Source organism: Trichosurus vulpecula, chromosome 8 (assembly GCF_011100635.1).
Source record: "Trichosurus vulpecula isolate mTriVul1 chromosome 8, mTriVul1.pri, whole genome shotgun sequence".
In the NCBI taxonomy this organism is placed as follows: domain Eukaryota; kingdom Metazoa; phylum Chordata; class Mammalia; order Diprotodontia; family Phalangeridae; genus Trichosurus; species Trichosurus vulpecula.
In genome coordinates, this window is record NC_050580.1 from 170,788,104 (window position 1) to 171,300,411 (window position 512,308).

General features: G+C 38.5%; 3 protein-coding genes across 4 annotated transcripts; all 3 read left to right on the forward strand.

The window, feature by feature from the left end:
- Nucleotides 1-59,593: 59,593 nt before the first annotated feature.
- SECISBP2L (SECIS binding protein 2 like) lies at nt 59,594-137,077 on the forward strand. 2 transcript variants are annotated; one of them, XM_036734454.1, is made up of 18 exons: nt 59,594-59,808; nt 67,767-67,945; nt 70,023-70,347; nt 72,909-73,044; nt 79,853-80,082; nt 80,361-80,385; nt 80,817-80,932; nt 85,689-85,820; nt 92,676-92,756; nt 93,314-93,481; nt 93,632-93,773; nt 95,987-96,156; nt 98,175-98,307; nt 110,002-110,164; nt 113,083-113,303; nt 114,336-114,490; nt 121,086-121,305; nt 132,527-137,077. In XM_036734454.1, exons 1-18 carry the CDS (start codon nt 59,779-59,781, stop codon nt 133,195-133,197), a joined length of 3,297 nt encoding a protein of 1,098 aa, XP_036590349.1. In that variant the 5' UTR covers nt 59,594-59,778; the 3' UTR covers nt 133,198-137,077. The 2 variants fall into 2 exon arrangements, with proteins under 2 accessions (XP_036590349.1, XP_036590350.1); XM_036734455.1 differs by lacking the exons at nt 95,987-96,156; nt 98,175-98,307 and having other exon boundaries at nt 59,615-59,808.
- A 43,073-nt stretch (nt 137,078-180,150) lies between these two features.
- SHC4 (SHC adaptor protein 4) lies at nt 180,151-336,232 on the forward strand. The gene is made up of 12 exons (XM_036735874.1): nt 180,151-180,732; nt 217,597-217,667; nt 265,547-265,610; nt 269,437-269,556; nt 282,528-282,581; nt 288,994-289,045; nt 303,880-304,006; nt 305,867-306,038; nt 307,373-307,433; nt 325,497-325,676; nt 331,669-331,922; nt 335,676-336,232. Exons 1-12 carry the CDS (start codon nt 180,166-180,168, stop codon nt 335,829-335,831), a joined length of 1,878 nt encoding a protein of 625 aa, XP_036591769.1. The 5' UTR covers nt 180,151-180,165; the 3' UTR covers nt 335,832-336,232.
- Nucleotides 336,233-347,279: 11,047 nt separating this feature from the next.
- On the forward strand, nt 347,280-444,820 carry CEP152 (centrosomal protein 152). Its single transcript, XM_036737058.1, has 27 exons — nt 347,280-347,414; nt 353,602-353,695; nt 361,579-361,682; nt 361,900-361,966; nt 366,585-366,863; nt 367,491-367,659; nt 368,478-368,618; nt 369,685-369,824; nt 375,430-375,630; nt 384,030-384,177; nt 385,737-385,828; nt 387,070-387,233; nt 399,465-399,669; nt 404,774-404,902; nt 405,573-405,682; nt 406,304-406,432; nt 406,585-406,720; nt 413,948-414,229; nt 421,231-421,362; nt 423,452-424,090; nt 431,190-431,331; nt 433,459-433,638; nt 439,680-439,773; nt 441,115-441,218; nt 442,915-443,071; nt 443,313-443,416; nt 443,665-444,820. The coding sequence occupies exons 2-27, from the start codon at nt 353,609-353,611 to the stop codon at nt 444,648-444,650; spliced, it is 5,121 nt and encodes a 1,706-aa protein (XP_036592953.1). The 5' UTR covers nt 347,280-347,414; nt 353,602-353,608; the 3' UTR covers nt 444,651-444,820.
- The last annotated feature ends 67,488 nt before the right edge of the window (nt 444,821-512,308 follow it).

Genomic DNA, 512,308 nt, shown 5'->3' on the forward strand with positions numbered 1-512,308 from the left:
CCCATATAATTCTCAAAGAACATCCCTATATAACTTTTATTCCATCCATGCCTTTGGTTGGAGAATTAGTCTAAATGTGTCTCTTCACTAAAATCTTTAATTTACGTGTAATTACTTCAATATCAGTGCACCTAATTCAGTGTTTACAAAGGTATACTTCTAAATTTAATAATTTATATTACATAGTTTAGTCTTGTATCTAGAATATACACTTAATATCTACTGACTGACACTTGGAACAGTATCTGGTTTTTTTCCTACTTAACATTTGAAGCTCTGTGTTTTATTTTTCAAATCTTGTAAGATTGAAATATGGATTAGAGATTGAATTTAAGTTGTATTTTGGCAGGCAAGTGTGCTAGATTGGCAAATTCATGATGCTGGTCTATTGTTAGATTTATCCATAGTTCTTATGAAAAACAGTTTTTGTCTTTAAATTATAGTGTAATATTTTCACCTAGTGTTTTTACACTGAAATTTAGTAGTTATCTTTTGCCCTGCTGCAAACTTAGGCTGATATTCATATATACAATATATGTGTATATGAATGGTTTCTCTCTGCTTCTGCCTCATCCCCTCAAAATGATTACAGTGGTGGTTAATGTAGATCTATATACACACAGAAGTATTTATGTGTACGTGGGTGTGGGTGTATGCACACATATATATCACTTGTTTATTTCAGTGTTTTCTTTTTGGCTCACACTATAATATTTGGTTTACATTTTTACAAAATAGAAAATTAATATGAATGTACTATAAATGGTCCTTTGGCACTTTAAAAAATTCTTAGAATGTTAGCAAATGTATTGATTTCATTATATGATGGTGTTCTAACTAATTAACTAGGTGATGGTGTATCTTTTCAAGACTCATGAAAATTTGATCTCACTTTGTGAGTATAATTTAAATGAAGCCTATTTTAAATGGGCCACCTGATTTACAGTACAGTAGCATTGCAGCGGGGAAAGAAGATAGACCTTTTCCAGACAAAAGACCCATTCATCTGGCAATATTGTTAGAAAATATAGTACCTATTTAACATCTCCATTAATTTAGTGATTTTTTTTAATAATTTTTTTGTCAGTATTTTGTATGATGTGGTAGTGAACACAGGTAAGTAAACTTTTTGGAAAAAAGTGTTTAATATATTAAGTGGGCATATTATCTGCTGAGTTTCCCTCAGTAAAGGTGCCTTGGAGAAGAAATACAGGAACTATTTTTGCCAGAATTGTTTTTAAAGCCCTTGCAGTTTGACCTAGTTTGAAATAATGTTTCATATTTCATAGGTGCAGGGAAGTAGATATTAAATTAATTGCAAAGTTATTTTTAACCTGTATAATTGAAATTATGCTTCTAAAAATGTTTACTTCAAGTGGGAGGGAATTGTTTTTCATTTAAATGTTGCTTTTATTTGAAAACACATTTGAAAGTTTGTGGTGGTGTTTTTTTTTTAAACCTCATTCGAGCATTGAAAGTAAAACCCTGTAATTGCTATTCTTGTTAACATTATTTAGATGCCTAAATAGAGCAAAGAATTCCATTCTTTTTTGTGATTATTTCCGTAATAATGTCTCAATTTTAGAACACTTTGTTTACTAACTCGTGGTAACATAATAGCCCTGTTCAGTATATATTATTATCCCAAGTTTACCAGTGAGGAAGCCGAGTCTCAGAACTGATGAGTGACCTGCCAACATCATACAGTTAGTAAATGAAAGAGCCAGGACTTGAACACGGGGTTTTCTGATTCTAGGCTCAATGCTTTCTCCGTTAAATCCTCCTGTTTCTGTTTACCATTGGAAAGAACAGAATTCTGAATTAAAGTCCATGCAGCTAATTTCTTTAAGAAAGGAATTAACTTTCAACCGTTCTGTTCCAGAGTGTTAGAGAACACTACCAGTAGTTAGAACAGGAGACTAGGTGTCATATCACACAGCTTGCTATTTTTTTTTTATTTGTGTGACCAAGAACAAAACATTTCCTCTAGTTTTGGGGCTTTAATTGCACCAGCATCTTTTTCAGGCAACTTCATGTATTGGTGACAAGATTCAGGTTCTACATTAAAAAAACCCCATGAAATTGCTCATAATGTAATATCAAGAGTTCTCCTAGAACCATTTTTTATATGTCTGTGTATTTTCTAAGTACAGTGTGCACATTGAAGGTTCTTAAGTTGTGGTTTAAAAGTATTTATTTTGAATCATCAAGTAGGAGTTGAGTGTTATGGTAATCATCTGAATCTTTTGGAATGGAGTATGAGAAAGTGCTGATTAAGTCAGAATTTTAATGCTATTAAGAGGATTTATGTTTTGTGAAGCTAAGCCCTACAAATAAAAACTAAATTCAACCTACTGTTGGTGATTCATGACATTTGCTCCCCCAACTGAAATGTAGCAATATTTTTTTCTTTTAAATCCTGGAAAGCTTTATTTTTAAAATTTTATATAATATCCCATAGGAAAAAATAGTATGTGATTTTATCCCCATGAATTGTTCTGGGGTTCTTTTGCTTGAGGAAGAGTTAAAGTTCTTTATTGTACTATCAAGGATGGGTACCACCTCCTTCCCAAACCAGCAAATGATTGCATTTAGTCTAATGAAGGTCTGCACAACCTGCGGCCTGAAGGCACACCAAAGAATTTCAGGTGGCCCATGAAAAATATACAGGAAAAAAACATCCTCAGGTTATACAGGCCTGGGTCTAATGCATTATCTTACAATGTTTGCCCCACAGTTGTACTGACAGACATGAAATTATAAATGATGGTCTGTTTTTCAGCATGGCTGATCAATACAGCATTCAGATATGTAAAAACTTAATTAGTTCCTTGACTTATCACAGGTTAACCTTCCTGTATAATTTGGCAAACATGACCCACGTTTCTAGCCCAGAGTAGGTTAACAGTGTCATATAACATTATATGAAGACAAATGGCCAGTAATCTTTCAACTATACTACCCAGGAAGTCTGAAAAATATTTCCAGGGATAGGGTTGTAGATAGTTGAAATCATCTAGAGAAGGTAGATGTATTTTAAAATGGTTCCTAACATATTTAAGTGCATTGGTGTTATAATTTGAAATGAGTACTCCCTCCACTGGCGCAAATTATACTCCTCTATGCCTTCCTGTACAATTCTTAACTGTATCACAAGATGTTGTCATCAGATGTTAAAAGTAGTTTACTTGATTGGCATTAGCTATTTTAATTTCTTGAAAACTATTGCCAAAGACTTTATTTGAATGAAATAATACAGATTTATTGATCATTTGAATAAATCATAACTTATAACACTTGATCATATGTGAAATTGTCATCAGACTTTCCTCTGCACTTGGTCACATTCTAATGATGGTCAATACCAGTGACATTGAATTTCTCCTTTTTGTTATCGTTTTGTTCATCACATTCAGACCCACATTATATATAGCATTTGATAGGAATTTGAATAAAATATTATCAATAATCTGCTGCAGTGGAAGGAAACAATAACATAGATATCAACATAACATTTGATTTTGGAATGGTTTATGTGAGTTGTTCTCCCCCTTCTGTTGTGCTTAAGCCTAATATTTAAATTCATTTATATTCCCAGTTTTGTACTGATTAGGTGGTAGAGGCAGGTGGTCAGGAGTGTGCTTCATGGCAAAGAAAGCCAGCAAATAATTAAACATCTATTAAGGATTTTCCTTGAATGAATAATTGAATTGGATAATATATTTAGGGTGAGTCAGAAGGCTTGCTTGCCATACTTTTAGCACAAGACTTCTGAGTCATCCAAAGAAAAATTACTTGTAGGTAAAAAAAAAAAAATTGCATAACCAGTCTTTTAAAAACATTTACTGTGTAAATCTTGGTTAGCAACTGTTAGCGCCACACAAATATAATAGCTGTAAACAATGCAAGTTATGTCCTTGACTACATAGCTCAATATTTTGTATTAAGAGTGTGCTTTTGCATTTTTAATACTGAAATTTTTAGAAAGCCTTATCTAATCATGGCTCTTTTTCGTAGAAGAAAAGTTGGTCTGTTCTTTTGGATTTTTAGATCATGGGTGGAGTGTTTTCCATTCCAAGATTGCATTCCTATCTACTTTGAAACATCCAAGGAGGTAGAATTTGCCTCTCCTGAGTCCTGTTAATAATCTGGTCTAAAATAATTTTTCTTCGTAAATGTTCTACAAATATAAAAGATCAACGTTCCTAACTAAGGATTTAAGTTTAATGAATAAGCTCATTGTCACAATGCCACTGATAAAGGAAGAAGAATATTATCCCAATTTTGAATTTTTGGAATGAAAATGAATAGTTTAAATTGCTGGGGATTTCACCAAGAGCTGTTAATGTTCCCAAGTGAACCTTTTAACATTGTTCAGTAAGACATGCCCAATTTCTCAAAGAACTTAATAAATTAAAAAATTTTTGTAAGTTGATGAGGCTAGCAGAGCTCTGATCAACTCTAAAGTTGCAAAGTAAAAAGTTATTTTGTCACACACTGAAAAAAATCTTTGGAATTCTCTTTTTGAAATAAAGAGAGGCTTCATAACGATAAAGAGGGCCTGGCCTTGAAGTTAGGAAGATCCTGAGTTAAGGCCTTCCTTTGACAGGATTGTAGTTGCAAGACTACAAAGCAAGTTGGGCAAGTTATTTAGCGTCTCAGTGCCCACGGCAGGCTTCTAAAACCAAGTTACAAGAATATTCACATGGAGTTAACCACATTGATAAAAATCTGGGACCTGAAGCAAAACAAATTTTTCCTCAAAATAAACTTAGAAGATTGAAAAGAAGAGCAAACAACCTACTTCCCACTACAAAAAGGGCTATAAATCTGTTTCAAAGGACTATGGTATTAAATTAATACTAAGGTATTAATTTTCTAAGATTACCATAGCCCACATTAGCTGTAAGAACATTTTAATGTTGGCATTTACAGTTTACTGAGCTCCTCTTATGCCTCCTTGCTTTTCTTTGTATACCTATCTTCCCCAATATATTTTTTAATTTTCATTTCTTCTTCCACTCCATCTTTCTATATGTATATGTGTTAGTTTCACCTTTGTGTGTATTGTGATTAATTGTAATTTTGTTTCTACCTTATTTATAAAATCAGTGGAAGATTAGTTCCTTTAAAAAAAAAACTAAGTTAATTTGCTTTTAAACGTCTGTGTTACCTTCAAGTGATTTTTCTCTTTGACTTAGTGGTCTTAAATAGGAAGAAGAAAAATTTCCCTAAGCCCTGGTCTCATCAATGGAGTACTCAGTTGGAAGTTGAGTAGGAAGCTGAGTTAGCATATAGTATGAACTAGTGTTGCTGTAGTAAGTACAGACATTCTGGTTCAGGTGGATAATTCTGAGTTATTACTGAGTCCTTCATGTTGATGTCTGCACCACATTAATGAGAACCCAGTCAGTTGGAATGCCAAAAAGACTGGAATTAAAAATAGACCTTCTGTATACCCCAACATCCGTTAGGTAAGGAAAGGGCGCTTATTCAGCTTCTCATATTACATTGTGAACAGCTCAATAATCCTACATTTTAGGGATAAAAATGTTTGCTTCTTGCTATATTTCATATAGATAATATTGTTGTGTTTGTCCTTGGTTTTCGAAGAGGACCATGACATCAGGGAAATGATAACATCACTTGCAGGTGACTTTGAGTGAGGGAGGGCTGTGCAAGGTCACCAACCTCATTTTCTCTTCCAGAGCCATCTGAGTCCAGTGGCCTGATATTCATCAGGATGACTGGAGATGGCCCAGGATGCATTGGGACACTCTGGCCCTTTTAGGCTAAGGCCTTTTCAGGTTCTCACTTTGAGTGAGGTGAGGACTGTTCAGTGAATAGGCCTCAGTAAGAAGCGAGTTAAAGGATGCCCCCTTTAATCAGAAAAAATAAAATTTTTTTAAAAAAATCAAACTGGAAGGGGAAGACCCTCAGGTTGCTCCTCAAAAGAGAAACAGGAGGGCCCAAAATACATCCATTAAGTAGAGCTTGGGCAGGGACCTAGTGTGGTCCAATCTATGAGCTTCAGAGTGAAATGGGTCAGAAAAGAGGAGAGAAAGAAAAGACAGGAAGGCAGGAATCTAGCCAGTATACCCCAAGTTAACCGGAGCTTCTGGGCATCAAAGTTTACCTTCCTTTAGAGAGGAGAAGGTGAGGGAGAGGTTAAGCTGAGTCTGGCTGGGTCTCCATTCAGGCAGCCCGGACTACTCACAGGTTGTGTTTGTCCTTTGTTTTTGACCATGACATCAGGAAGATGACATGACTTGCAGTTGACTTTGATTTGAGTGAGGGAGAGCTGTGCAAGGTCACCAGCCTCACTTTCTCCTCCAGAGCCATCTGGGTTCAATAGATAGATAATAACTAAGTAAAACAAGAGTAAATTATATTAGAGGTTAAAATTCATTATCCATACACTCATAAACCTTCAGGAGTCAGTGTGGCACATAGTGGAAAGAGAGCCAGCCTTGGGTCCAAGACCTGGTTTCAAGCCCAACTGCTGACCTTAATGCTAGCTTTTTGACCTTGAGCAACTTTTGAGAGTTGCTTTAGGCAACTCTCTAAGACTAAGTTACAAGACAAGGTATAGACCTAACATGGTAGAGGAAATTTCCTCATTTGGGAGAACAAGGAAATCCACCAATCTAGTCTCTTTGCCGCCTTCTAGGAAGTATCACTTCCTGTAAAACACTTTAAAATGTATCTTCAAAATCTATTTTTCAGACAATTGCAATTTAGTTCTTATGAATTTCTTTTTTGTTTGTTTTTGGAGGGGGGAAGTCAGGGCATTTGGGGTTAAGTGACTTGCCCAAGGTCACACAGCTAGTAAGTGTGTCAAGTGTCTGAGGCTGGATTTGAACTCAGGTCCTCCTGACTCCTGGGCTGGTGCTCTACTTACTGCCCTATCTAGCTGCCCCCTTTTATGAATTCATAACCAATAATCACAATATGTGGAGTCCATTATATTTACCTAACATTTAATAGTTCCTACAGAACTGTGTTCTCACAGTGTTTATGAAATATTTACTTATCTAGGTAAACAAAGTCTATCATCCATTATATCTTAAAGATAAGTAAAGATGGATATTAATATTTATAAAGCTCTGTCAGAATCAGAAGTTATGTATCATCTAAAACATGAACACTGAAAACATCTAGGATCATCTTTAAGTAACAGAGCTCAGTATTTTGAATAATATTAAAGTATTCCATAGTGAAATAGCAAACACCCTCAGTTTCACTGATCTCATTCTCAGCCTGTGGCATTTTGGATGGAGTACTGTTGCTAGAGCCTTGACTTTGCAGACAGACGTAGGTTCAAATCCCACCTTCACTCTTGGCAAACCACTTCTCTGAGGCAGCTTTGTCATCTGTAAAGTGGGGGATAATAGCATCTGCATCATGGGATTTTGAGGATCAAATTTAGTTGTGTAAAGCACTTCGCAAACCTTAAAGTAAATTATTATCATGACACATGGAAGCATGGTCTTCTGCATGAAATTTTTCTTTGTACGTGCTTCCAGAACATATACTAGAGGAACTTTTAAAGGAAACATTCCTACAGTTTGTACTAGTTCAGAAAGGAAATAATGTGAGTATCCAGTTTTGGAAATATATTACTATGTATTCAATATTATATATTGGCTTTTTAATCTTTGCTCAGCGTTAGCAGGATAAACTTAAAATCTTTGCAGTAGTCTTGGTTTTGAGTTTTTGTTTTTTGTTTTGTTTTTTTTTAACCTAGAACATACACTCTTTGGCTGGTCAGGTAAAATGTGGTTCAAGACATAAGCACTGACGGAACAAAGTAATAGGAATGTTTGGTAGTGAGCAACAATGTGGAGAAACTACTAGCCCCTCCCCCAGCTCTCTTTATAGTGACCCGAGTCCCAAATCCCAGTAAAGCCCCTTTCACTCTTGTCTTCCTTCTGGCTCTTCTCCTTTCTTGCATGTCTTCACCCAGCTTTTCATCCTACTTCTTCCCCACCTTTCCTCTATGACATTACTGAAAATACTACATTAAAAGTACAGTGTAAGGTTTGCCTAGTTCACTAGAGATAATGATCTATATATTATGCCACAGTTTCACTGTGACCATTCTCCCATGGTCTATAGCCAGTCTCCCCTCATTCATCCCTTTCTATAGACCAGCTTTATAGCTTCACACCAAGATTCAAGTCAGAGGACCCTTCTCCCAGCTGTTTCTTCCGTTCTTCATAGAGAGGACTCCTTACTCTCTCCTTTTATCCCTTTCTTGTCTGCTCTCCACTCTAGTCACATTAGTGTCACTGGCCCTGATGTTTCCACTATCAAGGATATGGAGAATATGTTTTTCTATTATGGGGTATAGATAAGTGATACTTGTTTATGCAGGAGGAGATCGAAACAAGCAGTTTTATCTGAAACAGGGTTCATGGGTTACCTTAGCTTTAGGGATTTCTTATTTTTTTCCTCTTCATTTTTTTATACTAGAATTGACTTCCATATGAGTATCAGTCCGTGTGTTCAGAGTTCTCCCTTCCCTATTTTAGTAGCATGTCTCTAGGGAAAGAGACCAGGAACACCAAGAGGTCCATGCTATTTTCTTCAAATACAATGTTTATATCTTGGGAATGGGGACAAACAATATGGGCTACAACAGGGAGATCAGGTAGAGGTAAAAGGAGTAAGTGGGATTAACAAAGGGATTGACGAACAAGGGCTAGTTCAAGTGAGACAGGATAGTTGGTAAGGGACTCAGATTGGAGCTAGGATTGCAAATGGAGATTTTAAACTGCTGCTCCTTCACGAAAAGATGACTTCTGTCTTCATTTAGCCCATGGTGTTCCCTAGCAAATCAATAGGGAGGCTCAACTAACACTGACTGCTAAGTGGAAAAATGGGAGTCCGTTGGGGTGAGAGGCAGATAGCCTTTTTACAAAAGCAGGTGCTTGTTTGGAAGACTTTTGTACAGTACCATCATGCTACACTCATGATTGTCCAGCAGTTATCATGGTGTAGAAATTATCTCAGATTGATCCTACCAAGCTGGAAAGACTGAATTTGGACCCGGTGATAGGTCTTTATGTCTGTTGTTCAAGATCTGGCTTCATCACCACAACTTTGATCACATAGTGCAGAATCCTCTTGGAGGGAAGATGAGATAGTGGTGGTGTGAAATTCTGGATTTGGAATAGAGGACCTAAGCTTGATTCCCAGTTCTGCCACCTGTGACCTTGGGCAAGGTATTTAAACTCTCGCCATTAGTTTCCTTTGGACCAAAGAACCTTTCTAAGGTCCCTTCCAGCTCTGTCTATAAGCTTATGAATCTGTATCCATGGAGAAAGTAGTGCCCAAATTAATGAAATCACCGATCTTTTGATATGTTGAAGTACCTAACTATACCTATAACACAACCAAAAGTGTCGTAATTGGTGGAGTACAATTTTAAGTGCCATTTTTTCATAGAGAAAACAGCCTTCAGATGACAAAAGTATATACTAGAAACAAATACACCACATGTATTGTAATTTTGCTATACGTAGATGGTTACATTTTCCTGAGTAAGGACTCTTGATTTTAAAAAGAAATTCTTTTTTCCCCTATCTCTTCCTGGGGCTCTTGATATTCTCAAGGACCTTTGATTTCAGCCAGTCTTACAGCAGTCACTCTGGACTTGATTATGGCTTTGTTTATGCTGCATGTTTTTATTTTTATTTTTGCTGCCTACTCTTAGTGTCTTAGATTCCCCAAAACATACTACAAGTTTCTTTTTTCCTTTCAGGTATTTTCTGCCTTGAAAAGTCACAAGATTTCATTATATGTTCCTACTTTTTAATGAAAATACATATGACACTGAAAAGTTAATCAGTTGCTTGGCCTCCCTGTCACAGTACCTGGAGATCTTGGAAATAAATGGGAAGAAGGAATTGGGGAATAAGTTTTTGGTCAGTATAGGGATCAGAAACCTAGTGTCTTTTACCATTAAAGCTTGGATAATAACTAGTCTATACAAGTTATATAAATAGCTTACAGGAAATATTTTGAGCAGTTACAAAAAGGAAAATATTAAATGGATAACTAATTCTGTAAGTCATCAATAAAGAAGTTTTTTAGCATTTATATAATGCCTACTATATGTCAATCACCATGCTAAACAATTTACAAATATTATTTCATTTGATCCTCACAGCAGCTCTGAGAAGTTATTATCCTCATTTTGTAGTTGAGGAAACATACAAACAGGTTATGTGATTGCCCAGGGTTGCAAAGTAAACCACACAGCTAATAAGGGTAAAAGGCTGGATCTGATCTTAGGTCTTGCTGACCCCCAGGTCCAGTCCTCTTTCCACTGTGCTGTCTTAGATATAAAGAGTCTTCAGCATCTGAATTCCCTTGCTGTTTACCCATCTATATGAAAATGACAGGACAAAAAAAGACAGCAAATTTACCAAGCAATCTAGTGAAAACTTGAAAGTAATTAACTTCATGGGAATACCTTAAATCCTGTATTTGGGAAGTGGATACCACTGTGTGGTTGGACTCCTACCAGTATTTGCTTGTGCATAAACCAAAACATTTATTCTACATGTGTCTTAAAAGTTAGAGAATTTGAGAATACTATTCAACCTGCCCCCCTCAAGCCTTCCTTTTCAGCTAACAAAATCGTATCATTTACCCTCACCCTAGATGTTTTGCCTATACTAAAAGCCTGTAAACTCATAAGCAATCCTAATTTGGAGTGTGCAAGCTTATTTTTGAATATTTTAATAACTTTTGCTATAATTCATTTCCTTTGTAATCATATGTATTTTATGGAATTAAAAACATCATTCTGAGAAGGGGGTCCATAGGCTTCACTGGATTGCAGATGGCATCCACAACACAAAAAAATGTTAAGAACCTCTGCTGTAGAGGAGGCACAGCAGCATTGCACCCACAACCCAAAAGGACATTTTCCAAGCTTTATATTTTGTTCTTGAGTACAGCATAAAATCGCTTTAAAGTGACCTTTAATTTGGTATGTATGGCAGGAACACAAGAAGGGTTATTTACAATAAACAGTATCTGACAACAGTTCATTATTTTTTTTCAATCCAGCAAATATCTTAGCAAAATGTCATTGGAGATTGTGGGGTCAGCATAACTTGGAATGGGATTCTTCTCCCATTCTGTTGCATTCCATGCTGAATTTCATTCATTATAACAAAGAAGGGATTGTAAGAATTCACTACTACCAAATAGTAGGATGTTTCACTAACTTTTTTGGTCAGAGAAATTCTCATGTTGTTCAAGATATATGAACCAACTGAATTTAATTAGATTTTTAAGCAAGCTCCTTAGAAAGCCCACTACATTGCCTCACAGTGTGGTTCTGTTGAAAGTGCTTTGAGACCCTCTAAACTGCAACACAAATGTGAACTATTTTTCAAGTTTGTTTTTTTCCTCAATTTTTGATTACTGTTTCACTGACTTTCAAGGGTTCCCCAGTTCCCTTATAGTTTATTCATGCTGCCTTCTAATATATTGCCCTAGTGCTCTATTGAGCTGAAGTGGTTATTACAACTCTAATAAGAAATTCTGACAGAATTTGGAATAACAGAATAATTTAGAATTTTCCTGTGTGTAAGTCAGGCAGACCAATCAGCCTCAATCAATAAACATTTATTAAGTGCCTACTACTGTGCTAAGCTCTGGGGATACAAAAAGAGGCAAAAGTTAGACCCTGCCCTCAAGGAGCTCATAATCTAATGCAGGTAGGTGGGCCCGTGATTGATTCAAGGGAAACAGGTTCAGTCACTGCTGTAATGGTTACATTTTATGTTAAGAATAGTTCAACTTAAAATGGGCTGAAAATTATTCCATTTTGTCTCATTTTTTAAAATAGTGATAATGTTGGATATTAGCATCTAGTCATGATTTTGCCAATGCCTGGCGCTCTCTGCCTTAGCTTCCTTTCACACTCTTGCTCTTTTAAGAATCGGAATCATTCCTTGTTATTTGTATTTCCCCATGACTAGCGCATATAGGCACTTAATAGGTGCTTTGTGATTCATTCTTCCCCCATATGTACATTTTCTTTTGTGCATATGTTATCATTTTAGCTGTTCTCACATATTTCTTCATACTTTCTTGTATAAGTATTGGTACTTGTGGGTAAATGAATATGCTTAAATATGTAGGGGTGTCTGAATGTGGATACAGATATATAGGCATATGATTAGAGGTAGGAGAATGTGAATGGAGAGGCTAGGCAGATACTGTGGGCAAAAATGTTTTTTTTTGTCAAATGTGCCATTTATACTTGCTGATGCAGTAGTGAGTGTGGCATTTGCAACCTTCATAGTTTACAGAGAATTGTAGCAACCCAATATGACTGAAGTGCCAGTAGTGGTTCCTAGCCTTCTTCTACTTAATTTTGCTCACAGTTGTCTTGTGTAATGGTGTTAGCTTGAGAAGGCATTCTCTGGTTCAATGGTATCCAAAGTGGGGGCTTGACCCGAAGGGGGCATATGATCAGCCAATCAGAGGGTGGGAAGATGGATTATATTTTGTTCTACCCCTGTACACCCTGCCAAATAACCTATCCCTTTCAGTATTTGCCTATCCCACCCACCCTCACTGATGGCCTCCTGGGGCCCGCCCCAGGTATGGGCTTCTCAGGGAGGTTTTACACTGACCTAGGCACCTGAGATAGCTATGCAGACAAATTCCTCATGCTGTCCCCCATCATCATAGTCTCACCATTCGGTTGCCAAATCTTGCTATTAATTTCTCCACCACATCTCTTGCATTCAACCCCTTTTCATTACTCACAATGCTGCCCCCTAAATTGAGACTCTCACCACCTTCTCACCTAAACTATGACAATATTCTCCTAATTGCATTCCTTGTCTCTCTCCCCTCCAGTCTATCTGCCAAGGTTTCTTTCCTAAAGCACAGGTTGGACTGTGTTACTGTCCTACGCAGTACACCCCAGTGGCTTTAACCCTAGGATCAAAGTCTTTATCTCATCCTTTTTTAATTTCTATTTTTATGCAACCTTCATAAAATACAATATGGCATATGATACATGAACATAATTTATAAATAAGTAAATGTACACATTAGGGAAGTAGAATAGCAAAAAGCTGGGTGACCATTTGTCTAGTGTAACAAAGGGCCAGAGACTCAAGTGTTTTGAATAAAAAATACTATACCAATATAAAGGGTTATTATCATTAATAATGCCCTGAGGTTTCTATAATTTATGAATCCCTTCAGCTAAACTTATAACAGCAGTACCATAAGGAAAGCAGGCCTGGGGACAAGGCGTGAGAAAACTGGCTAGAATTAGAGCTAAAGCCAGGCAGGTCTCAGTTTCTACTTTGCCCAACAACTTCACTTCCTGCCTTGGTATCTCCAGATCCACTCACAAGCAGGCCATGGAAGCACATTTTCACACCATGACCCCTCAATTCATCTAAGTGAGAGACACCAAAGATCTGGCAACACTAAAGTGGCCATCCTAGAAGGCCTGGGGGTGAAAGCAGTGTGATCATAATTGAAATCTTCAGGGTTCTAATTACTAGCAGTATGTCCTTGAGCAAATGACTGTGCCTCTCTGAGCCTAAATCTGTAACATGAGGGAATTAGATCAGACAACTCCTTTCCATCTTTAATATTTGTGGCTATGTCACATTTCTAAGCCAACACCCACTTTAGGTACCAAAATCTTCCAGAGCCAAAAAGTACAATCCAGCTATGAGTGCTAAAAAGGGTATACTCCCTACATTAAAAACTAAGCAGAGCTCATTTTCAGAAAATTAGGGGGAGAGAACTGAAAACTTGACTCATAAAAAATTTAGAAACTTTAGATGTTAGACCACAACATGGCTATTTCTCCAAATTTCCTCACTCAGTAGCATCCGCAGCTTGAAAAGTTCAACCTAAATTTAGGTAGTCCATTTGATCAATACAAAAGTAATGAGACAGGAGGTTTAAGACCTAGCACCAGTGCAATGGCTACCATATTTTTTTATTCCATTAAGGAGAAGCACTTTCCAACCAAAGCTAAACATTTGGGGCAGGGCAGGGGTGGGGGGTGGGGGTTGGGGGAGCAGTGCTTTTTAAAATCAAAATCATAGAATGTAAGAGCTGGGAGAGACCTTACAGCTGATCAAGACTACTGATGAAGAAATAGATCATTATCTCAAGACTTGAGTTTGGAAGTCCAAATCAGAGACAGACTGAGACTAAGACCCCAATATTCAGGCTCCCAAACTTAATCACTAAATAACACTGATGGGAGCAGCAGTGTGGTGTAATGAAATTGGACTTGGAATAGGATGATGATGGGAGGGGAATAAGCATTTATGTACCACCTACTATGGTGGCATGTGCCCTAAGCATTTTATAACTTATTTAAATCCTCACAACCACCCTGTGAGGCTGGTGCTGTTGTTATCTTCATTGATTAAGATAAGCAGACGTTAAGTGATTTGGCCAGGGTTCCATAGCTAATACTGGAGGTTAGATTTGAACGTAGGTCTTCTTGATTTCAAGCCTAGCACGCCATCCACTGTGCCACCCAGCTCGCCTCTAAAGGAATGTGTGCTAGGGGTCAACTGATTATAGCCATGTGGTCTTGGCCTACTGATAGAAAGCAACAGTTTACCTCGAATGTAAGATAAGCACTCATCACAAATCAACAATCTCAGAGTTGTAAGAGATCTCAGGCTATCTAGTTTAATTATATCTGATGAAGAGTTTCCCTTTACAACATATCTGGCAAGTGGTTCTCCTGCCCCTGCTGGGAAACCTTCATTGAAAGAATCCAGCCCTTCCCAAGGCAGCCCCCTCTACTGCAAGATAGCACTCAGTATGAGGGAGGTTTTTTTTTTCTTCCAAGCTGATCTTGCCTCCACTGTCTCTCCCCATCCATCCAACCTCTCCTGTTGACCCCATCTCTGCCTACTGTAGAGTTTCCTTTTGTTCAAGGCTTAGTTCAGGGATCATGAAGGGTGAATGAAGCCAATCCCTCTCCTACCCTACTCCCATCCCCAGCTAATCTTCCCTAATTTCTTGTAGCACTTTGGATCTCTCCTTTCTCCTTTTGTCTATTTTGTACTGTGATGTGTACATTTAAAAAAAAATTATCTTCGCTTCTATTAGATCCCCTACCTGAGGAGGATCATCATTGTATCCCAAGCACCTGGTCCAATGACACTTGGGTAAGAGTTTGGGTTTTGCTTTGTTTTCTCAGTGTTTTTGGAACCAGATTGAATCAAATCTGAAATACCAACATCAAACACCACTTTAATTGTATAATTCTCCTGTTAAGAAACATATGATGATTTCCTATTACCTCCCACATTAAATCCAAACTTTTTGCAGCTTTCAAAATTTTCTGTTATCTGGCCCCATCCTACCAATTCAATTGTATTTACTCTCTTCTATGTATTCTCTTCTCTACTCAGATTCCCCTGTATGGTTCTCTACATACTCCATTCAGGTCAACATTTTTTGAGAACCTAATCCTACCTCTAATACTGACTAGCTGTGTAACCCTAGAAAAATCACTTGACCTCTCTCAGCCTCTTTTTCTTCATCTGTAAAATGGAGATAATAATATCCCCAGTCTCACAAAATAGTCATAAGGATCAAATGAGATAATATATAAAGTGCTTTGCAAACAAATTACAATATAAATATTAGCTGTTATTATTACTAAGCTCTGGGAATACAAAGACAGATATAACCTAGATTCTGCCCTCAAGTTACTTACAGTCTGGTAAATTACTTGTATACAAAAAACTTGGGAAAGTGTGTTAAGTACACAAGAGAAGTTCTGGAAATGGGCTATAAGAAATTTGAAGGGAAGAGAAACCACTTTCATCCAGGGGTCATACTGGTAATAGAGGTTTCGTGGAAGAGGTATTACTCTTTAGTATGGGAAAGAGGGTCTTCAACTGATGTAGAAAATGAGGAGAAATCCATTCCAGGAATAGTGAGGGCTGGGATTTAGAGTATGTAAAAGGAGTAGGCAGGAAAGTTAAATTGGAAGCAAATAATAGATAATTGTAGCCAGTGCGAACATCCTGAAGACTCTCAAGCAGAAGTGATGTGATCATTACTTGGAAAGGTTACATGAAGAATGATGCTGGAGAAGAAATAGCCCGGAGGAGGACCAGTTGGGAAATTACAATAGTCATGGCAAGAAAAAATACTGGGATTCTGGTCACTGCTTCCCTTTAGGGGAATGTGCTCCCTCGTCCCATTCAATTAGAGAACTCCAGTCCATCTTTAGGGCCTTAAGTTCGGCTAATCTCCATAAAGCCTTTCTTAGCCAACTTAACTGGCCCCTGTGGATCTCTTCCTTCTCATATCTTTTATTCATACTTAGATTTAATGCCAAAAAGTTGCTATAATTTTTTCATATTCATACATTTGGCATCCCCAATTAGACTGTAAGGTTCTTGAGGGCAGGGACTGTGTCATACATTCCCTTCGTATCACTCAAAATGCCAAGCTTGTACAATTGCGGGCACTTGGAAGTTACTCAGATATGTGGTTGATTGGTTGCTCTTGAAATTAATCAGTCTTGGCAGGATGACACTGGCCAAGATGGAAAGTACCACGGAGGACATTTTGTTAAGGACAGCACCCCCTCTGGAAAGGCAGAACTTTCTCTATGAATTAGTGGAAATATTGCAGCTCAGAAATATTGTGTAAATACTAAATATGCCAGTGTTTACTATGAGTTTAAAACTTTCTATGATTTTTCCTTGGGGTCTATAAGTATTGAGAAGTCATTTTTATGTAATAGGCCCATCAGTAAATCAGAGAAATTCAGGGATGAGTTACAGGCAAATATGCTTGCGGGAGAAAAGGAGAGCTGGATGCTAGTGTACATTTTGCTAAATATTCTTAAGTGAATCAGTTTGTTTTGGGTTTTCAGAGTTGGTTTAGTCCTAGGTTATCCCTAATCTTTGCTGTATTTGATATGACTCATCTCTGGGAACCTACTGAGGCAATATGTTGGTGTATTCAAGAGATAGCTGAACTTGGAGTCAGATCCAACTTCAAATAATGATTCAGACACTTGTTTATCAATTTTGATCTTTAACCTCTGTCAGCCTCCTTATCTGTTAAGGGAGGAACATAATAGCACAGTTCTTAGAAGGTTGTTCTGAGAATCAAATGATTTAATGTATTTAAAGCATTTTGCAAACCATAAATCACTATATGAGTGAGCTGTTGTTATTTGAATGTAGACACACCTCTCCTAGACTGGTAAGGTGAGTCATGTTTAAGGGCATGGAATCACTTCAACAAGGCATGGTCAGGGAGGGACTGGGACTGGGAGAAAGCCAAATAGGTATCAAGATCATGACCCGCAGGAGAGTGTCGACATTCCGTCTGAGCTAGATGCCAACAATAAGCTAAGTATCTATCTAGAAGCCAAGAGGCCAAGACTGGCAGAGGAGGTAGTAATTGTCTATGATAGGGACCAACCTAAAAGTGAGAAACAGACATTAGTGAGGTAGAAGATAGTAACCAAGCCTTAGATCTAGCTATAGAGGCATCAGATAAGGTCCACAGAAATCAAAGCAGTGAGAAAACACTGAATCTGACATCAGAGGAATCTAGGTTTCTAATCTTACCTCTGATTACTGCAACTGTGTGACCTGGGGCAAGTCACTTAACTTCCATTGACATGAGTCAATGATAATGGTCACAAAGGTGAACCTGAACCCAGGGCAGAGGCTAATTTGCTCTCGTCTCTTTTCCACTTTATACATGGCATAGGTTTACCTGGAGGCAATTTCAACTAGGGCAACTGTGGCTATAAATGTTCTATGATTCTTAGAACAGGTCTTAGAGACCTGACGTGATTATAATATCTTACCTAGGGTCGCTAAAAACCATCATATCAAGAGTAGTCCATCAGTAGAAATCCAGTATCGAGTAATAAATAGGCAGTGTGCATGCAGGGAAAAAAGGGAGAGCTAGACTCTAGTGTCCATTTTGTTAAACACTCCAAAGTACATCAGTTTGTTTTGAGTTGTTAGGGCTGATTTAATCCTAGGTTATTCCTATTTGCTGTATGTAATATAGCCCATCTCTGGGAACCTACTGAGACGGCGTGGTAGTGTAATCAATAGAGAGCTGAACTTGGAATCGGATCTAGCTTCAAATGATTTGTAGGTGGGTATACCTACCTGTAAACAGGTAGAGGTTCTTGTATGTATGTTGGTAGAAAAGGTGGTTTATGTATACCAGTGATCACTACACTAGTTGTTTAACACTTTTCAAAAAAAAAATAATCTGTTAACACTAAGAGAACAGACTGCTTTTGGTTACCCAGTGAAATAAAGACATCTGCCTATCTGCTTGGACTCTAACTCATTGTATAGAATATTGTGCTAGGTACTAGAGGATGAATAAGCAATGTTTGGATAAGAACTGGTCTCTGTCCTCCTGGAGTTCACGGTCTAATGAAAAAGAGTTTCTGATCATCCAAGCTTCTGTAATAAATGCTTTTTACAACTCCTGTTATAGAGAGCATAAACGATTGCCTGCATTTGAGGGAGCTCAGGGACAAAAATAACCTTCTCCTTCAGTTTGGTAGGGGACCTGAAAATTCTGCCAATAAAGAAGTATCATCTCTTTGTAAATATTGACCTCCCCAAACCTCTCCTAAAATTTAATTAACCCCCAGAGAAGTAAAGCGTTAATTCACACTTTAGTGTGAATTCGTTTGTTAGGTCTGCTTTCCTGCTAACAGAAAAGACTCAGGGAACTTTGAGACCACTAGGAATTGAGGGCACAATCAAAAGGGGAGAAATGGGGCCAAAAACAAATGTCCAATTCATAATTTTTGCCATGGGGCCAAATCCTAGAGAGATTTAAGGTTTAAAGCATTTAAGGTTTAGAGGCAACTAGGTGGTTCAGTGGATAGATGAGGGCCCAACCTGCAGTCTAGATAGAACTTAGTTCAAATCCAGCCTGTGTGACCCTGGGCAAATCACTTAACTTTTCTCAGCCCTTAGTTTCAGAAAGTCTTCTATAAAATGCGCATAATAATAGCACCTACCTGAATATCAAATAAGATAATATTTGTCAAGCACTTGAATGTCTTTTTTTTTCCTACTGTAGGCAAAATAAAAATGGTTCCTTGGCTTTTAAGAAGACACAGAAAATCTCTAGTTTTCTTTGCTTCAGCTGGCCCTCCTACTGTTCGTCAATGCTCCTTTTATTCAAAGTATCTGACAAAGAAAGCACAAGGCACTGGAACACAATTGAATGATTCTCTGACCCCGCTGCAGTATGGTAGCTGATTGAGTATAAGGGAGTCATATTCTGAATGACAACATCTATACATACATATGTGCGTGCATGTGTGTATATGTATATATTTGTGTGTGTATATATATTTATAATGTGTATACACACACCCACACAAATCTTGAAGGCTTCTATCTTGTCTGGGTCCAAGCCACCACCGCTCAAAGGGCATGAATGACCTCTTCATTGCTAAATGCAGTGTCATCTTCTGACCTCGCTACAATATTGAGTATTTTAGGCCACCATCTCCTCCTATGTACTTTTTCTCCTTCCCCAAGTGTTTTTATCCTGGTTCTCTTCTCACCTGTCTAATTGCTTCTAACCAAGTTGATTATTTTTCTCATCCTCTCATTGTCCGTGTCCTCACCTACCCAGCAAGAACCTGTCCTAGGCCCTCTTCTCTCTACATTTCTCCTTTGGTGCTCTTCCCACTTGGGAAGGTTATTCCCATGTTTGGAATGTGCTGTTCCTCATATCCTAACTTGACCCTCTTCTTTCAAGTCTTCACTAAGAAGCCACCACCTCCTCCATAAAGTTTTCCTTAGCATTATATCTGCCCTGACAACTCAACAAAAATCAATCTACTTTGGAGCATTCAGGCAAAATTCTGCTCGGTCTAGCTCTCTCCCTTCCTCCCCAAGCTCTCTTTGCCCATGACTCGCTGCTTAATTTCTCCATCTTGCAGACCAGACTTTCATCTAATACATCCCCTTCTCTATACTTATAGAATCTAAGGAAGAAGTTAGAAGGGATCATAGAGGTCATGCAGTCTTAACTCCCTCATTTTAAAATGAGGAAATGGGCTCAGAAAGATTGCTCGACCTGCCCAAATGTTATCTCCTTTTAAAATTTTTGCTAGAGCACTTTATCTGGATCTCTTCTTGCATCTAGTATGCCCTGTCTTGTATTATGCTTATTTGTGTGCATCAAGACACCTCTGAGTAGACTGTAAGCACTTTGAGGACAGGGACTGTGTCATTTTTTTTTTCTATCTCTCTATATTTAGTACCTTGTTCAGTTTGCACACAGAAAGTGCTTAATGTTCATTGAGTTGGACTGAGTAGCACTGACTTGGTGAGGGTGGTGCTATGGACACCCAAAGCTAAACATTACCTCGTGTCTGTCCCCCATCCTTCCGACTGCTATGATTCTGGCTTCCCTGAAGGTGGGCCATAAGGGCTGGTCAAACTGATTCCAATACTTTCTGGTATGCTCAAGTCCTCTCGGAGGTATCCCTAAACTCCTCCTGGGGCAGGCCAAAGCCCCGATCAACCGTTTAACTAACCTCCCCTCTCCCATCCTTTTTTGGCTTCACTCTTCTGGACCTGACTTCACTCACAAGTAGACATGACTTCTCTGGGCTGCCTAAATTTGTGACAGACCATTTAGGTTCCTCCAGGTCCAGACCTGCCCTTCTCAGATCCAAATCAAACCAATGCAGAGGTAGGAGGGGAGAGGCTTTATCTGTTTAGACATGTGCCCTAGCATGCTGCAGTGATTGCTCATATCTCATTCGCTCTTATGGAAGGCCCTTCATTCCTCTGGCCTTCCAATTTCAGGACACAACTGTGCCAACTCATGTGAGAACTCTGGAGCCTAACAGAGAAATATGATAAAAATCTGTACATCTTAAGTACTAAGTTGACCCACTGGTCCTGGGGCAGGGATGATGGATTGTAATGACAGCAATTATCACTATGTTGATTTAGTGGGTATCAAAAGAACAGAGGGGAAGAGGCAGAAAATATTGGGGGCAATTGGGAAATATAGTTGATGTAAAAACAAAAGATATTGACAAAAAACTTTTTTTTAAACAGGTACCATTTATTTTAGAACACTGCTTAGAGCAGAAAATGGTAGACCCTGACCAAGTATTCCCTGTTTCTGGCTCTCAGTATTTGAGGGGTGACCCCCAAGAGAAAACCTTATTAGACAGAAGTATTGGCAACAAACAAAACAAACAGGAGAGGGTGAGGTCATTGTATTGGAAAGACACCTAGATAGTTAGATGAGTTCTTTAAAAAGCCAGCTGTTTATAGGACACTTAGTGTAATAGAAAGAGCACTCAACTTGGACAGTAGATTTAGGTTCAAATCCCAACTTTGCCACTGACTAGCTATGTGACCTTAGAAAGTCACTTTAATCAGCCTGATCCTCAGTTTCCTCATTTGTCAAATGAGGAAAATCATACTTATACTGCTTACCTCATAGGGATTTCATAAGGAAAGGGCTCCATGAGACTTAAAGCACTATGGAACTGAAATAATGCTGCTATTTTGGTTAACTATTTAGAAGCCATCCAACTCTACATTTTGAAGCAGTGATACAACTCACATTTTTTGTGGCTTCATCATGAAATTTAATGATGATTCAGTTATTTCATTGCCAAAACTAACCAGGGCAATGTTCGCAAAATCACTAAGGCAAATTTTCTCTGACTCAACAAGTGAAATCTAAATAGCTGGAGAATATTTTTGCCATGATATGTTATCCCCTTTCACCATTTAAGTGTTTTTATTTACCTAAGGCAAGAGGATACTTTCAACTATTACAGATATTTGCTTCACCACATGTAAGTTCTTTTAATGAAAACATGTTTTAAAAAATATTTTAAACTTTGAATCGTAACATCCAGCATTCATACAGCAGCTTAAGATTTGAGAGACACTTTACAAATATCTCATTTTCTCCTCACAACAACCCTAAGAAGTATATGTTATTATCACTCCCATTGTATAGATGGGAATATGGAGAGAGACAGAGGTTAAATGGCTCACTTGAGATCATACAGCCCATAAGCTGAATTTGAATTCAAGTCTTCCTGTTCCATGTCCAGCCTTCTATCCACTGCACCACTGAGTGGCCAATAAATTAAAAATAGGAAATACATTCTTAGAAAAAATTAGATAGACTTTCAGCAGGGCCAAAACAAGCAACTGAAAACACTAGGTTCAGCAGCCAGACAGCTCTGTTTTCACTCTTTTCTTGATTATTCACAAAATCAGGAGGGGTGAAAAAAAAGAATGATGTTCCTGACCTATTCAGTTAGTCATCGCCCTTTAAAGTGAATAAATCTATATACAGCTGCAGAATAATTCTTGCTTTTGAAAGCCTATTTTCACTTCAATCATCTCTTAAAAATCCAAGTTTTTAAATGACTGCCAATAATTTGTACTGGTGTGACTTTCTTTAGAAAATCATCAGTAACCATGTATTTCTCAAATTACTCTTCATCCTGAAATGTGCTATGATCAATTTGTAAGGTCACTTCTAGCTCTATGATATGTCAGTATTACAGTATGTCCATTTCTTTGATTACTTCTTCTATCCATTTGGGTTGACCCAAATATTAATAATATTTTACAAGTTCTTATTATCATATTTAAGTTGTGGTTATTTTGTAGGATGATAGATTTATAGCTTGGATATCACTTGGTCAAATCACTTCATGTTACAAATGAGGAAATTGAAGCCCCCAGAAAAGAAATGATTTGTCTAAGGTCCTACTGGTAACAAGTGGCAGATTCAGGATTTAAACCTGGGTCCGCCCAGAGGGATTTCTCTTGTACCACAGCAGAGAAAGGCTATCTGTGTGCCTCTTTATCTCCTCTGCTTAACTGTAAATTCTTTTATCTTGTATCTCCATTGTGCGGTTTGGTGCTTGGAGAGGCAGTGCTGGACTTGGCATCAGAAGAGAGCTAGGTTTGAATCTTTTCACTGATAATGACTAGCATGAAAATGGTCAAATCACATAGGATCATAAAATTTAGAGCCAGAAGGCACCTCAGAGACTATCTATGTATTCTACCATCACTACCCCTCCAACCTTGTTTTTCCTATGAGAAAGCTAAGGGTCTGAGACATAGTTGTCACACAAGAAGTGAGTAGCAATGTTGTGTCTCCAACCCAAGCCCTCTGACAGCAAATCCAGCTCACTTTGTACTCCATTGTATCACACTGCCTCTTCCCAAAGCATCAACTTTCTCATCTGTAAAGCGGGTATAATGATACCCATGCACTCCATCTCATAGGATTATTACAAGAATCAAATGAGACGATGTATGTAAAGCATTTTGCAAACCTTAAAGCGCTATCTCAATGACACTAATTACTATTATTATGACTACAATAGGCGCTTCACAAAATGGTTGGATTTTTGCTGTAGAATGAATGATTCCTATTCTTTCCCACATTATGCTCCAGGATTTGGATGACAATCTAGTTAGATGAATTCACAGCCGGATGAACAATCATACCTAAAGAATGCTGAGCTAGCCTTTGCAGTTCTATACTCCAGACCCTTCCCTAGCTCCCTCTTGCCCTTCAGGTCGAGTTCAGATTCTTTTGCCCGGCCTTCAAGGCAATCTAATGCTACCCCACCTTTCCACTCTTCCCTCACGCTTCTTATGCTTCAGCCAAATAGGAATATTTGTTTTCCCATACACATCATGCCCCTTCTTGCCTCCGTGCTTTAGCTCATGCTGGAATGCTATCTTCTCCATTTGTTTAATTCCTACTCACCCTTTGGCCTCCAAGGGAAATGCCACCTCCAGAAAGCTCTCTTTTGTAACACCCCCTACCCCAATGAGTATGACCTTTCCTTACTCAGACCAAACGCAGACCTTTACTGGATGTACCACCCTTAATTATTTTGTACTATAATTGTGCCACAGGAGTTTGTTTATGTGTGTCTCATACGCCTCAATAGATTGTAAGCTCCATGGGGGTAAGAACTGTGTCTTATCTAAATTTTTGTATCCGACCGAGCTTTTGGTTTCACACACAATTGTGAAGCAGAAGTATTGGAAAGAACCCCTGGACGTGGAGTCCGGAAGCCTGAGTCCATATCCTAGTTCTGCAGTTTGCTAGCTGTGCGACCTCGTGCTAATCACTTAACTTCTCTGTCGCCCCAGTTTCATCATCCGTTGAAGATGACAACACACTCGCAATACCTATCTCACAGGGTTGTTGTGAGCACAAGTTCTTCATTAACCCTTAGTCCTTTATAAGTGTGAGTTATTGTCATTTTTGTTGTTAACAAGTACTTAATAAAGGTTTGTTGAATTGATGCATTGAAATGATCAATGGAGCCGCATGAAAGCCGGCTAGAGAGCCAGCCTTGAATTAAGGAAGAGGTCCGTTCAGGTATCACCTCTCCCTTTTGGTAGTGCCCCGAAGCAGCTCTGAAACTGTTCATTCCAAAATGGTTCCTGACCTTCGTGGGTGGAAGGAGTTTCCAAAAAGGGATTTCTCAATACTAATGAAATCTCAAATCAGGATCCAGATGAAGCAACGTCAGTCTGGAAGGGCATGGCTATTTACATCCCGCAAGGTTCCATCCTTGGCCCTATTTTTTCTAACATTTTTTTTTACTCCCATGAAGACATACTCATGTAAGATTTCGATAGGCTGGAACAATGGGCCAAAAATGCATGAGTTGAAATCCAGTTGGCCTCCTTGCTCCTTGTCATTCATCTTTCACAGAACTGCCAAAATAATCTTCCTATTGCACAAGTCTTAAAAAAAAAAGCTAATGTAATCTCAGACTGGAAATAATCTCGGGCTGTAATAGAAGTATACTGTCCAGATCAAAGGAAGTGATAGTCCCACTGCACCCTGACCTGGATGACTACATCTGTCCCTTATATGCCGTATCGTATCAGAAGGGCCCTGACAAAATAGAGAACATCCAAGGAAAAGTGACCAGGACAGTGAATAGTTTAGAAAACATATCACTGAGATTTATGTAGTGCAGAGACAAGAGAACAAGAAGATTCACAGCCAGAAAGGACCTTAGAATTCATCTAGTGCAACCTCTCATTTTACAGAGGCCCAGATAGAGGAAGTCGCTCGCCTAGGCCATGCATGTAGTAAAGAAGAAGCCAAGCCAACATTCAAACCCAGGCCTTCTGACTCCAAATCCAAGGCCTTTCCACTGTACACATCTCCTTGATTTAATGGGAGCATAATAATTAATGGCTTTCTTCACATATTCAAAGAACTATTAGGGGGAGAGGGAGTAGATTTGTAATGTGAGATTCTCAAGGACCAAATCAGGATCAAAAAATGGAAGTTGAGGGAGAAAGATTTTAGTTCAATGTAATGAATTCAAGTCAGCTGGCATTATTGAGAGATTATCCTGTGCCAAGTACTGTGCCAAGGGGGATAAAAAGAAGGGAGAAAAACAGTCCCTACTCTCAAGGAGATCATAGTCTGATGGGGGAGACAACATGCAAACAACTATGTACAAACAAGATCTATATGGGATAAGTTGGGGGGGTAGTCTCAGAGGGCAGATGCTACGATTAAGAAAGACTGGGAAAGACTTCTTGCAGAAAGTGGGCATTTAGCTGAGACCTCAGGGAAGCCTGGAGGCAGAGATGAGGAACAGTGTTCCAGGCACGGGAGAACAGCCTGTGAAAATGCTGCGTCTGGAGATTCAATGTTGTATGCAAGGAACAGCAAGGAGGCCATCACCACTAGACTGTAGAGTATGTGGAGAGGAGTAAGGTACAGCATAAGCAGATAGGATAGTTAGGAAGGAGGAGGTAATTAAGGGCTTGGAAAGTCAACAGAATTTTACATTTAATCATGGAGTTAAAAGGGACCCACTGAAGTTTATTGAATAGGAGATAATGTGGTGAGACTTGTGCTTTAGGACAGCTGAATGGAGAATGAAATGGAGTGGAGAGAGACTTGAGGCAGGCAGACTAACTGGCAGGTTATTGTAATAGTCCAAGTGTGAGATGGTGAGACTCTGTACTATGGGAGTGGCAGAGTCAGAGGAAAGAAAGGAGTACATATAAGAGATTTTGCAAAGGTAGAAATGACAAGACTTGACAACTGATTGGATATCGGGGGGTGAAAGTGAAGAGTCCGGGATGTGAGGTGAAGGAGAAGGTGGTATCACCCAGAGTAATAGAGAAGTTGGAAAGATGGGAGGTTTCTGGGGGAAGGATAATGAATTCAATTTTGTACACAAGTTTAAAATGAAGGATTTTCTAATGAATGAAAAAGGTTTTATTAAGTACTTACTGTATACCAAGCATTTCTAATAAGCAGAACTATGCAATAATGGAATACATTGCCTAGGGAGATGAATGGGGTATTCAGGGAGGACTAGCACCCCTGGTATGAGGACTTGCCAAGCCCTTTTCAGAGCTGCTCATCCACCTTTGGTGTCCACCTGATTCACCCAACTCTCACCTATGGCTCCAAGAAGATGTAGTATGCACAGTGACTACACTCTGGTGAACTGTCTCAACAGACAGGCTAAATTGGGTTGAGGGTAACTGACAGGTCTCAAACCTGTTGGTGACTTAGACAGATGTCTACCCCAAGCATGTGAAAACTTCTCCCAGTGGAATGAGAGGATGAGAACAATTTGTTCCATTGGCCACGATGGCAGCTGTTGTCAGACACTGAAGATGCCAAGGCCATCCACTACATCCCAAGCCATCACCAGTCATCCTGACTTTTGTTTTGCCACTGGACTCCAATAAGTCAGTAAGAGAGAGCAAGGCTGACAACTTTGCGTGACTCTGCCTCACTTAAATTCAGTTCATGAGCAAGTCAACACATCCCCCATGATGTCACTGGTCCTCTTTGAAAATGAAGGACAAACAATAACAGCAACACTTAGGATGGCAGTTGTGAATAGAGCACTGGACATTGAGTCAGGATGGTCTGGGTTTGAATCTTGCCTCCGATGCCCATTAAGCTGTATGACCATGAACAAATCACAAGACTTCCCTGAGCCTCAGTTTGACTTATCTTCAGAGAAGGAATGACAATACCCAAGACCCCTATCTCGCAGGACTGTGACACTCAAACGAAATAATTTCTGTAAAGTGATTTGCAAATCTTACTGTACTATTTATTAATATATATTAGAAAATCAGTGAGTTCCTTTCACTGGAATTCCATTCATAGAATATGTATTGGGTACCAACTGTGTGCAAGACACTGTAAGTGTTCAAATAGTGACTGGGCAACTATCTATGAGAGATTTTCTACATGGAATTCCTGAGTTGAATGGAAGATTCTGGATTTAAATGACCTGGAAGGTCCCTTCCAATTCTAAAATTCTTTAGTTATATAAAAATGAATTAAACATAGCATATGTGGCTTGTGATCTCACAATAAAGTAATTTTGATTTATTCTAAAAGTATATGTAGAGGTTTTAAAAGTCATTTTAGTGAAAAAAATTCATATGATTAATTTAAATCTGCAGTATTTAAAAAACTTTTTAAAAAGTTTTAAATCATTGCTCTTATGATTTATACTGTTTGGAAATTTGAATTGTGTTTAGATTACCAAATAAAGATCTATTGTCAGTCCGTTTATGTTAGTTATCAGCTAATACAAATTATTAGAGGCTGTTTATTTGGGTCATATTTACGGTACTTTCATTTTTGGGGTAGTTAAGTAATTTGCCAGTAAGAGGAGACTTGTTATATTTCATTTACCAAGAACCATTATTTGTAAGCATTTTACTACTGGAGATGATTTTTTTTTATTCTTCAAAAAGAGGTCCTACATATGTTATCTGGGGAAGTTCTTAGGCAAAGCTATCCACCATCCTGTACCACTTAGCCACAGGGAAAAGACCAATTCCCATTCCCAGGCTGCACAATTCTAAAGAGGTTTCTACAGGCTCTTGTCCTCTTCCAGAAGGCACTGCCCAAGGTTATATCATAGGATCATAAATCTAGAGTTAGAAGAGACTTCAGAAGCCATCCAGTTTTATACCCACCCCCATTTTAATGAAGAGGAAACTCGGACCCAAGGAAATTAAATGGCTTCTCTAAGTTCACACAAGTAATAATTAGTCAAAGGTGGCTTTTCCAAATCTGTAAAGCTGGATTTAGGAATATCCCCAACCTTCTATATGGCTATTTCTTTTTTTCTAACATAAACAAATTCCCTTGGACAATGCCAGGGCCATCCTCTTTTTGATTTAATTATTCAGGGAGGATGAAAAGCTTTTTTCATCACACCCCCACAAAATCTGTGTCCTACAAGCCCAACCGCCCAAGAAGTGAGATGCGGCATTGAAGGGAACACAATGCCTACGATTGTAACTCTGCTTAGTGTCTGTTCTCATTGCTCCTGTTCCTCTCTGTTCCTACCAACTGTGTAGCATATTTTTCTCTGTATTTACATTTAACACTAACATATCCAGTGGATATCACATTTTCCTAACTCTAACATACCCTGTGAACATGATGTCTTCCCAAACTCCTTAAGGTGTTGGAGAGTCATCTTTTGCTGGATATGATGATGAAATTGAGTGAGGGCAGCTTTGAACTGCCTGCCTTATACTGAAGGAGCATTATTGTGAAGTCATCCCTCATTACTGTAATGCCAGGGGTGTGGGGTTCACCCTGTAGTCTCAAAGGCTGTACCAGTGATCCCCAAACTCAATGAGATTCTATCAAGGCGCAAAAACTTGGACAGTGGATCAGGGATGGACTGTGTCTCAGTAATCTGATAAGCAGGTTAGAGAAATGAATGGGGAGGGGGGAAGCATTTATAGAGCACTTATTGTAAACCAGGCACTTCTAACAAGCAAAACTACACAATAGTGCAACAGGTTGCCTAAGGTGGTAGCTGTTATATATTGGGTAGAGTATTTCAACATTTCACGGTCAAACAGCACCATTTGTAAGAGAGGGACAAGAACCTGTAAAAACTTGTTTTTAAGTTGTAGATTCTGGGGATGAGAACAGGTCTGCTTTCTGTGGCTAAGGACATAGGATGGATAGAACTAAATCATGGTTTTTCAATGTAGAAAAGCTCATCACTTGGCCATCAGGTGATCAGTTTCGGATTATGGCCATAACAACTCTATTTTTTGGAGGGGGGAAGGCAAGGCAATTGGGGTTAAGTGACTTGCCCAAGGTCACACAGCTAGTACGTGTCACTGCACCACGTAGCTCCCCCATAACAACTCTTAAAGACTATCTTCTTGTTGTTAGTTCTTCGTTTTTTGAAGAAGACCAATGACATTACAGGTGATGTCTTGACTTATGCATGAGTTGGATTTAAGTGAGGCAGAGTTGTGCAAAGTTGTCAGCCTCCTTCTTTTTTTCTCAGTCATCAAAGTCCAGTGGCAAGACAAAAGTCACGACAACTGGTGATCACTAGGAATGCAGTGGGTGATCTTAGCAACTTCAGCGTCTGACCCAGCTCTAAGCATTCCACAGCACCTGCTTTAGCTGCCTTCATGGCCATTGGAACAAATTGTTCTCTACTTCTCCATTCTGCTGGAGGAAATCTTCACATTCTTGGGATAGACCCCCCCACCCCCCACCCTGCTAACTCACCAACAGGTTTAAGGCCTGTCAGTTACCCTCAACCTGGTTTTGCTTGTCTACCGAAATAGTTTACCAGGGTGCGGCCACTCTACATGCTACAGCTTCTTGGAGCCACAAATAAGAGTTACGTGAAGGTAGCTACCAAAGGTGGAAGAGAAGCCCTGAAAAGGGTTCAGCAATCCCTCACACCAGAGGTACTAATCCTCCCTAAATACCCCATATACCCTTAAAGACTAAGGCACAGATGAGTTGGTGGAAGGAGTGCCCACATTGATGAAACCACAGAGCCAAGAAGTATTGAAGGATTTTGAAGTATATGAGACGCCAGAAAAGCAAAATGGCACAGTTGATAGAGAGAAGGTTTCTGGGTCAGGAAAGCCTGGTTTCAAGTCCTGCCTCTGATATACTGGCATTGTGACCCTGGCAAGTTATTAAACTCAGTGCCTAAGTTAACTTTCTAAGACTATAAACTGCAGAATAGTTACTCATCTTCATTAAGAGTTTCTTCAATAGGAGTTCACCATATCGATGAAAACATAGGTCCATTCAACCCCTCCCTGACCCCCCCAAATGAGATGGGTCTTAGGGTCTGAGAGCATTTAAAAATCTCCCTTTTGGTCTCAGATATGCCGAATATTTACAGAAGAAATTTTTAGGATCATTGTAGTACCTATAGTGAAGATGTAGGAAAAATAAGTAGGTACCTCCTCATTGGAGAATAGCTAAACAAGTTATATAATGAAATATTGCTTTCCTATAATGAGTATGATGAATACAGAGAAGCATGGGAAGACATATGAACTGATGCAAAATGAAGTAAGCAGAAGCAGGAGAGCAACATGCATATTGACTACCATGATGTAAGTGAAAGAACAACAAAGGAAGCAATGTTGTGAAAATATAATGACCAAGCTAACCAACAGAGAGATATGAGGATACGCTTCCTTCCCTTCTTGACGTAGGTGGAGAACGATGGCTATGGAATGCTATATGTAACGTCAGTCTTGAGTAACATGTTCATTAGTTTTGCTGAACTGTTGCTTTTATTTCTCCTTATTCTTTGTTTTAAGGGATGGCTCTCTGGGAGTAGACTGAGGAAAGGATTGTGAAATATAATACGTAAAAACAAAAGATACATAAGAAAAAAGTCTTTGAAAGAAAAAAAAAGCCTACCTTCTTCCTCCAACATTTTATTTATTTATTTTTAAAATCAGTTTCCCTATCTCACTAGGACTAGAAGTGTAGCACGCCAATTCTTTTTTTCTTTTCTTTTTTTTTTTTTTGGAGGGGAGAAGGCAGGGCAATTGGGGTTAAGTAACTTGCCCAAGGTCACACAGCTAGTGTGTCTGAGGCCACATTTGAACTCAGGTCCTCCTGACTCCAGGGCCAGTGCTCTACTCACTGTGCCACATAGCTGCCCCACAGCAGGCCAATTCTTACGCTAATTGGTACAGAGATTTTAATTTCCAATTTCCAATTTCCCCTCCTTAGGGGCCATCACTGGTGCTCATTATATTGGTGCTGGTTTTAGTGGAGACCCTTGATCAACTTTAGCCCTACTGCAACTTAGAATCCCTGAACTAAAGGGATCCACCAACCTCAGTGCTCCCAACAGCAAGCATGGGCCACCAAACCAGGCCTTTTTACAACACTCTTAGAAGTTCTGAGATGCCTATGTTTCCTACTCTTTTCTCTTCTATAGAGCAGGGTTTATGATGTCATGTCCTATGGAGAACACTTCTCTCTATTATTGCTATGACTTTATCGGTGATAGACTGAAAAACTGCTGTTTGGGGGAAGGAAGCAGAGAGTCTTATTTGAGATTCATAATCAAGAATAATTGCTTACCTCTGCTCTAGACGTTCCCCTTCTTGGCACCTAGTATCCCCACCCTGCCCCTTTTTCAAGACCTTCTCACCCATATCTGGATACTTTTAGCTGTCTGTGCCTGTGACATTAGTGGTAGGAAACTAATCAGATATGCCACTAGAGACACTTTAGTATAAATGCCCTTTAGCATAAATCTCTTGGCCCTCATTCATATTGCCGAGCAGTCCTATTGTGTGGGACAACCTACCTAACTAGGAAGAGTGATACGAGCCTGACAGGATCCGAGTGCCAGGTCGGGAGGGCTGCTCTTGCTGGGTAATTGATTCCTTTCTTCCTCTTGCACTGACCCGACGATCATCTCACTCAGATACCCCACATCCTGGCCCCTTCTGGGATCTAGTTATATCTTTGTGTCTCCAGGGATTTTGATCTGGATTGATCCTTCCCCCTATTTCCCAAGCCTCAAGCTTGACCACAAGCCTTCCTTTATTCAAATATGTCAAACAAAAGTCTATTGCATTTAACTCCATTGGCTAGTCTGTCTGTTCTGTGGCAACCTCTTTGTTCCCAAAAAGCACTGTGGCAAACTGAGGCCCTGTGAAATGTGAAGACTAAAAGACCTCATGGAAACAAGGGGATTTATTTATCATATCTGTGATCTTTCCCTCAACTCATTTACAAAATGTAACATGATTCAGAACATATACTCATATACTAGAAGACTGGTCAACTACTTTAACATCAAGCTCGATCAGTAAGGCTAAATACTTGGTAATCTTGGCCATCCTTTGCAAGTGTAAAGAACAAGTGGGGCTAAAAAAAAAAAAAACCAAAAAACAGGATGGCAGAATAGCAGAAGGACGAAGGAAGAGAGGCAGAGGAGTATGAGCAAATGCATGCACGTGTGTGTGTGTGTGTGTGTTTGTGTGTGTGTGTGTGTGTGTGTGTGTGGTAGGGGGAGAAAGGGACAATGTGACAGCATTGAAATTCCCCTTAAAACTGAAAAATTGACACTTCTTGACCATGAAGCAATTTTGCTTTACTGCTGATGTTTTCTGTTCCCAACTGATTGAGAAATACCCAGATATTTCCTTGTGCTGTACAGTGATGCATGCATTTATTAGGAAAACCTTTCACCAACAAACCCAGTTATTGTTTCTTTCCTAATCAAGTTACTCTACTGGATTTGAAGTTATGATCTTCTCCAGTTCCTTTTAAATGGTCAGATACAGAAACAAGCATGAACTAGACACTGGACTAGACTTACAGACTTGGAGGTTTCATCCCAGTTTAGAACATGATTCTCAGATCCCCAAACAAAACCAGTTAAGCCTTTTGAGTGTAATAGGATTGTAGAATTTAGAACTGGAAGTGACCATAGAGATCATCTAGTCCAACCCTCTGATTTTACAGATGAGGAAACTGAGGCACAGAGGTGGAGGTTCAAATGCATGTCTATTTGACTCCAGGTTTAGTGTTCTTTCCACTACAACACAATGCCTCACCATCAGTAAAATTGGGCTCTCCTATGTCATGGCAGTGTTGTGAGGAATAACGTGCACAAAAAGATGACCCCAAACAGAAATTTTAGTTTCTCTAGTACACACACATTTTGTCTTTCCAAACTTAATAGAGACAGCTAGGTGGCACAGTAGATAGAGTGTTGGGACTGGAATCAAGGATACCCGAGTTCAAGTCTGGTATCAAACACTTACTAGCTGCGTGACCCTGGACAAGTCACTTAACCTCAATTTCCTCATCTGAAAATGGTGACGATAATAATAGCACCTACCTCCCAGGGTAATATTTGCAAAAGCACTCAGCTTTGTGGTTGGCATATGGTAGGCACAATATAAATGCTTATTTCCTTCCCTTCTCTATTGTGTATTATTTCCATTCACAAACTCATCAGCCTTATCAAATAGATCATACTGATGATCCTAACATGTCATTTCTTCCTCTGTCGCTGTGCCCTTGCATAGACTGCCCCCATTCTCCCCACCCCTGCCATTCCTAGGATGAACCCCCAGTTTCCTTCAAAGCTCAGCTCTAAATCTGCCTCTTACATGAGGCTTCTCCATCTTCCTCCCAGCTTCCAGATTATCTTTTATTAATTCTGTATATACTTATTTTTGCATATATATTATGTGCACACATTGTGTCCCCTTATAGGAAAATGAACTACTCGAAGACAGGGAATATTTTTGTTTTTATTTCCATGTCCTCAGCTCCTAGTATAGTGCCTGATACACAGTAGGTGCTTAATAAATACCTATTGATTAACTGATTGACTGCTACTGTCAGGCAGACAGCGCTTGGTGGTCACTGTACACTGCCAAGTCAAAAAAAAGTAGTTGTGAGGACTCTTCTTTGTCTTCCCTGGGCAATTTAGATTTTAATGAAATCCCTTCATGACCTAAAATGTCTCTCCTCACTCTAAAGCTATATATCTGTGATCCTATCTGAAGAGACTGGTTATACCTTGACCAGGAGCAACTTAAGAATATATGTCAGACATTAGAACTAGTAAAATGATGGCACTGGATTCCAACCTCTACTTCCAAAGCTGTTGGTCTTCCAAAGTAGTTAATCTTCCAAAGTCTAAACTCATGATTCTGTAGTTTGCTAGGTGGTCACTACCTTTGCCTTTTGAATGAAAATAAGTAAAAGCAATGTTTTTTTAGCTAGCAACATCGGTTACTTCATTTCTCCTCAAAACAATCTCATGATGGAATAAATGGGGGAAGAGAATAGGATGGATGGAAATGTAGTTAGCAATAGTAACAGTGAAAAAAATTTTGAAGCAAGTTTCCCTGATAAAGGTCTCTGATGAAGAGCTGAGTCAAATTTATAAAAGTAAAAGCCACTCCTCAGTTGATAAACGATCAAAAGATATGACCAGTTTTCAGATGAAGTAAATCAAAGCAAACTAGAGCCATATGAAAAAAACATTCTAACTCGCTATTGATTGGAGAAATGCAAATTAAAACAATTCCGAGGTACTACCTCATATCTATGAGATGGCTAACAGGACAGAAAAGGTAAATGACAAATGTTGGAGGGCATATGGGAAAAATGAGACATTAATACACTGTTGGTGGAATTATGAACTGATTCAGCCATTCTTTTGGGCAATTTGGGACTATGCCAAAGGGCTATAAAACCATGCATATCCTCTGACCTAGCCATACCACTAGCCCAAAAGACAGAAAAAAAAAACAGAAGGGAAAGGACCTATATGTACAAAAATATTTAGAGCAACTCTTTTCTGGGGGCAAAGAATTAGAAATTGAGGAGATGTCCATCAATTGGGGAATGGCTGAACAAATTGTGGCAGATGATTGTGATGGAATATTGTTGTGCTATAAGAAATGATGAGCAGGCTGCTCTCAGAAAAAACCTGGGAAGACTCATATGAACTGATGCAAAGTGAAATGTACTATGTACGAAGTAATGTGAATGACTTAGCTATTCTCAGCAATACAATGACTCAAGACAACTCTGAAGGACTTATGATGAAAAATGCTATCATCCCAAGAGAAAGAACTGATGGTGTCTGAATACAGACTGAAGCATACTTTTTTTGACTTGTTTTATTTTTCTTGAATTTTTTTATCTGTTTTCTTTCACAACATGACCATTATGGAAATGTTTTGCATGACTGCACATGTATAACTTATAACTAGTTGCTTGCCTTCTCTTTTTTTTTTTGCTTGCCTTCTCAATGAGGGGAGGGTGAGAAGGGAGGAAGAGAGAGAATTCGGAGCTCAAAGTTTGAAAAATGAATATTAAAAATTGTTTTTACACATAACTGGGGAAAAATAAAATAAACAAAACAAAACAAAAAAAACAAAACCAATCTCATGAATTGGGAGAGAAGTAGGGTGATAAAAGAAAATGGGGCTTCCTGGTCCATTTAGCCAGATTAGATGAGTGGTCCAGGAGAGCAACAAGTCAAAGTATCCTTTCTGTGCAACCTGTCTGTTGTTGCTTTCAGGGGGCTGTATTTGCAAGCGTAAACTTTAGGAAAGCATGAACATCTCTGCCATACAATTTGGGAAACTTGTGTTTTATATTTTAAAATAAAATAAAGATTTTTTAAAAACAGCATGGAATAGTGGCTAGTGAGTCAACCTCAAAGTTAGGAAGACCTAAGTTCTCTGTCGAACCTGGGCAATTTAGATTTTGATGTAATTTCTTGATTACCCATAAATCTATGAATTGATTACCTATAAATTTAAATCCGAGAACCTCTAAGCCTATATGAAGAGACTGGTGATACCTTCACTATGACCATGGTCAAGACCAAGACCATGAGGTGGGCAAGTGAGCCCTCAGAAGGGCCTTCATCTAGGAAGACCTCTGACACAAACTGGCAATGAGAAGCTGGGCATTTCATGTAACCTTCCAATGCCTCAAGCAACTCTCTAACACTCTAAGTTGCCAAGCAGGTGGGTGCAGAACTGCATTAATTAGAATTTCCTCATCCTGTGAAATCACAGATCTGATCCAAAATTTTTTTTAAATATTCAAATGCTTCTATTACTACCTTCTGCTCCAGGGTCTGGTGATCATGGTGAGACCTATGGTATAATAAAGAAGATCAGTCAAGGAAAATCAAATTAACAAGCAAGAAGAACCAAAAATTTAAGAATACCTTGAAGGACCAAGTTGTGTCAGTGGACACACTGCATTTGCACATACATACTAGAGATAATAGGATGAAAATTTTTATTTCAGAGTAAAATTTTAATATCTTCTTGTAATCGTTTCTATTTAAAGTACATTTGCATAAGATAGGAGAAATTACAGTAAACTACAGTAAAATTATATAACTATACTTTAAAATTCTTACATCAGTTGATACAATTAATTCTCCTGGTCGTTCTAGTTTAATTAAGCATTACATACGTGCTTAATACTGTGCTAAGTTCTGGGAATGCAAAATATAAGGATGCAAAAGAACAACCACAAAACCCCTTGCCCTCTAGGAGTCAGAGTCAATTAATGTGAGTCAATCAACTGAGAATGGTCACAATAAAAAGATGTTACTTTTCTCTGTAATGAAGACCAAGCCATTACTTTTTACATTCACTACTTGAAACTCTCGATAATTAAGGGCTAGGTGGGGGGAGGAGCTGATTTGCATGCTTCTTCTCTTTCTCTTTCCACAGCAAGCCCTGGCTTTCCTAGGAGATACATTCTAAAGGGGTGCATCTAAAATAACCAAATTAAACTGTTGATAAGGAAAGGGGGAAGAGGAGCTCTAGTTGCATGTAGATACTGCCCCTTCCTCCTTTCTTTTTTTTTCTGTCCTTGTTCTCCTTCTCCTCCCAGAAGGGGAGGACAGGGATTGGATGGAAAGATATAGGATGACCTTGGTACAGTCGAACTGGGCTGACTGGGTTGAACTGAAGGAACTTGTAGCTGTCAGTCTTGCAGCAAGCCATCACAAATGCCTACAGGCCCTAACGCCCCAAAGTATAAAGCAGGCAGAGTCAAGACTTGGGGCAGGCATTAGAGGAAACTGCCTAGGATCCAACCCACGCAGAATTTTTACATATGTCTCTTACAAAGGAGCATATTTTTAATGCCAGAAAACTCCCCCTCTCCATGGCACAGTAGGCATTTATGTTGTGACCCATTGCCACATTCAGTCTAGTAGAGATTAAAACAGGGGAATCAGCTTTGAGAACTGGACTAAGAGTTTATCTTGGTTCTGAAAGTAGGTAATATTTATCTTTGTCAGCCTTTGTCAGCCTATCTTATATCTCTGGCAAGAATTCTTTCACACTATCTTCCCACTGTCCAAGGTCTCCTCCTCCACCCAGGCTTGTCCTCCTGTTCCAAAACTGTCTCTCTTATGCATACGTATCAAAGCACCAGTCCTTGAGGCAACAAAGTGTTCTGATTTTATGATAAAAATTCAGAGATTTATGATTCCAGAAAATGTCTTATTTTAAAAGAGGACATTATTATCTGAAATCAATCTCTAATGTGTAGGGGAGATCTTTTTATTTAGGTGAAGCTTCCTATGCTCCTTACCTTCTCCATTATTACCTTTCCTCCAGCACCCTTACCTAGTCTGCCAAGTAAGATACATAGAATTGGTCGCACAGCATATACCACCTACCTCCCTCTCTCTTCCTTATTTGTGCTAGCAGAGCCCCTATGTTCACTAGAAACCAATGGAAGAAAAAAAGGAACTTGGGTTGCCACAGAAACTGAATCTGGAATCTTCAGGTGCAGAAGCTTCCCTCTATTCATCAGGAACCTAGAACATAGGTTTCAGGAGGAGAGTGGGAAGCAGCATGGAATGCTAGAAAGAGCATTGGACATGAGATCAGAAAGCACGCTAGCAATGGGCAAATTACTTAATTTCCCTGAGTCTCAGTTTACATGTCCATAAAGTGGAGATAATAATATACTGCCTTTCTCTGAAAGCTTTGAAGAAAGCATTTTGTAAACCATAAAGTGCTATGTATTTGAGTTGCTAATAGCACTGCCATTATTATTTAAAGGGTGAAACTCAAGTCAATCAGTAGGTTACCTATTAGCAGTTATGATTTTAAAAAAAAGTTTTAGTGTTCTGAACTTGAAGCTAAAAGGTAAAATTACTTTTTTTGATGTTTAATTTTTTCCCCCAATAACACTTTCCCTAGAGGACCACAATTAATTGAGTGTTAATCATATCCTTTTACTCTCCCCCCTTCATTTCAGCATAACAACTACAGAGCCATTCCATTACTCTCTGAAAAATGATAACTCATAAAACTTGAAATTCCAATTCTTGCCACTACACATTTGCATCAACCGTCTGCCCTCCATGCCTAGAATTCCTAACCACAGGAATTTCCCCTAATTAATGACTCTCCGATTCCTTATTTATCTTCCTTCAAAGTTTAGCTGAGATTTTCTTCATAAAGACTTCCCTAATCCCATGCCCTCTCTCCTATCCCCAGTTCTTTGTACTTTCACTTATCTCAAATAATATGCTTATCTGAGATCTACCATATTCTCCTGTAGAGTGTTTCATTTTTTTCCTTTATGATTTCAGAGCCTGGAATTAGTGCCTTGTACATGGTAAGTGGTTAATAAATATTTGTTTGTTGAAATGAATTTCTGAAATGTTCATCCAACTCCATTGTATGTGTTATTATTTTGTAGGTTATCCTTTTTTCCTTATAGAAACCTCCCTGCTTTTGTTTTGGAGTATAAGCCCCTAGAGGATGAACATGTCTTTAATAATTAGTTTTGGTATTTCCCTTTAAAAGGGTGTAGAATCATACCATGCCAACAATGAGCTCTCAAAGGATATTAATTGATAGGAATTTGAATGTCCACATAGGTTAATCATCTTTTTCATCACTAGTTCTACTTCTCTGTTAGTTTGGGCCTTTGGCCAAATCATTTCAACAAACATTTAAATGACCTTTATGTTCATTAAGAAGTAACCTGGTGTAGTTGATGGACAACCTACTTTCAATTTGAGGATCCAGGAAGTCCTGCCTCTGACATATACTAGCTGTATGATACAGCACCAGTCACTTAACCTAGATAAATTACAGTTAACTTTTGTATCTATATCACTGGAGAGACTTCTCTCACTAGGAGTTTCTCAGATAAATGAAGAAAGGAAGAAAGAAAGAAGAAAGAGAGAGAGAGAGAGGAAGGAAGGAAGACAAATAACCACAACACAAGTTATACTTGTTATAAAAACACAGAATTTAAGTGTTGGAAGGGGCCTCAGCAGCCATGTAGTCCGATCCATACCCCAAGAAAAATCTTCACTACTCTACATCTGACAAGTGGCCATCTAGCCTTGCTTAAGGTCCTCTAGAAAGGAGTAGTCCACTTTCTTCAAAAGTAGCCCATTCCACTTTTGAATAGCTCTAATTATTAGGAAATATTTTCTGATATCAAGCCCAAGTTTGTCTCTACAACTTCCATACACTGTTTCTGGCTCTACCTTCTGCAGCTAAACAGAATAAGTCTAAACCTTCATCTATAGGACAGCCTTTCACGGAGTTTAAGAAAGCTATGCCCCTGCTGAGCCTTCTCTTCTCCAAGTTTGTCAAATGGCATGGACTGGAGCCCCTTTATCATTACAGTTGTCTTCTGAAAGCTTTCCAGTTAATGTCGTTGATAAAATGTGGTACCCAAGGGATTCTGGGAAAAGGCAGGATAAGGCAGGAAATTACCTGGTTCTCCCAAATTCCCCCACAAATACTTTAAAATAATGCCTCAAGTTGGACTATAAAGTAGCAGAAATAGTTAAAAGTCAGGGTAAAGCAGCCTAAGACAACCTGGAAGGAATCTAGGAAAATCCTGAGCTCCCAGGTGGTGATCTGGCCTGATTGAAGTGAAGATTCCTCTCTGTAGATACTGAGGAATCAACAAACAACAAGCCCTAGGGGTAGCTGTGTTGGTGGCAGCCTTAGCTTCAGGAACTTTTGCCCCATGGATGGTTTGGGTGTCAGACGGCTGATCAGGAGAAAACTGCAGGGCCCTCTGCTGGCGCACTGGACACAGGGCCAGGTGCACTGACCAGAAGTGGTCCCAGGCTGTGGCTGTGGGCAAGGAAGAATGAGTACATGCCAGTAAGAGAAGCTGCAGAGGGGCAAGGCCCTTCTGGCTTTGGGCACAGCTCAAGGATGGAAAGGAATACCTGAGGTCAGATCCCTAGATAGAACTCAGAGAACAAAAGCATGAAAAAATGAAAGCTTATGACATTATTCCCCTCACCTTGGCACTAGAACCCAATTCTAACATAAAGTTAATAGCTAAGAAATAAGCTGCTGAAAATGAGTAAGCCAATGAGAAACAGCCCAACCATAGATATCTACTCTGGTGATAGAAAAAATCTGAGTTCAAACTCAGAAGACAGTGAAGTCAAAACAGATACTTCTACTTCAAAGAAAATATATAAGATGGCCACAAGCCCAAAAAGAGTTCTTGGAAGAGCTTATAAAAGGACTTTAAAAATCAAATAAGAGAGATTGAGGAAAAATTAGGAAAAAAAAGAGTAATGCAAGAAAATCAAGAAAATTATAAAGACAAAGCAACCAATTGGAAAAAGAGATCCAAAAACTTACAGAAGAAAATAGCTCCTTAAAAATTAGAATTGGATGAGAGGAAGCTAATGATTTCATAAGACACCAAGAAATAATAAAACAAACTCAAAAGAATGAAAAAATAGAAAAGAATGTGAAATATCTCGTTAGAAAAACAACTCACCTAGAAAACACATCAAGGAGAGATAATATAAGAATTGTAGTACTACCTGAAAGTTATGGTCAAAAAAGAATCTAGACACTATACTTCAAGAAATTATTAAGGAAATTTGCCCTGATGTTTAGAAAGAGGATGAAATAGAAATTGAAAAAAATCCATTGATCACCACCTGAAAGAGATCCCAAGATGAAAACTCACAGGAACATTATAGTTAAGTTTCAAAGCTCCTAGGACAAGGTAAAATACTGTAAGCACTAAAAAGAAACAATTATTGTGGAGCTACAGTCAGGGTAACACAAGATTTAGCAGCTTCTATATTAAAAGACTGCAGAGCATGGAACATGGTATTCTGAAAAGCAGAGTAGCTAGCTGGGTTTGCAACCAAGAATAACTTACCCAGCAAAGCTGAGTATAATCCTTCATGGGAAAAATTGATACTTTATGAATTAAAAGGATTTTTAGGTATTAGTAAGGAAAAGACCAGAACTGAATAGAAAATTTGACCTACAAGAATCAGGAGAAACATAAGAAGATAAACATGAAAGATGATTTATAAGGGATTTAATAAGGTCAAACTGTTTACTTCTTATATGGGAAAATATTTTCTGTAATTCTCAAGAATGTTATCATTACTAGGGCAGTTGGAAAGAGATAGAAGGCTTGGGATTGAATTGAGTATGACGGGATGACCCTAAAAAAATAAAATTGGGTAGAGAGGGGTAAAATGGAGCAATTATCTCATACAAACAAGGCTTGAATGGAAGAACTATTACAGTGTAGGGCAGGAGGGGTGTAGGGCTTGGTAATGCTTATTCTCCTCAGAACTGGGTTAAAGAGGGAATAACATATATCTAGAAAGGTATAAATGTCTTCTTAATTTACAGAGTAATAGGAGGGCAAGGGGATAGGATAAGGGAGGGACTCTTAGAAGGATAGGTAGATTAAGGAATAGGAGAACTAGGAGAGAGGGATTATTAGAAGGGGTGTGGATTAGGAAGGTAGTGGTCAGAAGTAGGTATCTGAGGAGGAAGAGGGTAAAAAGAGAGGGAGAGAAGGATAAACAGTGAGAAAAAATAGGATGAAGGGAAATACACAACTAATAATAACTTTTAATGTGAATGGGATGAACCACCCCATAAAATAGAAATGGATAGCAGAATGGATTAAAAAACAGACTCCAATGATAGGTTTACAAGAAACACATTTAAAAATGAGAGATACACATAGAGTAAAAATAAAGAACTAGAACAGAATTTATAATGCTTTGGATGACAGAAAAAAAAAAGCAGGGGTAGCAATCATGATCTCAGACAAAGTTAAAGCTAAAATAGATTTGATTAAAAGAGATAAATAGGGAAACTACATTATAATAAAAAGTACTATAAATAATGAAGTACTATCAATACTAAATCTATACATACCAAACGCTATAGCATCCAAATTTTTAAAGGAAAAGTTAAATGAATTACAGGTGGAAATAGATAGCAAAACTATAATAGTAGGGAACTTCAACCTTCCCCTCTCAGAACTAGATACATCTAACCAAAAAAAAAAATAAGAAAGAAGTCAAGGAAATGGATAGAATCTTAGATAAGCTAGATATGATAGATATCTGGAGAGAATTGAATGGGAGTAGAAAGGAATATGCCTTTTCTCAGCAGTAGATGAAAACTACAAAAAATTGATATTATAGCATTAAAACTTTATAGCTAAATGCAGAAAAGCAGAAATATTAAATACATCCTTTTTGGATCATAATGCAATAATAATTATATTTAATAAGAAACCATGGAAACAGATTAAAAATTAAATGAACACTAAACAACCTGATCTTAAAGAATGAGTGGGTTAAAGAATAAGTCATAGAAACAATAAATAATTTTATTAAAGAGAATGATAATAATGAAACAACATACCAAAAAGCTATGAGATACAGCAAAAACAGTAATCAAAAGAAAATTTATATTTCTAAATGCTTACATCAATAAAATAGAAAAGAGCAGACCAATAAATTGCATATGCAATTTTTAAAAACCTAGAAAAAGAACAAATTAAAATCCCCAATTAAACACTAAATGGAAATCATAAAAATTAAATGTGAAATTAATAAAACTGATTATAAGAAAACCACAGAATTAATAAACAAAACTAGGAGTTGGTTTTATGAATAAAACAATAAAATAAGTAAAACATTGACTAATATGGTTTTTTTTAAAAAGAAAGAAGAAAACCAAATCACTAGTATCCAAAATTAAAAGGGCAAGTTTACCACTAATGATGATGAAATCAAGGTTATTCTGCCCAAGTATATGCCAATAAATTTAATAATTTAAGTGAAATGGAAGAATGCTTAAACTGCCCAGATTAGCAGAAGAGGAAATAGAATATCTAAACAATCTTAGTTGAGAAAAAAGAAATTGAACAGGCCATAAATGAGCTTCCTAAGAAAAAAGCATCAGGACCAGATGAATTTACAAGGGAATTCTACCAAACTAATTCCAATGTTAAATAAACTATTTAGAGTAATAGGCAAAGAAGGGGTCCTACCAAACTCCTTTTGATGAAATAAATATGGTGCTAAAGCCTAAACCAGGAAGAGCAAAAACAGAGGAAGAAAAGTATAGACCAATTTCATTAATGAATATGGATGCAAAAATCCTAAATAAAATACTAGCTAGGAGACTAAAACAATATATCACAAAGATTATACATTATGACCAAGTGGGATTTATAGCAGGAATCCAGGGCTGGTACAATATAAGGAAAACTAATAACATAATTGATTACATCAATAACAAATGTAACAAAAATATAATTATAACAACAGATGCAGAAAGAGTTTTTGACAAAATACAATAATCATTCTTATTAAAAACACTTGAAAGCATAGATATAAATGGATTTTTCCTTAAAATGATAAGAAATATCTGTCTAAAACCATCAGCAAGTATTATTTGTAATGGGAATAAGCCTTCCCAATAAGATCAGGAATGAAACAATAATGACCATTATTACCAATATTATTCAATATTGTATTTAAAATGCTGGCAATAGCAATAAGAGAAGAAAAAAATTGAAAGAATCATAATGAGCAATGAGGTAATAAAACTCTCTTCTCGCAGATATGATGATATGCTTGTAAAATCCCAGAGATTCAACTAAAAAGCTAGTTGAAACAATTAATAATAATTTTAGCAAAGTAGCAGGATATAAAATAAACCCATACAAATCATCAGCATTTCTCTATATCACCAACAAAACCCTGCAAAAAGAAATAGTGAGAGATGCCCCATTTAAAATAACTGTAGATAGCATAAGATACCTGGAAGTACACCTGCCAAGACAAACCCAGGAATTACACGAACATAATTATAAATTACTTTTTATACAAATAAAGTTAGATTTAAATAATTTGAGAAATGGTAATTATTCATGGGTAGGCAGAGCCGATATAATAAAAATGACAATCCTGCCTAAACTAATCTACTTATTCAATGCCATCCCAATTAAATTGTAAAAAAGTTATTTTACTGAGCTAGAAAAAATAACAACAAAATTCATTAGGAAGAACAAGAAGTCCAGAATATCCGAAACATTAGCAGGGGAAAAAGGCGAAAGAAGGAAACTTATCATACCAGATATAAACTGTATTGTAAGGCAGTAATTATCAAAACTATCTGGTAGTGGCTAAGAAATAGAAAGGTGGATCAGTGGAACACAGGAGACATACAATGCACAATAGTAAATGATTATAATAACTTTGTGTTTGACAAATGTAAAGATTTAAGCTTTTGGGATAAGAACCCACTGTTGGTAAAAATTGCTGGGAAAACTAGAAAGCAGTCTGACAGAAACTGGGTATAGATCACTATCTTGCACCATTTACCAAGACAAGGTCAAAATGGACACATGACCTGGATATAAAATGAGATATCATAAGTTAATTATAGAAGAACATGGGACATATTGCCTATCAGTCTTATGGAAAGAAGAATTTGTGAATAAACAAGAGTTAGAGAGCATCATGAGATATGAAATGGATAATTTTAATTACATTAAATTTTAAAAGTTTTGTACAAATAAAACCAATGTAGTCAAGATTAAAAGGAAAGCAGAAAATTGGGGGGATATTTTTATATACAATTTCTTGGACGAAGGTCCCATATCTCAAATATATAGAGAACTCTGTTAAATTTACAAGAATATGAGTCACTCCCAATTGATAAATGGTCAAAGGATATGAACAAGCAGTTTTCAATGAAGAAATCAAAGTATACAGTCATATAAAAATGCTCTAAATCATTATTAATTAGAGAAATGTAAACTAAAACAGCTTTGAGATATCATCTCATACCTATCAGATTGGCTAAAATGACAGAAGGGGAAAATGACAAACGTTGGAGGGGATATGGAAAAACTGAGTCATTAGTACACTGTTGGTGGAACTGTGAACTGACCTAACTATTTTGGAGAGTAATCTGGAATTATGCCCCAAAGGTTATAAAACTTTGACCCCGCAATACCACTTAGTAGGTCTGTTTCCCAAGGTGATCCGAGAAAAAGGAAAAGAACTTATGTTTTAAAATACTTATAACAGCTCTCTTTGTGGCAGCAAAGAACTGGAAACTGAGGGGATGCCCATCAATTAGGGAATAGCTAAACAAGTTGTGGTATATGATTGTAATGGAATACCATTGTGCTGTAAGGAATGAGGAGCAGGTTGATTTTAGAAAAACATGGAAAGACTTGCATGAAATAATAAAGAGTGAAATTAGCAGAACCAAGAGAACATTGCGTACAGTAACAACAATATTGTTCAAAGAATAATTGTGAACAACTATTATTCTGCATATTAAACCAAATCAACTACAAAGAACCTATGAAAGACGATGTTATTCACCTCCAAAGAAGGAACTGATTAATAGAAGTATGCATAGTATGGTTCTATATGTGTATATGTATACATATCTCTATCTATCTCTCTATCTATCTCTCTATCTGTCTATCTATATCTGAGAATAAATGGTGGGGTGTGTGGAGGTATGGAAGGAGCCAGTTTATAACTTAAAAAGTAACAAAATAAAATGAAATGTGGTATCCAGAACTGAACACAAACCTCCAGAAGTAATTTGCTCAGGGCAGAATACAGTAGGACTATTGTCTTCTTGTTTCTAGAAACAGCCTCTCTAAATGTAGCCTGAAGTTTAGGAGAGGGCCAAACAGAGTAGTAGGTGAAATCTGAGAAGGGAGCAACATTTTTAATCAGACTTATTTCAGCAAGAGGAGACCATGCCAGGCATGGGGAGAATGTTTGCATAGGCCCTACCTAGGAATATTTTCATGTGGGGGACAAACAGTTGGGGGAGGCAGTGGCACGGAGGATAGGCTGACCACAAGTACAGTCGCTCTGGAAGAATGGGTGGTCTAACCCTTCCCCTAGTGCCCAGGAATTGGGGAAGAAGACAGCCTTATGAAAGAGCCATCAGAGTGATGGAACTGTGGGTGGGGCAGGAGTCTAGGAGAGGTTTGCCACATAGCAGCATGGGCTACAAGAGAACTCTAAGAAGAAGCATAAGGACAACAGTTATGAAGACTACAGTCATATTGGGGAAGAAGTTAGCAGGCCCACCACCATAAAAAACCACCCTTTCTATGCTCATTACAGCACCGAGTGCGCATAAAGATTAAAGACAGGAAAGGGCAAAACAGGATTGGGTAACAGTGAATAGTACAGCGTATAGTCATCACTTGATTGTTTTTCGACTCTCAGTTATTAATTTTGGACACAGCCGATGTAGTATTTTTTTCACTTGACTATGCATGTTTGTTACAAAGGTTTTGATTTCAGGGATTGGGGTGGGGAGCGTGGATAGTGATAGATTGCCCAAAAAGGAGGGGAGAAACAGAAATGCGGGTGACTGGAGTAGTTTATTTTTTAATGCATAGAAGAGAACAGAAGGAAAGTAATAGAGAAACATAGACAAGCTGGACAACTTTTAAAGTTTCATGTTGAAGTTATATACTTAAAAAGAAAAGAAAGCAGCTCTTAAGAGAGATTTGAGGTTTCATATAAAACCTTCTACATTCTACTTTGGACATGCTTATTTTACTTATTGTTTTTAAGTATAGAATTTAAAAAAATACTAAAATTCCAAGTTATTATTGAAGAAAAAAATTTCGCCAATGTGGAAATGGTTCTTTTCATAGTTTATTTTATGTGAATGATCTATACTTGAAGATTTAAATAAGGGAGTGCTCTTAGAAAGAGTTTCCATTTATTGATATGTACATAATATACTTCTACTCAAAATGTGGAAAACTCACCTGACTCCCTTTGTTTCTTTGGAGAGGGATGTTTATTTTTATCCTTTTCCTACTCTTTTGGTAAAGAGTCTTTTGTCTTCTAGCCTCTCAGCAGGGCTCCAGTATCCTATTTGAGGTCAATCGATCAATTGTGCAGCTATTGAATGCCCAGTTCTGTGCTAAATACTGTGGAGAAATGCAAACAAACATGTTAGAAATATCCTGTCCTGAAAAAGCCTCCAATCACGTAATTAAGACTTGCACATATAAAACCTTTAGAGAGAATTAATATGACAGTATTAAGTATTACAGATTCTGAGTTATACAAGGGAAAAGTCAGTGTGGGATGCAGCACTTAGGGAAGATTTCATAAAGGGCATGGGCCTTAAAAATGAGCCTTTAAAGGTGGGCAAAATTTGAATAAGTAGAGCAAAGGGAGAGGGGAAGGCATTTCTGGAGGTGGGCATGGTCAAAGCTGTGGAGGAAGGAATGTGTAATGCAGTTAAATAGATTGGGGGGGGGTGGTGACCTAACTGGGGCATGGAATATATGTTGGGAAGTAGTGAAAAGTACAGTTTTATAGGCAGTGTTGGTCTAGTGTTGGAGGTCCTGGAAAGAAAGGTAGGGGAGTTAGTCTTTGATGTAGTGGGCAAAAGGAGGGATGATGAAGGCAAAGGAATACAATGATGAAAGCAATGTATTAGGAAGATTCCTCTGGCAATGGTGTGTGTACAGCAGGGCTGTCCAAAATATGGCCCACAGGCCGAATGCGGCCCGCCTGTGGGTCTTAATTTTCACAAGCGAAAAAACAAAATAATAATTTGCATAGAAGGCGTATAAGACTTTAAAATTCCATCACTAATAAATAATCTCATTGATGTTAATTTTCTTTGGTGTTTTTAAGCAGTATTATGGATGGAACATATTGCATGGAATTTTCAATCAATCTCTATGAAGCAGACTAGTCAGTATGCACCTACCCTTATCCTGTTGTGTTGTTGCTCTGTTGTTTTGTGTTTGCTTTCATGCTTCGCACCTTCACCTGTTATATTGATGATGCGTGTTCCTCCACTTTCTATTAGTGTCCTGTATTTTTTATTCTGGGTGCGGCCCTCAAATAATTATTTTATTTTAATGCAGCCCTAAGAAAACCTAAGGTTGGACAGCTTACAGGATGGGTTGGATGGAGAGAAACAAGGCTGGAAGACAAGCTATGAGGCTGTCGCCGAAATTCAAGTGTGAGGGGATGAGAATGATTATCAGTGGGAATGGAAAAAGATAGATACAAGATATGTTTCAAAGGAAGCATCAAGAGTTATGGTTGAAGAGAAAGATGAGTCAAAGATTCCCTAAATCCTCTCAGACTCATCCTTCCCTTTGTAGTAGAGACCAGAGAAATTATTTCTGGCTTGTCTCCTTTCACACAGCCAACAACTGCCTAAATAACTTTTAAATTCAGGGATCAGTGAAACTTCACCTATCAATCAAACTATAAATTGGTTTTTTTTTAAATGCACCATTGTCCTAAGACATACTAGATTTTATATGAATACACAAAGAAATAAAATGTGTGGTCACTAAACATAGGGTACTTACAGCCTAGCTAAGGATGGAAAAAGCATTCATTAAGGAAAAGCATTTGTTAAGCCCTATTGTGCACAATGCAAAAATCAGGCAAATAAGACTCCAGAGTATGCAACTTAATGCAAACTAATAAGGCATAACCTGACTACATATGCAATCTAGAGATCTGAAACAAAGCAGAAATCAGTCACTAAGAGCTCTTAAGATTTTCTCCTGCAGTTTCAGGTATATCACTACCATGGTGTTTCTTCTGCCCTCTTAAACTCTCTTTTCCAAAATAATGTGATTTGTAAAAATCTCATTTTAAACCCTGGCCTAAAATTACCTTTCTTGTTGATTTAATTCCTAAAAATCATAATATGAATTTTATGTAGCATATTTCTTCAGGGCATCTCAAAGTACTTCACGTATATAATCTTATTTCTCTTCACAATAATCCTGCAAGGTAAAAATGTAATAAGTCTTCATACCTGACTTTGCTTATTTTTTTCTACCTGCTCTGGCAAGCATACTCTATAATGTCTGCTGCGTGTGAAGAAAAGGCAGAATTTCACAATTCAGTTCTGTTGGTCTAATTCCTTGAAGACTGGTGATTCTTCCAAGAGAGACAGACAGAGAACGAGAAAGGGCAGAAGAATTAAAAAAGGAAAAAAACTCTGGACAAACCAGTAAACCCCTCAAGTCTTGATTTTCTCACCTGTAAAATTCAGAGATTAGACTAGACGGCCACTATAGTACCTTCTAGCTCTAAATCTATGATCCTAGAATGGTAAGAGGAATGAATGAATGAAAGAAAAAACATTTATTAAGCACGGGAAGCAGTATGGTCCGGTGGAAAAAGTGCTACACTTGTAATAGGAAGACCTGGGTTCAAAGGTTGGTTTTGCCATTTACTGCCTTTGTGATTTCTAAATCTATAATCCTACCATCCTAGTATGTTCCAAACACTCTGCTGAATTTTAAGAATACAAAGACAGCCCCTGACTACAAAGAGCTTACATCCTAAGAAGGAGAAGTGGTGGCCAGGGAGGTACATCGTGGTTCATAATGTTATAGAGATAATGAATGGACTTAAGGGAAAAGTAGATTCAAACACTATTCCCAGTAGCAGTGGAAGTGCTGTTTTAGTTTGGTTCCAAAATTAGAAAGTTTTGGGGGGGCAGGCGGAGCGAGTGTGTGTGTGAAGGAAGGAAGCAATGGAAGCAAAAGAGGAATATGTAAGGCTAAAAAGGGCTAATGAAAGAATGGTAAAGGAGTACAGTGAAAACTTGATGGAGCAGCTGGACTGATATAGAGGACCATGAGGTATTAACTAATTAGAACCTGGACACTTCAAGGCAAGTGTTCTGGAGTTGAAAGAGTTAGGTTATCCAGAGCCTAGCCTCTGGTTGCTGAAATAAAAGGGGCTGGTGAGAAGATGGTAGGGAGAAGAGAAGAGGAAGAGGAGGAAGAAGGAAGAAGAAGAAGAATCTTTTAGAAAAAAAATTACCTACATTTCTGCAAGTTGTTGCACAAGTATTCTCCATTGAAGAGACATGGAAGATATAAACGGATGGCATGTCCTAGTGTTTGTCTTGTACACATTTCCTGAATTATATTTTCTGCTTCTTTAAAATAATCCAGAACAGTAGCCACTTTTCCTAGTGTCTTTGGAGCTTTTTCTTATTTTTGCCTTGTTGGGCCTGGTGCTGCTGGTTGTCAGGATTGGAAGCCTCAGGGAAACTTGGTGATAGACCAACACCAGCAAGTGTTGTACGCTGGCAGATCTGGCTTCATTTAATCCTAACTCTGAGAATCATGTTTTACTGGTTATCTGGCTATCCTTTAAAAAAAAGAGGGTGGGGTGGGGGAGGAGGTAGGAAAGGCCTGATGTTTTCTGACCTGTAAGTAAACGTGTGTTATTTTCTTAGTGAAAAAGTTAAAAATTTAATGCAATTCAGCAAATGTCAAACATCTATGTGTACAATATGGTACTTGATACTGGAGACATAAATATGAAAAATATTGTTCTAACTCTAAGGAATTTTCCAACCTTGTATGGAGGAATGAGGCACATATACAAATAATACAGGCTAGAAATTGAATATACAGGATTTAGAATTGAGACTTCCAGATCATCTTATACAGTTCCCTTATTTTGTAGGTGAAAAAACTGAAACCCAGAGAAGGTAATTGGCTTGCCCAAGGTCATAGACGCCTGGCAATTAGAATACAGATTGTCTGATAGGACATCACATTCTTTTTCAGTTCTTCTATGGTCTGGGTGAGAGAATCACCAAGAACCTCAAGGAAGCACATGAACTGGGAATAGAAATAGGGGAAGATACATGGAGATAGGTTATGGGTGGGGTAGAGAGTACATTCTAAGCCTTGAGAATGGCCTTTGGAAAAGCTAACAAAAAAATCAATGGCCCTCCATTACTTATTAAATAAAATAGGAATTTTAAAGCCTGGGTTCTGGATAGTTTGGCTGCAAAGTCAAGTGAGTGAAGGAGAGTAATGTGGAATAAGACTGGAAAGGAAGCTTGGCACCAGATGGTGGAAGGCTTTGGATTCAATACTAAGGAATTTATATTTTATTTCGTTGGTAATGGACAATCATGGAAAGTTTTTGAGTAGGGAACTAATGTGTGATTATGCTTGCAACAATGATGGATTAGGGAAGGGAAGAAAATGGTATAAGAAAGATCAAATTGGAGAAAATTAACAAGTGAGTGTTAGCTTTTAATATTAAATTTGAGTGCTAAATTTCTTTTTTGTTTCTTTGTATATGGCTGCTTAAATGTCTGTTCACTGGTGTTAACTTGATTTGGAAGCTATTATCTTCCCCTCCAGTGATGTACAAAGTGAAAGGAACTTTGGGAAGGAGAGGCCATCCTCACTCTGTATTTAAGGGAATGGGGGCAAAGAGGGAAACAAATGGAGACTGGGAGATCAGTTAAATGATAATTTAAAAAGCCCAAACAAAAGAAAAATATTATTGATGAAATGATAAAACGAGCATATGTAGTAGGAAGAGTTTTTACAAAATAAAACTGAACAATTTTCCAAATGTAGGTGAAATGTCAGGGCTAAGCTGCCTTTACTATCACAAATGACTCACCTGTCATACTCTTCAGCTCAGCAATTCCACTAACAAGCATATACCTCAAGTAAATCAATGACAGAAAGAAAGATTCAGTATGTTTCTAGATATTCATAGTATGCAGCTAAGTGGCAAAGTGCTTTGGCTTATAGTCAGGAAAACCTGAGTTCAAATCCAGCCTCAGACCCTGGGCAAGTCACTTAACTGTTCTCTGCCTTGGTTTCCCCAACTGCAAAATGGGGATAACAGCATCATTTACCTTACAAGGTTGATGTGAAAATCAAGTAAAATAATTTTTATGAAGCACTCGTCATGGTGGCTGGCACATAGTAGGTGATATATAAATGCTTATTCCTCCCCCTCCTCCCCAACTCTTTGTGGTAGCAGAAAATTGGAAACAAAGTGAGTATCCACTTAGCAGGGGATGACTAAAAAAACACCATGGAAAAGGAATATAAAACACTAGCATACATTAAGAAATGATGGATTTCAGGAATTCAGAGGCACATGAGATTTGTATGAATTGATAACAGAATGAAATACTGCTCAGTCCAAATGAGTGCAAATAATCAGTTCCATGAAGTGGTCACATTTAAACTTGCACTATTCTAGGTTATAACTATAAGTAAAATGTGGTAATTGGTTCCAGTCCAATGGAACTATCCAATGAAAAAATGTTTATAATAATTTTTTATCTGTTTATCAATGTAATAAAAGAGCAAAGTATAAAAGTATATTGCTGATCAAGCTTATTACAAAATAATAGCTGTAGAAAGCAAAATTTTAAAGTAATTGAATATTATACATACAGATCTGCCTACAATGACAATTTGATGTAAACATTGTTACTGTAACTTAAAATATTTTAGCAGCGTGGGCTGAACTGTCTTTATTTTCTTTAAATCTTCATAAATATGCTGGTAGATACAAAGGACTTTATCCACATATCAGTAAACTGGCATGCTGACATTCTCACACAAAGAGCCACATACAGTTAGATGATCTGGGGCATAATCTAAAATCAGTAATGCTTTCAACATGATCTTGTTGTCCGTGCACTATTTTTCAACAGCCGGGTTAAAATAACTTGAAAATGAGTCTTTGAAAACAGTTTTAGTCATCCATGACAAAGAACTGGAAGCAATAGACAGGTATGGCCTGTCAGGAGCTCATGGCTTTTGAGACCTGTAAACACACATTGATTTTAACTTAAAATTCCCTTAATTCTGCATTACCTTCCAACAAAAGACACTTTAAATCCAGGTTGAATTTTTTTTCTTATGTTTTGGAAGGTATCCTTTTCCAGCACAAACCAGTCTCATTCACATTAAAAATTGCTGATCGTGCTAATCTTCTCTTCTTCCTTCTCATTTTTCTTCCTCTTCTTTGTCTTCCTCCTCCTCCTCTTTTTCCTCCTCTTCCTCGTCCTCCTCTTCTTCCTCTTCCTCCTCCTTCTCTTCCTCCTCTTCCTCTTTTTGTATTGGAAGCATTTCTATCTTTAATCTTCTTCTTGTCCATTTTGTTAAGGGCTCTTTTTTAAAAAAATTAGTACAACCTATTGGCAATAATATAGTCCACAGCAGTACATCATATCCACCACCAATGATAAGAAAGTTCAGACTGAAGACAGCTCAGTGTGTTTAAATCCTCCACTATCACCCGTGGTATCACTTTAATTGAATTTGGGTTTGCATTAAATGAGAGCTGGTATCATTTTGTAATTCGCACTAAATTGAATTTTCATTATTTGAACTTGCATTAATTGCGAGTGTAAAAAGGAAAAAAATCACTAAAACTTCAACTCTGAATAATTAAATTTTTAAAGACAATGAAGGTTTTAGAAAAAGAGTTATATATACATACGTATGTGTTTATGTATAATGTATATACATGTATGTATGTATGTATATGTGTGTGTATATAGATATAGGTATAGATACAGATTCCTCATGGAGGTGAGAAATTAGGAGAGAATATACATTATGAAGGAAAAACATCCTGTATTGTATATTGTTGACTAATTATTTTCATTTGTTATAAGAAATGGCACTGGAGGGTGGTGGGGAAGGAAAGGACTCCAATGGAAATCAATCATACAATCTATAGACAAACATTTATTAAATGACCACTAAGTGTCGGTCACTGTGTTAGCACTGGGGACACAAATATAAGGAATTAAATAATCCCTACTCAAAAGCAACTTATATTCTAATGGGGAAGACAAAAAGTGCATATGTAAGTAGACATGGAATAGATATAAGGAAAATAAATACAAGTAAATACAAAGTAGTTAAATGCGAGATAATTTGAGAGGAAAGACCAACAGCTGGGAATTATAAAAAGATGATGCTTGAGATGTATCTTAAAGTAAAAGGTACTCTGTAAAGATTAAAAACATCAATACAACTCTTTAAAAAAAAAGAGTTTAAATGATTCACACAAATTTGGCCCTCATGCTACTTTCTGTCCTCTCACACGACCACTATCCCCATTCTGGCCTTCATCACATCTCAGCTGGACAATTGCAAGAGCCTCACACACCTCGTCTCTCCTTTTCTCAATCCATCTTCTGCACAGATACCAAATCGTTTTTCCTAAAGTACAGGTCCAGCCACGTCACTCCCCCGTCCAAGAAGCTCCAATAGCTCTCTATTGCTTCTAAGATAAAATGCAATTCTTCAATGTCTGGTGTTTAAATGCCTTCCCGATCTGACTCCAGCCTATTTTTTCCTGGATGATCACACATTGCTCCTCCTTTCCACGGTGTTTATGTCAAACTGGCCTTTTGCAGTTCCTCACATGCAGCATCCCACCTCTTTCTTCCACATCTTCTAACAGATTGTTCCGCTCAGGCCCCATCTCCATCCCGTGCTGAGAATCCTCTCCCTCATCATTATTGCTTCTTAAAATCCTTAGCTTCGTTCAAGTCTCAACTCAGATGACTTTCTTCAATAGGCCTTTTTTAATTCGCCAAGCTGTTAGTATTCCTCCTACCCCAATTACTTTGTATTTATTTTGCATATTTTTTGTATTTCCTTATTTGTGCACATATTATTTCTTCCTAGTAGAACTTAAGTTCTTTGAGGGTATGGATGTTTTTTGTTTTCATCTTTGTATTCCCACCATCTATCATAGGGCATGACTCATAGTAGGTGCTTAGCAAATGTTTACTTAATTTAACTTACTAGGTGCATACAGACTTTGTGAAAATTACTCTGCTGGGCCCTGGGGACATAAAAATAGAAGCAGCTGTAATATAGCAGCAAAAAAAAAAAAAAAAATTCTGAGTCAGAAGACTTGGGTTTGAATCCCATACCTGCCACTAGCTAAGTTTGACCATGAACGTGATACTTTAACTTCTCTGGGCTTCAATTTCCCCATCTGTAAAGTTAAGATAATACTACCTGTAGTGCCTACCTCCCAGGGTTGTGAAGGTTGAGGTGATTCCAGGAAAGTGATTTGTAGCACTGTATCGCTGGGAGCTCTGTTACTCTTGTTTTCTTTGTGCCTTATCTTTCCTTTGTTTGAAGAACTATTTTGGTAATTTTTATTGTGTTGAGAGCTACTGCATCTCCGTTTAGGAAACTTTCAGCTACCCAGATGAATGGAAGAAGTTGTTCTGAGCCAAGGGGTGGCAAGGACACCAACATCAAGGGCTAATGCTGACCAAGGATGAGGTTTATTGTATCTCACATATAGCAGCTCCCAATCACGCCCCAGTGGGGCGTGGGGATCCATAAGCTCATAGGATCATTGCTTTAGAGCTGAAAGGGATCTCAGAAGTCATCTCATACAACTCTCTCATTTTATAGGTGAGGAAATGGAGGCTTAGAAAGATGAACTGACTTGCCCAGTGTTGCACATGTAGTATTGGGGGGACCTCCTTTCCTGTTGGGGCTTGACATAGGGCCTCCCAATCGCTGATAATTATATTAGTTATACTTTTGCCTGGTCCAGCCTCCACCAATGGGGGCCATGAATAAAAATTACTTTTTTCCTATTGGGCAATGCTGAAGGTTTGCCAATAGTGAAGGAATCTTTCTCCTCCCCCCCCCCCCACACCATGTCTCCCTCATTAGACTGTGAGCCCCTTACAAGTGGGGATTTTTTTCTCTTTGTGTCTTTAGTGCTTAATTGACTTTGAGACCTTCATTTTTGTTTTCAGCTCCTCTCCAGTGTAATCTTTGTTTTTTTAGTATTTTGCAATCATTATTTCTTCTTTAGCCTCTTTAAAATTAGTTGGTGTAAATCCTGTGGCACTTGTCTATGAATTTTCTTTTGCAATTGTTGCAGTTCTGCTTTAACTACATTGCGTGTCTTCTTCCAAATTCTGATAGCACCTATTTCTTCTTTCAGGTTGTCATAATTGTTTTTTGGACATAGATTGTTTTCTTTCTTGATTCGTATTTTGTTCTTGAAGTAGAAGTTCAAGCAGAATCTAAACGTCCAAGCAGAATCTAAATTCCTGTTAGGAATGTCATGGTGGAAGGTTGGATTAAGTGACCTTAAAAGCCCCCTCCAGAGATGGAGTTATGGCATGGTGGTAAACGAAATTCCCCCAACTGACGTGCACTGCCTTTGTTTTCCTGGCAAAAATGAAAAGTGCTACTATAAATATTTTGTATACAACCTCTCTCTTTCTAGTCATGTGTATATATCCCTTCTTATTTCATGAAATTAAGAGAACTCAGAAATCTATGATGTTCCTGGCAAATTTCTGTAACATATTATTTAAAGAGATGGTTTGTAAGCATTTAAAAAGGAGAGTGATGATCACTAAGAGCTAACATGGGTTCAATAAGAACAGGTCATAAGGTTTACATATATAGGTTTCTGCAAGGCATTTGACAGGGTCTCTCTCATAATATCCTTATGGACAAGATGAAGTGATGGAAGTTAGGTTTTAGAAAAGTTAGATGTATTTGGAAACACCCAAATGGCCAGATTCAAAGAGTGCTGTCTAGCATCTTCCGTTGTGCTTGTTTTTTTTCCCAATATTTTAATCAATGACAAATCAAGAGATATGTGCTGTATTTAATCAAATTTGTAGATAGTAGGAAGATGAGAGGGAGAATTAAAGATACTCGGCAAATTATCAGGATATAAAAAAGTCTTGACAGATTGTAAGAATGGGCTGGGTATAACGAAATGAAATTTAATAGGGGTAAATATAAAATTCTTACATGGGTTCAATAAACCAACTGTATAATTACAGGATGGTGGAGGCATGTTTAGGCAATAGTTCATATCCATAAATCAACAAGCATTTATTGTGAAGAAGGTCTAGTGGATTGTAAATTCAATTTGATCTAACATTATGCTATAACGGCCAAAAAAAAAAAGAATGGGAACTCAAGTTGTGTTAATAGAAGAATAGTGTTCATAACAAGAGATGATAACCTCAGTGTTCTCTGCAACAGTCAAGCCACATCTGCAGGTGTCAATTCTGGGTGCCATATTTTTAGAAAGACATTGATAATCTGGAGTAAGTTCAAAGAACAACTTCAACAGTGAGGGGGTTGGAAATCATGCCATAAGATGATTGGTTGAAGGAATCAGGGAGGTTAAAGCCTGGAGTAGGAAAGACTTGGGGAGGTGGAGGAGGGACACAATACTTGTCTCCAAATGTTTGAAGGCCTGTCATGTACAAACAGGACCAATGTTTAGAAGCTACAGAGAGGTAGATTTTAGCTCTGTGTAAGGAACACATTCTTAAAAAAATTAGGTGTCCCAAAATGGAATGGATCTCCCTGAAAGTAGTTGCCACCTTACACCCCTCCATTAGAGAGCTTAAAGAAAAGGCTGAATAATTGCTTGTTAGGGTGTTATAGGGAAGATTTAATTTCAGGTATAAGTTGGAGGTTACTTCCACCTCTGTAATTCTGTTATTCTTTCATTATATCTGCAGCAAATGTAATTAAAATTTTCTGCCTTCTACAAATGAAAATTTATTTTATATTTATTTATATTAATTTTAGTTCTGTTGTCACTTACACTCAGAAACTTATTAATTCACATATTTACAAATATGTTTTGAAATAAAAAGCAGCAAGACATAAAAGTCATTTACAGTACTTTTTTTAGCTCATTCCCCTAATAGGATAAATAAACTTTTTTTTCCTAAAAAGGGAAAATATTTCAGTAAACTGTGGATTAGATTGCATTGGATTAGTTATGTTATGACCAAAGACCAGTAGTGTCTAAATTTTTTGGCAGCACTGAAAAAACAAATTAGGAAATTCAGGATTCCGTTAATCCTTCCAATGAGAAGGATTAGTATCTGTTTATCTACTTAAGTTATGTCTTTTAACTACCATGTAATAGGCTGAACCCAGAGTCAGCCTTGTGAAATGCAAGGCCAAATGGGACATAAAATAATTGTGAAATTCAAGCTTATTTTCATTTCTTTATCTAAAGTATAACCTTTAATTTAAAATAAACAACTGGTAGACTTTGACAATAAAAAATGTAAATGTGTTTGGTCATACTGTAACTTGTAGTATAGTATTTTGTCTATTTGTTATTTTTACCTTCTTCTCTGTCTGTGCCTTTTACATACAGTATAGCTTTCCAAGCCTGGAATGGACTACCTCGCCCCCGCCCCCGCCCCGCCCCGGCTCCCCAGTTCTCTACTCTGTTGAGATTCCTTCCTTCCTTCATGGCCCAACTCAAGCGCCATCTCCTCCAGGAACTGAAAGTGATCTCTCCCTCCTCGAATTTCTTCTAGCACTTTGGGCCTCTCTTTTGCCCTTATCTCATTCTCTCTTGTGTACCTGTCATTTCCTCCCTAATAGTAAGCCTAAGAAGGGTCTGATCGCAAGATCATCAATTTAAAGGAGGAAGGAATACTAGAAAACCATCTCGTTCAAGGTCTAAATAAATAAAGTGACCTTCCTAAGGTCACAGAAATCTTAAGTGTCATTCCGGGGACTTGTCGTTAAGAGTTCCGACCCCTCCCTGTACCAGGATAGCCACACTGTCTCTGTAGCAAGCGGCACCTTGTCTTGCTTGTACCCCATAAATAAACGTCTATAGAACTGAATTGCATGGCTCATTCCTCCACTAGACTCTAAGTTTCTTGAGGGTGATACATCTTCAGATCCCCAGAATCAGAAGCCAGCTGGGGCACACAGCAGGTGCAGAACCAACGTTTGCTGAACTGAATAAAGAATGTCTTTTAAATATTAACTTACTGAACTATATTAACTTAACAAATTATTCCCTCCTACGATACAGAGAAGGGGTAGGAGAGGATCCGGCGTGTACTCTGGGGCAGAATCAAAGTGTCCTAGATACCAAGGCCCTGGGGGCACCTCCCAAACTACAGAGCTTTTACAGTACGGGCGCCAACAGGCATGAAATTCACGTTCAAATAGGAACCACCCGTCCCCAGTTCAGGCTCAATTCTCTCCCTCCCTCGAGCCCCTCCCCCATCCACCGAGATATCAATTATACACGTGAGGTCATGCAAAACATTGTTTCCATATTAGCCTCGTTGCGAGAAAAAAATAAAGAAAATGAAAAAAAAGCGTGCGTCAGTCTGCACTCGAGGTTCATGAGTTCTCTCCCCGGAGGGGGATAGCATTTTTCATCATGAGTCTTGTGCCCTAACCGGGCCCCAGTGTGTAGGGTGCAGAGCCTTCTGCTGTGAGTCCCATCCATTGGCCGGGAAACTCCGTCACTCTCGCTGCTCAAGTCCCGCCCCATTCTCGCCCCAGAAGGGAGCTCCTTTCTGGAGCTGACAACGCCTTCCGCAATCGTTTGAGCCTCCTCGGCTGCCGTCCTAGATGATCTCTCTTTCCCCTCCCCACCCTTCCCTCGTTCCCCCCCGCCCTTCCCTCTGCCTCTTCTTTCCCTCCGCCTCCTCCTTACACGGTTCTCCCCCCTCCCCCCGCCCCCCCCCGCTGCATCTCCTCCTCCTTCTCCATCATCTCCGGGAGCAGGAGGCGCCGCCACGGTCAGTGGCGTAGCCGGACTCCGTGTCTGGGCTAGAACGAGAGGGGCGGGCGGGCCCGCATTACTGTCACGTCCCGGGCGGGGGCCATGGGGAAAGCGGCCCTGGGCGTTCTCGACGCTGACTGAGAGCGGCTCCCGCTACCGCAGGAGGCGCCATGGACCGAGCCGCCGCAGCCGGGGACCAGGTACGCGGGGCCGGGCCGGGAGAACTCGGGAGCCCGCAGAGGCCCGAGGCCCGGTGCGGATGCGGAAAGAAAGCGTCGTTCCGGGGCCCGCGTCTCCCTGGGCTCTCCCATCGTCCCGGGCGGGTTCTCCCCACCCCCGCCTCATACCCGCAGCCCCTCTGGTGCTCCGACCCTGGGGCCGGCCGGGGGAGGGGTCCCCTCGCCCAGCACCCCGAGGGTCCCAGCTTGGGGGGCGGGGTCTGACAGCTGGTTTGGACACCTGCGTGATTCCAGGTACTCTCCTCCCAGTGGGCTCATGTTTAGTTCCCCAACCCCCCACCCCCAGTAGTGTTGAGCTTCGAAAGGACGGTCCGAGGGATGTGTCGTCAGAATGCAGGCACACGTGAGAAAGAGGGCATTTCAGTGGAGGTGTCCTAGAAAGAAATGTCAATCCAAGGGACACCTGCGCCCAGGTGCTTGCAGGTATTTTAGGTGGTTCTGAGGTCCACCTCCTGCTTAGTGACGTCCTCTCACGCTCCCCGACGTGGGAGAGACTATAAACAGGAGAGATTGTAGGGCTGCTTAAAAAAACAAAACAGGTCATTTTAAAAGTTCAGGGTCGGGGTTTGCAAAGAGAAGGGGCATTCCGCGAACCAAATTAATGGTAGTTCCTTTTTTTTTTTTATCCCAAAAGGACTTATTTTGGTTTGGTTTATTTGTTTTTATTCCAAAATCTTGATTACTAGCTGTAGAGCAATGATAGTGTGACTGGTTGACAAGAATAATTGAAGTGCACGATCCAAAAAGGGGGTGGGGGGAAATTTCGGCCAGAAGTTTTAGCCTTTTTTTCCCTCCCATCCCCTAAACTTTCTACTAGAGCCTTAACCAGGTAAGGAAATAGGCAGAACGATGGAGGAAGAAGAGGAGAGATGCAAAGTGGATCTGTCTTGGGGGTAGGAAGGCATGAGGCATGTTAATAGAGAAAGGGTTTCCAACTTCCTAGGACTTTATGATCTAAGGCTCTCTTCTTTCTCTTCCTCTCCTCCCATTCTCTCTCCCCCTCTGCCTTTCTCTTTGCTTCTCTCCCATCTCTCTCCTCCTCCTCTTTCTCTGTCTTACTGCCCTCCCTCTTTCTTTTCCCCTTTTCCTCCTCTCTCTCTACCTCTTTTTTCTCTTCCTTCCTCCCTCCTTATCTTTCTTACATTTTCCTCTTTCTCCCCCTCTTTTTTCTCTCCTTCCTCCTTTTCCCCTCCCTCCCCCACTTTTAGATGTATCTGTGCACACATGACTTTAAAATGGATTTGGTAGAAGAATATGGAATTACATAAGGAAACACTCATGGGAAAGAGCTTTGGCAAATGTATTTTGTGTGCTGTTGACCTTGTTATACCTCTGACTTAATTTTCGTGGCCTGTTTGACTCAAGTCTGAAAGAAGTGTTTATCAAAGATGGCTGACTTTTTGAAGTGTGACAAAATAAGAGATGGTTGAACCATTTCCTTGTTTATAGGTGTGAGCTAATGAGAGGGTTAAATATTTTGGTTATTCACCAGGATGCCAGAGCGGTAGCTAGTAATGCTAGTGTGTACTTAAAGTCCCTTTCATCCTAAAGGAAGTGCAATTAACCATTTAAACAACTCTTAACACAGCTATTTAATTGAATGTGGTCATCTTTGTAACATGAAGTGTATGAGGAAATAATTTCTAGTGAAGGCTGGAGATTGGTACAAAGTGTGTGTGTATTTTACCTTAAGTGTTTTCTGTGTGTGTGTGTTTATCTTTCTACCTAAAAACTTAGTTGGTTCTTTTCTTGATAGGTATTCTCTGAATTCTCTATCTAGTTAGACTTGCCTATGATCTCTTTTGCTTAATGTAAAAGAGTATATTTAACAGTTTCTGATGAGAGATTTGTAGTGGGTGATTTCTAAGAACATAAACCTGTTAGTCATTAAAAGTCCTGTGATTTTGTAAATAATCTTAATTGTGAGAATGACTACAACATTTGGAAGAGATATTACACACTAGAAAAGAATTCTAGTAGTCTTTTAGATACTTTTATATAAAAGCATATAGTTTAATCTTAACTGCCAAGAAAAGCAGGTGGACTTTTAGATTTCATTTAGGTGTTCTAGGAACAGTAGGTATAATGCATAGCTTTAAAAAAAAGTGTGAGGAGGGATAGGAAGAATTAACAACTAGATTTTATTTTATTAAATGTTTGATTTCAAACATGGCAAAAACCCTATTACACACAGTGAAAGAAATCTTCTTGGTTTTTTGAAATTGAAGTAGTAGTAACCAATTTATTTACACAGACATAAGTATCGAGTATACAAAGTTCAAAAATTGTTCTGCTTTCCACTGAATAACTAATGGAGAATTCTGTGCTTAGGATTTGTTGACTATTTTGTTACTTTCTAAGAATTAAAGCAGTAATGCCATGAGGTGTATGTAGGCATATTCCAGGAGTTGTAAGGGAGTGGAATTTCTTATGATGTCTTCCTTTTAAAAATAAGTTTTCATAATTCCCAATGCTATAAAAATACAAATAACATAATTAATGATGTTAAGCTACCCCAAAATGTGTTTATTTTTAAACTATAAAGTTAGAGTAGTCAATACTGGCTTCTATGTCTGAATGTAAAAGTAAATGACACAAATTTCAGGACTACAATGTCATCGAGTCAATAATTGGTAAATACTAATAAATAGTACTAGAAAATAGTATGTATATACACCGTACTACATCCCATATATTATTTGAATTGAATTAGGTTATGTCTACGTAGTTTTTTTTTTAAAGCAAAAAAAAAAATCAGGTATAAGAAGGCAAGTGGGTAGGAAAACTGATTGTTAGCAAGTTAAAGTTTCAGACTTTGATTTTTCTAAATGTGTTCTCAAGTCTTGCAAAATTTTTACATTCAGACTAAAGTTACTCCTGTAGTTTGTTTTGGCAATTGGTTTATTTAGTCAGTGTAAACATTTTGAGCAAATCTCCAGGCAGTTAGGATGATAGCTTCTGGGATTTTCTTGATACTCTTTACTTCAATATATCGCACTTTCCTTCAGAATGTACTATTGGCTACAGGAGGCAAAATATCTTAAAGTGATTTCAGTTTCCATTCTAAGATGGATAAAATACAAAGTGTTTTTATAATGACTTTTTTCCTTTTCTTTAAGTGGGAGGTATAATTTCTTCTGAAACTTCATTGTGAGACAGTATTAGTTTTTAATGCAGACATTTAGACTTAGTTTTACATTGTTTAGTACGGGAAAAAGTCTGCCTTCTTTTTTTTGTAACTTCATCACCAAAAAAACGTGCAATGTAGATTATCAACAAGTAATAAATATATAGATGGTATTTATCCCCTCCCACAGCAGGGCTAGCATAGCTGCCTCAGTAAATATTTGTTGAATTTAAGTGGGCTCTCAGTAGTCCGTTAAATATGTTTGACTAGACTAATGAAATAGGTTTGAAGTAAGACCTTTTTCTCTGTTTATGAATTCTCCATTTTGGGAGGAGGTAACTTGAATATGCTAGCTTGTCATTAATAGCCTTTATTTCTGTAATTTCCCCATAAGATAGGTTATAATGAAGAAATGGATAAACTCCCTAATATACCTGCTATAATTTCAGGTGTAATTATATGAGCATAATTTTGACATTATATACATAATTTTTAAGTTATGAAATAATTTCATTTAAGGTATACTGAGTCTGAAGAACTTTGGAGAATGAAAGATAATTTAATTTCATAGTTGGATTCTTTTTAGATAACTTAAGGCAAAAGTATAATTTAGCACAGGTAATACCAGTTTTTACTCTGGATGTATCACCGTATTTTTAACACTTTATCTCAGATAATCAGATTATTGATGTGAGATTTCTGATGTCTGAAAAATAGATCTTGAAAAATAATGACTTTTATCTAACCTCTAATTAAAACTTAAATTCAGATACCTAGTAATAAAACCAAATTTTAACCTACCTATATAGCATGTCCTCTTACATTCACATAGCTCACTACGTTTTCTTGCTGACTGCAAAATTTTCCTTTTCGCTTTCAAACAAATTTAAGTGGATCATTTCTCTAGTTTTCTCTAGTTTAGTGTTGTAATCAATCCCAACGTATCTTCTTTATCAAATTGTGGTATATGGGAGAACAATTAGAAATTTTAATGTTGCTTTCCTGATCTCTGGGTTGGGGGAGGGAAGATAATGCATTTTAATGTGAGATACAGAACTTCCTAAAGTCCCAGCAAACAAGATCTTTAAAAACACTGTCCAGTGCTCTAACTGTAGAATATGTTTTACCAGTCTGTTCCTACTAGTGACATCTTCTGTCTCTGCAGCTGGTGGTGACTACAGTAGCTTTCTTTTAGGCAAAGAACAAAGGGATCATTTATGTTTATTGTGATTTTAATTGTTGAAATGAAATCTATAACTATTACTTTTGAAAAAACATCAAATCAAAGGGAAAACAAGCTTAAAACTGAATACATTTGAATTTTATTTGCTTGCAAAAAATGTTATATTTGTACACATTACCTATTGAGCATTTCATTGATCAAGTTGGTAAAAGTCTTCTAACAGGTATTTTGGGCACCAGAAACTGAACTGAGTGAGAACTGTTTCTTACTTAAATTTTGAACTGAACAAGGCTTTAACCATAAATAAAAGAAGTATTTTGCAGAGACATATATGTTTTTTGGAGAGATCACTACCATTTACATTGATTATTTTCATTTGGCAGTTTTGTTTTTATTAGTTTTTTTTAACATTGCTAACATTTGATTTGGAAGTATTCCTTGCTTTAAAAATGCATTAATATACACAAATGCAGATTTACAGAACAGACCTGTTAGGTTATGATTATTCACATTTTAAATCAATTCGTTGTTTTGCAAGAGGATTTTAAAAATATTTCTAGTGCATTAAGAATTTGTTTCTTCTAAAAATGATTTAAACACAACTCAGCAGGAACATGTGCATTGTCAAAGCAGACTGAAGCCAAATCTTTAAATTTCTTGTTTATAAGAGCATAAATTTGTAGTTGGAAGGGACCTTAGAAATTGTCTAGTTCAGTTAGAGATGAGGAAACTGGGACTTAAAGAGACTTTGGTGACTTCTGATAGGTAGGGTCACACAAGGTCTGGTAGTAAGTAGAGTCAGAAATTGAATCCAGGTCCTTCAGCTCCCCATGTCTACTACTCTTTCAACTATATTTGAAGACATGAAATTTTTTTTTTTAATTTGGAGAAACTTTCAGTTATTATAATAGTCCCTTGCTATCTATTCATTGGTGAGCCATTTGGGGTGTTTCCCCTACCACTTACAATTCTATTGGTAAGAAGTGCTAACTTTTTGGATCATAGTTTGATAGTAACATCTTGCTCTCTGTTGCTACCTAAGGTTAAAGTAAACTTATGGTCTAAATTTTGCCTTCTTAGTCTTTAAATCAAATGAGAATTTTAAGCACTGAATTTAACTACTTCAAAGCATTAATACCTTAAAAAAATTTCTTTTTTATTTAAAGTTTCGAGTTCCAAATTCTATCCCTCCCTTTCTCCTCCCTCCCTGAGACACTAAGCAATCAGATATTGGTTATACACGTGCAATTATGTAAAACCTTTCCATACTAGTCATTCTGTACAAGAACACACAAATAAAAGGAAAAAAAGTGAAAAATAGCATGCTTCAGTATGTGTTCAACAATATCAGTTCTTTCTCTGGAGTGGCTAGTATGCTTCACCATTAGTCCCTTGGGATTGTCTTGGGTCATTGCTGTTACTATGTACAACATTCTTATGGTTCTGTTCACTATGCATCAGTTCATGTAAATTTTTCTAGGTTTTTCTGAAATCATCCTGCTTGTCATTTCTTATAGCACAGTAATATTCTACTGTAATTGTATGCCACAGCTTGTTTAGCTATTCCCCAGTTGATGGATATTTCTTTGATTTCCAATTCTTAGCCACCACAAAAAGAGCTGCTATAAATATTTTAATACAAATAAGTCCTTTTCCCTTTTTTTGGATGTCTTTGGGATATAGACCTAGCAGTGGTGTTGCTGGATCAAAGGGTATGCTCAGGTTTATATAGCCTTTTGGGCATAGTTCCAAATTGCTCTCCAAAATGGTTGAATCAGTTCACAACTCCATTAGGTGCATTAGTGTCCCAATTTTTCCACATCCCCTCCAATATCCAACATTTTCCTTTTTTGACATATTAGCAAATCTGATAGGTGTGAGGTGTACCTCAGAGTTGTTTTAATTTGCATTTCTCTAATCAGTAGTGATTTAGAGCATTTGTTATGTGACTACGATAGCAAAACATTAATATTATATCAACTTCAGTTACTTGAGAGTTAGTGTTGGGGAGAAGAGCAAAATTCAGTGAGGAGCTTAAAGATTGTTAAGGAAAAAAATATCAATTAATGGTCTGGTTTGTTGCTGTTCTTTTTTTAAAGTAAATAGTATTTGAATGTTTTACAGTAGGTTAATACACTTTTATATAAGAAAGAATATGTGATCTACATTACTGTCAATTATTATTTGTATTAACATGGTGTTTTGACATTTGCAAACTGGTTTATAGAGATTATATTTTCAGACTTACAATAACCCTGTTAGATACCACTGGTGCTCTTCACACTCATTTTATGGTTGAAGAAACAGGCTCACAGATGTTAAGTGGCCTCATAGCTAGGAAGTGTCAGAGGTGAGACTTAAACCCGTTTCTTCCCTCTGAGTCTAGTGCTACGACTCTACTACAGATTCCAATGCTTTGTATAGGGACCTTGTAATATTATTTTTTGACAGCATTGTCTTAACTCAGAATAGTGTTGAGAAGTCTGTGCCATGTGGGTTTTAATAGCTAAAGACATTTTAAGTCTGATTTTCACGATTTTTAAAACCTAAATCAAGTTCTTTATTTGGGTCTTTGAACTTTAAAAAAATTATATTTCAATATAGTTGGTTTCCTTTGTGATCCTATATATATTCTTTTATGCTTTTTAAAATGTTATACTGAGGAAAGGTCCAGAGGTTTCACCAGACTGCCAAAAGGGTCTATAATTAATAACCTCTGACCCAAATGAATTAAATTAATATCAAGTAATGGGTGGTGAGACTTTTTCCCCTCACAAATTTCATTGAAATTTGGTGGCATAAAATCTTTTACGATTTTATAATTGCTGAAGATTTCATATTCGTTAATGAGCTTGATAATAATTCAGAATTTCCCACAGTAATGTAGCATTAAATATTCTAAAACATGTATTGTTACTTTAGTGATACTTTGCCATTCAAAGGAAGATACCATATTTTAATTTATCCAAATTTTTTTTGAAAAAAATAAACATTTAATATAGAGCATATACTTTTAGAAGTTTTAAATATTTCATACTGAATATATCTTCAGTTTTCCAGCAATTTTTATCAATTTAAGAAAGTTGTTTCTTTGTATTAAATATTTAGATTTTATTTCATCTTAGTTGCTTTCTTTTTAGTTAGGTATCTATATTGTGTATTGAAATCTCAATGCATGCTTTTATATTTTTGAAGTAACTATTTTAGCCTTAATCTGAATGCAAAAGGCAGAAGTTAGTAAACCCCAAACTATTTTGTCTGTGGAATTAAATATCTTACTACCAAGTTTATTTTTAGTCTCTGAAGTATGACTTCCTTGTATTCTTGATTGCTTTAACAGCTTTGATTACGTAAGAAGAAATGATTTCATTGAAACTTGGTAACCTTTTATGTATTTTCCGTTGTTTTAATTGATGGCTTTGTATGAATAACTTGGTCATTGTTCAACTCTTTTAAAGTGACACTGTTTTCTCTTAAATGTTCTGTGAAGGTTCTGAATAAAGATAACTCATTGCTGTTCTGAAAGACAGTTTCTCTTTTGTCAGATTTCTTTGGTTTTTAAAGTTCTTTTAAACAGAAATTAATTCATTTTTCTCTTTTTCTCTGAAGAATGTCAAGCTGTCTGCCGAAGTAGAGCCATTTGTTCCTCAGAAAAAGACTCCTGATACGCTTATGATCCCAATGGCACTTCCAGGTGATAGTGGAAGTGTGAGTGGAGTGGAACCAACTCCAATTCCCAGCTACCTGATAACTTGTTATCCCTTTGTGCAGGAAAACCAGTCTAATAGGTACTTTTGTATTGTGGCTGTATATCTGTATGAATGTGCTTGCTGGCTTTTGGGGGTGGGGTGGGGCAGAGTATAAAAGTTGGTTAGGCTTAATTGTCATAATTGGTGACTTATAACATTTGGCACTTTTTCTGGTTCATAAAAATGACTGAAGACCCTTATAGAATTAAACATTTGCTTAAAGCTTGAAAATTCAATTAAAATATTTTTATATTATGAATTGTAAACAGAAGTGTTTCTATGTGTACATGTGGATATACCCACATTAAAGTGATGACAATAGGGATGTTTTTTCATCACTCCATGAAATTCTTTGATCTTGTTTAAATTAAAAATTGAATTGATAGCAGGAGAGAAATGAAAGATGCAGGAAGAAGCTAGTAAAAACTTCTTGGGTCTATATTCTATTTACTCCTACTAAGATAATTTTTAATACAATGATAAATTATTCCCAATCTTTGATTTAGCAATAAGATCATGTATGGCTATTTAGTATTTATTTTCAGTCAGAAAACACTTATTACAAGCTTTAGGGTATTGGGTGCTAGTGCAATATTAACTTCTCAGTCAGTAGTTATATAATCTAATGGTTAGAACTTGTTTTTTGATCACTATAGACTTTTCTAGTCATAACTAGCAATGTAATTGCTACTTAATTTGTCTATTACACAAAATATGTGAATTGTGAAGATGGTAAATCTGTACTCCAGAAATATTATGCACACAAGTTAATTGTCCCCAAATGTTCAAGACTCTTAGATTCTGAGTATTGTTGAGCTGGCTATATAATAGGGTCTGAAGGAATTGTTTTGTTTGGGATTTTGCTAGTATTTCATAAATGTTACTGAGTAACAGAAGTAACAGAAAACAGAACATTAAAAGAAATAACAGAAAATTAAGGACAGTATTTAACTTTGATGGGATGTATGTTAATATAGTCATTTACATGTGATTTCCTGCTTTTCTGGGTTTTAGGTAACTTTTGACAGCATGTATTTTGTTTTTATTGAGGAAATTGTTTTTGACAACCTTAGCAAATTATCCTGGAGAATTCATAAGCAAAGAAAACGTCATTAAAATATTTTTGAAATTATGTTGAATAGTAGGTTTTTTTTAAACCCAGTATCTTTTATATATGCATATCTCCTATATGCTTGCATATCTCCTATATTTGGGGAAGAAAAATAAAGAAAAAAAGGTTTTCTTTATAATGTTCTCTCTTTTCCTCTTCTAATATCTGCCCTTTGCCTCCTTCCTCCCTCCTTCCCCCCAAATCACCTTGTTTTATATGAAGTCCTAGACCTAAGCTCCTTGCACCTCTCATCAGAAGAATCCCTGAAGAGGCCGAAAATATAAAACAGGAGGCATATACCTCTTCCTCCATTGTATTTGAGACCCTCTTAAGTGTGTCCTACTGAGATTAGTGCCAGTGGAATAGATAGGCTTTATTGCTTTTACTTTTACTTCTCTTGCACTTGGGTAGCATTTCTATTGCTGGAGTAGGGAAGTGGCACACAAGAGAGTGCCTACCAATGTTGTTAAGGAAGGAGTATGAGAAAGGAGTAGAAAAAAAAAGCAAAAGTAGAATCTTATATGATAATCTTTTATGATGACCATAGCATAAGTCTTTACAGAATCCTGCCATAATTTTTGGAATTCGTTGGGGTGAAGCTGTCATTGGTAGATCCAATAGTTAGTTGCTTAAATAATTGTTTTTCCTAGATTTTAAGATGAAAGCAGTGAGAACTCAAGGAAATTGAAGGTTTAAGTAAATATGGTAGATCCTGTTCAGTATTTTGTGATGCAGTTGAACTCTGTTAGAAGCCATATTGGATTTATGTTTAATACAGAATAAATCTTTTCACATGTATATTTGAGTCACTAGTACAAGGCAAGGAAACTTTGTTCCCAGTGCTAGCCAGCATTATATGGAGGTTCTACTGAACTATTTTCTTTTTCATGATAGAAAAAGTTTCTTGCTTTAGACTTTAAAATTTAGACCAAAACTTTTAGTACTTTAACATGATTTTTTAGACTTCTTTACTAAATTTATTCTCCTTTTCTATTCGTTTTACAGACAATTTCCATTATATAACAATGACCTACGATGGCAGCAACCAAATCCAAATCCTCCAGGGCCATACCTTGCTTATCCCATTATATCTGCTCAGCCACCTGTTTCTACAGAATATACATATTACCAGTTGATGCCAGCTCCATGTGCCCAAGTTATGGGATTTTATCATCCTTTTCCTACACCTTACTCCAGCACCTTTCCAGCAGCAAATACTTTAAATACTGTTCCCACAGAATGCACGGACCGTCCAAATCAACTTGGACAAGTCTTTCCATTGTCCAGCCACAGAAGTAGAAGTAGTAATAGAGGTCCCATTGTGCAGAAGGTAAGTGAGTTCCTTGACTTTTTTAAAGGTGTGTCTGTCTTTTGTTATTGTTAGTGCAAATAACTTATAATTTACGGTTTTAAACTATATTAAAGGATATAGTAAGTGAAATCTTTTGATAGGCTCTTTTGCCATGATCCAGGCAAATATCAGTTATTTCAATTTTTGTCTGATTTTTGTCAGCGTAGGCACTTCTGCCACCATCCCAAAGTCTAGCCTCTCTCTGACTTAGTTGATAGTTTCTGAGAGTTCATTTGGTGTAAAAGCTCATCATCCTGTCACCAACCTGGTGATACACCTCTCCAAATTTAGCTAGATTGGTCCTTGGACAAAAGACATGTGTTGTATCATACACAAGGACAAATAACATTTATAAAATTTTTTTCTCTGCCTTTCAGTTATTTTCAATAACCGCTATATGAGTACTTTTTCATTACTTCTCATAGTCTTTCAAATAAATTTAAATAATCACAATATCCTTTTACTTCCAAAGGATTTAAATGTTGTCACTACCCCAAAATTTTTATTATACCTGTGTTATTGTCAGTCATTAATATATGCTTAGGGTCATGCTAAGCAAAAAAGTAAATATTTTGCACATTATTAATGCAGTCCACTAAATTTAGTAGTGAGAATTGGAACTTTAAAAGGATCTGGGATTCTAAAAGGTGGCATTTGATTGACTGAAACCCATAGCTACTGTGATGTTATTTTTATGAATTACTCTCAAGTTGTTCCCTTTCACTCCTTTGTTGATTCTGTTTATATTATTGCATAGAATTTTAAAAAAATTATGTTGCATAAAATGCTGGGCAGTATAAGTAAAGAAGCATTTCTATAGCTGCTTTATATTGGGAATAATACATTTTCATTAAAATTAGCTATAAAAGTGATTTTTTGTTAACATATGTTTTTCTCTTTATTTAAATAAAAAATCCACCATATTTAGCAGGAAATAAATTTTCCTAAACCTTAAAAAATGAAATCAAACTTAAGAATGTTGAATAACCTTTCAAAGAAAATCAGGTAGTTTGGGTCTAATGCTTTGCTCATTCTTTTCCCTTCTGTGCCATCCTGAAATACTCCTTTTGGTCCAGCTTTTTTCCCCATCCCAAGGATTGGGATTTTGCCTTTTCCTTCCCTTCTTATATATTCCATCATCTGTGGTTACTCATCTATTAGACAGGTAGTTCAAGTTGACCTCTGTATGGGTGTGTTTCCCTATGGTTCTGTTTACTATGTAAAGTAAATAGACATCTGCATGAAGCCATTGGGTACTGCCACTAGGAAGAGGTTTTTTTTCAAACTGATGATAAATCATTAATGGTATTACTCAGTATTAACAATACCACAGAATCATCCCTTCCAGGTACAACTTAGAATAGCTTCAAAATGAAAATTTAAAGCTGGCTAGCAAGGGAGTAGGAAAGATGAGTCATATACTATGTTTATAATCAAGACTAAAGATACACGTTCAAGATAGTCTTTTGAAACAAAACACTTCCTTCCCACTTTTGACAGACTATCCCTGAATTAATGGAGGCCTTGAGAGCACTAGTGAATTTGTTGAAGCTAAGTTTATGAAAAACAAGACAACACATTCTGCTTTAATGGTTTTTTAGGTAAAGGATACTTTCCTATCTTGAAGCCTTAATTTTTCAGCTGCCAACTAAAAGTCCTGCTCAGTCACTTGGAATTGACAGAATTAATCTTGAATAGAACTAGAAGCTTGAAAGATGACTTCTTAGTTGACACTTCTGTCAGCACAGCGGAGAGCCAGTACTTTCTCTCTGACCCATGAAAAGACTTTCATCTATTACAATGGGGGAGAAAGTAGGAACTAGAAGTAGCAGTTGCTGTAAAAAGCTTTAGGTCTGTCTCTATCCTAAGTAAATCTACACTGCATTGATAGTTGTCTGTTTGGAATTTCTAAGGAAAGGGTGATGAGGTAGTAGGAGTGTGGTGATAGCACGTGATGCACACATTCCAAAATATGAGAGAGATTGTGTGTTAGAGAGAATTAATAATTAGGTTCAGTTCCTCAAATTCAAAATTCTATCAAGTCAGTTATTGTTAAGCAAAGAATAGCCACATAATAGGAATTCAGAGCTTTCCTTTTTTTTTCTTCTTTGGCAGAAATTATCTTATACTTTTTTATTCTCGGGAGAAAATTCTTGCCCAGTGCTATTTTAGTGAAACAAAAAGTCAGCTTCTTGTAAGGGTGATCTATTTTAATATTATAACATAAGTTTCTGTGTCAAATACTTAGTATAATAGAATTCTATAGTTAAAAGGGGATTTAGGAATCATCTATCAATTATCAAGGATCCCTGACTTTATAGTGATTTAGAAAATCACAAATTAACTTGATGTTGTGTTGTCTTTTTATTTATTCTCTTAAACATTCCCACCTGCATTTTAATCTCGTTAGCACTCCAGAGTTTTATGGGCCTCCAGTTTGACAACTTTGATCTAGTCTATTCTTTTCATTCTACTTGTATTTATTTTCACAGTATTGTTTTATTGAAGTAGTATATTATTTTCTCAATTTAAATCAACAGCAGCAGATTTTACAACAACATGTAAAAAGTAAAAGGCCACCAGTAAAAAGTGTAGCTACTCAGAAAGAAACCAGTGCAGCAGGACCTGATAATCGGTCAAAAATTGTGCTTCTGGTGGATGCTTCCCAGCAAACAGGTAAGAGAAGGGGTACATATGGAGGTTCTAGACTTATGAAGGTAGAATCTAATTTTTTAAAAATGGCTTATGCCATTTTTAAAGTATATGGTAAAATAATACTTTACTATTATAGAAAGCCTCCCCATTCTTCCCTTTTTTTGGTCTGCCAGTTTATAAAATTCCTTGGAAGTAGGGAGCCACAATCTGTTTCCTTTATTTTTTAAACTTACTTCCTCCATTGTCTGCACAGATTGTTTTGTTATTTTAAGGTGGTTGTTATGTACTAGGCTTTTGGCATTGAGGTTTTTTTTTTTAAAAGAACCCTGATTTATATAAAATTTTAAACAGTGAAATTTTATTGTAATTTCCCTAAAGGAAAAGTAATAACTTGAGATATAAGGTTAGCAAATTAGAATTGGACCAGGTTGTGAGGAATTTTAAATGTCAAAGAGGGGTGTTTATATTTTATCCTGAAGAAAATAGAAATCTACTAGAGAGTATATTGAGTAGAAAAGGAGTGGTGTAGTCAAATCTGTGCTTTAGGAAAATTGCTTTGGCAGCAGTGTGAAAGATGAATTGGGAGTCTTTATTTGAGGCAGAGAACCCAATCAGAAATTTGAAAAGATGAAAATTATTATTTCCTCTGATCTCTACTGTATTGACTTTACAATGTAATGATTTTATAGTCTGTTGATTTTTATAATGGTTATAATCTGTCTGAACTTACCCTGCTCAAAATGAGATCTCTCCCACTCCTAATAGTAGAAAGGGAATGATATCATTCCTGCAGCTTGCCTTGCCCTTCTTTGGCCTATAAGGATGGTTTGATCTCCCCCAAGGGAACAGCTAAAGAGGGGGTCCTGATTTAGGTGATTTTGATTTTTTAGTTAAGATTACGTGAGGTGGTTGAGGCCCATAAAGCAATTAGAAGTATATGTTCAGCCACACTTGAAGGCCAACCCACTTTCCCCACTTGTAGCCAATTGTAAGGCTCCCTAACTACCCTACCCTACCCCCCCTTCCTGTATCTCGAAAGAATAGTGTTTCCCAGGGGTGGGGAACCTGCAGCCTCAAGGCCACATGTTGCTTATTAGGTCCTTGGGTGCGGCCTTTTGACTGAGTCCAAGCTTTACAGAACAAATCAAATTAAGGAGATTTGTTCTATGAAGTTTGGATGTAGTCAAAGGGCACACTTGAGGACCTAGAGGACCACATGTGGCCTTGAGGCCTCCAGTTGGCCACCCCTGATCTTTCCTCTCGTTGGGGGAGGGACACTGGCCTTACTGAGGGGGCCAGTCTGACCTGCTTTGTTAACAGTTATATGCATTACTGTTAATAAACCACTTGTGCCTGGATATTTCCCTTAGGTTGTATTTTACTCCCCACAAGAAGCTATTTCAGAATCCCAGGTGAGAGGTGATAAGGGTCCACACTATAGTAATGGTGAATGCGTGAGTGGAGACAAATAGATTTTGTGGAGGTAGAAAAGACGGAGTTTGGCAGCTGATTGGGTATGTGGGATGAATGAGAGGGCTGGCAAGGATGACAATGAGGTTATGAACCTGGATGACTGGAGGGATAGTGCTCATCATTGGGAGGAATGCTGTTATTAAAGATGGGCTATTGTAGCTGGGAACAGATAGGGATTATTGGAAGTAACTTCAGTTTTTCAAATTCAGTCTAGTCTTATTCTTTCCTCTGTGTACTCAATCCCGAGCCTAGAATTTCTTTTTGCAGTGCTTGTCTCAGATACAATGCACACATTTTTGGACAAACTCGAGAGACTGTCTATACAGCTACGAGTCTGGGCATATAGTGGAATTGGTGTGTATTTTTTATCCACTTTGTTTTGTCTGCACTGCAGTGGATTTCACTGAGGGGTCTTTATAGTCTTCTAGGGCTCAAACAGTTAACAGGATGTGACCTGTGAATCCTTTTGTTTGTATTTCATGTGAGACCTTTTCCTTGAAAATGGCAAACACATTAGACAGATCATAAATGTAGAGCGGAAGGGACCTCAGACTCCATCTAGTTCAACCACAGTTTATATATGTGCAAACTCTCACAGTTACAGAGGTAGTAAAATTGTGGAGGAATGGTTTGAAACCAGGTTTTCTGATTATAGATTAAGTACTTTATCCATAGTTTCACACAGCTTTAGTGGTGTCACATCATTGAACAATGTTATTTCCATAATTGCAACTATCATAACTTTGTATACAATTTTAATGTTCTCTTGTTTAAAGGGAACCTTCATAACTGTGTCTGTGTTTATAATAAACAAGAAGGAATCTTATTTTCTATATTTTTCTTCATTTTTGTGATCATAAAAATATAGTTTGTATAAGAAAATAGTTTGCAAAAGCTTATTTGTACCCCGTGTATCAAGTGTCTTCATAATGCATGTATATTGCATTCTCACAGAAATTTTATATTTTATGTAGATGAGAGAACTGTGAGTTGATAGTTGCTATTGTTTTGGTCTCTTTTTTGGCAAACACTTGGTGGCCCTGGAGTATGCCATTTTTTGAAATAATATTAAGTATCTTTATTTTTTTTCTATATTATTATTTTTTAATTTAATATATTTAGTTTTCAGCATTGATTTTCACAAGAGTTTGAATTACAAATTTTCTCCCCATTTCTATCCTCCCCCCCACTCCAAGATGGCGTATATTCTGGTTGCCCTGTTACCTAGTCAGCCCTCCCTTCTGTCACCCCACTCCCCTCCCATCCCCTTTTCCCTTTCTTTCTTGTATGGCAAGATAAATTTCTACACCCCGTTGCCTGTGTATCTTATTTTCTAGTTGCATGCCAAAGACTTGTTTTTTTTGTTTTTGAACATCTGTTTATAAAACTTGGAGTTCCAAATTCTCTCCCCTCTTCCCTTCCCACCCACCCTCCCTAAGAAGGCAAGCAATTCAACATAGGCCACATGCGTATCATTATGTATAACCCTTCCGCAATACTCATGTTGTGAAAGACTCACTATATTTTGCTCCTTCCTAACCTATCCGCCTTTATTGAATTTTCTCCCTTGACCCTGTCCCCTTTTGAAAGTGTTTGTTTTTGATTAGCTCCACCCCCATCTTCCCTCCCTTCTATCATCCCCCCTCTTTTTTTATCTTCTTCTTCCTCCTTTTTTCCTGTGGGGTAAGATATGCAACTGAGTATGTATGGTATTCCCTCCTCAGGTCGCATCTGATGAGAGCAAGATTCACTCATTCCCCCTCACCTGACTTCTCTTCCATTCCTACAGAACTGCTTTTTTTTTTTTTTGCCACTTTTATGCGAGATAATTTACCCCATTCTATCTCTCCCTATCTCCCTCTCTCAACATATTCCTCTCTCATCCCTTAATTTTATTTCTTTTAGAAATCTTCCCTTCATCTTCAACTCACCCTGTGTCTGCTCGCTCTCTCTCTATATATATGTGTACACATATATACATACATACACACTCACATATACATAAACATATATATACATATATATAAAAACACACACATTATATATATATATATATATATATATGAATATTCCCTTCAGCTACCCTAATACTGAGGTCTCATGAATCATACACATCGTCTTTCCATGTAGGAATGTAAACAAAACAGTTCAACTTTAGTAAGTCCCTTGCAATTTCTTTTTCTTGATTACCTTTTCATGCGTCTCTTGGTTCTTGTGTTTGAAGGTCAAATTTTCTATTCAGCTCTGGTCTTTTTACTGAGAAAGCTTGAAAGTCCATATTTTGCCTTGGAGCCTGATACTCATTTTTGCTGGGTAGGTGATTCTTGGTTTTAATCCTAGCTCCATTGACCTCCGGAATATCGTATTCCAAGCCCTTCGATCTCTTAATGTAGAAGCTGCTAGATCTTAGGTTATTCTGATTGTGTTTCGACAATACTCAAATTGTTTCTTTCTGGCTGCTTGCATTATTTTCTCCTTGATCTGGGAGCTCTGGAATTTGGCAACAATATTCCTAGGAGATTTCTTTTTGGGATCTATTTGAGATGATTGGTGGATTCTTTCAATTTCTATTTTGCCCTGTGGCTCTAGAATATCAGGGCAGTTCTTCTTGATAATTTCTTGAAAGATGATATCTCGGCTCTTTTTTTGATCATGGCTTTCAGGTAGTCCATTAATTTTTAAATTATCTCTCCTGGATCTATTTTCCAGGTCAGTGGTTTTTCCAATGAGATATTTCACATTGTCTTCCATTTTTTTCATTCCTCTGATTCTGTTTTATAATATCTTGATTTCTCATAAAGTCACTAGCTTCCACTTGCTCCAATCTAATTTTTAAGGTGGTATTTTCTCCAGTGGTCTTTTGGACTTCCTTTTCCATTTGGCTAATTCTGCCTTTCAAGGCTTTCTTCTCCTCCTTGGCTTTTTGGAGCTCTTTTGCCGTTTGAGTTAGTCTATTTTTTAAGGTGTTGTTTTCTTCAGTGTATTTTTCAGCATTTTTTTTGGGTCTCCTTTAGCAAGTCATTGATTTGTTTTTCATGGTTTTCTCACATCCTTCTCATTTCTCTTCCCAATTTTTCCTCTACTTCCCTAACTTGCTTTTCCAAATCCTTTTGAGCTCTTCCATGGCCTGGGACCAGTTCATATTTTTCTTGGAGGCTTTTGTTGTAGGCTCTATGACTTTGTTGACTTCTTCTGGCTGTATGTTTTGGTCCTCTTTGTTACCAAAGAAGGATTCCAGAGTCTGAGACTGAATCTGGGTGTGTTTTCGCTGCCTGACCATATTCCCAACCAACTAACTTGACCCTTGAGTTTTTCAGCAGGGTGTGACTGCTTGTAGACTAAAGAGTTCTATGTTCCACACTTGGGGGGGGATGCACCAGCTCTGCCACACCAGCACTTCTCCTTTCCCAAGAACCCCCAACCTGGACTGGGCTTAGATCTTCAGCAGGCTGTGCACTCCTGCTGTGATCCACCACTTAATTCCTCCTATCAGGTGGGCCTGGGGCCAGAAGCAACTGCAGCTGTACTTCTATAGCTGCCCCACCTCTGCTGCCCCCGGGGCGGTAGCCGAACTGCGAACTCAACTCCTTCCAGCCCCGCAGCTTTTCCCACTAACCTTCTCTGTTGTCTTTGGTGTTTGTGGGTTGAGAAGTCTGGTAACTGCTGCAGCTCACTGATTCAGGGCGCTAGGGCACGCTCCGCCCAGCTCCTGGTCTGGTTGGTCTGCGCTGCTCACGCTGGGCTCTGCTCCGCTCTGCTCCCAGCTCCATGTGGGATAGACCTCACCCAGAGACCATCCAGGCTGTCCTGGGCTGGAGCCCTGCTTCCCTCTGCTGTTTTGTGGGTTCTGCATTTCTAGAATTGGTTCAGAGCCATTTTTTATAGGTTTTTGGAGGGACTCGGCAGGGAGCTCACGCTAGTCCCTGCTTTTCAGCTGCCATCTTGGCTGCGCCCCCCCCCCCCCCCCATCAATATTAAGTATCTTTAAATCAATCCCTGAGTTCCTTTAAAATTGGACTGCCTCTGTTACTGATTTCTTCCATATATATTTGATCAGGTCCATCCATTCTTCTCAGCTTCATTTTTTTTCTTTACTGTTGTCACTTACTTATGTTGTACATTGGGTATTGAGGTTCCATTTCTGATGAGAATAGTGTGACATTTGACATTTATTAATGAGAATAGATGACTATAAAAATTCTGGATAATCTATTCCATTTAATATCTTTTTTGTCCGATTTCCAATTTCATCAACAAATATTCTTGGAATGATCTGGATGTAACACTAAACTGTCTATCAAGTCACTTTCTCAACTACTTTTTGCTGTCTTGAAAAACTTTTGCTCATTGTCCATGCTAGTGTTTTGCCAATAAGCTTGTATTCTAAACCAGTGTTACCCTTGGCTACCACTTCTCTCTGCTTAGCAGGGAGATCACATGTTTGCTGAGAGTCTTTCTTGGTCTTTTTGACTGCCTCGTTTTAACTGTTTTGCATCAGTTAAGAGTCAGTACCTTTACTCTTGTCCATTTCCCATTTTTAAAACGTCAACAGTTTGTTTAAATAGCTCTGATTGGAGCTTCCATAATTGCATGTAGTGAAATTGGTGCTTACCAATTAAGAGTCTTACAGGTAACTGAATCTGGAATTATGTCATTCATGAAATTAGTTGTTTCTAAAATTATTTGTTCTGGACAAAGATAACATTTTAAGTACCAGCAATTAAATTAATGTTTTGTAGATTGTCTAAAACTACAATTCTTAGCATTTTATGCTTTTTTTTTGGATGGTTCACCATCATCACTATAGAATGGAGATCATAGATTTATAGCTGGAAGGGACCTTAAAGGTTATTGATAAGCCTAGCCCCTTTATCTTACCAATGGGGAACTAAGGTTCAGAGATGTCAAATGACTAGCCTAGGGTCTTACAAGTAGTAAGTACCTGTGGCAGGATTCAAACCCAAGGCTCCACAGTGTTCTATCCACTATATCATGGGTTGTCCAGGGCTGAGTGACCTTTTGAGTGTTTATCTTGATGTTGAGTCTCTCTGTATTTGGTTAGGAGAGTTTCAGAGTATCATAGTCACATCCAAAAACCAAAAGTTTTTCCAGTTTAGTCAAGACCTTTCAGAGCTGTGCTCTGCTAAAATAGCCTTCAAAAACTTATTGTAATGAGGCATCGATGCATGACTTCGGAAGGTACAGTGAACCTTTTGGCCTCCATTTTAAAGGATTGATATATATCTTCATTTTTCTTTTATAGTCAGATGTTTTATTTTGTGATGATTTATAAACTTTGATATTCATAAAAATGGCATTTTGTCACAAAGAATTTTATGCCTTTTTTACCTTTCAGATTTTCCATCAGATATCGCTAACAAGTCTCTTTCAGAGAGCACTTCTACAATGCTTTGGAAATCCAAAGGTAGAAGGAGAAGATCGTCCCACCCTGCAGCAGAATCTTCTAGTGAGCAAGGAGCTAGTGAAGCTGACATTGATAGTGATAGTGGTTACTGCAGTCCCAAACACAGCAGCAATCAGGCTCCAGGGATGACTTCCAGAAACACTGATTCTGGTGCAATAAATGTATGTAACCATTGTCTAGGTTTATACACTTACTGCATGTAACTGTGCTTAAGTAGTTACTTTCTCTAATAGTTGTTAAGGAAATGAGAGGATGTTAGTTGAAAATTTATTTTGTGTTGAATTTATTTAGATTTATTGTTAAAGTAAGGAATAGAGGGAAATTTGTTTTTCTCAAAATTGTAGTGAGCATGCTGTATTTATGATGTGAAGCTTTTTGCAGAGTTAAAAGTGCTTATTTTAAAGTGGCAACCTCTAACACTATTTTTCCTTATTTTTAGCTTGTGGAACCATCAATATGTTCAGGTATTTATCTTAAGTATTCTTTTACTATCATCTCTGCTACTAATCTCTATATTTTTTCATCCTTCTTGCTCTTCCTTCCTCATGTTCCTTCCTAGGTCTTTCAAGGGTTTTAACTTCTATAGATGAGACTTGAAAATGAAAAAAAAAACAAAGTAAAAAACTGGAAGTCTTCCAAAAAAGTTAAAATTAACTGAAAAAACTTGAAAGTATATGGCAAGACACACACGTGTTCAACATAAGAATGTTATAAAAATTTTTTGAGAATTTTCCCAACTTTATATGTTTAGATATGAGAATAAAGTCTATCTGACTTTGACATGGAATTCAATTCAATTACGAAATACAGGATATAATTTTTCTCTTTTCTTTCCTCTGCTCCCATCCCCTTGACTTTCTTGTTTCCTTTTCCAAATCTTTATCATCACTTGTAGGTGGGACAGGTTGGTCCAGTGTAACTTCTCAGGCAACTCAGAAAAAGCCTTGGATGGAAAAAAATCAGCCATTTTCTAGAGGTGGAAGGCAAACTGAGCAAAGAAATAATTCACAGGTAACTTTTGTTTCATAGATTCATAGAATCTGAGTGAAAAATTAGTGCTGGGGCCACTAGGTGGCACAGTGAGTAGAGTACCGGCCCTGGAGTCAGGAGGACCTGAGTTCAAATCCAGCCTCAGACACTTGACACGCTTAACTAGCTCTGTGACCTTGGGCAAGTCACTTAACCCCAATTGCCCTGCTTCACCTTTCCAAAAAAAAAAAAAAAGAAAGAAAGAAAGAAGAGTCAGTGCTATTCAAAAATCCTATTCTACCCTTATCAGCTTTCTATCTTACTCCTCATAGAGACTCTTCCAAACCCAACTGTACCCTAACCCCTCAAATTTATAAGTGATCTAGCCTTCTACTTCACTAAAAGATTGGATTAGGGCCATCAAGTGGGGAGTACCATCTCAACATCTTCATTTATTTTTCTGAGTCAAAGAACAAAGTGTTCTTACTCCTCACTAAAGCTAATGCCCTCTACCTGATCTTATTACTTCTTCTTATAGGACTGTGATTCTTTATTCATTCCCTATTTCTGCTGCATCTTTTAGATATTATTCCCATATTGGTTCTTTTCCATAAGAGATTTCCCCAACTCCTCATTTATTATTTTAAAATCTTGCCTCCATTTCTACCTCCCTTGATTTTCATTCAGATGTTCTTAACTGTGTTTCCCTTCTCTGATTCTTGGATTTCCTCCTCTTATTAGATCTTTTAAATATATAGGCCCTATTTCCTTGCCTTCTGCCCCTTAATCTATCATCTTTCTTTTGGCCAGGATTTTTCTAAAGCCATATTCCAGTCATAGGTTTTATACGATACTTATGAGATCAAATTTGCCTCCGTATATTAGGCCCTCTAGTAAATCTTGCCAATACCTATACTTTATGCATTTATGTTTTGATATCTGAAGCCTAGGGTTTTATTACTGGCTTCTTTTTTGTATTTATCTTCTAAATTTCTTGTTGTTTGGGGTGGGGGAAGACAACAATTGGGGTTAAGTGACTTGCCCAAGGTCACACACCTAGTAAGTGTGTCAAGTGTCTGAGACTAGATTTGAACACAGGTCCTCCTGACTCCAGGACTGACGCTCTACTCATTGCGCCACCTAGCTGCCCCTATCCTCTGAATTTCTGAGCATTTCACCTTCAACTATTTTTCCTGTATTTCTAGCAACTTTCTATGATATCTAGCTTGGTAGATAGGTTTAAGAAACTTTCTCCTTCCCTCTTTCTTTTCAGTTTATTGTTCTTTTGATTAGATTTGTAAGACTTTAAGCAAGAATATCTTCATCAGATCTTATTAGGTGCCATCTTCGTTTAGGAACTTGTCATTCCTATACTTTTAGCCATAGTGCAGATCCATTTCTGAAACCCATTCTCAGAGGTAATCATCTTAACCACCTTTTCACTTCCTAAATCTGCTTTTTTCTATTTTAATCCCTTGCCTTTGATGAGCAGAAGTGATAGAAACATCACTTGTACCCCTAAGGCCTTCAGTTTTTTTTACCCAAGGCTGCAATATTTGATAATTGTTTTTAGGCTGCTGTTTTTGACAGTGCCTATGTGAATGGCGAGAAGTGGGTAGTAGTAATTTTATTTGACAAGTTTTGGGTGGTTCTTTTAAATGCCTTGGGTTTACTTGGGAAAGGAGAAGACTTCTCTTATTATCTCTTATTATTATTTCTTATCTCTTATTAATGTTTCCCATCATTTCTGCTTTAGCAGCCAGTTTGTCCTTATTAGTAAGAATCAACTCCTCCCCCCCCCCCCCCAAGAAGCAGAATTAATGCCACCTGGAACTCCTTTGTCTTAGGGGTTTAGGCTTTTAAACCCCCTGGCAACAAATGCTTATTATTGAATTGCTAAACTAGTAATTAGCCCTAACTTGTAATGAACTTACCTAGAATTTTTAAGTTTCATTTTCATTTCTAAAGAAAAAAATCACATTCTTTGATGTCAATTAGGCTGCCTAAATGACTGACTTACCTGAATCTTTGCTTTCATCTGGTCTTGGTGAAACTTAGGTAGGCTGATACTTAGGTACCATTGCAGTGAATTCAAATTGGAAAACTGACCAGCAGTTACTTCTGTAAGAACAAATTGTTGTTTATAGAAAACTAATTAGGCAAAGATCTACTTTTTTTTAAAAGCAGGAATTGTCAGCAACTCTCTAGTTTCTTTTAACAGATATGTATTAGTAGAATATCAGACTTGGGAGAATCCTCATAGTCTGTGATCTTTTCCAATGCTGGTAGCTGAAAAAAAAACTCCTCCTACAGTCCAGCAAAAGGTCATTCAGTCTTTCCTTGATGACCTTAAATGAGGGAGAACCTACTACCTCCCAAGAGAGTCTTGTCCGCTTTTGTGAATAGCTCTGATTGTTAAGAATTTCTTTCTTAATCAAGCTTAAATTTACCTCTTTGCAGTTTCACCAGTTGCTCTAGGTCTGCCTTCTGGGGCCAAACAAAAAGTCCAATTCTTTTTCCATGTAGCAGCCTTTTAAATACTTAAAGATAACTGTCCTGTTCTTCTCCATGATAAATATCTCTGGTTCCTTGGACTGATTCTCAGATGGCATGGACTCAAGGCCCTTTACAATCCTGGGTACTTCTCTGAATAGTCTCTAGCTTATCAATGTCATTCTTAAAATGTGCCACCCACAACCGAACAGAATATTTCAAGTGTGTTCTAACCATGGCTAAGTACAATGAAGCAGTTACCTCATGGGTTAATGCAGCCTAAAGTTGTTGCCAGATCATTCTGTTCATTCATTGAGCTTAAAGGCCACTGAAACTTGTACATCTTTCTCAGATAAACTGCTGTCTAGCAAGCCCAAGTGCTTATAAAATTACTTTTTTAAACCCAAATGAAAGACTTTATTAACTCTATTAAGTTTTGTTGCCATATTTAAAAAATATATAGTGTCAAAAGTCCTACCTTCAGGTTGTAAATTCTGATTTTACCAACTTTTCAGAAATTTAAGACTTCAATTTTGATTTGGCAGACTGCTAGAGGAGAAAATATATGGAGGGGAGAAAAGAAATCTTGTATATTTTTCTCAATGGGAAAGGATAAGAAATATAAAACGGGCAGGGTTGGGAGAAGTATAGTGTGTAAGTGAATATCATGTTGAACAGAATATTTATTTCTTGTTTTGTTTTGATTTTTGTCAGGGCAATTGGGGTTAAATGACTTGCCCAAGGTCACACAGCTAGTTAAGTGTGTCAGGTGTCTGAGGCTGGATTTGAACTCAGGTCCTCCTGACTCCAGGACTGGTGTTCTACTCACTGTGCCACCTAGCTGCCCCAGAATATTTATTTCTAATACTGATACCTAAAGATTAGTGTCTGGTTATTTTTTTTTGTCTATTTCATTATTTATCATAGTAGTCACAGCATATGTCTTTAATTGTTTTTCTGGAAAAGCTCTGTTGCAATCCTTTATTCTGATCTACCCTAGTTTAGGCTTTAGAATTTAATAATAAAGTTCTCAAACACCTTTTTGCTATTGATTTTATATATATTATATATGTTTTGTTTCAACCAGTAAAAATTTATTTTGCAAAACTGAAAAAAAAATTTTAAAAAGGACTCAAGCTACTTTAACATACAACATAACATAGTTTTAAAACATAGTTTTAACATAAGCATCAATGTTACAAATAACAATATGGAAATTATAGATGTTTACCTTCATTGATACTTATATTTTCAGTTTAATGATTTTTGTAAATGATATCTTCCATCTTTATTAGAGGTTCTCAAACCTATAAAATGAATAAATTTAGTTTTTACTTTTAGGACCCATAGTCACCTCCACATGATGAAATACTAGATCAAGACTTTGTAGAGAGAAACACAAATTGATACAAATCTACCATTTTAAAATTCATAGGCTCATAATTTTAGAAGCAAAAGAGTCCAACTCTTATATTTTACATGATGAGGCGGCTGAGTCCCAGAAAAATTAAATACCTTCCCCAAGGTCTCAGAGCTAGGATTAGATCCCATTATTTGCAATCTCTCTAATCTACTTTCTGGAGTCTGATATTTTCAGGTGTCCAGTAGCCCAATGACAGACACATCTACTATAACAGAATTTCTCAGGCTGTGGTTCTGGTAGCGTATCCTCCCCTTTAATATGACACGAGCTTACAACACAGAGTCAGTACCTTATCAGCTTGTCTCTTAGAAATAAAAACCAGTTCCTAAGAATGTAAAAACCTCAGAACCCTCGTGTGCTTGCTTCAGATTAAAGAATTCAAGGCATGTGTAAAAGCATTTCCTCTCAAGGTCTTTCTAGATCTTGTAATTGCACTGTTTGAGTATAGTTAAAAGTTTTGGTTAAAAACTGAGATAACCTAGAGACTATAGTTTTTAATCCTTTAAATTTTTTCTATGCCAAAATATCTAACACTGTAATAAATTGAGTACTTCAAAAGAAGTGATATGAAAATAGGCATTAATTATAGAATTACTGTTTAATATGCTGTTTATTTTGGCCCTTTTTAAAGCTGAGCATTTTGCTATATTGTAAACAGAGTAACAGCATTTTACTTTGAGTGTGTTTAGTGAAAAAGCTATTTTGATATATCAACTTTCTTGGAAATTCTAGATTTAAAGTACAATTTAAAAATGCTAGTCATAGTGAATGTTGAAAAAATGTATTTTTGTATATTAACATTTTCACTTGTGACTATTAAGTAATTTTTAAAGGTTAGTAGTATGAAATGATAGTTTTTTTTTTTTCTTGGGGTTTATTTAGGTTGGGTTCAGATGCCGTGGACATAGCACATCCTCAGAAAGAAGACAAAGTTTGCAGAAGAGACAAGACAATAAACCGTTAAGCAGCCAATCTCACAGAGTAGAACCAAGTCCCGACCCATTATATTTTGAGGTATTCTCTTTTCTTCTGTATGATGTTAGTGATTTCTACCATGGGACATTTATTTTGGATTTTATTTTTAGTAATCTCTCAAGGGTTGTTTAATTCTTAGTATTTATATCCCCAGCACTTAATATGACATCTGATACAGAGGTAATTAATAAGTGCTTGTTGTTGTTGTATAAGTACACTCATCATATAATATTTTTTAACATATATCCCTATTAGATGTTAAGTTTCTTGAGGATAAGAGAAGTACCTTTTTAGGGTCATAATGTTAGTGGTGGAAGGAACCTTAGATACGAGAGCCAGTTACCTCATCTTACAGATGAAGGGACTGAAACTCATAAAGGATAACTGATTGCATAAGCCACATGGTTCTTGGATTCCAAATTCTGTATTATGTCCATTATTTTGTCTCTTTTTTATGGGTTGATTCAAAATTGAAATACCAGTTATGCTTAATAGGCCAATTTTAATGTAGCAACCACTGCATTATCAAGCCATTAAAAAGCAAAACCAAAAAATCCCACCTTGAAAATGGCAAATTGGAGCCAACTTTTAGTCTTTTCTTTTTATGAAAACCAAAGAACAGTGGGAGATAAAGAGGTTACAGATATCATCATTTGAGATGTGAAGGTTAATGCTATTTACAATCCATTTTTTTCAATTGGCTACACTACTTATTTTTGTTTTCTAGATGACATTTTTGGTATGTACAAGGACTACAATGATTTCATGTTAGCTCTAGTCTTAGCTTATATTAGTGACAGTGTTTCAAGGAGCTTAGCCTATACTCTAGCAGAAGGAGGTAACATGCACACATATAAGTCAATACAAAATAAATACAAGTTAGTTTAGGGAGGGATGGAACTAGTAGTTATGGGGATTAGGTAAATCTTTGGGTATGTGGTAGTACTTGAGCTGAGTCTTGGAGGAGTAAGGTATGCCAAGAGATTTTGGAGAGTGGAAGGAGATAGCACATTTTAGGCATGGAGGACAGTACAAAGTCATGGAGAATAGATAAGGAGTCCCACATGTTAGGAACTGCAGGAAAGCCTTTGATTGGAATCTAGAGCATGGAAAGAGAAATTATGTGTATTAAGACTGAAAAAGTTGGTTGAGTTCAAATGATAAAAGATTTTAAAAGCCAAACAAAAATTTGTATTTGACTCTAAAAGCAATTGGGAGCCAGAGGAGTTTATTGATTAGGGGAGTAACAAAGTCAGACCTCCATTTAAGGATAAACAATTTGGCAGCTGCATGGAGCACATGTGAGAGAATGAAGAGACTTGAGGCAGGGATACCAGTTAGAAGGTTATTCAAATAGTCCATATAAGAGGTGATTAGAGCAGGAACTGAGGTGCTTGGTTGTGTGAGTTGTGAGAATGGGTCCAGTACAAAAGATGTTGTAGAGATAGAAGTAGAAGGATTTGGCAACTAGTTGGTTATGCATGGTAAGAGGAAACAAGGAGTTAAAGTTACCTGGGAGGCTAGAAGGATGGTGATGCCCTCAATAGAATTAGGAAAGTTTGGAAGAGGGCAGGGTTAACTGGGAGGGTAAGAGAACAAGCTCTGTTTAGTATATGTTAGATTTGAGGTGCCAGTGGTGTGGTCAGTTTGAAATTAGACTGATGTGGAACTGGAGCTTAGGAGAGAGTCTGTGACAAAATATATAGATATGGATAGATAAATCCTTGAGAAATCACAAAGTGAAATAGTGTAGGGTGAAAAGAATTGAAGTGGGTCCAAGACAGAGGTATGGGGTACACCCATAGTTCGTATGATATGGATGATGATTCAGCACAAGAGACTAAGAAAGGGAAGTTAGATAACAAGAAAACCATATAAGAATAGTGCCAGAAAAAAACCAGAGAAAAGAGCTTCCAGGAGAGGAGAGGGTGGTCAACAGTATCAAGAAGGCTTAGATTGAAGGAAAGGCTGTCAGATTTGGCAGTGAATATGCTAGTGGAAACTTGGGAGAAAACATGTTCTTTTGAGTGAAATCAGAATCAAAGTTGCATCTCTCTTTACAAGAGAGTTGAGAGAACAGAAAGAAGGCTTTTTCAAGGAGTTTGGCTATGATAGAGGAAGAGAGATAGAATGCTAGCTAGTAGAGATAGTTAACTAGTAGGAGATGGCAGGGACTCCTAAGGATTTTCTTTTTTGAGGATTGGGGAGATTTGGGCAGTATGGGAGAGAGGGGAGAAAAAACCAATAGATTGGGAGATATTGAAGAAAGCAAGAAGAGAATAGGGGAAAGGGAAGAGAAAAGGAGAGAGGGGGTAAGAAAGATGAAGGAGGAGGAGGGGGGAGGGAAGAGAGAAAAAGAGAGATTGGAGGTGATCGAGATAGGGCAATTTGCTGGAGGAAATGGGAGGGCTTGGAGTTTAAAGGTTGGGGTTGAGGTTGGCTTTGGCAGGGAGAAGGACCTCCTCTTCATCATAGTGGAATAAATGAGGAGATAGTGAAAGATGATGTCAAGGGGTACCCCTTGATATCATCCTTGTAGGGCTTCTTCCAGCTCCCTTTAGTAGAGTATGAAGAGCAGGTGAATGAAGTCAGTAGTCTAGGGTTAAGGATTGGTAGGGCGTGGTGATAACATTGGAGGCGGGGAGCTCGGGGAGGGCAAGGAATGTGAGAGTAGAAGACAGTGTGGAGTTGGACTGGTTAACTATAGGATCAGGATTGAGAAAGAGGAAAGCTGAAGCACGAAATCCCAGTAAGTACTGAGGGTAAGAGAGGTTTGAACATCACAATGAGGACAAGGATTTAGGAGATGGGTAGAGGAGAAGTAGAATATTAGGAGTTTATGAAGAGAGAGAAAATTGCTAGAATTTTTTAAACACTGTGTCTTGCCTATTTATTTCAATAAATATTTGTTTAGAACACTTATGAGTAGAATTGAATGTTTTCTTTTCCAAATACTTTTTGTTTTAAATCATCCAGTACTTATAAGCATCATTTGCAGGGCACTGCTGTAAATTAAAGGTAAAAAAATTGTATTTGAAGAAGTTATGGTTTGGTAGGAGGATAAGACAAGCACAGTAATTAATTGATAGAAGACAAGATGAAAGTGCTGCGGGGGTTCAGAGAAGGGAAATAAGAGGAGGCATTTGAGATGACTTTGAAGGTCAGTCAGTCAATAAACATTTATTAATTGCCTCCTTTGTGCCAGACATTGTACTAAGTGCTAGGGATACAAAAGGAGGCAAAATTCAATCTCTGTCCTCTAGGGATCTCTCAATCTGTTGGGAAAGAAAACAAACAGATAAGTACACAAACAAATTATGTACAGGATAAGTAAGTAGTAATTAATAGAGAGAAGGTGCTAGAATTAAGGGGCACTGGGAAAAGCTTCCTATACAAGATAGGATTTTAGTTGGGACTTAAAAAAAGCCAGGAGGCAGAGATGAGGGGAGAATATTCTAGGCCTGGAGTACAACCCCCCAAAATTCCTAGAACCCAGAGGTGTGGAGTGTCTTGTGGAACAGCCAGGCAACTGTTGTTGTTGGATTGAAGAATAGGTGGTGGGGAGCAAGGTGTAAAAAGACTGGAAAGGTAGCAAGGGACTGGTTCATGAAGGGCTTTGAATGCCAAACAGGATTTTCTTTTTGATCTGGAAAGCTATAGGTAGCTATTAGAATTTATTGAGTATAGGGATGACATGGTTGGACCTGCCCTTTAGGAAAATCACCTTAGTGGCTGAATGGAGTATGGATTAGAGGAGAAATTTGAGACAGGCAGACCCACCAATAGACGATTGCAATAGTCTAGGTGTGAATCGGTAAGGACCTTCATCAGCGGTGGCTGTGTCAGAGGAAAGGGACATGTTCTTGAGATGTTGCAAAGGTGAAATTGACAGACCTTGGCTACAGATTGGATATGGGCGGGTGGGAGATAGTAAGAAATTGAGGATGATACCTCGGTTAAGTGTAAGGAACGGGGAGGATGGTATAGCCCTCTAAAGTAACAGGGAAGTTGGGGATGGGTGTAGAGGGGAAAATGAGTTCTATTTTTGACATGTTTAGTTTAAGATGTCTTCTGGACATCCAGTTTGAAATGTCTGAAGGCAGTTGAAGATAGGAGATTGGATAACAGCAGAGAGGTGAGGGCAAAATAGGTAGCTTTGAGAATCATCATCATGGCCAATATGGAAATGTGTTTGGGGGTGGAGCCAAGATGGCAGCTTGAAAACAGGGACTGACTTGAGCTCTCCCTCAAATCCCTCCAAACACCTGTAAAAAATGACTCTAAACAAATTAGAGCTACAGAACCCACCAAATGACAGAGTGAAATAAGGTTCCAGCCCAAGATGACCTGGATGGTCCCTGGGAAGGCTGTGTTGCGCTATGCTGGGAATGGGGCGCAGCCCACCGTGGGCCGCGCCTGAAGAGACCAGGCCACAATAGACTGGGCAGAACAGGCCTCAGGGCCCTGAATCACTGAGCTGTGGCAGTTTGCAGACTTCTCAACCCACACACAACAAAGATAATTTAGGGGATCAGTGGGAAAACTGTTGGACCTGGGTGAGAAGTATGTAGTCTGGCCCCAGGCGTGGGGTGGCAGAGGTGGCTGCAGCTGTGGCTGCAATGGCTGTTTCCTGAGCTCAAGGCCCACAGACAGTGGAGGGGGGCGGTGTGGAATCAGGTGGCTGATCAGAGTGGGAGTGCAGGGTTCTCTTTGCTGGTGCTAAGGCAGCGGTGTCTCGCTTTGCTCTGCTTGGATCTGGGTTTCAGTCCTGGTTGGCGGTCCTTGGGGGAGGAGGAGCGTTGGTGTGGCAGAGCTTGCAGTAACTGTGGAGAAGGAGTCCTCCTGGTAGTTAACACAGCAAAAGAAGTGCTTGCACTCATAGACCAGAGCAGAGGCCAAGAGAGGAGTATCATACCACCTCAGAGTAGAAGTAGCTCTGAAAACAGCTGCACAAAACCCCTGAAGATTGGGACAGAGCACTCTCCACTCTGGAAGCAGTCACACCCTGACAAAGAGCTCAAAAGTCAACTAATTGGCTGGGAAAATGAGCAGGCAGTGTAAAAAGACTCAGACTATAGACTCTCTTTGGTGACAAGATCAAAACATACATCCAGAAGTCAACAAAGTCAAAGATCCTACATTAAAAGCCTCCAAGAAAAATATGAATTGGTCTCAGGCCATCAAAGAGCTCAGAAAGAATTTGGAAAAGCAAGTAAGAGAAGTAGAGGAAAAATTGGTAAGAGAAATGAGAGTGAGGCAAGAAAATCATGAAAAACAAGTCAATGACTTGCTAAAGGAGACCTCCAAAAAATACTAAAGAAAATAACACCTTAAAAAATAGAGCAACCCAAATGTCAGAAGAGCTCCAAAAAGCCAATGAGGAGAAGAATGCCTTGAAAGGCAGAATTAGCCAAATGGAAAGGGAGGTCCCAAAGACCACTGAAGAAAATACTACCTTAAAAATTAGAATGGAGCAAGTGGAAGCTAGTGACTTTATGGGAAATCAAGAAGTTATGAGACAACCAAAAGAATGAAAAAATGGAAGCCAGTGTGAATGAAATATCTCATTGGAAAAAACACTGACTTTGAGAACAGATCCAGGAGAGACAATTTAAAAATTATTAGACTACCTGAAAGCCATGATCAAAAAAAGAGCCTAGACATCATCTTTCAAGAAATTATCAAGGAAAACTGCTTTGATATTCTAGAACCAGAGGGTAAAATAGAAATTGAAAGAATCCACCATTCGCCTCTTGAAAAAGATTCCAAAAAGGAAATTTGTTTGGCATGACTATACGTATTTTTGATGGGTTCTATTTTTCTTGCCTTTTCAATGGGTTGAGGAGGAGGAAGGGAGAAAATTTGGAACTCTCAGTAAAATAAAATTGAATTTAAAAAAGAATCGTCAGCATAGATGTGGTTAAATCCACGGGAGCTAATAAAGTAGTTTAAAGGGAGAAAAGAAGTAGAGGTTACAGGACAGAACCGTGTGGAACACCTATGATTAGAGGATGTGATCTGGATGAGAATCCAGCAGAGGAAACTTGAGAAGTAGTAGTCTGATATATGGTGGTGTCCTAGAAACCTAGAGAAGAATATCAAGGATAAGAGGGTGATTAAGTGTCAAAGGCTACAGAGAGGTCAAAGAGGAGTGAGGATTGAGAAGAGGCTATTGGATTTGGCGCTAAGAAATCATTGGTAATTTTGGAGAAAGCACTTTTGGTAGAATGATGAAGGATGGAATGGGATCACCACCTCTTCACGTGAGATAGGGGTGAAGGAGAGAGTGGCAGAAGGCATCTGAGTGATGTGAGATGAGGAGGAGGAGAGGAGGATGGGTAGGACTTTGGCAGTTATTGGGGCGTGAATGTGAGCAGGAAAGGTGTAGGGGTGAGGAAAGGGAAGCAGTTGGAGTAAAAAGAACAGTGGCAGCAAAATTGTTAGGTGGGAAAGCTCAGAGTGGGTTCACAGAAAAATGAGTTTTACTTTGGTTAAATTGTAGGATTGGGGGAGTTATGGGAGATAAAGTTAGGCCCACATTATGTAGGACCTTAAATTCTAGGCTATAGTGAGATATATTTCATTTTGGCTATGGGGAGCCATTGAATGTCTTTGATCAGGGGAATAGGAGCTTTGTTTTAGGAAGGTTATTATAGTTAGAGTATCTAGGAGGGAGGGCTCACATAGAGGAAGAACGTGAAGGCCCCAGTTCAGAGGCTGTTAAAATATACTTAGGTATAGGTAATGAGGGCCTGAATAGTATAGCAAAGTGAATGGAAAAGAAACTTAGACTTTTTTAAACACTCTTAAAGAATTTTAAAAATCACCCAAGTTAGTTTGTTGTTGCTTTGTGCTGTTTAGGTTTTTACTTTACAACTTGTTACTTGGTTTTAGGATGACGATGAATTTACGGAACTGAATGAGACTGGAAGTGCTAAGGATGAGAACATTCAACAAAAAATTTCTGCAAAAGTAGTAAGACTGACTCTTGTAATACTTTGTTCTTAAACATTGACAGACTTGCAGAATTGCTGACTCATTTTGATTTTATGTATAGCCATTAATGCAAGTATTAAATCCTCTTATCAAGCACATTTTTTGAACCAGTGTTTTATTAGTAAAATATATCAAATATATATTTTACATATTAATATGTAATTTATTTCCTTATGATTGGCAAAGCCTACAACATATGTCATATGCTAGTTTCTTGACACTAAGTTTAAAGTAGATTTTTATAGGCAGCATTGTTCAACAAAATAGATAGAATTTGTTCTTGTTTAGATATGTTTGAAATTAGAGATGGAGGATGGCAGTGTTCTAAAGTGTCATTAAATTAACTCATGTCTCAGAAAACATCTTGATAAATTATCTTAATTGTATCCATATTGACTCTGATTTATTGTAGCTATATTATTTTAGTTTAATTTATAGGAAGTAACCCTTCTAACAGGTACCAAGAATCCTTAAGTAATCCTTAACTCGAATGCCCTATTCTTTTTTTTTTTTTACTTTTGTTTTGGAAATCTTAGTTGGATGACTTACCTGAAAATTCACCAATCAACATAGTTCAGACTCCAATTCCTATTACAACCTCTGTACCTAAACGTGCAAAAAGTCAAAAGAAGAAGGCTTTAGCAGCAGCACTTGCCACAGCTCAGGAATATTCAGAAATTAGCATGGAGCAAAAAAAAATACAGGTTTGTTAAAAATAATTTTTGTTCATGGGTTTTTAATACTTAATTTGCCAAATGCTAAGGGAAAAAAGGTTGGGAGGGGTATAATTGATCTAACAGTCTTAAATTTGCCAGTGTATATAGGTAAATAAATATTTTTTGTTCATGTTTCAGGAAGCTTTATCAAAGGCAGCTGGCAAAAAGAGTAAGACTCCTGTACAGCTTGATTTGGGGGATATGTTAGCAGCTCTGGAAAAGCAACAGCAAGCCATGAAAGCTCGGCAGATCACAAACACCAGACCGTTGTCACACACAGGTGATTGCATTATTTGTGTGGAGGAAAGAAGGATTTTGCCTTAATGATACATAGGCTCACATGGTACCGATATTTAGAAGCATTTAAATTGATGTGTGTTTATACTGATGTATTTGTTTCTCAAGTATGTATTAGCAGAGTGTCCCAGAAACCTATTAAAGCTTAAAACTGCAGTAAGACTTTTGGGATGCTGTATATTTTCTTCAAAAGTAATTCTAATAGATCGAAATCTCATAAATTTTTAAATCACATTGATTTGGCCAGGCTTAATTATTCAATTAAGTGCAAGCTAACTGGTGATTTTAAATGCATTCATCAAATATTTGTGTAGAAATTGACTTGTCTTCTGCTGAAACAACTTCTGTTGTAAAATGTGCCTTCTAAATTTTGTATGCCCATGTCTTAAATGAGATGTCGTTGAGAGAACCTGAAAAGGGCACGGTTAGATTTGGTCATTGGTTTAGAACTTAACCTCAGCATTATTGTGGTGTTCTTTGATTTTTTTCTCCATTCTCTCTCTTTTTTTTTTTTTGCCATTAACATACTATTGATGTGAAATAGCATTGAAATTTCTTTTTTTTATCCCTCTGTTCTTTGTATAGGGACCTTTACTTACTAGCAAATGAAGTCATAAGCAGTGGAGTTGAACTGGGGCAAAACGTTTGAACATATAGTTTAGTACCTGGCTTTTTATTCTGTGGGTTCTTTGGATATGAGCCTTTGCTTTCAATATTTGATGCTTAAGATAGCATTACATACACAATATATATACAACAGCATGCATATTATAATATGCATATAATAGCATATATAATAACATACCTTATTATGATGTAGAGCTTTATTTCTAGAGGACTAGAAAGATTAATGATTAGAAATGTCGCATGTTAGACTTTATTCTAGGTCTTGAACATTTTTTTATCCCAGGCAGCACCAAGAAGACACGGTTCATCTCAACATTTATTAAGTGCCCAATATATACACTGCACTAGAGATGCAAAGACAAAAACAAAACAACAAAACAATCTATGCCCTCATGGAGCTCACATTCTGTTGGGGAGTGCCAGGTGTGGTGTTGGGAGAGATGCAGAATATTACAAATAAGAATAGTGCAAAGAGAATTTAGGAGTGTGCAAACCAACAACTGGGATGGATCATAGATCACAAAGTGGCATCCAAGTTGAGCCTTAAGAAGAGGGTGAGGAAGGAATCTGTGAGGTAGAGAGGAGTAGGGAGTGCATTCTGGATATGGAAAGTAGTTTGTGCAAAGGCATGGAGGTGGGAAACCAGATATAGAGTACAGTGAACAGCTTGTCATCCAGTTGAACTGGAACCCAGAGTTCAAGAAGCACCATCTACTAAGAAGCCTGTCCTCCTTGATCTTCCCCCACCTTTGCCTGAGGTGCCAGTTCTCTTCCCTCTCCGTTGACTTTGTATCTATTCTGTACTTAATTTTCTATATAATGCCACTTCCCTTTAATAAAATGTAAGCTCCATGAGGGCAGGAGTTGCCTCTTTGGTCTTTTTCATCCTCAATGCCTAGCATAATACTTGGCACAGAGTAGGTGGGTAATCCATTCTGCTGGATTGAGTCAAAGGGAGTGGTATACAGCGAGGCTTAAAGGTAGGCTCCTTTCCCTGTCGGGTGTCATCTTGGTGTCAGCAAAAGATCAGATATAGAACTTTCCATGCTGTCTAGAATATGGACAACATTTTGCGAAGGAAACAGATTTAGCTTAATGGAAAATTTTATGAAATGTCATAGTTTTTGTGATTAAAAACAAAGAAAGTGTTAAATGGGTTAACTTGCCGCTGAATGGCTGGTCAGGCTCAGGATTGCAGGATTTAGGGCTGAAAGAAGCACAATGATGAAGCAGGTTTTTGAAGCCACAGGACAGGTTTTTTTGTACTTTTCACCTCTGACCTCCATGTTTCCATTGGGTTTTACACTTTCATACCCACTTAGGAACACTTTTCTGGGTAGCAATGTTGGGCCCATAACATTTGTCTTGTTTTATCCTTTACAAGGATGAGAAATGTGGATAAAAGCACCATTGGGTCAGGCTACTTCCTACTGTCATTATCTGCCTTTTTTCCCCCACAGGAAGAGGATGTTCTTGTTTTTGTAGTTTTGTCACTGAGAATTTTGAAAGCGTGTGAAACTGGCTCCAGGAATGTTCTGTAGTGAAACTAATGTCCTTGTTTGTTTTCAGTGGTCAGTGCTGTTCCTTTACAGTCTAAAGATTCTGCCAACAGAAAGTCTTTAACCAAAAGTCAACCCTGTTTGGCACCTCTTAACCCTTTGGACACTACTTCCCCCAAAATAAAAAGAGGAAAAGAGAAAGAAATTGCAAAACTTAAACGACCCACAGCACTTAAAAAGGTAAACCAAAACTTTTTTTTTTTTTCAGTCTAGACCTGTGGTTTCATCAGTGTAGAGAGCTCCTAGTATGGAAACTCTTCCCCAGAAGTTAGCAGCTTACCTTTCCCTTAGAGAGTTGCCCAGGGTTTTGAGCAGTTAAGTGATTTCAGCCTTTGGTTACTTGCTAATATGGGGCAGAAGCCAAACTTGAACCCTGGGATTTCTAACTCCAAGGCCAGCCCTCTATCAGACCATATTGCCTGTCATACTAATCCTCAAGAATATTGATAGTATATATACACATTTGGGCTAAATTACCAAGCAGTAGTAGTATTTTCAACTGATATTTGGATTTTCCTTAGATATTTGCTTCCATATGTTGGCCATCTGATTTGGGATTGGAGAAAATTGTGATAGCTAACTTTAATCCTTTGGGAGTAAAAGACTGGAAAGTTGGTGCTACTTTCTTAAAGATTAAATAAATGGTAGAATGCTGGTATGAAATTAATCCTACTTGTGGAATATTTATGCTAGAATTTCATATCCAAATGCGAACTAGTTAGAAATAATCTTCCACTGCTGGGATATACATTTAGTTATGGAAATTTCATATGTGTGATTCTTGAGGCCTTTAATATTTTAAGAATGCCATGTAATATGCAACCTTTTCTGACCAATATCAATTTGATTGTCAAATGCATTTTAAACTCTAGTTCCAAGTCCCTTTTTTAGATTTTTATATCAAAATAATTTGAAAGTGCAGTATTTTTTTTGTTTCAATTAGTCTTTTAACTTCATCCTTTCTTTGAAGTATATGTAACGTGTAAGTCTAAATCTCCAATGCAATGCTATATCATATATTCATAGATGTTTGATGTTAGAGGGGACCTAAGAGGTCATCATTTAGCTTAGCTCCTCAACCAGTGAAGGAATCACTTAAAACATCTCTCTTAGGTGCTTATCTAACTTCTGCATGAATCCTTTTTGTGGTAGACTGTTCACGGTAGCTTTTTCTATTGTTGGCCAGATCTAATTGTTAGAAAGTACCTGAAATTTGCCTCCTCCTAAATTCTTCCCAATGGTTCAGATTCGGCCCTCTGATGCTTATATAACCAAGTCGAAGCCCTCTTCCAGATGATCTCCTCTCAAGTGTTTGAAGGCAGTTATCAGTTCTGAGAAGCAATGAGGAATTGTAGATTGAAAGCTGGCCTTGAAATTAGGAAGACCCTGGCTTCAAGACCACCTCTTACATCCATGTTGGCTGTGTAACCCTAGGCAAGATGCTTTACCTCTCAGTGTTCTAAGTATCTCTCGAGGCTGTAAATTGCAGAGAAGGTGCAAACCCGAGTTCCCCAACCAATGAACTCAGAATTCTAGTCCCTATCCGGTCATAGTCTCAAGATTTTTGTTCCTCAAGCTAAACAATGTTTGACAAACGTTGATCCTAACAGATTGCTCTTAGATTGGATTCTAGTCTCATTTATACAATTTAGTAGTTATGTAATTATGGCCAAGTCATATCACCTTCCTGAAAATGTCACTCATCTACAGAATGAAACTAATAGTGGCTGCCCAGTGTACTTTAAAGTGTGGTTATTTGAATAAAAATACTTTATAATCCAAAAAAACCAAATGGCCTTACATGTGTAAAACGTTACTATTCAGTCTGCCTCACATGAAATGGTTTTCTTACCACTTATTGTCATGGTCATTTTCCTGTGGGCATGTTCCAGTATGTCAGTGTCTTTCTTAAAATATGATTCCCAGAACTGATCACTGGACTTCAAAATATGATTTAACCAATAGAGTTCTACTTCTTCTAATTTAACTAAGGATTATATTTGCTTTTCCATCAGCCGTATTGTGTTTCTGTTTCTTAATGAGCTTATGGTCAACTAAAGCACCCAGGTCTGTTTTATATGAACCGTTGTATTGTCAAGCTGAGTCTTTTCCATTCTGTACTTTTAAAATAGTGTACATATTAGGCACTAGATACATATTTGTTTGATTAGTAACTGAAGACTGGTATTTGCTTTTAGGTTATTCTGAAAGAGAGAGAGGAAAAGAAAGGGCGTTTCACTGTAGACCATAGTCTTCTGGGATCTGAGGAACCAATAGAGATGCCCTTAGATTTTATTGATGATTTGCCACAGGAGATTGCCTCCCAGGAAGGTAAAGAGTTTGACTTTTTCCTTTTTTTTTTTTTTTTGAATGGAATTGTTCATAGTACATTAGTAATTTATAGAGAAAGAGACCGTGGATAGGTGCATGGTGGAGGCTAATTAGAGCATGTACCATATTGATCTCCACATTTATTTACTTTTGACATTGATTTCTTTGAGAATGTGTATAATCTTTGATCCTTCTATACAGTACTGGCATACTTTCCATAGTTTTGAAAAATTACTCCTATGATGGTTTATCTTCCATACATTTTATCAGGATTATCTTGTATACCTGATTTCACCATTCTCCTTTGAGAACTTCTTAGGCACATTAATTTATTCAGTATTTCATCAAATATTGAGAGTTCCTATGATATATTATTGAAAGACTTTGAGCTTTAGTTTCCTCATCTGTAAGATTGAGGAGAGAGGAAATGTCTAACTCAGGATCATTTTGTTTATTTGTCATTGATTTTATTTTGGTCTGGATCTGTGATTTCATCGGCATAGCAAATTCACTTTATTAATGCTATTCTGCAACTGTTCTACAACTTAAGAGTGTTAGAGAGTGAATAAATATCACAAGTCTGGCATGATATGGTAGTGATGAGGGATTTCCATTATTTAACATCTGTCAGAACATTTCCTTCTGCCAGAAGTAGAGTAGCTAATTATTTCTCAACCTGATTTAATGATAATTTCATCTTTCAAAAGGCAAGGGAAACAAAGTAGGGAAATCACATTCTGGATTTGATCTTTAATAGCAGGAAAGAACTAGTTGATAAAATGGAAATGATAGGAAACTTAGATGAAGTATCATAGAAATTCCATCATAGAATTTGTGATAAAGAGAAAGGGAAGACTGGGAATAGTCTGACACATATCTGAGTTTTGGGGAGATCAGGTAGCAGATTATTGAAGAAAAAGATAAACAGGCTCTCATGGCTTAAACTCTGACTGTGGAAGTCAGCCCAGGAGTGATGGGAATCACTCAGGAATGAATTTCTGAAGATAATTACATTGAGAAACCATTCTAATAAGGAGTAAAAAAGAGGATTCTCTAAAGAGGCTTACCAGTTCTCTAAAGAGGGAACTCAGCACAACTTAAATTTTTTGAAGACAAGTACAGAAGCCAAAAGCAAGTACAGGTAACAGGACAGACCTATAGAAATAGGATTAGAAATATTAAGGTTCAGATTGGACTTGACACTGATTGCTAAGGAAAGCTAAATATAACAAAAAGGGATGTCTTTTGTTTTTTCTTTTACTCGGAGAAAAATAAGAGAACCAAATAAGGAATATGACTGCTGCTCTGAGTTGGGATGAAGATCAAGGAGAGTTGAGAACAGCATCTCTTTCTCTTTCCTCTGCCAAGGAGAATGTTCTTTGGCCTGAGAAGGATAAAAGTGTAACCACTAGAGAGTTGATGCCAGATATAGGGATGGAAATAGTAAGGGAGGACCTAGCAGTCTTTGAGTTTGTCACCTGGCCCAGATAAAACTATGTCCTTGGGTACTGAAAGGACTGGTAGATATTATCACTAAGGCCCTGCCAGTGGCCTCACAAAGATCACAGGGAACTGGAGAAATACTGCAAGTTTGCAGAAGGGCAAATAGTGTTCTAATTTTCAAAAAAAGGAACAGAATGAAATACCTAAACTAAAACCTTCTGAATTTAACTTTGAATTTTTGCAGACTTCTTCAGCATATTATTAAAGAAATAGTTTGTGAGGTGATCACGGAGATTAAGCATGGCTTTATCAGGAACAACACATACCAGACCGGACTGACTTCAGTTGTGTGTTTTACAGTGTCACTGAACTGGTCAGCCAAGGAAGTACTGTAGTATTGTTTACCTAGATTTTATCAAAGCATTTGACAAAGTCTTTCAAGTTATTCTTATTGAAAAAGATAGGAAGGTAAGGGCTAGTCAGAAATTAGCTTGATTTGGAATCTATCGATCACCTGATTCCAAAATATGGTCATTAATGACAATGTTAGTAATGATAATAGTTGACATTCTATAGTACCTTAAAATTTGCAAAGCTCTTTGTAGACTTAATTTAAGCCTCACAGAAACCCTGTGAGCTAGGTGGTATTATTACCCATTTACAGATGAGAACACTGAGGCTTATAGAAGTTAAATGACTTGAACCGTAGTCATATAGTAAGCGTGATTTGAACTTAAGTCTCTGGTTGGAATTCAACCTGCTTTCTCAGTTTGCTAGTAGGTTTCCAGGGACCTTGTGCCCTAGGGATCTTGCTTGGTCATATACTGTTTAAAATTGCGTTACCAACTTGGGATAAAGACATAGAGAACAAATTTGCAAATAGTTAACATGCTTGAGAAAACTCATGATCTAGACAGGTTTAAAAATTGGGTCAGATCAGATAAGGTAAAATTTAGTAGAGATAAGTATAAAGTCTTACATTTGGGTTCAAAAAGTCAGTTTCACAAGGTACAAAATTGAAGAAATAGCACGACTAGATAGTTCATCTGAAGAAGTTCTGGAGGACTTAATGTACTGCAAACTCAGCACAAATGACCATATGATATAGGAGTCAAGAAAGGTAATGCAGTCTTAGGCACCATCAAAAAAGGGCTGGCATTAGGGAGGCGATGGTGCTACTGTACTTTGCCCTGGTCAGACCTTATCGAGAATGTTGTACTCAGTTCTGGGCGCCCTGTTTATCTCTAAGTTTGATATATCTTGAAAAGGCTAACCCAGAATAGTGAATAATTTTAGATCATGAATGAATCCACAGAGAGCACTTTTGAAAACACCATGCATCAGACATTGTGCTATTTTAGCACTAGATAAGCAAGTATAAACACTGAGACAGTCCCTGTCTAATAGAGAGAAACCACATGTAGGGAAATGGTAGCCAAGAAGGCAGGTTTTGGCCTGGTGAATCATAGGGATGGTGAGTTGACACATTCTTTTCTGAAGAAATGGTAGTATTATTTGATTACTATGCTTAGAACAAGAGGTAGAAAACTGGTGGGGATGGAGTTGGGTGTACATTTGCAATAACAGGACAGATGATAAAATGGCCTAGTTGGATGGCTGAATGGGATGTAAGGCATGGTCATTATGCTGCCCAAAGATTAGTTGAAGGAATTGAGGCTATTTAGTCTGAAGAAGAGAAAACCAATGAGGGATATGATAGCTGTTTTCAATTATGTGAAGGGTTGTCCTGGATCTCATGAAGTAGAAATAAGAACAGTGAGTCAAAGTTGTAAAGAGACCCACTTAGGCTTGATGTAAACAAAAACTTCCTGCCAGTTAGATTTATCAAAAAGTGGAAGGGACTACCTCGAAGATTAATGGATTTCCCTCTATTGGAGTCTTTAAGTGGAGGCTAAATGACCACTTAACTGCGTATGTTTTTCCAGTTTTCTTATACTTTACTCTTCTTCAAACACTGTAGGAATACAGTGACCTTGCTATTCTTTACACAAGACATTCCGTCTATCATCTCCATGCCTTTTCACTGAATGTCTCTCGTGCCTCAAATGCTTTCTCTCATTGTTTGCATCTCTTGGCTTCCCTGACTTCCTTCAAGACTCAGATCCAAAGATCCAATCTCACCTTCTGGAGGAGGCCTTTCCTGGTTCTCCCTACTCCCAATGCCTTCTCTCCGAAATCACCTTCCATTTACATTATATATATCTCATATGTATAGTTTCATGCATGATGTCTCTCTTATTAGAATGTGTTTTCTTTCAAGAGCAGAAACAGTGTTTTTGCCTTTCTTTGTATCTCCAGAACTTAACACAATGCCTGACACATAGAAAGCACTTAATAAACGCTTGTTGACTGATTGTCTCTGACATACAGTCCAGACTTTTCCCCACATTTGGCTTCTACAAAAATCTTACACATCAAAAATTATGGCAGAGCAATTATGGTTAAATATAATGACTTTATATGATTTGAGTTTTTAAAAGCTTTAGCAATATATTTTTCAGTATCAACCAATCATTAAATATTTATTAAGTGCCTACAGTGTGCCAGATACTATGCTAAACACTGAAGACAGAAAAGGAGGCAAAAAACAGCCTCTGTCTTCAAGTAACACACAGTCTAATAGGGAAGACAACGTGCAGACAAATACATACAAATAAGCCATCTACAGGACAAATGGGAGACAGTTAACAGATGGAAGGCGCTGGAAATTAGAGGGGCTGGGAAGGGCTTGCTGTACAAGATAGGATTTAGTTGGGACCTAAAGGAAGCCAGGGAAGCCATTAGGCAGAGGTGAGGAGGGAGGACATTCCAGGAATGAGGGACGGTGAGAGAAAATGCCTGAAGACGAGATGGAGCATCTTGTGCATGAAACAACTAGGACACCAGTGTCATTGGATCAGAGTATGTGATGGGGAATAAAGAAGACTGGAAAGGTAGGAGAGAGCTAGGTTATAAAGGGCTTGGAATGATTTTGGATTTGATCTTGGAGGCAACAGGGTATGCTGTGTTAATTTAGTACAATTATTTCCCTTTCAAACATTTCTTTGGAATATTGTCTACATTTAAACCAGAATGGTATGTGGAAAATGAAGAAACAGAATGAAAGAGACTGTGACTTGTCCACAGTTGTATGGTTCAGTCAGTCTCAGAAATGGGACTTCCAAGATGGTCTTTTGAATCCAAGTCTAGTGCTTTCTCTAGTACATAGGTGACTCACCTGTGCTTATGAATGTGCACCAGACACGATGAGCATAAAACATAATAGTGTTATGTTCCTTCCCCACTTCAAATTCAGCTTGTCTAAAACAGAAATCTTATTCCTCAAACCACCTCCAACATTTTTCCATTCAAAGAGGATCAGAGACTTAGAGGAATCATCTTTGATTCAACCCTTTCATTTAGACACCAAATCGTGCAGATTCTTGCTTACCAGTGTTTCTCTTGTATCATTGACATCATGTGTACAGTGCAGGGCAGACGCAAAGAGATGACCAGAGTGGATGGTTGGATAGGATATGACGTGTGGTCTGAAGTTGATGGGAAACCTCTTCCATCAAACAGCTCAGCCCCATTCTTGGGGGCAGTAAGAAGTTAGGTGATTTGCCCAGACTTACATAGCCAGTATTTGTTAGGAACCTTGAGGGCAGGAACTGTTTTGTTTTTTGCTTTGTATCCCAGGTACTTAATAAATTTTTGTTGATTGATTCTTCACATTGAGGTTAGCTCTTTATCCACTTTACCACAATGCTGCACAACACTGCTGCCAGATTAGTCTTTCTTTAAAAAAAAAAAAAAAGTTTTCCTCGTGTCTGTCTCCTAATCACAAATTTTCATTTAGTTTTATGGAAGTAAAGCCTACACTCTCCACCCAAATTCAAGGCCCTCTTCAATTTGGCCCAGACTCCCCTTTCTGTTCTCCCACTACTCCCTTACATCAACCTCTACTGCAGCCAAACTATTACTCACTGTTCCCAGAATGTCTTGAATGTTCATATTTTTCTACCTCTGCTTATAGAGGTATATACTCCTCTAGAGGTATATATACTCCTCTCGGGGAGTACCCAAACTTAACTCTCCCATCTGAATCCTACCCTTTCTTAGAGTCATGGAATATAAAGTATCATAGACCTCAGAGGCTATTTTGTCCAGTCCAGAGGGGTTTGTCCAGTCCAGAGGGGTTTAGTGCTTTGCCCAAGACCACAGATTTGATTAGTGATAGAGCTGAGACTAGAATACCAGGTTCTTGACTTCTATTCCTGACGTAAAAGTCACATAATTATTGTGTTATAGTAAATTAGGACCATTATTTTCAGTATAGATTACTACTAACTGTGGGACATAAACTAAACCTATCTCCCATACTGTAGCAGACATAATTTGAAATGGAAAGAAGTCAGTATATAAAATATATGAAAATGGAATGTGCTTAGATATTCTAAGAATTGTATCACTAATACAGACTGAGTAGAATGTGTTTTCCATGATCCCCTTAATATCTTAAACTGCAGTCATCTTTTCTGCCGCTGAAATTATATAAAGAACAGGTTACTGTTTCTACCTCTTGTACAAGCTATGGAAAATGCCAGATATTATACAGGGTTGGGATCAAGACTTTTGGGATACCTATTTTAACTTTTTTGTATGTACTTATCTCCCTTACACTACTAATCTGTATGAGTAAGAGGAGGGATAGTAGTTTACTGTTTTGTGTGCTCCATACATACTTTCGTGTGTGCTTTGTATATAATTCATATAATTCAGATTTATATAGCACTTTGATAAAGTGCTTTAAAGAGGTTGATAAAGTACTTTCCTCACAGTGAGTGGCCCTGTAATGTGGGTTAGTACACATATTACCCTCATTTTAAAAGTGAAGATACTGAAACTTGAAGATGTTAAGTGTTATAATGCTAATAAGTTTGAGAGTAGTATTCAAACCAGGGTCTCCTGACTCTAAATCCAATGCTTTTTCTACTATAACACATGATTTTCTTATTAGGTACTTAATGTTTATAGTTATTTGATCTGTTTATTTTGTGTTTGTGTATAATATAGATCTTATATATGTATATAATTTATACCTTATAATACATTTTAATTATAATTATTCTAATGGAGATGGTGGTGGAGTAGATAGAGCACTGGGCTTGGAATCAGGAAGACCCAAGTTCAAATCTGGCCGTAGATACTTACTAGCTGTGTGACCCTGGGCAGGTCACTTAACTCCTATTTGCCTCAGTTCCTCAACTGTAAAACGGGTACACATTGGAGAAGGAAATGGTGAACCACTGCAGTATCTTTGCCAAGAAAATCCCATGGACAAGTCCATGGAGTCACGAAGAGTTGGACACGACTGAATGACTGAACAACAACAGTGGAGCTTCAGTAAATATTTGACATACTGGTAGAGTGCTCTGCTTTTAGGAAAGATTTTGCAGGTAAAGTGAGTTTTGATTTTTTTCAGTACCTATTGATAGGGCACTGTGTGAGCTACAGAGATAAGTCAGACCTGGTTCCTGCCCCTTACAGTCTAGCATGGTAAGAAAACATATATGCACAAATATATGACATAGCACAGTATATTTATTTTTTCTAATAATATTTTATTTTTTCCCAATTGTATGTAAAGTTTTTTAACATTTGTTTTTTAAAATTTTGAGTTCCAACTTGTCTCCTTTCCCTCCTCTTTTACCTCCCTACAAAGGTAAGCAATTTGATATAGGTTATACATGTGCAGTCATGCAAAACACATTTCCATTTTGGTCATGTTGTGGAAGAAAACATAGACCAAAAAAAATAAAGTGAAAAATAGTATACTTTGATCTGCATTCAGACTCCATTAGTTCTTTCTCTGGAGGTGGGATAGCATTTTTCTTCATGAGTGCTTTGGAATTGTGTTGGATCTTTGTATTGCTGAGAATAGCCAAGTCATTCACAGTTGATCATTGGGCAGTATTGCTGTAACATACGGCATATTTACATATTCATTAATTACTTAATATTTTTATAACTAATAATCCGTAGAAAGGGCAATGCAGGATTGGAAGGAGAAAGATTCTAGGTAGCTTCAGTGAAAACTTCATAGACTAAGTAACATTTGTGCTAGGCCTTGGAATGAAATGGAAAAACACTTATTGAGTGCTGACTGTGTGTCTAGCATTGAACTAAGTGCTGAGAATACAAACAGAAAAAGGCTCTGTTCTCTTAAGAACTTACATTCTAATTGAGGGAGACAACGCATCAGAAGGATAAACAGCAGTGTGGATGGAAAGGCCTAGTGATCTTAGAGTGCAAATGGACCTTAGGACCTGGTGTCAAAGAAGATTGTAAGTCTTGGTGGACTTCTGTTTTACTGGATAGCTCTGTGCAGGTGACAGACTGGGACTATTGCAGGAGGTTCCCTTAGCTGGTGACACATTGCTCCGAATGAGCAGATTTTAGGCTGGAGCTGTTGGGAAAAGAACTGTTCCACTAGCTCCTCTAGCACCATTTGGGCTCTGGGTGAGTGGGGAGCCATTGAAGGAGGGGAAAAGTTTCAAAAGACAGATGGGAGAGATGTTTTAAGTGCTTGAAAGATGTTAGACTTGTGGCTGTTGGAGGGTAGTTTTTGGTAATAAATTGTAACATAAGAGCAGGAAAGGGAATGGCTATGTCAGCTTGGTTAGGACTGTAGGTGGATACATATGACTAGCAGAATGTGAAGAACTTTAGCTGTAGTCAATCGGCATAATAGCTTGAAGCTCCACTTTGTCAAGATTTTCAAATTTATTTGAAAAATAATTGAGATGAATTAGAGTTTTGATCCAGAATTGACAAGATCAAAGTATACTTGATATTTGACAGTAACTTTTTAGATAGAAGTGAAGAAGCTGGTGAAGAAGTAATGACTTCAGTTAGAATTTTAGGAGGACCTACTTTTATGGTTGGAATGCAAAGGAAAGGACAGATTGATTCAGCCTCCCCTGGAACAAGAGTAGCATAATTTTGACATTTGACTTAGTGAGGATAATGGTGAAACAGTTCGGGTTTAGTCTAGGGCAGGGCTTTTTAAACTTTTTCCACTCACGACCCACAGTTTAAGAAGCACTGATCTAGGGGACCATCTGGTGGTACTGTCAGAAACAATGGAACACCATATAATGCAATAATCTCCAGATAGGAAATTGGCCTATATAATATCCAGGTCACAGCATTAAAAAAAAATAAGAGAACTGAAGGAGCTATAGTTCTCAATGAAACAATTCTTAACGAAACAAGGGATAGAGGTCACCATAAAAGACAAAAGAGATAATTTTGATTACATTAAATTAAAATTAAATTGAAAAATTTTTGTAAACCTAAAATCAAAATAAGGGAAGCTATTTAATTTGTTGGGGGTGGGGGAGAATCTTGGATGAATTTTCAGATAAAAATCTGAGAGAAATATAATTGACACAGACATCTAAGATCAAAAGCCATTGCCTAGTTGATAAATGATTAAAAAATATGAATAAATAGAATTGCAGATTATTAATGTCCATGTGAAAATATGACCTAAATCACTAATAAAAAGATAAATGCAAATTAAAACAAGTCCAAGTTTTTAATTGTCACTCTGCAGATTAGCAAAAGTGACAAAAATGGAATCAGTCAGTATGGCAAGGTGGAATTGTGAATTGGTCCAACTATTTTGTAAAACAATTCAGAATTACATGAGAAAAGTTACTAATCTCATCATACTCTCTGTTATAGATTATATGAAAAAAGTTACTACATATTACATGTTTAAAATTACATTACTAATTACAGAGTTACATGAGAACAGTTACTTATCTGTTCATATGCCAAAGAGAAAAAAAACAAAATTTCAACAGAGACCAGGATGTCCATAATAGCACTTTGAATTAGCAAAGAACTAGAAACAAAGCGAGTGTCCATTATCTAGGGAATGGCTGAAGAAGGTGTAATATGAATGTAATGGAATATTACTATGCAGTTGGAAATGAGAGGCAGCAGAGCTGACAACTGAGTCAGGAGGATGTGAGTCGAGGTCCTTTTTCATCCTCTCCAGTCTGCCCAACCTCAGTGTTCCAGGCAGCTCACTAAGATTATAAGAGGCAGAGAGAAGGGCCCAAATTGTTGCACTGGTAGAAAGAGTTGCCTCATTGGGAGTTACCTACACTAATGAAATTGTAGATCTGGACCCCCCCCCCCCCACCTAGGAATATGAAGAATTCAGAGAAACCTGGGCAGATTTACATGTACTAATATAGAGTGAAATAAACAGAGCCAGAACAACAATTTTGACTGAATACAGAAATGTAAATGAAAAGTTTAGTAAAGGAAACTGAACTTTGAGTAACTGGAAAAAAAATGGTCCCAGAGAACAGTTAATGAAAAATACCTCTATCCTCTCACTAAAGAGATGTGGGGTTTTAAGGGCAGAATGTTGCTTAGATTTCAGATGAGGTCATTGTTATTGTGTTTTTGATTCATTCTTTTTCTTTATTACAAGGGAGAGTTTGATTTTTAAATGATAGAAGTAAAGGTGGAGGAATATACCTGCAAATGACTTATGTAAAAAGCAAAAGTCATCAGTTTAATTTATTTGTTTAAAAATAAAAAAAAAGGAACTGAAGAACTGGTCAGTAGAGGTATAGTGAAGAAAATAGGAAATTTCTTCTTGCTCTGGTTAGCTAGATGTGGGTGGTACCCAGTCATCTAGAACAAGGTTCAGCAAATTACAACCTGTGGGTCAAATCTGAACTGCTACTTTTATTTTTTAACAGCCCAGGAGCTAAGAATGGTTTTTACATTGTTAAATGCATCTAGTTAGAAATAAAGCATGAGTTAGCCTTTAAGCTATAGAGTTCAGATTTGGGAGTTAAGCCAAAAACAAAAAAATGAATTAAGCAGTCCCTTGAAGGAGAAGACTAATCAGATGGCTGCTATCGTTAAGCAGCTGGAACAGAGTGAAAAGCAAATGTGACTATTTAAAAATGTAAAAACCATTCTTAGTATTTGGATTTTACAAAAACAGGTAGTGGGCTGGATTGGACCTGCAGGCCATAGTTTGCCAATTCATGATCTAGAAAAATGTTCTGGTATTGTTCTAGAGAGCAAGAGAGCAAGAGGTACTGTTCTATAAAGAAGATGATTAGACCATATTTGTCAGGAGCAGCTAGATGAAGGAGGTGCTTTGTTCAAAGTGGAATACTGTCTTTCAAAAGGAAAGCCATTAAGTTGGTCAGAGAAGTGAGTGGTTGATTTATACCTAAGGTAACAATAGTAACTTAACTTTCTATAAGTCTTTATGATTTCTAAAACTTTTTCACACATAATATCTTGTTCAAGAAATCTGGAAAGAAAGGGCCTAGAAAGAGTAGCATTAAGCTGCTCTCTGTAAAATAGTGAGTATTGAAGTGAGTAAAGGGCAAACAGTAGATAGAAATAAGGAGGAATAACATCTCTGATTGGGTTTAGTTTTTAAGGGACAAGAGAAAAGTAATCACTAGGATAATAGTGGTAGCATTAAGAAAGTGTGACTTAGAAAACGGGAAGGTCCAAAGAAAGAGAAAAAAGCCAAATGGAAGAGAGAAAGATTGAGATAGTGCTTTGCCCTGTCAATTGAAGCAAGTGTTTTGAGAGCTAGAAAAGGGGTGGGAAATACTGCAGAGTTCAAATAGTATGTAAGGTGACTGAGTGTGTGAAAGTACTTGCAAAAGAACACAGAGATTGAAGGAGACATAGTATTGCGTGTTAAAACATATTTTTATTCATGGTTATTATCATTGTGGTTATATTGGTGCTTTGTTTTGTTTTGTAGAATTTAAGTTTTTAAATCAAATAATGTAGACTAAAATTTGAGGAGTAGATGGGAAGAATAAGTGTTTGAAGCAGTACTAAGAAAAGGCTACGAAATGGTGAGGTATGGGAAGAAAGTCAGTGGCTGAGGGATTTACATACCTTTTGTTCTTAGAGGTAAATCGTCTAGGTATTCATATTTTAGAGTTTAACATCTATGCCTTCAATATTTCTACATAGATTAATTTCAGGCCATTAGAGAGTTTTAAAAATTATTTAAATAGAAATAGAAACATTTCACATTTTAATAGTATAAAATGTTTCCTTTTTTGTAATTTAAAAGATGTTTTAATGATTTAAAGAGAAAACCATCTGCCATGCAAAAATTTTTAAAAGAACTTTATAGAGCTTGGAAAGATTTTAAACTAATTTTTTTTTTAATTTCAGATACTGGACTAAGTATGCCTAGTGATACTTCACTCTCTCCAGCAAGTCAGAATTCTCCATACTGCATGACACCTGTGTCACAGGGCTCTCCTGCCAGCTCAGGGATAGGCAGTCCAATGGCATCTTCAGCAATTACCAAAATCCACAGCAAAAGATTTAGAGAGTAAGATCTTAGATATTTTTCTGTTACAAAGGGAAGGTCCTGTAGTGACTTATGAAATGAGGTTTGGTAATAGTTCATTTGAAGAGTTAGAATGAACCAAAGTGACTCCATTATCTTGTAGAATGCAGTATCCTGATGGCAGTCTTGAATTTAAATATTATTATTTTGTTGTTACTGTGTGTGCTATACAAGAATGTAATGAGAATGTAATTGTGTTTTCATTGAACTCTGAATAAAATTTGCCTTTAATTTGCAAACTTTTTTCAGTATCTTTTAGAAATACTTATTTGAAAAATTATTTTTAATGAACAGTTTCATCAAGTTAAAGCATTTACCTATTTCATCAGATGTCAAAATGTATTTCACATAGAAATAATTTAACAATGCATTTATTCTTTATATAAAGCTTTGTTGATCTGGATGCTTGGGATACCTTGTCAGTATCTTACTTTTAGGATTATCTTGGATTTTCCATGAAATCCTTTTGCTGTTGTGTACTTTGTATCAGCCTTTGAGACAAACTCTCCAACCCACTACAAAAAAATGCTTTCTATACAAAGCTAATTTTGGTTTTTTTTGTAAACTCTTAAGGAATTGACTATTGTGCCATCATCAGCACATGTGTCAACTGAGAGTAGTTTTCTATGAACCATTAGTAAATAATATATGGAATGAATTACTTTCTAAAATGAAAGAAGAGCCTCCTGAACTTAATTTTATATTTTAGGAATATTGCAACTTATACTTGAAACCTTCTCACTTTATATTTTAGTAACTTAGGTATTTATTTGAACTATAATGTCTTCTCTTTCTTTTCCTAATGCCGTTGTCAAATTATTCTTGCTTAGATTAGAAAACTGTCAAATGTTGACTGACAAATTCAGAGTAAAATGTTACATGAAGTCAAACACCATAACAGGACTCATATAAGTAGAATAATGAATGGCCAGATTGCTTTCATGGTCATACATAATTCTTAATAATACCTCCAGTTTTCCCTTTATATATATCTTACATGTATGTAGTTGTCTACATCTTGTCTTCCCATTAGGATATGAGTTCCTTGAGAGCAGGGACTATTTTTGTCTGTCTTTGTGTTCCCCCATCCCTTAGCAGAGTTCCTGGCACCTTGCCTTTAATGAGTGCTTTTTGAGTTGACTTGACTTTATTTATCTGAATTAAAAGTCCATTTTTTTCTCAATTCCCTAGCCAATCCAATTTTTTTTATGCTTATTGATTAAGCTTTTGCTTATATATTTTAAAATTTGCTTACCATATGAAATGTTGGTCTGCAGCAGAGAATGAGACACATACAGTTTTACCATTTTATTACCTGCTTTTTCTTGATTTTGTCCTTCATAAAGCTAGAATTTACTAGTTTTAATTGGAAAATATAGTCATCCTCAGACCGAGTCAATTTAATTTTCTTTGACAAAGGGCTGAGTATGGTGGGATAAAGGGAGAGGGACTAGACCTAAGTATAAGGACTTAGTATAGAGAACTCCTGGGTTAAGACACTTCCTCTACTTAGGCAGATAGGCACCTCTGCAATTTGCAGTCTTTGAGAGTTGCCTAGAGCACTGAGACGTTAATTGACTTACTCAGGGTCATGTAGCCAGTATGTGTTAGAGGTGAGTTGAGACTTGAACCAAGATCTTCCTCACCTTGAGCCTGGCTCTCTATCCAGTGTGACATGCTGCTTCTCAAAGTGGGATATATGGGTGAAAACTATCAAGCATACACAGTCTGTATGTCTGCTGTCTTCTGCAGTTGTACAGCACATTCATGACTCTTTCCTTTCTGTTCATCCCCCACCTTCCCCTCTCACCCTCCATTTTCTACACTGAAACCACCTCTGATTTCACAGTCTATGCCAGGGATGGGGAACCTCTGTCCTTGAGGCCACATGTGACCTTCTAGGGCCTTGGGTCAGCCTTTTGACTGAGTCCAAGTTATACAGAACAAATCCTTTTATTAAAGAGATTTGTTTTGTGAAGTTCTTATTCAGTCAAAGAGTTGTAGTTGAGGACCTAGAGGGCCACATGTGGCCTGGAGGCTGCAGGTTCCCCACCCCTCCTCTATGCTTTTATTTGATGTGAGGGAACTTAGTACTTTTTGTCTCACCCAAAGGCTTCTCTGGTGATTTAGAAATTATTTATTCCCCCCCCCCCCCCCCGCCCCGGACCACAGACTCCCTTTCTGGCAGTGGTCTTAGACGCAGAGCCAATGACTCTTCTCTGATCCTGGGGCAAAAAAGGTATACCATAAGTTTGTAACAATAGTCTCCATAGAATTAAACCTTTATCAGTGACATTAAGAGGAATATATAAATTTAGGAGTCAGTGGGCCCTGTTGATCATCTATTTGAAATTGGCTATAGAACCATTTTGGGAGATGTGCTAGTGTTTTAAGAGCAACCACTTTTCCACCATGAAATCCTGTTGAAATATGTTGTTTTTGTTGTTGTTGCATTTATGGGGATCCTTCTGGAATGAAACAAAAATGTCTTTTATCCCACTTGACTCAAGAATTTATACTACATCATCTTAGAACATTTGATTTGGATCATAATTAGAATACTTTTGGTTTTATTTGTGAGATATTTAATCTGTCACCCAACCAAAAGACATTGAAAACAATAAAGTCCAATTCATTATTTTGGGTTTTTCCTCTTTTTACATATTAATAGGAGTTTCTTAATGGATTTAAGAAGCTTCAGTATTATGTTTCTTGATCAAATCTAATAATATACTTTTTTATTTGTTGGACAAAGGAAATGTTTAGTTTAAGGTTATAGTTAAGGTTTTCTATAGTAAATGTTTCCTAAGAGTCATTGTAAGATGAAAGAAAGATGCAAGGAAATAAATTTAGGGCCAGCGTTCAAGGATCTAATTTTTTAAAAATATTTTTCTTAACAGGTACTGTAATCAGGTTCTCTGTAAAGAAATTGATGAATGTGTGACTCTGCTTCTTCAAGAGCTTGTTAGTTTTCAGGAGCGCATTTACCAAAAGGATCCCGTAAGAGCCAAAGCAAGAAGACGTCTAGTTATGGGCCTTCGGGAGGTGACCAAGCATATGAAGTTAAACAAGATCAAGTGTGTTATTATTTCTCCCAATTGTGAAAAAATACAGTCCAAAGGTAGGTAGGAATGTGGCTTGCCTCCCTATTGAAGTGCCTAGGTATGTACGTATGTATGTGACTGTAGTGTGATTATTTAACTTACACAGTGAAGGAGGATGTAGCTTTTTCTCAGTTGACATTGTTATAAAATATTGAAGAGATGAATAAGAGTCTTTCAAAACCTGGATACTTAATTAAAATTTGGAGCTTGTATTTCAAAGAAAACACTCATTTTTGTTAATGAGGATACATATTTGCTCAACCATCTTAAGATCATAAAAAATGAGAACAGTAGCTAGTGTCCTGTAAGTGTGTTTCTCAACCCATTGAAACCATCTGCTTTCCAAATGCTTCTTTTTCCTCTCTTTTACATTCTTTCTGCTAAAAGGAACAGAAGGAATGTTACCCTTACGTCATTAGTAAAGGTTTAGTACTATGAAATCTATTGTTACAAACTTATGGCCTGTGGAACAAATGCACTTTTGCATTTTTTATATAAATTTTTTCCTCAAAGAGCAGAGAAATGCCATTGGTTTTCTTTTGCTCAAATGGAGTAATAGATCGGAGCCATAAAATGTAAACTTGTCTATAGGCAACATAGTGAAAACATTAGTCTATGATTTTCTTTATTACTTCATAGTGTGTTTGTTAATTGAGCTGAGAATGAGAATGTTTGTCTATTTATAACAGCAAACTAATTTGAAGAATTAAATGCTTGTTGATTTGAAGTTTATTCAACTCCCAGGCACTTTGCTAGGCAAAAGAGACCTACAAAAGACATAGAAGAAAAGAATCCTACCTTTGAGAAGCTTACAGTTTAGTTGAGAAAATAAGATATACATACATGGAAAAGATGTAGAATAGAAGGTAATGCTATTGATGTGAGATTTTATGGTACAATGTGCTATAAGAGTCATTTAAACTACTTTTTTTCCACTTAAAAGGGAATATTAGCTCAATTTAGAACATACGGAATATTAGATGTAGAGTATTAGATCAGTTTAGGTAATAAAATTACTTAAATTTGCGAACTTGACTTTTTTTCTCCAGGTGGCCTAGATGAGGCACTTTATAACGTTATAGCTATGGCACGGGAACAAGAGATCCCTTTTGTCTTTGCACTTGGCCGGAAAGCTCTAGGCCGCTGTGTAAACAAGCTGGTGCCTGTCAGTGTCGTGGGGATATTCAACTACTGTGGTGCTGAGGTAATAAGAATTCAGAAGATACGCAGTTAAACAGAGCGCATATTAGAGGCACATGCCAGTGTTCTATTTGAGTGTTTGAAAAAATGGATTGATAAATTTCAAAGAGTAAATAGAAAATTCCCGAGTTACTATTATACTTTTCCCTCAGTATTGAGAGGATTTTTATAGACAATAAACCCACTCACAGCAGTGAGCAGACTAAATCTGTCTCTGTAGTACAGTGGGTGGAGCACTGGATCAGGAATCAGAAGGACTTAAGTTCAAATCTGGTCTCAGGTACATGTTAGCTGTGTGACCGTGGGCAAGTCATTTAGCCTCTTTTCTTCAGTTTCCTCAGTTGTAAAATGGGGATAATAATAGCAGCTACCTTGTAGGGTTGTTGTGAGGCTAATATTTGTAAAAAAGCGCTTGGTACATAGTAGGCACTATCTCTATGCTCATTCCTTTGTCTTCCCCTAAATCTGTACATTGTGGAAAGCAGCATCATTATTTTAGATCATCTCAAGTTAGTTGCTATCGTGTATTTTTCTTGTAGGGTAGTTATCAGAGTATTCAATTTATGTATTCAGATGATACTACATGTTTCAAGTCTTTGTGTGTGATTAATTTATTTCATTTTATTGAATATGTTGTAGTTAAAGTAGCGAGAGAAAGAGAGAGAGAGAGACTGAGACTAGCTGGCTGTTTATGGTGAGCCTACTGAAACAACTGATTTGTAAGCTGGAATCAATTTAAGATAAGAAATATGTTTGCCAAGTAGTTTAGAGTGTTTTTCCAATAGAAAAGCATCCTTGGGAAAATAAATCAACATCAGAAGGCTGTTCATTAGAACTTTTCATAGGCAAAGGATGTTAATTTTTTGAGATATTTTCATCATGCTGTGACATCCTGTTGTGTTCTTCTCCACAATAGTGATCTATCTGGAAAATAGATTGGATTATGAATGCTGGCAACACTGCTGAAGTCACTGAAGCTTCTAATACTTGAAGTTATTCTTGACTTTTTACCCTTTCCTTCATCCTCTGTTCTGAAATTTCTCTCATATCCATACTTTCCTAGCCTTTTGTCACTTCCCTTTCTCTCATGTGTGCTTGTTGTCACTATTACTTGTGCTGTCCCTTCTTTCTCAGACTCTCGTTTTAGCTTATTGTAATGACCTTCTAGTTGTTCTCCCTTTCTCCATCCTTTCTCATTGTCTTTCAAGCTACTGCCAAAATAATTTTTATACTGTACCACTCTGTTAAAAAAAATCAAGTGATTTCCCATTGCCTGTTTTTTTTAAATATTTTTTTAGACTTTAAACACCTAAAGAATATTTATATTTGTAGCAGGACACAAGATGAAGATTCTTTATGAAACTGAATCTCCATTTCATTTCACTTTAAAAAAATATATAGTAAATTCTTTATGTTATTTTCAAAATGATTCTGCTTGTTCCTTCTGAGCTTCTTTCAGTTAAAAAAAAGTTTCAGTGGTGTTTTTTTTTTTGACTTCACTATATAATTCCCTCCTGGCCCCTCACCCTAGGGGGAGGGAACATGAGATATTTTTTAAAATTCCATGTAACAAATGAGCCTAGTCAAACAAAATAAATTTACACAATAGCCATGGCCACGAAAGTATGTTTTTGTACCTTGAGTCCATTTCTCTGTCAGGATGTGGGTGACATGTTTCATTATAGGTCCTCTGTAGACATGGTTGGCCATTGCATTGATCAAAGTTCTAAAGTCTTTGAAAGCTGTTTCTCTTTATGGCGTCATTGTCCTTGTATAAATTATTCTCTTGTTTCTGCTTACTTCACTCTGTCAGATAATACTACTCAGGATTCTCTGAAATTTATCTTTTTCATAATTTTTTGTGGTACACTAATATTCTGTTATAATCATATATGTAATCACATACCACAATTTATCTAGCCATACCCCACTTCTCTTACAAGTCTACTTATGGCACCCCTTTAGATTCTGGCTCTTTGCTCCTCCCCCTTTTTTATAGTCCCCACTTAAGGATTGGGAAGTTTGTTTTGCTTGTGACCATTCTCACCCCATTATTAGCCTCTCTCTTAACACTCCATATCCTTACTTGTTTTCATTTTGCGTTTGATGTATTTCTACATCCAACTGTTTGTGTGTGTGTTCCATTTTCCTTTGTCCATTTCAGATAAGAGTAAGGTTTATATGATGCCTACTCCCCACTTTGTCCTCCATGTATAGGTGCTCTGCTGTACTTTAGTTATGAGAAATAGCAAATTCTACCACCCCCCTTTTACTTCGTTTCTACACTAGTGCATATTCTCCCTTCTTTTTCTCCACCTCAGACCCTCAGAACAGAACCAGTCTACTTCCATAGCCTCTGTTTTTCTTTTTTAACTCCCTCAATAACCTTTGAAAACATTAGAGTTCTGAAGGGATTGTTTATTCTCTTTCTCTCAGAATATTGGCACTAGATCATCATACAGCTCCTTTCAGTTTCTAAACTCAAATTACCTTTCTAGGATTTTCTGGACTTTGATGTTTGTATTTCAGAGTTCTTACTCAGCTGTCATCTTGTCATCAGGAATGCTTGAAAGTCTCTATTCCATTAAACATCTATTTTTTCCTCTCTAGCATTATACAGTTTTGCAGATAAGTTATTTTGATTGGAAGCCTTATCTCTTTTGCCTTTTGGAATATTATATTCCAAAATCTCCTCTGGTCTTTGGTAGAAGCCTAACTGTAGTTCCTTGGAACTTGAATTGATTCTTTCTGGCTATTTGAAGTATTTTTTCTTGATATGGAAGCTATGGTTTTTGTTATTACATTCTTAGACTTTTCCTTTTAGGCTTCCTTTCAGGAGGTGATTGGTTGATTTGTTCTTCTTTAATTTGCCCCATGGTTTTAATAGTTCTGAGCTGTTCTCATTTATGATTTCCAGAAATATAGTGTCCAGGCTTTTTAAAAAAATTATGGTTTTCAATTATTCTATTGATTCTTAAATTTTTCTCTCCTTTACCTGTTTTCCAGGTGAGTTGTTTTCTATATCAGGTATCTTATATTTTCTTCTATTTTTTCATTCTTTTTATTTTGTTCTGATATTTATTGTCATCTTATAGAATCATTGATTTGTTTGGTTTGTTCTTTTTTCAAGGAGTCCATTTCTTGAGTAAAGCATACTACTTTCCCTTCTAAGCTATTCTCCTTTTGTTTCCTCCAGAATTTTTGTTTCTTTTTTTTGCTTCATTTCATTTTCTTCATTCTCTTTCTTTCATTTCTTTTAGGTGATCATATAGTCCTTGTAGAAAAGTCATTTTATGGTATGAGTTCCTACTTGTAGTTCTGTGGAGTCATGTGGTTTTTTTAGGGGGAAGAAGGAATGTTTAGATTTTTAATCATCTTTGATACTGGTTGGTGTTTGCTTTGACTTACTCCTCTTTCCAACTTTAATTTTTGAGTTGGGGCTTTTTGTCAAGTCCTGGCTTCTCTCTTCCTGCTGTGCTTCTGAGTGGGTTGGTTGCTCTGTTTTTGTCTCATACCAAATCCTGGGCCTGAGGTATAGTGGTCTGAATGCTAAGGCACCAGGGGATTGCTGGTTGCTGCCTGCTGCTATTTCCTTGGGCTCCCAAAGTCCTCGCTCTGAAGCTTTGTCAGGGGAGACCTCTGCTCTTCTGCCTTTGGACATTGAGCCTTGTAGGCCCTGGAGCTGGCTTTGCTGGTGGGCCCTCTTCCCTTTCCCATTGCCTGTGTGTGTCTGGCTGATTTTTTCTTCAGTTTTGTGGTGGAAGAGGTCACTTAGTATAATTTCTTATGATCTCTATGCAGTCTGGTGTGATTTTGGGGTTGTTTCTGAAATAGATATATGGTGTCTACTTCCTGTTCAGGCAGCTAACTTGGAAGGAAATCTCTTTGCCTGTTAAATAAAATAACAGATTCTTTACTCTGACAGAGGAGGCCCTTGACAATCTACCTTCAACTTATATTTCTAGCCTTATTTCATAACACTTTGTTTTGCACATTCTATACTTTAGGAAAAGCAGACAGCATCCAGTCTTGTTGCTCTGCTCACTTTTGCTTCCATGCCTTTGTTTGGCCTCTCCTCAAGAGTGAAGAAGACTTCTTTTCTCCTATTTTTATCTGTTGACATCTTTCCTCTCCTTCAAGGCCCAGCTAAAGAGCCGCTTTTGCTTTACCCCCAACTAGAAATTTTCTCTCCTTGAATCTTTCCATTCATTCCGTTTGACCTCTGTTATGCACTTAGTCATGTTCTACCTTGTCAAGTATGTACATAGCTTGTTCGTCTATTAGCTAAGACTGAGGGTAGCAATTACATTGTTTTACATCCTTGTATCTCTTACACTTAAGTGTTTGTAGAATTGAATAATAATATTTCTAGCTTGTTGTTCAGTGCATCCACCTCTTTGTGACCCTATTTGGGATTTTTCTTGGCAGAGATACTGGAGAGGTTTGCCATTTCCTTCTCCAGCTAGTATTTGAGCCCAGATTTGAACTTGGGAAGGTGAGTCTTCTGACTTCAGGCCTGGCATTCTATCCACTGCTCCACCTAGCCGGCCTTCTAGTTCGTTGTAGTTAGTTAGATCATACCTTATAGCTTGGGCTCCGTGATAAGATGCAGGAGCTACTTACTAGGTCTCCTTGAAATAGACATAGTCACACATTATATCTCATAGTAGATAATTTCTTACAGAGCATGACTTTGAGACCTTGTTCCCCACATTTGAGAACTTCGGCTTCCTTCAAGGCTCTGCTAATATCTAACCTTCTGCAAGAAGTCTTTCTTGATCTCCCTTAGTACTTTTGTGCCTTCCCTCTGAGATCATCTCTAATAGGTTGTGTATATATCTGGTTTGTACATAGTTGTTTTCATATTGTCTCCCTCATCAAATTGTTAGTTCCTGGATTGCAGAGAATGTTTTTGCCTTCTTTGTATACTTGATGCTTAGCATAGTGGCTTACACATATTAGGTGCTTAATGAATGCTTGTTGACTGCTCAAGAAGCTTCAGTAGTTCTCTGTTTTCTCTAGGATAAAGTACAAAATGCTATGTCACTTAAACTCTTCATAGTCTATCTTCAGCCTCACTTTCTGGGCTGATTAGATATTACACACACCTTTATGAACTTATTAGACCAGGGGTGAGGAACCTGTGACCTTGAGGCCACATGTAGCCCTCTAGGTCCTCAAGTGCAGCCCTTTGATTGAAACCAAACTTCACGGAACAAATCCTTTTATGATTAATAACCCTTAATAAAAGGATTTGTTCTGTGGAGTTTGGCTTCAGTCAAAGGGCCGCACTTGAGAACCTAGAGGGCCACAGGTTCCTCATCCCTGCGTTAGTCCCTACATCCTAGCCTAATTAATGTTCTCTGTATATGACATTTAATCTCTCATCACCATGACGTCGAATCATCAAGGCCCTGTGCCTTGATGCATTCCCTCCTCTCTGCCTTTTGGAACCCTTCAAGACTCATCTCACATGACACCTCTTACACAGGGTCTTTCTTGACTTTCCCAGTTCTCCTTTCCTCTGAAATGACTTTGTATTTATTTTGTACGTTTTATATTTTCTTGTCCTTAAAGATAATGTTTTCCCTAGTCCTTTGCCTTGAAGGCAAGGACTAACTTGTTTTTGTCTTTCCATCCCCAGCGCTTAGCACAGTGTTTGGCACATAGTAGGCACTTATTTAATAAATATTTATTGAATTGATGTAATTTGGAACTTGTAGTTCCATGTGAACTAACTCCATGTACTTATGAGGCTAATTTGGGAATGAGAGAAGGAAAGTCTTATGACTTTAAGGGTAGAACATTCTTTTAAATAAAAGCAGAAATCCTTAAATTAATAATTAGAATTAGATGTACTGCCAGTATCTTTGGCAATACACCTAATTAGGGGTTGGAGGGCAGCACCTTACCCACAGTAGGCACTCAGTAAATACTGATTGAATGAATAAATTTATTTATACATTACGGACAGGTTATTCAACCTTTCTAACCTTACTGGTTTTTATTTTATCAGAAATTTAAGGGAATATTTGTTGCATAATCATTCATAAGAAAGTTGATAAAAATTACTGTTGGGATGTTTACTTTACCAGTTTTCCTACTTCTTACCTTCTGTCCCCTACCTAACCACCTACCTACCTGTCTATAAAGTTACCACCTTTTCCCTGTTCACTGGTTTTATCTGCCCATTTAACCTTTCAGTTAGGAAACTGACCAATATCTGTCCTTTTTTAACATGGAGCTATTTTTCAGGTTATTCATGGCTTAGTATTTATACATGCATTTTTGTGTATGTGAAAATCTATGTGTATTAATATGTCTGTGTTTTTGTGGGGAGAGGATATATGCATACGTATGTGTGTTTACATATGTTTCTGCACATACACACACAAATTAATACATGTTTTATGGAAGTGGTTCATTAGGATGTTTGATCTAAGAATGTGCCAGAACTGAATATAACTTTATTCTTTGAATATACTATCTCAGAGTGTACCTTAGTTTGATTAAGTCAAATGGTATAGGTGTTTTTAATTAACTTGAATAAAACTGTATAGCAAGAGGAACTATTAACCAAAATCTTTTTCTCTACTTAGAGCCTGTTTAATAAGTTGGTAGAACTGACTGAGGAAGCCAGGAAAGCTTATAAAGACATGGTGGCAGCAATGGAACAAGAACAGGCTGAGGAAGCCTTGAAGAATGTTAAGAAGGTACCCCACCACATGGGCCATTCCCGGAATCCTTCTGCAGCAAGTGCAATTTCTTTTTGCAGTGTTATTTCTGAACCCATCTCTGAAGTAAATGAAAAGGAATATGGTAAGTGGTTTTATCTATTAATTTTTACTTAAAGTGTCTAAAACAATTTTTTCGGAGATAAATTACTCATTTGCCTTAATATGGAGAAATGCTATAAAAGGTTTTTTAAAAGTCTTACCTCTTTTCATTCTGTTTATAATTAGAATTAAATTACCCCAAATTAAAATTACATGTATCTTAAAAAAAATAAACTTGTTAAATTTATCTTAAAAATACTTTTTTTAAACAGAAAATCAAAAATTGATTCAGGCCTGAGATTGAATACATAGATGGATTATAATTTAATTAGTATTCTGGACTTCAACATTATTCAGAATTGCACCCAGTTAATTCCAGAAGTTCATAGTATCATATATCTAGTAGTGGAAGGGACCTTAAAGTTATTTAGGTCAACCTCCTCATTTTAAAGATGAGAAAACAGGTTCACAGAGGTTAAGTGATTTACACGAGGTCATACAGGCAGTAACTGGCAGAGCTGAGTTTCAAACCAAGGTCGCTTGCAAATCCATGACTCTTTTCACTATGCCACACTAATCTTAGGAATCAGACAACTTAGGATTCCTTGGAATCCAACTGTCAGGGTTCTGGAGCTGACCCTTGAAGCTGTGTGATCTCCAGCACAGTAACCTCTTTTCATGTCTTTTTCCTTTATGGAAATGTCATTCTCAGAGACTTAACCCAGGGGTCTGTTGAGTGATTTATTCAGTTTGGTTTTTTTTTTTCCTCTTGGGGGACTCTTGTTTTCCTCCCTAGACTCCCAGATATTGTTGTTTTCCCCCTTGGAATTAATGAATCCTGTGACCTGCAAACTTCTTCTGAATTTCTCCTTTTCCTTCATTATTTCAATAACTATTTCAGTCTTCCACTCTACTCCATAGCCCTTACCCTATATCTTGTTAGTCTGGATGATTAAGTCCATCAATTTTTTCCTGAATGTATCACAGGAATGAGTCATTCTTGGATACTCTATTCAGGATACTCTTCCTAGATACCCCCTTTTCCCTTGACTTCTGTGACTACTTTCTCCACATGCTATTCCTACCCATCTGACTAATCCTTCTTGTCTTCTTTTGCTCATTCATCATCTGCCTCCGAATTCCTGCATTAGGATGTCCATTGACACCTTCTCTTTGATGATCTTATTTGTTCCCGTGCGTTCATTCTGTTCAGATGAATCCAAAACGTAATCCTACAGCCTTCTGGACGTCTCCCACTGGGTGTCCCATTGATGATGATGCAAATTTAATATGTCCAAAATAGGATTCATCATGTCACTCCCTTACTAAAAAAACCTTCAGCATGGCTCCCTAATCTCCCTAGAGTAAAATACAAACTCCTTTGTCTGGAATAAGGCCTTCCATAGTCTAGCTCCAATCTTTCTTTCCAGTTTTACTTCACAATACAGTTCATGAGTTCTATGTGCTAGTTAGTTGAGATAATTTGCTTACCCCCAAATTCAAAATTTTAGCTCCCACTCCTGTATATTCACACAGGTTGACCCCTCCTGCCTATATAGTACACTGGCTTCTCAACTCCCCTGCTTAGATTTCTTTAACTTCCTTGAAGGCTTACGTTAGGTACTACCTTCTTGAGATTTTCCTTCATTCCTTCAGGTGCTAGTAGTGCTTTTTCCCATATCAGATCTTCTTAGAGTTCTTTGTCAGGTTTATCCCTTGTCTTCTATGCTTCCTCTTATTTATTAATTGCTTAGTTTAAATTGAAGCTGTAGGTCTCAAATTACAAACTATCAGGTGAATACTTTGTGTTTAAAGGTAAACTTTTGATTTATGATTTGATGTTATTATTCTGTTTCTCTTCTACAAAGAAGTGCTTCAAAGAACATCGGAAAAATGACTTTGCCTATGAGTGAAATGTTTCTTTAAAAGCTCTCATAGAATTTTTTTGTGACTCATTAAGAAACTTAAACAACGGAGAAATTTTGTAAAGTGAGAAATATCACTGTGATTTGATATCTTCTAAATAAATATCTGAATTTTAGAATTTGTCAGACTAATCAAATAGATGCACAGTATTTTAGTCAGTCTTGGCTTTAAGTTATTTGGATTTTTAATAGAAATTTCCGAAGCCTATATATATATTTATGTATATATTCATACCTGTTGTGTGTGTGTGTGTGTGTATATATATACACATATATATATGTATATACTCATGTATATATTTATACCTATAGATATGTTGATGGATGCCTGAAAGCTCAACAGAGTAGCTTAGATTTGATAATGTAGCTGTTGTGGGTCTAAGAGCAATAAAATAATGTTCAGGTCAGATTATTTTAGGAATGTAGCATGAAGTAAAAGAGGAAAGAAGAAAGGAAAGTTGAGAAAAAGTGAGATCATGCAGCAGTTATTCTGATGTATGAGGTAATGATATAGTTTTTCTGGGTTTGAGTTGGATGGCGACTAATACAATGGAGATTTCCAGCTCGAGAAACTAGGAAAGCGGTAGTGTTGTGGAAAACTAGGAAAGGAAGCAGGGGAAACGAGAATGAAGAGCTCAGTTTTCTAGGAATATTAAGTTTCAGGTTATATCCAAGAAGAAATTAGAGCCATATTGAATGGTCAGAATTGGGGATGAAGATTTAGGAATCATCTACATATAGATAGGAAGGTGAGCTTCCCAAGCTTGTCATAGGAGACATCCATGTTGACTGGTCAGAACTACCTCAAAAAAGTGTTGAAGAAGCCAGATGTAAAATAGTTTCACAATTCAGCTTGGTCTGCAGCAGTGATGTCAAACTCAAATAGAAACAGGCTATGAAACCATACACAAAGAGGGCACATGTTGGCTTAGAAAACCATATATGTTTTTATATTTCTTTTTAAAATTAATACATCAAGCTCTGTAAAACCAGATGAGAACTTCATTTTGTTTTGCTTTGGGCTGCACTTGGGACTCTTGTAGGCCACATGTAGCCCATGGGCAGTGTAATTGACATCTCTGGTTTAGAGAACTCTCTCTACCAATGTTTGTTGCCTCTGCACGGAGAAGTAAATGGCTCGTCCAGAGTCACAAAGCCCGTATGTGTCAGAGGTTCAACTGGCTTTCTGTCCAGCACACTATGTGATCTCTCTGTAGGTATGCATCTATTTATGTCTTCTTGTTTTCCCTATAATTAACTCTCTAACCAAATGTATCTACTTATCTTATACATATAATTTCATCCTGCGTTCCTGCCTTTTCGTGTCCCATTTTCCTGACCTGGAATGCCCTACTCATTCCTCTTCTTTTCCCATTCACCAATTTTAAAAAATTACATCCTCCAGAAAACCTTTGCTAATTGACCCAGATCTCCTCTGACTGTTCCTTTACTCAGTGTTTAAAGTGGTCTGTGAAAAGAGTAAAACATCTAATAAAATTTTAGCTCAAAGGAAACTCTTTTTATTTAGAAAAATTGGTGAGAAAGCCAGCCTTAATTAGTGGGAAGTCTAAATTACAGAACACTTTTATTATTCTTAAAATACATTTAGTAATGCAAATTAGACAAACAAAACCTTGCGTAGTAGAAGTAAAATGATGGAATTGGATTGTGTAATATCCAAGGGCTTTTCTAGCTCTAAATTCTTTGATCTTAAGTCTTCAGAAAATTGTTTTAATTCATGAGGGAAATACAATAAAACATGAATATTCTTTAGGGAAAAAAAATGAAAGTTGCTGCAAAAAAAATTGCCCTTTGGAAGTTTGGAGACTAAAAAATGCTTACTGGAATTCTGGAATAAATATGTCCCAAGAAAAAGTGACATCTTACAGGAGTTACCACTGGAAATTCAAAGGCTAGAAGCCAGCTGGAGAATCAGGAAACGCTTTTTGATGACAGTACAGAAGGTGCACTCAGGGATGAAAATGATAGCCAAGATTAAATTAATTCTTTGAAAGAATTGTTAATAGTAGCTTTCTGAAGAACTGTTATATGGAAGTAGGATTAGACTTGTTCTTCTTGGCTGCAGAGGACATTATTGGGAGCGGTGTATACAAATTATATAAAAATTGCAATTTTGATGTAAGGAGCTATCTGAATTAAGAACTATCTAAAAATGGAATGGATTGCTTTAGAAGATCATAAATACATAGGCCAAGGTGCTAGAATCCAAAATTAAGAACAGGATCGTTTAAATATACATAACCTTTTAGAGCAGAAGTTCTTAACCTGGGGTTTGTGAACTTGTTTTTAAAAATATTTCTGTGATTATATTTCAATGTAATTGGTTTCTTTTATGATCCTATTTTATTTTATACATTGAAAAAACATTCTTATGAAATTAGAAGGTCTTTAGGTTTCACCAATTTGCCACAAGAGTCTATGATTCAAGAAAAGGTTAGCAACCTTTGTATTAAAAGAAAACCATCATGACTTCTGCAAGTGAAAATTGGGTCTGAAGTAATGTACCCAGAGCAGTTCTTGGGAGTAAGTAAGCATATGGTCCAGGAGGAACCAGTGGATATGATTTATTTGGTTTTAAAAATCTTTGCCCTATTTTAAATTACTTTTATTTTTAAGGTACGCTAGGATTGATAGGAATTGTGGTGTCAAGGATAGAAGCTGGCTTAAATGTAGGAATAAACTAAATAGGGAAAGTATAAACCTTGGGGCTCTCAGAGATAGCACTAAGCAAATTTTATTTAGCATTTTCACAAGTGGTCTGGAATATTTTATGTAGCAAAATCTCTAGGTTTGTAGATGACATTAAACCCTTTGGCATAAAAAAATGTCAAGCTTCTGGGGGAAAAACTGCAAGAACTGACAAGCCTATTTGAGGACAAAGAAAAATAGCAAATTAAACTTGCTTAAATTAAAATGTGTTGCTTTGGCCAAAAAAGCCAAAAATAATGGGAACCATTGAATGTTGGATAGAAAGTTATATTCTGCCCTTCTAGCAGCCAGAATTGTGGGACACCCTTGTTTTGTACATCTTGGACATAACATTGGGAAGAGTACAAAAAAGAACAACTCCAAGGACCACAAGGAATGACAGGCCCCTGATGAATGAAAGTAGACTTGAAAAAAATTCAGTGTCATCACACACTCACAAAATAATCATTTCTGTCTATGTTGGTGTTTTCCCTTCACTTTTTTACCTATTCATTCTTCAAGGCCTAGCTCAAATCTCACTTTATCCTATTCTAGCCCCACCACTCTCTTCTCTGACTCCTCGCATATCAGTCACACTTACATATGTTTTGGGGGACAAGAGGGACCGTTGCTTAAGATTTCATTGGTGTAAGGAATGCCCAGTATAGAAATTCCTCCATTGATGCAGATCAAGAACTAGTCTTAGAACAGTGCCTGGGACAGTTAGAAGTTAAATGACTTGCCCATATTCATACAACTAGGATGTGTCAAAGGTAAGAGTATAACTCAGGCCTCATGAGTCCAAAGCCAGTTATCTATCCATTATGCCATGCTGCTTCTCTTTGCATATATTAACCCTTTAAATAGTTTCTACTTGTTTCATGTATGTTTGTTTTGTCTTCCCAATTAGCTTATAAACTCTCTGAAGGCAAAGGCCTTGTTTTCTCTCTCCCACGGTGCCCAGCAATAGTGGTAAGCACATAATGGATGTTGACTAAATACTGGTGTGAGGGTAGGGCCCAAACAGAGTGGGGCCTCAGACTCCATTGCCAGCTACTACTCTGTCTCTCTTGCTCTTAATTTTCATAGTTTACCCTGGAGTTAGTACGATCATCAGTTTTGCTTCCCTACTTCTCAGCCACTCTGCATATACTACTACTCTCCTTCTTCTATACTACCTAAGGAATTAGAATACAGTTACTTTCCAAGTAAACTTTAAAGGAGTTTACCTGTTCCTGGGCTAGGATTGGGGAGTGGTATACTATGCATACAGTTAAATAAATACAAGATAATTTGAAGAGGAAGAAAACACTAACGACAGAGGAGGAGCAGTCAGGAAAGGCTTCAGATAGCAATTGGTAATTGAGCTGAATTGTGAAGGAAACTAGGGATGCTAAGACTGGAGATGGGGGGAACTTCTAGGCATAGGAGTCATGCTATAGAAAGGCACAGAGACAGGTACTAAAATGATGAGTTCAAGGAATAGCCAACAGAATTGTTTGACTGGAAAGTGGAGTACGTAGAAGGAAGTGATGTGAAATAAGACAGGTGAGAGTCAGATCGGGGAAGCTTTTAGTCAGTCAACAAGTCTTTACTAAGCACTTAGTATGTGTTAGTCACTGTGTGAGGCAATGAGGATACAAAGACAATCATTCCTACCCTCAAAACTTGCATTCTTTCCTGGGAGACAATGTAGGCTGTTTTCCTAGTTTTCCCATCTGTAAGCATGGCCCACTAGACTGCCACCGCAGCATTGAAACCCTAGGTCATCTGGGGTCTTGCTCCGATTTCTTGAATTTCCCTTGGATGAGGAAAGATCTTTACTCTGGCCATCATAGATCCTTCCTGTTTTTCTGAATCATGATCACTAACATTGTTAAGGTTCTATTCTTTAGTGAAATCATAATATATGGAAACATTCTTTTTAAACTGTAAAACACTATAAACATATTCAGGAGCAATATAGTTTTATTTTTCTAGTGTCCCCCTGAATGGTGGACACCATTTTTACTTTAACATATCTTTTATGGCAGCTAGAAGTAAATACCTTATGACTTCCCTTATTAAGGTCCACTCCCTTTGGGTTGTTTGCCAAGTTCCTGTTTCCAATTTGGGGGACAATTAGGGCTCATTTTCAGAGCAGAAATGACAGACATTCCCTAAACCCATAGAATGACTATTCATCCCACCTCAGTTTACCAACTCTTTCCACTTTCCTAGGTTCCTCTTAATGCCTTTTGATTTAAATAACAAAGGAAGAAGAGGGTTTTTTCCCCAAGATAGTTTATTTCCATTCTTAGGATGTCCAATTTGTTAAACACCACAACATTTCAAGGAGAGAGATACGAGAAGTGAATAGCTGGCTGAAGGGAAAGTGTCAAAACAGGATTTGTCTTTTTTGGTCCATGGCTTAGGATACCAGAGTGATGGGCTTCTAGCAGGAGACAAGTGCATTTGTCAGTTATGTAGATGTTTAGCAAGAGATTTGTTCACCTAATGAGGGCCTTAAACTGAAATTTGAGGCATGTGGCCTATACTGCCACTGACCCTTAATCTTGACAAACACTGGGTATTCTCATGCACTTAAGCTAGATGTTAGGAAGGCATGTTTCAAAAGAATTCAGAAGAGGAGAACAATTCCATGGAGACTTTAAGAAAAAACAAAATGTGCCTCCAGATGACTAGGAAAACCCTAAAAGACAGAAACAGAGACATTTTGAAAACAATCACTTACTGTCAACATGAACAAGAAGGATCAGGCATCTAAAGAAACCAATATGATTGTCTAGGTAATCCTCTGATGAACTCATGTTTTCAAAGGACATTTATAAAAGATGAACAGAAGGGTACAGACATGTGGGTGGCATGAACCTGTAAGAACATCAGACAAAAAACCCAGAATAAATAACCTTATAAACTTGATAAAGGTTTGCTTCTTTTTCCTTCCTTCATTCTTTTTCCATTGTTCTTGCAGAGCCTTTGGTCTATGTCTTTGTTCTCTTTCCTCCTCCTCTTCTCTGAGACCTTACTCATTAATAATCTTCTCTTACTCCCTCCTTTTCAATTTGAGGTAATCGGATTTATCAATTTTGTGTTTTGTAATTGCCCCTCTCTTACTTGATTAAGAATTCATCTCTTACCTATAGCTGTGAAAAGCATATAATCAAATAGGGAATTCTTTCCTAAGTAATGTATTTCCCTTTTTAATGGTGTCATTTAGGTAGCAAGAGGATTGGGTTTTTGAGTTAAAAGACCTGTGTTCAGATTCTGGCTCTACCAGCTGTAGGACTATAGGCAAGTTATTTCAGCACTCTCAACCCATTTCCTTAGCTGTAAATTAGGGATAATCTGTATAGTTTACCTTGTAAAGTTTATTGTAAGGATCAGATAAGTAATGTGTATAAAATACTATAAAGTGCTATTTAAATGAATACCGTTATTTTGTTGTTTTATTTCATTAAGTCTTTCTTGACATTTGCTCACCCATAATTTGGTGAATTTTTTCTATATTGTTAGACAAATTGCTACTTTCTTGGCAAATATTTCTATATAATAATAATAATAATAATAATCTGTTTATTTAAAACTTTTTATTTTCCACATCATTTGTACACATATTTTCTCATTTGATCATCTCAAACCTCTATGAGGTAGGTAAGGCAGGAATTCTTAGTCCTATTTTAATCTCTTAGATTTCCTCATTTGTAAAATGAGGATTAATAATTCTCCAAAGATCAGAGAGATGTTAGAGCCCAGTCTCCTGATTCCTGTTGTTTTGTCTGCTTTATGGTACTGACTCCCTTTGAGTAAAAATTAATTTGAACACAGTTATCCTGAAGAAGACGACTTGGAGGGGGATATGATACTTCTCTTCTAGTATTTACAGGGCTGTCATGTGGGAGAAATAGGCTTGTTCTTCTTGGCCTCAGTGGATAAAACTGGAAGCAAAAGATGAAAATTGCAAAGAGACTAGTTTAGGCTTGATGTGAGGAAAAACTTACTATCAATTAAACCTTCTAAAATAGAATGGGCTACTTAAGAAGGGAGTGGGTTCCCTTTTTTACATTTTTAAATTTTTTTTGAGGTAGTTTGGGTTAAGCGACTTGCCCAGAGTCACACAGCTAGTAAATAGTTGAGGCTGGATTTGAACTCGGGTCCTCCTGAGTCTGGGCCTGTCACTCTATCTGCTGTGCCACCTAGCTGGCCCTAGGGTTCCCTCTTACTAGAGAGCTTTAGGCAAAATCCAGTTGATCTATTTTCAGGTATGTTGCAAAATTTTTGTTCAGGTATGAGTTGGATTAGATGTCTCTTTGAGGTCCCCTCCAACAATGACATTCTATTATTCTTTGTCTTTATCTCATTTATTTATCTTCTCTGCTCTAGAATTACTTGTTAGGCCTTACCATAGATAAGCATAATGCAGAAATTCACTCATTCATTTATTTAGCTAAGAGAGATAACATTTAATTAGAATCAGGAGGCATAGTGTCTAGCCTTGGTTCAGCAACTAGCTGAACCTTAGCTGGCCTTAAATAAGGCACCTAATTTTTCTGGCTCTCAGTTTTTTATCTGGACAATGAGATGACCTTTCTCATTCTAAAGTTCTGTGATTATATTATTCTAGTGCATATATTGGTTTTAAGGCATGAGATTAAATTAACTTCTAATTAAGTGTGAAATTCTTTTTTTTTCTCCTGTAATCATGATCTCTCCACTGAAATCTTACCACAAAGCATCATCATGGTGTGCAGGGGATCCTGGGTCCTTGAAGGCTGTCTTCATGGAGCCCCTTCTCTGGAAGGCCCAAAGCTAGAGTGGCCTTGAGCATCTGCTCAGCAGCAAACTTTACATCATATTCATATTTACATTTGCTCAGAGGATGAGCTTAGCTAGGTGCAGAGAAACATATCTCTTAGGAGCTGGGCCATGAGATAATGATTCTTAAAAATTTTGGCTGTAGAAACTCATAAGGCTTTCTAAGGCACAGAGGGTTTGAAATCTGCATCAATAACAGGAGTAAACCAGACTAGTGGAATTGTGGATCCTCAAGATATTGAAAGGAGCCAGCATGGCTTTGTTAAGAACAGGTCAATCTTATTTCCTTTTTTTGATAGGGTTTCAAACTGGTAGATTGGGGGACTGCTATTTCACTTTTTTACCTAGATTTTTTAAAAAAAAATTTAGATTATGAACTTGATAGTAATCAACAGACATAAGTATTTCTATATGCAAAGAAGGTCAGGAAAAAAAGAGGATTGTTTATGAAGCTGTGAATCCACAGTGTTCAGGGTTTTGTTTTGAAATATGCATCAGCTTGAACATTGTTAATAGTACAAATGGTGCCCTTCCTGTGTATGTCCCCTTCTGAACTTTACTTTCTTCTTTGTATTTTCAGGGTTTCATTGATTCTCTTTTCTCTCCTTTTTTTTTTGTACCACTATCGCTACTGGTACAACAAAGCCCAATTTTGTAACAAATTTTTACCTAGATTCTAGTAAAGCATAAAGTCTTTCCTATTTTTCTTATGGAAAAGGTGAAGAGATGTTGGCTAGACAATAATACAGCTGGATGGATTCAGAACTCCTGAAATCACCAGACACCCAGAAGGGTCATTAAAGGTTCAAGGTCAGCTTGGCTGGATCTCTCCAGCAGAGTGCCTGTGGGGCCTTGACTTTTCCCTGGGTGTTGTAACATTTATATCAGTTGATTGGATAAAAGCGTAAATGGCAAGCTGTGACACAAAGCTGAGAAGGATAGCTTAGCATACCAGAAGACAGTCAGGACCTAGATAAATTTCAACATATTTAGAACATTGCTCTGAATCTAAAAAGATGAAATTCAGTAGGGAATTGGGTACAGAAATCAACTTCACAAATCAAAGATGGGGAGACGTTGTCAAGATGAGCCAGCAGTGTAATGTGGCAGCTGAAAAAGCTATTGGCGTCTTGCCATCATGGCAATGATAGCTTGTGCTTTGCACAAGTGAAGCTTGTAGGAATAAGGAGGTGATAGGCCTACTGTATTTTGTTCTGATAATACTACATCTGGATTATTGTGGTCATTTACACACCCCACATTTTAAGAAGGAAACTGATAGCTTCCAGAGGAGGAGAGCCAGGATGGGGAGAGGCCTTCGGTCCATAACATATGGAGATTAGTTGAAGGATCCTAGGATGTTTAGGCTGAGAAAGAGAACCCGCTGAGGGGAAATGTTAGCTATATTCAGATATGTGAGGGATCAGATTTGTTCTCTTTGGCCCCAGAAGGAAGAACTAGGAGAAGTGGGTGGTATTGCAGAGGCCAATTTAGGCTCTTTGGGAAAAAAATTTTCTCCCAATTAGAGCTGCCTTAAAGTGGAAAGGGCTGCCTTGGTGGTGGCTTCTTCCTTGGAGGTCTTCAGGCAGAGGTTGGATGACATTTGAAGGGTGTCTTATAGTGGGAATTTTTTCTGGGTATAGGTTGGACTGGATGCCTGCTGAAATTCCTTCCAACTCTGAAATTCTTGATTTCTGCATTATCTGCCAACCCAACCCTTAATTTGTTCAGTTCCTATTGCTTACTTAGGGTTCTAGGGAGTTGGCAAATTTTGAAATAACCTCCTGATGAAAATATCTGTTTTGCTACTTATAGAAACAAATTGGAGAAACATGGTGGAAACCTCAGATGGACTGGAAACATCCGAAAATGAGAGAGATACTTCATATAAAGTCATTGCACCTGAAACATCCAATAAAGTTCCAAATGACAAGGTTCCTGTTAATAAGCAGCTACCCTCAGTGACTACCAGCATCACTGCCTCAACTACAAATCCTGGGAAATGTACAGTGAGTGACAAAGAAGAAGTGAAACCAGATGAGCTAGAGTGGGCATCGCAGCAGAGTACAGAGACGGGGTCTTTGGATGGGAGCTGTCGAGATATTTTGAATTCTTCTATCACCAGTACCACAAGTACTCTTGTACCAGGGATGCTTGAGGAAGAAGAGGATGAGGATGAGGATGATGACGAAGATTACCCCCATGAACCCATATCTGTAGAAGTGCAGCTCAACAGTAGAATTGAATCTTGGGTTTCAGAAACCCAGAGAACTATGGAAACCCTTCAGCTTGGGAAAACCCTTAATGGAGTGGAGGAAGACAATACAGAACAAAGTGGAGAAGAGGAATTAGAGGTTCCAGAGCAGACAGATCCAGTAACTGACAGTGAGGAATGGACAGCTGATAAACAAGCAAGCAGTGTCCAAGAGAAACCCAGCAGCTGCAGTTCTCTTAATAAAGAGCATTCTGATCCTATTACAACATAAAAATGCATAACTCAGGAAATTAAAAAAAATATATATGTGTATATATATACATACATATGTATATATATATATATATACACAAAAAATTAACTAAGGGTTGCAGCCATTACCTTTTATGCTTCATCTCAACATTTTGCACTGTTAAATGTTTAATAAGTGTGTTTAATTCCCAACAGAAATATTTTTGTAGTTGTCTTTGTTACTTGTTTCATTATGATCTGTAGCTTAGCTTTTAATTAACATCAAAATGTATTTCTAAGAGCTATCTATGAAAATTTTGGCAGATAAGTTCTAGCTTTTTCTGTGATAGAACTAATGTTAAAAGATCAGTTTTAAGGGAAATAATTTTAAAAATGCCTACTTAGGCCCATATTTTGAAAGCAGAAGATACAAGTTTTAAGCTCAACAACAGTTTACCGGCATTTTCATTCAGAGTATCCCACCGTAATTTTAATTTTTCTGCCCATGTTGTTCTAATGAAAGTGGGGGTGGAGGGGTGTCTTTTTTGGCTGCTAAAAAGAAATGGGGATAATGCATCAAAAACAAAACAACCCGCCTCATTGAAAGGAAAAGGTGGCTAGTACCAGAAGTGTTTTGTGCTGAGTTTGATGAAGCTGTTAATTGGCCTTTGGAAGCATATTTCAAAGACCTTTCCTCCATTTAGAAAGATGCAGATTGTAATGGGATAAAATAATACCTCTAAAACTTTTATAATAGAGGAGGAAACTTAAACTATGGTGACCAATGATAGTCTGTGCTTGTCACAGCTAATACTAATTTTCTACAATTATGGAAAAGTAAACCATGATCACCCTCATTCTGATATTTGTTTTTTACTCACTTACCTCAGGAATGCTGTTGTACATGATCTATATTATACAGAATTTGGCATGTTTTGACAGGTAAATATTTAATAGTTAAGTGTAACTGTATATGAAGCTCTTGATGTAAAGTATTCAAAGACAAGGCTTGGATATTGATAGATGCTGATATTATCTTGCATGTTTCTGGATCTTGACCCTCTTGAGTTAAAGATCTGGTTTGGCACATAAGATCTTGTGTAGAATGAAATCTTTGCATGTCAGTTGCACTAGCCTAGTGATATATCTCCTGCATAATAAAGAAGAAAGACCATAGCTACCAATGTAGAGGAGAGACAAGGCATTTACAGAACTGCAACGAGTATCCTGGTGACTTAAAGCTCAGAAGAGCAAATATAGAAGAAGAGAGGAAGTTGTCATAGTTGAAGTGAAATTTGCCTGATGATGATTCAGAGTAAGCAGTTCTATGTACTGTAAATTTACTCCTTGATCACTTTAAAAAAAAATTCATGTCACTGCCCTTCTTTAGCAATGTGTGCACAGAAACTACCTGCTTTAAGGAGTTAAACTTACTGAGCTCAATTCTCCACCTCTAGTCAGACACTTAACAGGCTCTCATGAACCATTTCAGGTTTGTGATGGTAGGAGAATCAGGCCATCCCGTCTCCACCTCTTATCCAAAACCAAATCAACTTTTTGCTCACCAGCTCTCACTACCTAGGCAATAAGACTGGTTCAAACATGAAATCTAGGGATGGGAAGAGACAGAGTTCTCTCCTTGCCACACTACTACCTGGCAGGTTGTGCCTCACAGAGCCAGAAGAGGAGAATTGGGCAGAATATTTATTTAACTCATTGGAACTACTGTATTAGTTTTGGTATTTCACAGTGTTGACATTTCAGTTTTTGGAACATTCTAGGGTTAATGATTAATGTTAGCCTTCTTTGAGATGCTAATGAGTGTTTGAGACCCACAGAAAATTTGTGGATTACAGAAAATACTCATAGTTGAGAGACATAGATGTCTAGAAAATATTGATTATTTTTAACCTTGTTACTGTATGAAGGGGGAACACTATTGTCTTTTTTTCTTTTATTCCCCAGTATAGAATTCCTAGGCACTAAGTAATGGGCATTTTAAGAATGCAGTGTGTAAGGAATGATGCCTCTTAAATTGTAATCATGGACAGTTATATGGCAGATCTTACTGTCTTTACACAGATAGAAATATTAGCCAATAAGAAATGATAGAGGTTTTGAACTACTGACAATCTCTCCTCCCCTCAAAAAGTGAATTTAAAGATTTTAGTACTTTCCGTGATGTATATTTCCTTTGATTAGTCAATGTCAGTGATTCAGATAACTCTTGATCTTGAGATAATACTACAATGGTTTCTTATATTTTATATATCTTTTCTGAACTTGAATTGTCATTTTAAAGTTTTTGACTTTGTATACAGGAAAAGTTCGGGTAATCCTCAGACCACCAATTACTTGTAATTTTGCTATAGATTTCAGAAGTGTTCTATAATGTGTGCAATAGATCCTCTCACAATTGTGGTACCCATTCTGCCAAATATACCCCAAGGGACCATGGCCTTTTTATAATAGGAGACAGGTCACCTCTAGAGGCTAAACCAAAATTTGGCAAAGGATGTGCTACCGTGCTGAGAGAGTATGCTTAAGTATTAATAATGTGCTTAGGACTTGTTTCCTTTTGATAAATTATAATAATGTTATAATTGTAATAATTACAGTATGTGGAGAAGGTTGTCTAGTATCCAAAAATTAGGAGTCTTGGGAAGGGGGGGAGTTTGGAGAACAAGGAAGAGAATTCGTGATAGTGAAATTGTGGTTCTGTCAACGCTCAAAGCATAGCTTTTTTTCTAATTTTTGGATAGGTTATTTTATTGGGATTAATTATTTGAGATGTTATATTTCTATTTCAATATATAGGTATATGATTTATTATGTAGGTTATTACACTCCCCAAAACAGATTTTCTTGCTACCGTAGCTTTGTTTGCTGTGAAGATAACTACTCATAAAACAAATGTTTGTATTAGTTTTAATTTTTAGTTTAAGCCATTTGTAAATCCTGTAATATATTTCTTTTGGCTAAATACAGGGAAAATAATGTGAGGATATAGTTGGAAGAACAGTTTTTAAAGGAGCTGACTGGAGGTCATTTTTACAGAAAAGGTATTTTATATGCCTCCAATACTTGGAAAAGAAATTTAGTCAAAAGGTAATTCATGTAGTTTGTTAAATATTCAAAAACTGTTCATGTCAGAATAATGCACTTGTTTGATTTCTTAACATAAGCTGGGGTGGGATAGGGGAAGAGTGGGAAACGTTATGTGCAAATGGGTGATGAGCTATACGCGATTGAGTTAATTTCTTTAACATAAAATTTAAATTTAATACAATGTTACTTTAAATATATGTATACAGAGTATTACTGTTTGAAAAGCTGCTGTTTGCTTTAAAAACTGTCATTTTAAGTATTTACTATAAATTGTGCCAACTCATCAGAATATTAGCTTAATGTATTTAAAATATGGACCAGATTTTAATGATTTTTTAAAATTGCGACGAAATAGAGATTTATTTACAAACAAACCCTTCCCTTTCCTTTCTTTCCCTCAGCAAGCAGAGTGAAGCCATAATGAAAAACTATAGGGTTTTCAACCCAGCCACACACCACAGAAACTACCAAAATGTCTGTTTAACTTGAAATTTGAACCCCAAGTCCTGAAAACTTACTGTTGGCACATCTCACCTTCAGAGTATTCATATGTTGTGTGTAGTAGTATGTTCTTTTATTTTAAATAGTTCCTAGTGAAATTCCACATTTATCTATAATTCAATGTCTTTAAACTTATACTCTGGTATAAAGTTAGCAAATTTAGTATGAATTAGAACATGAAGGTTTTTTTTTTGTTATTTGCTATATTAAGGATAACTGTTGTGTTAATCATTTTGGAGTAATAACAGCTTTTTTGCACTATGTAAATATTAGTGGGGACTCTTACATAACCAATAAAATGATTGTAGACATTTGGTCGTTTATTATAGTATAAAGAGGTGAAGATGTAATTACTCTTCAATATCATTAATATAGAATAAATATGGGAATATCTTGGCTATAGGGTTGTTAAACACTGAAAACAGGTTTCGAGAAGAATGTTGTTGAATGTCTCAGAAATTCCTTCAAAACAATACCCTTAGCACTCTAATAAGCTTGCTGGAGGTGCTTTGGCTCCAGGCCAACAGCAACTCCTCAAAAATCTCCTGAGTACCTTTGTGTTGGGTGTTCTCTGATCCATTGGTCTCCAGAGTTTGGGTTTGAGGTTGTGGCTAGAACCCAAGGAACGTATGATTGGCCAGTCACATGCACTTTTCCAGATAGGCGGTCATGGATCTCATTTCCAACTCAACCCCACCTGTCCTCCTATTAGAGCTTGATACTCCCCAACTCCTTCACCTCCCAAGACTGTACAAGCTTACAACATTCTTTTCTGGGCTGTAACATCTCAGTGAAGTTGTAACCTAACTTTACTCAGGCAACCACAATAGCTACTGAGTTTGTATGATGAAAAAAGTTTGGGGAGCGCTATCCTAGTCTGGTAGTCTCCAAATTTTTTTGGTTGCACACTCCTATTAGTAATTTTTGAGCATATATGTCACATAAATATGTGTTTATTTGTGAGTTATGTACATATACTATTGTACTAATAATATAAATTAATCAGTAAGGATTTATTGTATACCAGGCACTTGGTTAGGCTCTAGTAATACAAAGTGAAACTGAAACCATTCCTTAAGAAAATTACATTTAATTTACATAACGTAAGAAAGAAATAACATAATTTTATTATTAATAAATTTTATTTTATCATACATTAACAATTTTATTATATATTAATAATTAAACATTTTAAAGCCAATTTAAAATTTTAAAGCCAATAGGGAGCCACTGACTTATTTTGAGTAAGGGAGTGAGTGTGGTCAAACGGTTTTATGAAAATCACTTTGGCAGCTGATTTGGAGTGAGAAGAAACTTAGAACACAGGGATCAGTTGACAGGCTTTTGCAGTAGAAGTCCTGAATTAGAGTGGTAGCCATGTGAATAAAGTGACCCGTGAAGATAGAAATGACAAGATTTCTCAATTGATAGAATATATTAGGTGAGAGAGGAGATGTCCTTATAACAATTTTTTGAAACCGAGTATCTGGGAAATATGGCACCTCTGGAAAGAAAAATAATGTAATAAGATTTCTGGTCTGTCCCAACCCATCCATCCTTGCTCATCCTGTCCCATCCAAAAGAAAATGGGAGAGATGGGGACTCTGAGTGGTTACCACCTGAGAAGTGGTTGGTGGGTTGAGGGTGGGGGAGTCTATGCTGGGGGAAAAAGTGTACAGAATATTCAGTAATACACTCCAGAATGCTGCCTTGGAAGGCTGGATTGCAGCTGGGTTATAGTTTCACTGAGGAGCTGACTCCAAACCTAGGTAAGAAGAGGGAAGTTGGGAGCTTGTGCAGGTGAAGGTGTGTGTGGGTGGGTGGGGCAGCGCATGTAGAGAATAGGGCTAAGAATGATCATGTTGGAGTCAAGGCCCAGGATATTGGATATCCTGGGAAGACTGAGATGCGATCCTCTAAAAAGTCTTAGGGCCCCTTTCAAAGTTTTACTGTGTTTAGTGGTATATTCTAGGTGTACCAGTGAGCAGAGGAAGTTACTCATTTATTTTAAAGGCAAAATATTTTATTATATAGTTCTTATAATTGGTAAGGGATGGTCAGGTTGTTCTGAAGGGATTCACATAGATAATTGTCTTGTTTTACTGCATTTTTTTGTGGCTAGGGGGAGACAGACTTTTAAAAAAAATTTCAGTCATTTGCTTTTGTGGAGATCTCAAATGTAACTATTACAATTTCATTCTCTTGACTTTGTGCTTATGTTTCTTATTGCATTACTTCTTTTTTGCATTCTCTATTTCCTTTGTTTTGTTTTTAATATCCACTACTTTATTAAAGTTCTCCACATTTGATCCAAGCTATCAGTTCTCTTTTTTAAATCTTAGGAGCTCTGTTTAGAGGCTATTAGGTAGCAAAGTGGATAGAACCCTGGACCTAGAGTCAGGAAGGTTAGGAAGACCTGAGTTCAAATGTATCCTTAGTTACTAGTTGTGTGACCCTATGCAAGTGATTTAACCTTTGCTGCCTCAGTTTCCTCAACTGTAAAATGGGGATAATAATAGCAACCATGTCCCAGAGTTGTCGTGAGGATCAATGAGATATTTGTAAAGGGTTTAACACAGTGCCTAGCACATAGTAGGTGCTTAGCAATTGCTTCTATCCTTCCCCTTCCCCTTCCCCTCCCTCCCTTCCTCCCTCCTTTCTTCCCTTCCTTCCTTCCTTCCTTCCTTCCATATTATTATTCCTTGAAATTTTTCCTAGAATTCTTTTACCTGTTAGCATTTCTCATGTATTATGAGATTTTTTTTTTTGGTTTATTTGTTTAGTTTTTACCATGTTTTTTTCTGTAGGGTTTTTTCTCTTCCCACTGCCCTCCCCTACCATTTTAGTTTTACTTTACTTGGCATTTATCTTGCTTTTTGAGGTGATAGAGCAGGGGAGCTGTGCTTTGGCAGAAACAGGGCAGAACCAGTTAGAACAGAACCCCCAAACTCTCAATCAAGTTACTACCCAGAATGCAAACAGCTTCTGTCCATTTCCTCCAACAAATGTAATTGTTTTTCTACAAACCAACCAGAAGGTGGTGTACATTACACCTGCAGTCAGCCACAGGATATCAACAGTGTGAAAACTGGGCATCCTAAAATACTAGCTTTTCTGTGGTATTAGTAGCTCAGTTGATACTTTGAACTTTGGAATTGGGAACAAAGCAGCTGTAGCTATAGGTCAGTTGCTGATGTGCATTAGTAGAGAGAATTTAATAGAAAAAATTCCCTTCCTAGTTCTCTACTTCAATGAAGTCAGTGGTCTGAGTTCTTCCCACCCACCCCACTGCACCCTTCCCAACCCAAACAGGTCACTGTGATGCTGGTATGATCATTACAAATCACCATTTAATTTAAACTACAGGTTTTTTTGGTTTACATTTCATAAATTCATAGAATGTTGGAGCTAAAGAGAGCTTATTTACTTTATTTCTATAGAAGATGAAACATATCCAAGTAGATTAAGTAATTCTCCCCAAAGTCTTGGTGTTAATGCAGAGCTGTTAGTATTCAGATTCTCAGGGCAATCTGTTATTTACTTCCATGATGTTACTCTCAATTCCTTCAGGTCTTTTTGCATGTATGTTTTCCTTTATGTATATTGTTTGGTTTATATAGTACTTATTTTGTGACTGCCCTAGTAAAGGATGGAGACTGACATTTCTGATATTGGAGGTTCAGATTTTGTTTACTTCAACTTCTAAGAGTGAGGACAACTTGATGAATTTCTAGGCCAATGGAAAGTTGGCCCAGCAAGCCCTAGGAGATCAAGGATATAGGAAAGCCAGGACCTCTTTAGCCTTTCTGTTCACATTCCAAAACTCCTATACTTCCCACCCTACACCTGTCCCAAGTCGCTGACATTTGTGGTAGTTAACATAGCAAGCAAACAACTTTATAATGGTGGCTGCCTCATTGCACACAAGCATGAAGTGACTAATGACCAATACCCTCAGTGTCAGTGTGAATGTAACATAAGTGACTTTGTCTCTTACGTTTAATGCTACCTGTGCCCAGGGTGTCCCAAAAGGGGCTGAAGTGAACTTAAAAACTCCTAGTTGATCTTTCCAGTTGCCTCACCCCAGTTGCCAGAAGACCAGAAAATGAATAAAGTTATCTATGTTCTGCCTTTTGCACCTTTCGGTTTAGAGGACTTTGGGGTTACAAGTGGGAATAGTAAATTTGTAAAGTATCTTTATAATTTATATGTAAACAGTATGAGTGTTCTTTTTTCCAGAAAGAGATCTAATCATGCCCTCCCCACACCCCCCTAAAATGTGTCAGCAGTGCTTCTATGCTGTACTTATTTTTTTCTTAATATATTTTTATTTATTTCATTAAAATATTTCCCAATTACATGTAAAAAATTTTAACATTCGTGTTTTAAAGTTTTGAGTACCATACTCCCTCTCACCCCTCCCCCGCCCCTGAGAAGGTAAGCAATATAATACCTATGATACGTGGAATTCATTATGCTGGCACATATTAAAGGAGAAATTGGATAATTTAAAAATGGTAGATAGTCAACAAATATTTATTAAGCAACTTTATGTGCCACCCAATGTAATAAGTACTGGGAATACAAAAAAAGGCAAGAAACAAAAACTAGTTCCTGTTCTCAGTCTTATGGGAGAGACAACATGCAAACAACTACGTATGAACAAGATTACTGGGAATGAATTGGAAATAGCAGAAAGAAGAAACTAGCACTGAGGATTAGGAAAGGCTTCTTGTCGAAGGTGGGATTTTACCTGGGGTTTGAAGAAAGTGGGGAAGGCAAGAAGATGGAGAGGAGAAGGGAGAGAATTACAGATGTGGGGGATAGATGTTGGAAATGAGGGAAAGCAGCAAGAAAGGCAGTGTTAATGGGTTGTAGAGTATTAGAAAGTGAGTAAGGTGTAAGAAGACTGGAAACTTAGGAGGGAGCCAGGTTATGAAGAACTATGAAATCCAAAAAGAGGATTTTATAATGGAGCTTCTGGGGTCTATTATATGGGAGAAGAGGGAGTGACATGGTCAGACCTGTGTTTTAGGGAGGTCAATTTTGACACCCGAATGGAGGATGGACTGGAGTGAGGAGGCTTGAAGGAGGAAGAACAACTAGGAGGCTATAGCAAGAATACAGATGTGAGATGATGAGGGTCATACCAGAGTGCCGAGTGTCAGAGGAGAGAATGGGGCATGTGTGAGAGATAATGCAAGGGTAGAGATGACAGGACTTAGCAAAAGATTTGATGTGAGGGATGGGAGGCAAGAGTTAAGAGTGGCACCTATGTTGTAAACCTGGGTGCATGGGAGGGTGGTGGTGCCCTCCCCCGTAATAGGAAATAGGAGGAGGGGAGAGTTTGGAGGAACAATAACGAATTTGCTTTTGGGCCTATAGAATTTTTGTGTGTTTGTCCTTCATTCTCAGAAGAGGATCATGACGTCAGGAAGGTGATGCCACGACTTGCGAGTGGATTGGATTTGAGTGAGGGAGGGCTGTACAAAGTCACCAGCCTCACTCTGTCCTCTGGAGCCTTCTGGGTCCAGGGGTCAGATACCGATCAGGACGACTGGAGATGGCCCAGTACTAAGTTTAAGATGCTGACAGGATGCCCAATTTATGATGTCCAACAGACATTTTGAAATGTGAGATGAGGTCAGGGCTGGCTAAGTAGATCTGGGAATCATAGAGATGGTATGTGCCTTCTGAAGTCTTGACTTGGCAGATCTAATCATGTCAACCCCCTGTTCAATAAACTTCAATGACTTAATATTGCCTGCAAGAGCCAAACGCAAGATGTTCTGGCAAAGCCCTTCATAACCTAGCCCACTCTTACCTTTCCAATCTTCTTACCCTTTACTCTCCAACATGTACTCTTCAATCCAGTGACACCGGACTCCTGGCTGTGCCATGATCGAGATACTCCATTTCTTGGCTTCAGGCATACTCTGGCCATCTCCCTTCCTGGAATGTTCTTTCTCCTAATCTTTGCCTGTTGACCTCCCTGGCTTCCTTCAAGTTAGAACTAAAATCCTACCTACAGGAAGCCTTCCCTAGTTCCAGTGCCTTCTTTCTGATAGCTATTTCCTATTTATCCTGTATATAACTTGTTTTATATATATTTGCTTGTTGCCTCCCCCGTTAGATTGTAAGCTCCTGGAGGGCAGAGAGCATCTCTTGCCTCTTTTTGTAGCCCTAATGCTCGGCACGATGCCTGGCACATGGTAGGTGCTCAATAAATTTTAATTGATTGACTCAAGAATTGATTAATTATGAATTATCTAGGGTCCTTGCTTTTCTCTCTGACACTTCTCATTCTGTTCCTATTGGTCCATTTGTTTGCCCAACTTAGTACAGTTTTACTACCATTAAAAACCTCTGCCCAGGAGTAGTGTGAAATAATTAGTTCTTCATAGCTACTCTAGTCAAAATGAATGAAACTGAGGCTGTTGGTTTGAGAGTATCTATAATTTTAGCTTCCTCTGCTACCAGTCACTTTTCCAAGCTACCTCCCTCCCCCAATGCCAATCTATAGAAAATTTATTGCCCCTAATCCATGTATAATTCCTATTTAAGGGGACATCGAGTGAAGAAGCTGCTTCACACGTCTGGAAAAGAGACGTAAAGATGACTGTGTTTTAAGCATCTTAGTTATTTCTTCATGTTTGTAATCTTCCTACCTACCCCTCAAGATGTTTGCTAGGGAATGTAGATCAGAAGTTCTTAACCTGGGGTCTGTGAACTGGTTTTTAAAATGTATTGAATACTATATTTCAGCATAAATGATTTCCTTTGCAATCTTGTCTTTTATTGTATGCATATAAGAACATTCTGAGGAGTCCATAGGCTTCACCAGACTGCCAATGGAGTTTATGGTACCAAAAAAAAGGCAGGGGTGGGGAGGGAAAGAGAGGAGGAGGAGAAACAGTGCTTCTAAAGGGATTAAAAAAAATACGAGAAAATTGCAAAGCCTTTGAAAGAGTCAAAAATGGAGGTAGAAGGATACAGTGGGGCTCACCAGTGGTGTTTGAGGCACAGGGATGGCATCTAAGTGCTCTGAAAAGTCTTCTCACTGATTCCTGCCAGCACAGGCAGGTTAAGCAGCAGCAGCTTTCTAGTGTCTCAGGGTCCCAACACTGTTGTTAAATGCTGGTACCCCAACTGCAGTGGCTACAGGGTGTACACTGATTAGTCTCCAAGTGGAGGAAAGCAGTAGGAGAATGTGACTTCAAAGGGTGAGTGGCATTGATCTGAGCAGCTAAGGAATAGTTTTTGTTTTTGTTTTTTACCAGCCAGCCCTTCTTATAAGATACAGTCTAGTAAAAAGATCACTGGATTTGAAGTCAGACTAGCAGGATTAAACTTTGGCTCTGCCACCTGTAGGGCTTCCTCATATCCTCACCGTAGGCCTCCTCATCAGTAAATTGAGCACATTGTATGAAGTCATCTTTGAGGCTCTTTGTGGCACTAAATGTTATTCCTGCACTGCAGTATAGTCACATCTCTGATATTGTTAGCTAAACTCATAATTGGAAGCTCAGTTTCACACAAATTAGGGGTTAGATTCCATAAACTAAACTTCTTTTTCTTCCAAAAATACTCTCCCTAGATTCTAGAAAAATATGGTAAACTCAATTTAAAAATAGCCCTCCAGGGGGTAATGACCCTTTCCAAGATAGTGACTTTTTCAGGACTTAGATCTGAAAGCTATCCCAGAATCATACATTTAGAGTGAGAGGGGACCCTCAAAGGCCTTCTAGTAAAACCCCTTTATTTTGCAGGTGAGGAAACTGAGGGCCAGATTGGTTTAAGTAGCATACTCAAGGGCACACAGGTAGTTTAATTGTAAGAGCTGGGATTTGGACCTAGTTCCTTCGACCCCACCACCATCAGTGTTCATTTCCTCAGGCCACACTCTTAGGGATCCAATCTCCTCAATTCCATCAGTAAGGAGACTGAAGCCTAGAGACCGCACAAGTAATAAGAGAGCGGGACCAGGATGCAAACCCAATTCCTGGACCCCAAATCTAGAGCTCTTTTCACCTCCATATGCTGCCTCTTCACCTTGAGGGGAAGAAGGAAAAAAAGGGAGGAGACAAATAAAAGATATCCCTCATCCCACTGAGAGTTTCCTGACCTTTGTCCCAAATCTTGGTTCCACTGCCAATATGCCACATTCCTCTGAATACAGAACACCCTCTACAATGTAATCTCTGTGAGAGGAATGTTATACAGAAACACTGAAAAAAAATTGCTTTTGTTGTTAAGTTGTTTCCAACTCTTCCTGACTCTGTTTAGGGCTCTCTCAGCAGAGATATTAGAGTAGTTCACCATTTCCTTTTCCAGCTCATTTTACAGGTGAGGAAGCTGAGGCAATGAGGGTTAAGTGAGTTTCCCAGGGTCTGAGGCCGGATTTGAATTCGGGTCTTCCTGACTCCCAAGTACTCTATCCAATGCACTGCCTAGCTGCCCTGAAAAATTACAGGCTGCCCTCAAGTTTTACACAAGCTAGATTTGGGCTGGAAACAGTGCACCCTGTTTTAATAATAACCCATATTTATACAGCTCTGTTATTTCATTATTTTGCAACAACCCCCTAGAACTGTAGGTACTACAGGTATCATCACAATTTTGTGCATGAGGAACCAGAGGCAAAGAAAGGTTAAAACACTTGCTCGAGGCCCTGTTGAAAGGAAAATCCTTCATTTGAGGTTTCACCCTGATTAACAAGGCAAAGCTCAGGACAAAGAGAATTAAAAGGAGTTGATTCTGAGTAGTCAAGGTAATAACACATTGCTGGGCTGATGGCTTCAAGGTGGGAACAGCGGTCATAGGTAACTTTAAGGTGATTCAGATAGGTCCACCTCAGCAGAAGAGGTTGGTCCCTCGCATCTCAGTTCTTCCCCAAGGTAGCAAGAAGGTGACAATTTGCAGGTAGGGGTGCAAAGGTCACAGGTAGGGGATGACTTGGCTACTTGACCAATATCTGGGGACTGATTGATAGGCAGGGCTGGAAATAATGGGATACTGGGTCAACAGAAAACTTTCAATAGCTACATAGTAGTAAGCGTCACTCAGACTTCTTCAGAATGTACTACGTATTCAAAATAATAGGATGCATTGCTTATACAAGACGTTTATAAGTGCTTGATCCTTTATAGAAGTATCTGGTAGCAGTTCATCTGTCCTGAAGGTGGAATGATAACTGCTGACATTCATATAAGTGTTTTAAAGTTTGCAAAATGCTTTACGTAGATTGTCTCACTTGATCCTCAAAACAGTCCTATGCAGGACGTGCTATTATTATATGTATTTTACAGGTGAGGAGACTGAAATGGATTAAATGACTTGCCCAGGGTCACAGGACTTGAACAGGTCTGACCCCCTGACCCCAAAATCAACACTCTATTCACTGCACCACCTAGCTGCCAAGGAAGAGTAGGAGGGGAACTTTAGGGTAAGTGGTCACTTTTCCGAGATTTTAAGGCCCAGGCTGAGGAGCAACTGGGCAGAGCAGTTCAGGCCATGTGGAGTGCAAGTGTGTCCTTGAAAAGGTAGTGATCAGTGACGGAGTTGTAAGGCTGCTTTGGGGTTTCTCTTCTATGACTAGGACCCTGATCCATTATCCCAGAGATGCAAGGCAAATTGGTCCCCTCCCTGGGCTAGTTTGGGCGTGTGGACTTTTGTCTACATGCAGACAGTATGTATGACTGCATAGGCAGGTTTTCCTTCTGGCTTGGGGCCCACCAGTGAGTAAATGAATGAATGGGGGAGAAGCATTTAATAAGTGCTTAATGTGTGCAAACCAACTATGCGAAGTGCTAGAGCTACAAATACAAAAGCAAAACATTCCCTTCCCTCAAGGAGCTTATATTCTAACCAGGGAAGATAGCACATATTGTGTCCAGGGAAGCATTTTTTTAGAAGTCTCAAAGATGGTAAATGGAACAATGGACTAGTCCATTGATATGCCCCTTCTCTAAGCAAAGGTAAAGTTGGTTGGATTTGATTAAAGTTCTCAGAGCAGGAGGTTGTAGTTGGAGAAGCTGGGAGGAGGGGCAGGGAGGTGAGATGCATGCTTAGCAAAAGAGCAGTAAATGACAAAATGAAAATGAAGATGCATGGTTCCAGGAAGAGAAGCATCGAGTAACTCGGCTCTTCCTGGGCATGATCTCTGGTACAGTTTGGAGGATGGAATAGCAGCAGAACAGAAAATGGGATGATGAGGAGAATGCTTGGTTGGAAAGTACAGTGTCATCTTGTAAAATTTTAATTGTTGGCATCATTGCCCAGTGCCCCCTGTGTAGCCTAAATTCATCTGTTCCTCCATCTCCGTTCAGTTGTACCATGAATAAGAGTGAAAGACATGAGAGTGGTCCAGGGTTGGGGGTTGACAAGACCTACCTGGCAAAAGGACCAGGGAACAAGGGATTCTAGTATGGAGGATCAGTTAAAACAGACCTGCACAACTTGGCAGTAGGTAGGGGCCAAAATTAAAATAGGCTAAACTTCTTAGGGCCACAGATAGGTCTTTAGGGGCTCACTTTCCAAGGAAAAGTGTAATTAATGATTAAACTATTTTGCAAACAAACTATATTTTAAAAAAGGGAAATTTCAATTAATATCAATTAATTACACTTATTACTTAAGATTTTTATTTATCATGAAGTCACATTAATGTTAAAAAATACTTTGCTAAATGGTACAAGTTTTAATACAAAATGTTTACATTTAGTAATGACTGAAAACACAGTGAAAAGATACGACTCTTGCTCCTTTCAGACTAGCCACAGACTGAGGATGGTTGATTGCTGAGGGTCATGTGACAAACAGGAGTGTGAGTGTGCAGTGGTAAGCCACCTGCCACATTACATGGTGGTCATGATAGTGACTAGTGGAAATGATGGGGGTGCTTGGGTGCCTGTGCCTGGACCCCAATTCCAAAACCACATCCAGTTCTAAAATCACATCTCTCCCTAGCCTCAAAACACTATCCCTAGCAGTTTCTCTCTAGCAAAACAGGACAGCATGCCCTAGCAAAACGCTTATCTCTCCTCTTGATACAGTGGACAGCTGCACCTATGGAATTTATTGGTCCTACTCCCTGTGTACGCGCTAATTGGCTGTGCACTGGGCCATAACAATATTTACTACTTACTGACCTTACTGATATGTATCCCAGACACAGTCATATATATACTCCCTTACATTCATCTTGTCTCACAAGACATTGATGGAAACAGCCTGGATATTTCCAGTTAGCCCTGACTGCTAGTTGACTTAGTGACATTTCAGGGCTAAAACCACACCTCCAGGTAGCCTCCCCTTTGGGCTATTTCCCAGTGAACTCTGAGTAAGATACCTGCGCAGTACATATAAAAAGCGAATGTTCCTTTAAGAACTGACCACCCCTTAACCACTCCCTAATCCCACCCCAACACACCTAATTAACACACTTGGCACAGGTTTCACCCCAAAATATCACGTATAAACATTAACTGCACCCCTCTAAGGTTGCAGGTTCCCTAAGAACTCTTGCCCACTGTAAAGTGTAATAAATCTTTGCCACCTTGACTTGAAGAATGCTTGGGTCTGCAAATTCATTCCAGATGGCCTGACCCTCTCCGGTGCTTGGGTCCTTGAGGGGTACTCCCCCTCACCTACCCTGTCTGAGAAGTACAGTCTTGGGGTTCCTGGACCTTGTCTTCCTCAACTACCAACAGAAGGTGAGTTAAGTGGGGCACAGACAAGGCACTTGGTACATTTTTACTTTCTTTAACATCCTCTACATTTTTTGAGGGCTGCTGGAAATCCTATGGTGGGCTGCAAGTAGCCCTCGGGCCATATGTTGTGCAGGCCTGCATTAAAGCAATGTTAAACTTCATGAACGTGGGAGTGGAACACTTGCGGATGATGGCAGGATCAAGGGTATGACCATCTCTACCTCCATCTGCAAACATTATTCTGAGAAGGGGTCCATAGGCTTCCATAGGGGTCCATGGTACAAAAAAAGTGAAAAACTCCTGGTTAGATTCATCTTGTTTACACATGACAACTTAATTGGGTATGACTACATTTTTCTAGGGTTGGACCAAAAAACCCTCAACAACTATTTTATATATAATTGTTACATTCTGTTCTTTTTATGACTATATCAACTGATTTGGAGGGTGGGGAGAGGGGAATGGAGGAAGAACCACATTCTTACTTGCTAAGACTCAAAAAATAGGAATAGGAAAAATGGAAATAAGAAGCAGTGTAATATGGTGGAAAGAATGTTAGATTTGTGAAACAAAGGACCTTGGCTCGAATCCAGGCTCCATTATTATCTTCCTTTGTGACCTTGGGCAAGTCACTTAATTTCAGTGGGTGTAAGTGTCCTCATCAGTAAAACTTGTGGGTTGGACTACAAGATCTCCATGATCCCTTCCAATGCTAAATCTGTGATCCTATGATAAATCATATGAGGGCAAGTCCATTCAAAGTACTGGGGAAAAAATAAGTGTCTCATTCTGCATATTTAGTCTGTCACTTCTCTGTCAGAAGGTGGGTAGGTGGCATTTTTCATCATCTTTTTTATACTGCTATTATTGTATTATAAATTGTTTTCCTGGTTTTGGTCATTTGACTTTGCATCAGTTGGTACAAGTCTTTCCAGATATCTCTGAAGCCTTCCCCTTCAACACTTCCTGTTACATAATGGTATTCCATTACATTGATAGAATTTATTTAGCCATTCCCCTATCGTTAGGCACACCCCTGACTTCCAAGTGTTTGCCACTACAAAAAGAACTGCTATAAATACTTTGGGACATATAGGACCTTTTCTTGTTTCTTTGACTTCTTTTAGGCCTAGTAGTGGGATTTCTGGGTCGAAGAGTATGAACCACTTAATAACTCTTTGGGCATTGTTCCAAATTCCTTTCCAGAATGGGTGGATCACAGTTCCACCAAAAACTGTGTCGTTGTGCTTGTTTTCCCTCTTCCCTTATAACATTTGTCTTTCTCCCTTTTTTTTTTTGGTCAACTTGGCCAATCTGATGGGTGTAAGGTGGAAGTGCAGTTGATTTAATTTGCATTTCTCTAACTATTAGTAATCTGCAGCATTTTTTCTATATGGCTATTGATAACTTGTCCATGTACAAAAATGTCTATCTCCCTCTACATACCGAGTCCATTATTTATCCGTCAGGAGGAGGATAGCATGCTTCCAGAGTACTTATTCTTAAATTAAGGACTCCTGGAATGTTTCTTGCTCCCTCCCCTCTAGCACCTAGCTGAGCATACTAGCTGTTCAGTAATGAAAATGAACAGGCTTGTTATGTTTTATTGATGGCCAAATAAACAAATCTCCTTGGGAAGGGACTTTATCTTTTCTGGGTCACTCTGATGGGAAGGGGCTGCTTGATCAATTTAATAGCTGTATCTATATCCAGCCATCCACTAGGAAACCAAGGCCTACCTGGGCATCTTGCCATCTGCTCTGCAGGGGCTCACTTTCTCCCTCATCCTCAAATAGCATCCTCTTTTTACTTCTTGCTCTGGAAACGGTAATTAAAGAAATAATGCCACTACTCCTGGAAAGGGCATGACAACTGACCACTTTATGGATCAACTCACCATTCCTGCGACTGTCTTCAGGCCAAAACTCTCTTCCCTACCCCCTTAGCCCCCGTTCCTCTATATGTGTGTTCTCTCCCTATTAGTATGTAAGTTCCTTGAAAAAAAAAATAGCTCTTTTTTCCTTTGTATTTGTATCCCTAGCATACAGCATGGTGCCTGGCACATAGAAGTTACCTAATAGATTCTTTTTTGTTATTTGTCTGTTCCTGGATTGTTTTCCAGTGCAGACATTTAGAAGACCCATATACACTGTTTTTATTTAAAAAAAAAAGATGTAGCACACATCAGCTCTGACTCATCTTCTCTAGGGACATTTAAGACAGGTGGCGTTTCTTGACTAAGTGTCTTAGAAAAATCCAAACAATCCTTTTCTCATAAGAGCTGCCTAATTAAAATGGAAAGTTAGTGCCTAGAGAGCATATTCTCTGCATTTATTGTTTCCTGTCAATTCTCAACTGAATTGGACATCCCTTGGGGTACTTTTCTGAACCATGACTACTCACAAACCTCCACATGTGACTGAAATAAATGCATGACAGAGGGAGAGGGATGCACGTACACACACGTGACCAAGTGGTCGTCTGCCAGAGCTAAGCCAGTAAAAGCTTATTTTATCTGAAAATATCTGGACAAGTTAGTCCCTACAGAGACATTAGAGGTGGGGCAAATGGTGGGCCACACTCCCTCAAACAAAAAGTTAGTTTTTCTTTGTAATATTAAAAAAACCATTTTTATTTAAAATTTTAAAATCCAAATTCTATCCCTCCCTCTCTTTCCTTCTCCCTTCCTGAGACAATAAGCAATCAGATATAGAGGTTATACATGTGCAATCATGTAAAACATTTCCATATTAGTCATTTTGTATAAGAAGACTGCAATAAAAGAAAAAAAGAAAGAAAGTGAAACATAGTATGTTTCAGTCGGTTTTCAAACAAAATCAGTTCTTTCTCTGGAGGTGGATAGTATGCTTCTACTTCTTTGGGATTGTCTTGGTTTATTTTATTGCTGAGAACAGCTAAGTCACTCACAATTCTTCATCCAATGATATTGCTGTTACTGTATACAATGTTCTCCTGGTTCTGGTCACTTTACTATGCATCAATTCATGTAAGTCCAGGTTTTTCTGAAATTATCCTGCTTGTCATTTCTTATAATAATGTTCCATTACAATCATATACCACAGTTTGTTTAGCCAATCCCCAATTGATGGGCATCTTTTTGATTCCTAATTCTTAGCCACCACAAAAAGAGCTACTATAAATATTTTTGTGCATGTAGGTCATTTTTCCTTTTTCTTTGATCTCTTTGGGGGTACAAACCTAGTAATGGTATTCCTGGGTCAGAGGGTATACAGAATTTTATAGTCCTTTGCGCATAGTTCCAAATTGCTCTGCAGAATGGTTAGATCAGTTCACAACTCCACCAACAATGCATTAGTGTCCCAGTTTTCCCACATCCCCTGCAACATCCAACATTTTCCTTTTTTGTCATATTAGTGATTCTAATAGGTGTGAAGTGGTATCTCAGAGTTTTAATTTGCATTTCTCTGATCGTTAGTGATTTATAGCGTTTTTTCATATGACTACAGATAGCTTTGATTTCTTTGCCTGAAAACTGCCCGTTCGTATCCTTTGACTATTTATCAATTGAGGAATGAATTGTATTTTTATAAATTTCACTCAGTTCTCTATGTATTTGAGAAGTGAGGCCTTTATCAGAGCTACTTGTTACAAAAAATTTCCCCCAGTTTTCTGCTTTCCTGATAATTTTGGTTGCATTGGTTTTGTTTGTACAAAAACTTTTTAATTTTATATGATCAAAATGATCTGTTTACATTTTGTAATGCTCTCTAAATCTTCTGTAGTCCTAAATTCTTCCCTTATCCATAAATCTGGCAGATAAACTATTCCATGCTCTCTTAATTTGCTTATGGTATCACCCTTTCTATGTAAATCATGTACCCATTTTTTCCTTTTCTTGGTGCACCATGTGATATACTGGTATATACCTAGTTTCTACCCTACTGTTTTCCAGTTTTTCCGTCAAAAAGCTTGGATCTTTGGGTTTATCATTTATTAAATTACTATGATCATTTACTGAGTTTGTTTTTTTTTTTCAAGAGAGAGTTGAAAGAGTATAGTCATGTTAATTAGAATGAACCCTTCTACTTAGATAATTATTGCTTACATTTATACAGCTGAGGTTTGCAAAGTACTTTACATATCTTATCTCATTTGTCCCTTACCACAAAACTGATTATTACACCTATTTCACAGATGAAAAAACTGGTCAGGGAGGTCAAATGATTTGCCCAGAGTCACAAAGCTAGTAGGAACATTGTGAAGTTTTGAACCCAAGGTTCCAAACTGGAGTTTGTTCAAAACCCTGGGGTTTGAATCCAGGTCTTAAAGACCAACACTGGACATGACAGCTCACTAATGGGCACTCATTTGTATCCTGTGCTAGAACCACACTGTTAGGGCCTCCTAACCTGGATCCCCATGACCTTAGGAACCTTCAGAAGGGCCTGAGTCTCTGTCAAGGCTGACCCTTAGCAAAATGGTGGTCAGTCAAGTTTATCCTTGCCACACTTCTTCAGGCCTTTTTAGTCCCCTTTTCCCCTTTCTTGGTCCAGCTTCAAATCTGTGATCTATCAAGATCTTTGGGAGTAAATCTCTAATAACTAAATTTCAAGCCAGTTGGGAGAGATATTTGGGAAAGAATCCCTCAAATTACAACACAAGGAATGGCCAGTTCTAGCAACTCATGAGCTATAGATCTGAGAGGGATTTGGGGCTAGGGGAAGGGGTCATGGGGTGAGGAGTTCAAATAGCCAATGCAGATGATAAATTCATTTGTCCAGAGGACTAATAGGAGCATGAGGGGTTGTTAGGTTCCTCTCAGCCTTTTCTTTTTTCTTTCCCTTTTTTAATTAATTAATTTATTTTTAGTTTTCAGTATTCACTTTCATAACATTTGAGGTCCAAATTTTCTCCTCATCTCTCCCCTTCTTCCCCCCCCCCAAGATGGCATGCAGTTTGATATAGGCTCTACATATACATTCATATCAAATCAGCCTTTTCTCTTCCTAAATAAGCCCAGTTCTCTATTCTTTTCTTAGCTGTCTGGCCCACTTAACTTAGTTGCTTAAAGCAAAGCACTAATGAGGTTGCTAGTTCATTTGTCAGACAAGCCAAATTTGCCCAAGAAACACTCTGTTCTTTAGTCCCAGACCACATTAAAAAAAGTTATCCTAAAAACATTTGCCACAGGCCACATAAGAAATAGGGCCAGGTTGTAAATGGATCGGCACAAAATCCAGGATTCAGGAAATCATTCAAAGTGCATACCTTCTTGCTAATAGAGAATTAGCAGTATTCCTTTGTGGATGAAGAAAGCACATTTTCCAACCTTTGCATCATTTTTACTCATCTCCTCTAGGCACTCCCCAGAAGGGCAGTTCATTTAGGGTCCAAAGACTGAACCAAGCAATTCAAATATGGGTATTGATAGAAGGAAGCCTCTGGCAGAGTTTCCACAAAATTCCAGAATCAGAAGAGACCTCAGAGAATATCTCCTACCTGAAACTAGCCTGGAAGCCCTTTTAAGCATCTGTGACAGGGGAGTATCCAGTCTTCTTTTGAAAATTTCTAAGGAGGAGAACCCAACTGCCTCATTCCCCTTTTGGACAGCTCTCAATGGTAAGAAGTTCTTCCATTGAGCTGACATCTACCTCTTGGCAGTTTCCACCCTCTGTTCCTAGTTTTGCCCTGTGGGGCCAAGCAGGACAATTCTAATCCCTTTTCCATAGAATGCTTTTCACTCGAAAGCAGCTCTCATATTCCTCCCTACTTTTTTTTTCCAGGCTAAATATCACTTCTGGTGGCCTGCTCTTGAGGTTCGTCACCATCATAATTGCCCTCCCTTGGACATTCTCTAGTTTGTTGATACGCTTGAGTGTATTCTGTTCTCGTGTAGCACCCGGAATGGAACACAGATCTCCAGGTGTGGTCTCGCCATGGCAGAGCGCAGTGGGACTATAAGTTCCTTGTTCTAGACACTCTCCCTCAAGGCAGCCAAAGACAATGTTAGCCAAAACTATATTGTTGACTCAGGTTAAGCCTGCAGTCTGTTAAAATCCCCAGATCTTTTTCAAAGGAACTACCATTTACTATTTTTTCTTAATCGTATACTTTGGGAATTGATTTTTTTTAAACTCAAGTGTAAGACTTTACATTAATTCCTTTATTACCTGGAGACACCCACAACTTGCACAGTTGGGTCCCTTAGACAAGGCAACCCCCCAGGTTTAAGGTACTCTGTGGATCTGAATCCATGTAAAATCCTAGTTCATGGTAATGATGATGGTCCTGACGATAATAGCTGGAACCCCCATCCTTCATCCACCTGCCCTTTGGTATGGAGCTCTCCCCCCATTGGTGGAAATGAAAACCCTGCCCCGTGTGAGGGGTAGAGCAAAGTTATCTAGCGCAGGAGAGAGCTTCAGTTCTCAGAGAGTCCTCATTGGGGTGCTTCAAGCTTCATGTCTTCTTCAAGCCCAAATTGCGTCAGGCACTTCTGGCTTCTAGAGGGAAGAAGGAAAAAGTCAACTGCACTTCAGGATGCTGAAGGAAAAGACTCTGGGAAGACGAGATCTGGCAGTCTCCATCATGTCCCTGTCCCCACCTTGCTTGCTACACTAGAGACTTCAGGGAGTTTCCCTTTCAGTGACATCAAGAATAATCTCTCTTTGTTGAGCTGAGTTATCATGTTCCCAATGGGAGAACTCCTTCCCTCTGTGTTGTCTTATATATATTCTCCTATGTACACTCTCTCTGATTTCTGTTTTTGCTATGATTTAGATAAATGGTTTCTTTGCTACTCGCTATGTACATTAATTTTAGAACTGGTATTTAGTGGAGCAAGGGTCAAGCCTTGGATGTGGGACTTAGGGTCTCCCCTTCTCCCCAGTAGTGCTGAGACAAAGTGATCAGAAGTTAACTTGAACCCGATCACATCTCCTAGACTAAAAATATTTAAGGGAGTAAATAGATTTAATTCCAGCCCCTTCTGTTTGAGGAGAGCAAAGTGGCCTCTGGTTCTAATTTCCTGCCTCCCCTCCTGACAGGAATGAAAATCTCCCTTGGGGAAAGGAAGAAAAGAGGCTAGAAAAGCCTGTTCTGTCTCCTTTGACCCTCCCTAATATTCATATATTATTTTAAGGTTTGTAAACTGCTTTACAGAGATGATCTCATTTGATCTTCACAGAAACCCAGTGAGACCTGAACGATTAATATTCTGATTTTACAGATGAGGAAAATTAGGTTGAGAACAATGGGATAGCCCAGGATCACACAACTAATAGGTGTCAGAGCACAAGCCCTTGATAATGTGTTTATATTTACTAGGCGGCCAGATGACACAATTAACTCAACATATAGATATTTAATGAAATCTCATAGTAAGAAGAGTAGTAATAAAACTTCTCCTGAATGTGGGGCACCCTCTCCCCAAAGTGGGAAGAATGGATATATGCAGGGAACACATATGGCGAGGACGTGCGCATGAAGGCGCAACTCTTCCTCCAGTACCATAGTGGGTCCACTGATATCTTTTGGTGAGCTGCTATGCACATAGTAGGCACTTAGTAAATGCTTATTGTTGGCTCACTTCTGTTGAGCCTGATCTCATCGGTTCTTGTGTGGTATATATGAAGATTTCTGCTTGTCTCATGTGCTAGATGCCCAACGTTGCTCTGCTGATCCTGTGGTTGCTCCTGGAGACTGCCAGGTACAGCCCTACTGGGCATGAGATTGTGGTGCTTTTCTGTTTGTGGCTGTACCTGGAGTTTTTAGCTGAGTTTCTACCTCTCGTATGAGGAGAAGTGAGTACTTTTCATTACTCTTTTAGCTTTAAACCCAGAGGCTTTTGCTATAGTTGTATAAGAAAAAGCAGAATCTCACACATTCAGTTGTGGGACTAGGGAAAAAAACCTTTCCTGGCTTTTATCTATTTATTTATTTTTCCATAAGGAGAGGTCTGTTCTTTTCCTCCGAGCCTTTGTTGGAATGGGCTTTCTTCTTCAGAGGATAATTTTTCATCCCTGGTTCTCAATTCTTTTGGAGCATGGAACAGAGCTTCCTCAATTAACTAGTTCTTTCAGGTTCAACTGTACCTCCTACTTGCCAAATGTCTTTTTATCAGAGACTTTACTCTGACTTAGGGTTAGAAAGTCCATGTGGTTCTTTGCTCAGTTTCTACGAAGGGATCCCATGCCCCTGAACTTAGTCAATCAATAAATATTTACTAAGCACCTACTAGGTTCCAGGTGATGTGCTAAGCATTTATTGCAGAGAGGCTTTGCCACAGATAGGCAACATGATACAATGGCATTTAGAGTTAGAGGGCTTGGTATTGAACACTGGATCTGTACTTACTACCTGTGTGATCTTGGACAAGTCCTATGATCCCATGTAGGATCCTTCACCTCTCTGCATTTAAATTTCCTCATCTATAAAGTAAGAGAGTTGGAATAGATTGCCCCAGAGTTCCCTTCTAGCTCTAAATCTAGGATCTTTTTGGATCCTGCTTAGGTAAAACATCCTAATAATTAGAGCTATCCAAACAATGGGACTACTTTTGGAAATAATAGGTTCCCCCTCACTGGAAAGGTCTCCAAGCAGGGGCTGGATGAATGGTTATTAGAGATATTATAGCGGAGATTCTTCTTCAGGTACGTTTTGGAAAAGATGACCATTGAAGCTCCTTTCAGTTTTAAGATTCTCTGATTCTGTGTCTTCAGTGGTGTCCAAGAGTAATAATTTCCATTCTGTAAGATATATAGGGTGAGGGATGCATTAGGCAAGTCCAAGAAATGTACCTACTAATTATTTTGGGTCATTTTTTCCCACTTACTTTATACCTTATTAACAAATACCTTCCATTTGTGTAGCCATTTAAAATTCATAAAACACTTTCAAATACATTCAGTAATGTGTTCTTCAAAGCGTTTGAAGGTGTTGCCATTTTACAAATAAAGAAACTGAGGCCCAGAGAGATTAAGTGATTTCAAACTTTGCCCCTATGCTTCAGTTACCTTCCCCTTCCACTCCTGCGGCCCCCTTCTCCCATTGGTGAGGTATTTTTGGAGGAGCTTAAATGTTATATAGTCCAATTTCCCACTAGAAATGATTTAATTATTTGCGATGAAAGAAACCAAGGCCTAGATAGGTTAAGTAACCAAGGCCACACAAGTAGCTGAGTCTGGACTTGAACTTGGGTCCAATGACCCCAGTCCAACCTGATCCAATGCCTTTTTCATTATGTTGTGCTTTTGAAATTGTAGTCATCTGATGTTTTAGGATATTTTATGTGAGAGAAGAATGTTAGAAATCTAGGATATACACACATTTACACACACATATATAAACATACACACATTTGTTATTATGTATATATACACACGCATGAGTGTATATGCACATATATGTATGTGTATATGTGTGTACATATGTGTATACACACACACACACACTCCAATGGATCTGTGATCTCATCAACATGGATTTTCCTTCCAGTGATGCATATCACAACTAATCCATCCCTCGTTTTATGCGGTTCTCATCCATATTCTCCTGTAAATCCAAAAATAGGCTAGGAAACACACTCAGCCCCCTACACCCTTAGCTCCATCCTCCCTAGAGTTCCTGCCCAGAAATATCATTCCACATGTTTTTTTTTCAGGTCTCCAGTAGAGGGTAACTTTCCCCAAAGCCCAGATTCTTTCTGTTGTTTCTCCCTATTTTAGCTTTATTCTTAATCAGTCATTCTTATTTCCACGTTTCTCTCATTTCTTTATTTGTTTAGACCCAGCTCATCTTCTTCCCTGTCCAGCCTTCTTATACTTTACTCTCTCCTATGTATGATCCAGGGACACTGGAATTCTTACTGCTCCTGTCATGAGACATTCCATCTTCAAACTACATGCCTTTTACATTGGATGTCCCACACACCTGGATTGCTCTTCCTCCTTAACTACACCTCCTGGCTTCCCTAGCTTTCTTTAAGACTTGACTCAAGTCCCACTTTCCACAAGAAGCCTTTCCTGCCCCTCCCCTCCCCATCTTGCTAGTGATTTCCCTCTGAGATCACCTCCCATTTATACTGTATATATTTGATCGATTTGTAGTTGTTTCATGTTATGTCCCCTATTAGAATGTGGACTCCACGAAGGCAGCATCTATTTTTGCCTTTCTTTGTAACCCCAGCACTGAGTACAGTGCTTGACATATAGCAGGCCCTTAGTAAATGCTTCTTGATTGACCAATTACTATTCTATTTCCTGTCAGCCCATTTCTGGTTCATGAATGAATAAAATGAATGCAAAAAGCATTTGAATTCTACCTCAGACATGTATTAGCCATGTAACCATTATTAGCACATCGCTTGACCTCAGGGCCTCAGTAAACTAGGGATAATACTAATACCTACTTCACAGGGCTGGTGTGAGACTCAAGTGCGATGACACTATGTATGTATATGTGTGTGTGTATGTATAGTATATATGTATACATACATACATATGTATATGTGTGCATATATAATGCATAACATACAGTATATGTATGTTTATATACAAATATATATGTATATGTATACAAGGAATATTTCTGGGTAGGAACCCTAGGGAGGATAGAGCTAAGAGTGTAGGGGCTAAGGAGAAAGTGTTGTCTAGCATATTTTCTGGATTTATAGGAGGATATGGATGAGAATTATACAAGACGAGGGATGGATTTGTTGCAATATGCTTCACTAGATGGAATATCCATGTTGATGAGATTATAAATCCATTGGAATACACACACATACACATGTATATATGTATGGGTGTATGTATATATACATTTTACATACTATGTAGTGTATGCATCTACATATATAATTTTTAACATACATATTGTGTGTGTATATATATATATGTATAGACATACATACATATACAGAGATGTGCTGAACCATCTTGTTAAATTTTCAGTATAAGCAATTACACCTCAGAGATTTATAATGCCTTCAAATTAGGGCTTGATTGATTTGTTTTGTTGATTGTCTAGATATATGTTCAGGAACACCCCCACCCCTGCCGAACCCCCCCAGAGGTAAAGGCTCTCTTGTGTGGATGTAAAGCTTTTGATTCAGGCAGTACAGCCCTATCTGTTGGTCTTTATTTCTCTTTTCTGTATTTCCTGTGTTTGTATCTTATGTGATTAAAAAGGAAAGATTGTTGACCCTGGAAACAACTGTCTTTCCTTGGTAAAGCAGATAAAAGAACCTGCTAGCAGCCATCCTGGGTATGTCAGCGTGGCTGCCGTTACAAGTAGCAAGGGGGCCAGTGTTACCACATTGAAGAGTGTGTGGTGGGCAGTGAGATGTAAGAAGACAGGAAAGATGGGAAGGGATTAGGTTGTGAATGCCAAACAGAAGAATGTATATTCCAGCTTGAAGATGATTGGGAGCCAGTGGAGTTCACTAAGTGTGGTGGGGGTGGGGAGGGTGGGTGATCAGACCTGTGCTTTAGGACAATTACTTTAGTGGCTGAATGGGAGATAGAGTGGAGAAAGACTTGAGGTAGGCAGACCCACCCCTAGGCTCTTGCAGTAGTGTCGGTGAGAGGTCCTGAAGGCCTGTAGTAGAGACATCGCAGTGTAAAAGGAGAGGAGAGGGTGCATTTCAGAGATGTGGCAGAGGGGAAGTTGACAGGCCTTGGCAAGGGTGAGAATGAGGAATTCAGGGTAACACCTATGTTGTTACCCTGAGGGACTGGATGACATTGTGCTTAACAGTAATAGGGAAGGTAGGAGATTGGGAGGGTTTGGGGGAAAGATAATGCGTTCTGTTTTGGACATGTTGTGTTCAAGATGTCAGGTGGACATCCAGTCTGAAATGTCTGAAAGGCGATTGGAAATATGAGATTGGATGTCAGCAGAGAGTTTGGGGCAGGACAAGTAGATTTGAGAATCATCAGCACAATAATTAAATCCATGGGATCTGATGATCTTATCAAATGAAATAGTGTGCACTACAGGGGTGGGACTGAATCAGTCAAAGGGCTGCACTTGAGGACCTAGGGGGACACATGTGGCCTCAGGTTCCCTGCCCCTGGATAGAAGGAACAGAGAAGAGGACTCAACACAGAATCCTTGGGTCTAGCAAAGGAGACAGAGGAGTGGTCAGATAGGTAGGAGGAAAACTAGGAGAGAGCAGAGCCCTGAAAACCTAGAGAAAAGAGAGTATCAAGGAGGAGAGCATGATGGACAGTGGCAAAGGCTGCAGAGAGGTCAAGGAGGATGAGGATTCAGAAAAAGCCATTGGATTTGGCAACTAAGGGATCACTGCTAACTTTGGAGAGAGTGGTTTTGGTGGAGTGATAAGATTAGAATCTGGACTGTAAGGCCTTAAAGAGAGAGTGAAAGAGGAGAGGAAAGAAGGCAGTGGTGCCTATCAAGGTGTTTGGCCACAAAGGACAGAAGAGATATAAAATTATAGTCAGCAGAAATGGAAGGACCAAGGGAGGATTTTTTTAGGAGACATGAGCATGTTTGTAGGTAGAAAGAAACGAGCCAGTAGACAGGGAGAGATTGAAAATAAGTGGTAGAGTTGGGGTGACAGAGGGGGCAACCTGTTGAAGGAGATGCGATGGAGTGGGATTGCTTGAGCAGATAGAGGGGTTAGACTTGGTAAGGAGAAAGGTCACCTCATCGTATGAAACAGAGGTGAAAGAGGAGAGAGTGGCAGAAGGTATGTGAATGATGTGAGATGAAGAAGGGAGAAGAAGAAACAGTGAATGACCTCATTTTTTTTCTGTAAAATATGAGGTGAGATTCTCAGCTGAGAGAGTGGGGTAGGGGAAGTCATGGGAGGTTTGAGGAGGGATAAAAAGGTTTAGAAGGGCCCCTGTGGAGGTTGAGATGGTGGGTTGACAAAGGAGATGAAGAAGGATTGCCTAGCAGCAGTGAGGACCCAGTTGAGGTTGTGTAACATAAATTTATAGTGGACCCGATCAGAAAGGTTGTTCATCAGCACAGGTGTAAGTGTGAAGGCTGAGAATTGTGAGAATGATCCAAGGCTGAGACTTAGCAGGGTGCAGTCAGTGAAATGTTAAGGGAGCTGGGAATTCAAGTGAAGAGGACAGTGTAGAACTGAGTTAGTTTACCAAGGGGTCAAGATGGGGAAAAGAGGAGAGAGTGACTGCTGCCAGGAAGATGTCCCAGGAGAGAACTGAGGGGCCAAGGGATCGGAGGTCATGGTGTGGACAAAGTGGAATTTTATAAGGGAAGGCAGAGGGAAAGGTAAGAGGCAAATGATCAGATAAAGAGATTTCAAAATTCTTGAACATGGAGGTGGTACATTTGTGACTGATGGCAAAATCAAGGGTAAGACTATCTTTGTGGGGGCAGCTAGGTGGCGCAGTGAGTAGAGCACTGGCCCTGGAGTCAGGAGGACCTGAGTTCAAATGCGGCCTCAGTCACTTGACACATTTACTAGCTGTGTGACCTTGGGCAAGTCACTTAATCCCAATTGCCCTGCCTTTCCCCCTCAAGAAAAATGTATGTATGGCTGAGATAGGGTTGAGGATTAGGTCATGGGAAATGAATAGGTTGGGTGATTCAGTGGTTAGGGTGTTTGAGGGGGAGTCTGTGTATGTTGAAGTCTCCTAGTGAGAGGGCAGGAGTTTGGGAGGAAAGAAAAATTGTGAGCCAGATATCAAACTCAAGGAGACTGACCAGGAGATCTGTAGACAACAGGTACCAGGATTTTGATTGGGTGGTAGATATAAATAGCATAACAATTGGTTGGGGAAACTATTTGTCACAGCCTTATAGAGAATTACTTGGATAATGTCAGCAAGAATATTTTCCCCTTCAACTGTAACTGCCAGTAGAGACATAGCCAAGGAGCCCTGATGAGTGGCCAGGAGAGATTCAAGAGAGGTCAAAAAGAAAGAGTAACAATCCCCAATTTTCTACCTCTGACCTTTCGTTTTATAATGTGAACTTAGCCCTCGGGTAAGGATGTGGGCTTCATCAAAGGAGACAGAACTGTGTGTTACATCCCTTTCTAACAAAAAAGAGACAGTGTAGCTGAGCAAGAAACCTAGATCAGAGGACACTGGTATCCAGCCCATGCTTCTTTGAAAAGGCCAACAGAGAACCCAGGGCAGAGCCTGGAAAATTCTATTTTAATCTGAGTTTCTCACCAAGCTCACTGGGGAGAAGAACTTGGCTCTCCTATCAACTCAGTCCATGATAGGGGGAGGGGACAAGGCAGCAGGATCCCTTTTTAACCTCCTTTTGACACGGACACAGAAGACAAATGTGGGCCTGAGTCCTGTGGGAGACACAGCTTCCTTTTATACTCTTCAGAAGGGCTGGAGGCTACATTTTCTCTAGGACTAAGGCCCTTTTGTCCTTTCTGGGTACCCACACACTGACAACCCACACTATGAAACTACAGTTTCACCTTCTCTTCTATCCCTCTTCACTCCTACTTGCCCAACCCCCAAGCTGCTTTTGCCTTGAGAAGAGCTTTTTAATTTAAGAAAAAAAAATGTACACTGGCCTTTTTCTTCTCCAGGGTCTTTGTAGCTTTGATGATTCAGGCTTCAGTCTGGCATTCTGGTTGCCCTTTTTTTTGGAGAGGAGAGAGAGGGACATAGCTTCATTCGAAAGCCTGGATGGGGGACTTTTACATGGGTATAAGGGGAAATATATGAGACTTCTAGACCCAAGCCAGGCTTAGAGTGTCTTGGTGGCCCCTTCTCCTAGGTCAAGATATTCCCTTTCTTGGAGCTCAGCTCCTGAGGTAAGTAGCCTGCGGCCCCTTGGCAACTCAATTTGTTACCCCCAAGGGGAAATGGAAAGGATAGAGGCCTGGGATTTCAAAGAGCCCAGCTAAAGCTATTTCTGCTGAAGGCAAGAAACACAACAGGAACTAGTTTCCTTCCTCAGACTGACTTGGTTATGTTCAGCTCCTGAAATATTGACACCTAGGTTTGTTTCCGATTCTCACCGAAGGCTGCCCTAGGCTGTGGCTTTGTCTCTGTTATTGCTTTGCTCCTCTGCCAGTGTGGTACTCAGGTTTTTCTCTACCTTCCCAACCACACCTGGCCTGGCACTGTCTCTGCATAATCTCCCAAATCTGTGTTATCAGATCCTCTCAGTTCCTTGTCTGCTTTAGTCCCTGCCATTGGAGAAGGGAGCAAAGGGGAGGTCAGGCCCCATCTCCCTCCCATATGTCACCCACTTTCTAGCTCTGGAGTCTCACTCAGGCTTGTGATTAGGGGGGAGAGAGAGAGAGAGAGAGAGAAAGAGAGAGAGAGAGTGAGTGTGAGTTCATTTAATATGTCCTTTTTCCCACTGGAAATAAAGTAGATTCAGGGCAAATTTAACTGAATGTGGAACATCACGCAGAAATTGCTTTCAGACGGTGGCACTTTTTCTATCAGGATTCCTGGTTCCAAATCAGATTATGGGATTTAGAGCTAGAAGAGACCTGAGAGATCATTTATTCCAAACCTTTCCTTTTACATGAGGCACCCAGGATCCCATTCCCCCCATGTACATGGGTCCTCTGAATACTACCCCAAGTTTGAGACATCTTACAGATATGGGTCATCATTTATAACTTATGAGCCCCTATCCAAGTGGTTTTTTTTTTAAACAGCCAAACACAGGACACTACATAATTCAAAGTAAAAGATGTTTAATTAAAGAGCATATCAAGATAAATGAGAAGAAAATTTTCCCCATACACAAGGGGGAGACACTCTCTCACAGATGACCATACTACCAGAAGGGAGTAGATACATACACAAAACACATATGATGAGGAACATACAATCAGGAAAACTCATAGCTTTAGTGCTTCAGAGCTGGTGGTGTTACACAAGGTCCTAGGATGAGCTGTTTTCTCCACTGAGCTAGGGTTTTCTGCCCTTTTGTTCCCTTTATCTCAGTGCCCTGTTAACTGGATGCCTCTGTGGTTCTCCTCTGCTGCTGCTGTCACGCTCTGCTGCTCTTCTGCTCTTTTGCAACTTCTCCTACAGCAGAGGGAGGGATCTGGCTGGTCTTCAGTTTAGTAGCCTCAGGGGCCAGCCTTAGATCTGTTATGCTGCAAACTCCCGCTCAGCAAATCCATCCAAACAGCCTGAGAAGACTTCAGTTCTTATCTTTAAGTCTGATTCCTAGCACCTCAGTTTAAAGAGGTTCCCAAAGGGGGTGATACCACCCCACGGGGGGGGGGTACTGGAATGATCCAGGGGGGTGGTAGTTGTCTCAGGTGCAATTGGGGGGTGCTGAATAAAAATAAGGGGGTGGTGGAAGTATAAGGAAAAAAGAAAATATAATAAAATTTTGAAAAACCATTAGTACGTGGTTCATCTGTCGTGTAACAGAGTTAAAGTCGTAGTGATTACATTATTTTCAAAATAAACACACAAAATGCAAGTTATAACTGATCAGTGGCCAAGTCTGCCAACAGGTCTTAACAGGCAAGTATTGGCACGTGAGAGTGTTTCACATTTGTCAGGAAGTCTAACATGCATCAGCAGGAATATGCGCATGTAATGACTTGTTTACGATATGATTCTATATGGTTACATAACTCAGTATTGTGTCATCAAAATTTCAATGCAGAAAAACCCCACAAATTTACAATAAATTCTTAAATTTAACATGCATCATTTTAAAAATTTTATATTTTTTTGAAATAACACAAATTTCAAAAAAAGAGAAAGTTAAAGGGTAAAAGATTTCCAGGGGGATGATGAGTAATTTTTTTTCTTTTTGAAAAGGGGGCAGTAGGCCAAATGAGTTTGGGGACCTCTGGTCTAAATCCTTTTCTTAAGTGTAGTGCAAAATTGCCTTTAACTCATTTTTTATTCCTTCATCACTTGCCTGGCTTCCCTTCTAGACTCCATAGCAAGACTGAAAAAATATCTGATGTTAAAGGTATTTTTCTTAATCCCATTATACCTTTGCTGGCTATGTAAATTAACTTCGGTACAAGACTGAAAGGGGCTAGTTGGGCTGTTAACCCTTGTTTTACATTCTTGCTTTTCTTCTGCATGGTAGCCACAAAGTTGCTGGTCTTCCTACATACAAAGGTGGTAACTGGGGACTAGTAATTTGTGACTTGCCCAAGAACAGTGCCAGGATTTGAACCCAGGTCCTCTTATATCAAATCCAGTACTCTTTTTACTATACTATCAATAAATCAATAAACATTTATTAAGCACCTACTATTTGTCAGACTAGTAGCTAGGTGGTGCAGTGGATAGAGTCAGGCCTGGAGTCAGGAAGCCTCATCTGCCTGAGTTCAAATCTGGCATCAGACACTTACTAGCTGAGTGACCCTGGGCAAGTCATTTAACCCTGTTTGCCTCAGTTTCCTTGCCTGTAAGATGAGCTGTAGAAGGAAATGGCAAACCATTCCAGTATCTTTGCCAAGAATCCCAATGGGATTGGAAAGAGTTAGATACGGCTGAAAACTACCCGAACAACAACAACAAAATGTGCTAGGTTTGAATGGTTTTTTTTCTTGTTGATTCATTGATACAAGAAGAATCTAGTCTCAGGACTAGTTCCTTTTGTAACAGCTACAAAGTCCTCCTTTTTATGCCCCTCCCTAACTATACTTGAACCCTTGTATTACCAGAGATCTGCTTCCTAGTTTCCCCCTAACTTACTGCCTTTCTCCTGATTGCTTACGGTGTAGTGACAGCCAATGGTACTGAGTGTATTTTTATGTTGACTTAGAATCCTCTGTATTGGTAATTAAGGTGAGAGTTTTTTTTTACTGTTTTCTGTTTTAGAATGCTAAAGTAATCAAGTGCCTTTGATTACTGTATTTCCCATGTATAAGATGCACCCTTTTTCGAAAAATTTGGGGTCTAAAAACTGGGTGCATCTTATACAGTTGTTGTAGTTTTTTTACTTGCATTTCCCACTTTTTCACACTTGTTTTTACGTTCGTTGTTGTAGATTTTTTTACTTGCATTTCCCGCTTTTTCGTACTTGTTGTCTTTGCGCTCATTGTTTCGCATTTGTTACTGGTATATCAGGTTACGTTTTGCCACATTCTGCCCAGAAATAGCTCAGAAAAGATTTTCGTGCCATGCTGAATTCAAGTTAAAAGTGATCCAGTTTTGCAAAAGTGAATGGAAATCGTGCTGCTGAACATAAGTTTGGTCTTCCTCCAACTGAGAAAACAATCTGAGACTGGCTACGGGAAGAAGAAACCCTACTGAAAACGCCACAGCAGAAGAAGGCCATGAAAGGCAAGTCAGCAAAATGGCCTGATTTAGAGAGGGAATTGAAGATATAGATTGAAGAGCAAAGGGCAATTGGAATTCCTGTGCCCACGAAGATGGTTCAGCATGAGGCAAGAAGAATTGCTGATGAAAAAAGAAGTTACCGATTTCAAAGGAAGACACAATTGGTGCCTCAGGTTCATGAAATGGAATGGACTAAGCACGCGTACACAGCACCAGACTTGCCCAAAAGATGCCTGAAAGCTATGAGCAGAAGGTCCTTGAATTTCGTGGTATTATTATATGAATTTTATGATGAATAAAATGAGTACAATAACTTTATGTAATACATTTTTTTTTCAAATTTCGGGCCCCAAAATTAAGGTGTGTCTTATACATGGGGAAATACAGTAAGTCTTACTAGGTGCCAAGCCCCAGGCCAACACCCTTTTGCTGATTAGGTGTGAAGCCTTTGGGCCCTAACAAAGGTATATAAGCTCAGAGGTTAGCATTTTGTTTGGGGCTCTCACTCAGTGGAAGAGTATTGATGTGGAGACTCTGGGTAGCTGCTGGAGTCCCCAGCTTTGAAGAAAACCCAGAGTTGGTGCTTCTCTTTTTGCTAACTATGTATGTGATGTCTTCATCAGACCAAGCCTGGCTATTTGAATTGTATTATTTGATCTGTTGATACTTTCTGTTTGTAATTTCTATTTGTATTTGCTCTGAAGTTCAGGGTGCTGACTTTCCCTCCTGAACTAAGTAAATGATACATGTATGTTTGATTAAAGTGAGATTGTTAACCCCTTAAAGTTGCTTTCCTTAGAAAAGCAGATGAAAGAACCTGTGCTGGCAGCCCTTCTATGTCCTGGTGCTGTTGGGTCTTACACCTCAGTAGCAGCTGCAAGCAGCATTGTTGTTACAGCCTCCTTTAATATTTACACAGCTGTTGTGTTTGGTAGGATCAGAAGTTGTCAACTCATGATTCAGGTGCCAGGTTATGTACCATCTGTTCTATCCAGCCTCTGACCAGCATCACCCATGAGTTGTTCCTTATTTCTTTCTCACTTTACTCCTTCTTATAGTAACTCTCTCTAAGCATCTCTATCCTATGACTTTGACTCCATAGGAGATGTGAGAGGATTCCGAAGGGCCCCCAAAAAAGAGTCTGCAAGGCATATGACCTCCTTTATCTGTGTGGCTCTCATGAGGGCGCCACTGCTGATTAGACTTAATTTTTGGAAAAGGTAAGGCAGATCTTTCCCGTGTTGAGCATAAAAGCAAAGGGATATCTGAAATTTCCAAAGTGGCCGGGTTATTTCCCCAGTCTGAGATAACCATTTTAAGAGGATATTATTACCAGTGCCACCCGGCCCCCACATTAATATCCATACGTCTTTTGAAAGTCTAATTTACTTCCTAAGCACTATGGTTTGAGACAATCACTTAGTGGGTCTTGATGCCAGGCAATATTTTATTTCTACTTGGCTTCTTGGATTGAAAGTCTATGACCTGGATTATTATCAGTTTTGAAAAGAGTAGTCCAGTATGATGTGGCAAAAAGAGTCCTGGGCCAGGAGTCAGTAGACTTGGGTTTGAACACCAACTCCACTGCCCACTAGCTAGCTCTCTGACCTTGGACAGACTTCTCTGAATCTCACTGTTCTCATTTGTAAAATGAAGATGGCTTACTATATTATGATGTAATTAAGATCAAATTAGATCATTGGTATATGAGGGGCAGTAGTAGGTAATATCCGGTGTCTGGCTTCCTTAGTTCAAATCTGGCCTCCAATGTTTACTAGCTGTGTGACACTGGGCAAGTCACCTAACCCTGTTTGCCTCACTTTCCTCATCTGTAAAATGAGCTGGAGAAGGAAATGGCAAATGACACCAGTACCTTTGGCAAGAAAACCCCAAATGGTGTCACGAAAAGTTAGACACAAATGGAATGACTCAACAATGATAAATTCTTTATTACTAAGCCTATGCATATTCATGTCCCTGAAGCATGTGGCCACTGATCAGGCAAGTTGTCAGGTTTCTATTTGAAAACACATGGAAGGGGAACAGGAAAAACACTGTTCTCTCTTAAATGGAGATGGATGTATTTTATGTTGTTGTTCAGTCATTTCAGTTATGTCTGACTTTTCATGACCCCATTTTGGGGTTTTCTTGGCAAAGATACTGGAGTAGTTTGCCATTCCTCTCTCCAGCTCATTTTACAGATGAGGAAACTGAGGCAAACAAGGTTAAGTGACTTACCCAGGGTCACACAGTTAGGAATTGTCAGAGGCCAGGACTGAACTCAGGTCTTCCTGACTCTAGGCCTGGTGCTCTATCCACTGCACTACCTAGCTGCCCAGATGGATGTATATTCCCTTTCAAAACCATTATCTGAAAAAGGAAGAGCAGCGACTGAAGCTCTTAAAATCCAACAAGGCTCCTGGATCAATAGCTCTTCAACAGGAAGAGGGAATCATGCCAGAGCTCATCTCTCTGCCCCAGAGAAGCAGTGCCCTTCTCATCCACTCCCATCTCCCTCTACCCTGATAGAGTCCATAATTACTTCATTTAAAACACATCAGGCCTTGCTCTCTTTGCTTTGACTTTTTTAAAGGACCTACAGTGGCCTGCTTCAAAGTTTTTACCATTGTGAAACAAAGACAATTGCTCTGCACAGTAATAACCTTGAAGGACAAATATTCTGGGAATGATAATCCTTCCTAGTATTAGACAAACCTTTTTTCATGCTCAAGACACCCCTAACTCCTGATTTCAGGCATTTTCATTAGCTGTCTCCCTTGCCTGGAATTCTCCCCTGTCTCCCTAGCTTCTGTGGCCAGTCTTTGAAGTCCCAGCTAAAATCCTACCCACTTCAAGAAGGCTTTCCAGATTCCCCTCAATGCCAGTGCCTTACCCCTGTTCATTATCTTCAGTTTATCCTCTATGACTTCTTCAAGGGCACAGAGCTAGCAATTGATATACCTAACACTTGAACCCAAATTTTCTGGGTCCTAAGTCCAGGGCTTATTTCATGGACTCTTTATTAGCATCATAAGTAATCAGTATATCACTCAATTAAAATTTGTTAAATGTATCTGCTTTATGTCTGTTTTCTATGATAAGTATACAGGGACAGCTTATTTATGTTTCTTATAACAATGCTATGCCTTTAATAACAAAACTGTCCCTATTTTATGTCAGTTAACACATGCCCCACTCTTTTTCAAAGCAGAGACCAGCTCCCAATGTCCCAGTGGTTTTTTTCTACCTTACATTCACAAAGCCCATGTTGTTACCATCTTCTTCCAAATTCCCCAAACTATGTTATCTGTAGAAGTTTTACAAATATTTTTGTGCCTCCCAGTAGTAACAGAATTACAGAGTTAGAAAGGATCTCAGACCAGTTAATCCAGCCTGAAGCTCAATAGAAATCCCTTCTGGAACATCTTCAACTTGTAACTTCTAGCCCCGTCTGAGGACTTCTGGTGACTGAGAACAGTAACCTCTCATGGCACCTATTCCTTTTTTTTTTAAACTATTCTAATTTTTGTAAGTTTTCCTCATAGGAAGATCTAGGTTCAAGCCCTGCCTCTCACACATCCTGACTGTGTGAGCCTGGACAGGTCACTTAACTTCCCAGTGTTCTAGGCAACTCTCTAAGACCATAAATTGCTGAGAAGGTGCTGACCTGCATTGGAAGAGGGAGTTTCCTCTTCCAAGAGTTCACAATACCAATGAAATCACAAGTCTGGTCCCTATCCCAATCTCTTTTCCTTTGGAGATCTAATACTCTCTTGGTTCTTTTTCTATCTTTTTTTTTCTCTTTATCCTTTTTTTTCAACACTTTAAGATGGATGTTCCCCAGAAGGGTAGTTTGGGTCTCTTCTATTCTTTTTCTATATTCTGACCTTTGGAGTACCCATTCCTTAGCCTGTACTGAACTATATATGGTGGCCACTCAAATCTCCAGCCCTCATCTCTTACCTGGATGGGCACCTACACATGTATCTCCTTTTGCCTATAGGATATTTCTGCCTAGGTTTTCTATCCATACTTTATAGAGATCATAGATTTAGAGTTGAAAGGGATCGTAGAAACCATCTGGTCCAAACTCCTCACCTTACACATGAGAAACTGAGGCCCAGAGAGGGTCATAGGATCATAGATTTGAAGCTACAAAGGGACCTTTAAGGCCATAGTCCATTTTGGGGGGGGGTTGGATTTTAGGGTATCCTTTAGTTTGTTTTAACAAAAGTTAATGTTACCCAAAAGGGGCTTCATATCTTCCAGCATGAATAGCGTGATAGATAGAAAAATACTACAAATCCAGCAGCCAGCAGCACTGTTTGAGGTGCCTTCTCCACACCTTGGGAGTTGCTTTTAGCTCTTCGGTCCTGGGTAGCAATGCTGCTGGGACACATCGTCACATCCGAAATGACCAAAGTTCCAACTGCCACATCAACTTCATTCTCTTTTCTAGGAATATCTTCCTAATACAACTTATTCCTTTTCCATTTTACAAACGAGGAAACTGAGGGTCAGAGAGGTTAAATAACTTGTTTAAGGTTACACAGGCCAAGTGAGTCGATCTGGGCCTTGAACCCATTTCTCCTGACTCTAAATCAGACCACTCTGTCTCCTTTTTTTCCTTTTCTTCCTTTTTTTTTTTTTGAGGCAGTTGAGGTTAAGGGACTTGCCCAAAGTCACACACCTAGTGTCTGAAACTGGATTTGAACTCGGATCCTCCTGTCTCCAGGGCTGGTGCCCTATCCACCGTGCCACCTAATTGCCCCACTCGTTTCCTTTCAAGCTGAATATGTCCCTAACTGAGCTTATTATCTTTTCTCATAAATATGTTCCTCCTCCCAACTTTACTATTTTTTGTCATTCACACCATGTTCAAAACCTGAGTTTTAAATTAAAAAAAAAAAATTGTCCTTATCCTGTAACATTTGTGCTGTTTGTTATCAAATCCTGCTTCTTCTACCCCGACAGTATTTCTTGTGCGATTCCACTAGGGGGCAGTGTGGTATAGTGTAAAGAGTTTGAGATTTAGTGTACAGGTACTGGAGTTCAAAACCCCCACTCTGCCACTTATGACCAGTACAATCGTGGACAACTAAATGAACCTCTCTGTGCCTCAGTTTTCTCAGCTATAAAACGAGTAGATTGAATTGCTGTTTGTCCTTTGTTTTGAAGAGGACCAGTGACATTTTGGGATGATGTCTTGACTCGTGTGCAAATTGGCTTTAAGTGAGGTAGGGCTGCACAAAATCATCAGACCTCACTCTCTCTTCCAGAATCATCAAAGTCCAGTGGCCAGATAGAAGTCAGGAAGACTGGTGATGGCCTGGGATGCAGTGGATGACCTTCAAATCTTTGATGTCTCACCAAGCTCTCAGCTCTACACAGTGCCTGTTTCAGCTATCTTCATAGCTGTTGGAACAAATTATTCTCACCTACCTGTTCTGCTTAGGAAGGTCTTCTCAGGCTTGAGCTAGACATCCCCTATAACTCACTGACAGGTTTGGGGGTCTGTCCGTTTCCCTCAATCTGGTTTAGTCTGTCTGCTGGAATGGCTTACTAGGGTGTTTCTGTTGTGCATGCTACAGCATCTTGGAGCAAATCAGGTGGACACCCCAGTGCTTAGCACAGTACCTGGCACACAGTAAGTGCTTAATAAATGCTTATTCTCTGCCTGTCGTCTTCAGGCTTCACTTTGATCAATGAGTTTAGACTCAGCATTGACTTGCTAACTCTCCTAGAATCTCCTAGAAACTCCCAACTGCTGGGCATAGTTTCCATTCAGGGTCCTAAGTCATTCTGATATCCTGTGACTGGACTTGGAAAGAAAATCCTGATCTAGTCTCAGAATTATGGGGAAAAACCAATCCTTAGCCATCCCCCCACAGGATTCAATGTCCATGCACTCCCTAGAGTAGGAACACACTGAATTTTGAAACCAGATACTTGATAGTAGTTTTTACCTAATTCTTTTAAGTTAGAGATGTTTGAAACATATCCTAGCTGTCACCGTTGGTATTTCCCACGAGGCCAGGCTATATTTGTTTTAAGTTTTGCATTTCTTCTACCCTCTCTCATAAAAGGCTGGGGCAGACTACCCTAGAGAAAACATTTTTCTGGAGACTTCTTTTTTGACTCTTGTTTGTTTTTGTCTCTAGCACTTTAGAGTATCCCCCTCCCATGGATTCCTCCCTTCTAATAAAGAACTACAGTTAAGAAAAACAATCAAACATGACTGACAAAACATGTTGCCTTCTTCATCTATAGTATACCATCTTTCATTCAAGAGGAAGGAAATATATTTCATTATTAGTCCTTTGGACTCAAGATAGGTCATTGCATTTGTCTCAGTTCTGGGACTGTGTAGTTTTCTTTTATGCTATTGTGGTCATTATTAATATTATTCTCTTAGTTCAGTCGCTCTCTTCAGTCTGTATCAGTTCATAAGACTTTCAAAGTTTCTCTGGATTCCTCATGTGACAGTGATCACTCTGGCTCCCACTGCCTGAAGAAAGCCAGATGTGTTACATTTTACCATCCCCCAAGGTTTTCGTGTACCCTTAAGGTGGTTTGGGTATATCTAGTCTTTGCCATTGGCTCCATCCCCAGTGTTGGTGTTCCATCCCCTCCAATAGTGAGGCACAGTTAGGTGGTTGATAGAATGCTGAGCCTGGAGTCAGGAAGACCTAGTTCAAATCCAGCCTCAGATACTTCCTAGTTTCAGGACCCTCAGTAAGTCTCAACCTGTCTGTCTCAGTTTCCTCAACTGTAAAGATGGAAATGATACTGGCATCTACCTCACAGAGTTGTCCTGAGGATCAGATGAGGTGATAGTTGTAAAACACGTAGCTCAGTGCCTGGAACATAGTAGGTGCTTAATAAATGCTCATTTCCTTCCTTCTCCCAAATTCCTAGGGGTCCCCTGCACCCCAGTTCCAATTAACCACTTAACAATATGATTAGCTTGTACAGAGGATGATTTATAAGAACAAATACACAAACATTGCCCCTACTCCGACACGTGTGGTATAATCCCCCTTATACCAACTCAGTCTCTAGAGAGGGAGAGGATTAGGTTCACTGCTTAGTTTAGCTCAGTTCCTATATAGCATGGTCCCAACAAGCTCCAAGTCCAAAGCTCCGCCTCGGCTCAAGTTCTGTGTATCCTGGCTTCTCAGGGCTTCCCTACCAGGTCTCTAAGATCCATTTTAACTCTAAATCTGTTATCTTATGAGTCACATCATGAAAGATTTAAAAGAATGGCTCCGGCTGGATTGAGATTGCCCTCTACAATGCGATTCAAGGGGTGTTGCAAAGGCCTACCTGATCAAAACAAAAATCTCCCTGATCTAACCTATTATGGTACCATACCTCTTTTTATTGGCCTGAAATTCACTCTGAGTCATTCTTAAGTAATGTCATTTTCTAGAGAAGTTAACTATTAAAATGCATTTATATTCTTGTTGTTCAGTCATGTCAGACTCTTTGTGATCCCATTTGGAGTTTTCTTGGCAAAGATACTGGAGAGGTTTGCCATTTCCTTCTCCAGCTCATTTTACAGATGAGGAAACTGAGGCAAACAGGGTTAAATGACGTGCCTAGGATTACACAGTTAGTAAGTATCTGAGGCCAGGTTTGAACTCAGGAAGATGAATCTTCTTGACTCTCTATCCACTGCAACACCTAGCTGCCTGGGACATAAATGGTGACACTGTAGGAGTCTCCTCTAGCCTTTTCCCCTTAGCATCAGAGAGCATATCAGATTAGGTTCTTAAGATCGTAGATTTAGAGCTGAAAGGACCTTAGATCTTTTGGATGAGGAAACTAAGGCACAGAAACTTTAACTTTCACCTTTGTAATTTAAACCTGAGCAGATGAGAAGGAAACCAGGTTAAGTTTTAATAGGGAATGAGGACTGAGAGTGCCCAGACAAAGAAGAGGGAGGCTTAAGAAGAGGAAGCACTGAAATGGAGTTGGGGGTGGAAGGCAGGTTTGATCGGTGGTAGGGAGAGGTTAGTGGCAAAAAGAAAGAAAGGCTGCCAAAGATCAAGCTGCCTATTTCATATTTTTTCTCAGCCTTGGCTGCCCTTTAGACCTTCTGGGTTTCTTCAGAAGGAGGAATCTGAAGTTAAAAAATAGGGTTATGTACCCCAATAAGACTGACTTCAATTCTTCACAAAATTCTAAATATATTATTAAAAGGATGGTTTATGAGCACTTAGAAAAGGAAGTAGTGACCACGATGAGTCAGTGTAGATCCATGAGAAACAAATTATAGAACATGAACTTAATTGGATTTTTTGGCAGAGTTTCCATACTAATGCATCATGGGAATGCCATAGATATAGCATAACTATATTTTATCAAAGCATTTAACAAAATATTTCACGCTGTAACAACAGTGGTGTCAAATTCAAATGGAATTGGGGGCCACCAAACCATACATAAGGATCCCAGTGAGCTGCATATATTGACTTAGAAAAACACATATTAATATTATCTATGTTTTATTGTATTTTTATTTATCTTGCTAAATATTTCCCGGTTACATTTTAATCTGCTACTAGCTGCACTCAGGGGTATTGTGGGCTGCAGGTGGCCCATGGGTCACATATTTGTCACCTGTGCTGTACAAGATATAGAAATCTGGGTTATATGATGACACAGATAAGTAAATTCACAACTAGCTAAATGATAGGACTGAAAGGGTAGTCATTTTTGTTGTCCTGCATGTTGGAAGGAGGTCTCTTGCGGAGTGCCCCAGGAATCAGTGCTATTCATTATTTTTATCGATTATCTAAGTAAAGACATAGATGACATGCTTATCAGATTTGCAAATGACAGAAACTGGAAAGGAGAGGTAACACAAAGGATGACTAGATAGATAGATAGTTTATTGAATATTCTCTAGATGTCAGTTGCTGTGCTAAGCATTGGGTATACAAATACAAACAAGATAGTTCCTACCCTTAAGTAGTTTATATTCTAATGAAGGAAGACAAAATATAAAAAAGAGAAGGAAAGGGAGAAGAATATACTCAAGGGGACAAGATAGTTGGTGAGGAGGAGGAAAAGAAGTCTGGAGAGTGAGTGGGGTGATACATAATTGGGGTCCTTCCTGAAAGGATGGTCTTGAGGATGGATAGAGCTTGCCAGAAGAACAGGCCTCAGGGTGGAAGCTTCTCCAAAGGGGGGGGTGTTTGGTGAGGACGTAAAGAGGTCCTGGGAGTGAACTGGGGAGCTGAGAAGTGAATGAGATGAAACATGACTGGGTCTCTTCCTGAAATGGTGGTTGATAGAATTCAACCCAAATTGAATTATACATCAAATAATTAGCATGTAAGTGGGATCCAAAAAAATTTCCACCAATCAGAAAAAAGTGCCAAACCTATTAAAATGTAATAGAAATAAAGATAAAAGTCCTATGCTTTTAAAGAAAAGTCTGCTGCACAGATACAGGATGGATAAAATATGGCTAGATGATTGTCCATGTAAAAAAGGCTGCAAGTTCAGTCGGCATAGCAGCCAAAAAAGTAATATGATCTTCAGCTGAATTAATAATCTCCATAATGTCCAGAAGAAGAGTGGCGACAGTTCTAGCATGGACTGTATCCCAGCCACATCAGATCTGTTCAGTTCTAGGTTCCACGGAAAGGACATTGACAACCAGAGAGCATCTCCTGAAAGGGGCCAGGTTGGCAAAAGGATTGGATACCATCCCATAGAAAGATTAATGAGGACATGATAGCTGCCTTTGAGTATTTGAAGATAAATTAGACTTGTTCTGTTTAGCTGCAGGGGACAGATCCAGCAGCAATGGGTAAAAGCCGTCGAGAGACGGATTTAGCTCCATGTGATCAGTCAATCAATCAACGAACATTTATTAATATCCTGCCTTCTGCCGGGCACTGTGCTTGACCTTGAGGATGCACATACAGAAATAATATTTCCCCTGCCCTTATGAAGCTTGTTGTTGTCGTCATCGGGTCGTTTCAGTCATGTCTGACTCTTCATGACCCCATTTTTGGGGTGGTTGTCTTGGCAGAGATACTGAAGTGGTTTGCCATTTCCTTCTTCAGCTTAGATAAGGAAACTGAGTCAGACAGGGTTAAGTGACTTGCCCAGGGTCAATAAAAATAGTAGGTGTCTGAGGCAGAATTTAAATTCCAGGAGATTAGTTTTCCTGATTCCAAGCCCAGTGGTCTATCCACTGCGCCATCTAGCCACTCGTTTACAAAGCTTACATTCCATCAAGGGAGTCAAAGTATTCATACAGACATATACAGAGAATGTTGTTGTTACTGTTTAGTTGTTTTTCAGCTGTGCCTGACTCTCTGTGACCCCATTTAGGGTTTTTTTTTTTTGGCAATATTACTGGAGTGGTTTGCCATTTCCTTCTTCAGCTCATCTTTCCAAATAGGGAAACTGAGGCAGACAAGGTTAAGTGACTTGCCCAGGGTCACACAGCTACTAAGTGTCTAAGGCTGGATTTGAACTCAGGAAGATGAGTCTTCCTGACTCCAGGCCCTGGTGCTCTATCTACTATACAAACTAGTAAAATGTAACGTAGGCACGGATACTCAAGGGACCAGGAAATCCTTTGTTTAGAAGGTGGTGCTTGAGACTTTTCTTGAAGGAAGGGGAAGGTTTTCTCTTATGTGAGGCACAGATAAGGAGGAGTCATAGAGCTAGAGGTAGAAGGGATCTTCAAGGTCATCAAGGCCTTCCTCCTTACTTTATAGATTAGGAAACTGACAGCCCAGAGAGCTTCGTGACTTGCCCAAGTTAGTAAGTTACCTAAGACAAGATAAGAACCTAAGTGTTCCTGACTCTGAAGTCCAGGGCAAGGGGGTGGTCATTTCCAAGATATGGGGAATTGGAGGGTCCTGTGAGGAACAGAGAGAAGGACAAATTTTCTGGTCCATGGACTGCATGAAAGGGAGTAGTACACAGTAAGGCTGGAGACATAGGCTGGGACAAGGTCCTGAAGGGCTTTACAAGCTAGTGTTTATATCTGATCCAAGATACAACAGGAGCCATTGAGGATAACCGAGTCTCTTTAATAGCGATGTGACCAAATCTATGCTAAAGGAAAACCTTCCTCACCATCAGAACTGTCCCGAAGCAGAGGGGGCTGCCTTAGAGGTAATGGATTCCCCCTCACTAGATGTCTTTGGGTAAAGGCTGCAATGCTATTTGTTGGGGGTGCTATCGAGGAGATTTCCTGTTTAGGTACCATTTGGTCAATATGATCTGTGAGGCCCTTTTTCAAAGTTGAGATTCTGTAAAAATCTCACAGTGGCTCGCTCTCCCCTCCACCTCCTACTCCCAACTTTGCCTCAAGGCTAAATGAGAGTGAGTTCAGGGAAAAATGAGATTTGAAAAAGTTGGGGGTAGGGGAAGATTATTATAATACAGGAAGGGCTTTCCTAGATTAGGAAAGGGAAATCTAAACAGGTTTTGCAGCCTGTACCACTGTAAGAGGAAGCAGGAGAAAAAGGTTTACCTGCCTGTCATAGAATATCCTTTAATGTCCAGATCTTAAGACAGTTGGGCCACCATCAACAGTGAAGAGTTTAAATGCGAAGAAGACATCATCTCAAACTACAGAGAGATTTTGTTTGATTATGTACTTGGGTTTTTCAATGTCCTATATCTTTCCTCATTTTCCTCAAAGGAGGGAAAGAAAAAAAAAACCCAGCCTCTTGACCTAATGGAGAAAATTGATGTGCACAGTGCAGGAAGCATGATATGGGGTCACAGGTCCTGCCTGAATCAGCCCCTGCTGGGTGCTCTGTGAAATCAAGCCTTCAGAAGAGATTGTCTTGCCTCTTCTAAGTGATTTCCTCCTCCTTACTCCTAAGAGGAACTGCATCTTCCTTTGCCTGCTCAGTTCCTGGCTTCCTGTGGGCTTGCAGCATTCATCCTGTCTTCAGAGTGAATTTGATAGGTACAGGAAGTCGCACCAGACTGGAGATTGAACCAACAATCAATAAAAAAAGAACTATGGTTTTAAGAAAGATGCATCAGAGCTTCCCCCAGGAGTTGTACCATATGTCCTAATACCCGTGGAACAATGGATTTAATTTTTAGCTCTCCCGGTTAGCATTCCCAGCTATGGAGACAATTCTGAAAAAGGATTCTTTCAACCTGCCGTCCTCTACGCTTGCTGATGATTTATAGATAAGGAAGATTTTGTTTCCTTTGCTCACTCATCAATAACACAAAATAAAAGCTGTCTCTCCTCTATTCTCTCCCTCCCCTCTACTCCACCCCCCCACCCCCCAAGCTTTATTTCTCATGGCTACTAGTTTAGTATATTTATGGTGCATGAGTCATCAAGCTGTCTTCTGATTGGATGAAAACCCAACACCCCTGGGACTGTCAGTCAATTACAGCTATTCTCAGCTTCATTCACAGATTTATTAGCTTGCACACAGGGAGAAATTCATTCAGGAAAGTTCATTCATAAAAATTGCAATACTCTCCATATCATTTTTAATATCTCAGCGTTCCTCTGTGAGCTGGATCCTGAAGGAAGATAAGTACGAGACCAAGGGAGGCGAAGCAGCAGTCTCCTGAACGCTGATGAGTCTGTGTGAGGATTTAGAGTAACACAGCTGGATCTTAAGTCTCGGAAAGAATGTTGAGCATCACAGGAGTTTTTCCTGGATTGCTGGGCTGAAGGACTTGCAGGATGAGAAGCCAGGGATCAGATCAGATTGATTCAGCACAAAGTGACTTTTGTTCATATGCTTTAATTTTTTATTAAAAAAAATTATTGGAAGAAATAAAGGATATGAAAGGGTTACCCTGCAATTCATTTTTTTCCCCTTAGGGAGCTGTACAAGGAGGGTTTCAAAGTGCAGAGACCGAGAAGGGGGGAGTAAATATTTCAGTGGGCTAGAAATGTTGAGGGGCTGACGAGCTGACAGATTTGCACGGCTTTGTGTGGAAGGCTGTGTGTGTGTGTGTGTGTGTGTGTGTGTGTGTGTGTGTGTGTGCTTTCACCGCAGTCTGGGATCCACCATTAAGGCTTTCTCAGAGAGCTGATAACAGCGGCAAGAAGCCTAAGCTCAGAACAGTTTAGGTGCCTGGATTCTATTGCAGGAGCCAATGCAGGGAGGTACAGCAGCACTCTGCCTGAAATCAGTGATAGGGACCCGGTTTCTGCATCAGCTATTACCTCCTAGGATTAATGAGATGATCTAGGCACCCTGAGCACAACTCCATGCTTAGGAGAGAGTCTGAAAGGAGAGAGAGAGAGAGAGAGAGAGAGAGAGAGAGAGAGAGAGAGAGAGAGAGAGGGAGGGAGAGAGAGAGGGAGAGAATATCAGAGAGGTTTCTTTCTCTGAATTGTATGGTGTGTTGAAGCATTTAATTTCCATATCATTTATCTGCCAGACGGGGAAGCCAATTTATGCAACAGTATCCTGTTTCAGTCCTGCCAAGGCTATGAGAGGACGCAGTCCGGAGAATCTCAGTGGACACGTACTGTATGTAGGACTCTTCGGGCACCCCGGGATGCTGCACAGGGCCAAGTATAGCCGTTTTCGGAATGAGCCCATCACTTCCTTAGATGAAGGGTCTTCTGGAGGTTCAGTCAATGTCAAAGGTGTACCTCAGACTTCTCCTTCTTCTCCCCTGCCAGTTCACCTGCCTGGGGAAGATGTCACCTTGGCGGCTCAGGATAACCCCACCCCACTGTGCACTTTGATGCCCCGAATGGCAAGCCTCAGACTGGCCAATCCAGCAAACCTCCTGGGACTGAAAAACTTCTGCCTGGGGACCAGAGAGGTGCCCAAGCTCAAACTCTTGGAGAGCCGGGGGGCAGCTCCAAGCAGTCCAACTTCGCCAGAAGCCAGCCTCTCCCGGGCCACATCTGCTTCATCTCCCCAGCTGGAGGTAGAGGCTCAGGATAGCTGCATTCTGCCCTCCTCCGAGGCACCACCTTCTTTGGGCAGTCAGGATGGGTCCTCTCGCCAGCACCTTTTGGGGACAGGCATGAACTACTGTGTAAGGGTAAGTCTATTTCCCTCAGTGTTTTTTACTCCTAAGAACTGATTGAGAAAGGGGTCTTCCGGAACTGCCAGTAGCTCTGTGGGCCACCTTAGACAACTTATGTAGCTTCTCTGGGCCTCAGTTTCCCTCATCGGTAAAGTGAGGGAAGTTGGACTAGATAATGCCTAAGGTTCTTTCCAGCTCTAAAGTCTAATCTATGATTATTTTTGCAACCTCTGGCTCTGCTGTGAGGAGCTGAACATCATGTGAGCTTAGAAATACGAAACAGGCAATGTAATGAGTACACCTGAAAAATGATATTATGTGTTTGGGCAATTAAGGGGTGGAAAGAGGTGGAGTTCAGGATTCTGGAACTTTCCTAATATACACTTGAAGGGACATGTTCTCAGGTCAGAGCACCTTTCAATTCCAATTCCAATTCAATGACGACCATTGAGGACCTTGGGCAAGAGAAGGTACTGCTTCTTAGGAGCAACTACAGGGATGTCCATTGGATTCTGTTTGATTCCATAGTGCTATCAGAAAATACTCAGTAATCTCCAATCCAAGAATCCAATCCAATCCAATGGGCATCTTTTAAGCACTTACCATGATTTCTAATCCCATCAGCATTTATTAAACACCTACTGTGTGCAAGGTACTACTGTAAATGATATAGAGATAGAATAGCTCACATTTAGTAGCATAGTAGAAAGGACATGAAATCTGGTGTCAAAATACCTGGCCTGAAATCTAGGTACATACACAACCTGTGTGTCTGTTCAAGTCATTTCAAACCTCTCTGGGTCTCAGCTTCCTTGCTTATAAAATGAGGGAGGTGAATTAGATGGTGTCCAAGCTTCCTTCTTGTAATTTACTTCTTGGTAAAATATTTTCCCCTGCCATTTTATTTGAGCTTCACTACAAAATCATTACAAGCAAGTACTTAGAACTGTGCCTGGCACACAGTAGGCACTTAATAAATGCTTGTTGATTGACTGACTGCTTGTGAGTTAGGCAGGACAAAATCATTATCCCCATTTTATGGATAAGGAAACTGAGTCTCCGAGAGGTGGAATGATTATTCTAAGATCCCATATCTATGAAGCCAAAGACCTAGGACTCCAGTCCAATGTTTTTTTGACCCACCCCACTGTGGGTAGGTGAATACTGATTATTGCACCATAGATAAAAGGGGAGGAAGGGAGAAGTGAGGACAAAAAAGGTGTGGTCGGAATTTTAGTCTGCTTTAAAAAAAAAAAGGCATTTAGTGCTCAACAGGTGTTTGCTAAACACCTGTCAAGTGCCCAGTTATGCTGAGGCCTCCTGGGGGTAGGGGATGGGAGATATTTTTAGGTGCCTGCCTTAAAAGAATTCATCGAATTAGTGAGAAAAGGCGAACACACACATGTGAATATACACACACACGCACACACACATATATAATTTCATTGCTAAGAGTGAAACTCATGACTAATGCAAAGATCACCTGCTCTGAAACTTGAAGTCTTAGAGAGTTGCCTCTGGGCATTGAATGACTTGTCCCAGGTTACGCCATCAGTATTTGTTAAAGGCGGGTCTTGAACTCAGCTCTTTCTGACACCAAGGCCAACTCTCTATCCACTATGTCACATTGCTTCACATAGTTGTACTTGCATATTCATATACACACACTATACATTGATGTGTCTAAAATAATTAAAGAACAATTTTTAATCACTAGGTAATCATAGCTGTGAATGTTCTGTATTAGTGCTATCAAACTCAAATAGAAACAGATCCCTACAAATTGCATATTGATTTAGGAAACCACAAATTAGCATTATCTATGTTGTATTGTATTTTTGCTTATTTTATTAAACATTTCCCGAATACATTTCAGTCTGGTTCAGGCCAAGTATGACACCTCTGTTGTATACTATATGTATATGTATTTAGGGAAAGATTGTTGTAGCCTAGGGATAGTCAGGGAAGGCTTCCAGGAAGAAGTAAGTTTTGATCTCATTCTTAAAAGCTTTGGACCTAGATCAGCAGGAAGTAGGACTTTCCAGTTACATGAAACAACACCAACAAAAACACAGAGACAGGAATGACTGTGGTGTCCATGGAAGACAGTGAGACTGGGACCAGACCGTTGGGTAGTGGTGGAAGATTTAAGTTGAATAGGTGTCCGATGGTGAAGGTGCCTGAACGCTAAAATTAGGAGTTGGGATTTCATCCAGTATTTAAAAGGAAGCTATGATAGGTCCTTTAAAAAAAAAGTTCCTGAAATATTCGCTGGCTTCCTATTTGCCTCTATGATAAAATACAAAAACCTCAGACTAGCCTTTAGCGCTCTCTATATTAAAGGAAGGTCCTAGCTACTTTTCTTGTCTTGTTTCATATCATTCCCCTTCTAGCACTCTGATTCAGTCTAATTGGTCTCCTAGCTGTTCCCTACCTAGGCAAGTAGGTAGAATGGTAGATAGAGCGCAGGGCCTGGAGTCAGGAAGATATGAGTTCAAATGTGACCTCGGACGCTTACTAGTTGTGTGACCCTGAGGAAGTCACTTAACCTCTGTAGTTTTCTCAACCTTAACATGGGGATTATAATGTCACCTGCCTCCTAAGGTTGTTGTAACGAGCAGAAGAGATAATATTTGTAAAAGTACCAGGCACATAAGAATCAGTTATGCAAATATTTATTTTTCTTCTCTGCCCATGTGACATTTCATCTCCTTCCTTCCTTTGCATAGATGGTCCCCCATTTTTGGAATGCTCCCCTCTCCCCCTACCCAATCCCTAGCTTTCTTTAAAGCAGAGCTCAGGTACCTCCTACATGCACAGCCTTTCCTGATCCCGATCACCAGTGTTGTTCACTCCTTTCAGTTGTGTCTGACTCTTCCTGACCCCATTTGGGATTTTCTTGTCAAAGATACTAGAGTGGTTTGACATTTCTTTCCCCAGCTCATTTTACAGAGGAAGAAACTGAGGCAAGCAAGATTATGCGACTTGCCCAGGGTCACGCAGCTAGTAAGTGTCTGAGGCCAGATTTGAACTCATTAAGATGAGTCTTCTTGATTCTAAGCCCGGTGCTCTATACATTGCACCACCTAGCTGCCCCTCCCAATCACCAGTTATCACTGGTCCTTCTTGAAATTACTTCTTGTATCCTGTACATTTACTAGTCTGTGTAACATGTTTTATCCCCCCACCCCTCCCAATAGAATGTAAACTTCTTCAAAACAAGGACTGTTATATTTTCATCAGGTCTTTATGTTGCCAGTGTCTAGCATAGTGTTTTGCATGTATGTGTGTGTATTTGCCCATATGAATATATTGTATAGACATATTTGTATATAAATACGTGTATGTGTTTCTGAGTGTGTTTATGGGGAGAAGAGAGAGACAAACCTGTGATTTCATCAGCAAAGGTAATTCTGTATGGTAACTCCTTCTCCCATTGCAGACTGGCATCTTGTCTGGAACTCACAAATATCTGAGAGTTTCCTGGAGGCACCACTGTTGCAGAAAGCAATATTCATTTCATAAGTGAGTTATCCAAGGTCATGTAGCTAGCTCATGGTAGAGATAAGACTCAAACCTGGGTCTTCGTAGCCATAAAGATGGCTCTCTATCCGCTATAACAAGCTGCCTCTCCACTTTGCACACAGTAGTCAGTTTTTGTTGAAATAAATTTAATTCATAAGCACAGGAGGAACCATTGGGGATAGTGTTGTTTTGGGAGGATTAGTCTGGTAGTTATGTGTGGGATGGAATGGAGAAGAAAGATAAGAAAGAGGCTTTTTTAGTAATTCCTTGTGGTGAAAGAAGAGGAGATGGCTAGGATGAATGAGTGAGCCATATGAGAATCATTTGAAGGGACTGGAAAAGTTTAGCCTGGACAAAAGAAGACCTAGGGGCAACAAAATAGTCATCCTTGGGTATTTAAAGAATGATCATGTGGCAGAAGAAAACAGGGACTTGCCTCATTCTTATTTGCTTGGGGGACAGAAGTAGGTGACTGTTACTGAGGCAGATTTTGGCTGGATAAGAGGAAAAATTTCTGAAAAATTAGGGCTGTCCAGAAGTGGAATGAATGGGCTGCTTCAGCATGTAATGAGTTCCATGTCACTGGAGATCTTCAGACAGAAGCTGTACTCTCTTGCTTGAGAGGGTGAATGGGAATTCCTGCTCCGTTAGACTTCCTATCCGAGGTCCCTCCCAGCTCTGTGATTCTGATTCAAGTGGTAGCCATGGGAGAGGTGAAGTAGAAAGTCTGAGAAAATGTGGGGTAGGGGGTAAAGGAAAAAGAAAAAAACACAGGAAAGTGGGAGACAAGAGGGTGTCCTGAAGGCTATGTAATTTGCTCCTAGTCAATTAAAATGTTGAGATTCTGATTCAAGTGGTAGCCATGGGAGAGGAGAGAGGGAGGTACGGCTGGGAAGATCAGTCTGCAGTCTTTGGCAACTGATTGATATAAGGAGGACAGAGAAGAGGGAGGGTGGTGGGGAAAGGCCACAATGGCACGGATTGTAACCTAGAAAGCAGAAACTAGGAAATTGGGGAAGAAGCTGGTAGGGAGAGGGAGGTGCATTGTCGAGGGGAAGATGATGAGTTTGTACTTAGATGTGAAGCGTGAGGTGGCGATGCTTGCATGGTGAGGCCATGTATGCAGTTAGAAAGACAAGGCTGGGTCTCAGACAAGAGATCAAGGCTATGTGTATAAATCTGGGAGTGATGCTCAGAGAGCTATAGCGTAAAATGTTGGCCCCTTGGGGGCAGGGATTGTTTCAGTTTGGGGTTTTTTTTTTTTTGCTTTGGCTCCCCAGGACCTGGCAGAGTGACTTATACATAGGATCCTGTGACCTTAGATTTAGAGCATAAAGGGTCTTGGAGGCCCGTTAGATAATTCAGCCCTCTCAGTTTTATAAATGAAGAAACTGAGAAAGGTTAAATGACTTGCCTAAAGTCACGCAGATAGTTAATGGCAAAACTGGAATTTGAACCCAGGGCTTCTGACTATATCCAGCACATTTTCCACTGTACCATTCTGCTTATCTAAATAGGTCAAGATCAAGTTTGGTACACGTGGTGAGAACTCACTGAATTAGGCATGTGGGAATTAGAATCGTAGCTCCTCCTAGTTCTAATATTCTTTGAAAATGAATAGCAACATCTGCCAGATATTTTGAAATCTTTTGTTCTAGTGCCTAACGCAGTGCCTAGCACGTGGGCATTGTTGTGTTGTTTTTCAGTTGTGTCTAACTTGTGACTCCATCTCAGATCTTCTTGGCAAAGATACTAGAGTGGTTTGCCATTTCCATCTCCAGCTTATTTTACAGATGAGGAAACTGAGGCAAACAGGGTGAAGTGACTTGTCCAGGGTCACACAGCTAGTACATGTCTGATGCTATTTTTGAACTCAGGTCTTCCTGACTCCAGGTCCTGTGTACCACCTCACTACCCCCAATTCCTAAGCTGGCTTTTTTTTATTCTGGGCATGCAGAGCTGATTTCTTTGAAAGGAAAGAGGAGAGAGTTAGGTGGGACCTCTTCATGACACATCAGTGCATTTACAGGAGGAGGTAGGGTCTAATTCCCTAGAACAGGGCTGTCCAACCTTAGGTTTTTATTGCAACAATAGACAATATATTTTAATTTGCCATTTTAGTGAGGGCTCTGTGGTAGCTCAGCTTCGTTTACTAAAGCATTTATGTAAATTTCTATGCTCGTAGGCACTGCCACATGCAGCCGGAGGGCCAGATTTTGGACAGCCCTGCCCGAGAAGGTTTTTCCTACTTGTCTGTGCGGGTGTATCCTTGAGTTGCCTACATCCCTGGGGGAAATCTTTTACACTGGGCTATACTGCAAACTGCCTGAGTTCTGGGGCACCTAAAACCACTAAAGAACTTGAGCACTGATGACTTTTGTTACAAGATCAGTGATAATTGTCACATCTTCTGAGCCCTTCTCTATTATATTGGCCGGCCTGCATAGCAGGTAAACCCTGACCAAGTGTCTTGTCTAAATGATACAGCAGGAGCACTAAACCTGATGCTTGAACTGAGATCACCTGCCTCTTTGCCTCAGGCTCTTTCCATTACATGGGACCTTTTCATTTGGATCTTTTGTGTCTGTCCCTAGTCCTGACACAGTGTCTTACATACAGTCAGCACTCAATAGGTGTAGGTTGAATGTAATCAAATACGTAAATGAATAAACAGAAGCCCAGGGATATTAAACCAAAACTTTCTAACATTAGCACATGGGGATAAATTACTCTTCTCACCTTCCAGTAAAGTCTGATTCTGATGCCTTACTGTGGTATGGAAGTGACCCTTTTCTCTCCTTTTTCCTCCTTCCGCCCCACCTCCTTTCCAAGGTGATAAAAAGGTAGATGGGAGGTTTGAGAGAGAAAAGTGAAGTAGAAAGTCTGAGAAAATGTGAGGAAGGGGTAAAGGAAAAAGAAGGAGAAACACAGGAAAGTAGGAGACAAGAGGGTGTCCTGAAGGCTATGTAATTTGCTTCTAGTCAATTAAAATGTTGAGAATAAGACACATAATTTTTTTTAATGGTAGTTTTTCTTAAAACAAGAATGAGACAGGAAGAAGAAGAGTGTGGGGGCAGGGAAACAGAAGAAGATGGAAAGAACTCCAAAGCCAGACTTTATCTTTTTTGACATTTTGCCCAAGGCTAAGCCTATTTACAGCATAAGGACATAGAGATACATCTGAATGTGGAGGGTAAAATGTATGTGTCTATTAAAGTACTGGGATAGATTTTTGTCCCCATTACTCCCCAACTACAAAGCACCTACATAGCTGCCAGGTTGGCTTCTCCATCCACTACCATTTTTGAAAAGGCATTATCAAACTCAATTGTACCTCACTGCTTCAAGTATTCAACAATGAATTGTTGAAGAATACAGCCAGTCAAAAAAAATTATTAGCATTTACTATGTGCCAGGCACTGTGCTAAGCCGTAGGAATACAAGGAAAGGCCCCCAATGGCCTATGCCCTCAAGGAGCTCATATCCTAATTGGGGGGAGGGTGCCTTCAAAGAGATAGCATGAAACCCCTATATCATCACCCTTATTAAATGGAGAGCGTGGATTTTACTACCCCAGTTGTGGCTATGGATATTGGACCAATGGCTCATGGGGTGAAGAAGCTACTGGCCTCAGTCCATTTGAGTTGGCTTTCTCACTGTTTGCTTAGAGATGTAGTGAGGAATAGAATGATTCCTTTATAATAGGGAATAGGTCACTATTGTAGTGACCCCTGGCCAGGGTATCTTGCCACTTTCTTGAATGGTTCTATGGAAGGAGAGTTTGAAATGAGGGTACAATCACATCAAACATCTTGTCCCAACGACAGGTAGCTTCTCTCCAGCTGTCCACAAAGATTCAAAATATGTGGAGGGCGATTTACAGAAGAATACTGAAATACAGGAGTAGGTGGAAGGCAACATCAGAGGGAAGGCATTAGGGGGAGGGGTACTGGGAAAATTGTCCTGCAGAAGGTAGGATTTGAGCCAAGTCTTGAATGAAGCCAGTAGGTGGAGGTAAGGACAGCATTCAAGGTATGGGAGACAGCCACAGAAAAGGGATAGATACATGGAGAAGAGAGTGTAAAAAGGTAGGAAGGTTGGAGGATTGTAAATGACTTTAAATGCCAAACAGAGGATTTTATATTTGGTCCTGAATGTAATAGGGAACCATTGCAGTTTATTGAATAGGGCCATGAACTGATCAGACGTGCACTTTAGGAAAAATCACTTTGGTACCTTAGTGGAAGATGGATTGGAGTGGGGAGAGACTGGAGGCTGAGATCCACTAGAAAATATTGTAAGAGTCCAGATGAAAAGGGCCTGCACTAATGTGGTAGTTATTTGAATGGAGAGAAGGGAATGTATATGAGGTCTTGTGAAGGTAGAAATGACAAGACGTGGCAAAAGACTGACTATGTAGCGTAAGTACGAGAGAGGAATAGAGCACGACCCCCAGGTTGAAAGTCTAGGAGAGTGAGAGGATGGCAGTGTCCACACGGTTTATTTTTTTCTTTTAAAAAAAAATTCATTTATTTAATTTTTAATTTATGGAATAAGACAAGCATTTGTATAACATAGCATAATAAAAAAAAGATGATTGCGCATGAAGCTGCCTATCTATTATGGACAACTTGCTATTCCTTTTAAATATATAATAAATATATACATTTTTTAAATTTAATTTTAAATTTAGATATATAATAAATACATAAATTTTTTTTTGCTTCTCACCCCCCACCCTAGAGATGGTTACCATCAGACACATATGTATATATATGTAAAATCATTCTATACATACTTCTATTTACTCAGTTCTTTCTCTAGATGCATGTAGCATCTTTCTTCATATGTCCTTTGTAGTTAATTTGGGTATTTGTAATAGGCAAAATGACTTAGTTGCTCCGAGTTGTTCTTAAAACAATATTGCTGTTACTGTTTACAACGTTCTCTTGGTTCTGCTCATTTGCTCTTGATGGTGGTTTCCTTGTGGTTTATTATGTAGAATTGGCTTTTCTATGGATGGGTCCCTACAATTCCATCCATAGAGAACCAGATCTAAAGGGGTTGGTCTATTCCGTAAAGCAGGGGATGATTCTCTCCCTGACACCAGTACTATTTACATTTTCCTTATATTTCCATATTGAGACAGGTTCTTCAGAACTCTGGGCCTAGAGTCAGGAAGCGCTAAATTCAAATCTGGCCTCTGACCCTTCCTAACTGTGTGACCCTATGTAAGTCACTCAACCTGTGTCTCAGCTTCATCAGATATAAAATGGGGATCATGGTAGCACCCTCAAACTTAATAAATGGTTTTTAGAGATGGCTGGTTTGCACGGTGGATAGAGCATTGAAGTCAGGAATACATGAATCCAAATCTAGCTGTGTGTCCCCGGGCAAGTCGCTTAACCTTTGTTTGCCTCAGTTTCCTCCACTGTAGGATGGGGATAATAATAGCACCTACCTCGAAGGGTTGTTGGGAGGATCAAATGAGATGATACTTGAGAAAAGTGCTTGGTCCAGCACGTGGAACACAGTAGGGGCTATATAAATGCTTATTCCCTCCCTTCCCTCTTCTCTTTGAAAATAATTGCTTTAAAATGAGAATGCAAGAAGATCCAGTCAGTTTTGCTTTGAAATTTTAATACCGTGTTTACCAAATTGTGCTGGATTTGAATACACTAGATCTCAGCAGGCTATGTAAGCAAGAAACAACAGTCTCTGAGGAGGAGGTGGCTTTCCTCTTCACTAAGACCGACCCCTCTATTTTGGACTTGGAAGCTTTTACTGTTCTTTTTGTTAACATTATTGTGGTCGTTGTGTGTATTGTTTTCTTGGTCCTGCTTACTTCAAGCTACATCAATTGCTAAAAGTCTTCCCAAGTTTCACTCTGTTCCTTGTATTCGTAATTTCTTATGCTATAATAATATTCCATTATATTTCACAATTTGTTCATCAATTCTCTGACCTATTGAGTATTCTTTCAACATGATTTTTACTCGCCTGGGAGACTTCTACTTTACCGACTGGTCCTCTCACATTGGACGTCTCTACTTGGATAGCTCGCTGGCATTTTCAAAACTGTACGTCCTCAGATGGAACTGAGTGTCATTTCCATCTAAAAACCACACCTGTTCCTATTCCCTACATCTCCCGAAGGCATCCTCATCCTGACAGGTTCGCAGGTCTTAACCTTGAGAGTCATCCCTGGTACTTACCTCTTCCTTACCCTCCATAAGCAGTCAGTTCCTCTCTCTCTACAATGTCTCTTAAATCCTTCCCTTTCCCCAACACCCCCTTCAGAAGGTCCCCAATCTCTTTCAGGCCCACATCATTCTTACCTGGGCCTCCTAATGGTCTAACCTCCAGTTTTTTTAGCCTCCAATCCATTCTTTATTCAATTGCTAAAATAATCAGCCTAAGACACAGCTGTGACCATGCTTGAATTCTTTGCTTAAAAACTACCAAAGGCTTCTTATTGCTTTTTGAATAAAATGCGTTAATGCAATAAAATTCAAAATCCATTTTTCTTTCCACTACACCAAGTTTTACCTTTGCTTCTGCCACTGATCCTATATAATATGCTATTATTAACCACTGATGCTGATGTGGTTCCACTGACACCATCAATACTAAGCCAGGGACAGCCTCATCTCACCTTGTGTTAGTAGTTGCCACTATGAACTTTCTAGACTTCTTGGTTTTTGTAGCTATTGGCTGTTGCCATGAAAACACAGTAGGGCCATGGTCTGTAGTGGCCAGGAAGGTGCTCATGCAGAGCAGCAAGGGAAGACAATGACTTCAGCAAGAGCTTCAGGATGAGGGGATGTAGGTAGGCCAGAGTTCAAACGGGTCATTCCTTATGTGTGGGTGCTGGTAGAACTGGTGTCTGGAATGGCAGCTGGAATAGGGGCTGGTAGCAATGGCACAGGCCCTGGCAGATGGCTAGGAACAGCAGCAAGAGAGGGCAACCTACATTACCAAGCATCTCCCAGAATAAGGGAAGAAAATGTGCACTCCTGGTATAGTTGCACTTATTGTTGGAAGGTTTACGATAATAGCATGTTATGCCTTTACTTTACACTGTACTGATCAGTAACTTCTTTGTAATTTATATTCATAGAGAATCTCCTGAGTCACTACAAGGTTGAATGACTTGTCCATGGTCACATGGCCAATATGTGTCAAAGTCAGGACTTGAACCTGAGATTTTGCTGACTCTAAGCATTATACTTGGAGAATATAACATGTTTACGAATAAATACATAAAATATAGACAAAATAAACACCAAGTGATGATTCAGATTTGGGGAACTACTACCAACTTTGAAGAATGTTTTCTCGGGAGAGGTGGCACTTGACCTAACCTTGGACAGAGGTGCTCCCTCCATCTATTTTCTTTAGAGTATATCCTTAGGAGGGGATATGTAGATTTCCTGTAATGTAATCATGCTAGATCTCCACTAAAATCCTCCTTTGATTCCTTATTTGTGGCATGGAGGTAACCCTGGATTCTCAAAGACTGTGACAGTGGAGAGTACACTCTGGCAAGGCTTGATCAAGCTGGAAAAGCTGAGTCCAACAAGGACAGGCCACCTGAAGAACAGTCTCGGTTTGGAGAAGCTCGTTGTCTTGACCACAGCAAGCCAATGAAGATTTCCCACTAAGTTGTGGAGGAATCATGAATTGAATTAGTGGATAGGGCAGCCATCTGGATGAAATCAGTCAACATTCCTGGACCTTCTGAGATGTTGACGTGTTAAGGGACCAGTCACTGTGGACTTCCATTCTGCTTTTCTGGGAAGTAGGCTCCCCAGGAGTCCATGTCAAGTCAATAAGTATTAATTAAGTTCCTACTGTGTGCTAGGCTCTGTGCTAAGAACTAGGGGTACAATGAAAGGAAAAAACCCAGTCCCTGGTCTCAAGGAGCTCATAGTCTGATGAGGGAGAAAACATACAACCATCATATGTACAAGCAAGATACAGACAGGATAAATCAGAAGTCATCTCAAAGGGAAAGCACCAAGATTAAGAAAAGGGAAAGGTATCTTATGGAATGTGCCCCTTTAGCATCAACCATGTGGGTCAGTAGCAGGCAGACTGTATTTCACATGCTCCAAGGACTGGCTCCTGGTGGTCAGCCCCCATTTCATCGAAGAAATAATGATAGGTTCTACCGGGGTCACGTTAAGTTTCCTCCACAAAGCTTGAAGCGTATTATTTGAATATCATTATGCCTGTCCTTGAAATCGTTTTTACTCGGGCAAAGGGTGGTCTAAGAGAAGCCACACCTCCCCAGGAAACCTAGAAGAATGAAACACGAATTGAGAAGAAAACAGGCCTCTTGACTACCAGCTCAGGCCCCCTATCCAAAGACCAGCCCTGGGGTGGGAAGATAAAATTGAATCAGCTCCAAAAAGTGTATCTCTGTGGTTGTCAGTTTAAATTTAGATATTCTCCCCACCCTGGAGTTTTTCCTCTCCCAACTTTTGCTTATCAGTAACAGGATGTGTTCTATTAGATTTGCAAGGATCCAAGGACCAGGGCCCCTCAGCCAAAATACACCTGAGCAGTCTCCATTTTTTTTTATTCAACCATTTTACAGCAATCCTCCTGAAACTTAATAACATTTTGCATTTCCACAAAGTACCCTTTCCTTCTTCAGAGCACCTTGAGAACATTAAGTAAATTAGCCCGAAGTTTGTTATTAGAGCAGTTGTTTTTTAAACAGCCTTTGCTTTTTAAGATTGGAAATGTAATATTTCCTTGGTACCTAATGGACATTAACAGCAGCCAGCATATGCAGGCCCATTCCAGTCCAAGGTTATTACACTGCGCCTATTACTACTTGCCAAAGGCCAAGGTAGTTTACTCTGTTCAGTGACATATGGATCTCTACTTCAGCTCTAACTGATGAGCATTTACATGGCTGGTGATCCCAAAGCTTCCCCAACCCTGACTGAGATAAGGCCTGGGATTATAATCTCTTTTTTTTGTTTGTTTTTGTTTTTTTGCGGGGGGGGGGGGGGAGAGAAGGCAGGGCAATTGGGGTTAAGTGACTTGCCCAAGGTCACATAGCTAGTAAGTGTGTCAAGTGTCTGAGGCTGCATTTGAACTCAGGTCCTCCTGACTCCAGAGCTGGTGCTGTACTCGCTGCGCCACCTAGCTGCCCCGAACTATAATCTCTTATTTGTGCAGGAGGAGATGGAAGCTTTTGGAGGAGGGAGGAGAAACCCTTTACCTTATGATAGTAACCTAAGTAATTGTTGGAATAGGATGAAGCCCCAGTTTCCCGACTCCTTGTCCTTTGAATGCTTGAGATTCCACTTCTTTTATTTTCTTTATAAAATTATGTGATTAGTGATGCAATGATACAGTGAAAGAGTACTCACTGGCTCTGGAGTCAGAGTTCTGGGTTCGAATCCCACCTCTGATACTTGCTACCCCTGTGGCCTTGGGCAAGCCTCCTGGACTTCTGTTTCCTCATCTGTAAAAGGAAGAGTTTGGACTGCATGGTTTCAGAAGTCTCTTCTATCTCTCACTCTATCATCCTGTGATACCTTTTATTAAAAAAAGATCTACTCAGTTCTAGATGTTATCATTGCAATGATTCCTCTCTTGCAATAAAGAAAAAAGGTGAGCAAAGCTAAATGTCACAGTGACCACATTTGACTGTGTAGGCAACATTCTACACCTGGAATCCCCCACCTCTACCAAAAAGGAAGGAAATGCTTCCTCATCTTTTTCTCTGGGGCCTAGATTGGTCATTAAAATTACTCAGCATTTGGCTTCACTTTAATAGTCTTGTAGTTTACACAGTTATGGTCATTGTCCATACTGTTTTCCTTGAACCTGGGTTCAAGTTTTGCTTTTGACACATCCTGGTTCTTACAGAAGGGAACCATGTGGATCATAGTATCAGGCAGAACCTATTTCACAGGCTTCAAGGACTTGACCCTCTTGTCATATAATCTCTCTGTGCCCTAGGCAACTTTCTAATACTGTAGGTTATAAGAGATCTGTATCTGTGGAGGGAGTTTACAAATGCTGAAGAAATCATAGATTTGGACCAATACAAATATTTAAGGTAAAATAGTGGGGAAAAATAAGCCATTAAAAAAGTGTTAGCAACAAATGCTAAGGTGCAAAGAGGCTTAAAAGTAGTTTATTTTTCAGTTGATATTGATTCAAATATGGAGATTAGTGATTCCTTCAAGGACTAGGAAAGTGACTTTTTAGTTTCTTGGTTTCTTTTATACTTTTTACTCAACTCCTTTCTTTGTGTAAAAGAAGATCTGAGCAGTCAGGTGTGGTTACAGATAAGGATGGCATCTTTTGGTATAGGTGTGAACCTATACCAAACTGGGCAGCTAGGTGGTACAGTGGATAGAGCTCTGGGCCTGAAGTCAGGAAGACCTGAGTTCAAATCCAGTCCCTGGGCAATTCACTTAAGCCTGCTTGCCTCAGTTTCCTCATCTGTAAAATGAACTGGAGAAGGAAATGGCAAGCCACTCCGGCATCTTTGCCAAGAAACCCCCAAAAGCAGTCATGAAGAGTTGGCCACAATTGAGCAACAACAAACAACATAGGGATGTCTCAAGAGAGGACATTCTCTTTACTAAGGCAGAGTGGTCCCTTCTCTACGACTCAGAGACTTAGAGCGTTGCCTAGAGCTCTGAAATACTGGGTGATTTACCGAAGGTCACAGAGCCAGAAGGTATCAGAGCTGGGTTTTGAGCCCAGGTTTTCCCAGCTGGCTCTCAACGTGCCCAGCTGCAGTCTCTCGGTATGTAGCTAACCCACCTTTGGGTAGTTCAGAGAATTCACAAAACCTGAGGAGAGGACCAACAAGGGGGAAAATGATTGCAAAGCTCCCTGTTGCTCATGGAGCAGGGATTTTATTAGATAACAGTGAATGAAGCCTGAGATTCTTTTCAAAAGTTTGACCCTGATAGAGAGAGGGAGGAGAGCTGGGAGAGGGAAGCAAGTTATCTGGAGAACTGTGGGAGAAAGAGAGGATGATCTGTTCCATTGTTTGTTTTCTTTGTGTTTTGGAAACAGTGTTTAAAGACTTTCATTCTTGCCAACTCACTAGAGGCTTGGGGAGGTTTAGGCCTAAATGGATAGAGGGCAGGTTTTGCAGTCAGAGGGACCAGGGTTCAAATCCTGCTTCTAACACATACTGGCCGCGTAACCATGAGCAGATAACTCAATCTCGACATCAAGTGACATTCTAAGAAAATCTGCATTGGTGGGAGATGTTCCCTGCAACAGGGACAGTCCAGATCTGGGATTCTCTCTTTCTCCTTCCGTCTCTCCCCAAAATCTCCCTAAAGGACCGAAAGTGAAGACCAGCCGATAGTATCACTCTCCTGTTACAGCCTGGTGCCCTTCGTAACTGCATCTGTTTTCAAAGTCCTTTGCATGCCTTATCTCAGTTGATTGATACAGTGGCAACAGTGCAGCGTCCAAATCTTGATCTGCTACTTTTATTTGAAAATAAACGGTCACAGGCTTTGCAAACTGTATTAGCTCACCCTGTAGCTGTGCTCTAATCCCCATTATTTCATTCAGGAACCCATAGCATGAAGGTACCTACCTTCAGCCGTGTGACCTTGGGAAAGTCCCTCAACCTTTCTGGGCCTCACTTACCTCGTCTGTAAAATGAAGTGGTTTGGCTAGGTCATATCTAAATTTGCTGTCCTTTGCTCCTTACAACAGGGTAGGCAGGTGCTAGTACTGTCCCCTTGTGAGAGATGGGAAAACGGAGACCCAAAGAGGTTAAAGGCTTTTCAGCTAGGCAGTATTTGAAGTAGAATTTGAACCCACATCTCGCCGTTTATCATGATGCAGGAGTTTTGGGATCAGAGATTCCAAATCTTGCCTCTGTCACTACCTGGGTGACCTTACACAAGTTGCTTGCCTTCTTTGTGCCTCAGTTGCTGCATCTGTAAGATGAGGGGGGTAGATGAAATAGCCTCTTAGGGTCCCTTCCAACTCTTACCCTGTCATCTATTTTCTAACTCTACCTGGCTGCCAAGCCTGAGGTGCTAACACTCCATGGTCCATTTGCCTCTATGCTTCTCTGCCAGGAGTCGGTATCTGATCCATTTCAGACATCTCCGCTCAGTCTACTATAGTCCTTAAGTGATTTATTTATTGCTAGCAGATCCCTGGGTACCCTTCAGCTTTGTACAAATACAAACAGACAGTATAAAGTTTTTAAAAGGTTCTTTTTTGTTCCCTGTTAACAGTCTCTTATTTATATAGTGATTTAAGGTTTACAAATGCTTTCCTCCACAATAACTCTGTGAGGTAGCTAGATCAAATGGCTTTGGTTGTGTTTGTGCCCGACCTGTTATTTCACTGGTGTAAAAAATTCCCAGCAAGGTAACCCTTTAACCAAAGCAAATTGGCTCCCACTCTGCAATTTACAGTCTTTAGAGAATTATCCCTATGTGTTATTATGTCCATTTTTTGAAGATGGAAGCTGAGGCTAAGAAAAGTTTGGTGCCTTGCCTGTGGTCCCACAGCTAAGTGTTGGAGTTGGGATTTGAACCCAGATTGGCTGGCTCAAGGTTCAGCATGCTTCCCACTACCCCCACAGTTACTTTTCTTAATTAGGCACTAAGTTTTACTAAAGTCCTGCTAAGGACAGTGATTCCACTAGCCAAGTCAATAACCAGCTAGTTAGCGCCTAGTCTAAGGACGAAGACTTCTACAGAGGGGAATAATGATAGCTCGCATCTATGCAGCACTTTAAAGTAAACAAAACAGTTTACATACCTTAGCTCATTTGATCTTCATAACAACCTTATGAGGGAGATAATATTGTTATTATTACAGATGAGAAAATGAGGTAAAGGGATTTGAACAGGGTCATACAGCTAGTGAGTGAGGCAGAATTCAAATTCAGATCTTCCTGACTCCAGATCTGTTCCTCTTCTCCACTATACTGCCTCCCTATCTGCTCAAAATTACTGACCAAGGAGGAAAGATGGTGGTCAAAGGAGAGGGGTTGGAGGGAAGGTAAGAGGGAAGGATGGTGAGTACAATAAATGAAGGACATTACCGGAATCAGAAGGGAATTCAGAACTCTGAGAGCACATGTCTGTGCTCTCCCAGATTGCAGGGTTAATTTTTAAGAGTCATTCTTCAGAAAGAATTAAAAACCAAATATCCTGAATCAACGTTACTGTCGAAAGAAAAGAGGGTGAGGGGGAAGCAATAGAGAATCATTCTGATGGAAGGAGGAGATGCTTGAGTTCTGGCAAAGGGATGTTATTGATCCCAGAGGCCTTTAGGAAGCATAATGTGCCCACTCCCTAAGGAGTGAGTTAATGCCACTCAAGACTTGGCTCTGTTGGAGGAGACCCTGAGAAAGGAAACAGAAAGAAGTCCTTGAGTCATCACCAGATTGTTTAAGTCAGGCCGGAGCCAGGCTGTTTCTCTTCAATGTGATGCCTAAAAACGTTGTCAGCACTTGGAAGGAGAAATCAGGATCATACCCCAGTGCAGTGCCATAGGAAGTATTGAACTTGGTGATAGAGAAGATCTGGATTGGAGTCCTATGCCCAGTATTGTCTAGCCACGCGACAATGGATTTGACGGCGTCTAAGATCTTCTCCAGCTCAAAATCGAGGAAATGTCTGACTGGCAGTTGGCGAGGTTGGACTGGAACTCGGGAAAGAGACTAGGGCTGGTTCTACAGATCTAGAATGATAATTATAGTGGAAAGACCCCTGGAATTGTAGTCAGAAGGCTTGGCATTAAGTCTTCCCAGCTCTGATACTGCCTTGTTGGTGTCAGTGTGACTCTGTTAAAGTCTCTTACCTCCTCTAACCCTTAGTTTCTTTATATATAAAATGAGAGGGATCAAATAATCTTTAAGGTTTCTTCTTGCCCTAAATCCTTTGATTCCGTGATCTTATACTTATTAGAAAATTGGAACACTATTTTGGGTGGTTATTGCCAATCTGTGTTTCTTCCTTTGAGAACTCTCTGCTCATATCCTTTGTTCATTTCTCCATTGAGGAATGGATTGTACTCATAAATTTGTGCCAATTTCTTATAGATTTTGGACATCAGATTTTTTTTTTCAAAAATGTTTGCAATTTTTCTCTCAAACTGTTTCAATTTTGTTTTTGTATCCTCAGCACCTGGCAGTTTGGCCTGTAACAGGCATTTAATAAATATCTGTTGAATTGAGTTGTGCAGTTCTTAATAATACTGATATCAATAATTATAATAGCTAGCATTTGTATAGCATTTTAAGGTTTATAAAGCACTTCACAAACATCTCATTTTATTTATTAATATTTATTATGTTACCCCATGTCTTTCTGTAAATTCTTCACAGAGGATCTATCCAATATGTTGTTTTAATATTTCAAGGTCACCAGTACAGAAGTCATGCTGTCCATGTGTTACTCTCACTCTTACTAGTCACCAAACCCGCCATCTTTTTTTTGGATTTCATGACTAGAAACAGATTATTAATGAGAATGGAATAATGTTTTGATGAGTCATTGTTAGTTTACAGATTAGAAAAGGAACTACAGAGAAGGCTAGACAGTTTGCCCAGAGTCACACAGCTGGTAACTATCTGGAGTGGGATTTGAACCTGGGTTTTCCAGACTAGACTCCAAGTCCTATGCCCTATCTGCTAGCCTATGCTACCTCTCTCTGATTGCAGGTTGAGCATATGGTGTTATGGAAGAGAATGAAGAAGCCTGATTCCTATGGGGGCTAGGCCATTGGTTTTACTCATTCAGGGTTCAGTGTAGGTTCCTAATTTTAAAAATTCCAGGTGCTAAAATGCAGAATTTTGTGAGCAAACTACCTCATATCAGGAAAAGAAAAAGGAAACTTCTTGAGTACTATAGTTAAAACAAAGTAATCTCTCATGTAAACTTTTGGAGTTCTCTCTGGCAGCTTTTGGGGCTGGAAAAAGACAAAAGAACTCTTAACAGAGGTAATGAACTTGACGTTCTTGACTTAGTAATTCCCAAGGACTAGATTTGGTATTGCTGTCTCTAATTCCCACCCATAAAAATACCTCCAGTGGCATCACTAGGAACTACAGGCCAGTGAACCTCTCCGGTAAACTGTGAGTGTAGAAGCAGCTACCTACCTCACAGAGGCATTGCGGAGAAGGGGCTGTGTAAACTACTTCAGGAATGAGAATGGAGAATGGTCAACATGGTATGAGATTAGCAAAGAGGTAGCAGAGAGCAAAACATTAAAAAGAAAGGCCACGATGTAAAAGTTGAGAGTGGAAGCGCATGAAACCACATTGTGGGAGAGGACCTGGGAAAATAAAGATAGGTCAAGGGACTAGTGATTACAATAAGGAACAATTGTACAGCTGTTAAAGCTTAAAACTGCACTAAGACTTTTGGAACACTGTATATTTAGAGCGTTAAGAGCTTGAGATTCACCAAGGATTAGTGCCGGAGGAGAAAGCCCCTAGTAAAATTTCCCTGTTTCCATCATGAAAAGAAAATGTGCATGTGAGTATGTGTGAGTTAAAGCATTTAATGAGGAATAACCCAAACTGCATTTAAATGAGAGGAATAAATAAATGAGATAATAATTGTAAAGTGCTCAACAGAGTGCTAGGTAAGTACTTGTAAATGTTAGCTATTATAAAATCTGTGGTCTGTCATTGGACCCAAGAAAGGGAGTTATGATTCACTCTTTCTGAAGACAGTCAGTCTTATTTGCATCAGTGGCAAAAAAGACCAACTAAGTGCTGGGCATTATGACATTAGGTCTTGACAACAAAACTGAAGGTATCACCCTACCTTCTACCAAACCATGGTTGCATGCGTACGTGGAATATGGTGGGGAGTTCTGGTTGTTATGCTTCAAGACATAAATGTCCAGGGAGGGTCCAAGAGATATTTGTGTAAATTTCACTCTAGCATTTGTACTAAGGGATGGATTTTAATTCATTCATTCTTCAAACATTTATTCTTCAGCCACTGTGGTATAAGGTGCATTATGGGAGATGCAAAAATGAATTACATAGGTGTTTCTCTTGTGGAGTTGGCAGTTTAATAGGGAAGATAAGATATAAACATTAGATAGAATGTGATAAGTATCATAAATGAGGTAATCCCAATCACAATAATAATAATGATGAATGGCCAATATTTACATAGTATTTAGAACTTTCAAGGGATTTCCCACACATTAACTCATTCATACTTCACAAAATCCCTGCGAGGTACTTAGATAGTCCATCTACTATTATTGTCATTTTACAGATAAAGAGATTGAAGTTCAGAGAAGGTTAAGTTTGCCCACAGCTACACAACTGTGGCGGCAGAATCTGAACCTAGGTCTTCCACTATACCACATGATAGTAAAGCTCAGAAGAGAGCTATCAACTTCTAGCGAAGGGGATTAGAGAAATCTATATGAAGGAGGTGACTTTTGATGCAGATCTTGAAGTTGATACCACACTCTTCAAAACTGAGCAGTTTTTTTTTAACAGAAAGGTAACAGCTGTTATAATTAATCATCCTGATGTGCACACCAGCCTCTCTCCTCTCAGGCTGCCCGTAACCCATTTATAAAAGCAGAGGCTTCTGGGATAGAATTCCTAAGCTGATCTTTTATACTATGGAGCCACATGGTTGAGAATCATGGAACACTGATTTTGAGAGAATCCCAATAGCAAGTGACTCAAAGTACAAGGAAAGGTTTATATGGTGGGTGTGAGACTACTTCTTGGAAGTGGCATCTAGGGTGTTATCATGGACATATATGGCTATATAAGTGACAAGCAAGAGATGGGCATCCTCACTGCTATATAGCTATCCTCAAAATATTAAAAGCACCAGTGGAAAGTCCTGAATCCAACCCCCATATGTTACAAACTAGGAAACTGAGGCCAATTTGATTGCTACACCTCTGGTAGGTAGGTTGTATCATCATGATAACCTCAGATTTAGAGTTGAGAGGACCTTGAGGGTCATTTAGATCAGCTCTCTCCCTTCACAGGCAGGAAAACTGATTCACATAAAGGTTATTTGACTTGATCGAAGTTACACAGTTAGCAAGTGACAGAATCAGGACTTGAACCCAGGTCTTCTGATACTGAATTCAGTGTTTTCCTTACTACACCATAGCTGCCTCCAGACAAGGAGCCCTGATGGTCAAACCTGCCACAACTCTAAGACCACAACTGCTTCCACTGTCCCTTAACTCCACAAACCACCAGACACCATTCCCTTGCCTTCTAGGGCACTCCAGTTCAGGTTATAAGCAAATGTCATGGATTGTTCTTTTGGTTGAGTTACTTGACCACCATTTTCTTTTTTTTTAATTATCTTTTTTTTGAAAAATTAATTTATTTATTTTTAGTTTTCAACATTCAGTTCCACAAGCTTTTCAGTTTCAAATTTTCTCTGCCTCCCTCCCTTTCCCCCTCCCCAAGACAGGTGCAATCTGATATAGGCTCTACATATACATTCATATTAAACATATTTTCATATTAGTCATATTGTAAAGAAGAATTAGAACCAGTGGGGTGAACCACAAGAAAGAAGAAACAAAATAAAACCAAAAAAAGAGAGAGAGAGCAAATAGTGTGCTTCAATCTGCATTCAGCCTCCGCAGATCTTTTTTTGGATGTGGATAGCATTTTCCGCCATGAGCCTTTTGGAGTTTGAACACCATTTTCAATGTCCTAAGCCATTTTTGTGGATGTGCTGGTCTCCTAGAGCGCCCTCTGCTGGAATGTTTGCTGACTGATCATCTATCTTCTACTACTTTGGGGTCAGTACGGTGCCCATCACTCTATTGGAACTTCTCCTTGGGAGCTCAGGAAGAAACAAAAGTGCATAGGGATAGTTGGACCACATTGTCTGGTCATAGAGTTCATCTTGGCATCTTGCCCAACCTTTCAGAGAAAAGGACATCCAGCAAGATTCTCCTGGGAAGTAAATTAACTTTTGTGAGTCACTCCTTTTCCATCTCATTTATGATTCATGAACAAAACCATATTTTTAGCTGTTTATTTATTTGGTATTGTAAAACAGGCATGGAGCTGGACTGAAGTATCTTGTTAGTAGCCTCTTGGAGGAATGAGGGAGAGCTGGGTCTAAACTTTGAGAGTAAATCATAGAATTTTAGAGATGAAAGAGACCTTGTGGGTCATCTAATAACAATAACTTTCACTGATATAGAACTTTAAGGTTTTCAGTGAGCTTTCCTCATGACTTCCCAGTTATATCAATTATGCAAGCATTACTCTTCCCATTTTACAGATGAAATAATTAGAAGTCTGAGAAATTAAGTCATTTGGCAAAGTCATAGGTGATCCATTGCACACTAGTAAGTCTCTGAAGCAAGAATACAATCAGGCTTCCTGACGACAAATCTAATACCATTTCTACCACACTATTTTACAAATGAGGGAACTGAGGATGATAAAGGCTGTATGAAGGAGCAGATAATCATATAAAATAAGCATTCATTTTCCTATGCATGACATGCCATTAGTATAGGGAGTCTGATTTTCTATTCCTACCCTGGGTGCAAAAAATTAGCTGGTGATGGGGCTGCAAGAGAGGTTAAGTGATTTATCCAGGATCACACAAGTGGTAAGCAATAGAGTCAGGATTCAAACTGAGATCCTCTGAATCCAGATCTAACATTCTTTCCACATTTTTGGAATTGACTTAAGATTTTAAAAATGTTTTTATTCTGAATTTAAACACATACAAAAAAAGAGCATTTCCATACACCTAGTAGGGCACAAAAATAAGATTATATATAAAACTCTGAACCTCCGGTTCATACCTCTTATTTATTTTTAAATATATGATAAATTCTACACATTACTTTCCAAACTGTCCTGATTGTGTTTACTTTTAAGCTTTCTATAGTTCTCTTCTGTGCATGTAAAAAAATGTTACAGTGGCCCTTTTTTTCTTTCTTTTTTTTTTTGGCATCACATCTCCTCTTCCCCCTCAGTCTGCCCCCTGCGCCCCATCCCCCAGTGATATTAAAAGTATGTGGAATATTTTGGTGTGAGAACTCCCTCTACAGATTCAGACATGCAACTTGTCTATAACCTCAAGTTATCTAGGGCCCTGAGGTCCCAGAGGTCCACTAACTCCTCAAGGCTCATGTGTTTGGTTGCATTATGTCCCAGTGAGAGAAGCCCAGAGGACCTGCTCCAAATCCTGCCTTTGACACTTACTGTCTAAGTAATCTTGGCTGTCACTTAACATCCTTGGAACTCAGTTTCTTCATTTGTAAAATGATGGGGTTGGTCTCTGATGTCCCTTCTAGATGTAGATCTATGATACTATGTCATAGGGGCAGGATTTGAACCTAGATTTTCCTGCCTCCACGATTTGCCCCCAGTCCTCTATGCCATGCTGTCTCTCTTTTGTATAATATTATGATAAGCACTGCAGAAGTAATTAGGCTACAAAGTAATACTTGAAAAGGGGCATAGTGGATTAGATCACTGAATCTCAAGTTAGGAAGACCCGAGCTCAAATCCAGCCTCAGATACTTATTAGCTATGTGACCCGGGGCAAGTCACTTATTCCTATTTGCTTCAGTTCCTCATCTGAAAAATGGGCTGGAGAAGAAAATGGCAAACGATTCCAGTATCTTTGCCGAGAAAACCCCAAATGGGATCAGAAGAGTCATATGTGAGTGAAACAACTGAACGACAACAGCTCTTGAAAGATTTCTTTCTTCGACCAATATCTACATGATCAGAGCTTTTTCTTTGTAGGGATCTTTCTGGAGGTGGGGCTGCTGGTCCATATCAAGGGGCACTCTGTGTGGGAGGTTGGGAGTACCTTGGCCAGCTCCTCCAACCTGAGGGAAGAGAAGAAAGTGGGAAGAAATGGGGCAGAGCATACCCTTGTTTCTTGGACCAGAGGGAAAGGGGTAGAGGAATAGGACAGCGAGAGTAGGTAGGAGAGAGAAACAGAACATAGCGGTAGGTATGACTAGAGAATTAGATAAAAATCTACAGTTTTATCTAGGGGTCTCTAATGAACCATCTATATCACAGACCATCAGAATGTGAGAGTTGGAAGGGATTTCAGTGACTTTCTAGTCCAATCCAAACATAAAGGATTCCCACTGCAACATACTGGACAAGGGGTCATCTCAGCCATGCTGGAATATCTCCAGGGAGGGGGAACGAACCTCTTCTCATGACATTCCAGTCCACTTTTGGATGACCCTAATGGTTAAGAAGTTTTTCCTGTTGTGGAGCCTGAATTGGCGATAGTTCTCAGCCATCGCTCCCGGTTCTGCCCTCTGAGCCAAACAACACAAATCGAATCCTTCCTCCCCTTAACACCCTTCGAAAACTTGACCATAGCCATCATGTTTCCCCCCAGTCTTCTCTTCTCCAGGGTAACATGCCCATTTCCTTCAACCAATCCTCATATATCATGAACTCCAGGCCCTTCATCATGCTGGTTGCCCTCCTCCGGACATTCTCCAGCTTTTTCATGTTCTTCTTACATTTGGTGATCCATTTTTCTCATTGTTCTTCCTATAAGTAGGCCTTCCCTCCCCTGAATCTATGAAAGCTTGGCCTAATTCAACATTTTCTAGTGTGCTTCAAATAGAGAACAGCCCTATCATCTCATCACTGACATTTGTTATTGTCCTTTAACATTTGCCAACCAGTTTTCATAATCTCACTTTTTGATCCTCACAACAATCCTGTGTGGTAAGTACTATAGGTGGTGGTATTGTCCCCATTTTACAGGTGAAGAAGCCAAGATTCATAGTAACTAAGGTACTCCTTTGACCTGTGATCATATGATTATTTTCAGGCAAGGAATTTGAACTCATGTCACTGGGTCCAGTGTACTTCTGACTATCCCATCTGTCTCTCAGATCTCAGTTATGGGACTTAAAGCTGGGGATCGATGAGTATGTATTGAGATGGGATTTTGAAATCATCCAATCCAATCCCCTCATATTACACATTTGATCCAATTCAATAAGCACTCATTGGGCACCAACTATGCGTCAGACACTCTGCTGGATTCTTGGGGCTACAAAGACATAAATGAAAGAGCCCTTGCCCTCATGGAGCTTACTTACTACCAAGAAAGACAATAGGAAGAAAGCATGAATAAATGGGGGAAGGAAGGAAGGAATGAAAAGTTTAAGTACTTCCAATTTATTAAGCCTTTCCCAGTTCTCCTTGATCTTAGTGCCTTCCCTCAGAGACCATTCCCAATTTATCCTGTTATGTATCTTGTTTGTACATAGTTGTTTACTTGTTGTCTCCTCCATTAGACTTTGAGCTCCTTGAGGACAGAGACTGTCTTTTATCTTTCTTTGTATCCCCAGTGCCTAGCACTGTACCTCATACACATTAAGAAATGCTTGTTGAATGACCATGTGCCACACATTGTGCTAAGCTCTGGGAATACTAATGGAAAAGCAAGACAGTCCCTGTTCTCAGAGAGATCACATTCTAAAAGGGGAGACAAAACCTATAGGAGGGTTCCATTGTAGGGTAGAGGGTAGGGACTGGGGGTTCACAAAGTACAGATATAGAACAGATGACAATGACTGGGGTGCATGGAAGGTACAATGGCTATCCAGATAGTAAAGCCCCAGTGGTCTACCATCTTAAGATAAGGTTTGTACTTGATGACTCTCTGCTCCTTGAAGTGGTCTGAGTGGGCATGTCTGCCATGGTGGAAGGCCCCAGGCCCACAACTATTGGGAAAGGGGAAGTAATTCTGAGGTTCATAGTAGAATAGGAGCTCTGAGCTGCATCCCATAGAGGTGGAGAGGTGGTCAGGTCCATGGAAAAACAGGGAAAATGGGGGAAGGAGAGATCCTGGTGGTATCTCTATAGGAAGTAGTCTGGGTTGTGGGGTAGGAGCTTCTTCTACCTTGTCATCTCCATGCTCCAGTGCCCAGGGGGATCATGTAGGAGATATTTTTCCAATTGTTTAATGAAAAATGTTTTGTAATGGTGTTCATATACCTTCTGGGTTTGTCTTGGCAGCTAGACTCCCCGTGATTTTTTTTTATTTTTTTATTTTTATTTTTTTTTCCGTGACTTTTTTAAAGACATAAATAAGGCACTAAAACGAAAGATCCAAACTTCCAAATTACTTTTGGTTTTTGGAACACCAAGTCTCCTCCATATTAAACGGCAAAGTCAGGATGCTATAAAATTGTGCTCCTTCATTTGACCAGTCCTATATATAGCAAAACCCCAACTTGTAGCATTGATGAATCCAAACACATTTGGACCAACTTCTATAGGAAAACTAGGATCCAGTAAGATAGAATGACTTAGTGGCCACTATAAAGAAATTTCATGAGTTTGGTAAAATGATCTCAGGACAGTATTTCTTCTCATTGTACTCATGAGAAAAGTTGTGTCCAGTCTAATTGGGACCTTTTTCTAATGCACACAGTACTCCGGGCCTGGATGAAAGACAGCCTCTTAAAAGTCTCTCAAGAGGCTTAGCTCCTCAGTTAAGATATCTCCCACCTTTCTGTTCTGCAAGAAATGGATACCTTTGTAATAATTTGATCCCTGAAGGAGAATTAGTTAACCTTTTTCTTCAATTTGTTATATATTTTTTGAGAAAATAATAGTAGTTAGCATTTACACAGTTCTTACTATGTGCCAGACACTGTGCTAAGTACTTTACAAATATTATCCCATCACAACAACTCTGGGAGGTAGGTGCATTGGGAGGCAGAGGTTAAGTGACTTGCCCAAGACAGCTGGTCAGCATCTGAGGCTAGATTTGAACTCAATTCTTCCGGACTCTAAGCTCAACACTCTATCCATTGCACCATCTAGCTGCCAGGAAAACTCTGGGTGGATGAAAGTAATATCAGACCCAAGCTGTTTTATTGAGTTGCAACAACCATGTTGCATATGGTAGTTATAGCAATATTTCCTGATGTCACTGACCTTTTTTTTTAATGATTTGCATACTCGTTTCCTAGAGGTAATATGGTACCATGAGAGTTGAGTCAAGTCAACCAAAATTTTATTAACCGGGGCAGCTCGGTGGCACAGTGAGTAGAGCACCAGCCCTGAAATCAGGAGGACCTGAGTTCAATTCTGGCCTCAGACACTTGACGCACTTACTAGCTGTGTGACCTTGGGCAAGTCCTGCCCTCCCCCCCTCCAAAAAAAAATTATGAACCACCTGCCGTGTGCCAGGCACTGTGCTAAGCACTGGGGATACAAACACTTCCTGACCTCAAGGAGTTCACAATCTAATGGGGAAGACAACATATAAACAACTATGTATGGAACAAGATGTACACAGGAAAAATTGGAGATAGTCTCAGGGAGAAGATACTAGTTATCAGTGGGACCAGGAAAGACTTCTTTCAGAAGGAAGGAATTTAGCTTAGACTTTAGGGAAGCCATGGAAGTCAGAAGGGGGAGGGGAAAAGGGAGAAAATTCCAGGCAGGGTGACAGCCAATGAAAATGCTCAGAGTCAGGAGATGGAGCATTGTGCAGTGGGGCCAATGTCGCTGGATCATAAAGTATATTGAGGGTAATAAGGCGTAAGTAGATTGGAAAGGTAGGAAGGGGCCAGAGTTATGAAAGGCTTTAAAAGCCAAATACAGGATTTTCTCTATATATTCTCTTATCTAAGAATAGAATATAAGCTCCTTAAGGCTAGAGACTGATTGGGATTTTTTTTTCCCTTTTCACATTCCCAGTAACCAGGACATCACTTTGTAAGGAGTTTTTTAATACCTTAAAATATTCTAGAAATGTAAGCTATTAATTATTATGAATTATTGTTATCAGGAGCTCAATAAATGTTTGGTAAATTATTGTTCTTGAAGAGTTATTGGAGTATGGAGAGAGATGAGCTAGAATCCTGCCTCTCCCATGATGGCCACGTCAAGGAAACCTCTGGGCCTCAGTTTCCTCATCTGTAAAATGGAATTAATAAACACCTTTATGAACCTTAGAGGTCGTCTAGTCCAGCCCTCTCCTTTTATGAAGGAGAAAACAGGCCCAGAGATGTTGAATGATTTGCCACAATCACAAAGTTAATAAGTACTTAGCTCTGCCTCACTTAAATCCAATTCAAGAGCAAGTCAAGATATCACCTATTTGACATCCTCTTAGAGAATAGAAGGCAGAATAACCACAACAAGCGCAAGAACCCAGGTCTGAACTCCAGATGCAGTGTCCTTTCTGCTTCCCTGCAATGCCCGTCTTCCTTCCCTACCTGCCTCAGAATGGTCATGAGGATTCAATACCATAGCTGTGAAAGCACTTTGCAAATCAAAACGCTCATACGAAGGTCAAGCTGGGTCAGAAAACATTCCTCCTGCATCTCTTCAGTGCTAGCACTTGTTGAATGGATCCAAAGAGGAGACGTGGACCGCATCCTGTGGTCTCTCTCTTGCTTTAAAGTTAACAGTGGGAAAGGTGACAGCCCTCTGAATTCTTTCAGCCACACATTTGCCCCATGGAGGACCTCAAACTGAGTCAACCCAGCTGGGTTCAGAACCGTGGGCAGAGCTGAAATCTTTTCCTACTCCAAAAATTTGTCAGAACAGAGTTGGTTATGGGGCTTTGCCTCAGGAGTGGGCCTCTTGGTATGAGAACTCACAGACAGGCCTGGATGGTTGTCGTGTTTCTCTTGCCCACATAAGCAGTGTCTTGACTGGTAATGCAATACGTTTTCAAGCAAGTTTATAACTTTCAGAAGTTTATATATTGCATTTTCCCCTCTTTAAAGTTGTGGGGTTTCCAAAAGTGTCAGCATGCCATTGAACTGTAATTTTCCTTGGGGCTTTTGGGGAGCAGACACTTCATTTGCAGAACCTGAGATTGTTTGTTCTATAGGAGAAAGATGACATTCCTTTTTATGAGCCACCTTAAAGAGCAGAGTGGAACAGTGGAAAGAATGATGGACTTCCAAGTTACTAGTACTTGTTCAGTCATTTCACTTGTGTCTGATCCTCTGTGACCCCATTTGGGGTTTTCTTGGCAAAGATACTGGAGTGGTTTGCCATTTCCTTCTCCAGCTCATTTTACAGATGAGAAAACTGAGGCAAATAGGGTTAAGTGACTTGCCCAGGGTCACATAGCTAAGTGTCTGATGTCAGATTTGAACTCAGGAAGATGAGTCTTTCTGACTCTAAGCCTGGCACTCAATCCATTAAGCCACCTAGCTGCTCCAAAGTCGCAAAGCCTGAGTACAAATTTGGACTCTGCTTCTCTGTGTGGCACTGGGCAAGTTCCTTAGGAATAAAATGAGGGGGTTGGACAAATGACCTCTGCCGTCCCTTTTGGATCTATGATCCTTTTATCTTAACACTTAAATTTCCTGTTAATATGGAAATGGAAGGAGGAGATAGTTTCGAGAGGGAAGAGATTTGAGGAGAGCCACACAGAAGAGATAACTGCTTTAATTTACATTAGCAATTTAGTTATCAGTCACTTATACTTTAGTGTGAAAGAAGGATCCTGGAGCAAATTTTTTAAATGGGGAGAAGAGAGATTAACAGGACTCTGGCCACCTGAAGAGGGAGTTACGAAGGGAAAAAAGAGTTTGAGAAGGGTAGAGCAAAGTGAGAAAAATGACCTCAGCCTACTTTACAATTTTGCCTAAGGCTAGGCATGTAGGCATGCATGGGGACCACTCAGACTTAAATTGGGTCAGAAATCCGGTGGATATCCACAGAGGCAGACTCACTCTCCTCTCTCCTCTTTCCATATAGACCCACACAATTTCTATTCCTCATTAACATCACCCCAAGGTGTGGGAATTCTTTATAATCTCGGCAACTCAGGTTTATAGCAGCCCAGAAGCATCAAAGACACCTAGCTCCATTCCCTGTGAAATAGACGTTTGAATTATTTTTGCCCACAGCTTTGCACTCCTGGGAAGGAATATGCAGTGTGCTTTAAAATCTGCATACGTTTTCCAAGGCCATCAGTGGATTTCTGATGAAAGATTAATATCTGCTTGCTGACACTAGGGATAGCTCTTCATTTAGGAACTGTTTAGAGAGATAGATCTCTTTCTTACTCTTGGACTGTGGCTGTGTCACTTGTTTTGGTCACTCCTCACTAGTCGAAAAAGACCAGCTTACTGTTAAAGGTGAGGTCTTAGCTAATTCCCATCCTGGGCACGTGATCTTCCCTTCTCTCCTGCCACTATTTTTCATCTTGCTTTTCATGAACTTGCCATTGCATCCTAATTACTAAAAGGGAAAGGATTCTGGTTTTCTTTCACAGCATGCCTCATTTTGTCCTAGAACCAGAACCAGAAACCCTTCAATCAACTTATCTGGGAAGAATATCTCTTCTTACAATAGCAGTACATATCACACAGGAAGGATTCAGGTTATTTTTGAGATTTCTTGAAAGTTGTTGGGGAGTTTCTTAGCTTGGATTCCTAGAGAGTTCTGGGAAAATCTCACCCATCACCAAGTTCACTAGCCTGGGGTGGGGGTGGGGGTCAAATAAAATAAGGAGCCAAACTGAAAGAGAAAGAGATTTCTTAGTGAACTAGGGAAGACCACCTGCTATGTGGTCAATGGAGTTCCTTTTAGCCTTAGGTCTCAGTGTGAACCTGGGATACACCCAACCATGACTTCTCCCATTTTGATACTACTATTGCACTGAGTTTAGACCATACAATTTCTCATTTACTTATGTAGAACAGAGATGTTAAACTCAACTAGAAATGGGGGCCACTAAATGGTACTAAAAGTCCCTGCTGGCTGCATATTGACTTAGAAAACCACATATTAATGTCAACTGTGTTTTATTGTATTTTTATTTATTTTGTCAAATATTTCTCAGTTATGTTTTAGTCTGGTTTGGGCATCATTCAAGGGTGTTGTGGGCTGCAGGCAGCTGGTGGGTCTTATTTTTGACCCTCTGATGTAGAGGATGGGGAAGGACCTGTTGTTTCATCAGGATGGAGATATTCCCCCACCATAAGTCTCAACAAATCTATGAATTAGCCGACAAGTCCTAAGCTCTCACCTATGGCACATGAAGGTTTAGTGACTTGTTTAGGTTCACATAGGAAATAAAAGTTAGAAGGACTTAAACCCATGTCTTTATTAATCTATGCCTAGCACTCTATTCACTATGAAACACTGCCTTTAGTTAAATACTGTCTGGTATTGTTTTGATTGTTTCATGAATATTAAGTAGATTATAAACTCCTCAAGGGCAGGGACTATGACTTGTACTTTCCCCCTATTGCACATAGCACCCATTCATTTAGTCAGTCAGTCATTTATTCAACAGACATTTATTAAGCTCTTACTATATGCAAAGCAAAGAGACAGTTTAGAAAAGACTCTGTCCCTGCCTTTAGAGGGCATATAGTCTAATAGCAAGAGGAGACACAAGCTCATGGTCACTATGATACATAGTACTAGATGGTAAGTACATTAGAGAGTTACAAAACAAAATGCTATATGAAATCCGAGGGCAAAGGTCATTACTGGTGGAAGACTGGTGAATGGTTTCATGGAGGAAGTAGCATTTGACATGTAACTTCAGGGTGTGTAGAGATTCACCAGGTAAAGAGGGGAGAGAGGACATTCTGGGCATAGGGAACAGCATGAGCAAACACATGGGATGAGGGAAAACAGAAGGCAGTTTTGTTGGATAGAGGGTAGGTTGTCTAGTCTGGCTGAAGAGTATGCACATGGAGGGGAGTAGTAAGAAAGAAATCTAAGAAGGTAGGTCACCCCAGATGTTGGAGGACATTAAATTCAGGCAAAAGAGCTTGGACTGTATTAGTAGGCAACTGGAAGCCACTAGAGATTTTTGAGCAGAGGAATGCATTATTCTAGTAGCTATATGAAGGAGGCTTCGGACCAGGGAAAGAGGAAAGGCCTTTACTAGGGTAGTGACCATCCCTTGACTCACTTCTTAAAGACTCACTTGACTCACTGAATGGGCATTACCTTAACCAAAGTAAGAACCTGAAAAGGCCTTAGCCTAAAAGGGTCAGGGTCTCCCAGTGCATCCTGGGCCATCTCCAGTCCTCCTGGTGAATATCAGGTCACTGGATCCAGATGGCTCTGGAGGAGAAAGTGAGGCTGGTAACCTTGCACAGCCCTCCCTCACTCAAATTAAAGTCAACTGCAAGTCATGTCATCATTTCCCTGATGTCATGGTCATCTTCGAGAATGAAGGACAAACTCAACAACAACAACATCTAATATCTATAAAAGATAAGGAGAATCACCTCCATTTTTTAAAAAAAATAAGGAACCTAAGGTCTATACAAACTAAGTAATACTTGTGAAGTCACAATTCAATAACTTAATTCATTCCAGACCTAGAACTTGGATCCCTAGCTTCTATGTCCTATTGGCCATACGTTCCCATTTTGCTTCCTCCCCCCAACCTCCCCCCCCTCCAAAACCAAAAACCAGAACATTTTTTCCCCTCTGGGATATAGGGCCCAAGACCAATGAATGTTTTCTTCTCTTCCTATGACTGACTTGTTAAAGCACAGACTGAACAAATATTAGTAATGCCTCTGAACATCAAAGGAGTAGCTAAGGCTAGAAAGTTAGGTGATTAATCTGTTAGATTCGGATTGGAAGTTCTATCCTGGCCATGCAGGTCTCAGCCGAGTGAGAGGCTTTATTTATATTTGGCCTTGCTTCTAAACAGCTCTTGTTCACTTTCATTATTTCAATTCTGCTCCACCAGTCTTCCCATGATATCACCCTACTTTCCATAGTCTTTAGAAGCCCATTCTCAAGGGAGGGCAGAATTGCAGAATGAAACATTGGCCCTAAGGCTGAAGAGCTGGGCTTGAGTCCTAGCTTCAGTGCTTACTACTTATGCGGCCTTGGGCAAATCATTGGATTTTTCCGAGTTTCATTTTCATAGTTTGTAAAACAGGGATGGATTTTATACTACCTAGATTGTTTAAAGCAAAGTGTTGTATAAATGAAAACTAATATAGTTATTTTGGTGTCAATAGAAGTCAAGTAGGGCGGCTGGATGGAGTAGTGGATAGAGCCTTGGGCTTGGCATCAGGAAGGCCTGAGTTCAAATGTGGCCTCAGGCAAGGCAAGTCACTTAACCCTGTTTACCTCAGTTTTCTCATCTGTAAAAATGAGTTGGAGAAGGAAATAGCAAACCATTCCAGTATTTTTGTCAGGAAAACCCCACATGGGGTCACAAAGAATTGGACACAACTGAACAACAAGAAGTCAAGTTTGGAGTTACTTGCACAAACCCACTCTAATGATGATTTTTCATACCTGTTATGTAGCACTGGACAATAGGCTCAAGGATGCTGAGATTAAGTCCCAGCTGATTAAAATTACATTGACTGGCTGAACCCAAGCCAATCACTTAAATTCATTGAGCTTGGGCACAGTCGTTTATCATCTCTGGGTCTCACTTTTCTGTAAATGGGGGGTGAACATATTGATCAACTGCCCAATCAATCCACAAGCATTTGTTAAACAGCCACTATATGTCAAGCACCCAGGGGACACAAAGATAAGTGAAACAGTTCCTTCCCTTAACTGCGCCAATACTCCATCAGGGAAAACAACACAGCACATAGAAGTAAATGCAAACATATACACAGTAAACACAAAGTAATCTCGGGAATGGAGTAGGCTGCAGGCCACTCCCAGCTGAAAGGATCAGGAGAGACCTTGTGACCCAAGTGGTGTTTGAGCTGAGCCTTGAAGGACTACAGATTGTAAGGGGAGGTAGGGTGAGGAAGGAGTGAATGCATTCCTGGCATGGGAGATGACCCATACAGAGGCAGGGAGAAAGGAGATGAAATGTCTATGTGGAACGAGACATTTTGCTGGAAGACAGACTATAGGAAGAAGAGTAATGAATGTGTAATGAACTTGGAAACAGAAAATGAGGCTGTAGGTAGAGAGCAAAGGACTTTGAATACCAAACTGATGAGTTCATCCTAGAGGCAAATGGGAGCCATGGAAGCTTTGAGGTGGGTTGGGTGGTGGTGGAGTGCCATGGTCAGACCTGTGTTGTAGAAATATCTTAAAAGGAATAGAAAGTTGTACATAATAGATTTGCAGTTTCATGTGCAATCATCTCTTTTTTTGTTATACTATGTTATGGAGATGCTTGTTTTATTCCATAAATTAAAAAATTTAAAAAATATATCATTTTGGTAGATGTATGGGGGATGGATTGGAGAAGTGAGAGATCTGAGGCAGGGAGACTGATAAGGAAAGAGGATGAAGACTATGTGACTTCACTCTGGCTCATGCCCATATCAACAAACCAAATTCCTTCTTACCCAGCCCTCAAAAACCTTGAGTTTCAGCCCATATCAGTTTATGCAACAAAGAAGTAGACAAGTGTCATTTTTAGACAGTACTCTCTCTCTATCTCTATCTCTGTCTGTCTCTCTGTCTTTGTCTCTTTGTCTCTCTCTCTGTCTCTCTCTCTCTCTCTCTGTCTCTCTCTCTCAGATATTGCCATTCTCCAGGGAAATGTCTTTGACTAAAGTGGTCTTTTTTGAGTCAGTGATAACATCAACTCCATTCTGGGCTTAATGGTAATTTGTTGCAAAATTCTGGCACGATTTCCTTCCCCCACCCCCTACTTTCTTCTTAGAGTAGCCTCTCCTACCCAAGGTAGAATGGAAACTCATTCACTCTTGGAATGATTGTGAGGTCTGACTCATGTTTCTTCTGAATCTCTCATTGTATCCATGTGAACTAGGTGGGAAGCATTTCCTGGTGCCCATTACTGGCAGGCCAGTAAAGGTGGGTTCTGAGGAGAGGAATGTTGGAGAGGCAGTCACCCATCTAGGGGTGATTTGAGGAGCTCTAGGGAAGGCATTTCCCCAACGCCAGCAAATTCTACCTTGATTTATTAATTTCTTTGGGCTAGTCATTATGCTCTAAAATGCAAATGCCACTGGAGGAGGGGTAATAAACGATTTCACCTGAATATTAGAGAGTTCATTTAGGAAGTATTCTCTCCTACTCCAGATTATGAATGGCCTTGAATGCCAGACAAAGGAATTTGTACTTAAATCTAGACAATCCACAAAACAATAATTCAAACTCTGATTTGTAGTGTTTGTTAATTTCTTAGGTGTAAATGTTTACACTGAAAATTTAGCCATCAGCTTACTTGCCTGGTTCCAGCATACTCCTGGGTGGGGGGTGACCTGTGGGATACACTTTTCTTGAGAATTCTCCACTTGACTTTATAGGATTTTTGCCTAAATAAAAAGTTTCCTCCTCCCACACCATCCTCAACCCAAATGCTTTCCTTCTCCACCCTGTCCCCCAGTCTTTGCATTTAGTTAGCAAAAATAGAAATTACATGGCTACTTAATCTTGAAGCAGCTGCATCAGTTGAAGACCAGGAGAGTCACTTCTCCTCTCTGGCCTTCTGTTTCATCATTGGCAAAGTAAAGAAGATAGATTAGGTGACCTCTGAAGTGCCTTCCAGCTCCAGCTTTCAACAATTCTGCAGTGCAAAGGGATGTGTGACTAGATGGTAAGATGTTGGTGGGAATAGATGGAAAAAAAAAACAGATTTGGAAATGGAAAAGACTTTAGAGGTCTTCAAGTTTAACTTCATTTTACAGATAAGGAAATTGAGGTAGAGTGAGGAAGTGACCTATCTAAGGTCATTTGGCTATTAAGTGTCTGAGGCAGGATTTGAACTCAGGTCTTCCTGACTCCCAATCTAGTGTTCTATTATGCTATCTAATTGCCTAAATTAAAGTGAAGGGTGGGAGTGGATAATGTCCAAGGTCCCTTCCAGCTCCAAATCTATTAACCTATTATTCTTAAAACCACCCTGTGAAGGAGGTGCAATCACCATTTTATAGATGAGGAAACTGAGGCTGAAAGAATAAGTGAGTTGACTAGATCATACAGCTAGTAAATATTTGAGGTAGAATTTGAACTCAGCTCTTCTTAATTCCAAGAAAGATAATTCACTCCATGAGTGGTGTCAAACTCAAATAAAAAAGGATCTTTATGGGTGGCATATTGGCTTAGAAAACCACAAATTAACATTATCTGTGTTGTATTGTGTTTTTATTTATTTTGCTAAACATTTGCCAATTATATTTTAATCTGGTTTGAGCCATGAGTTTGACACTTCTACATTACACTTCATCACCTAGCTGCCTCTGGTAGAATGTAAAGTTCTTAAGAACAGGGGTTGTTTTCGTTTTTTTTTGTCTTTGTACCTCCCCTGCCTAGCCCAGGGTCTTGCAACTACCAGGCTTAATTGCTTGTTGAGCTGTGTTATCTAGAGTAGTAGGTCGGAAGAGATCTAAACTGAATCCTGCCTGTCCAATTTACTACCTGAGTAACCTTCACTAAAACTCTTGGTCCCACAGGCAACTTCCCAGGATTTATCTACTAAATTACAGCTTACAGGTGGGAGAGAGGAGGTTTACACACCAAGAGTTCCACAGCTGAGGAAACCACATGTCAGCACAGGACAAAATACACTGATTTTTCCCCCCGGCACCTTATTCATTCCACAATAAATATTTAATAAAGACCAGTTATGTTCAAGACAATGACGAGAATGCTAAAAAAGGAGCCAGGCATAGCCTTTGTCATTGTGCTTTGCCAAATAGTTGGCTCAACCTTCCGAATACTTGGATTTGGGTTCTAATTCTATAGGAAGATAATGGCCTCCCCCTAAAAATCCTCAATGGTTTATCAAAGGGAGAACCCAGTTTCTGACAGCTCTGGCTATCCATCCACAGCATAAGCCAGAAGCCCTCAGACTATTTCAAAAGGAAAAACAAGCAGGAAGGCTATCATTTAAAAAAAATTTAATAATATTTTATTTTCCCCCAATTACATATAAAAACAATTTTAACATTCATTTAAAAAAAGTTTTGAATTCCAAATTCAATCTCTCCCCCCCCCCTCCAGACAGTAAGCAATAGGTTACAAAATCCATATTAGTTGTTTTGTGGAAGAAAACTCAAAAGCTATCATTTCTAAGAAACTTCCAGATCATTTTCAAGGTAGGCCATTTGGTGCTTACCAAACAACCAAAGAACAAAGACTTAGAGAACTGCTCTCCCCCATTTAATTGGGGGTGCTGATGAGTTTCTTGTATATTTATACCTAGAGTCTTACTGGCCATATGTCCCCCTTGATATTCAAATGCCCAAGGCTAATATTCAAATGTGCAACCCCAGGGAAAGCCATCAGGATCTGATCTGATGCTTTGACCAAGATTATTTCTAATATCTTCAATGTGAGACTGCTAAGGTGAAAGCTGTACTTTTTGTGTCATGATATACGTTTTCTATGGGTTTGGCTTTCTTTTCCCTACATGTTCTTTTTTTCCCCCCTTACTCCAGTACATAGGCTGTGTTGAAGTGCTGCAGTCGATGAGATCCTTGGATTTTGGCATGAGAACCCAAGTTACAAGGTAAGACCATGGCATGGCAATGAACTTTAAAGCCATAGTGGAAACCCAACATTGTTTCTTGCTGTGCATCTTGAGAAGGAATAAGTTATTCCCTCCCACTCCTTTTGTTCCTTTGTGGGTTTTCAGGATGTATGGGGAGACATCCTGGTATAATGAGGTAGATAGTTGGCTTCAGAGTCAGAAAGACCTGAGAAGTTCTACCTCTGAAATTCTCTCGAATGGATATAAAAGTCCTGCCATGTGGAAACTGAGGCCTTTGACCTGTTCAAGTTCATACAGGTGTTTTTTTAAGGGTATGTATTTAAGCCAAAATTTTGTTTTTATTTATTTTTTCCATGTAACTTTTTTATTTCCTTAAATATTTCCCAATTACATGTATAAATTATTTAACAATCATTGAAAAAATTAGACTTTCTATTTTTCACTTTATTTTTTCATATTTTTTTCCTTTTGATCTGTGGTTTCTTTCACAATATGACCAATAGAGAAATATGTTTTACATCATTGCATATGTATAACATATCAAATTATTTACTTTCTCAGGGAGGGGAGAGATGAGGGAGGGAGGGGGAAAATTTGGAACTCAAAATTTTTTTAAAATGAATTTTAAAAATTGTCTTCATATGTAATTAAGAAGAAATAAAATATTATTAAAATTTTTTTGAGTTCTAAATTCTCTCCCTTCCTCTCACTCACCTCCCTCCTTGAAAAGGCAAGCAATTTGACTTTTATTATACATGTAAGGTCATGCAAAATATAGTTCTACATTAACCATGTTATGAGAGAAAACATAAACAAAATTCAAATAAAAATAAAGACAATGTTAAAGTATGCTTCAGACTGTATTCATAGTTCATCAATTCTCTCTCTGGAAGTGGATAGCATTTTTCATCATGTGTTCCTTTGGAACTGTCTTGGATCATTGTCTTGATCAGAGTAGCTAAGTCTTTCACAGGTGATTATCCTTACAATATTGCTGTTACTGTATACAATGTTCTCATTGTTCTGCCCACTTTACTTTGTATCAGTTCCTATAAGTCTTCCCAGGTTTTTCTGCAACCATCCAGCTTGCTGTTTCATACAGCACAATAGTATTCCATCACATCATGTATTGCAACTTATTCAGCCACTCTCTAATCAATGGACATCTCCTCGATTTCTATTTCTTTGTCACCATAAAAGAACTGCTATAAATATTTGTGTACACATAGGTCCTTCCCTCTTCCCTTTTTGAAAAATCTCCTTGGAATACAGACCTAGTAGTAGTATTGCTGAGTGAAAAGGTATGCATAGTTTTATAGCTTTTTGGACATAATTCCAAATTGTTCTCCAGAACAGTTGGACTAGTTCACAACAACACCAACAGTGAATTAGTGACCCAATTTTTCAACATCCCCTCCAGCATTTGTCATTTCCCTTTTCTGTCATGTTAGCCAATCTGATAGGTGTGATGAGGTATCTCAGAGTTGTTTTAATTTGCCTTTCTCAAATCAGCAGTGATTTAGAGCATTTATTTGTATGACTGTTGATAGCTTTGATTTCTTGTTCATATCCTTTGACCATTTATCAACTGGGGAATAAATTTGGCTCAGTTCTCTGTATATTTGAGAAATGAGTCCTTTATCAGAGAAACCTGCTGTAAAATTTCCCCCTCGGTTTCCTGTTTTCTTCTAATTTCAGCTGCATTGATTTTGTTTGTGCAAAAGCTTCTTAATTTCATGCAATAAAGATATCTCTTTTGATCCCTGTAACTCTCTCTATCTCTTGTTTGGATATAAACTCTCCCCTTATAGGATTTTGTTCTTAAATATTCAATTCACACATAATTTTTTTCTCGCAAATACATTGCAAACAGTGAAGTCAACATATAGTGAGATTGGAGGACTATAGTAGTTAGTGTTTACTTGGAGTTTCTATACTAACTAGCTCAGTTAAGTCAGAGTTTTTCAAATTATTTTCAATGAAAACTGAGAGGCTCTACAGGAAAGGGAACTTATAGGTAGAATGGTTTTTTGGAGGCAATCAGGGTTAAGTGCCTTGCCCAGAGTCATACACCTAGTACATGTCTAAGTCTGGATTTGAACTCAAGTCCTCCTGACTCTGGGGCCAGTGCTCTATCCACTGTACCATCTAGCTGCCCCTTGTAAGTAGAATTTGAAATTTGATTTTTTTTAATTGTTGGATTAAAAATATTTATGGTAGTACTAGTTTAAAATCCAATTCTTTTGTATTTCTCCAAGTCATATTCTTATCCAGCTAAAGGAAGGTACTGTTTCACAAACTGTCACAAACTTCTTGGGAGCAACAGCTATTTCATTTCCCATCTTTGTATCCTTGGCACCTAGCACTGTGCCTAGCACATAGTGGGCTCTTAGTGACTTTGAATTGAATCTTCACCTTGTAGGATTGCATTTGTTTCTGAGTTCAGTCAAAGACAGTACCTTAAAGCAAATGGTATGAGTTCTGCCACCTCTAGGCAGAAAGTGTAATAATTTTGTTTTACAGCAGCCAAGGGGACATGGAATAATCTAGGCTCATAGAATGTTAAAGCTAGGACAATCTTAGAGTTCACTTAGGCAAATCCCTGCTCCTCCCCATTTTAAAGATGAGGAAAATTAGGCCCAGTAGTGTTAAGTGACTTGCCCAGGGTCTCCCACAGCTACCAGAAGGCAGAGCTGGGAATCAAACTCAGGACCTCTCAGTCCATATCCAGAAGTCTTTCCACTGCACTGTGCTATGGAAATTATATTACAATTCATGCAAACTCCAGACACAATATGAATATCCAAATAAGGATAGAGACTAGACCTGTGATTTCATTGAAATAGAAACTTCCTCTGTTAATGTAAGGTCAGTACCTCTTCTGCAATGTATAGTCTTAGAGAGCATCCTAGAGCATCCCAGAACATTGAGAGGATAAGGGACTTTTCCAGAGTATCATAGCCTAACTCATTTACTTAGTTTTTTTAAGATACGGAGTTGACCACAAATTCATTTTAAAGCAATAAGATCTTTCATACTTGCATCTTCTTATAATAACTCAGATATTATGTATTAATTTACTAATTAATAGATTTAGCATTGCAGTGAGAAATTTCCACTGTTCATCTCTCCTGGTAGTAGAAATTTTCTATGAAAGGGAAAAGAGGGACATGGTTACAACAATATCAAAACTGTCCCTTCAAGGGCACAGATTGATCTGACACAAGCTATATAACAGGAGATGAACTCCCTTAGCTCTGTTTGATTCTAAGGAAGAGTCATGGTAAACAGCCAATCAAATAGAAAGTTCCACATTATTCATAGGGTATCATATCCATGCTCAGAATTAACCAAGTAGGAAAATTTCCTATTCAGAAAGGAAGAGCACCATGGGAAAACTTTGTCAAGAGGCTCCTACCTTTGCAAGTTTGTCCCCTTAACTTTTCCCAGGGACAGACATCTACCTGTAGCAGTTCTCAGACCACACCCCCTTTGGGCAGCACATAGCATTCCCCCTGAATGGTGAACTATTGGCTTCATGACAATTCAGAGAATCATAGTTGAAATAAAAAATTTAGAATAATATCAGATTGTAGACCCACAAGATCTTACCTCAAACAGCAAAATTTCACTAATCACAGCTTAGAGCCAGGTTATTATTACTTTTGCTTATGTTTCAATGATAGTTAGCAATGAGCATATATGAGAATATTTCATTTGTTCTTCATTTATAAATTAAGAATAATCACATTCTGGAGTCTTACACATACAGCAGGTACATGATAGTTGACTCAATTGCCTTTTAACTCCTAACATAAAATGAAATCTTTGAATCTAAAGTCTATTGTTATTAAATTGGTTCAAAGATGTAACTTCAGAACATACTATTTATTAAGAGACACAATTTCATAATTTTCATCAGTGATAGTAATCTCAGATGAAAATTGCTCTTCACTATAAGGATTCTTGTAAATTTCCTCACTTTGGCTGGATGTTGTCCTAGTTTCTCCAACTTCAGTACTTTAGGATTTTACAACATGTTGTCAGCAAGACTGATAAGATCTTATGACTGCCCAAGTAGAAAGTCCCAATGAACCTCACAGATAAGGATAACTTAAAGAGGCATTTGCTACTTTTTCTCCCAATAGTAAGTTATTGGAATTATCCATTTTAAAGCAAATATACTCCATTAAACATTTAACAGTTTTCAAACATTTTTCCACATTCTGTTAATAGCTCAATTCATAATCTAACATAGCTAGATTCAAAGAGAAGTTACTTTTCTAACAGCATTTCTGATATAATAGTTTCCCAAATTTCACAATATAAGAAAAAATTATAATATACTTAATAGTATCCACATTATCATATATTTAAAACATGAAACAAAACCTATTGCTAGTCAGGTAACATCAGCTTACTTGAATGTATTACCAAATTATCTTAAATAGATATTATCACTTTTGGCATTCTCTACTGATTACATTCAAGACCAATATAGAGTACTAACATTTACATAGTGTATGCCCTGTGCCAGGCACAATGCTAAGCACTTTATAATTATGTGATCCTCACAACAACCCTGGGAGGTGTTATTATTATTATTATCTACTTTACAGATTAGGAAACAGAGGTGAAGTAACTAGCTTAAAGTCATACAGCTAATACATTGGTAAAAGAGGCACAAAAAGCACTCAAGAAAATAATACCTTAAAAAACAAAATTGGCTTAATGGCAAAGGAAGCCCAAAAATTCACTGAAGAAAAGAACTCCTTAAAAAGTAGAATTGGCCAAATGGAAAAAAGAGGTACAAAAGCTCACTGAAAAAAAAATGATTCCTTAAAAATTAGAATTGGACAAGTGGAAGTTAATGACTCCATGAGACATCAAGAAACAATAAAACTAAGTCAAAAGAATGAAAACATAGAATAAAATGTGAACTATCTCATGGGAAAACCAATTGACCTGGAAAATAGATTGAGGAGAGATAATTTAAAAATTATTGGACTACTTGAAAGCCATGATCTAAAAAAGGGTCTAGACATCATATTTCAAGAAATTATCAAGGACTATTGCCCTGATATCTTAGATCCTGAAGGTAAAATAGAAATGGGAAGACTCCACTGATCACCACCTGAAAAAGATCCCAAAATGAGAACTCTCAGGGAAATTATAGTCAAATTCCAGATCTCCCAAGCCAAGGAGAAAATACTTCAAGCAACCAGAAAGAAGCGATTCAAGTACCATAGAGCAGCAGTCAGGATCATATAACATCTAACATCTTCCACATTAAAGGATTGGAGGGCTTGGAATATGATATACCAGAAAGCAAAGGAGCTAGGATTACAACCAACAATAACCTACCTAGCAAAACTGAATATAATCCTTTGGGGAGGGGTGGGGGGGAATGAATTTTTAATGAAATAGAGTACTTCTAAACATTCCTGATGAAAAGACCAGTGCTGGTTTTGGGGGTCTGCAAGATTTGGTGCTTCTAAGGTGGTGTGATCCATGCAGAGATGTGGTCACTGCTTTCCTGGTCTGCACTCTGGTCTTTACCCAGGAAGGCCCTACTCCCTTGCAGTCGTAAGCACTAGAGCTCCTCTTGGGCCTGGAACTTTAACCAGATACTTTGCTCTCCTGTGGCTACAAGTGCTAGTACTCCTCCCTGCCTTGGAATTGAGACCAGCGCTCCTGCTCCCTTGTGACCAACCATACATGCTCCTCTCTGCCCTGGAACTGTGACCTAGAATCATGTATGGGCAATAGAGTAGCCAATAAGTTCCATCTGGACCCAGTGCTAGGAAAAGGTCCCCTATAGTCCCCTTCTGAGCAATTGTCCACCCCCCATTTACTGTCTTTGGGCTATGAGCTCTGGAAGCTGTTGCCACTATCACAGATGCCTCCATAGCTTGCTGCTGGTGCTGCCACTGAGTGTGATCCTGCCCACTCTGTTGTCACAGACCTCTCCTGCCAACCTCCTAAGTTGTCTTAGGATAGAAAAGTATCTCACCCTGACCCTTTGTTGGCTCTGCAACTTCAAAATTCAATTTAAAGTGTTATTTTAAAGTTGTTTAGAGGGGAACATTGGGAGAGTTTCCAGTGAGGTAGCTTTTGCAAGTTCTATTGGTCTCATTTTACGAACAGGGAAACTGAGGCAGAGAGAGGCAAAATGGGCTATGAGCCCAAAGTCCCAGAGCTTTTAAGTACCAGAGGCAAGATTCAGACCCAAGTCTCATCTGTTGTTCAGGCCAATACTCTTTCCAGCTCTATGGCGCTGGCTCTGAAAACAAAACAAACCTTGATTGCTGAGAACAAACTGATCAAAAGTCACTGGGCCCCCAGAAGCAAGAGTTTGGCTTGTTCTTCCTTTCCCTGAGTGGGCTAGGCTGAATGTTCTCCCATCAAGAAGTTAAAAGAAGACTTTGTTCCTCAAGAAACTATTTATACTTTGCGTCCAGGTGGGGAAAAAATACACCTTTCTCAGAACAGGTCAAAAGAAATGCCTTGGGCCTAGGAAATGCAAGAGGAACAGTGTTGGCCTTTAGCTTAGAAAACTTGGTTTGGTCAAGTTTGGAACCCTAACTTGGTTGTTATCATGAGAATTGCTTCCACATCAGTCAATCAATAAACATTTATTAAGCACCTATGATGTTCCAGGCACTGTGTTAAGCACTGGAGATACAAAAAAAGGCAAAAGACAGTTTCTCTTCTCAAGAACTCACAGTGTAATGGGGGAGATGGTTTGGAAACAACTATGAACAAGCAGGGTAAATGAGAGGTAATCAGCAGAGGAGAGACACTAGAATTAAGGAGAGTCAGAAAAGGCTTCTTGTAGAAGGTGGGATTTTAGCTAGGACTGGAAGGAAGCCAGGGAGGACAGAAGATAGAAATGAGGAAGAAAAGAATTCCAGGGGGCAGCCAGTGAAAATGTCTGGAGTTGGGAAAGTGGGGATAGCAAGGCCAACAGTGTTACTAGATCTCAGAATACATGGTAGGGGTAGGGGGTAGGGTAGGGGAAGGGACCCAAGGTGTAAGGAGACAGAAAATGTAGGAAGAGGCCAGGTTATGAAGGGCATTATAAGTCAAATAGAGGATTTTCTGTTTTATCCTGGGAGTAATAGGCAGCCACTGGAGTTTATCGAGTAGGGGGTGGGAGGGTGACATGGTTAGACCTGTGCTTTCAGAAGATCGCTTAGTAAGCACATGCTGTGTGCCAGGAACTATGCTAGATGACAAAGATGAAAAATAAGTGATCTCTGCCCTCAAAGAGCTTATATGTTTTGGGGAGAGAATTTTATATACATCATCAGCAGAATATAGTACACATTGTCAGACCATCTACTGTATTGGTTTTTTTTCCCCTTGATTGTTTTTCTTTCTAACAAGAGAAAGCTCAATCTAGAGTGGGATAGAGGACCAATATTTTCCAAAATGACTGTAATGTAAACAGAGGGCATCAATAAAACTCATTTTCTAAAATTATCATTAAAAACAGGAAGTAATCCTTTCAAGACAAGGGGACTCCTAATTGCTTCTATTAATCTGTCCTCTTCTTCTCCATTTTGTTTAAAATTTTTGATATGCATTCAGTAATCAAAATGGACAAGCTGATGGTTGGGTTGGCCAAACCTTGGAGAAGCCAGCCACAAACCAGAACTTCTGCTGGAGCCACAGGGACTGCTAGACACTAGCAACCTGGCATTAATCAAGTTTGCCTTATTCATGAGATTGCAGGCTTCTGCTTCTGTGAAGCAAAATTGGGATCTGTTAGATAACTGGTCTAGGGTTACTGCCTATTAAAACAGAGCATAAGATTCATCCTTTCTTGTTGAGCATAAGAGTCTGCATGTGCTAACCTCTTTATCTTCCCCCTTTTAAGAGAAAGAGACCAAAAAAGAAGAAGAGAGAGATACAGAGAGACAGAGAGATACAGAGACAGAGACAGAGACAGAGAGACAGAGATACAGAGACAGAGATAGAGATAGAGACAGAGAAACAGAGACAGAGAGAGACAGAGGGGAGGGGGAGAAAGAGAGAGAGAGCAAGAGAGAGCTGTGCTTTCCTTGCCCTGCCTGCTATGGACAGTAAGCAGTCTGTTTTGGTGATTTGGTATGAGGTAAAGCAGCAAAGAAGCAGAGATCGTAATTCAGAGGATATTATAATTGGGCTAATTTCCTGTTTGTAATGTTATTGCTCCTTAGCAGTGACTCTGCAAATTTAATTCGCTATCTTGAAATTTTAATTCTTTGGCTTCAGTAGGACATTAAGAAGAGTTCTTTGGAGACAACACATCCTTGTAGCGTGTGTGTGTGTGTGTGTGTGTGTGTGGTGTGTGTGCAGCCATCACCTGCAAAATAGCTCCAAGGTGCTATAGGAAATTTATACAAGGGCCTGGTAAATTGCCAGAGATTTACCAAAACTTGGAACTTTTATTTGGAAAAAATATTTTGAAATGGTTAAATACATAATTGTAGAAGCAGTATATCATTATAGGAGTATGGCGTAGTGGACAGAGAATCATGCTTGGACCCAAGACAAACTGGGTTCAAATCCTATCTCTGACAAGTATTGGTAATGTGACCCCAGGCAAGACATTTAACCTCTGAGTTCTCTTGGCAGCTCTCCAAGATAATAGGTTGCAGAGGAAGTGTTAACCCAAGGGAATTCCCTTCTGGGGGGATCCCTATACCAATGAAATCACAGGTCCGTCCTTATCCCTGTACCTAAAGACTAAATATCTGTATGTTTATTATAACCTCCAGTGCAGCAACCTGTTCATTTTAAATTTGACTGATTTGGTTTTAAATTAATTGATAGCTGTGTGTGAAGATGTAGGGTTGTTTCTGTATGTACATCAGGGCACAGATGGGTATATTTATCTATAGGCAAAATGGATGAAGGGATGTGTACAGTATTTGGACATGTGCCTATTCTAACTCATAATTGGTAAGAGCAAGTTATAGGTTGATGTGATTGGCCACGTTTAAATATCACAAAAGTCCTCTCTCATACATCTGTATGTATGATCCTGGGCAAGTCCTCATCCATAAAATGAGAGAGGTTGGACTCATTGAAAAACATGATGCATTTGGAACCAAAGGACTTTGATTTAAATTCCACCTCTGATACTTACTACCTCTGTAATCTTGGAGAAATCACTTAATTTCTCTAGGTCTCCGCTTGCATCTTCTGTAAAAATGGGAACATTGAATTAGATGGTTTCTTAAGGTTCTTTCCAGGTCTAAATCTATGATCCCATATTATCCCTTTAAACTTTAAATCTATGATCATAACTATGCACACATCCATAGAGACACATAAATGAAAATGTGGGAGTTGGATGGACAATTTTTACCTTTTACTGCTTTGCTGCTCGCTGGTCCATTCTTTCAGTTCTTAAGACCCAGACCTCTTTTCTTAGTCATTTGACCTAAGAAGGAAATCTTGTATTTATAATTGGAAGCTGTCTTTATATCTGTCTTGAGAATTTTTAGCAAGATGTTTTAATGTGCCTTTAAAAAAAAGTCTATGCTAATCACTTAGTCATAGTTTTTATGGTCTTCCAATGAAGTGTGATGGGTTCTGTTTGAATACCGAAAAAGTGTCAAGTGTTATTAAAGGTAATTTTATCTTTCTCTAACAGAGTAGGGATTTAATAAACACTTGATAAATGATTGAACTTGGAGGTGTTTATATGATATTTTTGTTGTGTTAAAGCCTTTTCTAAGTTTTATTTCATGCGATTAAGGGTAGATAGAATAAAAGGGGAAGGAAGGGCAGATTTTCTAAACTGGGCTAATCTTCTCTTCCCTTCTTTAATCTTCAACCTCTCCTTATCTATTAGTTCCTTCCCTACTACCTTCAAATATGTCCAAGTCTCCTTTATTCTTGTATCAGTAAGGCAAGATTCATGACCTCAAGGATGACCATGAACATGCCTGAATGGTTCGGGAATTGAAAAGTATGAAAAACTCTCTAGGTAGAAGGCAGAGGAAGTATAATATTTATTAAGACACCAGAGAATCCAATCCCAGGACCAGTAAATCCAATTCAATATAGCAGTAATTATATTCCAAAACCAGTAAGCCCACCTCAATGTAGCAATGAGGAAATTATAACACAATATTATAGCAAGGAACCAAGTCATCCTGTAACCTTCCCCACTGCTAGGGCCTTCCTGTAAACAATCACTCATGAATCCTAACTGTCTGCTTGCCTGGATTCTCTCCCCACTCAGTTCTCTGGTCTCTGAAGCACCCTGGTTTCCAGTCTTCTCTTAATATCCTCTTCTGCAGCTCTGTTGACTCCTCCTTGGTCTGAATTCTGAATTCTGGTTTCTCTTTTGACTTCTGAATTTTCTGTTCTCAATGGCTACCTTCTGGCTGTATGTACTCTTTTTTAGGGCCCAAGGGCTTCATGCCCAATTAGCAAAAGGGTGTAGGCCTGAGGTTTAGTGCCTATAAGTAAAGGGATTAGGCCTGCCTACGAACCTCTAATTAAGCTTCCCTTAATTGGCCCCATTTAAGGTCTATTGAGTGGGTGGCAAAGGTCTTTAATCCCTGATTGGCATGGCAAAGGTGTGGGTCTGCCTCTAATCAGGCCTCCCTTTGTTGGCCCCACCTGAGGCCTATTGAATGGGTGGGAAAGATCTTTCACTTACTGATTGGCCTTACAAATTTTTAAAAATAAAGCTTCACCAGAGGACCTTACCAAGGTCCTCTTCTACCTCCACACTCTTTTTCAGTAGTCTCATGAGGTTAGCTTTCATCTTTATGCCAAGGACTACCAGATTATCTATCTATATCTGTACATACATATACACATACATATAGACACACACAGATACACATACATACACATATGTACATATACACATATGTATGCGCACATATGTGCATATAAATACATGTACATATGCATGTATGTATGTGCATGTACATATATCATGTACATATGAACGTGCACATGCACACATATACATATGTACGTACATACACATATATAATATGTGTATATACATAGACACACACACATATATATATACACATATATATGTATGTGTATATATATATATATACATATATATACATATATCCCTAGACTCTCTCCTGAGCTTCCATTCCCCATCACTAGTTGCCTATTGTGTATTTCAAACTGGATATCCTGGAGGCATTTCAAACTCAGTATCTCTAAAACTGAACTCTTTATCATTCCCTTTTCCCCAAACTCTCCCTTCTTTGAAACTTCCCTATTTCTGTCCAAGTCACCACCATCTTTCTAGGCACCTAGATCTGTAACTTGGGTGTAATCCTTAGGTGTAATTCTTGGGTATAATCCTCTTCATGCTCTCTCAACCCATGTATATGACCAGTTGCCAAATCTGGCTGTTTCTACCTTCACAATATCTTGTATCTGACTTCTTTTCTTTATCCATACAGCTTACCACCTTAGTTCAAGTTCTCACTATCTCTTATGGTAGCAGCCTCCTAATTGCTTTAAGTTTCTCACCACTCCAAGCCATCCTACACATTGCTGCTAAAGTAATTTTCCTTTAGTATAAGTCTAACTATGTGTCTCTCCTGCTCAATCAACTCTAACAGCTTCTTAATACCTCTTAGATAAAATATAAACTTCTCTGTTTAGCTTCTAAAACCCTGTAAAACCTTGCTCCAAAATATCATTCCAGCCTCATTGGACAGTACTTCCCTTTGTCTGCTCTGTAATCTAGCCAAACTGGCCTCTTTTTTCCCCCTGTTCTCTACATCCAGAAATAACCATGCCTAGCCCAAGAGTTTTTAACCTGCAGTCCATGAATTTTTTAAACAATTTTTAATTTTAATAACTATATTCAATGTAATTGGTTTCCTTTATAATCCTTTGTATTTTATTCAATGTATTTAAAAACATTATTCTGAGAAGGCATCCATAGATTCACTGGATTGTCAAAGGAATTCATGACAGAAAAAGTTAAAAGCTTCTGCCCTTGTGTAGCCCAACAGATACCTCTGCTACATTCTCCCTACCCATAATCAGTACCTGCACATCTGACCTCACCTATCCTCCATCCCAGGTAATCTTGTCAAACAAGGTCCAGTCCTGACAATCTTAATTCAGTGTTTTTAAAATAAGAAAGTTATTGGGAGAAAATGATAACAACACCCCTATGGTTTGAGAAAATTAAATGGACTAGTTCTTCAATGTATTGATAACATCAACATTTTCCCAGGCCCTTCTTTCTGCCCAGAACCAGGAAGGAATGCACAGCAGTGCCTCAATGAATTAAATCAATACTCTGGAAATCTGATGTTTAATATCCTTTAGTGGGTAGTGCTAGAAGCTTCAAAGACCCTAATTATACTCTACTAAACCTCATGCAAACACTAAAAGGAGAAAAGGATTTTCTTTCTAGTTTTGACTGTCATACTAGTAGCTAGCTCTGAGTCTAAACAGATACTATTACTTTCCATTCAATGCTCTTTTGAACCATTGTTTCTGGAAGTATGAAAAGCCACAGTTTCATAGAGAACTCTGTGAGGATGCCTGGGAATTTTCCCCAGGAGCTGTTCAATCTCCAGGCATTTTTTTTTCTTTTGAGATTGGGTCTCTCAGTCTCACTCAAAGTGAAAGTGCCATGGCCGCTGACAGGACTGACCCCACTGCTGATCAGTATAGAAGCTTTGATCCACTCTGTTTCTGACCCCGACTGGTTCATCTCTCAGTCCTTCCTTAGGGAGCCTGGTGGAATTTACTCCCAGGGGCTTCCCTTGTTGGTGATGGAATTAGTGTGGACCTCCAACCTACTAGAGGGATACTGCAGCTCAGAACTCCCAAACTCAAGCAATCCACCAGCCTCAGCCTCCTCTAGTAACAGGGATTACAGACATTCTCCACCACACCCAGCCCTCCAAGCAAAGTTTTTTTTAAATGTAGTTTAAGGTTCCGTTTTGTGGAGGAGCCATTAAATGATCTTCTTTACCCCTTCTGTAGTGGTACATAACTGCATTTTAGACAAATCATTTGAGGCTTTCAGTATGCAGACTTACACCATGGATAGCACTGGAGGTCCTAAAGTCCCAGAGATCACCATACAGGTGCTGACAGAACTACTTGTAGAGTCGTCTGGGAAAGCCCACATCTAAAGTAGGGCCTCGTGTATAGCAGGAGTGGGACCTTAGGGGTGGATACTCAGAAACTGGATTGATGAACCCTTAGGCATTTAGGTGAGATCCATGACTCCCCTAGGGAAACATGAGAAGCTCAGTTTGGTTCCTATCTTTTTAACATCCAACACAGAAAAATCAAATGGTGAATCCATTGAATAATGAATGTATAACTAAATGATCGTAGCATAATTTCAGTCTCTTTTTGTGACTGAAGGAATCAATTGGATTTTTCACCTTAATCCTGTGGATCCTGCTTATAGTTTATAAAATGCTTTCAGGTTTACAAAGCACTTTACATGCATTGGCTTCTCACCACAACCTTTTGTTGTTTTACAGTTGAGGAATAGAGGTTCAGAGAAGTTAACTGTCTTGTCTAGTTATTACTGAAGGCTGATTGGAATCTGGGTCTTTCTGATTCCAAATCCAGGGCTCTCCCCATTAGTCTATTCAGCCTTCCCCAGCTCAAGTTCTACTTCTCAATTTTGTCTTATCGCTTTTTTCTGCATTTCTTTTGGTTTTAGTTGAGACTAACATTTCGCAAGATAAAATAGCCCTTTGAAGCTCTCTGACAATGTACTTAGGTACGTTCTGGCAGAAGAAAAAAATATGTATAGCTAAAGGCCTTTCTGAGTCTCTTTTTGGGTCCCAAGGAAAATTTTTAAGCTTGGGAAGAAATTAAAGGGAATTCTGTCCCAAAGCCAGAGTTCTAAGTTTATCTGGAGGTCACTGTAGGAGCCCAAGACTCTTGAGAGCCCCCAGGGATCTAACCAGCAGCATCCAGATTGGGTTTGCCTTTAAGAGAAGGAGGAAGTTGGGAGAATTACAGAGCAGTAAGTTTTAACTTTACTCTACTAAATTGCTAGAAAAATTAATAAAGCCGTCAATTTGTAAGTTCCCATAGGGAACACAGAGATAGATGGGAGGCAACAGAAGTTCATTAAAAACTAATCACAGCCCAAGTAACCTTCTCTCATTGGCAGGAAAAGAGCTTGGTGACTAGAGGAAAGGCAGTGAGCACAGAACATCTCAATGACAGTGAGGAATATTTGCTCCATTTCCGGATGGTATTTTCCTAGGGAAAACAGAAAAATGTATAATGGAAGACAAATATATCCACGGAAAGGCACATAACAAGCTCATTTAATTAAATACTATGGCTTTATACCTAGTGAAATATGCATTTTACTTCAGGAAAGAATATTTTCCCAAATGGTTTGAATGCCAGGGTTCTGTTTGATTTAGGTTCCTCAAGGTCCATCTGAAGAATCTGGTAGAGGTTATTTTTTTTTTTGCTGTCATTATGAAGATACTTTGAAAAAGATTTTTAAAATGTGTTTCAGTGGATCAGCATGAGTAGTCTTTCCACTGGTACAGGTTGCAACATCTCCATCCCTATTTCACCTGTATTATTCTTATCTGTGTCTTTTCGCAAATCCTTCTTAAGGGATCCATACAGTTCTCTGGAGGCCTTCCTGTATTTTTTTATTTTTTTGATGACTTCAAGGGTACCTGTGTAGCACTTGGGATGTTCATCAATTGTCCCTCATTTTTCTTACATGACTGACTCACCTCCCTTTCAGTCCTACAGGACCTCTTTTTTTTTATATCGGTTCTTATGCACGGGTTATTAATGGAAACATGTAACCTGTTTGGATCCACCATGTATTTTTTCCACTGATCTTTGGGTTACCTGCCATTGTGATTCTTCCAAGTTCGTGATTCACAGCCAAAGTATCACTGGAAGATTATCAGTGACCTTTTGTTGTAGTGAGTGACTTAGGAGTGTTGAAAGCACTGTTGTGTGTTGTTGTTGCTCAGTCATGTCCAATTCCTCATGGCTTCATTTGGGGTCTTCTTGGCAGAGATACTGGAGTGGTTTGCCATTTCCTTCTCCAGCTCATTTTGGAGATTAGGAAACTGAGGCAAACAGGGTTAAATGACTTGCCCAGGGTCACACAACTAATAAATGTATGAGACCAGATTTGAATTCAGAAAGGTGACTTCAGGAACAGCATTCCATCCACTGTGCCACCTAGCTGCCCTTTCACATTTATATGACTTCCTAAATGAATGATTAGATCAAGAAAGCTTTTATTAAGGGCATATTAAGTTCCAGGCACTGTGCTAAGTGCTGGGGATGTGAATACAAAAGTAAGACAGATTCAACCTCTAGGAGCTTACAAAGAAAGATAACACATATAGTGGGGTGGTAGCTGGGGAGGGGTGTTTTGGTCTGGGAAGTCACAGGGGTATGAATAGAGCTATGGGCAATTGATTGACATCCCCTTTCAAAAAATGATGGTGTTGATTTTGATTCCCAGGGCTAGAGTAGAAAGTCAGGAGAAGAAGGGAAAGGTATTTACTGGGCCAACAAGTTAGGGTGGAGATGGGTAGGTGGAAACCAGTACAAAATTACTGGGACCTATAGTCCAGAGCAGAGTCTGATGGTCCAGGAGGGGTCCCATTGTGTGGAAGGAAACCAGAGTCTAACTATGGCACATACGCTTTTGTCTTTATTGGATTATTATTATTATTTGTTGATTGTTTTTAATATCCATTGTCAAAATCAATGAATTTCAGAGAAAATAATGATAAACCAAATTCGATCAGTTGTAGGCCAACATAGACTTCAATTACATATAAAGAACAGAATATAATTATATTTAATGTAATTATGAAGAAAATATCTCATATACATATATATTCTTATGTTCAACACACACAATTCTGAATAACAGCTTGGAAACTTGTGCTATGAATGGAGCATTTCAGAGTATTTTTGACTCTATGAAACATTCATTGAGGGATTCAATATAGTCTTACCTCATGTACAGTCACAATTTTCCTGAATTAATAGCTTTAAAAATACTTTTTTTTATGACTAACATTGCAATTTGGGAATTTGAGAACCTCCTTTTTCTGTGGCCCTAGGGATACTGGTGGCAGCGTGGCCTGAAGATATTTGTGTTGGATCTAGGCCAGGCTAGATAAAGAGAATGCTTACCAGCCAAGAGCCCAGGGTCTCCGCATGGTACCTTCCATCCACTCGTCTCCTCCATGAAGTAGAAAATGTTTGTCATAAGCTCTGAACTAGTTGTCACATGGAGACACGATCTCATATAGGTATGGCATGAATAAATATATTCTGTTCTTCCAGATGGTTCTTGGTAAAAGCCCTCTTCCTCACATTGTGTTACAGTAGAAAGAGCCTTGACTCCTAAGTCAAGGATCTGGGTTCAAATCCTGTCTCTGATGCTTACTACTTTGGATAAGTCTCTTAATCTTTCTGGGCCTCAGTTCCTCATCTATAAAATGAGAGGGCTGGACTCAGTATACTGTGAGGTCCTTTCCAGCTCTGCGTCTATGATCCTATGAACATATAAGGTAGCTGATACATGTCACAGCATGTATTGATCTCTTAAGAAAAACAAACCAAAACAAAAAAAAAATCTTCCTCTAAATTGGAGTTGACAGTCAGTGCATTTACTAAACTCTCTCAAATGTCTCTTTCAGCAGTTGAACCAACAAAAGCAGTGGCTAATGAGCAGGGTGATCTCTACCCATTTACCAGCCACTTAAATAGCAGGCTGGGGTGGGGGATGGGGTGTTGAGGGTATCAGAACTACCAATGGGTCCAATTGTTGTTTTATGAATCTCCTTCTCTGACTCAACCTCTGCTCCTTTTGAAAAAACTCCAGCCTACTACTTCCTCACTCTCATGTCCTCTGTATTCAGTCTATCTCAACTTCTCAAACGTGGTTATTGCTTAAACACCCTACCCTTCTTCACCCTCCTCTCTGTCTTTCCCTTGGATTGAATTTACCTGGAGTACTAGAATTCCTAAGTTAGGGCTCTGATGAAGCTAGAAATGTCAGGCAGAGCCCCAACTAGGAATCCGTGCTTCTAGGGCAAAATGAATTGAGTTTCTGGGAGAGGGGGTTATGGAGGACAGTCTAATCACAGATGTGATTGCATGGAGAAGGTGGGCCATACTCATGACTCTGAAAGGGTTGGGGAGTAGAGGAAGGATAAGGCCTCAGGGCCGAGGTTATGGCATTAGGCAGGGCAGCTTAGGTGGCAGTGGAAATTGTGCCTTTGGATGGTATGGACTAACAGATGATCCTGATACAAGGCCACATGTGGCCATTCACCACAGGAAGAGAGCATGAGTTGCTCAGTGGAGGCCAAATCTTGGTTCTCTGCTAGTTGCACATCCGATGTATGGGCCCCCCTCACTGCCACAGGTATGGGGTCTGAGATGCTGGTGTACTCAGGGAGAGCTTTTGTCTCAAGTATTGCTCAAAGACCTTAGGATGCCGGGAACAGAAATCTAACCATTAATGGTTTAGAGTCTGCATCCTAAGAACTTTCTGCTGTGACTGACTTTGGATCTTGATTCTTTGGCTTCATGTCCTATTTCTGTTCCCTGGATTTCCCTCATCAGATACTGTCTTACTACCTTCCCCTCCCCCTCAAGTCTGATGGAGCCTCCAGAAAGATTCTACTCTTTTGCTTCATTGATTGATATTTTCTGATCAACTTAGTCATGATTCAAGTACTGCCTGACTTGCAACAATATCTTGAGGAGCTGGGTTAAAAAAATAAACATTAAAACATGTTTATCTAAATGATTGTTGTCCCCTTCGAAGTTGTCACCCTGGGAGGCTATACACTCATTCTAACCCAATGCAGCCATTTCTCAAAGCATTTTTGTAATGCCTCTTTTAGAAGTGCCTTCGGGGCCTGCAGTACATTCTTTTTTATTTTCTTCAATAGTAGCTCAGGGCAAATTTAATTTTTGGAGACAGCCAGACATCATTTAGAACCAAGGCTGGTGAATACTGTATTTTCAGTCCAGAAACCATTTTTAAAATAGATTTGTATTGATATCTTTTGATTTTATATCACCTAGATTTCCCCCTGAATCCTTCCCCCTCCCACCCCTCAGAGGAGAGCCATCCTTTATAATGAAGAATTTTTTTAAAAAAAGGAAAGGAAAAAAAGAAAAAAAAATAAAAAAAAATCAGAAAAACCAATCAACATATGGGAAAAAATGTGATGCTCTGCATGACATTCTACCTCTTTGGACCTCCCCCCACCCCCGCCTCTGAAAAGGAGGGAGATGGAACTGTAAAATAAAGTTTTTAGTTAAGAATTCAAATCTATTGAAGAATCATTAAGCACATAATATGTTCAAGGCATTGGGAATTCACATATGAAAAGACACAGCTTCTCTCCTCAGGGAGAGTTGTTCCCCTAAAAAAAAATTCTCCATCTCATTTTTGATCTCTTCCCTTACACTGTTTTTACTGACTTGACTTGCCCCCAATAACTCCATGTCCCTGGCAGCCCCTTTAATACTGACAACTCCTCTTCAAACTCCCCTTTCTTCTCTGATTTTTTTAACTGGTCATTTTTTTTATTAATGTCTTTTGGTTTTTTAAATCATCATAGTATTCCCCAGTATCTCTCTCTTTCTTGCTTCTAGAGAGCCATCGCAAATAACAAATAGTATTTTTTGGAGACAAAGAAAAGAAGAAAAAATTATCACATCCAATCAATACATTGAAAAAGTGCAAAAACATGTGCGATGTGTGACACCTGTGGACTTCCAGCTTCCAAGAATGGGTGGGTTGGAAGTGTCCTTTCATATCTATTCTTTTGAATCATGTTTGATCTATAATCTTGTTAATTCATTTTTTTTATTTTTTGGGGTGTAGTTCTTTCCATTTACATTGCTGTAGTCACTGTGTATATTGTTTTCTTGGCTCTGTTTACTTCACTCTACATTAGTTCATGTAGATTTTTCCATGCTTTTCTGTAATCATCACATTTATCCTTTTTATGCCACAGTAAAATTCCATTTCATTCATATAACAAAATTTGTTTAGCCATTCCAAAACTGATTGGCATCTACTTTATTCCCAGTTCTTTTCTATGACAAGAAGTGTTGCTTTAAATATTTTGGGTGGATGTGGAGACTTCTTATCAGTGGTTTCCTTATAGGTATAAGCCTTCTTCCTTTGTTATTAATGCCATCCTATATACCTACTCTCCAGGTCCTTGTTACTATAATCTACTGACCTCCAAAACACAGTTCTACCTTCTGCCATGATTTTAGCCTTAATTTACTACTTACCAGTATTAACCCAATGACTGGCCATTTTAATAATTGCCTTCCTTCAACCTTTGAATCTCTTGCTCCCCTAATTTCCTTTCTTTCTGCCTTGCTAAGGTATGATATGAGGCCATTCTTCCCCTTCTGCTACTTTCAAGAGGATGAATGCTGCTGGAGAAAGTTGTGAAGTTGTGCTGACTCTGTCCAGTAGAAACTTATGGGGGGTGTGTGTGTGTGTGTGTGTACATAAAACCTTATCCGAGTCTTCAGTACTGTAAGGCAATACATCTATTCATCTCTTATGGAGTCAGTTGTATTTCCCACACTGGTTGTTTCAACCTTTCTTTTCACTTCAAGTGCTGAACTCTACTTTGTCCAATCACATTCTGAGAAAATGCCCAGCCTCACACTTTACTGAGAAGATTTAAGGCTTTTGATATCAATTCCCTCAGCATGCCTCCTCCTTCATAGGACTTAGTGATAAGGCATTAGTTTTAGTGGAGCCCATCTTCACTTTTTGAGGCTTTCTTTGCAATCAGGTTCTCCCTCTTTCTCCCAGTGTTAACTCAATAGTTATGGAAGGCAGCAGAGCTAAGAGCAGGTGAGCCAAGAGCGACACCATCACCATCATCACTAGCATTTGTATAGCACTTTAAGCTTTGCAAAGTACTTTAACAACATTACCTCATTGAAAATGCTCAGGCTCCTTAAGAGTCTACCCAATATGTCCAATCTTTAATAAACTTGGTAACAAAAAACAACATGACCTCATTGCCAAGGTTCAGGGGCAATGTTTAGATGAGTTGTTTAAGGAAGAGAAGAAACTTCATCTCATGAAATATTAAGTTGGCCACAACCCTGTTGCCTTTAGTCAGATCTGGCCATCTAAAAAGTGAGAAGTAGACCCAAATAAATAAGCTTCTAAGACTCAGGAAAGGCGTGGTTGCATTGTCTGGTTCTCTTCAAGACATTTTCCTTTATGTTTATTTATGAGAATCTAAACTATGGGAAAGCAGTAATGTCACCAACTTAATTGTGAGAACTCCCTGACAGCCAGGCTATGGCTGTTGCCCTGATCTCACTTAATCTAAGTCTGCTTTCACGCCTTTGGGGCTCTTTTTCCCCCATGGAAATTATGTGGAACTCATTATTTTGCTATTTGGATATGTATACAATCTGACCTGGGTATTCTCATCACTGCTGCCCAATACTAGTATTGTTGCATGGGGGGGAGGGCATTAGAACCCACACTTGAGACTTTTTTGCTTCACTTTAGGGTTCAGTTCATAGCAAAGGTTGCCAGCTTCCACATTTCAAAGTAGCAGTCTTTCTTCCATGTATATTGCCACACTCCATGCTTTAGTAGATGGTCTTCATGAATTACAATAGCTCAAAATTTATCAGCTGGTATCTAACTTTCCGGAGATGAGTTCTTCTAAACTTATAACTAAGCTAGCTATATCAGATACCCAATCTGATCCATAGTCATAGGATCCTACACTTAGAGCTGGAAGGGATCTTAGAGTCTAAACCCTTCATTTTACAGATGTAGAAACTGAGGCACAGGGAAATCAAGTGACTTGACAACGGTCATACATCCAGTCTGAGCTGGGAATTGAAACCAAGTGTTTCTGACTCCAAGTCTGGGGTTCTGTCTACTACTTCATGTAGCTTCTCTGTGAAGTCATTCTAGCTTGGCAAAACCTTCCAGAGCTTTTCCTCCATTGGCATAGTGTTCAAGAAACTAGGGTCATCTCTGTGAATCAGAGCCTTTATAAAGGGCTATGCATACAAATAACTTACTACAAGGCAGGATGTAATAAATACAAAGGCAATCTAGACAAAGTATTATGAGAAAACTAGGGAAGGATACATTTTTTTCAACCTGAAGAGATAGGGAAGACTTTGTGGGGGATGTAGCACTTGAAAAACAGGAAATATATTACAAGGTAGCATGCAAGAGTCTCACTAGTTATTGGAATTAACTTGACAGCTAAGAATGACCATTACCATCCGCCACATAACTGAGAAAGAGCTATCAATCAGTCTATTCTTTCTATGGGTTTCTTTGTGTTGAAAAAAGTGTCAATATGAGATCTGAAAGTGATTTTGTTGTGTAGTTTATAAACTGACTTTCAAGTCAATTCCAAGTGACCTTTTCTCAGTCCTCCTCCTTTACTTCTCTGTACAGCCTTTGACACTGTTGCTCACTCCTCTTGGATACTCTTTTTGCTCTAGGCTTTCAGGACACCACTCTGTCCTGGCTCACTTTCTACCTATCTGACTCTTTCTTGGTCTCCTTTGCTGGATCTTCCCCCAGACCATACCCTCTAATTGTAGGCATCCCTCCAGGTTCTGTCCTGGACCCTCTTCTCTTCTCCCTCTATACTACTTCACTCAGTGATCTCTGTTTCCATGGATTTAGTTACCATCTCTATGTTGATGATTCTCAAATCCACCTATCTTGCCCTAATCTCTCTGTTGACCTCCAATCTCAAATCTCCCACAACCTTTCAGACATCTCAAACTAGATGTCCAGGAGACATCTTAAACTAAACGTGTCCAAAACAGACCTCATTATCTTTCCCACTACCTGTATCCCCCACCCCCAAATACCTCCTGTATTACTATAGAAGGTAACACCATCCTCCCAGTCCCTCAGGCTTGAAATCTACAAATCATCTTGGATTTCTCACTGTCTCTCATCCCCCACCCCCCCCACCCCCATGTCCAATCTGTTGCCAAGACCTGTCAATTTCATCTCTGTATCATTTGTCATATAGACTCCCTTTTCTCTTCTTACACTGCCACTACTTTAGTACAGACTGTCATCACCTCTTACCTGGACTATTGCAATACCCTGCTGGTGAAAGTGCCTGCCTCAAGTCTCTCCTTATTCCAATCTATCCTCCATTCAGCCACCAAAGTTATTTTTCTAAAGCATAAGCCCAACCACATCTGTCCCATACTGAATAAACTCCTCCAGGATCAAATACAAAATGCTCCACTTGACATTCAAAGCCTTTTATAACTTAGCCCCCTCCTACTTTTTGAGTCTTCTTGCATCCTACTCCCCACTATGTACTCTTCAATCCAGTGACACCACTTTATTATTTTAAAAGAATTATGTTTATTTTTTAAAAATCAGCCTTATTACATTATAATCAAACCTTGCAAGCAATATTCCAAAACTCATATCAATTATCAAACATTTATTAAGTACCCACTCTGTACCAAGCAAAGCTCTAGGCACTAGGGATTTTTTAAAAAAGAATAAAACAATTTCTTTTCTTTAGGAGTTGACATTCACTCACAGAAGACAAATTGTACTTATTTAAGTAAGCATACACAGAATTAATATATGCAGAATAAACATAAAGTAAATACAAGATAGGGGGGAGAATACTAGTAGCTGGGAAGATCAGATAAAGCTTCACATAGAAAGTGGCACTTGAGCTAAGTCTTGACAGAACTAAGAGATTTTGTGAATTAGAGGTGAGTTAGGAATGCATTCTGGGATGGAAGATGGCTACTGTAAAAGCATGCAGATAGGAAATGGAATGTCATGTTTGAGGAACAGTGAGAAGGCAGTTCAATGGGACCACAAAGTACAGGAAGGGGAGTGATGTATAATGAAGTTGGGAAAGTGGGTTGGGGCCTGATTGAGAAAGGCTTTAAATGCCAAAGGAGCCTATATTTGATCCTCGAGGTAATATGGAGCTACTGGAGTTTAATTAAGAGCGATGTGGTCTTATCTGCACTTTAGGAGAATCATTTTGGCAGTTCTGTGGAATGGACTGGAGTGAGGAGACAGAAGTCAGGGAGACAAAACGGAAAACCATTGCAATTGCCCAGGGGACAGATAATGAGGGAATGAACAAAACTAATGTGGTGGTTGTGTGAGTAGTGAGGAGAGGACAGCAATGAGTGACAGGGAGGTAGAAATGACATGATTCAATGACTGGATCTGTAGGGTAAAGGCAACTGAGGAGTTGAAGATAACAGTAGGATTGCAAAGTTGGGAAACTAGAAGGATGTTGTGACCCTTGACAGAAACAGGGAAATTTGGGAAGGGGTAGTTTGGGGGGATGGGGGAGGAAAGAGAGTAAGTTCCTTTTTAGAGCTATTTGGTTTTAAATACTTATGGGACATCCAGTTTTGAAATGTTTAACAGGCAGTTGGTTTTGTGGAACTAGAGTTTAGGGAAGTGACTAGGGCTGGAGAAAATAATACTGATGATATCACCCAGTGAAAGATTTTAGAGAGAGGAGATAAATTCAAGGTTGTTGTTGTTGTTGTGTTTGTCCTTTGTTCTCGTTTTCAAAGAGGACCATGACATCAGGGAAGTGATGACATGACTTGCAGTTGACTTTGATTTGACTGAGGGAGGGCTGTGCAAGGTCACCAGCCTCACTTTCTCCTCTAGAGCCATCTGGATCCAGTGGCCTGATATTCACCAGGATGACTGGAGGTGGCCCAGGATGCATTGGGAGACCCTGGCCCTTTTAGGCTAAGGTCTTTTCTGGTGCTTACTCTGAGGTCACTCAGTGAATATACCTCTTTAAGAAGTTAATCAAGGGATGGCCCTTTTAATCAAAAACTCAAAAAAAAAATCAAACTGGGAGGGGAAGACCTTCAGGATTCCTGGCCAAAAGAGAAAGAGTTACTATTTAGTATTTACATTCACTCTGTGCTAGGAGGGCAGGGACCTATTGTCCAATCTATGAGCTCCAGAATGAGGTGGGTTGTACTGGGGTATACCCACAGCTAGTGGACATGCCATCCATGATATATCAGCAAAGGAAGCTGGAAAGGAGCGTAGGTAGGTAGGAGACAGAACTAGGTGAGAGTAATGTCATGAAATGCTGAAAAGAGAGTGTATCCAGGAGGAGGGAGAGGTCAAAAGCATAAAATACTGCCTAGAAGTCGAGAAGGGGTGGAGCCTTAGAAAAGACCAGATTTGGTCATTCAGAGATCATGGGTAACTCTGGAAAGAGCCATTTCTATTGAATTATAATGCTGGAAGCTAGGTTGCAAAGGGCTGAGAAGTGAGTCAGAGTAGAAGAAATGCAGGCAATGAATGTAGACTATTTTTCTTTTTTTTAGTTTGGCTGAGAAAGAGAACAGATACACAATGATAGCTGGATTCTGTGTCTTCTGTGTGCTTTTGCATTTTGAAATGTGGGATGGTTATCTCACAATTGATTGTGGGGGTGGGAGAGAATTACTACCTCACTTCCATTCATTAGGGAAGGTTTGTCTGCCAGGTGTGATATCAAGAGCTGTTATAGTCCTCCCTTATTTGTTTGTTTGCTTGTTTCCTGTAGAAAAGTACTTTTGATGGGTTAGAGCCAAACCAAAGAGGAAAAAGAGAATGAGAGAGAGCTAAAGGCAGAGGCAGAGACAAAGAGTTGGAGAAGGAGAACATTCACAGTACTGGAGATGAAAAGCGGGACAGAATTGGAAGTACAGTGTAAAATCAGATTTCAGTGTCATTCCAGCTTGAATGCGTAGTGAGATTAGCTGGTAAGACTTGCAGGTTTAAAGCTGCAGGCAACTTTGGGTAGGTTTCACTTAAGCATCCTGGGACAGCAGGTGCCCATTTCTCAAGTGAAAGGATGCATTTCATGGGCCGTATCTACTGTTCTCAAAGTGCATGTGTGATGCTCCTTGATAAATAGCACAGTTGCATTGTGTGTTAGAACTTGTTGAAGCCCTCAGTTCTGAGGTGGTATTTCAGTCAATGACTGACTCTATTGTACCCTTATCTCTTTAGAGGTGAGCTCATGTTCTAAAGACCTCCAATGGGACCGCAAAGATTCTCTGGTGTTTTTAAAAATTTCAATAAACTGAACATAATAGAACAGAGTGGACCACTGAGCTTTCCTTCATGTCCTGAGGGCAGAGATTCCCCCCAGTCCCCTCCCCCCCCCAGATTGTTTGCAGTTTCCTAGAACTAGCTGGACAACATCACAGAGCACTGATGTGTTCTCTGGACTGTTCACAAATCTCTTCATTCATCAGCATCAGGACAATTCGATCTGTTCACATCACAGCACATTCTTTCAACCATGTTAGGCTATTTCTTTCAAAGATGAGGTGAGGGGCTCCCATGCCTCTCCTGAAAAAAGCGAATAGACTTTGGTACAAATAAAATCCATTTTCTATTTTATTTGCCCAAATTCACTGAAAGTACTCATTCTTGCTCTGGGGAGGAGAGGGAACAGAGTGGGAGGGGAAAGAACTACATTTTCAATATTTCCTTTAATTATTCCACTAAGCCATTTGCTTGGTTTCATGTTACATGTTTCCTGATTCTTCCTAGTAATTGCATTTTGACAGCCACAGTAAAATAAATGCACAGACATGGACAAAAATTCGTACACACACAACTCTGTGCTGTATCTTGGTTTGTGAACACTGCCTTTCTAACCTGAAAATGGTTCAAGCAATATTGTTTCAAGAGGCTCTTTCACTATTGGAGGGTTATGGATGGAGAAGAATTTTAATATTAGTAGGGCCATGGAGGAGACTTGACAAAGAAAGGAAGCTTTGTTTGGGTGATTAGTTTGTACTCTGTTAAGACAGACAAAATATCTTTTTTTGTCTTTATGGCGTAGGCAGGGTTTGACATGCTTAAAAGCAAATCTTCAACAGCATTCTCATTCACTTACATCAGCCCACTTCTCTTTCTCTCTCATGTGACAAAACAATGAACAAAGTGGTCCACTGTTATTGTGAAGTTTTCTTCCCCCTCCCTTCTTTCTCCCTTTTTTTTTTAAGTATAAAGGTCCAAAAAAAATGACTGGGAGCTTTTCATAAGAGATTGAAAAGTCAATTGCTTTAGGAGGACTCGCTGGTGGGTGTTCTGCCAGCCCATGAGTTTCTCATGACATGCCAATCTCCCAACTATTTGGAAATGGTGTCTAAAATTTAGATAGTTGGAGCTCAGGGTGTTTATAGGGCTGTTAAGGTGGCAGGGGCACCCAGGGTCCAGAGGAGAAATCACTGCATGGGCTATACACATCCATTCTCACTGTTTTCTTTCTTTCCTTTTTTTTTATTTTGGTGTGAGCCAATCTTTAGGCAAAGGGTATGACTGAAACATCAGAAAAGCAATTTGTCCTTGGAAATGTTCCATTTAATCTTTCTATCTTGGTCGTTCCTCAGGAGAGGTATGACAGATTTTTATGAAAGAGAAGAATATTGAAGTTCACTCAGGTCTACTTTTGGCTGATTTCAGATGTGTTAGATTGGTAAAGAACTACCTTGGTAAAGAACAGAACTGTGAATAGGGCAAGGCTTCTGGGGCTTTAAACAAGGGTGCTGAAATTTAGATCTATTTGCAGTCCTTAAACACAGAAACAATTGAGCTTAGCCCTAGGAAGAAAAACTTACCATTCTATTTTTACTAAAATAGAAAATTGCTAGATGGTGGCTTTCTCTCCACTTTGATACCAGGTGAGCTCTTCATGAGCTCTGGTCCTTTTCTCTATACTCCCACCACTAGCAGTGACCTGGTTCTACACTTCCCCCATTCCCAACTGAATTGAGGGTCTGTTTTGTGCCATTTGTACCAAATGCATAAATTGCTAGTTATAATTCTGGAGAAGACAGAATTTAGGAGGATATGCTAAAAAGCAATTTAACAAGGTTGCATCAGCACTGACATTCTCTGTTAAGTCCTATTCTGGTGCATCATCCTGGTAGTAAAGTGCACCTGAGTTCTCTAAGGCTTTGCTGACATAGCACAAACTCTGAACAAAATGGAAACATGAGGATTGAGTGAAAATATTTGAAAGGTTTTCATGCAGAAGGAGAATTAAACTTGTTTGATTTGGACCTAAGAGTCAGCCTGGCATAATGAATAGAGAGTTGGCCATTTAATCAGGAAGATCTAGTTTTATGTCCTGCCTCTGAATGCCTACTGGCTATGTGACTATGGGCAAAGCACTTAATCCTTCAGTGTCCCAGGCAACTCTCTAAGACTGAAAAGTTGGGAGAAGGTGCCAGTTTGCATTGGTAGAAGATCTTCATTGGTAGAGTGGGTTTCTTATAGGAAGCACCCTACACCAATGAAATCATAGCTTTGATAGAAAAACAAAACAAAACAAAATTTTGGTCCCATAAGGCACAACTCTGACACTTCTTAATCAAATCATTTACTTCTCTAAGCCTCAGTTTTCTTATCTTTAAAATGGAGAGAATGATACGTTTATTGTCTATCTCAAAGGGCTATCTCAAGGCAGGACTTTGTAAACCTTTTGAAAAACAAAACAAAACTCTAAATATGTGCTATTAGTAGCAATTATTATCAATTGATATTGTCAACATCTAGCATAATAACTTGCATTTCGTAGGAACTTAATAAATGGGTTTGGTGAATTTAATAAATTTAACGATGGGTAGAAGTGGCAGAGATGCAACTTTGGTCTCAACAGAAGTAAAAACTTGGTGCCTGGCACATGGTAGGCACTTAATAAATTTGTATTGAATGAATTAATAAATAACATTCAGAGCTGTTCAGAAGTGGAATGTACCATCTCAGGAAACACTGAGTTCCCTGCCATGGGATGTCTGGAAGAGGAAGTTAGATAAGCATTTTTCCAAATTGTTGTAGAGGGAATTTGTGTTCAGGTCTGACTTGAACCAGATGACATCTGAGGATCTTTCCAGGAGGGAGTATCCACATATATAAATTTATTGCCCATGAAGTATTGAAGTGAGGTTTCAGTCATAATTTTATATCAAGAGACTAATGCACAGTGAATGACCTTACAATTGGTATCCAATTTGGTCCTTAAGTTTTGAAATGTCACAGGATCATAGATATAGAACAAGAAGGGACCTTAGAGGCCATCTACTTTGAGCTCCACATTTTACAGATTTGGAAACTGAGGCCCAAAGAAGTTAAATGACTTACTCATCATCGCATGGCTAGAAAGTATAAGAGGTGGGATTTGAACCTGGGCTTAGGCTGATTCTTCAGTCCAACACTTTCACCACTATCCCAGGCTCCAGGGCAGCCTTAGTGGCACAGAGAATAGAGCTCTGGGTCTGGAGTCGGGAAGATTCATTTTCCTGAGTTCAAATCTGGCCTCAGACACTTATTATCTGTGTGACCCAGGGCAAGTCATTTAACCCTGTTTGCCTCAGTTTCCTCATCTGTGAAATGGGAAAGGAAATGGCAAACCATTCCAGTATCTTTGCCAAGAAAAGCCCAAATGGGTCACAAGGAGTGGGAAACAACTGAATAATACCAGGCTAGTCTTTAGTTTCTTTGTGCATGTATGTACATATTCATATTCGTTTTCTTCAAAAGGAAATACTATGCAATCCTTTTAGAATCAAAAAGTAGGGAAGAGGTTGGGAAAATGCACATGATCATTATCTTGGGCTAACAGCTACCATTTCCTTTCATTCCCTTGGCATCTTGCCCTGTCCCCTCAGCACAAAGAGCCAACAAAGGGCTGTAAGTGACGTTGTGTGGGGAGGAGGAAATGGTTTCCTCACTCCTTTCCTATTTCCACCTGGGACTTCCTCTACTTGCTGATAATCACTGTCATCATCACATTCATTGTCATCTTCACCAATGCCAGGTGCTTTCTAGAGTGATTTAAATAGACTAATAGCCCCAGCTTGCCCTTGGAGAATTAAAGATTAGACAAGAATTTGCAACATGAAAGCTAATTGGGTTTAGCTTCCCCCACCCACCACCTCCAGATGAAGAAGCACTGGAAGTAGGGATGGGCAAAGCGACAAAAATTAGACTTTAAGGTTTCCCTATGGCAGTGTAGTGTCGTGGATAGTGAGCTGGTCTTGAAAGATTTGGGTTCAAATCCTGCTTCTAATGCATACTGATTGTGTGACCTGGGTGAGTCTCATTGCTCTACCAGGAGTGGGGAACCTGTGATCTCAAGCTTCTAGGTTTTGGGGTATGGCCTTTTGACTGAGTCCAAGTTTTACAGAACAAATCCTTTTATCAAGGGGATTTGTCCTGTGAAGTTTGGATTCAGTCAAAGGGCCCCACTTGAGGACATAGAGGGCCACATGTGGCCTTGAGACCACAGGTTCCCCACCCCTGCTCTAGACCAAACACAAATCCAAGAGAGGCCACTAAACCTAAATAAGATTCTCTGCTGCCATGTATGAACTTAGAAAACCACATAGTAACATTATCTATGTTCTACTGTAGTTTTATTTATTTTGTTAAGTATTTCCCAATTATATTTTAACCTGGTTTGGGCTACATTGAGAGTGTTTCCAGCTATGGGTTCAATACCTCTGCCCTAGGCAATTCTCTAAGATTATAAGATGCAGAGAAGGGGTTGACATGTAGGGGTAGAAGTTTTCTTTTTCTGGGCATTCCCTATGCCAACAAAATCAAAGGTCCAGTTGCTATCCCTATCTTAGGGGTTGTATGTAATTACTTCCACAATAACCCTGTAAGGTACAAAGCACAAGTATTATTATCTCTGTCTCACAGGTAAAGAAAGTGAGGATTGAAAAGATATAGTTAGTGTCCAAGCCAGGATATAATCCATCTCTGGACTCCCAAGTCCAGTGTTTCATTATATGCTGTCTTTCAGAAACTGCTCATTTATGCTACATGGACAATAGTATTAAAAACTAGGTTGAGTACAATCTAATCAAAGGTTGATTGGTTGCAAGATGGGTTAAGCTAGGGATGGTCAATACTTGGGCACAAAGCAGGAGAGGCCGGTGACTGGGAGTTCCAAGTCCTAAGCAACGTGATGTTTTAAAAGTTTGAGAGACGCAATTTCTGGATAATTTAATCATTTTATTAATAATGCCAGCATTTTTAATAAAAGGTCAGTGATACCCTCAAATGTCAAAGACTATCATGACAGCTACCCACAGCTTATGTGCCCTTTGGAAGAGGAGTGTTCCTGAGGGTGGCAATCAACTCTGATTAATTAACAATTAATGAGAGAATCAATATTACAACGAGGGGCTGAACTTTGATTGTGTTATTTACTTCTAAGTTACCCCTAGCTTTGGGCAATCTATTCAATGAATTTATCCCCCACCCTAGCCTGAGCAAAAAGGAGTTTTGCCTTAGATCAGAAGTCTGATCTATTTGGTGGAGTAGTAATACTCAGAATGAGGATAATGTTAATCCCATCTTCCATGGCCCTGTCCTTGAGGGACTGGACAAGAAAATAGGATGGGGGGAAAAAGCTGGGGTAACTCCAATTTTAAAAATTGGCTATAAATATGAGAGAGAAATAATCATTTCTCTCAGCAACAGAAAGAGGCCCAGGTTAAAGAGCTGTTGACATCAGACAGATACACATTAAACAACACTCTAGGATCCCAGAAAAGCAAGTGAGCACAACGTCAATTGCCAAAAATAATGTAGGACAGTGGAAAGATTTGGAGTGAGAGTTCTTGGGTTCAAACCTAAATTCTACTGTTTACTACCTGGGTGACCCCAGACAAATCATTCCTCCTCTCTGGGCTTCTTTTTTCTCATCTGTAAAATTAATTGGGCAGTTAGACTAGATCACCTAAAAGTCCCATGTGGCTTTAGATCTGTGATCCTATATATTAAATGAGACAGCTAAATTAATTGGATAATTAAATGAGAGAATATTTGTAAAGCACTTAGCAGAGTGCCTGGCATATAGTAGGTGCTTAATAAATGCTTGTTCTCTTCCCTTCCCCTGCAAAATGATGGGGCTGGGCTAGATGACTTCCAAGGATATAAGATCATCCATGTAAAGCTAGAAGGGATCTTAGAGGTGACCAAGTCCAACCACTATCTTTCAGATGAGGAAACCAAGTCCTCGTAAGTTAAATGAGGCAGCTAGATCATGCAATGGATAGAGAACCGGCCTGGAGGGGAGAGGACCTGCGTTCAAATTCGGCCTCAGATACTTACTAGCTATATGACCAGGGTAAGCCACTTCATCCTGTTTGCCTCAGTTTTCTCATCTGTAAAGTGAGCTGGGGAAGGAAAAGGTAAATCACTTTAGCATCTTTGCCAAGAAAATGCCTAATGAGGTCATGAGGAGTTGTACATGACCGTAACGATTCAACAACAACCACAGATTTAAATGACTTCTCTAACGTCACCCAACTAGTAAGTAAAAGAGCTGGGATTCAAACCCAGATTCTCTGTAAGCATAGTGTTCTTTCAACTCTTCTACTCTGCCTTTCAGGAAGCTAGCGCTAGGGATTCCTTCCCTTTCTTTTGTTCCGTGACACTTGGGGAAGCATTTCAGTTCATCATTTACAATGAATCTTAGAATGTGTTTGCAGGGTTTCCATTCATATCCCCTGATACAGAACATGACCCGTATCGCAAGAAGAGTCCCAGTTCTACATTGTGTTAAAGAAAACAAACAATGCGCTAAAATGTAATTATTTGGTCTCTCATTTGCCTGTATACTTTTTCTCCATTCTGGTATAGTTTTTACAGTGAATTAAAAGGCCATGGTTGCTCAGTAATAACTGGCACATGTAGAGCTTTAAGGCTTACAAAGCATTTTACTTACGTGATGTCTTTTGAGCCTCACCACAGTCTATAAGGTGGATACTACAGCTATCATTCCCCTTTTTACAGATAGGAAACTGTAGCTCTATAAGCTTAGGTGACCCATTGATAGTTGTATACCTATTAAATAAGAGAGACAGGATTTGAAACCAAATCTTCCTGATTCCATGTCACTTGGCCTCTTTACTATATAATACTGCCTTCGACTACCCTCGTAGTGTAGCAAAGGGAAGGGAAAAGGAAGGGAATAAACATTTATATAGCATCTACTACATGCCAGGCACTGTGTTTTACAAAGTTTCAAACTCACTTGAATGTTGGACACTGAATCAGAAGGCCCTAAATTAAAATCCTGCTTTGAACACATCCTAGCTTTGTGACCCTGGGCAAGTCTCTTAATCTGGGCAAGCTTCAGATTCTACAAAGTGTTTTACAAATATTTATTATCTCATTTGATCCTGATAATAACCTTGTGAGAAAGGTGCTGTTCACATTTAAGGAAACTAAGGCAAACAGAGGTTAAGTGACTTGCCTAGGATTATACACAGTGCATTGTGATTAAATTTGAACTCAGGTCTTCCTGACACCAGGCCACTGCTCCATTTACTGGCTCAGGACAGGTGGTTTGAATTAACAGAATCTTTGTGGTACAAAATAGCAGATAATCCAAGCTTCGGGGGCCAAGCTTATATATGCTACACAAAAGAAGTGGAAGTTGGGAGATTGCCCAGAGAATTGGAGTTGCCAGGGCAACCTCTAGAGTGTACACTAAACATGAGTCTCGCTTTGTCTTGAATTAACCAGATCGCCTGACTTTTTAGAATCAATTCACTACTTCGATGTTGGTTGAGTGATATTTGTGGTATATCTAGGACAACCCTTGTTCAAAACATAAAATATTACAGCTGAAAGGAACTCTAGAGATCATTTAATCCAACCTCTTTATTCTCCATTTGAAGGTACTGAGGCCCCCATAGTTTCCCACTGTCACATAGTTAGCAGCAGAGCTGAAGCTATATAGCCTAAGCCTTCTGACCTCCACCCCACTTACCCCCACTAGCTATACATATATTTGGAAGCTTAGTTAACATAATCATCAATTAAAAGAAATATTTTTACTCTATTATTTTTAAAAAGTATTTATTAGACAATTACGTGCACATAGTAATATGTTAGAATGAACTATATAGACATGCAGATAGCAAGAGAACTATAGAAACATGAAGGCTACCCTCTTTGACTTTACAATCTAAGACAAATGGAAAACAAAAAGATAGATAAACATGTGAAGACTGCCTCCTCTCTCCGCCAGGTCAGTTCAAGGCATTTAGTGAACACAAGAGCTCAAATCAATGTTTAACATGATCAAGAAAGCCCTCCCTAATCTTTCCACCTTACCCTAATTTGGTAACTAGCCCCCCATCTACATAGCAAGTTATTTTATAATCCTTTGATACCCTTCTCATGTAATACAATAAGCAGGGACTGTTGCATTTTCGTCTTCACGTCTACAGTGATTATCATGATACGAGGCACATAGTGTACATTATAACTATACTGGTGTCTTAAACTTTGTATCTCCTCCAGCACACAGGATACAGTAGTATCTGCACATAGATGTTTAATAAATGTGTATTGTGTTATATTACGTTGTGTTCACTTGACCCATTACAGCCACTGGTGTTGGATGGCAGCAGTGTTTCAGAGACCTAGCCTAGTGAAGTATGATCACATGGCCACACAGTCAGAGAGATCAGGCTTTGCTTTCATAGCAATCACTTGGGAGGGGGTGGATTTTTTTTAAAGAAATAATGTCTGTATAGATTTGTCGGTCAGATAGGCGGCACAAAATTTGTGTCAGGTTGTCAGCTTTGGTGAATGTATTTCTTCCCTAAGCTTAGCTTGCTTCACATCTGAGCCATGCCTTATATGGATCACAAACTCATTATGTCCAAAACTGAACTCATTATCTTTCCCTTGAAAACCGACCCTCTTCCAAGCTCCCCCATTTTTGTCAGGGCACCAATCACTCTCAGCATTGTCCTTCATTCCTCACACCAAATGTCTAATCGGGTGCCAAATCTTGTGGTTTCTACCTTCACAACATATTTCATCTCTATCCCCTTCTCTCTACTCACAAGAATACCACCTTAGTTGAGACCCTCATCATCTCTTGGCTAAACTACTGCAAGTCTCCTTGTCTCAGGTATCTCGCCACCTTTCAATCCATCCTCCACACAGTTGCTGTAATGATTTCTTTTAAACTTCAGTTTTGACCATGTTACTGTCCTATTCAATTAACTCCATTGGCTCCTTATTAAGCTAGGATTAAATATAAACTTCTCTGTTTAGTTTTTAAAGCTCCTCACAACCAGGAAGGCCCCAACCTTCCTGTCCAACCTTATTCCCTTCCAGTAATATTGCCCTCCTTGCTGTTCCTCATAAGGTACTTTCATACAGGGTATCTCCTGTCTCCTTATCTTTGAAGTAGCTGGCCTCCAAGCATGGAATGTAGCCCTACCTCACCTCTATCTCTTAGAATCTCATTTCCTTAAAAATTGCTTAAGTGGCACCTCCTGCCATGAAGCGTTTGCTGATCTTCCTAGTTCCTAGTGTCTACCCCCCCAGTGAAATTGCCCCCAATTTATCCTGTATGTATCTTGTTTGTATGTAGTTATTTGCATGTTGTCTCCTGCCTTGGACTGTAAACTTCTTGAGAGCAGGGACTATCTTTTGCTTTTCTTTGCATCCCCAGCACTTAGCCTAATGTTCTGCACATTGTAGGCAATTAATAAACACTAGTTGACCGAATGACTGCCTCCTCAACATTTTCTTTATATTTATTTTATAGATATTTATTTATGTATATATTGTCTCCCTTCGTAGAATATAAGATATAATTTAGTGTTTGATTTTTGTCTTTATATTTCAGTATTTAGTACAGTCTGGCACATAGATGCTTGTTAATTTTTAAATTGATTCTTTGTGCCTGAAGGATTCACATCCCCAAATTGACATTCTTTTAAAAACAAATCCATTTGGGAAGGTAGAGACCCCAGAACTTATAGCCCTGCTGTAAGGAGACAGAGGTTACTGCTGGAGAAGTCATCAAAAAGACTTGTGAGGTATGGGAGAGCAGGGAGGTGTTAAGCCAGCAAGTAATCATTGGAGGCACAAGGAATTGGTGAGGGGAGGAACTTTCTATTTTAGCTCAGTTTGGGTTAGGAGAGATTGAAGTTAGGAAGACCAGTGAGAAGACTATTGCAGTAGTGTAAGCAGTTGTTAATAAGGTTTATATTAAGGTGGTTGTAGGAGGAAGAGAGAAAAGAGGATGGATTTGGGAGAGAAGATTGAATTGAAAGGACCTGGCAAATAAGATGTGAAAAGTGGAAGAAATGGAAGTGTTCAAAAAATAGCTCCAGGGTTATAAGTGTGGGGAATTGGATGCTGGTATTTATTTAGGAATGAAAATTCACAAAATCAGGAATGATAGAAAGTCATGTCAAGGAAGGGATTAGATATTAAGAGCCAGTGAAACACCAAAATGGTGCCCTATGGAATTAAAGCTCAGTATGAAGACAAGTAAAGTGAGAGTGGATAGGATAGACCAATACAACGGAGATGGTTTAAGGGCCTAAAGATCATGGTAATGGTGAAGATGAGATTTAATATGAGTTGGAAAGTAGGAATGGCAGAAGGAAGGATAGGAGCTAACAGTCAGAGAGTAGAATTCCAAAAGTCCAGATCTTGGAGATGGTTCAATTCGACAGATGGTGAAGTTTAAGATGTGCTCACATTAGTGTGTTACTGAAGTGAGGTGGAAAAGTGGAAGAGGACCACAGAGAAAAGTTATCTATTTTATATTCTTCCTAGGGTTTCATGGGTTTCTATAGCCAAAAAGCTCTGCTTCAAGGGTTGCTATGGCCAAAGAATTGCCTAGTGCCTGGCCTACTGGCAACAAACTTCTTTGTACTTAGCTAGGCTTGTCCTCGGAGAGTAGATGCAATCTGTTGCCAGAACCTACTCAAAGCCTTTCTAGCTTGGTAGAAGATTCCGGAGTTTTTGCTTCATGGGAAGAGAATTTGAGAATCTACATTTGATTCAATACCATGATGAGACATTTAAAATTTTTTTAACATCATCTTTTATTATCATCACCATCATCATCATCATCATCATCATCATCATCATCATCATCATCACTGTTGCTATTATGTGATATAGTGGGTAGAAAGCCATCCTTAGAGTTGGCTTTCTGGGTCTGGGTCTCAGTTCTGCCTCTGAGACATATTGGCTGTATGAATTTGGAGAAGACTTAGCCTCCCAGTGCCCCAGGAAACTCTTTTAAGTTTTTAGGTTGCAGAGAAGATGCCATTTCATATTGCTAGAAGGTCTTTTCTTATACCAGTGAAACCACAAGTCAGATTAAAAATATATGTGTATATATATATATACATATATATATATATATATATATTATTCCCATCAAATTCTGGGAATTATCTTTGCTTAGAGCTTAAAGGGCTCATGAAGCTAGCCATGGGAAAGGAGCAGGATGGGTTTGGCTATGAAGTAACTCACCTGGGTGCAGAAAGACCATATTCTTGACTGTTTTTTGATATCTTATGCCTATTTTCAGTTAATATTATATTCTCCTGAGTGAAGAAAACAGAAAAAAAAATCTGATTTCTGGAGATTTATTTGAATAACAATTGTCTTAAAAGTGACGAAGTTATGGTGTCTTCTGCCATATTCACACCAGTAGAATTTTTAGAGTGTAGTGCAATGTAGTAGAAAGAATACTGGATTTGGGGTTAGAAGATCTGGGTTCCAATCCTGGCTCTGTTATTTACTGTGTGACTTCAAGCAAGTAGCTTTGATTTCTTGGGTCTCTATTTCCCTGTCTGTAAAATAAGGAGTTTATATGAGATGATCTCTAAGGTATCTTGGTTCTAAATGCTACAATACTGTGACAGGTTTAGCTAATTGCAGTGCATTTTTTGAACCCCAGGTCCAAGGAGGCCCATGCCAAAGAAAAACAGCTGTTATGTCAGGCCGCAGCAAGAATAGCATACATTTCCTCACTTTTGAGATTTTGAATCTCGAGGGCTTTCCTTCTTTTTCTGTGGCTACTGAGTCCCTGCTGGGCTCTGCCCCCTTGTTCTGCCTTTGCATCTAGTTTCTTTATGACTCTTGGCTCTTGACCTCCATTTCAGCTCTAATTCACTGCTCCATTTTGAGCTCAGCTTTTGTGGACTCTCTTGACGTAGACTTTCCCTTCAACTGTCTCTTACCCATCATTCTCTGACTTTGCATTGGTTCTCCTGGTGGACTAATCTCCTTGATCTGTCATTTCCCATTGCCTAACAAACATAACAAACATTATGACTAGGAGAAAAAAAAATGTTGCATAAGAGGGTTGAGGGCATGGTTATAACACCCAACCTGACTCCACCATTTTTCAGCTGTTTCTACATTTATTCATACTTTCATGGAAAGTCTTCTAGACCTAGACCCCCAGTTGGCTGTCATTATATTAGGATCTCTGGGGTGCAGTATAATCATTGCTGTAGTGGTAAAAGTTGAGGATTAGAGAGAACGGACTTGTTCTTTTGGCAATTTTAGTCAATCTTGTCAATTATCTGGCAACTGGCCATTAAAATAACTGGGAAAATACTTAAAAAAACCAGCTGGGAGAAGAACATAGACTGGATCAATCAGGAGAGGATTAATTTGGTCATATTCCATGTATTGTTTCTCTACGGGACATTTTGTTCAGGTTGGCATTTATAGCCCTTCACAATTTGGTCAACCTACCTTCCCAGATCTGCATCACATTGTTCTCCTTTAAGGTACACTGTGTTCTAGTGAAAGTAGCCTACCTGACATTTCCTGAAGTTGCCCTTCCATCTCCTACCTCTGAGCCTCTCCATAGGCTATCTTGTCATGCCTAAAACACACCCTCTTCTCATCTACCATTTCTTGAACCCTATAGGAATTTCAGATCCCTCTAGTTGTTAATGTTCTGTCTCCTTAAAATACTCAGTATTCACTTTCCTGCCTATGTATTGTAGTTCTTTCTCAATAGAATGTAAGCCCCTTGAGGGCAGAGACTGTTTTTGTTTATAAATCTCCCCTACCTAGCATAGAGTCTTGAATATGGTAAGACTTTCTTAGTAAATATTTGAGTTGGACTGAATCTTCTTTGAACCAAATGACTTGGATCCTTCGAAAGCAACTGAAATACTAAGAAAGATTCCAGCCAGAAGTGTCCTGAATTTATTGTTTGTAATTAATGCTGCCAAAGTGAGGAGCGAGAAAAGGGTTTGATTCATCCAGGAAAAAAACTAGATAAGAAATGGAAACTTATTTTTCCAGGCAAAAAAGAAGATTTCTCAAGCTTATAAGGTCCCTTTGTTTGCTGATAACCATCTGTTTGCTGATAACTTCCATCTATGGGAAATTTTCGCATTCTTGGGCAAATTCTTTCATTTCTCTTGGCCTCAGCTTCTTCATCTATAAAATAAGGGGTTTGGTCTCTTACTCAGAGCTCCAAGAAAGTAAAACTCCTCTGGAATTCCTTTGTTCTATTTCCCTCATGAAACATCCACTCAAAGTCCAATTGTTCCTCCCACCATTATTTTGCTACTGTAGTTTCTGAAATGGGCACTATTTTTCAAATTTGGTCTGCATTACATTCTCTCACCAGCCAATCCCTTGAGTCACCAGCTATTTTAGGCCTGTGCTCTTATTTTTCGAACAATACAATCAAAAATACTTCAAAGGAAAATAAATATTCTAATGAAATAGAAAACATACCAAACTTGTAATGCACATCATTGGTAAATTTGTTAATTCCAAATCCATTATTCCTCTTCCTGCATCCTATGGTTTAGGCAAACTGGCCTTCTTTTGGTTCCTGACATCCAGCCCTTCAACTCTCATCTCTCTCTCTTTGCACTGGCTGTCACCCATGCCTAGAATGAACTATATTCTCACCCTTGCTTCATAAATCCATCCCTTCCTTCAAGACCCACCTCAAGTACCACCTTCTGCAGGAAGCCTTTTCTCATACCTTCAAGTACTAGTAGCTTTCCTTCCTAAAAACCTTATATTTAACTACCTTCCATTTATTCTGTATATATTTATTTTCTATATATTCTTCCCCAATTGAATATAATCTTGAGAGCAATGTTTATTCCTTCCTTCTTTTTTTTTTTGGTCTTTGTACACCCAGTGCCTAGCACTGCCTGGCATATCCAGTAAAAGATAAAGTGATAAATGTTTGTTGCTTGAATGATTAATCTCAGAGTAGATTGAAGGCTATAAACCCAGAACCAGCAGAAGAGATTTCCATTTGTCTTGTTTAAAAGTTTAATATGGACACTGAAAGCTCAGAGGCCAAAGTTAAGATGGCAATGAGCAAATGCTTCTGAAGTTATGAATGGGCAGGGTTGGGGATGGATGGCTTTTATTTATAGCTTCATTTCTGGAGAGGAAGGGTGGGTAGGTGGAAGAGGGAGGGAGGGAGGTGGAAGAGGAGAAAGCAATCAGCCTTGCCTGCTTCCATTAAGGCCCTGGTACCCTAGTTGTGCCTCTCACTCAGGAAGGACAAATACATAGTCAGAGGAGAAAATAAGGTAAGGAGGAAATTTGTTATTGATTTTCTTTCCTTCTGTGAAATTACACAACTGTTCAATGGTTTGCAGGAGCTGTATTTGAGACCACCTTGGAATTCTGTTCCCTCCTGGTCCTTTGCAACTTCCTTTCTTTCTTTAACCCGATAGTATCATGTAGTGTTCAATTCCTCTTCTGTGCCAAGCTGTGTGGGAGCTTTTATTCACGACGCCACAACATTATTTTGCCTGTTTTCTGGCCACAGTCAAAACTGTATTTTATTCCCAGACCATGAAGCTTTTTCCTCTCTTCTGTAACAGGCCACTGGAAATCTGATGAGATGAGAGGGAATAATGAAGTAAATAATAAGACTATTTATAGCTTCAGCCTCTGGTAGCAAAACCATTTATCAGTAGCTAGACTTCGTTCTGTTCCCTCTGTTTGAACTATAGCAGAATTCAGCCCAGCAGACTTTCCTGAGGAGAGTCATTTATCTAGAATTTGCCTTTCTATCTTTATACGTTTTGGGTGTGTTGAAGTCCCGAGAATTCTATTTCTCTAATAGTACCAAGTCATCTCTTGGGTCTATTTAAAGAGAATCTAAAGCCTTAGGGCTCACAGTAAGGCACATGAATTAATACTCACAGTAAAGGCCGGGTGCTGATTTTTGTCATTTGAAAAAGTGCTTGTGGAAGAATCAGGGAGTGAAGATTAATGTTCGAATAAATATAGGTAGTGTCATGGTGTGTGATGATGTAATAATAGCTTGCATTTATACGGCACTGAGCACTGTCTGACACCCTGTGAGGTATACAGTGAAAGCACTTTTACCCCCATTTTGCAGAAGAAGAAAAGGCATCTTAGGTTTTTTTTTAAGGGGAAATGATTTGCCCAAGTTCACACAGCTAGTAGGCAGCAGGCTCAGGTTTTCTGACTTCTAATCCCGGTCTCTTTCTATCATGTCATAGATTTTTGTCACCCAGTTTGGATGAGACCGATACTTTGAAAAGCTTAAGCAGGTTTGCATATATTGTCTGTGAAAGGAGACACTGCAGAAAATTGGAGGAGGGGGAAGGAGCTTTGTGGTACCATTCAGAAATATGACATCAGTGGATCAAAGACCATGCTGGGGTCCAGCAGCACTTCCTCATGCTTGATCATGTCTCAGAAATAGAGGGTGTTATGATAATAAATAACTGATATTTATGTAGTGTGCTTCTTAAATTTATCTAACTTGATTCTCACAGTAGCCTCATAAAGTAGTCTAAGTATTGGTATCCCAATTTTTTAGACAAAGAGAAAAAAAAATCTACCACATAAAACTAATAGACATTAGATTGAGAAATGGATCCTGAATATATAGGCTCCAAATCCAACCAGCATCTCCTTTTCCCCTATGGTACAAATCAAATGCCTCCTTTAAAAAAATTTCTATATCTAGCTCTGGGTTACAAAGCGTCCTATCAAATATTCCCATTAAATGATACAAATTTGTTCTCACTGGCCCTAGTTACAAAGACACAGTACTTGAGCTCACCAAGTTTATAATCCAGTATGGGTGATAAGATATGTATACAAGTAAATACAATCCACGCTAGGATGTGATTCTTTTCACCAGGCATTTGGCAAGCTCTCAGTATGTGCAGATGTCGGTGATACTGACTGGAGATACAAAAGTAAGTCAGGCTTGGTTCCAGGGCTCATAAGCTTAGTGGGAGGGGGATCAGACATGCAAATTTGTTGCTGTTGATTCATTTTTTTCATTGTGTCTGACTCTTTGTGACCCCCTTTGGGGTTTTCTTGGCAAAGATACTGGAGTGGTTTGCCATTTCCTTCTCTGGTTCATTTTATAGATGAATAAACTGAGGCAAGCAGAGTTAAGTGACTTGCACAGGGTCACACAGCTTGGAAGTATCTGAGGCTGATTTGAACTCAAGTCTTCCTGACTCCAGGCCTGGCACTGTATCTATTGTGTCACCTAGCTGCCCAGATGTTCTAATGAATGAAGGCTAAAAAGCAGCTGCTAGAACAGGGAAATATTAACAAGGCCTTCTGGAAACAACACCTATCTAGGGGTATACTGTTAAATGTTTAACAACCAGCTCTCCAGAAAAATTAAACAAACCAACCTGTTCCTGTGTCATACTTTAAGTTTAATACTTTTTCCATCACTTTCTTAAATCTAGAGATAAAAAAAGAAAGAAGTCAAGCTCTAATTTGCCGCATTTGCTGATTTCCAAGGTGTAAATGTTTGCATTCATGTTTTAACAATCAGCTCTAGTGAAAGCCAATTGGAGCTGGCTCAGGTACCTTTGAGTGATCTATTAGTGCCCTAACTGGGGAGGTGGAGGGAACTGAAGCTAAGGAGGGGAGAGTAGTGCTGCAGCTTGAAGACTGGTGAGATATTTTATCTGAAGTCTCTTAGAACCCTGTGATTCTTAGTAACTGGGACCCTTAAATCACTCTGATTATTAGGTTGCCTAATGTTCCCCAAATATCACACTCTGAGGATGGGGAAGGGTTTAACTGATGCAATTCTGAAAAGCAATGCTAGGATAGATCTGATATCACACTTCTGTCACCGCTTGTTTGCTAACTAGTGTACATTAGTTATGAATGTGTGTCTTGGGTGTTTGTGGGGGCAGTTAGCATGAGCACGATTCAGGCTGACTCCAATACTGGAAACTCCCACCAACAAACAAAACCAAACTCCCACCAACGAACACACCAAAAGAAAAAAAAATCCAAGGCAAGACCCTGTGGCACTATGTGGTATAGACTTTCCTAATCTTTCTCCTATACAAGGAGTGAGACTGCTCCAAGGCAGTTCCCTGTTCATAGATAATCCTAAGGAGTAGTGGAACCTCATGGAACTGCAACTTACCTTATCAGAATTCTACAGGAGTGTGCTTTCGAAGGCAGTGGATAGAGTTCTGGGCCTGGAGTCAGGAAGATGAGTTGAAATCTGACTTTAGAAACTTACTAGCTTTGTGACCTTGGGCAAGTCATTTTCCTCAACTGGAAAACAGGGATAATAATAGTACATATAGATCCTCACAGGGTTGTTGTGATTAAATGAAATAATTTTTGTAAAGTGCTGAGCCCAGAGTGCCTAGCACAGAATGGATGTTTAATAAATGCTTATTCTGTCACCTCCTTCCCATTCCTGGATTTGTTCTGTGAAGTTTGGATTCAGTCAAAGGGCCTCACCTGAGGACCTAGAGGGCCTTGAGGCCTCAGGCTCCCCACCCCCACACTATGGGATGGGTCAGCTCATTCCATTTTAGTCAAGTCAGTAAGCATTTGCTTAATGCCTATTATGGGCTAAGCACTAGGGATACGAAGAAATGGAAATAGCAACCCCTGCTCTCATGGAGCTCATAGTCTAATGAGGGACCCAATATGCAAGCAACTATGAACAAACAAACCAACAAAATACATACACACACCTATATACATATACATACATACACACTCTCACACTCACACCCTCACACACACACACACAGACATGTATATATATATATATATATATATACACATACATACATACATACATAAAACATTAGAAATAAGCAGTAGAGGGAAGGCACTGGCATTAAGGGGATAAGGAAAGTCTTCTTGTACAAAGTGGAATTTTAGTTGGGATAGGAAGAAAACCAGAGAAGGTAAGAGGCAGGAATGAAGAGAGAAATCATTCCAGGTATGGAAGATAGCCAGTGAAAATACTTGGACTTAGGAGATGGAGTGTTTTGGGGGAGGAAAAGGAAGGAGGCCGATGTCACTAGATCTCAGCGTAAGTGGAAGGGAGTAAGGGGTTAGGAAAGTGGGAGAGGTGGGGAACAAATTACGAAGGGCTTTACAAGCCACAGGGTGATATATTTGATTCTGGAGATGATAGGGAGCCAATGAAGTTTATTGAGTGAGGGAGGTAGGGTTGATATGGCCAGATCTGTGCTTTAGGAAGACCACTTTGACAACTGAGTGGAGGATGGACTGGAGTAGGGTGACACAAGGTAGGGAGACCAACCAGCAGATTATTGTGATAGTTCAGGTATAAGGTGATGAAGGCCTACAACAGAATGGTAGCAGTATCAAAGGAGAGGAGGCATATACAAGAGATGTAATGAATATAAAATTGATAGGACTTGGCTACTTACTAATTGGGTGTGGTGGTGAGAGATAGAGAGTGAGGAATCAAGTCATTTTAATCCTTTGTAGATTGTTTTTTGATTTCCCAGTTTCTAAAATATTTTAACTTGCAATTTCTGTCAATGCCAATGTACAAAAGGCAATTACATAAGTTAATGTAATTATATCCATTATTATAGCTCTAACTTTTAAAAAAATGACTTCTTTTGTGTCTTTGGTTAAAAGATTTGTAATTACTACAAAAGTCCTATTATTTGCATAATTATGAGGGATTTAAATATTAGGGTTAGAAGTAACACTTTGCATTTATATGATTACATGATGAAAGTACCCAAGTACCCCCTTCATTTTCACAGTATTAACCTTTGATGCAACTGAAGGGATGGAACAGAGGAAGAAAGGGGGGAAGGAATTCTTATTTTGCAGCTATGACTTGGGAATCACAGCCCAATTACCTGACAACATGGCATAGTGTAAAGAACACTGGTCCTGGAGTCAGAGGACCTGGATTCAAATCCCACCTCTGCTACTTATTACCTCTGTGACCTTGGAAAAGTCCCTTAACCTTCTTTATCTGTAAAATGAAGGTGTTGGACTAGATGGTATCTAAAGTCTCTTCCAGGTCTAGGTCTATGATCCTATGACTAGATAAACTCTGATTTCCCTTCCTTTCCAGCCTTCTAGATCTATAATCTGGGTGTAATAAATCCTCCAAATTTCTGTTTCATATTCATCATATCTCCTCTTTGAACACTCAAATCATACCATCCTAAATTAGCAAAATTTTAGAATATAATATCAACTTTACTATTGTGCAAAGAATATTTCTGTTCTCTCCACAGTTTGTCAGAAGGCATATTATAAGTGTTCTGCTTAGTCACAGAATTAGTCACTTGACACAGCTTAACACAATAGTTTGGATCTTTCTTCTTTTTTCTTTTTTACCTGTTTTATCCCTAGGCTGACCAATTAATTGCTAATATTAGTCCCAATTAAATTACATCCTTTCTGTTTTGGCTCCAGGTACATTTGGTTCCAAATTCCAGGTCAAAACCACATTCTCTGATGTCTCCTAACAACGCCCCCTCCCCCCACTGCCTATTCACTACCTTGTGTGAGTTATATATACATCCAGCCACCATTCGATAGGTTGCTTTTCTAAGGTCCTCTATCTCTAGGGCAGTGCCAGTGACAGAGGTGAGAAGGCTGCTGGGGAATGATGAAGTGTGGAAAGCCAGAAGCAGAGCCTAGAGAGAAAAAAACAGTCACATATGCAAGAGGCCTTAATTGATCCCGTTCCACCAAGTGTTGGCATTTTCCATCTTTCCCTGATGATATTATCTCATATTTCTTTTATATATATATATATATGTATATGCACACACATATACACGTGTATATACATACATAATACGCACACATAGTATTTATGTATATGTATATGCATGTGTATGTATATGTATGTGCATATATGTATATGCACACACATATACACGTGTATATACATACATAATACGCACACATAGTATTTATCTCTGCATTTATGTTGTTTCTCCCTGGTTGAAGATAAATTCATTGAGAGAAGGAATTCTTTCACTTTTGTCTTTGTAGCATCATCATCTAACCATTTTTTGCCATTTTAGGTGCTTAATAAATGCTTGTTGAATCATTTTTTTTCCTCCAAGACCTAGGACCTGGTGTTATGCAGTTGATACTTTATGTTTCTGGAACTGAAATGGAGTTAAATATATAGAGGTGTTGTTTTTTTTTCTGGAATCCAAGTTTTGGATGGAACCTCACAGACCATCTACTCCTACCAGTACCTGGACAAGAATTCCTCCTACAATGTTTCCGACAAGGGATCATTCATTCTCTGTGTGAACACCTTCAATTAAGGGAAACCCATTACCTGAAGCAGCTGATTCATTTTTGGACAGCTTTAGCAATTATAAATTTTTTTTCTACATAAAACCCAGATTGTCCTCTCTGCAATCATATTTGCTTGCTATTTCTTTCAACACTTCGACTTCATCGATGGCAGCTACATTCTGCCTATCTCTTCACTGTCTTTCTATACTCTGCTTAACCATTTTTGTTCTATCCTATCCAGTCCAAAGATCATTCTACTTAGATGAAGAAGTGGGAGCAAAATTAGACTTCAGTAGTTTGTACTATTAGAAATTAAGCTGACTATAATCTGATCGGGAAACACAGATTTTGTTAAATTTTTAAAAAATAATTCTTCAGGTAAGATATGATAATATAACAAGTCAATGCTACATTCAGGCCTGTAGGGATCCATTTGGGTTCATATCTATTCAAATTGATGCTCTGAACCCCCATTCTCTCTGGATTTCTCTCTCATGGCCATCTGTTGTATTAGTCACATGACCTCACATTGTAGTCATGAAAAACGGATGAGTTACTTAGAATAGAAATGCAGGATCAAATCAGGAAAATATATTAGCAACAGCTACTCTCAGTGCCATGGCCCAAACCCAACCACTTCTCAATGCCCCTGGGATAGACATTTGTCTCAGCCCTACATGGCTGATAGCCTGATACCCATTCTGAGGGAGCAGGACATAGGAGGTTAATAATTTACCCTCTGGATGACTATGAAAGGGACTGCTTCTTCACACTGCTGGTCATCCCAGTAATTCTGAATCTTCAGGAAGTTGTTCACCCCAATGATACTGAGGCCCTAGGAAATCTGCTGCCTGCATACCTGCTGATTCCATGGCAGAAAGGGTGAACTCCTGTCAGGATGGGTAACATATAACTGCAGTGAATCCAAAGTTTGGCATTGCAAACAGGAAAGGGGAAACTATAATTTGTGTAAACCACAAAGTGATTTTTGCCTTACAATAATAATAAAAAAAATAACTAGCATTTATATAGCTTCTACATGCCAGGCAAATATTATCTTATTTGACCCTCACAGATATGATCTCATTTGATTAGCAGCTAGCTGCTTTCTATCCTTGGTACTTAGCACAGTGGCTGGCACATAGGAAACACTTAGTAAATGCTTGTTGGGGATTTTATTAATGATAGTAAGGCATCAGGGTCACCTCTTTCTATGGTTACTTCTTCCCTCCATTACCCTCTCTGATATTTTGGTCTTCTAAGGATCATAGCATCTTAATGTTTAAAGAAGGAAGGGGCCTTAGAGACCATGTATTCTACTACTCTCATTTTACAGATGAAAAAACTAAGGTCTACAGTAATGAAGTGACTTGCCCTAAGCCACTCAGGAAGGAAATGGCAGAGCCATAATTTGAACCTTGGTGCTCTGTCTCCAAATCCAGTGTTCTTCCTTTTCTATGGCGGGTGTTACGGTTTAGCATTCTTTTAAAAACTCTTATCTCAGAGGTATCCTCATACTGTCTGTCCGTGCAAGCTTTCCTACAGGCAGAGCCTCTCTGGCTCCAAAGCCCGAGGTGAACATGGTAGACTTGCACAGGGGCTCTCCTTCAATAGAATTAGAATTTTAAATTAGTGTGCCAAGTTTTAGGAGTGATCTCGACAAGCCACAGCTCATCCAGGGAAAAACAACCAGGATAGCAACAGGGCTCAAAACTATGGCATATAAGGATTAGCTCAAACAAATAGAAATATTTTTCTTGGAGAAAGAAGGAAAGAAAAGAAAGGAAATAAGCATTTATTAAGCACCTACTATGTAGCAGAGACTTTGTGCTAATGCTTTACAAATATCATCTCATTTGAGCTTCACAACTCTCCTGAGAGGTAAAGGTCTATTATTATCCTCATTTTATAGACGAAGAAACTGAGGTGGAGACATTAAGTGACTTGCCCAGGATCACACAGTCAGTAATTGTCTGAGGGTGGATTTGAACTCAGATCTTTCTGACTCCAGGCCCAGTGCTCTGTGGAGAAGAACAGCCTTCTTTTCTTCTTTGGGAGGGGGGTAGGAAAGGGGTAATATTGATCACAATTTTCAAATGTTCAAGCAGTCATCATGTGAATGAAGCATTAAATTTATTTTTACTTAGACTTGGAGAGAACAACCAGGGAGATAGATTTCAGCTCAGCATATGAAAACACCTCTTAACTAACAAAGCTAATGAACTACTTTGGGAGAGAGAGGGGAGGAACAGTGACTTTGTATCACTGAAGCCTTTCAGGTAGAAGTTGAGTAACTATTTGTAGGGGATATTATGGAAGGAATTCACAATGGAAAAAGGGTTGGACAAAGATGGTGTCTGAGATCCATTTCACCTTCTATGCTTTTATCCATGCTTGTAGTTAGTGAACGTGTGTAAGGTCAAACCTTTCATAGCTTCTGGTTTTTGTTCTGTAGGGAAGCAATAAGTCGCCTGTGTGAAGCTGTTCCAGGGGAAAACGGACCCATTAAAAGACGCAAGGTAAATAATAATTTGGTTTTCTTTTTGATGTTTCCATGACTATTGGGTCAATGGCCCCAAAAGAATATTGAATTCAATCTGTCATATATCATAAAGGACCCTTAACTGTAGTATCATGCTATGTCATATCACCTTTTTCTCTCCTTTTTTTTCCTCTCTCTCTCTTTCTCTCTCTCTCTCTCTCCCCCTCTCTCCTCTTCTTGCTCTCTCTCCCCCTTCTCTCTCTCTCTCTCCCTCCTCTCTCTCCTTCTCTCTCTCTCCCCCCCCCTTCCCTCCCTCCCTCCCTCCCTCTCCTTCTTTCCTTCTCTCTCTGTATGTGTGTAAAATCTCCCAGTGGGAATTTATCCTACATTAATATCACCCAGAGCAAGCCTTATTTGGGCAGAATAAAAGGTTAGTGAGTTGAGTAAGAGCCCCAGCACTTGAAATTCCCATCATTAAAGGACCATTCTTTTTGGTTAGGATATTTTGGATTCTCTTCCCAGTCTCTTGAGAAGTACCTTCTGCTACTTAAGTCTAACCCATTAATCCATTAATACTTCAGTATGAAAGAGGTTGTTAGAGATCAGTTAGCCAGACGTTCTTCACAATTTTACCTAGAGCTTACCCTAGTGTCACTCAGGGTGGAGCAGGTAAGCAGAAAGAGAAGCTCTGACAACTGGATTGTGAGAATGGCGTGGTAGAAATAGCACTGGATTTAGAGTCACATCTGAGTTCCAATCCCAGCTTAGTCACTTATTTCTTATGTTATCTTGGTGAGTCATTTCACTCTCTGGGCTTCCATTTCTTCCTCTGTGAAATGAAGGTGTTGGACTAGATGACCTCTCAGCTCTAAATCACTTATCCTATGAGTTTATGATGCCATGACTCACCACTACCAGCTTCTCTGGTGTGGCCTCAGCTTGCTCCATCCATTTTTCACATCCTCTTCCTGCTCATTCCAGGCCCCTATGAATAGGCAACTTCAGCTTACTGATCTCATTCAACAGTCTCACTCATTTAACCCCTTCTCAACCAAGGAATAGTATCTTGTAAGATAGATAGCCTTGTATGGGAGTTTTTAAAAATACTGACAAAATAGCGCTCCCCTCAAGAGAAACAAACACAGTCTTCTCTTCCCATCAGAAGGCAAACAGGTAGGAATATGAAAAAGGAATGATGGTCTTTTCTTTTTGCCTGAAATAATCCCTTCCTCTGAGGAAGGGGACTAAAATCTAGACTTGGGTGTGGATGATGTTTCTCTCCCTCTCCTGCCCCCCTTTTAAATATACACTCCATTTAACATATAGCCAGGTTCTGGTTTTACCAGTCATCGATTTTGATGCTAGATAATTTGAAGTTTTATAGTTGTTCAATAAGCAAAAAAGTTTATGGTCCACTGGGTGGCATCATAGTGCAGCAGAAAGAATATAGGGTTAGGCTACAGGAGTTATATCCCTATTTTTTTTATTAACTGTGATTTAGAATCATAGAAGTTTCGAATTGGAAAAGACCTTAGAGCTCCTCACCACCACTCCACCTTCACTTTTATAGATGATGAAACACGATGAATCACAAAAAGGTAGAGTGACTTGCAAAGATCTCAAAGATAGAAGGCTGGCAGGATCAGGCCTAACACCCTTTTCTTGTGATTTCCCAATCAGAAGTTCAAAGGACCTATTCTTGCAGGGAGACTCTTAAAGTCTGCATTAGTTTCCTCATTTGTGAAATAGGAATAATAACACCTCTCCCCCATAGGCACACCCTCCCCCCCAAGAAAGGGCAGGCCCTGGGCAAAATTGTTTAGTTTTCTAAACTTGTCTTCTGCACTACCTTTTATTTTGACATGTACCCTTTCCCTACTTCAGTGGGTCTTCCTCTCACATGCTTTCAGATGCCCAATGTCTCCAGACCCTGCCCCTTTTAAAGCTCACTGCTAAAAGATGCTCTGATGTCAGCCATTTATACTTTAGCATGAATGACTGTACTTAAGTGATCTTAATACAAATTTGCATTTTAAACCATAGCTCTAATTATGAAAGGAAATGTTTAAAAAAATAAGCTTTAGGCATCAATGGGGAGGTATAGAAGATATTTTGAGGGTTGAAGGGACTTTATAGTAATTCATGCTATATACATTGCTAGCCTAAGGTTGTTGTGAGAAGGAACTCAATATAATATATGTGAAAATGCTTTAAAAATTACAAAGCACCATATAAACATGAGCTCATTATTATTATTGCTACATAAATTATATTTTTAAAACTAGCAGCAAAAGAACACTGTGGAAGTTCAGAGGAGTGATTTGCATATATTCAGTGGAATAATCAACATTGACATTAAGTCTGTCTTATCTGTGTATTAATAGCCTGTCTTACATGGGGCCATATGGTATATAGAGAGGAACGGAGATGGGCCAGGAGTTGTTTATGTTGCTTTCTGTGAGAAACAGACTGCTACCTGGGATGAGCATGAGAGAATGTACTCATTCTTTAGCATTATTTATAATATGCTTCAGAATGTGCTTAGTAATAAAAATAACATATGAGTTCCAATAATGGATGGCAGCCTGTGCAAAAAGTAGTTCAGCACTTTTCTGTAAAAAGTCAAAGCAGGATCAATCATAAAACTTTACTTTCATTTTGCCCCTGCCCTACTGTTGACTCCTCTCAGAGTTCTCTATCTCACCCTTCCTCTTCCCTTTTAAAATAAGCTCTCAAGTACTCAGTGCTCCATATTGTCCAGCACCTTCTGCTTTCACTATAGAATCCCACCCAAGCCTACATTCCCTGGGCAGTGTCCCATGCTGAGATCTATTTTTGAGGCTCCCTACCCACCTGAATATGTTCCGTTCCTTCAAGACTGATTTCAGCACCGGTTAGCTAATCTGATAAACCCATCTTAGAGAATGTATTAATGGGTGCTAAAGTGTTGATGGTAGCCCAGCTTTCTGCTAATACTTATGCATTTTAACAGGGATCTTCTGGAAACAATGTCTTAACTCATAGAAGTGATTAATGGTAGACGTTTATGGGGGATGGAGATCTTTGCAGGGAAAAGGTGGGGGGGCTTATGGCACCCCTCCAATCACACCACATAGACAACAATCTACTCTGCTATCCCATGCTGGGCCTTGAGCCAAAGTACTAGAGGGCAGGGATATCAATGAGACATTTTCTTTCTTTCTTTCTTTTTTTTTTTTTGGTGGAAGAAGAAGACTGAATTAATTGCAGAGTATTCATCCATGAGCTGGGTCAGAGTGATTGATATGCAGGGATTTTGTGCTAATGGGGCCAAGAAATAGTAGGGGATGGGGCATAGAAAATATAGTAAGAAGCTATTTTTTCAACTTTTTTTTCCACCAATATCATTGACTGACTGAGCTGTTAATGCAATCAGTAACAACTCTAATAGATTGCTAAACATGCACCAAGTAGACCAATGCCAGTCAAGAGCTCACCTAATAGGACAGTGTCCACTATTCCTTTCAGATTCTTTGCAGATTCAACCCCGTGAGGTCCCCTGCAGGTCTGGAAATGCCAATACAAAAGCTCAAATACCACGAAAGCTTTAGATTGGTATTTGACAATGTTTTCCCCCCTTTGTAAATAACTGAATTGGGAAGGGGATGGGCTTAGGAACTTTGACCTTGGGTCTGTGTTCCCAAATAAGGCAGTGGTCCCAATGTGGTCAGAGCTCCACTCTGAGGAGTCACTACATGGATTGTGAAATGATTTGGTTTATTTAAAGTAAAATAAAGAAGACCAAGCTTCTAGAACACATTTATTATCCCATTAGGCAACAAAACCCACAACTTACATCAGATTTTTCTTTCTTCTTTTTAAAGCCTCCAGTTAAGTTTTTATCTTCTGTACTTGGCAGAAGTAACCTTCAGTTTTCTGGAATTAATATAAAACTGACCGTCTCAACATGTAGCCTTACTCTGATGAACATTGATACCCAGCAGGTAAGATCCTAGAGATAATTTTACTTGAAGGCATTTTTAAAGATACTAATGATTCATTTCTAAATATATTCCTTTGTCTCACTATATATCCATTCATTCATTTATTTATTCAAAATTCAATACGCATTTAAATTCCCAGCATGCTTCAGTGCTGAGGTTTTTTTTAGGGGTTTAGGGATGCTCAGGACCCCAAAATATTGACACATCATGCTGGGTCCTGCTCGAATGAATTCGACCCAAGCCTTCTTATAGCCAAAGAAAAACATAGTTTATTAAAGATTTGCCACAGTGGGTAGGCTCTTAAGGAGCCTGAGCATTTGTATCGTTAATGCCAGCTGGCCAAATTCAATCTGAGCTAGACTGAATCTGAGCGCTTTCATGGAGGCAAAGTGAATCTTATATACAGAAAGATGGTGGAAGGGATCTAGGGATGTCCAAGTAGTCTGGGGTTTAGAGAGGATCTTGATAGCACTGGGGTGACCAGGGGACTGAGGTGAGGTCCTAGAATTGGGATTGAGGGTGGGAAATAGCTGAGGGCCCCCTGGAGATGACAGGAGAGCTAGGCTAGGTTAAATTTAACAGATTTGGGTATGGATATTTTGATAGGATCAAAGGTGGGAAACTGGAGGCAAGGGAGGCAATCTGGAGGTAATCAGACCATGGAGGGCTAGGCTAGGTTATTTGGGCATGAAAAGCCAAATTAAATGGAAAGACTCACGGTGGGTTCAAGGGGGTTCCCAGAGACTGTACCTCATCTTTAGGACCTGTGACAGGTGCTGGAAATACGTAGACAAAAAACAAAACCATTCCTGCCCTCAAGGAACTTACGTTCTATTGGATCTTTTTTTCTAGAAGTAATGGGACAAATAGAATTTAGTCAGGGATGATGGAGGGAGACAGCCATGTAAACACATGTAATAGTAACAACATATATGAGAATGGTAATCAGTTATCATGTAGGGGGCTCCTAGTGTGGAGACTCTCTCTTCTAATGTAACATCTTTGACTTAGTAGATAAATTCTAAGGGAAACAGGGTCAAATGGCTATTCAGTATGAGAAGTGGGATTTGGATCCAAGTCTTACTGACTCCAAGTACAGTTATCCTTTCCATGTCGCCACATTCCTCCATCGAGGTTTTGATATATCTTGGGTCTGCGTAAGAAATTAAACGGGAATTGGGGGGGAGTTTTGAGGAAGCCAAAGATGATACATGAAGGCCAACAGATGACACTGAAAAAAGTTTAGAAAATTAGAAATGCATAAAATATATGTATAGTATTGTACAATGCCAACATAGTTTATCCTTTAATAGTATAATAACTCAGACTTCTTCTCTGGTATGAAGGGAGGGCCAAAAAATTTTATGTGGATTTTCCAAATTGTGGGATGCTTCTAACCCCCATGAGGTGGAAGGGATAACTGTACACCCTGTTAACTCTACCAGGCTGCCTCTTTAACCAGTTATGATAGAAACATTTATTGTTGGCTCTCCTAAAGCACAGAGAGCCCATCTTTTCTCTTGTTTAAATCGAGCTCCATATACCCTAAACAAATGAGAACTGAATAAATAACCTTTGATAATGCCAAATGATGGTGTTTCAGAGAGGGAGAACAATACTGTGCTGTTACCTTGTAGTAACTTGTTTTAGAAGGGAAATCGAAGGCTGGCTTACCCACCAGAGATATGGCTTTTGGTCCAGAAACCATGCTTTGAAAAGGTCACGTTTATTTGCATGCCCCGCTTCCCAGGTCTGGAATTTTAAAGGCATAAATATGGATGCTCACTAGAGTTTTTCAAACCACTGCTCTTTTCTCCTTAACAGCAACGATCTCTCCTACCTTTTGCCAAGGCAAACTATTGTAAAACCAATTAACAGATTGTGTGAGGAATTTTATTTAATTTTTAAATTAAATTTATTTATTTAATTTTCCGGTCAACTGAAAGTTAAGCATAAAATCCTTTTTCTTTCAGTCCCTATTGTTGAAAGGTTTTCTAAAATGTTAATATAATTCCCTGATTTTATATTCATTCATTCAACAAATATTCAGTGAGTGCTTACTGCATAGTGCTTGGAGCTGAGGGAAATAGAGAGATGAATAAGATCCAAATGATGGTTTGAAAAGGGAGTCTTTACCTGGGGTCTGTGAGCTTGTTTTTAAAATACATATATTTTAGTAACTTTATTCCAACATAATTGGTTTCCTTTATATTCAGTTGTTCCATCAATAAGCATTTATTAACCACATTTATTATGAGCCAGGCATTATGCTAAGCAATGGGGATACAAATAAGCAAAACCCAAGCCGAAACAAAAAAACTCAGTCCCTGTTCTCAAGGATACCCCAGTCTAATGGGGGAGACAAATTACAAACAATTATGTACAAACAAGAGGCAAACAGGAGAAGCTGAGGGAAGGTCCTAAGATTGAATAGTGGAAGTGTGATGGTAAAGTAGAAAGGATACAGGATTTGGAATCAGAGGTTTTGGTTTGAGCATTGGCTCTGCAACTTAACCACCTGTGTGACACTGGGCAAATAACTTCACCTCTCTAGGCCTCAGTTTCCTCATCCGTAAAATGAGGGGGATTGGACTATATGACCTCTAAGGTCCCATCCACGTATACTTCTGTGATCTGGACTTAAGTGATTCCATCAATATTGGGAATTCTTTCTACAGATACAGGGAACTATCCATAGACAGGCAACTGCTAAGATTAAGCAAGACTGGGAAAGACTTACAGCAGAAGGTGGGACATTAGATGGGACTTGAAGGAAGTCAGAGAAGTCAGGAGGACATTATGAGGGAGAGCATTCCTGGCACGGGAGAGAGTTGATAAAATCATTTTGTAATCTATATACAGTGGATCCTTATTATTTGTTGATTCTAGATTTGCCAGTCTGTCTACTTACTAAAATTCATTTGCAATCTCAACACTCATAGCACTTTTGTAGTCTTTCTCAACAAAAAAATTGAGTCACCCAATGCACACATTCCCAGCTAAGGTCGAACAAGGCAAGCTCTGCGTTCTTGTTTTAGCTCTCATACTATCAACAAGTATCCTTTTCATGGTCTAGTTGGTGTCATATTATTCATATATTTGCTATTTGCTATTTCTTGGCGATTTCGCTGCTTAAAATGATCCCCAATTGTAGGGCTGGCATGCTTTCTGGTGTTCCTGTGCACAAGAAGGCTGTGATGTGCCTTATGGAGAAAATCCATGTGTTAGATAAGCTTTTTTTCTGACATGAGTTATATAGTGCTGTTGGCCGTGAGTTTGATGTTAATGAATCTACAATATGGTACATCCAGAAAAAGGAAGAGGAAATTCATCAATCTGTATGTGGAACCACTCCAGAAAGTGCTAAAGTAAATGTTGTGACCAGAGGTTTACAGGAACCTAACCCTGTGTTTCCCCTAGGAGAAATGTTTCAGTACTTGCAAATTCAATGTTCACAATGAATTTATAGAACATAACCACCACAAATAATGAGAAATGACTGTATTTTATGTTATACATTTTCAAATATTATTTTAAAGAGGTCTCTTTAAGCTTCATCAGATTACCAAAGACAAAAAATATTAGGAACTCCTGGACTAGGAGGCTAGATGAGATGTGTCAAGGGAAGGTAAAATTTGATAAGTACATTAGAGTTCAAAGTAGACATAGATCCCTTTTTGCATTTGCAGAAGAATTGCTGTTGTTGAGTCATTTCAGTCGTGTCCAACTCTTCATGACCCTATTTTGGGGTTTTCTTCACAAAGATATTGGAATGGTTTGACATTTCCTTCTTCAGTTCATTTTACAGATGAGAAAACTGAGGCAAATAAGGTTAAGAGACTTGTCTAGGGTCACATAGCTAGTAAGTGTCTGAGGCCAGATTTGAACTCATCAAGACGAGTTTTCATGATTCCAAGCCCAGTGCTCTAGAAGAGTTGGGGACATTTTAGAAATTCATGGAGGAAATGACATTGAAGCTGTGCCTTGAAGGATGAGTAGGATTTCAACAGAGAGATGATAGGGGAATGGCTATGGAGGGCATTGTAAGTATAGTGAAGGCTGTGGTCAAAGGTATAGAGGTAAGAAAGAAAAAGGCATCATCAAGAAATGAGCAAGAGTGCAGTGTACCTGGCATATAGGGTACCTGAAATGGAATCAAGAGAGATAAGGTTAGAAAGGTAGGTTGGGGCTAGGTTGTGGAAAGCCAGGATGAATTTATTAATTTTATTTAATTCATATATTATTTACTGAATTCATTCAGTAGCTGATGGGACTCAGTGAAAAGCTTTTTTCTGCAGGGGAGTGACATAATTAAGACTATCTATCTAGCAAGAGTATATAGGATGGATTGGAGGAAGGAGAAGCTGGAAGAAGGTTGACTCTTTTGGAGGCTGTTGAAATAATAAGAGTTAATAAGGGCAAATCTAGGGTGCTTGCAGTGGGAATGAATAAGAGTGGATGGATGTGAACGATATTATGGAAGCAGTGTCAGCAAGAGTAGAGTATAACATAATTGAATTCTCTTTCGATTTCATTCAGGATATTGCAGTGCCTCAGGATCGACATTATGAATTTCAATTCTTACCATCCAGTTGTAGAGATACAGAAGGTGTAGGATATTAGGATCAGTGTCCCCTGGGAAGTGGTTTTTAGAATTAAATTGCTAATATCAGGTTGTTTTCTTGTGATTTTTTTTCTCTCCTAAAAGCTGAGTACAGAAGAAAATTCCAGTTAGTTGAAAGTTTTGGTTAGTTAGGAGAACAGTCAAGGTAGTGAAAGGCTTTCAGATCATGCCGTATCAAAATTACTTGAAGGAATTAAGGATGGGTGGGAGGAACATACCAGCTGTCTTAAAGTATTTAAAGGTCTGTCTATGGAAGAAAGATTAGACTTGCTCTGCTTGGTCCCAGAATAAGGCAGAAGTAGGAACAATGGGAAGAAGTTCTAGAAAGGCAGGTTATAGACTCAATGTAAGGAAAAGCTTTTTAATAATTAGAGCTCTCTGAGAGTAGATTGGGCTGCCTCCAGAGATAATGGAATTCTCCCACTAGAGGCACTCAAGTAAAGGTTGTATGACTACTTACTTACTAGAAAGTAAGTGGGGATTCTGGGTCAGGTACAAGTTAGACTTGATGGCCTGACATCCCTTCCAACTCTGAGATTTGGGGGTAGTTTGCTTCCAGTCAATCTGGATTTTACTTTATTAAGTCCAGTGAACTACTTTGCTTTAGTGTGAACAAACATTAATGAACCATCATCATTGAACTGCTGTTATTCGGGCATCCTTTTCACAAGGACTTTCCCATGTACTTGAACTGTAGAAAAAGATACACTAGTACATACATACCTGTTACTAGTGTGTAAATGAAAGAAAAAAGAAACTACCTGAAGGTGTAGTGGTGCAAAAGATAGCTTGGGAAAAAGTAACTTAGGGAAACAAGTTCAAAATACCAATCTCTCATCCTGTCTGTCTGAGTATTGATTAGCCAAGAGAGTTGAGATCATTGTTACAAGGCCAGCGTGACATCTAGTTCTTGCTTACATGATGCCAAACATCTGGATAAAAAATGAAAAAATGCAGTCAGTCATCCAGATGTTTTGTCTACACGACGTCTGTACATTTGGAAACATTCAGGGGATTGGCTGAATTTCTCACTTTTCACACAAACAGCTGTTTGGCATCTGGCAGATATAGTCTTGTCTTAGTTATATGGTCTCATTGACAGAGTCTGGGGGCCCTCAGTAATCTACTCAAGAGGATTACATGGTGGAAGGGAAAGGGGCAGGGTTAGAGTGAGCATGGAGACGTCCAGAGATAGGTTCAATCTTTGGGGATGTATTTCTTTTCCTAGACCTTTTTTCATGTCCAATGAGGTGATTGGGAATTCAGGAGGAGGGTGTGTGAATGTGGTTGTTACTATTCTCAGTACTATCTGGTCCTTTCCTTTCATGCCATCCCATTCTTCTCCTGAGCCACTTCTATACCTCTACATTCCACTGTTTCTCCAGCACTGCTGCACACTGACATCTCTGGATGCAAAAGGAGAAGTGGACAATGAATATACAAGTGGTGGCCATTGCTGACACCCTTTCTAGTTACTGCTCCTGATGGAGGGACTGGAGTAAGGGGGTGGCAAACCCTACCTTCTCCTTTCATTGGTGGGTTTGGGGAGGGGATTATCCCACTTCTGGTGGTGGGTATTTGGAGATAAGACTCAAGTCAAGCAGGATCTCAGAGTTGTTAGATCCAAAAAGTGAGATGCTTTTGTAATTGTTTCAGATTTTTTTTTTCCTGGCAGGAGGGGAAAGTGGTTGGGAAGTATGGCAGGTGGCTTTAGTTACTCCAGTTCAAGAAACCTATAATAGAGTTTTAACAAGGGGGTGGGGGAGAGTCCCAAGGAAGGGCAATTAGAATGGTGCAAAGACTAAAGCAGCTGCCATGTGAAGGCTAAAAGAAAAAAACAAAGGCCAAAACGGGCAAACACTTAGACTCCTTAAATTGGTAAGAATGAAGGTAGAGGAAGAACAAGTGCAAAATCGTCCAATTTGTGAAGGGCATAGATAATACAAAAGGGGGTTTGTTCATCCACTCCCCCAAAACTAGAATTATGGACAACCCTAAATGATTCAGATGTAGTTTCAAGCCAAATTAAAGGAACTACTCATACTTTTTGGGGGGAGATTCATTTGGCTGAAAATATAAATAAATTCAAGAATGGTTTATGAAAACTAATAGCTGAAAAGATAGATGATGATACAGTGGAAAGCATGCTAGGCTTTGACTCTTCTTAGCATCTGGTTTGAAAGCTGGCCCTGCCATTTAGCTACCTGTGTAATCCTAGGTAAGTCAGTTTACCACCATTGGCTTCAGTTTCATCGTCTGTAAAGTGAAGGAAGTTGGACTAGATGACCTCTAATGACCTTTCCAGATAGAAATCTATGATCCTGACCTGTGATTTCATCAGCATTCAGGATTCTTTTTCTAAATAAGATTGGCAGCTTCCATGATTTATAATCTTGGGGGGGGGCTGCCTGGGGGACTGAGAGGTTAAATGATCTACCCATGGTCACATGGTCAATATTTAAAAGGATATGAACCCAAATCTTCCTTATTCCAAAGCCAGTCCTCTGCCCACTATGTTACATTGCCCCTCCATAAATGATAAATGAGATGCAGTAAGTTATATGTTCTGGGCACATGTTAATCTGTAAAGAGGACATTATACAAGCAACACTATAACCTTTCATTAAAAAAGATTTCATGTTGCCAGTTTCAAAAATATAAAGTTATAGTTATTTGAAAAATGATCATTCTTAAAATGGCACTACCCATATTAATGTAGAAAAATATATTTCTTAAAATATTTCTACCTAAATGTTCACTTGATTACTGAGAGTGACCTATTTCCATGACTAGATTTTATATATATGTGTGTGTATATATATATGTGTATATATATATATGTGTATATATATATATATATATATATATATATATATATATATCTTAATTTAATCCAAGTGACATGTCCTTATCAAGTGACATAAGTTAAAATTTTAGGCCCCAAAGCAAAAATTTCAGAAAGAGCCTAACCCTCTTCTTCCTAGTAATTGCTTTTCAATTATCCACCCACTCTTCTTTGGGACCACTCTGTCTCTAGTCATGACTACATGAGGAACAGAGAAAAGGCAAATGAAATGGAGAGAAAGAGCAAGGACACTTTCCAGCCTCTATAAACATTTAGGAATTCTTTTTTTTTTATTTACTTTCAGTTTTCAACATTCACTTCCATAAGTTTTAAATTTTCTCCCCCTCCTTCCCCCTTCCCTCCCCAAGACAGCATGTAATCTGATATTGGTCCTACACATACATTCCTATTAAATGCATTTTCACATTAGTCATGTTGCATAGAAGAATTATAACAAATGGGAGAAACCATGAGAAAGAAAACAAAACAAAAGAGAAAATAGTCTGCTTCACTCTGCATTCCGACTCCATAGTTCTTTCTCTGGAGGTGGAAGGAAAATTTTAGTAATTCAACAGATGTACACTGTCTTGGATCAATCAATGAATAAGTGTCAATGAGTGCCTACTATGTGTCAGGCACATAGTAGGTGCTAGTTGTTGGGGACACAAACAAAAGCAAAAGCAGTCCCAGACTTTGTAGTTGAGCTGGGGGAGATGATAAATACATACATTTTGTGGTGAAGACACTGGAAATGGATTGGGGGTGGGGAAGTGTAGCATGATAAGTAAAGGCCTTATTTGGAAGGTCTTTTCAAAGTTCCCCCAGTTTAGGATGAGACACTTCCCAGATCTCCCTTATGTTTTCATTCTAAAACCTGCATCAGAGTATAAAGGGTAATGTAAAGCAAATAAAAAGACCTCCAAAATTATATAAATGGCTTTAATTAATGAAAAAGACCTAGTTAAGTTCTAGCTCATCATGGCAGACCATAGTAGTCTTTGCTCCAGGCACCAAAAAATGTTTTTGTGTGTGTGGAGGTGATGTTACATGCTTCTCTAACAGATAGAAACAGCTGAGGTTAGCTCCTAGGTAGCAAGATGTTAAAATATTAACCTACCAGATGGCCTGTGTCCTACTTCTACTGTTGGCAGCCACACTCTAGGTTGAGCTACTTTTCTGCCTGACCCTGTCCTGTGCTCTTCCATGTTGGCAGCCTTCCCTACCTGCAGCCAGATCCAGGGGTATTTTTCTCCCCTCTGTGGGGTCCTGTCTAATGTCTGAGTTCTCCCCAACATCTCTTCTTCCCTCTCCAACCGAATTTGTCTTAGAAAGATGATTTGACAATCCCCTGTGTGCTACTTGTCCCAGGATGTCTGTTGGGTTGGGTTTCCCTGGGTGCAAGATGTGTTAGTCATAGCCCTATACTGTATGATAGCAATGCGATGAAGTAGAACGAGCGCTGGATTTAAATTCAGAAGACATGGGCTCATACCCTGACTCTTCCCCTTACTACCTGTGTGACTTTGGGCAATTCAATTAACCATCCTTGGCCTCAATTTTCTCATCCGTAAAATGAGAAAGTTGGACTAGATGACCCCAAGGTCCTTTTTAGTTTGAAATCTTTAGTCGTAGGACTTCTAGACTAATGAGATTTCAAGGTCTAATTGATGCTTTCAAAATAAATCAAACCAACTACTGGAGTACTTCCCATTCTGAATCAACAGAGAGTGAGCCTTCCTTTCACTCTTTCTTACACCACTGCCTTATCCCTAAAGGAGAAATTCCTGGTTTTGTTGATTTTATGGCCAATCCTGCAGGGCCAGCCCGTCTCCTGATACCTCTTTCCGGAGGGAGCTGTCCATAGTTAATATTGATTGTATGTCTATATGTACTCCAGGAATGGTCATCTTTATGGAGTGGTCATGTCCCTCTTTTCAGAGAGGAGAGATTAGTATAAAAATGTGATATAGATAACTCTCTGAGACTACAAGATGTGAAGGAGCTGACCTCCATGGGCAGAAGGATTTTCTCATTGTTCCCTTTACCAATGAAATCATAGCTCCTTTCCTTATTCCTGTACGAGTGAAAGAACTATTGGATGGGCCAGTGTCCTGGTTTAATCTCTCTCTTTTTTTATCTGTTGCCCCGGGGAAAGAGAGAGGTCTGCTACCACCTTTTTCTCTTACTACCAAAATTTACTAATAGCAACATTCCTGACTATAGTTCCTTGAATTAATAACCTCCTTATCACTACCTGTTATACAATCCTTTTCTTCCTTCAAGGCCCAGTTCAAATGCCACTTTCTCTATGAAGCCTTTCCAAGTCCATTTAATTTAATTAAATAAATATTGATTAAGCACCTACTATGTGCAAAAGCACTGTGCTAGGAAGTAGGAATACAAACAGCAACAACAACAAAAAAGAATCTATCCCTCCTTTTAAGGAGCTTATATTCTACTGAGGAGCCAGATAAGTAAATACAAGCTAATTTAAGGAAGGAACACTATCAACTGATAGGGGTCAGAGAAGATGAGATGATGGAGAGGACATGGCATCTGCGCTGAACCCCTGATGGAAGATGAAGATTTTAACAAGAGTTGCTGAGGAGGGAGTGCATTCGAGGCATGACAGACAGATTGTGAGAATTCATAGAGGTATGAGATAGAATTTTGCATGTGAGAAAGTAGTCCATCTGGCTGGAATTTAGAGTATGTGAAGGGTAATATGGTGGAAAGCTGTAAGTGTCAGTTCCAGAGGCTAGATGTAAGCCCAGAAGCAATTGGGACCTGCTTTAAGATTTTTGAGCATGGAATGACATGGTCACACTTGTACTGTAGGAAGATTATTTTGAAAGCTATGGGTGATGAATTGGACAGAGGAAAAGACTGAAAGCAAGGAGACCAATTATGAGGCTATTACAAAAGTCTATTAGAGAGGTGATCAGAGTCGGAACTCGTGTTCAAGGTACCTCATGTTAGTGGAAAGAGGCACTGTGATGTAATGGACAGAGAACTGGTCTTGGAAATTTGCAAGAATTAGATTCGAGGTTTGCTTCTGATGCACAGTGGTATGATCATGGACAAATTACTTAACTTCTCAGTCTAAGCAATTATCTAGCAAGTATCCGGGTTGAAGGCTAGTTGCAAATATGTACTGGTAGAGAGAGATTTCATAGTGGGAGATCTTTACATGAATGAAATCACAGGTCTGCACCAAAAATGGGAGGTGGTAGCATAAATATATTTATGTTTGTAATATCTACCTCACAGTGTCATTCTGAGGAAAGCACTTTGTAAATCTTAATACATGATGTAAATGTAATCTATTACTATTATTATTAATTATTATTATATGAAACATTATATCCTCAGTGTAGGTACTTCCATTACCAACAGAGAACAAGATACTTAATAAAATCATTAACACTAATAGCTGAAAATCATTACCTATTGGCGAACACTTTGGGGATGAGCCTTCCTGAACTTAGAATAGGCCTGAAATGACAAAGACAGAGTATGTTACCAGGTCTCTACTGGCAGCCTTTCTAGCTTGGTTAGGACCTGGTAAAACTTTTACTCCACTGGCATAACCTTTAAGAGCCCAGAATCACCTCCAGGCTAGGAGGACATTCAGGACAGTGAGAGTCTAGTGGAGGATAATGTGAATAAACAAGACAAAACCAGTTAATAGAAAAATAATTCTATTTTATTCATTCCAAATTCCAAGAAGGAAGAAAGTTGATTTAATGGAAAGAGCAAGAAAAGGTAGATGGAAACTTTAGTGGAAGTTTTGAAGGGAATTTCTTGGTATTATCAAGGATTTTAAAATTCTAATTTCCCTTTAAAACTTTTTATATAACCTCCGGATTTGAAGAGAGCTCTTTAAGGTAACTGGGCAAAAATTGGAAGACAGAGGGAAAGAAGGGCATTAAAGAGGAAGTGTGTGTGTGTGAAAGTTTCCAGTAGTGAAATGGACTGAGCTATGGATGACAAAAGGCAGAATTTTGAGAGATGATGGATACAACATTTGCATGATCTTTTTGATTGGGGAAGGAAAGGGGTGGTGGGGAATAATAATTTACTTTTATAATAAATTACCCTTAAGGATTACAAAAGAGCATCCCTCGCAACAATCCCACATTTGGTAGTGCATGTACTATCATCCTATTTTGTATCAGACAACTGAAGCTCAGCGATTAAGTGACTTGCATATATATGATCATACAACTACTAAGTATCAGCGGGAAGATTCAAACTCAGGTATCCTGATTCCAAGCCCTGTGTTTTGTCCCTTACCCTATGCTGCCACACTAGGAAAGGGATTTGGGGTCAAGAAGGTTCCCTATATTGGCCACCAGATGGTACAATTGGCTTAGGACAGCTTGGCTGCCATTGAAATGTTCAGGCAGAAAGTAGGGAGAACCATAACTCAATGAGTGAGATAAATAGATATTGATATATAATTTACTATAATCTTCTCAGAACATGGATATTTTATTCACTAGATTGAATATAATGATGTCTCATAGTTGTTGGATCATTCTTACACGGCCTTTCCTAAAATGTGTTTTTATTCAAACAAGAAGAGTACATGCTGTGCTATGTTTTGGTTTCCAAAGAAACCAAGTTCTTAGCCTATGATACAAGAGGGCTTTTAGGGGAGAATAGACAGGGGAGGGTAATTAGGGAGGAATATCTTAGGGAGGAATAAATACAGACATATTGGCAACAGGTTTCTTAATGGATCAAATGAGATACTATCTGTAAAGTGTTTAGCACAGTACACATGCTTAGCATATAGTAAGTGCTTAATAAATGTTTGTTCCCTTCCTTCTCTTCCCTCCTCCACCCCTACCATGGTAAAGCCTATTTCACATGGCAAGATGCTTCAACAAAACATAAGCTTTGACAATGTGTTCTGACATAATGAGGTGGAGTTTTGCTGCTGAAAACTATTTGTTTAATGACAGTGATGTCTTATTACGGGTTCTTTGAGTGTCTTTCTATATGACTTGTAGGAAATCGGTATCTGTCAAATATCAATAAATAATAGATAATAGATGGTTTGCTCAAACCCCAATGATTCAATACATCTTGAACAAGTATTCTTCTGTGGAATAGTATCTACAAAAAGGTACCATGATTCCATGCAAATAGTTTCCTCGAAATTGTTCCAGAGATTTTATCACCTAGGAAGATGTGCTAATGTCAGGCATCCTCAGACAAAAGCAGAGCCTAGACTAGGATGTGCCAAAAGATGATATTTCAGTGATGCCTTAGAACAGTAAAATAAGTATATCTCCACCAACTGTACATTACACTGTGGTCCTTTACATGGTGAAATGCACAGTACACCTGAGCATATTTGTAAGCCAGATAATTCAATGCACTTGAATACTTTTTCCTTCTCAAAGAAAATCTCCATGTCAGACTGTTAATAATCAGGAAAGTAATTAATTTATATCACTAGTGCAGTTTTAATTGGTTTCTTGTATTTTTCAGATTATTGCGAATCATCACATGCAGTCTATTTCTTTTGCTTCTGGAGGTGATCCTGTAAGTATGGATTTATAAATTTTCCTACATTTTCAGCAAACATTTTATTTCCATTAGAACCAAGACAACTTGTGTGTGTGATATGCTAGCTGCTGCTTTTCCCTTTTCAATTATGTATTACCACTTCTGAACCCCTGTATATAGCGTCAAATCAAAGAATTTGCTTTTCATGATGTAGTTAACATAGCAATAATGACGGTGGGGAAAACAGGGCTTTGGCCCAGATGCTGGCATGGGTGGAGGGGAGTGCTTCCTTAGAATTTCTCCACCCAAATGAAGGAAGGGAGGCTCCAGGTGAGCTCCAGCTGAGCTCTAGGATAAGTGCAGGTAATGGGCAAGCTCGAGGATGAATGGCATGTAAGGGAAGAGTCACCTTCATCACCTATGAAGAGGGGACTTCTCGGGAGCTTCACTTCTTCAGAGAGGGTGGTATGCTTCTCTGGATTTCTACAGCCAAGCTCTGGGGCAACCCAGTTACTACCAGTAACCAGACCACAGTCTACACACAGTATACACACAGACCCTCAGAAAGGGTCTACTTCTCGCCCTGGACCTTCCAGGCACAGGAGCGGGAAAGCTATGGAGTGGAAGGAGTACTTTCCTAGATGTGAGAGTCCTAGTAGAGAAGGGTGTGCAGCCTATGCAGCCAGAAGAGAAGAGGCACTTCAGTGTCCTGGGCTGCTCTAATGTGGGGGATACACTCTCCCACATCACGTTTGATCTGGCAATTGGGATAGTCCAGCCCCACAACAAATAGTGGGTGAGGAAGTGACTCTTCCAGTCCATGATCTGATCCATCCCAACATAATTTTCCCTGGGTACCATATATCATTGCATCTGACATTGGATATCATTGACTCTGACAATATCACCACTTAATAAATTGGAGGAGAGGGAGTGTTCTTTGATAAGTTAATAAAGTCTTAAAATATTACTACTCTGGCTCCAATACCTGAATGCCTGTTTGGTCATGGGCAGCATGTAAGCTAAGTAGCCAGAGTCTCTGAACCAGGAGCACAAGACTAGCTTTGCATAGACCATCAGCATCAGGTAGTGTGTATAAGTATAATTTTACAGTCCCTACCTTCAGAGTGCTGAATGCTTTTTGAAATCACTTGTAATTTCCAATGAACAGTGTTAAGGCTGAATGTGGCCTGGACCCCATCCTTGCCTGGCCTTTATCCTGCCCCTCTAGAGGCAATATGGTATAGCAGATAGAATGCTACTGGGCTTGAGTCGGGAAGACCTGAGTTCAAGTCTTGCCTTTACCACTTTACCAGTTATGTGATCTTGGGCAGGTTACTCAATTTTTCCAAGCCTCAGTTTCTTCATTTGTAAAATGAGGCGTTGCATTAGTTGGCCTTCCAGTTCTGAATCTATGATGATCTTGTGAACCAATGCAGAGAGAAGTGGGCAGAATTAGAAGGACAATTTATATGGTGATAAGTCTCACCTCCCATCCCCATGCCTTGTGCTGGCTCTTGTAGATGCCTGGAATGCTCTCCCACCACACTTCTACCTTCGGGAATCCCTGTTTTCTTTCAAACTTCAGCCGAAGCTCTGACGTCTGCATGAGACCTTTCCTTGTCCCCTCCCCCAGTTACTAGCTCCTTCCCCTCCAAGGTTACCTTATATCTTATATGTATCTCTCTTCTATATATCTAGATATGTACAAGTTGTCTTCCCCATTAGAAGGTCAGCTTCTCGAGGGAAGGGACTGTTTTACATTTGTCATTGTATGCTTAACACAGTGCACAGCACATAGTAAGCCCATAATAGATGCTCTTTTATTGATCATTGTATTGATCAGTTGCCAAGTCTCATCAATTTTGCCTCCACATCTCTTGCATCTGTGTCCTTTTCTATACCACATTAGGGCAGAGCTCATTACCTCTTGCGTGGATAACTATAATAGCCTCCTAATGGTTCTCCTAACTTACTATGTGCCAGGCACTGTGCTAAGCACTTTTACAAATATTGTCTCCTTGACTCTCACAACAACTCTGAGAGGTGGATGCTATTCTTACCCCCATTTTACAGATGTGGAAACAGAGGTTAATGACTTGCCTAGGGTCATACAGCTAGTAAGTGTCTGAGGCTGGATTTAAACTCAGGTCTTTCTGCTTCTAGGCCTCGTGCTCTACCTACTGACTGTGTCCCTGAGCTGCCCAATATTTCTTATACTGTACTGATCTGTGTACTATTTTCTTCTTCCAGTAAAGTGTAAATTCCTTGAGTGTAGGAACTTTTGCATTTCTTTCTTTGTACTTCCAGTGCTTGGCACAGTACCTTGTGCCAATCGTTGCTTAACAAATATGGATTGAGTTGAATTGCCTTTGAGAAATTGCAGAGTATTTTTAATGACCCCAAGATTCTTCTTGAAACAAAGACCCAACTTTTTTTTTTCCACATAAATATTCTTCCAGTGTTCCTATATGGCTCAAAGTCATGGAATGCTGTAGTCTCTGAAGAATTAAAGGGCAATGGAAATTCATCTAGCAGGCATAAGTAGCTGCAGCATATTAATAACAGCATCGTGAAGGAGAAGTGGTGTAAAGGTCATCACAGAGAGATGCGGGATCAGAAACGGAGGCGGGGCACAATCAGCAGAGGGGCATGATCACTGACAGATGCCCTCATTGCTCCAGTGATGTCTGTACAAGGGTGAGATCTGAATGTCAGGGGCTTCCCATTTAGTAGTTTGGGTTCATGTTAACAGTTCAAGGGGTTCATGATAAAAATTATTTTAATGGAGCTTTAAGCAGGAAATAATTATAAAAAAATCATGAGTAGCATATTAAATTTCCCTGGGGGTTCACAACATATTTTATTGGTTGAAGGCAGTTTGAGGAACCAGAAATATCAGGAACCACTGTGTTAGGTGAACCCTTTATGAAGGTTTTATGGGAAGACCAGGAATTTTGGATAATGAGAAAGAGCAGAAGGGTTTCAATCTGCACCTTTGGAGGGAGCACCCACATCAGTGACATCAAACATATGCTAAAGTATAGAAATATGAAAGTATAAAAGGAATACTTATTATTAGTAGTAGTAACATAATAATAATAATGGCTATCATTTATATAGCACTATCTGGTTTGAAAAGCACTTTACAAATATTGTCTCATTTTGTCCTCACTGCAACCCTGGGAGATAGGTGCTGTTATTATCACCTTAAATATTGAGGGCGTGTTTGAGCTGGAAGGGACCTTAGAAGTCAATCATTCCAATCTCTTCATTTTACAGATAAGGAAATAGAGCCTCAGCGATGAAAGTGACTTGTCTAAGGTCACGGTGTGATAGCGGTAGATTTGGGAAGAGATTTTGGTTCAGTAAATTTCTGCTTTAGCATGCCTCCCTTCCCCTTAATCCCAAATGCCTGCCAGGCTTAAGATCAGTGGCAAAGGAGTTAACAATTCTTGTTGACTACTTCTGAATAAACATAAAACTAAGCTTGCCACTATGATCTTACTTATTTGGAAGAAATTTATTTTCAGGACAGCAATTTATTTAGGGGTGTGTTTTATTTTTTAAAATAATCTAAGACAAGTTATGTTGACCCTGAGATCTGCTTCCTGTATGATTCACAGTGGGTTATTAAATGACTGTCCTTGAGGGTATTACAAACATGGGTTTTTATTTCCTGCCAGCTGATTGCATCTTGCCTCTAGAGAGTCATGCCTCTAATCTGCAAATAGTATTTATTCATTGTACGGGCATGTTTTTCCCCAAGATCTGAGATAACAAAAAGCATATTTAATTATTAAAATCTTGTCATTCATCATGTCACTGTTTTCAGTGTGTATAGATTACCAAGTGTCTTGTTTTTACAGAGTCAGCAGATCCTTTTTTTTTTTGAGCTGCTCCAATCCTGTCGCAAAATGAATTTTTCCTCCCTTGTGAATCCTTTAGTCCTTTCTTTTTTTCTCCCTTTCTTGTCTTTTCTTTGAGTTAATCTGAAAAAAAAGTCTTCTGATACATATCTTTAATTAAACAATTTCCTGAGCTATCTGATAGCTTTGCATGGACAATTGGAAAACCATTATTGTGGTCTAAGTTATGGCACTCTTTGATCCCACAGTCTTGGTGCTCAAATTTATTCAACATTAAAAACAGGGAGAACCAAGTTCATTGTCCTTTTGTTCTTCTATATGCAGGCAGGTGGACCAGCATAAGGTTGTCTTGGTAAATGTCTTTTCATGACATATCATTAGCACACCATCACCAAATCCCATGGTTAGTGTTGCAGAAATCCCATTGGATTTTTTTTTTCAAACAAATAAATTGAAATGCAAATTGCATGGTTGGTGAGGATACAAGTTGGTTCTTGAGGTCCAGTGGTAGTCATTCTTCTAATGAGAAGAGCTCACACTTGTTTGACACTTTAAGGCTTGCAAAACTCCATCTTTATAATAACCAGGTGCAGTGGCTGACATATCATGAATGTTACAGAGAGAGCCCTAGATTAGGAACCAGACCTGGGTGTACTTATAGCCCTTCCACTGATTAGCTGTATATCCTTATCAATGTAGCATCACAGGATTATAGATTTAGAAAAGAAAGGGACATTAGCATAAATCTAGTTCAACCTATTCATTGTAAAGCTAAAAAAACTGAAAGTAAAGGGAAGGAGAATGGAATGAATATTTATATAGTGTCTACAATGTGCTAGGTGGACCACCTAGGTTGTACAGAGGATAGAGTGCTGGGCCTGGAGTCAGAAAGACTCTTCATCCTGAGTTCAGATCTGGCCTCAGACACTTACTAGCTATGTGACCCTGGGCAAGTCACTTAATCCTGTTTGCCTCAGTTTCCACATCTGGAAAATGAGCTAGAGAAGAAAATGGCAAACCCCTCCAGTATCTTTGTCAAGAAAGTCTTAAATGGGGTCATGAAGAGTTGGACGTGACTGAAAAACGACTAAACCACCAAAAAAAAATGTGTCAGGTACCATGCCAAGTACTTTATAAATATCTCATTTAATCCTCACAACAACCCTGCAAGGTAGGTGCTGTTATTATCCCCATTTGACAGCAGAGGAAACTGAGGCAGACAGAGTTTAAGTGACTGCCCAAGGTCACACAGCTAATAAATATTAGATGCTGGATTTGAATTCTGGCCTTTCTGACTCTAGGCTGTATCCACTATGGTACCAAGCAGAGGCTCCCATTTCACCCCTCTAACCCCCATCTGTAAAATTTAGGGGTTGGATTAAAACAGGGTCCGTGGATAGATCTCAGGGAATCTGTGAATTTAGGAGGGGAAAAAAGTCTTTATTTTAAATTACCTCTGACTGAAATTTAGAATTTCTTTCATTATTAATGTAGGTGACAATATGTAGGGATTCATAGGCCTCACCAACCTGCCATGTTAAGAATCCCTGGCAGTTTCATGCATCTATAAAATCCTGCAAGGGAGGTGGTGGGGTGGAGGGAATAAGCATTTATTAAGCATCAGGCCCTGCGTTAAACGCTTCATCAATATTATCTCATTTGACCCTCACAACAACCCCAGGAGGTAGGTGCTGTTGTTATCCCCATTTTACGGTTGAGGGAACTAAGACAGACAGAGGCTGAGTGACTCGCCCAGGGTTACACAGCTAATAAGTATCTGAGGCTAGATTTGAACTCAGGGCTTCCTGAATCCAGGCCTAGCACTCTATCTACTATGTTAGCCAGTTGTCTGTCTAGGTAGTGTAGCTCTTATTATCATCTCCCTTTCATGGATGAAGACCCCACGGTTGAGCTATATAAAGTCACCTGCCCAGGGCTCAGAAGGTCATTAGAGTTAGAAGGACTCTTAAAGGCCATCTAATCCAACGTCCGCGTTTTATGTAGGAGGAGAGGTAAGTTTCAGAGCCGGGATTTGAACACAGGCCTTCTGACTCCAGATCCAGAGTAATAAGTGTTAGACTTGGAACTTGAACCCAGGTCAGTGTACTTTCTGTCATACCCATATGTATACTGTTTCCTGTGTGAACTTAAACACTCTTCCTGTGGAGCTATCTTTGAAAAGGATGGGGGCTGAGAGTGTATTTAAAAGATAATCTAACTTCCTGGTAGAGTTGGTTTTCCTAACATGCTTTCATATGAAGAATCAATGAATAGTTCTAGGTGGGGAAGCCTGTCTGTATGCTCAATGGGCCTAGCCTACTCTTTCCCTGTGTTCTGGCCTATTCTCAATGACTGCACTGGCTCCACATTATTCCCCTCAAAATTATCTACACAGAGAGCAGAAAATGGGAGTTTGACATGTTCCATATTTGTGTACAGTTTGCATTTCCTCATGCTGTGTCCCACAAAAAAGGATGAACCAGCCTTCAAGCCAATAGCTTTAAACCTTCATGTGTACTCTGATTTTTTGTAAGTTCTGGCCAATCATTTTAAACACACTGATTTTCCCTCTTTTGTAGGACACCACAGACTATGTTGCCTACGTAGCTAAAGATCCAGTTAATCAAAGAGGTATGAAAAGTAACTTTTAGATTTTTTTTTAAAAGAGTTGGTGTAGTGTCGTCTACTAAGTTACATGCAGCTATGTATCTGATCTTCTTTATGTACCCTAATAAGCATGAGTACCATAAATTCTAATGGGATATTGTATTGGTTTCTAGGCAATCATGTGTGAGTATGGGTGGGAGATAGCAACAATAATAAGGTAGAAAAGTCCACAGATGGAATTTTGTACCTGGTTATGCCAGTGGCCTGCAAAATAAGGTGCTACTCTATGGGTCTATAAAGGAGAAGCTACTTGGGCCACTGTGGAAATGACTTAGTTGCGGAATAATTTTTGGCATCTGGGGCAAAGAGCATTAAGTGGAACCTGGGGCATGCAACATGAAATGCATTCTTATATTAACCATGAGAGGAGACCATTACACCAGCCCTGTGGAGGTGAGACTCTAGGACAGTAAACAAGATTGGGGGGATGGGAGAAGCTGGGAAGAAATGACCTGATATGCAAGTAGGATGGTGGAGGAAGCATCCCATCTGTTAGCCTCCAAAGTGAACTAATTATTCTTGCCAACTAGTTTTAATACTGCTGAAACAGTGAACATACTAATCATAATTATAAATAATTTTCAATTTCACACTTTAAAAATCATTATTTTAAATTTTTCATGCTTTAAATGTTGGTGCCCTGGGGAAAAGATACAGTTGCCCTGACCTAGTTATGTCTCTGCTTGGTTGGCTACTAGCCAGTGGGGCAGACAGTTTGACTTTATGGGCCCATTCATTAGTTTAAGGTCTTATTCTATTCTCCTTTAGCTTGGGCCGAATGTGTGTGTGTGTGTGTGTGTGTGTGTGTGTGTGTATGAGCATGTGTGAGAGACAGACAGACAGAAGAGAAAGAAGAGAGAAAGGAGAGAGAACAAGAAGAAAGAAAGAAAGGGGAGAGAAACAGAGAGATAAACAAAGTTGAACAAAGTTGACAGAATTCTAGATTAGGATGCAAGAAGGTGGTCAAAATCTCCCCACTGCCCCATTCCAAGCTTGGAATCAAAGTTCACCTGTTGTTCAAAGGACTACAGGGTTCAGTTCTACTTCTTGGTCTATTTTGGATTGTGAGGAAGTCAAGCTTCCCCTTCTAGAGATGAAACGAAGGAGTAGCCAAAATAGGTCTTACCAAAGTGTCAAGACTAGAATTCAGAAGAAGAGGCACAGATAGATTTGTTTTGTTTTGAGGGGCTGATGGAAGGGGAATGTAAGGTCCTTGAGGGCAGAGATTATATTTGTCTTTGTATCTCCAGGGCCTGCCAGAGTGTATGGCACACAGTGGGTGCTTAATAAGTGTTTTCTAAATTGAATTGATTTGGAAGAAGGGAGGAAGAAAGCAACTGTAAAACAGATGCTGTCTGAGTCAGTCTCAGCCCTGCCACTTCCTTGGAATCCATCAATCAATTCTCTGCTGGCTCCAGGAAAATATCTTGCCCAGGACTTCTGAGCAAGATGATTCCTTCAACAGCATTGAAGTCCACATGTCCTCTCAGTACTATCTTCTCCTTTCTTCTCTTCCAGGTGCCTTAGAGTTTAACCCCTTAGAGGGGTTAAAAGGTAGAAGAAACACCATGATTGGCATACCTGAGATTCAGGCAATACCTGTAAAAGGAGGGGGAAAGCCGTGTCTGTTTTATGGAGGGCTACTGGGATTAAAAATATGAGCCTTTGTTTCAGAGAGAAGCTCGAGGTCATTAAAAGAACATTGCAGAATCCCAAAGGCAATCTGATTCTCTGTCCTCCTCTGATTTAATTCTGAGCCTTTCTCACTGTCCAATGCCATCATGCCCAAGACATGGTATATTAATGGATATCCTCTATATGTTGTTCCTTCAGCTGCATATCGTTGTCCTGATAATAGGTATTCTTTATTGTTCAGTCACTTTTCAGTCATGTCTGACTCTTCATGATCCTATCTGGGGTTTTCTTGGCAGAGATAATGGAATGGTTTGCCATTGTCTTCTGTAGCTCGTTTTCAAGATGAGGAAACTGAGGCAACCAGGGTTTAGTGACTTGCCCAGGGTCACGTAGCTAGTTATCTCAGGTCAGATTTGAACTCAGGTCATTGTGACTCCAGGCCCAGAGCTCTATATGCTGTACCACCCAGCTGCCCTTAGGCATTCTTAATCCATTAGCTTTTGTGTATTTGGCTAGTAAGAACAAATTCATCTGAGTGCTTATAGAGCTTATTTAGGAGACTGTTGCATCTATCTGCAAACTATAGAGAATCTATTTCTGACTTGGACACTACATTGGATGTCCTCCATGATGGTGGCGAACATTGCTGGTGAGCATGAGACACATTGGGGCTCTTATATCCTAATCCCAGGTGTGCTTATAAACAAAATGGAAAGAGCATGAAAGAAAACAAAGATGGGAAAAACAGTTAAATTAGACCAAGTACAAAAAGAAACAATCCATACTGGATGTGAAATAATGAAGGTGGAGGAAGTTAATGAATTGATTTTGAGAATATGTGAAGGAGGAGAAGATAGCAAAAGTGTGGAAAAAACACTTGGACCCAGTTACCAAAAAAGATGACTGAGAGACCATCAGTAACTCATATATCTCCTTTCCCATCTATAAAAAATTTTTTTTGGAGAATAATCTACTCATGCATTGAGAACTTCCTGGATGAGGCATTCTAAGGGAACAGGTACTTTTTCACAAATAACACTCCACAGAAGAATGCATATTTACCATTACATACTTAATGGAGAGATGTAGAAAATGCAAGATCCCACTGTACTTATGGTTTGTGAACTACAAAAAAGCTTTTGATTAAGTGGAGTAGAATGGTGTCTTACAAGCCTTTCCTGCAGCAAAGGCATACGTCAAAGTTAACACTAGATTCCTTGGAAGATATAACAACAGGGATAACCTTGTTTTGTGACCTTCTGTTCATTAATATCAAGGATGAAATAGGGAGGTCCATGTTTACCGAAGGTTTGTACTACTGATATGGAAAATAAAAACCAAGTTAGTCCATTCCCTTTCTCATCAGTCCTCCACAGAGGCTTCTCTAAGTGGAATGTACTTTGTCACTGGCAAGAACAGACAAAAAGATTAAATCAAAGGAGCATCAAGATGCCTGTGATAGGGGAGATAGGTAGACAGGATTCTTTCCTTGCTTCTCTTGTCTTCAGGGATTGTAGTCCTCTAGGGTACTTTCCCACCGGGGGGAGATACCAGTAGTGAGTTGAGATTCCAGTCCCTATTTAGTTCTTTCCTGGAACCAAAAGTGTTTAAATCCTAAACCTGAAACTAAAAAGGATAGGAAATCCTAGATGTAAATGTCTCTTTCCTATCATCCTTGTCATCACCATTGAACTTTTACTGATGACCTATTATGAAGTCCTAGGTACTTGGGATTCAGAAAAGTATCAAGATACTGGCACAAGATCCTTACCCAACCTTAGAGTCAGGAAGATGTGAATTTCAATTCACCTGTCTATATGACAGTAAGCAAATTAACCTCTCAGTAAACTGCCCCCCACCTCCAACTCTCTGAGACCCTAAGTTGAATAACTATTGCTGATCTGCATTGATAGTGGGAGTTTCCTCACTGGAGAATTCCCTACCCAATGAAATCATGGGTCTGGTTTTTAAAAAAAAAAAAGTAATTTATAATCTAGTATGGAAGAAGGACATGAAGTACATGAAAATTCCAAACTCCAAATAACAATGTTAAGTGGCCAATAAAGAAATATTCTAAGTACCAAAAAATGGTGCAGAGAATAAATTCTACTGGGGTTCAGAGATACTGTGATTTGCAGGCTGGGGCAAGTGAAAAAGGCTTTATGGAAAAGGTGAGACTTGAGCTAGAATTTGGAAAAAAGTGTAGAGTGGGGAGGACGTTCTAGATTATGAGAACCCTATAAGGGAAAGCAGTGAAGCAAAAATGTACATGTCATGCTTGGGAAACAGTACAACTTGCCAAGAATGATGATTTCCCATCAAAGAGGAATGGAATAAAGTCAGAAAGGTAGGTAATGGAGCCATAACTAGGGCAGGATGGCATAGGCTTTGCCTCAGGCACTGACATCTAAGGGTGTGTACTTCCTCCCTCAAGACTGCACTTCCTGGTGATTCAGAAACAATTATTCCAGTATTGTGAGGTCCTTTGCTAGCTTACATCCCTCATGTCCAGGGCTTGGGTTGAAAGGCAGGTTCCAGAACTGCTGAAGAAAGCAGGGTCATGAGTTAAAGGAGGCTAGGGAGCATGAACCGCACTGGGTTCTCTAATATCCTAATCCCACATGTGCTTATAGACAAAGTGGAAATAGCATGGAAGAAAACAAAGATGTAAAAACAGTTGAATTAGACCAAATGCAAAAAGAAACAATACATACTAGGTGTGAAATAATGAAGGTGAGAGAAGTTAATGAATTGATTTGGAGAATATCTGAAGGAGGGGAAGAGAGCAAAAGTGTGGAAAAAACACTTGGACCTAATTACCACCAAAAAAAGATGACTGAGAGGGCATCAGAAACCCATATATTTCCTTTCCCATCTATAAAAACTTTGGATGGGCAGGTTTGAAGTCAGGAAGAGCTCACCTTTAATCCTACCTCAGACTTTTAACTAGCTGTGTGACCCTGGGAAAGTCACTTAACCACTCTAAGTTTCCTTATCTATAAAACTGGGATAATGGCAACAGTCTCACAAGATTGTTATCAGAATCAAATGAGATTAATATATGTAAAGTATTTTGCTCCTTAAGGGCAGGAACTGTTTTTTGCCTCTTTTTGTATCCTTAGCTCTTAGCACATAGCCTGGCACATAGTAGGTGCTTAATAAATGTTTATTGATTGATTAAAACAAAACATTATATAATTGGCAGCTGTTATTATTATTGGGGGAAAGGGTTGGGCCACCCTCTTCTCAGCATGGTTGCACACTTTGTCAGACACTCTCTTATGGGGTCTGCCTGCACTATAACCTTATTCCCCTTTAATTGAATATACCCCACCCTCCAGGATTCCTAGTTAGAACTCTGATAAATAGAGGCCTGACTTTTATCTTTAAAAGCCTTGGCTTCAAAAACCAGACTAAAGAGTCTGGGATTTTATTTCATGAGTAATGTGGATCTCATGTTCAATGTGTAGGGGAAGAGCTGTGTGGAGCGTATAAGATGGTGCAAAGCAGTACTTTAGGAAGATTACTCTGCAACAGTTTGTATGATGAATTAGGGAGAATGGAAGCAAGGAGACCAGTTAAAAAGCAATCACAGTAGTTGAGGTGGGAGGTGATAAAGTAGCCATGGGAATGAAAAGGAAGGAGTAGATTGAAGACAGCATTTAAAAGAAAAATCATCTTTATGTCCTTCTATCCTTCCCACAAGTTCATGAAATATTGATTAACACTTTGAATTTGAATCCCCTAGTGGACAAAACAATAACCACTGCGCCATATTAAAATTGACTCATGCCTTTATATTTCTAGGGTATTTGTACATTTGTATCAGCTATACTGATGACATGTAGGAAGACTGGCTTAGCCATAGGCTGACCTCTGCCCAGATGGGGCAGGAGGTTTATGAAAAGTGGTGTGGAACAGATAAGAGGCATGTGGTAGTTCCTGCCCTAATCCCACAGCACCACCTAATGGCTGACTTTGAAACCCAGTTTTTCTGGATTCCTAATGAGAATTTGAATTTTTAAAGTAATAGTTAAAAAAAAAAAGTCTGACCTAGTTCCTTATTAGTCGACAAAACAATTCTTAGCCCCTCCCCTCTCCAACATGTTAAATTAAAAAGAAAAGGGAAATTCTTTGTTGTATGAATTAGCTCTCCAGGAAGGGCGAAGGGTAAAGATACAAGGAGAAATGCAAGCAATGTAAAGATAAAAGATATCAATAAAAATTTATTTCAAAAATAAGTAGAAAAAGAAAGATAGGCCTGACATCTAGATTACTGGATCATCTATTTAAAGCTAGAAGGGATCTTAGAGGTCATCTAGCCCCATTCTTTATTTTGTAAATGAGGAAACTGAAGCCCAGAGAGGTAACTGATTTGCCCAAGGTCACAAGATAATAAATATCAGAGTCAGAACTTGAACCCAAACCTTTTGGACTTCTAATCCAGTGCCTTTTTCTACTACACATTAGCCCCGACCTCTAAGACTGGAATGTTGAGTTTGCTTAGTTTACAAGGCAAATGAGAAGAGCCCAGGTTCTTTGAAGTCAGGAAAAATGCTAGACATGGAACCCACAGTTCAGGCCTCAGGCAGTAGTATTATAGTAACACTGTCAAATGGAACTCTAATTTGGGAATTTCTGCTTAGGACCCTCTACTTCTAATACATCTATAGGTTTGTTACATTTATTCCTCTTTCCTCACATGTATAGGACTAAGCAATCTTGAGCTTACTTTCTTTATCCCAAGGAAGGCTTTTTGGTCATGACTTTTTACTGGTAAATAGGCTAACTGTATTTTAAGACCCCATTCTATTTGACCAGAGTAACTGGCCATCCAGGATGAGATCATGGTCCTAAGCTGTCCTCTGGGTTTACACCATCAGTCAAACCAACAAGCGTTCATTAAAAGCCAATTATGCAGGTGCTGGGGTTACAAATACAAAAATGATACAGTATATGCCTTCAAGGAACTTATATTCCTACTGGAGGGATACAACATGTTCACAGTTAAGTAAAAGGATATATACAAAATATGTAGTTGTGGCACTGATGATGTGAAGAATCAGAAAATGCCTCATGAAGAAGGCAGCATTTGAGCAGAGTCTTGAAGTCAACAATATTTGGTGAGTGTTTAGTTAATACTCATATCATTAGTGTCAGGATGGGGTGAAGGTGGGAAGAAGTTGGGGGAAGAAATGGAAATATGAATAGAAGATAGAGTACTTGTCCTCAAAGACCTTATTTAGTTAGGAAAACTATACTTTTCACCCAGAGGTCTTTTAATGAATGTTGAATGAAGGAATGAATCAGAAACTCTGTCATTTGAAAAGTTTGAGAGACATAGTTTCTGGGTAATTGATAATTTTATTAATTAACACTAGCATTTTATTAATAAAAGGAATAGTCATTTTGATAAGGTCAGGGAACTATATGTTGAGGTTTAGGGGTGCTCAAGACCCCAAAATACCAACACACCAGGTACTGCATGTACTGTGACTCAAGCCTTCTTTCAGCCAAAGAGAAACAAAGTTAATTAAAGGTTCACCATGTTGGGTAGAGTCTTAAGAGATCTCACCATTTGTGACACTCATTTTGACAAGTGGGCCAGATTCAATCTGAAGTAGGTTGAATCTGAGCACCTTCATACAGGCAAGGTGAGACATATACAGAAAAGCTGTGGGAGAGATCTACAGGTGGTTCTGGGGTGATTGGAGGAGGGGTTTAGGGAGGGTCTTGAGGAGGAGTCTAAGGAGGATCTTGATGGGACTGGGGTGACTAGAGGTCAGACTCCAGGAATGGGATTAAGGGTGGAACATAGCTGAAGGCTACCTGGAGATGACAGACAATGAAGGGCTAGGTTAGTTTAAGGACAACAGATTTGGTCCTAGATATTTTAATAGGATCAAAGGTGGGAAGTAGCCAGACAGTGAAGGGCTAGGCTAGGTTAAGAGTAACAAGATTTGGGCTTAGCAAAAATGAAAGGGTTATGGTCTTGGGCAAACACCTCATCAAGTGGGAAGATTCAAGGGGAGTTCAAGGGGGCTCCCAGAACCTATACCCCATCAATTTGCCTTCTCTCTCATGGACCAAAGAAAATCAAGGCAGTAGGCTCAGGGTTTATATGCCCTTGGAAAAGTGGGTGGCAATCAATTCTGATTGGTTAACAATTAATCATAGATGGACTTAGTTTAATGAAGGGCTGGGAGAGTGACCTCATGTACACTCTTGGACAAAGAAATTACCTCTATACCCAGACTACTCACAGCCTTGGGCAACCTAGACAGAAGATCTACCTCCACCCAATTTAGCTTGAATGGAACACAAGGGGCAAGAATTAATTTTAGATTAAAGTCTGATCTAGGTGGGTGGAGTAGCAATACTCAAGTGGGAGGATCATGGTAGGCATTTGGGCCTAATGGTTATAGCCTCAGGCCAAGGCCAGATCAAGTGGGAGGATTCAAGGAGAGTTCAAGGGGTTCCCAGAGACTGTGCCCTCATCAAGTACATCATAAATACTTAAACTATTGACATCTGAGTTAGGTAGGATCATTCCTTTAGGGTTAAATAGGAAGAAGTATCCTTCCAGGGAAACAAGACTCCTTTGCAAGGATGTTTGTGGTAATGAATATGTGTGCCTTAGTCTAATGAATTAAAAACTTAATTTTGTTCATTTCCTAAAGAAAACATAGCAATAGTTGTATTGTCCAATTGCTTTCCCAGCTACCTCAGCTAAGATGAGTTTGTAACCCTTACTTAAAGCATTTGGAGGTGGGCAAAATCATAAGGGCCAGAGACAGCATTCTACAAGATGATTTAGAAATACATTAGAAGTAAGGAAATAAATTAAAAAGTTAATAGCTCATAGAATTTTTAAAACCAGAAGTCGAACTTAGAGGTTATTCAGTCTAAACTTTTTACTTTTAAAGATAAGGAAACAGGCCTTGAAGGTTAAATATTTGCCCAAGGTCACAAAGTAGCAGGTAGCTAACAGAATCCTTGGTTTGAGTTGAAGGAAAAGTCTAAGACATTCATAGAATGTTCAATTTTGGACATACCTTACAAATCATTCAGTGGAAGGATCTCAAAGTACAGTTAAAGAAACTAATTTTACAATGAGGCCCACAGCAAAGGTAGATTTTTTTTAAATTACCCTTTTGGGGAACAAAGATGTACATTGATAGAGATAATGTTAAAACATTTAATTCAAATTCAACAAGCATGCATTAAATGCCTATTATTGAGCAAAGCACTGTGCTAGGTGAAAAACAGCTCTTACAGAGCTTACATTTTCTGTATTCCTAATTGGATTTCCATAATTATGGCAATAGATTTAACTACCAATCCTATATCAAAACCTATGATTTTTTAAAAAATACAGTCAAGGAGCAGGAAATTTCAATGACTAAGTGACTAGAAGCTTATCAGTTGATTTCACATACCATCTGTCCTTAAAATGCTGAATGATGTAGATTTGCTTTTAGAATTAGAATGAATCAAAACTAATTCAGTTATGAGAATTTTGCAACCTTCCTTGAGATAAGTGGAAATATCCTAAAGTTTTGCAAAATGAAAATTGGGAAACATTTATGAGAGCTACTATTCTCAAACTCTATAAAAGTTAAATGGGCTGACTTCTTTTCTATATGACTATAATCTTTATCAATGCAAAGTAAAGTTTAAAATCATGGGCATAGATAAAATGGGCATACATAAAATCATAGGTCCTTGGGAGTCATGTCATCTAATATCCTCCTTCTTGGTCAGATTGCAATTAAAAATCACTTCAGAAAGATAAATGTCTATCCTTTTCTTTAAGGACTCCAAAAAGATCATACAATTTCCTTGATGATGTATTCCAGCATCTAGTATTTCTTAGAGGTAGACAATGGAGGGACCTTAGAGAACATCTAGTCCCTTCTTCTCATATAACAGATGAGAAACTAAGGTCTAGAGGAGTAAGTAATCCCATGATCTAGAATAATGCCTAAAACATAGCGGATGGCTAATAAATACTTATTGAAAGTATTGACTTACCCAAGGTCACATAGTTGTTAGGGGCCAGAGACTAGAACCCACTTCTCCCAACTTCCAGACCAGTATGCTTTTTACTGATATCCCTCAAGTTAAGAGATGAACCTTATAATAATCAACACCTTCTTCCTTGGTCTACCTAGATATACTTTAAGCTAATTCCATCTTTTTCTATCCTCTAAGAATAGCTAGCAGCTCATGATGCAATGTTCTTTCACATATTCAGCAAGTCCTCCCTTGTTCTTCAAACTCCAACCAACATATATTAATACTCTTTAGTCTTTTCTCATAAAGTCTATTTTCTGAACCTTGAATTGTTTTGCTAAACTAGTTGGGATTCTTTCCAAATTATTCATGTCATACTTCAGTATTTTTTTGTTTTTATTTTTTGTAAAATCTTCTTTAAAATTTATTTAGTATTTTATTTTTCCCCAGTTGCATGTAAAAATAATTTTTAACATTCATTTTTAAAACTTTGAGTTCCAAATTCTCTTCTTTCCTCCCTCCTCACCTCCTCATTGAGAAGGCAAACAGTTCAACATAGGTTATACATGTGTACTTATGCAAAACATTTTCATAACAGTCATGTGAAGGAAAGCATAGTCCAAAAAAAAAACCAAACCAAAAAAACCCTCAAGAAAAATAAAATTAAAAGAAAGTATGTTTCAATCTGTATTCAGACACCATCAATTCTTTCTCTGGGAATGGGTAGCATTTTCCATCCTAAGTTCTTCAGAGTTGTTTTGGATCATTGTATTGCTGAGAATAGCTAAGTCATTCACAGTTGAACATCTTATAATGTTGCTGTTACTTTGTGCATAGTACATCTCACTTTGCATCAGCTCACATAAGTCTTTCCAGGTTCTTCTGAGAACATCCTGCTCTTCATTTCTTATAGCACAACAGTATTCCATCATAATCACATACCACAGTTTGTTCAGCCATTCCTCAATTGATGGGTATCTCCTCAATTTCCAATTCTTTTCCACAAGAAAAGAGCTACTGTAAGTATTTTTGTACATATAGGTCCTTTTCCTTTTTGGGACATAGACCTAGTAGTGGTATTGCTAGGTCAAAGGCTTTTATGGCCCTTTGAGCCTAGTTCCAAATTGCACTACAGAATGGTCACAACTCCACCAACAGTGCATTAATGTCTTATTTTTCCCACATCTCCTCCAACATTTCTCTTTCTCCTTTTCTGTCCTATTAGCCAATCTAATAGTATGAGGTAGTACTTCAGAATTGTTTTAATTTGCATTTCTCTAATCAACATTGAGTTAGAGCATTTTTTTCATATGGTTTTAGATAGCTTTGATTCTTTCATCTGAAAACTGTTCATATTTTTTGATCACTTGTCAATTGGGGAATGGCTCTTATTTTTTATAAATTTGACTCAGTTTTCTATATGTTTGAGAAATGAGGCCTTTATTAGAGAAACTTGCTTCAATTTTTTTCACAGTTACCATTGCTAACTGTATTTCCCTCCATCCTATTTCCTGCCCCCCCCATTTATTCTATTCTCTCTCCTTTTACCCTGCCCTTCCTCAAAAGTGTTTTGCTTCTGACTACCCACTCCCCCAATCTGCCCTCCTTTGTATCACTCCCCTCTTTCTCTTATCCCTTTCCCCTTCCACTTTCCTATAGGGTAAGACAGATTTCTATACTCAATTGAGCATGTATGTTATTCCCTCTTTGAGCCAATTCTAATGAGAGTAAGGTTCACTTACTCCCCCTCATCTCCCCCCTCTTCCCCTGTAAAAAACTGTAAAAGTTTTTTCTTGCCTTTTTTATGTGAGATAATTTACACCTTTGTACCTCTCCCTTTCCCTTTCCCATTTCTCTCTCACCCCTTAATTTTAATTTTTTTAGATATAATCCATGTATATTCAACTCACATCTGTGCCCTCTGTCTATATCTATTCCTTCTAACTGTCCTAATAATGAGAAAGTTCTTATATGTTACAAGTATCATCTTCCCATGTAGGAATGTAAACAGTTTAACCTTATTGATTCCCTTATGATTTCTCTTTCTTATTTACCTTTTTATGCATCTCTTGGGTCTTGTATTTGAAAGTCAGATTTTCTGTTCAGCTCTGGTCTTTTCTTCAAGAATGCTTGGAAGTCCTCAATTTCATTGAATATCCATTCCCTTCCCCCCACCCCCACAACCCCTGAAGGATTATACTCAATTTTGTTGGGAAGGTAATTCTTGGTTGTAATCCTAGCTCCTTTGCCCTCCAGAATGTTATATTCCAAGCTCTCCAAATATTTAATGTAGAAGCTGCTAAATCTTGTGTTATTCTGACTGTAGCTCCATGTTATTTGAATTGTTTCTTTCTGGCTGCTTGCAACATTTTCTCCTCAACCTGGTAGCTGTGTGTGGGATTTGGCTATAGTATTCCTAGGAGTTTTCATTTTGGATCTCTTTCAGGAGGTGATTGGTAGGTTCTTTTGATTTCTATTTTATCCTCTGTTTCTAGAATATCAGGGCAGTTTTCCTTGATAATTTCTTGAAAGACTTTTTTTTGGTCATGGCTTTCAGGTAGTGCAATAATTTTTAAATTATCTCTCCTGGATCTATTTTCCAGATCAGTTGTTTTTCCAATGAGACATTTCACATTGTCTTCTATTTTTTCATTCTTTTGATTTTGTTTGATTGTTTCTTGATGTCTCATAAAGTCATTGGTTTCCATGTGCTCATTTCTACTTTTTAAGGAGTCTTTTTTTCTTCAATGAATTTTTATGCCTCTTTTTCCATTTGGCTAATTCTGCTTTTTAAGTAGTTCTTCTCATTGGCTTTTTGGATCTCTTTTACCACTTGGTCTAGTCTGTTTTTTAAGGTGTTATTTTCTTCAGTATTTTTTATGTCTTTTACCAACTGTTGACTCCTTTTTCATGATTTTCTTCATCACTCTAATTTATTTTCCCAATTTTTCCTCTACTTCTCTTACCTGATTTTCCAAATCCTTTTTGAGCTCTTTCATGGCTTGAGACTAATTCATATTTTTCTTGAAGGCTTTGGATGTAGGAGCTCTGACTTTATTATCTTCTTGTGAGTGTATTTTGATCTTTCTTGTTACTATAGTAACTTTCTACAGTCAGAATTTCATTTTCCCAGCCTATTTCTTGATTTTTAACTCTTTGTTAAAGTAGAACTCTACTTCTAGGGTGGAGGATACACTCTCCCAAGCTTCAGGGGTTTTGTGCAGCTGTTTTCAGAGATACTTCTAGAGACCTATAAGTTTTCAGTTTTCTTAAGGTGGTATGACCTAAGGAGAGGTGTGTTTACTACTCTCCTGGCCTGTGCTCTGGTCTGTGAACAACCACAAGCACTGTTTTCTGTCCTGGAACTGTGAGGAGGATCCCTCCTCCACTGTGGCTGCAAGCTCTGGTCTGCTAGTGCTCCTCTTTGCTCTGGGAGTGCCACCCAGAACTATGACCTAGATGTGAGTATGGGCAAAGAAACAGAGTCCTGTCTCAATGCTAGCAAAGAGACCTCTGTAATCTCCTTCTGACCAGTTGTTCAACCCCCTTACTGTCTATGCACTGAGAGAACCAGAGGCAGCTGCTGTCGTTGCTGATTCAGTGGCTCCCAAGGCCTGCTATTGGTTTTCTGAGACTGAGTCTGAGCTGGCATGGCCTGCACTGTATTGTGCTCCACTTTTACCATGTGTGATAGACCTTTCTTACTGACTTTCTAAGTTGTCTTTGGCTGAAAATTATTTCACCCTGTCCTTTTGTGGGTTCTGCTGCTTCAGGAATTGTTTTATGGCATTATTTCGGGGTGTTCATAGGGGTTATGGGGAAAGCTCAGGTGAGTTGCTACCTTTTCTCCACCATCTTCCATAATTGTTTTAAACACTTCATCTGCAAAACATGAGACTCAACAGAATGCCTTGTTTAATAAAGATCAGTGGTGAATATAGAGGGAAGATTAACTCAGTTCTTAGGTAATGAACTCTTACTTATGCATCCCAGTAACCTGCTTGCTTTTTTAACCTTGGAGAATATTGCTAATTTGAATTTAATAGTGTTCTATAGTTGTCTTTATCCTCTTCTGCTTGTGCAGAGCTAGTCCTGTACCTATAACTTCTTTTTCAAATATATTAAATGGATTTTTGAAAGGTCCTAGAACAAATAATTATTACCCAATTGGAGCTTGACTTGAAGTTTATAGCATTGAATACCAGAAAAATAGTAAGAAGGCTTACATTGATTTATGCAAATCATATGTTCATTCCACACCTGTTTTCTCCTGCTGGAAAAGAGACATAAGAAAACCAGACCCAAGAGCAAAATTCATAAAATGCCTTGAGATATTTGGATGGAAAGTGCTTCAGGAATTTTAAAGCATCATATGTGTTCTTTTATGGTTTCCTCTCAAAGACATACATACGGTAAGCACCAGGTGTGCCAACGCGTCTGAGCACACCTGGCCCACACTGTGTCTACCAGAGTCTTCAGTGCCTGGTCATGATGTGAAGGTGACCTTGGGTTCTTGAAGACTATGCCAGTGGAGCATGAGCTCTGCCAAGCTCTATCAAGCTCCAAGGCTTTGAGGATGGTCCTGGCAATAGGCTACATATCTGTCCTCAGAGAACCAGTTTAGTGAAATCTGGAGAGGCTACTCACAAGACGGTTAATCACCAGGTGACGTTGGGGTTTTTTGGCCCCAGCAATTCACAAAAACTGTGTTAAGGTGTGAAGAGGTGGAAATTACATCAATCATAGTGTCATATGATCAGAGACCTAAAGCTTGAAGGGAACTCACTGTCATTTGGTCCAACCCCCTCATTTTATGGATGAGGTTAACCGAGATCAAGAGAGGTTCAGTAACTTGCCTGAGATTGCACAGGTAGCAAGCATCAGTAGAAAGAATCCCCATGCTGGCAAAATCATGTATTCCTGAAGAATGGAAGTAAGTATGCTTTTATGGAGTGTGATGCTTCAGTATGAAGTGAAATATGTGGTATTCATTATAACATTTCAGAGATGAAAGGAGCTTATGGAAACCCAAGAAAAAGAGAGACTCTTACTTGCCTAGAGATTTCTTCTGATAATATTTTGAATTAATGTTTCCTCTCTTATAGAAGACCCCTAGTAATGTACTCTTTTTTCACTCCTTCTTACAGCCTGCCACATATTGGAATGTCCCAGTGGAATGGCTCAAGATGTCATAAATACCATAGGGCAGGCTTTTGAACTCCGATTTAAAGAGTATTTGAAAAATCCTTCGTCTTTGAATATTCCCGGTGAAAGGTCAGCCAAGTGTTCTGTAATTGTTTGACTTACTATGTTCTGCTTTTCTTTCAGATAAAATGTGGTTTATGTAGAGTGGCTCACAAACAATGTGTTTTATATTTTTCCCATACGTGAAGGTGTTGTATCAGACACAAAGTGTCTATGTATTTCTAATTCTTCTTCTGTCTATACCCATCTTGATATTATTTTCCAATTTTGTGAACAAGGTGGTAGACTCTAATTTAATCCAGATGCTGTGTTTTTCTTTAATAGCTTAATTTAAAAAAACCAACAAATTCTCCCATTTTCTCCCTTCATCCCCCATGTTCTTTGACATAGCAGTCAAAAACTCAAGAACAAAGATAATCCATAACAATGAAGATCAAATGAGATAATATACATAAAGTGTTTTGCAAATCTTAAAGCTAGATCAACATGAACTATAATATGATGTGTATGCGTTATATTTGCACAGTGATGTTCAGTTTTCTAAGAGTCTTCATCTACATTACTTTTGCATTCTGCAAAGTTAAAAAAAAAGTCAGTTCCTTCTAAACCATGTCTCTAGTTGAACAGGTTGTGATGGAAAGATCTAGTCATGCTATCCATGGCTCAGCAACTTGGAATGGAAACAATCTTTCTGTCCTGTCAGATGCTACCACATGTGGAACAGGACATGAGCCTGGGTATCTCATCATTTAAGCCTGAGAAAGTAAATTCTCAGGCGCTTTTATATGTAGGGTTTTCCCTATAATCTGTCACTTTCATTCTTGTTCAAATAAACCCTGGCATGGAAAATCTTCCTTTAGAGAGGAACAGCAAGGGAGTTCAAGAACTCCTTGGTCTTTAGTTTGTTCTAGGAGATCAGATGCATGTTAGTCAATGCCATCGTTCTGTTGGAGTGTAATAAGCCCAAGTGGTGTGACCTGTCAGTGACATCACTTAAGTCTAAAGGAGATTAGGTTTATTGTTTTTTTTAAAAAAAAAAACACAAAACTTTTACTCACTCACATTTGGAAGAAAAATGCATTTGTTTTTGTACCCTTATTCAATTTAAAAACAAATGCATGTTTTTTATAAATCCTACCCACATGTTACATATGGTTTTAATATTTCTTTATAAACCCTATATACTTCATCCAGATTTATGCCGACAAGATAACTGGCTATAGCTCCCACATTTTTCTTATTTTGATTTAATGAACTGAGCTAGGCTTTCTACTGAAAGAACCATATTGGTTCTTTGGACAAAGCATTTTAGAAAGAGACTGACAGCATTCTTCTGGAAGAATAAATGTCCTGGAGCAGCTCAGAAAACCTTTATGTTCTTATATTTCCTATGACAAAATGTCCACCCTTTAAAGAGTTTTGATTTTTAATAATTAACAGAGGACTGTGTGAAACATCATTTGCTGCATCATTTGTTGGCTATCACCATTTCAATAAGCCAGTGAAAGCTAAATTTTTCCATCTGATTTTTTTCCATTCAACTGTTTGTCACAGTGTCAGTAAAGCTGTAGATTTATAGCTTCATTCATTCATTCAAAAACATTTATTTAACTGTTGTGTGCAAAGCACCTTGTGAGGTTCTAAATTATCAGAGCAAAATCTGTTTATACAAATAATAAGGTAGGTCCTTATTAGTAGGAATAATGAATCCCCCAAAGTGGTCCTAGGTATTCAGATTTGCACTATTTAAAGTTATAATTATGTAAAATATAGTCATTGCTTCTAGACCAATGGAAATAGGCAGTGTGAATTTGTTGTTTGCTCTCATCAAGACCTGGCTGACTCTCCCTGATGTTATCTATTCCTTTTGCATGTCTACTAGTATTTTAATTCCTGACCTAGTGTGTTGGTTGTTTTCCCTCTTTGCAGGGAGGAGGTGAATGTTGAGGACGATACGGAAGAAAAAGAAGAACATGAGTATTACAATGAAATTCCAGGGAAGCAGCCGCCTGCTGGTGGTGTTTTAGATGCCCGAATGAAAGTTCAGACCCCAGAGCGAAGAACTTACTGCCCAATACAATGTGAAAAGCTATGTTGCTCAGTAAGGAAGTCTTTCTTTTTGCTGGAACTAGTGGTGGTATTTTGTTATTACGTCTACTCTAGCCTATTTCATTTTCCAGTTTCAAAAGTCATAGGACGATAGATTTAGGGACCTTAGGGGCTAACTACAGTAGTTCAATCCCAATTCTTTAAAAAAAAAAAATTCTTTTCCTCCATGTTATAAATAGTGAAATCGAAGTCCAAAGATTATTGTTGTTCAATCTTTATGACTCCATTTGGGGTCTTCTTGGCAAAGATACTGCAGTGGTCTGCCATTTCCTTCTCCAGCTCGTTTTATAGATGAGGAAACTGAGGCAAACAGGGTTCAGTGACTTGCCTAGGGTCACACAGCTAGTGTCTGAGGCTGAATTTGAACTCAGGTCTTCCTGACTCCAGGCCTGGTGCGCTATACGCTGTGCCACCTAGGTGGCCTGAGATTACATGCTTGATTAAAGATCACAGAGCAAGCCATTGTCAAAACTGACTCTAGCATCTTATGTGTAATGGCAGCTGAAACATCTCTCTTTCCTTTATTTATTTATTCTTTTGAAAGAACTTTAGATTTGGAGTCAGAGGACCTCAGTTCAAATCCCAGCTCTGCCACTTAATACCTGTGTGATGCTGGGCAAGTCACTTGATTTCTCTGGGCCTCAGTTTCTTTACCCACAAAAAGAGAGTTGGATTAGATGAACTCAGATTTCCCTTCCAGTTCTAACAATATAATCCTATGAATAATTTCAGAATGATATAACTTTCATTTACTTTTCTTTCCACCCATATCTATATATTTCCCCATCCCTATTTTCCCCATATCTACATTAGTGTCTAAATTGTACATGACATGAGAAATTATTTCTTATAAAATTATGAGATTGGAAGAGACTTCAAGGGGTTACTTAATCTATGCCCTTATCTTTAGAGAAGGCTAACTCCAGACCTTTTCAGACAAAGCTGGTAATAAGGATCTCCAGGTGAGAGACAAGTTGCCCTCTGTCCATTATTTGCCTAGGTGTCCTAAAAACCAAAGTGTCTCTATCTAGGATCTGGATGGACTTCTGGAAAATCTTGGAACATGGCCTTCTAAGCAGATTATAAATTCACAGAGGCCCTTTTCAGCTAGCATAGCCTTCCCTATAGCTTCTGACCAGCCCCCCTAGACCAATGTCCTGTGGTCAAAGCTCCTAGCTTAGAGTCCAAGGTTCCTTCTCTCACCTTAGACACATGAGTCAGGCAAGAATAGTCCATTGTTTATTACTAGAGGATTATCGGTGCATTTTTAAGCTTTTTGCAGAGGGCTATTTTTGTGATTGCTTTATGTTTTTCTCATTCTTGCAGCCCCGGAACCCCAAATGTAGCAGTGTATATGAAAACTGCTTAGAACCCAGCAAGGCAATAGGTAGGTGAAATTGGTTCCAGTTTTGTACTTCAAGCCATAGGGAAGGGTGTGGTCCTTTACCTTTAGCCCTCCATGGAAAAGCCTGCTCTGTGTATATCCATTCATAGACTCCTTTGGCTGCAGGCCCCACAGGGAGGAAGGCCTTAAAATCCCTCATATGTGTCTCTTGGAAGGCTTGCAGGTTTTGCTTGCACTTGGGTACCTGCCGTGCTGGTCATACTACTTTATGGAGCGTCTCATTATTTTTACACATTAAATGCTGTCTCTCAGGCAGAAAGAAGCTTCCTCTGCTTGAGCCAGAAGAGAACTTTCTAAAAGGGAATGTTATTCAGAAGAAAAACTTAATGCCCACCCTGAAAATGTCTTATTAAAAACTCTTAGGTGCGAGTTAGCAATAATCCATGTCGGTTGTGACTTGGCTACAGCAAAGAAAACTTTCTTGTTCTGAACTTTGGTGGTCTCCTGTGAAAATACTGCAGATGTTCGAAAAGTAATAATTGGCAAATATTAATTCAATCAGCCATCTGTAGTCTGTGTGGTGTTCCTGCAAGAGCAGTTAGCTGTATTGTTATTCCAGATGACTGGAGAGTTGTACCTAGTGCTTCTCCTCCTTGGGCAGCAGAGTTGAGAGCCTAGGGTTACACAGCTTTTCAGGCAGCATAGATGAGAGCCTATCGCTATTGTTTTTCAGGCAGCAGAGGTGACAGCCTAGTGTTAAACGCTCCTCTGGCAGCAGAGAGGAGAGCATAGTGCTACTCCTCAGGCAGTCAGGAGATTAGTGAAGCTTAGTATGCAAGACTGTCAAACCCTGGAAATCCAATTGTGTTCCTGTTGTATGTGTCTTCCAATGGTTGACCTGTAGCTCTGCACCAGGACCTAGATTTAGCTTACGCACTTCTCTTGAGGTAATCATTGACCATTTAATGGATTGTCTCTGCTGGCTATATATGCATAAATGACAAGCCTCCCTCATGGTCTTCAGGACAATGGTTGATCTATAGTGTTTCTTGGTCATGGATCCATATTGACAGGCTTGTTCTTTCATAGGCACAGTTCCTGTTGGTAAGCTCTTCACACCTCACATTCCCCTAAAGTCTCCCCCACCATGAAGTATAGTTGCCTCTGTGCTTAGCAGACCCTATGCACTGTTTTACCCTTGGATGAATGTGCCATGGCAATCTGTAGTCCTATTCATGGTTTGACAAAGAGATAAAGACTAGATCTGTGATTTTATTATTCTAATGAGCTCTTAATGAGGAACTTCTTTTACCAAAGCTGGCTAGCACCTTCTCTCCAATTCATAGTCTTAGAGAACTGCCTGGAGCATTGAAAGTCACACAGCCAGTATATTTCAGAGTCAAGACTTGAACTCAGATCTTCCTGGCTTCAAGGTCACATTCCATCCATAGTCCCAATGCTAACTCACTGAGAAAGTAAGAATAAATAGATGCTACTCTAAATGGGGATCATATAAAAAGTATGACCTCCCCCTCCCCCAGGAACCAGTGCTTGAAGAGATCTTATTTAATATTTTTTTAATCAGACAAGATGACTGACCTTTAAGGTTCCTTTTAGCTCCCAGTTCTAAGATCCAATGACCTTCCAGTGCTGCTGTATGGCTATGAGTTACCAAACAACTATAGTCTACAAAGAGTTGAAATTGAAAATCACCCTCAGAACAATGGAAAGGTACATAATGGTGGTGTGTAGGCAACAAAACGTTATATAAAAAATGGAAAAGGAGTAAAGGATGTTATGAGAGAAGTGTAAACATGAAAATGGTGTGCTGGTCCCATGGAGAGGATAAGAGATAACTGCCAGACGGTCCACGTGCTCCTCTGATATAGTTACAATGTTAAGAAAAAATGAGGGAGGCCTCCACCATGTTTGATGGTCTCCTGTTGGTGAATTGATGGGAGGACATGGCAAGAGTCATGTCTGATAGCATGCATAGATGGGGTGCATGCTGCACTGTTGGAGTGAGGAGAGACCACATTCACTGGAGTATTTGAGTACTAATGATATGGGAGATCATTTACTACACAGAAAACTTTTCAAGCTTGAAGATCCCCCACTTTGAGACTGTCAAATGCTAAGCCTTTGGAGAAAAACTGTATACTAATCTTACAAGACATTGTGATTGGACAGAAATATGACAGCTGTGTTTTAAATTTAACAGATGTGTAGTAATGAGTTTTACGGGAAAATGCTCTAAACTATATTTATTAAATTATTGGTTCTTAGCCATCACTTATAACCCAGAATGCAGATTTATTATTCAGGGTATACTCCTCATTCCTTGTAGATGTTGATTCAGTGTGATAATGCATCGCCAAGGATCATCATCAGGAAGGGTACTGATACTGGAAATAAATCAATAAGTGTGATCTTACCCTACTGAAAAGCTCTGGAAGTATGAGCTAAATTCAGTAGGTGGTAAGCAATAGAACTCATTCTTTCAGCAGATAGCCTAGGCTGAAAACACTAATAAGTCCAAGATAGGTTTGGATAAATTCATAGGATCATAGATTTAGGGCTGGATCTTACAGGCCATCCAGTCCCAGCCCTCTCATTTTACAGAAGAGGAAACTAAGACAGAGAGCGATTAAGTGACTTGCCCAGGGTCACACATCTAGTAACAAATTTTGATGGCCAGAAGCTGCCCACTTAACTTGGGGTTTACTGGCTAGATTTCTTTTTCTTCCTTCCTTCTTCCTTCTTTCCTTCCTTCCTTCTTTCCTTCCTTCCTTCCTTCCTTCCTTCCTTCCTTCCTTCCTTCCTTTCTTTCTTTCTTTCTTTCATAAAACCTTAAACCCAGTTCACTCTGAAGCTTATAGATTGGACCACAATGGGTCCCTGCCCAAACTCCACTTAATGGCTGTATTTTTGGGCCCTTCTGGCTTAGGGTGAATGTCAGTGGTAACTGTTTCTCTTTGAAACAGCAACCCTGAGGGTCTTCCCCTCCCAGCTTAATTTTTTTTCTAATTAAAGGGCCCATCCCTTGACTCACTTCTTAATGAGACCTATTTACTGAATGGGCATGTACTCACTTTGAGTACATGAAAAGGCCTGAGCCTACAAGGGCCAGCATCTCCCATTGCATCCTGGGCCATCTCCAGTCTTCCTGATGAATATCTATCTGGTCACTGGACCCAGACGGCTCTGGAGGAGAAAGTGAGTCTGGTGACCTTGCATAGCCCTCCCTCACTCAAATCAAAGTCAACTGCAAGTCATGTCATCATTTCTCTGATGTTATGGTCCTCTTTGAGAACGAAGGACAAACACAACCTGGGGCAGGTTTAAAATTCAGGTCTTCTTGACTCCAAGTCCAGCGGTGGTAGTTGTAGTAAGGTGACTACCTTAAGATAGAGAGATAGATAGAAACTACAATGAACTATTCAAGCCCCTGAGGTCTTCTCCAACTTTAGATCAATAATCTATGAAAGCCAACCTAGGTATATTTGGGATAAAGTTGGGATATGCCTAAATTTTTAAGGTGGATTTTAAATACCATCCTAACAAAAATTCCTTGGTACAACTTTTAATCAAAATTCCAGATTCTCCAATGTCAGGGTCCTAGGACTTACAAAGGTTCTGTGATCCTGACACGGGGACACCTGAGAGAAGAGGGAAGGGCTCAGAATGTGTGGCTAAGGATAGTTTGCTGCTGCTCTTGTAAATCCGATTCACTGATTTCCCAAACTCTTAGGTATTCTCTATGCCTAGGACTTTGGGCAGCTCACAGTATGTCCTGACACACAACTCTCACAGGGAAACAGGTGACACTGAAACACAGAGAAGCAGGGAAAGCCTTCTAGAAACCAAAGAACTCCTGTCCACATTCCACCCATCTAACCATACCATTCCTTCACAAGGAAGTCTTAATCATAATGGTCTATCTCTGTCTCTTTCCTTCTCTCCAACCCAACTTCTCAGACAAACATTTCAGCAAGTTATAAGATGGGTTAATTTAACAGACACCAAATCCAGAGGTTCTGTTCAGGAAGCTAGTGTGTAGAATATTAGCCTTGGAGTCAGGAAGACTTGAGTTAAAATCCCACTTCAGACATTTATTGTGTGACCTTGGGCAAGTCACGAAACTTTTTTTTCAGTCTCAGTTTCCCCATCTGTAAAATAGGGATAATACATATACATATACATACATACACACACATATATATATATATATATATATATATATACACATACATATATACACACACACACACACACACACATACATATATATACATATATAATAGGGATAATAATGGCACCTACCTCCCAATGTGGTTGTGAGGATTAATGAGAAAATAATGTAAAGCACTTTACAAATCTCAAAATGCCAGCTATTACTATTAGCTATTATTCTATTCCTCCCTGCTTTTTGCTTGGATTCTAAGGCAACCTCACAGCGGCCAAGGGGCCAGCGTCAGCCGCAGGATTATCTCAGATCAGCTGCTCCGGTGTTAAAATCCTTAAGCTCCACCTGTATGCCAATACCTATGCTTCCGTAGCGTGGTAACGTTTTGCTTGTTTGGATGGCACCTTCACCCCAGCTAGAACACTGCTCTCATTTTTCTCCTCCAGTCCAATTTCTTTACTTCCTTCAAGATCCCATCTAAAGAATATTCTCTTTCAGAAAGCTTTCTCTAACTAACCTTACTCCTACTAGTCTTTCCCAGTACAAAGGAACAAAACTGAAATCATATTTTCACATGCTTTCCTGTATGTTGTCCTATACTTCTCATTGTTCTGAATGTCACTTTTCTACCCAGTTAGATGTTTAGCTCCTTGAAAGTAGCAGTCATACTCCCTCTTTCTTTCTCATCGGAAGAGCGCCTAGCCCAAGCCTAAGTAGCTCCCAAATCCTAAATAATCTTAATAATTTCTTCTCAAGCGGATTTGCATTCTTGTTGAATCATTTCAGTCATGTCTGACTCTTTGTGACCCTATTTGGGGTTTTCTTGGTAAAGATACTGGAATGGTTTGCCATTTCCTTCTCTAGCTTATCTTACAGATGAGGAAACTGAGGCAAATAGGGCTAAATGACTTGCTCAAGGTCACACAGCTAGTAAGTATCTGAGACTGGATTTGAACTCATGAAGATGAGTCTTCCTGATTCTAAGCCCAGCATTCTATCCACTGTGCTACCTAGCTGCCCCCTCAATTAAATACTGTTTAATAAATGAGATTTTTATTTGGAGCCCTTTAGACATGGAATTGTATTCCCCTTTCTTTTATTCCTCACTTAGGCAGTGTGTTAGGGTCAAAATAGTGCCATTTCTAGAATCAGAGGACCTGGGTTCAAATCCTACCTCTGTTGCTTATCACCTGTGTGGCCTTTGATGAGTGCCTTCACTTCACTCAGCTTCAGTTTCCTCATCTGTAAAATGAATGGGTTGGACTAAATGACCTCCCACCTAGCTCTAGTTCTATAATTTTATGGTGATTTTAGGTTGTCTACAGCGGAGGTGTCAAACTCACCACCAAGCAAGCAGCTGCAAAACTCCCAAGTGCAGCTGAACCAGATAAAAATAATTGGGAAGTGCTTAAAAAATAAATAAAAATACAGTACAACACAGATAATGTTAATTTGTGGCTTTCTAAGTCAGTATGTGGCTTCAAGTATATATTTCTGTTTGAGTCTGACACCACCAGTGTACAGCCTTACATATTCTTCTGGATTTGCCTTCAGTTCAGCTGCCTGACTACCATTTTGATGCCTCATCATGGAATGGACTATGCAATGGCCCACAAATTCTGGCAGGCTTGACCAAGGCTGGATTGTTGAGTTTTTGTCCCTATGTTTGGGGGTTGCTTTTTTAATTTTCATTTTAAAACAATCAATGCAAGGAATAATTTCCCATCTATTCCTCTAAGACTTCAGCATCCAGCACTGGCAAAATCTCTAAATTACAAACAATTGGTTTATGAGAATTCCTTTTTAAACTGGATATACCGCTCACAGGCACAAAGTTATAGATGAGGATCTCACCTCATAGTTGACCAAAAAAATTGAAGCCATTCACCAAGCGCTTCTTCTTTTTCCTTCTTTGTCATTTCACATAGCTCACATTTCACCCTCCTACTATCTCTTTCTTCACCCATGTCTCTGAAGAGGTGGCCTTCTGTTTGCCAAAGCCAATCCCACTACATATTCTCTTCATTGCATTCTCTCCTGTTTTCTCTCACCTCACCATTGCCCTCCATTATCTCCACTCTTTCCCTAATTTTCATTCTCTCCCTATCTTCTAGCTCCTTCTATAGGGTCTACGAACATAACCAAGTCTTCCCATCATTAAAAACCCCCAACTAGATCCTTCCATGACCACTAGCTACCATCTTACATTTCTCCTCCACTTCTCACCTAAATCCCTGGAAAAAGCCCTCTGCACTCAGTGTTTCTACTTCTTCTCCACTCTCTCTTCTAAACTGCTCACAATCTGGCATCTAACCTTATCATTCAGCTAAAACCGATCTCTTTAAAATTACCAATGATCCCTTAATTTCCAAATGATAGCCTTTTCCTCAATCCTCCTCCTCCTCCTCCTCCTCCTCCTCCTCCTCCTTCTCTTCCTTCTCCTCCTCCACCTTGTCTACTTCTTCTTCTTCATCCCTGGCTTCTTTTGAGACTCGATTCCTACACAAAGCCTTTCTTGGCCCGTGCCTTCCCCTCTGAGATTACCTTCTGCCAATTTTTATATATAATGTGTATACCTAGTGGTTTACATGTTGTCTTCCGCATTAGAATATGAGCTCCTGTGCTCTCTTTGGAAGCACGTATGCTAAAACTGAAACAAAACAAGGGCCCTGGGCAAGATTAACATACACATTTATGAAGAATTCCATATTTTTAGTTTGGAAGAAAAGTAAATCACATACACAACTTTCATAGTTTTGGGTGGAAGATGCATTTAGAAACAAATAAGAAGTAGAGGCAATTACAAAAGATAAAACAGATAATTTTGATCTCATGAATTTGAAAAAGCTTTTGCACAAACAAAATTAATATGTCGATGATAAGAAGGGAAAGAGTTGCCTGGGAAAGATTTTTGTATTAAATATCTGCTATAAGGGTTGATGTCTAAGATACAAAAGGTTTTACATCACACCGAATGAATTGGCAAAGAGGACAAAAGACAGGAATGGTTGAAGTTGAAGGTATTATGGAAAAATGGGTATGTACTAAAGCATTATTGGTTGTGTTATGATTTGGCCCAACCATTCTGAAAAGCAATTTGTAATCATTGAAATAAAATGTCCATGCGTTTTGACCCAGAGATTCCATTTGTAGGAACTTATCATAAGGATGTCAATAACAAAAAGAAAGCCTCCATTTACAACCATGATATCTTTAGAGCAGCACTTTTAGCAGCAGCAAATAACTAGAAACAAAGTAGAAACTCTGGACTGGGAAATGGTTAAATTGTAGTACATAAAAATAACAGATTATTATTATGTTATAAGAAACAATGGGTATGATGAATATAGAGAAGTATGGAAAGACTTGTCCAAACTCATGCAAAGCGAAGGAAGCTAAGCCAGGAAAACAATGTGCAAAATGACTACTGCAATGCAAAGGGGAAGAACAACAATCCTAAAACAACTGAAAGTGAATGTGGTGAAATTACAGAAAGCAAGCTTGGCTGAAAAGAAGAAACATGAGAAACTGCCTCTCTCTGCTGTTTTGCAGAGGCGAGGGTCCACAGATGTGGAGCATTCCACATTAACATCAGATTTTTTTTTCTATTTGCTTATTGGTTTTACTGATTTTTTTTCTTCCTTTAAATTCTTTTTTGTTCTTTTATAGGATGATTCTCTGGGCATAGATGGGAGATATAGGTGATACAGAAACAAAAGATATCAACAAAAACCTATTTTTTGAGAAAAAGAATATGAGATCCTTGAGAGCAGGAATTATTTTTTGCTTTTAGCCTAGCACATAATAAGGAGTTAATGACTGATTGATATGTTGATGCATGGATGGATAAGTTCCCAGATCAGCCTACGAAAACCTCTTTTAACTAGTGCCTCAGCTGACATACAGTTACAGTGGAAAATGTAGTAATAGAAAATAGATATTGCTGTAATTGTACAGTATTTCAGCTATAAGACTTGGGGAACAGAGAGTCATAGATTTAAAAACTGAAGGGGTCTTTGAGGTCTTCTAGTTCAACCCCTATTTCACAGATAAATTCTTCGAGGCCCTGAAAGATTAAGTTACATAGGAGGTATCTAGCAGATGTGAGATTTAAACCAAAGTCTTCTGACTCAAAAATCCAATATTCTTCCCATTGTATAACATCACAAGTTTCATTTTCTCTCCTTTCCTCACTCCCCTTTACTGACAGGGAGGCAGCACAGAAGAGTGGAAAGAACCATAAACTTGTATTCGTTGGACCTGAGTTCAAATTCCAGCTCTTTTACTTAATATCTATGAGATCTTGAGCAAAGTACTCAGGTCCATCATCTGTAAAATAAAGACTAGACATGATCTCTGAGGTCCCTTTTTGCTCTAAATCTAGGATCCTCCCAGATTCAAGGTTCCAGGACAAGGTATAGAGATTCTCATTAGCTCCCCCACCCTTCTGTATGCCATTGATGGCAGAAAGGCAACCCCACCCTCACTTAGTGTGGTGACTGCATGTTGGTATATTTGAAAAAAATTAATTCATAAATCAGGTGGTCCTATTTCGGAGGCTGCCTGTAGTAACTAGACTTAATTTTGAAATGTGATTTGCAATGCTCGACCAATGATCCATTGAAGTTACTCAGGCTTTGAATCTACTGCTCTGAGAGTTTTTCCCTTTAGAGATTCTCATGCAAGTATTTCAGAGACACCTATATAAATATTTTTAATAGGTCTTGGCCTGTTTCCTCATAAGACATTTGTTTATTCAAATATTGACTTAAAAACCTGAATTTGGGACACTATACACACCGCAGTGGGCAGTCTTGGTTGCAGGAGGTAATCATATTTATTGCCAGACATATTTTTTAAAAAGATCCTTACTGCTAAATTCACTTATGGAAAAAAAAAATCTTAGATGGAGAAATAGCATAATGTTTCCCCAAACTTCAAGTTAAAATGGAAATGTTGATCTTTTTAATCAAAAAGACGTCAAATTTCCACATACCCTTAGGGTTTACACTTAAAAATTTTGGTACTTAGAGTATGAGCAGCCTATGTGTGGATCTATTTTCTACCACAAATCTTCTCTTAGGCAGGTTGGATAAATTTCTCAGAGGGATACTTGGCCAAAAAAGAAAAAAAAAACCTTCTGGAATGCACAATGGCTGGCATATGTGGTTAAGTTTTAGCCAACCACACACTTCAGCTTGGATTTTAAATATGGGCACAGGGTGGGATTCCCCATTTTTTTTTTTAACATTTAAGGCAACTTTGCTCCCTTGATTCACTTCTGAAAAGGCCTTAGCCTAAAAGGGCTGGGGTTTCCCATTGCATCCTGGGCCATCTCCAGTCTTCCTAATGAATGTTTGTCTGGTCACTGGACCCAGATGGCTCTGGAGGAGATAGTGAGGCTGGTGACCTTGCATAGCCCTCCCTCCCTCAAATCAAAGTCAACTGCAAGTCATGTCATCATTTCCCTGATATCATGATCCTCTTTGAAAAGGACAAACACAATAGTTCAATGAGGGAAAAGAAGTTTCCACACTGGGAGTTCACTTTAATTGATGAAAGCACAGCCCGGAGCTAGGAAATGGATTAGTGATTTATTTCAATGGTATAAGGAAACTCTATAAGTTGATCCCTTTGTTGCAATTTAGAGTCTTAACTGTGTAGGATGCTGAGAAACTAAGAAACTTGCTCATGGTCATAGAGAGCTTAATCTATGAAACTATAAGCCGCGGCCCCCACCAAAAAAAAATAGACCCAATAGGGTCAGTCCTACACAAAATTCCAATGCTATTTTAAGTTCTTATAAGGGAGAAAGTGAGATAAAATAACCAACGTTTAATTGTGAATAAATTTAATATTACCCATTCCATAAATAATTGCGATTTAAAAGGAACAGAAGAATTTATCTCTAGAAGAATTTTAGAAAATTATATTCTCCCCCCCATTATAATTGGTTTCCTTTATAATCCTGTGCAGTTTACTTTATTGTAAACCTATATGTAAGGTACCTGTGTTACTCTTGAAAGTTTTGTGTATATCTACATAGGTTGTCTAAATGTGGCTTATGGGGAGGTATTGCTGAAAACTTTCCCACCTCCTCTTCCAAGAGGGGTTTTACTTTCTGCCTGGAGGGGAGCAGAAGAAGGAGCCATAAGGCTGATCATTCTGCTTTCCTTGGCAATTAGAATTATATCTGCCAAGTTAGACTTATATCTGCCCTTCCCACCCCAAGATATTGCTAGTCTAGCAGAATTATTCTCTTAGATTCAAGCCATTTTCCTGTTTGCTGCCCCTTAAAGAGGAGGGGGTACGGAGCAGCTAGGTTGTGCAGTGAGTAGAGCAACCAGCCCTGGAGTCAGGAGGACCTGAGTTCAAATCCAGCCTCAGACACTTGACACGCTAACTAGCTGTGTGACCTTGGCCAAGTCACTTAACCCCAATTGCCCTGCCTTCCCCCCTCCAAAAAAAAAGGTACATGAAAGAGAAAGAGGTACCCAAATCTCATGTTTGAAAGCTTGACCCCTTCCCACCAAATGTTAGCTGCACGATTACAAATAGTGAATAGTGAGCAAATCCATTTATCCAAGCAGATAAATAATAGAAATCAGAGAAGTTATACAGATTAGAATATACCAGATAATAGAATAAATGATCTCCTCCAGTGAGAATGAGATATCTAGACTGAACCAAGACAGAAAGGTCTCAATCTCACCAGAAGGGAAATTCCTTAGTCTCTAGGGAGGAAAGCTGGAAATCAGAGACATGTTAGGAAGCTGACTTTACCCTACATGTCTGCCTTCTAAAGTTTATTCTCTTCCTCTCTGGGTCCTTCTCTGGAGATCAGGAAATACACGTATCCTCTCATAGCGGGAAGGAAGATGTGTCACCTCCCAAACTTTCATACCAGTTATACCCCTCACACAGGCTCATGGCATTTAGTCATCATTCCACCAATGAAGAGAGTTTCATGCAAATATTTCAGGCTTGAGACCTGGGTTACCCACGAATTCTGCATTTAGACATATGAATGGCCATAATGCTTATTGTTATTGATTCTGAATATATCATTTTGAAATATTGTAATCTTCACTACCATTTGGTTTGTAATTCAACTTGACTCAACATTTATTTAACACCTATTATATACAAGAATTTTTGCAAGGTTCTAAGGATAGAAAATGGAAAAAAACAAAAAACAAAAAACAAAAACAAAACACCAACCCATAGTTCCTGGACTCTGATAGTTTACCATCTAAATAAGGGGACATGCCATAGACACAAATAAATATGGTACAAGGTAGAATGTAATAGAGGCAAAAGGAAGGTTTAACTCTTGACAAAATGCTCTAGGAAAATCTGAATGATTTTTCAGGAAAAACTGAATTGACTTTGTTGTTGGGTTGGGGAGGGAATCAGGGTAGGTTTCATGAATGAGATGGCAGCTGAGCTAAGCCTTAAAGGAAGGGGACTTCAACACATAGAGATGAAGAGGAAGTGTGTGGCCCAAGAATTTGGGATGACCTTCATCAATTCATGAAGACAGGAAGGGGGCAGGAAGAGATCAGAGAACTGTGAGTAATCCAGTTTGGCTGGAATATAGTTTGCACGACAGGGAATAATGTGAAATATGGATGGAAAGGTAGGATGGAACCAGATGGTAGCAGGCCTTAAATATATGGCTAAGCAATTCGTAGCATGCTAAGAGTTGTGAAAATATGTGTGAGATATTGGTCCTCTCCTTCTAAAGCTGACATCCTAAAGAAGTCAAACAAGACGAACACAGTAAGCATTCTCTTTTAGTTTGGAGTTTCCTGGAGTGGGTGTGGGAGTTGGAGGCTGTGATGGCATTGCCAATAGCCTAGCACAGTTTCCTGCTCATAGGAGAGGCTCAGTATGCTTTGATTGATTTTGCCTGAGTCAGATGGGAAATGATGTCCTGCTTCTTCTTAGTCAAGGAAGACTGCAGAGAACACAGGATTTGATGTTTTTTTTCTTTTAAATATTTTATCAATGCTCATTTATTTCCTTACATCACTAACATTCACCAGAGACTTGCTCCCCCCATCCCATCACAATCTTCCCCTATAACAAATAAGTACACTCAAAAACAGAACAAAGGATTAGGGATTTCAGAAAGAAAAAAAATGATGGGAGAAAGAATATCAGGATTTCTTTTAAAATACAGTCATTGCACAAATCATTATAGGCCTGAAAATTTTTTGCTGCAGTTTATAGTCCTAGGTTGAATTCAAACTACCAATTCATTTCAGATCATAGAATCTCCGTTTCTTCAAAGGAGTACTATATTAATCCAAATGGTTATTATAATTATAATTGCATTTAATCTTTTCTATATTCAGTAGAGAAACTGGCTGCCTGAGGAAAGCTTTTACCCAGGCTCCACTTTTATTGCTCTCCTAGGGCAGTGCGGTTTGTGGAAAGACTGTTAGACTTGGAATCAGGAAGGAGGGGAGGCAGCTTGGCCCAACAAAGAGTGCTGGCCTTGGAGTCAGCGACTGGGGTTTAAATCCTAGCTCTGTCATTCATGATTCTCCTATAGAACTGTGGTCAAGTGACAACTTCTCTGGGCCTTAATCCCTCATATGCAAAACAAAGGGGTTCCATTAGATTGCCTCTAAGTCTTTCGGACTCTAAATCTTAGCTTTTTTTATTACTACCTGTGTGACCTTGGTCAAATCCCTTAACTTGTCTGAGTCTCATATGTAAAATAAGGAGTTTCGACTAGATAGACTTAGGGTCCCTTTCAGTTCTGACTCTGAAGACTCGGTTTCAAATCTGGCCTCCCAACACTTAGCTGTAAGGCAATAGGCTAGTCCTTTCTCTCTGGACCTGAGTTTTTCCTCGCATATAAAATTAGATAGATGATCTCTATGGACCCTTCTAGCTCCAAATCTTATTAAAACCTAGGAAATGAATTTTTTTTCCTAAATAGAAATCTTTAACTTGTAAAAAGTTTAATTGGATAACAAGTTTAAAGATTTCATGAAACTTGGAGGCATATAGAGCAGTGTTCATCCTCACAGTTGTCCTATGAGTTAATTATTATAAACATTGTTACCCTCACTTTACAAGTGAGGGAACTGAGGCTCAGAGAGATTAAATATCTTGCTCAAGGTCATAAAGTTAGAGAATGAAAAGTCAGGATTAGAATTTGGACTTCTGTCCTATTGTTCTCCCTACATAATGCTACATATTATGCTTCTTTGACATTAAATAGAGCAAGTGTCCAGTATTCTGAATGATTTTTTTAAAAGCCTTTATTAAGCATTTACTATGTGCCAGGCACTATGTCTAGAAATACCAAAGTGAGACAGTGTCTGAACTCAAGACGTTTAAGTTCCAATAAGGGAAGATAACGGATATAGGCCACTGGGTGGCCAGGGAAAAGAATTTTGATTTGAGGAGTCACATTGATGGTGACTGGAGTTATAAGGCAGGTGATTGTCATGCCTGTTCCATGTGCAGTGGTCATATTTATTTATTTGTTGTCTCCAGGGCAAGAGGTAGAAAGTGAGGAATGGTGGGACATGGTATATGCGTAGTAGGACGGGAGATGAGAAGATGCCTGGGTATGGCCTGAATTTCCTGGTAGATGAGTAGATGAAATATGAAGAATGATCTGGAGCTCTCTAGATATAGAGGGTTAGATGAGTTTGAACTTACTCCCCAGCGTGACTTCTAAAACTGAGTGGCTCCTCCTGGAGGTGAGGAAGTACATGGTCTTTGGAGGTCCAGTCCGGAGAGTACTGTTGCAGGTGAAAGTGTTGTGGTTTCTTGATGTGCTGTGGTGGAACCATCTCAAAGAATTCAGAGTCAGACTCCCTGTAATCCAAGTATAGGCATTTATTGAGATTGATGCTTCTCATGAAGCGGGCTAAGTTCTAAGAGGAACCAGCAACTTCAGAGAAAGCAAGATGGATTTTTATAGGGTAAAGATATAATTACATAACAGAAATTATGAATATTAAAAAGGCAGGAGGGGTTTGTTAAGGGATTATGTAATCAGGGAGAGGTCCCAGCCACAGTGGAACTGTGCATGTGATTACCCATAATGCAAATAGAAAAATCCATTTGTGGGAGGTATGTCTATGATAATGATATAATAAGCCTCTCTACGTCACAAGTTCACCTAAAGGACAGCTTTTGCTGTTGTGCAGGTACCTACTTAGGGACAGTCCCTTCTATTGTTTTGGGGTCCACATCTTGCTTGGGCATCCTGGTGGTGCTGATTTCTGATTGGCTGAGTATTGTGGTCTGTTATGGCAATTATTTTACTATTTTCTTTTTTGGAATGCTAAGGTAATCAAGTACCTTTGATAAGTTTTGTCTTTCAAATGTAATGGCAAGCAAAGTGGACTTTTTGTTGTCTTTTGTTTCTTTGATTGAATCAAGAGTCTTTGACCTGCTTAAGAAACAAGAAAGGCTAGTTCACATAGGTATGAGTTGCATGGTCGTGACGCCCCTTGGCCCTGAGCTGTGTATATAAGATCTGAGGTTGGCATTTTCCCTTTGGGGGCACACTCATTGAAAGAGTGTTGCTGATGTGATTCTGGTAAGCTGTTGAAGCAGCCCCCCTGGATTTGAAAACCCAGATGTTGGTGCTTCTCTGGTAACTATGTATTGTGATTTGGTTAGACAGAAATGTTGATCTGTTTATATTGTCTCTGTTTGTATTTTCTGTTTGTATTTGCTCTGAGGTTCAGGGTTCTGGGTTTTCCCCCTGAACTAAGTGAATGGTATATGTATGTTTAATTAAAGTAACCCCTTAAAGTTACTTTCCTTAGAAAACCAGATCAAAGAACCTGTGCTAGCAGCCTTCCTGAGTGCTTTTGTTGTTGGTCTTTCACCCCCACAACAGCTGCTAGCAACATTGTTGTTACATGATCCTGTCTGAAACTAGATGGATGTGATTGTGGTTGAGTGCATGGACACACCTGCTGTTTCTGTGGGAAATATGAGGAATGGGTATGGGGACAGCAGTTAGCTAGAGGCAGTGGCTGTGATACCATCCCATCACATGCCTGCTGTTTCTGGGAGAAATATGAGTTCATGGACATACCTGTTGTTCTAGTGAGCAGTGAGGCATATATGAGGAAGTTAGGATATTTAGTGGAGGGGAGGGAGTAAGTGTCTAGGTAGGGGAAGTGGGCCTGCTGTTCAGTGGGGCCTATAATTAAGTTAGAATATTGGAGCTGGGGGCAGCTTTATTAGGATTCCATCAAAAAGAGAACGGGCTGCAGCAACTTCACTGGGACATAAGTAGAACCTTTGACACAACAATATTCACTGTAATGTTAAACTCACTTTTTGCCTTTCTTGAACTATATCTAAGGGTTTAGTTGCCAAAGAACAAGAAGGCCCAAAGTTGGTCTTACCTGTAGGGCAGTCACGTGGAGTGGACCTTAAAGGACAACATTATGGTTAGGTTTTAGTGTAGTGTTTCTAGGAAAAAAAAACCAAACAAACCAAAAGAGTTAATATTTTATTCAGGAATTCTTAGAATAGAAACCACTTAAATCAAACAATCCATTAACATTTATTAAGCACCTACTATGTGTGCCAGGCACTGTGCTAAGCACCCTGCCCTCAAGGAGCTTATTAAATAAGTGATTTGATGTCATGAAAATATTCATTCCCAATTCATTTGTAAGAATGAATGAATTAGTCAGTGTGGCATCTTGGTTAAAGAGTTGGTCACAGAGCCAAAAAACATGTGTTCACTGGTTGTGTGATCCTGAGCAAATCAAGTAAACTTTCAATTTCCCAGGCAACTCCCTAAGTTGCAGAGAGCTTCTTAACTGCATTGATAAGAGAGATTTTCTTTATTATTGAGTTTGCTATGCCATTGAAATCACAAGTCAAGACCTTATTTATGCCTATGAATGTTATTGCATAGTACTAAAAACATGTGCTACAAATTTGAATATAAAATGACATTGCATTATTTATTCCCCATTAATATACTTTAAAAGGCACATGTTCTCCATAGAGTATTATTTGCTTGTTTTGTTTTTTTTTTTGATAGAACTAAGCCTTATCACATTGGCAGGGGGTAGATAATACTGTAGGTAAAACAATTTCATAGCAGAGACAGAAGACATCATTCTCCCTCTTACCAGGCTCATAAGAACTACTGAAGTTTGTAAAAGTACTTCTAAGCGGGAAATAGTTAAATTCGGTCATTGCCATTTTGCAAGTCACTGGAAGTTAGTTGTTGACCAGCTTCTGTCATTTCCAGATACCCCTTTTCTATTCTTTACCCTCCCTAAACTCTTTTTTTGTCTGCCTCACCCTTAACCATGGGTCCCCCTGCTAGACTTTGTCTCCATGGGCAATAGGTGGACTGTTGGAGGAAGCTGGGGAAGAACATAAGGAAATGGATTGAATGGACTCCACCCAAAGGCCAGGACTTACTGTACTTCTATGTTCCAGGCCAAAACTGAAAGCCACTGTTTGCACACCAGCAAATTATAGTGAAAATGAATGTGGTAGGCATTGTCTTAGGTCCTTGTTCCCCCGCTTAAATGGGGCCTTTTATTCTGGCATTGATGATGTTTCCTATACAAGGGAGAATTTCCTTTGACAAGATTAGTTCTTTGATAAAGTATGAATTTATTTGACGCCTGGATTATATAAATATTTGGCAGATAGATAGACACGCATGTATACATACATGTGTATATATGTATATAAGTGTGTGTGTATGTGTGTGTGGGTGTGGGTTGGTTCCTTTGACATCACCGAATACGGATGATAACTAATGATTAACAACTAATTCTAATATTTGAGTTATAACCTTGGGGCTTGACTTTTTACTGGAAACTGGAGGTAGAAGGACAAGAGTTAAGAGGTGGACACTTCGCTGAATGGGAGCCTGTGCAGACATCCAGCCCCTCTCCTACCATCCCCCAAGGAAGGAATGTGAAGTCAGAGACCATTTGTTTGGGTATATCAGAGAACCTTGCCCTTCAGGGATCCATTTGATCCCAGAGATGGCAGTGGATAGTGGTGGAGAGTTGCTGGACCAAGCTGGTGATAATGGTAGAATAACAAGGCATCTCTTATACAAAGTAGAGAAATTTCTTGACCAAGGAGGAGACAGAACTGAGGAATAGTAAGTGCCAGAGCTATGATGTAGAGAGGGCAAACCTGGATCTAACTTTTCTTTGGTTGCACGAGGTATGTGGACTATTCTGGTCTAGTAACTCCCAGTACTTTCTGCTCAACTCAGGGCAGACAAGCCAAGGCAACCGTATAGATCCCCTGGGGAGTGGGACTCACCAATGGGACTCGTGATTTTCTTACAATACCAAGTTTTTCCTCTTGTAATGACATTATGTGTGGAAGAGTACATAGATGTTTGGGAGGGAGAAACTCATCAGTGACAGAAGGAGAGTTGTCTTTACTGTTTATGAATGTAAGTTCTTTGTGGGTTTTGTCAGAATAAATAAACTCTGTCCCATATTTGATGTTTTGTTTGCCTGAGTGCTTTCATGAGAGATGTGGGCTGGTTTCCATTATTTTTATTTTTGTGTAGACCCAGATATGGGCCAAATTCTTATGTTCCTAGAAGAAACCCTGGGTGGGGTAAAAATGATCCAAATGCTGATGTTCCCAAGGGGAATAATGAGTGGGGACACAAACCAAAAGAGAGTATAATTCTCGGGAAGCCCTCAAGGTTGAACCCAGACTATATAAATCCAGAGTTTTGGTTCTGAGCTGTAAACTACACAAAATAAACAAAAAGTATGAGGCGAAAGTGGTTCTTGACTTTAAGATCTTGGAAGCCAAGATTATGGAAATCTAGAAGATTCAAATCCAGAGCTTGATTCCAGATTTGTATGTGCTGCGATTCATTAAAATATTTACATGATACAAGCAAGATACCATCCCTCCAGGTAGTATCAGTGAAAGAGTTGTGAAGACCCAAAGGGATCCATCATTAACGAAGCATAGGTGCAGGGTGGATCTCTTCGATGATCCCTGCTACATCAATACTCAGGCTTTTCAGACGGCAGTCTGCCCTTCTGGAAATCAAGACTCCACTCAAATACTTGGGAGCCCGTTACACTGTACAAGTAAGTAACTAGACATATTTTTCACATTCTAAAGAGAACATTTTTTATACTTCATTTTAAAGTATGTGCAAAGATTACATTTCCTCTATGGTCAATTTAGGGTTGGAGGAGGGGGAAAATCTGAAAACCCGCTGGATTTTAATTTGGGTACTGTTCATAGAGGTGGCTAGGTGGCTCAGTGGATAGAGTTCTGGGCCTCAAGTTAGGAAAATCCAAGATCAAATATGGCTCTAGACACTTAATACCTGTGTGACCCTGGGCAAGTCACTTAACCTCCGTTTGTCTGTTTCCTCAACTGTAAAATGGGGATCACAATTGTATCAACCTCCCAAGGTTGTTGTTAGGATCAAATGGAATAATATTAGCACAATGCCTATTCCCTTCCCACTCCTCTACACCCCATTCACAGAGTAAAATCTGGAATGTAAAAAAGCTTTTTTATACCACATGCTTTTGTTGAAGATAGAGCACAATAAACTAAAAGTATAGTGAATAGAGTCAGGAAATCCAAATTCAATTCTCACCTTGGGAATTTACTAGCTGTATGCCAGTGGGTAAGTCACTTACCCTCTCTGGTCATTAGAGAGATTTGTGTGTTATTTAGATGTCCTTTCCTTTGCATCTGAAGGTCTTTCTCCTGATAATTTGCAGAACTTGTTGTTTCTGAATTGAATTGTTATTTAACTACTACATATCTTGGAGTCTGCAGTCTTTTTTTTTTTTTTCCTGGAGGTGATCGGTGGATTCTTTCCATTGGAATTTCATTTTTTATGTTCATAAGTTCTGGACAATTCTCTTCTATTATTTCTTTCATTATAGTGTTAATGGTTTTTGTCCTTTCACTCTTCTGGCTGATTTATGATCCTTAGGTTATTTCTACACATCCTATATTTGAGATCCTTATGTTTTGCTTGTATAGTGAGTTTATTTTCTTTGAATGTTCTTGTTTTTTTTCTCCTCTTCTTCTCGGTTGTCTTTCACTTCTGTTTTTACATTCTCAATCTATTGTTTTCTTTGGTGAGGCTTGCCATTGTAGATTCTGTTTTGTTCATTATTTTTTCTGTGTAGGAGAAAAATTCAACTTCATAATTCTCATTTCTTTTTTAAACCACTAAGGAACAGCATGTTGTGGTTCTGTGTTGTCCTCAAATTCCACAGAGACCTCTGTCTCATCAAGTGTTGGATCATTTTCCTTCATTTTTCAGTATTTATTCACAGACGCCTGGACTTGTTACAAGATCTGGAGGCCACATTTCCTTCTGTTGTCACTGTCTGACCTGTTGATTTGTCTGTTTATGTTCAAGGTCGTTGAGATACTTTTCTTCATGAAATCTTTGGTACTTTCAGTCTTTTCTTTTCCTCCTTAATTTTCCTTATCATTCTTCCTTACTCCCTTCCTTCTGATTGTAGTTTCCTTGGGGGCTGGATCTCAAAGCATCTCAGTCTCCTCCCATACTTAGGAATTCACATTTCACCAGCCAACATTTCTACCCTAACTGACATTTGGGTGGTCAGAATTGGCCCCAGCTGGATGCTTTGCTCTTCCCTCAGGCTTGGTGGAGTGCTGCACCATTCCCCACACTCACTGTGTCTTGACTTGTCCTACTTACTCTAGTCCAGGGGTGAGGAACCTGCAGCCTTGAGGCCCCATATAGTCCTGTAGGTCCTCAAGTGCTGCCCTTTGACTGAATCCAAACTTCACAGAACAAATCCTTTTAAGGGCATTAGAGTCTAATCCTTGGTTCTCTGGCCCAGCCCTAGAAGTTCAGTCTGCTTTTCCCAGCCTCAGCAGTTGAACTTACTTTCGTCAGCACCTGCAATTCAGATCCTGCTTTCCGTAGTGGAGAACTTTGTAGCACTGGTACTTCTGGGTGTTTCCACAATCCGGCTAGCAGCTTCTGTGGGGGTGTAAGATCCACCCACAGCCAGCACCCAGAAAGCTACCGGCACGCTGGGAAAGCACAGGTTCTTTTGATCTGCTTTAATAAGGAAATCAAGGTTAAAAAGGTTGACAAGTTTACTTTAATCCAGCATACAGACAGCATTCACTTAGTTCAGGGGAAAAATCCAGCACCCTGAACTTCAGAACAAAATACAAACAAATTACAAATATCAACAGACAGACCCAATACAATTCATAGATACCAACATCTAGGTTCAGCCCAGGAGCTCAGAACAAGGGCTGGTCCAGAGTCACGCGCCACCACTGCTGCAGCAAAGAGCTCCAAAGGACAGACAGCCAACTCCTGGTTTTTATATCTTTTTCAGCATCATGGGTGAGTCACACATGTGACTCACCCACGTGACCTAGAATCATCACAGAGAGGTGGACTTAAACCCACATGGTCTAAAAGCCTCTGCTCTCCCAGACATGTAAACTAGGCCCTCCCTGGAGTTAGTCCTACCTTGGACCCCACCTTAGTTGCCAATCCACACCCACTAAGGTTTTACACCTAATAGGGGTTTGGGCCCTGGGGCTTAGCCCTTAGTAAGACTCAATGAAATACACTGAATTAATCAAAGCAAACAAAAGCCAAACTCTTCAAGGGCACTTGTTGAACTAAGTGCTAAGGAGCCCATTTTTCTTACCAACACACTGGGTTGCAGTCGCTGGCTGCCTTTTGCTCCTGAAGGGCTGTGGTCAAGCTGGCTGTTGAGGTCTGAACAAACTTCCATGCTTAGAACTAAGGAATTTGTGGCACTAGAGAGAGAGAAGGCATCACTTAGCTGCTTTCTTATTCCTAGAGGTAGGTATAGAGGTGATAATCAGCCTGTACTCTGCTCTGGTCAGATCACATCTGGAGCATTATGTTCAATTTTGCAAATCACATTTTAGGACCCTGATAGGATGAGGAGGAACCAAATGTTGGCAATCAAAATAGAGAAGGATGGCATATTAAGACCAAAAAAAGGAAGTAGGAATATTTAGCTTGGAGAAGAGAAGATTGGAGGGGAGGGGAAAAGAAATGATAGCTGTGATAGTAAACATTTATTAAGTACCTGCTATGTGCTAGACATTGTGCTAAAGACTGGGGAGACAAATAAGAAAAAGAGAGAAAATTCCTGTTCTCAAAGAGCTTACAGTCTAATAAAGGAAGACAACACGCAAAGGAAGTTGAAAGTACCAGGAGGGGAGGGGATATGTTCAAGGAGTTGGAACTAAGCAGAGCAGCTAGTGGGAAATGGAGAGCTGGCTGGAAGTTCTGAGCCCTCTTTAAAGGGAAGTTTTGAGGGGAGTTTTTTTGCTCTTCCCTCCAGTCCTGAAATCAAAGCGAAGAGGCAACTGATGGTGCTGAGGAGGTGCTGAGTACCAAAAGCTGAAGCAATCTCCATGTTGATTAGGTTTCAGGTCGTTATCCTGGAGGATGCATGATGTTCAAAATAGCTATTTGAAGGGCTGTCATGTGGAAGGACTAGACTAGTTCTGTTTGTCATCGAAGTGCAGAACTAGGAGTGATGGTGGAAATTGCTAAGAAAAAAATTTTACCTTGATGTCAGGAAAAAAAAAATTCCTAGCAATGAGAGCTTTCCCAAAGTGGAATGGGTCAGCTTAGGAGGTAATGGGTTTTTCCACATTGGAGATCTCCAGAATAAGGCTGCATGACCATTTGCCTGGCATATTACAGTGATAATGGCCACTAAAGCCACTTCCAACTCTGAAATTTTAAGAGTCTGTTCCCCAGGGCTCCCCTTCATGTACTTTAGCTTCTCTAGACAAACTGACTTATTTAACAATTCCCTGAACTTACTATTCCGCCTCTTTCTTCTGTGCTTTTGCTAGGTGCCTCCAAGTCTAAATGCACTCCCTCATCATATCTGCCTCTCAGAATTCCTGCCTTCATCAAAAGTCAGCTGAGCTACTACTTCCTTCAAGAAACGCTTTTTCTCCCAATTCTCTGTGCCCTTGCCTTACTCAAATCGTCATATATATGTGTGTGTGCATTTGTATGTATGTGTGTATATATATTTATATATACACACATACATACATATATATATGTATTCGATAGAGACATAAATAGATAGAGATATATACCAAATTCCATGTTATCTCCTCACCCTACCCCTGCTTCCCTTGTAAAATATAAGCAACTTGAGAGCAGAGACTAATTTTTGTTTTGTCTTTTTTTTATCCACCCCAACCTCACCCCACCCCAGCATGGTGCCTTGAACATAAGAAAAGCTCCATTGATGATTGATAGTGGGTTGAAAGTTTCTGTAGAAGTAGTATATTGACTCAATCAAAGATTTGAAGTGTTGAAACATATGGGAAAGGGCATGAGAACTTTCAGGTATTAAAAAAAATATATTCCAGCAGGGCATTGAAACAGACATGAAAGCTCCTCCCTCTCTGGTCACATAGGCAGTTCTTGTGGATCTGGCCTTTCTCCCCTTTCCTTTTGGAAGGGACCACTCATGCATCCGAGTGAGACTTTTCCAATAACAGAAGCCAAAGATGGTGTAGTATGGTGATATTCGTAGGCTCATGGGATCAAAAACTGGAAGAGACCTTAGAGAACCTCTAGGCCAGGATTATCAGACTTAAATAAAAGAGGATCCCCACTGGAGGCATGTTAACTTAGAAACCCACAAATTAATATTATTGATGTTGTATAGTATTATAATTTATTTTGTTGAACATTTTCCAATCACCTTTTAACATGACTTGGGCTGCAGTCCCATTTGGCCAGCGAGTTTGACACCTCTAATCTAGACCAACTCCCTCATTTTATGCATGAGAAAACTGAGGCCCAAGGGAGTAAATGGCAGAACCAGTATCTAAATCCAGATCCTCTGATTCTAATTCCAGTGTTCTTCCCATTCCACAGACATGCTTCAGAGACTGTGGAATTTTTAGGAGCTTCTGCTCAAACAATTTCATTTGGTCCTTAAAATATTTTATTAAAAAAAAACATATGAGTATAATTTTTAAAAAAGTACAGGTGTTGCAAACAGAACATTTTTGTTACTACCTTGTTAAATTTTATATATATACACACACATACATGTAGTTCTTTTTTAAATTTTATTTTCAATTTATGGAATAAAACAAGTATTTTTCTATAACTGTATAATAAAATATATGATTGCACATGAAACTGCAAATCTATTATGAACAACTTGCTATTCCTTTTGAATATATAACAAAGTTACCATGTAAATTTCATTTTTTCCTTTTTTCCTGCCCTCCCCCCTCCACAGTTGTAAATGCTTTATTTAAAAAAAAAAACAACAACCAGATTGAACATGTGGGCCTCTTGCTCTCTTTTGTATAATGAGATGTTTGCATTCATTAACAATAAAAAAGAAAAAAAATTAAGTCAAAACTTTTAAAAAGAAAAAATTGCTATCTTTCATTTACTTTTCTATGAAAATGCTATATCCTTTAGCAAAATGTGAGCTCCTTGAAGGCCAAAATTGTTCTGTTTTTGTGTTTGTGTCTCCAGTTTCTGCCTTGACTGGATCTGTGATTTCATTGGAATAGGGAGTCTTCCTGGTAAGGAAATTCCTAATACCAGGGCACATCAGTAACTTAGAGAGAGCTGCCTAGAGCAGAGATGGCAATCACACCACCATGATGGGTCTTCCAAATCAGATTAAAATGTATTTGAGAAAAAAATTAATAAATAGAAAATAAATTAATAAAAGCATAAATAAATAAAAATACAATAAAACAGAGATAATATTAATATGCATTTTTCTAAGTCAATATACAGCCACCAGGGATCCTCCTGTGCCATTTAGTAGTCCATTTCTGTTTCAGTTTGACACCCTTGGCCTTGAACACTGAGAGGTTAGGACTTTGCCCACGATCACATAGTCAGTATATGTCAGAGGCAGGACTTTGGCCCCTGTCTTTCCTGGCTCTCTCTCCACACTGCCTCTAAACTTGTAAATAGCAAGCACTAACTAAACACTTGTTGGATGGGGGGATTGGACCGGTGGGGAATAGCATGGATGTTTTGTCCTTGTTTTTTATTTTCATTTTCAGAAGTACCAGAAACGGTTCAACCAAGTGCCACAAGCAGGACAGCTGGTCTGTATGCTCTGCCCCAAATCAAACGACAACTGAAGAATGAGGACTGCTACCATGGAAAACTAAGCCGGAAAGCAGCAGAAAGCCTCTTAATTAAGGATGGGGATTTTTTGGTTCGAGAAAGTGCAACATCACCTGGTCAATATGTGTTGAGTGGCTTACAAGGAGGTCAGGCAAAACACCTTCTACTGGTGGACCCAGAAGGCAAGGTATAACCAGTCTTTCTTTACAGACATCACCCTCAAAATGGTACTATTAAAGATGGTCTGAAGGTTCAGAATTAAGGAGGTTTCAGAATGCATGTTCATTTTTGTTCAGTTTTTGAAAAAGTTCAATAGGTCTTTCAATTCTTAGGACTTGGGATGAGAAGTGAAACAATTCATTCCCCTGAATTGTGATGGGGAGGTAAACTTTCTTCTCTCTGGCTGCCTGTTATAGTCCTATTCTTAGCAAGAGAAACAAATATCCAACCATAAGTGTTTATAAAGAGCTTACTATATATAAAGTAGACAAGACATAGGATCTGCCCTCAAAAATCTTACAATTTAGTAGGAAAGTTAAAAAAAACCCACATAGCTATATTATACAAGATTATATACATATATATATATGTATATATATATACACACACACATGCATACATATATATGTAGATAGATAGATAGATAGATAGATAGATATGGAAAAGTTATCTTTACTCTGCCTCTCCCCAAACTCATCCTCCTCCAAAAAAAAGTGCTATGTGAGGTCTGAGGATTCATTAACAACAAGAGGGATCGAAGGAAGTCTCATGGAAAAGGTGGCATTTACTTTGGTTTTAGAGGATGGAGAAGAATTCAACCAGAGAAGGTAGGGAGGGAGAACATTTCCAGCATAACTTAAGCGAAGTCTTAGACGTATGAGATGAGAAAGCAGTGTGTGTTTGAGGGACAAAGCATAGTCATATTCGTCTGGAGCATAGAGTTCACTCAGGAGAGTAATATAAAACAATGCTAGAAAGGTAGGGTGGTGTCAGACTATGGTCTTTAATGCCCAGCACATGAGTTTAATTTTACTCGATGGACCATAGGACTCACTGAAGATTTTTGAACAAAGGAAAAACACGATCATAACTATGTGTTTAAAAAAAAAAGACCATTCTGGTAGTGATATGAAGGGTAGATTAGAAGGGCTAGATAGCATAGAAGGGAATACTTATAAGAAAGGTATTGCAGTAGTTCAGGTGAGTGGTAATCATGGCCTGTACTAGAGCGCTGGTTGTGGGAATAGAGAGGAGGCAGTGTACGTGTAAGAAATTGCAGAGGTAGGTTCCTTGGTACCTGATTGGATATGAGAGGTGAGGAAAAGGGAAGAGACCAAGATAATTCCAAAGTTATGAACATATCAGACTGGGTGAATGGTGTGGTGCTATAGACAAAAATAGCAAAGTCAGAAAGAAGAGCAGTTTATAGGAAAAGGTGATGGATTCAGTTTTGGCTATGTTGAACTGATTGGAATCCTGGTAAATGTATTTATGAGTAATTAGAGCTGCCGATCTTTCACTCAGAAGAATGGTCAAAGAGAAGAAATCTAGATCTGGTCATTGTGTGCATAAAGTAGGGTGATTGAAGCCCTTGGAATGAACGAGATCACTAAGGGAGCAAGTTTATATAGAGAAAAGAAGTAGAGAGTAGAGTTGAGAAGAGAAGAGAAGAGGAGGGGAGGGAAGAAGTATGGGAGGGGAGAGAAGAGGATAAGAGAGAAGAGAGTGGGGAGGGGAAGGGAAGGGAAGAGAGGAGAAGACAGAGGAGAAGGAAGAAGAGAGGATAAGAGAGAAGAGGAGAATGAGGTGTGGAGGGTTGAGGATGGAGAGAGGAGAGGGAAGAAGAAGGAAGACAAGATGAGAGGAGAAGAAAGGAAAGGAGAAGAGGGGAGGGGAGAAGGGGAGAAAAGAGAATAAAGGAGAAGAAAGGGGAGAGGAAGGGAGAAAAGAAGATAAGATAGAGGGGAGGGTAAAGGAGAGGATGAGAGAGAGGAAAATGGAAGGGAGGAAAGAGGAGAGGACAAGAGAGAAGAGAGACAATGATGGATCCTTGAACACCCATGATAAGTGCTTAGGAAGATGATGAAAAGTAAGTGAGAGAAAGAATGATTAAAGAAGTAGAAGGAGAACCAGGAAAGTGTGTTTCTGGGACCAAGGTAACAAAGAAAGCATCAGTAGGAAGTAGTAGTAGAAAGAGGGCAGAACTTATACTTAGAAGAAACCTGGATTCAGATCTCATCCATAGTATCATGGGATCATGGATAAGTCACTTAATCTCCCTCACTTTCAGCTTTCTCTGCCAAACCAGGATATTATCTTTAGTGACTAACTATAGGATAGATGTGAGGATCTAAAGAGATATTTTATATAAAGTGCTTTATGGGGCAGCGAGGTGGCACAGTCGAGTACCAGGTCTGGAGTCAGGAAGATGAATCTTCCTGAATTCAACTCCGGCCTCAGACTCTTACTAGCTATCTGACCCTGGACAAGTCACTTAATCCTGTTTGCCCCAGTTTCCTCATCTTTAAGAATGATCTGGAGAAGAAAATGGCAAGACACTCCACTATCTCTGCCAAGAAAACCCTGAAAACTGAAAAACATAAAGTGCTTTGTCAACCTTAAATTGCTCTATTAATATTAGCTGTTGTTATAAAGACAGGATATAAAGGATCATCTATTTAGAGCTAGAAGGGACCCCAAAGGCCATCTAGTCTAATCTTCTACCCCATTTTAAAGACTTGGAAACTGAGACTCAAGGAGGTCAAGTGACTTGCCTGAAGTCATACAAGAAGTTACCATCACAGGATTTCAGACCAGGTCCTCTGACTGCTGAGCCAGTGTGCCTTCTACACTCTACCTCCTCCCCAACAGGGTTTGAAGTGCAGAGAGATCTAGGGGGATGAGGACTGGGAAAAGGCCATGGAATTTAGTGATTAGGAATTCATTGGTCCCTTTTGAGAAACTTGATCATAAGACAACAAAGAGAGAGTGGGGAGTGGGGAAATTGGTGGCATCAGATATAGATAGCTTTTACACAATGTTTAGCAATAAAAGAGAAGAGAGAGATGGGATGACGGCTGAATGGCATATACAGGTCAATGAAACTTTTTTTAAAGACTGGGGAAACATGAGTGTTATTTGTGGTAGATGGGAGAGATCCAGTGGAGAAGGAGAAATTGAAGATGCTTGAGAGAAGAGATGATATCTGGAGCAAAGTCTTAAAAGAGGAGGCAGGGAAGAGAATCAAGGGTACAGAGGAAGGAATTAGTGAGCAATGGGGTGATGATGCTGAGAAGTTATGAGGAATGGTGGAGAGAAGCTGAGGGAGTTTCATGTCAGATGACCTCTGGGGAATCTAAGTGTGGGGGAAGGAGGTACAGTTGAGGTTAAGAGGAGAAGAGGGATTTAGAACAGTCCCTATTGGGGAATGAGACATAGAGTTCATAAGGGCAAAGTTGAAGGACTACTGAGTAGCAATAAAGATTATGTACCATGAATCAGTTAATAGGTGAAGACCAGTTTCTCATTCTGAAGAGATAAAGAAACAAATGAGCATGAGTTGGAGACCAGAAACGCAAAGAGCAGACTTAAGAGCTCTGCTTTGAAGGCACCCTTTTAAAGTCATAGCACAAAAGATAGCAGTTGCACTTGGTACCACTCAATTACTTCATAGCTGATGAAATAAAATCCAAGTCCCAGCAAAGGCTCACCTACCCATACATAAGCTCATCAGGTTAGATCAAGGAACTCTCTTGACCAGCCCCCAACATGAAGTTTGTAAATGTCTGATTTTGTCTCTCAGGGCAACAAAACATGTATTTTAGGGAAGTGTTTTAATTATTCATATTGGTATAGTTAGTCTGTTTGTCTATTACTTTTTTTTTCCTTTCAAGAGAGCTATTACAAACTAACCTAAGACCCTTTGTACTTTCTTTACAAGGTGAGGACCAAAGATCATGTATTTGATAATGTGGGTCACCTCATTCGCTACCACATGGAGAATAGTTTGCCGATCATCTCTTCTGGAAGTGAAGTAAGCCTTAGACAGCCTGTAAGAAAAGAAAATCAAAAAGGCCACCTCCAGCCCTACAAATGACAGCACTGGAACTCCATGACCCTGAAATGCAAAGGAATGCCAGCCTGTGATAGGAGGATGGATTAAATAATCTCAAACTTTGTTTCTAAATAGAAGAGAGCCCTGTCAACCACACCTTCCAAAAGCCAGTACAGAAGAGGTGTCCTTCTTTGAAGAATAAAGCTTAACCTTCAGAAAATAAAAAATAAATCAGGAGAGAAGACAATTTGCCCATATGGGAAAGGAGATTAAAGCATGCACAGATGTCACTTTTAAGGTCACACTGCATGGATAACAAGCTGAAAGCACAGTTAAACCACCACATGCAAAAGATAACTTGAATGAACTGCTGAGACAGTTGTATGTGCCTTTTGACTCGAGATAATTGGGACATTTTTATTTCACTGGAGAGGTTTTAAGTGTTTTTGCATGCTAGTCACATAAAACCATTTGCCAAAACAAAACATTTTGTCTTGCTAAGAAAAAAAAAAGAATGCCATTTGCTTAATAGTTACTGACTTTAATTTCTTTTTTGCTTTTAGCAGCACTTTAAAAAGCAACATTTAAAATTAATTAGATACTTAACACAGGTCATGTCCATGAAAGTGAGCGAAGGGGTCAGTCTTTCCCATTTGCTGTTGGTTAAGGCAACACTATGCTCTGTAGAACCAATATTTCCAGATCTTTGCTGTGCGGTCATATTGTAGAAACAAATGGTGGGAAATTGGACAGACCTTATCTGTCCAGCTTGTCATATTTAAGCAGATTCCCTGAAATGTTGCCTAGATAATTCTACAAAATCGGGAATATTTTTGGGAGGAGGTAGCCTCTCTCTTCATACCTATAGCATGGGTTTACAAGATGGCAAACAAATGTTTTTTGTAAAGTACAAACCAATTTGAATGGATGTGGAAGCCAGCATCTCAACATCTGTTTCTACTCTTTTGGGGGAAACTTTTGCTTCCAGCTTTGTTTCAGGACATTTATTTGAAGTGTAAGGCAGGGCATGGGGTGGGGAGGAGCCCTGTGATTGGCTGTCAGTGAGTCTTGCATTGTTATTGTTGGGGTTTTTTGGTCTGGACCTGTTATTTTATTGGCATATGGAACTCCTAATATGGAAACTCCCTCAACCAACGCAGACAAATAACTCATCTGTCTCTTACAGTTTTTGAGAGTTGTCTGGCACAGTGAGCAGTTAAGTGATTTGCTCATGGTCACACAGCTAGTATGTGCCAGGGTAGGGATGGAACGAAGGTCTTCCTCAGTCAAAGGTTGGCCCTCCATCCCCTATACTCTACTGACTCTTTGCAGTGAATCACATTATCTACCTTTTCCAGTTCTGAATAGATAAACAACAGAGAAGGTGAAAAGTATTTAAAGCCAAACACTTGGAAAAGGTCGACCCTTCTTTAGGCTATAGTAGAAAGCTCACTGACCTGAGAGGCAAGAAATCTGAACCATAGCCCCAGCTCTTCCACTGAATAACACTGTGCACGTAGGCAAATCTCTGATCCTCTCTGTACCTTAGTTAACCAATTTTTAAAATGAGGAACTGGGGATTGGACTAGAGGAGTTCCAAAATCCCTTCTAGCTCTAAAAGTCTATGATTCTATGCACAGCATTTAAAAAAAAAAAAGTTAACTGGATCAGAGTTGACAACAGATCTGAATAATTCAGGCTATAAATAGTTTGTTCCCCTCTTTAATCCACTGTGTTTGCCCCCATACAGAGAAAGACAGAATTGAGACAATCTTTCAGATAATTTAAGCCAAAACCACTTTTGCCTGAAGAATGAAGATAACCATGGCAAGAGCAGATTATCTTTTTTGAATTATCAGATGATTGTCTCAGTTTTCTGTTCTAGTTTTCAGGTTTGTAATTCCATAACAAATTGTTTTACCTTGAGTTACTTGGATAGCTGCCTTAACCTCACTGCATTTGGGCTGTGTAGATGCAGCTTTGCAATTGTGAAATATTTATTTACTAAGGTTTAAACAAAATACTAAGATTAATTTAAAAAAGTAAATGAGGAATCATTTCTTTTTTGCATCGAAATATTCGGAGATGAAGCATGTTAGTTTCTTCATTTTTTTATGTCCGACATATAATTTTACTACAACTGCCAACGAATCTTTGGGTATGCTTGTTTTCTTTTTACAAGTAGATAATATTTTAAACTCAATTTTGCATATGATCAATTCTTGATTATCTGTGCCAATGAAGGGGAGCATGGGTATGGATAATGGAAAACCATGAATAACCCAGCTACTTTGAGTAAGACTGCCTCAGATTTCCTGGTTAAGGGGAATGGGGCATTGGTAGCTGGGCAGCAGAGAATAGCTCCCAATACAAAGAGATGTGGATAATCTGTAGTTGACTGTAATGTGACTCAAACTGGTAGACTAGCTGAATGAACAACTAACACATTTGAAAAAAAATTCACATTAGAAAAGATTTGGTTGCATGCTATACATTTTAATCTATATTTCCTTCCTCTCTTCTTTGCCTTGAATTGGCTTATGAACACATGTAAATGACTTTTTAAAAAAAGAAACAAATAAATATTAGTATTGCTTTGTGACAATACACACTGTAGACCTGGCATTTTTGCTTCAAGAGATTGATACTGTATATGGTGCTAGAGAAGGGGTGCTTTATCTGAGGTTCTCAGAGATACACTTTAACCAATGGATCTGTGGATGGATTTCAGGGAGGGGTGTCTCTGAATTTTTTTTTTGTTTGTTTGTTTTTTGGCAGGGCAATTGGGGTTAAGTGACTTGCCCAAGGTCACACAGCTAGTACATGCATCAAGTGTCTGAGGCCGGATTTGAACTCAGGTCCTCCTGACTCCAGGGCCGGTGCTCTACTCACTGTGCCACCTAGCTGCCCCAATGTCTCTGAATTTGAATAGGAAAAAAAATTATCTTTATTTTTCACTAACCTCTAATGTGAGCATTTCCTTCAATTATGAATTAAAAAAAAAACGTTATTCTGAGAAGAGGTTCAAAGTCTTCACCCAGCTTCTCAGTTTTGAGTTCATGACACACAAAAAGGTGAAGAACTCCTGCTCTAGAGACATCAACTTCTACAAAAGTCCTTCTACTCCTCCGATGTCTTATTGTGCCATGCAAGTGATTCTGGATTCTTGAGGATCAAATGAGATAGTAATTGTAACGTACTTAGCATAGTGCCTGGAACGCAGTAAGTGCTTTGTAAAAGTCAGCTATTGTTGAAGGCTCTAGCAACAGAGTACAAGCTGTGACAGGGCCCAGAAAACCAGATAGTGTCTACCGTATTTCACTGCATAATCGTTGCAGATTTTATGACAATTTTTTTTGTAGAAAAGTGGGGTGCAACCTTTATGTGAAGCTTTTTCTTAAAAAAATGTGCCATTATTACTTAAAAATCGTATATTACTAAACTTTTTGGTGCAAGATTAGGATGCATGGAATACTTGTGAATATACATTAAAGTTGAATACTGACAATGGGTGAGAATTCTAGGCTTGTGGCTTACGATGTGCAAGAGATAAACGTGTGTCCATATGCCACTGGTGAATACATTGCTGCTCTGTTTACCTTTAAAAAATGGTGGGGAACAGAATTATGCCATGCCACAATTATGCAATGAAAGGTTATAAACCAATTTTTGGACTGAAAAAAAAACCAGGGGGCAACGATTATACAATCCCAACAATTATGCGGTAAAATACAGTATCCTAGCTAAATAGGTAAGAGACATCACCAGAAAGTTGTTCACCAGGTAAGAAATTTTTGTGGCTGAAGGGATCCTTCAAATGTACAGGAATTCCAAATGGCCCTTACTTTTTTGTGGGTCCCGTTTAGCTCCTGAGGAAGAGATGGAAAAATTGAGTTGGGAGTAAGACAGAGGGTGACATGGTTCTTAGACTTCCTGCTGTCATTTTAATTGTCGATACCCAGACTGCACAACAAACAACCAATGAGTTGACACATGGTTGAAGGAGTAGTTTGCCCTTTTCTTCTCCAGCTCATTTTACGGATGAAGAAACTGAGGCAAACAAGGTTAAGTGACTTGTTCACATAGCTAGGAAGTGTCTAAGGCCAAATTTGAACTCAGGAGGATGTCTTCTGACTCCAGGCCTGGCACCCTATTTCTACCTCCACACATATTTCTCCCTCAAATATGTTTAAAATCTCTTAGGAATCATTATTTGCTGTTTCCCCAGACTTACTCACACATTGAACTCACACCTAGGCCTTAAAATTTAATGTAGAAGCTTCCACACTGAATAAATGTTGTTTGTCTGACCTTTCCCTCTTCAACCCAAGTATCATTGTTTTCACCCCTCCTCCAAATCCATGTTCCTCATTCCACTCCTATAGGCCAATATCTCTTTCTCTTCACCCTGCTATCTAGGATTCGTCCTCCTATTCTATCCTGCCTGCCACTTCCACACTCTCTTCATTTTCTATCTCCCTCTACCATTTATTTCTTGAGGGTCACAGTGGCAGCCACCAGCATTTTAAGGGTTCCAAGAAGAGTTTCCAGATTTCTCCAGTGTTTTCAGATTTAAGGATCCTGTATAGTTCTCCTAGGAACTACTCTTGGCTCCCTGCAATATCCCATTGCCCTGTTGTTACTGCTTCCACTATTGATAGGCTAGGGAGTACAGGAGACAGCACCCTGGTCTCAGAATTAGAAAACATGTTCTGCCAATAACTACCTCAGGCAAGTCCATTGGAAAGAGTTAACAATGGGCATAGCTTTGAGGAGTGCTCCCCAAGGCCACCAATAAATAAGAAAACCTCTCTTAAACTGATTTTGGGAAGAGGAGATCAGTGACGAATGCAGGCAGTAGAACCTAGGTCCTAGAGGAAGAATACCTTTGTGAAGCTAACTTCTGCCCAGAGGTGAAAGAAGGCATATTAGTAACCTCATAATGAGGGTAAGCAAAGACAGAGGCAAGACAAGGGAAGGAAGTGTTGGAATGACAGTTGAGGAGGAGTCATCTATACCTTGACACATTGTGGGGATGGGAAGAGAAGAATGAAGTTTAATGAATTTGATGTCCTGTATTTAGATTCTAAGTCAGAATGAAGCCATGCTAGTAGCTCTATGAGCTGTCTCCCATAGTTACTTGCCAGAGCAATGTAGAGGTGCACTAGAGGCCCCCAACTTACCCTGACTAGCTCTCTGTGGGATGTGGGCAGGGATGTGCAGGTAAACATTTATCAGAGTGCCAAAATATCTAATATCAAGAACCATTCCCCCATTAGACAAGTGATCAGGGGACATGAACAGTTTTCAAAGAAGTACAAACTATAAATGTAGAAATCCAAAATTTCTTATGATTACTATCTGTATGACCTTGGAGGAGTAGCTTAAGCTCTTTGGTTCTCTGTTTGTCCATCTATAGATGGTCTTATCTCTTTTTCTGCTCCTTCTTTTTCTCTTTTTCTGACCTCATTAACATGAAATCAGTAAAACTGCTATTTCCCATGTTGACCATAGCATCATTTAGGTCTGCCACATTTCGTGACTTGTTTCTAACATTATTTTTGACATATTATATTCTAACATATATATTTTTATATTTATATATTCTGACATATATCATATATTTATTTCTATATTCTATATATATTCTGACATATGTCATATATTTATATATTCTGTATATATTTTATATTTCGGTGTAGATGAATATGACATGCTATTAATCATTTAAAGAAGGTGAAATATAAAGTTCTAAATGGTCTCTGATTAAATTACAGAATCTTGCTATTTTAAGTTGGAAGGTACCCTTGAGAATCCTTACTATAACAGACTTAACAAATGGGCATAAAGCCTTGCTTGAATAACTCCAATGAGTAGGTACCTACCCCTTCCCAGGGAAGCTCATTCCACTTTTAGAAAGCTTTAATTGTTAGTACTTTTTTTCCTGATATCAAATCTAAATTTTCCTCTTTACAACTTCTTATTACTTCTGATTCATCCTTCAGGAGCCAAAGAGAACAAGTTTAATCCTCTTGACAGACTTTTAAATACTTGAAAGCATAGCTATCATGCCTCTCCCTACTGGTCTTCTTTTCTCCAGGCTAAACATCCCCAGTTTTTCAACAAATTCTTCTATGACATGGACTCCATGCCCTTCAACAACCCAGTTGCTTTTCTCTGGACATCTCCAGCTTTTCAACATCTTTCTTAAATTATAGTAACTAAAACCAAACCCAATATTCCAGATGTGGTCTGATTGGGGTACAGTATAGAGGAACTGTCATCTTTTTCTGACTTCTGTTAAAATTCCCAAATTTGAAATTTATTAGGCCTCATCAGACTAGATGAAATAAGATGCTACTGAAAGTTCTTGGGCAGGGGCATGCTACAGTGAGATCTGTGCTATAGGAAAATTATTTTGGCAATTGTGTGAAAGAATGATTGGGAAGGGGAGAACTGAAAGCTGGGAGAATGGGTAGGAAGCTGTTTAAGACTAAGTGGCAATCTGAGAGTATGCAAAAGGTTATGAGAGTAGAATGAAGGTTTGGCAACTGATCAGAACCTTGGACAAGTCATGGCACATCCTGAGGCTGCAGTTCCAAGTCTAGTTTGAGGAGAGCTAGACAAGAATGTTATTGAAAGTTCCTTTAAGGTCTAACATTCTACTAGTCTAGCACTTCTCAGGAATACTTTCTTTCAGTGTTTGGCATTACATTTCCATTGAAATGTAAATGGGGTACATGAAATGTTTTTAAGTTTTGTTTTTTAGTTAAATTTTAATTTTGTGTTATATTGGCTTATAGTCCATCCAGTGTATGCAAGATACCCTTCCTCTTCTCCAGAATATGCATAGGCACAAGAATTTGTATATGTGTATGGAAATGTATGTATGTAGGGATATATATGTGTGTGTGTGGATGGCATACACACACATATATAATCTGTTTATATAAACATATATCTGCATACATGGACATATGTATGTGTGTGAATATGTGTGTGTGAAAGGATAATGAGGGTCAACAGATGGCAGGACAGGTGGATAGTCAGTTATAGGAGGTAAGTGGAGTATCCTGTTTGGTATATCTTAGCAAGTTTTATACAGAAAATCAAAGCTAATCTCTTTGGCCTTGTGTTCCATAATGTTTCATCAGTTTTCTTCTCTCCCCCTTAGATTTAAATCTCTCAACTTCTCTAAAAGACTCTCTACTCTAAACAAGTTAATATGCTAACTGCTTGTCTTCCTTTGGGTATTATTTGCTTATTTTCTATCTCTGTGCCTTTGTATTTGTCATTGGCAAAACCCACAGGAAACCCTTCTCATTTCTTCAGCTTTTGAGTCCTCCACATTCTGGCTGCAACCTAGCTCTCAAACTATAGCTTCTTCTACAGGGTGTCTCAAAAGTCTTAATGCAATTTTAAGCTTTAATGACTTAAAACTGTACTAAGACATCCTATAGTTTTCTACAAGAGCCCTCCAGTAAATTCAATTCAACAAGCATTTATTAATCACCTACTATATGCACTTGGGGGTACAAAAACAAAGCAAAAAAAGAAGTCTTTGCCCTTATATTCTACCAAGGGATACAATTTTTACATGAAGAACAAAATATGATTTTCTTGTATTAGATTTCTTATAGTATATAACATATTATATTAATATTATGCATGTTATACATAACATAATTTAAAACAATATAATTTAATTATATATGACACATACTTATTTGGTTATAACATATAAAATTATGTTATATGTTATACATTATCATCTATAGTATGTTCTTATATATAATTTCTCATATTAAATATAGAGAACACTAACAACCAAGAGTACCAGGAAAGGCTTCTGGTTGGTGGTACATGAGCTAAAATTTAAGGAAGCTAAAAATTCTAAGAGACAGAGTGAGAAGGGAGTGCATTCCAGGTATATACAATTTGGTGTATAATTCAATTCAAAACATATTATGTGAGTGATAAAGTATTTATTTAGCACTTACTGTGTATAAAGCATAATATTGAGAATACAAATAGAATATTAAGACAGTTCTTGCTTTCAAAGACTTCATATTATAATAGAAGGAGATAACACATATATGAGGTTTTAGCAGTGGGGCAGATGGAGAGAGTTACTTAGGGTACAGTGGCAAGACACTCAGTAATTTATCTTTTGTATCATTTCCATTAATAAAATCATTTCTGCTTCTGCAGTTCTTGGGGCATTGGGGCCCAATGGTGACAGTTGATATAAGCAGTGGTGGGCATGGGCCCCCTCTCCACATGAGTTGCTCCCCTTAATGCTGACTTAGGGGTTTGGCTGGCAACAAGTAGCTTTGCTACTCTCAGGGACATTGAGCCCAGGGTTGTGGGCTGCCTTCATCACAGGGGTGGTTGTGGTGGTTGATGCAGTGTAGCATGGTTTGACCCACCTAGCACATCCCTCCTCTTATCTCTCCCTCAGGACACCTTGCTGCCAGCCCTAGTGGTGGCAGTAGGTGTAATGGTAGCATGGATGGTATTAGGGATGATAGGGAGCCTCCCCTACAGGAATTCCTCCCCTGGATCATTGCTGTGGAGTCAGAGTAGAGGCAGAGCTGATGGCCTGGGGAGCACTGCTATTTCCAGGGTGTCCATACTTGCCCATCAGTGCCCACCTATCATGTGTCTGTGCCAGGCACTGGAAAGACACAAAGGCAGTGATGGGGTACAGTCTCTGGGAGCCCCCTTGAACCCTCCTTGAATCTTCCCACTTCATGAGGCTTTTGCCTGAGGCCATAAGCCTTTCATTATTGCTAGGCCCAAATCTCTGGTTACTCTTAACCTAGCCTAGCCCTCCATTGTCCAGCTACTTCCCACCCTTGATCCTATTAAAATATCTAGGACCAAATCCCTTGCCCTTAAACTAGCCTAGCCCTCCATTGTCTGTCATCTCCAGGTAGCCTTCAGTTATTTTCCACCCTTAATCCCATTCCTGGAGTCTGACCTCTAGTCACCCCAGTCCCATCTAGATCCTCCTTAGACTCCTCCTAAACCCCTCCTCCCATCACCCCAGAACCACCCCTAGATCTCTCCCACAGCCTTTCTGTATATAAGCTCCGTCTTGCCCCTATGAAGGTGCTCAGATTCAATCTAGCGAGGAGATTGAATTTGGCCAGCTTGTGAAAACAAGCATGGTGAAATTTCTTAAGACTCTACCCAATATAGCGAATCGTTAATAAACTGTTTTTTTTCTGGCTGTAAGAAGGCTTGGGTTGAATTCATTCAGCAGGACCCAGTGTGTTAGTATTTTGGGGTCTCAAGCACCCCTAACCTAATCATGTGATTCCCTGACCTCATCAGTAGGAAAAGGAATGGTGAGTTTGGGGTATAGCAAATAGACAAATTTGGCTGGAACACAGGATGAATGAGGGGGAGTAAGGTGAAATTATTATGGAAAGATAGGCTGGATCAGTACGTTGAGATGTTAAGACACTGTAGTGTTTGTTATGGGACTGTTAAGTGGCACAATAGAGTTCAAATCTGGCCTCAAATATTTACTAGCTGTGTGACCCAGGCAAGTCACTTAACTCTGTTTGCCCCACTTTTCTCATCTGTAAAATGAGCTGAAGAAGGAAATGGCAAACCATTCCAGTACATTTGCCAAGAAAACCCCAAATGGGGTCACAAAAAGTTGGGTATGACTGAAGATGACTATTAAAAAAAGTATTTGTTGTCCAATTCATTTGCTTGGTTCATAGCATGAATGGCAGTATATTGAATCTACCTCTTGCCTTTAGACTGAGAACTGTGCCTCCTACTTTTTATTTCCAGAGATCAGTGCACAGTTGCACATGATCAGCAAAGGCGATATCAGCATTATGGAGGATCTTATGTGCAGGCCAAGGAAAGAGAGAAACTTTACCACTAGTCAAGTCTCCTGGATGTTTCTATTGGTGGATTACTTTGAGCCAATTTCATTGAGTCCTCGAATACTGCAGTGTCTTCTGAGATCCATAATTACTCAGAAAAAGTTTAGCCTAGCTATCCTCACAGAAAAAAAAAAGTTGAAAAATATCTATCATCCAGACTGTGAAATGCAGTTGGTGGGCCATCCAAAGAATGAATCCATCTGTATATCTATCTGGGACAGATACTAAAAATACACAATGAACTAAGCCCAGGGTGAAAGAAGAAGAGGAAAGTATACCAGATTACCTTTGGAGAATTGCAAAGTTCTGTCAATGACCCTAAACTTCTCCCCTGAAACAATATTAATATTAGTATTCTTTATTGTTCCTGAAAGTCATGGAATGCTAACCTCCAAGAATTAAAGTTAAGGGTGACTCAAAGGGCAATAAAGAGGAGTATGGCAGATATGACCAGGTTGCAGTACATTATAAGACAAAAAAGAATTGGTGTAAAGCATGCCAATTGGGAGATGTATAATAAGAAAAAAAGATGGCCTGCTCCCACAGCAAAAGTAAGGGAAAATTAACGTAAACGTGCATGCACGTGCACATGCAGGAGTGTGTGTATGTGTAAAAAATTATGGGGCTTGGACAAGACACACATAGGTTGGTCAGACATGAATAGGCTGTGATCTGCATCTTTAAAGAAAGTGTACCCACAACAATGAGATCTCAGAATTGTCAAAGTATTTGGTTAAGCACAGTGACTACTTTGTATGAGGTAGGTTAGGTACTCAATAAAGATGTTTGTTGTTGGCAGTTGTCCTTGGACCTACATAGGTTTGCAAAAGACTGACCAAGAGGCTGAAAACCCTTTGTATTTTTCAAGTCTGGTTCTTCAGTTAGAGATACAACCGGACTGCACAAAATACTGGTGGCCATGAATCTTCATTCCCATTATGAGCAGCGACAACAAATTTCCATATGAATCTAAATATTCCTTCCTTCCCTTAAAGAATGAAGATAAAATTAATCTCCTTCCAAGAAAGTGACTCTAATCATTTACAAAAGCAGCGTAGTGTGAGGAAAAGAGCGCTAAATTAGCAGTCAGAAGAGGATCTGATACAGTCTAGCTGTGTTATCAATAAATCGATTAATCAATAAGCACTTATTAGCACACACAACACTCCAGGGCTTTGGGAATGCTGCCCTCAAGGAGTCTACATTCTGTCCTGGAAAACCACATGGACAAGTAAGTCCCTTTAGTTCTCTGAATCTCATTTGCGAAAAGGTTGAAACCATAGGACTTAAAAACTACACTTAGACTTTGGGTGTCTAGGTAACCTATCAACCCGCCCCTCCTGCGAGCAGGCTCCGATTGGCTTACGCCTCCACCAATGGTCGAGCGACCTGAATTTCCCGCCAGCTCTGGCGCCCGCTTTCAAACAGCTCCACATTCGCAACCGCGAGTGGTTCTGCAACCTAGCTTGGAAGAAGTCGCACGCTGGACCTCCAAGTCCCGCCCCCAAAAGAACTTAGACCCGCCTACCTTCGGGCTTTCTGCTCGTCGATTGCAGGAGTCCACCGCTCCTCAAACTTCCTCACTTCGAGTTCGGTTGTAACGAGGAAGCAGCGGCGTAGGTTTGTGTTGTGTGGAGGGGCACGGCTGGAAGGGGTCCCTTGCTCTAGTGTTCCAGTACCCCCGCAGCTACGGCAGCGGCGGAGACCACGGGCCCCGGTGAGAGCTTCGATTTTTGCTTCTTGGGGCGGCGGCAGCGGGTGGGGAAGGGGGTGGGGACGCGCTCCGCGCGGCTTCCTCGCCGGGGGACCCTCGGGCCACTGAGCTCTAGCCTCCTTTCAGTCTCTTCAGCCCAAACCCGGCAGGTGCCCCTTCTCCCCAGCCCGGGTCCGGCCCGAGCCCGCGGCCTGGTCCGTCGCTCGCAGGGCTCGGCATCGCCGGGTGCCTGGATTCTGGAATTGTCAAGGCCCAGGTTCTGGCGGCCCGGCCCGATGGCAAAGCCAACGCCCCAGCCGCGGGGTTGGGTGCGCCTGTCCGGCCTGCCCTTGACCCTGGTCCGCCTCCCTGGCTGGTCGGCTTTGGACCAAACATAGACATGCCCGCCCTTCTTGGTGCTAGAGGGGTGGGGGACACTTTTAAAGGAGGTCCACCGAGTGAAGACCTCCCCGGCCATGTCCTTGACCCCTTGGGCCCTGTGCCCCAGCCTGCCCCTCTGGCTGGTCCACTGCGGGACCACATTTAGAAGTGCTCCTCCTTCTTGGCCCTCGGGACACTTCTGGAGGAGAGCCACCGCGTGAGGACCTAGAGTGTCCAAGCCTAGCACCCACAGTGACTGCCCCGGGGATAGCGGTGTGTCTCTGTCTCTCTGTCTGTCTCCCTCATATATAGTCTCTTCTCCCTGGCCTCTACTCAAGGGAGACTTGAGTTCAAATCCCATCTCTAAACCCTCCTGGCATTGTGACCCTGAGCAAGTCACTTAATTAAATTCCCAACTAACTCTCTTAAGAGTGAATAATGCTCAACGTGCATTGTTGGAACATATTTCCCTCCCAGGAAGTTCCCAATATCAGTGAAATCATCTTATTCTTGAACTGTATAGAGCGAAAAAGACCTGTTTTTCAGGCGGTGGTGGTTGTTGAATCATTTAAGCTGAGTCTGACTCTTCCTGACCCCATTTCGTGTTTTCTTGGCAGAGAAACTCCAGTGGTTTGTCATTTCCTTCTCCAGCTCATTTTACAGATGAGAAAAGTGAGGCAAATAGGGTCAATTGACTCGTCCAGGGTCACATACTAGTAAGTAGCTGGTGTGGGATTTGAACCCAGGTCTTCCTGACTCCTGGCAGCTGTCTACTGCCTCTTTTTCTCAGCTTAAGCTCTTATCTTAGATATATACTAATGCTCTAACTTGCTTGTTAACTTTGGAGGCCCTGAATACTTTTTCTGGTGGACAATTTAACTTCACTTTTTCAAATGCCGAGGTTTTGATTTCATTCAGTTGCTTATTTGAACATCTCTTAAGCCTTAAAAATTGTTTTCTGTGCATTATTTCTTGACAGTTTTTTTTCAATTTTAAAGGCTGTTTGCTTTTGAATATTTTAAAAACTAAATTCATTATCTTGTACCTGATAAAAGTACTTGGTTAATCCATTGAATTTGGGGTCAGAAGAACTGAGTTCTAATCCTCTTGTTAACCTATGTGACCTTGGAAGAGTCACTTTCCTTCTCTGAGCTTTAGTTTTCTCATTAGTAGTAAATGCAGGGACTAGACTACATGACTTCTTTGCTTCCTTACAGCTCCACATCCATGATTGTAATAAACAACTACACATTCACCTTAAGTTATTGTAACTTACGTATAGCTGCCATTGGAAAACTACAGGGTGTTCCTAAAGTCTGGACACATAGGCAAAAAATGCATATTTTCAAAAAATGAAATGATTGAAATTTTCAACAACATTTTATTTAATTGGAATATTAACAAATAACATCTTCAATATGATTTCCATCATTTGTGATGCAAAGGTTGATGCGCTTTGCAGGATTCACATGCGATAACTCAATAACTCCACATTGCCATCAGTTTTAGCACATTCACTCTTGGAATATGAATTCATATGATGTCATTTGAAGTTGAAAATGTTATTTGTTAATAGTCCAATTAAATAAAATGTTGTTGAAAATTTCAGTCATTTCATTTCTTGAAAATAATGCATTTTTGCCTACGTATCCAAACTTTAGGAACACCCTGTAGTTTGATTCTTTTTGCTGTAATAGTTTGTCTTCATCTAAAAGAGTGAATGGATTTTAGAGGTTTTTACCCACTTTCTTAGCAGTTTTTGACATATTACAACCACAGGTGAGCCCTTTGTCTACTTTTTAATTATTATTTTTTTCTTTTTTTGGTGCTAGGTATGTATAGTAGTTCTTGCACTTGGCACTTGTAGAGAAGGGAATTAACATAATATGCCTGTGGGCCTTTCTGAATGTACTCTGCATAGAGTTGTATCAAATATTGAACCAAAGAGATGTGGAGATCAGAACTTGGAGCTCCATGGTAGGGGCCAAGCAAAAAGTGCCAGATAGAGTAAGACTAGGAACTGAGGATGGATCACACATACATAGTTTTATAGTGCCTCCCACCCTCAGTATTTAACCCAACTCATGTTTGTCTTTTTCCTGTACTACCTTACATTTGCACAGTGTTGCAGAAAACAAAAGCATTTTCTTATTTTTCTCTTTTGATCCCTACAACAACTGAATAGGCAAAGCATCCTGTTTTATAGATGCAGAAAATAAAATTAGAGAACTTGTGACTTAACCAAGATGATACAACTAGCTAGGACCAGACATATGTCTTTCATGTAGCTAGTGATATAGCAGAACTGTTTATACATATGACAGATGGTAGCTCACATCTATATCCAGAAACAGCTTTGTACTTTTTAGATTTTGAGACAGTCATTTAAATTTTGGGCCACATTTTCTTCTTTTGTAAAGTAAAGGGATTGGGTATGACAGTCTCTAAGGCAATTTCCTTTAGACTCATTGCAAACTTTCTCATAGACTGTTTCACCTGAAATAGGAGTATATTTTGAAGTAGAATTTACAAGTCTTTCTTTGTTACTCATTTATCTAATGCCTTTAAAGAATATTATTGCTTCCCTTAAGGAAAGTTTGTACTGGTCATTTACACTGATTCCCATTTTATTTGTTCATCCTTCCTACCATGGTCATCTCTGATAAAACCTAACTCCTTTCTAAGTGATACGTGACATTACATTTGGCCAAAAATATTTTGGTCATTTTCTTTGACTTCTGTCTTCCTTGTTTTGCTGTTTAAGTTACAGTTAATTCTGTCAGTATGTTTCATAAATAAGGCTTGAAGGTTGACTCAGAAAGCTTATGTGCATGCAAAAATGTTCACTGACATACAACCTGTCCTTGTCAGTCTGTTCAGTCTTTGATTAGTCCCTTCATGATGCTTCTCTTGTCACTAGAATGGTATATGGTTAAGAGAATACCAATCCCTGTCTAAACTGTGGACACTGAGACCTAATCTTGAAAACTTAAGTGGAAGGGAGAAGCAGAGATTATTTAATTTCCTTATAGAGTGAGGGTTCTTAACCTAGTGTCTGTGAACTTGTTATTTACATATTTTGACAGCTATTTCAATATAATCAATTTCTTTTGTAATCCTATGTATTTTATTTTATGTATTTAAAAATATTATCCTGAGAAGGGGCTGGTGGACTCTACCAGACTTCCACAGGGGTACTTGACACACAAAAAGTTAAGAACCCCTGGTCTAGAGGCAGCTGGGTGTGTATTGGAAAGAATTAGAGAGACACCCAATTTTGAACCTTGCCACTTATTAGCAATATGACCTTAGATAAGTCATTCAATCCTTTCTGGCCTAGGTTTTCTCATCATACCCACCTTACAGAGTTGTTTTGAGGATAAAATGAAATATGTGTATAAAAACACTTTGTAAACCATAAAGTGTTATGCAAATATTGTTATTAAGGCTTTTGGCCTGATTTTGTCTCATGGCATGTGCTAATTTTAGTGACTAATTAAAAATATACACTTTTAAAGTTATTGAATCCAAAGAATTTTAGAACTTAAAAGGAACCATACAGATTAAGTTCAACTCTCTTATTTTACAGATGACAACAGACCCAGAGAATTGAAGTTAAGTTTTGCCCAAGATTATACAGCTATTTGGTTGTACAAATAAGTTTAGAATTCTGATTCCCAATCCAGTCTTTCTTCTACTTCATACAACTGCTTGCAAGTCTCTTTCAAGTTCATGATTTTAAAGGAACTGTTCTTAATGAGGGAATTAATTAATGGGGAAATTTGCTGGGTTGGTTGTATGAGGACTTTTGCACACACCTTAGGTTTCAATACTATATAATTTGGAGTTGGGATGTCTAATTATTTTATTGATACTGATTTATATGATAGAGAAGTCCACCAAGGTGGTTGTCTTTTATGATTTGATACCACCAAACAAGAAACCAGTTAATCAAACATCACAGGTTGTTCCTAGCTAGTTCCAGGAAGACTCTGGAAGTTGGAAAAAAAAATGATTTATAGCCATTTTGCAAGAGGGAAGTATTTTGAACACTTGGTGTACCACCTGAGGATTCAGTCTTCAACAGTTACCAGAAATAAAGTTCTTTACTACAGTACAATATCCTTTGGGTTTTATGTTTTTTTTTTCTTGTGCTTCAAAATGGTAGTAAAAGGAATAAGTTAGAAACTCAGAAGAGGATAAAAATTTTGTTAATATTAAGAAGAATAAAATTTCTGGAAGCCTAGCAAGCACGCCTTGCTGTTTGTCAAGATTATTCAGGGCTTTCGAGTCTTTGAAGTTTGCAAAATTGGGATACTTTTAGTAATAATTCAAATCATTAGCAACTTTGTGACTATAGTTGAAAATCTATCCTTTGTCTTTTTTCTTATGTTACAGTTCTTAATATCTTAAGAGTTATTGTCACTTTTGGAATTGACCTCTCCATAGCTGCCAGAACTTCTAAGTGGTCAGTTTTGTTTCCTTTGGGTGCTAGAACCTGAGTTTATTAAATTTTGGAGCAGCACATTTGTTACTTGCAAGAGGACTCTGATATATGGAAATTGCCAGAACTTGAATGGTAGAAACTACTAACATACAAATTAGGATTGCTTTTTAAAAATTAATTTTTATTGATAGCTTTTAAAAAATCTATCATCTGTATTTCCCACTATTTCTCTTTTCCTCCTCCCCCTCCTAAGGAGCTATCCCTTATTAACAAAAAATGGGGGAAAACAGTTCCACAAAAATAACCCATCACTTCAATATTATATGTAACATTGGGGCTGATTTAAAAAAATATCAAATTGTAATAATCATAATGCTTATCTTTTTTTTTAATGCTTATCTTAATATGAAATGTTTAAAAGTTCCTTATAATAGGTTTTTATTTAGATGGTTGATTTTTGAAAAACTTTGTATATTTGCCCCAGTGCTTGCCAGTAATTTTTGGTTTTGACTTTTTGTTTTTGTAAGGGTTTTTTAAGGTTATAAGTGAGATTTTAAAATAAAATACTCATGCTGAAAGTAAATCATAGTTATCATCCTTCTCCAAAAACCTGTTCTTCCTTTTAACATCATTTCTGTATGTTGCCCTACTATTCACTTATTCTCCCACATCCAAAACTTTGGTCTTATCTTGGATTCTTCTACCTCTCTTGGCCCTCACATCCAGTAAATTGCTAGGTTTTACTGATCCTGCCTCTGCTTTATTTCTTTCATTTGTCTTGTCCTGTACTAGTAGATGTCTTCATTACCACCTTTTTAGACTATTGCTGAAGCCTTCTAACAGCTCTTCTCACCTCCATTTCTTTTAATTCTCTGGGCTTCTTTATGAATAACACCTGGTCTTAATCTTTTCCTCCTTTAATGATTCCCCTTTACTCTTCTAATAATGTTCACTCTTCCCTGTCTAACACTGACTACAACCTCCCCTATGTGTTCTCTGTGGCCAGACCTGTGGGGGGCTACTCCTATCTCCACGACCTATATGTGTTCCCATCTCCATACCTTTACTCAAGCTCTTCCCTTTTCATGGAAGGTCTTTCCTGGCCAGTGTTGAATCCTTACTCATCCTTTAAAACTGTCCTCAATCCCTCAATCTGTGACCATGCCTAGGAAATCTCTTCTGATGTACTTAATTATTAAGGGTCTTTTTTCCTATCATGTTTCACAAAGCACTTTGCTTGTATCTCTCTTGTGCACTTATTGGATACTGTTTTGTACTACAATTATTTGTATTCCATATTTTATTAGATTATATGGCCCATGAGAGTGGGATTGTCTTACTAAATGTTTGTTGAATTTGGGGTTGAAAAACCTTCTTTTTCAGAAGGACCATGTCACTAGAATTTGGCAGTGTGATTCTTCAGACTGAAAATGACCAGGAGGAATATGGTCAAGAGGATTGTGCCAGAGAAAAAGAGGTAACAAGTCAACTCAAAAAGGACCCCTAAATCTATTATTTATTTTATTCTTATTTTCAGATGATAGTCATATTCTGTGACATTTTTGTAGAGAACTTCCTAGACATATAATCTCAGAGTTGGAAGCAACCAGAGGTCTCATAGATCCCCTTATGCCTAATCAGCCAACATGGCTGGAGAGGGGCGGCGGTTGGTGGGGCGGTGGTGTGGAGTCATATCCTGAGGCAAGCACACTATTCCACTTTTGGACAACCGTATTTTTTACAAACTTTTTTTCTTAAATTATATAAACTGGAATCTGTCCCTCTACAGCTTTATAGAAAGATAATTCTACCTTCAGGGACCATGTAAAACTGTTATAATCCCCCTCTTATGGGAGACACATGAAGATAGCAATTGTGTCTGAACTTTTGTGTATGCTGCCCGTTATCAAACTTGCATTGCAGTTTTTGAATCAACCTCACCATCTTGGTCATGTTACCCTGAATGTTTCTTCTGAAGATATGGGGTTCAGAACAACTCATTTCTTCAGATGTGTCATCTGACCAGGTCAAAGTTATTATGGATACCATGTTTCTATTGATACAGCCTAAGGATTGAATGAGCTCTTTTGACTGCTATATCTTCTTAACTTCGGTGAGCTTCATAAAAGTTCACTAAAAAAAATCTTAGGTCTTTCTTATGGTAATTGCCATTTCTTCCCTATGCTGGCAGCCCTTGTATGTTAGATTTCTTTTGAACCCAAGTAGGACTATGTATCTATCAATTAAATTTCATCTCATTAGATTTGGTTTTAGAGACTAATTCGTGCTAACTATCCCTTCTAGTTTTGAGGTGTTTGTGAATTTGAAATGTATGCTTCTTTCTAAGTTAATAATGTTGAACATTGAAGGCCCAAGTAATATTATTTTTGTAACTCTCCACTTGGGGCCTTCCTTAAATGCAGGACTAGTAAATTTTCTTTTTTTATTTCTTCCTACTCACAATATGAAATAGTAAAGTAAGAAACTACTGATATAAGAGAAATAATGGATTTCCCATTTTAAAAGACATGTGGAACTCTTTTTTGGACTGTCACTTTCTTTTTGAAGGAAAAAATAAAAAATTTAAGGCCAGTGCAATCAGATAACATTTTATTTGAGATCTAATTGAGAGGGTATTCATTTGTTTTTTATTCATGGTAAACTAAAAAGATGATTTTATTATAACAATTTTTGGTTTTGCTGTAAGGATTGGAAATAATTATTTTTTTACTTGGTTGACTGCTGTTTCATGCTGAACATTTTTAGACTTAGTAACTGTAAATGAGCCCAGAATGAGGAATGAAGTTCAAAATTGAACACTATATACACTTGACTATCAAAATCTTCCTCTGCAGGCCATATATGCAGAATAATGATTTCTAAATGTTCTCAATGTTCTCCATAGCTCTTAAGTGACAGAAGAGATAGTAGAGATAAATTGGGGATATTGCCATTGATGGCCTTCCTAACCTTTCCTCCATGTTTCTTCTCAAAACTGGATAATTGGCTAAAGATGACTCTTGCAGATTAGTTATCTTGAGTTAGTAATCCAATCTAAGAAAGGGGAGGGAGAGTGACCATGTGAGAAAGGAGTCTGACAAGAGTAGTAGCATTCATTAGAGAAAGTAGTTAGAGATATTGAGATGATTGGCCTGTTGGACAGAGGCTGCTGTTAAATATTGTGATGAAAATTAGCTACTTAGCTAGTGGCCTTCTAGGTCCTTGGGTGTGATTTTCTGACTGAGTCCAAGTTTTTTACAGAACAGATCCTTTTATTAAGGGGATTTATTCTGTAAAGTTTGGATTCAGTCAAAGGGCTGTACTTGAGGACTTAGAGGGCCACAGGTGGCCTTGAGGCTACAGGTCCTCCACTCCTGAACTAGACTTTAGGATTCTGTCAGTAGAAACATTTTACTACATTGCATTTTGTTATTATGTCCTGTGATTTACCCAAAGAGAATCTTGGAATTTTTTTAGGGCTCTGCTGGCCAGCAGCAGGTGTGATGAAAAGGGTGTTGGGTTTAGTGTCAGGAACTGGTACAATCTTACTGTGCTGCTTCTGTTGCTTATTACCTAATGTCACGTTGGGCAAGACACTTGGTCCATCTGGACCTCAAGTTTCTTCATCTCTAAAATGAGGGGATTGGACTAGATGGCCTATGGTGCCTTCTAACTCCCCAAGTCACTGACCTTTGATGAACAACATCTTGATAATGAGCTTGTTTTTTCCTTTTCTTTTTCTGTGCTTAGTGAAGGACTCAAGTTAGTTATGAAGGACTCAAGAGGAAACTATATCTCCTTTAGAAAGCCAAGTGTATACAAACGAAACATTTACATCGTTAGATGTAGAGGAATTTGAAGGAAGTTTCAGAGGTCATTTAATCAATACTGGTACTTGGAAAGGAAGTTGGGTTTGGAGTCCAAGGACTTGAATTTGAATCCTAGTCCTGCTGTGAGCTACCTGGGGAACCTTGAACAAATCATTTTAACACTCTGAGCCTTGGTTTCCTCATTGTTAGCTGGACTCTAAGGCCTCTTCCAGTTCTAGATCTATGAGCCCATGATTCAAATGGTTACCTTTCCTTACCTTTATAAATATCTTAAAGATTTTAAAAGTTCCCTTAGTAACTAACAGATGTTCAGGGCTTGACAGTATGCTTTTGTACCTTATAGTTCACCTAAAAGTCACAATTACATATATGATATCATAGTTGGTTACTGCGGAAATATAGTTATGTCACGAAAGATTTATTTTCATAAGTTTTTAAGCAGTTGGTAAGCTAATCTCCTTAAAGAATGAAGGGCACCCAAGTTTACCAACAAACAATAATTCCTGAAAGTAGATTTGTAACTGCTGATTTTAAAAAAATATTGTCTCTGGCTCCTTTTAAAGTCACACCTTAATGTAGTTTGCCATCTAGCTGATCTCACAATTCACCTGAGTTTACACACACTGTCTGTGATGTCACCGGAAATACCTCTGGGTTATGACCTTGTTCTACATAGTCAATTTGTTTTCCCTTTTGGGGATCTAGTAGTTTTGGTTAGAAATGCTTAGTGATTTGTAGTCCTAAGTGAATAGATATTCTTGGGGATGTTTTGTTTAGAGGTGAAGAACTGTAAACTTAGACTATGATCTGTAGCAGGAAGAAAGGTAACTGCAGTTACCTACAGCAGGCTTGCCATGCCCTCACACTTCTTACACTCATCAACATTGACTTGGGTGATGCACATTCCACTATTTCTTCAGGGGTTCTATAGTAGAATTAAGAAGCTCCTGTGAGCATGGAGTGCTTGTCCTGTAGAGGTATGATTTTCATTGCATATTCCTACTACCTTTTACAGAATCTTTTGATGTAATTATTGGACACTTTTACTATTTGGTGCCCACTAGAGGGAGTTATAAAATCTAGCATTTGTTTACCTTTTATATTATTTGAATGTCTTAGTGGGTTTTATTGCGAACCCTGAATAAAATCAAAGTGCAAACAGTTGTAGGTAATGGCCATACTGGATATTATTCCAAAGCTCTTATTTTGCAGTTCCTTATAAATTGTTTGGGTTGTATTATGTGAGTTCCCACCACAATCCAGACTCATTCTGGTGCAATTGGAAACAAACTATTGTGGAGAAAAATCAAACTGAGCTGTGGTTGTGCGCAAATTGGCAGAATAAGTATCTTTCAATGTGGTGTAATGCAAAGATCAATGGACTGGGAGGCCAAAATGAGTTCTATTTCTAGCTTTGCCACTAACTAGTTATGTGGTGTAGGCAAATTATTTCACTTTTCTGGGCCTCAGTTTCCTCATTCATAATAATAATAATAAATGATAACTATTATAACTCATACTTGTTTAAAGCTTTAAGGCTTCCAAAGTGCTTTCTGCAAAATGAGGGAATTGGACTAGATAATCTCCGAGGGCCCTTCTAGCTCTAACATTCCATTCTATACCATCTAGTGATTATCAAGTATGTAGTCTACTTACTACTTTGTGACCTTGAGTAAGTAATTTGGCTCTCTGAACCTTAATTTCCTCATCTGTGAAACTAGGAGGTTGGGTTAGATGATCTGTAAAACTCCTCCCTACTCTAAATCTCTGATTTTATATCTTTTTTTTTTTTAAAGAATAGTGATAATTTACATTATGTTCTAAAGGAGAAATTTCCTCTTAGGAGAATACAGTGGATTTTGGTTTAACCACTGAAGTGGATATGTTATTGTGAATAAAATAAAGATTAGAGTTATCTGAGTTGTGGACCTGGCCCTCTGGCAGGTCCTTGGTAATAGGCCTTTTCAAGTATAGTTACTTCGTTTTCAAGATAGTAACTCCCCGTTGAGCATGTGCTTTTGACGTCATTGTTTACTAATGTGTACATTTAAAAAAAACCAGAATTATCTACCTGCATTTGTTAGCTAACCTGTTCTAGAAGGCGTGTAACTGTTTTCCTGCTCTCTACTCACTGTTTTCTCCTGGAATAAGAAGTGTTGTATGTGGTTGGTTGTAATATGAGTGAGGGTGATTTCATGGAAATTGAAGCTCACAGTCACTAAGGCCACCTGTTCTGTTAGCTGAAGTTGCTGCTTTGTGTTCTCTGGTAAAGAGAGGCTAGTATTTTATATAGGCTGTTGAAAAGGTCTAGATGTGTATTTCACCAATGGAATTAATTGAGGGGGAAAAAGGCCTTTTTCTTGGTGAGAAACTGAAGGAGATGTGGGGATGTTTATAGAATGATTTCAGAATGAATTTAGTAATTATAATAGGTAAAGAGTATTTGTACTTTACCCTAGAGGTCATTTAAATTCAAAGCAATACTTATTTGATTCAGTTGGTATACAATAACTTCCCACAGATAAGATGACTATTTCCTAGGTTCGAAACTGTATGTTGTATTTGGAATTAATGGGGACTAAGTCTTATTGTCTTTAGCATGTATTATTTAGATGTTTGATAGTATCTAAAAGTAAAATAGTCTTATTTTATACATTTTTGACCTTTACTTGGAATGTTTGGTTACATTCACAAGTTAATGTGGAAATTCTACTTTTTATGGCACAAGGTTGAATGAGTTAAAAAAAAAAGTATTTCATAGGAACGAAGAGAGTTGAACATTTTGTTCTTGAAAAATGAAAGTTTTGGTGGGGTGGAGAACAGTACCTTCTGTTCCTGAGTGGCTTGTGTGTTAAGTTAGAAGGGCTTATGGTTCGTTACGTTAGTACACTAACTTTTAAGTCATAGAAAATGACCAAGCTATGTCAAAGGACTTTTAAAGAAAAGATTCTTGAGATACATGAATGACTTTTAAAAGTCTTTTCTTTACAATATTTATGAAATATTTTGTAGAGGTCTAAGTACTCCAAAGAAAGTTTGCTGAATGATAAGTATCCCTTCTTATCTGTGAATATTTTTATCGACTGATTGTTTATGCTCTAATTAATAAATTTGCATGGAACACCAGCTTTTTTTTAACGTTGTGGCACTCCATGTAAGCAGTAGTAACTGGTTATCTATTGTGTAGCTTTCTAGTATCCTTGTGAGGGGGGAAAATGTGCAGTTCAGCTGTCCCTGTCCAGGCTCCCCTGCATTGTGTGGCTATGTACTTGAACCTCACTGAAAGTTTAGAAGAAAATGTACTTTCCATACAGAAGTCCTTACTTGAAGTAAGTACAAAAGATTTGCTTTGGATCTCTTTTTTTAAAAAAAAAAATCTTGTTAAATAAAGTGTGTGTGAATAGCATTTATGCATAAAGTAGTATTAATAAATACGGACCAAATTACTTGAACTACTTTTTGAAAGATCTCATGGACATGAATTATTTTTCTAAAATGAATTTTTTTCCTTTCTTTCTCTCTGGAAGGACCTTGATTTCACCAGCAGACACTTAGTTTTAGTGTTCCAGGTTTATAAACATTGAAAATGTTTTTGAGGCATTTGAATTTAGTTTTTCTGTTAGAAATTTTTTTTCCTGTTTACTTAGGAATCATATTTCCACACTCCATGCTTGCTCATATTACATTACATCGCCAGGTGTCACTACCTTTAACAGATATGCAGGTAATAAATTTCTGTTGTTATTAGTACAGAACCAATTAGGAGATAAGAGTGTCTTTATATTATGAAGGATATTGCCTTTCTCCTTTTATTCTCATTTACCTATAAGGAGCAAAATGGGTTATCTCTGGAATGATAATTTATGTAGCAATTTCATTTTGAAGTGCTTTGTGAGATATTAAATTATTACAGCCATACTGTCTTTAGCTATTGCCCATATACTGTACCCAAGCAACGAGGAAGGGAAAACCATTTTGCCATAGATTAACTGGGAAAACCTCACTTTATGTAAAATTTTATGAAATATTTAACGTCCTCAAAAGACATGGAATCAATTTGTCAAAAATGGATTAATATACTTTGCAGAGTAAGTCAGTCTCCTTTGATTTAAACTAGTGTTTAATTTCTTAAGGAAAGGACTTGTTTAAAATTTCCCTGACCCTTGTCAATTAGTACTATCTTATTTGAATCATGTAAAACTCGTATTTATTTTAAGGCACCTTTAACCAGGGCTGGAGACATTATAGTGATTTTTTTTATTCTTTAGAACTGTTCTAATTAGATTTTTAGTCATCTACAGAGTCCTAGCTCACCCAGTTTGGAAGGTGATTGAACGAAGCTTTTTCATTGCTTAGACTAGATTATAATTCACATAGGCCAAATACCAAACATTGAACAGAATGCTAAACATTAAATTATTGAACTGCCTGAAACGATGGAAATAGAGGGTAGCTAAAGTCTTGAATTAGTGCTTATGCTTTAGACAATGTTTTTTGACCCTAAAGTAAAAAACCAGAATCTCCACTTATTCAAACTTTGTCAAAAGCAAGGTACTTTGTATTTCCTTGACATTAGAGTCTGATGGTTTTGTACCAATTAGTACCCCTCAGGGACCTGTTGCCACATTTATCGGGACATAAGAGTACCTAAGCCATCTGCCTTTGCTATTCTGGTAACTTGGGGGGGGGAAAGCTGAAGGCTGCCAGGCACCCCAGGGGAAGCCTATCAGATTACTAGATCATGTTACTGGTAAAACAACATCCTAAAATTCAAATTTGTCCTCTGGTACCCTACTAATGTTTCTCTTGTTGATATGGCTGGCTATAGTTCTTCAAAAGCTTTTTGAGGTTATTAGGAAAAAATGGAGTTAGTATCTTATCACAAATATTTATACGTCTTAATATGAGTTTCTCAATTTTGCTTTCCACAAATTATCTCACAGCCCAAGTAGAGATTATATATATAAATGCATTATGAGCCTGTTTTGGATTGTGTGGCTTGCTTGTGAAGTTCCTCTGCTAAAGTTCCATCTATTCTAATTCCTAATTATGTTGTGATGAGTCTGGGATCTCAAAGGTTAAATTATCTGAGCACAGGTTTAGGTAGGGTCTACCAAGATGGAGAGGCTTTGGGGATCAACCAGTAATGCCCGAAGACAAGCCAAGTTCAGAGAAATAGCACCAGAAGGTTGGCCACCAGAGGATAATTTGTTTTTCTTCAGGGACAAGAACTATACAGCACCTTCTGAAACTGCCTGTAAAGGAAGGGAGGATGTTGGTGGTATGTGTCATAGTGTGCTCTCACTGATGCATCAAATTAAAGATCTTTTTAAGTATTGAAAGTGTGAATTTTTGGGAAAAAAAGAAACATATAAACAAAAAAATCAGTTAGGAAACCTTTTTTTTTTTTTGCCTCTCTCTGTCAAACTGTCTCCCTCATAAGAAACTTTGCTTATTTGGTATGAGGTGGTCCAAAGCCCCCAGGATTTCGGGTTAATTTTTTATATTAATTCAGACCTTCATTTTTCAGCTGCAGCAGTTATTGACAGACCTTCCTCAGGATATGCTGGATGATGATATCTCTTCTCCTGAGCTCAACTTTTCTGACTGCAGTGAGGATGCCACAGTGGGACAGTAAGAAAAAAAAGGGGAAAAACTCCTCTAGGTTATGTCATTATTATCATATCCTGGCAGTAGTAAATAAATGGACATATTTTACAAAATTAGAGCATTTGAAATGGATACTTTAAATCTTGCCTACGTAAATATGTAGAGCATTTGACATCTATAAAGCTGTGTGTATCTATTCCAAAGGTAGGCTCTAAAATGAATGTTTTTTTTTTTTTTTAAGAGCACATCAGGTTCAAGAACTAGAAAGCGGTTGGGATGAACATCATATCCTGCCTAAACCCCGAAGTGTAAGTGTAAATATCTTTTCTACTCCTTGTAATCAGAATGATCGGTTTTATCTTTTGAAGTTGCCTCCATCCCTTAAAGGCATCTCTTAGTGGGAGGGGTGGTTGTTGTGGTAAGCAGAGCCATGAGTAGGGATTATGACACAGATTGGTGACAGAGAGGGAGGAAGAAGAGAATCTCAGGAATAGATCATGAGATCGCTGCTTGTGTGAAGGCTGGCCTCAAAATCCTCACACTGGAGTATACCAGCCTTCACCTTCACTGTGCAATGGGTGACTTTTGTGCAAGCCAAGTAACTGATCCTGTGCCCCTGCAGTCCCAATCCCCAAGAGGAAGGGAAGGTGTGGGAAGTGCTGAGGCAATTCTTTCCCTTGTCCCCGGGATGCAATAGGACTATGTAGCAAACATGGTGTATCAGGCCATCAGACTCTCAGAGAAGAGGACGTTTCTTTTGAGGATAGTTGCTTGACCAGCAGAACAAGGGTCAGTTGAGTTACAGATCTGCCATTAGGCCAGCAGAGGACCATGCAGCATGGGACAACAGAGCTTCAATGGGGAGGAAGTAAATACACTTCTCTAAATTTTAACTCCCTAGGACAAAGCCCCATCCACCCTCTTCTTGTTACAGCTCTCTGGGTAAGTATCAGAGCCCCATGTGATAAAGGAACAATCTTTAAGGAGTATGCAAGAAGTGGGCCATTTGTTTCTGCTAGCACTAAGTAACTCATTCACAAAATACAAGTTGAGCTTTGTCCTAGAGGGGAGGGTCAAAGGGCTACAGAGACTCTTCTCTACTCTCCAAATTATCAGGGAGAATGAAGTATTTATTCCCTGAACGAATGGAAGAAGTGCTTCAAGGAGAAAACAAAGAAGAAATAAGATTTGAAGAGGCATTAGGAAATCCTAACCTGTGTCAGGATGGTGGAGGGTAGAAAAAATGTAATGGAGAAGGAAAAAAAAGAGTCAATGAACATTTACGGCTAAGTCATAAATAAGTATGAGGCTTTTGTTGTAGTAGGGAAGGAATGACTTCTTTTTTCCAAAAAAGTGATGATGTGGAACCACAGGTGCTCTCAGTTGAAAAAGCTATCTGGTAGGGGTCAGAGGAAGCAGAGATGTAAGCAGTGGTTAATAATTTCTGATGAGTGATACTGAGAAACAATACAGAGTCTGCTGTCTTTCCAGGACTTGTAGCTAGATTTTGATGGAAAACCTTGCAAGAATTATTAAATTTAAAGACTGCCAGTCTTTCCTTGTGTTTCATGTAGGGACAAATGATACTACCAGAAGGAACCTAGAAAATATTACTTAAGATTATGAAGCTCTGGACCAAAAAAAAACCCAATGGCATTGGGGACATATTACTTTGTTACTCACGCTGATTAAAGGTAGACAAAAAAGAGGGAGAGAAATTTAGAAGGTAATTTGAGAGGCTGGCTAAGAAAATGATATCTGAGAATGGGATTTGATTTTAGGATGAGGGCTTACAATATAGGCATGATAATAGACTCTGCAGGGATAGATTATACTATTTACTTGGATTCCTATGAATCTGATGAAATGGGGATTAAATCAAAAAGAGAAGAAAATACAAATCTTTCAAGCCTGATACTGTAGATAGTAATTTGGGATGAAAAATGTCAGGAAAGGGTCAGCAATTTATTAAAGACAGTTCCCAGAAGAAAGCAAGCAGTAGAACCCATGGCTTCATACCCATATACACAAAGCTGAGGCAATTAACAGAATGAATAAGAGATTCTGTTAAAAGGAAGCAAATTTGACCTCACTGATACTTGATGGATTAGGACTTAAGACTGGATTATGGCTATAGAAGAGTATAGTGTTCTATGCAGGAAGAGTATAACCAGGAGTGGTGTGATAGTGTGATATTGAGAATCAATACTCACAAAGAAGTTTGAACCTAAGCAGGGAAATGTAGAGAAATTTTGGTGGGGATCAGTGGAGGGAGAAACAGAAACAATTGTCATGGGGATATAATGTGAAATCACATGGAAAGAAGTAAGAATTAAACGAAGAGTCTGGGAAACAGATTGTAGACCTGTCATGGAGGCATACTATTATAGTGATTAGCCTGACATCTGCTCAAACCCTTTTTCTGCCAGAAGTATAACAATTGAACAATTTATGACTTACCTTAAGGATAATTTAATTCTTTGGTGCAGGTAACAAAACTGGTTTTCACAACTTTCTTTTTTAAATTTAGTGAAGAAGAAATGGCTACTGAAGTAGAAATGCTATAGAAACTCTAGTATAACTGGCCTCCATCAGAGAGTGTGTGATAAAGAGTTTATGAATGCCGGGCACTGTTTTAGGCAGCCACTTGATTGGGGGGGGCATTTTAAGGGGTTCAGAGAAAGAATAGGTAGGATGCAGTGGCTTAATATTTTGTAGGAAAAATCAGCCCACGAGACTATGGGATGTTAGTCAATAAGGAGGAGAATCTTCTTATAAAGATTTGTGTAACTATGCAGGAAGCTTAATGGCCAACAATGGACATTTTACTAGACTACAAAACATTTTAAAAAGTGTATTGAAGATAGAATAAGAGATAATGAGGCATAGTGGATAGCTAGCCAGTCTCAAAGTCAGGAAGACAAGGGTTTGAGTCCTACCTCTGATATATTGGCACTGTGACCCTGGACCAATCACCTAACTTCTCAGTGCTTTCTAAGACAATTTGTTGCAGAAAAGCTGCCAACCTTGCATTGGTAGAGGGAATTACCTGGGAGGTCCTCATATCAGTGAAATCACAAGTTCATTTTCTATTCCTGTAGAAGATAGAATAGGACAAGTAAATAATGGGTACAAAGAAGTAGCACAGTCCTGTATGAGTGGTGTTGGGAATATTAAAGGCCTTAATGAGTCATGTTTGGGGAGTATATGCTAAGGACAGCAAAAAAAGTTCGTTTGTTTTTGGTGGGGGATGTAAGAGAAGGATCAAAGAAAGGGATGGGTATAAGGATAGTAACAGGTGAAGGCTAGCCTATTCAAGTCTTGTTTTTCTTCTATTTTTAAAGATAATAATCCTTGGATTATAATGGCTAGAACAAAAATGATTAAGAAGACATTTGACAAATAAGGAGATAAAGTGTCTACATAACTGCAATGAGTCCACACCACCAAGTCCAGCTAAACTAAATTATCCTAGGGTATGAAAAGAAATGGCAGCTACCATTGTTCAGATGCTGTCATAGTTTTTGAAAGATTTTGGAGAATGGGAGAGATGCCACAGACTAGAGAAGAGCAAACATCCCAATTTTCAAAAAATTGAAGAGGGTGGCGCTTTCAAACTATATGCTAGTGAACTTGACTTGTATTCCTGGCAAAGTTCTAGAACATGTTACCAAACACATTGGTGAGTATTTAGAAAGGGAAGTGGTATTTATTAAAGTCAGTGTGGCATCATCAAGAATTGATAATGCTTGACTAATCTTATTTCCTTTTTTGACAGGTATACTTTGTTTACTTGTCAGAGGAATACTAGTCACTTTGGGGGATAACATAGTATACATACGGAATATGGCATAAGCGTACTACACAATAGGTGTACTATGTCAGATTCTTCATTAACATCTCATGCTTTCATACCATCCTTGCGGACAAGATGGAGATACATGGGCCAGGTGGCAGCACAGTTTTGTGTACTAAGAACTGATTGAGAGGCCAGCCCTAAAAAATAATCACTAGTGGATAGGTGTCTTCTAGGAAGGGCCCTCATGAAGTACCCCTGGGAATCTATTTGGCATTTTGCTGTTTAGTGTTTTATCAGAGATTTGGATAAAGCCAAAGAAGGCATCTTTATTGAATTAGATGAAACAAAACTGAGAGATAGAGCTAACATATTGAATAACAGCCAGGCTCCAAAAAGATCTGGACAGACTAGGACTATGGACTGAATCTAACAAGATGAAATTTAATAGAAATAAAATGTTCTTCGCTTGTGTTCAAAAAAATCTTATCCCCAAGTACGAGATGGAGGAGAAATGGCCAGATTAACAGATCCTCTGAAAAAGAAATAGGTTTTACTAGACTACAAAACCCAATATATCAACATTGTGATATGCCACCAAATAAGCTAAAGCCCATCTAGACTATTTTAAGAGTTAATAGTTCCTCTGTACCCTTTGCAGACCATGTTTAGAATATTATGTTCAGTTTGGGGTTTCATATTTTAGGAAGGACATAAATAAGTAAAAGGTTCCTAGAAGAGGGAGAGAGGAATAGTAACTATGCCCTATAAGGATCTTTTAAAGGAATTAGAGGTGGTTAGCCTGGAGAGAAAAGACTTAAGAAAGGAAATACAGTAATTGTCTTCAAATATTTGGAGGATTGTTATGTACTAGGATTAGACTTATCTTTTTTGGCCTAAAAGATTAGACCTAGAGCAATGGGGTTTAGAAGTTGCAAAGAAAAATTCCTAATGATCCAAAACTGTAGTGGGCTGCTGCCTTGTGATGAAGTATATTCCCTCTGGAAGCCTTCAGGTAGTGAGTAGATGGGCATTTATGACTGATGTAAAGAATTCTTCTTCAGATATAGGTTGGGTCTGAAGTCCCTTTTTCTCTGTTTTTTGAGTACTTTTGATTTACCCTCTAATAGGGCTATAATGATGTTCAGAATTTGTATCCTGGAGAGAAACATGCCAATGGTTGGGAAGACTGTCACAGAAAAAATGAAGATATGTATGCTGGGTGCCATATTGAAGAAGGTCATGATGGAGGTGGAAGTGGTTACAGTTCTTCAAATGACTATGAACAGAATGATTTATATCAGCTTCCTGAAAACTTTAGGCCATATACCAATGGTCAGAAGCAGGAATTTAATAACCAACCAACAAAAATAATAAATTTTCCAGATGGTCAAAGGGAACATTTTCAGGTATTTCAAGAACTTGCTTTTAAAGGGGAGAATTTGTGAGTTGTTAACTACAAAGATTTCTATGAGTATAATGACTCAGGCTTATACTAAATTAGTCCTGATGTTTTCTGTTTAAATCTATAGTAACCACAGTTTTTGTGTCAGTATGGCAAAATAGAGGGTTTATGAAGACAGTTATTTAAAAAACTAAAAGTTTATTTTAAATGACTACGAGTTATGTATTCTCTGAACTATGTATCTTCTATATGTCTTCTCTAAACTTCCTGTAGCCTCTGGCCACTACTGCTACTTATTGTGCTCCAATGAAAATAGTGAAGTGTCTTGATACCTCCTAAAAGTGACAAAGCTATAATCCAGCAAAGCTGTGTAGTTGATTTTATTTTGTGCAGCTTGCCAGTTTTTTCATCCTTTTCTTAATTGTTTGATGAGCATTAATTTTTTTCATACTTATCATCTAATACAAAACATAGATTCAGTGCCTTAAATCTGCTGATTTGTTTTTGTTTAGTTATTTCTCTAATAAATAGACTTAGTTATTTGTTAGGATAGAGATTATATTGTTAAACTAAAATTTATTTATTAAAAACTATTTGTAAGCTAACATCAGTTTTATATATCTTATGATAGCAATTTGGTACAACACATGTTCCTACTAGTCAAGCTTTGGACTCTTACAAAGTGACATATAAGCCATACCAAATCTCCAGCCAAAGTAATATCTCATCTATCCAGGAAAGAGCAAGAAGGAATGATGGGTTTGAAGAGATGCAGCAAAAATTTTTGGAGCCTGGTGAAAGTAAGCATTGTGACTTAAACCTTTTTTTTCACCTATATATTTTCGTATATGGAAATTTCTTCAAAGAGACCTTAGAAATCATTTAGTCCAGTCTCCTCATTTTACAGATAAATAACTGAAGTATCATGACATCTCAGATTTAGAAATGAAAGGAAGCGTTGGGATCTCTGGCCCAAAGTGAATTGGTGCAAAACAAGGACTAGGAACCATATCTCCTAATTCCTTGTCCTCTTTCCACTTACACTGGATTGAACTTGCACTTTACTGAACCCTAGATGGAGAAATTTTTCATTAGCATCTCTTTTTTCCTTACTAAAATATAATTTGGAATACAAAATGCAGTGTTTAACTTTCTTGTTCTGTTTCAGATTTTTCAGTGTAAACACTGAAGTTTTTGTATAAGGTAGTCCTTTTTTTTTTTAAAGGAGACTTAAGTCCAAAATTTTAAAAAATTATTAATTGTATATCAGTTCTTTAAAAGATATATTTTGAATCACAAGACTACCTAAATTATTTTCTTTTTTTTTTTTTTTTTTTTGCTTTTTGGCAGGGCAGTTGGGGTTAAGTGACTTGCCCAAGGTCACACAGCTAGTACATGTGTCAAGTGTCTGAGGCCGGATTTGAACTCAGGTCCTCCTGACTCCAGGGCCGGTGCTCTACTGACTGCGCCACCTAGCTGCCCCCTAAATTATTTTCTAAAAGATTATTTTCCTAAAAATTGACCTAGAGCTTTTTTTTTTAATGGCAAGTAGTAGCCCTCAACAAATGGCTTGAGATAAATGTATTTATTTTCGTCTAATAGGAATTTTTTATCTCAGATTCTTTAGAAAATATGCAAATTGTGCAGCTTCAAGTTCTTAATAAAGCAAAAGAAAGGCGACTAAGTGATTTGTGTGAGAAGCTAGAAGAGAGTGAAAAACAAATTAGATATCTGAATCACCAGCTTGTGATGTTAAAAGGTAAGGAGATAGGAAAATTGTTGGATACTGGATATTCCTGGGAGATGCTCAGATTTCATCTATACAATCCTTTAAGTGTAACCTTAAGAATTCAGTGTTTTACTGTAGAAACATGGAATGTTAGAGTTGAGGGGAGGGGGTGGAGCGATAAGAGATCATGTAGTCATCTACTTCTACCATTCTACAGGGGAGAAAATTGAGACCCCAAGAGGTGAAATTATTTGTCCAGGTCACATGACTAGTTAGTCTAGCCCCATTGGGCTAGAACTAGTATTCTTTCCATTTCATGTTTTCTTCCTTCATTTCTTCCCTTTTCTTACTCCTTTCCTCCCTCTTCATTCTTTCCTTCCCCTTCTTTCTCTTTTCCTTTCCCCTTTCTACCTTCCTTTCCTCTCTTTTCTTCTATCTCATCTCCTTTCCTTTATTCCCCCTGTTCTTTCCTCCACTTAAGATAGGCTTAAAATATCTATACACATTTTTTAGCTCTTTGGGTAATGTAAACTAAAGAGGCTGTTAATCCCATATATAGTTTGTTCTGAGTGAAATATTCCAATTTCCAGTGGGTTCACTTGTGCTTACTTTGACTAAATAAATATTATAGCCCTCAAATTCCAAGCATGTGTGTTAGAAAGAAAATTGCCCTGTTCTTGGAAGAGGCAAATGTAGTAAAGATAAACTCAAATGAAAGCTTTGATCTTTTTGCACCTTTTGTCATGATGGTGCTTTCATTTGCACAACAGTTCTATGATTAAGGCATCTTTGATCCAAGTCACTTAATAGCATAAAATCCCTTTCTTGTTTACCATAGAGCCTAAGAGAGACAGAGACAGAGATGAATGAAGGCCTTCTTAAAAATATGCATTGTAACATTTAAAGTATACTACTCTTCTACCTCTTTATTGCTATTTCATTAATTACCTTTTGCCAAATAAACTCAGATAATTGAGATTTTATTGAAAACAGTTAGTGAACAACAGTATTTATCTAGGACCTGATTTTTGATAGGTATCTTGGCAACTGAGGTGACCTGCCTATAACATTATTTGTGACATTTTGATTATTTTAGATGAAAAGGATGGCTTGGCTCTCAGTCTTCAAGAATCACAGAACCTCCTTCAGAAAGGAAAAGAGAAAGAGATACAGCTTGAAGGGCAAATAAAAGCACTTGAAACCCAAATTCAAACATTAAAAGCCAATGAAGAACAGGTAAACATTTCTAATTGCGTAACTACTACAAATCTTATAGCTTGATCTTGTGGTGTAAAATGTAGTTATTAAATCTGAGTTTAAAATATGGACATTAGAGAATAATGGGGCCAGTGTGGTACAGTGCAAAGCACACTGACCGGTGTCAAAAACCCTGAGTTGATATCTTCCTTCTGAGACAACTGTGTAACTATAACCTCCTGTGGCCTCAGTTGTCCCCTCTATGTAAAGAGAGGGTTAGACTAATTGGTCTCTGAGCCCCCTTCCAGCTCTAGATCTATGGTCAGTTTTCTACTCCTTCACCCTAAAATAGGGATGTTTCTCTTGAAGTAAACCTGATTTGTGACAACCTAGATTTCCAGAGCAGATCACTAGTGATTTTATAACTTTTTTTTTTTTTTACTTTCCACAAGGATTCAACATGGAATTCCTTTAAAATACCATTCTTCAGGAATTCATCTAAAACATTGGCTTTCCAAGTTTCAGGATTGTGTCTATTATAGACAGTGAGATTGTCTTTAAAGATGGAGACATCTTAATGTAATAATAACATGAAAATATTTTTTGGTGAGGGAAATGTGGCCATAGTAATGAATAAGAGAAGAGTTTGATAATTACAACAAAAAATTTTTTCATGATCCCTTGAGTATCTACTTTTCTGCATAAATCAGACTGAACAGAGGTATTTTGGTTTACTTTGGTATTTTAAAAAAAAGGTGAGGGAGCTTTTGGATGTGGTTTCATTTGACTGTATTTATCTGTATTTTTCTTTTCATACCACTTTGATTGCCTTAGAACTCTATTGCTTCCATGTTTCTGATTCAAACCAGTTTTCCTGTGGTTGTTTTAAGGATGCACCTGCACCTGCTTGGATCAGTCTTTATGTGCCTTTTATTTAGGGAGAAGTAGGAATGTTACCTCAGATTCTAGATGTCATAGAAATATTTCCAGGTATTTTATGCTGTCCTAAGATGTTCTGGTATGTATGTTCCTGGCATATAGAATTGCCTGCTTTGTAGTAGACACTTGGGATTGGAGATTATTTGGGAAAAGTAAGTGGTGTGAGATTTTGTTTAGTAATTTTTCTAGTTTGCTTTTTGTTTTCTGACTGGGTGTCATGGGATCTTACAAGGGTAGCATAGAGGTTCTGTGTAGCTTCTTTTGGCTACTTGTTAGCGGTTTCTTTATATTCATGGTAGAGACTCATTAAATAATTTAAGGAATGAGATTAATGTTATAGCATCTGGAAGGCAGAGAGAATGAACTGTAACTACTTCAAACTCTTCTAGCCTTGACAGAGCCCTCTTTTTTCCCGTTTTTGATTTTAGAGTAAGGTAGAGAGGACTACTGTCTAGAAATGCGCATTTAGAGTTATGGGAATGAGGGCAGAGGGTTGAAAATGACTTCAACAGCCTGTCGCTCCTGGTGGCAGCCCCAGTGGATCAGTGTCTCCATGTTAGAGCAGGGAATAGTTCAAAGAAAGGAAGAAGTTTTTCTTGTGGGAAAGCTTAACAGATTTGTGAGTGGGTAGGAAGAGAGAAGGAATAGGGGAGAAAGAAATTGGAAAAGGCAAAAAAAAAAGAGAAATAAAAAAGGAAACGCAATATGAAATAATTACTTTGTTCTAATTTCACCACCCTACTCCCCAACTCCACTTTCATTTCTATTACTCTCTACTGAATGTTTTTAAGTTGTTGGTGGAGAACCAAGAAACTGTGGAACTTTAGGAAATCCATCTTCGACAGGAGGGTTGTCAAAGACTTTTGATTATGATCTCTGCTTTTACTCTATTTAGGTTCATACTTGGTCTAATTCTGAGACAAGGAGGCAAAGAAAGTTTTCTAAACTGGCCCGTTTACAGTGATATCTCCCACCACAGAACTCCAGTGATTCAATTCAACAAATGTGTAAAACACTGAGTTTGCTTCCTAAGGGTAGGGCAGTGGGACTAAACTTGTGATCTGTGGATGTAGGGAACTCCTGTGACCCATGCAAATCCATATTTTCTTTACAATTTATGCTTTGAGAGAGTTGCTTGGCACTAAGAGTAAATGGCTTGGCTAGAATCACACAGCCAGTATATATCAGTTGGACCCAGTTATTCCTGACCACAATGAAGTTCTCTTTCCACTGTGCCAAGCTATTTCTTGTTTAGGAAATATGCTGTCCTTGTCCATGGCCACGTGCTTACAATTTAGTACTTCACAATTTACTTCAGAAGGCTGGTGAGACTCACAATACCCTCATGCCTTAGTAAGTTATCTTTATGAACTGCTGTGGCTGAAAGAATTTATCCTCTAATGGACAACCTTCACTGAACTTAGCTAGATGTTTCTCAGATAAAGAGAGATGTGATATTTAATAAATTCCTGTACTCGTATGTATTAAGTGCATATTATGTGCCAAGCCCTATGCTCAGGCCAAAGCCTTTTTTTCCATTGTGGTTGGACCTGCTAGATTTTGGGTTTTCCTGGGGTAGCCTGCAAGACTCTGTTATTGATAACTTTATTATTGTTATGGAATGAGATCTGAATAGGACTACTCTCTCAGACTTTGAGACTTAAATATGTAGTGTCTGGTTTCATTATTTAGTCATTCTGTGTGTGTATGCATTTTGTAACTCCCACATAAGAAATGCTTAACACTTGTTTAACCAAATTACAGTCTTAATTTGGACAGCAACTTATTTTTATGGCATTATGGATTTTTATCTGATGGTTTTAGAAAATATAACATTTGAAATGTCTGTCTTTGAAGAGTGCAAGTCAGTGATGATTCGTTTCTCTGAGATTCCTTACTGTCTAGCTTTTCTAATAGCAAACTGTTAATACTGAAGTATTTAATGTGTTCCTCATTTGCATGACTATTTTCAAGATCCTGATAAGATTTTGAGCATTTCTGTCCTGAAAAGTGATTGAAATAGATCAATTAGCTAACAGCTTTTCAGTATTTTTAATGAGAGGCAGCAAAGTGATCCAAGAAAGAGGACTAATAGATACAATGAATATTAATAGCTCTTTTCTGTAATAGCAAAAAATTGGAAATCTACCTGGTATAAAAAAATTATAGTACATTAACGTAGCAGAAAGTTGTGCCATGAGATAGGATAAAATGGATGATTTGAGAGGAAACTGGAAGTACTGCTATGAACTAATTCAGAATGAAACAAGCAGAACTTAGGAGAACAATTTACACAATGTCAGCATGATAAAGAAAAACAACTTTGGGAAATTTTAGCACTAGATCTAATCAGTGTAACCACAAACCATGCTTTCAACCATCTTCTCCCAGAGAAGTAATGGACTTAAAATGTAGCAGGAGATATGCATACTTTTGGTAATGGCCAATTTTGCTTGACTATGCGTATTATTGCAAAATTACCAATTTTGCTTGACTATGCGTATTATAGGGATTTCTTTTTTTTTTTAAATTATGTTGTTGGGGGAGGGAGAAGGGAGAAGGGAAAATAAATTACTTGCTAATCAGAAAAAAATAAAATAAAATTTTTTCTTTCAATGAGAGGCACTGTTGCATCATGACTTGAGCTAGAGTTTCTTTATCCTAGTGTTCTCTGTATCAGGGAAACCATAGGTCCCAATACTTAAAATGCTAAGTTTTCCTTTTTTTTCCTCTCTCCACCCTCCTGCAGACAGTAAATAGATTTCTTTGTAGTAATTGTTGTATCTACAGTTTTACCAAGTTTAAGGTGTTAATGATTATTTTAGCACACTCCCTGTTGCTTTGAAATCTCCTCTATTAAAAAAGCCCAGCAGAATCCTGTAATCTGGCATAGTCAGGGGATGGTTGTTTAGGTTAATCAAATTTCTGGTTGATATTCCTCATGGTGAGGAAGTAAGATATCACTTTTAAAAAAATCTCAAATTTCCAAATTGGAGATGGGGAAGTGACTTTAAAGGTCTCATTTAATCCAGTTGCCTTATTTTATAGATGAGGAAAACTTACTCCAAAGAGGTTATAATTTATTGTCCAGCAAAGGTAGAACTAGGACCCAGATCTCCTGTGACCACATTCCATGTAATTAAAAAAAAATTTGTTCCCTTTTAGTCACTTTGGGATTATATAAATCTATTCAAATGATACTTATATCACTCAACATTTTTAGGAGTGTTCTTTTGGAATTGCCTTCAAAGTCTGTGTCACATTATTTTGAATATTCTCAGTGGTGCTAATGTTTGAAAAAAATATCTTTTTATTTCTATCTTTTATTTTTTCCATTATCTAGATTTACTCCTTTATCTCTCAGCCCTAGCTCCTCTCAGAGAATCACCCCTTACAACAAATTTTTTTAAAGAAATAAAAATAGAAAAAGAGTAAGGAGAGAAAAAAAATCCATAAAATTACTCATGTACTTATATGCATTGTTTCACACTTGTGTACTGTACTCCACCTCTGCAAAAGAGTTGGGAGAGATGTCTTATCTCTTCTTTAGGGCTAAGCTTTTACAACATTTATTTTTTATGAAAAAATATTTTTCTTGTCATTTTTATTTGTAATTTTGCAACACCTGTCTTCTATGTTTTGAGATTGTTCTTTCTATTTACATTCTTGTGGTCATTGTCAATCTATATTTTCTTAGCTCTGCTTACCTGTTCACTTTGCATCTGTTCATGTAAGTCTTTGCATACGTTTTTTGTATTCCTACTATCCACTGGTTCTCACAGCACAGTAATATTCCTTTGTGTTAATATACCACAATGTGTTTAGCCCCAAACATGAGACATCTACTTTTTTTTTAGTTCTTTTTTGGGCCAAGTGAACAAGCATTTATTAATTGCCAAGAGTGTACCAGGTACTGTCCTAAGCCCTAAGATTTCTTTTTGCCATCACAAAAAGTGCTGTTATTAGTATTTTGGCATATATAGAGCCTTTTTTTTCTCAATGACCTCTTTGGGATACTTGCCAAATATATTGCTTATTTTTCAGAGAACTAGAGATACTAATAGTTGTAAAAATTGTGTTGTTAAATTATTACTGTGATGGCTACAGCAATAAGGTTATTGATTTGCAAGATGAACTACATTAATGAAAACAGGAAAGTCACAAAATATGACTATAGCTTTTAAAATAAAACTTCATGATATTCTGGAAAGTGGCCAATGACAGTGTTGATTAGTTTTTCAAGAAAGCACTGTGATTTTCTATGACCCAACAATTGGCTTGCCATGAGGAGCCCACCTGTCTACCTGCTACCTTAACAAAGTGGTCATGTTGAGAATAGTGTCATGGCAAGTTCTCTGCCTAGCCTTAGTATCTATGTTGCCACAGTACAGGAGGCAACCTGAGGGTAACTAAATAAGGGTAGCCCTCAAGCCCCTTTGGGCCCAACTAGAGAAGTTTTGGGGAACCACAGCCCAAACACAGGGAGTCTTGTTGCCCACTTTTTGTTCTACACCTTTAATGAAGTCTGTTGAGAGTATCCTGGCTGGGAAGGCTGTCTGACTCATTCAGAGAGCTACTCTATTTTGCTAAAAACATGTTTGTGACTTTTAGAACTTAAGAAAGTCTAGTGTTTGAAATCATTGAAATATAAACATTACAAATTACAAATCTGAATTTAGCGTATGGTTTTATGTGAATTTTTTAGATGATTAAGAAAAACAGAGTGAGTGAGGTGGCCATGGAAAACCTAAGACAGCAACTGTTAGAGCTTCATCATTCTGACTCTCTACAGCGAGCTAAAGAGCAACATGAAAATATTGTTTTATGCCTCAGAAAGAAGTATGAAGACCAAGTGACAACTTTACAGAAGAATTTGGATGCTACAAATGCTGTACTTCAAGAGCAGGTTTGAGTGATTTCAAAAGAGTAATTAGTAAAAAATAAATAAATAAATAATGCTTGTTGTTTTGTAGTTAGTCACTAATCTTTGTAACTTGGTTTGAAATTTGAAAAAAATCAGTCCAAAAACAGAGAGAACATTCATGCACTCATTTGAGAATCTGAGTCAAAATCTTGTGTGTTTGAGTGTGGAGGGGACATATTTTCAGAATTCCCTATGTTTGGGGGGTTGCCATACCCAGCTTTAGTGAAACATGATACTTCATAAGTTTCTTACTGGTGTCTCTTTAAGCATCTTAGAGTTATTTGGAGGCATTTTTGAGAAACACCTGAATGAAAGAAGTTAAACCAGTTTAGTTGTCCAGGTATTTCTTTTGAGGGCTGTTAGGATAGCCTTAAAGATCCCAGGTTTGTATTCACACCATTCCCAGCAGAAAGTGTTGCACAATTTGTGTATTCATGATCTTATGAGGGCAGCTTGTATACATGCAGATGCTGAATTATTGTCACTAGAAGTTTTGAGGAAAATATTGTACACCAAATAGGGGAGAATCGAGATCCCAACTGTCTATAATATATAGGATTGAAATGGTTTTTTTTTTTTAATTAATATTGTTCCCAAAGGAACACAACTTTCTAGCTTCAGGTAATTCATTTGAAGTATCTCTACCTTTATAGTTGAGTAAAGAAGTGAAACAAATACTCATTTATTTCATTCCAGTGAATAGAATTATAAATGCCTATGTACTTATTTAGGACAGATTTTATTATGACTTACACTATTGGCCCAGCTAATTGGATAGAATACTGAGCTTGGGGTCAGTATTATCTGAGTTTAAATATGGCCTCAGATACTTACTAGCTTTGTGATCCTGAGTAAGTCACTTAACCCATATTTGCCTCAGTTACTTATCTGTAAAATGGGGACATACTAGAGAAGGAAATGGCAAATTGCTTCAGTATATCTTTGTCAAGAAAACTCCATGGATAAAAGTCTGTGCGGTCACATAGAAGTCAGACACCCCTGGACAACAGCAATTCTATTTGATATTGTTATAGTTATTCTATAGATTTGTCCTATCAGAGAAAAGTATGGGAAGTATAAGTGAGTTAAAATTGCATAAAAGCTTTTTTTTTTTTTCACTAATTGAAGGAAATGCTATAATATATAATTAAAAGTCGTAGACAATCCCAAAGTTGTTTTCATAATATTTTGACTGTGGACTACATTGTTCAATTTTTACAGGTTTAGCTTCCTAACAGTAGGACTCTTCCCCTTACTCCCTTCCTTTTTCCTTAACTGTACCTTACTTTAAAATTTGATGCCTAAATACCCCACTCTTGTGGACTAAATCTAATAATAATAACCAGATTGAATACCTAACATTTAGTGAAAAGTCTAAATTGTAACATTTTTAAAGAAAAATAGTTCTATTTCATTCAGGTTCATAAAATAGAACTAAAAACTCAAACTCTTGGAATAAAATTGTCTTGTTTTAATGACTAGAATGGATTGATTGGTAAACATTTTTAAATGCATCAGCCTGATTTATAAACAACTCTGCTGAGCATTTGATTCCATTAGTACCTTTGTAGGTGTATTATACATAGCCAAACTCGTCATCTTGATGTTTCTCCCACAGAACAAGGGCGATCCGTCTCTTTTGGTATTTAATACTTGTAACTGTTTTATTGTCAATTATTGTTCTCTTTGCATCTGAAGGAATTGCCGAAGAACAATGAAATCCTGGAGAACCAAAATAAGGAAATTAGATATATCCTGCTCAGATACTATGTAGAATTGACTCCACTCATGTACTGAGTTGCATCATTTCTTTCATCCTGACACATACTTTTATGAATATGATGTACATGTTCCTCTATCCTCAGACCTTTACAATACTGACTTTCAATTTCATCACCCAATTGAAATAACTCTCCAAATTGCCATTTCTTAACCCTCAAATCTGGCTCTTTTCTTCAGTCTTCATTCTTTTTGACCTCTCTTGAAGCATTTGGCATACTGACTAATTTTCTCCTCCATCTTTCTGGATTTACCTGATAGTGCTTTTATTTTTCTGATGGGTCTTGCCTCACTCCTCATTTTCCTTTGCTCATCCATATCATATTGCTAACTCTGGGTGGTCCTCCTTTGTCCTGGACCCTGTTCTCTCCCACACTCTCATTTGGTGACCTCGTCAACTCCCATGGGTTCAGATCATCATTTAGACCATCATTTCTATTCAAATGACTCCAAGATCTCTATAGATCCCATTCCTAATCTGTTGTCACATCCTTTTTCCCACTCTATGTATCAGTCAATTGACATGTCTTGTTAGTTCTCCACAAAGTATTCATCTGACCCCCTTTTCTACTCAGCTACCCCACTACTTCAGGCTCTCTTAACCTCTCACCTGGACAATTTGGAGAGATTTCTTGATTGGTCTCCTTGTTTCAAAAGTGTCTTCCTTCTCCAAAACAGCAGCCGAAGTGATTTTTCAGCTCTGATTAGACATGTATTCTGCTTAGTAAATTGTGTGGCTCCTCTTCTGGGATCAAATGGAAATTTTTCTGTTCAGCATTTAAATTCACAGCCTGACTCCAGCCACCCTTTTCAGTTTCATTATGTATGCTGTTATAGCGTGACCAAATTATTTACCTTGCTCTTCCTCACACAATAATCCATCTCCTTTATTTGGTGCCTTTACACTGTCTGATACCAATTTAATCCCATTTTTGCTTCAAGCTTGAGCTTCTACATTTCCTTCTTCCTAATATCCCCCACCCCCTTATCTGCTGGTTCCTCCTGCTTCACTTTAATTTGTATTGTATACATTGTGAAATATAGTGTCTTGAGGGCAAAGACAGTCTCATTTTTGTCTTTGTATTGCCATCATAGTCTTGTTCTCTCCTCTAGGCTTAATAAATGCTGACTTTGAGTTGTTACAGTGGGAACTTTTTTTTTTTTTTAACAAACACAGTTAATCTTGGAGCAGGGACCAACACTTAATCATGATGTAAAATTTATTCTATGCACAAATTACATTTTTATTAGATATTGAAATCCATATAATAACAATACATGAAGGTTTATTGTATATGTACCCAGCATAGTAATACTTTCTTCTCCTTGTAAATAATGTAGAAAGGTACTAAAAGCTGGGATACTTTTGCCAATTGTAGTATAAAAATATTAATAATTAGGTGCTGTTAGAAGCTGGGATTGTCATGGGTTGGTTTGTTTTGCTTTTTGTATACCAGTTACATTTCTAAGTTTGATCTTATATTAAGCTGTATGTAGTGTGATTATTTTCTTCAGAATTGTTTTAGACAATTTTAGGGTGGGCATCATGGTATATTCTTGTAATGCCTGCTCCTGGAGAAACCTGAAGCTGGTGAGTTGGTCACTTGGATTCAGAAGTACTGAGTCTCACTAGGCTGTGCTTTTGGCTAAGGTTCTGCACTAAGTCCAGCACGAACATGGTGAGCCCCCAGGAATAAGGGCTTACTAGGATACCTAAGGGGAAGGCACACCAGCCCAGATCAGAAAGCAGGAACAGCTGAAAGCTTCCATGCTAATCAGTAGTAGGATCATACTTATGTGTAACTATTAGACCTAGTCTCAAAAATATTAATGAAAAAATATTCTAAAAAATAAACACTTTTCAAATGTTTCATTTGTTCACATTTATAAAAAAATTGAAAATAATTAAAATGAATCTAATGGGAAAAATCCATATATAGACCCAATCTGAAAAAGAGAAACTTTAAAGAAAAGTCATACCTATGTTAAAAGTTTGGGGCTATCTGTAAGAAAAAATATAGGTTAATCTAGTTTTCAGCCAAATTAGATGTGAAGGAAAGAGCTTCCATTGCTACATCTTTTTCTCCTTTGGCAATTGGAAATGAAGTAAGTTGAAGTATAATGCCTACTACATAGATTTTGCTAAAGATTCATTGCATTAATTACAGATTTGCATCCTAGACCATTAAATTTAAATGTGAACTTTGATTTTCAGTGCTAAGTCCTTCAAATGGCTTTCTCTCCTTCAAAGGCTCTTCATCAAACAGTCCCCTACTGGTTTTTCCCTACCACCAGGCTGCAAAAAAGCCTCCAAAACGACTCAAAACAAACTTGAAAAACAAGACAGTAATGTACCTACCCTGTATGTAGATCCACATTTAATTAACCCTTGCACTGCTTACGACTAACAAAATTATCCCAGTTTTAGCCTGAATAAGAAAAGACTCAGAGTTAGCGATGGTGAATATTTGTATATTTTTCCAGTTGTGGTTCTCATTTCTTTCTCTGCCCTTTCACTAAAAATTTCTGGAATTATCTCTAAACATGTGTAACAACAATGCTACTTGCCATTACTGTGACTGTGTAAGGTCAAAAACACCAGCACACAGGAGGGCTGCTAGCACAGGTTCTTTGATCTTCTTCTCTAAGGAAAGCAACTTTAAGGGGTTTACAGTCTTACTTTAATTAAACATACATACATCATTCACTTAGTTCAGGGGGAAAAGCCAGCACCCTGATCTTGAGAGAGTATGCAAACAAAAATATGCATTATATAAACAGAGCAAATAAACACAAACCAGTATTTCTAACCATCTAACTATAGCAATACATACAGTTTCCAGAGAGAGAAGCATCAACATCTGGGTTTTCAAAGCTGGGGGGCTCCATGACGGCTGCCCAGAGTCTCATCTGGTCAAATCACATGACACTCTTCCAGTGAGTGACAGCCCCAAAACAAAACACCAACTTCAGATCATATATGCCCTTCTCAGGGCCCTGAGGCTTAGTCCTTGCTTTGTAAAAGGGTTTGGGGCCTGGGGCTTTCTTGTTTTTTAAGCAGTCATCAAAGACTGTTGATTCAATCAAAGATTCCTGACTGAAACAAAGGCAAGACTCATCAAAGGTACTTGATTACCTCAGTGCTGAGAAGCACTCAAACAAAAAACAGCAAAAAGTCCCATTCTGATTACCATTACATCTCTACCCCTCCCAGGATCCTTGACATTAAAATCTAAATGGTCATAGGATCCCAGAACAAAGAGAGGCACTATACTTTGCAATCATCTTCAGAAAACTAAGGCATAATATTCGCAACATAACAAAACAGATCGTTTGGTATCATTCCCCAAAATACTTGTTTACAATACAAACCCCAAAATACTTGTTTACAATACAAACACCATCTACTCCTAGGTCACCACAAGTTACAATCTCTTTAGTCAATACACAGTGTCCAAGTGAAGTCTTTCTTGAGGGTGTGTCCTCCCCACACTGCCTTTGAAGGCTTCCTCCTGGCACCCTCAGTTAGCAGTATGCTGTAATGAGTAAAATCCCAACACAAAAAAAGTCCAAATAAAGTCCTCTTGGGGATGTATCCTCCCCATATTGCTCCAGTTCCCCAAGTCCAAGTCCTGAGCACAGCTGGGCAACAAAACCAACAGGGTGGGTCCTTGGGGGGGTCTAAGACACTCCCCGCCCCAGCAAAGGCAGCAAAAAAGCACAGTCAGTGCCTTGCTGCAAAGTTTTTTTCTTGCCTAGAGGCTGAATTCCAAGCTCTGGAGTTCCTCATCCTCCAGCAGGTGCCAGCTGCTCCTGGCTTCTGTCTGAGTCCCAATGCAGGCACCTCTCATTTCCCACTCTCACCTTTCCAAAGGTCTCATGAAGGCAGTCCTCCGCTCCAGCTGGGTTGGTATGTGGGCAGCTGTCTGCTTTTCCTCTCACCCTACCAACTGCCCTGGCAGAGTGCATATGAAGGCAGTTCTCCGTTCCTACCTCAGGGTACCACGTATAATATAATCTCAGGACATTCATCCCTCCAACACAGTCCAGAACCAGGCTAATCCACTCAAGCCCAGGCTCTGGCCTCCCCCAAGCCTCTGCTTGTTTTCCTCCCACAGGGCTGCTCTGGCTGCTAGTGGGGTAGGGAGGGGGAAGGAGAGGTTATCTCCCAGGGACCCTGCTCTGGGCACCTGGGAAACTACTCTTGTCACTGCTACTTACCTGTTTTCCTTTGGGCCCCTACTGCTCCTGGGGCTCCACAGAACCATAGCCACCACAAGTACAAAGAGCAACTCAATAACTGGGAAACATCCAATCACTATCCCAGTCCCCCAAAACCCCATACCTTCCTTTTAATCTGCAGATCTTGCCTGACTATGCCATTTTGTAACAACAATGCTACTTGCTGCTACTGTGGCTGTGTAAGACCAATGACACCAGCACACAGGAGGGCTACTAGCACAGGTTCTTTGATCTGCTTCTCTAAGGAAAGCAACTTTAAGGGGTTTACAGTCTAATTAAACATACATACATCATTCACTTAGTTCAGGGGAAAAAGCCAGCACCCTGAACTTGAGAGAGTATACAAATTACAAGTATAATATAAACAGAGCAAATAAACAAACCAGTAGACAGGTTTCTAACCATCTAACTATAGCAATATATACAGTTTCCAGAGAGAGAGAAGCATCAACATCTGGGTTTTCAAAGCTGGGAGCCTCCATGATGGCTACCCAGAGTCTCATCTGGTCAAATCACATGACACTCTTCCAGTGAGTGAGAGCCCGAAAACAAAACAACCTCGGATCATGCATGCCCTTCTCAGGGCCCTGGGGCTTAGTCCCTACTTAGAAAAAGGGTCTGGGGGCCTGGGGGCCTGGAGCTTTCTTGTTTCTTAAGCAGGTCATCAAAGACTGTTGATTCAATCAAAGATTCCTGACTGAAACAAAGGCAAGACTCATCAAAGGTACTTGATTACCTCAGTGCTGAGAAGCACTCAAAAAGAAAAAACAGCAAAAAGTCTCATCCTGATTACTATTACAACATATTCTGTTTCCTAGACCTGATGACAACCTGTGACTTGCACCATTTCCCTCATCCTCCCCTAGATTACATGAGATCACCAATGATGTGCTCCAAAAGTTATTCTACCACTCATTCCTCCACAGATGTTGGTGTAGACTGCAAGTCAATAATACCACTCTTTTCTCTGACTTTGGACTATAGCTTTTAAGTAGGTTTTTAAAGGTTCTACTTTGTTTTTCAAATGTCCTACAACAAACAGTACCTTTTTTTTAGGCCAGGGAATTTACCTTTTAATCTTTTTTCCTTATTAGCATTTTAATCAGTTACATGTAAAGATAGTTTTCAACATTCATTTTTGTAAAATTGTGAGTTTTTTCTCCCTCCCTAAGATAGCAAACAATCTGATATAGGTCATATATGTACAATCAAAACAATGCCTTTTGATTTTCTAAATCCTCAGGGCTCAGAATTGACCAAACTTTACTAAATTGTGAGCAAGGAAGTATCTGTTCTCATGGATTTAGATGTTTATTCTGAGAAATTGCTTCAGTTCATTGATATACTTTTACGTTACATTATTTTGAGTTAAGTTGACCAGCATTGACTCTCAGAGCTGACCGTATGTAGTTGTATATTTTTTTTTGTAGTTGCATATTTATCTTTTCTGGTCTCATTGTCCTAAAAATACTATTTTCCAATTACCTGTGCATTCTCATTCGTTCCCTGATCTCTCCAACAAGAAGAAATCTCAGTGATCTTTAACACAAAATCCTCTCTTTTTCTTCCCATTGTCTTGTTTTTTCTTTTTGACAGATTGGCCCCCTCATTCTCTTTTTATCTCCTAAAAAATTTGTCTTCAATCCTCAACAAGATTGCATATATTGTGTTTACTATTAATGTTTCTGCATCTCCTCTTAAGTTACAAGATACTATTGCTGTGGCTTCTTTAAGTTTCTAGTCCTCACTTTGTCCTTAAAAGCCTCAAACTGTTTTATTTCCTTCATCATTATCTACTATTTCTTATTCCGTTATATCCTGTTCATTTTGGGGCAGCTTTACCCAGTCCATCTGCATTTGCTTATCTTCTTTCTCCAAAGTTTCTCACCCATATTCTTCTTTCATGACACCCTATAGGACCAAGATTGTAAGGAAGAAGGAGGTGTACATAGATGATGAGTTCACTAGCATCCCACCTTGCTGGGTCTGGGGCTTCTTTGTTTATACTCCCTCAAAAGCTTATTTTTACATATTTTTTTAATGCTAAACACTTCATTTTATGTCATTCTCTTTCCTTGCATATCTTTATATGATGTATGTTGTGTTAGTGTTGTCTTAAATTGTAACCCCTGAGTGTTCAAACACACACAGTGCCAGGGTACAAGCCTCTTAAATGTTTTATTTGATGATGATTTTGAACAATTTTCACTTGTATTCATAAATTCTCATGTGTATTATAAGAAAGCAGGGTTTCTTGCATCCATTTGACTGTTGAATTTTGACTTAAATGCTTTAATATTTGTACTTTAATATTTAATTATTAAGAGGGAAATGACTTCTGGAAAATCTTTTCCATTCAGAAAGAAATTTGTTGTCGTTTACGAGATCACGTGAAACAAATAGAAAAATCACAGGAAGAAAACAAGATAGAAAAAACAGAAATAATCAACAGATTAACAAAGAATCTGGAGGAGAGCCAAAAACAGTGTGCTTCTTTGCTAGAAACAGGTAAGCCACCTTGTTCTGCTTTAGACAAAATAAAAATGCATATATAGTTCCACACTTGAAACACATTTAATATACCAAAATATGTATCTACCAAATGATTATTTTATTTTAAAGGATTTCATAATTTTAAGGTTTTGCTAGAGTTTCCTTGGTGTATAATTTTATAAAGTTTCTTACTTAAATATGATCTTTCAGAAAGACATGGATTATGTAAAGGTGAGTCTTTAATTCTATAGATATTTAGTTTAATAAATTCATAGATTGTTAGAACCTGAAGAGACCGTAGAGATCATCTGATTCAGCCTCCTGGTTTTGCTATTTCAAAAAGAAGTCTAAAGAGATTTAGTGGCGTATCTAAGTCAGACGGTGGCAGCGCTGGAACCCATTTTGCCTGACTACTTTTCTAGTGCTCAAGATTCTATCATGCCATAATATATTTATGTATCATCAATGGGATAGGGGTGGGAAAATGAATAGAAGTATATCTAGTAAAAGGAGAAGGAGAATAAGCAAGAATTACTTTTTGTGATGTTGGCTAGGGGGTTTTGTTGTGTTTTAAAAATATTTTTTTCCTTAGCCTTTTTGTTTGAATTATAGGAATATTGAGTATGTTGTTATTATTATTATTTTGAGCATATTTTTATTCTGGTATCTGCCACTTTCCACCTCTTCCAGTTATTAATAAGTGCTACTCTAGCATGGCTCATTGGACACATGGCCTCTTCCATATAATTTGTTTTTCCCAATCATATACAAAGAGACACAAAGCCTAGAGCAGTTTAGAGCCCTTGAAAGGGCGTTAGCAATCATACCCTTCATTTTGCAGGAAATGATCTGCTCCAAACCAGCCCAGAGGCGAAGCGATTTACCCAGTGTTACATAGTAGTGGCGGAGGTGAGAATAGAACCTGCCTCTTGATTTCTAGTTTATTGTCCTTTCAAGTTCATTATGATACTGTCCTAAGTCAGGCCTGACTCAAGCCAGTCCCCTGCTAGTTTAGGCTTCATACTGGAAAAAAAACATACTTGTTATTCCACAATTAACCAAAGAAGGCTGTTCAGCAAGGGGCAACACTTGGTTCAGGTAAATGATGACCCTCTCCTTTCTATACAGAGATGTAGAAGCCTCCCTATTCTGTAAAAATACAAGTGGGCAGCAGAGCATTATGTGATGAATCAGGTAACCCTGGGCTATCAGCCAAGTTAGAAGGGCCCCAATTCAATAAGGGCAGGTTTCTTTTATACCCTCAGGTGACCATGAAACCTTGTCAATGGCCCAAACTTTAGTCCCCTGAGCCAATCAAATCTTGAGTATAACCTCCATGGGGCAGGATCTTAGGAAAAGCTAACCTAACTCCTTTGGCACAGGACCGTGGTTGAAAATACCACATGTTCCTATCACAGCTATCTTCCTGGGTCCCATTGTGTTCATTATAGGACATGGATAAAAATCTGGTGGTGATATGCTGAATTGAAGTTAATTTGTAGGTGGTCCATAGGTGACTTGTGTCTTTACATTTAGGGGGTTTTAAGTGTCCTCTGATGTTTTTATTCCTATAGGATCGGTACAAGAGATGAATCAATTACGGCTCCAGCTTCAACAAGCCCAGAGTGCACATACTCTGAGTGACAACATGAACAGGGCTTTACAAGTGAGTGTTGCCCTTGGGAAAAGTAGATAAATAACCCAATAGTTAAAGGTTCTCCTGGTAGAACATGGGTGTGTAGAAGGAAAGTGGAGAACTGTTGGGTAGCTCTGATGTCAAAATTATTTAGGTGTGTAATTTGGCTAAGGAGCCTTATAGCCCTTGTTCTGAAGAGGGAGGGTATGCGTGTGGTGGGGGTGGGGTGGAGTAAAAGTGGTATAACCTTTTGATAATTGGGTTTTCTCAGTAGGAACAGGATGAAGGGGTTTAATTCAGTCATTTATTAAACCTCTAATATGTGCAAGGCAATACAGATACAAAAACAAAAAGATAGCCAGTGTCTCTTCATGTGGAATTTACATTCATCTTATATTCATCATTGGCTTTGGGGTCCTAGGACAACTCTGGACCTAGTAGGCTTGTTGTCCCCTACTGTTCAGCCTTACTGAGAAATTGGCTCCAGTTTTCCCCATACCATAAGGGCCATAACTTGCCCTCTCATTGACCTCCATATACCTAACTGCCTAATTGGGATCCATCCACTGGACTGTAATATAGTTAACATCATCCTCTCTGGGTTGTACTATAAAGCCTCTGTCAGGTGGGGGACTATGTAGAAGTCTTTTCAAAGATTCCATTATCTTCAGAACTTTTCCCTGTGGAAGCATTCCTTTACCTTAAGTATATTATGGGGGATCAACTCAATATAATCCTTTCAGACAAGACTGGATTTAAGCCTAGATGGTATATGGAAGAATTATTCCTATTTGATATTTCAGCACTAGTTGCTAATCTCATGTGGTTTGAGTGCATCTGGTTGGCTGGCTTTAGTGCTATCATGTCCAGGGAAGCTGCCCTTTATGATCACATTGGTTGTAGCTGCCAGTGGATGTTGTCATTGTTGCTAACAGCAGCAGTTTTTGCTGGTTTGAAGTCAGATTGGTTGTAGCTGAATCCTCTCCTCAGGCCTGTTCTTCTATGGACAGTTTTACCAGAAGTACAGGGCTACTAGCAGCAAAGACAAGAGTCATTGGAGGAGCCTTTACACCAGCTTTTAAGGTTGTGGTCCATGGGAGGAGACTATATGCTAATTACATGCAAAGTATGTGTACTTCCCATTTACATCAGCCATATTGACTCATGCAGGGTATTAGCAAGAATAAGATGTGTACATACTAGATGTATATACATAGTCTCTTTTGTCTTATGCACACGCACAAAAATATTCTCTTATTTTTGTACTCTAGGAAGAATTAGTAGAATTGAAAGAAGAAATTTCTCTCTATGAATCTGCTGCAAAACTGGGAGTATTTCCAAATGACCCAGATGAAGAATTGAATGTAGAACTTTCAGAATCTTATGTGGATTTGGGTATTAAAAAAGTCAAGTGGAAAAAATCAAAAATTCACAGGTATTCAGATAATATTGTATTCTGGTCTTAAAAACCTTTTAGTTTTTTTTTTAAAAAGTAAAAGACAAAGCTCTTTTATACATGGTAATTGATGAATTAGATATTTAGGTATTTAGGTTCTGCACAGAACAGTGTTCCATTATTTCAATGAAAACTATATAAAGGTTTAAAATCAGTTAACAAACTATTTGTATTATCCTGTTTGTATCTTTAACACCAGATACAGTTGTCCTTTTGGCAAATTGCTGTCCTGAAATAGAAGTTTAAAGGTTAGATGATTAATACTTTCAACATATCAGAAGTAAATTCAAAACCTGCTTTTCTGTATTATTTTAGACAACAAATATAAGGTAGTACTATCATTACAACTTCTTATTCCCATAAATCTAAACACCTTTCTATAACCCTCTATAATCTATTCCCTCACCCTCCCCTCTTGAGATCCCTCCCTTATCTTCCCAAGAATCTCTCCCTTATCCTCCCATTCCCAATGAGCTAAACACCCTTCTATACCCCCTTTATGTTTTCTCTTAATCTGTTCTCCAGATCAGTTGTTTTTCTTATAAGATTTTTGACTTTCTCTTTTATTTTTTCATTCATTCTCTTTTAATTATTTCTTGATCTCTTAAAACTTTGCTGGCTTTGCCTTGTCCAATTCTAATTTTCAAGGTGTCATTTTCTTAAGATTCTGGATCTCCTTTTATAATTGGTTGACTTTTTTTTCCATAATCATTTTTCTTGGATTGTTCTTTTTTTTTTAAGTTTTTCCCCAGTCTCTCTCATTTGATTTTTATAGTCTTTTAAGTTCTTCTATACATTCTTTTTGGGCAGGTGACCATTTGACATTACCCTTTGGGGTAGAACAGGGTTTCTTTGGTGCAATATCCTCCTCTGAAGATGAACCCCAGTCTTGTCTATTCCCATAGTAACTTTCTATAGTTGGATCCTTTCTCCCTTGCCTGTGCATTTCTTTGTAGTAATAGCTTAATTTTTGTAGTGACCTCTAGCCCTGGGGGATGGGGGATTGTGCCTTTTGCCCCAAATCTTCAGTTCTCCCCTGTAGCCTGGAAGTGAAATCAAACATCTAGCTTCTTGTAAGTGGCTACTGCCAAGGGTGTTCTGCTCCACCACTGTGCTGATTCCACCTTCCCCTCGCCCCCCACCCCCACCCCATCCAGTTACAAGTCAGCACAGCTGGGTCTGCATTCCTTGTCAGCAGGATCTTCAGCTCAGACACCCAACAACCCTCCCTATTGAGGGTAAAAAGTTCTGTTGGCTGGGGCAAAAACAGTCTCTGAAACCAGCTGACCCCAGGGTTTGCTCTGGGACCCTAGCCTGGAGGTGTTTACTCTTCACAGTCACTGGGACCAAACTTCATCCTGGGATCTTTCTTCTGATTCTCTCAGATTGTCCCAGGAGGAACCCTGTTGTGCCCCTATTCTTATTTATCTTTATATTTACTTTGTTTGCCCTGAGGTGCTATTTTATCCTTTTTGTTGGGGAAAAATCTTTTTTTTAAATAATATGATTTATTTATTTTTAGTTTTCAACATTCACTTCCATAAGATTTTGAGTTTTAAATTTTTCTCCTCCCCACCCCCCCTCCTCAAGACAGCATGCAATCTGATATAGGTTCTACTTACACATTCATATTAAACATATTTGCATATTAGCCATGAGGCAAAGAAGAATTAGAACTAATGGGAGGAACTACCAGAAAGAAAAAGCAAAACAAAACAACAAAAGAAAAGGAGTCTGCATTCAGACTCCAAAGTTCTTTCTCTGGATGTGGATAGCAGTTTCCATCATGAGTCTTTGCATTGCTGAGAAGAGCTAAGTCTTTCAAAGTCAGTCATCACACAGTGTGGCTGTGTATACAGTGTTCTCCTTGTTCTGCTAACTTCACTCAACAGCAGTTCTTATAAGTCTTTCCAGGTTTTTCTGAAATCCACTTGCTCATCATTTCTTGTAGCATAATAGTATTTTTTTTAGCTTGGTGTCCTTTAAGATATTCTTTTTTAAATTAATTTATTTTTAGTTTTCAACATTCACTTCCTTAAGTTTTAAATTTTCTCTGCCCCCTCCCCTGTCCCCTCTTCAAGACACTGCAATCTGATGTAGGTTCTACATCTACATTCTTATTAAACATATTTTCACTTAGTCTTGTTGTTTATAGAAGAATTAGAATGAATTTGAGGAACCAAGAGAAAGAAAAAACAATAGAAAAGAGCAAGTAGTATGCTTTGATATGTATTCAGACTCCATATTCCTTTTTATGGATGTGGATGGAATTTTCCACGATGAGTGTTTTGGAATTGCATTATTGAAAACAGCTAAGTCATTGCATAATGTGGCTGTTTCTATGTATAATGTTCTCTTGGATCTGCTTACTTCACTCAACATCAGTTCGTATGTCTTTCCAGGTTTTTCTGAAGTCCGTCTACTTGTCATTTCTTATAGCACAACAGAAGTCATTACATTTATATACCACAGCTTGTTCAGCCATTTCCCAATTGATGGGCATCCCTTCTATTTCCAATTCTTGGCCACCACAAAAAGAGCTGCTATAAATATTTTTGTACATGTGGGTTATTTTTCCATTTTATGATCTCTTTGAGATATGGACCTAGAAGTGGTATTGCTGGGTCAAAGGGCATGCATGATTTTATAGTCCTTTGGGCATAGTTCCAAATTGCTCACCAGTGGATCACTTCACAACTCCACCAACAATGCATTAGTGTTCCAATTTTCCCACATCTTCTCCAACATTCAGCATTTTCCTGTTTTGTTGTGTTAGCCAATCTGATAGGTGTGATGGGGGTACCTCAGAGTTGTTTTGGTTTGCATTTCTCTGCTCAGTAGTGATTTAGAGCATTTTTCATATAACTATAGATAGCATTAGTCTCTTCCTCTGAAAACTGCCTGTTTATATCCTTTGATCATTTATCAGTTGGAGAATGACTTGTATTATAAATTCGACCCAGTTCTCTATATATTTTAGAAAAGACACCCTTTTCAGAGACACTGGCTGTAAAAATTATTTTCCAGCTTTCTGCTTCCCTTCCAATCTTGGTTGCATTGGCTTTGTTTGTGCAAAACCTTTTCAATATAATGTAATCAAAGTCATCCATTTTGCATTTCATAATGTTCTCTATTTCTTGTTTGGTCATAAATTCTTCCCTTCTCCATAGATCTGACAGGTAAACTATTGCTTGCTCTCCTGGTTTGCTTATAGCATCAGTCTTTATATCTAAATCATATACTCATTTCAACTTTATCTTGGTATAGGGCGTAAGATGTTGGTTTATGCCTAGTTTTTGCCATACTATTTTCCAGTTTTCCCATCACTTAGTGATGTTCTTATCCCAGAAGTTAAGGTCCTTGGATTTATCAAATAGATTACTATAGTCATTGACTGTTATGTCTTATGTACCTAACTTATTCCACTGATCCACCACTCTATTTCTTAGCAAGCCGCAAATAGTTTTGATGATTGCTGCTTTATATTACAATTTAAGATCTGGTACAGCTAGGCCACCCTCCCATGCATTTCTTTTCATTATTCCCTTGATATTCTGGACCTTTTGTTCTTCCAGATGAATTTTGTTATTGTTTTTTCTAGCTCTATAAAATAATTTTTTGGTGGTTTGATTGGTATGGCACTGAATAAGTAAATTAGTTTAGGTAGAATTGTCATTTTTATTATATTAGCTTGGCCTACCCATGGGCAATTGATATTTTTCCAGTTATTTACATCTGAATTTATTTGTGTGAGAAGTGTTTTGTAATTGTGTTCAGATAGTTCCTGGGTTTGTTTTGGCAGGTCGAATCCCAAATATTTTATAATGTCTACAGTAATTTTAAATGGAATTTCTCTATCTCTTGTTATCGGACTTTATTAGTAATATAAAAAGGCCAATAATTTTTGTGGGTTTATTTTATATCCTGCTATTTTGCTAAAGTTGTTATTTCAAGAAATTTTTTAGTTTAGGATTCTCTAAGTATACCATCATATTATCTGCAAAAAGTGATAGTTTTGTTTCCTCATTGCCTATTCTAATTCCTTCAATTTCTTTTTTTTTCTTTTATTGCTAAAGTTAACATTGCTAGTACAATATTGAATAACAGTGGTGATAATGGACATCCTTGTTTCACCCCGAACTTATTGGAAATGCTGCTAGCTTATCCCCATTACACATAATGCATGCTGATGGTCTTAGATAGATGTTACCTATCATTTTAAGGAAGACTCCATTTATTCCTATGCTCTCTAGTGTTTTTAATAGGAATGGGTGTTCTATTTTCTCAGATACTTTTTCTGCATCTATTGGGATAATCATATGATTTCTGTTATTTTGTTGTTGTTATTGATATGGTCAGTTATGCAGGTAGTTTTCCTAACATTGAACCAGCCCTGCATTCCTGGTATAAATTCTACCTGGTCATGGTGTATTGTCCTCAAGATAAGTCTCTGTCATCTCTTTCCTAATATTTTATTTAAAATTTTTGTGTCTATATTCATTAGGTAAATTGGCCTATAATTTTCTTTCTCTGTTTTGGCTCTTCCTGGTTTATGTATCAGCACCACATTTGTATCATAAAAAGAATTTGATAGGACTCCTTCTTTGCCTATTTTCCCAAATAGTTTATATAGTATTCAAATGAGTTGTTCTTTAAATGTTTGATAGAATTAATTCACTTGTAAATCCATCTGGCCCTGGAGATTTTTTCTTAGGGCATTCATTGATGGCTTGCTCAATTTCTTTTTCAGAAATGGGGTTATTTAAGTATTTTATTTCCTCTTTTGTTAATCTGGGCAATTTATATTTTTCTAAATATTCATTTCACTTAGATTGTCAAATTTATTGCCACACAGTTGGGTGAAATAGCTCCTAATTATTGTTTTGAATTTCCTCTTCATTGTTGGTGAATTCACCCTTTTCATTTTTGATTCTGGTAATTTGGTTTTCTTTTCTTTTTTTTTTTTAATCAAATTAACCAAAGATTTATCTATTTTTTTGGTTTTTTCGTAAAATCAGCCCTTAGTTTTATTTATTAGTTCAATAGTTTTCTTAATTTCAATTTTATTAATCTCTCCTTTGGTTTTCAGAATTTCAAATTTGGTATTTAATTGGGGATCTTTAATTTGTTTTTCTAGCTTTTTTAGCTTCATGCACAATTCATTGATACCCTCTTTCTCTCTTTTATTCATGTAAGCATTGAGAGATATAAAACTTCCCCTAAGAACTACTTTCACTAAACGCCAAAAATTTTTGTATGCTGTCTCATTATTGTCATCGTCTTGGATGAAGTTATTGTTTCTATGATTTGTTGTTTGACGCACTCATTCTTCAGAATTAAATTATTTAGTTTCCAATTAGTTTTTAGTCTGTCTTTCCATAGCCCTTTATTAAATGTAATTTTTATTGCATCATGATCTGAAAAGGATGCAGTCTGCCTTTCTGCATTGGCTTGAGAGGTTTTTATGCCCTAATACATGGTCAGTTTTTGTATAGGTGCCATGTACTGCTGAGAAAAAGGTGTATTCCTTCCTATTCCTATTCAGTTTTCTCCAGAGATCTACCATATCTAACTTTTCTAAAATTCTGTTCAACTCCTTAACTTCTTTCTTGTTTATTTTGTGGTTAGATATATCTAGTTCTGAGAGGGGGAGATTGAGGTCCCATACTAATATAGTTTTGTTGTCTATTTATTTCTGTAAATCCTTTAACTTCTCAAGAATTTGGATGCTATATCACTTGATGCATATATGTTTAGTAATGATATTAGTTAATTGTCTCTAGTACCTTTTAGCAGGATATAGTTTCCTTTCTTATCTCATAGATCTATTTTTGGTTTTGCTTTGTCTGAGATCAGGATTGCTACCCCTGCTTTTTTATTCAGACACCAGAGAACCATATCCCACAAGTCATTTATCCAGTCTATCAGAGCAGTAAAACATTCCATACACAATATAACAACCTGGAGCCTCACCATCCCAAAACCTCTCCAACCCCCTGCTGGGGTCTTCCCCAAAACAAACTCATAGTACAGGTAAGTCAGCCTGTTCAGCTCTAACAGTCATGAGGGCAGCCATTAGTGGCCATAACTGCTCGCTCTCTTGCTCTCTCTCTCTCTCTCTCTATCTCACTCTCTCTCAGCATTTCCTGTGACATAACTTCCTCTTCCTGTCAGGAAGCTCCTCCCACCACATGTGACTCAGGCTTCCTGTGACATAAGCAGGTTACATGGCCTGTTAATGGGTGGGAAAGATCAAATCTAAAAATTCAAATCTAAATAGCTACTACACATACCCATAGCTTCAGTAAATAAAGGTTGGGATAAGCATAGAGCTAATGAGAATTGATTGAAAAGAGGATTGGGAGAGCACTGGCAAAAATTCAAAAGCTAAAAAATGCAGTTCCTATTTCCTTCAAGGATCTCTAAGGCTATCAATAAAGTATATAGCACAGTGTAGTAATTGATCTTCATGATGACAAGTTATCAGATTTAAGTTTGTTATATTCAGTATATTCTATTTAAAAAACTAATGTCATGTCACACATTGGCTTTATCCAAAATGGCTAAAGTTTTAGGTCTTAAAGTGCTTTAGTGCTTAAATTTACCTCTATGATATAAATTCCCCTATGGAGTATACTGTTTTCCCTAGATATGTGAGATAAATAAATGCATTACTATTTATAAAAAACTAAGTAAATGTTCCTGTGTTACCCTGGGCAAGTCATTAAACTTCTCAGTCTTCTAGGCAATTCTCTTAAGATTCTAAGTTGTAGAGAAGTTGTAGACTTGCATGGGTAGAGGTAATTTTTTCCAATCAGAATTTCCTTATATCAGTGAAATCACATGTGAATCCAATCTCTATACCTTAGTATATATTCAATATAAAATGATACAGAGTACTGAATTTGTAGTCAGAGGATCTGGGTTCAAATTCTTGTTCTGCCACTAATTTGTATGACTTTGGGCAAGTCACTTTAATTTCTCTGAGCCTCGGTTTCCTCATCTGTTAAACGAGGGGGTTAGATTAGAATGATTTGAGTTCCTTCTCAGCTCTACTGCTATGATTCTATGATCTTACTAAGAATGTATTGTGCAAGGCATTGTGACAGGCACACAAGATATATGGGAACTAGAGAAGCAAGGAGAACGCTGACAAGTGCTTCAGGGAGGGAAGGCTTTCATGATGGAGATAGCACTTCAGGTAAGTCTAGAAGAAAAATAAGGATTCCAAGAGGCAAGAATGAAGGGAGCATATTGCATTATGGGCATGAGAAAGTATTTGCTTGTCAGGACGCATCCAAGTGGAAGAGAGAATGCTAAGTCTGAGAAACTGAGATTGGCAAGTTTGATTTGAGTACATGAGGAGGGAGTGACCTGAAATTGGCTAGAAAGGTAAGCTGGAAGCAGACTATGGGGGTTAGCCTTAAAAGTCAAGCTGAGGAATTTGTATTTTATCTTAGAAGAGAGAAACCTGAAGATTTTTGAGCAAAGAAATATCTTGGTTAAACCTGTTTCTTAAGAAGCTCATTTTGGCAGGTGGGGGTTTGGCAGGGGGTGGGGGGTGGGAATTAGATAGTGGAAGGACTACATGTAGGGAAGTCAGTTAAGAGGTAGACTAGGTTGTCAACAGAAGAGGTATGAAGACCTGATCTAGGATTTTATTGGTGAAAGTGGAGAAGAGATAGGTACAAAAAATGTTAATGAATTAGAATCGGCAAGATTTAGTAGTAATTGATAATTGTGCATAAAGGGAAAGAGTTTTAGAGGAGAAAAGGATTGAGGAAGATCACTAAAGGAGAGAATGTAGAGGAAAGATGGTTCAAGGTTAGTATCTTGAAGGACACCTCATTCTTAGTGAGCAGAGGGTTTGAGCAAAGGAAAGTGGTCAAGCAGGAGGAAATACAAAAGAGACCACTCTCAAGGTCCAAGAAGAATCATAGGAGCATAGACTTAGAGAAGGAAGGAAACTTTGAGATCATCTAGCCCAGCTCCCTCATGTTTCAGAAATCTGAGGCCCAGAGGTGCGAAGTGATTTTCCCAAGGTGACCCAACTGGGAGACCCAATATCCAAAACCAGTTTCTTTGACTCCAAATCAGCACACTTTCCACTGCAACAGGAAGATGATTAACAGCTTCAGAAGCTGCAAAAACATCAAAGAAGACTTAAGAAAGTCAGTAATTAGATTTAGCAGTTGGGATCATTAATGACCTTTGAGAGAGGAATTTCATTGGAGTCCTGGGGCTTGAAAGCCAAATAGTAGGTGTCTGTGGGTGTTCAACAGTGAAAGAGGGAGTAGGACCACCTTTTCCTCTGCCCTGAAGCAGAGGAGAATATTAGTGAAAGTGTTAGAGACATGGGGGAACAGCCAGTACAAAGGTACAGAGGTAAGAGGTAGAGTGTTATATGAGGAAAAGCGAGAAGGCCAGTGTTGCTGGCCAGCTATGAGGAGTGCGGATGAAAGTGTAAATAAGACTGGAAAGGTAGGAAGGGGCCAGGTTGTGAAAGACAGCATTAGAATTTTATAAATAATTCATTTATTTGTACATTTGCTTTGCCAATTAATTTAATTGTGGAATCTTTTAGAGTGTATGCCCCCTCCACTCCTTTTAATTTCTTCTTTAATAAATTTTATGCTTGTGAACAGTGAATAGATCTAAAGCAAAGCCCTCTAGTTATTCTTTAGTTCATTTCAGTGAATAGTCAATGTTCTTGTCAGTGATATATCTCAGCTGGAAAAGGTTAATACCAGATATTTTCTTGTACTGAGTATGGATAGTCATTGAATCCAAATACTAGTTTAAAAATGATAAGGAATTAAATGAATTGTATGAATAAGAAAAAAATGTTTCAGCTTCCAAGGCCCCTCCACACAGCAGCATTTCAGCAGGTGATTTTATAACCACTCATGAACACTAGTTGAAAGTGTTTGTCAAGCAAAAACAAATTCCTTGTTTGGTTTTGTCCAAAAATATGTTTTTATTCTGTTTCTTGCAAGGTCTATTACCTTTTTATCAAGAGATGGATAGCATTCTTCATCATCAGTCCTCTGGATTCATGGTTGGTCATTACATTGATTCTGAATTTCTTTAGTCTTTCAGAATTGTTTATCTTTATAATATTGTTATAATTAAATGCTTGTTAACTGAAAAAAAATTTATTTTTAAAACTTTATAAATGAAAAAAACATTTGTCCTCCAAACAACTGAAGGGAGGGGAGAGTGATGTTCCTAAAATTGGTAATAATTGTGATATGTGATATCAGTAGTCTTCCTGCAGTTTTGAGAATTTTTATTCTTTCTTGACTTGAACTGCTTTTATATCAATAACTTTAATATAAGTGACTGAAAGCCTTCACTACCAACTATCACCTCCCTTAAGGTACTGCCTTAAGGGAGTAAATTTTAAAGAGTTTAGCTACAATCTCCTTTTTTACATTAATGGAATTTGAGTAACTAAATCTGCATGCAGTTTGCAGACAGCTTTCTCCCTCTTTTATTATAGTTGGCCGCTAAGCTCAAATAATAAACATTTAACAAGTGGAATGCCTTTTCCCTTTGGCCCTCTCAGCATGCTTCATAAATGACTAGAGTTTATTTGGATTCAGGGGACCATCTTTCAGATGGTGGTTCAGTTTAAGCTTTATGTAGGACTTGGTCACCATGTCTGGCTTTCCCCTTTGTAGGAAAGAGGAGAAAATTACTTTAGCAAGCATTTTCTCTGATCTTAACTTATTTTAGGAGCCTGCAGGATATGCTCTTTCAGTGGTCAACATTAGTTTTTTAAAATTAGGTACATGTACAGAATTTTTAATTGAACAGAATGGTGGTTCTAGTTAAAAACAATGATTTTTCCAAAATTTCTGAGTAGAAAGCAACCTTAGAAGCCAACCAGTCTCATCTCTTAAATATTCCCCACAAATGGTCACTAAAACTTTCACTTGAAGACATTCTCTAGTAACAGTAATCTTTTTACTTCTCTGGCAGCCTATTCTACTTTCAGTTAGATTTGATTATTAAGTTAATACTAGTGCAGTGCTGTGTACCCAGCAGGTGCTTAATAAATGTATATTGGATTGAATCAAGATATTTTGCTTTTATATCCAGCCTAAATTTACCTTTCAGAAATTTTCATCCATTTCAGAACATTTGAAGACAACTCTCATCTCCTGTCTCTGAGTTTTCTCTTCTCTAGATTAAACATACTCAGTTTCTTCAAACCAGTTTTCAGATACCACGATTTTAAAATTTCTTCATCTTGATGTCTCTCTTCATCTTGATGTCTCTCTTCATGATAAACTCTAGTTTATTAATGCTTTTCTAAAATGCAGCACCTAAAACTGCACATAGTGTTTCAGAGGTGATCTGACCAGGGCAGAGTACAGAGTATTGCTCTAGCTTAGAACATTTCACAGTAATTCCTTTATAAGTATGTCTGTCATTTAAACGGTGATATGAGTGTATAGATTAGAATACTTATTGTCAATAAAGAATTACTTTTTAAAATAAACTTTTGTAAATTAATGCAACTATTTATTTTTTTAACATTGCATTTTTAATGTATTTGGCTATTTGGAATTATCAGAGCCATTTCAGGCTCTGCTAATTTTAGAATTTGTGAATGTTTAGACAGGAGAGTAACTGAAGTTTACCTTTGCATTATATATGAAGAAAGGATTTGCTAAACAAGTAATTATAAAATTTTTTCCTTCAAAGTTTACAAATTGATCATGGAAGTAAGATATATTTACAAGTGTTATATATTCTTTTCAGTAGAAACTCATGTAGTAGGAATAGGTAAAAACTAGCCTGTTTCTAGCTATTCTATGTACTTATGGCATATTAAAGCTAGAAGGTAACTTAAAAACCAACTAATTATATTTATTTGTCTTACACATAGGAAAGTAGAGTACAGTGTGGCTAAAATGACTTTTTATGTAAGGTTAATTGGTTGAAATCAGTGAGATTTTACTTCATCTTTTAAGTTTTGCTTCAAAAACTTCCTTCTGTGATATCATGGTTAAACCAGCTGTCCTGATATAGCAATATTTGTTTCGATGAAATTTTGGAAATAATTGCACTATAATTGGGTAATAATAACCAATCTGCTATATATTCTACCTCCAAATTAACCTTCTATCCATTTTCTCCTTCTTTTATTTTCTTGCTTTGTCTTTGCTCCTTCCTCCAACATGGAAAGCCCATGTGTAGGTATCCTATCCTATAGATATCTGTCCTCAGGAGAAAGACTTGAAGTTCCAGGGTTCCTGGAATCTTATAGTTCTAAAAGAAGACTTGTAACAGGGAGGGAGAGGGGCTAATAGGGGATGTACTGTGATCTGTGATGCAAAGCAACTTCTAGGTTACTGAAATGTTAAATATTGGCCAAAACTGAGAAAAACCATTGTTCAAGCTGTTAGCAGTAAAAGATAAGGGAAACCCAGACTTGGTAAAACCAATAACAAAAATGCTCAAAGCAGGTTGCCTTCATTCCTGTCTGTATACACAGTCAGAGAATTAGGGCTCTTAGCCAAGCTATGTAGAAAAGTTTACTGTCTCTTCTGCTAAGCAATCAGGTCAGAGACACCATTATACTTAAGCTGTCATAAGACCACTTGCATGTGTGTTGATACTGAGGTTTTCATATGTTCCTGTATAGTTTCTCATCTATACTGCTCTTTCTCAATTTCTCAGACCATACTTCCCTCCCTTCCCCTTCCCCTTCCCCGCCCCACCCCCATTGTGGTTCCATCGGACTTGGGTTCTATTGAATTGTATGAGTTATTAAAGTCATTGAATTGGATGAATGGTGTTTGCTTTTCTTCCCTTTATGTATACTTCTGAGAATTAGAAGATTTGTGTAATTACTTAGAATTTACTCAACAAAGCAAAATAATTAAAATTTAATATGAATTACCTACTGACAGTGAAGATAATAGGGTTAGTTCATTTGTAAGTGTTTGGGAGAGCTGGAGGAGAAGCTATTTTTTGGCTTGGAAGGAACCTGTCTTAGAGTGGGCTGATGTCTGAGAACATTCATCACACATGTGTCCATGTACATATAAAATTAAAGCTGTTGTTAAAATGTTAATATAGGGATGTAATAAATCAAACACACAGTTGAGGCAGGAATTGGTAACTCCTTTTTAGATGGACTTAAAGAACAGCCATTGTTTGCTGTACCTAATGGGTTAAAAATGATTTTTCCAACAGTACTATGCAGAAACCAGACCCAAAAGAAGAGCCTTCTAAAGATGAAATCATTTTGAGGCTGAAATCTGAATTGCAACGTTTGCTGACCAGCAACACAGTGAAGCGCCGCCTGGTTACTCAGTTACAAAATGATCTCAAAGATTGTCATAGAAAAGTAGAAGATCTCAGTCAGCTGAAAAAATCTCAAGAAAAATGTGAACTTGAGGTTTGTGTAGTAAAAAACATTTATTTTATGCTTAATTTTTAAAATAAGCTTTTGCTCATTTTGTGTGTAAAATCCACGTTCTAAATAACAGCCCTTTTGTTGTAACATTGAGGAAAATTAAGCACAGATTGATATATGTTGCACAGCATTTTTCCCTTAAGTTGATGTCATGAATTCTATTGATAATGGAAAGGGATGATAATATTATGATACAAAGGAGTATCTTCTATTTATTTTTGGCTAACATCATAATTTCATGTAAGTAAAATCCCATTACAAATACGTAGCTTTATCTGGAAACATTCTGTATATAACAAAGCTATTTTTATGTCCTAGTAGATGTTTCATAGAAGCAGCTCCCTTGGTGGTCTTCTGATACATCCTCCACAAGTCAAAATTCAAAAATGAATTGTCTTTAAATTCTACCACCCCTTCCCCACCCCCACCTCTCCCATTCCTGTTCCTCTCAGCGAAGAAAGTACCAGATTTATATAGCATTTTCTGCCTTGGAGGGAAAGAGGAGACCAAGCTGAGATTTATTTGAACTCTTTATAGGTCATTTGACTTTCTATCAAATAACTCATTACTAGTAATAACTATTGCTTTTATATATAATTTTAAGTTTAAACAGCACTGTTACATACATTTTTATTTGATCCATAGCCCTATGAGGAGGGTGGGTAATACGAGGATTATCATCTCCATTTCGTTTTTGTTTTTTGTTTGTCTAATATTGACATCCGATTTCATTTTACATCAGTCACCTCCTCCTCTGCAATACCTAGATTTCTTTGACCCTTGTGACAAAGAAAAAAAAATAATTAAGCAAAAACATCCAATATTGAGGCCATCTCTAACAATGTATTCAATTTTCCATCCCATTTTCCCTGATCTCTGCCATAAGAGGGAGTAAGGAAGTATTTTTCATTTATCTCTCCTCAGGAATCTTTATGGGTTTTTTCATTATTAAGAACTAGTTTTTTTTTTCAATCAACAAAAACCAACAGACTGATCAAGAGAACAAAATGAAATGACCAAAACTTAACATGAATGAGATAAACTGGCAACATGGAATTAAGAAGGATGATCAGAATTGTGCTCCAGCAAAGCCGAGAATCCAAAGGCAATCAGTGACTATCTATAGAAATAGAAAATACCCACACTTAACAAAGCAAGACATGAAGACTAACTAACTCAACCTTAGGGAAGGACATTGAAAAAAACTAAATGAACTGCTGAAGGGGAGATAGGAAGGGACCTCTTTTTGTATCTCCAGCTCTTAGCGTAGTACCAGGCACATAGCAGACACTTAATAAATGTGTATTGACTGACTGAATCAGGAATAAATCAGATGAATCATCTCCTGGCATAGTTTTTGTTTCTGTTTAAATGCCTTATGAGCCTTTGTATAGTGGGGTGAGGAGGGTTTAACCACAATATTTATGTCTTAGGGGCAGATAGGTGGCACAGTGGAGATAGAGCCCTGGATCTGGAGTTGTCATAAGACCTGAATTCAAATGTAGCCTCAGACACTTACAGGCTGTGTGACCCAGGTTAAGTCACTTAATCCTGTTTGCTTCAGTTTCCTCATCTGTAAAAAGTTAGCTGGAGAGTTAAATAACCACTCCAGAATCTTAGCCAAGAAAACTCCAAATGGGGTCTTGAAGAGTCAGACATGACTGAAATGACTGAATAACAACAACATTTATGTTATAGCCAAGAAGTGTTTATGAGCTAAAAACTTCTACTTTTCAACTTTTTTTATGTCTTTTTTGACTTCTCAACCTGAAAGATGTATAAAAGGACCACATTCAAGAGATGCCCCTTCTTCGTACCTCACAACTAAAATCCATAATGAAGCTTTAAAATATTAAGATGCCACAGTAGCTTTTTTTAAAATAATGATCCCAAATTTGAGCACAATTATAAGGTCATCCAGAATATTTATGAATGCTTCTGCTTGCTACAGTGAAAAAATACCAGTTAAAATTTTTTCTGGAAAATACAAATTTTTTTTTAAGCAGAAGACAACTATCCAACTCAACCCTCAAAGTCTTTCCATTCTAAGACCTAGTGTTCCTTTAAGTCAACAAACATTCCTTATGTACTGTTATTCCTTACATATTCCATTATGTAAAGGCACTGTGTTAGGTGCTGAAGGTACAAAGATGGAAAATGGGTAGCCCTTCCCCCAAGGATATTATTATTTAATTATGGAGGGAGATAGATGTACAAATAAAACAAGGTAGAATGTGATAGGGCAAAAAAGAGATCACTTTCAAATGAGAATCAGGAAGATTTCATGGAGCCAATGACACCTAATATTAGAGCATCATAGTTTTGCTATTTTAAATCATAGAAATTTATAATTTTATCTTTTGTGACATATTGTTGGTCACAAAGGAGCACTTTGCAGAAAATGCAGTAAGATTTTTTGGGGAAAAGCTTATAGTATTTATTATCCCTTTTAGATAAAGTAGAAAACTTACCCTCTAGGAAGATGTTACCTGCTCAGTGTCACATAACTAGTAAGTTATGGGCACAAGTCTTCCAACTCCTAAACCTGCTATATTTTCAACTAGATCATACTTTCTTTCATATACCACTTACCACATTGGCACTCATTCACCCATGCCCAACAGTGGGTAGATGTCTGGTCAGGGTATAATCAGTAGAAGAACATTTATCAAAGTTTCTCTCTGCACCATAATGACACTACTGCCACTCACTATAGGTTTAGATTTGAACTGCTTCACCGTACCCTCCTGAAATACTCGAATATTCTTGGGCCTCTGACTACAATTCCAAAGAGCTACCACAAGGGGGGGCTCTTCCTTACTAGCACACACTCCCTCTGAATGTCTTCAGAAAAATGGGATACAGCATAATAAGGGATAATCCACTGACTGGAAGAAAATAAAACTTTTTATTTTGTCCTAGTCATGTGGTTATTTTTATTTCTGAAAGCAGGAGCTCAGCTTAGTGCAGAGGTTCTGAACTTTTTTGTGTGTCATGGATCCCTCAGGTAGTCTGGCAAAACCTATGGACCCCTTCTCAGAATGTTTTTAAATGCATAAAATACATAAGATTACAAAGAAAATTAATTATGTTGAAATACAGTAATCAAGATATTTTTTTAAAAACCAAGTTCACAGACCTTAACTTCTGATCTAATGGAAGAGAATAATGTTAGCTACCATTTATATAGTGCCTGTTATGTACCAAGCACTGTACTAAGCACTTTAAAAATTTTATCTCATTTTATCCTCACAACCACCCCGGGAGGTTGGAGCTATTGTTTTTGTTCATTTTGTAGATGAGGAAACTGAGGCCAGTAGATTAAGTGACTTGCCTAGGGTCACATAGCCAGTAGAGAGCTGAGGCTGTATTTGAGCTCAGGTCTTCTTGACTCCAGGCCCAGCATTCTGTCCACTGTGCCACCTAATAGCGACTAGAGATTAGAAAACCTGAATTCTCAGCTTGGTTTCATCACTTAGGAACCATGTGATCTTGGGGAAATCATTTAACATCTATGAGCCTCCGTTTACTTTTGTCAAATGCTCATAATAATAATTGTACTACCTTACTTCATAGAGTTGTAATGAACACTATTAAGAGATATTTGTAAAGATTTGTAGTTAATAATTATATATGTACACATGTATGTATTTGTTTATATGTATGGGTGTGTTTATTTCAAAGATTTTTATTTTAGTGACTTAGCTCTTGCATAGATATAGCTCTTAACCTTTCCATGCCTTTTTAGACAATTTTAATCATGTGTTGGGGACAAAAAAATGAAAAAAAGTCACCTTGTCCCCAACCTTCTAGTAGTGAACTCGTCCTCATTTAGATTAGTCTTTCAGAGGATGAACATCAGACTCATACTCACAGGTATTCCAGCTTGATAGACTTGCTATTGCATACGTTTCACTGGGTCATCTACATGTTGATGTATTGGAGTATAGGGTATTAGTAGAAGATATAAACAAAAGATATTAATAAGACATATACATAATAATTTGAGTACCTTTAGTATGGTATCACCTGAATGTATGTCCTTCAGTTTGCTTATTTTTAATTTGACATCAGTTTGATACTCTTTCAATTTTAACGTATTATGATTCATTCGTAATTGAAATCAGTGCTTGAAACTGTAATATCTCAGCCAGATCCCAATGCCTCTGTAACTTTAGCTTATTTTACCACCTGAGAGGCCACATTAATTGTGTCTGTGTGACTTGGACATTACCAATTATTACTTATCAAAATTAAGCACCATAGCAGAAGTATCAGTTTTTTTGTTTTGTTTCATACATTCTCTTAAAGTCATAAGCAAGGATGATGGTGACTATCTAGCCCCCTCTAGTTCCTATGACCTTCCTTTTCCTTCACTTGGAAAATGTATAGGGTTTTTCATATTTCCCTTTTGTTTCCATTCCTTCCAGCTACCACTTTGATCTACGTAGCTCAGAACCTCATTAAAAATTGTTTAATTAGACAAAGGGACTATTTACAAACCCTTTTTAGCATCTTTTAGGAAGCATTGTCAGTTTCCTGGGTCTTAGAGCATCTTTTGTTTCCCTTTTTAGTGTAGGTTCTGCCTACTGCCAGAGCAAGTACATACAGGAACATAGAAAATACATGCTGTGACTTCTGTTGATGCATATACCATTTATTATAGGCATTCGCATCTAATATACTAGTTGTTGCCATCTTGGCTACTAGCTGGAAAGAATTAAAAATTGATTTTTTTTTTTGGTCAAAGATGAATTGTGTAGGTAGCTCAGAAAAAGAGGAGGGATATCCTTTCTTAGGTGAATCTTTAAAAATAAAAAGTATGTACCTTGAGCTTCACCAACTGGTGAGAGTGATTGACTTCCAAGATTTACTTCCCCCATTAGGAATAAGATAAAACTCTCACCTTTGTCTTTACACTTAGGAATGCAGGTGGAGAGATAATCTTCCTTAGGGGTGGAAATAAGGATATAGAGAGGAAGAGATGAAGTAAACATAAACTACATTGGCCAGGGTGGGGTAAGATGGGGATGGTTGATTATGCTTCCTAAAAGTCTTACATGTTATGATGGTGATCTGTTTGTAGACTAAAACAATCAGTGTGGAAAAATCACCCAGTCGATTGTGGCATGACTCTTCTGTTTATGATAAAATAGTCAAAGAAGATATTCTGCGACTTAAAAATGAAATTCAAACTTTACAACAGGAAAACGAGGTGATTTTAATCTTTTCTTATGTTTTGTTAAGACTTGAAAAGTTTCAGATAAGAAAGGAGAACTGAATTAAGGTTTATAAGGCTCTAAGGTACTATGAACGCTAGTTATCTTCCCTCACTATCTGGCTAGGGAACTAATTTATAACTTATAGGGACATAATTAAGATCAGTTCCAACTTCCTATCTCTTTAGTGGTTTAGCCAAAGTGTTCTGATTAAATACTTCAGCATGATTCTAAAATAAATGCAAGTTTTTAAAGCACTACTTCTAACATTATAAAGAAATAAATTTTAAGAAATAGACTGCTTTATAGCAAAGCCTCAATTCAAATCATGTATTAAGTATAACTACTGCATACAGAATAATTATTCTGGTGGGTCTTGAGTGATCCACAGAGTTGGAAGAAAACGTTATCCTGTCCTTATACAGCTTATGTTGGGAAATAATACCATGAATATAGGTAGCCATAGTATGTCTTAAACAAGTTGCTAAGAGAGATATCTCATTATTTAGATGGTATTCTATGAATGTATGCTATGCACGGATGAGTGAAAGGTGAAGAATACAGAAGGAAACAAGTTGAACATAGAGTTAAATGCCTTCTTCCTGACTTTTTCTTCTAACACAGAATTAAGTGCCTTCTCCCTGTTTTTTTTTCTCTTGTATCCAGGAACTTAAAGCAACTGAAGAAAAACTAAAAAATACAAACCAGGATTTATGTAGCCAAATGAGACAAATGGTGCAAGATTTTGACCGTGATAAACAAGAAACAGTGGATAGGTAAATGCATTATAGGGAACTGATAACAGTTTTCAGTTTCAAACTATTTTGGTTAAAAGATTGAGTGGATAGACCTCTTTATGAACACCCACCTTAGCAGTCTTGGTGTGTAAATGGCCACTTTTATCTCACCCACCAGTGCTACCCAGCAAGAGAAGGTATTCCATTTGGAAGTTGATGTTACCCCTTCCTTCTTAGATCCTAGTGAGCAGAACTCTACACCAAAGCCCCTTTCTCCTTTCTCTGGATGGGAGAGAGAGAAGACTCAATGACCACACTGAGATTATGACACAAGAGTAAGATGTGTTCCTGACATTCCCAGTTGGAATTTGCCACACCTTTGCCTGTAGAAACAATTTTATTATTTTAATAATTCCCTACATTTGTATAGTATTACATTTGAGTGGTAGAACCAGGACTGAGATACAGGTCTTTTGATTTCTAGTCTAGTCCTTTTTTTTATTGCTTGTCATTTTAATTAAAGAAAGATCTTAATTGTAGCTAACTTATGTTAGAGGGAAAGGCCATGAAAGGAAAAAAAGACCTTTTTTAGGTTTGGTGGGAGTTCCTTAGGTTTTTGTAGACTAAGCAGGAATTTGGATCATTGCTTTCCATTTCTAGGTGCGAGAGAACTTTTCAACAACACCATGAGGCTATGAAGCACCAGATACGTGACAGCCTTTTAGCAAAGCATGCTTTAGAAAAACAAGAGCTCTTCAAAGTTTATGAATCAAATCGTTTACAACTTAGGTAAAGAAAACAAAAATTTGCTGTCTTTTCTTTATAAGTATACACCAAAGCTGCTATTGCTTCTTAATTCAGAAATGAAGATTAAAAATAAAGAAATGTTATAATTGATTTTTGTGACTGACACATTTTCTATTCTATTTGTGTGTATTAAGAACTGACTTAGATAAGGTGAACAAAGAGATGGCAGCTGTACAAGAATGCTACCTGGCAGTTTGCAAAGAAAAAGACAATCTGGAGACCACCATAAGGAAGTCAGTTGAGAAAGAGCAGCAAGCTAAGGAAGAGATGGTATGGAATAAATTAATGCTGTGTTTCTGTCATAGTTCTCATTATGAGAACTCGAGTATTTTTATTCAGATCTTACAATTCCTACTTTCCCATGAGAAGAAGTATGTGTAGAGCTCATTTTATTCCCTGCTGAACTTTAATGATCTGTATTTCAACAGGATATCGGAAATAAAGCATTAAATCCATTAAAACAATGGAAAATTGGGTCCATTTATAATAGAATTATCTTTTTATACAAATTTTTTCTTGGGGTAGACACCAAACTGGCTCACGGACGGATTTGAGACCTCTGGGAAAAATCTCAAAAATAGGTGAAGGGTGGTTCTTAGATTTTTCTGATCATGAGTTCTTCAGATCAGAAGACTTCATGGACCATTATTTTGGACCATTCAGTAGACCATCTAGAACTCCTACCTACTTCTGTTTCCCATTGCATAAAAACCATCTTTAGAGGCCCTACTCTACACTTTGACCCTTAGATTTTTTTTTCACTGCCCAGGCTGTCATCAGTAGATGTGATGAGACTTATGAAAAAGGGAAGTGATAGTAAAGTATTATTGTGATCTCCTTCAGAAAGCCTTTTTACAATCTGTTATATTCTCTCTTTTTCCGTTCCTGTGGATGACTTGGTTTGTCTTGGGCTAGAGCTGTGGGGAATAAAAGGATCTTGTTATATCAGCTTTTTTATCCAAGCTGGTAGCAGAAGAACAGTAAGCTCTCCTCTTGATTCTCTCAAGTTATTCTTTGTTAGTTTCAAGCAGTAAATTCATCAGATGAAATGACATACCCTTTTCCTCCTCCCTTCAACACCTGAGGATCTCATTCAGACAGTTGCATTTTTGAACCAAGCTGCAGAGTTCACTTTGGGAACTCATGAAAGATTTAGGAATTATGTTGAAGGCTTGAACAGGTGCCATCTGGAGGGATTTCTGGCTTATGGAGCTTATTAAGGCAAATAATTGGTATGACAACTTAAAAGAGAATGTCTAATGAGCAAGTTAGAAATTTTGGTTTATATTTTTATTTCTTTTAAAATAAAGATGAATACATCGAAAAACATAATACATATATAATATATGGTAAATAAATAACTTCCAAAGTTAACTTATTGTAATTGATGTTGACTCTTTGAAAGTTAGAATGATGCCTTAAGCCACTTGGAAACTAGGGACTTAAGCTTTTAGATCTGTTTTGGAAATTAAAATGGGAAGATGATCTCTAGTTTGCTTATTTTTTGGAGCATAACAGCTGGCAAATGTGTAGGAATGATTTTTTTTAATCGATTCTTTTCCCAGGAGTGTTTTTTTTTCAATTTGTTGGAAAAGGAGGAGCATCTAATTGATTATAAAATTTGGTCTTTCAATGGGTCAGTTGCTAATAAATAACGTTTGATAGGCTATGTGTTTGTGCATGCATGCCTGCACATTTATGCTCAGGTAACAAGAGGTACTCTTTAAAAACTCCATGCAAATCTCCATTTTAATTAGTTTCAGTGGCTAGCTAAAGAACATTGTAGGTAGATTCTAGTAGTTATATTTTGCTATAAATAACATTTGCAGTTTTAAGATTAGGGATTTGGTTCAACAAATATACATGGAGTGCCTTTAAGTGAAAAGCCTTGTGGGCAAAATGAAATTGAATGAAATATACAGCTTCTATCTCAAGGGGCTTACAATTACCAACCATAACTCCAGAGGATTTATAATGAAGATTGTTAATCCCTGTCCTGAAAGAAAGGTTGGATTGAAGTATGCATAATAGGATATATGTTTTTGGACATGGCTAGTGTAGGAATTTGTTTTACTTGACATATTTGTTACAAAGATATTTTTCTTCTAGGAAGTAGGGAGAAGTGTGAGGAAAAATATAAATGGTCATTAAATAATAAACATTTTTAAAAATTTATTTTAAAGTTTTAAAAATTAGCTGGAAGGATACTATAAGGAAAAATATAGTGAGTGACATAAGAGATACAAAAAGTACTTTGGAAGTTTAGGAGAAAGACTTGGCATTGCAGGAGGTGATGGAGATTAGGAAATTTTTCATAGAAAGTGGCATTTGAGCTGGGGGTTGAATAATTGGTAGAGTTCTGATGAAGAAAAGCGGCAGGGCATGAGAAGGAGAGCAGCAAAGATGTGAAGCATATTTGGGAAATTATGGCTATTCCACTTTGGCTATAGGATAGCATGTATAATGGTGTGAGGGCTGCTGAGCACTTTTCAGGGCTGCTTTCTACCTTTGATGCCCAGTTGTTCCACCTAACTCCCACCTGTGGTTCCAAGACCATTTTGGCAGATGGGCTAAACCAGGTTGAGGGTAACCCAGAGGTCTCAAATCCGTCCGTGAGTTAGTTTGGTGTCTACCCCAAGTATGTGAAGACTTCCTCTGGTGGAATGAGCAGATGAGAACAGTTTGTTCCAACAGCCATGAAGGCAGCTGAAGCAGGCTCTAGAGCTTATTTAGATATAGGAGACACCAAGGTCATCCAATGCATCTTGAGACATGACAAGTAGTCTTGACTCTGTCTTACCATTGGACTGTAATGACTCTGGAGGAAAGAGTGAGGCTGATGACTTTGTTCGACTCTGCCTCATTTAATCCAAGTTATTCATGAACCAAAAGACATCACCCTCACCATTTTACCATTTTTACATATCTCATGTGGTCATAGGTGGCAAAGAGGAAGAAACATGAAAAAGGGGCAAAAATAAGTAAATAAATATAGTAATCCTATATATTAAATGCTGTTCTGACCCCTGTGGTAACAGGCAATTGACAAAGTACCAGGTGGGGATACACTGGGAGCTGTAGTCACAACCTTGCACATAGTGGCCCAGGCCATAGGGTTATCTCACTGGAAGCAGCAGCGGGATTCAGCAGCTACCTGGGCGTCTGAGCAGCCTTTTAAGGATCACACTGCTTACCTCCTGGTGTGAGGAAGTAGCTAGAAAAGGTGCCCTAAAAATTGTCTGCTTACCCATCCCTGGCCTGATTACTGTGGCCCACCCTGTGGCCAAAACACACAAAAAATGTACAAAAATGTCTGCAAAGACAGTTCCACTCACCAGCATGTGTAATGGGGAAGGGGACCAAAGGTAGCACATATACTTTGGGGCAGAATATTAAGAGCCTTGAATATTATAATTTTGTTCAGACTTTGGCTTTTCTTCTTCATCCATGGAAGGTCTTTGAAAAAAGGTCAGAAATATGGTCAGAATAGCACTTGACAGTATCATTTTGTTAGTAGTATATAAGATTCATTTGGTTTTGGCAAGGAGATAGTCCCACTCTTTATCAACCTGGATCATTTTATGTTGTATTTTGTTAGGCTTTCTGGTATCTGGGTGAATTTTCCTGGTAGAGGTAATGAAACATGTTTAAGAGATAAGGTGAGGGGAGTTGAAGAGTAAGTGCTCCTTGATAGAGTATTAGTAGAGTTTGTATGGGGACATCTACAGCTCAACTCTTCCCTCTCCACCAGCAATACAAGTGAACTCCACTGGTTATGTATTTTATAGAGAAATAGGTTACATGGAGCAGGGGTCAGAACAGCATTTAACATTTAGAATTACCCTACCTATTTATTTATTTATTTATTTTTGCCTCCTTTTTATGTTTCTTCTTCTTTGCCACCTATGACCATTTTTTAAGAAGACACTAAGTGTCTCTAGTTTTAATTCCCTTTTCCTGCAGGCTATTTCTTCCTAGCATTCTGCTTTTTAGACATAACTAAAATAACCAAAGGAGGAATCTCCTTGGGTCTTTTAGAAGCTTTAGTTTTAGTTGAGTGTGGAAATACAAAACAAACTATACTGGGGAGAGGGAAGGCATAACGGAAGAAAGGGGTGTTGGCTATTTGAGTAAATATGGTACCTGTAAGGTTGTTACAGAACCAGATCAACAAACAATACCAAGTACTCTGGGCCATCCAAAATTATTTGTTTTACAAAACTTTTTATTATAAGACTCTTCACTGCTCATGTGATCTACTTATAGGGCTGAGTGTTTCTCTTTTAATGCAGCAACCTAAGATTTTGTCTTACAAATGTTTGCAGTGACAACAGACTTCTACAAGATTTAGTATGAGCGAGTTAGAATCTGTGCAGATTATGATCCTCTAATGCCATTATGTCCTGCATATAGTTTATGATAAATTTAACCTACAGAGTAATAGTGTTGAGTTTTGTGCTTGAATTTTGCTTAGCTCAAGAAACAGCTTTTAGAAGAAAAGGAGGAGGACCTAAGCAAACTCAAGGTAGAACTTGAAGAAAAACTCAAATGTACCATTACAGCGGCAAAGACCCAGTGGTTGAAAGAAAAAGAAACTAATGTTAAACAGCAAATTGAAAATGAAGTAATTTTAGCCAAAACACGGTGGGAGAACGAACAGAAAGAGGTGTGGGCTTTAATATTTCTGTTAAAATATGTGCTGTTGAATGATCTATTTAGACTAACCTTCTTAAAACAGACATAGGACTTTGTTTGCCAAGTGTATAAATATTCAACTGCTTACTAAATTTAATTCTTAAAGCCAGGATTCTAGCGTAGTTTTGTAAGTTGAAGAGAACTGTCTATGATGTTTGTTGTATTATTTAATCATATTAGTCCTGTTTTGTCCTTTTCTTCCATCAAAATTTCTTAATCTCACTTAGATAACAGCAGGGCTGTACTTAACCCCTTTTAGGCCTCTGAATGTGAACCAGTGGCTTAGTTTTATCACAAGAAGTGCTTCTGGTAATTATAGACTAATATTCATAATTTATACTCAGTATTGAATATTAAAAGAGAGAGAAAATAAGTGGAGTGACTAGGGAAACTCATAAATGTAAATAGTTCAGTACTTAGACTATTTGAGGATCAAATAGGGTCATATGATTCTAAGTTGTTTCTCAGGAAGACAAGAATGAAGTTATGCTATTTTAAACTCTTCAGCTTTTCATTCTTTCAGCAAATATTATTGAGCATCCACTGCAAAAGGGGGATTGTGAATAGTAGGAAGAAAATTTCACAGTCCATTCATTTATAAAATTTAAAGTCTAAGAGATAAGATAGACACACCAATAACTATGATACAGCATAGTAATATTTAATGTCATAAGAGGTACAAAAGGGCTGTGAACAGAAGAGGGAAATATTTCTGGCTGGGACAGAGACTAGGGGAGGGAGACCACAAAAAGCCTTTATAGAGATGGTATTTTAATTGTGCCATGAGGAATGGGAAAGAATTGGATGGGTGGAGCTGGGTTGGGGAGGGGGAGGTGTAGTGGTGGTTGTGGAAGAAGGAGCATTTTAGGTATGGGGAACAGCTTTAGTTCAAAGGCACAGAGGTGGAGATTCACGGAGTGTAATAAGGGAGCAGCAAGTACTTCATTTGACTGCAGTATAAAGTATTTAAAGTTAGGGATATAGTAGATAGGTTGGGATAAAATGGTGGGGAGGGGTTTGAATGCTAGGTGAAGAAGTTTAGGCCTTATTGTGTAGATCAGGGGCATCACACATACAGCCCAAAACTCCCAAGTGCAGCTGGAACCAAATTAAAATATAATTAGGAAATATTTAACAGTTAAAAATACAATAGAACATAATGTGAAAATGTGGTTTTCTAAGTTAATTTGCAGCCCCAAGGATCCTATATATGGTTTAGTAGTCCCAGTTTATATTTGTTTGACACTACTGCTGTAGATAATGGAAAGGCACTGTAGGTTTTTTTATATACTGGATCCAGGAGAAAGGGGTTAGGGCCAGCTCTAAGCATAGTACACATCTATATGGTGTGCCTTGAGAGGGACAAAGGCCTCCTCTTATTCCATCTCTTCCCTGTACCATCCCTGTACCATCATCCTTCCCCTCCCCCCTTCTCCTTCTTGATGCTGGGAACTGAAATTACTACCATAATTACTACCATTAGTCACTCCTTTAGGGTAAGATATTAAAGGATCCTGTTAAAATAAAAATGTTATCTTTCTTCCCATTACCACTTAGTTCCATTTATTTTATGAGATTAGTTAGCTAGACATCTGAAAAAGGCAATGGAGTCTTAGTGGATAGGGTCAGCAAAGGTCCTAAATATGAGCAAAAACTAAGTGAGAGAGAGGTATAAAGGGGGAAAGGGAAGGGGGGCGATTCAGGGATTGGAACAAACTAGGACCAGCTTTGCTTAGGATTGGCCTTAATGAGGTCATTACCACTGGACCATATTATTATAAATGCAGCAGTTTTATAACAAGGCTCTTTTGTTTACACTAATGAGCGCCCTTGGATGGCTTTAGTGAAGCACATGTACTACTCACTCAGTGGAATCCCACACCAACCAACAAATGTGAAAAGAATCTTTTTGTAGCTGGTAGTAAACACATCATTCACAACAAAAGATTTTCACATTCTACCTTGCCACTTTTGCAGTATCAGTGTAACAACCTTGCAAAAGATTGAATTATCCTCATGATTTATAAAAAAGGCACAAATTCTGGTCTGATAGCAATAGCAACTGGCTTCAAAGTTACAAGATGGTTTTTATTTCCTTCTTTGCTACCAGTGATCCGTGGGATCTTGGGCCAGTCACTTAACTTAGCATCCATGCAACCTCAGGTATTTCATCTGTGAGACTGAGGGAGTTGGATTAGATGGACTCTGAGGTCTTTCTAGCATAAATTAGTTTCATTGTCCATTAAAGTCCTATGTTAATGCTTCATTGTGGTTTAGAGGTATTGGCTGTGCAATAGGGCACAAGCTCTAGCAAATCTTACTAAATTCTTACTAAACTGAAAGGGCCAAGAGTAGAGGCCCTGTGATAGACTTCCTATCTGTTATTCAAGGGCCAACCCTCTAAGTTCAGATAGTCTCATCACCTGAACTGTTGAACATACATAAGTGAACTCATAGGTTAAACTCATCCAAGGGGGTTCATTATACTACTAATCTGCTGGCGTTTTTTTGGCTGCAACAATTTAAGAAGTGTGCCATCTACCAAAACAAGGAAGGGTTGTGATCTTTGGTATACCAACAAAGCTATCGATTTTAGGAGTAAGATAAGGTCGAAGAATAATTTTCAGAAAGTCTCTAAGAGTATATCTTCATTGGTTAAATTCCTAACCCATGTGTAATCATTGTCTAGGATGGTTTTCAAATGTATTAGCTGTGGTTGTTCCTTTGGCTGACAAATATGAACCCTGGCTCTTACTTATTTGAGGATTTTTCTTTTCTAAAATTTTTCTTTCAAAAACATAGATCAAAGACAAAGTTATTCAGCAGTTAGAAAGGGAGTGGCGGTTTAAACTGGATCAAACTATAAAAGAAATGAAAAAGAAGACTTTTGATTGTGGCATTCAAACTGACCAAATAATCACCCCAGATGTAATTTCCAAGAAAGAGATGGAAGCAATGATTGAAGAGCAGCAATGGAAGATTCAGCAAGATGTGCAGCAAGAGAAGGAAGCAGCCATTAAAGAGGCTCTGAAAAAACGAGAAAAAGAGCTGGAGGCACAATACCATGACAATATCACCAAACAGGTAATAAGCAGTTGATAAAGTTCTTCATTGTGTTATAGCACTTGTGAATTTTTTGCACTGTTGAATATTACTAGAGACTTAAAGATAAGTGAATTTATTAAGGTTGGACCACTTTGTGGTCCATTTCTAGGATAAAATCATATCATATGGTTCTGACTGCTTTATAACTGTTAAAAAATTATGCCTTCATTATTTTGTTTTTATAATTTATGGATAACCAGTGAGTGATATATAGTAGGTCCTTAATATAGATGCTTGTTGTAGAGGCAGCATGATGTGGTGAACAGAGAGTTGCTCTTGAAACCCTGAAGACCTGATCTCAAATCTGTGCCCTTTACATATACTCACCATATCATCTTAGGCAGAACACTTAATCTCTCAGTGCTCTAGTCAGCTCTCTGAGACTATAACTTGTAGAGCATTTACCAACTTTCATTGGTAGAAGTTTCTTCACCCCTTAACTGTTAAATTGAATGTCCTTTCCTTAGAATGGACTTCATCCTCCTTGACCTCTTTACAGTTTTTGATACCAGTTAGCCTTCTCTTCTCCCTTGGTATCCTTTGACACTGCTGTCTCTTGCTTCTTACTTGTATTGTATGTTCTGTCTTATTCTTTGCAGGATCATCATCCATCACTTTAAGTGTGGATTCACTCCAAGGGTCTATCTATCCAGCGCCCTATTTTCTTCTTTTCTTACCTTCTGTCTCCCTTGCTGGTCTCATTTGCTTTCATGAATTCAGTTATCATCACACAGATACCAAATCCATATATCCAGCTGTTAAGCTCCAGCCCTACGTAGCTGACTGCCTTCCAGATAGCTCTGCCAACATATCCCACTGGAGCTTAGAATTTAATGTGTGCAAGATAAAATTGTCTTTCTTCTCATCTCTGTTGAGGGGAACACCATCTTCCCAGTCATTCAGTTTCATAACCCTAGAATTATCCTTGACTATTCTCTCTTGCACTGGCCCCCCCCAATATAAAATCAGTGGTTAAGTCTTGTTGATTCTATTTAGACAATACTTCTCATATCTTTCTCCTTTTCTCTACTTCTTAAAATTCTTTTTTTGTTAATTTATTTTTAGTTTTCAACATTCATTTCCACAAGATTTTGAGTTAAAAATTTTCTCCCCATCTCTACCCTCCCCCCCATCCCAAGATGGCATGTATTTTGATTGCCCCCTTTCTCTAGTCTGCCCTCCCTTCTACCACCCCACTCCCCCCACTATCACCCCCCCCCTTACACTTTCTTGTATGGCCAGATAGATTTCTATACCCCATTGCCTGTATATCTTATTTCCCAGTTGCATGCAAAACTAACTTTTTTTTTAACATTTGTTTTTAGAATTCTGAGTTCCAAATGCTCTCCCTTCTTTCCTCCCCACCCACCCTCCTTGAGAAGGCAAGCAATTCAACTATACATGTATTGTTATGCAAAACACTCCCATAATAGTCATGTTGTAAAAGACTAACTATATTTTCCTCCATCCTATCCTGTCCCCCATTTATTCAATTTTCTCCTTTGACCCTGTCCTTTTTCAAAAGTGTTTGCTTTTAACTATCCCTTTCCCCAGTCTGCCCTCTCTTTTATCATCCCCCCTCTTATGACCTCCAGAATATCATATTCCAGGCCCTTTAATCACTTAATGTAGAAACTGCTAGATCTTGTGTTATCATGATTGTGTTTCCATAATACTCGAATTGTTTCTTTCTGGCTGCTTGAAATATTTTCTCCTTGACTTGGGAACTGTGGAATTTGGCTACAAAATTCTTAGTTTTCCTTTTGGGATCTTTTTCAAGAGGCAATCAGTGGATTCTTTCAATTTCTATTTTACCCTCTGGTTCTAGAATATCAGAACAGTTTTCCTTGATAATTTCTTGAAAGATGATGTCTAGGTAGTTTTTTGGATCATGGCTTTCAGGTAGTACAGTAATCTTAAAATTATCTCTCTTGGATCTATTTTCCAGGTCAGTGGTTTTTCCAATAAGATATTTCACATTGCCTTCTATTTTTTCATTCTTTTGGTTCTGTTTTATAATTTCTTGTTTTCTCATAAAGTCATTAGCTTCCATTGGCTCCATTCTAATTTTTTTTTTGTTTTGTTTTGTTTTTTTGGCAGGGCAATTGGGGTTGAGTGACTTGCCCAAGGTCACACAGCTAATACATGTGTCAAGTGTCTGAGGTCGGATTTGAACTCAGGTCCTCCTGACTCCAGGACCGGCACTCTACTCACTGCACCACCCAGCTGCCCCACCATTCTAATTTTCAAGGCATTATTTTCTTTAGTGATCTTTTGGGCCTTCTTTTCCATTTGGCTAATTCTGCTTTTTAAGGCATTCTTCTCCTCATTGGCTTTTTGGAGCTCTTTTGCCATTTGGGTTAGTGTATTTTTTAAGGTGTTACTTTCTTCAGTATTTTTTTAGGTCTCCTTTAGCGAGTTGTTAACTTGTTATTCATGATTTTCTTGCATCACTCTCATTTCTTTTCCCAATTTTTCCTCTACTTCTCTTACTTGCTTTTCCAAATCCTTTTTGAGCTCTTCCATGGCCTGAGCCCAATTCATATTTTTCTTGGAGGCTTTTGATGTAGGCTTTATTATCTTCTTCTGGTTGTATGTTTTGATCTTTGTCACTAAAGTAAGATTCTATAGTCTGAGGTTTTTCATGCTGTCTGCTCATTTTCCCAGCCAATTACTTGACTTTTGATCTCTTTGTCAGGGTATGACTACTTTCAGAGTGGAGAGTGCTCTGTCCCATGCTTCAGGGGTTTTGCGCTGCTGTTTTCAGAGTTACTTCTAGGCACCTGTAAATGTTCAGTTCTCCTGAAATGGTATCATTCGATGAGAGGTGTTTAGTCCTCTCCTGGCCTGTGCTGTGGTCTATAAGTGATCTCAAGCACTCTTTTCTGCTCTATAACTACCAGGAGGGCTCCCTCTCCACAGCCACCACAAGCTCTGCCACATCAGCACTACTCCTCCCCCCAGGACCACCAACCAGGACTGCAACCCAGATCCAAGCAGGACAAAGCAAGTGAATCCTGCCTCAGTGGCAGCAAAGAGATCCCTGCCCTCCTGCTGTCATCAGCCACTTGATTCTCCCCACAGTCTGTGGGCCTGAAGCTCCAGAAGCAGACACCGCAGCCACCTTCACTGCCCGGGGGCTGAGGCCAGACTACGCTCTTCTCTTACCCAGGCCCAACAGAGTTTTCCCACTGACCTGCTAAGTTGTCTTTGGCATTTGTGTCCACTTCTCAAAATTCTTATTTAGGCTTCCAACACTTCTCATCTTTAATAGCCTTAGTACTGGTCTCTTAGCCTCTGATCCATCTTCCACACAGTTGTAAAGATAATCTTCCTAAGACTGCTGCCTGCTCAAAAACATTCAATGACTTCTTTTTCACTCTAATATAAGACATGGATTGCTTAGCCTAGTTTTCAAGGTCTTTCACAATCTGGTTGTGATATGATTTTATGGTACTCCCCTTCTTGCATTTACATTTCCTCCATATTGGACTACTAACTATTCTCTACATTCCATCTTCGGCCTTAGTGCATTTCTGTAAACCATCCCCATGCCTGGAATATAAATACACTTTCTGAAATCAGTCTCTCAGAATTCTTATCTTTCTTCAAGGCTTGTCTCAAATACCACCTCCTCTGAGCCTTCCCTGATTTAGCTTCCTTCCTCCTTTACCCCCAGTCAAGTTGTTAGTGTTCTTATCCTCCTCAAATTATGTCAGGTCATACTTATCTATCTTCATGTATTCAACCTCAGTAGAATGTAAACTTTTTTTTGGCAGTGTTTGTTATATTTCCAACACAGTATAAGAGTTAGGTGCTTAATAAATATTTAAAGTGAACAAAATTCAAAGTTTCCTATCCCTCTTCCAGCTGTGAAGATATCTATGTAATAAGTAATGACACCTACAGATATTAACAGGCTAGTGATTTCTAACCCAGTATGTTCTTTTGATTTTAAAATTTATCAGCTCATTTTATTTTTATGTTATCTTTATTTCCTAATATATGCTTTTCTCCCCTACCCAGAAAGCCATCTCTTGTAACAAAGAATTTTTTTCAAGGGAATAAAGGGAAAGCAGTTAAAGTTGGGTAGTAACCCGACACATTAGCCAAGTCTTAGAGTGTGTGCAGTGTTCCTCACCTGTGTCCTCCCACCGCTGCAAAGAAAGAAGGGGGGAGACGTTCTTTATATCTCTTATTTGGGGGTCAAAGTTGGTCATTATAATTACACAGTGTTTGGTTTTTCTTTTTGTTCTTTCCTTTTGCATTGTCATTTGCTTTTTCTTATTTCACCTTTTATTTGTCATTCCATGCTTTTCTGTATTTAACGTGTTCTTCATTTTTTACAGTGGAGCAATAATATTCTATTACATTCAAGTACCATAATTTTTTCCTTTATTCCAGTCTGACAGAGGGGTGGCCCTTTTCCTCAACAAGCTCACCTCTCTTTGTGTACCCTTGATCTTATTTATTTATGTTTTATCCAGGAGATTATGCCATTGTCAACTCTTCTTTTTCTGTAATCTTCTGTTTCTATCTACTGCCTCCTTCATTGATGTCTGCAAACATACCTATTACCTCTAGCCCTAGACAGCCTCACCAGACCTCACCATCCATGCTATCATCCTTTATTTTTTCTTTCCTTTTGAGCCAAACTTCTTGGGAAAAAGTCATTTGTAGGTTCCCTTTCTTCTGCTCTTCTCTTGTCTTCTCTGCAGCGTTAGGTGCTCTTGATTACTATTCCCTCCTTTATATTTATTTCTCTCGAAGCGTTTGGGACATTTTTCTCTTTTAGTTGTCTTCCTACCTTTATGACTGTTTCTTCTCAGTCCTCTTTGCTGGGTCTTTATCCAGATCACACCCACTAACCATGTGTATTCCCTAAGGTTCTGTCCTAGGCCCTCTTTGCTCTCTTTATATTATCTCTCTTGGTGATCTCATCAGTTGCCTCTCCGTGCAGGTGATAGCATCTCTTGAGTTTGCCAACTTTCTTTTAGACATCTCCAGTAGGCGCCTCAAACTCAACAAGTCCAGAACAGAACTCATTGTTTTTCCCTAAAACCATGCCCTAATAGCTAATAGTAGCTAATAATAATAGTTAACATTTACATAGTGCTTGTTATATGCTAGACGCCGTACTAAACATTTTACAGCTATTATCTCATTTGATCCTCAAAACAACCCTGGGAAGCAGATGCTGTTATTATCCTGTGAGGAAACTGAAGCACATCATCACAGAGCTAGTAAGTGTCTGAAGTCAAATTTGAACTCAGGTCTTCCTAACTCTAGGCTTTGTGTTTTATCCTTTGCACCACCTAACTGGTCACCTTCTTCGCAATTTTCCTGATATTGTTGAGGGCACCGCCACTCTTCCATTTACCCAGGTGTACAACCTCAGTGTCAAAATGTCTGTATCTACTCTTTATTTGCATGTATCCAACTTGTTCTCAAGTGTCGTTATTTCTACCTTCATAACATCTTTTTTTCCTCTATGCACATAGCAGGTGAGATCCACTGGGCTTCATGTTGCCTACAGAATCAAATATAAAATTCTCCATTTAAAAGCCTTTCAGAACCTGGCCCCTTCTCCTTTTCCCATCTCATCTTTTATTCCTTCCATGGCAAGCAGGCAGGCTGGGGAATAGTAGACATTTATGAAGCACCTACTCTGTGTTGGGCACTGTGCTGAGCACGGGGCAGACTAAGAAAGGTAAGAAGATCATCCCTGCTCCCAAAGAGCTTGCAGTCTAGTGGAGAGATGGCATGCAGACAACTATATACATATACACTATACACAGGATAGATGTCTTAACTGCTCTGGCCCAGGGCCTCAGACAGCTTTCTCCATCTCCCAACTCTGTACTTTTGTACTGCCTATCCCCAGAGCTCAGCTTCTGTTGTCTGTAGCCAGGGACAGTGCCCTCCACCCTCAGGAAGCCTCAAGTCTTGAGAGATAGTCACCGCCCTGGCCTTCAGGGAACATTTCATCCAAATCTGGGTGAAATCCTGGCTCAGAAAAACACCTGCCTGTTTCTATACTTCAAGTTAGTGGAAAAGTTATACTAAATGATCTCTAAGGTAAGATACCTTACAGCATGAAAGTGGGATGTTACGAAGTCAGAGTGTTTTCCAAATATCAGATGGTACAGTGTCTGCAATGTGGTGTTGTGGAGGCAGCCCTGGAATTAAGCCAGAGCCCTGGGGTTTGAGCTCTGGCACCGCTACTTCCAGCCTTTGGTGGGAACCTGGGAATCATGGGCAAATCATCTCACTGCTTTTAGCCAAAGTCTTCATATATAACATAGCAAATGAAGAGATTGAACTAGATAATCTCTCAGACCCCTTTCAGCTCTAAATCCTATCAGTTTAAAATGCGAGTATAGCAACTTGATACTAGGCAGCTTTGCTTCTGATATATCTTTGTGCCTTCTAGGAAAGTCTCTTGGTATCTAGAATCTCTCAGACCCCTTTCAGCTCTAAATCCTATCAGTTTAAAATATAATTCACATCTTGTGTTTCAGAGCTTCTTTACTCACATACTACCTTACTGTTTGGGAACCATAATCTTACCCTCTTGATGTTGGAAATGTTGCTATATAAAATAGAGATGTTCTCCCAACCCAGCCCAAAGGTATTGCAACTTGATACTAGGCAGCTTTGCTTCTGGTATATCTTTGTGCCTTCTAGGAAAGTCTCTTGGTATCTAGAAAATGGAAAATTGACTGTGACAATTATAGTGTATGTAAATGGCCTTTTATTCTTTAAGGCCTTCTAAATTAAAGTCTAAAAAATCTATTGAGTGCCTGCAATGTAGGGAAGGGCCTCCTAGGCAATATGGAAACCACAAAGCCAATTAGATATTTCAGCCTTTGACTCCTTGTTTTTTAAAAGATGGTCTTAGATCATTGTGATAGCTAGTTGGTCCACTCTATTGACTGAAGGGTGTTCTCTTTACATATTTCTCTCGTATTGCCTTACAGGTAGAAGTAGCTGTGTTAAATGCTCGTTCCCGATGGCTGCAAGAGCTTCCTGAGCTTGCAGAGTATAGAGCCAACTTAAAGACTGAGCAGATGAAATGGGAGGCAGAACATGAGGTTTCTGTGGCCAAAAAGGTACTAACTACCCTGTGAGCAGGAGAGCTTGAGAGTCTTCTTTTCTGCTCCCTTCTATAAAGAGAATAACAAACAGAAAAAAAGTTTGTGGAGTTCTTGTATGGTCACTTTATTTTTCTAATATTTCAGAGGCTCGACTCTAGGCTTTACCAATAAGGTTTTGGCTGCTGTTGAATAGAGAGATTAGTGTGTTTTTCTTCTTCTTAAGTACCCCAGTATTGGGTTTTAACCTGCCATGTTTATGTGAAAAATATCCCTATCCTAAGGATAGGAATTTATTTTTCCCCTCACTGTTACCTTGAACATTTATCCCTTTCAAATTTCATCCTTTTGTGGCTGTGTCCTCTTCCTTTCCAGAGTTGTTTGGAAATCTATTGCCGTTCTCTCATGTGCAAGCCATTTTAGCTAATAAAATGAAATTTGAGAGTAATAAATATGAATTCTGCACTTGGATTCAAAGCATCAACTGAACAAATATAGAATGGGGGGGAAACGCAAACAGTAGTTCATGTGAAAAAAATCTGGGAGTTTTATTGGAATGCAAATCTAGTAGAAGTTAACACTATGACCTGGCTGCCAAAATAGCTAACATGAGCTTTGGCTTAATTAATAGAAGGTTAATGTCAAGAATGAGGGAAAAGTTAGTTTTATTGTGTGTCACCATGGTCAGAATTTCAGTTCAGTTCAGGGGGTCACATTTTAGAGTGGATGTTAATAAGCTCAAAAGGTAGTCAAAATGGTGTAGACACTCAAAATGATGATACAGAATGACTGGTTATAGGAATTGGGGATGTTTAGTCAGAAGAAGATGAGTTGGGGGTATTAGGATGCCTTGTCTCAAGTATTTGAAGAGCTATCACACAGAAAAGAGATTTAGACTTGTTTTTGCCAAAGGACAGATAGAAGAGCAAAAGGGGCAAAGCTTGATATTTGCTAACATTTGTTGCTGACAAAAAGTGGAATGGGTTATTTCAGGAGGTAATGAGTTTCTAATCACCTGAGGTCTTCAAATGATTGTCAGGGAATCATCCTATTCTGTTAGAGGAAATTAGAAAAGTGAAAAGAGGCAGTTACGTTTTGGGTTGGTACAATTTTAACTTACTCTGCTCTAAAGAGAAAAGCTCCTTAGAATCCAGTTGTGTTGCCAGCAAGGAGTTATATACTATGTTATGAACATAGTATACTATACAAGTATACTATGTTCCCAAACAGTTTTGTAGTTTCCTTACTAAAATACTTCACTTCATTAATGAAGTAAAAGAGGACTTTTAAGCTTGTATTTTTTTTTAAAGTTAACCAGTTAGAAAAACATTTTTCTAAAATTTATTTTGTACATTTTTTTTGGTTTTACCATACCTTTTTTATTTTTAACATCATGTTATTAAAGAGAGGGCATAATTTATTCTTTTAAATGATAGATTTTTGGGGATTTAGGAGAAAGGGGAAGAAAAACTACAATAATATCAATCTTTTTTTTTCCAAAAAAAAATTTAAGTTTTTTTTCCCCCAATTACATGTAAAAACAATTTTTCACATTCATTTTTTAAAAAATTGAAGTTGCAAATTCTCTCCCTTTCCTACTTCCTCCTTCAGAAGGCAAGCAATTTGATATAGATTATACATGTGCAGTCATGTAAAGCAAATTTCCATATTAGCCATGTTGTAAAAGAAAACACAGACCTCAAAAAACCCAAAGGAAAAAAAAGTATGCTTTGATTTGCATTCAGACATTATCTGTTTTTTTCTCTGGAGGTGGATAGCATTTTTCATTAGAAGTCTTTTGGAAGTGACTAAGATCCTTGTATTGCTAAGAGAATAGCTAGGTCATTTGCAGTTGATCATCATACAATATTGCTATTACTGTATACAGTGTTTTTCTGGTTCTACTCACTTCACTTTCCATCAATTCGTGTAAGCCTTTCCAAGTTTTTCTGAAACCATCTTGAATGATGTCAGCTTTTTAAGTATGCTTTCTTCACCATGTTCAAACAACATTATATAAATTCACAGCCTTTAAAAAATTAACTGATTACGTAGTTTAAGGAAAGAGGCTTATAGATTATTTAAATGTCAATTTTTAATCCTTTAGGTATCACTTGCAGTTTTGGAAGCTAAGGAGAAATGGAAGACAGAGCTTGGAAACACTGAAGAAAGTGTCAAAGAACTTGAAGCAAAGATTTTTTCTCTCCAGAAGGAACTAGAGTTAAAAGAGGAAGAAATCCCTGTGATTGTCCGAGCTAAGTTGGCTAAGTCCCGAAGTGATTGGAACAAAGAAAAACAAGAAGAAATCCATAGAATTCAAGAACAAAATGAAAAAGATTACCGGAAATTTTTAGATGATCATCGAAATAAAATTAATGAGGTGCTTGCAACAGCAAAGGAAGATTTTATGAAACAAAAAACTGAGCTAATTCTTCAAAAGGAAGCTGAATTACAGGCATGTCTAGAACAGAAGCAAAGAGAGTGGACGATTCAGGAAGGCAAGCAGATCCAGATGGAGATTCACCAGTATGAGGAAGATGTTCTGATTGAAATTGAGCTTCTTATAGAGGAAATTTGTGAAGAGCTTAGTGGAATTGAAATCAAATATCTTTCAAAAACCAAATCTCCATGTTCTCCAAGACGACTAAATGCCCAATATTTGGAAAAACTGAGGGCCTGTATACAGATGGCTTTTAGAGGTACACTGTACCGACTTCTAGAAAACAGTAGTCCTGAATGGAAAACGGTATGTTCCAGGGAGCTAAAAATAGCTAGCTATTAAGTACTCAGGGTGGTGACTTTAGAAGTTATATTTATTATTTTTTTCTGTCTCTCCTATATTGTGAATTAGAATTTGGAGTTTAATAAAATGATAGGACTAACATTGTTAATAATGGTCTAAAAGCTTTTTGAAGCTTATCCAAAGAATTGAAGAGTTTGCCACCAAGAATTTCTACTTGTACATAATACTCCAAATACTGTGTTCATATATCCTCTGTCATCTTTTTCCCAGAAAATGTACCTTTTTTTTTGTGCAGCCTAAGTTTTTAGGGGTGAAGTTTATCTTGAATCCCCATTTAATTTTTTAAAACTATCTTAAATACGTTTATATTAGGTTTTAAGATATCTTCATGGTACAGAAGCATATGCATTGTCCTCAGGAATTTTATAATTTAAAGGAGAACACAAGATAGTAGCCAACTACATAGAAAGGCATAGATTAATGAAAGTTTGAAAAACTCATCAAATTGTAAAACATAACTACAAAGTTTTTAAGCACATGTATATACATATAGGGTGATTGAACTCTGTTCTTTTGTTCAGCAGTGTCTATAGGACTTAAGTTTATGTAGATCCAGCTTTTATGCTATAGTGAAGGTCTAATGGGGAAAGTTAATTTTTATTGTTTTGAACACAGTAGGCAGAAAGGAAGAGGAAATAAGGAACAGCTTATTATAAAGGCTTGGAAGCAGAAGAAGAATATGCTTATGTTTACATACAGAATGTTAGGAAGTTTTCCTGACCAAAGGAAAAATAATGAGAGATATGATTCATGAGATGGAGTCATTTGATGAAGGACTTTACAGCTTAGGATCTTGGTTTTGACATTGATGTCTAATTGCAAAAGCACTGAGCTTCTGGAGTAAGATGATCTGGATGGTCTATAAGTTTCCTTCTAGTTTGAAGGTTTTGAGCCCAGCTTTGCTATAAAACCTTGGGCAAGCCATTTGCTTTACTTTTTCATCTGAAAAATAAACATAAAAATCCCTGACCTACCTAAATCATAAGTCTGTTATTAGGATATAGTGATATTAGTAAAAACATTTTGAAATTAAGTGCTCTGTGGTTACAAAATAAGTACTGTTGTCTTACCATTTGAGCAACCCAGAGTTGTGCCCTTTAGAGCCAACAGGAACTTTAGAAATTATCTCATCCAGTCCCTTTATTTTATAGATGAGAATACTGAGACTCAGCGCAGTGAAGTCTTTTAGACCAGTCACCCCAAATTTAATGGCAGAGCCAAACTTAGAACTCAGATCTCTTGTTTTCTTCCTAGTATAGTGTTCCTATGTTATTTATAATATATAATATGATATACATAATATAGTATGATAATATAATATTTTCCTTATTTCCATAGTCCTCTACCATTTTAATGGGCTGTTTACATATTTATTGCCCTGAATCTCTCACACTTGCATTACCATTTGGCAGTTTTTGAATTCTCTATAGAAATGCTAGGCACAATGATTTTCGACATAATTATGCTTGATACTGTACTTTATCAACCTCTACCACTTTGGTCAGTAAGTCAACAAGCATTTATCAGGTCGTTGCCAAGGCCTGTGCTAAATGCCCTAACCACTCATTTCCTCAACCTCTACACTTCCCATAAACTATTTCTCCAACCCTCCTCAGTCACACACAAAGATGGTTATTCCCTTGATCTTGCCATCATCTGTAAATGTACCACTTTTATGTTCATGAATTCTGAAATCCCCTTTTCTGACCATAATCTGTTGGCTTCTGCCTCTGCCTTCCCTTATAAAACTCTAATCCTCATCCACAATTTGTCCTCTATCTCTTGATGCTTCTGTTTGCTTCTACTCTGTCTTTGCCTTGCACTAACTACTCCTCTTCTCCCCATCTTTTCCCTTTGGTGCACCAATTCAGCTCTACACTGCCCTCCTCTTTTGAGTCCTCAGCCCCCTTATGATATTTCCTATCACTCCTATCTAAGCCTCAGCCTTAGGTGTTGTCGATTCCTTTCAGTTGTGTCCAACTCTTTGTGACCCCATTTGGGGTTTTCTTGGCAAAATTATTGGGGTGGCTTGCCATTTCCCTCTCAGCTCATTTTTTTTACAGATGAGGAAACTGAGGCAAAGAGGGTTAAGTGACTTGCCCAGAGTCACACAGCTAGGAAGTATCTGAGGCTAGATTTGAATTTGGGTCTTCTTGATTCCAGGTTCAGCGCTGTATCCATTGTGCCACCTACATGCCCTAACAGCTTTGCATAACTCACCATTCGCCACCTTCGTTACTACACCTACTGCTGAATGAAGATGGAAACTTCTGGCTAGGTCCACTACAAATTTATGTTACACAACCGCTGGACCCTCACTATTGCTAGGCAATCCTACTATATCTCCTTTATCAACTCACTACCTCACCCTCCACAGTGGCTCTAACTTTTTCATCCCTCTTTGAAAGTCCTGTGGTTCTTCCCACCCCTGCCCCCACTCTCCACTGTCCCAGCTGAGAAACTGGCTTTGCAGTTTATAGAAAAAAATCAAAGCCCTTTTACCGTGAACTCCCTCCTCTCCTCATTTCTTCATCTCATATCGTTGAGGTGCCTTCTGTTACTTTCTCCTCCTTCATGCCTGTCCCAAATGATGAAATGGTCTTACTCCTTAGTAAATGCTAACCCAGGGGTGGGGAACCTGTGGCCTTGAGGCCACATGTGGCCCTCTAATTCCTCAGGTGCAGCCCTTTGATTGAATCTAAACTTCCCAGAACAAATCCCCTTAATAGAAGGATTATTAGCAGTTAGCAGCTAACCCATCTATTTATTCAAATGATCCCATCTCATCCCATCTCCTATTGCAGATTACCTTCTCTGTCATCCCTACTCTTTCATTATTTTCAGTCTCCACTGGCCCATTCCCTACGGGCTATAAACATGTCTATATCTCCCTTATCCTGAAAAAACCCTCATTTGATCTTTCCATTCCCCACTATCATACTATATTTCTTCTTCAGTTTGTAGCTAAACTTAAAATGGCCTTCTACAATAGGTGCTTCCAGTTTCTTTCCTCTGATTCCATTTGTTACTTTTTACATTCCCGTTTCCGACCCTATCATTCCACCCAAACTGCCTTCTCCAAAGTTATTAGTGATGTCTTAGTTGCCAATCCAGGGGCCTTTTCTCAATCCTCTCTTCTCCTTGATCTCTCTGTAGCTTTTTGACAGTCTTGATCAGTCTCACCATTTGATACACTCTCTCTTTTCTAGGTTTTCACAGTACCACTCTTCTGGTTCTCCTCCTGGCTATCTGACCATTACTTCTCTGTCTCCTTTGCTGGATTCTCATCCAGATCACGCTGTCTAACCATACATAAGTTTCTCTTAGATCTCTGTCCTTAGACCTCTTCTCTTCCTGTCTACTATTTCAATTGATGATCTTATCAGCTCCAATAGATTTAATTACCATCTTTAATGTTGATGATTCTCATATCTGCCTATCCTGCCCTAAACGTTCTGCTGACCTTCAATATTGCATCTCCATTGCCTTTTAGATATCAAAGTAGATAGCCAGCATGCATCTGAAACTCAATATGTCCAAAACAGAACTTGCTTTCCCCCAAACGTTCCCAACATCCTACCTTCCCTATTACTGTAGAGGGGAACACTGTTCTCCCAGTCCTTCTGTCACACACTTTAAGTGTCACTCTCAACTCCTTGCTATCTTTCAACCCTCATATGCAATCTTTTGCCAAAGCTTGTTGATTTTACCTCTGCAACATCTCTTGTATGGTCCTCCTTCTCTCTTCTGACACTACCACCACTCTAGTGCAGGCTCTCTTTACCTCACACCTGAATTATTGCAGTAGTCTGCTGGTGGGTCTTCTCACCTCAAGTCTCACCCCCCAACCCCAATCCATCCTCCAGCTGCTAAAGCAATTTTCCTTAATTGAAGATCTCACCATGTCACCCTCCCTTACCCAATAAACTCCCTTGGCTTCCTATTGTCTCCAGGATCAAATACAAAATGCTGTTTGGCATTCAAAACCATTCATAATCTTACTCCCTCCTACCTTTCAAGTCTTCTTATACCGTACCTCCCTGACATGTACTCTTCCCAACTGTGCTAAGAACAAGATATCCTGTCTCTTGGCTCTGGACATTTTCTCTAGCTATCTCCCATGCCTGGAACACTCTCCCTCCTCTGCTCTGACTACTAAGCTCCCTGGTTTTAAGTCCCAATTTAAATCCCTATTTTACTGGAAGCCTTTCCTTATCCCTCTTAATTCTAGTGCCTTCCCTCAATTAATTATTTCTGTCTATCCTGATTCAATCTTGCTTTGTATATGTTTGTTTGCATGTTGTCTCCCTCATTAAATTGTAAACTTCTTAAGGGCAGGGATTGTCTTTTGCCACCCTTAGCACAGTGCCTGGCACACAGTAGTACTTTATAAATGATTAATTGATTGCTAAGCCTTGGAGGATATAAATTTGCAGGCAAAAAGAAAAATGAACCCTGTCCTCAAGGAGCTTACTTTTTAATGGGGGAAGACTACTCATTGAAGAGGAGCTGAAAAGCCAGGAAGGGGGATGGGGAATGGTGGCTAAATCCAGACAATCTGGGATGCCTAGTTTGGGGCTCTTTCCCAAAATGGAGATTCTTAGGAAGATGAAAAAACTGAAGATTATGCCATTGCATTCTATTGAAAATTTGGAGGATAACAATTGATGGAAAGTCATGCTTATCTTTTCCTTTATCACCCTTTTTAAAAAAAAAAAAAGGTTAGCTCTGCCACTAAAATCAGAGTCTAGTGCTCAATTCTCAGATCTTTCAAATATTCCATTAATTAGGCATGCCCAGTCATCTAACTTAAGCTCACTAGTCTGTGGAGACGTTTACATAATCTGACTAAGCACATGGCTTTTTACAGCTTTTTGTTTGGGTTTGGGACCTTGGGTTTGATGTTGATAGCTTAATTGAAAAAAGCACTGAGCTTGGAATAAAATGATCTGTAAAATGAGGGATCAGTAGGAGAAGATTTGTAAATTTCCTTCTAGTTTGAAGCTTCTGATCTGAGTTCTACTTACTCGGGCAAGCCATTTGTTTTAGTTTTTCATCTGAAAAATAAGGATTAAAATACCTAGGCCTAAATTCTAGACTCATTATCATGATAAATTAAGATAATATAAGAAAAAATATTTTAAATTTAAATGTCAGTTGCTCAGGTGGTAATACTATCTTAGCATTTGAGCTGCCAGGAATTGAGCATTCAGTCCACCCTTGGAAGTTAAATTCTGTCCCTTAGAAAGGGGAGTGACTCTCAAATTCCTGGTTACTGCTTGTGTAGGAACGTGTGACTGTGGTTCTAGGAAAAGCAGCTTCAACAATTTTAGCAGGAAGGCAGCTCAGAACTTTGAGGTAACACGTGATTTTAGATTGTTCGATAATTTTGTACAATTAAAATCCCAAGTGCGTGCGTAAACATCGATAATTATTAAAGAGAAAAAGCAAACTTTCTCACCAGCAAGCTTCCTTCTTAGAAAACTTTCAGTTTAGGGAATCAGAATTCAAGAACATGTATACAATATCATGAGGAATTGAATGTGGAAATGAATTGATCCTCAAAACGTGACTTGTAGAGCTATTTCCCAAAAGATACAAAAATCACATCACTTGGAGCACATTTTTCAAACAAACATAAGGAACTGTATACTCAAAACAGCAGTGATTCTCTTTCCAAACAAATGTTTTGTTTTGTTTTCCTTGGAGTTATAGTTAAAACCTTTTTGTTAAGATTAATATGAATCTCTTGTGTCCAGGGCTCTGTGTCCTCCAATCCTAGGCTATGTTCTAAAATGCTACTGTTGGCACTTGAAGCCAGCTAGTTAAGAATGAACGGCCTTCCTTTTTAGTAAGCTAAACTAGTTACTTCATCTAATTGGGCTATTCCAGCCTGCTTGTAAGTATTGATACAGATTATACTGAAATTAAAATACAGATGTGAAAAAAGATGATGATTTCCCCACTTTTTACTTGTTACCTTGAATAGTTAAAAGGATTTTAGGTTAGGAAATGGACAGTTAGGCTACTAGATTTCAATCTTTATAATTCTTCCCCTTCCCATTTCCTATTTTAAGGTTTTATTTTTCCAAAAAGCTAGGACATTGTTAATATTCATATCCACAGAATCTCTAAAGCAGGTTTTTTGCTACTTAGAACAGAAATTTTTTCACCCATATGTGATATTTTTTGACCAAGTATTTTCTAACATAGAGAAAATTTTTTTGAAAGTATGGTTTTCTCCACATTCCTATGGGGTCTCGGTAATTGGCCAGTGACTAAAACCTTTCTTCCCTTAAGGAAGATAGATGGAAGAGAAAGAATGTGGTTTTTATAGAATCAGGCTGTTGATGGCTTTAAGCACACAAAGTTAATATAGAAGCAAAACCTTCTAGTTTGACATAAATTGGCCGTTATCATGCATGCCAAATTTTCTAGGACAGTTTTGATTTAAATAAAGGAAAGTGTATTTTAATAGGGCTACTCCATCCTTTTTCAGTCCATGTGAATAGATTTTTTTTTTGGTTGGTTTGTTTAGAAAATATATATACTATAAGTGTAGTGAACAGATGACTAGACTAGTATTGGAGCCATTTACTAGTTATGTGACCTTGGTGGAGGTATTGGGTGAAATCCGTAACTTTTCTGAACCCTGGTTTTCCTACTTGAGCATGGGAGTGATCTGTTTTTCCTACCTCCCAAGATTGCTCAGATAAGATCATGTTTAGGAAAACACGTTGAAAAGCACAATGTGCTATGCACATATAAGGTATCATTGTAGTTATTAGTTTCATTACCTACAAGCTAACATTGATTGTGTATTGATACCATGGTTGTTAAGCATGGTTGGAAATTCAACCCTTTGGGACTTTTTAAGTGCTACAGTTATTTTATGCATTTTTATAAGCCACTAAAGAAAGAACCTGTAAGAGGCCCAACCATGCCTTGGGGTTTCTATTTGTGTTTCTAATATCTGTGTCTTTAAGAAAAGAGAATAAAGGCTCTTCTGCTCCACATTGATTATTTGAGAAATATATTTCAGAATAATGAAGTCGTCATGATCTCTGCCACAAAGGAAACTGGAGACCAAGCAAGCCTTCCTGTTTACAGTGTTGGACACCAGATGCAACTACAAAAAATACTGAAACAACAGAGCTTCTCACATGAAAAAGCAGCAGAGACTGGTAGAGTAATCTTGTTTTTCTCCCTGTCTTACACATTCTTATATGTATACTAGTAGCTCGTGCCTATGTAGCTATGTATAGAGATTATTAGAAGTCAGACGTTTGAACTGGTAGTTTCTGCTACATTTTCACAATAAAACTGTTTTAAGACAGCATATTCTAGTACAAAGAGCCCTTAGACCGAGATTCATCAGACCCAGGTTCTCATTCCAGCTGTTATTAACTACCTATGCCACTCACATGGCCTCGCACATGATAGATGTTCAGTAAGTAATAAAACGGAATTGAATTGATTGTAACCATTTTGTGTTTCAGTCTTTTCTTCTATCAAAGGGGGATAATGATTTCTACCTGGCAGAATTAAGAAAATCAAAATGAGATAATGTTGAAGTGATTAGAAAGTGGTTAAAGTTGAGTGATTAGTTAAAGGCACTATACAAAAGGTAAACTATTAGTGCTAGTTAATGCATGATCCTTTTACTAAAGCTCTTTTTGCACATAGAATCAATTGCAAATGATGTGGTAGTTACTGACATTAAAATGCTTTAAGATTTGCAATACCTTTTATGTAGCTTATCTAATTTGAGCCTCAACTCTGTGAAGTGGGTAGTACAGGTAACATTATCCCCATTTTACAGTTGAGAAAACGGAGTTTCAGAGAGAGTAAGCAATTTGCTCAATCAAACCCAAGTCTTCCTGATGCCAAATTCCACTGTATCCATTGTGTCACAGTGCCTCAAAATATCATCCCATCTTCTTTGCTTCAGTGTTCTTACCTCTCCCCAGTTTTGCCTTAAGAGGCCCTTTCCCTCTCTCTCATGGCTTCTAATCTACTATCTGCTATAATCTATGAAATTGGAATCTTGCCAGGGAAACTAGATAATCAAACTTGTTAAATCACAAATATGGCTTTACACACAATTGTTAAGTAGCTAGGCCTGAACAAAGGGTCTAGGGGTATGGCTTCTTTTTTCTGCTAAGAAGTAAAGTACGTTGGCTTTTTGATAGCTATTTTCCTTGCTAAAAGAGTCTTCAATGGGCCTTTTTTTTTTTCCCTGACTTTAGGATTATCTGTACTTCTTTTTTGAATAGTTGAGATTATCAGAAGCTTTACTGCCTGATAAGTGATTATATTTGTGTAGAGTTTTTTACTTTTCAAAGTACTTCCATGTTCTTTATGACAGATTAATAGCCAGAAACAGCCCAAATTTTTGCTTTTTGTCTACTTGGGAATACTTTTTAAGAATCTGTGGTTTCATCGGAATGGATAAATAAATAAATGAATGAATGAATGAATCTAAACTTGCCTTCCTCCCCTGCTCCATGCCTTAGTAAGTGGCTTTTATGCGTTGTTTGGGACAGGAAATATCCATCTTTTGGTAGTAGCCAACCTTATGATGGCAAGCTTCTTTGAATTTAGCTGTACGGGTACTCCCAAAACAGACTTACAGAGTCCACTCTCTGCCTTGCTTGGCAAAGAGAAAAAAATAATTTTAAGCACAATTTGGCTTAGGGTAGTCATGCATGTATGAAACAGGCTTAGATCAAAAATGAAATGGTACTAAGAAAAATCAGTATAATCAGATTTTTAAAATGACAATTTATGTAATGCATAGCATTAATGTGTTCTTTTATTAAAGTTTCTGGTATTTACTGCTATGAAAGCATCATCACTATGAAACTGATAAGGGGACAGCTATTGATGGTTTTGTAGGCTTAGAGGTTCTATGTTATGTTCTAGTCTTAATATCAGAATCGTATAATTTTTGTAGGGGATAAGGGAGACAAGGATGTCAATATTTTCTCTACTTTAGTCCTACTGAGATACCTTACTATAAGCATTGTGCCGAAATTGGGCTCTTGGAGATCATGCCAGTGGAATGCATACTCAGGCAGGTGTTGCTAGTAAGCTTCTAGGAATGAGCCCAGTGATGGCTGCTGGACTCATCTGAAGACTGGCCTGCCCAAGTTCGGAGCAATTCCTCACTGCATTCAGCTATTGCAGCCTTTGAAGACTAAGTGTTGGCAGAGGGTAGAGTATCCCTCTACTAACAAAATCACAGGTCTTTGAAGAGTTGAAGCAGTATCTGCTGCAACCAAAAGTTTACTACAGTTTTATTTGTGCAGTTTTTCAGGGTAGGAAAAGAATCTTTGAACCTCAAGAAGATTCTTGCTGTGAACAGTGCCTTCACAAGCTTGAAAAAGCAAAGCAAGAGTGTCAAGACTTGAAAAAAATGCTAGAGAAATCATGCAGGCATCTCCAGCATGCAGTAAGAGAACATAAAGCTACAGTGGAGAAAATTGGAGGTTAGTGTTGGAAAATAGGGAACCTGCTACTAGTGTAAAATGTACTTTCTTTAAACTTTGTTACTGTTCAAAAGTGGTACTTTAGTTCATAACAGGCATTCATCCTCTCTGAGATTAATATAGGCTAATTTTGGTTTTAGTAATAGGCAAAATTGTAGCCATTCATCAGAGACAAATTCACTTTCTCCACTGAAATTCTCAGATCCCCTCTGAAGTTAGACCTTTGTCTCTATGTTAGAGTAATTTCTTCCTCAGCTTTCTCTGAATGATGCAGACATACATTTTATGCCTAGATCTCATTTTAATCTACAGTAAAATGGGATCATTGTCCCAATTTTCTGTCTTAAAACTAATCTTTTGCTTACGTTTGTTGATTGTACCCCAAATACCACATTCTGCTTAATTATTTGTGCTGTTTATATGTTAGCTCTGCCTCTAATGTGTTATGAACAAAAATTATCATCCATGGTCCCATAGGCCATTAGTAATCTGACTCTGATAATGACATCAAGGTGTATTTCCTAGAAGGGCACGGTTGTCTTCCATTATGTCGTCTACCAAACATCAGAAATATACCCTCTTAAGAATGTTTACCTTAGTAATCCATGACAAATTTTTTTAAATTTTCCATGAACCTTGACATATTTTCAATGTCTTATACTTCTTAAGATGGCCTAGGCCTTTCTCCACTCTTATTAGTCCAACAAGTTTATTAACTTCAATTGCTCTAAATTTGCCTATTTAATTAATTGCCCTAAATTTGCTATTTAAAAACCAAAAGGGGTTTCTGTTTTGTCTGGTATTTCTTCATGTGGTGAGCAGGTTATAGGATCATAGAAATTTAGAACTGGAGGGGACCAAGGACTGCACTGTGGTGGTAACAAAGCCCTGAGTGTGGTGTCAGAAGATGGGGTAGAGTCCTGGCTCTGCCACTTTGTAGCTGTATGTCCTTGTTGCAGTCATGTGACTTCTGAGCTTTAGTACCTTCCTTGGTAAAATGGGGTTAATGATTGTTTACCTATTTCACAGATTTGTTGTGAGGATCATGGGAGTGTGACCACAAGTAGTATTACCATCTATGCTAACTTTGTTACTTCAAGAATCTGTGATTTCACTGGCATGGACACTGAGCCCTCCACTGACATTGGCCTCAATTCCTTGAAATTTTGTATTTTTTTTTTGGAGGGGGAAAGGCAGAGTAATTGGGATTAAGTGATTAAGTGACTTGCCCAAGGTCACACAGCTAGTAAGTGTGTCCAGTATCTGAGGCCAGATTTGAACTCAGGTTCCCCTGACTCCAGGGCTGGTCTGCTCACTGCACCACCTAGCTGCCCCTCAATTCCTTGATAGCTTAGTAAATAGTCTTCTAGAATTGCTAATGGCCAAAATCTTCATCCCACTGTGACCCATCTGTAAACAAGATTCTTGTAACTTAGCTGGGCTAGTCCTCAAATGACATATATTCAGTCTATCACCAGATCATGCTTGAAGCTTCTTACCTCAGTAGCTTACCAAAGCTTATGCTTTTTGGACATAGTCTTCAAGAAGCAAATGTCACCTTCATACCACAATAAGGAATTAGAGTAGAATGTTAGTTGAAGCCCCCAAAAGCCTGTGGTTCTAAGGTTTCCTAATGGGATTCCTTTCCAAGTATTAATTGGGGCTAACCTTGCTTGAACCTTATGAGATCAGATAAGATCTAGCACATTCTGCACAGTTTGGCTATTGAAAATATCATTTAGACATATTTTAGAGAACCAAGATTCCACCAGTGAAAGCCCTCTGTTGACCTAGTATACATCCCCACCCATCTACAAGTTGGTCTTCAGCCATCTTAGACCAGTACAATGTTTGTCTTTAAAGAATTGCTATCACCAAAAAATTCATTACCCTACTGCCAACCTGATGGTGAGCCTCTCCAAACTTATCCAGGTAATTCCTTGAATGGCAGATACAGCCTGTCACTGCATCCACACTCAAATTTCCCAGCTTAGTACCTCTGCTAGAAATAGCATGGTCACCCATCATAATTTTATAGACTGATTGTAATATAAAACCTCAACTATAATGCTTTGGGAATAAGGGCATTTTATTGGTGCAATTTTTAGGTTGACTGAAGATTAGCAGAAGCCCCTTTGTGCTCCAGCTTTTGGAATTTTTTTTTAATTTGTTCATTCCTCTGCCTTAGCAGAAAAAAGATTGTTTTGAATGACATTTTAATGAATCAGCATTAAAGTATCTTGGGGGACAGGGAGGAGTCATCATTATGAAGATCAGTGAAAAGGTTGGACCAAGTTTGTTATCAGGAATTCCTTAAAAAAAAAAAAAACCCTTAATCACTGATATTGGTTCTTTACCCCCGTGTATTTTGTCCTTTGAATGTAAAAGCTGGAGGCAGAAAAACATTCCAGTAAATTTAGGGTTTTGGTTTTAACTGTCTTTTTTTAAATGGCAAAAAAAAAAAAACAAACCCAAAACCTAGAAGAGTTGTTAGAGATAATCTAATCCATCCCTTCATTTTACATATAAATAGACTGATGAGGGCCAAAGAAATTAAGTGAGAAGACAAGGCCTCAGCCTTTGTCTTTCTGGACCAAGAGTTCTATATTTTTTAGTCTTTCTTTTATGGCAACTATTCCATACTCTTCATCATTTTAGTTCTTTGGATCTTCTCCAGATCTTATTTTCTATGTAACTTACTTCTTAATAGGGAAATCTTGTTAGTATTAGTACTCGTCTGAAACACAAACTGTCTGATATTCTTGGTAGACTGGGTTGCCAAGTGGAACTGAGCAGTGATTCAGGATGGAAAAACTGAATAACTTCCCATTTTGCCCTGAGTTAGCCCTTCACGGTGTAACTTGGTTTGTTTGAAGTGATTCCCCCGGTATATTTGTCATCGTTTATATTCAAATATAAGTAAAAAAGAAAATCTCATAGCCAAATAGAAATGATTTAGAGATTAGCCACACTTTTGTCTTCAGTAATTGGTTAACCAAGAATTTACTGTCTATGGAGCTGGAAAAGTGACAGTGTAACAGGGAGAATAGAATGTTCATTGTGTGTCTTAAGGGTTTTGTCAAATAATAATTGATGACATTGACAATAGTGCTTTAAGGTTTGTAAAGTACATCTAAATATTCATTATCTCACTTAAGTTTCACCACAACCTGGTCATCTAGGTAGTGGTAGTATAATTCTCATTTTATAGACAAAGAAGCTGAAGCTCTGAGAGGATGAATGATTTGTCCATGGTCACATAACAAATAAGTGACAAAAAAAAAAAAAAGAATCCAAGTCTTCCTGACTCCAAATTCAACTCTTTAACCCTTGCATCACTTGGCTTCTTGGAATGCCAGAAAAATTTCAGAAGTCTCCCATCTGTATTAGGCAGCTTCATCAAGGCAACCAAAAGAAATTTTTTTTCTATATTGTCCAAAAAGAAAACCAACCAAGGTTTTTTTTAGCAATAAATATACGGGCCTCCATGTTTCAAATTATAAACATATAGGGAAATTCTATTCCCTGTCCTCTCCTTTTAAACTTCCATGTGTCCTCAAAAGAAGAAATTTAAAGAAAGTCCAGGGGAAGGACAGAGAAGCTCTATGCTACTAGCCCCAGTGCTTACAGAGAAATGTTAAAGATAGATAGTTACTTGAAAATAAGAAAAAGTTGGATAGAATTTCAAAGTCAGATTGCTTTTTCAGAATTAAAACTATCCTTGTGTCTGCATTTATTTTAGCTCATTAGTGGAATGGTGGACAGAAGAACAAATGGAATGCTTATGCAAACCTTATACATATCTACATAAAAATGTCATTGTGAAATTATATAAATCAAGTAAATTGCAAAAGTAAAAATACTGTACACAACATGGCAAGAGTTGTTGGTTACTGTTGCTATTCAGTAATAATAATTTATATTTCACATCGCAATGATGAAAGTCATTTGGCACAATTCCCTTTTGAGATTGTTACCTAGTTTAATACATGAACAAAGAATAAGTCAGAAAAATCAACCCTCCCTTTAGACCACCCAAGTTGATAATAGAGCCAAGACCAGAACCCTAGTGCTTTGATTACTAGTCTTAAGACTTTGACTATTCATTCAGTAGTATTGCATTGGTGTGGTTTGGGTTTTTTTTTTGTTTGTTTGTTTCTATAATTCTTCTTTCCAAATCCTTTCATAGAGTTCATAGTATATTTGAACTGGAATGGATCATTGAGATCTTCTCATTTAAGTACCTCATTCTATACATGAGGTCACTGAGTCCCAGAGTGTTAGTGACTTACCTACATTCCCACAGCTGGTCAGGAGCAGAGCTAGAATCCATGTCTGTTGATTGCTAGTCCAAATTTCATTCTGCTACTACTCCCTGTGACTTGGTAGCAATCAGTGAGTCATGAAAGCAATTTAATATCACTGAGAGGAATCAGGGATTCTCCAAGTCCAAGCAAACTCATTATACTTTTTTTTTTACTTTTAAAAAAATAGTATTTATTTTTAACATTAAAAATTTTTTTTTCAAATTTTCTCTTTCCTTCTAACCCCTCCCCACCAATTGAGATGGCAAGCATAGGATGTCAGTTATACATATTTTTCGACATTCATTTCCACAAGATTTTGAGTTAAAAATTTTATTCCCGTCTCTACCCCACCCCAAGATAGCATGTATTCTGATTGCCCCTTTCTCTGGTCAGTCCTCTCTTCTATCACCACCCCCTCCACTCCTTTCCCCTTACTTTGTTGTGGGGCAAGATAGATTTCTATATCCCATTGCCTGTATATCTTATTTCCCAGTTGCATGCAAAACTTTTTTTTTTTAACATTTGTTTTTAGAACTCTGAGTTCCAAATTCTCTCCCTTCTTCTCTCCCCACCCACCCTCCTTGAGAAGGCAAGCAATTCAATATAGGTTATACATGTATCGTTATGCAAAATACTTCCGTAATAGTCATGTTGTGAAAGACTATATTTCCCTCCCTCCTATCCCCCTTTATTTAATTTTCTCCCTTGACCCTGTCCCTTTTCAAAAGTGTTTGCTTTTGACTACCTCCTCCCCCAATCTGTCCTCCCTTCTATCCTCCCCCCTCTCTTATCCCCTTCCTCCCTACTTTCCTGTAGGGTAAGATACCCCATTGTTACTTATCCTCTTTTGCAAAGAATTTGAAAGTCCCCAGAGTTGAAATAGAGATTCTTCTTTAAATGTGCCTCCCTTTTGATGGAGTAGAGGGGAACTGCTAAGTCATTGGGTTTAGGTTTGGGCCATTCATTCAGCAAACATAGAGGCTATGTACCTGGTAAAACTATGAGAAATGCAGAACCACAAGAACATATTCCTTTCCTTCTGGAGCTTATGAGGACAAGATAGGCCCGAAGAGCTACAAAGTGTGACAGGGGAAGCATGTACATACCACATAGAGCCTTTTATTCCTAAATCTTTGTAAATACCCCATACACATAGTCCGCAGTGGTGTTCAGAGCAGTGAATAAGCTCCCTTCTGGCTAAAGGATCAGAGAAGGCAACCACACCAGTAGAAGAAATACAGCAGAGCAGTGTCACAATAACCCAGGGAAAAGAAAACATCTAGGATGAGAGAGAGGTCAACAGTGTGGAACACTATAGAGGGAATAATTAGGTCTGAGTCCCAGTTTTATCACTGACTAGCAATGTGTGACCCTTGGGATAAGGTACTTAATGTTTCTGGGCTTGTTCTTCTTCCTCTGAAAAAATCAGAGAACTGGATTACATGATCTCTGAAAACCCTTCTGGTTCTGATGTTCTTTGTCATTCTGTGAAACAGGACAATTCTTAGATAACATACAAGTAAATACATAGTGGCACAGTATAGGTTTTTATGTGCTGAGAAAATAAAACAAGAGAGTAATCATTCTGGAGTGAGAATAACAAAAAATTACATAGCTTTCTTTTAAAGATCTTCATGTAGCCAGGGGCAGAGTTGAGGTGGCAAGAGAAGACATGTGGTCAAATAAAGACCAGTAAGAGACCTGGACATAAAACTGCAAACTTTTATTTTGCAGAAGAAAACAGTAGAGTGGTTGAAGAATTAATGGAAGAAAACAATGAGATGAAGATGAAACTGGAAGAACTGAGAGCACTTAGCATACCACCAAGGTAAATTGTTTCCATTTTAGAGGAGCACTTGATTTGTTTTCCAAATGAAATGAGTCACTTGAGATGTGTTAAAGTCCAGTGGCCATTTCTCAGTCTTTATCTTTTTTGAATTCTCTGTCGTGCTTAACCCTGAGTTTTCTTGACACTGTTCTCGTGTGGTTCTACCATTCCACTGCCAGTTCCTTCCTTTGTTGGATCCCTATCTCCAGCCTGCCCCTGTGCGCGGTTGTAGACCAGGCTTTTTTTTTCTGGGCCTTGCTTCTTCTCTATCTTGGTGATCCCATTAGCTTCCATGGGTTCAAGGATCATCTCTATTCAGATATCTCCCAGATGCATATGCCATAGCTTAATCTCTGTTCTCACCTCCTCTCCTGTATTGCCAACTGATTGCTAGACATCCCCACCTGGATATCCCACAGACGTCTCAAACTCAGCCCATCCAAAACACAACTCATCTTTTCCCAGAAAATCCATACTTCTTCCTAACTTCCTTATTTCTTCTGAGGGCACTGCCAGCCTTCCAGTTACTCGGGTGTACAGACTTAAGAGTTATTCTGCTTCTCTTTTCTTTCTCTTCACTCCTCTGACTCCCATGTACAAGCCCTTGCTAAGTTATGTCAGTTCTTCTTCCTCAACACTGCTAACATCAATCCCTTTCACTCACATGGCTACTATCCTAATTCAGCCTATTATCGCTTGTCTAATTGGTTACCCTTGTCTCCATCCTCCACATTGCTGCCAAGTTTATATTCCTAAAGCATTGATCTGACCGCTTAAGAAGTTTCGATGACTTCCTGTTGCTTGTGGAATGAAATCTAAACTTATGTTGTTTAAAGCCTAATCTGGATCTGACCTATTTTTCTAGATTAGTTTCCCATTATTTTCCCTTTCAATGTATCGATATTCTAGACAAACTGGCCTACTGGATGTTCTTCATACCTAACATTCCACAATCCTTTCTATGCTTTTATATAGGCTATTCCCCATGCTTGGAATACTCTCACCCCTTACCTGTGCTTCTTAGAGGACTTGGCTCTCAGAAAGGCTTGGCTCAAATCTCACCTCCTATTCTTAGCCCTATTCTAATTCTCCCAGCTGAGTGTTCTCCATTCCCTCCCAAAATTACTTTGTCTTTATTTTACATATAGTTTGTATTTATGTATATGTTGTTGTATATGTATATATTGTTTCCACACCATAGATTGTAAGCTTCTTGAATGCAGAGACTATTCTGTTTTTGTTTTCTTTAAATTCATAGCTTCTAGCATAGTGGTTGGCACATAGTGTAGGTATTTAATAAATCTATGTTAAATTGAACTTTTAACACTTGGTTGTTTTTAGATCTTTTTCAGAAGGTGCTGTTGACCATAGCTGCCTGGTATGCAGTGGAAAGGGCTTGGAAGAACTTCGTGGACATTATATTAAAGCTGTAAAAAAAATTAAGAGTGAGTTCCTATAGAATTTATGCAACCCAATCTATACAGAGTTAAAACAGTCAGCTCAAGGTATTGTAAGACCTGATTTGGGTATCTTCCGGCTTTCATAAGTTCAGTACCTAGACATTAGAAATTTGTGAAAAATTCATATCTCAGAGAATGCTGATGCCTTTTCTAGATATTCTCTACATATTTTGGGAAGCGATAGAAAGTTGGGATTGTTCACATACTATAGTGGACAATCGTTTGGCTTTGAGTGGGGTAATATTGCAATAGAACTTTGACTATATTACAAATTAAATAATAAAAGGGGAAAACTAGGACCTGTTGTTAAAAGTTCAAGGGATTAGGACTGAATAGCCACTTGTTAGCTAGGTCCTGACATGTCTCTGTGCCCTTCCTTGCATAGGTTGTGTATAGATCAGAATATCCTTTCTCCTTCCCTCCACCTCCTGGAATCCCTTGTTTTCCTTCAAAGTTAAGCCTAAGCACCACTTTCTACTGGTGTCTTTCCTGTTTCCTGTCCCTTCAGACTACTCCTCACAGATTTCCTAGTGTTCATTCCGTGGATCTTTTGTATAAACTTATGTGTAGATGTGGTTTTCCCTGCAGAATGTAAGCTCTTTGAGGCCTGGGACAGTTTTTTGTCTGTATATTCCACAGTGCTTAGCATATAAGAGATACTTAATAAATGCTTGTTTATTGGTGGGTTGATTATCACACAGGGGATTCATGCATTGTTAATCCCCACATAATTTTAATTAAATATGATAATTCTTCAGTTTTTATTCTAAATCATAGATGCTTGAGATGATAGGTGTTCTATAAACATGATTGTCTTGGTATAGCAGGTATAAGGAATTTTTTTAGACAGGATCTAGCCCTGGGCTTCATGGGTCTGGTTCATAAAAACTCTTTCCCTTCTCCTGGTTCTCCCTTACTGTCCAATCTTCTGTCCAATTCAAACATACCTTAGAATGCATTGAGTCCAACCCTCTTGTTTTACAGATAAGGAAGCACATGGGTCGCTAAGACCACTCAGAGAGGTGTTCCGGGGTTATAAAACCCCAGACTTGGAGCCAAAGGACATGGGCCCAGACACCCTTCTTTCACCTCTCCAGGCATCAGCTTCATCATCTTTAAATGACGAACCCTTAAGGCTCCTCCCAGCGCTAAGTCTGTGAGCCTGTGAATTACTAATTGGCATTTCAGTAACACTCAGAGTTCAGGTTCCATCACATCCCAGAGAGGGATGAGTCTTTCTGAGCCATCCTTTTCACTTCTGAATGTCAGTCTGTCTCTTGCCATCCAATCTTCCTTCCTGTCCCTTAATATAGATCACAATACGGAGTTGAAATATGTTTTTAAGTACTCATCACTGTTTTGGAATTTCTGTATCTCATCTGTAGGTATTTTCTTGTCTAAGATTTTTTAGAAAGTAACAGATTTTTTATCAGAGAACAACACTATTTTTCTCACTATGTGTGACCATCATGATTTCAATGAAATATATAATAGTTTCTCTTCAGAACCTACCAAAAGGAAATCCTTAATATTCCATGACACTGTTTAAAACAGCACTGTTTTAAGCTTCCCTTCCAGTCCCTTTTTTTTAGAAAATAGCCTTAGAACATCTCCCTTCTCCCTCCAGGACATTGTATTAAAAAGTAAATGCCCTGTACGTTTTTTACCTCATGCATTTTAGGTGATATGATTCGGTATATACAAGGAAGTAAACAGAGAGCAGCTGAGTTGCTAAAAGCAGAACTATTTAAAGAACGTCAAGAGACTGCTCGGAGGATGCGCAAATACTACCTGGTTTGCCTGCACCAACTTTTGCAGGATGATGGAAGGCAGGAAGGGTGAGTCCAGAGTAAATTAGCACAATTTTGTTGCATTGAGAGAAGTGGAACATGTGATTTTCCAGCCATTTTTCCAAGTTACAAAATAGGTGTCTTCACATAATGTTTGGGGTGAAAGAAACTTATGGCTGTGTTGCTCTAAAAACTGGCTATAGGGAATTGGATAACAGAAAGCCTAGGGGTAGAGAAACTCATTTTTCCTCTGAACTATATTGATTTAATATTCTGAAATTCCCAACAGGGCTGAAAAAAAGATCATGAATGCTGCTAGCAAGCTTGCTACAATGGCTAAAGTGCTGGAAACGCCTATTATTAATAGAGCCCAGATCAAAAATTCACCATCAGGTATGTAAAAAATTAATTCAATAGTTTGTTTTTTCCTACCCTTCCCACTCCTTTAGAGATTTAGTTTCTGTCTTATAAAACAAGGGCAAAGGAAGGGCAAGCTTATTTGCAATGTTTAACTGGTAATTTATAAACACAACCTAAGACTTTCTCACATTGGTAGGTAAGGTTTTCTAAAATACTTGGAAGGATTATTTTTGTTTTTCGCGTTTCCTCTAATTTTTTGTTTTTTTCCTTGTACTTGTTAGCAGTGTCTCGATCGTCTGAGCTACTGCCTGGAATTGAACAATCAAAAAGAAATTACATGCATCAGAGTAGGGGAAGCCATATGGAAAACAAATCAAGTGGCAGGAACAATATCACCAAGGCAGGTGGCGAGCAAGTCCCTCAGAAGCATTTACCTTGTAACTTAAGGCAGCGGTTAGAAGATGCAGAACACATGGAAACAAAGCACATTGCCTTCAGAGAAGCATCTTCAGGCATTCTGAGCAGTGTGACTGCAAGCACACAGCAAGACGATTTGCCAAGAAATGTGCATCCTGAGTTTGTTCCTGGTGAAGGGGGAAGAAGCAAAGCTGGACCTCACGTGCAGTTTGAAAGCACACACACATCTACCCAGGCTCCTGGCCTTTCTCACTCAGGATCCAGTCACGTGACATTTCAGGGTCTGAAAGAAAAACGCATTTTAAAAGAACGTAAATGTAATTCACAGACTGAGTGTTGTCAGCAGGTCATAGCTGAGAAAAGTCCAGATTTTGATATTCAGGAAACTCCAGTAAAGGATGAAGAAGGTCCCAGTGACTCGCTTGACTGGAGTTCAGAAAGTGTGACTCCTGTAGCCTTACCCAGCAGTGACACATCATTTTTATTTCCTTTTCAACAAGGGATCCTGAATCAAAAAATAGAATCAGTTTCCTTCATGCAGTTTCCAACACATACTTGCCTTTCTGACACAGAGGAAAAAGCCAGTAAACTTTGTAGGCAATTCTTATGTCAAAATGACCACACTCCTGTTGTCAAAAAAGAAGACAAACGAACACAGACAGAGCAGGTAAATAAGCCTACTGGACACGCCTCTCATCCCAACTCTGATGTACTGAAATCAGACTTCAAAAAACTGAACAGTGCAGTTTGTTCTTCCGCGTGTCATCATCATTCAAGAAAATTGTTAATGGCTCCCCAAACTAGTCAACAGGACAGTGGCTTTGACAGCCCAATGGCCAATCTAGATTAATTGTTCTTGTACATTGTTTAAGAAGATGCACTAATATATTTAGAAGAGAACTGAAAGGGAAAATTTGTACTGAAAAAAATGTGAGCTCTGTCTATTTTGGGATGTTTTAATAACATCTGACTGACTGTTACATGAGTAAAGTAATCTCATAAAATTACTTGAAATATTTATGTTGCCTTAATCTTCCAAATTTCATGGTTGTGTATGTTTTGGTCTTTTTATGTAGTGTTTATTTTTGATTGCTAAACAGAATCTATTTTTATGCCTATAAATTAGTTTGCTGTGCAGTGTTAAATTATTATGTATTTAAATAAAACTATATATGGCCCCTATTAGAATTGTTATAAATTATTTTGTAATTCATACTGTAATAGAAATGTTTAGCATCATGGTTGAAAGTTTTCTTGAAGAGTCTAATGTAAATTTAATCATTTGTAATTATGGGAGACAAAATTTAATTTTAATATTGATTGAACTTTTACATGGTTACACATTTGCTGTGGGAATACAGTTTTGCTTGGAAAATGTGAACTCAAAAATGTTATTTTTGTCTCATGTAGAAAAGAAAAGGTTTTTTTCCCCAAGCATGCGCTACATATGTCACAAAGTACAATTTTTTGGTTGGTTTTACTGTTTAAAGTGTCACTTAAATTTTCAAATTGATATTTGCATAATTTCACAACCCCTACATTGCCCACAGAAAAGAAAGAGTTCTCTATCAGTGCCATTGCTTCATTCACTTTCTCCTCTCAGGGTGATTTGTATGCAAGTCAGCATTATTTCATTAGGTATTACTTATATTTTAATAGAGGTTAATGGACTGTGTTCTGCCTTTTTTGTGTGTGTGAACTAATTAATTTTATTCTGTTTCTCTACAAAAGCTATATAGTTCATTCATGCCATGAATTGAGAATGAGAACTTTAAAGTTAGGAAAGGTCATAGGAATAAATAAAACCACCTAAATAATATTATATCCAAGTGAATCTCTTTAAAAGTTAAAAATTATAGATTTGTGCAGGTGAAAGCAGATCAGCCTTTTTTAACAGCATCACCCTGACCAGAGAAAGGGCAGAATGAGAATTGTTCCAGCCTAACCTAAAGTTTATGACCATGGCATTCCTCAAACCGCGACCTCTCTGAGGAGGCTAGCCAGAAGCAATCTCTCCAAGTTGGGCCATCTTTTCGTGGGTAGCCAGACCAATGCAAGACAAAGCCTAATGTTTGGTTTTGCCTACGTGTGCATGAATGTGAATCCATGGAAGGAACACTACCCATGTTAACGTCTAGCAGCCTGATAGGTGGCTGTCTGTGTCATAGAACTAAATTTTTTTTTCATAGAACTAAATTTAATAGCCTCATATTTGCTGATAGAAGCAAAATAGTCCAAAATGTGTGCAAATACTTGCATTCACACATAGCCAGATTTCTTAAATCAGCATCAGACTTATCTCCATCTGACTAATGACTGTAAATATTAAAACCTGAAAAGAACCAATGAGGTCTAACTCTTGACGTTTGGTCAGTCATCTTTGTTAGCCTCCAGCAGAGTTGAGTTTTTAAAATGTTGGGAGGACATAATCATGTCCAATGTTGAACACCTTATCAAAAGTATTAAAGAAAGGTGTACCCTTTGGTTTCAGCTCCTTTCTTGGCATCCTCATTTTTTTTCCTGTCTAATTGTTATTCACCTCCCAGGGAAAAGTGTAAGGAAGCTTGAGGTTCTTATCCAAAACTCAACCAAAAAAAATCCATTTTATTACTTTTGCCCTACTCCCGAGGAAGGTTTCACTCAAACCTAGCGTGCTTAGAAAGGAATCTACTTGATTTGAGTGATCCTGATTAACTTAGATGAGTCTCCAAATTACCTCTTAGCGTGGAGTTTTGAAACCTGGGTTCAGGATGGGGAAGATCAATAACTTTTTCACTTTTCCACAGGTCTTTGTGATAGTCATTTTTTAAAAAGTATTTTGAATCTCCTCACAACATCAGACAAGTTTATGACCGCGCACTGTGCAAAAGATGGTAATTATTTTTGTATTGACCGTATCACTGCTCCCTATTAGCATGGATGGTAGCATTGTCTCCACAAAGCTCTATAAAAATGCCAGATTGTGTCGAGCCACCCTCAGATGAATTAAACTCCTATTTGGAAAAGAAAAAAAAAATCACTTGAAATTCTCTCTCTGAAATAAACTTCAAGGTGCTTTTTAGTAATTGGCAATGAAAAGCAAATATAATTACTGGCTTGCCTGTATATAGATGTTTTTGTGTCATTAGGTACTCTTCATTATAACGTACTCTCCATGTGTTAATGTCTATACAAACCACAGAGAAGACCTCATCCTCTGATTTCATGAATTTTCTATAGCTATAAAGATGATTGCATTCGAGGGGAAGAGAATGAGCTTCTTATTTGTTCAACCCCCTCGTCTCTTGGCCGGCATTAGTCAGTTTAATGCATTATTTCTCTGTCTGTTGGCCCCAGACATTGATGTGGTATTAAGGGCTCCCTCGAGGTGTGTTGAAAACTTACCACTTGGTCGATTTTACTAGTGGTGAGTTTTCAACCTTAAAAAGAGAGGCCTCCCTTTAAAAGAAATGAAAAAGCAGCCAAACCTTTGTAGCTGTAGGACTGGCATAAGCTGTATATTCTATTCTCGCTCATCCCTAGTTCAGGGATTGAGGTCTCTCAGAAAAACTGGGCTTTGTAGAGTAATTGAACATGAAAGGGTCCATTAAGCTTCCCCTCACTAATCTGACCCCACACTAGTCATCGTCTTGCTTTGTATTTGTATAGTTATTGCTCGCAGAAAAGGAACCATGTTGTGCTCACCCTGCAGCAGCTTGGTGTAGGCTATAAAAAATACTGGCCATGGAGAATACCCGAGTTCAGGTCCTGCCTCCTACACTACACTAGACCTAGGAGGTCACTTAGCATGTCTAGGTTTTGCTTTCCTCATAGGCAGATTGGAGATACTAATAGTACCTACTTACCTCAGAGGGTCATCGTAAGCATTAAACGAGATAATGTTTGTAAAGCGTTCTGCAAACTTTAAACTGCTAGTAGTAGTAGTGGAGGTGGTGGTGGGTAATAGTAGTAGTATTTGTATTTTATGGCACTGATTCAGACTTGTCCAATCTTTGACTTATATTAATTTTTTAAAAAAAATTTGTTTTGTTTTCCTAATTTGACTGAGCCATTTTGAGACTGGGTCCCCCTTTTCTACTTTTGTGCCTCCCAAAGTCCCTAAAACAGTGCCTGTATAAACCATAGTTACTTAATCAAGGCAGAATGAATAGCCTTTCCTAGAACTACACAGGGTCGTGGAAGCGTGTTGTGTATGTAATAATAGCAACACCTTTACATAGCACTTTCAGGCCCGCAAAGTGCTTTCCTCACCGCCCTGTGAAGTAGATAATACAAGTGTTTTTCCCATCTACAGGTGTGAAAACTGAGGATCTAGAAGTTGTAACTCTGCCATCTTGTTTCTGAGGAGGAATTTGAACCCAAGTCTATTTCTAGTCTAACGCTATCCACTAGCTGTGCTGCCTGTACGTGAACATAGTTTGAGTTCCTCAAAAATTACCTTTTTTTTGAGTTTGCAAATAACACAATAAATAAGCATTTGTTAAGTGCCTCTATGCAAGGCACTCTACTAAACAGAAGTGAGAAAGTTCTTACTTCAAAGAGTTTACATGCCAGTGGGGGAAGACAGCATGTCTATGTATATATTGATGCATGTAAAGTAGGTACGAGGAGACCTTAGAAAGGGAATGCACTGGCAGCTGAAGGACCAGGGAGGGCTGGCAGAAGGTGGCCCTTGAGCTGTGTTTGGAAGACAACTGGAGGTCCAGAGTGGCAGGCAGAGATGAGGAAGGAGAGAGTAACCCAGGCATGAGGTACAGCCAATGCAAAGATATCAAAGAATGTTTGCTGCAGCAGGTCAGCAGTGAGCAATCAGTCCATTTGAGGAGACTTGTTTGTCTCTAAACCCTAGGCATAGGACAAGAAAGGTTGAAAGTGAGTCAGCAAAATCTCAAAGTTTAAGTTTCTCTTTGGCATTCCTACCTCTCTCCCTACGCTGCCCTACTTCTCATCTCAGTTCAGTCTCAAACAAAGCTCCCTGCTGGGATGTGCAATGCATGCCTATCCTCATAGGAGGATAGGGTTTAGAGTTTGAAGAAACCTTGTCATTTAAGTCCGACCAGGTAGAACAGTGTAGAAAGAGACTCGATTTGGAATCAGGACTTGGATTCAAATACCATCCCACCTCTGCTACTTAACTCCCTTAATCATTTGATCTTGAGAGCCTTCTAACCACTGTTTTAGTTTCCTCATGAAGAATGAGAGGGTTGCCCAAGATGACATATATTTTATGTCCCATCCTACTTTCATTACCTGCCATCCACCATCAAATTGTCTATAATCCGCTAAGAGCCAATGTCGTCTTAGAAACAACAGAGAAGGTTGGACTGGGAGTTGAGAGACCTCAGGTGTCATTCTGCCTTGGCTGTGTGTATCCACACATGTCGCCAAACTTCTAAGACCTCAATTTTTTTTCATTTGCAAAATGGGCACCTGTAGTCTCTCACAGGATCAAATAAGATATGTGGAAATCACTTTGTAAACCTAAGCATCTCCTATTATAATTAGTAATTATAGAAAACTCTTAACATTTCACACATTCTAAAGTATTCTTCCAAGCTATCACCACGAAGTTACTATCCCAATCTTGTTACAATCAGTCAAAGGGTTGGCGGCAAGTGGAAAAAAAGGGAAGGGGGGTATAAGTATATCACTAGCTCATTCCACCTAGCATTCGTTGCCCTGCCTGGTTTAATTCCATGGCCCACACCGGGTACTGCTAATGTCCCGTCTTTCCCTCTCCACCCTCTTCCTTCCTCCCTCCTCTTGAGTGTTGTCTCCCCCTTTAAATTATAAGCTTGTTGAGGGCAGAGACTGTCTTTTTATTAAATTGTATCCCCAGCACTTAGCGCAGTGCCTGGCACGTGGTAGGCACATAAGCATTTATTGAATTGGATTGCCCCCACCTCAATACGTGTATCAGATTAATGTTTATTGAAAGCTATATTTATAGCACAGTTTTGCTGTAGATAGAATATTAGTTTTAAGGGATACTCTGCCAAGCCATAACTGATCAAGAATCCTCTGGTAGCTAATCTCTCTCTCTCTGTCTGTCTGTCTGTCTTTCTCTGTCTCTCTCTGTCTCTTTCTCTCTCTCTCTGTCTCTCACATATTTATCTTTTGTACCTCTTAGTGACCTAACACAGTGTCTTGCAAATAGTGGCTAATTATTGTTTAATAATTTAACTTTAATAAATGCTCAGGATTTTTGGAAGAACTACTCCTGATTAAAAGAAATCTCTAGAATATTGTGACAAATGACTATGCAGCCTCTTCTTGAACTCCTATAAGGACAGATGATTCGTTCTCTATCAAAAGCCCAAATATTCCTCTTACACACAGGTAAGAACATTTTCCTTATACTAGCACAAGACCAGTTTTCCTATTACTTCCACCTGTTATATCTTTTTTTAAACACAGGTCCTTTTATTCTTCATGAAGGCAAACTTCTAACCCACTGATATTAAGCATACCTTTGATGAACAGTCCATTTTTAAAAGTTTACCTTAGTAAGCCCATAGCTTTTGTTTTCTTTTTAAATTCAATTTTAGTTTACCTTCAGTTCTGAATTCTCTCCCCCACCCTTTGAGAAGACAAAGAAAAAAAAACCCTATTACAAATATGTATAGTCAATCAAAAGAAATTCACACGTTAGTCATGTCCAGAAAGGAAGGAAGGAGGAGAAAGAAAAAGAAAATATTCATTAGCCTGCACTCTTAGTCCATTAGCTCTTACTCTAGAGGTCGATAATATTTTTCATTGTGAGTCCTTTGCACTTGTGATTGGTCAGTGTGTTGATCGGAGTACATACGTCTTTCAAAGTTGTTTGTCCTTATAATAGTGTTGTTATTTTACAAATTGTTATCCTGGTTCTGTTCACTTTGCATCAGTTTGTACAGTTCTCAGGTTTTTCTGAAACTATACGCTTCATAATTTCTTATGCACAATAGTATTCCATCACCTTCATATATATAACTTGTTCAACCATTCCCCAAATGATAAGTATCTCCTCAATTTCCAATTCTTTTCTGTCACAAAAGTGCTGCTATAAATAATTCTCTCTATATGGATCCTTTTTCCTCTTTTTTGTTCTCTTTTGTAGACCTAGTAGAGATATTGCTGGGTCAAAGGGTACATGGTTTAATAGCTTTTTTGGGTATAGTATCAACTGGCTTTTCAGAATGGTTGAACACACCAACAGAAGATTAAAACACCTGTTTTCCCACAGGCTTTACAGCATTTGTCATTTCCTTTTTTTTTTTTTTTTGTCAATTTTGCCAATCTGATGGTACTTTCAGAGTTTTAAACATACATTTCTCTATTATTGATGTAGGACTTATTTTAATAAGTTAATTTATTTTTAGTTTTCAATACTTACTTCCATAAGTTAAATTTTCTTTCCCTCTCTGCCCTCCCCCTCTCCAAGATGGTATGCAGTCCAATATAGGCTTTGATGTAGAACATTTTTTTTATATGGCTATGATATCTTGGATTTCTTCCTCTGAAAACTACCAGTTTATATCCTTTGACCATTTGTCCATTCACCCATTACATCTTGTTTCATCATCTGAGGCCGAGCAAACGAAGTTTAGTCTCTCTTTCATTGGACTGCTCTTCTGATACTAGTACAGATATCATATATCTCCCTCCACTCTCAATCTTCTTGAGGCTATGAATTGACTTGGACATGCTTTTGAATAAGGTCTCTTCTCGTTCCAAATCTATGATCTATGAATATGTGAATTCATTTCAATTTGCTCTCTTGGTGGTAGATAGATTGGGTTACATGGGACTTCCTGCTTGGCACATTGGCAGTCAGGGTATGAATCACTTGAAGTTTTTTTTCTTTGGGTAGGTCAGATCGCAATTTGGTATTTCTCAACATAACTGTGGAAAATTGTTGTATTAAAATCATACCATCTTCAATAATTTTGAGTCATCCTAAGCACACCAACGCTGATTCATCTTAAAATATTATTAAGAAATTAAAAGGCATTTCAATATCTTTGGGCAGTAACTAACAATACCATTTAAAAACCTCCTTTGTTATAATTACAAGAAATTTGTTTCCTTCAGGAACAGGACAGGAAATTAATTAGAAGCTGAAATGGTAAAATGGCTTCAAACAATGGCTTTTTTATTTCATTAAAATAAGTAACTTAAATGGACCAGCTTATTCAGTGTCTCTTAAAGCAAAGAAACAATATGGAAACTTGGGGAGTAAATTAAATCTTGTGTTCTTATAAATATATTATTGCCTGATGAGCCAACTTGAATAGAACCACCAATTTTTTTGGGACCAGGGGCTGTTCTGTGTCTGAATGGCTTGTTCGTCACACAGCAAATTAGATTTCATAATTTCATTCATTGTGTCTTGAACATAGTGTTCTGGGCCAAGTTCTGGTTCTTGCAATCATTGATTCTTGCTACTTTGTGTTTCTAGAGTTCGTAGATGAATGATCACAGAGTAAGCACAGTTAAGAGTGCATCATTGTAATAATCCTATATATGGTGGATTTCTTTGCCTAGGAATCTTCAACTGAAAAACTAAAATAATAATCATAATATAACTCTTTTTCACAATTTCTTTTGCTTAATTGTCTGATATTACCTACAGAACTGTTCAAGCTGCTTCTTAAGTACTAGTTAAATGCTCACATCTTAGGAGTTTCAAATGTTCCCTTGAACTCAAATTTTGTGTTTGCGGAGGTTAAAATCACCTATTTCAAGTCGTGTTTGCTAGGTTAACAAATCCATTAAACCAAACCAGAATGACAAAGTTTGGTTCAAACCAACTACTCCAGGAAGCGTGTTATAGCTAGCAAAAACTGAAAGTTTTCTGCCATATGAAAAGGATGACATTTCTGGGACTCCCAGTGTGTACAGCAATTTTCCCTACTGAGCTTTGTGCATTTAATCAATCAGATTGATAAACATTTATGTGCCAGAGTCTGTGCTAAGCATAAGCACTGGGGATACAAAAAGAGCCAAAAGATAGTCCCTGCCCTCAAGGACCTCACAATCTAATGTGGGAGACAAACATATACAAAGCAAGCTATATACAAGATAAATCGGAAATGATGAAAGAGAGAAGGCACTAAAATTAAGAGGGGTTTATATTCCTCAATGTACACTTTAAAAATTGAATGTGGGGCTATTGTTTGGTTTTGAACAAGTGGTAGAGGATGTTGGGAAGTCAAAACATGCTCTAAACAAGACTTCACCTGAGAGTCATAGAACCAGTTGTAAGGTGACAAAAAGTGACTCAGCAATGTCCATCTTGGAAATCGAAGTAACACCCAAGTGATGTCTTTCAAAGTGGACCTCCTTGGGAGTCGGGTGTGGGAGAAGAGGACTCAAAGGTTTTTCCCTGGTGCAAATGTGTGTGTGTTTTTCATGTTCTCTGGTTTTTTAAAGGAAAAACACTAGAACCAAAGCTGGACATGAATACTCTCTCCCCTTTGCTTCCTTGGCTTTCTTTAAGACTCAGCTCAAATTCTACCTTCTGTGGGGAGGCCTTTCCTAGTCTTTCAAATGTTAGTGGTTTCCCTCGTGGATTACCTTGTACTTAGATTCCCCCTCTCCCTCCCCTTCCCCTTCCCTCTCCCTTATCCCTGTCTCTGTCTCTTTCTGTGTCTCTCTATCTCTATGTCTGTCTGTTTCTAAATGCACACGCATATGTGTAGAGAAAGAATGTGTCTTCTCCCCCATTAAAATTCTCCTTGAAGGCAAGGACTGAGTGTTTTTCTTTGTAGCCCTGGCACATAAAAAGTACTTAAAAATACTCATCAACTAACGTGACCATGAAAAGGAGCCAAATATCTGTATGATTCAATTCTTAATCAAAACACTGACTCAGAAAAATAAACCTTCAAATAAAATACAAACTCCTTAGTTTGGCATTCAAGGCTTTCATGCCTCCTCTGTATTCCAACCAAACAACTACGTGCAATCCTCTGAAAACAGGTCTTAGCTATGTGCCTTGGTTCAAGTGATATCATATGTCTGGAATGTTCTCCCTGTTTTATCTCTGCCTGTTCATAATGCCCTAGTTTCATTGATAGAAGGGATCTTAGAAGTCAATCTAACCCAGCTGCTTCATTTTATTAGATGAAGAAACTGAGGCCCAGAGACTCAACATGATTTGCCCCATGTCACCAAGATGCAGAGAAGCTAAGACCTCTAAATCTAGCAACCTTTCCACAACCTCACTTGCTGTCAAAGGGTTCCCTTCTTCCATGGCTCTGCTCAGATGCCATTTCTTTGATGAATCCTTCCCTTTTTCACCCCCATCCCAAATAAGGGCTCTCTCCTTCTTCTGAATTAACACATTTTTGTTTCTATCTCTCATGCACTTATCATACTCCTTATTACAGCTATTTTGTACATATCTCAGCCACCTTTGTTATCTCAGTTACCTTTGTTATCTCTGCACCTCTCACAGTGCCTTATACTATGTGTGAAAAGGTTATAATAGAATAAGGCTGGGCTGGGAGTCTGGCCCAATTCCTTATTCTAAGACCTTGGTGAATGAAGGCAGTTCACATCTATGGGCCTCAGCTTTTTTCTTCTGCCACATGAGGGAGTTGGACTAGAAGACCTGTAAGGCTTCTTAATCCTATGGATGGATGAATATTTCCTCATGGGAATAAAGGAAAAGTTACATCCTCCTAGGAAGGTTTTTCTGAAGCACTTAAAGCAAAAACATGGGTGCACAAGAGAAACTTGACAACAAAGCTTTAAAAAATAAACATTTATTAAATTTACTGTATACCAGGTGCTATGCTAGGCACTGGGAATACAAAGAGAAAAATGAGACAGCCCTTCCTTCATGGAGCTTATATTTTACTGGGGAAGACAACATGGGCATATATGAGAACACAATAGACATAAGGCAATTTTGGTCAATTCAATGCTTTCCAAGCCACACTGTTGACTCATCTCTACAGGATTTTGTCTCCCGTGCCATAGAAATCTCTTCACCTTGGAAGCTGACTCCACCTCAAACAACTTCTCCCTATGGAAGTATCCTCTGCCCCTGAGTCCTCTACCTATGTTCCTTTGAGCATCTCTGATTTAAAGAAGAGGCCAGATCAACCGTGTCTTCATTCCCCCAATGAAATCCAATAAACACTTATTAAGCACCTCCTCTGTGCCAGGCACTGTACTAGGGCTGGGGATACAATTAATTAAAGGAAAGATTGTCCCTGCCCTCAAGGAGTTTACAGTATAGTAGGGGGAGACAACCCATGAAAGGAGGCAGGAAAGGGGGAAGGGACAAAAGGAAGTATCTTTTTCCACGAGTTGAAACTAGGAGGATGCCGACCTGAAAAGTCCAAAGTTTCTGCCATTCATCTCCAAGCTGCACTGCTGACTCATCTGCACCCGGCTTTTACCATATCCCCTCACCCTTTTGCTCCACACCCCCTTTCATCTCCTTTTTTTAATGTCAGCTCCCTCCCTCCTACTAGAATATAATCTCTGTGAGGGCAAGGACTGCCTTTTTGCTTATATTTGTACCCCTAGCACTTAGCATAGTACCTGGCACACAGTAAGCACATAATAAATGCTTGTGGGTTGAATGATTGACTAGATTAGAAGCTGGGAGAATTTGGAAAAGCCTCGTGCAGGAGATGGCATTTGAGCTGAATTCTAAAGGAAATTAAGGATTCCATGTCTGAGTCTTTGTGACCCTATTTGGGCTTTCCTTGGAAAAGATATTGGAGTGGTTTGCCATTTCCTTCTCTAGCTCATTTTTCAGATGAGCAAGCTAAGGGCTTATCTTTTATCACACGCTGGTAAAACCCAAGAGCAGTGTTTTGACTCAAACTTTCTAGAAGACAATTTTTTGGGGGGAAGCAGTCAGGGCTAAATGACTTGTCCAGTGTCATGCAGCTGGATTTGAAATCAGGAAGATGAGTCTTCCTGAGGTCCATCCACTGTAATACCTAACAGTAAGATACAAGTGTAATCAGCCTCTCAAACTCCAGCCTTAATTCAGCCACTGGCTTCCATCCGTCTTTGGAACCTTGAGAAAATGGCTACTCCCGCCTTCCTTCCCTTGGCCACCAAGGTGTGTTGAGTGGTCATAGGGTTAAAAATGTAGGTAGGAAGAGAAGTAGCTAAATGACCCTTGGTTCTACTGGCCTGGCTAACACATCTTATTTATGGACTTACTCAACTGTTTCATTCAGAATTCCTGACCAGCAAAGGGCGTGTTTTCTGAAAAGGCAATAAGATTGATTTTTTTTTCTCCAAGGCTTGTTTTCCAGAACTGACAAGCATTTGATGGTATAATGAAGAAATTATGTCTTCTGGCACCCTAGATACTGACCGATGTGACAAATGTGCAATGTATTAAGCAAATTCCATTGAGCCTACAACATATACTCGTCATTTTTTTCAAGAGACTTTGTTACTTTACCACCCGCAAAATGTCTTCCATCAGTGATTCCAGCTGGCAGATCTTATCCTTAATTTGGGTTGTTGCCCTATGGAGATTGGAACATATCTCCTCTTAGAGAGTTTGGTTATGTGTGCTTTTTAAAAAAAAAATGCAAAATGTAAGCAATCTGTTCTCATTTCTCTTTCCTACAGTGGTCTAGTTGCATTGGGATGGATACCATACATGAATTTTCAAACTTTTCTTTCAAACTTTAATAAAGTAAGGCTGGGCTCCATAATACTCTCACTATGCTTACTACAAAGCCTAATAGTTACATCACTAAAACATATCTCTCAGATGGTGAATATGCAAGAAGCAGGCATCTTCACTGAAATGCCTGTCCTGAGCAGAAAAGCCTGGTTTTGATTTAAACTCGTACAAATGCATTTTCTTTGTTCTGTGTCTCATAAAGCATTAATTCTGTGCTATCCTATAAATCTTGTTTGTGTCTGTTATTGGTGTCTCTTTCTCTCTCTTTCCTTCTCTGTCTTTCCTTCCCTCTCCCCCTCCCCATCTCCTTTCCTCATCTTCTTTCTCCCTCAGTAAATTTATTTCAGATTCACTTAATAGCCTGCAATGAATGATCTCATTTGTCTTTGAGGAGATGAAGACTTTGGAAGATGTGGACTAGGCTACTGGTTTATACTCCATCAAGAAGATTTCATTAATCATCTTGAACCTTGTTTAGGGCAAAGATTCATCCTTTAACCTTATTAGTTTGACCAATCTGTTCCTACTTACACTGTAGAATAATAAACCCTCAGGTGCCTTTACTAAGAGAGCAGCTGTCATTACAGAAAAAGTGGTAGGAAATAAATAAAGAAAATGATCATTGCTTAGCAAAAATATAAACCTTAAAATCCATAAATATTTATTGAGCTCCTACTATGTGCAAGGCACTGTGCTAGATGGGAATTCAAAGAAGAAAATGACACATTTCCTTGATCTTTAATTGCTTACAAGCTAATAATAAAAACAAAAGAAAGCATCAGATCTGCTAACCCATGCCTGCTTTCACATAATGTATCAAAATGCACTTTAGTTACATCCAATGATGGAATCTGTTATTCCTGGTAGGAAAAACTTAATCTGTTTAGAATTAGTAGGTGAATATTTTAATATTCTTTCCAAATTATCACAATTTTCATTCTGAAAATGTAGCAAGGAAAAACTCCAAATATTTATTTAATCCAAGTCAAAGAATGCCTCTCATACTTGGGTCATTGATGAGTTACCCCATGAGGATATTGGAATCAAAATGATGAGATGGTTATTAGGAAGCAGTCAGTGTTGCCTCAAGCTATGAACTCAAAGAGGACATTCCAAGTACTCATCCCCAGGTAACTCAGAACCATTTTAAAGAGAAACTCCTTAAACATTCTGGAGGAAAGGAGAAGAGGAAATGAAGCAATCTGACTTCCACCCCCACCATTCTGTTAAATGGCTCTCTTCCAAAATCACTTATGACCAATTTATCACAAAATCCAACATCTTTTCTTTGTCCTCTTTATTCTTGATCCCTCTCTTTTTTGTAAATAGTATTTTATTTTTGTGAATTACATGTAAAGATAGTTTTCAACATCCATTTTTATAAGATTTTGAGGTCCAATTTTTTCTCCCTCCTTCCTTTCCCTTCCCTTCCTCCTCTCTAAGATGGCAAGCAATCTGATATAGGTTATATATGTGCAATCATGGAAACATTTCCATATCAGTCATGTGAGAAAGAAGAAACAGAACAAAAGGGAAAAGCCACAGAAAACAAAAAAAGTGAAAATAATATGCTTTGATCTGCATTCAGACTCCATAGTTCTTTCTCTGGATGTGGATAGCATTTTCCATCATGAGTTTTTTGGAGTTGTCTTAGATCATTGCATTGCTGAGGAGAGCTAAGTCAATTATAGTTGATCATCTCACAGTGTTACTGTTACAATGTTCTCCTGGTTCTGCTCACTTCACTCAGCATCAATTAATATAAGTCTTTCCAGGTTTTTTCTGAAATTCACCTGCTCATCATTTCTTATAGCAAAATAGTGTTCAATTACATTCATACACCACAACTTGTTCAGCCATTCCCCAGTTGATGGGCGTCCCCTCAATTTCTAATTTTTGGCCACCAAAAAAGAGCTGCTAGCAATATCTTTGTACATGTGGGTCCTTTCCCCTTTTTATGATCTCTTTGGGATATGGACCTAGTAGTATATTGCTGGATCAAAGGGTATGCACAGTTTTGTAGCCCTTTGGGCATAATTTCAAATTGCTCTCCAGAATGATTGGATCAGTTCACAACTCCACCAACAATGCAATTGTGTCCCAATTTTCCCACATCTTCTCCAATGATTATCATTTTCCTTTTCTGTCATATTAGCCAATCTGATAGGTGTGATGTGATATCTCAGAGTTGTTTTAATTTGCACTTCTCTAAAAGTGAATAGTGATTTAGAGCATTTTTTAATATGACTGTAGATAGCTTTAATTTCTTCATCTGAAAACTGCCTGTTCATATCCTTTGACCATTTATCAATTGGGGACTTATATCCTATAAATTTGACTTAGTTTTTTATATATTTGAGAAATGAGGCCTTTATCAGAAATACTTGCTGTAAAAAATATTTCCTTCTAATCTTGGTTACATTGATTATGTTTGTGCAAAAACTTTTTGATTTAATATAATCAGAATTATCCATTTTGCATTTCATAATGTTCTCTATCTCTTGTTTGGTTATAAATTCTTCCCTTCTCCATAGATCTGACAGGTAAATTATTCCTTGTTCTCCTAATTTGCTTATGATATCAAACTTTATGTCTAAATCATTGTATCATTAAGGCAATAAACACAATATCAATGATAATCGTGAATTTGCCTATGTAGTTCTGTATCAAAAAGTATGACTCTCCATATAGAAGAAGTAAAACATTTATTCAGGCACCAGATAACTATATCCCATAACCAAATGTTCACCTCCCACAACCAGTTAGCCAACTTTATCATAACAACAAGGAACTTAAAACACAATATCACAACATGGAGCCTTGCCATCCCAAAAACCTCTCTGACCCCCTGCTGGGATCTTCCCAAAAACAAGTTCACAGCACAGCTATCACAGTCTGCTCATCTATCACAGGCCAACTTTCTTTACCTTAGCTCTATCACTATGGCTATTAACAGCCATAACAGCTCTCTCTCTCTCTCTCTCTCTCTCTCTCTCTCTCTCTCTCTCTCTCTCTCTTTCCTGTGACATAACTTCCTTTTCCTCTCAGGAAGCTCCTCCCACCATACATGACTTAGGTTTCCTGTGACATAAGCAGGTCACATGGTCTATTAATGGGTGAGAAAGCTCTTCAAATCTAAATTGCTATTATAATCATGTACCCATTTTCACCTTATCTTGGTATACAGTATGAGATGTTGGTCTATGCCTAGTTTCTGCCCTACTATTTTCCAGTTTTCCCAGCAGTTTTTGTCAAATAGTGAGTTCTTATCCCAGAAGCTGGAGTCTTTGGGTTTATCAAACAGTAAATTACTAGTTATTTACTACTGTGTTTTGTGTAGCTAACCTATTCCACTGGTCCACCACTCTGTTTCTTAGCCAGTACCAAATAGTTTTGATGATTGTTGCTTTATAATATAGTTTTAGATCTGGTATGGCTAGCCCACCTTCCTTTGCATATTTTTTTCATTAATTCCCTTGATATTCTTGACTTTTCTTCTAGATTAATTTTGTTATTCTTTTTTCTAGCTCTACGAAATAGTTTTCTGATAGTTTGGCACTGAATAAGTAATTAATTTAGGTAGAATTGTCATTTTTATCGTATTAGATCAGCCTACCCATGAGCAATTGATATTTTTCCAGTTGTTTAGATCTGAATTTATTTTTGCGAAAAGCATTGTGTAATTGTGCTCATATAATTCCTGGGTTTGTCTTGGCAAGAAGACTCCCAAATATTTTATATTGTCAACAGTTATTTTAAATGGAATTTCTCTTTCTATCTCTTGCTACTGAGCTTTATTGGTAATATATAGAAATACTAATGATTTATGTGGGTTTATTTTATATCCTGTGATTTTGCTAAAGTTGTTATGTCAAGAAGTTTTTTAGTTGATTTTCTAGGATCCTCTAAGTATGCCATCATATCATCTGCAAAGAGTTTTATCTCCTCATTACCTATTCTAATTCCTTCAATTTCTTTTTTCTTCTCTTATTGCTAAAGCTAAAGTTCTAGTACAATACTGAATAACCGTGGTGATAATGGACATCCTTATTTTACCCCTGCTCTTGTTGAAAATACTTCTAGCTTATCCCGATTTCATATAATGTTTGCTGATGGTTTTAGATAGATGCTACTTACTATTTTAAGGAAAGCTCCATTTATTCCTTTGATCTCTATTTTTTTGTGTGTTTTAAAGTTTTTTTTAATTTAAATTTATTTATTCAACATATTTAGTTTTCAGCATTGATTTTTCACAACAGTTTGAATTACAAATTTTCTCCCCATTTCTACCCCCCCCCCACTCCAAAATGGCATATATTCTGGTTGCCCTGTTCCCCAGTCAGCCCTCCCCTCTATCACCCCCCTCCCCTCTCATCCCCTTTTCCCTTTCTTTCTTATAGGGCAAGATAAATTTCTACGCCCCAATGCCTGTGTATCTTATTTTTTAGTTGCATGCAAAAACTTTTTTTTTTTGTTTTTGAACATCTGTTTTTAAAACTTTGAGTTCCAAATTCTCTCCCCTCTTCCCTTCCCACCCACCCTCCCTAAGAAGTCGAGCAATTCAACCTAGGCCACATGTGTATCATTATGTACAACCCTTCCACAATACTCATGTTGTGAAAGACTAACTACATTTTGCTCCTTCCCAACCCATCCCGCTTTACTGAATTTTCTCCCTTGACCTTGTCCCCTTTTGAAAGTATTTGTTTTGATTACCTCCACCCCCATCTGCCCTCCCCTCCATCATCCCCCCCCTTTTATTTTTTTTTTATCTTCCTCCCTCTTCTTTCCTGTGGGGTAAGATACCCAACAGAGTATGTATGGTATTCCCTCCTCAGGCCAAATCTGATGAGAGCAAGGTTCACTCATTCCCCCCTCACCTGCCCTCTCCCCTCCTCCCACAGAACTGTTTCCTCTTACCACCTTTATGCGAGATACTCCATCCCATTCTATCTCTCCCTATCTCATAATACATATACACATAGATATATACATACATACACATTTACTTATATATATATATATATACATAAACGTATATATATGCATATTCCCTTCAGCTACCCTAATACTGAGGTCTCATGAATCATACATGTCATCTTTCCCTGTAGGAATGTAAACAAAACAGTTCAACTTTAGTAAGTCCCTTGCAATTTCTGTTTCTTGATTACCTTTTCATGTTTCTCTTGATTCTTGTGTTTGAAAGTCAAATTTTCTATTCAGTTCTGGTCTTTTCACTGAGAAAGCTTGAAAGTCCTCTATTTTATTGAAAATCCATATTTTGCCTTGGAGCATGATACTCAGTTTTGCTGGGTAGGTGATTCTAGGTTTTAATCCTAGCTCCATTGACCTCCGGAATATCGCATTCCAAGCCCTTCGATCTCTTAATGTAGAAGCTGCCAGATCTTGGATTATTCTGATTGGGTTTCCACAATACTCAAATTGTTTCTTTCTGGCTGCTTGCAGTATTTTCTCCTTGATCTGGGAGCTCTGGAATTTGGCGACAATATTCCTAGGAGATTTCTTTTTGGGATCTATTTGAGGAGGCGATCGATGGATTCTTTCAATTTCTATTTTGCCCTGTGGCTCTAGAATATCAGGGCAGTTCTCCTTGATAATTTCTTGAAAGATGGTATCTAGGCTCTTTTTTTGATCATGGCTTTCAGGTAGTCCAATGATTTTTAAATTATCTCTCCTGGATCTATTTTCCAGGTCAGTGGTTTTTCCAAGGAGATATTTCACATTGTCTTTCATTTTTTCATTCCTTTGGTTCTGTTTTATAATATCCTGATTTCTCATAAAGTCACTAGCTTCCACTTGCTCCAATCTAATTTTTAAAGTAGTATTTTCTTCAGTGGTCTTTTGGACCTCCTTTTCCATTTGGCTAATTCTGCCTTTCAAGGCATTCTTCTCCTCATTGGCTTTTTGGAGCTCTTTTGCCATTTGAGTTAATCCATTTTTTAAGGTGTTGTTTTCTTCAGCGTATTTTTCAGTATTTTTTGGGGTCTCCTTTAGCAAGTCATTGACTTGTTTTTCATGGTTTTCTCACATCCTTCTCATTTCTCTTCCCAATTTTTCCTCTACTTCTCTAACTTGCTTTTCCAAATCCTTTTTGAGCTCTTCCATGGCCTGGGACCAGTTCATGTTTTTCTTGGAGGCTTTTGTTGTAGGCTCTATGACTTTGTTGTCTTCTTTAGGCTGTATGTTTTGGTCTTCTTTGTCACCAAAGAAAGAATCCAAAGTCTGAGACTGAATCTGGGTGTGCTTTCACTGCCTGGCCATATTCCCAACCAACTAACTTGACCCTTGAGTTTTTCAGTGGGGTATGACTGCTTGTAGACTAACGAGTTCTATGTTCCACGTTTGGGGGGGAGGTGCCAGCTCTGTCAGACCCGTACTACTCCTTCCCCAACCCCCAACCCGAACTGGGCTTAGATCTTCTGCAGGCTGTGCACTCCTGCTCTGAACCGCCACTTAATTCCTCCCACCAGGTGGGCCTGGAGCCGGAGGTAACAACAGCTGTAGCTGCCCCACCTCCGCTGCCCCCAGGGCTGGAAGCCAAACCGCGAACTCCTTCCACTCCCACAGCTTTTCCCACTAACCTTCTCCACAGTCTTTGGTGTTTGTGGGTTGAGGAGCCTGGTAACTGCGGCAGCTCACATAATCAGGGCGCTATGGGCCCCATCCGCCCGACTCCAAGTTTGGTTGTTCCACACCACTCAGGCTGGGCTCTGCTCCACTCTGTTCCCAGCTCCCAGCTCCCAGCTCCCAGCTCCTAGCTCCGTGTGGGATAGACCTCACCCAGAGACCATCCAGGCTGTCCTGTGCTGGAGCCCTGCTTCCCTCTGCTGTTCTGTGGGTTCTGCCGTTCTAGAATTGGTTCAGAGCCATTTTTTATAGGTTTTTGGAGGGACTCGGTAAGGAGCTCACTCTAGTTCCTGTTTACCAGCTGCCATCTTGGCTCCACCCCCCTCTATTGTTTTTAATAGAAATGGATGCTGTATTTTGTCAAAAACTTTTTCTGCATCTATTCTGCATCTGGTCAATTATACTAATAGTTTTTCCAGTACTGAACCAGCTCTTCACACCTAGTATAAATCCTACCTGGTCATAGTGTATTGTGATCAATTGATGTAATCTTTTTGCTAATATTTTATTTAAAATTTTGGCATCAATATTCATAAGGGAAATTGGTCTATAATTTCCTTTCTTTATTTGGTTGTTCCTGGTTTAGATATCAGCATCATATTTGTGTCAAATTAATTTGGTAGGACTCTTTCTTTGCCTATTTTCCCAAATAGTTTATAAAGTTTTAGAATTAATTGTTCTTTAAATGTTTGGTAGAATTCACTTGTTGGCCATATGGCCCTGGAGTTTCTTAGGGAGTTCATTGATGGCTTTGTTCAATCTCTTTTTCTAGAATGGGGTTAAGTATTTTATTTCCTCTTCCATTAATCTGGGCAATTTATATTTTTGTAAATATTCCTCCATTTCATTTAGATTGTCAAATTTATTGGCATACAGTTGGGCAAAATAACTCTTAATTATTGCTTTAATTATCCTCTTCATTGGTGGTGAATTCACCATTTTCATTTTTGATACTGGTAATTTGGTTTTCTTCTTTCTTTTTAAAAATCAAATTAACCAAAGGTTTATCTATTTTATTGGTTTTTTTAAATAAAACCAGCTCTTAGTTTTATTTTTTAGTTCAATAGTTTTCTTAATTTCAATTTTATTAATCTCTCCTTTGAGTTTCAGAATTTCTAATTTGGTGTGTAAGTGGGGATTTTAAAAATATATTGTTTATTTTATTTCTAGCTTTCAACACTCAGTTCCACAAGTTTCTGAGTTCCAAATTTTCTCCCCCCCCAAGACAGCATGTGAACTGATATAGGTTCTACATATACCTTCATATTAAATTTATTTTCCCAATAATCAAGTTGTAAAGAAGAATTATAACCAATGAAATGAATCATGAAAAAATAAAACAAAACCAAAATCAAAATAAAATAAGAGGGAGCAAACAGTATGCTTCAATCTGCATTCAGGCTCTGTAATTCTTTCTCTGGATGTGGATAGTCTTTTCCATATTTGGGGATTTTTAATTTGTTCTTTTTCTAGCTTTTAAATTACATGCCCACTTCATTGATCTGCTTTTTCTCTATTTTATTCATGTAAGCATTGAGAGATATAAAATTTCCCCGAAGTACTGCTTTTGGTATGTTGTCTCCTTATTGTCATTCTCTTTGATGAAATTATTGATTGTTTCTATGATTTGTTTTTTGACTCATTCTTTTAGATTAGATTATTTAGTTTCCAACTAATTTTTAATCTATCTTTCCATGACCCTTTATTATATATAATTTTTATTGCATCTTGATCTGAAAAGGATGCATTTAATATTTCTGCTTTTTTTCATTTGACTTTGAGGTTTTTATACACTAATACATGGTTAATTTTTGGGTAGGTGCTGTGTACTGCTGAGAAAAAGGTATATTCCTTTCTATCTTCACTCAGATTTCTCCAGAGGTCTATCATATCTAACTTTTCTCAAATTCTATTCCCCTCCTTAACTTCTTTCTTGTTTATTTTGTGGTTCGATTTATCTAGTTCTAAGAGGGGGTAGTTGAGGTCCCCCACTAGTATAGTTTTGCTGTCTTTTTCTTTCTGTGACTCACTTAATTTCCCCTCTAAGAATTTAGATGTTGTATCACTTGGTGCATATATGTTTAGTATTGATATTACTTCATTGTCTATGGTATCTTTTAGCAAGATGTAGTTTCCTTCCCGATATATTTTAATTAGATCTATTTTTGCTTTTGCTTAGTCTGAGATCAAGATTGCTACCCCTGTTTTTTTAATTTTAGCTGAAGCATAATATATTCTGCTCCAGACTTTTACCTTTACTCTGTGTGTCTCTCTGCGTCAGATGTGTTTCTTGTAAATAGCATCTTGTAGGATTATGGTTTTTAATCCACTGTGCTATTTAATTCTGTTTTATGGGAGAGTTCATCCCATTCACATTCACAGTTATGATTACTGTGTATTTCCATCCATCCTATTTTCCCCGTTTATACTTTTCTCTCTATCTCCTTTCACCCTATCTCTCCTCAGCAGTGTTTTGCTTTTGACTACCACCTCCCTTAATCTGCCCTCCTTTCTATCTACCACCTTCCTTTTATTTCCCCTTTCCCCTCCTACTTCCCTATAGGGTAAGATAGATTTCTTTATCCAACTGAATGTGTATATTATTCCCTCTTTGAGCCAAATCTAATGAGAGTAAGGTTCAAACAATGCTCATCTCCCTCTGTTCTTTCCCTCTAGTGTAATAGGTCTTTCATGCCTCTTTATAGGATATAATTTACCCCATTCTGCCTCCTCCTTTCCTCTTCTGCCAGTACAATCCTTTTCTTTACTCCTTAATTTTTTTATCATCACATCAAAGTCAACTTGTACCTACACCCTCTATCTAAGTATACTCCTTCTAACTGCCCTAATAGAGATACACTTCTTAAGAGTTACAAGTATCATCTTCCCATGTAGGGATATAAACAGTTTAACCTTATTGAATACCATGGGTTTTTTTTTCTTTCCTGTTTACCTTTTTATGCATCTCTTGAATCTTGTATTTAAAGGTCAAATTTTCTGTTCAGCTCTGGTCTTTTCATCAGGAAAGTTTGAAAGTCCCCTATTTCTTTGAATGTCCATCTTTTCCCCTGAAAGGTTATGCTCAGTTTTGCTGGGGAGTTGATTCTAATCCAGGCTCCTTTGCCTTCCAGGATATATTCCAAGCCCTCTGATCCTTTAATGTAGAAGCTGCTAAGTCCTGTGTAATCCTGACTGTGGGTCCTTGATATTAGAATTGTTTCTTTCTGGCTGCTTGCAATATTTTCTCATTGACCTGATAGTTCTGGAATTTGGCTACAATATTCCTTGGAGTTTTCATTTTGGGATCTCTTTCAGGAGGTGATTGGTGAATTCTTTCAATGACTATTTACCCTCTGGTTCTAAGATATCAGGGCAGTTTTCCTTGATAATTTCTTGAAAAATACTGTCCACACTCTTTTTTTTGATCATGTCTTTTAGGTAGTTCAATAATTCTTAAATCATCACTTCTGGATCTGTTTTCCAGGTTAGTTGTTTTTCCAATGAGGTATTTTACATTTTCTTCTACTTTTTCATTCTTTTGACTTTCTTTGACTGATTCTTGATGTCTCATAGAATCATTAGCTTCCACTCATCCAATCCTAATTTTTAAGGAATTATTTTCTTCAGTTAGCTTTTTGTACCTCCTTTTCCATTTGGTCAATTTTAATTTTAAAGGAGTTATTTTCTTCAGGGGATTTTTTCCCCCAATGTGGCCAATTCTACTTTTTTAAAGAGTTGTTTTCTTCAGTCAATTTTTGTGCTTCCTCTTCCAAACTGTTGACTTTTTTCATGATTCTCTTGCATACCTCTCATTCCTTTTCCCAATTTTTCTTCTACCTCTCTCATTTGATTTTTAAAATCCTTTGTGAGCTCTTCCAAGGGGTCTTTTTGGGCTTGAGACCAATTCATATTTCTCATTGAGGCTTTGCATGTAGGCATTTTGACATTGTTGTCCTCTTCTGAATTGTGTTTTGATCTTCCCTGTTGCCATAGCTCTCTATGATCAGCACTCTTTTTTGTTTTTTGCTCACTTTTGAAAGTTGAGCTCTGCTTCTGGGGCACATGGGGCAGTGTCCCAAGCTTCTTGCCCTGTGGGCCAGGGGTCTGGTCACTAGCTTTCTGCACCAGGCCTCTGAGGCTGGCAGCTTGTCCACTGTGCTAGGGTGGCCTGGCCTAGTCACGTCTGTTGTGGCCTGGGTTCTGGGGCTGACACTTTGTCTGCTGCTCAGGGACTGAAGGCCTCACAGCTGAACCGAGACTGCAGGGCCTCAGGTGCTGATCTGTGCTGTGGTTAAGAGCCTCCTGCTGGCTTGCCTGGACACCACCTGCCCTGGGCTGTACTCCCCTTTTACCCAAGTGAGAGAGAGACCTTCCCTGAAGTCCTTATAAGTTATCTTGGGCTGAAGAATTGTTTCCCTCCATATTTTTATGGATTCTGTTGCTCCAGAATTCTTTTAGAGGTTTGATTTAACATTGTTTCTGAGGGAAATTGGGGAAAGTTCAGGCAACTTCCTGGTTTCTCTCCACCATCTTGGATTCACTATTATTGATCTCTGACTCTCTACAGTATCGGTAACTGTTGACTACCCCATCCTTCTTAATTCTTTCTCCTCTCTTCATTTCCATGGTGCTGTGTAGCCTCATAGTTCTCCTCTTACCTCTGGTCATACCTCTTCCTTTTTTTTTTTTTTAAATTTATTTCTCTAAACTTAAATACACAATAAAAAAGGAAAAGAAACATAAACTTAAATACAAAATAAGAGATGTAAAAAAAATGTCCTGTGCACAGCAGAATGTAAGAGAGGATTCAAAATATATAACAAAAAAATTTCCATTTCTAGAAAGCCTATGTAATAAATACTCTGCATTGTGTTGAGAGCTATCCTTTTCTTTGCTTCCTTAAGTTTTCTTTTGTTATCTGCTGTGCACTTTTTACTTCATTCTTTTTCCCTCTTCCTGTCCCACCCCCCAGAAGGTTACAATTAAGCATAGATATATTTATATATAGATATAAATATACACATATGCATATACATATATATATATATATACATAAACTTGTACTTTCCCTATCAAATTCTACTACTGATCTTTTTTTTATGTTCATGCATGTCTCTTATTTCCTATCCCTCCTAACTCCTCTACTTCACTTCTACCTGCTACCTTGCCCTCCTATTATTTAACCTACCCTCCCTCTAAGGATCCCTCCCTTATCCTCCCATTCCCATAAATCTATTCCCATAAATCTTCTTTACCCCGCTTTGATCTGTTCCCTCACCCTTCTTTCTAAAGATCCCTTTCTTATCTTCCTATTCCTATTAATCTAAATACCCTTCTCTACCCCCCTTGACCTATGCCCTCCCCCTCCCCTCTAGTGATCCCTCCATTATCCTCTCCCCCCTCCCTATCTCTTTAGCGTTTTATTTCTTTCTGAATTTAGAAGACTTTTATACATACATACATACATATGTGTGTGTATTGTTCCCTCTTGAACCCATTCCCGATGAAAGTAGGTTTCCAGAACTAACAACCCTCCTCCCCCATTTAATTCCTGTGTTGGTTCTTCCTCTTGCACCTCATTTGTATAATTACTCATTTTAGCTGTTCCTAAACAGTTTTACTTTTTAAAGTCATATCATACTCAAGTTTACCCCAATCTTTCTTATGAGCTACCCAATTACTAATAATAATCTTAGACATACATTTTACATTTTGCATAGATAAAAGGTAAAGAATCAGTTCTTATTGAATCCCTTGTAATCAGTCTTTGACATGTACCTTATATTTCTCTTGGCTCTTGTATATCAAATTAAGTTCAGGTTGTTTTTTTATTAAACAAAGTCCTGAAGGTCTGACAATTCATTAAATGTCCATTTTTTTCATTCAGAATTATGCTTAGCTTTGCCAGATATGATATTTTTTGGCTGGAAACTCCAGTTCTTTTACTCTTCAATATATAGTGTTCCAAGACTTGCGGTCTTTTAGTGTTGCCTCCTCTGTCTTTTTTGCTGGTTCCTCTTGTTTCTTCAACATGAGTGTTCTATTTACTCTATATTCTATTGCTCAGGAGTCCCATCCATTCCAATGGCTTCAATTATCACTTCTTCATAAATTGTTTTTATATACATCATATATATATACACATATACACACATGTGTGTGTACATGCACATGTGTGCATGTGTGTGTCATATGTATGTGTGTGTGTGTGTGTGTGTAGTTTTTAATTTCTAACTGCTTATTGGGGATCTTCAAACTCAACATGTCTAAAACTGAACTCATACTTTTCCATCTTAAAACTTCCTCTCTTTTTGACTTGTCTGTCTCTATTAATGACACTACCATCTTGTCCAGGCTTGTAACTTTTATTGACATATCCCTCCTCCCTCATCCCATACATCTAATCAGTTCTGAAATCTTTTCATTTTCACCTCTGCAATATCTTCTGCGTTTGGTTCCTTCTTCCCACTTCCACTCTAACAACTTTGGTTCAAGTCAAGGCTCAAAAGAACCATCTAGCAGATCTCGATGCCTCTGGTGTCTCTCTTCTCTACTCTATTCTCCATCATGCTGAATGAATCATTTTACTTATTTACTATCATGATCATGTCATATCATTCTATTTGATCACCTTTAGCAGCTCCCCATTTCCTGCTGAGTGAGATTTATATTCCTGATCTTGGCAATCAAAGCCCTCCACAGTCTGGCTTCAAATTTATTTTTACTATTCTTTTCATGTTTGCTACATTGCCAATAAGCTGAACTACTCTATCACCCTCATTTCCATTCTTCCCCCTCATGTTTCCATGCTTATACCATCCCTCATGCTTTAAAATATTCTTCTTGAAATGTTACTATGCCTTAAGAAAAAAAATAAATATGAAGAATTCAGAGAATCATGGGAAGAGTCATATGAACAGATGCAGAGTAAACTAACTAGAACTAAGAAAACAATAAATGCAATTACTACAACAGTGTAAATGGAAAATAACAATAAAACTAAACTGTGCTATGTAATGATAAGGACCAAATTTAGCCCCTGCAAAATATTGACAAAATGAACATCATTCCCCACTTTGCAAAGGTGGGGAACTATGAGTATGAAATATTGAATGTACTATCAAATACAGTTGTTTTTGGATCTGCTGAACTACCTTTAAAAATCCTTATTTTAAGGGATGGCTCAATAGATAGGACAGCGTGATATATTGAAAAATAAATATGACAAAAAAATCACTAATTCTTTTTTTTTATCAAAAAATAGACTCCCCTCCCTTCTTCTTATTCTGTTTAAATCCCTTTCTTCTTTCAAGTCTCCATTCATAGACTGACTCCTCTGTGAAAACTTTCTTGACCTTTACCACTCACATAAACAGGACCTGTTTCCCCCCCTCAAATGCTTGTAGCATTTTGTCTCTCCTTTGCCCTCATTGTAGAATCATAAATTTAGAGCTAGAAGAGCTAGAATTGACTATCGAGTTCAACTCTTTCATTTTAGAAATGAATTAAGTGAGATTGTGACTTGCACAGGGTCACCACATAGTGGTAGCCAAGGAAATGAGTTTTGGTCTGAGAAGTCACAGAGATGGTAGTTTCGTTGATACATAGATCAGTCAACTTACATCCTTTCCAAAAGCTGATTTTATTACCGCACCCAGAGCAAAATGTAGATGGGGGAAGGGGATGATGGAAGGGCTGATGACAAGATGACTTGATGGAAAGCACAACCTAGTCTGGTCTAGTCTAGGACTGTCTCAGAGACCTGAGTTGTGCTTCTGAGTCTGTGTGACTTTGGGCAAGATGATCCCTGGGACTCAATTTTCTGTTCTGTACAATAAAGAATACTGGATGAGTTAATCTCCAAGGACTCATCCAACATTGAAGCCCAGTGCTTTTACAGATCCCATATTCTTTCCACCAGTTGGAACATCTAGTCTCTCTAATGGGAAAAGACCCCCACTCCCTTACAATAACGCACATTTATAGAGCTCTTTAAGGTTTACAAGGTGTTTTTCTCATATCATTAGGAAGCATCCTCATGCAATAGGAAAAGTGCTGCATTTTAGAGTCAGAGGATGTGGGGGTCCTATTCCCGTTTCTACCTTTTATTACCTGTGTGACGTTGGGCAAAATACTTAACCACTCTGGCTCTCATCAGTGAAGGTCAGAAGAGGTTAGAATAGATAACTTGTGAGATCCCCTCAGCTTGTAGAGAACGCGAGTATTATTATCGTCATTTTCCACTGAGGAAACAGGGCCTCACAGAAGGAAATGACCACATTGCTCGTGGCCACATAGCTAGTAAGTCTCAGTTGTATCCCATTTTCCTGCCTTCCAAGTCTGGTACTCTTTCACATACACTCTTGAGAAGCTGTTTTCTGCTCTCCCTGTAGTGACTGAATAAATAGCATTTATACAGGACCTACTATGTGCCAGGACCTGGACTAAGCACTTTGAAAATATTATCTCATTTGAGACTCACAACAACCTTGGGAAGTTGGTGCTGTTACTGAGGAAACTTAAGGTGAAGTGACTTGCCTGAGGTCCCACAAGTGTCTGAAGCCATACTTGAACTCAAGTCTTCCTGATTCCGGTCCCAGCACTCCATCCACTGAGCCGCCTCGCTTCCTGTTTGGAAGTACAAGCCCAAGGACCACTTGCCCTCTCTTTCTGGAAGGACCATTAGGAGCAGGAGACTTTTGTTCCCTCTTGAGTTTCAAAAATATAGTCGTATCTTTTGTCACCATAAGCCAATGGTAAATTAAATGAAAACTAAAAATAAAGTGGATTTGCTAAGTATTTTAATGAACTGTCCTCTACCCCTGTTTAAGTGAGAGACCTTGAGAGTATAGGTTCTCCCTGCCCTTGGGCTCAGAGATTCATTGCACCAAACATATGGAAAAGAGTGATTCCTCCACATCCTTGGATTTTAAAGCAATGTAGTGGATTTGATGGGAAGCAATAGGTATTAATCAACAGTTATAAATATAATTTGTCCATTAGACCCAAAAGCCAAGTTGTGGCATGTTCTCCTTTGATGTTTTACTCCCCTCTAGTGGTTTTTTGTATAGTACACTGTAATATCACTAGTACATTTCCCAAATTGAGTTAGGTTTCTGAACCCCAGAACAATAAAGGTATTGAAAGTAGCAGGTGTCTTCATTGAAAAGACAGGCCTACAACTTCCTCTGCCATCCTATTATCAAGTTTGAACTCGAAACCTTTAGGTTTTGCATGGGAATTTTTCATATGTGATGGAGATCTTTCTGAAAGCCAACAGGATGTAGAATGAACCTTGGATCTTGACAAAAGACCAGGATTCAAGTCCAGTCTTTGCCAGCAATTTGCTGGGTGACCTTGGGGTATAATTGCATCTAACAGTTTACTCAACAGTAAAATAGAGATCACAGTAGCACCTACCTCCCAGGGTTGTCGGGTTGACATTACCTGAAGCTAGTACTACAACAACAAAGCACAGATAATAGGGGGAGGGGTGTGTGTACAGGTGGAGGGAGGGATGATGAGAACACCTGCTTCCTGGGGTTGTGGTGAGGATCAAATGAGCTGATGTCATCATAAATGGTAGCCATGAGTATAAATTAATCCATAAAGTATATAACCAATTATGATTACCTAAGATTTAATTTGATTTTTTTTTGTAATTCAGCTCCCTTTACCCCTGTTCTGTATCTTGTCAGTAAGGAAGCTCTGATTTCCTTTGTCATTCTCAAACAAGGATCATAAAGATATTTTTAAAACTTCTGACAAGATATAAGAAGAAGGGCCAGAAGGAATCACAGATTTAAACAGGACAGCTTTGAAAATTGTATGTTGAACTTATTATACATTTCAATGGAAAAGCAAGCCATACATAACAGAGATTTGTAGTTTTATGTGCAATCCTTTTTTTTCTGTTCTAACATATATATACATATACATTTACATTTATATATATATAAATGTTAATTTTCTTTGGTTCAGAATTTTTAAAAATCATTTAAAAAACCAAGAATCATAGATGTCCCATAGAAAGGAATCTATTCCAACCCCCTCATTTTACAGATGAGAAAGTTAAGACCCAGGATAAGTGATTGCCCAAGGTCACACAGGTAAGTAAGCATCAGAGACAAGATCTGAACCTCATTCTTTTGGCCAGAATCAGAGTTTCTTTCCCCCCTCCTTCTCCCTTTCCACTTCACCATGTTGAAGTTTAAAGATCAGTAGCTCTTTAAAGTTTAAAGTAGCAGTAGCTCTGGATCTGACAATAACATTTTAATGAATTCCTCTTAGATAACAAATTTAGCTACCCTGATTAAAAGCATTCAGTTTTGTGTTGTTTTAATGTTTTCTAAATCCTTCTTCTGCCGTGGTTAACACATTAAGGGCTGAATGAAGATCACGCCAAGTTGACTGCACCTATGGGTCAATCACTTCTAACTGGGTCTGACAGAGAAATTGATGGAATGCTAATGGAGAGCAGCGGGACCTCTGTTGTGGGGACAGCTGGAGGAAAGGGTCAGGGATCTCTCAGCAATTACCAAAACCTCAATTTACCAAGGAACCCAAAGGTATTTAAAGAAAATATTCCTTTACTCCAAGTAAATTAGTGTTGGGTAGAAAGGATAGTAACATTTAGATTTCAAGGTTTTGAGTGGTGTCCCCCTTAACATTTTCTCAATGACAATCCACCAGGACCCAGAAAACCTTCACAATAGTGAAACCCACCTAAGTCAGGTTCTTAATGCTCAGTTCGGTTCAAAATTCTTTCCCAAAGGGGCAGCTGGGTGGTGCAGCGGATAGAGTACCAGCCCTAGAGTTGGGAGGACCTGAGTTCAAATGTGGCTTAACTGTGTAACCTTGAACAAGTTATTTTACCTCTTTGAGCCTCAGTTTCTTCATCCGTAAGGTGGAGGGGTTAGACTAAATCAGTCTTTCAATCATTCGTTTATTATTATTAATTTATTATTATTATTATTAACACTCTCCTAGATCTTCAGTATACAGATACAAAGGTGAGACAGTTCCTGTACTCAAGGAATTTACATTCTTCCTGGGAAGAGGGATGTTACATGTTCACAGATAAGCAAATTCAAGTTATACACAAGATATATATGTACACACAAATATAAACACACATACACGTGCATGTGTGTATATATGCATATATACACATATAAATGCATATACACATGTACATAAATATAGACACATATGTATGTATATATACATGTATGCACATGTAGACAGGCACGTACACATACAGGTGTACACACATACATATAAACACACATATATACATACATGTATGGACACATACATATATACATACATACATATGTTCAGGGAACAGTAAAATCATTTGACTGGAATGTAGAATATATACAGGAGAGAAATATGAAGTCAACCCAGAAAGATTGTCTAGGGTCAGATCATGAAGGGCTTTGCTAATTATAATAAGAATACTTATTATAGCTAGCCTTTATATAGTTCTTTAAGGTTTACAAGGGGCTTTACAAATATTATCTCATTTGACCTCACAACAACCCTAGGAAGTAGATGCTATTATTATCCCCATTTTACAGATAAGGAAACTGAGGCAGACAGTGGTTAAGTGACTTGCCCAGGGTCACACAGTTAAGAAGTGTCTGAAGTTGAATTTGAACTCAGGTCTTCTGACTCTAGGGCCAGTGCTCTATCTACTGTGCCACCTAGCTGCCAGTATTATGACAACTGGCTTTAAATGCCAGAGAAGTTTGTGGTTTATCCTAGAGATAACAGGAAGCCAGAGAAGCTCCCTGAGCAAGGAATCAACACATTCAGATCTGCTTTAGGACTATCCATTTGTCAGCTGTCTGTAGTGGAGGCGGTCTATGCAGTGAGACTCAGGAGGCTATCGAATTGGTCCAGGTGAAGAGGATGAGATATACAGGTGAACTACCTACCTCCTCTGGCAGGATGATGGAGGTGACAGTAGAGGAAAGGAGAAGGGAGGAAAGAGCAAGCAGAGGATGGTGGTTTTTGTGCTTTTGAAAAGAAGACAAAAGATTCTATGTGGAATCATAGAGGATCTTTGAAAGGTAAAGTTTCTCTCGCATGTTATAATAGGGGAGGCAATCAGCTTTCTCTGGCAGGTAGCTGTCACAGTAAGTAGAGTGTTAGCCTTGGAATCAGGAAGACCTGAGTTCAACCCAGACATTAGCTTTGTGACCATGGCTAAGTTACTTGACCTCTCAGCCTCAGTCTCGTCATTTGCAAAATGGGCACAATAAAGCTTATATAGAGTTGTTGCGAAGATCAACCAAGAATAACATCTGTAAGGCAATGTATGAACCTTAAAGCTTTATGTAAAAGGTAGCTATTATTATGAAGAAACTTGCATGTTTGGGACTTAGTAAAAATCATTCAGGGATGAACCATTCAATACCTTGCTCAGTGCTGGGCACTTTTGTTGTTGTTCAGTCATTCAGTTGTGTCTTCATGCCCCCGTGGACCATAGCACGCTAGGACCTTCCATTCTTCTACTCTCTCCTGAAGTCTATCCAGACTCTTGTTTGTTGCTTCCATGGCACTATCTATCTTATCCTCTGCCATCCCCTTCTCCTGTTGTCTTCCATCTTTCCCAACATCAGGTTTCTGATGAGTCCCATCTTCTCATTATGTGGCAAAAATATTTGAGTTTCAGCTTCAGTATTTGTCCTTCCAAAGAACAGTCTGAACTAATTTAAATATTGACTGATTTGATCTCTTGGCTGTCCAAAGGATTAGAAAAGGTTTTCTCCAGCATCACAGTTTGAAAGCATTGATTCTGTGGCAGATAGATTCTGTGGTAGAGTGTCTGTAGAACTATGCACAGAGGTTCACAATATTGCACAGGAGGTAGCAACAGAAAACATTCCAAAGAAAAGGAAGAGCAACTTTCCTTACAGTCCAGCCCTCCCAGTCATACTTTGCTATTGGAAAAACCACAGCTTTGACTATGTGGACCTTTGTCAGCAAGGTGATGTCTCTGCCTTTTGGTATGCTGTCCATATTTGCCATAGCTTTCCTTCTAAGGAGCCAAATATCTTTCAGTTTCATAGCTGCCATTGCCATCTGCAGTGATCTTTGAGCCCAAGAATATAAAATCTGACACTGCTTCCATTTCTTCTCTATTTGCCCGGAAGTGATGAGACCAGTTTTTTAATGTAAAACTTCAGGCCAGCTTTTACACTCTCCTCTTTCACCCTCATCAAGAGGTTTCTTAATTCCTCTTCATGTTCTGCCATCAGAGTGGTATCATCTGCCTCTCTGAGACTGCTGATATTTCTTTTTTTAAATATATCTTATTTTTACAAATTGTTTATTTATTTTTAGTTTTCAATGTTAACTTCCATAAGATTTTGAGTTCCAAATTTTCTCCCCATCTTTCCCCTCCTCCAACCCAAGATGGCATGTAATTTGATATAGGCTCTTCATATACATTCATCTTGAACCTATTTTCACATTAGTCATGTTGTAAAGAAGAATTAGAACCAAAGGGAGAAGCCATGAGAAAGAAGAAACCAACAAAAAAGAAAAAAGAAAAAAAGAGAGAGAAATAATATGCTTCAATCTGCATTTGGACTCCATAGTTCTTTTTCTGAATGTGGATAGCATTTTCCATCATGAGTCCTTTGGAGTTGTCTTGGATCCTTGCATTGCTAAGAAGAGATAAATCTATCAAAGTTAGTCATCATACATTGTGGCTGCTACTTTGTACAATGTTCTCCTGATTCTGTTCACTTCACTCAGCATCAATTCATTCAAGTCTTTCCATATTTTTCTGAAGTCTGCCTGCTCATCATTTCATATAGCACAATGGTATTCCATTACATTCATATACCTCAACTTGTTCAGCCATTCTCCAATTGATGGGCATCCCTTCAATTTCTGGTTCTTTGCTACCACAAAAAAAGCTGCTATAAATATTTTTGTACATGTGGGTCCTTTTCCCATTTGTATGATCTCATTGGGATACAGCCCTACAAGTGGTATTGCTGGATGAAAAGGTATGCACATTTTTATAGCCCTTTGGGCATAGTTCCAAATTGCTCTCCAGAATGGTTGGATCAGTTCACAACTCCACCAACAATGCATTTATGTTCCAATTTTCATGCATCTTCTCCAGCATTTATAATTTTCCTGTTTTGTGAGACTGTTGACATTTCTCCTGGCAACCTTAATTCTGACTTTTGATCCATCCATCCTGGCATTTCATATTATATGCTCTGCATATAAGTTAAATAAATAAAGTTACCATATACAGCCTTGTCATACTCCTTCTCAATCTTGTTTTTTTTTCAATTTTTAATTTTTTCTCCTTCTTAATCTTAAACAAATCAGTTGTTCCATGTTTGGTTCTAACTGTTGCTTCTTGGCTTGCATATAGGTTCCCCAAGAGACAAATAAGATGATCTGGTACCGCCATTTCTTTGAGAACTTGACACATTTCATTGTGATCCACACAGTCAAAGGCTTCAATGAAGCAGAAGTACATGTGTTGTTGGTTGGTTTGTTTTTCCTGAAACTCACTTGCTTTGCCCATAATCCAACAAATGTTGGCAATTTGGTCTCTAGTTCCTCTGCCTCTTAAAAAATCAGCCTGCACTTCTGGTAATTCTTGGTTCACATATTGCTGAAGCCTAGCTTACAGAACCTTAAGTATAACCTTGCTGATGTGTGAGATGAGTGCAACTGTTTGATGATTAGAACATTCTTTGGCATTTCCCTTCTTTAGGATTTATCTTTTCCAAAATGTTTTTTTCCAATCCAGTGGCCATGACTGAATTTTCCAAATTTGCTGATATATTGAATGCAGCACTTTAATAGCATCATCTTTTAGGATTTTAAATTGCTGAGTTTGAATTCCATCACTTCCACTAGCTTTATTGTTAGCAATGCTTACTAAGGCCCACTTGACTTCATTCTCCAGGATGTACGGTTTTAGATCAGTAACCACACCATCACGGTTATTGATGATGTTAAGAACTTTGTTATATAGTTTTTTTTTGTGTATTCTGGTGACATCTTCTTAATCTCTTCTGCTTCTGTTAAGTCTCTACCATTTTTGTCTTTTACCATGCCCATTTTTGCATGTAACATTCCCTTGACATATCTAATTTTCTTGAAGATATCTCATCTTTCCCTTTCTATTGTTTTCTTCTGTTTCTTTGCATTGCTCATTTAAGAAAACCTTCTTGTCTCTCCATTTTATTCTCTGGAATTCTGTTTTCAGCGGGATATATCTTTCCCTTTCTCTTTTGCCTTTGGCTTACCTTCTTTCTTTAGCTATTTGTAAAGCCTCATCAGCCAGCCATTTTGCTTTCTTGTTCTTCTTTTTCTTTGCAATGTTTTTATTGCTACCTCCTATACAATATTGTGAACCTCTGTCCATAGTTTGTCAGACACTCTATCAGCCAGATACAGTCCCTTAATTTATTCATTTTCACTTCATATTCATAAAGGATATTATTATTATAAAGGATATTATTCCTATACAGTCTAATAGTTTCCCCTACTTTCTTCAGTTTAAGTCAGAATTTTGCAATAAGAAGTTCATGATCTGAGCTACAGTCAGCTCCAGATCTTGTTTTAACTGACAGTATAGAGCTTTTCCATCTTTGGCTGCAAACTATATAATCAGTCCAATTTCAATATTGGCCATCTGGTGATGTCCATGTGTAGAGTTGCCTTTTGGGTTGTTGAAAAATAGTGTTTGTTGTGACCAGCAACTTATCTTGACAAAACTCTATTAGTATCTGCCCTGCTTCACTTTGTTTTTCAAGGCCAAACTTGCCTGTCATTCCAATTATCTTTTGATTTCTTACTTTAGGATTCCAATCCCCTATGATGAATGTGATATCTTTTTTTCTGGTGTTATTTCTAGAAAATGTTGTGGGTCTTCATAATACTGATTAACTTTGATCTCTTTGATATCTGTGGTTGGAGCATCGTCTCATGTTACTATGATGGTGAATGGCTTGCCTTGGATTCAAACAGATATCATTTCAACATTTTTGAGATTATACCACAGTACTGGTTTTCTTACTCATTTATTGACTATGAGGGCTACTCCATTTTTTTCTAAGGGATTCTTGCCCAAAGTAGTGTATGTAATGATTTTCTGAATTAAATTAATTCATTCCATCCATTTAAGTTCATTGATACTCAATATGTTGATGTTCAATCTTTTCATCTTTTGTTTAACCACATCCAGCTTAATTTGGTTCATAGATTTTATATTCCAGGTTCCTATGCAATATTGATCTTTACAGCATTGGACTTCCCTTTTACCACCAGACATATATGCAGCTGAGCTTCCTTTAGGCTTTTGGTCTGTGACACTGGGGTAGGGATCAGCCCAGGAAGCATGTGGCAGCAACACTAGCTGTGGTCATAGGAGATAGCTGCAATAGCGACAGCAGCAGTAACAGCTTTGGGAGCTCTTAGTCCAGAGACTTTCCAGGACAGAGATGAACACTAGTGCTTGAGGCTGTGGGGAAGCAGGTGTCCTTCCTGGGCAAAGAAAGAGTGAAGAACAGAAGAACAGTGACTACGTCTCTCCCCTGATCACACCACCTTGGAAGCACTAAAAACTTACAGACCCCAGAAAAAGCTATGAAAATAGTAGCATGAAAAAGGCTAAAACTCGGGATAGAGCCCTACTTCTAAGTGAGTGGAACCAACTTTAACATAAAGTTAAAAATCAAGAAATAGGCCCAAAATAAAGATCAAACAACAAAAAAAGAACCTGACCATAAAAAGCTACTATGGTAACAGGGAAAATCAAGACACAAACTCAGAAAAATACAAATGATGTCAAAACAGCTGCAAACAAAGCCTCAAAGGAAAAAAAATGCAAATTGGACAAGCCTAATAAGAATCTCTGGAAGAACTAAACAAAGAGATACAAGTTTAGAGGGAAAATTGGTAAAAAGAAATGAGTGATACAATAAAATTATGAAAAAGAATTAACAGCTTGGTAAAATAGACACAAAAATTCACTGAAGAAAAGAACTGCTTATAAAGCAAAATTGGCCAAATGGGGACAGAGGTACAAAAGTGGAAGCTAATGACTCCACGAGACATCAAGAAACAAAAAAACAAAGTCAAAAGAATGAAAACATAGAAGAAAATGTGACATTTATCAGAAAAAGAATTGACCTGGAAAATAGATTGAGGAGAGCTAATTTAAGAAACATTGGACTACCTGAAAGTCATGATCCAAAAAGAGCCTTAAGATTATATTTCAAGAAATTATCAAGGAAACCTGCCCCCCAGTACTTTAGAACCAGAGGATAAAACAGAAATTAAAAGAATCCACGAATCACATCCTGAAAAAGATCTCAAAACAAAAACTCCCAGGAATATTCCAGCCAAATTCCAGAGTTTCCAGGTCAAGGAGAAAATATTACAAGCATTTAGAAAGGAATAATTCAAAAATTGTGGAACCACAGTCAGGACCACACACAATTTAGCAGCTTCCATGATAAAGGATTGGAGGGCTTGGACTATGATATTCCAGAAGGCAAAGGAACTACAATTACAACTAAGAATAATGTGCTCAGCAAAACTGAGTGTAATCCTTCAGGGAGAAAAAATGGATATTTAGTGAAATAAAGGAATGTCAAGTATTCCTGATGAAGAGATGAGAGTTGAATAGAAAATTTGACATTCAAACATAAAATTCAAGAGAAGCATAAAAAGGTAAGCATAAAAGAAGTCATAAGGCACTCACCAAGGTAAAACTGTTTACATCCCTATATGGGAAGATGATACATGTAACTCCTAAGAACTTTATCATTATATTAGGGCAGTTAGAAGGAGTCTACATAGACAAAGGCATGGGTTTGAGTCAATTTTGTTGGGATGACCTAAAAAAAATGAAGTAGTGAGAATGAGGGATGTACTGGGAGAACAAGAAAGGGAGAGGAAGAATGGGGGAAATTATCTCGTGTAAAAGATGTGCACAAGAAAGAGCTTTTATAATGGAGGGGAAAATGTGGGGTTGGTAGACAATGCTTGCATTTCACTCATCAGAGAGGGAAGAATACATAATAATACATACACATATACATATGAGTACACATATGATATGTACATATATGCAAACATACATACATACACACTTAGTTTGGTGTAGAAATCTAGCTTACCTAACAGAGAAATAGGAGGGGAAGAAGATAAGAGAAAAGGGGGTGGGGTGTGAGAAAAGGGAGGATGAGTTAAGGGAGGCAGTCATTGGAAGGAAAATAGACTTTTGAGGAGGAACAGGGTGAAAAGAGAGAGAAGGACAAACAAGAGAAAATGGGATAGAGGGAAGTATACTGTTAGTAATCATAACTGTGAATGTGAATGGGATGAACTCCCCTATAAAACAGAAGCAGATAGTAGAGTGGATTATAAACCATAATCCACACTTGAAACAGAAAATATGCAAAGTGTTAAAATAAGGGGCTGGAGCAGAATCTATTATACTTCAGCTGAAGTTAAAAGGGCAGGGGTAGCATTCGTGATCTCAGACAAAAATAGAGCTAATTAAAAGAGATACTCAGGGAAATTACATTTTGCTAAAAAGGTACCATAGGAAATGAAGTAATATCAATATTAAACATATATTCAACAAATGGCAGAGCATCCAAATTCTTCAAGGAAAAGTTAAATGAATTGCAGGAAGAAATAGATAGTAAAACTATACTAATGGGAAATTTCCATTTTCCCCTCTCAGAACTAGATAAATCTAACCATAAAATAAATAAGAAAGAAGTCAAGGAGATAAATATAATTTTAGAAAAGTTAGATATGACAGCCCTCTGGAGAAAATTGAATGGTAATAGAAAGGAGTATACCTTTTTCTCAGCTGTATATGGAACTTTCACAAAAATTGACTGTGTATTAGGGCATAAAATACTCAGAAACAAATGCAGAGAAGCAGAAATGTCAAATGCACCCTTTTCAAACCATAATGCAATAAAAATTAACTCCAATAAAGCACTTTGGAAGCATACATTAAAAATTAATTGGAAACTAAATAATCTCATCCTAAAGAATGAGTGGGTCAAAGAACAAATCACAGAAATAATAGAGGATGACAACAATGAGATGACATATCAAAATTTATGGGATGCAGCTAAAGCAATACTTAGGGGAAATTTATATCTCTAAACATTTACATCATAAAATTCAGAAAGAGCAGATCAATAAATTGGGCATACAATTAAAAAAAAACTAGAAAAAGAACAAATTAAAAATCCCAAATTAAAAACCAAATTGGAAATCCTGAAAATCCAAGGAGAGATTAATAAAATCAAAAGTAAGAAAACCATTGAACTAATAACTAAAACTACAAGTTGGTTTTATGAAAAAAAAATAGATAAACCACTGGTTAATTTGATTTTTTAAAAAAGAAAAAAACAAATTGAAAACATCAAAGATTAAAAGGGTGAATGCACTAGCAATGAAGATAAAATTAAAGCAATTATTAAGAGCTGTTTTGTCCAATTATGTGCCAAAAAGCTGATAATCTAAGTGAAATAGAAGAATATTTATAAAAATATATACTGCCCAGATTAACAGAAGAAATAGAATACTTAAATAACCTTATCTTAGAAATTGAACAAACTATCAGTGAGATCCCTAACTAAAAATCCCCAAGACCAGATGAATTTACTAGTGAATTTTACCAAACATTTAAGGAGCAATTAATTCCAATACTATATAAATTATTTGAAAAATTAGGTAAAAAATGAGTCCTACCAAATTCCTTCTACAGCAAAATATGGTTTTGATACCTAACCCAGAGAATATAAAAACAGAGAAAGAAAACTATAGACTAATTTCTTTAAATTTTTTCCAGGCAAAAATTTTGAATAAATACCAGCAAGGAGATTACAGCAATATAATCACAAAGATCATTCACTATGACCAGGTGAGATTTATACAAGCAATCCAGGGCTAGTTTGATATTAGGAAAACTATAATTGGCCATACCAATAACAAAAACAATAAAAATATATGATTATCTCAATAGATACAGAAAAAGCTTTTGACACAATACAATATCCATTCTTATTAAAACGCTAGAAAGCATAGGAATAAATGGAACTTTTGTTAAAACAATAAGTAGTATCTATCTAAAACAACTAGCAAGCATTATCCGTAATGGGATTAAACTAGAAGCCTTCCTGATAAGACCAGGGATGAAGTAAGGATGCCCATTGTGGCCACTATTACTCAATATTGTATTAGAAAAGCTAGCTATAACAATAAGACAAGAAAACAAAATTGAAGGAATAAGAATAGCTAATGATAATTCTTTGCAGATGATATGATGATTTATTTAGTGAACCCTAGAGAATAAACTAAAAAATTCATTGAATCAATTAACAATTTTAGTGAAGTTGCAGAATATAAAATATACCCACATAAATCATTAGCATTTCTATATATTATCAACAAAACACAATAGAAATTTGAAATAACTTCAGACAATGTAAAACACTTGGGAGTCTACCTGCCAGGATAAACCTAGAAACTATATGAACATAAAACACTTTTCAATACAAAAAAAGACAGACCTAAGCAACTGGAGAAATGTTAAGTGCTCATGAGTAGGTTGAGCCAATATAATTCATTGCCACTGAGGAGGGGGAGAGATCTTTGACTCTTTCCTCCCCTCAACTAATCAGTCATTAAGCCTTTATTTAGCACCCTCTCTCTGGCAGGCACTGTGCTAAGTTCTGGAGATACAAATATAAAGAATGAAATGATCCTTACTCTCAAGTATTAAGCAAGGGATGATATTGGAGAAGGGCCCAAAAGAGAAAGGGTGGAGCTATTATCAATGGTGTGCTGGAGCCAGCTCAAACCACTTATTAAAATTTCAGTGTCAGCATTTACACCTCAAAATTACTATGAACTAGGGCTTGATTTATTGTGTTGTTGACATCTAGACTTAAGAAAGAAATGAAGACATTGTTAATAATGCAGATTAAACTTTAAAGCATGTTGCCAGTACTTTTTCACCCTACAAAGACAATTGTTAAACATTTATTAGTGTACCCCTGAGCCATTTCCAGAGCTTTTATAGTCCACAAAGAGAGGAGATTTTTCCACAAGAGTTCGGCATCAGTCACCAATAATCTTCCATGTAACACCCCATCCCCGGGGACCAATCAGGAGTTTCTGTGTCATCCCAGGAAAGCATATTCCCTTCAGCAAGCATCTAAAGCCTGTGTTCCTAAGCAAGAATCCAGGGTAAACATCTAGCTAGCTCTGTAGGAGATGCCCCAGTCCAACAACTCAGGGTTCTCTAGATAATTCTTGTTGTATATGCATAATGACTACAATTATATTAAAGTTATTTTTATTTTTATTTTTTATTATGAATTTAACAAATATCTGTAAGCCTGAATATTTCAAAATGCAAAGAACAGAAAAGAGGATTTTATATGAAACTGTGAACTTCTGATATGACTACAATGATGTAAATGAAGATATAGATCTTTTTAACTGAGAAGTTAGAGTGCAGCTGAGATGCATACCTGTAAGAGTAGAAATCAATCATATTCTGATCCAGGGTCCTCTGGGACTGTGACAGCCTTGGGAAAAAAATAGTCCCTATATTCTCTCCTCTTGAAGGAGGAAGAGAGCTGAAGTCTTCTGAAGGATGAACGGTGTGTGAGTACAAGGGGTGGTCAAGGGCCCAGGGCCACTGCAATGAATAAGAGTTCACAGGTGTGTGGAGAAGGGAGGGAAGGGACTGGGAGAAGAGTAGCGGAGGTGTCTACATTGCCCTTCCAAGACCACCATGCTCAAGCAGTGAAGATGCTGCTTCTTAACCAAGCAATTTCAACTTTGGGACAATCATTGTAAGAGAAGCCAAGAGAGCTAAATACTAATACCACTATTGCTCTCGCTGCCTCTGCTTTTGAACCAACCGAGGGTGAGATTCTAGGAAAGGATAGTAGCTAAGTGATGTGGGGTCACCCTGAGCCATAGCAGAAAGACTGTAGCTGTCCTTGTTTTCAGAGAAAGATAATGTTAATACTCCCTCATACTTCTCTCCTCTCTTCCTCCTAGAGGAGCAGGTACCCATTCCAAAGTTTATCTGTTTCTTTAAAGCCTAATCTGTATTTCTGTCCACTTCATCCTAAAATCTAGTATTAAATTAAAACTGTGCAAACCCAATGCGTTATTGTTCTGTATGTATTTAATTTGCTCAAAGGTGGGAGGGGGAGCTGTGGTCAGCTACAGAGAGTGAGAGGAGATTCTCTTTCTAATTTGCTGTCGATTTGAAACTAGTTGGGGGCTTGAGACTAAACAAGAGATTATTATTATTGTCTCCCAAAAGTACAGAAAAGATTAAATTATTCCAGGTAAAAAAGAAAAACAAACAAACAAAAAAAACCATGGACATACACTGTGTCAGCATCATTCTAGAGAAAGAAGCCTTAAGTAAAGAGCTAGAGTCACAGAGGCCTTGGGTAACTCCCTCTCAATTGTTTTCTTCCAAAGCAGGCCCCAACCCTAAACCTAGAGAAAAGTCACACCCATGGGGATGCCTGAAGGGAGGAACTGGGAAAGACTGGCTCAGTGGGTGTGGGTCAGAGAGAGGGAGTAGCTTGTTATCTCTTCTGCCAAAAAACTCCTACACTGCACTCCCTACCCCCACCCTCCCACCCCCCACGATGCCAGAAAGCAACAGAATTCAGGCCAAATGCAATGGACAATATTGGTACCAAAGTGTCAAAGTTCAAGCCTGCATCCTTCCTGTCAACAGTCTCACTTTTGTATCTGTATCTCTAACATTTAGCACAATGAGTAACCTCTTTTTACTCAGTTTGTGACTTCATGCATGTAGAGAGCTCTCTGTGAGTGATTTTCTCTACCAGTACTCATCGGCACCTATTCTCCAGCTTGGTCTTAGCTGTTTGGAGCAAAGACAAGTTAAGGCATTTGCCCAGGGTCACTCGGTCTGTATGTGGCACAGGTGAGATTTAAACAGATGTTCTCTTAACTCAGAGGCTGGTTCTTTATCCTCTATGTCACACTGCCTGACACATAGTGGAAGTTTAATAAATGTTGGTTGATCTATTGAATGTGACGTGTACTGTAAGTACCAATTTCTCTTTTGGTTAGTTTCGCTTAATTGTTTTCAGGGAATGTACATTCTAGGGGGCTCTCTGTGTGCTGGTTGGGATGTGTCTTCCATATCAAAACAAAGTATTAATAAAAAACATATGTTAAATGATAAAGGACGGGAACCACATGTGAAGTAGGTACAACGGGGCCAGCTTTAGGAGTGCAGAGTTGAAAAGGCAATGGAAACAGCGCGGTCAGCAGTACAGGCTATTTTTCAGGTATCTGCATAACCACACCCAGCTGTGGCAAAAAAAAAAAAAGAGTTATGGAAAGATGGGATAAAATAAAGAAACAAGGAGAGAAAATAAGGAGGAAAGTGAGCAAATATAGAAGAAAACTAATGGGAGAAAAAGATATAGGAAGAACCTTAGAGGTAGTACAGTATATAGTAGAGGGCAGCTAGGTGGTGCAATGAGAAAAGTGCCAGGCCTGATGTCAGGAAGACTCACTCATTGTCCTGAGTTCAAATCTGGCCTCAGATGCTTACTAACTGTGAACCCTGAGTAAGTCACTTAACCCTGTTTGCCTCAGTTTCCTCATCTGCAAAATGAGCTGGAGAAGGAAGTGGCAAAACCACTCCAATGTCTTTGCCAAGAAAACCCCAAATGGGCTCACGAAGAATTGGACACAACTGAAAAATGACTGAACAACATTGCATCAAAACAAAGCTTATCAGTCTGAAAAAGGGAAAAAGCAGGTAAGGCAAGTGTGCACCAAATCTTATTTTACCAAAATGGACATTGCAATGAAAATATTTATTGACTAAGAGACTTATAAAAATTCCAGTTGGGTCACCAAGTCAGCATTTGAAGGGGCCTTAGAGGTCATCTGATCCAAGCCCAAGGGCAGCTAGGTGGTGTAGTGGATAGAGCACCAGGCATGGAGTCAGGAAGACCTGCGTTCAAATCTGGCCTCAGACACTTACTAACTGTATGACCCTGGACAAATCACTTAACCCTGTTTGCCTCAGTTTCTTCATCTGTAAAATGAGCTGGAGAAAGAAATGGCAAAACCACTCCAGTATTTTTGCCAAGAAAACCCCGGAGCATCAGACATGACTGAAAAATGACTGAAAAACAGCAACAAATCTAAGCCACTCATTTGGCAAATGAAAAATCTGAAGTTTAGGGTATTTAACTGGTTTCCCATTGAAACACAGGTAACATGGATTCCAACTCAGCTCTTTTGACTACAGATCCAGAATCCCTTTCAATACATCTCCATATATTTTAAAAAATATTTAATACAATATGCTCATCTTAACATGTAATTCTGACAGTCCCTTGAATCTAGGTCCATCAAGTACCATTTCCACTATTCCACACTTTCAACTCTTGTTTAGGATGCAATTAGATAACACAATTGTGATTCTAAAGTTACTCAGTTGACTCTGTAAATGTTATACATCTTATGTGGCATCAGAAAGATGACCTTACTGGAAGAAGGTTTTGTTCTAGAATTTGCCCAAAGTTAAAGACAAACACTTGTATAAGAAGAAATGACATGGTAGAGACCTATTTAAAAATCACCTTTGCTAAAACTGGAAACAAAGTAGATTCCTATTTATTGGGAAATGGCTAAAAAAAAACAAAAAAGGTGTGGTAAATCAACTAAGGAAATAGTACTGTTTCATAAAAAAAAACAAACTGATCATGTGATGGATCATGATCATGAGCTGGAGAAGGAAATGGCAAACCACTCCAGTATCCTTGCCAAGAAAACCCCAAATGGGCTCATGAAGAGTCAGACAAGACAGAAACTATTGAACAACAAAGTTTGAGTTAGCAGCATGGTGATGAGATTAGAGGTAATGAGCTCAACCTGGGAGGGGCTCCTTGTTTCCAGAATTGAAAAAAAAAAGACACCTAAAACCTGCAGGACATTAAATTCAGAGTGTATGTAGTGGGTCACTCTGATGTAAAAAGAAAGAACAACAAAAGTAAATCAATTGAAACAAAATGTTTTGAAATTATAAGAACAGATCTGGTCCCAAAGAAGAAACGTGAGAAGATAGCTCCTCTGGCTCTTTTGGGGAGCTTAGGGCATAGGTGTGGAATATTGCCTACAGCAATTGTTTTTTTAAATCAATTTTACTGATTTTTTTCCTCTTCCCCTTTTTTATTTATTTATTTTTTATTTTTTTCCCCTTTATTTTTTTAAATTTCCTTGTTATAAGGGATAGCTCTTTGGGAATGGGGGTGGGAAGAGATAAAGGAGGAACTCTGGATAATATAAAAACACAAAATGTTAATGCAAATTTATTTAAAGATTAAGATTTTGATGTGAATTCCAAATGGTAAACTACTTGAGGGAAGAGACTATGTATAATAAAACTGTGAGTTATTATTAAAGAGCTATTCAATGCTATATGTTACCTCTCTATGGTGGTAGACTTGTGATGCGTGATGATGTATGGATTCTCTTCTTTCCATCGGCTGCATAGTAGGAACTGGCTGTCTTTAAATCTACCTAATAGAAGCAGAATCTTTTTCTTTCCAGCGACTTCCAGGGGTGAAGGGAATGGTATGCTGGTAAATGTTTAACAGCTGGCTTCTCTAAGAAAAAAAATTGTGTGCAGGATACACTTTTAAATTTAATATTCATTATTAACATTTTCTTTGTCACTTTTTAAAGTACAGGCAATCAATAAAGCAATAAATCAAGCCCTGATTTGTAGCATTTACTGATTTCCTAGGTGTCAATGCTCACATTGAAAATTTAACAGGAGGCTCAGGAGAGCCCTTTCCAGCTGGTTCCAGAACATCCCTGAGAAAGGTTCTTGTTCACCCACATACTGCGAAGAAGGGCCACCTTCTCGTTCCTCTTAGGCCCTGTGACCCCAAGAAATGAGTTTGGAGTTTGGGTCTTATTTCATTTGTCCTTTTCAGTTCTAGGTACAGGGAGTGAAGTATCAGGACGTGGGACCTCAAGGATTCCAGGCTGGATATTGCTGCCAGTCTAGGAGGGAAGCCCTAAGAAACTAGGATGCTGAGATATAAGCCCAGGAATGCTTGGTACTTGGTACTTGGAACTTGGTGGGATATATCTCTATCAGAACTGAGTTAAACTGTAAACCCAATTTCCCTCCCCTCTCCATGGACTGAGGTGGTGTAGAAGGAGGATTATGATCCCCCAGGTGTTGAGGGGGAATGTGTGTAGGTTTGTTCTTGCTATTTCTTGTTCTGCCATTTCAGTTGTGTTGGACACTTTGTGACCCCATTTGGGGTTTTCTTGACAAAGATACTAGAGTGGTTTGTCATTTCCTTCTCTAGCTCATTTTCCAGATGAGAAAACTGAAGCAAACAGGGTTAAGTGACTTGCCCAGGGTCACACAGCTGGGGAGATGTCTTAGGCTGGATTTGAATTCAGAAAGATGAGTTTTCCTATCTCCAACCCTGGTGCTCTATCCTAAGGACCCCCTAAAATTGAGAAAACACAATCCATGAGGGTTTGAATCAAAGGCAGAGACAAGATATGCCCTCCCTCAACCCCCATAAAGGTAATAGAGAACCTTGGAGAAGAGGTGTACTAAAACATACCTTGCCTTCGTGTAGTGAGGGCCAGAGCAGTCATTGTTACATTGGACTTTTTGTTAAGGGGTGGTGGTGGGGGGAGGATGAAAGGTTAGTGAGTAGTGATAGATAATGCAAAAAAGAGCATCAATAAAAGATCTTTAATGGGGAGGGAGGTGGAGGGGAAGGGGATGGAGGGAATAAGCATTTATATAGCGCCTAATGTATGCAGGCAGTGCTCTAAGCACTTTTTGCAAATATTATTTTGTTTGAGAAGAAAAGAAAAATGCAGAAGGGGATATAGAATTGTTTTGTTTGCTATCTTGTCAAATTTTATATATGTCTGTCATATATATGCATATATATGACACACATATATGTGTGTTATATATAGATATACTTCAACCAACTGTACATAACAAATATATAATGTCTCATATTGGACTCTTTCATGTTTTTTGTATATTGAAATATTTGTGTTTATTGATGATAAGTTCACAATGAAAAAAGAAAATTAAAAAAGAACAAGCCTAGTGTATAGAAATGTCTGGATACCAGTAAGAGTTAAGAAAAGTGATTAAGTGCTGACACGAATAAATTAGCTGTTCAGTACGCTTCACGAAATCTGTGATGGTCCATATAGCATGCCGTACAGTTTGAAGACTGTCTCAGGAGAGTTGAGTTAAGTCATGTATTTATTGGCTTCCATGCCTGGTAAAGAAGTGATCAGGGAATCTTTGATTGGAATGATGGACAGCATATTTATTTCGATGCTTGTATCCTATCTTGAAGGAACAGCTGGTTCTTATATACGCATGCATACACACGTATTTTTTTTTTGCAATGAGCATCTATATTCCTCATATCTCTATTGCAAAATATAAATAACTAAGTGAATTAGTTTCCTATGTGGTCAGTTTTTATACTCCATTTATGCATACACACATAAATATCTTTATCTATTGGATTTTTGTTTTTTTTTTTGGTACAGTCTCCTAGTCTAATAACCCTGCCAGAAAAGGAAATAAGATGTATGATTAGATACCAAAAACTCTTTTTTCTCCATTTATTTATTAATTTGGAAAACAGTGATTTATGCATGTGCTGTCAGGAACTCATTTGGAATTGGTATAGTAACAGACCACTCAGGACTGAGGGACTTCTTTGAGACCAAACTCCTATTGCTTCACAGGTAATTTTGCTCTTGTAAGTTACCGTTTCCTTTCATGAGACTGTAAGAAGGGTGAGTGAAAGTATTCTGATGAATGCTTCAATCTTGGCTTTTGACTTAACAGGTATAGGGCTTCCTGGTTGATTGGACAAGATTGCTATCTACTCGAGACTCAAGGATGCTGAGGCCTGGAATTAGCTGCGTGGTAGATAATAATAATTACAAATATTTATAAAGTGCTTCAGGATTTACAAAGTTCTTCACCCGTTATCTGATTTGATCCTTATAACAAGCCTAGAAGGTAGGTGCCAGTATTATCCCTATTTTACAGAAATTGAGACCATAAAAAGTTAAATGACTTGCCCAGGGTCACAAAGCTTTTAAGACTGTGAGGAAAGATTTGAACTCAGGGTTTTCCTGACTTCAAATCCAGTACTCTGTTCACAATGCCACATAGGGCTTGAATACCTGTTCAGTCCTTCACAGCTCCACTGAATGATTCAAACTTTTGTGGTGAGTGTGTCAAATAGTTCTTTCCCCAAAAAACTTGAATAAGCATAGACTCATGGACCAATACCAAACCCAAATTTACATAGGGGCTGAGAAAGGGAGAAAGAAATTTTACTTTTTGCATTCCCCACTATTGCAAACCAGCTTCAAAGGATTTTAAAATTCTTTATTGTTTGAAAAATTACTTTTAAAAGAGCCAAATATTTCTCTACTGGGTATTATCAGCACTTTCACAAATTTTTGCATTTAGAGGAACAGAGAGAAATTGTGAAAAGACAGCTGGGTGGTTCAGTGGATAGTGCCTAGCCTGGAGTCAGGAAGACCTGAGTTCAAATTCGACCTCAGACCCTTACTAGCTGTATGACCATAGGCAAATCACTACCCCTATTTGCCTCAGTTTCCTCATCTGTAAAATGAGCCGGAGAAGGAAATGGCAAACCACTCCAGTATCTTTGCCAAGAAAGCCCCGAATGAGGTCATGAAGAGTCTCACGAAGAGTCTGATATCACTTATTGACTAAACAGCAACAAAAAGGGATTGTGAAAGATCTGGTAAGTAGCCGAGAAAAGCTTTCACTGTTCTACTGGACATCCGAGGAAGTATCTTTTGCCAGAGCAGTCAATCTTTATTATTCCCAGGAATAAAAAAATATAAACAGGAAGTAAGTAGAATAATTCTTCCAAAACTGGGCCCTGCCTTGCTGAACTAGGGAGGGAACCGCAAGGGGGGCTCAGTTGTGTGCTAGCCAGTTTAGGAGACTCAAGGCATGGAAACCGGAGCAAGAGTTCCTGTCCATTATTGTCAGCCTTATCTTCCTCCTGTTCCTCTTTTTTCTGACTGATGGGCGTGAGAATGATGACTGTGACATCTCCATGATCCCTCAGCTCCAAGATTAAAACCAAAACCAAAACCAGAAAACAAACAAACAAAGCTGGATCAGAGCCATCGGTGAATGCTTGCCTTGGGCAGGATAAAACTTCCAAGATCTACCTAGCCACTGACAAAGATGCTCTTAACTCTCTGGACTATCTTCACCATAGGATGATAATGATAATATGTTGTTGTTGTCAGTCATTTTTTGGTGGTGCCCTACTCTTCGTGACCCTACTTGGGCCTTTCTTGGCAAAGATACTGGAGGGGTTTGCCATTTCCTTCTCTGGCTCATTTTACAGATGAGGAAACTGAGGCAAACAGGGTTGAGTGACTTGCCCAGGGTCATACAGCTAGGAAGTATGTGAGGCCAGATTTGAACTCAGCAAGAAGAATTGTCTTCCTGCCTCCAGGTTCTGCTTTCTATCCATTGTGCTACGTAGTTGTCCTATGAAGGGGCCATCTAATCCAACTTCTTCATTTTATGGATAATGGAACTAAGACCCAGGAAGTTTAAGTAACTTGCTCATGGTCACACAGCTACTAAGTTTCAGAGGTGGGACTTGAACCCATATCTTTCAACTAGTTGTACTAGACCATTTCCCCCTTCACATTTACAATGCTTAAAGTTTTGACAAGCCTTTATATTCTTTTATTTTTCGTTTAAACTATGTTATTACCACCTCCATTTTTCAGATGAAGAAACTGAGTTTCAGAGAGCTTAACTGACTTGAACAGAAAAGTGTTTTTAGTGCATGTGGATCGGTTCATGTGGTATTATCAAATATATAGTCTCTAAAATCAAAGGTTTTGAGTCCAAAGCCCAAATCTGACATTTACTAACTCTGTGACTGACTTTTCTGAGCTGGTCTATTCAAACACTGTGGTTTACCCAATTGTTGACACAGTTCAAGCACCCCTTGTAGCATATCTTGGATTTGGATTATTACAATAGACTTCTAACTGGGGACGCTCTGCTTCCAGTCCCTACATTCTATAATTCATTCTCCACATGATTGACGAAATAGTATCCCTAAAGCACAAGGCTGAACGTAGCTGTGTCCTGCTTAATAATCTCCAGTGGTTCCTTTTTGCCCCTAGGATCAAATACAAATGCCTAAGCTTGATATTCAAAGCCCTTTATAACCTGATTCCAGCCTGGTTTCATTGCTCATTTCCTATTACTCCCCTTCACTCACTGTATGTTTCAGCCAAACTGGTCTGTTTGCTATTCCCAAACTTAGATCCATCTTCTAATCACATGCCGCTGAACAGATTATCCCTCCATAACCAATGTGCTTTCCATTCTTCCGCTTCTTAGTATCCCTAGCTAGCTTCCTTCAAGTCTCAGCTCATTTTGTGTGTATGTGCATGTGCATGTGCATCTGCATGTGCATGTGCATGTGTGTGTGTGTAAAGACCCAAGCCCTTTCTTATCATCTTTAGTGCTCTCTCCCCCCACCTCAAATCATCACACATATATTTATTTTCTCCTCTCTCCTGAGCAGCTTGAATACTTAGATGATATGAGATTCAATCATTTTATGCTTTCTAATAACATTGAGGACCACAGGACTTACCACTGCCTCCCAAGCTCCTCCTTACCATCTTCCCTGTCTCCATGCCCTGTAATCCCCTGGAATTGTCATCTGGTCTACTGATATACCTAAAGAGACCCTTGGAGACTTGTCTTTTCTAACCCTTCACCCTTAGGGTATTTTGGCCTTTCCATCAACCCTGAAACTGAACTTTTATGAGTTGTCTCCCCAAAATGGAATGTGAGCTCCTTCAGATCAGGGACCGTCAGGCCTTTTCTATTTGGATCCCCTGAACTTAGCACAGTGCTTGGTACATGCTATTCATTCATTATTCATTTACCTCCTACTGGAGACCCTTCTTGTCATGCTTTGTGTTCTCTCCCCCACCACAAATTATCAAATATGCACTTATTTTTTTTACAGGTAGTACCCCCACCTCTACTCTTGACCCCTGAAAAGAAAGTAAGATCCTTCAAAGTAGGGATGGTTTTTGTTTATAGTCAGGTTCTGATTAGTGTAAAAAATGTATCTCATGAAATCACCCAATTACTGGAATTCATACTATTTAAGGTTATAATTATTCAAAATGTGATCACTGGGTTTAACCCAATGGAAATATGCAGTACAAATTTAAATAAAGTGATCTCTTCACAGGCTCCATTATTCAAACTTTTCAGAGTGTAACAGTATGATAAATGCTTGTTGGATTGTATTGGACAGAAGTTTGACCAGTAAGAGTATGAGGAAGTAGATAGAGAGAACTGGCCGCTGAGTCAGCAAGATCTGATTGAACTTCTCATCTCTGATACATCCTGGCGATGTGAGTCTGGGCTAGTGACTTAATTTCTCAGTGCCTCCAGACAATTCTCTTGAACTATGAGATGCAGAAAAATTCTTAATCTACATAGGCCAAGGAAATTTCCTTACGAGGGTGCTTCCCGCACAGATAAAATCACAAGTAAGGATTTAAAAAAATTCTATCTTGTTACTTTACTAAAGCTATTAATTGCCTCAGTTAGTTTCTTCGCTGATTCTCCTGTGTTTTCTAAGTAAACCATATTATCTAGAAATAGGAATAATTTTTTTTCTCTTCTCTGCCAACATTCAGACCTTTTGTCGTTGTTCAGTCATTCAAGCATTTCCAACTCTTTGTGACCCCATGCACCCATAGCACATCAGGCCCACTGTTCTTGGGGTTTTCTTGGCAAAGATACTAGGGTGGTTTGCCATTTCTTTCTCCAGTGGATCACCTTCCTCAGCACTTTCCACTATGACCTGTCCATCTTGGGTAATGCTGCACAGCATAGTTCATACTTTCATTGAGTTACACATGTCTTTCTGTCATGACAAAGGTGGTGATACAAAAAGGGATTTGGACTTTTAGGTCTCTCTTTGACCTCGATAACCTCAATACTGTCATGGGATTTAAGATATATGTCAAATAATAGTGGAGAAAAGAGACGATCTTGCTTTAACCGCCCTCCCCCCTTACTCAGAAAATTCTCCAGGAAATCTTTCAGTTGCATATAATACTAGCTTTTGGATATATGTATATATATATATACACACGTGCATACACATATGTGTATACAAACATATATATATATGTATTTGTATATGTACACACGTATATATGTGTATATATAATATATATATGCTTCTGATCACATTTTCCATTCTTATGCTTTTTTGGATTGCTAACGTAAACGAGTGCTGAATTTTATCAAAGGTCTTTTGTGCTTCTGTTGGTATAACCATTTGTTTTTTGTTGTCCTTATGATTGTTAATTGTTTTCCTGATGCTGAATCATCTTTGCATCATAGTATATATACAACTTGATCATTAATCAATGTTTTTTTTTAAAAATCTATTGCTGCAGTCTCTTTGATAAAATTTTTTTTAGAGTTTCTGTCAAGAGTTTTGGTCTCTTCCTCTCAACTTGAAAAACATTTATTTGTTGTGTTCTTGTTCTAAGAAATATTAGTTTACTTTTCTCCTCTTTTTTCTTTCCATTTCTGTTTCATGCTGCAATCTAGTCTCTTATTCATGGACTATACATGTACATTTTTTCTTTATTCTCTCTGTATAAATCATTAAAGGTAGAACTTCTGGGGGACAATATTATGCTCCTTCATTTCATTCATCTGTTAACATAAATTTCTCTTTTTTATGATTTATCCCTCCCTGGTTTGGGGCTTACTACTGTATTTGTTCCATAAAAGCTCGGTAGAGTGTCTCCTTTCTTAATTATTGAAATATTTTTGTAACATCAGTATTAACTTCTATTTGAATATTTGGTAGAATTCACTTGTAAATCCATCTAAACCAAGGTTCCCTCTCATCCCCTTCCACATATATATATGTATATATATGTATACACACACATGTATACATATATACGTGTATATACACATACATACACACACGTATATACATACATACACACACATATGTATACACACACATGTATACATATATACGTGTATATACACATACATACATACACATACATACATACATACACACACACACACACACACACACACACACACACACACATATATATATATATATATATATATATATATATATATATATATATATATATATATACTCATGGATTATTCTGTTCTAGAGGCATCTGGGTGGCATAGTGGTAGATGAAGTACTTGACCTGGAGTCAGGAAGATTTGAATTCAAATATAACCTCAGACACTTACTAGCTGTGTGATCCTGAGCACACACTCTGAGTGACCTCTTACCCTCTCTGTCTCAGTTTTCTTATCTGTAAAACAGGGATGATAATAATGGCACCTACTTCCCAGGGTTGTTGTGAGGACAAAATGAAATAATATTTAAAACATGCTTTGCAAACTTTAAAGCTATATATAAATTCTAGCTATCTTTCTGTGATTAGTTTTATATTTTTATAGATATCATGCATTTTCTTTAACTTCTCAGTTTTGTTGCCATATACTCGTATATAACAGACATTATAATTCTTTTTATTCCCTCTCAGTTCATTGTGAATTCACTCTGCTAACTTTATTTTAGTATTTTGATTTTCTTTGTTTTTTATTTCTTTAGTAAGATTATTTTATGGTTTGCTGATTTTATTCATCTCAAAAACCAGCTCTTAATTTTGTTGATAATTTCTATATTCTTTTTGTTTTCAAATTTATTTATTTCTCCTCTGATTTCATAATCATTTTTCTTGTACTTCTTAAGGATTTGATATTTAAAAATTTTTTCTAGTTCTTTAAATTTCATGCTCAGTTCATTAATCTATTCTTTTTTATTTCATTAGTATATGTTTTCAGAGATATAATTTTTCCTCCAAGGATTCTTTTAGCTGCAGCTTTAAAATTTTGCTATGTTGTCTCACTTACCAGGATGATAGTTATTTATACTTCACTTAGGTCTATATCCTTTGTTGTACTGTGCATATTAATTAATAGTTTTGTTGCATCTTGTTTTATAAATGATGTATTTATATTTCTGACCTTTTACATTCATCGATGATTTATTTGTGCCTTTGTACATGATCCATTTTTGTTGAGATACCATGAGATATTGAGAAACACATAATACAGTACTATTTAATGCTCTCATTCAAAAGATACATTTTTTAAATTTAAATTTTCCAAGTCTTAATCCAGATCTGAAAGAAAAACATTTAATTCTCCTATAATCATTAGGTCATTTCTCTTCACAATTTAGTTAGTTTTTAATGAATATGAACACTATGCCATTTGGTGTATATACAGGGTGTCCCAAAAGTCTCAGTGCAATTTTAAGCTCTAATAGCTTAATTGTAATTAAGGGATCCTATCTCTCTCCCACACCTTCCTCCCTTCCACAATCTCAGTTTAAAACTACACTAAGACTTTTGAGACATCCTATATATTTAATAATGATATATCTAAGGTGTCTTTACGTATACCATCATTTCCTTGTTTACCCCTCTTGATTCTGTGAATTTTTATTCAGGATAATTCTGCCCCTTCTGATTAACTTTATATATAGTACCCTTTATTTTTTCCAGCCTCTCACTTTCAGTCTGTATATGACCTTATCCATTAGATGTTTCTTAGATACAGTAAATTGTTGGGTTTCCACTTCTCATCTATTTTACCATTATCTTTCATTTTATGATAGAGTTTAATCCATCCACATTTAAGGTCATAACTATTAGGTTTGTGCTTCCTTCCATTTAATTCTTTTGTACTGATTTCTCCCTTTCCTTTTTAAAATCAATACTCAGACCCTGGACTTAGTTTTGTTTGCATTAATTTGGTTCCTATCTCCCTCCCACAGGCTCTACTTTCTTTCCCTTATTCTATCCTAAATTCCTTGTGTTTACTTAAATTATTATTCTCCTTTATCTCCTTTATTTATTTTGCTTTTTAAAAATAAAACAACTCTACTCTCTCACAGTTCAGATTAATGCAATCCAGAATCTTCCCTCTCCTGTTCCCTTCAATTCTGTCCTCTTGAGTAACATTCATTTGTATCACCCTTTCCCAAGAAATACTAATTTATTTTAAACTCTCATATTTCTTTTCATTTTTAGTCCATTCCAAAATCTGGCCTTCCATTCTTAGACTATATGCTTATATGGTCTTTATTGAAGGTAGAACTTCTAGAAGACAAAAACTTTTCTCTCTCTCCCAACCCTGTTAATCTGTTTGCACAACTGCAAATCATGACCACTGCTGCTTTCTTTTGTTTGTTTTTTGAAGGGCCTTTTCCTGACGAGTTTTACTCCCTGAGATCTCGATTCACAAAGGAGACAGTATGGTGTGGTGGGAGACACTCTCTTCCTGAGATACTCTGAGCCCTTAAATGCATTGCTTGCCTATCCTAATGACAATATATGCTGGCTCATAAATCATGTTCCCTTGTCTCCCCAGGGTTCCTTAGTGTCTCATGGAGGTTATACACTCACTCTTCTAGGGTGGGCCGCATTCCTGGGAAGCATTAACCTTACTCAAAGAAGGACTCCTGAGGTACCAACTCCTCTGAATAAAAGCCATTACAGGGCTCCCTATTACTCCACACTCCATGGAAAGGTGTTTTGATATTCTCCCATCAAAGAAATGGGAGAATAACCTCCAGTTAGTTTCCCAACCCTTGGTTCCTTCCCTCCATTATTCTTATCCTAGGCAGGCAGGTCAAGGGACTGAAGAGACTGCTTTCTCCTCTCTTCTTAAAACCAACTTGGATGGAAGCATGTCTAACTGTCTTCTATCACTTCCCAGCCTTATCCTCACTTGAGCAAATGACCTTGAGTAACTCACATTCCCTTGCCACCCCAACAACCCAAATAATGATTCATTTAGGAGGTATTTTTTTATTTTAGTCCCTGATAATTCAATTCATTCTCCATTCCATCTGAGCTGACTCTTTTATCTTCCCTAAAACATTAGCCACTTAGAGCTTTTTGCCCCTCAATGGAAAAAATGTCTTTAAATGATAGCCTCATTTAGCCCTTGAATCATGAGAGGCCTCATTTCATTTCTTATACTTTTCTTGCTATCCATGCTGAGAATTATGTTAATCATGTTTATTCTGTCATCTTCTATTATGTGACCCTATGAGTAAGCTGCTGTCAGGTACCTTCACTCAAGTTTCATAATTCAAATAGCTCACCTTGTCATACATATAGACAACAGAGAAATAATTTAGTTTGGCTTTTCAAGCCCAGTTATTTTGATCCTGTAAAAATCCGCACATTAAAATGGCAAGTCATTAATTTTAACTAATCGCTAATTACTAATATTAGCATAATGTTTAAAAGAATGATAGTTTACAACAAGACAAATAACCTAGGTACAATTTGATATTTTCTTCGCTAACTCAACTTTAATTGTTAATTATCATCACATACGAAAGAGGAAAGAGTGCTGTTCTTTTCATCAAGACCTGAATTTTAGTTCTGACTTTAAACTTATTAGTGATGTGACTGGGTCAAATGATTTCATTTTTTGAACCTCAGTTTGCTTTAAAATGTTGATAAAAATATTTGAATAGTTTACCTCACTAGATTGTTGTCAAGAAAGAATTTTCTAAATCCATATAAATGTGATTTGATTACTATATTTTTTTCTTAAAAAAAAAATCTTTGGATTAGACTTGTGATTTCATTGCTATAAAGAATCCCCAAAAAACAAACTTCTACTCATGCTGATAGATACCTGTTTTGTAACTTATTCTTGGGGAGTTTTATGGGGCACTGAGAGGTTAAATCCTTCGCCTTCCTCAAAGATGCTGCTGTGTTTTTGTTTGATATTCCTTGGTAAACCTATTTTTGCCTTTGGGCAGCATGCAGGAATTTTTGCTTATTATTACAGTGCTGGAGTTTAACTATAATGTGTCTAAGAGAGTTGAATTTTGTTTGTTTGGTTTTCTTATCAAGGTCCTGCGGCTTCTTTCCATTTGTATGTTATACCTTGTTTCAATTAATTCTGGAAGGTTTTCTTGAATAATTTCCTGGAATATAGTATTTTGATTCTCTTATTTTTAAAAAATTTCTAGAGTGTCTGTAATCTTGAGGTTACTGTGTCTTGACCTCTCTTCTAAGTCTGTCACTTAGGTCTGTAACATTTCTAGGTTTTTTTCAATAATTCAGTCATTTCCTGTGCATGTATTTCCAGTCCGTCTGTTTTTCTAGAATTTCATTTTCTATCGTAGTGAGTCTGTTGCTGCTTATTTCTATAGATTCTTTCATGCTTTCTATCACAGTTTTCATATTGGTCATTCCTTTAATTATTTCATCATAAATTTTTTTGAAGTATCTTTAAAAATTTTTTAAGTTTCTTCAATGGCCTATTGCCTCCAGAATTCTGCAGGGGTATGAAAATAGTGACAGAGACCAGATTCCTAATTAAGAGAGGGATGAGGAGTACGTTCTTTTTATGTCCCCTCTACCAAAAAAAATGATAACTTTGGGCCCTTAGATAAATTATAATTAGAGAGACTCTAAGGGATCCTGGTGAGAATACCCTGTGTGGGAACTAGTCAGTCAATTAGTCAACAAGCATTTATTAAGAGGCTATTTTGTGCCAGGCCCTGTGCTAAGCACTGGGGGTACATAGAGGGAAAACCAAACAGTCTCTGCTCTCAAGGTGCTCACAATTTAATAGGGGAGATAACATGCAAACAACTATGTACACATGATATATGCAGGATAAATTAGAGATCATTTTAGAGGGAAGGCGCTGAGATTAAGGAGGACTGGGAAAGGCCTCTTGTAGAAGGCAAGACTTTAGCTGAGACTTAAAGGAAGCCAGAGAAGCCCAGAGGAGTTGAGAAGGGATTGCAGGCATGTGAAATGAGTGTCTTGTGGGAGGAACAGAAAGGAGGCTGGTGTCACTGGATCACACAGAAGGTAGAGGGGAGTAAAGTGTAATAAGCCTGGGAATATAGGAAGGGACTAGTTATAAAGGACTTTTAAAACCAAATGGAGGATTTTATATTGGATCCTGGAGGTTATGGGAAAGAACTAGAATTTAAAGAATGGTGTGAATGTGTGAGTGTGTATGTGTGTGTGTGTGTATATGTGTGTGAGACATAGTAAGACCTGTACTTTAGGAAGATTAATTTTGTACAGATGACTAGAAGACCAGAGCGGGAAAAGACTTGAGGGCAGAAGCCCAGCCAGAAGGCCATTGTAATAGTCCAGCTGTGAGGTTGATGAGGGGCCTACACTGGAATGGTGTCAGTGGTGGGGGTGGGGGGGGGTGCCATGTACAAGAGAAGTTGCAAAAGTCAAAATGACCTGACTTGGCAACTGCTTGGATGGTGTGTGTATTGGGGGGGCAGAGATGTGAGTGTGAGTGAGGAGTCAAAGATGACAAAGCCAGGGTGACTGGGTGGATGGTGGTACCCTTGACAGTAATAGGAAAGCCGGAAAGAAAGGAGGGCTTTTGGGGAAAAGATTATGAGGTTTTTTTGGGAAGTGTTGAGTTTAAGATGTCTATAGGACATCCAGTTTGAGATGACTAATAGGCAACTGGAGATGTGACACTGTTGGTCAGGAGAGACCATGTCTCAAGAGATATATCACATGGTTTCTATTATTTGAGTGCCTATATTGTATTTTGTTTTATCAATTTAACGCTTTTCGCTTTCTTCATTTCCTATTTTAGTTGATTTTATTTGTGCACAAGGGTATACAGCTATTTTTCTTCTCTTTGGAGTTTTCTATTTTTTTTTTGAGGGGAATATGCATATCCCGGCTCCCCTTGATCCTCTCATTCCACCATTTTAATTCTAAATGCCACCTAATGTTTTTGATGAGTTATAGCATAATACAATTTCAGAGAGGGACGGTACCACAGCAGGCATCTAGTCCAATCCACATCTGAAAAAAAGAATCCCCTCTACAACAAAGTAGACAAGCACTGAGAGCTTGGTCAGATGTCCAAGATGCAAGGTCAGCCACTGCACCCTGGGCCATCACCAATCATCCTGACTTTTGTCTTAACACTGGACTTTGATGACTTGGCAGAGAGAATGAGGCTGACGACTTTGTGCAACTCTGTCTCACTTAAATTCAATTCACATGCAAATCAAGACATCATTCTGGATCCTCTTTGAAAATGAAGGATGAACAACAAACAGACAAGTGGACAGCAAGCCACTACACAGAAGACCCTCACAAAAGGGAACTCTACCTGCTCCTTAGGCATACCATTCTACTTCTGCTTAGTTTTAATTGTTAAATAGGTTTTTCTTGACAATAAGCCTAAATTTTCTTCTCTGCAACTTCTATCCAACTCCTCATTCTGCCTTCTGAGGCTGAATAGAACCTGTATCAATCCTCTTCCACAATCCAGCCTCTCAAATGCTTGAAGACAGCCACCATATCCCTCCATGAATTTTTTCTTCTCTACGTTAAACATCCCCACTGCTTTCAACCCATTTTCATGGGTTTTCAGTTCATGGCATGCACTTGGGGCCTCTCACCATCCTGTTTACCCTTCCCTGAATGATCTCCTGCTTATCAAAATCTTTCCCAAACTGTGACTCCCACAACTGAACACAATATTCTAGATGTGGTTTCACCAAGACAATATAGAGTGGGATTAGAGCCCCCCCAGCCTTATTCTTGTAAGTTGAGAGATCATAGACTTAGAACTGAAATGGACCTCAGAAATCACTTAGTCCAAAGGTGTCCAACACATGAGTGCAGCAGAACCAGCTTAAACATCATTTCATTTTCTTTCATTTCTTTGGAGGCAGTCTGGGTTAAGTCACTTACTCAGGGTCATGCAGCTAGTAAGTATTGGAGGCTGCATTTGAATTCAGGTTTTCCTGACTCCAGGGCTGGTACCCTACCTGCTGCACCACCTAGCTACCCCTTAAGATAGCATTTTAAAGTCAGTAAGTCAATGTGCAGCCCAAAGGAATCTTTAGCCCATTTCTATTTGTGTTTTACTCCACTGTTCCAGTCCAACTTGCTCAATTTACAGATGAAGAAATAAGGTCAAAGGTTAAGTCCTTTGCCCAAGTTAATACAAGTAATAAATAGGAGAGAGGAGAGATTTGAACCCAGGTCCTCTGACTCTAAAACCACTCCTCTTATCACTGTATCACATTGCCTTCCACCTTCTTGTAGTACAAGAATGAATTTGCTTTTTTTGTCTCCAGTACAAAACTGTTGACTCATATCAGTGGTGTGCCAGTAAAAGTTTAACAACTGACTCTCCAAAAAAGAAAAAATGTATGAACAGCACAATTTTAAGTTTAATCAACATTATTAACATTTCTCTATCATTTTCTTAATTATATAATATCTAACATTTATAGAGAGCCTACTACGTACCAGGCACTGTGCTAAGCACTTTACAAATATTGTCTCATCTTATCCTCGTGTAGGTGCTGTCATTATCCTCATGTTACAGATGAAGATCCTGAGGCAAAAAGAAGTTAAGTGACATGTCCACTGTCCTCTAACTACTAATGTCTGAGGCAGGATTTGAACTCAGGTCTTCCTGACTCCATACTCTGGGCTCTTTCCACTGAGCCACTAAACCTTAAATCTAGACAATCAGCAAAATAATAAACCAAGCCCTGATTTGTAACATTTGCTGATCTCATACTGAAAATTTAATAATTATGAGGGGGTACAAGGTGGTTCCAGCACACCCCCAACTCACATTGAACTTGTAGTCCAGTAAATTAATACGAGACTACAGAGTGACTGATGTTTCATTCAGTTTGACAATTTGCATAGCTCTGAATGTCCTCTTCCTTATCATTTTATACCCAACAACACTTGCTTTAAAAATTAACATAGAAGATAGTGTCATTGATTCAAATAAAGTAGGGGAGGACCAGTCTGTCCTAAGTCTATGAATTAGTAAAAAGTCTCAGTTATAGACCTTAAAAAAACACCCATCCGTCACATGCAGCATCCCCAGAATAGCTACCCCAGGTTCAAGGTACTCTGAGAATAGAAATCCATTGAAAACTCAAGTTCGTAAGTCCCCACTGGTGTGTTTACCTTTTCTCTAGTCACCTAGAGAACACAATTAGTTCAAAGCAAAAGGCATTTAATGAAATATCATAGAAAGAATATTTGCAACAGAACATTTTCCTCATAAACATAGGGTATATTCTCCCACAGAAGAGTAAGTATGTTTACATGAGGGGTTCACATACTGAGAATACATATGAAGAAGCAACTTAGACCTCTACTGGGCCTCTGCTGGGCGCATTGTTCCTCTAATCTCACTGGGCCTGCTTCTCACTTGGCACAATTTTTCTGCTTGGCCTGCTCCTTGTTGGGCTTAATGCTCTGCTGTGCTCATAGACTCCACAAGGCCAGCCCAGATGCCACAGCTATTGTATAGTGGCTAAAATCTCTCTTTGATAAGGGTAGACAGTCAGTCAGCTTTTTAGTTATAGCCATCACATCCACCTAACAAAAACCATGTGTCCCCAAGCTAAGATTAGGTCTTTCCTTTTTGATCCCTATGTTTCGTGCAAAGCCTTACGTTATGTTGAACTTAGGGTTCAGACAATTCCACACATTCAAAAGATTCTCTCTCACTTAGCTGCAAATGAATTGGAGCCAGAATTAAATTAAGTAGTCTAGGGACACAAGGTAAGAATTTTCTAGGCATCTAACATGAATTCCTGTCTTTATCACGCATATTTGTTAGTAGCAAAGGCTGGGTACTTTGGTGTTGTACTTTGGCTAGCAAAAATACCAATCTCTCTGTAACTGACTTCAAGCATACGTGGTTGAGGGCTGCCTAGGAAATATTCTAGGCGGGGAAGGGGCTTATTTTAATGATTTGAATACGTTGTATGTAAATAGTACTTGTAAAGCATTTGGAAATTAGCTTAGAACACCAGGAAGGCTCTAAGACTATGCACTGTGGAACAGTTGCTTTTCCGAATTGGTAAAGGAAGCTTTTTCACTGGGAGTTCATTACGTAAAAGAAATCACAAGTACAGAAAAAAAAACAGAAACAAAAAGACAAATACAAAAAATTAACTCATTCTAATAGCTTGAAAATTCCTACAGGCAATTTTTGTTCATATTATTTAACTTGCATAGTGAACTGTTTCTTTATAAATATCAAAGGAAAACATCAGTTCATTCCTTAGATGAATAATGTGGAGTGGTATTCTGGACACACTCTCCCAAACTATAAATGATCTAGCAGGTCAGGTCTCCAGAAGCATAGTTGGCTACATCATCCCCTCAGAGATCTCGAGGGACCCCTGAAGGGCCGATGGGGCTCTTTTAATGCTGTTGCCTCAAGCTCCTGTCAAGTGTATTCTTCCAATATCATTGTCAGTGAGTGATTCATGCCCTATTCTATATATTATATCAGAGCTGTCCAAAATATGGCCCGCGGGCCACATGCAGCCCACAGTGTGATTTTATGCAGCCTGCCTGTGGGTTTTAATTTTCACGAGCAAAAAAAATAAAACAATAATTTGCAGGAATGCGTATTAGATTTTTTAGTTCTATCACTAATAAATAATCTCATTGATGTTAATTTTCTTTGGTGTTTTTAAGCAGTATTACGGACAGAGCATATCGCATGGAATTTCCAATCAATCTGTGGGATGCATTCTATCTGTACGATGCAGACTAGTCAGTATGCACCTACCTTTATTCTGTTATGTTGCTGCTTTGTTGTTTTGTGTTTGCTTTCACGCTTCGCACCTTGGCCTGTTGTATTGATGATGCACGTTCCCCCACTTTCTATTAGTGTACTGTATTTTTTATTCTGGGTGTGGCCCTCGAATAATTATTTTATTTTAATGTGGCCGTAAGATAACCTAATGTTGGACTGCCCTGTATTATATAATATCTCCTTGATGACACTGCTAACTAAATTAGCATCAATTTAGCTTTTACAAAGGGATATTTACTGAGAAGATATAGTAAGACCTTCTCAAGTACAAAAACAACCCCCAAACTGAGGTCCACTCTCCCCTGTACACCTTGGTCCCTTGGGCTCAAACTTAAAGTAGTTACTACAAACATATCCATCACCAAATTAAATCCTAGGTGCACCATGGCCAACAGACCAATAGCCAACAGACAATGGCCAACAATCACCCTGGCTTGTAGGAAACAATATCTTAGCTGATAGGTTGATTCACTGCTGGGCTGGGTCAGGCTGGCCACTCCTCAAGGATGGCTCCTTCCCAGGACCCACACTGGACCTCTGATGGTTTTTCTGACCTTTTGAAGCTCATTAGATTATAAGTTGGTTCATTCTGTGTCAATATTTATTCACTTAAGAGAAGGGAACAACAACCAAGAAGGGGCAAAGAAACAGAAGGGCCATATGTGCATAGCCATGCATCAGGTCAGGTGGGGGAGAAGGGTTGCTAGCATTACACACACACACACACACACACACACACACACACACACACACCATCCATCTTTTTCCCTTTCTCTGTCCTCCTCCCTCCCTCTTCTCTCTCTCTCTCTCTCTCTCTCTCCTTTTTTTTGTCTATCTCTCTCAGTCTTGGTCTCAGTCTCTCTCTCTCCGTCTCTCTCTCTCTGTCTGTCTCTCTCCCTCTCTCCTTTTCTTTCCTTCTCTGTCTTTGTCTCTCTCTGTCTCCCTCTATATCTCTCTCTCTCTGTCTCTGTCTGTCTCTCTGTCTGTCTCTCTCTGTCTTTCTCTGTCTCTCTCTCTGTCTCTCTCTGTCTCTCTCTCTCTCTCTCTCTCTCTCTCTATCTCTCTCTGTCTCACTCTACTCTTTTCTCTCTCTGTCTCTGACTGTCTGTCTTTTATTCCTTAGTCTGTTTTGGAGCCTTTTGTATTACACTCTCAGTTCCAGCTCAGGAGCCAATCAAAACCTTTTCTTCATCATGTAGCAAGCAGACAGGAAACAGTCACAGAATGCTTTTCCATGCTCTGAATCAGGAACAGCTCCCCTCTGGGACACGTTATCAAGTATTTCCAGAAGCAGGCCTACAAATTCTCCAGTCAGAGCACACCATGCATGCATGCTCTGAGGAGCAATAGCCCCAAAGTAGTTCTCCATTGCAGATCAAAAAACTTGAATTAACGAGGTTTATTTTTATATGGTCAAGGTACTCTAGATTTCCCCTTTGCTAAAAGGATAGAGTTGGTTAGACACCTTGGCAATTTTGTAAGATTTGGAGTTAGGGGACCTGGGTTGGAATCCCCACTCTGCTGTGTACTATCCTTGTGACTTTGGACAAGGCACTTAACTTCCATAGGCTTCAGTTTTCTCATCTTTAAAATGAGTGACTGGACCAGGGATGATCTCTAAGGCTCTGAATCTATTGTGTTCAGCACAATTCAGTTAAACAAGCATTTAAGGGCCTACTATGGGCAAAGTAGCTGGAGGGATTAGGATAGAGATGGGGATACAAAATCAGAAAGAGGAAATATTGGTGGCCCATACACATTTGGCTATGAGCGGCTGCTTGATTTCAGGGTGGTTCTCCTCAAACCAATCCTGATAATTATGGTTACCAGAAGCATCTGTGGTTTACTGGAAAGAACCTATTATTGAAGTCATACTGAATCCTGGCCCTGCTACTCGGGAGTGTGACCTTGGTAAAGTCACACGATCATCAGAATACCTAACATTTCTTAGACTTAGTTTCCCTATGTATAGTTTCCCTTTGTGGGCTATCTAATGAACAGGGTGAGATGACCTCCATAAAGCACTTTTGTAAGCCAGAGAACGGTACAGGAGTAGAATCTATGCTAATTATTACCTGACCAGTGGCAGCATAGTCCGTTATTGTCCCAATGTCATATGTGGTTTAGAAAACCACATATTTTAAGGGAGGGTTACAGTTGGTGTCCAGGGCCACCTCTTGATAAAAAGTCAATGGAGATAGTACACCTCTACATTTTCCCTTTGTTTCACTCTCTCCATGTTTTTAATTGTTAACTTTACTGTAATATTCTAGAAAATTAGAAATTATGTTTAAAAATAACATGATAAAGTTTCTACCTTTTCATTTACTAGTGTCAAAGGTGTAGCACCATCCTGAACTTCTTGTCCCCCATGCTAATCTGGTCCCTTTGCTATCTATCCATCCATCTATCTATCCATCCATCCATCCATCCATCCATCCATCCATCTATCCATCCATCTATCCATCCATCCATCCATCCATCCATCCATCCATCCATCCATCCATCCATCTATCCATCCATCTATCCATTTTACAAGCATTTATTAAATGACTATAGTATAATGGATAGAGAGCTAGCCAGGAGGACCTGAGTTCTAGTTCCATCTCTGACACAAGCTGGCTATATGACCTTGAGCAACTTACTTAATGTTTCATTGACGTAGATCATTAGTGTCAAACTCACACAGACATTGGGCCCATTAAACCTTATATAAAGATCTCTGTAGGCTGCATATTGACCTAGAAAAAGCACATATGGTGGTGCAATGGGTAGAGTGCTGGGCTTGGAGTCAGAGGATGAGTAAGACTTATCTTTGTGGGTTCAAATCTAGCCTTAGACACTTACTAGCTGTGTGAACCTGGGAAAGTTGCTGTTTGCCTCAGTTTCCTCATCTGTAAAATGGGCTGGAGAAGGAAATGGCAAACCACTCCAGTATCTTTGCCAAGAAAACTCCAAATGGGCTCACAAAGAGTTGGACACAACTGAACAACAATAACAAAAAATTACTTTGAGAATATAATTTAAAGATATAGTGGAGAACAAAGTGCCAACATTTACCTCTACACCTTGGGGCACAATCTTCCTTATATGACCTTTGTCTCTGGGGTAGAGATGGGGATAGGCTTAGAAATTAGTTCAATTCTTAAAAAGCACTGGATGTGAACTTGGTAATGTGGTCAACATTCAGTATTATATATTTATTGGTTGGAAAACAAGGTAGAGTAGTGGAAAGAACACTGGAGTTGCAGGACCCAGGTTCTAATCCTAACTCTGGAATTTAGTGCAGCTGTGGGCAAGTCATCTGATGTCTCTGGGCCTCAGTTTTGCTTATCTATAAACTGGGATAATAGTATTTATGGTACCTATCTCACAGGACTGTTGTAAGGAAAACACTTTGGCAACAAAGTGCTATGGAAGCATAAATCTTGGCTTCTTAAGGTAATCAAAGGATAATATAATAAGCCAAATAAACTCTACCAGAGAGCCCATTTTCTTCACTCTATTGTCCCTCCCCACTCTGCCACCCCTTAAGAGTTGTGAGTTCAGACACATTCATCTGTTTAATTTAATTTTTAAATCATCAGTTTTTCCTGTAAAGAGGGCATCATTTCTTCCTGGCAGGGCCAGGGAGGCAACTCCCGATTTTGTTCAAGCAGACTGCATTCCTGGTGCCACTTTTTGCCCCGGTGCCATAGTGGCAGACACATTGTCAAATCAAAGCCAGGAAATTCCCCTCCAGCCCCAGTTAGAGACAGCTCTTTGAGGTACAACTTTCAGGCAGCTCAGAGCTCAGGTGCAGAAGACATCATAACAGCTGCATTCCCAAGGACAGCAGAATAAGAGGAGGTGGGGTGAATGGGATGGCAAGAAGCAGGTGAAGTTTGTCTTGGGTACTCTTAACTTCTCCTTTCTGCCCAGCTTCCCTCTTCCAATTGTCCCAATTTTCTCCTCTCCCCACTCCCTACCCTACAAATCTTTCTTTTGTGCCCCTTTTCTCACTCAAGGAGAGTGGATTTGATGAACTTATTCACACTGAGGTGTTAAAGATTTACCTCACCCCTGAGTATTTGAAATTTGAGAACCGGGGAGAGAGGGTCCTGTTAACACAGACTTTGGGGGTCGGGGGAGTTGACATGCCTTCCTGGGTTTTTAAAATTACTCTAGTAAGGGACTGTGGTCTCTCTGTGCAAACACAGGACAACTCACTGAAGGGAGAGAGGACAGATGTATTGTGAGCTCCACGGCCTAGTGAACATTTCTCAATCAATCTTTGAATCTTTTCATGGGCCTGCCTAGTCAAGTGCTCTTGGCTCATGACAGGTGCTTAAGAGGGAGCCTGAAAGGCCCAGTGGAAAGAAACAGTGCTGGATTTGGAGTCCAAAGACCTGTATTTGGGACAGCTAGGTGGCACAGTGAGTGGAGTACCAGCCCTGGAGTCAGGAGGACCTGAGTTCAAATGTGGCTTCAGACACTTGACACACTAGCTGTGTGACCTTGGGCAAGTCACTTAACCCCAATTACCCTGCCTTCCCCCCTCAAAAACAAAACAAATACCTATATTAGAACACTATCTCTACCAGTGTGCCCTTAGGGAAATCATTTACCTTCTCTGGGCCTTAGTATCTACATCTAGAAAAAGAGTAAATTAGACAAAATGAACTTTGAGTTCCCTTCCAGCTCTAAATCTATGACACCATGATATCATTCTGATGATCTCAACCAATCATTTGGGATCAACCCATAAATGTCATCTGTGGCCCAGAACTGAAGCTCTGGATTCATAACTATCATTGTAATTATAATAACAGCTAAGCCTTTGTACAACATGTTAAGGATTGCAAATATTATCTCATTTTCATCTTCACAAGAGCCCGGGAGAGTAAGGTACTATTATGATTCTTATTTTACAGATGTGGAAACTGAGGCAGACAGCTATTAAGTGATTTGCTTAGGGTCACGCAGCTAGAAAGTGTCTGAGGCTGGATTCGATCTTAGGTCTTTCTGATTCCAGGTCCTGTGCTCTTCCATCTCTCATCTTGAGTCCAAAACAATCTGGCTCATTCCCTGAAAACTAGGTTTCATCTTCCAGCTCCCCCCTTAAAATAATTTCTCTCTGGTTCATTCCCTGGTTCATATCCCCTGGGCACAATAGAATTTGGCTCCTTTCTAGGCTTTTACAGAAAAGACAAAGCGCTCTCACCTCCTGTGCAAGCAATCAGGCTAATTGTTGTCATTGACGTGTGTCGTTGGTGTTCATTTTCAAAGAGCCAATGGCATTATAAGTGATATCTTGACTTGTGCGTGAATTGGATTTAAGTGAAGCACAGTTGCAGAAAATTGCATTCTTTCTTCCTAAGTCATTGAAGTCCAGTGGCAGGTTAAAAATCAAGGGATATGTACAGCAGATGACCTTGGCATCTTGGATGTCTGACCAAGCTCTAAGCACATTCCGCCTGTTTCAGGCCTGTTTCAGCCACCTTCATGGATGTTGGAACAAATAGTTCTCATCCACCCATTCCACCGGGGGAAGTTTTCACATGCTTGGGGTAGACATCCCACTAGAGGCCTGTTGGTTACCCTTAACTTGGTTTAGCCATCCACTGAGATGCTTTACCAGGGTGTGGCCATTGTGTATACTGCAACTTCTTGGAGCTGCTGGTGAGAGCTGAGTACCAGGTGGACATCTAAGGGGATGAGCAACCCTGAAAAGGTTAATTAGGCTAATGAGATATAGCACATGGGGTAGGTTTGATTTCATCTTATAGAATAGCTCCGATTTACATAGCCCTTCAAGGTTTGCAAAGTGCTTTAGATACATTTTTTCATTAATGTGGATACTTACTTCCCCAGTGAAAATCTCACACAAAGGACTGACACCCCACCTTGTAACTGGTTATAATAGGGAGTGGGAGAGGGAACATGGATCAGGCAGCAGAGAAGCTTGCCTCAATAGTTCAAGCATCTGTGATTTCATAGGTATGTCTACTTCCCCTCCCAGTACAGACTGTAACTTCTCTATGACTTAAAGAATTTAGAGAATTATGCCAGATATATTAGTTGAGATCATCTTAGATTTAAACTTCAAACAGGACCTATCAGAGAATCATAGATTTAGAGCTGTAAGGCAATCCAGGGATTATCTAGCTAATTTACTCTTTCTAGTTGAAGATACTAAGGACCAGAGAAGGAGACAGATTGGCCTAAGGTCACACAGGTAGTTAAAAGGCAGAGGCAGTGTTCAAATGAAGGCCTTTGGATTCCAGATCCAGCATGGTTTCCATTG

Excerpts from the sequence above, each read along its gene's own strand:
- SECISBP2L (XM_036734454.1), top strand. The coding sequence starts at position 59,779 with ATGGACCGAGCCGCCGCAGCCGGGGACCAG. Across the intron at positions 80,083-80,360 it reads CTGATTCTGGTGCAATAAAT|CTTGTGGAACCATCAATATG; the intron begins GTATGTAACCAT and ends CCTTATTTTTAG. Across the intron at positions 96,157-98,174 it reads GACCCACAGCACTTAAAAAG|GTTATTCTGAAAGAGAGAGA; the intron begins GTAAACCAAAAC and ends ATTTGCTTTTAG.
- SHC4 (XM_036735874.1), top strand. The coding sequence starts at position 180,166 with ATGAGAGGACGCAGTCCGGAGAATCTCAGTGGACACGTACTGTATGTA. Across the intron at positions 306,039-307,372 it reads GTGAAAAGCTATGTTGCTCA|CCCCGGAACCCCAAATGTAG; the intron begins GTAAGGAAGTCT and ends TCATTCTTGCAG. Across the intron at positions 307,434-325,496 it reads AGAACCCAGCAAGGCAATAG|GTAGTATCAGTGAAAGAGTT; the intron begins GTAGGTGAAATT and ends CCATCCCTCCAG.
- CEP152 (XM_036737058.1), top strand. The coding sequence starts at position 353,609 with ATGTCACTAGAATTTGGCAGTGTGATTCTTCAGACTGAAAATGACCAG. Across the intron at positions 368,619-369,684 it reads CCAGCTTGTGATGTTAAAAG|ATGAAAAGGATGGCTTGGCT; the intron begins GTAAGGAGATAG and ends TGATTATTTTAG. Across the intron at positions 443,417-443,664 it reads GATCAAAAATTCACCATCAG|CAGTGTCTCGATCGTCTGAG; the intron begins GTATGTAAAAAA and ends TGTACTTGTTAG.